Consider the following 576,716-nt stretch of genomic DNA (forward strand, 5'->3'; position numbering starts at 1 on the left):
CCATCTACTTCCATGCCGTGCACCTGCATCGACTGCAAAAGGAAAGTGACACCGGGATTAAAGGATCCCAAGGCAGAACCGCAGGTATTTGTGCAAAAAATTGAAAGTTGAGAAAAGACAAATTAAATCTTTGTCTTGTGCTGGAATATTGCACCCTCCTTTCCATTTTTGGCGCATACGTACTTGAAATTAGTAGAGCTAAAAATTTGAATAGTTTAGTTAAAATAATAAACACACTGCCTGTGGCTAAATTTGATAAAAAAAACATAAATACATATCCACATCAAATTTTTATATAAGTCAAAAATTTTTCAAATTAGTGCAGGCTTCACGTTTTAAATGAGGCTATATTTAAGGCAAATGAGTTTCAAGACCAGATCGAGCAATTAGATGAGGAAGATGAATTTGGAGCCGAGTTGGAAGAATTAGAGATAACCACTAAGGCAAGGGTGATGTCTTTATTAAATGCTTTCACGTTAGCTGAAGAGTCCCCACCAGCTACTGCAATTTCTGCAGCCCCAACTCGAGCTCGACTTCCCAGTTTGGCATTGCCTAAATTCAGTGGAAACTATTCGGAGTTTAAAATTTTCATGAGTCTCTTTGAGACATTAGTAGACAAGGATGTGAACATTCCTGTTATCGAGAAATTTAACCATTTAATTTCTTGCCTCTCTGGTGAAGCCTTAGGAACTCCAAGTCACCGAGAGTAATTATGACAAAGCTATTGCTAGTCTGAAAAGAGTTTAAGATAACGAATGTCTCATCCGAACCAAATAAGCAAATTATTTATCCTTCCGAAAGTTTCCCAGCCGTCTGTGTCGTCGTTGAGAGCTCTTGCGAACCAAATAAGCAAATTATTTATCCTTCCGAAAGTTTCCCAGCCGTCTGTGTCGTCGTTGAGAGGTCTCATCGACACAGTGTCATCGATGTCATGGGTCACTATTATCCATAGGAGATGACTCTAAAATTGCAAACTCAATGATCATTCACTTAGTTTTGAGTAGAGTAGATCCAGTGACCAGAGAAAAATGGGAAGAGTCTCTGGATTATGAGGAATTGCCGCTGTGGTCCGATTTCGAAAAAATATTAAATCGTAGGTACCAGCACCTGTCCGCTGAAGAGACTGGCAAGCCAAAACAGGAGAACACTGGGTTCCAGAGTAGAGTAGATCCAGTGACCAGAGAAAAATGGAAAGAGTCTTTGGATTATGAGGAATTGCCGCTGTGGTCCGATTTCAAAAAAATATTAAATCGTAGGTACCAGCACCTGTCCGCTGAAGAGACTGGCAAGCCAAAACAGGAGAAAACTGGGTTCGGGAAGCAGCACAATAGGAGTTCCTTGGCTTGCTCCGCTTCCAACAAACAAGCTTGCAGTTATTGCAACGCACAAGATCATAGTTTTGCCCAGTGTAGTCCGTTCGCTCGCCTTGCTGTAATGCAACGGTTTGAGTTTGTCAAGTCAGCCCCATTGTGTTTAAATTGTCTGCGAAAAGGTCACACGGTTGCGAAGTGTAAATCGACTAGGTGTCAAATTTGTGCAAGATCGCCCCACAAACTTCTGCACCAATTTACTGTGAGCGAAAATAACTTGGCGGTACCACCACCAAATGAACATCCTCCTCCAGCGCTACATCTTGTTGGCCCTTCTACGTCACATGCTTTGCATGCGTCATCTCTAGAAAGGGTTTGGTTAGCGACGTCGTCGTAAGCGTTAGAATTAAAAAGCGTTACAACCTCAGGGGATAGACATGTTAATTGGACCTGAGTCATTTTTTGAACTGTTGTCTGTTGGCCAAATAAAACAAGGGCCAAACCATCCCATTCTCCAAAAAACTCTCCTTGGATGGATAGTATCGGGAAAATATAAAGCAAATACCTCAACTCCTCAACAGCCTGTCTCTAGCCTGAATTGCCAAGAAGAATTACTCGAGTCGATAGATGGCAATTTGAAAAAATTCTGGTCGTTGGAAGAAGTACCAACTTCCAAAAAGCTTTTGTCACCTGAACAAGAGTTATGTGAGGAACATTATCAGAAAAATACAGTAGTATTGCCTTCAGGTCGATTTGAAGTCAGGCTTCCATTTAAATCGGATCCAAGCGTTTTGGGAAACTCGTTCGAGGTAGCCAAACGCCGTTTTTTGTCGCTCGAGAGAAGATTATCTCGAGATCCGAATTTAAAGAAAATGTATGTGGAATTTATGGAAGAATACGAATCCTAAGGTCATATGTCCCCTACAAGCAATGATGTTCTTACTACTCCACACTATGTCATATCCCTTCAGTGTGTCTTACGGCCTCAAAGCACATCGACCAAATTACGAGTCGTGTTTGATGCGTCTTGTAAGACATCAACACATAAGTATTCAATTCTTCTTAGGTTCCGGCTGAACAGATTCCCTCTGATAGCCGACACAAAAAAGATGTATCGCCAAGTAATGGTAAATTAAGCCGATAGGTGATACCAGTTGATAGTGTGGAGGAAAGACCCATCAGAGTCCTTGAAACTGTGCAAGCTCAACACCGTTACATATGGCACTGCGCCAGCCCCATTCCTGGCCGGATTCGGATTCAGAAGTAACTCTTCATTGGATTCGTTCCCATCCATCGTCGTTGTCAACGTTCGTATCGAATAGAGTAGCTGAAATTCAAGAGTGTTCAGATGATAGCACGTGGCGGCATGTACCAACTAAACAGAACCCGGCAGATATAGTGTCCAGAGGTGGAGACGTAAAGGAGACTGTAGAATCGATCTGGTTTACAGGACCATCGTTTTTAAAGGAACCGGAAGATACGTGGCCGACGAGCCCCCGGTTTGATTTGTCACCAGAACTTCTACAGATAGAATCGAAAAAGAATGCTGTCGGATTAAGCAATCGTATCTACCTCAGATTTATTGGAAGTGATAGAAGGTTATTCCTCTCACCTAAAACTGCTGCGAGTGTTCGTTTATATGTTCCGCTTTATAAGGAAATCGAAGAAATTAGTAGTGAATTCTGATATTGTTCCCTCACCTGTCGAATATAATGAAGACTTTAAGAAAATAGTCGAAATAGTCCAAGAGCACGAGTATCAACATGAAATAGAAAAGATCCGGAAAAAATTTAAGTGTTAGTCCTAGTCTACAAAAACTAAATCCCTTTCTACACGAATCATCAGAGGCTAGGCTTACCTTTTCGCTGTTGCGGATTGGGGGGCGACTAGCTAATGCTTCTATATCGTACGATGCCAAGTTTCCAGTATTGTTAACAAAACGCTCTCAATTTGTTCAGAGCTAATTTTCATGTGGGTCCACGAGCACTTGTGAGTCTTTTGCGACAGCGCATATGGATCGTAAATGCGCAGGAAGTCTGCAGTCAGACAGTACGGTCATGCATATGCTGCTTTAAATGCAAGCCTCGTCTGATGACTCAAATCATAGGTGATTTACCCTTAGATAGAATTCGTGCTCTCCGCCCATTGAAAAATTGAAAATTGAAAATTCGTGGTAGGCCACCCTATAAGTCCTACATTGCCTTATTTGTTTGTTTTGCGTCCAAGGCCGTTCATTTAGAAGTAGTTTCCGACCTTTCAACTGATTCCTTTTTATTGGCTTTTCAAAGGTTGGTTTGGCGCAGGGTCCAGCAGGACCAGCAGGGTCTAACGTGCTTGCCGCAATGGCGGCTTGTCTCGTCAATCAAGCAAATGTTTTGGCAGCGATGGTCCCGGGAGTACGTCTTGGGCCTACAGGCGCGGTCGAAGTAGCAGAACAAGGAGGACGACATCCGGACGGGCGAGCTGGTCCTGATCGCAGAGGATCACCAGCCGCCACAACAGTGGCTCACAGTACGAGTAGGAGCAATACACGCCGTCAGAACTAACTCTGGAGCGGAGTACAGGAGAGCGGTCCACAAGCTGGCGCGTCTGCCAGTTGGTTGAAGCCTGATGGAGGCCTTCAACGGGGCCGATGTTAAATGATTTGTCATAATATTAAAGTTGTCGAAAATTTGAAGTATAGTTTATAGTTATATTTATAGTTGAATTGTATTTTGTAGTTGTTATTCTCTAAATTTACTCTGAGATAGCTTAGGGCGGAGCGGGAGCGAAAGCTCATATTCGCTCTTGTGCAAATTCGCCCCGCTTCGCCGCAATAGATAAGTTAGGCTTAAGATTAGAGAAAAATACATTCGAAATTATAACGTTGATGAGGCACGACCATTTTTTTCGTTATCGTTTTTTTTTTTTTGCATTTTTTTAAATATTTAGCCACCTTTTTTTTATTATTTTCAAAAGTGTGAGATAAATCAATCTCGTTGAACGGTTGAACGGATCGTTGAACGGAAAACGGTTTTTCGAGACTTTTTTGCTCTTCAAAAATTCCTAAACGCGTAATTTTACGCCGATTTTAAAATTTCCGACGTTTTTCAATAGTTAAAAATTATAGCTTTTGAAAAAAAAAACTCTTCAATTTATTTAAACAAAAAGGATACATAATTTACACAATAAACTTAAATTTTTGATTTTTTGCGTGTTTTTCGGACTTTGACGCCATTTTTTCGGTACAACTTACAAGAAATGGTATCATTTTTAAATGGTAGTAAAAATAAAACGAGACCAATTTCCTGACCTGAATAAAACGAGACCAATTTCACTAAAAAATTAAAATTGTTGAAGTTTTACGCTTTTCCCAAAACAAGTCAGTGCAATCTTGCTAGCGTTCCGGTGCAATAGTGTGCCCTTCCATGGCGCTTATTCCGTTCATGTACACACTGTTACTCCCAAGCGCTAGTAAAGCTGCACTGACTTGTTTTGGGAAAAATTATTAAATGAATGAGGAATCCTCCTAGTCGTTTGGGTTTAAAATTTCCCCAAGCAGAAAGCCTTATGTACTTAGGTATCGCCTTATGTACTAAAAAAAATGGTACGTTTTTTATTTATCATATAAAAATACAGAGAAAATATTTATTTATCATACCTACATACATATACACAAATCTAAATGCTTTTCGTTTTTTTTAATTTATAATAACCGAGTTTATCAGAATTGCACTACTTCACTGCGTTATAACTTCATTGTTTAAATTTAACTATTCTAACTATTCTATTAACTATTCTTAATTCTTATTTTGAGAATAAAATATGAAAATTACACAGTGCGACAGTGATTTGGAACTTTAGAAAGACCTAGTAGGAATTGTTAGGAAAATTAGGCTGAATATAGTAAAAAACCGTGTTAGAAAATCTTGATTTATTTAGTGTTAATTGATTTGTCATAATATTGAAGTTGTCGAAAATTTGAAGTATAGTTTATAGTTGAATTGTATTTTGTAGTTGTTAGTCTCTAAATTTACTCTAAGATAGCTTAGGGCGGAGCGGGAGCGAAAGCTCATATTCGCTCTTGTGCGAATTATCCCCGCTTCGCCGCAATAGATAAGTTAGGCTTATGATTAGAAAAAAATACATTCCAAATTATAACGTTGATGAGGCACGACCATTTTTTTCGTTATCGTTTTTTTTTTTTGCATTTTTTTAAATATTCAGCAGTCACCCTTTTTTTTTGTTATTTTCAAAAGTGTGAGATAAATCAATGTCGTTGAACATTTTGGCGCCCCCGGGTGGACTATAGTGCGAAATATTTAAAAAAAATAAACAAACATAAAAGTGACAGTGACTCTGTGTTATTATACAAAAACTAAAAGTCAAAGAGCTGCTCGCGACGCGTCCGTGAAGTGCAGAATAAAAAACAAAATTCACCGCGTCGTGAAACCGCCTCAAGAAGAAATCCAGGATCATCACCGCAGGATCATCGCCACCAGGAAAACCATCTACTTCCATGCCGTGCACCTGCATCGACTGCAAAAGGAAAGTGACACCGGGATTAAAGGATCCCAAGGCAGAACCGCAGGTATTTGTGCAAAAAATTGAAAGTTGAGAAAAGACAAATTAAATCTTTGTCTTGTGCTGGAATATTGCACCCTCCTTTCCATTTTTGGCGCATACGTACTTGAAATTAGTAGAGCTAAAAATTTGAATAGTTTAGTTAAAATAATAAACACACTGCCTGTGGCTAAATTTGATAAAAAAAACATAAATACATATCCACATCAAATTTTTATATAAGTCAAAAATTTTTCAAATTAGTGCAGGCTTCACGTTTTAAATGAGGCTATATTTAAGGCAAATGAGTTTCAAGACCAGATCGAGCAATTAGATGAGGAAGATGAATTTGGAGCCGAGTTGGAAGAATTAGAGATAACCACTAAGGCAAGGGTGATGTCTTTATTAAATGCTTTCACGTTAGCTGAAGAGTCCCCACCAGCTACTGCAATTTCTGCAGCCCCAACTCGAGCTCGACTTCCCAGTTTGGCATTGCCTAAATTCAGTGGAAACTATTCGGAGTTTAAAATTTTCATGAGTCTCTTTGAGACATTAGTAGACAAGGATGTGAACATTCCTGTTATCGAGAAATTTAACCATTTAATTTCTTGCCTCTCTGGTGAAGCCTTAGGAACTCCAAGTCACCGAGAGTAATTATGACAAAGCTATTGCTAGTCTGAAAAGAGTTTAAGATAACGAATGTCTCATCCGAACCAAATAAGCAAATTATTTATCCTTCCGAAAGTTTCCCAGCCGTCTGTGTCGTCGTTGAGAGCTCTTGCGAACCAAATAAGCAAATTATTTATCCTTCCGAAAGTTTCCCAGCCGTCTGTGTCGTCGTTGAGAGGTCTCATCGACACAGTGTCATCGATGTCATGGGTCACTATTATCCATAGGAGATGACTCTAAAATTGCAAACTCAATGATCATTCACTTAGTTTTGAGTAGAGTAGATCCAGTGACCAGAGAAAAATGGGAAGAGTCTCTGGATTATGAGGAATTGCCGCTGTGGTCCGATTTCGAAAAAATATTAAATCGTAGGTACCAGCACCTGTCCGCTGAAGAGACTGGCAAGCCAAAACAGGAGAACACTGGGTTCCAGAGTAGAGTAGATCCAGTGACCAGAGAAAAATGGAAAGAGTCTTTGGATTATGAGGAATTGCCGCTGTGGTCCGATTTCAAAAAAATATTAAATCGTAGGTACCAGCACCTGTCCGCTGAAGAGACTGGCAAGCCAAAACAGGAGAAAACTGGGTTCGGGAAGCAGCACAATAGGAGTTCCTTGGCTTGCTCCGCTTCCAACAAACAAGCTTGCAGTTATTGCAACGCACAAGATCATAGTTTTGCCCAGTGTAGTCCGTTCGCTCGCCTTGCTGTAATGCAACGGTTTGAGTTTGTCAAGTCAGCCCCATTGTGTTTAAATTGTCTGCGAAAAGGTCACACGGTTGCGAAGTGTAAATCGACTAGGTGTCAAATTTGTGCAAGATCGCCCCACAAACTTCTGCACCAATTTACTGTGAGCGAAAATAACTTGGCGGTACCACCACCAAATGAACATCCTCCTCCAGCGCTACATCTTGTTGGCCCTTCTACGTCACATGCTTTGCATGCGTCATCTCTAGAAAGGGTTTGGTTAGCGACGTCGTCGTAAGCGTTAGAATTAAAAAGCGTTACAACCTCAGGGGATAGACATGTTAATTGGACCTGAGTCATTTTTTGAACTGTTGTCTGTTGGCCAAATAAAACAAGGGCCAAACCATCCCATTCTCCAAAAAACTCTCCTTGGATGGATAGTATCGGGAAAATATAAAGCAAATACCTCAACTCCTCAACAGCCTGTCTCTAGCCTGAATTGCCAAGAAGAATTACTCGAGTCGATAGATGGCAATTTGAAAAAATTCTGGTCGTTGGAAGAAGTACCAACTTCCAAAAAGCTTTTGTCACCTGAACAAGAGTTATGTGAGGAACATTATCAGAAAAATACAGTAGTATTGCCTTCAGGTCGATTTGAAGTCAGGCTTCCATTTAAATCGGATCCAAGCGTTTTGGGAAACTCGTTCGAGGTAGCCAAACGCCGTTTTTTGTCGCTCGAGAGAAGATTATCTCGAGATCCGAATTTAAAGAAAATGTATGTGGAATTTATGGAAGAATACGAATCCTAAGGTCATATGTCCCCTACAAGCAATGATGTTCTTACTACTCCACACTATGTCATATCCCTTCAGTGTGTCTTACGGCCTCAAAGCACATCGACCAAATTACGAGTCGTGTTTGATGCGTCTTGTAAGACATCAACACATAAGTATTCAATTCTTCTTAGGTTCCGGCTGAACAGATTCCCTCTGATAGCCGACACAAAAAAGATGTATCGCCAAGTAATGGTAAATTAAGCCGATAGGTGATACCAGTTGATAGTGTGGAGGAAAGACCCATCAGAGTCCTTGAAACTGTGCAAGCTCAACACCGTTACATATGGCACTGCGCCAGCCCCATTCCTGGCCGGATTCGGATTCAGAAGTAACTCTTCATTGGATTCGTTCCCATCCATCGTCGTTGTCAACGTTCGTATCGAATAGAGTAGCTGAAATTCAAGAGTGTTCAGATGATAGCACGTGGCGGCATGTACCAACTAAACAGAACCCGGCAGATATAGTGTCCAGAGGTGGAGACGTAAAGGAGACTGTAGAATCGATCTGGTTTACAGGACCATCGTTTTTAAAGGAACCGGAAGATACGTGGCCGACGAGCCCCCGGTTTGATTTGTCACCAGAACTTCTACAGATAGAATCGAAAAAGAATGCTGTCGGATTAAGCAATCGTATCTACCTCAGATTTATTGGAAGTGATAGAAGGTTATTCCTCTCACCTAAAACTGCTGCGAGTGTTCGTTTATATGTTCCGCTTTATAAGGAAATCGAAGAAATTAGTAGTGAATTCTGATATTGTTCCCTCACCTGTCGAATATAATGAAGACTTTAAGAAAATAGTCGAAATAGTCCAAGAGCACGAGTATCAACATGAAATAGAAAAGATCCGGAAAAAATTTAAGTGTTAGTCCTAGTCTACAAAAACTAAATCCCTTTCTACACGAATCATCAGAGGCTAGGCTTACCTTTTCGCTGTTGCGGATTGGGGGGCGACTAGCTAATGCTTCTATATCGTACGATGCCAAGTTTCCAGTATTGTTAACAAAACGCTCTCAATTTGTTCAGAGCTAATTTTCATGTGGGTCCACGAGCACTTGTGAGTCTTTTGCGACAGCGCATATGGATCGTAAATGCGCAGGAAGTCTGCAGTCAGACAGTACGGTCATGCATATGCTGCTTTAAATGCAAGCCTCGTCTGATGACTCAAATCATAGGTGATTTACCCTTAGATAGAATTCGTGCTCTCCGCCCATTGAAAAATTGAAAATTGAAAATTCGTGGTAGGCCACCCTATAAGTCCTACATTGCCTTATTTGTTTGTTTTGCGTCCAAGGCCGTTCATTTAGAAGTAGTTTCCGACCTTTCAACTGATTCCTTTTTATTGGCTTTTCAAAGGTTGGTTTGGCGCAGGGTCCAGCAGGACCAGCAGGGTCTAACGTGCTTGCCGCAATGGCGGCTTGTCTCGTCAATCAAGCAAATGTTTTGGCAGCGATGGTCCCGGGAGTACGTCTTGGGCCTACAGGCGCGGTCGAAGTAGCAGAACAAGGAGGACGACATCCGGACGGGCGAGCTGGTCCTGATCGCAGAGGATCACCAGCCGCCACAACAGTGGCTCACAGTACGAGTAGGAGCAATACACGCCGTCAGAACTAACTCTGGAGCGGAGTACAGGAGAGCGGTCCACAAGCTGGCGCGTCTGCCAGTTGGTTGAAGCCTGATGGAGGCCTTCAACGGGGCCGATGTTAAATGATTTGTCATAATATTAAAGTTGTCGAAAATTTGAAGTATAGTTTATAGTTATATTTATAGTTGAATTGTATTTTGTAGTTGTTATTCTCTAAATTTACTCTGAGATAGCTTAGGGCGGAGCGGGAGCGAAAGCTCATATTCGCTCTTGTGCAAATTCGCCCCGCTTCGCCGCAATAGATAAGTTAGGCTTAAGATTAGAGAAAAATACATTCGAAATTATAACGTTGATGAGGCACGACCATTTTTTTCGTTATCGTTTTTTTTTTTTTGCATTTTTTTAAATATTTAGCCACCTTTTTTTTATTATTTTCAAAAGTGTGAGATAAATCAATCTCGTTGAACGGTTGAACGGATCGTTGAACGGAAAACGGTTTTTCGAGACTTTTTTGCTCTTCAAAAATTCCTAAACGCGTAATTTTACGCCGATTTTAAAATTTCCGACGTTTTTCAATAGTTAAAAATTATAGCTTTTGAAAAAAAAAAACTCTTCAATTTATTTAAACAAAAAGGATACATAATTTACACAATAAACTTAAATTTTTGATTTTTTGCGTGTTTTTCGGACTTTGACGCCATTTTTTCGGTACAACTTACAAGAAATGGTATCATTTTTAAATGGTAGTAAAAATAAAACGAGACCAATTTCCTGACCTGAATAAAACGAGACCAATTTCACTAAAAAATTAAAATTGTTGAAGTTTTACGCTTTTCCCAAAACAAGTCAGTGCAATCTTGCTAGCGTTCCGGTGCAATAGTGTGCCCTTCCATGGCGCTTATTCCGTTCATGTACACACTGTTACTCCCAAGCGCTAGTAAAGCTGCACTGACTTGTTTTGGGAAAAATTATTAAATGAATGAGGAATCCTCCTAGTCGTTTGGGTTTAAAATTTCCCCAAGCAGAAAGCCTTATGTACTTAGGTATCGCCTTATGTACTAAAAAAAATGGTACGTTTTTTATTTATCATATAAAAATACAGAGAAAATATTTATTTATCATACCTACATACATATACACAAATCTAAATGCTTTTCGTTTTTTTTAATTTATAATAACCGAGTTTATCAGAATTGCACTACTTCACTGCGTTATAACTTCATTGTTTAAATTTTAACATGTTGAAAATATTAGAGCAGTGGGGAACAAAATTTGAGTGTATGCGTAGCAGCAAAAAACAATGAAGCGGAGCTCTAATCACATTAGCGAAAAAATCGTAAATTTTTTTATTTCATTTTTCGTTAATTCAAAAGTTGGAATAGGCACTAAAAAAGTGTATATTATTTTAAAGAAAGGTTTTCTAGCAACACTACTTAAACAAATGAAAAACTACGCTTCCCAATCTATATTTTGCTATTTGCAACCCAATCTCTGAGAAAATTTTTCTTAGTGGAAACATTTGGTTTTTTAGGTTTGGGCTGTCAAATGAGGCAAAATGGGAGTCTTTGCTCCCATTTTTCTCTGTGGCGCTGCGGCAGAATTTTCGACCCTATGCACGAGTGGTGTGAATAATGAGAGTCCGCCCCTACTTTCCTAGACTTTATCTCTGCGGCGCAGACGAGACGAGATAAAAGTCGCAGTAAGATGTAATTCAAAAGACTTCAACGCAGAAATTTAAAAATATTTTCCAAGCAGACGCTATACAACGAATTTTTATTTTAAAATGTTTATTGTTCTTCTAAAAATCGGACGACTTGGCTGTATTCCAAATATAAAAACCCTAGAAATCCTAGAAAAAACCTAAGCCTAGAATCTTTAAAACCAAGAATTAATGACATATATATCTTCACATGAAGTGTGTGAATTCCAAATAAATTAAAAGCATATCGATTTAGTGTACAAATCCCTAATATACATATTAAAATTGTACTAGGCAAAAATCATACAGTGTGCATACTCCCAAAACATAATTTCGATGTTATTAGGAAATTAACCTCTTTATGTACACACCATACGTTAAAACGACTAAATTTTAGTTTGGAAAACTTGGAAAAATGTCTTCTACAGGTAAGAAAATATTTGTTTTGAATACATAGAAAGTAAAAAAAGTTAAATTAAACTGACTATGTGAAAGACAATTCGAAAGGGATAATTTGAAAAAGCCTCATGGTTTTATTTTCGACACGTAATAAGAACATACGTGCATATACTATGTACATATATAAAATGTACATACATATATGTATATGTATATGAAAATACACAACTATTTTTCTACATATATGTGTATTTAATTATACGCCATCAAACTTTTTAATTTTTTTTCTCTTAACTTTTAGGTAAAAAAGGCAAAAAGAACAAAGGAACTGTAATATCATTGCAATCCTTCCTTTCCAATACTGATGCTCCAGCCGGAACTACGCAAGTTTCAAAAAAAATAAGAAATTTGGACGGTGAAGACAGCGACGATGGAAGTTGCACCTTACCTTTGGTTTATCAGCTGCCTACTGCTCCCCGGGCCAACCGAATATTTGATGACAATTCCATTCCTCATAAACCCCCATTCATTGCATATATTAATAACTTGCCATTTGATGCAAATGAAGTCGATTTATATGAATTCTTCTCCGGAATTCATTTGATTTCATTAAGATTACCACGAGAAGACGGCGAAAATGGTCGATCACGTGGATTTGGTTACGTGGAATTAGAAACGCGGGATGATTTAATTCATGTACTTAGTTTACCAGATCCATCTATTAAAGGTCGTCGAATTCGAATAGAACTTTCAAACGAAAACGACCAACAAAATCGTCAAAAAAGCAATAGGCGTTTTGATGGTTTTGGAAATAGCGGTGAGAACAGAGACTCTGGAAATTGGAGAAGAGATAGTCAAAATAATAGTGGAAATTTTGAACGAAACTTTAACAGGGACAGAAAATCTGTTAACGAAAAAGAAGATAACACACCAGGATCGTGGCGCACAAATGCTAGGTCGCAAACTTTCGATTCGTCGCCTATTCGTAGAGATGAACCACTAGAAAATTATCGAGGAAGAATAGGAGACCGCTATGCTCGAGAAGACATTCCCAATTTTGAGGAAAGACCAAAACTAAATTTAAAACCGCGAACTTTACCATTACCTGAAATAGGAAGTTCTAAATTGGAGAAAATCAATGTCAATGATAAAAATGACACTAAAAACAGTGGAACTCCATCCTTAAATGTTTTTGGCTGTGCTAAACCAGTTGATACAGCATCTAGAGAACTGGAGATTGAAGAACGTTTAGCTGTAGCACGACGACAAGATAAAAATCGCCAAGAGGAAAACCTTTGTGAGAAATTCGACGATATCCAAATGGACAAAAATGAGAATGAAAATGTTAATGCAGCAGTGAACTGGCGTCAAAACCAAGATAAAAAGGATGATTTAAAAATCAAACAGATTCAGGGTAAATATTTTATTTATAAGATACAGGCATCTGCATGCACATTCTACAAACCTACAAAATTCTAAATATTCCTGATGTGATATGTGATACAAGTAGAGTAGAAGTAGAAACTTGGAACTTTGTATAGATTCTATTTTTGGTCAGTTGATCCGACCTGAAAAATTTCATAAAGCTAGGTACACACGATGCAACCAATTTGCAGCAACCACAAAAATCAGAACTAACAAGAAAGGAAAGTACCTTCAAGCAAAGCCCAAGTTGATACACCCTTGCAGTTCAGATCAGACATAAATCGCAAATATCGGATATAGTTGGCCGATCTTATAGACTAAAGATTCTTATTATTAAAAAAAAGTCCCAAGCTTCTATTATCAAAATACCAAAGTTGAGTCATTTCCGATTATTTTCAGAGTTATATGGCAACTATAGGATTAAGTCGGTCGAACACGGCCGTTCTGATTATATACTGCGTGAAATGAAAGAAGCGCTTGTGAAAAGTTTCAAGAACATAACTTTAAAACTGAGAGGCTACATTGCGTAAAAACAGACAGAAGGACAAACGGACATGCTTATATCAACTCAGGAGGTGATCCTGATCAAGAATATATATACTTTATAGGGTCGGAGTTATATATTAAAATTATAATACCCTCTTCAAGGGTATAAAAATCACTATATAAGAGAGAATAATCTCTAAGCGAAAAAATAAACAACAAAAATAATGATCATACTCTGAGCGAAAAAATTAAAATCAGAAACTACAATAGCTCGCAAATAACTGTAAACCTTTTTTTTATACCCTTGCAGAGGGTATTATAATTTTGGTCAAAAGTGTGCAACGCAGTGAAGGAGACATCTCCGACCCTATAAAGTATATATATTCTTGATCAGGATCACCTCCTGAGTTGATATAAGCATGTCCGTCTGTCCGTCTGTCCGTCTGTCTGTCCGTCTGTCTGTTTCTACGCAAACTAGTCTCTCAGTTTTAAAGCTATCGACCTGAAACTTTGCACACACCCTTCTTTCCTTTGCACGCAGTATATAAGTCGGAACGGCCCGGATCGGCCGACTATATCATATAGCTGCCATATAACTGATTGATCGGAAATGGTATAACTTTGGTGTTTTTAGAGTTAGAGAGTTCAAATTTGACATGAGAGCTATTTTTGGCAAAATAATACGACATGCCAAATTTCGTAAGGATCGGCCGACTATATCCTATAGCTGCCATATAACTGAACGATCGGAAATGACCCAACTTTCGTGTTTTTGAAGATAGAAAGCTGGAACTTGGTACAGATTATATATTTGGTCAGTTGATCCGACCTACCAAATTTCATTAGGATCGGCCGACTATATCCTATAGCTGCCATATAACTGAACGATCGGAAATGGTATTTGGTAGAAATATCAACTTTCGTATTTTTGAAGATAGAAGTTTGGGACTTTTTTTAGATTTTGTATTGTAATAAATTGGATTATATATTCCTATTCCCATAAGGATCGGCCAACTATATCCGATGTTTGCGATATATATCCGGTTTTAACTGCAAGGGTATATAAACTTCGGCTCCGCCCGAAGTTAGCATTCCTTTCTTGTTTTTTAATTTATACCCTTGCAGAGGGTATTATAATTTTGTCCAAAAGTGTGCAACGCAGTGAAGGAGACATCTCCGACCCTATAAAGTATATATATTCTTGATCAGGATCACCTCCTGAGTTGATATGAGCATGTCCGTCTGTCTGTCCGTCTGTCTGTCTGTCCGTTTCTACGCGAACTAGTCTCTCAGTTTTGAAGCTATCGTCTTGAAACTTTGCACACACCCTTCTTTCCTTTGCACGCAGTATATAAGTCGGAACGGCCCAGATCGGCCGACTATATCATATAGCTGCCATATAACTGATTGATCGGAAATGGTATAACTTTGGTGTTTTTAGAGTTAGAGAGTTCAAATTTGACAAGAGAGCTATTTTTGGCAAACTATTACGACATGCCAAATTTCATAAGGATCGGCCGACTATATCTTATAGCTGCCATATAACTGAACGATCGGAAATGACCCAACTTTCGTGTTTTTAAAGATAGAAAGCTGAAACTTAATACAGATTCTATTTTTGGCCAGTTGATCAAACCTACCAAATTTCATTAGGATCGGCCGACTATATCCTATAGCTGCCATATAACTGAACGATCGGAAATGGTACTTGGTAGAAATATCAACTTTCGTATTTTTGAAGATAGAAGTTTGGGACTTTTTTTAGATTTTTTATTTTAGTTAATTAGTTTTAATATGATGTAATCATAAGGAACGGCCAACTATATCCGATGTTTGCGATATATATCCGGTTTTAACTGCAAGGGTATATAAACTTCGGCTCCGCCCGAAGTTAGCTTTGCTTTCTTTTTTTTTCTGATAACATTCTTTTGATTTCGCTATTCACGAAGTCGTTGACAGATAGAGCATATGGATATTGCTTCCCGTATATTTTTTCCTTATATTCAGTTTATGAGAACAACCGAAAAAAATTTTGACAACCACTCTCTCTCAGAGCAGGAGACTTACTTTCTTTTGATTTTGGTTTTCGGTTTAGTGTTTTACGTTGAGAGATTCGTAAAATGCTCGCCTACTGAACATTACTCACTGAGACATATGATTGACGTTCGCAGAGACCCTCATTAAAAGACCGATTTAATTTAATCACTTTTTTTTAATCACTCACCATTTTGACAAAAATCAATATATCGGAAAAATCCTACGTGTGTCGATAGCTGTTGATGTATAGAAAATAAAGAAACTTAATTTATTGGTCGGCACCCCAATACATTGATATGATTTTAACGCATTAGTGTTAGTTCCGAATAGCAGAAAGTAGGCTGTGAGCATGACGTTTCACACATTTACACTGTGTGTGTGTGGCAGAGCTCGGGCAGAGAAATTTCCTATGCCCTCGGGATAGGGCCGTGCCGACCTCTGTTCTATGGTACATAAAAAATTAAGGACGTTAACTGTCGGGCCATGGACCCCATTAAAAAAAAGGGCCTACAAAAAAATGATACAGAGCCGAAATTTTGTTTTCGATTTATTCAAAAAAAAAAATTGATTTTGTACTTCGCATTTAATATTATAAAACCTAATTTACAAATTTTCGATAGACTTTTTCATTTGGCCAAAAAAAAAATTCCAGAAAATCCGTTTTTTTTCCACCTGTTACTTAGATGTCCCCCCTTAATTTACGATTTTGCGATATTTATTAAATTTTTTTTAGATATTTGACGGTATATCTCCTCAGACCATGTGTACAGGTATAACTTAGTATCATGATTAAATTTGGCAAAAAATCATAAAAACGAATTTTTCTCTGGAAGATTTTTTAGTACTAGTACCATGATTTTTTCACTAGCTAAAATTTGAGAAATTGAGTATGAAGCTTCTATAAATCATTCTTTGGAAAATTTTTAAATTCTTATTGAAATTAAATCATGTCATGTTTTTGGATTTTGTATTTAAGAAAAAGTCCAAAAACATTTTATTAAATTTGTGTTAGAGTTGTTAAAGTTCTTTTGAATTTTTTTTTTTTAATAATTAGGAGCTTTGAATATTATTTTTTCAAAAATTCATGTAGATAAAAATTGTAATGATTTACTGAACCAAGCTTTTAAAGAAATTAGTTTTTAACATGGAAGTTGTCCAAATCCTTGTCAAATTTTTTATTTTTGTTTTTTTTTTTCTATTAACCTTGCCTTTTTTTCAATCTTCTCTTTCCGAGACTACCAATAGGTATATCATATCTTTTAAACTTAACTAACAGTCATATTGACTGATACAGTGTTTGACGGCCCTAAAAATGGATTGCAGGCTTGGGAGGTCGTTGCGTCGCAGATGGGATCCGTTGGAAACCAGAGTCAATCCCTGAGCGTGGAAATTTGAGTGCGAAGACAGTTTCTCTTTGTAGAACACATTTTGCTTCTGGATTTTGTCTTTCACTGCGAGGATGCTCAGATCCTGGTGGATGTTTCCGTTACCAACATACCAAGGTGCCCCAGAAATAGTTCTCAAAATTTTTGATTGTGCGCGCTGTATACTGTCTATGGTTATGTTGCTGCTGCTCGCTTTCTCCCACTGCTGGGAGCCATCCGTTGAGATTGACTTTAGAACTAAATTTAAGAGTAGTACCTTGTAGTCCAGGTACAGTGGCGATCGTGAGTTTATGATCCAGTGGAGGCTGCTAGCTTTATTTTTAGGTGCAACTTCTTGCATTCGATGTTCTTACTAGAGGTGGAGAACTATCGATAGTCGGCGCCATCGATAGCCGGCGATGGTTTTTCTTAAACCCTCGATAGTGTCGATAGTGCCATCGATAATCACTCGATACTCGATAGTCACCGATAGTCTTGACTGGCAATCGCCCTTTCCAGATATTGCCTTTTAATAAGGATAGCATCCACTCGTGCGTTTCCGATTTTGCTATTTAATCGCTCACCCAAAAAATCAAATAATGAGTCCTGGACACTTTTGTCCGGTGAAATGGTCAGATTATTTGAAGTCTCTTTGATTAAAGAATTTGCCAGTTCGTTTTCAAAAAGACTGCTGCTTGTTCAGCGTTTGAAGCGTGTTGAAACCCATTTTTATTAACACGTGGGTTCAATAACGTCCTGTCCTGTTCTCATAAATGGAAAGGCATTTCTTTATTGATTCCATTAATATATTTTGGAAAGTTTTTCCTTGCAAAGTGTTTAGCAGGGGTGAAACACTTTCGATTTTGCGGAAAAGTCCATATACCATGGGGATTATTAGTGATATGGTTACATACTTTCCACCAGAAATTTTTTCACTGGTTGCTGGAAGAAAGACAACATTTTCTCTATATCCTTTAGCACAAGTATTTCCTCAGCAGAAAATGGCTGAGGTGCATTTGTTGTTCCTAATAGGACTTTGGCAATATCATCGTTTGTTTTTAAAATTCTCTTTTTTTTTTTGCAGCAAAGTATAACTCGTGCCTTCTTGTGCTAATTTAAATTTTTAGTTAGCAATCGTGCTTTGCACTTAGTAAAAAAATTATTTATTACTGCGTCATCAACTTTTAATGCATCTTGCACAACTAAGTTGATTGTGTGCGCAAAGCATGGCAAATTTCGAATTTGCAGCATTTCACATGTACACCAGTGAAGTATCAAGGACAATTTGGCTCAAAGAGGTTTCCTTGTACAGATTAGACATAAGCACATCACGCAAGTGTCTCTTTCTTGGCAATTTATAATGAGCATCCAATACCTGAGTGTATTTAATAAAACCTTCGTTTTCGACAATTTTGTACGGCTGTACATCCTTGGCAACCATTTCTGTTAATGCTTTGTCGATGTCGGTCTTTCGCTTGGAATTCGCCTCGTACAAGACAGCTCTTTTGAAGTAGGAAGCCACATTCATACTTGATCTGCAACTGCTGCTTGCAGTCTCATTGCTGTCTGTACTAGACAGCTGGTGTACACCACAGCTGGTTTACTAGAGTCGGATTTATTTATTTCCAAGCTAGGATGAAACCTTTTAAATGGTCGCGCAAGTTTGAAGTATTGCCGCTTGTTTTATATTCCTTTCAACAGTCAAGGCATTTGGCAAGTTATTGGTCGTCGGACTTTTTGAAATAATACTCTGTATTTAATAATCTCTAATAATAATACTCTAATAATCTTTTTCAGAGTCTGTGCTGGTGCAATCGCAGTCTTGCTTGGGTTGCTTGCTTGGCGCAATAGGCATTTCGGATCTCCGACGTGTACCTTAAATTTGCCACATTATCCATCAAAATACTTATGTAGAATAAATTAACCATACCTTACGCTTTAAAAAAAAAAAGCGTTCAATATTTATTAGTTCCCTTTTAATTACCGTCAATTTTATACAAAATTTTTGAATTTTTTCACAAGCGCGAGTTGAGTTATTTTAGCGATGTGAGATGCCAGTTATCGAAGGCACCATCGATAGTGGTTGGGTCACTAACGAACGTGTCTGACACTATCGATTGCGGCTCGATAGCGGACAACCATCGATAGTTTCGGTAGCGCCATCGATAGTTCTCCACCTCTAGTTCTTACGCCAGGTTAGTCGTCTATCAAGGTGGATGCTAAGGTACGTTACTTCGTTAGCTTAAAGGATCTGCATACCGTTTAGTAATAGCGGCGGTCATGATTGTCTACTAAGAGTAAACGTTATATGTTTACACTTTTGTTCGTTTATTTTAAGGGGTTATATACAGTTGTGATATATGAAAAAATCGATTTTTTTTTTTATTGCATATTCTTTAAGTATATTCTATTGGGAATACTCTCACAAAAATTCATAACGATCGGAGCATTAGAACCGAAGCTGTAGCTATTTATAGCGCACTATCTGCATATAATACTTGAACAAACTGGAAACTTTAAACGCGATTATCTCAGAATCTTTTTTTTGGGAAATTACCTTTGCGGTGGACATGATTACTAAAAAACTACTAATCCGATCAACACCAAATTTTGACCACTTATTTATTATGATATTAGCTAGTCCGTGAATTTTCAATTTTTTTGAAAACTCCTTTTTTAAAGCACAAAAAACGGAAATCTTATACCTTGAAAAAGTACATTTTTTGTTAAAAACGTCGCCATTTTTTTTTTAATCAAAATTTTTAAAAATCCCTCGTTCACGGACTAGACAATACAATATACTAACTAAACTTTTTTGAATTTTGGATTTCGGATGAACCGTTTTCGAGAAATCATGTCCACCGCAAGACACCATCGAAAAGAGACGATCCGGGAATTCGACTATAACATTTTTGTTATGTAATATTTTTTTATGAAAAAATTTAATTAAGTACCCAGAAACATGTACTAAACAACGTCGGTAAAACATTTTTCATAAATATTTTCTATGGTGTCAAAAAAAAATCGATAAAATTCCATATTTTTGCGCGGTACAACTGTATATAACCCCTTAATGGGTCAGTCGGACAGCGAGTTCGTCGAGTATCGAGTATCGTCGACGAACGTTGATATTCTTAGTTGTTCGTTCGTAGGAATATCCACAGTATACAGAACATATAGGCAAGAGCCGATGCGCTTCCTTGTGGAACTTCAGCTTCGATGATGTAGTCGCCCAAAGTAGCTGCGTTGCATCTCACTGAGAATACCCTGTTGTAGAGGTACGACTCAAGAAGCATGTGGTTGTATGTTGGAAATGGCGTTTTGTGTATGAGTCTATTAAGCCAAGGTCGAAAGCTTGAGATACGTCGATAAAAACAGCGCTACCGTATTCTCGCTGTTCGAAAGCTGAGCGCATTTCGAATGTTAACTGTTCACTTGTCCGATGGTTCCATGGTTTCTTCGAAAGCCAAATTGGTGTGCCTGGGACTATATTGCAAAAATAGTCCAAACGTCCAAAAATAGTTTACAGACGACCGTTTACAGTATTCTGTAAACAGAATAGTTTATAAGTCGATCAACATCTTTCCTCCACAAAAGCTTCTAGATGTACCTCAGCATCTTCCTCCTGTTGGTGAAAAGCTTAGTCAGGTGATCGGGGTGCCCTCTAAGGCGTTGCATTAAAGTTGGTGATCTGCTGTTTTGCCAATCACGAGGCGTGCGCCTCTTGAGGTGTAGAGATTTTAGCTGCCGCAACGAGTACTTCTTCCTAGTGTAGCTCGTAGAGTAGTCGATGTCCGATTCCATATTAGGCTCCGGGGCGAGTTCGATGTGGGCACTATCGTGTTTTTTTTGTATTTAAGCCAGTTAGTTTTTGGCGACGTCAGGCTAAAGGGGTGTTTGGTTATTGAAGTACATTTTTAAATTTTAATTGAAAAAATAGTCTGAAACTTTGGGATCACGCATCTTTTCATATAAAAAAATCTTTATATTTAGTTTTTTCCAAATTTTAATGGTAAGAAGGCTGATGGTGAAAAAAATCATGGCACTAAATGGTACTTGTATACATAATCTGAGGAGTTATAGGAGTTATCGCGATATCATCAATAAAGCAATATTTTTTAACAAAAAACCAAAAATGATGATTACAATTATATTAAAATTGTTTCAAAATTGTATCTCTAAAGTTTAAAATTTGAGTACGGTGACCATTGAATCATATCCCATGTTAGTTTAAATTGGAACATTTAAATATTCCATTGTCAATATAAAAATTAGTTTGGGATAGCATCATTATTTAGCATAACATTAGGGATTACGAAATCATAAATGTGCTATTAAATATTTGTTTATTTGTTTATCACACATTTCAGATGGAAAACGCCGTGATGAAATGACTTATACCAAGTCGAATCAACCTCGTGATTCCTTAGACAGGTAATATATTTTACTATTTTTTTTGTTGGCTGTTAAAAGAAAGTTTTACAAGCTTGTCAGCTTTTTATATTTAGGTATATAAAAAAGGGTACAAATTGTTTTATTTCATAACTTAAACATGGGATCACCATGGGTTCAAACTAATTAGTCGATAGTTTGTGTTTCGGATCTTTTCTTAAAATGAGAAAATGAGACTAAAAACAAGAAAGGAAAGCTAACTTCGGGCGTAGCCGAAGTTGATATACCCTTGCAGTTAAAACCGGATATATATCGCAAACATCGGATACAGTTGGCCGATCCTTATGATTAGATCATAATAAAACCAATAAACTAAAATAAAAAATGTAAAAAAAGTCCCAAGCTTCTATCTTCAAATATACGAAAGTTAATATGTCTACCAAATACTATTTCCGATCGTTCAGTTATATGGCAGCTATAGGATATAGTCGACCGATCGTTATGAAATTTGACGGACTGACGTTCAGGGTCATATTAATTCAGGAGGTGATCCTCATCAAGAATATATATACTTTATAAGGTGGGAGATGTCTCCTTCACTGTGGTGCATGATTTTGACCAAAATTATCATACCCTCTGCAAGGGTATAATAAGTTAGACAATTTTAGAATTAAATATATTTTAGTTCTTATTCTTCGGCGGAGAAACATACATATGCTGAAACACTCGAACCTTGTTTAAGTGCGTTTCTGCAGCTACACCTTTTATTGCCAGTCTATAAATTCCATATCGGGGCCAAAGTCATTTTATAAATTGTAACTGGAGGGACAATTTTCTAGAATCCTTAGCCAAAAAGGGTGTCGCAACTTGTCTTTCACACTGGCAACAACATATTTGGTGTGGGACCCAAAAGTAAAGCGCCTATCAAAAGTAATGTCCAGGTATTTGTGCTCGACCGCTTCGGAATAGCCCGGGACAAAAGCTTATACGAAGTGTTATTGCACACTTTTCGGGGTTATTAGAAACAGGGACGCTTCTGCAGTCATCACAGGCAGTGAGGCGGAGGTTGAGGAAAACCAACCAGCGCAAGACACCGGGAAAAAAACCCAGAAGAGCACTTCTGACAATGGACAATGCTAAAAAAAAACCTGGAACACATACCAGCTGAAAAGCAGCAAGGGCCTTTAATCGACGTTACCATTGTGGAAATAACAACCGCCCTAAAAGAAAAGGTCTTCGCCGCTTCGCTGTTATTAATATTCTAAACTAAGACAAAAGTCACAACCCCTCTTCAAGGTCAAACTCGAGCCAGAAAGCAGATCGCTGAAAGATAACGAAGTCCAACCAATTTACAAGCTGCAATATCTGTTGCATCGGAGAATCACTATGGAAGAGCCACATAAACGCAACGATAAGTGCAAAGAACTGCACTACAAACAAGGAAAGTACCGTAAAGAAATGTGGAAACTGCGGAAGCAATCATACGGAAAACTATGGAGGATGATTGGTGTACAAGGAGTTGAAGAGACCTATGCATCAAAAACTGTGCCAGACGTATTTTTTGCCACAGCTGCGAGGTCGTCATTCGGTCTTCTAAACACCACTACCGGCTTCTCTTAAGCCGATTCTCCTCGATCTGGGATGGAAAATCCAATTCAGCTTACTTTACAAAGCGCTCAACCGGTTCCAGAACCGCCACATAGCAAAATGGAAACTATAGTTTTTACCCCTTTACAAAGCATGATGGAGCTAATGTCATTCATGAAAACGACATTGCAAGCACTTGTTCAAAACCAGAACATCGTAATACAGTTGCTTGTACCTCAGGAAAATAAGTATATGTACAAAAATATTATTGACTTAATTTTTACTTATTGTCATTGCGCATTTAATCTTGGTACGCAATTATGTCCAGTTGCAATCTATTTATAGAATGCTTCTACGAAATTTGTTTTCGGTCATCATTCTTAGTACCGTTATCACTTTATTCTGTGGCGCCAGAAGGTTTTCTTAGGAAATAAGTATATGTACAAAAATAAACTAGCGTGGTTTGAATAAAGAGTGGAAGTCTTTTGGTCAGCAAATTAGTACGGAATTGATTTTTTTAAGAGAAGAGCTTATTTGCAAACCAACAAATGTAAGTTGATTGGTGTTTGTGTGAAAAATTTAAATATACGGAAAACGGATGTAAAATTTCCGAAATAGCTGCTAGAGTTTCTCGACACCGACATACCATTAGAAACTTTTTAAAAAACCCGAAAAAATATGGTACAATAAAACGCTCTGGCAGACCTAGTAGCATCGACCCTAGGTGCAAACGCGAAATTCAGCGCCTAGCTGTAAACAAACAAATGTCGTGCAACGAGATTAAACGTCATTTACATCTTAATGTCACTAGGAGACGGGTCCATCAACTTTTAGTTAAAAATAATAACATTAAATATAGTACCCGAGTGCCTGTACCTAAGCTGCTACCACGCCATCTAAGCGCACGATTATCCTTCGCGGAAAAATATAAATTTTGGACAAAGGAATTTCGCGAAGTAATTTTTTCGGACGAAAAAAAGTTTAATTTAGATGGTCCAGATGGATGTCAGAAGTATTGGCGCGACATAAGGCAACCAAGGCAAACCCGGCATAAGTGAAACCATGGCGGAGGCTCCTTGATGGTTTGGGCTGCTTTCGGGTATGCGGGAAGGTCTCCAATTTGTTTTATTCCTACAAGAACAAATGCGGAGATATATACTCAATTGTTGGACGATGTCCTTATCGAGTTCGCTGGGAACCTTTACGGGGATAATTGGACTTTCCAGCAAGACAACGCACCAATCCACACTGCACGGACCACAAAGGAGTTTTTTTCGTCAAGAAAAATTCCACTTTTAGAGTGGCCAGCCATAAGCCCCGACTTAAATCCTATTGAGGATCTCTGGGGCATCCTTTCCGCCAGAGTTTATAAAAATGGCCGACAATTTGACACCATCAAACAACTGAAAGACGCTCTGGTTGTTGAATGGGATCAAATTAATGATAATATTCTGAAAGGATTGTTGGATTCTATGCCGGATCGCCTTAACAAAGTTATAATAGCAAAAGGAAAGCATATAAACTATTAAAATAACTAAAAAGATAAAAAATACTTACATAGATATTGATATTATAGTAATTACTGAAAATGTATATATACTTATTTCCTATGAACTATTATTAATTAATTCAGTTCTTTAATAAGTTTATGAAAATAAAAGGTTTGTTATTATTATTTTATAGGAGTACTACATACCCCAATAAAAGTTGGATTGATTTGTTTTGTTTAAATCGTTTTTTTGTTAAAAATATCAATGTACATATACTTATTTCCCTGAGGTAGCACAACAGTCCAAATAATGTATGCATACTCTAAAAATATCAATGTGGAACGCCAATCACATCCCAATTTTCCTTTACGAAAGGAAAGGACCTTTTCAATTGCTGCCGTTTACTACCCCCCTCGCTTCTCACTCTCGGAAGGACAATTATGGACTTCTTTAATTCACTTGGGGACCGTTTTTGTAGCAGGAGACTACAAGGCCAAACTTACGACTAGTCACTCCCAGAGAAAGACAATCGCCTTCCTGTAATTGCCGAACAGTGCTATTATAAATGTGAAAAATAATCTACATAATGTTTCCCCTAGAAGGCCCACGTACTGGCCAACAAACTCAAAAAACTCATTTTGCAGTGACAAAAAAATACCTCGTAATTTAATAAGTACCTAAGTAGACTCGGACTTATCATCAGACCACTCTCATGTGATATTTACGCTTCTTTAAAGCCCAGAATCGAACACCCCTTCAGCCTGACGTCGCCAAAAACGAAGTGGCTTAAATACAAAAAGTACTAATAATAAAAACTTTCGGTGGTGACCTATTGATGTTAACCATTTATCTTGGCTATTTCCCAAAAAAGAGGAAAAAATCCATTATCATAATGATACTGAAGCCTGGAAAGGACCACACAATGCCGACATCGTATAGACCCGACAGATAAGGCTCATATAGATAAGCCTTCTATCTTGTTTGTCTAAATTTTTGGAGAAATGCTTGTTAACTAGCATAATACTACCCTTATCTGGAAGCTTGCAATATTATCCAATCCACCACCAATATTATCCACCAATTTGGCTTCCGAAGAAACCATGGAACCATCGAGCAAGTAAACAGATTAAAAATCGAAATACGTATTGCGAGAATACTGTAGCGCAATTTTTCATGACGTATCTCAAGCTTCGACCGAGCTTGGCTTAATGGACTTACGCACAAAATTAAAACGCAATTGCCAAGCTACTTAAGTCTTACCTCTACAATCTTACCTCTACAGCGACGATGATGTACATCGAATCTCGAGTACCACAAGGAAGTGCACTCGGCTTTTGTCTATATGTTCTGTATACTGCGGAAATTCCTCCGAACGAACAACGCCAACGTTGGACGACGATACAGTCGCTCCAGATGCCCATCCTAAGCAACAAACTAACTCGCAAATCATCCCATAGTAATGGAAAGTCGGCTGTATGACTAGCGCATTGAGATAAACGAACAGAAGTGTAAACATTTAAAGTTTACTCTTAATAGACAAACATGCCCTCTGCTTTCGAGCAGCAGCAACATAGACATCATACAGCGCGCACAATCAAAAATGTTGAGAACTATCACTGGTGCACCTTGGTATGTTCGCAACGAAAACATCCACCGGGATTTGGGCATCCTCGCCGTGAAAGACAAAATCCAGTGTCCTAAGTGTCCTACAAACTGTTTTCGCACCCAAATTTCCTCGCTCGGGATTGCAAGGAAAAAAAAAAATGTTTTGAAACATGCCTAGAAATAATTCGTGAGCTATAACGTTGTATTGTTGCATTATAATTGTTTCAAATTCCTCTTTATCGTATGCCATCAGACATTCATAGGAGGGTTGCGTTAGGTTAAAAGGGCATTAGAGTTTAATTAGACTCACATAGACCGCATTCGATCCATTGTGTTACAGTAAATAGAATATTCCTTTCTTGTGCGAACTTCTGTATCTTGTTTGGATCTATAAATTAGACTCGCACGTATAATTAAGATAATCGCACTTATCTCAAAAATGTCTCAGGGTCTGCAAAGCGGAACAGTGGAAGATGAGAGATGCTTCCCTTTTTCTTTAACCTCTTCAACCCTACAGCTGCAGCAGTAGTTTTTAAGGGCGTTAAGCTCTTCTCTAAGTCTATGAGGCCAATAGTACCCAGAACCCTCCATTTCACGTGGAGAAAAAGTGGTTTGACGCCATAGAAAATTTCGAATGCACTTTTCAATGCAATTTGGATGACTTAGGTGCTTGTAGGAAGAAGTAGCGCTGGCAGTGGGGGAGCACACTCCCGAAATTGAGAAGCTTTCGGGTATGAAGTGGTCAGAGCAGGAGCTACACATACATACATATATTGGGGTTTCTACATATACATAAATGTTTTCCGAACAGTTTTATAGTTTTTACTGGTTAATGGAACAATTTTTTATAAAAGTGAATAGAAATTTTTATTTTTTTATACCCTTGCAGAGGGTTTTTTTTATTTTTTTCCAAAAGGGTGCGCAGTGAAGGAGACATCTCCGACCCTATAAAGTATATATATTCTTGCTCAGGATCACCTCCTGAGTTGATATGAGAATGTTCGTCTGTCCGTGTGTCTGTCTATCTGTTTCTGAGCGAACTGTCTCTCAGTTTTGAAGCTATCGACTTGAAACTTTGCACTCAGCCTTCTTTCCTTTTCACGAAGTATACAATTCGGAACGGCCGGGATCGAAAATGACGCAACGTTTTTGAAGATAGAAAGTTGGAAATTCGTACAGATTCTATTTTTGTTTAGTTGACCCAACCTACAAAATGTCATAAGGATCGGCCGTCTATATCCTATAGCTGCCATATAACTGAACGATCGGAAATAGTATTTGATAGAAATACCAACTTTGGTGTTCTTGTAGATAGAAGTTTGGGACTTTTTTAGATTTTGTTTTGTAATGAATGGGTTATTGGTCTAATAAGGATCGGTCAAATATTGTGTATCCGATGTTTGTGATATATATCCGGTTTTAGTTGCAAGGGTATATCAACTTCGGCTCCGCACGAAGTTAGCTTTCCTTTCTTGTCATATACATATTCATAAATTTCTACAACTCATTCTTTTTTTATGCGATTGCTGTGTGAATAAATGCCGAATAAATTCGGCTCAAAGCATAAATTGGTGATGCGAAACCAACTTAACGCTATACAAATTATGTGGCAACGCCGTGCCTAAAAGTTGAAATACAAAAAAAAAGTGATCTGCCTACACTCAGCGTCACTTACCTTCACCTTACTTATCAGATCCTTCACTTTTACTATTGTTTCAGGCTTCCTTTTTATTCCCGGGGTACAAGGGTATATATAAAGTCCAAGGGTATATGGTATTCGTATAATGTCTGTAACATCATTTACATGTTTTTACATTTTTGTCAGGAATCACCTGCCCATAGTGAAAGTACATATATATATTATATATTGATACGAGTCAATATAGCCATGTCCGACTGTCTGTATGATTGCGTGGATCGCAAAGATTATAAGATATAGAGCTACTGAATTTGGCGTGGATTCGTTTCGCACTCAATACATTGATATGATTTTAATGCATTAGTATTAGTAACGAATACGTTTATATTGTGTGTGAACTCGGCAGAACTCGGGCAGAGAAATGCTTATTCTATGCCCCTGAAATAGGGCCCTGCCGACCACTGTTAGAGCAGTGGTGACAAAAAAATTTAAAAAATTTGGTGTACTTTTCGGTTATTTGGGTCGATATCAGTGGTCGGCACCCCAATACATTGACATGATTTTAACGCATTACTATTAGTAACGAATAGCAGAAAGTAGGCTGTGAGCATGACGTTTCACACATTTATGCTGTGTGTGTGTGGCAGCGCTCGGGCAGAGAAATTTCCTATGCCTTCGGGATAGGGCCGACCCGACCACTGGTCTATGTACATCAAGACATAAATACGGAGAGCGACAGGTACGAAATTAATATATGGATTTTGAAAATACTGATTTTAAAATTTTGACGTCATCAATTTTGATGAAAAATTGTTCGATTTATGGTAAAAATTTATAGCATAGTTTTTGAAAAATTGAAAAATTGTTCGATATTTGGTGCGTGTCCATTCTCAAAGCAATTCGAGAAAAACGCTATCAAGGTTTCCAATTCCCTTTTCCAGAAGTTTCCACGCTATTGCAGTGTTCGGATAGTTCAAATACTTTTTTAAGCACAACAAACTTTTTGTTTTAATCAGTTATAATAAAATAAAAATCCTTTTTTCAATTACAACTTTATTGAAAGCCTTTTATTATGATCGGTTCAGTATTTCTCGAATCTTAAACAAATTTTTCGATGCCATAAAATCATTAAAATTAAATTTTGTTTACTTAAATAAGACTTAAATAAGTATATTGATTTTATTGAATTTTAAATGTTTTAGATCTGAAGCTTCCAAAGGAAACGACTTTAATGGAAAACAATTTCAGGAAGATAATAAAAACAAGAAAGATTCGCGAAATGACCGATCACTGCCGAAGTTTATACCCCAGACTGGACCTGTAAGTAAAAAAAAAAGATTTATTTAATGACATACATGCTATCAACTAATTTATATATATATTTAGTATTTATTATTACTGTTACAAGCTGTTATTCTTTATAAAAATAGTCGCCAGAAACGTAAAAAAAAACAAAAATTGTGTTCAAAAAGTTTGTAAGTAGCTGAGCTTATTCTAATGGAATGTTGCTCATCCCATTTCTTTCGCTGCTCATTTGTTTTTGCAAATGCTCATGCATATGGAATTGTGTGTGACTGCTCAACCATAAGGTTCCGTTGCTCACGCCATAAGCTTTGTTGGTCCCAGCATAGGCAAAGGGCAATTACAATAACAATTTTCCGTGATTTCCCTATTCTCCTCAATCGTGCTAATCCGAATGCATTTTGTTGTTGGAGTGCCGAAAACTTTTCACTGCAAGAAATTCATTCTTGTTTTTGTTTCTTCCAAAATAGTCGACCTGAAGCGACAAATTTGTTCTTCGCAGAACATTTTTTTTAAAGTAAGAAGCTCTGTATCTGTAAAGAATAAGCTGTTGTTAAAATTGTAGTGCATTTTTACAATTGCTGTAATAAAATGTATTTTTTATTATATTGATATTTTTAAACCCCTTGTGAATGTTACTATAATTTATTTTTCAGTGCACCCACATGGATGGGAAAAAAATTCTCGCACCAATGTATTCATGATTTTTTTCATTGGTAAGGGAGCTCTCCCGTATGCAGAGCTTGGGCACCCCTGTTCTAATGCAAAACCAATTAGAAAATCCCGTAAATCCAGATCATGGGATTATGCCTTATTTTTACCTCAACGCTGCTACAACGACTATTAGTGTAAGGATAAGCAATTTGGCCGAGACAACACATTCAATAAGCCAGGGGTGCCCAAGCTTTCTTCTGATTTCAGAAAAAAAAATCAACACAATTGGAGATTTTAAATTTAAATAAACAAGGAAGGAAAGCTAACTTCGAGCAGATCTTAAGTTTATATACCAATGCAGTTAAAACCGGATATATATGGCAAAAATCCGATGTAGTTGGCCGATCATTATGAGTATATCATAATACATATAACCAATTTATTACAAAACAAAATGTAAAATAAAGGCCCCATGCTTCTATCTTCAAAAATACAAAAGTTTGTATTTATACTAAACACTAAATCGTTCAGTTTTATGGCAGCTATAAGATATAGTCGTCCGATCGTTATGAAATTTGGTAAGTGAGATCCCCTGAGACCCGATTTTCCAACTTTCTATCTTTAAAAACACGAAAGTTGCGTCATTTCCGATCGTTCAGTTATATGGCAGCTATAGGATTAGTCGGCCGACACTATGAAATTTTTTAGGTCGTATTATTTTGCCAAAGATAGCACTCATGATGCAAGATCCAAACTCTCTAGCTCTAAAAACACCTAAGGGGTACCGTCCATATATTGCGTGACGCGAATTTCAGACTTTTTTGACCGCCTCCCCCCACCCCCCCCTGCGTGACAAACCATGACAAGAGGTTAGACCCCCGTGACCACAAACCGTGACGTTAACCCGGACACCCTCTCTCCCCCCCCGAGAGCAGAGCAGAGTCAAAAATATTTTTTCATGTGCTACTGCTCTAGCTTAGTTTTGTTTTTGTTTTTTTCTTCCCTGATTTTTATGCACCGTCACTGTGTGACCACTTTCTTTACCTCCATTATTCCTTACCCACTTTCTTTACCCTTGTAAGAATGATATTCAGTCATGTATTTATTATTCTATTAAAAAATTTATTTAGTAAATAATTAATCGTCGTCTTCAAATAAACTCAAGTTGTCGATCGCATTATCCAAATGTGTTGAGTTTAGGCGAACAAGGAGTATATTTTCTAATGTGTCGTGGCCTAAACGATTTCTGTTGTCCGACAGCACCAGTTTTAATGAAGAAAATGCCCGCTCTATGGTTACCTATAAATGTTTGGAAATTAAAATATTGTTTCGAATTAAGTAATAGTTCTTACTTGAGTTGGCGGTATAGCAAAACATATTTTGCTTAGTTCGTAGAGCTCTGCATCGCATGATTTCCTCTCTTTCCAAAAATGTAAAACATTTGTACTGGATTTCATATACGGTAATTTTAATGTTTCAATCTTTGCAATGTACATCGGTTGACTCATTTGGCATAACGCTTACACTTAAAAAATCATCCAAAATATCAAAATTACTTTTACTATTGTTGTCCTCTGACGCAATTGAGCTAGTAGACGATGACACTGTTGCAATGGGACTATGCATTTTGATTTGTGCCCACAATGTTTTTAAGAAACTGACTGCCCTTTCCTTTTGAGAGCTGTCCAGAATATTATCTCTTGGGTCTAAGTATAAACATCTTGGAATCTTGGGTCTATGTATAAACAAGCTTCGAAGCCAACATTAGATGTTAATTTCTTGGTCCGTGTTTCCATACTTTCAATAAGCGCCTCTCCAATTGTATAAATAATTGAATCCGGAGCACTTTTTGACAAAATTTGATATTATTATCCGGAGCATAAAAATTCCCATAGTGAAGTTGCTCCTCTTGAAACTGCACTATGGTATTTTGTAGTGGAGCCATAATAGTCACATACGACTCCAAAAATTTCCATAACATTTCATTAACTATAAAATCGTCATCTCTTGATTTGTTCTCGACAGTTTCAATAAGGCTTAAAATACTTTTCGCCTTACTGAGTTGGTCAACCATGTTGTAGGTTGATCCCCATCTAGTTGGACAATCCAATTGAGGTAATTTAAAATTTTTCAGTTCAAACAAGTCACGGTAACCATTTGATTGCTTCCGAATGTATTTCGTAAGATTTCGGCACATTAACAAAAATTCTCTAATATTTGCATTTTTCGTCACGTCGAGTGCACAAAGCTGTCCAGTGTGTGCTGCACAGCGACATATTTGTATATCACCTGCAAGCGCAGTTTCAGTTTTTCCAAAAAGCTCGATTTGCTTAATGTACTCGACGTTCTCTTGAATACCGGCATCTTCCATGTCATCTTTGCTCAAGTTCATTTCTGATAAAATTTTCGTCGTCTTTATCATATTTGCCCCGTTATCTGAAGTAATTGACACGATTTGGCTTAGAGATATTCCGTATTTGTCTAATACAGATAGAATCTCCTTGGCACGATTTTTGGCTGAACTTGACCCAGCTCCTCTGAGTTCCACCATTCCAAGAACTCGCGATTTTATTTCATCTGAACTAATGAACTAAGCACTGACACCGAATATATTCCGATCAAGTCGCGTTGCACTATCAATGATAGAATCCGATAGATTTTAATGATAGAATCCGATTTTTACATTCGTTATGTATTTCTTGTCGAATTTTTTCTGCTACCTGTCGAAGAACTGATTTGCACTTTGTTCCATTTAATGAAAAGTTTTTCCCACTTTTTTCTTGACATATGGGATCAATTATGTTACGCATATTGTCTGAATTTAGCACATTAAATGGGACGCTATTCTCGGTGACTAGACCAATGTATGACCGGATTAATTGTTTTTTATTGATTTGAACTTTAATTTGCTGATGTTTAACTTTTTTTTTTGGCTGCATGCCACTAGAATCATTTTCTTTTTGTTCAGTTCGAATGTCATGCAACATTAAATGTTTCTTTAAATTAAAAGAAACGATCTTTTTTTAACATTCGAAAACATGTTTTGCATTTAACGAGTCCGTTGTCACCCTCCTCAAAATATTTGAAAATATTGAACGATTTATTGGTCAGAGACATATTAGCACCTTGAATTCCAAATTACAAGTGACAAATCTGTTTTCTTCTTATCATTCTTACAAGGGTAAAGAAAGTGGGTAAGGAATAAAGGAGGTAAAGAAAGTGGTCACACAGTGACGTGACGGTGCATAAAAATCAGGGAAGAAAAAACAAAAACAAAACTAAGCTAGAGCAGTAGCACATGAAAAAATATTTTTGACTCTGCTCTGCTCTCGCTCTAGATTTTTGGCTACGAGGAGCACAAAATAATTTTTTTCTGCTGTTGCTATAGCAATAGCTTTGAACTTTTCGTAGCTCGGAGCAGAGCAGAGCAGTCAATTTTCATTTTTCTGCTACGGCTCTGCTCCCGCTCTGGAAAAAAGTGACAGCTGTAGCAAAAGCAAAACGAAAAACTACGGGAGTAGCGTAGCTTTTCAAACACTGACTGTAGGGCGTACTAACCCCTTGCTCCTCCTTAAACTTTGCATATGCTATATTGCTCGATTTAAAAAATGAGACTGTGCGCTTGCACTTTAAAAGAATCCCAGATACGCAAGGAAGCTTTAGCAAATCTTGTACCAATAAATTTATGGTATGCGCATAACAAGGAATATGCATGATTTTGAGATGCTCACATGCTTTTTTCATTGTGGCGTCATTGTCGGTAACTATGCAAAAGACTTTCCCCCATTTCCCCCCCAGTAAGCCCCATTCAGCTACAACATTACTGATAGTTTCAGCAATGTTAAAAGCTGAATGGTTTGTAGGGGAAGCTAGTTGATTTGTTGACAAAATTTTTGATGCAAGCTCAAAAGATGTGGTTACATAATGACAGGTAATTGTTAAATATGATTCTTTTGCTCTTGATGTCCAGCCATCTGTTGTCAATGCGACGCTTTCTATATGCTCTAGATCTGCTTTTAAAGTATCTTTTAAATTGTTGTATTCATTTTTCAAAAGTACGTTTCGCAAGTTAGTCTTATTAGGCATTTTGTAACGTGGATCAAGCTCATGAATCAACCTTGTTAACCCTACATTATTAACCACATTTAATGGCAAGACATCGGACGCGACCATGTTTAATACAAGCTTGTCAATGCGTTTTTTTTTTCTGACGTATTTGAGTAAAGGGTGTCACGCTCTAGGAACTTTGTCAAACTTTTTTCCTTTTCGAGAGGTTGCTCTTTTAGTATCGCAGGATGAATACGCTTCAGGTGATCCATGAGGTTGGTGGTATTTCCACCAGTTTTGTACTGCTTACCGCACTGGTTGCAAATCGCCGTATTGCTATCTTTGCATTTTTTAAATACCTGCCAAACCATTGATGTTTCTCTTTTGCGCTTTGTTGCATGCTGTACATCGTCGTCATTTTCTTTATTGCCAGTTGATGTTACTAAAATAATAAAAATAAAAACAGCATGCAATGAGTATATGCATAAATACCGGCCTTTTCAATGCGTTTGCATACCAATACATACGCATGAATACATTTTCACTTGTATGCAAAGAGTAATTTTGAAACAATACTTACTTGTCACAAACTTGTCCATTTTGTAGCACCACGTCTACAACCAACACCACCACTTGCTTGCAAGGTATTCAAATTTTCACTACATGTGATTAAATATATAATTAAATAAAATAATGCACCACAAAACCCATTTTACTTACACGTTGTCCTCAATGCACAGAATTAATGAAAACAATCGATAGTGGCCAACAAACCATCGATGTTTAGAAAATTTCAAAAACATCGATGGTATCGATAGTGCCATCGATTGTTTTCCAGCTCTAGCTCACAGCCTACCTTCTTCTATTCGTTACTAACACTGATGCGTTAAAATCATATCAATGTATTGGGGTGCCGACCACTGGTTTATACTGATAACAAAAGAACTGTCAAGCTTGTAGACCTATTTCAATAGTTCAAACGAGATCGATAACTATTTTTATAATTATACCAACCACGGAAATCGTTGTTTTGCCCCTTTTTTGTTCTAGAAAACATTTTTTTAGTTCAATAAAACTACCTATTTATTATGAATGTGTGCCAATGTACTTATAATCGAAGTCGTTGCAAATAATGTATTCTTGCATGTGACGTGGTGTACCTATCTACGATGATGTTAAGATAACAGAGTTACCAGTGAATTTATTTTCCGCACGCAGCTTCCGTTGATTATGTCGCAAGAATCGTAGTCGTTCTCTATCTTCACATACATGTCGAACATAAATTGTTGACAAATCGCACGATATCGTAAAATGATGTCTCGGACGTATCAAACAGTATGAATAAAAATCTTTCGAGCTTATTTTCTTATGGGCCAGCATGGAGCTTAGCCAGCATATTGTACCATTATGTGCTGTGGCTTTGTATCATTGGCTGACAGCGATCGTATGACTTCTGCAAAATGTGCAAGGTCAGCGGTCTGCCACGGGCTGCCGGCCAGGCATTAGCTTTTGTCAATTCTTAAGTTTTAGCAAAGATTACATAGATGGGACACCAGGGCCCAAAACGGTCAACTTTTTTCGTCGAGCTTGTTGGTGAGGGGGGAACGCACATGCATACGATTCTATTTTTAGAACTCCTAACATGTATCCGTCAACAAAAATGTGAACCTATGTGTGTATGTGTGACTGCTCGTACGACGACGTAAAAAGGTTTTGGCTTCCAAATTTCAATTTAAATTTCTCGTTTCTGTTTTCAAGGCGCCGATGTGGTAGTTACAACAAATAGTAGAACAAATAGTATTTTTAATAGCCGCAGATCGAGACAGGATGGTAGCGTAATGCATAGAGTAGTTACTCTATGTGTAGTTGTCTTTTATAATTATTATTTTCTTTTATTTTTCTTTAATTGTAATATTTTTCTTTAATTTTACAATTGTAAAATTGTTTTATTCTTCATATTATGTCCCGCTAATAAAATGCTAATAAAATTTCAAGAGAGTCCTTCCTGCATTTTGTCATCCGACACGTCCGTCACTTATTTTTACAACAATTGTAATAGAATGCAATTAAAAATAATAATAATAACGTAGAAATTAATAAAAAAAAAAATTTATAAAAAAAAAAGTAATTATAAAAAGAATCATAAAACAACAACTTTATCCAAATTGAAACAACCGCCCGCTAATGAAATCGAACGAGTAAGGATAGTAAAAGATATTTCTGATCTCTTTACTCTTGTAGAAAATAAAGTAATAAGTATGATGCAATGAACGCTTGCATAGTTATAGGAAAAAGATAGAGATCTTGAAGTACTTATAATTGTCCCTCTCTAAGAAGTAGAGAATAAGAAATTATGTATACCAACTTTTCATTTTTCCTTTGCATACATTTCAGTCACAAATAAAGTTCCGAAGCATACACACTACACAGTGGTCCGGCTTGTATGGGGAGAGCGGCCAAAAATACTTCTAGTTGACGTAGGGACTGGAAACTTGGCACAAAATATTTATATTTTTATTCTAAAATAATATGTTAAAATCAGCCAGATCGGGAAACTATATCATATAGCTGTCATATAACTGATTGATCGAAAATGCTATAACTTTGGTGTTTTTACAGTTAGAAAGTTTTTGTACGAGTGCTATATTTGACAAAATAATACGACCTACCAAATTTCACAGGGATCAGCCGACTATATCCTATAGCTGCCATATAAATGTTTGATCGGAAATGACCCAACTTTTGTGCTTTTTAAGATAGATAGTTGAAACTTTGTACAGATTCTATTTATGGTCAGTTGATCCAACCTACCAAATTTCATAAGGATCGGCCGACTATATCTTATAGCTGTCATATAACTGCATGATCGGAAATGGTTTTGGTAGAAATACCAACTTCGGAGTTCTTGAAGATAGAAGTTTGGGACTTTTTTTTTAAATTTTGTATTGTAATAGATTGGTTATATTATGATATTTTCATAAGGATCGGCGAACTATATCTGATTCTTGCGATATATATCCGGTTTTTTCAAATGGGGTTAGGTTACCTTTTTGTAATTTGTAAGCCGCACGGCACCTTACGGCACTTGAACTAAACTTTCTTATATTCTTAAAATGCTTAAGAATATTATACAAAAAGATTTGTGAATGCCAAAGAGTGCCATCACAACTAAAACTCTAACCAAACACAGAAAAGACAAACTAAGAACGTTCACAATTATGTACTAAATAAAACAATGCTTTACACAAAACACAACAAATACTACTTATACTTTTTATTGTAAAAAGAAAGTTAATACCTTTCTTTAAAATATTAATAATTTCCATGGCACAAACACTTGTTTTAAAAATGTTTAATAAGCTTTTTGCGGAGAGCTTCACTTGAACGTTGCTTACGCTGCAATACACAATGAATATCATGCTATCACTTTCGATGCTATTCTTGAAGCGGACAGACAGATTAAAACAAAAAGATGAATAAATTCAAATAGCTAGACCAATTATAAATAAGAATTGGTACATTTAAAGTAAAAATTTGGACTTTGGTTGTTTTTTATTTTTGGCCTACGGGCTGGACCACTGTGCACTAGGGCGGGTCAATTTGTTCCTGTCCAAAAAATCCAGAAAATCGTCCCCCATAATCGGAATCTACGAAGAATTCTAAGAAAATTTCACCATTAAACCATGTGTCTAAAACAGAGGTCGGCACAGCCCTATCTCGGGGGCATAGGAAATTTCTCTGCCCGAGCTCTGCCACACACACAGTATAAATGTGTGAAACGTCATGCTCACAGCCTACTTTCTGCTATTCGTTACTAACACTAATGCGGTAAAATCATATCAATGTATTGGGGTGCCGACCACTGCTCTAAAATGAATTCCTAGCTCGCGCCGTGAAGCTTAAAGATTTCAAGAAGCTTAAGACATTTTAATGTATTTAAAAAAAACATACGCATTTTCCAATTATGTTGGAGTCAATTCTGATTCATTTTTTTACAAAAAATTTTACAATTTTTTTTTTTAATTTATTTAACTTAAAATTTATTTTTAATTTCGAAAAAAGAGTCAAAATCGCCATGTACTTAGGCTCATATAAGAAAGTAGGAGCAATGCGTCTGTAACTTTTTAACGAAGTACGGTATCGATCTGAAAAATGAAATATATATTCAAAGGCATTTTAAGCAACTAAATAAAAGTAGGCGTGGCATGATAAAAGGCGGAATTTAATTTAATTTTTTATTATAAAGTTTATTTTCTTTCCAACAAGTAGGTAGTTTTTGCATTTTGTTGACTTGGACTATAACGTCACCTTATTAGAATCTCAAGTCTTTCTTTGACTCCATTTGAGGAACTTTGGAACGACTTTCTAAAGTCAATGACATAACAGCATCTCGATTCTGTGGCATAACTCGTCGTGAGACATGTGTTAACAACTGCACACGTCGTTCGGTGCCCTGTATGTGCAATGGAATTGCTGGATCTGGCAGTGGTATTTTAGCAGAATTGATGTATTCCAACAAGTGATCGTGTGGGATGTTTGCAGTAAATGGAGGTTCAAATAAGATGTCGTCATTATCCAAGTCAAGTAAATGCATATAATCGGTGCAATCGAAATTAATGGGATTCTTTTTATAAGTTCTAAGCCTAGTTGGGTTATATAATTTATAATTTTAATACATAATACATAATACATAATTTTATTTATTGCACTTTTGCGAACTGTTTTTCTTTCATCGAAAAGCATTGTTAACAAAATACTTTCTGTATGGGCGAAGAATGCATTGTTTTGGATTGTTTCGTTCATCCCAATGTTCGACATTGGTTCGATTACAACGTTTCAAACTTTCATCGTTCCAAAGATGTTACGATCTAAAAATAGAATTCTCTCTTTCCCTCTCTCATCTGCCAGCCGTTTGTCGTGCAACCCGCTCTCAAATGTTTTCATTATTACCGCGGGTTCCACGACGTTTCCGTCGAATGAAAACATTTGAGAGCGGGTTCCACGACGCGGCCTGCCAAAATGCCGTAGAACCCGCACTTATAGACATTTTTACAGCGGGTTCCACTACGAACTGAGACGATGTTAAGGTGATTTTACAATTTTGTATTTTTTTTATTGGATTATAAATTTAGGAAAACACATTAAAAGAATAAAAATATAATATAAATAGATTTAAAATTTAAAAAAAAATTGACTTCCCGAGCCTGGTTTGAACTCGTTTTACTTTGCACTCCAGCCAAGCACTCTACCATTCGGCTATTCCTCATTCGTTGACGCGCGAAAAATTTCTCAAACTTAACTTGTCGCGCAATGGAACCCGCTCCTTCCAGCGGGTTCCACTGCTGGAACCCGCCATAGAAATTTTTTCTTCGTATGAGATGTCCCATCTATGTACTTTTTAATCTTTGGTTTTAGTTTTAATTTGGATTTGAAATAAAGAGCACTAGCTCGATTATAAAACTCCGGCTTTAGCAGTTACATTTATTCTACTTATTGAATTTGGTTATCGTGCCTTAAGGGCCGTAACAACGCAGATAAGTATCTCCTACCGTAAACTTCGGAAGAAGGAAGGACGTTCATCTGGTGTCTCTTGCGATTGTGATGCACATAACTGCGCCGTGCTCACACGCGCATTTTCATTATCTTGGATTTATTCGCCTGACCTTCGTGCTCTTCTATCTCGCGCGGCTGTAGAATTGACCGTTCGAAACTCAAACGCCCCCTGTGCGTTTATTTTGGCATTGCTGACCAGTAGATCAGTTGTCGGCAGGGCCCTATTCCGAACAATAAAATCCGGACAGGCAGAAAATGCTAATTTTAAATTTTTTAGTTTTTTTTTCAGCCAGCGTTTACTTTATATAGTAAATTTGTTTTAAAACGATGAAATTAATATTAATGTTAATTCAAAACGTGGTCTTTTAAATTTCATTATGTTTTATTTGAAAATATTCAATATTCGATAGAATTAACAAAAATGTAGACAAAAAAAAATTTTTTTTAACTATTCCAAGGTAACAAAAATTTTTGAAAATTATTTCTTAATAGCTAAGTATTTAAAGTATTCAAAAATAATTTTGTTTTGGTTCTTTAGCATTAATTTTTTTTTGAACAAACAAAAATAATTTTTTTTGGTTCTTTAGTATTTAGTTGGTCTTCCTTGAGTTTTTAATATGGCCTTAATTCTTGATGGCATAAAATCTACCAAGTGTTAGTTAGTTTTCTTTATAACAGACACTTTCCACTGTTAAGGATGTAGTCTCATGTTCCGGCCTACTTTTTAGAGGTTATTTCAAAAAATTTTTTTTGTAATAAAAAATAATGCGATCGTTTCAATATGTTTTATAGGCATCATAAACTATTTCAAAATATTTTTTCAAATTTATTCTTGTGTAGTTTAATACACTTTATAGCATGCCAAAGTATGCATATAAAAAAAGGTATGTCCCAGGCGCAGGTGATTTTGACTGCTAGAGTCATCCGAAACAAAAAATTAGAATAGATTATTGTTTTGTAAGCTTATGGCTCTGTCCCGTACTAGAATGAAATATTTTCATCAATAAACAACAAAATGGCGAACTCACAAAACAAAAAATTAAAAAAAATTTAAAAAATTTATTTTAAATTAATGATAAAAAAAAACTAATCATTAAAAATAAATGATTCTAGTACGGGACAGAGGTGTTACATTTTAAAACAACATATGGGCAATTCTCCAGAAAGGTCAACCGCAGCCAAAAAATTCAAAGTTCATAAAAGTATGTTTTTTTTTGCATATTCGTGCAATGTATTTATTAAATGTAACTAATGTAAGCCAATTTTATGTTTACTCATAACAAATTTTGAAATATTTCAATGCAAAGTAGACCAAGTGCGAAAGTTCTACTTTTGGCGTTTCTAATGCTCGTTTTGTTTTAAATAATTTTTTTAAAGAGAGTCATTAAGAATTGATATTCGCTTTTCTAAATCTGCATTTATATTCAAATAATATGAAAAATATGTAAAAAAAACGATGTGATTACTAATAAGGGCGAATTTCTTATGATCTTATTTGTCTTTACCAATGTCGCGTTCGACAGTGAAAAAGAATATTTGTTATCAGTGCATTCAAGGTTTTTGTCCCAGGAGCACCAAATATCGTGCCCAAACGTAGATTTTTGGGCTAAACAAATTAAACAAAATTTTGGTTCAATATAAGCAGCAATTCGAGTTTGGAACTCTTTTAAAGTTTGTCGCGTGCGACATTCTATGTAAAAAATTAAAAAAAAAAAAATTTTTTTTTTTTTATATTTATTATTAGCAAGGATCTGAGTCGTTCTAAAAGATTATGTTTGGGGCACGAGAAAGATGCTCCTCCATTGAGGGTAGAAGGTGACGATTCAGAAAACCTTGAAACTTTTTGGCACTCACAGTTCCATCAATTAATGCCAGATTGCCAACGCAATCTGATTGCCTGACAGTTCGCCGTAAGCAATTATATTTACAGCGCATTTGGTGCGCACGTAGGTCATACTACTATTGTAAGCCAAATGGATTATTTTGGTGTCGTTAGAAAAAATGACGTTTCGCCCATCATGTACAGTCCAAGATTCGTGCATTTTGACCCACTGTAGCCTTTTCTGGAGCATTTTTGCGGTCAAGACTGGGTTTTTCGCTGTCCGCCGGCCATGTTTACAGATGTAAACATGTTGTTGTGCAGGTTTGAAACGATCAGTCATGCTTAATCGTGAAAGGATTCGATCCTCGTGGTAAGTGGTCTTCTTTTTCCTTCCTGATCCTGGCAAATGCTTTAGAGTTCTTCTTTTATCCAAATTTTGCAGGAAATCCTCGAAAGAAGACTTAATAAATTAAACGTTAACGCTTATTCCTCGGAAGCTTAAGATTTTCGATTATAAGGCCAATATTTCAAAAGTTTCAGTCATTTTCGACATATTTAAAAAAAATTTTTTTTTAACATAAGAAATTTAATAATTAAAAATTTTTTTTTTTTTTAACATAAGAAATTTAATAATTTAAAAAATGTTTTCAGATCATGAAAGCTAAATACCTTCCGGATATAACGAAAAAATTTCAACTCGATGTTATAACACGCGCTTTTACCACATTAATGCAAAGTTCACATTTAGTGCAACTACTTAGATGTCTGGATTTCATTGTCCGTTACTGTATAAATAAACAAAATTTTACTGCTACCACTTGATCGTATTCTTAAACATATATAATATACATGATAAAATATTTAAAAATGTAATCTTAAAAATAATATAATTTCTTTTATTAACCCAACAATGAATACCCCAATTTTCTGAGGGTAGCAAGACTGAAAAGTTACAAAAAACAAAAATTTTGTGCTGACCTCAAAACGAACATCACACATGCACAATTTCAATCGAAGCGCAGTCCAACAATTTTCATGCTGCTTGAACATTTTTCATTCTTCAAACAGAAAACATTCAATAAGAAAATGAGCGTAAGAAAGAGAGTAAGAATTTCTCTTGGGCTTGCTGGGGCCTGTTGAAAGAAATTTTTGCGTCCATTTTCGTTGTAAGAAATGAGTAGTCATTTTTATGGTTAGTGTTTTTTGGGTCAGGCAGCAGCACGGCGTTTAATGTTGATTTTTAAATAATGTTAATGTAATGCTTAGTAAAATGTTCATTTCAGGCTTAAGTATGTACAAATAGCTTAGTTGATCGCAAGCCGACTCTCTCTCGTCCTCTCGATTCACTAGCTTTCTTTGGAAATTTTTATTTGGAACGTCTTTTTATTTGGATTAAATTTTTTTGGAACGTCTTATTATTTCCTATTATTTTTTTTTTCTAAATAAAAATTAAATATTTTAACTTAGTTTATATGTCCTAAAGAAAGGAGTAAGAGCTAGCAGCCTTCATTGCCTTATAAACGCTTAGTCGCCCCTTAGTCTTGCATATAAAGTCCTGCTGTATAACTAGCGTCTTAAAGCGTCTTAAAGCAAATCTGACTGAAGACTCCGATTTTATCCGCATATAATAGAATATAGAATTGAAGAATGAAATGAAATATAGAGGCTCTAAAAAAAAAGAAAGCCTAAAAAAAAAAGTAGGCCCTACTTTAGAAAAAAGTAGGACAAAAAAAAAGTAAAATGAAATCCAGAATTAAAATTTTAAAAGATGTCATGGAATTTTTTCATCAATTTGACATCAGTAGAAGATGAAATACTAGTTAAAAAGATACTGCCCGATGTTCAAAATGCACGGGTATCAATTGGTTTATTGCTACAAATTTAAAGAATTAAGTGCACAAAAAATGGAACTGGTGCACCTTATATTTAAATAAAACCAGAGCTCGCAAATAACAGTTGACAGTTTCTTGTAGTCACCAAAAAACTGTTTTTTGCATATCAGGTGCGCAAAAGGTCACACTAGAACCGTTCACCTGTGTCTTTTGAACGAACGGTCTGTGCTCAACCAAAAACAAATTTTTCGTGTCCTTTTTGCTCGGGTCATTCGCTGACCATTTTGCAACGAGCGAAGAAAATAAAAGTCTTTTGCCTTTGTATGAGTGTATGTATATGCGAATGACTTGTAATTTTCATGTTGCAAACCACACTTTAAATTCTCTACTTGTTGTTAAGCTAAATACTGAATAAATAATAAATATAATGTAAAGATTTAATACATATGGGCAATTCCATAGACACGCACGCGACAACAATTTCCCTAGTACCATATCACATTAAAAACAAGTCCTATGAAAAGAAATCAGTTTTATTAAAAGTAAAAAAAAAAGAATTAAGTATTTTCAATAGTTTCTGATTATATCTCACAAAAAAGTTAATATAAGGCGACTTTAAAAAGCACGCTTTTTAGAAAAAAATGCAGTCTGTGGTGCTTTTGTTAATATTTTTCGATCACATGATAAGTGATGCAATTTATGAAGTCCAGAAATACACAGGACTTTCCTCCATTTTTTATTTAAGAGGGTTGTATAATAAAAATATAAAATAATATATAAAAATTTAACTATTTCTTAGTTTAAAAAAGTTTATACAATATGGATTTATTATCCATATTGCCCATATGTTAAAGCTGTTACTAAACGTTATTTAAACTCTACTAAAAACAAAAGACCATTTACGATGAGTTTTTCGTTTTTTCGCTCATCAGCTGACACTCAATGAGTGAGCGTTTAGTTGAATCGCTCACTCTAGGTTGTTGTTGAGTGAGCATAAAAACAACCCCTAAACGGAGAACAGTTAACCAAAAACAAAAACATGGAGCAACAAAAAGTTCAGTTCAGAGCGAGAGCACACGAGTATTGTCTTTTTTTGTTGTGTTAGTGAGCAGATCGAAACACGAAAAACGGTCAACTGTTATTTGCGAGCTCTGAATAAAACACAGTTCAAATACTAAGTGCAATATATAGTTTGAATGCTCGTATTGCCATAAAAATAATACCATATCATGATCCACATAAACAGGCAAAAAAAAAAAACATTATGTGCAACCTTTAAAATAAAATTTTTTCACTCTAATTAGTGGAGTATCTTCAACAGAAGCATGTGTTTCAAAACACAAGCTAAGTTTACCACTAAAAAGAAATAATATAAACTCAAAAGAATTAGGCATAGCTGGAACAATCAATAAATAAAAGAAATATTAATCTGAAAATATTAAAAAGAGGTTCAATCGGAAAAAAAATATTTTCGGGTGAATCGTGTCAGGTCGCACAAGATCCAATTAAAAAATCAATTGTTTATACTGCTTACAGAAAGAAAAAGAAATGAATTATGTGCAACCCTCAGTATAATTATTCAGGCGTTAAAAAACGTTTTAAAATAAAAAAAAACTTTCAAGTTGTCTGACAAAAGTATATAATCTGCCATTTATCGTGGAAAAATTAAAATATTTCAGGAAGAAAGGAACAATATAATAATAATAATAATAAATATCAAGTTCGTAGTTTGAAAGTGGAGTGGAGTGGACGTCGCAAAATTTTGGCAAAAACATTATCTGTGCATTATCTGTATATATATATACATACATACATAATTATAAATTAACTGTAGACATATTTGGGCATCAAAAGTTTTTAAAGAAGAAAGGAAAGCTAACTTCAGGCGGAGCCGAAGTTGATATACCCTTGCAGTTAAAACCGAAAAATTGGATATAGTTGGTCGATCCTTATGAGAATATCATAATATAACCAATTTATTAAAAAAAAGCTAAGACAAAGTCCTAAGCTTTTATCTTCAAAAATACCAAAGTTGGTATTTTACCATTTCCGACCGTTTAGCTATAGGATATAGTCGACCGATCTTTATAAAATTTGCTAAGTCGAACTAACCAAGAATAGAATCTGTATAAAGTTCCAACTTTCCATCTTCGAAAACACGAAAGTTGGGTCTTTTCCGATTTTTCAGTTGTATAGCAGCTATAGGATATAGTCAGCCGATCGTTATGTAATTTGATAGGTCGATTAACTGACCATCTCTGCTAATCTCTGCTAAGTCCCAGCTTTCTATCTTCAATAACACGAAAGTTGGGTCATTTCCGATCATTCATTTTATGGCAGCTATAGAACATAGTTGACCGATACCGTCCGGTCCAACTTATATACTGCATGCAAAGGAAAGAAGGGTGTGTGCAAAGATTCAAGTCGATAGCTTTAAAACTGAGAGACTAGTTTTGCGTATAAACTGTAGACGGACAGACGGACATGCTTATATCAACATAGGAGGTGATCCTGATCAAGAATATATATACTTTATAGGGTCGGAGATGTCTCCTTCACTGCGTTGCACACTTTTGGACAAAATTATAATACCCTCTGCAAGGGTATAAAAACCTTCCTTTACTGGCGCTACTTAACATTTCGATTTATTGGTGGATTATTTCAATTTATAGTCCCTGGGATCCACTGAGTATCTGAGTATATCTCCTATAGTTTCTGAGTATATATATCGGATGATTCCCTCTATGTTACAAATATTCATACTAATACAATATACCCTTGTAATGTACGAGTACCGGATACAAGAAAAATTTGTCGTTTTGCCGTTGCTAGGATTCGAGTGTAGCGTTGGAAGTCGCACGTATTTCATATCAGACAAATAAGAAATTGTCTCACAACGAAATGCATCGGCCTGCGACGCATAGCCAAAGACAATTTTTTTTTTCAAATAAGGTTTGATTTCAGGGCGAATAAACCGTTTACTTTTTAATTTAAAATTTTGTTCGCTTAAAATATATTGAATTGCAATCCGTACTCTTACATTTTGTCAGAAAAAATATTTCACTTATGAATGGGAAAAACAGAACCTGCCTTAATAATAAATATTAACAAGTCAATATATTATATTTTTATTCCTGCACCCAAGTATACACGCAATGACATATAGCAGTGATGCTCATCCCATGGCTCTCGCTGCTCATTTGTTTTTGCAAATGCAAAAAGACCCAAGTTGTGTGAGAGTGCTCACGACATAAGGTTCGTTGCTCCCAGCATAGGCAAAGGACAATTACGATAACAATTTTTCGAGTTTTCCCTATTCTCCTCAATTGTGCTCATCCAAATGAATTTTGTTGTTGGAGTGATAAAAACTTTTCACGGCAAGAAATTCATTCTTTGTTTTGTTTCTGCCTCGTCCGGGACGGACCATGCACCGCCATCACTGCCAGAATTCGCCAGATCGAGAAAAAGCTGATCACTCGGAATTGCAGAGTCTAGGTCAGAAAAATAGCCCGTGAAATCGGAGTGAATCGAGAAAGGGCTCGGTTGATTGCAAAAAATGAACTTAATCTCAAGCCCTACAATCTACAAAAAGGGCGTCTTCTTACGGATGACAATAAGCGCGTGAGACTCCAAAGATGCCGTCAGGTAAAGCGTCGGGCCGCAGGTCAAAAATGGGAGCTTATTGTCTTCACGAGAAGATATTTACGAGAGCTTATTCTCTTCACGAGAAGATATTCACCATCCAACAGGCGCACAATCACCAAAATGACGGAAGCTGGTCGGCTGAAGCTCCAGGTACCTCTGCAATAATCGAGCGCCGTCAATGTGAGCAGTCTTTAATGGTTTGGGGAGGAATATGCGCCACCGGTAAAACATCCCTTGTTTTCATCGATCAAGGGTCTAAATTAATCAGGAAGTGTACCGCCGGGACATTTTGGAAACTGTTGTGCTTCCTTGGGCCCTGCAGCACTTCAGTGATACGGAGTGGACGTTTCAACAGGATTCAGCGCCAGCCCATAGAGCCAAATTGACTCAGGACTGGTGGAAAGCCAATTTTCCGGACTTTATCACATCCAGTGAATGGCCACCTTACTCGCCGGATCTTACTCCGATGCACTACAGTATGTGGTCTATTTTGGAGTCCAGGGAATGTGCTAAACGCCACATAAGTTGGAGGCGCTGAAGCAATCATTGCTCCGAGAATGGGATCGATTATCGGAAGAACCCCTGCGTCCCATTGCGCTAAATTTTCAGAAACGTTTAGGGCTCTGCATCGCAGCCCAAGGAAGCCACTTTAAAACCGGCTGAATATATGTTAACACAATACCTATGTATTTAAAAGTTGTGTATCTGCATTTTTTCTCAAATGCAGTTCCTTAAAAAGTTATGATCAAAAATGTTTGTCCGGGTTATTTATTGTCACCCTGTATAAATAAACTCGCAATTAACTGGAAGGTTATTTCAAGTTTGGCTATTTCCGAAGTTGGAAACTTCGGAATGGAAACTTTCCTTTCCTATTAAATTTAATTATTAAAAATGCAATTATGTATTCAAATTTCTTTTTTTTTTTTATATATATATATTTAAATTGCAAATTTATATATTGTATTCAAATTTAAATTCACTTTCTTTACTTATTAACATGAACGCATTTTTCGTTTCTCTTTTAGGTGCTTGAATCATCTAACAAATATTCTGGACTTGACGATGAAGAAGAGTCTGAATAAAAATATATATGTATACATGTTTTTTAAAAATAAATTCAAATAAATAAAAAAATATAGGTCGCATATCTACGTTTAAAAAAAAATTGTTGTATACCCCTGCAGAGGGTATTAAATTTTTTGTCCAAAAGTGTGCAACGCAGTAAAGGAGACATCTCCGACCCTATAAAGTATATATATTCTTGATCAGGATCACCTCCTGAGTTGATATAAGCATGTCCGTTTGTCCGTCTGTCTGTTTTTACCAGAGCTCGCAACTAACAGTTGACCGTTTCTTGTAGTCACAAAAAAACTGTTTTTTTGCACACCAGGTGCGCAAAAGGTCACACTAGAACCGTTCACCTGTGTCTCCTGAACGAACGGTCTGTGCTCAACCAAAAACAAATTTTCCGTGTCCTTTTTGCTCTGGTCATTCCCTCACCATTTTGCAACGAGCGAAGAAAATAAAAGCGTTTGCCTTTGTATGAGTGTATGTATATGCGAATGACTTGTAATTTACATGTTGCAAACCACACTTGCTTTGGTGGATTCGGTGCGTTTGGAGTGTTTAATTCTTGTGTCAAGATGGGTCGCGATCAATGGGTTGTAAGGCTAAATACTGAATAAATAATAAATATAATGTTAAGATTTATTAAATATGTTAAAGCTCTTACTAAACGTTATTAAAACGCTACTGAAGACGAAAGAAAATTTACGATTAGTTTTTCGTTTTTTCGCTCATCTGCTGACACTCAATGAGTGAGCGTTCAGTTGAATCGCTCACTCTAGGTCAGTGGTGGGCAAAACTAACACATGTTTAAAATTTGAGTGTGTGCGTAGCAGAGAAAAACAATGAGAGCAGAGAATTCACTGAGCGAAAAAAACGTATTTTTTTATTTCATTTTTCGTTTTTCAATGGGAACTAAAATAGTGTATTTTATTTCATAGACATCTTTTCTAGCAAACATTTCTTAAACAAATGAAAAACCACGCTTCCTTATCTATATTCTCCATGAAGAAAACTTCTTCCAACCCAATTTCTGAAGGATTTTTCTTTTTTCAACCCAATTTTTCTCAGTGGAAACATTTTGATTTTTATGTTTGGGCTGTCAAATGAGTCAAAATGAGAGCAAATGAGAGAGCTTCTAAAAAAAATTGAGAATGCTCACACTGTCAGTGTGCCGGCAGCGCTGCGGCAGAATTTCCTACCCTATACTCGCGTGCTATGTAAAATGAGAGTTTGCCCACCACTGCTCTAGGTTGTTGTTGAGTGAGCATAAAAACAACCCCTAAACGGACAACAGGTAACCGAAAACAAAAACAAGGAGCAACAAAAAGTTCTGTTCAGAGCGAGAGCACACGAGTATCGTCTTTTTCGGTTGTGTTAGTGAGCAAACCGAAACACGAAAAACGGTCAACTGTTATTTGCGAGCTCTGGTTTTTACCGGGGACCGCAAATAAGACTTATGAGTCCAAAAAAATTGAACCACAAAAAAGCGTTTGCGGGGAGTGGGAAAAGGACATACCATTTTTAACGGTGAATATGGAAACAATAAACTTTTATTTCCGATTTCTATTGTTAAAATTGAAATATAACTCTTATTTTCAATATTTTTATAATAAAGAATTATAATTTTATTTCAATTTTTATTAATTAATTAAAAATCAACATTTTATTTTTTTATTGAGATTTTTTTTTAAGAATAAAAAATATGATTCAATTTTTATTAAAGTTGAAAATAAGAACTATAAGAACTATAAAAATTGAAAATAAAAACTATTTCAATTTTTATTATTAAAAATTGAATGCGAATAACTTTTAAACCGAGTGGACTATTAAAAAACTCAACATATTTACTTATTTGTGATCTGTGATGCAGTACCTTTTAAATGATGAATCGAATGACCTTAAAGGACATAATCCTGGATTCTTCAAAATAACAGTGTTCATTACAAAAGGAATTCTTGATTATGCGAATCATGTGAAGGAACATTTTTAAACAATGCCATCTGCAATGACAATAAAGAGTAAACAGGTCCTAAAAATAATTTTCAAAAAATTTAACAGATCTTTTAATTGCTTTTTAAAGATTTATCAATTTGTCATGTTTGAGAGATCAATGTAGTAGGAGAGATACACAATAGGTATACTTTATGAGGTCTGGCACGGTACCTTCTGCTGCTGCATGTTTTTTTTGCCAATAATACCGCAACAAAATATATGTAGCAGAAAACCATAAATAAATTGAAGTATTGAGGAATCCCGGATTATGTTCTTTAAGGACATTTGATACATCATTTGAAATGTACTGCATCACAGATAATAACACAGTGCGACAGTGATTTGGAACTTTTGAAAAGACCTAGTAGGAATCGTTCATTAGGTTGAGTATAGTAAAAAACCGTGTTTGAAATTTTTTTAACACCCTCAAAATCTTGATTTATTTAGAAAAAACGGGTTTTCGGGACTTTTTTGCTCCTAAAAAATTCCGATTTTAAAATTTTAGATGTTTTTTAATAGTTAAATATTGTAGCTTTTGAAAAAAAATAAATCTTTAATTTATTTCAACAAAAAGGATAACACTTTTACGCAAGAAACTGATATTTTTGAATTTTTGTCGTGTTTTTTAGACTTTGACGCCATTTTTTCGGTACCATTTCTAAGAAATGATATCATTTTTCATACATATCATTATTGTCTCGTTAATTCTAAACAAAACGAGACCAATTTCATTAAGAAATTATGAAAATTGTTGAAGTTATAACGATTTTCTCAAAACATGCCGGTCCAATCTTGCTAGCGTTCCGGAGTAATAGTGTGCCCTTCCATTTCGCTTATTCCTTTCTTTTACACACTTTTACTCCGGAGCGCTAGTAAAATTGCACTGACTTGTTTTGGGAAAAGCGTTATAACTACAGCTGCCATATAACTCAAAGATCGGATATGACCCAACATTCGTGTTTTTGAAGATAGAACGCTTTAAAAGATTAGAAAGATTAAAGATTACTGTTTGTTCATTGAAGTTGTTTAATGACTGTAAATAAAATGTCAAAATGTATTTGGGTTTTTGACATTATAAAAATTTTTTTTTGGCCCCATATAAAATTGGGAATATACAAAAGAACGCCAATTTAGGATGCGAGCGCAAAGAGATAACGAACGAAAGTGCGCCAACCTTAGATAGTAGGCTGAGCGGATGCTTGCCAGCATAATTATTATAATATATTATATTACACAGGACATTGTTATATACCGGGTATAGATAGCCATTTCATGTAAATAAAACCTTTATAAAAAGAAATGGAGAACTCTAGTCCAATTGGAGTTCTTCGTGGTATTATTGAGTCGATACTTTTCATGTAGTCTTCAAGAGTCGTTGGCAGGGCCAGGACCTTATTCCAAGAGCAAAGAAAGTTTTTCTGACCAAGCTCCACTGAAACTCACACATGTTTAACATTTGACTCTTCATGCAGACCTCTAGTGTGTAAGCAGCAAAAACAATAATAGCATGGCATTAACTGAGCGAAAATATGCAAACTGGAAAATTGACCAAGACCTCCATGACAGTGATCACTTTCCCATTATCACTTCTCTGTTTCAAACAACTACCCACCAAAACACGGAGTCGCACCCAAAACGAAAATTCCTACAACAATTTGCCAACTGGAACAAGTTCGAGAAATTAACAGCAACATGAAATCCAAAGCTTCAATCCAGTTCAAATATAAACCAAGAAGCACCAAACTTAACAAAAATTATTTCACAAAGCGCCATTGAATCTATTCCAAACTCGGTCGATGTCCCCTGGTGGAACCCTAAGCTAACTCTTTTTCGTAAATCAAAACAAAAACTATGGCACAAATTAAAAAACACTATTATAAGTGAAAACTTAATTATCTACAAAAAAGCCAATGCACTCTTCAAAATATAATAAAAATTAGCCAAAAATGCAGCTATGCACGACTTTACATCAGATATACAACCAACTTCCAACCCCAAGATTATTTGGGAAACCATCAGAAGATTTTGTGGCCTAAAAACCTCTATACCCATTCACTGCATTTTACCAATTAAAATTACCGATCAGCCCATTATAGAGAAAAGAGATATAGCAAAAGAATTTTGCTCCCTCTGGTCTAAAAACTCTAATGACTCTAACTTCGATAGTAGCTTTCTTGCAAATAAAAACTCCACACTAAAATATATTAATCCCTTAACTTATCCAATAGACAAAAATGCAACACTTATTGAAGAAGAATTCTCAATTTTATAACTCCACGCGGCTCTTAACAAACTAAAAGGCAAAACTCCAGGGAGTGACAGGATTACATACGACATGATTAAAAATTCCTCCAGTATTATAAAACATAGACTACTACAACTGTATAATAATATCTTTCAGAGTTGCATACCGCAAAACTATAAACTGAGTATTGTTATCCCAATTGCTAAACCAAACTCTGACAAAACATCTCCTAATTCGTACCGTCCCATTTCACTAAACTCTTGCTTTGCTAAAGTTCTCGATAAAATGATAGCCAATAGGCTTTGGTGGCTTTTAACTAGCAACAAACTATTGAATAAAAATCAGTTTGGGTTCATTAAAGGTAAATCGGTATCTGAAGCTCTACTCTTAGAAGATCATCTGATTACTAAATCTTTACAGAGAAAAAACCATATCTCAATACTATCTCTCGACTTCCTCAAAGCTTTTGACAAAATTGGAACTCATACAATTTTAAATTAACTCATTTCGTGGCACGTCGGCCCCAAAATTATAGGATACATCAAAGACTTCATGACAAAGCGGAAAATAAAAGTGAAAATAGGGAATGCTTTCTCCAGAACGTTAGACCTCCATAATGGAATCCCTCAGGGATCACCACTATCCGTCGTTATTTTTACAATCGCTTACAATAAACTATGCGAAATAATCCAAAGTCACAAAAAAAATGTCGTTCTGCTCCTACGCTGACGATTTCAACATCATTCGCCCTCTTGGTAAACCTATAAACCTCGATATTAACTTTAGCAACATACTTACTGACATTCTAAACTGGTGTAACTACTCAGGTGCTAGCCTCTCAGTAGAGAAATGCAAGCACATACACATATGTAGGAAATATAACGGTAATATAATATATCAAAAGCTATTCTCTGAAATTAAAAATACTCTAAAGGACTTCGAATTTATTTATTCAGACGCTTCTAAAATAGAGAACACAACCAGCTTCAACCAGCAATTTTCCAAGCCATAACCCTACACAAAAACTCTTCAAAAAAAAAAACACAATATAACACGTTCTATCCGACTGCCCCAAGTTTACATCCATTAGAAAAAATATTTTCCAAAACGCCGATCCTATATTATCAATATCCTTCCCCACTATAGAATCCTTTGATAAAATCCTCCAATATCTCAAGCAAACAAGAAAGTATAACCTAATATAATTTTTAGTTTAATCTGTACATTAATAAGAAACATATTCTACCTTACACGAGCTTATAATTTTAATTATAACCTAATTATTAATAAAAATTAATAATAAATACTGAGCAAAAAAACTTTTTTTCGTTTTTGTTTAATTCGAAAGTTTGAATGGGCACTTAACAAGTACATTTTTTTTATTAAAGAAATCTTATCTCGCAACAGTTCTTAAAATAAAAAACGTTGTAGTTGTTTAACCAAATTTCGGAGAAAATTGTTCTCAATGAAAGCACTTATCTTTAATGTTTTGGCTGTCAACACATGTTTGCCATTTTTATTTTAACACATAGTCGCCGTTCCCAGGTTCGCGTTCCCCCACAGCTGGGAGCCATACGTCCAGATTGGCTTTAGGACTGAATTGTACAGTAGTAACTTGTAGTCGAGGCACAGTGGCGATCGTGAGTTTATGATCCAGTGGAGGCTGCTGGCTTTCAGTTTTAGGTGCATCTTTTTGCATTCGATGTGCTTACGCCAGGTAAGTCGTCTATCAAGGTGAACACCAAGGTACGTTACGTCGTTAGCTTGAGGGATCTGCATACCGTTTAGTAAAAGCGGAGATCATTTTTGTCTATTAGGAGTAAACGTTATATGTTTACACTTTTGTTCGTTTATTTTGATGCGCCAGTCGGACAGCCACCTTTCCACTATTGTGAGATGATTAGGTTGTGTTGTTGCCTGCGTTGGTCATCTGAAGCGACTAAGGATAGCGGTATCATCGGCGAACGTTGACGTTGTTGGTTGTGCGCTCGTAGGAATAACCGCAGTATACAAAACATATAGACACGGGCCGAGTGGGCTTCCTTGTGGAACTCCAGCTTCGATGGTGTAGTCGCCCGAAGTAGCTGCGTTGCATCTCACTGAGAATATCCTATTGTAGAGGTATGATTCCTGTAGCTTGTGGGTGTATGTTGGCAAATACGTTTTAATTTTGTGCATGAGTCCGATGAGCCAAACTCGGTCGAAAGCTTGAGATACGTCGAGGAAAATAGCGCTGCAGTATTCTCGCTGTTCGAAGGCTGAGCGTATTTCGGATGTTAATCTGTTCACTTGTTCGATGGTTCCATGTTTTCTTCGAAAGCCAAATTGGTGTGCCGGGATAATATTGCAAGCTTCCAGATGTGGTATTATGTATTATTATTATTAACAAGCATTTTTGAAACAATTTAGACAAACAAGGCTTTCCAGGCTTCGGTATCATTATAATGATGGATTTCTTCCACTTTTTTGGGAAATAGCCAAGATTAATGATTCCATTAAATAGTTTGCAGACGACCTCTATAGCGCATTTTGGAAGTTCGATCAGCATCTTTGGGGTCAATAGGTCACCGCCGGGAGCCTTTTTTGGTTTTAGCCCTCTTATGACTTTTTCGATTTCTTTCGGCCGGAATGAAGGTGCGGCTGGCTGAGGGGAGGACTCTGGCTGAATTTCTGGCAGGAGGAATGAATTTGAGGCTGGGTTTGGCTGGAAGACACTTTGGAGATGTGTGGCGAATGTTTCAGCACGGTCTTCGTCGCTGCGAGCCCAGCATCCCGAAGAGTTTCTTATCAGGGTGGTTGTTTCAATTGGGGCGCTAAGATTTGGGTGGGCACTCCACAGGGGGTACTTTGTGCTTATTGGGGAGAGATTTTGAATGTACCTCAGCTGTGCATTTTCTTCCTGTTGGTGAAGAGCCTGGTCGAGTGATTGGGATGCTTCCTTAAAGCGTTGTTTTGAAACGGGTGATCTGCTGTTTTGCCAATCACGACGCGTGCGACTCTTTTCTCGCACGAGCTGTTCGATTTGGTGATTAGATTTGAAGTAATTGTTTCGGTCTTCTTCTTTCCCATGAGGAGTAGAGATTTTAGCTGCCGCAACGAGTACTTCCTCCAGGGCGCTCGTAGTGTAGTCGATGTCCGATTCCATGTTAAATTCCTGGGCGAGTTCTATGTGGGCACTCACGTACTTTTTGTATTTTAGCTAGTTCGTTTTTGGCGTCGTCAGACTGAAGGGGTGTTCGGTTATTTCTGGACTTTGAATAAGCGTTAGAAGTACAGGCGAGTGGTCTGATGATAAGTCTGAGACTGCTTTGGCACTTATTAGATTGCGAGGTATGTTTTTTGTCACCGCAAGATCAATAAGGTCTGGGAGCTTTCGTGATACGGTGATACCAGGGGAAACGTAGTCCAGTTTATTTTTCGGTCGCTTGACGCATGCGACTCCTTAACTCCTTATACACCATACATCCTCTTCGTTCTTCTTCAGCGACCTGCTTTCTGGCTCGATCTTGAAGAGGGGTTGTGGCTTTTTATCTTTATTTAGAATTGTAATAACATTCTTGGCGGCGAAGCCCCAAAATCTAATGCAAATAAGAGTATTTTAAAAAAATAGATTACAATTTTTATTTCAAAACAGCTTTAAATAATCGATTTTCATTTTTTAGTATGGCCGAATCCATAGTTTCTGATAGACAAGCCGCTCTCAAACCTAAAACGGTAAACAAGCCTTTTTTTGGCAGTAAGAACCTATGGGTTACAGAAATTTAATTTTTTTTATGTTATGTTGTATATTTTTTGTTGTATATTTTGTTGAACTAAAATATTTTTAGTTTTTTTTTCTAAATAAATAAGATTGATTAGTCTCAATATATATGGAAAAAAAACAATTTTTTTTGGTTTTTTTTTTCGATTTAATCGATGTTTTGTTTTTAAACATCGAAAATAATAGATGCACTGAGAATCGATTTTGTTTTGGTAAAAAGTGTCCGTATTTTCCAGTTCAGCTATCTGGTCACCCTACCCACACTGAACATAACGATCAGCCGTTAGGTCCTGAGCCTTCCGTACCTTCACCGCCTCGGCGAACAGAATCTAAGGTTCATCCACCAATAACTTATTGGTTCGCATAACTTTTATTAGCTTTACATTTTTTTTTTTTTTTGTAATAGCAGGGTAACTTTTATTTAAAACTGTCGTTTAGGGACAACCATTAAATGTTATCACATAAACTTCACTTATATATAATTTTAAATATTAATATTAATATTAATATTAATATTAGCTTTACATGCTATCATATTAACAAGGCTAAACGCACTCGACTGAGCTCAAGGCTTGCGACACGAGGCCGGTCCATCCGGCTACGTAATTATTATAATTCTACAATTAAGAATCTTACTAATTTATATACATAAGTATAAAAAACTGTACTGCTAACATTTGATCGTATTCTTCTACATATATAAAATATATGCCAAAATATTAAAAAATTTAATATAACAAATAATATAATTTTTTTAATCATTAACCCAATAATGAAAACAAAAATTTTCTGAGGGTAGCAAGCCTGAAAAGTTAAAAAAAAAAAAGTTTTGCGCTGGCTTCGAAAAGAAATCGCACGCACACATGCACCCGTGTTTCTACACAAGCAGCAGTGTAGAAGCGCCTGCTGCTCCTCAAACCAGGGAAACCAGTACTTCCTGATTCTCATGCAGAACAACAAAAACTTAAAAGCAACCGGCGTTTTAAGTGACGTGAACTGAAATATTCCCCGTTCGTTTCTCAGTATATTGATTTTAATGATTAGTAAAAATATATACATATATACAATACATTTTACTGCTACACCTAATCTTATTCCTAAATAAATTTAAAATTTATACTAAAATATTAAAAATTTAATATAATTTCTTTCGTCATTTCACCCAATTTTGAATACCCGAATTTTGTTAGGGTAGATATCCTGAAAAGTTAAAAAAATTAAAAATTTTGTGCTCTGGCTTCGAAACGAAATCGCACGCACCCATGCTCCCGTGTATGTGAATGTGTGACACGCATACATTCAAAGATCAATCCAAGCGCAGACCAACCTTCTTCATCGCGCTCCTGTCAGAGACTGAGAAACAGAAAGCATTCAATGAGAATATGAGCGTAAGATGAAAGAACGATGAGCGTAAGAAAGAGAGTAAGAACCCGCTCTGGGGCCCGTCGCAAGAAAATTGTGCGTTCATTTTCGTTTTATGAAATGGGTTGTCTATACGCTGTATGGTTAGTGCTAATAGTCACCCTGGACATCAGGAACGCCTTCAACACGGCGGACTGGGGCAAAACACTGGCAGCCCCAAGGCGTTTCTACGTTCCCAGTGCCATAATAAAAGTTGTCAGTATTTACTTCAGCTGCAGAGTGCTACTTGTCGACACGGACACGGGCGCGAAGTATGGTGTGTGTGCCCCAAGGATCGGTCCTAGGCCCGCTGCTGTGGAACGTCATGTACGATCCTGAGGATCCTGAAATTGCAGCTCCCAGCGTGATGCGACGTCGTCGGTTTCGCAGACGATGTAGCGTTGGTGATTGTAGGCGGAGAGATAGCGGAGAAAGAGATAGAGATAGCATAGGGAGAAAGCGGAGAGATCGGCAAACAAGGCGATTGAGGCAATGGAGCAGTGGCTCTACAATGCTGAACTAAGCCCAGCCCCGCAAATCGGATATAATTGGCCGACCATTATGAGAATATCATAAAATTACCAATTTATTACAACAGAAAAATTAAAAAAGTCCATACTTCTATCTTCAAAAAAACCAAAGTTGGTATATTTACTAAATACCATTTCCGATCGATCAGTTTTATGGCAGCTTTAAGATATAGTCGGCCGATCGTTATGAAATTTGGTAGGTCGGATCAACTGACCAAAGATAGAATCTGTACTAAGTTACAACTTTCCATCTTCAAAATCACGAAAGTTGGGAAAGTTGGGACAGCTATGGGATATAGTCGGCCGATCTTTATGAAATTTGGCATGTTGTATTATTTTGCCAAAAATAGCATTCAGAAAACAGACGGACATGCTCATATCAACTCAGGAGGTGCTCCTGATCAAAAATATAGACAATATAGACTTTAAGGCTGCAAACATAGTGCGCGCTGAGACGAAGACGAAGATGAAGACGAAGCTGAAGATAAATTCCTTGCGATGCGAGTAAGCTAATAGCAAAGATTATAAAGTACATAGATGGGACATCAGGGCCCAAAACGGTCAACTTTTTGCGTCGAGCTTGTTGGTGAGGGGGGAACGCACATGCATACGATTCTATTTTTAGAACTCTTTACATGTACCCGTCAACAAAATGTGAACCTATGTGTGTATGTGTGACTGCTCGCACGACGGAGTAAAAATGTTTTGGCTTCCAAATTTCAATTTCAATTTCTCGTTACTGTTTTCGATGCGCCGATGTGGTAGTTGGTAGAACAAATAGTATTTTTTGACCGCCGTAAATCGAGACAGGATGGTAGCGTAATGCATAGAGTAGTTACTCTATGTGTAATTTTTCTGTGTTCAAATCCTCGTAAGGACTTTGAACTTTTTCTTTCTTTTATAAATATTATAATTTTTTTTCTTTAATTGTAATATTTTTCTTTAATTTTAAAATTGTAAAATTGTTTAATTCTTCATTATGTCCGGCTAATAAAATTTCAAGGGAGTCCTTCCGGCATTTTGTCATCCGACCCGTCCGTCTCTTATTTTTACTTTAATTGTTATAGAATGAAATTAAAAATAATAATAATAACGTAAAAATTAAAAGTAAAAAAAAATAATAATAAAAAAATAAAAGTAAATATGTATAAAAATAATCATAAAACTAAAACTTTATCAAAATTGAAAAAACCGCCTGCTAATGAAATCGAACCCAGGACCCCTTGAATAAGGACCGCTAAGGACTATCCATCTAGGCTACCCTCGAATTTGATTTTATGATACATAAAATTGGTGTTAAAGGAGGCGCTAGAATCCATACCAAAAACAGAGCTGACGAGTAAGGATAGTATAAGATATTTCTGATCTCTTTACTCTCACAGTGGTTCGGTTACAACGTTTCAAACTTTCATCGTTCCAAAGATGTTACGATCTAAAAATAGAATTCTCTCTTTCCCTCTCTCATCTGCCAGCCGTTTGTCATGGAACCCGCTCTCAAATGTTTTCATTTACAGCGGGTTCCACGACGGAAAAAATGAAAACATTTGAGAGCGGGTTCCACGACGCGGCCTGCCAAAATGCCGTAGAACCCGCACTTATAGACATTTTTACAGCGGGTTCCACTACGAACTGAGACGATGTTAAGGTTATTTTACAATTTTGTTTTTTTTTTTTATTGGATTATAAATTTAGGAAAACACATTAAAATAATAAAACAATAATATAAATAGATTTAAAATTAAAAAAAAATGGAATTCCCGAGCCAGGTTTGAACTCGTTTTACTTTGCACACCAGCCAAGCACTCTACCACTCAGCTATTCCTCATTCGTTGTCGTGCGAAAAATTTCTCAAACTTAACTTGTCGCGCAATGGAACCCGCTCGTTCCAGCGGGTTCCACTGCTGGAACCCGCCATAGAAAATTTTTCTTTGTATGAGATGTCCCATCTATGTACTGTATAATCTTTGCTAATAGGTTACATAGTGCAAGACGAATTTGTTGCAATTTTGTGATGTTAGTCGCAATGGATTTCTCTTCAGATGATGGGCTACTGTTAGAGGAAAGTTTTTTTTTTAAATTAAAACGAAAGAAAACATTGAATGGAGGAATTCACCCAATTAATTTGGGAAGAAAAGTATTCGGCGAATTTCATCATTTATTTAATGAGCTGCGACAAGATGAAAATAAATTTGTGAAGTATATCAGAATGAAAATCAGCACATTTGATTACATTCTGCTAAAAATTGAACCGCTAATTATTAAAAATTGGACAAATTTTAATAAAACCCCAATTATACCTGCAGAAAGGTTAATTGTAACGTTAAGGTAAAAAATTATTCAAAAATTTTTTTGTATTCATTCATTTTAATCATTTTAAATTTTCATTCAGTTACATTTTTTATATTTTTCTTAATTTGAAAATGTAATTATGTTTCCTGATGAAACGTATTGGTTCGGCACCTGTGCACAGTGGTTCCGTCAGAGGCCAAAAATCAAAAAATTTGATGACATATTTTTTAAGGGGTTACGCCACCCTGACCGCGTGGAAACGGGACGGTTTTTCAGGAATTTCTTGTGACTAAACTAGTTGAGATAGGATTTTTCCACTTTTTGTTCTATTCAATACATTTAATGAGCTTTATAAATTCTAAAAAAAAACTTGTTTTCTATGCAAAATGGCGGAGATATGAACATCGGCGACCATCGGTTTTTCCGGAGTGCTCCTTGATGGTGGGCATGATTCACGTGTCAATTTTCATCTCAATCAAGTAAACAAAATTTTTTTTTAAAAAGTGATACATTTGGAACAGAGTGACGTAGCCGTTTAAGAAAAAAAAAAAAATTACGCAAATGAGAGCACTTCAAAAATTGACTCAATTTTTTGGGCAAAAAATTTTGTACTAAAAATTCCATAAAAAAATTTCTATCCATTGGATCGAAAAAATCCTACGTCACTCTGTGAAAAATCTATGTAAGAAGATGTGTTTCAAATTTCAAGTCAATCGGTTGAACAGTTTTTGAGTTATCATGCCCACCGTCTTGAAAAAAGTGGTTTCGAGAAAAACGCAAAAGAAGAAAAAGAAGTGTCTTAGGTGCCCTCCTGCCGTGCCGACTTCAAATAAACATAACTCCCATAATTATCAAGATATTGTCTTCGGGGACGTCTTAAAATACGCGTAAGAATATAGTCTTTTAAATTAAGTAAAAAAAAATTGAAATTTTTTGAAAATTTCAGGGTGGCGTAACCCCTTAAGCAAAATGTATCAAAATTGTCTCTTAAAAGTCCAAACTTCTCATTGGCATACCGGATTTTACTAGAAATCTAACGGTACTTTCTAAAAATAGATTTGCAATCGTGAACACGTGTTCATTTTGGCAACGCAGCTGCGCTTTGGAAGTTATTTCTCTCTTTCAACTCGCCCTTTAAAGTGATCAGACGTACGCTGCAGTGCTCCGATTTGAATAATTTAACATGAATTATGAAATTGAAGGTATTTACTTTAAATTGAGATATTAATAATTAACTTTCCTGAAAAAGTTTTTTCGTAAAACTAATTTCATCGAATAACCCTTTTTTGTGTATTTTTTTAAAGTATATTTTATGTTTAGTTAGACTTTTAGTTATGTTCAGAGCTCGCAAATAACAGTTGACAGTTTCTTGTAGTCACCAAAAAACTGTTTTTTACACACCAGGTGCGCAAAATGTCACACTAGAACCGCTCACCTGTGACTCCTGAACGAACGGTCTGTGCTCAACCAAAAACAAATTTTGCATGTCCTTTTTGCTCTGGTCATTCGCTGACCATTTTGCAACGAGCGAAGAAAATAAAAGTCTTTTGCCTTTGTATGAGTGTATGTATATGCGAATGACTTGTAATTTACATGTTGTAAGACATATGTAAATGATAATGATATAAAACTGCAGTCGCCCCATCTGAGTGCGCTCGCACACGTTGTATTGTACCAGCGACTCAGGTGACTGTTGAGAGGGCTTTTTCAGCGCTTCACTACATTTTAAGCGAGCGACGAAGCTCTTTAAGTGCAGAAACTTTAAATTCTCTACTTGTTGTTAAGCTAAATACTGAATAAATAATAAATATAATGTTAAGATTTAATAAATATGTTAAAGCTGTTACTAAACGTTATTTAAACTCTACTAAAATCAAAAGACCATTTACGATGAGTTTTTCGTTTTTTCGCTCATCAGCTGACTCTCAATGAGTGAGCGTTCAGTTGAATCGCTCACTCTAGGTTGTTGTTTAGTGAGCATAAAAACAACCCCTTAACGGAGAACAGTTAACCGAAAACAAAAACAAGGAGCAACGAATAGTTCAGTTCAGAGCGAGAGCACACGAGTATTGTCTTTTTTTGTTGTGTTAGTGAGCAGACCGAAACACGAAAAACGGCCAACTGTTATTTGCGAGCTCTGGTTATGTTCCAAGAAAACCTAGAACTTGGTTTGTATGTTTTTGTGATCGTCTTATTTTAGGTTACTATATATTTTAAAATTAGCTGCCGAAATTTGCCGATGTGTCTAATATCGTAAAAATACTAACACCATCTTAACATGAAAGTTGGGTAATTTCCGTTTTTTCAGTTATATGGCAGCTATAGGATATAGTCGGTTGATCCTTATGAAATTTACGTTGTATTGGCACGTTGTATTATTTTGCCAAAAATAGCATTCGTACCAAATCAGAATTCTCTAGCTTTAAAAACACCGAAGTTATAGCATTTCCGATCAATCAGTTATATGGCAGCTATATGATATAGTTGCCCGATCTGGCTGATTTTAACATTTTAGAATAAGAATATAAATATTTTGTGCAAAGTTTCCAGTCCCTACCTCAACTAGAAGTATTTTTGGCCGCTCTCTTCATACAAGCCGGACCACTGTGCTGTGGGGATAAAGCATTATCAGAATATTGGGTTGACGAAGATTCAAATTCAGTTGATGATGATACAGATATGTTAGAAGCTGGGTTTTGAATATTTTGAAATTGAAAAGAGCTTCCCACATTGTATGCATAGTTATAAACAGATTTTTGCATGTCCATTCTGCATAAAAGTTTCGTTTGCGGATCCATTTTTCTAACATGTGGCAATAAGCTCATAAAAAAAGCCATATCCTCATCGTCAGCCGAAATAGCAAGCAATTGCAGGAACAAAGCAAAATAGCAAGCGATTCGTCTTCAAAAACAGTACCGCACCGTTTGAAGCTGAACGCTTGCGTTTCGTCTTCATCTTCGTCTTCGTCTCAGCGCGCACTATGTTTGCGGGCGAGCAAATTCATATGAATTGTTCTGCACTGTTTTTCGTCTTCAACTTCGTCATCTTTGTCTTCGTCTCAGCGCGCACTATGTTTGCAGCCTTAGACAAAATTATAATACCCTCTGCAAGGGTATAAAAATGACAGATGAAGTCGGCTAACATTCCCCGACATCGGGAGATGTTACCGATTTCAACCCCGAAGCGGCAAAAGCCGACGCAGCAGCATGGTGCAAAACGGCGAATATGATTCTAAGTAAACATCCGCAAAAAGGTGCATCCTTGGTGATGACGCTCAGCAAATCGCTGATCGGTAGTGCATCGCAGTGGCTGTCGCAGATTTGTTTTCCTGAAATGAGCTGTTGTTCGCAAATCCGAGAATTGTTCATGGAGTGCTATGAAGGCAATGAGACGCCGGCAGCAGTGTTGCTCAATATGCTCAAGAGACGTCCCAAGACTCAAGGCGCACACGTTCAGCAGAAATTTAGAATTCCCGAAAAGCAAAAAAGGAGGCCCCTGAAAAGCAGAGGTTCAAAATACAGACGCCGATTAGATGCCATAATTGCGGGAAACTTGGACATGAGGCAATGGATTGTCGCAAGAGGAGAACAAAAGAGCCAAACGAGACTAGCCAAGACCATAGCAAACACAGAACAATGACGGCACGAGAGAGATCAACGGAAACTTGTTTCAAGTGTGGCGGCGTTGAGGGGTGAAAGAGGGGTGGAAATGTGCGCATTAAATCAGCCTTATGGGACTGCAATTAAATTTGGTGCTAAGTTTCCATTTTTCTTTGATTCGGGATCTGAATGCACTCTGGTAAAAGAAACAGTCGGCGTGAAGCTAGCCGGAAAAAGAATCCATAACGTAGGCTTTGAGAGGCATAGGCGACCACGTTGTCAAAAGCAATATGCAAATTCGGTCAACCATACAAATCTATGAGTTTAAATTAGAATTGTCATTTCACGTGGCAGATAATAAGTGCCTTAAATATGAAATTATATGATAATTAGACAAGGCATTTTTGAACTTGGTTTTGGAGTGATTTAAAAAGAGATAGATTCATATCTACAGAACTCAAACTCTATTATCTCTAAATAATGACAAAAATGTAAATACGATACATTAAATAAGTAATGTAAATATGAATTTATGTAATAGTGATAAGTTCAAACTAAACGACATTGTGGCCAAATATTCCAAATTTCTCATTGATGGTACTAAAAAAATTAAATGGTAAAATTAAACCTAAAACTAGCTCATAGGTTTAGCATCATACTTTAAGAAATTTGTCCCTCATCTCTCAGAAGTGATGAAGCCTCTTTATCTGCTAACATCAAAACTTAACGATTTTGACTGGTAAGAAAAGCACGAGGAAATTAAGCTGCTAACTAAAAAATTAAGCTGCTAACTAGTGACCCCGTGTTGATTATATTCGATCCAAACTTACCAATAAAGCTGCATACGGATGCTAGCGACAATGGGTATGGCGATTTGCCATTACACATGGAAGATGGTAAGGGCCGTGTAGTTGAGTACTACAGTAAATGCACCACAATACCCGAATCAAAATATCATTCGTATGAACTCGAGACATTAGCAGTGTACAATGCGATCAGATATATCCGATATTATTTAAGCGGCAAAAAGTTTACAGTATGTACGGATTGTAATTCTGTTAGAGCAAGTCAAAAGAAAGCGGTATTGACACTGCGGGTTCATCGTTGGTGGTCATTTTGCAGTTATTCGAATTTTAGGTAGAATAAAAGAAAGGGAGCCAAATAGAAATCCCGTCACTGTAGTAGCGCAGGAAAGTTTGAGTAAGGTAGTAGAAATACGAGTTGACTTAGCAACTACAACCCACAACTGACCGAACAGAAGCGTGATCAAGACATATCGCAAATCATGACCGATTTAATTAGCGATGAAATGCAGAAAGAAATAGCTAATTCTTATGAAATCAGGTATAGTATGCTGCATCGAAAAATTTGCTTGGCAGTCGTCGGAAGGCACGATGCTTGGCAGTCGTACCCAGGGTATTTAGGTGGTCAGTTTATAATCATGTTCACGAGGCTATAATGCCCTTTGCATGGCCTCTCATATAGAGGTCATATAGACGCCCTTTGGTATATCATAAGGCCCGACTAGTCATTGCAAAGCTAAAGCTCTCGATAATGGAGGGCATGCTAACGGCTGTAAAGACGAGTGAACGATCATAGCAAGAAGCATTGGGTGAAGCACAATTGGCAATAAATTTTACCATGAACCGAGTAACTAACTATATTGCCTTAGAGTTGATTGGCAAAGAAGCGAAGCCCTTGGGAATGCTCACTGTAAATGAGGAAGAGCGAGTAGATCTGAATAAGGCTAGAAAGGAAGCAAAATAAAGTATCAGTAAGAATGCTCAGTATGGTAAGCAAGAGTAGATACAAAGTATGCTCAGGTAGTAAGGCATGAAATTGGCGATCATGTACTATTGAAAAACAAAGAACGGCACCAAACGAAGTTGGATCCAAAATTAGAGGGATCATTCGAAATTTTGCAATTGCTAGATGGTGACCTTTGCTTGTTAAAATCATTAAGAACTAGACTAGTGTATAAATATTGACATGATAGTGTAAAGATCGAGAAGACTTTGGAATTGGCGGAAGAGCATGACGACGCGTATTCGTACACCTACACAGGTTGAAGGTTGGCTCTCGAAGCCCTGAAGGAGCTAAGGATCCCGGAGTACCTGTTGAAGATGGTGGACTACTTGAGTGACAGAATACTCCTGTACGACACGCGGGAAGGCCAGAAAGAGCGAGTGGTCTCCGCCGGAGTGCCGCAGGGCTCTGTGCTAGGCCCGCTCTTGTGGAAAACGATGTATGATGGAGTACTCCGATTACCCATGGAGGAGGGTACTACCATCGTAGGATTCGCCGACGACATAGCCATAGTGGTGGGGCGAAGACTGTTCGCGTGGTGTAAACCCAAACAAACTCCGCGGTGGCGAACGTGCAGGCATGGCTGTCTAGGGCCGGCCTTTCAGTTCGCTCCACAAAAGACGGAAGCAGTGCTAATTTCGAGCCGGAAGAAGGTTGAAACAGCTACAGTTCACGTAGGAGGAGCGGCCGGTACCTCGGGGAGAGCTATAAAATATATGGGGGTCTGGCTTGATACAAGGCTCTCGTTCCGGGAGCACCTCGAGTACGCCCACAGGAGGGCGAGCGAGACGACGAGGGCCCTCTCGCGGATGCTCCTCAACATCAGAGGCCCGAGGCAGGAAAGGCGCAAGCTCATCACTAGCGTGGTGAGCTCCCAAATTCTGTACGCTGCCCCAGTGTGGGCCGAGGCGATGGGAGTAAGGTCCTATGCACAAGGAATCGAGGCAGACTACCGCCTTTGCGCGCTACGGACGTCCTGCGCCTTCAGGACGGTGTCGGACGACGCGGCCCTCGTGATCGCAGGTCTGATACCCATACAAGAGCTGGTCCGAGAGAGGAAGGAGCTGGCCAACATGGCTCAGCCCCTCATCGGCGTCGGCCAGGAAGAGGGAAGCGAGAGCCACAAGCTTGTCCAACTGGCAACGGCGATGGAAGGCATCATCCAAGGGACGCTGGACGTTTCGTCTCATTCCGGACGTGGGAGAGTGGACCGGAAGAAAGCAAGGCCAGGTAGACTTTTACCTCACACAGGCCCTCAGTGGGCATGGTTGCTTCCGAAGCTACCTAGCGTTTTGGCCATGAAAGTGAGGACTGCTGCCCGTCGTGCGGCAGTGGAGTGACAGAGGACGCACTCCACGTCCTCTTCGATTGCAGGTGATTTAAGGAGGATCGCCTAACCCTGGAGGAGATCCTGGAAGAGGCCTTTACACCCAGCAGCATGGTGCCTCAAATGCTCCAGGCGCCGGTCAAATGGGAAGCTATAGCCGTAGTTGTGGCCAAGATAATGACGGAGCTGAGAGCCCTGGAGAGGGCGCGCAATGGGCGGGAGGAGTAGGGCTCCAGAGGGGTGCGAAGCATTATTGCTTCACGGTCGTACCGCACTACTTATGTCCATGCTCCATATTTTTATATTTATTTGTCCATATTTGTCCATATTTATATTTATATTTATATTTATATTTATATTTATATTTATATTTATATTTATATTTATATTTATATTTATATTTATATTTATATTTATATTTATATTTATATTTATATTTATATTTATATTTATATTTATATTTATATTTATATTTATATTTATATTTATATTTATATTTATATTTATATTTATATTTATATTTATATTTATATTTATATTTATATTTATATTTATATTTATATTTATATTTATATTTATATTTATATTTATATTTATATTTATATTTATATTTATATTTATATTTATATTTATATTTATATTTATATTTATATTTATATTTATATTTATATTTATATTTATATTTATATTTATATTTATATTTATATTTATATTTATATTTATATTTATATTTATATTTATATTTATATTTATATTTATATTTATATTTATATTTATATTTATATTTATGTGAGGAGAGTATTTAACTCCACTCAGTTTTATTAAAGATAGTTATGTGTATTAAATGTTACAGATTCTGATTCCTTATATTTTATAATTAAGATAATTTCTGCTGCTGCTTTCCGTCGTTCTCTCTGCTGTTGCTGCTTCCTCGATGCTGCCCTCTCGACGCTTTTCCTCTAAGTTGCCATACTGCTGATCTTCATACTGCTGCCATACTGCTGATTTTTAACACTGCTGCCATACTGCTGATTTTATACTGCTGCTGTTACATCTTCCACTCTCTTACATTCGGCCATTCCTGACTAGTCATCTGTCCCAGATGACCAAGCGTCTTCATTATCCTTTACATAACGCCACAGCTTCATGTGATCACAGCAGGTTGAAGTGTTACATGGGCCTTCTACATCCGCAGCCTTCCGCACTTCGTATCTGCCGTTCCTGTTAACTTTTGATATTTCATACGGTCCCAGATATTCTCCAGCCAGCTTTTTCCCTGCAATAAACTGTGTCCGGCGTATAGCGACTAAGTCTCCAACTTTATAATTGACTTCTGGTTTACGCCTTAGGTCATAGTACTTTTTGTAGGCATCCTGTGCACGTTGAATTTCGATCTTTGCATCTTTTCTAAGTTGCTGCCGTTGCTCGTCGAAGTTTGAATACATCTCCTCATCTAGAAGCTGCAGAATACGATGGGTTGGATTATTGTTCATCTTCACACCAAACATTAGCTCAAATGGTGACTTCTTAGTAGAAGCATGTACGTGGGAATTAACAGCTCTCTGCACCTCAGGTACTGCCTTAAACCACTTGGCTGGATCATCTGCCGAAATCTTAGAAATAATCGACAATATCGTGCGATTCACCCTCTCGATCTGACCATTTCCGCGGGGAACTCCAGTTGTGCTTAAAACGTGTTCAATACCGTTTTCCTTCATGTAATCTGCAAACAAGTTGGCTGTGAAAGCAGAACCTCTGTCTGAAACTATCCGCACTGGGTTGCCAAAAATTTCGGACCAAGTCTTAACCTTCTTCAGCGTTTCCTCGCAGCTTGCAGTCTTTGTAGGAAAAAGCCATATAAACTTTGTGAATGAGTCCACCATCGCAAATATGTATTTATATTGTTTTCCAGTGGCATCCATGGGAGCCAGATGATCAACATGCAGCGTGTGAAGGGGTTGATCACCTTTATCGATACAGTTTAAAAAGCCTTCTTTCTTGCCAAGTTTCTTGTTAAAAATTATGCATCTTACACAATTGTTTACCACATGCTGAACTTTTTGCTCCAAATGAGGAATCCAATAGGATTGTTGAATAGTATGTAGAGTTTTTTGTAGTGAAAAGTGGCCTGCATTATGGGCGTCAACAATGACTTCTTTTTCCATTGCTTTCGGGACTACGAGGAGATCGTTACCATTCACCTCCTTATAGACAAGTGAAGCTTTTATCTTGTACCCCTCGTATGGGCGGCTTTTGAGAATTTCCACAATTGCTTTCAGCATATCATCTTTTCTTTGAGCGTTTTTGATGCGTGCTGTGATCTCTAAGGAGACAAGCATAACCCGATCAGGATAGCGACTTAGGCAGTCAACATGCTTTAATCGTTCTCCAGGACGATGTTCCACTGTAAAAACGAAATCTTGTAGATAAACAATCCACTGCGTGACTGCTCTTGGTATATCCGCCTTCTGTAGAGTTTGTTTAAAAGCGACACAATCCGTTATCAGCTTAAACGGCGATCCCAGCAGATAATGTCTGAATTTTTGTACCGCTAGATACACGGCTTTGGCTTCCAGGATATAACTGTGCTGGCGAGACTCAGCTCCTGTTGTCTTCTTGCTCCAATACTGGATAGGGTGGAGTTTGTCATCGAACCACTGCATTAATACCGCTGCAAATCCGTCTTTTGATGCGTCTGTATGTAACTCAGTTTTAGCTCCTCTGGTGTACAATTTCAAAACAGGTTCCTTTGTCAACGCATCCTTCAAACTCCGGAACGCGTTCATCTGAGGCTCAGCCATTTGGAAACGAACATCTTTGCGCAGCAGGTCAGTTAACGGGCGTGCAATTTGCGAATAATTCTGAATAAATTTTCTGAAAAATCCCGTCAGCCCCAGAAAAGCTTGGACTGCTCTGACGTTTTTCGGCACCGAAAATTTGCTGACCGCTGCAGTCTTCTCTTGTCCAGGCCACAGGTTTCCGTCTTCAATGTTGTGGCCCAAGAAGTAAATTCTTCTCTGCAAGAAGTGACATTTTCGCCACTTGATCTTCAGGCCAAACGCCCCAGCTCTTTTAAAGACGAGTGCCATCTTTTGCAAACATTGCTCTGCAGTCTCGGCGTGGATTATTATATCATCCATATATAAATCGAGTATGTCCTTGTTCATCAGCTCCTGAAATACGTAATTAACGTAGCGAATGAATACAGCTGGCGAATTCCGAAATCCAAACGGTGTTCTATTGAATTCGTACAATCCGGATTTGGTTATAAACGCTGTAAATTTCTTGCTCTCTTCCTCAATGGCAACGTGGAAGAAACCATTCTCCAAGTCCATCACGGTAAAGTATCGCGCTTTTTGCAGCTTTTGAAGTACGTCCTCTATAACAGGGACAGGAAAACAATCTCTCAATACCATCGAGTTCAGCTTACGAAAATCAACGCAAACACGGTGTGTGCCATCCTTTTTGTTTACCAGCACCAGACGGCTAGCAAAGTTTGATGTAGATGGGCGTATAATTCCAGCAGATAGCCATTCTACGATCTGCTGTTCGACATCCTGTTGTTCGGCAATCGCAAATCGACTCGGAGATTGACGAAATGGGATAATCTCACCATCTGGAACAATTCGCAGCTTGACTGGAACCTCTGCTACTGAATCCACCGCCTTGTAGTTCTTGATCAGCATTGATACTTCCTTTTTATACTGCGTAGGAACATCGCTTTCATCATTTGTATTAACAATACTATAAATACTCATCTCATTCGGTTCCTCACAAGCTTTCTTCCCATGCGGGGAAGAAAACTTGTATCCCTCTGGCGACAGCGAAAGATTGAACTTTGAAACAAAATCGAATCCAAGCAATGCGTCATACTCCATATTTTCATCCTCTACAACAACGAACTTGTGTTGGGTTATCTCGTGATCTACTGCAACCTCAGCAAAAAAGCATCCCTCTGGGTACGTGATCTTCTTTCCTAGTCCGCGGAGCGTCGATGTACATCTCTCCAAGAAGACATTTGGGATTTTGTTAAAGATGAACTTTCTCAATATAGATACATCAGCTCCAGTATCCACTAGGCACTCCACTTCGACGTCGTTGATGATGACCTTTTTCATCCGTCTTCCGCTGCGCACAACTTGGACACCAGCAGCTGACCTAGGGCAATCTCTAGACATGTGTCCTTCTTTGTTGCAACTGAAGCATTTCGTGGCGGCTTTGCAATCCTTGCGAAGATGATCAGCTGATCCACAATTAAAACAGTAGCTCTTTCGGTCGTTGAACTCGTACTGTTTTTTTTGATTCGGCGTCCATTTTGCATCATTCAGCTGGAACGGCTTGAAGCTCTTTTCGTTGACGCGTTCAAATACGTCATATTGCTCCTGCAGCTCTTTGAAAGACTTGCAATTGTACAGGGTGTATTTGAAGTCACTCCTTAAGTTCAGGCCGTCTACTATGTAGCGGATTACAGAACTTGCATCGATGCTGCCAAGTGCTGCAATCTTTCTCATCTGAAGAATATATTCGTGAAATGATTCCTGCTTGCGTTTCTTGCGATCCCGAAGCTGCTCGTGAAGATCTGCACTGCATACGTATTGACGACTAAACTCTGCCTGCAGCAACATCCGCATCTCTGTGTATTGGTGTACGTAAGTCGAATCCAAAAACAATTTAGCCGTTTTCGTCATTTTGGCACGTGCCTGTACATACATCTGCTTTAAGTTCAAATCGTAAGCTTCAGCATTCAGCTCGAAATTGTCAAACCAATTCTTGACCGGCATGGATTCACCGTCAAACTCCGGAATTATTTTCGCGAAACTTTCCGCTGTAACTGAGCAACGGCTATTTTGTTCATCTGCTCCCATTTTTAATGCCATAAGCTGAACAAGATCCTGCAGCGTTTTTGTGTTCTCGGCGATCGAACAGCTTGCAATTGCCTCAGCTGCGACATTTGTTCCTCCATTCGATTCCACGGGATTCTGTACGTTGCTTTGTGTTTTAGTCACACTTGCTTCGACGAGACTCTGCACGTAGCTCTTTGTCTCACTCATATTTTTTTCTCCACTTGCTTCAACGTTTCTCTCCGGCTCAATCATTTTCCGATTTTTATCTGCTGCGGCAACTGATCTTGTGTAGTACGGCTGTTTTCCTTTCGCAATTGGTATTCTAGAAGTCTCCTGCTGTCTGGACTTTTCACTCATTTGCTCTCATTCCCTTTTGTGATCCAACTTCTTCACTTTTAAAGACTTTTCGGGACGGCGTCACTTTGTAATTTTCTGGTTAGGACGAGCCCCCAAATGTGAGGAGAGTATTTAACTCCACTCAGTTTTATTAAAGATAGTTATGTGTATTAAATGTTACAGATTCTGATTCCTTATATTTTATAATTAAGATAATTTCTGCTGCTGCTTTCCGTCGTTCTCTCTGCTGTTGCTGCTTCCTCGATGCTGCCCTCTCGACGCTTTTCCTCTAAGTTGCCATACTGCTGATCTTCATACTGCTGCCATACTGCTGATTTTTAACACTGCTGCCATACTGCTGATTTTATACTGCTGCTGTTACATCTTCCACTCTCTTACATTTATATTTATATTTATATTTATATTTATATTTATATTTATATTTATATTTATATTTATATTTATATTTATATTTATATTTATATTTATATTTATATTTATATTTATATTTATATTTATATTTATATTTATATTTATATTTATATTTATATTTATATTTATATTTATATTTATATTTATATTTATATTTATATTTATATTTATATTTATATTTATATTTATATTTATATTTATATTTATATTTATATTTATATTTATATTTATATTTATATATTATATTTGACCGCGTTATATTCACTGGAAGACGCCCCCGACTTTTTTATTCAACATTTCAACTCCTGGAACCTTTTGCGGCAACAACGCCCCCCTACAGACATTCCTTCGAGCCGAAGAATTCCTGGATTTTCTTCTGCCAGCAGTTCCCGGCATTGTTCCGTCAAAAGATAAGTACATTTTTCCGGCTTCTTCTCTCTGCCGGTCTTCAGCAGTGGTCCGAACATTAAATTTCGTTCACACTGCTGCAAGATTATTTTTCCCTCCGTGTCAACTCCAAGTCCGAGTTTTCCAACACAACGGCAGTTTGAGATTTTCTTCAAATTTTTCTATCCGTCTCCGTTTTGTATGCTGCCCATATTTCTCGCCGTTTTCGGCCTCTCCGTTATCCATTCGCTTGCCAACGGTCGAGGCATATGTGCATTCACATACATACATACACACATACATATTTTTTTGGTGCAATTAATCCGCGAAAAATTCGCAAGTGAACAGTGAAATTGTGGTGATGTGGTGATGGTGAACAGTGATGTGGTGACAAAAAGAAGGCATAATTAATATTAGCCAGCCGGTGTGAATTAGATCCGGAATTTCCAAATTCACCGAACAATCTGCCGCTGTCGTAATATTTGTTTTTATCTTCCCCAATCAGTGTCATTTTTTACACCACATAACTTTTCTGTTCCCCCAACTATACATATATGCCCTTACATTATCCGTACCTGCAAGTTAAATTGTTTGTAGTTCGGTGAATTAAAAAAATGTAAATTTTATTTTTTAATTACACAACTTGGTGTTAAACCTTTATTTATTAAACGTAACAATTACAAGACACTTTTGATTTTTCTTAAATATTTTTTGTCAACCGTTCGCGGTCTTGGTCAAAAAGGGACTGACTTCTTAATTCTACATCTGATCCAAAGAACCTCGGCCATCAGTTGTGTTTAGATTAGAGGCTTAAGATGAAACTGTCGCATCTTATTGTGAAATTCGATTAAGCTGATCGATGCAATTTGGTGGGTACTTGAAACGCAAAAGGCGTAATTGATTGGGCTTCGGAGGGAAGCTGATGTTTACTTTTGATTTTGATTTGTTTATGGGGAACCGAGATCGGACCTCAGAGCCAAAGACAAAGCCGATGGCAAATGCAGAGTTTGAAAATATTGTTTATAAAATTCATAAGTGGAAAGCCATAAGTGGCCTGGATTTATGGGTTGGATAATTGAGCCAAAGATCAAGCCAAAGGCAAATGCAGAGATTGAAAATAATGTTTATAAAAGCCATAAGTGGTCTGTATTTAGGGGTTGGATAACTCTCCCCCTTCTAAAATGGATCGTTCCGATTCAATATGAAATTCGTTTAAATTATCTCTTAATTCTGTTAATAAATTTTCTTGGTTAATAGATTTATCTGGTTCAGGCCGATGTTTTTTGGTTACAAATAATATAGCATTTTTGTATTTTATAATAAGTAAAAGAATCAAATATATAATGATTAAAATTAATAATATAAAGGTAAGTGATATTTTAGTATTCTTAATTTTAACGAAAGGGTTAAAAATGTTTATATTATCTAAAGAAAGATCAGAGTTATTTGATATTATGTAATCGGATATTTCATAATTTTTAAAGTGGTTCGTAGTTATGTATTCAAGAATTTTATTTTCCAAATTGGTATATGAGATATTATTAATTTTAGTTGTACCATTAAATGTTATTAAAAACGAACCGTTTAAATGGGAGTTGTTAACAATATTATTCCCATTTATAAGAATGGCACCATCTTGTATGATGTCTATTTTTTTATTTTTTTCTCTTATTTTTTTACAGGTTGATTTCTTACCATTTAATAATCGGGTAAAACAAGTTTTTTTGTTACTTAGAGTGCAATAATTATTAAAAAGTTCGTTCTTAAAATTAGACATTTCGTAAAAAATATTTTCGCATTTTGCGACTTGATTGCTTAATACTAGTTTTCCATCGATTTGGGAAATCGCTCTAGCGTGATATATTTCACATCTGTTTTTTATTATTGGGTATTTTATATAAATTATTAAAAGTTCTTTATGCAATGCGATTTTAAAAGAAGAGATGTCCATTAAATCAGCTATAATTATTGGTTTTTGTTCATGTTTTAATATTTTGGTATTAAAAACGTCTATTTTTGCTAGAATGATTGTGTCAATTAAATTTTGCAGATCAAATGTTAATAATCGCAAGCGATGTTTTCGAAGTGGTAGATCTTGATCAATAAATACTTTTTTAAAATCATCGGAAAGAGATTCTATTTCTTTGAATAATCGGGAATTGATAATAGACTGCTTATTATTGTTTTCAATTAATTCATTATTTTATTCTGAACTGTAATAAAATCATCATGGTCCGGAGTTCCAGCTAACCATTTTCACACGGTGCCTAACTCATTTATCCCTCTTTTTGATCTAGTTGATATTAATTGTGATAAAATTAGGTTTATTACTTTTATGTCATATTTAATTTCCCATTGTGACCTTTTATTAGTATCCCTTTTAATATTATCTGATTCCAAATTTATTATTTCTTTATATAAGCTTAAGTTAGTTACATGGAATAAATCTGCATATGAATCGTACGTCAATACGTCTTTATTGTACTTAAATAGAAGATATTCGTGACTTGTATAGTCAATTATTTCTGATTTTGTTAATAAAATAAGGTGTAATATGAGCACCTGATAAAACATTTTCTGGGAAAGGAAAGAAAAAAAGGATGATATTTAAATACTTAGAATTTTATATTATCTTTGTGAATAATTCTATTTCTATTGTTTATTATTATTTTTTGGGTAAATTTTCTTTAACTATTTGTTTTTTATATCTGGTTTTAAGTTTATTTCTTTCCCCGTATTTCTTTTCATAGACTACCTGTCCTACATAATATTCTTTTTCTTTTCTGTTTTCATTATGTGTTTCCAACATTTTCTCTTGAGTATTTTTCAAAAGTTCAGGAATGTTATCGTGCTCTACTTTATTATATAGTACGTCGTGCTCTACTTTATTATATAGTAAAGGTTTTTGGTTCGTTGTAGAATGAATGCTCTGATTATATTCTTGAGCGGCTCTTATTACTATTTCGGAAAAGTCAGTTAAATTAAATTCTTCTTTAATGCATCGAGCTTATTCTGTTAATGTAGAATGTGCCCTTTCAACCTATCCGTTTGACGTGCTGTGCCTCGGGTCTGCGTAATGTAAAGTTAAATTGCACCTTTGTGCGAAAGATTTAAATTGCGCCGAGGTAAAGCTCGGTTCATTATCGGTCATTATTACTTTTGCTTGTGGAAAATGTTGAAGAAGTTCCATTACTTTATTTTCGATATTTAATTTATTTTGGATTTCTCTTACTACTAGAAATTTTGAGTAAGCGTCAATACAAGTTATGAAAGTAAGACCTTGCGCGTAATATACCTGGTCGAAATAAATATTGGGACACTTTATTTTTTTAAATAAAATTGTAAATGATTTTTAATTTTTTTTGTTTTTATTTTATTTGTAAATATAGAGAAGAAATGCATTAAAAACAGATACAACTTTTTTATTTTACTGATCCTTTTCACGAAAATTGTATTGTTATGTTAGCTCCCTTAGAAATAATTATTGGGACACTGTAAAGAAAATAATTTTTAAAAAATTTATAATTGTAGAAAAAAAATGTATTTTCTTACCTAATAGTGGGTATTGCCTCCGTGCTTTGAAATTACTTCAGCCAAGCGTTTAGACATTAAATTAGCCAAATCCTGCAATGTTTTTCTTCGATTTTGGCCTATTCTTCAACAAAACCCTTCTTGAGCTGTGCCAAATTTTCAAACTGTCGTCCATTGCTGTATACTATATTTGAGAGTATACCCCACACATTCTAAATCGGGTTTAGGTCGGGACTACAAGCTGGCCACCCCAAAAGTTCAATTTTTAATCCTCAAAAAACTGCTTTGACACTTTGGATACGTGGAAAATTAACTTTTTCTGAAAATAAGTTTCGCCAAACGGTATCAAAACGTCGTCCATTAGTCTTATGACCATCTGAGAATTCATTCGTGTTAATAAAAAACATATAGAGGATCTTCCGGCGTATCCAAATGCGGCCCATACCATCAGTGACCCACCTCCAATATTGCGAGTATAGCAGGACTTGCGTTCACGGCGGATATCTCTCTAGGACATCATTTTCCATCAGGACCATTCAAGTTGAAAGGAAAAATGATGGAAAAATAAGAAATAAAAAATAATAATAATAAGAAAGGAAAAATGTCCTTATTAGTCGCATAAGCTTGTTCTGTTTTAGACAAGGTGTTTGAAATAAAAGTAATTGGTTTTCCTTCTTGAGATAAAACTGCACCAATTGCGACGTCTGAAGCGTCGGTGGTCAAGGTAAATTTTTTGTTATAGTCCGGTTGAACTAGTTCTACTTGAGCAATGAGATTTTCTTTCAGCTCGTTTAAAGCTTTAATTGCAGGTTCATCCAGCTGAATCAATATTTTTGTTGACATTCTTTTTGAGATTTTGCCATTATGACCTCCAAGATATTTTGTTAGAGGTTTGGCTATGTAGGCGTAGTTTGAAACAAATTTTCTATAATAGCCCGTAAAACCTAGGAAACTTCTTAGTTCCCGAATATTTTCTGGAAGCGGATATTTTCTAATGGTTTCAATTTTCTCTGGGTCTGTCTTGATGACGTTATAGGATACCATGTATCCTAGAAAACGGGGTTCGCGTTTGAAAAACTTAGATTTTTCTAAAGAGATTTTCATGTTTGCCCTCAATAATATATTTATAATTTTGTTTAGATTTGTATAGTGTTGTTCAATTGAGTATGAGAATATTATAATGTCGTCCATATAGACATGACATGTTTTCCCTATTTGTTCTCTTAGAATATCGTCCATTGCTCTCTGAAAGATTCTTGGTGCATTTGTTAATCCGAATGGCATTCTTAAAAATTCGTATTTTCCATTATTTATTGAAAAGGCTGTTTCTTCGACATCAGATTCTTTCATTAGTATCTGATGAAATCCTGAATCTATTGTTGAAAAATATCTTGCTTTTCCCAATTTTGATAGAATTACTGATGGGTCTTGCATTGGGTACCTGTCAGGTATAGTACTTTCATTTAATTTTTATAATCAATGACGAGTCTTAATTTACGGCTTCCGTCTTGATTCTCTCCTTTCTTTGGGACAAACTTGGGACTACCAGAAGTGACAAGATAACATTCTTTTGATTTCGCTATTCACGAAGTCGTTGACAGATAGAGCATACGGATATTGCTTCCCGTATATTGGCCTATCGTGGATAAGATTTATTTCCCCCTTTATGTCTGTTCTAAAAGGAATTTGCATATTTATCTTTGAATGCTCCTTTTCAATATAGTGAACTATCTTCTCCCTCAATCCGCCTAATTGGTCGGTACCTATATTATTTATTTGATTTTTGAGGGTATTTACTTCGTCGGCACTCTCAGGATTTTTAATTCCCAAGATATTTTTATTTTTATTGACGGATATTTTTACGTCGGGGTTTTAAGGTTTTTTAATTCCCAAGATATTTGTATTTTTGTTGACGGATATTTCTACGTCGGCGTTCTCAGAATTTTTAATACCCAAGATATTTTTATTTTTATTGACGGATATTTCTCAGGATTTTTTGTTCCCAAGACATTTGTATTTTTCTTGACGGATATTTCTACGTCGGCGTTCTCGGGATTTTTTGTTCGCAAGATATTTGAATTTTTGTTGACGGATATTCCCACGTCGGCGTAGTTCCCAAGCTTTTCTCACTATTTTCAACAAATAATGAATCTGTGTTTTCGCTACCATTATCATCAAAATACTTTTTTATAATAAATTCTTTTAACGAAAGAGAATTATTTTCTTCAATTAAACGTATTTCATTTTTCTCCTCATTATCATAATATTTTAACTTCTCCTGTTTCCCATTATATTCCAAGATTCCCTTATCTATATTTATTATAGCTCCAATTTTTCTTAATAAATTGAATCCAATTAGAATATCAGATTCTAAACCTTCGATTACATAAAATAATTGTTTTGTTTCAAATATATTTATAATATGGTAATACCTAATAATTGAGTACCCATGAACTGTTGTTACCTTTTTGTATATTGGTAGCTCGTTTTTATTTTCAAAAATTACCCTTTTTATGTAACAAGCAGTGGCTCCTGTATCTATTAAAACTTTTAGCTGCTTCTTGGTTTTTTGATCTATCCTATTTAAATAAGGCATTCCTCTGTAGGGGTCTGGTATAAAAAATGGTCTTCATTGATATTATTTAATCTGGTTACTTTATTAGCTGGCTGACTTTCTGTTCCATCTGATTCCCTTTTTGAAGCTTGAGTTTGCTCTCTATTTTGATTTGTGTTATAGAAATTTGAACGATTTTTATTTTGATAATAATTATTATTATATCTACCTTGATTATCGTTTGCCTGCCAATTATTATATCTTCCTTGGTTACTATTTGCCTGCCAATTTTGGCTCGGCTGCCGATTGTTATTAGATTTATTCTGGAGTTGAATCGGTGGATCAACATCCATTGGTTCGATAGCTTGTTGCTTTTGATTATTATTTAGATTATTATTTTGCCAAAAATTTACCTTTTGTGGGCAATTGTAATTTTGGTTATGATTATCATTATTTTCCATTTTAGTGGTTTTATTATTTTGTCGTAGTTGATCAAATTGTAAGTTGTTTCCCCGATATTTACTTTCATTTTTAAATCCATTGAACCTTTTTGCGAATTGAGCACGGAAGTTGTTTTATTCTAATTCTTGGACCTTTGCCAAAGCATTGTTGTATCGCATTTTATAGCTGGGTCAATTGTTTATACTTTATAATCTTCCACAGTTTTTGCATCTATGGCTAGCCTTCCTTCTAAACATTCTACTTTCCTGCTAACTTCATTCAATTGAGCGTTTATTAATCTGTTTATCAATTCTACTGTTAAACTGCTGGCTGTGGCTACACTGCCTGCAGAAAAATTTGGTGCTGAACCTCCGGTTGCCATTGTTAGATTTAATTCACAAAAGCTATTTAACAAATCTTCCAGAATTATTCTTTATATTTTTTGTTAAATCGCGAATCTTACTTTTTGCAATATACAAATCTTATATTATTTTTCTCAAATTCACAGATCTTAAATTATAGTCTTTAATTTTTTTATTATTTTAAATTAATTCCTCACGATATTGTCCCGTTGGGGTCTTCTTTCTGTGTAGTTGGTGGTTGATCGTCCTTCCTGGATACAGTTGATAAATAGAGAATGTCCTGTCTTCCTTCCTTGGTGTTTCTTGTTGGAGTTGTCGTTTTATTTGTTTTTGTGGTTCTTGTTTGTTTTTTTTTTTGTGCATTGAATTTTTTAGTTTTTGTGTTCTTGTAATTGTTTGGTTTAAAATTTCGGTCCACCTTTGTTTTAATTCACTCTTTATGGATTATTTCATTAATTAATTTCCATTTACTTTGTTGTTAACGATCACTTTCACTTGGTAGTGTCGTTTGGTGGATGTTTTAATTTTTCCACTAAAAATGTTGAGTTGTTGACCGCGCGAGTTCCGTTTATGTTTAACTTATTTTTCATCATACACCATTTTTTTGGAGCTTGACGCGGCCCCTTGAGTTGGGCGCCAGTTAAATTGTTTGTAGTTCGGTGAATTAAAAAAATGTAAATTTTATTTTTAAATTACACAATTTAAAATTTTACTTCCCTCTCTTTCTCTTAAGCGAACGGTCGTGTTCGTTTTTGTGCGCACTGCGTTTTATTATAAATATTGGTAAACCGGTTTTTACATACTTGTGAATTAAATCTTGTGAATCTTAACAATCTTAAAGCCTAAACCGTATCGCTTCGCGAGTGCTGTGGTATATTTGGAGTCGAATTAATAATTTGTCTAAATTCTATTCCAAGCATAGCTCAGCTCTGCTTCTTCCCCGGCTTATCTATATTTCTGCATTTCTCTTTTGCACTATTTCAAAGCTCCCGCTTCGGCTTCTTGTTTGGCACAGTGGTTCAAGGTATTGTGTTTTTTAATTTTTTAAATATTAATTTTTGTTTTATTAAATACAAAAAAAAAAAAATAATAATAAAATGGAATTTAAACTTGTCTGTGCCATTAAGTCTTGTAACAAGACAATTTCCTCATCCCAGCCTGCCATCCATTGCTGGCTATGTGAGAACGTCGTACATGCCAAGTGTGCCGGTTTCACTGCATCAGTTTCGGATGCCATTTCCCGTAGGTCTGGGATACATTATTGTTGTGAAAATTGTCGTGTTGTGTAAGGCGAAATGAGGTCGTTCATGAGACAGACCAAAAATGGATTAAAAAAGCTGATCACTGGTTTTCGTAAAATCAATGACCAGCTCTGTGCGCTTGACACTCAATTTAGTGGCCTTCAGCTGCTAAATGAGTCCCCTAAGCGTAAGAAATCCGCTGTTTCTGATCCGCCTCAGCCTGCTCAGCCGACATTAATGCAGCCGCTTATATCTCTGGCCACCCCAAGGGCTAGAACTGAGAGAAATTCGTCAGAATTCGTCCACAGTTTTTGCATCTGTGGCTAGCAGATGGCTTCTCAGGGATAATGAGCAATTTTCTGATATGTCCGCCATGGCATCCCTTCAAGTGATGCCACAGGTCCTAGGGAACGAAACCCCCATTAGAGTCACCCAAAAGGGTATTCCACAGTCCGGACCACTGGCACCGACTGATGCTGCAGTTCTCGTACCTGCGACACCAAAACCCTTACAGGTGATTCCTCCATCGAAACATACATTTGTTTCTCGGCTTGCCCCTGATACTTCAGAGATTGATATCTCGGCTTATATCAAAGCCAAAACAAAAGCCGATATAAAGGTGGAGGACATAACTAAATTTAAATATAATTATACACGGCGCACGTCTTCTTTCAAGATTCGTGTGCCCGCGCTGATGTTCAAGACGATTTGTTCTCCCAGTTTTTGGCCAGAGAATCTTTTCGTCCAAGAACATCAGCCTAGTTCCGTGAAGAAAAAATTAAAAAAACCAGTGGGAGTGAGACTTCCCAATATCGGAACCACTGACCAACCCTCCACCTCTTCTTTGGCTACTAACCCAAAAAACTAGTTTCCTCACTAACTCTTACCTTTCAGAATACGTAGCTATATTCTGATAGTTCTTTCTTTGCATCCCATATAATAGCATTTACAAATCCTTGGTTAAATCTTTAGCTCCGAAGTTTTTCCAAGTAAGTACACCACTTTTAGACGGGATCGATCTCAGCGAAGAGGAGGTGGAGTCCTCATTTCGGTAGACTCTACTCTTGTCTCTGAAGAGGTGAAATCCCATGAGTTTGGTGACATAGAATTTATTTGCGTTAAAATCACTATGTCTGTTAAAGCTTTATACATTACATGTTCATATATACCTCCTATGTCTGAACCGCCTACATATTGCCAGCATTTGTCCGCCATTCGATACGTCTCTAATCTTATGACGGATCGTGACCAACTCGTAGCGGTGGGCGACTTTAATATCCCAGAACTAAAGTCGTCCAACGTCGATAACTCACCATCTTTGTCACTTATAACTTACCATGACTTCACCGCGGGCATGTTTGACATGTCCCTAGGTCAGATCAATCATGTTAGAAATTCGCTAGGTCGGCTTTTAGACTTATGTTTTGTATCTGATCGTGATGGTACTGCTCTCTCCAGAGCTTTTCCCCTTTCAACCCCAGAGGATCCATATCACCCCACGCTGGAGGTCTCAATCGAAACCACTCCTGGTATCGATCAGATGTCTCCGAGCGTGGTAAATAAGATTCGCTGTTTCCGTAAAGCTGATTTTCAGAAACTTAATAGCCTTATCGATACATTTGACTGGTCTGATATTCTGGCGTGCACTGATCTTAATGTCACTTTAGAAAAATTTTATTTTACTTTAAATACATTTTTTGACTCATGTGTGCCTTGGAAACATCCGTCCGCTTCAACAAATCCTCCTTGGTATACAAGGTGCCTCACTAACTTAAAATAAAAAAAATAAGCTTTTACTTAAATATAAAAAAACCTGCAGTAGTGTTGATTTCTCAAGATAACTACTAGCTCGGTCGAATTTTACCGTTCATAACGCTGAATGTTATAGGAATTATATTGACCGCTGCCGGATTCAATTTACTCAGGATCCAAAGCAGTTTTATAATTTTGTAAACACTAAGCGTAAACACGTATATTTTTCACCCCTGCTTACGTTTGAAAATTCCTCTGCGACTTCGGATCAGGCCATTGCCGATCTATTCGCAGAATTTTTTCAAACAACATATTCTCCTCCTAAATTGACTGATCAGCCTTACGCATATAACATTCAAGCAGCAAATCTTATTTTCTGTCCGTTTTTTTCTGAGAACAACTTATTATCTGGTCTTTTAAAGGTCAAACCCATTTATTCGCCAGGCCCCGATGGAGTACCAGGCTGTGTGCTAAAATACTGTGCTAGGGCTCTGTGCAAACCTCTTCTTAGACTTTTCAACTTATCTTTGGAAACCTCGATTTTTCCCCTTAAGTGGAAGGAATCATTCATAATTCCCCTACATAAAAAAGGGGAAAAGTCTGAGGCTGCCAACTACAGAGGCATCTCTAAGTTGTCGGCAATTCCAAAGTTATTTGAAAAATTAATTACCCCTCATTTGCAACACCTTTGCTCTTCGATTATCACTCCTTGTCAGCATTTAACGAACTCTCTAGTTCTTATGTATGCAGATGATGTAAAGCTTTGTCTTCAGTACAAATCCATCTCTGCCCAATGGTGTCTTCAGTCTGACCTTGATAACTTTCAAAAATGGTGTTTAGCTAATGATCTAATACTTAATGGATCTAAATGCAAACATATGTCTTTTTATCGTTCTTGCCCTCTGCAAGCTACTTATTCTATTAATGGGATTGCCTTAGAAAAATTAACCCAGGTTAATGATTTCGGCATCCTATTAGACATCAAACTTAAATTTGCCGACCATATTTCCTTAATGGTTAATAAGGCTAAAGGAGTCCTTGGTTTTATCAAAAGGCGGTCAAAAGAATTTAATGACCCCTATATAACCAAAACACTATTCATTTCTTTGGTCCGTCCTATACTGGAGTACGGTTCATGTGTCTGGAGTCCCCAATATAGAGTACATCAGGACCGCATAGAATCCGTACAAAAGAATTTCTTAACTTTTTCACTTAGAGGTCTAAACTGGGATGCAAATCTTCACCTTCCATCTTATAATAGTAGACTCTTACTCATAAAGTTACCTAGCTTAACAAATCGTAGGACAATGCTCGGTGTAGTCTTTCTACATAACCTTATTAACGGGGATGTAGATAGCCAGCATTTACTAAAACGCTTAAAATTTAACATTCCTAATAGAAGGACTCGAAACTTTAGTCCTCTGTTCCTTAGCCGTTTTAGTTCGACATATGCACTGCATGACCCTTTTAGGGTATTATGTTCGAACTTCAATGGTCTCTACTCTATAACATCTCTTTCCTGTCCCTCAAACTTAAAATATAGAATTTTAAATTTCCTTACTAACTCCTCCTAGCTTAATAATTAACAACTTGCTTAATATATTCTAACAAATCGTTTCTTTAGCGGCCCCTCGGTCGTCTGGGCCTTTAAGCTTTATGATGAATACAGGAATGCTAGCTGATGCTCTTATTAATGCACAAACCATTTCCAAATTCTGAAAGACCGGTAAAAAAAAAAAAAAAACAAAAAAAAACAACTTGGTGTTAAACCTTTATTTATTAAACGTAACAATTACAAGACACTTTTGATTTCTCTTAAATATTTTTTGTCAACCGTTCGCGGTCTCGGTCAAAAAGGGACTGACTTCTTAATTCTAAATCTGATTCAAAGAACCTCGACCATCAGTTGTGTTTAGATTAGAGGCTTAAGATGAAACTGTCGCATCTTATTGTAAAATTCGATTAAGGTGATCGATGCAATTTGGTGGGTACTTGAAACGCAAAAGGCGTAATTGATTGGGCTTCGGAGGAAAGCTGATGTTTACTTTTGATTTTGATTTGTTTATGGGGAACCGAGATCGGACCTCAGAGCCAAAGACAAAGCCGATGGCAAATGCAGATTTTGAAAATATTGTTTATAAAATTCATAAGTGGAAAGCCATAAGTGGCCTGGATTTATGGGTTGGATAATTGAGCCATAGATTTTCAGTGACTCATGTATACCTCCCCGTTGTTAATAACAGTTGTTGTTTAAATTGATTTAACGGTGTACAAGTCTCTTGTATTACCATCCTTTCATATCTACATTGGGATTTTTATCCGAAATTGTGTAAGATAAAGTTTTATGGTCGGTTTGAATTTCAATTCCAATAACTCCGTATAAGTAATTTCTTAGATTTTTAAGAGCCCATACTATCGCTAAAAGTTCCTTCTTATTAGTAGCATAAGCTTGTTCTGTTTTAGACAAGGGTTTTGAAATGAAAGTAATTGGTTTTCCTTCTTGAGATAAAACTGCACCAATTGCGACGTCTGAAGCGTCGGTGGTCAAGGTAAATTTTTTATTCTAGTCCAGTTGAACTAGTTCTATTTGAGCAATGAGATTTTCTTTCAGCTCGTGAAAAGCTTTAATTTCTGGTTTATCCAGCTGAATTAACATTCTTTTTGAGATTTTGCCATTATCACCTCCAAGATATTTTGTTAGAGGTTTGTCTATGTAGGCGTAGTTTGAAACAAATTTTCTATAATAACCCGTAAAACCTAGGAAACTTCTTAGTTCCCGAATATTTTCTGGAAGCGGATATTTTCTAATGGTTTCAATTTTCTCTGGGTCTGTCTTGATGACGTTATAGGATACCATGTATCCTAGAAAACGGGGTTCGCGTTTGAAAAACTTAGATTTTTCTAAAGAGATTTTCATGTTTGCCCTCAATAATATATTTATAATTTTGTTTAGATTTGTATAGTGTTGTTCAATTGAGTTTGAGAATATTATAATGTCGTCCATATAGACATGACATGTTTTCCCTATTTGTTCTCTTAGAATATCGTCCATTGCTCTCTGAAAGATTCTTGGTGCATTTGTTAATCCGAATGGCATTCTTAAAAATTCGTATTTTCCATTATTTATCGAAAAGGCTGTTTTTTCGACATCAGATTCTTTCATTAGTATCTGATGTAATCCTGACTCTAAATCTATTGTTGAAAAATATCTTGCTTTTCCCAAATTTGATAGAATTACTGATGGGTCTTGCATTTTGTACCTGTCAGGTATAGTACTTTCATTTAATTTACGGCTTCCGTCTTGATTCTCTCCTTTCTTTGGGACTACCAGAAGTTGAACATCCTGCAAGGGGCCACAAAAGTGCCTTAGTATATCTATTTTTTTCATTTTAGATTTACTCAGAAAAATGTATCTTTTTTTTCTTTCTTCGATTTTTTAGTGGACTGTAATTTAAAAAATTTTTGTTTTACTAAGGGGTAATTTCTTTTCAAATTAAAAAATTTTTTTTTTATAAAATTTATCGATTTTTTTTTTTTAAATTGTAAATATTTTTTTTTTAATTTTTACCATACCATACAGTTTTTAAAATTTTCTTTTTTGATGCGTGTTCCTCCTGCAGATTATGTAAAAGGATCCGCCCTTGATGCTGCTGATGGTGTAGCTTGTTGTTTTTTCTGCCGCTGATGTTGTTTTTCTACTCGCCGGTGGTCCTGCCGCAGACGTTGGTCCCGCCGTATGAAATGCCAAAGACTTTGGCTGTCGTTGTTCCCAGGAACCCGACTTTTTGTTTTTGCTCGATATTTGGCCTCGAACACGCCGTATATTATTTTCAATATTTATGATTTTCCGGTGTTGTTCCGGAAAAACATACTTTTTTTTTTTTTTTTTTACACAAGTTGTGTTTTTTAACTCTTTGCGCCGTATCGCTTTGGAGATCCGATGGCTGAATTCCAGCCCAAAGATTTTCAATAAATATTCCGACTAAGGCCTCGGATAGCCCTGCGCTAAACAAAAAACGCACTTATTGCTCGATGGCAATTCTCAATCTCTGTGTCCCTTACCACTTGGGGGGAAACGACAGAGGACTACGATTTTACACTGAGCTCTTTTATGCCCAGTTCGCAGCCATCTTAGCTACCTTTGACTGACTGTGTCAATGCACATCTAGCCACTATTTAGATGCCAATTTCAATAGGAGCCCCAAAATACGGTTGAGAATACTCCTTGAGCCTTTTTTTTTTTTGACTCATTTTTATTATTTTTTTATTTTATGCTCATTGGCATTTATATAATTTTATTCTCTGTGTCCCTTACTTCTTGGGGGGAAACAACGGAGTACTACGGTTTTTAAATTGGGCTCTTACTTTATTGGGCGCTCTTACCCAGATCGCAGCCTTATTTTTTAGCTACCATGGGCTGAGAATTTTTATTTTTCTTCAGCCCCTTATAGGTGCCAGTTTTTTAACCCTGAGTCTCTTACCACAGGGGGGAAAACGTCAGGGTGCCCCGAAGGACCGAATGTTAAGAGGAGCCCCAAATAAAGGTCGTAATTCAATGAGTTCCGTTTAAAAACTGATTTTATTTGGTAAAGTTCTCTTATAAGTACGATACATGAGAATCTTAAAACTATTTAAAACTACTTGTCAACGCACTGCACGCTGACCTGCTATGCGACCCTTTCTCCAGTGTGATAAGCGCACCACTTGTATGAATTTGTTTGTGTTAGGCTGCAGGGGATCGGTTTTAAACCATCTGTTTGACTCGTATTTCATGGGTCCGATCCCTTGAAACTCTAACTTAAGAATTTCTATACAAAATAGTGTTCAATGCTTGAACACTGATTGATCGGAAAAGGTATAACTTTGGTGTTTTTAGAGTTAGAGAGTCAAATTTGACACGAGAGCTATTTGTGGCAAACCATTACGACATGCCAAATTTCATAAGGATCGGCCGACTATATCTTATAGCTGCTATATAACTGAACGATCGGAAATGACCCAACTTTCGTGTTTTTGAAGATAGAAAGCTGAAATTTAATACAGATTCTATTTTTGGCCAGTTGATCCAACCTACCAAATTTCATTAGGATCGGCCGACTATATCCTATATCTGCCATATAACTGAACGATCGGAAATGGTACTTGGTAGAAATATCAACTTTCGTATTTTTGAAGATAGAAGTTTGGGACTTTTTTTAGATTTTTTATTTTAGTTAATTAGTTTTAATATGATGTAATCATAAGGAACGGCCAACTATATCCGATGTTTGCGATATATATCCGGTTTTAACTGCAAGGGTATATAAACTTCGGCTCCGCCCGAAGTTAGCTTTGCTTTCTTTTTTTTTCTGATAACATTCTTTTGATTTCGCTATTCACGAAGTCGTTGACAGATAGAGCTTATGGATATTGCTTCCCGTATATTGGCCTATCGTGGATAAGATATATTTCCCCCTTTATGTCTGTTCTAAAAGGAATTTGCATATTTATCTTTGAATGCTCCTTTACAATATAGTGAACTCTTTTTTCCCTCAATCCGCCTAATTGGTCGGTACCTATATTATTTATTTGATTTTTGACGGTATTTACTTCGTCGGCACTCTCAGGATTTTTAATTCCCAAGATATTTTTATTTTTATTGACGGATATTTTTACGTCGGGGTTTTAAGGTTTTTTAATTCCCAAGATATTTGTATTTTTGTTGACGGATATTTCTACGTCGGCGTTCTCAGGTTTTTTAGTTCGCAAGATATTTGTATTTTTGTTGACGGATATTTCTACGTCGGCGTTCTCGGGATTTTTAGTTCTGTGTTTTCGCTACCATTATCATCAAAATACTTTTTTATAATAAATTCTTTTAACGGAAGAATATTATTATCTTCAATTAAACGTATTTCATTTTTCTCCTCATTATCATAATATTTTAACTTCTCCTGTTTCCCATTATATTCCAAGATTCCCTTATCTATATTTATTATAGCTCCAATTTTTCTTAATAAATTGAATCCAATTAGAATATCAGATTCTAAACCTTCGATTACATAAAATAATTGTTTTGTTTCAAATATATTTATAATATGGTAATACCTAATAATTGAGTACCCATGAACTGTTGTTACCTTTTTGTATATTGGTAGCTCGTTTTTATTTTCAAAAATTCCCCTTTTTATACCCTTGCAGAGGGTATTATAATTTTGTCCAAAAGTGTGCAACGCAGTGAAGGAGACATCTCCGACCCTATAAAGTATATATATTCTTGATCAGGATCACCTCCTGAGTTGATATGAGCATGTCCGTCTGTCCGTCTGTCCGTCTGTCTGTCTGTCTGTCTGTCCGTTTCTACGCGAACTAGTCTCTCAGTTTTGAAGCTATCGTCTTGAAACTTTGCACACACCCTTCTTTTCTTTGCACGCAGTATATAAGTCGGAACGGCCCGGATCGGCCGACTATATCCTATAGCTGCCATATAACTGATTGATCGGAAATGGTATAACTTTGGTGTTTTTAGAGTTAGAGAGTTCAAATTTGACATGAGAGCTATTTTTGGCAAATTATTGTGACATGCCAAATTTCATAAGGATCGGCCGACTATATCTTATAGCTGCCATATAACTGAACGATCGGAAATGACCTAACTTTCGTGTTTTTGAAGATAGAAAGCTGAAACTTAATACAGATTCTATTATTGGCCAGTTGATCCGACCTACCAAATTTCATTAGGATCGGTCGACTATATCCTATAGCTGCCATATAACTGAACGATCGGAAATGGTACTTGGTAGAAATATCAACTTTCGTATTTTGGAAGATAGAAGTTTGGGACTTATTTTAGATTTTGTATTTTAGTAAATTGGTTTTATTATGATGTAATCATAAGGATCTGCCAACTATATCCGATGTTTGCGATATATATCCGGTTTTAACTGCAAGGGTATATAAACTTCGGCTCCGCCCGAAGTTAGCTTTCCTTTCTTGTTATGTAAGAAGCAGTGGCTCCTGTATCTATTAAAACTTTTAGCTGCTTCTTGGTTTTTTGATCTATCCTATTTAAATAAGGCATTCCTCTGTAGGGGTCTGGTATAAAAAATGGTCTTCATTGATATTATTTAATCTGGTTACTTTATTAGCTGGCTGACTTTCTGTTCCATCTGATTCCCTTTTTGAAGCTTGAGTTTGCTCTCTATTTTGATTTGTGTTATAGAAATTTGAACGATTTTTATTTTGATAATAATTATTATTATATCTACCTTGATTATCGTTTCTACGCGAACTAGTCTCTCAGTTTTTAAGCTATCGTCTTGAAACTTTGCACACACCCTTCTTTCCTTTGCACGCAGTATATAAGTCGGAACGGCCGGGATCGGCCGACTATATCCTATAGCTGCCATATTACTGATTAATCGGAAATGGTATAACTTTGGTGTTTTTAAAGTTAGAGAGTTCAAATTTTACTGGAGCGCTATCTTTGGCCAAATAATACGACATACCAAATTTCGTAAGGATCGGCCGACTATATCCTATAGCTGCCATATAACTGAACGATCGGAAATGACCCAACTTTCGTGTTTTTGAAGATAGAAAGCTGGAACTTGGTACAGATTATATTTTTGGTCAGTTAATCCAACCTACCAAATTTAATTAGGATCGGCCGACTATATCCTATAGCTGCCATATAACTGAACGATCGGAAATGACCCAACTTTTGTGTTTTTGAAGATAGAAAGCTGGAACTTGGTACAGATTCTATTTTTGGTCAGTTGATCCAACCTACCAAATTTCAGATCGGCTAACTATATCCGATGTTTGCGATATATATCCGGTTTTAGCTGCAAGGGTATATAAACTTCGGCTCCGCCCGAAGTTAGCTTTCCTTTCTTGTTTTGATTACTATTTTGCCCAAAATTTCCCTTTTGTGGCCAATTGTAATTTTGGTTATGATTAAAATTATTTCCCATTTTAGTGCTATTATTATTTTGTCGTATTTGATCAAATCGTAAGTTGTTTCCCCGATATTTATTTTCATTTTTAAATCCATTAATTCTATTTGCGAATTGAGCCCGGAAGTTGTTTGATTCTAATTCTTGGACCTTTGCCAAAGCATTAGGCAAATCTGGTGGATTTAATGAGAAAAGAGTTTCTGAAATAGATCCATTAAGTCAGGATATAAATACTCGTAGAGCATTTCCCTTTATTGAATAGTTTGTTTCTTTGGTAATTACACTGTCCTTTCTGTATGTCATTATGGTTTTGTTTATTAGTAAGGTCATTATACCCTTGCAGAGGGTATTATAATTTTGTCCAAAAGTGTGCAACGAAGTGAAGGAGACATCTCCGACCCTATAAAGTATATATATTCTTGATCAGGATCACCTCCTGAGTTGATATGAGCATGTCCGTCTGTCCGTCGGTCCGTCTGTCTGTCTGTTTCTACGCGAACTAGTCTCTCAGTTTTTAAGCTATCGTCTTGAAACTTTGCACACACCCTTCTTTCCTTTGCACGCAGTATATAAGTCGGAACGACCGGGATCGGCCGACTATATCCTATAGCTGCCATATAACTGATTGATCGGAAATGGTATAACTTTGGTGTTATTATAGTTAGAGTGTTCAAATTTGACATGAGAGCTGGAAGCTGGAACTTGGTTCAGATTATAGTTTTGGTCAGTTAATCCGATCTACCAAATTTCATAACGATCGGTTGACTATATCTTATAGCTGACATATAACTGAACGATCGGAAATGGTATTTGGTAGAAATATCAACTTTCGTATTTTTGAAGATAGAAGCTTGGGACTTTTTTTTAGATTTTTTATTGTAATTAATTGGTTTTATTATGATGTAATCATAAGGATCGGCCAAGTATATCCGATGTTTGCGATATATATCCGGTTTTAGCTGGAAGGGTATATCAACTTCGGCTCCGCCCGAAGTTAGCTTTGCTTTCTTGTTTTTATACCCTTGCAGAGGGTATTATAATTTTGTCCAAAAGTGTGCAACGCAGTGAAGGAGACATCTCCGACCCTATAAAGTATATATATTCATGATCAGGATCACCTCCTGAGTTGATATGAGCATGTCCGTCTGTCCGTCTGTCTGTCCGTCTGTCTGTCCGTCTGTCTGTCCGTCTGTCTGTCCGTCTGTCTGTCTGTCCGTTTCTACGCGAACTAGTCTCTCAGTTTTGAAGCTATCGACTTGAAACTTTGCACACACCCTTCTTTCCTTTGCACGCAGTATATAAGTCGGAACGACCGGGATCGGCCGACTATATCCTATAGCTGCCATATAACTGAACGATCGGAAATGACCCAACTTTTGTGTTTTTGAAGATAGAAGTTTGGGACATTTTTAGGTTTGGTTTTTGTATTATAATAAATTGGGTTATATTATCATATTCTCATAAGGATCGGCCAACTATATCCGATGTTTGCGATATATATCCGGTTTTAGCTGCAAGGGTATATAAACTTCGGCTCCGCCTGAAGTTAGCTCTCCTTTCTTGTTATACCCTTGCAGAGGGTATTATAATTTTGTCCAAAAGTGTGCAACGCAGTGAAGGAGACATCTCCGACCCTATAAAGTATATATATTCATGATCAGGATCACCTTCTGAGTTGATATGAGCATGTCCGTCTGTCCGTCTGTCTGTCCGTCTGTCTGTCCGTCTGTCTGTCCGTCTGTCTGTCTGTCCGTTTCTACGCGAACTAGTCTCTCAGTTTTGAAGCTATCGACTTGAAACTTTGCACACACCCTTCTTTCCTTTGCACGCAGTATATAAGTCGGAACGACCGGGATCGGCCGACTATATCCTATAGCTGCCATATAACTGAACGATCGGAAATGACCCAACTTTTGTGTTTTTGAAGATAGAAGTTTGGGACATTTTTAGGTTTGGTTTTTGTATTATAATAAATTGGGTTATATTATCATATTCTCATAAGGATCGGCCAACTATATCCGATGTTTGCGATATATATCCAGTTTTAACTGCAAGGGTATATAAACTTCGGCTCCGCCCGAAGTTAGCTTTCCTTTCTTGTTTTTTTATTGACTTCGTTATAGTACTCAGTAATTGTCATTCGTCCTTGCCTGAGGATACTTAGTTCTGACTCGAGAACATGTATTGGTCGTTTGTCACTATATATAAAGTCCAATCGGGATAAGATTGCTTTAAAGTTTAAAACTGTACCATGATTGGTAAGATCTATTTCGATTAAGATTTATTTCGTAAAATTGTTAGGGCGATAAAATATTGTTCACTTTCAATTTTATAGAGACTCATTGCAGTTTCTGCAGCTTCCCTCCAACCTACATATTGTGTTGGTTCCCCTGTGAAATTTGGTAAGGATTTTACCACTTCAAGTGTTGTATCGCATTTTATAGCTGGGTCAATTGTTTGTACTTTATAATCTTCCACAGTTTTTGCATCTGTGGCTAGCCTTCCTTCTAAGCATTCTACTTTCCTGCTAACTTCATTCAATTGAGCGTTTATTAATCTTTTTATCAATTCTACTGTTAAACTGCCGGCTGTGGCTACACTGCCTGCAGAAAAATTTGGTGCTGAACCTCCGGTTGCCATTGTTAGATTTAATTCACAAAAGCTATTTATTAAATCTTCTAGATTTATTCGTTATATTAATTGTTAAATCGCTAATCTTACTTTTAGGAATATATAAATCTTATATTATTTTTCTCAAATTCACAGATCTTAAATTATAGTCTTTAATTTTTTTATTATTTTAAATTAATTCCTCACGATATTGTCCCGTTGGGGTCTTCTTTCTGTGTAGTTGGTGGTTGATCGTCCTTCCTGGATACAGTTGATAAATAGAGAATGTCCTGTCTTCCTTCCTTGGTGTTTCTTGTTGGAGTTGTCGTTTTATTTGTTTTTGTTGTTCTTGTTTGTTTTTTTTTTTGTGCATTGAATTTTTTAGTTTTTGTTTTCTTGTAATTGTTTGGTTTAAAATTTCGGTCCACCTTTGTTTTAATTCACTCTTTATGGATTATTTCATTAATTAATTTCCATTTACTTTGTTGTTAACGATCACTGTCACTTGGTAGTGTCGTTTGGTGGATGTTTTAATTTTTCCACTAAAAATGTTGAGCTGTTGACCGCGCGAGTTCCGTTTATGTTTAACTTATTTTCCATTAAAAAATTTTTTTGGAGCTTTATGTGGCGCGGCCCCTTGAGTTGGGCACCAGTTAAATTGTTTGTAGTTCGGTGAATTAAAAAAATGTAAATTTCGATGTTAGTTCGGTAAAGTTCGGTGAATTAATAAAATGTAAATTTTATTTTTTAATTTTACAACTTGGTGTTAAAACTTTTATTTATTAAATGTAACAATTATAAGACACTTTTGATTTCTCTTAAATATTTTTTGTCAACCGTTCGCGGTCTCGGTCAAAATAGGACTGACTTCTTAATTCTAAATCTGATCCAAAGAACCTCGGCCATCAGTTGTGTTTAGATTAGAGGCTTAAGATGAAACTGTCGCATCTTATTGTGAAATTCGATTAAGCTGATCGATGCAATTTGGTGGGTACTTGAAACGCAAAAGGCGTAATTGATTGGGCTTCGGAGGGAAGCTGATGTTTACCTTTGATTTTGATTTGTTTATGGGGAACCGAGATCGGACCTCAGAGCCAAAGACAAAGCCGAAGGCAAATGCAGAGTTTGAAAATATTGTTTATAAAATTCATAAGTGGAAAGCCATAAGTGGCATGGATTTATGGGTTGGATAATTGAGCCAGCCAAAGATCAAGCCAAAGGCAAATGCAGAGATTGAAAATATTGTTTATAAAAGCCATAAGTGGCCTGTATTAAGGGGTTGGATAACTTGCACGCTGATCCCCTGCCGAAACGTGAAGAGCCTGGCCATTCCCCTGCCAGTTAATAACCTTCCGACACGTGAAGTGCCTGGCCGATCTCCCTGCCAAGGCCAGGAGTGCCCGGCCGATCCCCCTACCGAGGTGGGAGTGCCAAGCCGATTCCCCTGCCGACGCGTGGATTTCCTAGCCGATTTCCCTGCCAGTTGACAACACGCCAATACGTGAAGTGCCTGGCCGATCTCCCTGCCAAGGCCTGGAGTGCCCGGCCGATCCCGCAGCTGAGGTGGGAGTGCCAAGCCGTATGTCATGCGAGCTGATACCGCTGCCGTGACGTGAAGAGCCTGGCCGATTCCCTGCCAGTTGATAACCCGCCAATACGTGAAGTGCCTGGCCAATCTCTCTGCCAAGGCCTGGAGTGCCCGGTCGATCCCCCTTCCGAGGCGTGGAGTCGCCAGCCGATTTCCCTGCCGACGCGTGGAGTGCCGGTTGATAACCCTCCAATACGTGAAGCGCCTGGCCGATCTCCCTGCCAGCTGATAACCCGCCAATAAATGATATGCCTGCCCGATCTCCCTGCCAAGACCTGGAAGCCGAATTTCCTGCAACCAGATTCCCCTGAAGAGACGTGAAGAGTTGGCCGATCCCCTGCCAGTTGATAACCCGCCAATACGAGAAGCGCCTGGCCGATCTCCCTGCCAAGGCCTGGAGTGCCCGGCCGAGGTGGAAGTGCCAAGCTAAGCCAAGCCAATCGAAGCATGGAGTGCCTAGCCGATTCCACTGCCAGCTGATAACCCGCCAATAAATGATATACCTGCCCGATTTCCCTACCAAGACCTGGAGTGCCCAGCCGATCCCGCAGCCGAGGTGGGATTGCCAAGCCGTATTCCATGCGAGCTGATACCGCTGCCGAGACGTGAAGAGCCTGGCCGATCCGCTGCCAGTTGATAACCCGCCAATACGTGAAGTGCCTGGCCGATCTCCCTGCCAAGGCCTGGAGTGTCCGGCCGATCCCACTGACCAGGCCTGGAGTGCCCGGCCGATCCCCCTGCCGAGGTAGGAGTGCCAAGCTAAGCCAAGCCAATCGAAGCGTGGAATGCCTAGCCGATTCCCCTGCCAACTGATTACCCGCCAATGAATGATATGCCTGCGCGATCTCCCTGCCAAGACCTGGAGTGCCCAGCCGATCCCGCAGCCGAGGTGGGATTGCCAAGCCGTATTCCATGCGAGCTGATACCGCTGCCGAGACGTGAAGAGCCTGGCCGATTCCCTGCGAGTTGATAACCCGCCATACGTGAAGCGCCTGGCCGATCTCCCTGCCAAGACCTGGAGTGCCCGGCCGATCCCGCAGCCGAGGTGGGAGTGCCAAGCCGTATTTCATGCGAGCTGATACCGCTGCCGAGACGTGAAGAGCCTGGCCGATTCCCTGCCAGTTGATAACCCGCCAATATGTGAAGTGCCTGGCCAATCTCTCTGCCAAGGCCTGGAGTGCCCGGCCGATCCCCCTGCCGAGGCGTGAAGTCGCCAGCCGACTTCCCTGCCGACGCGTGGAGTGCCGGTTGATAACCCGCAAATACGTGAAGCGCTTGGCCGATCTCCCTGCCAGCTGATAACCCGGCAATAAATGATATGCCTGCTTGATCTCCCTGCCAAGTCCTGGAGTGCCCGGCCGATCCCGCAGCCGAAGTGGGAGTGCCAAGCCGTATTCCATGCAAGTTATATTGTTTGTAGTTCGGTGAATTAAAAAAATGTAAATTTTATTTTTTAATTTTACAACTTGGTGTTAAACCTTTATTTATTAAATGTAACAATTACAAGACACTTTTGATTTCTCTTAAATATTCTTTGTCATCCGTTCGCGGTCTCGGTCAAAATAGGACTGAATTCTTAATTCTAAATCTGATCCAAAGAACCTCGGCCATCAGTTGTGTTTAGATCAGAGGCTTAAGATGCAACTGAAACTGTTTGGTGGGTACTTGAAACGCAAAAGGCGTAATTGATTGGGCTTCGGAGGGAAGCTGATGTTTACCTTTGATTTTGATTTGTTTATGGGGAACCGAGATCGGACCTCAGAGCCAAAGACAAAGCCGAAGGCAAATGCAGAGTTTGAAAATATTGTTTATAAAATTCATAAGTGGAAAGCCATAAGTGGCCTGGATTTATGGGTTGGATAATTGAGCCAAAGATCAAGCCAAAGGCAAATGCAGAGATTGAAAATATTGTTTATAAAAGCCATATGTGGCCTGTATTTAGGGGTTCGATAACTCTCCCCCTTCTAAAATGGATCGTCCCGATTCAATATGAAATTCGTTTAAATTATCTCTTAATTCTGTTAATAAATTTTCTTGGTTAATAGATTTTTCTGGTTCAGGCCGATGTTTTTTGGTTACTGTTTAGGTGAGGGGCCGTGTTGCCGCTCAGCTGAAGAGCGCATCCGCACTGAAGAGCGCATCCGCGCTATAGAGCGCACCCGCGCTGAAGAGCGCATCCACACTTGCCCCTCTGTGCCCTCTCTCTCGCTCGTTGGTTGTCGTCGATCGTCTCTTTTTGTACTAGTTTTTAAGTCAGGATTCTCTTGTAAGCAGCCCAATAAAGCTGACCGCGTTATATTCACTGGAAGACGCCCCCGACTTTTTATTCAACGTTTCTACTCCTGGAATCTTTTGCGGCAACCACGCCCCCCTACAAACATTGGTCCTTCGAGCCGGATAATTACTGGATTTTCTTCTGCCAGCAGTTCTCGGCATTGGTCCGCCAAAAGATAAGTACATTTTTCCGTCTCCATCTCTCTGCCGGTCTTCAGCAGTGATCCGAACATTAAATTTCGTTCACACTGCTGCAAGATTGGCCACCGGTGTGAATTAGTTCCGGAATTTCCAAATTCACCGAACAGTCCGCCGCTGTCGTAATATTTGTTTTTATCTTCCTCAATCAGTGTCATTTTTTACACCACATAACTTTTCTGTTCCCCCCAATTATACAGTCCACTTATCAAAGCTCCACTGTGCCAACATATGCCCACATGCCCTTACATATATCCGTACCTGCACGCATGTCCATATATTTTCTGCCTTCAATTCCAGGAAATATATAACCGATAAAATTTAACGTATACAGTCCACTTATCAAAGCTCCACTGTGCCAACATATGCCCACATGCCCTTACATATATCCGTACCTGCACGCATGTCTATATCAGAGAACGGCACGGATGACACTTTTCGACACCCTATGCATACCCATAAAAATTTGTGTGCGAGTACCACTCGCCACACAAAACAAAAAAGGCAATAACGACACACACAATTTTTGGATGAGTACAAAGTGTCTATTGCCTTTCTTGCACTCATGATTTTGTGCCTATTGCCTTTCTTGCACTCATGATTTTGTGCCTATTCCCTTTCTTCCACCCATGATTTTGTGCCTATGTGTCTTGAGACGCAAAACACCCGAGTGTTTTTCGGTCGCTTGTTCGGATCATACCAACCACCCTAAAAAAAAAGGGGAACGAGAAAAATGGTAAAAAAAATGATCGTTGAACTAGAGCATGGGTAGGAAAAACACACATGAAAGTCTCGGGTGTTTTGGCAAATACCCGAGTGTTTTTAAAAATTGCTGTATCGCAAGCATTTTAAAGGGCGCACAGGCAGCAAAAAAAAAAGGTTTGGTGAAAATTTCGTAAAAACCGAGTCATAAAAAGTCATAAAAAAGGGTCAAGATGGTAATAAAAAATCAATCATGAATGTCGATCGTATTTTTTTTAGTCTAATTGGCACCTAGACTAGGGTCTAGACTTGGTCTAGAGTCTAGACTTGGGTCAGTAAAAACAGGTGGGAATTTTTTTAACCATAAAAATATATGGTTTTAAAAGAGATTTGCATTTTTGAACTTGATCACTTTATCTCTTTCTCCTCGGCTGCTTTCGTTGCTCTTTGGGTAACAATAGCTGTGAGCAATGGGTGTAAGCGATGCAACTAGTGGGTGGTTACCATAAGTAGCAGTAAATGCGTGATCCTTAGATTTTGGTACTAATTGTCAAGTCAGTCGTAAATTGGTGCCCAATTAAAAAACATGGCAAGTGAAGCTGAAACCATAAGACAAAAAATAGCAACCGGCGAGTACAGGATTGTCGAACGGAAAAGAAGCCGAAGCGTCATATGGACAATTTTATGCCACATACATCGAGGTGATTCATCACTAGTGGATGGGTGGCTATTTTGTAGGACTTGTAAAAAAGTCCTCAAATTCAGCCAAAAGCAAACCTCAAATTTAACGAGGCACAAGTGCTGCAACCTTTTAAGGAATCCACAGGATGTGAAAAAAATATCTGATGCAGATAAGAAGGAGGAAACAAAAAGATGCATATCTTGGATCGTGCAGGATTGCCGCCCTTTTTCTACAGTATCGGGAAAAGGGTTTAAGGAGCTCGTTACCATGTTTATCCAAATCGGAGCGACCTACGGGAACAACGTTGACGTGGATGACTTACTTCCCGATCCCACTACGCTAAGCCGAAATACTGCTAAGGAAGCTGCCGAAAAACGGGAAGAACTGGCGAAAGACATTGGGGCTGCAGTGAACGCCGGAGAACTGTCTTCCACAGTCGACATGTGGACGGACCAATATGTCCAGCGGAACTTCCTTGGAGTAACGGTTAACTATTTTAAGTATTCAAGGCTCCAAAGTCTGGTCCTTGGCCTATGGATTTCGAGAGGTCAACGGGGGACAACATTTCCCGAAAATTAAGTAGCCTTTTCTTGGACTTTGATGTTGAAAACCTGGAAAAAATAAAATTCGTCACTGATCGTGGTACGAATATCAAAAAGGCGTTGGAAGGGAATATTCGACTAAATTGCAGCACCCACCTTTTGGCCAACGCCTTGGAACGGTCCTTTGACCAGGCAATCGACTTGAATGCAACTTTGAGCGCGTGCAAAAAGGTGGCGAAATTTTTCAAAAAGGCGAATTTGCAGCACCGATTGGGAACCACGTTAAAAAACCCCTGCCCGACTCGATGGAACTCACAGTTCACAATGCTCAAATCGATAAGTGACAACTGGGGTGAGATAAATAAAATAATTAGTGAAACAGCTGCGGCACCTGCCTTAGATGTAAATTTTGCGGAATTAAAAATATTAATCTCACTTTTAGAAGATTTCGAGAGGATTTTCAAGGAACTCCAAAGATCTAAAGTTCCCTCTCTATGTTATGTGATTCCATCAATTAGTAAGATTTTTGAATTATGCGAACCAAAAATAACAGACTTTTCATCTATTAAAACTTTAAAAGAATATATTTTAATAAATGTGGATGAAATTATGAAGCAAAATGTTAATATTTGGCATAAAATTGCATTTTTTCTTTATCCTCCTGCTTCACATGTTCAAAAAGATGATATTTTTGAAATAAAATCATACTGTGTCTACCTTATTGAAACAAATTCCACAGATAGGACTTCGGACACAGATTCCATTTTTAGTTTAAATGTAAATAAAAATAGCCCAATAGGATTAGTACAGCCATCTGTTTCAAAACAGTCCTTTTTTTTCTCAAACTTAGTGCAGTCAAATTATTATAATTCGGAGTCGCCATTGGAAGAAATAGAAAGGTATTGCCGAGAAAGGGTGCCTTTAAGCGACGATTTTGAGCCAGTTGATTGGTGGCATCAGAATAGAAATTCTTATCCCCGGCTTTCTATAATTGCACTGCAGGTTCTTGCCATACCTGCCAGTAGTGCGGCCGCAGAAAGGGTCTTTTCCATGGCAGGTAATATTATTACCGAAAAGCAAAATAGGCTTGCCCCAAAGTCGGTTGACAATATAATTTTTCTTCATTCAGTTTATACAAATTCCCGCGATGTAGAGTAAATAATTCGTTTTTAATTTTTTTCCCATTTTTTTAATGATTTTTTGTATAGTTATTTTTTACATGGTTTACGTTTAAGGGGACCCCCCCCATTCTCGATTTTAAATTTTGACGATTTTCAATGGGCTGGCAAATGAACATAAATTATTTTTTAGGGTTGTAACTGTGCTTACATATATTAAGACACAAAAAGGAAGAAAATCATTTCACAGAATTTTTTTTTGTTTTGTTTTTGTTGTTGTTTTTTGTGATCAAAGAAAAGCCCTTCTTTTCGGCGGCGCATGTGATTTCCGCTCACTGGAACATCTGAATCCAAAAATTCCAACGGGATTAGAAAAAGTACATGTTTGGCTCTCGTATGAACTAGGATTATTAACTTCGCTCAAAAATTAACAAAATGGCGGACCTTTGAAATTTTTTTTTTGAAAATTTCCATTATTTTCAGCCATAAATCGAGTTGAAAAGTAAAGAAGATCTTCACCGATTTGATTTATCCTAGTTCATACGAGAGCTATATATGTATAGAATAACGTGTTAAAATTTGGAACCGATTGGATTAATAGTTTTTGAGTAACCTCATGCGCCAGTCGTAAAAACACTGTTTCGAGAAAAACGCGTTTAAAGTTTTGAGACGGCTCTCGCCGTCGCCTGAGGCTTCCACCATAAATCGGCTATATCTTCAAGAATTTTTAAAATTTTTACTTGAAATTTTCAGGGAACATTCTTGAATAGTTACAAGTTCGAATTAAATTAAAAAAAAAAAATCGATTTTTTAAAACCGAGAATGGGGGGGGTCCCCTTAAGTCACGCTATTTGATAAGTCTGATATAAAAGGTTCCTTATTATTTAAGTTCATTTCCTGTTTTGTTATTTTATTATACGTTAGTTATTTTTATTGATCATGTTATATGTCGTCATGTTATTTAAGTCATTTCAATAAAGAATTATGGTTTAAGAATATGTATGGACATATGTATGTGTACTTAGTATGGACATAATAAATACATATGTAACTGGGATGCGACTTTTTTTGGCATATTGGCAAAACATATTTTTTTCTTATTTGTTAGTCGGCTTTACAAGACATACAATAGTAAAAAAACAAAACCATCGCCTACGATCGTTTTTCTTGTCTTGTTTTTTCGATCTTCTTTGTGTGCCTTTCTTCCACCCATCCGTTTTTTGTGTGTGCCTGCGATCCACCCATCCGTTTTTTGTGTGTGCCTGCGATCCACCCATCCGTTTTTTGTTTGTGCCTGCGATCCAGCCATCCGTTATTTGTTTGTGCCTACGATCCACCCATAAGAAACTTACTGGGTAAAAAAAAAGGCAAGCACCCGAAATCATGGGTGTTTCCAGACACCCGAAGTTTCGTGCATGGCAAATACTCATGCACAAAACTACGTGCATGAAAGACACTCGGGTGCCTAAAATACCCGGTGTTTTTCGTGCCACTCATTGTGCGAGTGGCAAGTTGCCGTTCTCCGATAAAATTTAACATATACAGTCCACTTATCAAAGCTCCACTGTGCCAACATATGCCCACATGCCCTTACATATATCCGTACCTACATGCATGTCCATATATTTTCTGCCTTCAATTCCAGGAAACATATAACCGATAAAATTTAACATATAAAGTCCACTTATCGAAGCTCTACTGTACCATCATATGCCCCACATGCCATTGCCCTACTTGCATGCATGTCCATATATTTCCAAATATTTTCTGCCTCCAATTTCAGGAAATATATAGCCGATAAAATTTAAAAAAAAAATTTTAATTTTCTAAAACCAACAATTATAAACCGCCATTTCACTACAAATCCGTGATTGTGTCACTTAAATTCTCGACCTAGCCGTGTTGTGTTTTTCGGTTCTGTTTATTTTTCTTTGAGGTACGTACAGGGTGCCGACGGCATAACCGGCTGTACGTGTAATAAATTTAAAAAAAAAATAAATTAATTATAAATTTATATATTTATAGTTATAACCACCACAATTTATTTAATTAATATTTCCGTTCGAGCGAAGGGACAGTTTTGTTTTAAGTCTCCTTTCCGGCCACTCAACAATTAAAATTATTTAAAAAAATTAATAATCGAAAATTATTAATAATTTAATTATCAACCTTCTGTCCGAATAGAGCCGCGGTTTCACTTCCACCTTTTCGTCTTCGGGATAACTAAATCCAATTAATTAAAGATTAAGGTTTCAAATCCACCCTTCCATAATAATTAAATCAGACAATTAGCCAAACATTAGTTATTATTGATTATTTTTTTTTTTTTTTGTGTTTAATACAAGCCAAGGTCAAGTCCACCTCTCCGACTCCGCAAGTTCGAAGAGAGTTAAGGATTCAATATCTAAAAGTTTTGGGGAATGCACAAAGCCTCTCTAACAGTGTGTACGTTGGCAGAGATTAGTACGTGGCTATCGCAGATGGCAGAAGGAGCGAGCCATGTGATAGTCCCAAGCTCGTCGTCAAGAACGGAGAGAAGGGGCACGGTACATACACACACTGTGCGTCAAGGCTATCGGCTGTGCACCCGCAATTGCAGAACCCTGCAGGAGTGTCCAGCATTCCTGGAAATGACGACCCGCGATCGCTGGAATGCTACTCGATGGTGTGGCTTGTGCTGGAGATGTTTCCAGAGCCACAAGGTGGAAAGATGCGGCGTAAGGGAGGGTGATATCTTGATAACCCGCCATACGTGAAGCGCCTGGCCGATCTCCCTGCCAAGACCTGGAGTGCCCGGCCGATCCCGCAGCCGAGGTGGGAGTGCCAAGCCGTATTTCATGCGAGCTGATACCGCTGCCGAGACGTGAAGAGCCTGGCCGATTCCCTGCCAGTTGATAACCCGCCAATATGTGAAGTGCCTGGCCAATCTCTCTGCCAAGGCCTGGAGTGCCCGGCCGATCCCCCTGCCGAGGCGTGAAGTCGCCAGCCGACTTCCCTGCCGACGCGTGGAGTGCCGGTTGATAACCCGCAAATACGTGAAGCGCCTGGCCGATCTCCCTGCCAGCTGATAACCCGGCAATAAATGATATGCCTGCTTGATCTCCCTGCCAAGTCCTGGAGTGCCCGGCTGATCCCGCAGCCGAAGTGGGAGTGCCAAGCCGTATTCCATGCAAGTTATATTGTTTGTAGTTCGGTGAATTAAAAAAATGTAAATTTTATTTTTTAATTTTACAACTTGGTGTTAAACCTTTATTTATTGTTATAATTTAACAATTACAAGACACTTTTGATTTCTCTTAAATATTCTTTGTCATCCGTTCGCGGTCTCGGTCAAAATAGGACTGACTTCTTAATTCTAAATCTGATCCAAAGAACCTCGGCCATCAGTTGTGTTTAGATCAGAGGCTTAAGATGAAACTGAAACTGTTTGGTGGGTACTTGAAACGCAAAAGGCGTAATTGATTGGGCTTCGGAGGGAAGCTGATGTTTACCTTTGATTTTGATTTGTTTATGGGGAACCGAGATCGGACCTCAGAGCCAAAGACAAAGCCGAAGGCAAATGCAGAGTTTGAAAATATTGTTTATAAAATTCATAAGTAGAAAGCCATAAGTGGCCTGGATTTATGGGTTGGATAATTGAGCCAAAGATCAAGCCAAAGGCAAATGCAGAGATTGAAAATATTGTTTATAAAAGCCATATGTGGCCTGTATTTAGGGGTTCGATAACTCTCCCCCTTCTAAAATGGATCGTCCCGATTCAATATGAAATTCGTTTAAATTATCTCTTAATTCTGTTAATAAATTTTCTTGGTTAATAGATTTTTCTGGTTCAGGCCGATGTTTTTTGGTTACTGTTTAGGTGAGGGGCCGTGTTGCCGCTCAGCTGAAGAGCGCATCCGCACCGAAGAGCGCATCCGCGCTATAGAGCGCACCCGCGCTGAAGAGCGCATCCACACTCGCCCCTCTGTGCCCTCTCTCTCGCTCGTTGGTTGTCGTCGATCGTCTCTTTTTGTACTAGTTTTTAAGTCAGGATTCTCTTGTAAGCAGCCCAATAAAGCTGACCGCGTTATATTCACTGGAAGACGCCCCCGACTTTTTATTCAACGTTTCTACTCCTGGAATCTTTTGCGGCAACCACGCCCCCCTACAAACATTGGTCCTTCGAGCCGGATAATTACTGGATTTTCTTCTGCCAGCAGTTCTCGGCATTGGTCCGCCAAAAGATAAGTACATTTTTCCGTCTTCTTCTCTCTGCCGGTCTTCAGCAGTGGTCCGAACATTAAATTTCGTTCACACTGGTGCAAGATTGTTTTTCCCTCCGTGTCAACTCCAAGTTCGAGTTTTCCGACACAACGGCAGTTTGAGATTTTGTATCGTAATATTTTTGTTTTATCTTCCCCAATCAGTGTCATTTTTTACACCACATAACTTTTCTGTTCCCCCAATTATACAGTCCACTTATCAACGCTCCACTGTGCCAACATATGCCCACATGCCCTTACATATATCCGTACCTGCATGCATGTCCATATATTTACTGCCTCCAATTTCAGGAAATATATAACCGATAAAATTTAACGTATGGGCATGTCCTGGGGTCGCGAACGTACGTTCGTACGCAATTAGTGCCAAAAAATTAGAGAAAAAAACATTTTCTGATACTTTTTTTTTTGTTTCCGACAGCATTTGGTGAGTTCTTTTCTTAGTGTAAATTATGATTCTAATGGATTATTCATTTTCATAATATTGGCAAAAAACATGAGGTCGCGAACGTACGCGAAATGGAAGTCGGTTTTGGCTTGCTCTAGAAAAATCAATAAATCTGCGAATTGGAATGGAATATTTTAATGCAATAACTTTACTTTTAAAAAAGAGGCATGTAGCTTTCTATCGAGTCTATTCCCAATTAAATATCTCCATTAGTTTTTTTTTAAATTAAATTAAGTACGGGTCGCGAACGTACGATTTTCCCCCATATAAACATTTTTTTTCCCCTTTTTTTTATAAATAAATTTATATTTTCTTAAAATATCATGTTTCACCAATTTTTTTTTTTTAAATAAAAATTAAATTTTAATTTTAATTTAATTAAATTTCAATTGTCACTTCTATTATCCATCTACAACTATTTATAAGCTTGTTAGACAAAAAAATTTTTTTTTTTTTAAATAATTTTTTTTTATACGTACGTCATACATACGGTACGCCACTTTAAAATTCAATATAAAAAAAATTCTTGAAAAATTCGTGATTTTTTTTTAAATTTCAATAAGTTACACTAAAATGACTTAACACATTAAGGGGTTATATATAGTTGTACCGCGCAAAAAATGGAATTATATCGATTTTTTTTTGACACCATAGAAAATATTTATGAAAAATGTTTTACCGACGTTTTTAGTACATGTTTCTGGGTACTTAATTACATTTTTTCATAAAAAAATATTACATAATAAAAATGTTATAGCCGAATGCCCGGATCATCTTTTTTCGATGGTGTCTTGCAGTGGACATGATATCCCGAAAACGGTTCATCTGAAATCCAAAATTCAAAAAAATTTAGTGAGTATATTGTATTGTCTAGTCCGTGAACGAGGGATTTTTAATAATTTTGATTAAAAAAAAAATGGCGACGGTTTTAACAAAAAATGTACTTTTTCGAGGTATAAGATTTTCGATTTTTATGCTTTTTTAAAAAAGGAGTTTTCAAAAAAATTGAAAATCCCTCGTTCACGGACTAGCTAATATCATAATAAATAAGTGGTCAAAATTTGGTGTTGATCGGATTAGTATTTTTTTAGTAATCGTGTCCACCGCAAAGGTAATTTCAAAAAATCAAGATTCTGAGATAATCGCGTTTAAATTTTCACGTTTGTTCAAGTTTTATGTGCAGGTAGTGCGCTATAAATAGCTACAACTTCGGTTCTAATGCTCCGATCGTTATGAATTTTTGTGAGAGTATTCTCAACAGTATATACTTAAAGAATATGAAATTGATTTTTTCATCTATCACAACTGTATATAACCCCTTAAGTTTCATCCACCTGCTTTCACTTAATGCGAAGCAATTACAATTAAATTATGTTTTGGGTCGCGAACGTACGAATTTGAATTTGTCGTTATGAATTTTTGTGAGAGTATTCTCAACAGTATATACTTAAAGAATATGAAATTGATTTTTTCATCTATCACAACTGTATATAACCCCTTAAGTTTCAATCGAAGAATCGAGGAATATGGAAATTTATTTTTTCGGTCCTGGTTGATCATCCGCCGGAGTAGCCGATATACAGTCCACTTATCAAAGCTCCACTGTGCCAACATATGCCCACATGCCCTTACATATATCCGTACCTACATGCATGTCCATATATTTTCTGCCTTCAATTCCAGGAAACATATAACCGATAAAATTTAACATATAAAGTCCACTTATCGAAGCTCTACTGTACCATCATATGCCCCACATGCCATTGCCCTACTTGCATGCATGTCCATATATTTCCAAATATTTTCTGCCTCCAATTTCAGGAAATATATAGCCGATAAAATTTAAAAAAAAAATTTTAATTTTCTAAAACCAACAATTATAAACCGCCATTTCACTACAAATCCGTGATTGTGTCACTTAAATTCTCGACCTAGCCGTGTTGTGTTTTTCGGTTCTGTTTATTTTTCTTTGAGGTACGTACAGGGTGCCGACGGCATAACCGGCTGCGTAACAAATAAATTTAAAAAAAAAATAAATTAATTATAAATTTATATATTTATAGTTATAACCACCACAATTTATTTAATTAATATTTCCGTTCGAGCGAAGGGACAGTTTTGTTTTAAGTCTCCTTTCCGGCCACTCAACAATTAAAATTATTTAAAAAAATTAATAATCGAAAATTATTAATAATTTAATTATCAACCTTCTGTCCGAATAGAGCCGCGGTTTCACTTCCACCTTTTCGTCTTCGGGATAACTAAATCCAATTAATTAAAGATTAAGGTTTCAAATCCACCCTTCCATAATAATTAAATCAGACAATTAGCCAAACATTAGTTATTATTGATTATTTATTTTTTTTTTTGTGTTTAATACAAGCCAAGGTCAAGTCCACCTCTCCGACTCCGCAAGTTCGAAGAGAGTTAAGGATTCAATATCTAAAAGTTTTGGGGAATGCACAAAGCCTCTCTAACAGTGTGTACGTTGGCAGAGATTAGTACGTGGCTATCGCAGATGGCAGAAGGAGCGAGCCATGTGATAGTCCCAAGCTCGTCGTCAAGAACGGAGAGAAGGGGCACGGTACATACACACACTGTGCGTCAAGGCTATCGGCTGTGCACCCGCAATTGCAGAACCCTGCAGGAGTGTCCAGCATTCCTGGAAATGACGACCCGCGATCGCTGGAATGCTACTCGATGGTGTGGCTTGTGCTGGAGATGTTTCCAGAGCCACAAGGTGGAAAGATGCGGCGTAAGGGAGGGTGATATCTTGATAACCCGCCATACGTGAAGCGCCTGGCCGATCTCCCTGCCAAGACCTGGAGTGCCCGGCCGATCCCGCAGCCGAGGTGGGAGTGCCAAGCCGTATTTCATGCGAGCTGATACCGCTGCCGAGACGTGAAGAGCCTGGCCGATTCCCTGCCAGTTGATAACCCGCCAATATGTGAAGTGCCTGGCCAATCTCTCTGCCAAGGCCTGGAGTGCCCGGCCGATCCCCCTGCCGAGGCGTGAAGTCGCCAGCCGACTTCCCTGCCGACGCGTGGAGTGCCGGTTGATAACCCGCAAATACGTGAAGCGCCTGGCCGATCTCCCTGCCAGCTGATAACCCGGCAATAAATGATATGCCTGCTTGATCTCCCTGCCAAGTCCTGGAGTGCCCGGCTGATCCCGCAGCCGAAGTGGGAGTGCCAAGCCGTATTCCATGCAAGTTATATTGTTTGCAGTTCGGTGAATTAAAAAAATGTAAATTTTATTTTTTAATTTTACAACTTGGTGTTAAACCTTTATTTATTGTTATAATGTAACAATTACAAGACACTTTTGATTTCTCTTAAATATTCTTTGTCATCCGTTCGCGGTCTCGGTCAAAATAGGACTGACTTCTTAATTCTAAATCTGATCCAAAGAACCTCGGCCATCAGTTGTGTTTAGATCAGAGGCTTAAGATGAAACTGAAACTGTTTGGTGGGTACTTGAAACGCAAAAGGCGTAATTGATTGGGCTTCGGAGGGAAGCTGATGTTTACCTTTGATTTTGATTTGTTTATGGGGAACCGAGATCGGACCTCAGAGCCAAAGACAAAGCCGAAGGCAAATGCAGAGTTTGAAAATATTGTTTATAAAATTCATAAGTAGAAAGCCATAAGTGGCCTGGATTTATGGGTTGGATAATTGAGCCAAAGATCAAGCCAAAGGCAAATGCAGAGATTGAAAATATTGTTTATAAAAGCCATATGTGGCCTGTATTTAGGGGTTCGATAACTCTCCCCCTTCTAAAATGGATCGTCCCGATTCAATATGAAATTCGTTTAAATTATCTCTTAATTCTGTTAATAAATTTTCTTGGTTAATAGATTTTTCTGGTTCAGGCCGATGTTTTTTGGTTACTGTTTAGGTGAGGGGCCGTGTTGCCGCTCAGCTGAAGAGCGCATCCGCACTGAAGAGCGCATCCGCGCTATAGAGCGCACCCGCGCTGAAGAGCGCATCCACACTCGCCCCTCTGTGCCCTCTCTCTCGCTCGTTGGTTGTCGTCGATCGTCTCTTTTTGTACTAGTTTTTAAGTCAGGATTCTCTTGTAAGCAGCCCAATAAAGCTGACCGCGTTATATTCACTGGAAGACGCCCCCGACTTTTTATTCAACGTTTCTACTCCTGGAATCTTTTGCGGCAACCACGCCCCCCTACAAACATTGGTCCTTCGAGCCGGATAATTACTGGATTTTCTTCTGCCAGCAGTTCTCGGCATTGGTCCGCCAAAAGATAAGTACATTTTTCCGTCTTCTTCTCTCTGCCGGTCTTCAGCAGTGGTCCGAACATTAAATTTCGTTCACACTGGTGCAAGATTGTTTTTCCCTCCGTGTCAACTCCAAGTTCGAGTTTTCCGACACAACGGCAGTTTGAGATTTTGTATCGTAATATTTTTGTTTTATATTCCCCAATCAGTGTCATTTTTTACACCACATAACTTTTCTGTTCCCCCTATTATACAGTCCACTTATCAACGCTCCACTGTGCCAACATATGCCCACATGCCCTTACATATATCCGTACCTGCATGCATGTCCATATATTTACTGCCTCCAATTTCAGGAAATATATAACCGATAAAATTTAACATATGGGCATGTCCTGGGGTCGCGAACGTACGTTCGTACGCAATTAGTGCCAAAAAATTAGAGAAAAAAACATTTTCTGATACTTTTTTTTTTGTTTCCGACAGCATTTGGTGAGTTCTTTTCTTAGTGTAAATTATGATTCTAATGGATTATTCATTTTCATAATATTGGCAAAAAACATGAGGTCGCGAACGTACGCGAAATGGAAGTCGGTTTTGGCTTGCTCTAGAAAAATCAATAAATCTGCGAATTGGAATGGAATATTTTAATGCAATAACTTTACTTTTAAAAAAGAGGCATGTAGCTTTCTATCGAGTCTATTCCCAATTAAATATCTCCATTAGTTTTTTTTTAAATTAAATTAAGTACGGGTCGCGAACGTACGATTTTCCCCCATATAAACATTTTTTTTCCCCTTTTTTTTATAAATAAATTTATATTTTCTTAAAATATCATGTTTCACCAATTTTTTTTTTTTAAATAAAAATTAAATTTTAATTTTAATTTAATTAAATTTCAATTGTCACTTCTATTATCCATCTACAACTATTTATAAGCTTGTTAGACAAAAAAATTTTTTTTTATTTTTAAATAATTTTTTTTTATACGTACGTCATACATACGGTACGCCACTTTAAAATTCAATATAAAAAAAATTCTTGAAAAATTCGTGATTTTTTTTTAAATTTCAATAAGTTACACTAAAATGACTTAACACATTAAGGGGTTATATACAGTTGTACCGCGCAAAAAATGGAATTATATCGATTTTTTTTTGACACCATAGAAAATATTTATGAAAAATGTTTTACCGACGTTTTTAGTACATGTTTCTGGGTACTTAATTACATTTTTTCATAAAAAAATATTACATAATAAAAATGTTATAGCCGAATGCCCGGATCATCTTTTTTCGATGGTGTCTTGCAGTGGACATGATATCCCGAAAACGGTTCATCTGAAATCCAAAATTCAAAAAAATTTAGTGAGTATATTGTATTGTCTAGTCCGTGAACGAGGGATTTTTAATAATTTTGATTAAAAAAAAAATGGCGACGGTTTTAACAAAAAATGTACTTTTTCGAGGTATAAGATTTTCGATTTTTATGCTTTAAAAAAGGAGTTTTCAAAAAAATTGAAAATCCCTCGTTCACGGACTAGCTAATATCATAATAAATAAGTGGTCAAAATTTGGTGTTGATCGGATTAGTATTTTTTTAGTAATCGTGTCCACCGCAAAGGTAATTTCAAAAAATCAAGATTCTGAGATAATCGCGTTTAAATTTTCACGTTTGTTCAAGTTTTATGTGCAGGTAGTGCGCTATAAATAGCTACAACTTCGGTTCTAATGCTCCGATCGTTATGAATTTTTGTGAGAGTATTCTCAACAGTATATACTTAAAGAATATGAAATTGATTTTTTCATCTATCACAACTGTATATAACCCCTTAAGTTTCATCCACCTGCTTTCACTTAATGCGAAGCAATTACAATTAAATTATGTTTTGGGTCGCGAACGTACGATTAGAACATAGTTAAAAATCAAAATACAAATTAAGAGGTAATTGAACATTTTTTCGCCCTATTTAAATTTTTCTCGTCTTATTAGATTGTTATTAAGAGATTTAGTACAAAAAGATCAAACAAATGTTTTCCTTGAGAAATAAATAAACATAAAAATGTCTTTAAAAGTAAAAAAAGGTGAAAATTACATTTTTTTACTTTTCGGGCTTTCTTTTAAAAAAAAAAAGCTGAGATATGCTATGAATCCAATAGATTATGAAAATTTGGATATTTATAAATGAAAATACAAAAAAAGAATCGAGGAATATGGAAATTTATTTTTTCGGTCCTGGTTGATCATCCGCCGGAGTAGCCGATATACAGTCCACTTATCGACGTTCCACTGTGTTATCATATGTCCCACATGCCCTTGCCCTACTTGCATGCATATCTATATATTTCCAAATATTTTCTGCCTCCAATTTCAGGAAATATATATTGCCGATAAAATTAAAACAAAAAAAAACTTTAATTTCCTAAAACCCACAATTTTATACCGCCATTTCACTACAAATCCGTGATCCGTCATCTGGTTTGTTTTTCCTTGGGGTACGTACAGGGGGCCGACGGCATAACCGACTTCGTAACAACTACCTTCAAAAAAAGGAATCAATTAATTATAAATTTATATTTATAATTATAACCACCACAATTTATTTAATTATTACTTCTGATCGAGCGAAGGGCCAGGTTTGTTTTAAGTCACCGTTCCGGCCACTCAACAATTAAAATTATTAAAAAAAAAAATTAATAATCGAACATTATTAATAATTTAATTATCAACCTTCTATCCGAATAGAGCCGCGGGTTCAATTCCACCTTTCCGGCTTCGGGATAATTAAATCCAATTAATTAAAGATTAAGGTTTCAACTCCACCCTTCCATAAAAATTAAATCCGACAATTAGCCAAAAAATAATTATTATTGATTATTTTTTTTTTTGTGTTAAATACAAGCCAAGGTCAAGTCCACCTTTCCGACTCCGCAAGTTCGAAAAGAGTTAAGGATTCAATATCTACGTAGGAACCACACTTGTATACATATACATATATAGTTCGTCATCAATTTGTTTTTCGAACGAGCACGTATTTTTCCATTTTCCGTGCCTCCAACGCTGCTTCTATTCCGCATTAGGCAACTTTCGCCTACAATCTGAGCAAACCTCGTCTCCTTTTGGGTTTTTTCTGGTGCCTGAAGATTTTCTTTCCACATTCGAATTGTTCCGCACACGACTTTCCTTTCGACATCGGCGCCACTATTTCGCACTTGCTCCTTGTAATTGCATTTCATCCGCGATCTCACCGTTCTCATCACATTAGTGCGACCGGCCACCACTTCGTACGAGGCACCCGTTTGCGCAAGTCAGTCGACAAGCGCTGACCAGCGAATTGGACTCTAAGAATGCCCACGGGAGACGACAAAAAGCCGCGTTCGATTCCAGCCATCCGTTTGGACAGATCTCAATCCGCATCTCCGCGGACGCCTCTTTTGAAGCCTAAGGCTACCAGTGCCAGTCCAAGGGCAAAGAGTGACGAATCCGTCAATACAACCCCCGGTCCTTCACAGAGGCAGACTCGCTCCGTTGCAAAAGTGGCTCCAAGTGCGGTCGAAGTGGCGTTAAAAAAATTCATCGCCACAACAGATCGAATTAGCCAATTTGAGGCTAACATAAATACTCCGGGCGCCCCAGAAACGGAAATAGGCTCCCAATACATGTGCGAAGTCCATCGGGACCAAATTCGGGCACTATGGGAGAAGGTGGAGAAGAGCTATGAGAGCTGCTCCGATTTGCTAGCCGTGTCCGACGACAGTGCTGGAAGCGAAGTACAGCTACTGTTACTCCGTCTATTCGAGATGTATTGCCCAGCTTCGGGAGAAAATTGCTTCCCAATCCACTCAGGCTTCCGTCAATGTCCACACGCCCGCGCCTACAGGCTGCCGGTTACCTCCGGTGGATACCGAGGTCTTCGCGGGTGATTATCTTCGGTGGCCCACCTTCAGAGACTTGTTTACGGCCATTTACATCGTCGCTTGGCAAAGCCTCACAGACCGCATTGAGAACCGGCGGCTATTGGTCAATAGCCAGTTGAAAATCCTTTTCAACCTCCAGGCTATTTCACAAGAGTCCGGGGTCGCGCTGAAGGAGCTGCAAGCTACCATTCAGAGTTATGTGACAGCCCTAGCAATGTCCGCCATCAATCTTGAGGCTTGGGACTGCCTCCTGGTGTTTATGATTTCGTCAAAGCTCCCCAAAGTCACACTTTTTATGTGGGAGCAATCCGTACATAATGAAATTCCAACATGGGCTGCGATCTCTGTTCGAGGGAGAACCACCCCATTCGCTTATGTCCGCGGTTCCTGGAAATGGACGTAAATGGGCGCTCGGACTACATAAGGAGGAAGCAGTTATGTTTAAACTGTTTTGCCCGAGACACCAGCAGCGAGACTGCACGAGCGCCCATACCTGCTTCACATGCCACAGCCGACACCACACCCTCCTGCACCGCGGCAATCCGTTCGCCACCGCTCCAAGTCCGCCTAGTTCCGCTCCAAGTTCCGGCATTCCCAAACCAATCCACGGCCGCCGACTTCCCGGCACTCTTCGAAGAGCACATCCGCGCTCGCCCCTCTAAATATAATTTATATTTAAATATAATATAATATATTTATATATATTTTTATATTATATATATATATTTATATATATATATATAATATAATATATATAATATAATATAAATATAATTTATATTTATATTTATATTTATATTTATATTTATATTTATATTTATATTTATATTTATATTTATATTTATATTTATATTTATATTTATATTTATATTTATATTTATATTTATATTTATATTTATATTTATATTTAGATTTATATTTATATTTATATTTATATTTATATTTAGTGAACTTACGAGTGAACTCTCGCCGGAATGGCTGCCAGGCTAATGCAGCTTCTGCCCCCGTCCCGCTAAAATTTGAAAGTCTCCAGAAAAAGCTCACCAGGTGTCGCAACTAAGCTGGCCGTGCAGGCTCAGATGAACCATACCTGACCAACACGGATGAGGAAGGAAAGTGCGGGTCGAAGAAAGCGGACGTGCCGCGCGGGCGCTCCCGAGTGACGCGGCCAAATACTGCAGAATCTAAAAAAGGATCGGGTAGTGGGTAACCGGACAGCTGGGGACGGACTCACCTACCGAGCGAACCACAACACTCCCTGGATAGGTCAATAGATGGCCTCCGCGAAGATTAGGATGAGCCGCCAACCGCCGAGGTAAGAGGCGCGAAGAGAGCTTTCTCTTCTAGGAACTCTCTTCGCGACACCTTTCTCCTGAGTTGACCGAGGTAAGCAAACGTGGCTGCCCCCACCAGAATTGCGCAGGTCATGGCAGCTGATCGTAACCAGCTGGTGGGCAGTGTTGGGAAACGCCCTAACATTGCCTGCCGGTAGAGGGCGCTAGATCCGGACCAAGGGCACCAGGGCTCCCGGACGTCGCAATGACGCGACTACAGGAGCCCGGTAGAGGGCGCCAGCGACTCAAGGCAAAGCAAAAGGGTAGCATACCTTTCAGGGCTGCTGCCTCAGGTCCTTTGACCAACCTAGAGCGAAAGGGGCTAGAAAACTCGGGCCTGCCATGAGGTGACGAAGGTCATGGAGCTGACCAACTGCCAACCCCTCCGCTACGGCGGTTCACCCTTAAAAGGGGCTCTGGCGACCGAGCAGGAGCGGTATAACTCCCATCGCTCCCGCCAGGAGGAAATTCCAGGCGCACCGATGGAAGGCAGTGCTGAAACCCCCCAACCGCAGCGTGCATTAGCCATGCTCTATGCACTTTCCTCATGCGCCACCCTCAGCCCCCCCCGCCCCCCACCCTATCGAAGAAGGCTAGCGCACAGCTGAGCCGGAGGAAAACCCTCGCAGCGTCTGTCCCACATTGGGCGGCTGCGAGGTCTGCGTCTGTACCAAAGTGGTCGGCAGTTTAGACACCTGGCAGTAGGTATAAAATGCACAACCCCCCCCCCCCCCCCCCCCCCCCCCCCCCCCCCAATTTTGGAATGTCGTCGAATAACGAAACTACTCCAGGTGGCAGCCACAGAAGTGGAAATCCACCCGTGGGAGAGACCACGGCTAGGGCAAGGATTCTGGAGGCCCTAAACAACATTCCAACTCAACCTGACAAGGCGGTGTCTCACTTGGCCGCCCTGGAAGGGAACACTACAAGTGCAGAAGAGTTGAAGAGTGCCAAAACGGGAGACCCGTTCAAAAAGAGCAATAAAATGCGGCGTCACAGGCTGGCAGCGCGGCGGGCACCGGCAGCCCAGCTGTAGTAGAGAAGGATACACCAAAGAGGCCACGGGAGATGCTTAGCCCGGACAAGGACCAGAGGGCGGCTCCCCCGAAGAAAAATAAGGCTGGCAGCCCGCCGGCAAGAAACGAAGAATGCCTTACGGAGTTGGGCACGATAGTGAACGAGCTGTTATCGTGGGTCACGGAGAAGAATAAGAGACATATTTCCGCGATGCAAAGGAGCCTGATAACCAGACTGAAGGACATCCACTCCATTCTGGTCGGTAGTGCTCCGGAGGAGCAAGCACAACCGGTCATCATGCCCAAGCTAGTGTGCCCCAGATGCGAGAGAGCCGGCATCGATACCGTGGAGAAGGAGCAGCAGACCCTTCCGACGGAGGTCTGGACCCAGGATCAGGCTGTGCAGACCGGCAGCATCCAAAGGCCAACACCAGCAGATGCAAACCCTGCTGCCGGCAAAGGAAGCGGCGCCGAAACAAGCTTGAGTAGGACTGAATGGACGAAGGCCAAGCCTAGAAATCACGAGCGGAGACGAGCCAGACCCGACGCCATAGTGATCCAAGCAGCAGGTCTGTCGTACAGCCAGATCCTAAGCATGGTAACGCGCAGGGAGGACGGGAAGCTGGACGTCCTTGGCCCATGCGTCAAAAAAGTAAGGAAGACAGCCAAGGGAGGGCTGCTTCTGGAATTGGCGAGGAAGAAGGATAACCCCACAGAGGCCCTTAAAGGCTGCATCGAGGAGGTCCTAGGGAGCAAGGCAGAGGTGCGGGCGTACTCGGAGGAGACCAAGGAGTCGCTCGTCGAGCTACGAGGACTGGACGCACTGGCCACTTCGGAGGACATCATCGGGGCAATCGCGCAGCAGGCAGCGGTGGACCAAGGCGCCTTGAAGGTCAAGAAGCTGAGAAGCACCTATGGCGAGACTCAGACCGCTATCGTGGCTTTCCCCGCGAGCCTTGCCAAGGCCATCACTGCTGTGGGCAAGGTGAAGGTTGGGTGGTCAGTATGCCGTATGAAGGAAAAGGAGGTCGTGGCTCGCTGCTACAGGTGCTTTGGGATGGGGCACATCGCAAGCGCTTGCAAGAGCTCGAAGGACAGGAGCGGCTGTTGCTTCCGCTGCGGAGACTCGGACCATAGGGCGGCCACCTGCAAAAAGGACCCTCGGTGCTTCTCGTGTGAAGACAAGGGCCGGAAGGATGTGAGGCATCAGACGGGAAGCAGAAGTTGCCCCATGTCAGCGAAAGGAGGTGGACCTAGGACGACAGGATGCTAGTGCTTCAGCTGAACCTGAACCACTGCAGGGCGGCTCAAGATGTGCTGTCGCAGACTGCGAGGGAGACGAAGACGGACATAGCGCTCCTAAGCGAGCCCCATAGGACTGGCTCAGACAACCGCTGGGCAGTGGACCTATCGGGGAAGGCTGCCATCTGGAGCTGCGGCGCAACCGGCGCGACAATGCACTCAGTGCACAGTGCGGAGGGATTCGTAAGGGCTCGGATAGGTGGGGCATGGCTTTACAGCTGCTACATGGCACCTAGCCTAACCACCAATGAGTTTGAGCGCATGATGGACTGCCTAGGAAATGATATCAGTGGCCGTTCTGACGTCCTTGTAGCAGGGGACTTTAACGCATGGGCGCTGGACTGGGGCTGTCCGAGGACGAAAGCGAGAGGGAGATGGGTCAGATAAACCTTTGCCTCACTCGATCTCGTACTGCTGAACGAAGGAAACCAGCACACCTTCAGCAGAGCCGGAGCAGGTTCCATCATAGACCTGACGTTCGCAAGCCTTTACGGCCAATCGACCACGAAGCAATATTGTGCTCAATTGGTAGCCCTCAAGAACTACCGAGGGATCCGAATCCACGAGACTACAGAGTCGGCACGCTCCAGGCGAGGAAATTCACCGAGGCCGCGCGCGACATCGGCAACGTTTTACCAAGCGGAGCCAACGAAATGGCTGATACCCTGGCTGCTAAGCTGGAGGCAGCGTGCATGGCGAGCATGCAGCGGAGAAGCCGCTACCGTAGGAACCACGCTCCCGTTTACTGGTGGAGCGACGAGATTGGCTCCATCCGAGCTGAGTGCATGAGAGCAAGGAGGCTTATGCAGCGCGCGAGAGGCAGCGACAACTTTGAAGAGCGGCACCTAGCCTTCAAGGACCGACGCAAAGCCATCCGAGACAGTAAAAGGAAATGCTTCCTGGATCTATGCGACTTGGCGGAGGAAAATCCATGGGGCAACGCGCACCGGATAGTGGTGAAGAGGCTGCGCGCAGGAAGCCAGTCCCCCACGGACCCGAACGTCCTAAGGACCATAGTGCAAGCACTGTTCCCAGCCGGCAACCAGGTCACCCCGCTTCCCACCCCCCCAGCAGACAATGAACCGGCTGAGGAGGTAACGGAAGAGGAAGTCCTGGCCATAGGGAGAGGCCTGGCCCCCAACAAAGCACCCGGCCCGGACTCGGTTCCTAACCGAGCCCTGAAACTGGCTCTGGCACTGCAGCCGGGAAGTTTTGCGGAGCTGTTCAACAGATGCATCCGCGAAGGCACCTTTCCCACCAGGTGGAAGGTGCAGAAGCTCCTGCTGCTACAAAAACCAGGGAAACCAAGGGAGGAGGCGTCGTCCTATAGGCCAATCTGCCTGCTGGACACAACGGGCAAGGTTTTCGAGAGGGTGATCGCTTCGAGGCTCGAAGCCGCAATAGAGGAGGCGGGAGGGTTGTCGCCAAAGCAGTACGGGTTCCGGAAGGGAAGGTCCACAGTGGATGCCATAGCAGCGGTGGTTGGAATTGCTCGAAACGCAATAGCAGGAACTAGGTGGAAGGGTGGCTCCAAGCAATACTGCCTAATAGTCACCCTGGACATCAGGAACGCGTTCAACACGGCGGACTGGAGCAATACCCTGGCAGCCCTAAGGCGGTTCAACGTCCCCAATTCTATAATGAACGTTGTCAGCAGCTACTTCAGCTGCAGGGTCCTACTTGTCGACACGGACATGGGCACGGAGACCTACGGCGTCACGGCAGGTGTGCCCCAAGGATCGGTCCTGGGACCGCTGCTGTGGAACGCCATGTATGACGGGATCCTGAGACTGCAGCTCCCAGCGGGATGCGACGTCGTCGGCTTCGCAGACGACGTAGCGTTGGTAGTTGTGGCCAAACATAAGGAGGAAGTGGTGAGAGCGGCGAACAAGGCGATTGAATCAATGGAACAGTGGCTCCAAAATGCGGGACTAAGCCTAGCCCCACAAAAGACGGAAGCGGTGCTGGTCAGCAGCCGCAAGGTTCTAGAAGCGGCGACGATTCAGGTTGGTGGAATGGCCATAACCTCCCAGCGGGCCATCAAATACCTGGGGGTGATGATCGACGCCCGGCTCTCCTTCCGTGAGCACCTAGAATATATCCAGGGCAAGGCTGCAGCCACTATCAGGGGCCTCACCCGGATCCTCCTCAATACCAGAGGACCAAAGCAGAACAGGAGAAGGCTCCTCGTGAGCGTTGCCTCGGCGCAACTTCTGTACGCGGCTCCCATCTGGGCTGAGGCGATGAATACGCCCAGCTACAGAAGAGGAGTTGACGCAGCGTACAGGCTGGGAGCAATAAGGGTGGCGTCCGGCTTCAGGACAGTTTCCGACGACGCCATCCTGGTCATCGCGGGGATGGTCCCGCTGAAAGAGCGCGCTCGAGAGCTTAAGGAGCTAAAGGAAGCTCGCGCTCGTTATGAGGTTGCTGGTGGCGCCCTTGATATATCTACAAGGGAGGAGGCCAAGGAGAGGTCGCTCACAGCCTGGCAGGACTGCTGGGACTCATCGACGAAAGGAAGATGGACGTACACTCTCATCCCCAATCTTAGAAGGTGGGTGTCTCGAAGCCACGGACAGGTCGATTTTTACCTGACGCAGGTATTGAGTGGTCATGGCTGCTTCCGGCAATACCTAAAGCGTTTTGGCCACGCGGAGGAGGACTGGTGCCCGGAGTGCGGGAGATCGGTAGTCGAGGACGCCAAGCACGTTGTCTTCGAGTGCCGCCGGTTTGCACGAGAGCGCCACCGACTGGAGGCGACGGCGGGCCGCTCACTCCACCCAGGAAACCTTGTGGAGACAATGCTGGAAACCCAGATGCTGTGGGACGCAGTAGCATCCTTCGCTGCAGCGTTAATGCAGAGGCTCAGGAGCATCGAGCAGGAGAGGCGGTAGGGTGGAGAGTTGGGGCCTGCTGCGGGCGAAGCAATGCCTAACGGTCGTCCCGTCCGTCTACAAGCCCTTACTGTCCATTACCCACGACCAACCACAAACCCCCCCCCCCCCCCCCTTTTTATGTAAAAAAAAAAAAAAAAAAAAACCAACACGGATCTGACTTTGAACTCTACACCTCGTAAGGGCTAGAGTCAACCCTAGCATGGACCTCACTGCGCGCAAAGGTATCCATGGGATCAAGGACGGGACTGCATAACACCTAAGGACAACGGCTCAGGAGTTGGGACCCACTAAAATGAGTAATATCACATCACATAATTCAGTTGGAGAGGCGCCTTTTGCGAAAAGCTGCAAAATTTCAAGATCACCCAGCAGCAAGCTGGATAGCCCTCCTATTTCAGGCATCCGAGTAGGGGCCGCTCAGACGGACGAGCAGGGACGTAAGGAAGCGCCTAAATCCCGCCTAAATTTTTCGACCGGTAGCGGAACCCAGAAGGAAGGGAACAGGCCCAGACCCCACTAACAACAAGAGGAGCAAGAGGGAGACTTCCCAGGCGGCGACACGAACGAGGACGGAAGCCAGGGCACCAGGGCAGACCGTGGAACCTGGAACTCAGGCGAGCAAGGATCCCCAAGAATAAAAGCTGGTTGGCCCTAAAACGAAACTGCCAAAGAAGCAGCGGGCAACTAGCTCAATGCCAAAGGAGAAGCCAAGGCCGGACGCACTGGTCATCACGGCTAAAGGCGAATCTAGCTACGCCGATATCCTGCGACTGGTAAAGCAGGACAAGAAACTGCAAGGTCTAGGCGAAGCAGTATCGAGAATTAGGAGGACCCAGAAAGGAGAGCTACTGCTCCAACTGAAGAAGTCAGGGTAGAAAACAGCAGCTTTCAAAGCCCTGGTCTCGGAATCGGTAGGTGACCAGGTGAAAGTACGCTCCTTGTCGCACAAGATCGAAATCGAGTGTAGGGATCTGGACGAGATCACTAAAAAGGAGGAGGTTTCTGAAGCCATTGGAAAGCTGGTGGAATCTCCAGGGGTGACGGGAAGAGATATCCTTTTAAGAGTCCCATATTATAGCCTTTACAGAAACTTGGTTAAAGCCGAAGATCTTTAGCTCCGAAGTTTTTCCAAGTAAGTACACCACTTTAGACGGGATCGACCTCAGCGAAAGGGAGGTGGAGTCCTCATTTCGGTAGACTCTACTCTGGTGAGTTTGGTGACATAGAATTTATTTGCGTTAAAATCACTATGTCCGTGAAATCTTTATACATTACATGTTCATATATACCGCCTGTTACGATAGATAGCAAAACTGCTCCCGCGGCATCCAGCAACGCCGAAGTTGCAGAACCGATAGTTTAAGCGGGTGTTGAATCTCTGTTAACTCAGCCGGTAACCATGTGCCTAAGCTTACTTTTCTATTTGACACTCGAGGGAAGCGGACGAAAATTGAGGACATATTAATATTTAAGTTTGATTATGAATTGTACAACCTTTAATTTACTAGGAATTTAAAGTGCTGCTATCGCTGAGTGGTTACCGACTGTACCACTGTTAGCCCTTGCTGCCTTGTTATAAATGAAGAAAAACAATAAACAATTATCAACATCTATACGGGCGTCTTTACTCGGGCGGCGCTAAAAACTTCGAATTCCCGCAACATTTCTTTAAATTCTTTTCTGGTGTATTCTTGGAGAATACTTGAGTCAGAGAGCCAAATCAACATGGAGATGCTTACTGGATCCGGTGGAGAGGCAAGATTGGTGGCGACATGCTTCCTCTGTGAAGTGGAGGACGAGCACGTGACAGTTGGCTGTATCGGCGCCGGCTGCGTGAGAATGTGCCATCCTAAGTGTGCTGCTCTAGAGGATGGCGGCGTAGGATAGATCTGTGCAGAGTGTGACGTAGACGTCCATGCACAGAACTCGACGTTGATCAGGACAGAAAAGCTGACCAGCCTGACGGCTGGGGACAACTACCAAAGTTACTCAGGTGGCGACCAGATGAGGATCGAACCAATGACGTCGACGAGGCCTCGAAGGAAGCGCAGGACCTGCAGACGGAGCTTAGGTTGTTGGAGGAAGAAGATCAGTTGCTGCAGTTGCGACAACAACTTCTACATAGGCGAAAGGCGCTAATGGGCAAGCTCCCAAGGGAGAGGCTTTCGGAGACTGGCCACGCAGAAAAGATGCCTGGAGCATCTAGTACACGGTACCAGAATGCTGGTACGGATACAATTGGTGAAGTTGCCGTTGTGGAAGGAAACGGCAGTACGCAGAGAGCCTACGCTGGGCCCCCATGGCTCTTTTCTACCAGTGGGGAGGACAACTCAGCTGCTAGGGTCACTAAACCTGTGGGCAGACCATCGTACGAACAATTGACAGCGAAAAAGACTAGCGTGGCTGAGTTGGTGAAGTTTTCCGGAAGGCCGGAGGACTGGCCCCTATTCATCGCAACGTATGAACAGACGACGGAGCTATGCGGAGCTATGCGACTTCGGCATGCGTTGGAAGGACCAGCCAAGAACGCAGTACAAAGTCTAATGTTGCATGCGGACTGTGTTCCGCAGATAATCGCCACGCTAAGAATGCGATTTGGGCGACCCGAAATTATCATTGACCTGTTAGTGATAAGGATTAAACAATTTCCTCAAGTGAAGGAGAATAAGCTTGAAATGCTGGTTGACTTCTCGGTGGAGGTGCAAAATGTTTGCGCTACGATGAAAGCCTCCAAGTTGGACCAGTACTTAAAAAACCCAGCGCTCACGCAGGAGCTAGTGAGCAAGTTGCCATCGATGGTGCAGACGTTTTGGGGAATGCACAAAGCCTCTCTAACAGTGTGTACGTTGGCAGAGATTAGTACGTGGCTATCGCAGATGGCAGAAGGAGCGAGCCATGTGATAGTCCCAAGCTCGTCGTCAAGAACGGAGAGAAGGGGCACGGTACATACACACACTGTGCGTCAAGGCTATCGGCTGTGCACCCGCAATTGCAGAACCCTGCAGGAGTGTCCAGCATTCCTGGAAATGACGACCCGCGATCGCTGGAATGCTACTCGATGGTGTGGCTTGTGCTGGAGATGTTTCCAGAGCCACAAGGTGGAAAGATGCGGCGTCCCCAATCCTTGCGGAATAGATGGATGCCTAGAACGCCATCATCCCCTGTTGCATCGCGGCAGCACGGCTCCCGTCCAAGCCAGGTGCCATGCACACCGACAAGAAGGTGTGGAAATGCTATTCAGGGTATTGCCAGTGACTTTGTATGGAAATGGTAGGCAAGTCAACACGTATGCCTTCATCGACGACGGGTCATCTCTAACCTTGATCGACGCCCTATTGCTAGAAGACCTTGGAGTGAAGGGACAGCCACAGCCTCTATGCATTCAGTGGACTGCCGGCATGCACCGGTATGAGGACAGCTCGGTCAGACTCGACTTAAGGATCTCCGGCATTGGCCAAACGAAGTAATATGATCTTCGCGACGTTCGCTCGGTCCAGTCTCTTGATAACCCACCTGAAAGAACAGCACACACACCTTCAACATCTACCACTGTCCGGATACGACTCAGCACAGCCCAGGCTCCTGATAGGTCTCAATAATTGCAAATTAGGGCGCGTGCTTCGCACCAAGGAAGGCACAACAGAAGAACCGATCGCTGAGAAGACCCGCCTGGGGTGGACGATTAAAAGAAGAAGCTCCAACAGTGTGGGTGATGACATAGCCCCAAATTACCACGTGTTTCACATATGTGAAGCTGACGAGAACAAGGAGATCTTGCGCCTGCTTGAGCAGTGCATGTGGTCGGACGGCGGCCCTAGACCGGAGATGAATAGCAAGAGCGTGTCCAATGATGACCAGTTGGCTATACAGCAGCTGGAGAAGAACACGAGGCGTATAAATGGCCGATTTGAAACAGGTCTGCTTTGGAGGTATAAAGATGACAAGCTGCCGGATAGTTTACCGACAGCCCTTGCTCCCCCAGCTGTGCCCAGTACGTGAAGAACAGAATTGCAGAGTCGTTCAAGAAGGAATACCCACGCGCTGTTAAGTGCATACTGGAGAATCACTATGTAGACGAAACGCTGGACAGCGTCGACACGGAGGAAGAAGCTGTAAGTCTCGCGCGTCAGGTCCACTACATTCATCTTCAGGGCGGATTCCTCATTCGAAACTGGGTATCGAATTCCAGAGAAGTATTAAGCGCACTCGGCGAAGGAGCACCCACGCTAGTGAGACTAGACGAAGCAACGGATGGACAGACCGAGAAGTTGCTGGGAATGTGGTGGGACACGAAAGAAGATCTCATCCACTACCGTGTATCCCCACGATATCGCCATAGAGAACTTCTCCAAGGAAGGCAACGACCCACCAAACGAGAGTTTCTCAGTGTGTTGATGTCTATATATGATCCTTTAGGGCTCATATCCTTCTACGTAATGTATGAAAAAATAATATTTCAGGAAATATGGCGAAGTGGATGTACCTGGGATGACCCCATACCTGAGGCAGAATGGATTAAATGGAGAAAATTACCATCCCAAGATACCACATGAAGGAGTCGCTGATGGATTCAGAAGTGGAGATGAACACCTTCGTGGACGCAAGCGAGAATGGATTTGCCGCCGTGAGTTATATACGATTTCAAAATGAGGCAGGTATCCACTGCAGTCTACTGGGTAGTAAAACCAAGGTAGCCCTCTAAGACCGACATCCATACCAAGGCTTGAGCTCATGGGAGCAGTGCTTGGAGCGGGGTTAGCTCAAACTCTGGAGCTTTCACTTGGAGCGAAGCTGAGCACACGAACTTTCTGGACCGACTCGAGGACCGTGTTGAGTTGGCTGCGATCGGACCAGAGGAAGTACAAACAATTTGTAGCATTCCGTGTGATCGAGATTCTAGACGGTACTAGCGTCAAGGACTGGCGCTGGGTACCTTCCTCCGAGAACGTGGCGGACGACGCCACTAAGTGGAACAAAGGACCTGATTTCAACCGAGAAAGTCGTTGGTTGAATGGGCCGAGATTTCTTTGGCAAGAGAGGCAATTTTGGCCGCTGACAGAGGCGGAAGAAGGAGATGAGTCAGGAATGGAATTGAAGGCGCAATTCATCGGCGTATGTGACGGATTCACAGACGTAGGACGCGCGACACTCATAGACTCCGAGCGGTTCTCAATCTGGACCCGTCTGCTATGGAGTACCGCGAGAACGGTATGGTGTATGAGGCGATGGAAGGCCAAGGCTCTACAACGATCGGACATCGAAAATCAGCCACCACAAGAAGATACCAGGGTCGCGGAGAGTCTTCTGTGGTCGTACGCTCAGGCGGAGTACTACCAGACGGAGATACGGTTAATTTTACAAGGAAAACCATTGAAGAAGAATAACCGACTATACATGATGGGACCGTATATGGATTCTGATGGAGTATTAAAGCTCGCTGAACTTGCCAAGATGATGAAAGGAAGCGACCGCGTCGTACTCCCCTGCGGCAGCCACTTTACGCAGCTTATCATAAAGGAATTTCACCGAAGATTTCTGCACGCTAACCACGAGACGGTGGTCAACGAACTACGACAAGATACTGGATACCAAAGCTGAGATCCACCCTTGCTCGGATACGACGCTCCTGCCAACAATGCAAAAACCGACAGGCGGCCCCCAAACCGCCGCGCATGGCGGAACTTCCCTATCCAAGAGTAGCAGCCTTTCATAGACCTTTCAGCTACACGGATGTGTACTACCTTGGGCCTCTGATGGTGCGGGTCAGACGCAGTTCAGAGAAAAGATACGGCGTGCTTTTCACCTGCCTCTCAACAAGGGCAATACATCTAGAGGTAGCGTATTCATTAACAACTGACTCTTATATTCTAGCGGTGCGCAGTTTTATGGCCCGACGAGGTGCCCAGTGGAACTCTGGAGCGACAACGGCACCAATTTTTAAGGCGCCTGCACGGAGTTGCGTAGCGCGTTTGAAGATGTGGACAAGGATCTACTCTCTCGCAAGTTCACTGGACCCCAGATGACATGGAAGTTCATTCCAACCGTATCTCCCCACATGGGTGGGGCATGGAGCGCATGGTCGTTTTGACAAACGACCATCGGATGAGTTGCTGAGAGCAGCTCTAATGGAGGCGGAGGCGATCGTCAACTCGCGACCCCTAAAATACATCCGATTGGAAGTTGAGAACGAAGAATCACTGACACCGAATCACTTCCTGCTTGGAAGCTCAACTGGAAGAGGACCGACGATGGAGCCCCTACCCGAAGGAGTGCAGCGAAAACCAGGTGGTGCGAAAAGGCTAAGCCTCTTGTAGAAGGGGATATCGTGTATGTGTGCGATCCCGGATAGCCGCGTAGCCAGTGGCCGAAAGGAAGAATCCTTAAGGTGAACCTTAGCTCGGATGGTCAAGTGAGGAGCGCCGCGGTGAGGACCCAATCTGGCGTTTATACAATCCCGCGACGAAGCTGGCAATTCTATCTATCGAGAGTAGTTTGGTAGATCTCTGGCGGAATATATATGGTAAGTGGGGAGTGTTACGATAGATAGCAAAACTGCTCCCGCGGCATCCGGCAACGCCGAAGTTGCAGAACCGATAGTTTAAGCGGGTGTTGAATCTCTGTTAGCTCAGCCGGTAACCATGTGCCTAAGCTTACTTTTCTATTTGACACTCGAGGGAAGCGGACGAAAATTGAGGACATATTAATATTTAAGTTTGATTATGAATTGTACAACCTCTAATTTACTAGGAATTTAAAGTGCTGCTATCGCTGAGTGGTTACCGACTGTACCACTGTTAGCCCTTGCTGCCCTGTTATAAATAAAGAAAAACAATAAACAATTATCAACATCTATACGGGCGTCTTTACTCGGGCGGCGCTACAAACTTCGAATTCCCGCAACACCGCCTATGTCTGAACCGCCCACCGCGGGAATGTTTAACGTGTCCCTAGGTCAGATTAACCATGTTAGAAATTCGTTCGGTCGGCTTTTTGACTTATGTTTTGTATCTGATCCTGATGGTACCGCTCTCTCCAGAGCTTTTCCCCTTTCAACCCCAGAGGATCCATATCACCCCTCGCTGGAGGTCTCAATCGAAACCATTCCTGGTATCGATCAGATGTCTCCACGCGTGGTAAATAAGGTTCGCTGTTTCCGTAAAGCTGATTTTCACAAACTTAATAGCCTTATCGATACATATGGCTGGTCCGATATTCTGGCGTGCACTGATCTTAACTTCACTTTAGAAAAATTTTATTTTACTTTAAATACATTTTTTGACTCATGTGTGCCATGGAAATATCCATTCGCTTCAACAAATCCACCTTGGTTTACAAGGTGCCTCACTAACCTAAAAATAAAAAAAAAAACAAGCTTTTACTTAAATATAAAAAAACCTGCAGTAGTAGTGATTTTTTAAGATATCTACTAGCTCGGTCTAATTTTACCGTGCATAACGCTGAATGTTTGGAAAATTCCTCTGCGACTTCTGATCAGGCCATTGCCGATCTGTTTGCAGAATTTTTTCACACAACTTATTCCTTGCCTAATGGGACAGATCAGCCTTACGCATATAACATTCAAGCAGCAAATCTTATTTTCTGTCCGTCTTTCAAGGGTAAAACCCATTTATTCGCCAGGCCCCGACGGAGTACCAGGCTGTGTGCTAAAATACTGCGACAGGGCTCTGTGAAAACCTCTTCTGAGACTTTTCAACTTATCTTTGAAAACCTCGATTTTTCCCCTTAAGTGGAAGGAATTATTCATAATTCCCCTACAAAAAAAGGGAAAAAGTCCGAGGCTGCCAACTACAGAGGCATCTCTAAGTTGTCGGCAATTCCAAAGTTATTCAAAAAATTAATTACCCCTCATTTGCAACACCTTTGCTCTTCGATCATCTCTCCCTTGTTTTATAAAGCGTCGCTCCACCACCACAAATTAACTGGAGTTGACATCCTTTGTCTTAGATGTTTTTTGTAAGGGATATCAAACCGATGTAATTTACACAGTCTTCAGCAAAGCATTTGATTCAGTTACTCACTCACTCTTGTTGAGTAAACTGAATATTCTGGTTTTTCCTATAGACCTATCAACGTGGATCTACAGCTACTTAGATGGAAGGACACAAAGAGTATTAGTTAAAAACATACAGTCCCGCCTGAACCGTGTTACATCTGGCCTACCTCAAGGAAGTCATCTTGGCCCGTTATTATTCACGCTTTTTATAAACGACTTGCCCCTGCTTTAACGAACTCTCTAGTTCTTATGTATGCAGATGATGTAAAGCTTTGTCTTCAGTACAAATCCATCTCTGCCCAATGCAGTCTTCAGTCTGACCTTGATAACTTTCAAAAATGGTGTTTAGTTAATGATCTAATACTTAATGGATCAAAATGCAAGCATATGTCATTTTATCGTTCTTGCCCTCTGCAAGCTACGTATTCCATTAATGGGATTGCCTTAGAAAAATTAACCCAGGTTAATGATCTCGGCATCCTATTAGACATAAAACTTAAATTTTCCGACCATATTTCCTTAATGGTTAATAAGGCTAAAGGAGTCCTTGGTTTTATTAAAAGGTGGTCAAAAGAATTAAATGACCCCTATATAACTAAAACATTATTAAATTCTTTGGTCCGTCCTATACTGGAATACGGTTCATGTGTCTGGAGTAGAGGTGGGCACGGGCCGGGCTTTTTTCGTGGCCCGCGGGCTTACACAGGCCCGGAACGGTCCCGAATGGGCCTCTCAAAAAAGATTTTGTTTTCGTGCGGGCCCGGGCCTCAAAATACAGGACCGCGCCCACCTCTAGTCTGGAGTCCCCAATATGGAGTACATAAGGACCGCATAGAATCCGTACAAAAGAATTTCCTAACTTTTTCACTTAGAGGTTCGAACTACAATGGTCTCTACTCTATACCATCTCTTTCCTGTCCCTCAAATTTAAAACATAGATTTTTAAATTTCCTTACTAACTCCTCCTAGCTTAATAAATTACAAATAGCTTTATATATTCTAACAAATCGTTTCTTGAGCGCCCCTCGGTCGTCTGGGCCTCTAAGCTTTATGATGAATACAGGAATTCTAGCTGATGCTCGTATTGATGTACAAGCCATTTCCAAATTCTAAATGACCGGTAACAAAAAAAAAAAAAACAAGAAAGGAAAGCTAACTTCGGGCGGAGCCGAAGCTTATATACCCTTGCAGTTAAAACCGGATATATATCGCAAACATCGGATATAGTTGGCCAATCCTTATGGGAATAGGAATATATAATCCAATTTATTACAATACAAAATCTAAAAAAAAGTCCCAAACTTCTATCTTCAAAAATACGAAAGTTGATATTTCTACCAAATACCATTTTCGATCGTTCAGTTATATGGCAGCTATGGGATATAGTCGGCCGATCCTAATGAAATTTGGTAGGTTGGATCAACTGACTAAAAATAGAATCTGTATTAAATTCCAGCTTTCTAACTCTAAGAGATGTCGGAGATGTCTCCTTCACTGCGTTGCACACTTTTGACCAAATTACACACAAATTATAATACCCTCTGCAAGGGTATAAAAAGGAAAGCTTTTGGCCAGACGCAGACAGCCATAATTAGACGGCTTGCAGCGTGTGCTCGGAAAGCAATGAAGATAGGCTGGTTGAAGGTAGGCTAGGTGCGGTGCAGACTAGGTAAAGACTCATGGAGTGCTTCAGATGCCTCGAGTTTGGGCACATGGCGAAACAATGTTAGAGCGCCATCGACCGCTCACGAATGTGTAGGAGATGTGGCAAGGACAATATGGAGTACATAAGAACCGCATAGAATCCGTACAAAAGAATTTCCTAACTTTTTCACTTAGAGGTTCGAACTACAATGGTCTCTACTCTATACCATCTCTTTCCTGTCCCTCAAATTTAAAACATAGATTTTTAAATTTCCTTACTAACTCCTCCTAGCTTAATAAATTACAAATAGCTTTATATATTCTAACAAATCGTTTCTTGAGCGCCCCTCGGTCGTCTGGGCCTCTAAGCTTTATGATGAATACAGGAATTCTAGCTGATGCTCGTATTGATGTACAAGCCATTTCCAAATTCTAAATGACCGGTAACAAAAAAAAAAAAACAAGAAAGGAAAGCTAACTTCGGGCGGAGCCGAAGCTTATATACCCTTGCAGTTAAAACCGGATATATATCGCAAACATCGGATATAGTTGGCCAATCCTTATGGGAATAGGAATATATAATCCAATTTATTACAATACAAAATCTAAAAAAAAGTCCCAAACTTCTATCTTCAAAAATACGAAAGTTGATATTTCTACCAAATACCATTTTCGATCGTTCAGTTATATGGCAGCTATGGGATATAGTCGGCCGATCCTAATGAAATTTGGTAGGTTGGATCAACTGACTAAAAATAGAATCTGTATTAAATTCCAGCTTTCTAACTCTAAGAGATGTCGGAGATGTCTCCTTCACTGCGTTGCACACTTTTGACCAAATTACACACAAATTATAATACCCTCTGCAAGGGTATAAAAAGGAAAGCTTTTGGCCAGACGCAGACAGCCATAATTAGACGGCTTGCAGCGTGTGCTCGGAAAGCAATGAAGATAGGCTGGTTGAAGGTAGGCTAGGTGCGGTGCAGACTAGGTAAAGACTCATGGAGTGCTTCAGATGCCTCGAGTTTGGGCACATGGCGAAACAATGTTAGAGCGCCATCGACCGCTCACGAATGTGTAGGAGATGTGGCAAGGACGGCCATATGGCAAAAGACTGCGCGGAAGAACCAAAGTGTGCGTTCTGCAGCAACGCCGGAAAGGAAGCGGGACACATAACAGGAAGTGGGAAATGTCTGATGTTCAGGAGCGCCCTCTCACAAAGGAACAGCTAATGAAGTGCACCCAGCTCAACCTTAACCCTTGCGAGGCTTAGTCGATGCTTAGGCAGGCGGTCAGAGACGAGCAGACACAGGTACTCCTCATCTCGGAACCATATAGGATTATCCCAGGAAACGGATGGCTGGCAAGCAGATGCAAGGGAGCTGCTCTGTGGTCAACGGAGAGGGCTCCCCTTGGGGAGCCTTATGTCTTGACATAAGGACATCCAGCGAAGGTTTTGTCCGGGCCAAAATAATTGGGGTTCCATTTTACAGCTGCTACGCCCCGCCAAGATGGGAAATCTTGCGCTACCTGAGGATGCTAGGAAGCTTGGTTGCTGATGCAAGAAGCAGATCGCCGGTAGTCATTGGATGGGACTTCAACGCCTGGTCCCTGGAGTGGAGAAGCCGAGCACCGAACGAGAGGGGCATCAGTCTCCTGGAACTCTTTGTGGCACTGGACGTGGTTTTGGCCAATAGAGGCCAAAAGCTGACATACAGCAAGGCAGGGCGTGGATCTATTATCGACATCACCTTCGTTAGCAGCGCACTAATAAGGAGGTGCAACTGGGAGGTCAGCGACACTTTTAATTTCAGCGACCACCAGGCAATACACTTCACATTTGGAGGGGTAAGTAGGAAACGGATTCTTAAGGTGACAGGACCGAAATGGAAGGACACGCGTTTCGATCGAGAAGCACTCTCGGTAACCCTGCAGACGCTGGACCGGACTTCATCATCCTCCCCGGAGGGACCAGCGGAGGAACTCTCAGGATCACTAGCACATGCTAGCGACAGTGCCATGCCTAGGAGGAAACTTAGCAGAAGAGGAGCATCAGTATACTGGTGGAACCAGGACATTCAGCAACTAAGGACCGCCTGCTGCGGGCAAGAAGACGCTTCCAAAGGGCAAGAGGCTCAAAGGACCTAACCACCCGAACGGAGGAGTTCAAGGCAGCTAAGAGGGCCTTGAAACTGGCAATAAAAGCAAGCAAACGTGAATGCTTTAAAAAAATCTGTGACGAGGCGGAGATGGACCCATGGGGCACAGCCTTAACACCTTAGACCAACATGCCCTACCCTATTAAGGAAAAAAGTGGAGGCTCTGTTCCCGAAGCACCCGGAGAGGGAGAGATACCAGCAGATGATGGGGAGCCGTTTACGCCAGTTACGGAGGAAAAGATCCGAGGCTACGCAAAAAAGATTAAGGCTGGAAAGACTCTAGGACCAGACGGAGTGCCAAATTCCGTCCTGAGGCAGGCCATGCAGGAGATACCGGAGGTCGTCGCTGAGACCTTCAAGAAGTGTCTTCAGCACGGCACTTTTCCAAAAAAGTGGAAGAGGCAGAACCTCATTCTGCTGCCGAAAGGGAACAAAAGGCGACAGACGACCCATCAGGATTCAGGCCCATATGTCTCCTAGACACGGTAGGGAAAGTCCTCAAGATCGCCAAAGCGATCGAAATTCGCTGAGGCCAAAGTTACGCTCTCGGTCAGCCAGTACGGCTTCCCTAAGGAGGGCTCCACGGTGGACGCCATCAAAGCCGTGACCGACACGGCGGAAGCAGCCATCGTGGGAACTCGGTGGAAATGGGGAGAAAAGGAGTATTGCGCGATGGTAACACTAGACATCCGCAACGCAACATCAACTCGGCTAATTGGACACGCATCCAACGAGCCTTGTTCTTGGCAGGCACTCCTAGATACCTACAACTAATATTATCCGGCTACCTTTCAGATAGGATACTGCTGAACGACACGGACGAAGGACCAAAATCTTATGAGGCGACTGCGGGGGTGCCGCAAGAATCGGTCCTCGGGCCACTTCTTTGGATCATCATGTACGATGAAGTACTCAGGATCAAACTACCGACGGGATGTAAACTCATCGGCTTCGCTGACTACCTGGCGCTGCTCGTGCTGCCGAAGGATCCAAGGACGTGGAAAACAATGCGAGTGAAGCAATACGGAGAATTTCAACCTGGATGTCTGACTCTGGACTGGACCTAGCAGCACATAAAACTGAATCAGTTCTCTTCTGATTCAGAAGGGAAGAAGGTGGAGTACATTACCATCCAGGTGGGCAACTGCTTCATCACGTCAAAAAAGGCAAATTAAATACCTAGGGGTAATGCTGGACAACAGGATGTCCTACGGAGCGCACGTGGAGTACTCCACCATAAAAGCTGCAAGGATCCAAGGAGCACTCTCAGGGATGCTGCCAAACGTGGGAGGCCCAAAGGAAGGCAGGAGACGTCTTTTAGCCAGTGTCGTCACGTCGGTCTTGCTGTACGCAGCGCCGATATGGGCTGCGTCAGTCAGAAGACAACAGGGGCTTAAAAAAAAGCTAGGGGCATCGTACCGACTGGCGGCCCTACGCGTCATATCCGGCTTTAGAACCATATCCGAGGAAGTCGCCCCCGTTCTAGCCGGAATGATTCCAATTGATAAACTTGATACCGACTCCAATTGATACCGACTAGCGGCCCCGGATTTAGAACCATATCCGAGGAAGCCGCCCTCGTTCTAGCCGGAATGATTCCCATTGATATTCTGGCTAATAAAGCGGAGGAAATCTACGCATCCAATCGGCAACAGGGAAGGAATTCATCCCGAGAGGCCTTCAAGAGGTCAGCCCGACAAGCGGCATTATCCTCATGGCAGGAGACGTGGGATTCAACGGCCAAAGGTAGATGGACGCACAGGCTAATCACAAAAATCCAGGAGTGGATCGGAAGAAACAACGGTCAGGTTAGTTACCAGCTTACCCAGTTTCTTACAGGGGGTACAGAAAATACCTCCATAGATTCGGACACGACGAAAGTCCAGTGTGCCCCAACTGCCCAGGAGCATACGAGGACCCAGAGCACATTTTGTACAATTGTAGGAGATATCGTGCCATCGTCGGATAGCTACCAGATCCGGAGGAGCTTGTGGAATTCATGTATAGCTCACAGGAGCAATGGACTGGGTAAGCCCAATAGCTTATACACAGGGCGACTTAAGAGGACTTGAAAATGAACGTCGCTCAAGGGAGAATGCCTAAATTAGGCAACCCTTCATGACACTCTAGCCGCCGTATACTGCTCCCCACGCTTCACCATAGCCGAAGATGAGTTTATGCAGTTTTTCAACTCACGCGGAGACCACTTCATAGCAGCAGGAGACTACAATGCCAAGCACATACACTGGGGATCTCGTTACGTGACCCCAAAAGGAAAGCAGCTCTATAATGCAATCATCAAAGCTTAGAACAAGCTAGACTATGTTTCATCTGGCACTCCAACATACTGGCCGCCAGACCCAAAGAAACTTCCCGATTTAATAGACTTTGCGATTACCAAAAACATTCCTAAAAATCTGATAAGCGCCGAATGCCTTTCGGATCTTTCATCTGATCACTCGCCTGTCCTTTTTACTCTACTCCGACACCCAGGAACATTGAATCAATCATCAAAACTGACCTCACATAAAACCAACTGGGTTAAGTACAGGAAGTATTTTAGCTTACACATTGAGCTAATTCCTCACCTCAGCGACGGAGCCAACGTATACAGTTTTGTTAATTCACTGGAGTCTGTACTCGTCTCTGCAGCTCGAGTTTCAACACCTTCAAATATAAACACACAATGCATTCAAAAGAAGACAAATCTACAAATCGAACAGCTCGTCCTCGAAAAGCGACGCTTAAGTCGAGAATGGCAATTCCACAGATCGCAATCTGCCAAGCAAAGCTTTAAACATGCCTCACGTCAACTTGATCAAGCTCTACAGCAAGAAGAAACGTTTGTCCACGTTTGCTATGGAGAGCTCACCCAATTCTGAGCTCAGCGAAAGAAACCGTTATGCCTATTAGAAATTCCACAGGCAGGTGAGCGCGCAGCGACGCAGACAGAGCCAGCACGTTTGCCAAACACCTTAAAAATGTCTTCCAACCTAATCCTGCCACCAATACGTTTACTTGGCCTATTTTAACATATGACCCCCAGCCTCAACCAATTAAGCCAATTGAGTTTCGATCAAACGAAATCGTTAACATCATCAAAAGACAACTGAATTCGAAAAAATTCCCGGGCTGCGACCTCATAACTCCCAAAATGATCATTGAGCTCCCATACTGCGCCGTTGCCCTCTCACCCAGCTCTTTAATGCCATCCCAAAACTTGGCCATTTTCCAGTGATATGGAAAAAGTCAATTATAATAATGATAGCAAAGCCGGGGAAAGACCACACGTCGTATAGACCTACAAGCCTACCGTCTTGCCTATCTAAACTCCAGGAAAAAATCCCGTCACATTGAGCAGGTCAACCGGATTACATTAGAAATTCGGAACTCGTTCGAAAAACGAGAGTACTGTACTGCCATATTTTTAGATGTCTCTCAAGCATTTGATAGAGTCTGGCTAAAAGGTCTAATGTACAAGATCTACACAATGCTCCCCTACAGCACCCACAATATTTTAGAATCTTACCTTTAAGACAGAAAATTTGTTGTGAGGTGCTACACTGCTATATCTGATGATTACACTGTTGGAGCTGGAGTTCCTCAAGGTAGCGTGCTGGGGCCAATATTATATGTCTATACAGCAGACATCCCGACAAGCACACGACTAACAACATCTACGTTTGCCGATGACACAGCTATTCTTAGCCGCACAAAATGCCCGATTCAAGCAACTGCAAAGCTAGCTCTACATATCGTCGATGTTGAAAAATGGCTATCAGATTGGCGAATTAAAGTGAACGAAGTAAAATGCAAGCACGTTACGTTTACTCTGAACAGGAACACTCTACTCCTACAAGCAAACGAAGTAACATACCTAGGAGTACATCTCGACAGAAGACTCACATGGCGCCGGCACATTGAAGCCAAAAGAACACACCTAAGGCTAAAAGCCAGCAGCCTTCATTGGCTTATCAATGCTCGGTCACCTCTTAGCCTTGAACATAAAGTCCTGTTGTACAACTCGGTACTAAAACCTATATGGATGTACGGCTCCCAGTTATAGGGGAACGCCAGCAATAGAAACATTGACATAGTTCAGAGAGTTCAGTCGAAGAACTTGAGAACAATCAGCGGGGCACCATGGTACGTTCGCAACGAAAACATACACCGCCACTTAAACATTTCACCAGTCAAAGAAGTGATCGCAGAACAGAAGGTAAAGTACTTAACCAAGCTCTCGGTGCACCCTAACCAACTGGCGAGAGGTCTAACAAAATTGAGCAACCAAGGTTGAGCAACGCCTTCGTCGCAATGACTTACCCACCCAGCGACCGATCTAAAGAACGCGCAACCAGAATGCAGTGTTAGTATACTGTTAGTTAAATTTGAATGTTAAGATTCGTCAACTTATTGTTAGTCTCAAAATTAAGAGTAGATTCAATAAATAAAAGCAAAGCAATTGTTAAGAGGAGCCCCAAATAAAGGGTCTTATTTCAATGAGTTCCTTTTGGAAACTGAATTTATTTTGTAAAGTTCTCTTATAAGTAGGATACCTCAAAATCTTAAATCTATTTAAAACTACTTATCAACGCACTGCACGCTGACATGCTATGCGACCCTTTCTCAAGAGCGATAAGCGCACCACTTATGTATGTGTTTGTGTTAGGCTGCAGGGGCTCGGTTTTAGACCATGCTGTTAGTCTCTTATTCCATGGGTCCGATCCCTTGAAACTCTAACTTAAGAATTTGTATATATAATAGGGTTCAATGGTTGAACAGCTTTAAAAAAACATTAATACAGATACATTAATCCTAAATAAGACAAGATAAATTTTATAAAAAAAAGGGTTGAATTTGGAAAAAATTTAATTCAACCTTGCGAGCCCTCTGGGTCGGAAATTTTAAAATCGGTTTTAAATATCGCGATTGGGAATTTTTATGCGCACAAAAGTTCCGGTTCCGGTTTTTGTTTTTTTATAAATCAATTTTTTTAGGGGTTACAAATATTGTGTTATATGTGTTTTGTGTTATATTCGACCAGATAAACAATTTTTTTTTAAATATATTATTTTTAGAGCATCAAATGTCTCGACGTTTTTTCTCAAAAATAAGGGTTTTTGATTTTCAAGTGCCTTAAAAAATTAAACAAAAATAGAAACTCGACAATGTTACTCAAGAATTTAGTAGATAAATACTGTGCAAAATTTCAAAACGATCCGTTCAATAGATTTTGCAGGATCGTTAATACCGAAAATTTTGTTTTCTTTGAGGTGCCGCCGGAGATTTTATTTCACTCAATTTTTTATATTTTGGATGTTGCCCTATCGCATGCCAAAAAAAAAATTGATCTGAGACTATCAGTATCTGTATCTTGCACCAAATTAACTATAATTTCTTGTACTTCACTATTCAGTGACAATCGGCCAAAAACAATTTTTTTTTTTTAGACGTTGCTATTATTTCTTTAATCTTTTCTTAATGGTCTGTATCATGACGAAATTGTGTGGTCTTTTCCAGGCTTCGGTAATTGGGAAATAACCAAGATTAATGATTCCATTAAATAGTTTGCAGACGACCTCTATAGCGCATTTTGGAAGTTCGATCAGCTTCTTGGCGTCAGTAGGTCACCAAGGGAGCCTTTTTTGGTCTTAGCCCTCTTATGACTTTTTCGATTTCGTTCGGCCGGAATAAAGGTGTAGTTGGCTGAGGGGTAGCCTCTAGCTGAACTACTGGCAGGAGGAATGAATTTGAGGCTGGGTTTGGCTGGAAGACACTTTGGAGATGTGTAGCGAATATTTCAGCTCGGTCTTCGTCGCTGCGAGCCCAGCATCCCGAAGAGTTTCTAATCGGGGTGGTCGTTTCACTTGGGGCGCTAAGTATTGGGTGGGCCCTCCACAAGAGGTACTTTGTGCTTGTTGGCGAAATGGATGTACTGGATGTACCTCAGATGTGCATTTTCTTGCTGTTGGTGAAGAGCCTGGTCGAGCGATCATGTTGCTTCCTTTAGACGTTGCTTTGAAGCTGGGGATCTGTTGTTTTGCCAATTACGACGCGTGCGTCAATTTTCTCGCTGTTCTCGAGCTGTTCAATTTGCTGATTAGATTTGTAGTATTTGTTCGGTCTACTTCCTTACCATGAGGAGTAGAGATTTCGTTCAGGGCGCTCGTAATGTAGTCGATGTCCGATTCCATGTAAAGCTCCGGGGCTAGCCAGTTCGTTTTTGGCGACGTAAGGCTGAAGGAGTGTTTGGTTATTTCTGGGCTTTGAAGAAGCGTTAAAAGCACAAGCTGTCGGAGTGGTCTGATGATAAGAACGAGACTGCGTTGGCACTTATTAGATTGCCAGGTATGTTTTTTGTCACCGCAAAATCAATAAGGTATGGGAGCTTGCGTGAGTCGGTTGACCAGTATGTGGGACTGTGGCTTTTTGTCTTTATTTAGAATGTTAATAACATTCTTGGCGGCGAAGCCCTTTTTTTTATGGGCGGTTTTTATTTCCGCGGCGGTAAAATCGCGTTCGATTCCCTTCCTACATCCATTTGTAGGTAGGGACCGTAAATAATGATTATTGTCGCTATTTTTAAATTAATACAAATTGTAGGCCCTTGTTGCTTTTTAGCTATTACGTGTAACATTTTTTCTGAGCATTTGGACACGATTCGGAAGTGCTCGGGAGTCTTGGTCTAAACTTTTGATTCATGGTTGTTCCCTTTGATAAGCGGAACAACATAAAAGTTGTCACTGTTCAACGATCAACGGTTGACCATGGCACTCGAACTTTTCTCCCTGATATAGATTGAAGGGGCTTTGGTTTTTTTGCTGTGTCTTGCGCTGGTTGGTTTTCCTCAACCTCCGCCAGTAGGGCAAATCCATATCCTTGAGAGACAATTTTACTTCCAGAATGCCACGTAAGCGTTTTGCCTGTTCAATTTGAACGTAACGTGGATTTTTGTTTGTTTACTTTAATTTGCTAATCTGACAACCATTTTTCAACGTCGACCAGATAAAGAGCTAGTTGCGCATTTGGGTGAATCGGCATAGCTGTATCAACACCAAACGTAGATGTTGTGAGTCATGTGCTTGTCGGGATGTCCGCTGTGTAGAGGACATATAATGTTGCTAGGGCCAACCTTGATAAACTCCATCTTCAATAGTGAAATCATCAGAAATAGCAGTGTTGCACCTCACAGCAAATTTTCTGTCGTAAAGGTAAGACTCTAAGCGCATGTGGGTGGCAGAATTTGCTTGGAACAATTTTTTAAGGTGTTTGGCTCATCGGCTGCATCGCTGTGCGCTCATGATTTTTTATAGGCATCACGGTTTCTTTCGGTAAGCTCAGAGTTAGGTGAGCTCTCCATATTGAGTGTTTTGTGCTATAAGTTAACAATTTCTGTAAGTAGCGGCGCTGGACATATGCTTCTTTTTGCCATACAGCTTTAGTAAGCTGGGGTGAGGCACTATTTTAGTGCATGTATTGAGCTATGCTGAGCAGATTGCGATCTGTGGAATTTCCACTCTCGACGTAAGCGTCGCTTTTCAAGGACGAGCTGTTCGATTTGTAGATTTATCTTCTTTTGGTTGCATTGTGTATTTATAGTTTAGGGTTTTAAAGTTCGAGATGCAGAGACGAGTACAGACACCAGTGAATTAACAAAGCTATCTACGTTGGCTTCATCGTTGAGGTGAGAACTTAATGTGTGAGCTAATATACTTTCCGTACTTAAGGGGTTTTATACCTTTTTTATTTTCAAAATACCGAAAATTTTTTTATTGCTTTACAGCGCTCCTAACCGCGCGCCTCGTCGCGGCCTTGAACTGAACTTGAAACCTTAAACGCGAATATCTCGAAATGGTGTTTCTTGAAAAATGACTTTGCGGTGACATGGATTGGCGGAAAATGTTCGTAATGAAATTCTTCTGTGCTTAAACTTTTCACGCACAAACTTTTTTTTTGACGAAATGAATTTTTTAATGAAATTTCTAGAGACCAAAAAGTTAATTTTTAGCATAAAACGTTCCCGTATGCTTAAAAAAAATTTTTAAATCGATCGTTCATGCACAAGGAATTACACTAAACTAATAAACACTAAACTTTTTTTACTTTTATGGTTTCAGTTGACCTGTTCGACCTGGGGAACTGTCACCGCAAGGCTCTAAAAAAAAAGCCTCTAAGGGAAACAGCCACCCTTTGAAAACTATTTAATATTTTTCCACCAAATTTTGCACAAACATTATAATGTGTAATAATGTAATAGTTAATAAAGTGTACTATCAAAAAATTGAAACATCCGTGTAATTAATTAATTGCTACATACCTAAAAAAAAATTCGAACTTTCCTCTTTTTCAACGACAAAGAAGGTATATAACCCCTTAACCCTATTGGTTTTCCATAAGGTCAATTTTAATGATTTTTTCAATGTTCCTGGATGTGGGTGTAGAACAGTGGGGGGCAAACTCTCATTTTACATAGCTTGCGTGCATAGGATAGGAAATTCTTCCGCAGCGCTGCCGGCACACTGAAAGTTTGAGCACTTTAAAATTTTTTAGAAGCTCTCTGATCTGCTCTCGTTTTAACTTATTTGACAGCCAAAACTTAAAAATCAAAATGTTTCCACTGAGACAAATTTTCGCAGAAATTGGGTTGGAAAAAGTTTTCTGCATAGAAAGCGTAGTTTTTCATTTTTTTAAGAACTGTTGCTTGCAAAGCTTTCTTTAAAACAAAATACACTATTTTAGTGACCATTCCAACTTTTGAATTAACGAAAAACAAAATAAAAAACTACGTTTTTAGCTCAGTGAATGCTCTGCACTCATTGTGTTTTTCTCTGATACGCATACACTAAAATTTCAAACATGTGTGCGTTTCGCCCCCCACTGGTGTAGAATAAACAGGACAGGCGAGTAATCAGATGAAAGATCCAAAAAGCATTCGGCGTTTATCAGATTTTTGGGAATGATTTTTGGATAGTTTCTTCGGATCTGCCGGTCAGTATGTTGGAGTGCCAGAAGAAGCATAGTAGAGCTTGTTCTTGGCTTTGATAATTACATTATAGAGCTGTTTGCCTTTTGGAGATACGAGACGAGAACCCCAGCGTGTGTGCTTGGAATTGTAGTCTTCTGCTGCTATGAAGTTGTCTCCCCGTGATTTAAAAAACTACATTAACTCATCTTTCGTTATAGTGAAGCGAGGGGAGCAGTATACGGTGGCTAGGTTGTATATTTATCGATGTGGCCTGTATGTAGTTTTTAAGAAAATGGGTTATGATAGAGGTGCTTAATACGGCTTCTGATTAGGATTCCAGTCCCTCCATGTGCTTTATCGTCTATATGATTTGTGTGTTTCTAAAGCATTATGTCGATATAATTGTCGAGTAGGAATTGAGCTAACCAAAATTTATGCTCCGAAATGCCATAAGCGTTCCACTTAGATATCCGTAGGGAATTCATTATTTGGATTGTTGTGAAACCAGCATTTGAATTTTCTTTACCCATATAAAGAGAAATCGTTTAGCTCAGGTGCCCATAAAAATATAATCAAAATAAAAAAATTAATCTGTTCTTCAGATAAAAATCCAGTACCTTTTTACTCTGATATTCATTCTTTCCTTCATTCTTTCTCCTTACCGTCTACTTAACCTAAATCTTTACTCCTACTGGTTTTCTTAAATTCTAATCAGTTGAAATTAATTTGTTTTAACTACTAGATCTTTAATAAAGTTTGAATACAAAGACTAAGCAAAAAGAGGTAAATTTAGAAAGAATGTTTCGGAAGCTTTCATCGCGATAGATAAATAGTTATGTAGATTAATTATTCATACGCTTTCTTTTATAAAGCAGACAAGCAAGACAATATGGGTACTCACAAACCAATCTCTCGAAGTCAAAATAAAGTAATGTTGTCTCGCAAAACATGATGGCAACAAACGAGTTAGGCTCTATAAAAAAGGGTATGATTATGGGTCGGATACAGCAAAATTATTTAAGCAAAAAAATAAAAAAATATAAATATTCTGTTCTACTAAATGTTCCACGCTTATTCTGGCACCGATTCGATACGCTTTTTCCATCGTTGCGGTTGATATTGTTTCTTACATATTGTCACTGTGGGCGTGAGTGAGATTCCGGCTTTCCCTTGTACATGGCCAATGCGTGCTAATGTAGACATGAGGTTTGGCGTGAGAGAGTGAGGTTATAGAGACATTTGGTTTGGCGCGAAGAAGTGAAGGATTTCCCTGGCACTACCCTTTAAAATTCTTCTTAAAAGGCTTTTGTTATTCACCTAGCTTTTTGATATTTTCGGTTTGGGTTTGTGGAAAATCGCAGTGTTTGAATAGCTACGCAACTCCCGTAGTTTTTCGTTTTGCTATTGCTGTCACTTTTTTCGAGAGCGGGAGCGGAGCCGTAGCAGAAAAATCAAAATTGTCTGCTCTGCTCTGCTCCGAGATACGAAAAGTTCAAAGCAATTCCTATATTGGCTCACCTGCTTTTAAGGGGAAGTTCTTTTGGATTTTTCCGAAAATTAAGCAAACTTTGAGAATGGATTGCGGGAAAATGAAAAGACATACGAACTTATGCTTTTGAACTTTTGATTCATTGTTTATTAACAATTAAAAAAAATATTCAATATTTAGGAAATTCAAAATGGTGGCTTCAAAATGGCGGATCTCGTCAACCTCTATTTTTCTGCTTTGTCGAGTGTAGGGCCGCTGGTAGTGAACGGAAATTAGAAATGTATATAATTTATTAAAATTGATGGAATTTCTAATTGACAATTTTTCTCTTTTTTTTTACTTTGATCTCGTTTAAAAATTATAAGTAAACAATTTTTTATGCCAATTTTAGGTATAAGGCATACAAAAAAGTATGTACTTTTAAAAATTTTTTGAATGAAGGAAATCGGATCAATAGAACGAGCCCTGTGCGCGACAAGAGGTTTCGAAACATGGTTCCGAGAAAAACAGGTTTAAAGTTTTTAGAAACTTTGCCTTTAGATAGCTTTCTTGTTATCATGGGTATGTTTGAAACGCTCTAGCTCAAGAAATATGCGTCGCATCGAAATAATACAAAAAAAAAATCGATTTTTTCAAAAAAATCCAAAAGAACCTCCCCTTAATGCACCGTCACTGTGTGAATTTCCACTTCCTTTACCTCCTTTCCTCCCCCAAGTAGGAGAGTAGGAAAAATTTCGGCGAGCACAAAATGTTTGCCAAGATGCTCGTCTGTGAATGGGCCCCTTTACACATAAGAATGTAAAAAAATATTTGCAATATATATAAACAAATATTTTTTCAACCAAACTTCGCGCCTAAAAAAGTTTTGTAAAATAATTTAATTTAAAAAAAGCAAAAAACTTACAAGAAAACTAAAAAGATGCGATGCAAACGACTGGACAAGGCAAGATTAGTTTCCCGTTGCTTATCCACAACGGCAGTTTATTAAAACTTGGAGAGTGATCTTGCCATAGATACATTTCTGGCTGCTTCTTGGGACGTCGGGGACTTCTTGGGAAAGTGCCAAAAGATCCATTGCGATTTTGCGTGTTTTATTGGTGCCAACAACAAATTAAAAAGAGTTATCGATTAACTGATGATTAATTATTGATGTTCTGCATGTGGATGATACGCTGCCAATACGCTGCCTATGGATGATGTTTAGAGAAACGTACAGAAACAAATGCTTTATTTTTGATACGTTTAGAGAAACGTTTGGTTAACATTCTTTATTTTTGGGCACGGCTCCTTTTAGAGACTACAAAAACATACATTTTCCAATGACAATATGACCGTAAGAAAGAGATTAAATGCTTTTTGAACCCTGTCTCAAAAAATTTTTTCGTTCATTTTCGTTGTATGAAAAGAGTAGTATGTTGTACCCATACAGTTAAAAAAAAAATTTTCGTTAACTGTTTTTTACCTAGTTGCTTCCCGCTCACACCCATAGCTAGAAAACAGTTAATGTCGATCTGTCAATTTTTTTTTAAGCCTAATACTCTGACGACGAAAATCCGCTGTAACACGTGTGCTAGCGAAATCGCTCTTTAATTGGCTACCGAGCTAGTGTGACCAAAAAAATTAAGGAAAAGGGTAATACTGAACAGCTGTTCTGTTTCTCTCTCTCTCTCTCTCTAATATTTCTCTTTAAATTTTCGCTCCATGTTTGGGGTGTCTAAATAAATCAAATGAATAATTTTACACCCCGAGATCAGCTGCTTACTTTTTTTGATCCGGCAACGCCATTCAATTTGATAGCCATAATTTTCGTCGTCAGAGTGCCGGTAAAATCCAGGAGGTAAAACTTTCTTCTTCTTCCTTTTTTCACACCGTTTTTTTTATATGTTGTTCGGCAGAGTACTAGGCTTTAATGTAGAAAATCAATCTAAATGATTGCCAAAATTAGGTTTAGTTCAATGCAATGGAAATAAAAGATCTTATTAAATTAATTTGTAATTGCGGTAATTTGTGGGAAAAAAATATTTTGATGCCAATTTAATGGCACCAATTTCTTTTATTTGAACTAAAATCATTATTTAAAATTATTATTTATTTATTATTTCAATTATTGTTTATTTATTGATTTTACACAAAAGTAGATTAAAAATCTACAAAGGTCTTCTGTGATAACCGAAGATCTATTGAAATCAGTTGTTTCCAGCATTGACAATTTTTAAATTCAAATCAATTTCATGAGGGACCAAAGTGCAAACTTAAAAATATTCTGTCACGCTGGAAAGAATAAACGATTTTACTCGACATTTTTTTCGATATGAATACTAGGCTTTTAGCCATAAAGAAAATATATTACGCAAATTGTGTAAAAAGAGTATTTTTGTGTAACTGGTGTTTCAAATATGTATTTGTGCGGCCACACTGCATTTCAGTCGGTACAGAATGTTGTGAAACATTGGTTTTTTTTCAATGTACATATATATTATTTGTTATTACAAAAAGATTTGTTTATGTACAGTGCAGCAAACCTGTGGTCAAAACATTGGGTAAATATTTGAAATAAGTAAATAATAACAGAAATACCTTATCGATATATGTACATACATACATCCATTAGCTTAAAAAATCAATGTTTTTTCGTTTAAATGTAGTATAGAACTTGAATTTACAGTAGAATATGGTACATACTATCTATCTGTCTACCAAAAAGTAGAGCTCTACAACAAAAACACAAAATAAGAGCCGTCAGAAAGGACATTCGAAATTTGTATATACAGTACATATTTACATACATATAATACAAAATAATACAATAAAAAAAAAAAATAATAATAATACAATATTCTTATATTTATAAAGTAGTATTTTTACAAACTATGGCTCTGACCAATATTTCAAAAGTTATTTAAATTACAATTTTTAACAAGCGTTAATCGGAGCCTTGGAACATAAGGTAATGATCCATTGAGTTTTTTTTTATTTTGTACTAATCTCCTACAAAAAAAATAACATCGGCCAACTATATCCGATGTTTGCGATATACATATATCCGGTTTTAACTGCAAGGGTATAGATAGCTTTCCTTTCTTGTTTTTCAATTTTTTTTGTAGCGTCTAAAAATTTAGGGAAATATGCATAGTTCTATCATACATTCTAGAATTCATTCTAACTCATTCATTTGGGTATTCCTCCCCCGAATGTTGTTCGAGTGAGAGTTTTTTCCGAAATATGTGTTTATTGTATTTATATGTACATAAGGTATGCGGAATGAAATACGAATAAAATTAAACGCGGTTGCAAAAAATTCCAATAGCCGACAGAGCAAAACAAAGAATGCAATAAATAGCGGTACTATTCCAGCCTGCACAGCAATAAAAATGAGCTTTCTAGTTAATGAGTAGTTGGGGTGATGTCTCTAAACCAGGGATCGGCACCCCAATACATTGATATGATTTTACCGCATTAGTGTTAGTAACGAATAGCAGAAAGTAGGCTGTGTGCATGACGTTTCACACATGTATACTGTGTGTGTGTGGCAGAGCTCGGGCAGAGAAATTTCCTATGCCCCCGAGATAGGGCCGTGCCGACCTCTGCTCTAAACACAGCAGAACGTCTATTTGCACATATGTATTGCGAAAATAACCCATCTCAGCTGAAAAATGAAATTTTCCATCACTTTTCTGCTATGGGATTTAAGAAAACTTTTATTTATAAAGTAATTTTGGATATTCAGAATGGGAAAAAAATGGAAAGATCCCGTGGATCCGGAAAAAATGTCCATTACAGCAGTCTCACGTAAGAGCCAAATTAAAGGCTGAAATTGTGGGTCACTCAGCCAAATCGTATCGTGCTAAAAAATACAATGTGAGCGACAAAACTGTTAAAAAGTATGTAAAAGACATGGGAGTGATCAATGTTGCAGAAAAACCGTTCCTAAAATCACAGAAAAACAGAGAGAGACAATAAAAGTTCGGCTGCGTGCCCTCTCTAGAAATTTGTTTTCTGCAGGCAGCTCGAAAGTTTGCAAAATGGATGATGACACGTATTTCACAGTGGAGGGTCATAAATGGACTCCAAAACATTACTTTAAGCTTCCCGGTACTCAACCACCTGAAAATGTAACCCAGATTACAAAAACAAAGTTTCCTAAGAAGGTTTTACTGTGGCTCGCCATAAGCGAGCGTGGTATTAGCGAACCTGTCTTTTTTAAGGGAGGACTGGCTGTCAATGCCCAAATTTACAAGGACAATTGTCTTCCGGGGCTTAAGATTTTTATAGATAAGTGTCATGCAAGTGATAATACGGTGTTTTGGCCCGACTTAGCGTCTGCCCATTATGTCAGAACAACTCTGGAGGCTCTTGACCAGATGAACATTGAATTCGTACCTAAGCTGCAAAACCCTCCAAATGTGCCTCAGTTAAGGCCAATCGAAAGGTTTTGGGCAAATTTAAAAAGAAATATTTACAGCAAGGGATATAATTTAAAAAACATTGACTGTTTGATATTAAAAATCAAAAGAGAGCTTGCTAAAATCGATACAAATGGAATTCAGGAGGCTATGCGAAAAATACCCAAAAATATAAGGAAGGCTGATCGCAATGGTCATGAATATTTTTTTTAAAAATATAATATAGTCTAATAAAAACCATATAACAAATTTAAGTTAGTCGGACTTATATTGTTTTTTATATTTGTATTTCAACAGTTGTTCGTATTTTATTCCGCATACCTTATGTATGTTTGGGGATATATATGAAAACCATACATACGAGGTGTGTTCAAAAAGTAAGGTGACTTTGTATATTCAAGAAAAACTATTAATTTATTTACAGTGGTGGAAAAAATAATAGAAACGAATTTTTCCTTTGGGCTCAAATACGTATTTTTAATAAGAAACGTGGTAATGAGTGAAAAATATAATTTTTCTTAAACATATATATGTACATCTATCTTACATACTAGAAAACAGAAATCCATTTAACTTTATTCATTTAGCTAAAAAATTAAAGTGAAGTTAAATTTAATGTTTTTGACCTGGAAATAAAAATAGAAACGAAATGACTAATCCTTCTAAATTTACTAGTTGAGAAAAATTTACCACGTATTCAGTATTCATTTTTTTCAAAATTGCAGCACACCTACGGGGTATAGACTCCACCAGATTGGACAAATTGCTTGCTAAATGGAGTACCACTCTTCCTGGACTTTCTCCAACAATTGCTTCTTATTTTTTGGTTGAAACCCATTTAAACGTTTTTTTAGGATGCCCTACAAATGCTCAATAGGGTTTAAGTCGGGTGACTGAGCTGACCAATCCATAACGTAGACTTTATTGTCCTGGAACCACTTTTTCGCAAGCTTGGATGTGTGTTTGGGATCGTTATTCGGCATAAATAGTCACTTCAAAGCAGAGGTCGGCACGGCCCTATCTCGGGGGCATAGGAAATTTCTCTGCCCGAGCTCTGCCGCACACACACAGTATAAATGTGTGAAACGTCATGCTCACTGCCTACTTTCTGCTATTCGTTACTAACACTAATGCGGTAAAATAATATCAATGTATCAATGTATAATATCAAATGCGTTTCCTCTTCGGCATGTGGTAACTTAACGTTAGGAAATTCTGCCGCAGCGCTGCCGGCACACTGACAGTGCGAGCATTCTCAATTTTTTTAGAAGCTCTCTCATTTGCTCTCATTGTGACTCATTTGACAGCCCAAATTTAAAATCAAAATGTTTCCACTGAGAAAAATTTTGTTCAGAAATTGGGTTGGAAAAAGTTTTCTTATTGGATAATGTAGATAGGGAAGCGTAGTTTTTCATTTGTTTAAGAAATGTTGCTACAAAAGATGTCTTTAAAATAAAATACACTATTTTAGTTCCCACTCAACTTTTGAATAACGAAAAATGAAATAAAACAAGAAAGGAAAGCTAACTTCGGGCGGAGCCGAAGTTTATATACCCTTGCAGTTTAAACTGGATATATATCGCAAACATCGGATATAGTTGGCCGATCCTTATGGGAATATGAATATATAATCCAATTTATTACAATACAAAATCTAAAAAAAAGTCCCAAACTTCTATCTTCAAAAATACGAAAGTTGATATTTCTACCAAATACCATTTTCGATCGTTCAGTTATATGGCAGCTATGGGATATAGTCGGCCGATCCTAATGAAATTTGGTAGGTTGGATCAACTGACTAAAAATAGAATCTGTATTAAATTCCAGCTTTCTAACTCTAAGAGATGTCGGAGATGTCTCCTTCACTGCGTTGCACACTTTTGACCAAATTACACACAAATTATAATACCCTCTGCAAGGGTATAAAAAGGAAAGCTTTTGGCCAGACGCAGACAGCCATAATTAGACGGCTTGCAGCGTGTGCTCGGAAAGCAATGAAGATAGGCTGGTTGAAGGTAGGCTAGGTGCGGTGCAGACTAGGTAAAGACTCATGGAGTGCTTCAGATGCCTCGAGTTTGGGCACATGGCGAAACAATGTTAGAGCGCCATCGACCGCTCACGAATGTGTAGGAGATGTGGCAAGGACAATATGGAGTACATAAGAACCGCATAGAATCCGTACAAAAGAATTTCCTAACTTTTTCACTTAGAGGTTCGAACTACAATGGTCTCTACTCTATACCATCTCTTTCCTGTCCCTCAAATTTAAAACATAGATTTTTAAATTTCCTTACTAACTCCTCCTAGCTTAATAAATTACAAATAGCTTTATATATTCTAACAAATCGTTTCTTGAGCGCCCCTCGGTCGTCTGGGCCTCTAAGCTTTATGATGAATACAGGAATTCTAGCTGATGCTCGTATTGATGTACAAGCCATTTCCAAATTCTAAATGACCGGTAACAAAAAAAAAAAAACAAGAAAGGAAAGCTAACTTCGGGCGGAGCCGAAGCTTATATACCCTTGCAGTTAAAACCGGATATATATCGCAAACATCGGATATAGTTGGCCAATCCTTATGGGAATAGGAATATATAATCCAATTTATTACAATACAAAATCTAAAAAAAAGTCCCAAACTTCTATCTTCAAAAATACGAAAGTTGATATTTCTACCAAATACCATTTTCGATCGTTCAGTTATATGGCAGCTATGGGATATAGTCGGCCGATCCTAATGAAATTTGGTAGGTTGGATCAACTGACTAAAAATAGAATCTGTATTAAATTCCAGCTTTCTAACTCTAAGAGATGTCGGAGATGTCTCCTTCACTGCGTTGCACACTTTTGACCAAATTACACACAAATTATAATACCCTCTGCAAGGGTATAAAAAGGAAAGCTTTTGGCCAGACGCAGACAGCCATAATTAGACGGCTTGCAGCGTGTGCTCGGAAAGCAATGAAGATAGGCTGGTTGAAGGTAGGCTAGGTGCGGTGCAGACTAGGTAAAGACTCATGGAGTGCTTCAGATGCCTCGAGTTTGGGCACATGGCGAAACAATGTTAGAGCGCCATCGACCGCTCACGAATGTGTAGGAGATGTGGCAAGGACGGCCATATGGCAAAAGACTGCGCGGAAGAACCAAAGTGTGCGTTCTGCAGCAACGCCGGAAAGGAAGCGGGACACATAACAGGAAGTGGGAAATGTCTGATGTTCAGGAGCGCCCTCTCACAAAGGAACAGCTAATGAAGTGCACCCAGCTCAACCTTAACCCTTGCGAGGCTTAGTCGATGCTTAGGCAGGCGGTCAGAGACGAGCAGACACAGGTACTCCTCATCTCGGAACCATATAGGATTATCCCAGGAAACGGATGGCTGGCAAGCAGATGCAAGGGAGCTGCTCTGTGGTCAACGGAGAGGGCTCCCCTTGGGAGCCTTATGTCTTGACATAAGGACATCCAGCGAAGGTTTTGTCCGGGCCAAAATAATTGGGGTTCCATTTTACAGCTGCTACGCCCCGCCAAGATGGGAAATCTTGCGCTACCTGAGGATGCTAGGAAGCTTGGTTGCTGATGCAAGAAGCAGATCGCCGGTAGTCATTGGATGGGACTTCAACGCCTGGTCCCTGGAGTGGAGAAGCCGAGCACCGAACGAGAGGGGCATCAGTCTCCTGGAACTCTTTGTGGCACTGGACGTGGTTTTGGCCAATAGAGGCCAAAAGCTGACATACAGCAAGGCAGGGCGTGGATCTATTATCGACATCACCTTCGTTAGCAGCGCACTAATAAGGAGGTGCAACTGGGAGGTCAGCGACACTTTTAATTTCAGCGACCACCAGGCAATACACTTCACATTTGGAGGGGTAAGTAGGAAACGGATTCTTAAGGTGACAGGACCGAAATGGAAGGACACGCGTTTCGATCGAGAAGCACTCTCGGTAACCCTGCAGACGCTGGACCGGACTTCATCATCCTCCCCGGAGGGACCAGCGGAGGAACTCTCAGGATCACTAGCACATGCTAGCGACAGTGCCATGCCTAGGAGGAAACTTAGCAGAAGAGGAGCATCAGTATACTGGTGGAACCAGGACATTCAGCAACTAAGGACCGCCTGCTGCGGGCAAGAAGACGCTTCCAAAGGGCAAGAGGCTCAAAGGACCTAACCACCCGAACGGAGGAGTTCAAGGCAGCTAAGAGGGCCTTGAAACTGGCAATAAAAGCAAGCAAACGTGAATGCTTTAAAAAAATCTGTGACGAGGCGGAGATGGACCCATGGGGCACAGCCTTAACACCTTAGACCAACATGCCCTACCCTATTAAGGAAAAAAGTGGAGGCTCTGTTCCCGAAGCACCCGGAGAGGGAGAGATACCAGCAGATGATGGGGAGCCGTTTACGCCAGTTACGGAGGAAAAGATCCGAGGCTACGCAAAAAAGATTAAGGCTGGAAAGACTCTAGGACCAGACGGAGTGCCAAATTCCGTCCTGAGGCAGGCCATGCAGGAGATACCGGAGGTCGTCGCTGAGACCTTCAAGAAGTGTCTTCAGCACGGCACTTTTCCAAAAAAGTGGAAGAGGCAGAACCTCATTCTGCTGCCGAAAGGGAACAAAAGGCGACAGACGACCCATCAGGATTCAGGCCCATATGTCTCCTAGACACGGTAGGGAAAGTCCTCAAGATCGCCAAAGCGATCGAAATTCGCTGAGGCCAAAGTTACGCTCTCGGTCAGCCAGTACGGCTTCCCTAAGGAGGGCTCCACGGTGGACGCCATCAAAGCCGTGACCGACACGGCGGAAGCAGCCATCGTGGGAACTCGGTGGAAATGGGGAGAAAAGGAGTATTGCGCGATGGTAACACTAGACATCCGCAACGCAACATCAACTCGGCTAATTGGACACGCATCCAACGAGCCTTGTTCTTGGCAGGCACTCCTAGATACCTACAACTAATATTATCCGGCTACCTTTCAGATAGGATACTGCTGAACGACACGGACGAAGGACCAAAATCTTATGAGGCGACTGCGGGGGTGCCGCAAGAATCGGTCCTCGGGCCACTTCTTTGGATCATCATGTACGATGAAGTACTCAGGATCAAACTACCGACGGGATGTAAACTCATCGGCTTCGCTGACTACCTGGCGCTGCTCGTGCTGCCGAAGGATCCAAGGACGTGGAAAACAATGCGAGTGAAGCAATACGGAGAATTTCAACCTGGATGTCTGACTCTGGACTGGACCTAGCAGCACATAAAACTGAATCAGTTCTCTTCTGATTCAGAAGGGAAGAAGGTGGAGTACATTACCATCCAGGTGGGCAACTGCTTCATCACGTCAAAAAAGGCAAATTAAATACCTAGGGGTAATGCTGGACAACAGGATGTCCTACGGAGCGCACGTGGAGTACTCCACCATAAAAGCTGCAAGGATCCAAGGAGCACTCTCAGGGATGCTGCCAAACGTGGGAGGCCCAAAGGAAGGCAGGAGACGTCTTTTAGCCAGTGTCGTCACGTCGGTCTTGCTGTACGCAGCGCCGATATGGGCTGCGTCAGTCAGAAGACAACAGGGGCTTAAAAAAAAGCTAGGGGCATCGTACCGACTGGCGGCCCTACGCGTCATATCCGGCTTTAGAACCATATCCGAGGAAGTCGCCCCCGTTCTAGCCGGAATGATTCCAATTGATAAACTTGATACCGACTCCAATTGATACCGACTAGCGGCCCCGGATTTAGAACCATATCCGAGGAAGCCGCCCTCGTTCTAGCCGGAATGATTCCCATTGATATTCTGGCTAATAAAGCGGAGGAAATCTACGCATCCAATCGGCAACAGGGAAGGAATTCATCCCGAGAGGCCTTCAAGAGGTCAGCCCGACAAGCGGCATTATCCTCATGGCAGGAGACGTGGGATTCAACGGCCAAAGGTAGATGGACGCACAGGCTAATCACAAAAATCCAGGAGTGGATCGGAAGAAACAACGGTCAGGTTAGTTACCAGCTTACCCAGTTTCTTACAGGGGGTACAGAAAATACCTCCATAGATTCGGACACGACGAAAGTCCAGTGTGCCCCAACTGCCCAGGAGCATACGAGGACCCAGAGCACATTTTGTACAATTGTAGGAGATATCGTGCCATCGTCGGATAGCTACCAGATCCGGAGGAGCTTGTGGAATTCATGTATAGCTCACAGGAGCAATGGACTGGGTAAGCCCAATAGCTTATACACAGGGCGACTTAAGAGGACTTGAAAATGAACGTCGCTCAAGGGAGAATGCCTAAATTAGGCAACCCTTCATGACACTCTAGCCGCCGTATACTGCTCCCCACGCTTCACCATAGCCGAAGATGAGTTTATGCAGTTTTTCAACTCACGCGGAGACCACTTCATAGCAGCAGGAGACTACAATGCCAAGCACATACACTGGGGATCTCGTTACGTGACCCCAAAAGGAAAGCAGCTCTATAATGCAATCATCAAAGCTTAGAACAAGCTAGACTATGTTTCATCTGGCACTCCAACATACTGGCCGCCAGACCCAAAGAAACTTCCCGATTTAATAGACTTTGCGATTACCAAAAACATTCCTAAAAATCTGATAAGCGCCGAATGCCTTTCGGATCTTTCATCTGATCACTCGCCTGTCCTTTTTACTCTACTCCGACACCCAGGAACATTGAATCAATCATCAAAACTGACCTCACATAAAACCAACTGGGTTAAGTACAGGAAGTATTTTAGCTTACACATTGAGCTAATTCCTCACCTCAGCGACGGAGCCAACGTATACAGTTTTGTTAATTCACTGGAGTCTGTACTCGTCTCTGCAGCTCGAGTTTCAACACCTTCAAATATAAACACACAATGCATTCAAAAGAAGACAAATCTACAAATCGAACAGCTCGTCCTCGAAAAGCGACGCTTAAGTCGAGAATGGCAATTCCACAGATCGCAATCTGCCAAGCAAAGCTTTAAACATGCCTCACGTCAACTTGATCAAGCTCTACAGCAAGAAGAAACGTTTGTCCACGTTTGCTATGGAGAGCTCACCCAATTCTGAGCTCAGCGAAAGAAACCGTTATGCCTATTAGAAATTCCACAGGCAGGTGAGCGCGCAGCGACGCAGACAGAGCCAGCACGTTTGCCAAACACCTTAAAAATGTCTTCCAACCTAATCCTGCCACCAATACGTTTACTTGGCCTATTTTAACATATGACCCCCAGCCTCAACCAATTAAGCCAATTGAGTTTCGATCAAACGAAATCGTTAACATCATCAAAAGACAACTGAATTCGAAAAAATTCCCGGGCTGCGACCTCATAACTCCCAAAATGATCATTGAGCTCCCATACTGCGCCGTTGCCCTCTCACCCAGCTCTTTAATGCCATCCCAAAACTTGGCCATTTTCCAGTGATATGGAAAAAGTCAATTATAATAATGATAGCAAAGCCGGGGAAAGACCACACGTCGTATAGACCTACAAGCCTACCCTCTTGCCTATCTAAACTCCAGGAAAAAATCCCGTCACATTGAGCAGGTCAACCGGATTACATTAGAAATTCGGAACTCGTTCGAAAAAACGAGAGTACTGTACTGCCATATTTTTAGATGTCTCTCAAGCATTTGATAGAGTCTGGCTAAAAGGTCTAATGTACAAGATCTACACAATGCTCCCCTACAGCACCCACAATATTTTAGAATCTTACCTTTAAGACAGAAAATTTGTTGTGAGGTGCTACACTGCTATATCTGATGATTACACTGTTGGAGCTGGAGTTCCTCAAGGTAGCGTGCTGGGGCCAATATTATATGTCTATACAGCAGACATCCCGACAAGCACACGACTAACAACATCTACGTTTGCCGATGACACAGCTATTCTTAGCCGCACAAAATGCCCGATTCAAGCAACTGCAAAGCTAGCTCTACATATCGTCGATGTTGAAAAATGGCTATCAGATTGGCGAATTAAAGTGAACGAAGTAAAATGCAAGCACGTTACGTTTACTCTGAACAGGAACACTCTACTCCTACAAGCAAACGAAGTAACATACCTAGGAGTACATCTCGACAGAAGACTCACATGGCGCCGGCACATTGAAGCCAAAAGAACACACCTAAGGCTAAAAGCCAGCAGCCTTCATTGGCTTATCAATGCTCGGTCACCTCTTAGCCTTGAACATAAAGTCCTGTTGTACAACTCGGTACTAAAACCTATATGGATGTACGGCTCCCAGTTATAGGGGAACGCCAGCAATAGAAACATTGACATAGTTCAGAGAGTTCAGTCGAAGAACTTGAGAACAATCAGCGGGGCACCATGGTACGTTCGCAACGAAAACATACACCGCCACTTAAACATTTCACCAGTCAAAGAAGTGATCGCAGAACAGAAGGTAAAGTACTTAACCAAGCTCTCGGTGCACCCTAACCAACTGGCGAGAGGTCTAACAAAATTGAGCAACCAAGGTTGAGCAACGCCTTCGTCGCAATGACTTACCCACCCAGCGACCGATCTAAAGAACGCGCAACCAGAATGCAGTGTTAGTATACTGTTAGTTAAATTTGAATGTTAAGATTCGTCAACTTATTGTTAGTCTCAAAATTAAGAGTAGATTCAATAAATAAAAGCAAAGCAATTGTTAAGAGGAGCCCCAAATAAAGGGTCTTATTTCAATGAGTTCCTTTTGGAAACTGAATTTATTTTGTAAAGTTCTCTTATAAGTAGGATACCTCAAAATCTTAAATCTATTTAAAACTACTTATCAACGCACTGCACGCTGACATGCTATGCGACCCTTTCTCAAGAGCGATAAGCGCACCACTTATGTATGTGTTTGTGTTAGGCTGCAGGGGCTCGGTTTTAGACCATGCTGTTAGTCTCTTATTCCATGGGTCCGATCCCTTGAAACTCTAACTTAAGAATTTGTATATATAATAGGGTTCAATGGTTGAACAGCTTTAAAAAAAACATTAATACAGATACATTAATCCTAAATAAGACAAGATAAATTTTATAAAAAAAAGGGTTGAATTTGGAAAAAATTTAATTCAACCTTGCGAGCCCTCTGGGTCGGAAATTTTAAAATCGGTTTTAAATATCGCGATTGGGAATTTTTATGCGCACAAAAGTTCCGGTTCCGGTTTTTGTTTTTTTATAAATCAATTTTTTTAGGGGTTACAAATATTGTGTTATATGTGTTTTGTGTTATATTCGACCAGATAAACAATTTTTTTTTAAATATATTATTTTTAGAGCATCAAATGTCTCGACGTTTTTTCTCAAAAATAAGGGTTTTTGATTTTCAAGTGCCTTAAAAAATTAAACAAAAATAGAAACTCGACAATGTTACTCAAGAATTTAGTAGATAAATACTGTGCAAAATTTCAAAACGATCCGTTCAATAGATTTTGCAGGATCGTTAATACCGAAAATTTTGTTTTCTTTGAGGTGCCGCCGGAGATTTTATTTCACTCAATTTTTTATATTTTGGATGTTGCCCTATCGCATGCCAAAAAAAAAATTGATCTGAGACTATCAGTATCTGTATCTTGCACCAAATTAACTATAATTTCTTGTACTTCACTATTCAGTGACAATCGGCCAAAAACAATTTTTTTTTTTAGACGTTGCTATTATTTCTTTAATCTTTTCTTAATGGTCTGTATCATGACGAAATTGTGTGGTCTTTTCCAGGCTTCGGTAATTGGGAAATAACCAAGATTAATGATTCCATTAAATAGTTTGCAGACGACCTCTATAGCGCATTTTGGAAGTTCGATCAGCTTCTTGGCGTCAGTAGGTCACCAAGGGAGCCTTTTTTGGTCTTAGCCCTCTTATGACTTTTTCGATTTCGTTCGGCCGGAATAAAGGTGTAGTTGGCTGAGGGGTAGCCTCTAGCTGAACTACTGGCAGGAGGAATGAATTTGAGGCTGGGTTTGGCTGGAAGACACTTTGGAGATGTGTAGCGAATATTTCAGCTCGGTCTTCGTCGCTGCGAGCCCAGCATCCCGAAGAGTTTCTAATCGGGGTGGTCGTTTCACTTGGGGCGCTAAGTATTGGGTGGGCCCTCCACAAGAGGTACTTTGTGCTTGTTGGCGAAATGGATGTACTGGATGTACCTCAGATGTGCATTTTCTTGCTGTTGGTGAAGAGCCTGGTCGAGCGATCATGTTGCTTCCTTTAGACGTTGCTTTGAAGCTGGGGATCTGTTGTTTTGCCAATTACGACGCGTGCGTCAATTTTCTCGCTGTTCTCGAGCTGTTCAATTTGCTGATTAGATTTGTAGTATTTGTTCGGTCTACTTCCTTACCATGAGGAGTAGAGATTTCGTTCAGGGCGCTCGTAATGTAGTCGATGTCCGATTCCATGTAAAGCTCCGGGGCTAGCCAGTTCGTTTTTGGCGACGTAAGGCTGAAGGAGTGTTTGGTTATTTCTGGGCTTTGAAGAAGCGTTAAAAGCACAAGCTGTCGGAGTGGTCTGATGATAAGAACGAGACTGCGTTGGCACTTATTAGATTGCCAGGTATGTTTTTTGTCACCGCAAAATCAATAAGGTATGGGAGCTTGCGTGAGTCGGTTGACCAGTATGTGGGACTGTGGCTTTTTGTCTTTATTTAGAATGTTAATAACATTCTTGGCGGCGAAGCCCTTTTTTTTATGGGCGGTTTTTATTTCCGCGGCGGTAAAATCGCGTTCGATTCCCTTCCTACATCCATTTGTAGGTAGGGACCGTAAATAATGATTATTGTCGCTATTTTTAAATTAATACAAATTGTAGGCCCTTGTTGCTTTTTAGCTATTACGTGTAACATTTTTTCTGAGCATTTGGACACGATTCGGAAGTGCTCGGGAGTCTTGGTCTAAACTTTTGATTCATGGTTGTTCCCTTTGATAAGCGGAACAACATAAAAGTTGTCACTGTTCAACGATCAACGGTTGACCATGGCACTCGAACTTTTCTCCCTGATATAGATTGAAGGGGCTTTGGTTTTTTTGCTGTGTCTTGCGCTGGTTGGTTTTCCTCAACCTCCGCCAGTAGGGCAAATCCATATCCTTGAGAGACAATTTTACTTCCAGAATGCCACGTAAGCGTTTTGCCTGTTCAATTTGAACGTAACGTGGATTTTTGTTTGTTTACTTTAATTTGCTAATCTGACAACCATTTTTCAACGTCGACCAGATAAAGAGCTAGTTGCGCATTTGGGTGAATCGGCATAGCTGTATCAACACCAAACGTAGATGTTGTGAGTCATGTGCTTGTCGGGATGTCCGCTGTGTAGAGGACATATAATGTTGCTAGGGCCAACCTTGATAAACTCCATCTTCAATAGTGAAATCATCAGAAATAGCAGTGTTGCACCTCACAGCAAATTTTCTGTCGTAAAGGTAAGACTCTAAGCGCATGTGGGTGGCAGAATTTGCTTGGAACAATTTTTTAAGGTGTTTGGCTCATCGGCTGCATCGCTGTGCGCTCATGATTTTTTATAGGCATCACGGTTTCTTTCGGTAAGCTCAGAGTTAGGTGAGCTCTCCATATTGAGTGTTTTGTGCTATAAGTTAACAATTTCTGTAAGTAGCGGCGCTGGACATATGCTTCTTTTTGCCGTACAGCTTTAGTAAGCTGGGGTGAGGCACTATTTTAGTGCATGTATTGAGCTATGCTGAGCAGATTGCGATCTGTGGAATTTCCACTCTCGACGTAAGCGTCGCTTTTCAAGGACGAGCTGTTCGATTTGTAGATTTATCTTCTTTTGGTTGCATTGTGTATTTATAGTTTAGGGTTTTAAAGTTCGAGATGCAGAGACGAGTACAGACACCAGTGAATTAACAAAGCTATCTACGTTGGCTTCATCGTTGAGGTGAGAACTTAATGTGTGAGCTAATATACTTTCCGTACTTAAGGGGTTTTATACCTTTTTTATTTTCAAAATACCGAAAATTTTTTTATTGCTTTACAGCGCTCCTAACCGCGCGCCTCGTCGCGGCCTTGAACTGAACTTGAAACCTTAAACGCGAATATCTCGAAATGGTGTTTCTTGAAAAATGACTTTGCGGTGACATGGATTGGCGGAAAATGTTCGTAATGAAATTCTTCTGTGCTTAAACTTTTCACGCACAAACTTTTTTTTGACGAAATGAATTTTTTAATGAAATTTCTAGAGACCAAAAAGTTAATTTTTAGCATAAAACGTTCCCGTATGCTTAAAAAAAATTTTTAAATCGATCGTTCATGCACAAGGAATTACACTAAACTAATAAACACTAAACTTTTTTACTTTTATGGTTTCAGTTGACCTGTTCGACCTGGGGAACTGTCACCGCAAGGCTCTAAAAAAAAAGCCTCTAAGGGAAACAGCCACCCTTTGAAAACTATTTAATATTTTTCCACCAAATTTTGCACAAACATTATAATGTGTAATAATGTAATAGTTAATAAAGTGTACTATCAAAAAATTAAAACATCCGTGTAATTAATTAATTGCTACATACCTAAAAAAAAATTCGAACTTTCCTCTTTTTCAACGACAAAGAAGGTATATAACCCCTTAACCCTATTGGTTTTCCATAAGGTCAATTTTAATGATTTTTTCAATGTTCCTGGATGTGGGTGTAGAACAGTGGGGGGCAAACTCTCATTTTACATAGCTTGCGTGCATAGGATAGGAAATTCTTCCGCAGCGCTGCCGGCACACTGAAAGTTTGAGCACTTTAAAATTTTTTAGAAGCTCTCTGATCTGCTCTCGTTTTAACTTATTTGACAGCCAAAACTTAAAAATCAAAATGTTTCCACTGAGACAAATTTTCGCAGAAATTGGGTTGGAAAAAGTTTTCTGCATAGAAAGCGTAGTTTTTCATTTTTTTAAGAACTGTTGCTTGCAAAGCTTTCTTTAAAACAAAATACACTATTTTAGTGACCATTCCAACTTTTGAATTAACGAAAAACAAAATAAAAAACTACGTTTTTAGCTCAGTGAATGCTCTGCACTCATTGTGTTTTTCTCTGATACGCATACACTAAAATTTCAAACATGTGTGCGTTTCGCCCCCCACTGGTGTAGAATAAACAGGACAGGCGAGTAATCAGATGAAAGATCCAAAAAGCATTCGGCGTTTATCAGATTTTTGGGAATGATTTTTGGATAGTTTCTTCGGATCTGCCGGTCAGTATGTTGGAGTGCCAGAAGAAGCATAGTAGAGCTTGTTCTTGGCTTTGATAATTACATTATAGAGCTGTTTGCCTTTTGGAGATACGAGACGAGAACCCCAGCGTGTGTGCTTGGAATTGTAGTCTTCTGCTGCTATGAAGTTGTCTCCCCGTGATTTAAAAAACTACATTAACTCATCTTTCGTTATAGTGAAGCGAGGGGAGCAGTATACGGTGGCTAGGTTGTATATTTATCGATGTGGCCTGTATGTAGTTTTTAAGAAAATGGGTTATGATAGAGGTGCTTAATACGGCTTCTGATTAGGATTCCAGTCCCTCCATGTGCTTTATCGTCTATATGATTTGTGTGTTTCTAAAGCATTATGTCGATATAATTGTCGAGTAGGAATTGAGCTAACCAAAATTTATGCTCCGAAATGCCATAAGCGTTCCACTTAGATATCCGTAGGGAATTCATTATTTGGATTGTTGTGAAACCAGCATTTGAATTTTCTTTACCCATATAAAGAGAAATCGTTTAGCTCAGGTGCCCATAAAAATATAATCAAAATAAAAAAATTAATCTGTTCTTCAGATAAAAATCCAGTACCTTTTTACTCTGATATTCATTCTTTCCTTCATTCTTTCTCCTTACCGTCTACTTAACCTAAATCTTTACTCCTACTGGTTTTCTTAAATTCTAATCAGTCGAAATTAATTTGTTTTAACTACTAGATCTTTAATAAAGTTTGAATACAAAGACTAAGCAAAAAGAGGTAAATTTAGAAAGAATGTTTCGGAAGCTTTCATCGCGATAGATAAATAGTTATGTAGATTAATTATTCATACGCTTTCTTTTATAAAGCAGACAAGCAAGACAATATGGGTACTCACAAACCAATCTCTCGAAGTCAAAATAAAGTAATGTTGTCTCGCAAAACATGATGGCAACAAACGAGTTAGGCTCTATAAAAAAGGGTATGATTATGGGTCGGATACAGCAAAATTATTTAAGCAAAAAAATAAAAAAATATAAATATTCTGTTCTACTAAATGTTCCACGCTTATTCTGGCACCGATTCGATACGCTTTTTCCATCGTTGCGGTTGATATTGTTTCTTACATATTGTCACTGTGGGCGTGAGTGAGATTCCGGCTTTCCCTTGTACATGGCCAATGCGTGCTAATGTAGACATGAGGTTTGGCGTGAGAGAGTGAGGTTATAGAGACATTTGGTTTGGCGCGAAGAAGTGAAGGATTTCCCTGGCACTACCCTTTAAAATTCTTCTTAAAAGGCTTTTGTTATTCACCTAGCTTTTTGATATTTTCGGTTTGGGTTTGTGGAAAATCGCAGTGTTTGAATAGCTACGCAACTCCCGTAGTTTTTCGTTTTGCTATTGCTGTCACTTTTTTCGAGAGCGGGAGCGGAGCCGTAGCAGAAAAATCAAAATTGTCTGCTCTGCTCTGCTCCGAGATACGAAAAGTTCAAAGCAATTCCTATATTGGCTCACCTGCTTTTAAGGGGAAGTTCTTTTGGATTTTTCCGAAAATTAAGCAAACTTTGAGAATGGATTGCGGGAAAATGAAAAGACATACGAACTTATGCTTTTGAACTTTTGATTCATTGTTTATTAACAATTAAAAAAAATATTCAATATTTAGGAAATTCAAAATGGTGGCTTCAAAATGGCGGATCTCGTCAACCTCTATTTTTCTGCTTTGTCGAGTGTAGGGCCGCTGGTAGTGAACGGAAATTAGAAATGTATATAATTTATTAAAATTGATGGAATTTCTAATTGACAATTTTTCTCTTTTTTTTTACTTTGATCTCGTTTAAAAATTATAAGTAAACAATTTTTTATGCCAATTTTAGGTATAAGGCATACAAAAAAGTATGTACTTTTAAAAATTTTTTGAATGAAGGAAATCGGATCAATAGAACGAGCCCTGTGCGCGACAAGAGGTTTCGAAACATGGTTCCGAGAAAAACAGGTTTAAAGTTTTTAGAAACTTTGCCTTTAGATAGCTTTCTTGTTATCATGGGTATGTTTGAAACGCTCTAGCTCAAGAAATATGCGTCGCATCGAAATAATACAAAAAAAAAATCGATTTTTTCAAAAAAATCCAAAAGAACCTCCCCTTAATGCACCGTCACTGTGTGAATTTCCACTTCCTTTACCTCCTTTCCTCCCCCAAGTAGGAGAGTAGGAAAAATTTCGGCGAGCACAAAATGTTTGCCAAGATGCTCGTCTGTGAATGGGCCCCTTTACACATAAGAATGTAAAAAAATATTTGCAATATATATAAACAAATATTTTTTCAACCAAACTTCGCGCCTAAAAAAGTTTTGTAAAATAATTTAATTTAAAAAAAGCAAAAAACTTACAAGAAAACTAAAAAGATGCGATGCAAACGACTGGACAAGGCAAGATTAGTTTCCCGTTGCTTATCCACAACGGCAGTTTATTAAAACTTGGAGAGTGATCTTGCCATAGATACATTTCTGGCTGCTTCTTGGGACGTCGGGGACTTCTTGGGAAAGTGCCAAAAGATCCATTGCGATTTTGCGTGTTTTATTGGTGCCAACAACAAATTAAAAAGAGTTATCGATTAACTGATGATTAATTATTGATGTTCTGCATGTGGATGATACGCTGCCAATACGCTGCCTATGGATGATGTTTAGAGAAACGTACAGAAACAAATGCTTTATTTTTGATACGTTTAGAGAAACGTTTGGTTAACATTCTTTATTTTTGGGCACGGCTCCTTTTAGAGACTACAAAAACATACATTTTCCAATGACAATATGACCGTAAGAAAGAGATTAAATGCTTTTTGAACCCTGTCTCAAAAAATTTTTTCGTTCATTTTCGTTGTATGAAAAGAGTAGTATGTTGTACCCATACAGTTAAAAAAAAAATTTTCGTTAACTGTTTTTTACCTAGTTGCTTCCCGCTCACACCCATAGCTAGAAAATAGTTTATGTCGGTGTGTCAATTTTTTTTAAGCCTAATACTCTGACGACGAAAATCCGCTGTAACACGTGTGCTAGCGAAATCGCTCTTTAATTGGCTACCGAGCTAGTGTGACCAAAAAAATTAAGGAAAAGGGTAATACTGAACAGCTGTTCTGTTTCTCTCTCTCTCTCTCTCTAATATTTCTCTTTAAATTTTCGCTCCATGTTTGGGGTGTCTAAATAAATCAAATGAATAATTTTACACCCCGAGATCAGCTGCTTACTTTTTTTGATCCGGCAACGCCATTCAATTTGATAGCCATAATTTTCGTCGTCAGAGTGCCGGTAAAATCCAGGAGGTAAAACTTTCTTCTTCTTCCTTTTTTCACACCGTTTTTTTTATATGTTGTTCGGCAGAGTACTAGGCTTTAATGTAGAAAATCAATCTAAATGATTGCCAAAATTAGGTTTAGTTCAATGCAATGGAAATAAAAGATCTTATTAAATTAATTTGTAATTGCGGTAATTTGTGGGAAAAAAATATTTTGATGCCAATTTAATGGCACCAATTTCTTTTATTTGAACTAAAATCATTATTTAAAATTATTATTTATTTATTATTTCAATTATTGTTTATTTATTGATTTTACACAAAAGTAGATTAAAAATCTACAAAGGTCTTCTGTGATAACCGAAGATCTATTGAAATCAGTTGTTTCCAGCATTGACAATTTTTAAATTCAAATCAATTTCATGAGGGACCAAAGTGCAAACTTAAAAATATTCTGTCACGCTGGAAAGAATAAACGATTTTACTCGACATTTTTTTCGATATGAATACTAGGCTTTTAGCCATAAAGAAAATATATTACGCAAATTGTGTAAAAAGAGTATTTTTGTGTAACTGGTGTTTCAAATATGTATTTGTGCGGCCACACTGCATTTCAGTCGGTACAGAATGTTGTGAAACATTGGTTTTTTTTCAATGTACATATATATTATTTGTTATTACAAAAAGATTTGTTTATGTACAGTGCAGCAAACCTGTGGTCAAAACATTGGGTAAATATTTGAAATAAGTAAATAATAACAGAAATACCTTATCGATATATGTACATACATACATCCATTAGCTTAAAAAATCAATGTTTTTTCGTTTAAATGTAGTATAGAACTTGAATTTACAGTAGAATATGGTACATACTATCTATCTGTCTACCAAAAAGTAGAGCTCTACAACAAAAACACAAAATAAGAGCCGTCAGAAAGGACATTCGAAATTTGTATATACAGTACATATTTACATACATATAATACAAAATAATACAATAAAAAAAAAAATAATAATAATACAATATTCTTATATTTATAAAGTAGTATTTTTACAAACTATGGCTCTGACCAATATTTCAAAAGTTATTTAAATTACAATTTTTAACAAGCGTTAATCGGAGCCTTGGAACATAAGGTAATGATCCATTGAGTTTTTTTTTTATTTTGTACTAATCTCCTACAAAAAAAATAACATCGGCCAACTATATCCGATGTTTGCGATATACATATATCCGGTTTTAACTGCAAGGGTATAGATAGCTTTCCTTTCTTGTTTTTCAATTTTTTTTGTAGCGTCTAAAAATTTAGGGAAATATGCATAGTTCTATCATACATTCTAGAATTCATTCTAACTCATTCATTTGGGTATTCCTCCCCCGAATGTTGTTCGAGTGAGAGTTTTTTTCCGAAATATGTGTTTATTGTATTTATATGTACATAAGGTATGCGGAATGAAATACGAATAAAATTAAACGCGGTTGCAAAAAATTCCAATAGCCGACAGAGCAAAACAAAGAATGCAATAAATAGCGGTACTATTCCAGCCTGCACAGCAATAAAAATGAGCTTTCTAGTTAATGAGTAGTTGGGGTGATGTCTCTAAACCAGGGATCGGCACCCCAATACATTGATATGATTTTACCGCATTAGTGTTAGTAACGAATAGCAGAAAGTAGGCTGTGTGCATGACGTTTCACACATGTATACTGTGTGTGTGTGGCAGAGCTCGGGCAGAGAAATTTCCTATGCCCCCGAGATAGGGCCGTGCCGACCTCTGCTCTAAACACAGCAGAACGTCTATTTGCACATATGTATTGCGAAAATAACCCATCTCAGCTGAAAAATGAAATTTTCCATCACTTTTCTGCTATGGGATTTAAGAAAACTTTTATTTATAAAGTAATTTTGGATATTCAGAATGGGAAAAAAATGGAAAGATCCCGTGGATCCGGAAAAAATGTCCATTACAGCAGTCTCACGTAAGAGCCAAATTAAAGGCTGAAATTGTGGGTCACTCAGCCAAATCGTATCGTGCTAAAAAATACAATGTGAGCGACAAAACTGTTAAAAAGTATGTAAAAGACATGGGAGTGATCAAATGTTGCAGAAAAACCGTTCCTAAAATCACAGAAAAACAGAGAGAGACAATAAAAGTTCGGCTGCGTGCCCTCTCTAGAAATTTGTTTTCTGCAGGCAGCTCGAAAGTTTGCAAAATGGATGATGACACGTATTTCACAGTGGAGGGTCATAAATGGACTCCAAAACATTACTTTAAGCTTCCCGGTACTCAACCACCTGAAAATGTAACCCAGATTACAAAAACAAAGTTTCCTAAGAAGGTTTTACTGTGGCTCGCCATAAGCGAGCGTGGTATTAGCGAACCTGTCTTTTTTAAGGGAGGACTGGCTGTCAATGCCCAAATTTACAAGGACAATTGTCTTCCGGGGCTTAAGATTTTTATAGATAAGTGTCATGCAAGTGATAATACGGTGTTTTGGCCCGACTTAGCGTCTGCCCATTATGTCAGAACAACTCTGGAGGCTCTTGACCAGATGAACATTGAATTCGTACCTAAGCTGCAAAACCCTCCAAATGTGCCTCAGTTAAGGCCAATCGAAAGGTTTTGGGCAAATTTAAAAAGAAATATTTACAGCAAGGGATATAATTTAAAAAACATTGACTGTTTGATATTAAAAATCAAAAGAGAGCTTGCTAAAATCGATACAAATGGAATTCAGGAGGCTATGCGAAAAATACCCAAAAATATAAGGAAGGCTGATCGCAATGGTCATGAATATTTTTTTTAAAAATATAATATAGTCTAATAAAAACCATATAACAAATTTAAGTTAGTCGGACTTATATTGTTTTTTATATTTGTATTTCAACAGTTGTTCGTATTTTATTCCGCATACCTTATGTATGTTTGGGGATATATATGAAAACCATACATACGAGGTGTGTTCAAAAAGTAAGGTGACTTTGTATATTCAAGAAAAACTATTAATTTATTTACAGTGGTGGAAAAAATAATAGAAACGAATTTTTCCTTTGGGCTCAAATACGTATTTTTAATAAGAAACGTGGTAATGAGTGAAAAATATAATTTTTCTTAAACATATATATGTACATCTATCTTACATACTAGAAAACAGAAATCCATTTAACTTTATTCATTTAGCTAAAAAATTAAAGTGAAGTTAAATTTAATGTTTTTGACCTGGAAATAAAAATAGAAACGAAATGACTAATCCTTCTAAATTTACTAGTTGAGAAAAATTTACCACGTATTCAGTATTCATTTTTTTCAAAATTGCAGCACACCTACGGGGTATAGACTCCACCAGATTGGACAAATTGCTTGCTAAATGGAGTACCACTCTTCCTGGACTTTCTCCAACAATTGCTTCTTATTTTTTGGTTGAAACCCATTTAAACGTTTTTTTAGGATGCCCTACAAATGCTCAATAGGGTTTAAGTCGGGTGACTGAGCTGACCAATCCATAACGTAGACTTTATTGTCCTGGAACCACTTTTTCGCAAGCTTGGATGTGTGTTTGGGATCGTTATTCGGCATAAATAGTCACTTCAAAGCAGAGGTCGGCACGGCCCTATCTCGGGGGCATAGGAAATTTCTCTGCCCGAGCTCTGCCGCACACACACAGTATAAATGTGTGAAACGTCATGCTCACTGCCTACTTTCTGCTATTCGTTACTAACACTAATGCGGTAAAATAATATCAATGTATCAATGTATAATATCAAATGCGTTTCCTCTTCGGCATGTGGTAACTTAACGTTAGGAAATTCTGCCGCAGCGCTGCCGGCACACTGACAGTGCGAGCATTCTCAATTTTTTTAGAAGCTCTCTCATTTGCTCTCATTGTGACTCATTTGACAGCCCAAATTTAAAATCAAAATGTTTCCACTGAGAAAAATTTTGTTCAGAAATTGGGTTGGAAAAAGTTTTCTTATTGGATAATGTAGATAGGGAAGCGTAGTTTTTCATTTGTTTAAGAAATGTTGCTACAAAAGATGTCTTTAAAATAAAATACACTATTTTAGTTCCCACTCAAACTTTTGAATAACGAAAAATGAAATAAAACAAGAAAGGAAAGCTAACTTCGGGCGGAGCCGAAGTTTATATACCCTTGCAGTTTAAACTGGATATATATCGCAAACATCGGATATAGTTGGCCGATCCTTATGGGAATATGAATATATAATCCAATTTATTACAATACAAAATCTAAAAAAAAGTCCCAAACTTCTATCTTCAAAAATACGAAAGTTGATATTTCTACCAAATACCATTTTCGATCGTTCAGTTATATGGCAGCTATGGGATATAGTCGGCCGATCCTAATGAAATTTGGTAGGTTGGATCAACTGACTAAAAATAGAATCTGTATTAAATTCCAGCTTTCTAACTCTAAGAGATGTCGGAGATGTCTCCTTCACTGCGTTGCACACTTTTGACCAAATTACACACAAATTATAATACCCTCTGCAAGGGTATAAAAAGGAAAGCTTTTGGCCAGACGCAGACAGCCATAATTAGACGGCTTGCAGCGTGTGCTCGGAAAGCAATGAAGATAGGCTGGTTGAAGGTAGGCTAGGTGCGGTGCAGACTAGGTAAAGACTCATGGAGTGCTTCAGATGCCTCGAGTTTGGGCACATGGCGAAACAATGTTAGAGCGCCATCGACCGCTCACGAATGTGTAGGAGATGTGGCAAGGACAATATGGAGTACATAAGAACCGCATAGAATCCGTACAAAAGAATTTCCTAACTTTTTCACTTAGAGGTTCGAACTACAATGGTCTCTACTCTATACCATCTCTTTCCTGTCCCTCAAATTTAAAACATAGATTTTTAAATTTCCTTACTAACTCCTCCTAGCTTAATAAATTACAAATAGCTTTATATATTCTAACAAATCGTTTCTTGAGCGCCCCTCGGTCGTCTGGGCCTCTAAGCTTTATGATGAATACAGGAATTCTAGCTGATGCTCGTATTGATGTACAAGCCATTTCCAAATTCTAAATGACCGGTAACAAAAAAAAAAAAACAAGAAAGGAAAGCTAACTTCGGGCGGAGCCGAAGCTTATATACCCTTGCAGTTAAAACCGGATATATATCGCAAACATCGGATATAGTTGGCCAATCCTTATGGGAATAGGAATATATAATCCAATTTATTACAATACAAAATCTAAAAAAAAGTCCCAAACTTCTATCTTCAAAAATACGAAAGTTGATATTTCTACCAAATACCATTTTCGATCGTTCAGTTATATGGCAGCTATGGGATATAGTCGGCCGATCCTAATGAAATTTGGTAGGTTGGATCAACTGACTAAAAATAGAATCTGTATTAAATTCCAGCTTTCTAACTCTAAGAGATGTCGGAGATGTCTCCTTCACTGCGTTGCACACTTTTGACCAAATTACACACAAATTATAATACCCTCTGCAAGGGTATAAAAAGGAAAGCTTTTGGCCAGACGCAGACAGCCATAATTAGACGGCTTGCAGCGTGTGCTCGGAAAGCAATGAAGATAGGCTGGTTGAAGGTAGGCTAGGTGCGGTGCAGACTAGGTAAAGACTCATGGAGTGCTTCAGATGCCTCGAGTTTGGGCACATGGCGAAACAATGTTAGAGCGCCATCGACCGCTCACGAATGTGTAGGAGATGTGGCAAGGACGGCCATATGGCAAAAGACTGCGCGGAAGAACCAAAGTGTGCGTTCTGCAGCAACGCCGGAAAGGAAGCGGGACACATAACAGGAAGTGGGAAATGTCTGATGTTCAGGAGCGCCCTCTCACAAAGGAACAGCTAATGAAGTGCACCCAGCTCAACCTTAACCCTTGCGAGGCTTAGTCGATGCTTAGGCAGGCGGTCAGAGACGAGCAGACACAGGTACTCCTCATCTCGGAACCATATAGGATTATCCCAGGAAACGGATGGCTGGCAAGCAGATGCAAGGGAGCTGCTCTGTGGTCAACGGAGAGGGCTCCCCTTGGGGAGCCTTATGTCTTGACATAAGGACATCCAGCGAAGGTTTTGTCCGGGCCAAAATAATTGGGGTTCCATTTTACAGCTGCTACGCCCCGCCAAGATGGGAAATCTTGCGCTACCTGAGGATGCTAGGAAGCTTGGTTGCTGATGCAAGAAGCAGATCGCCGGTAGTCATTGGATGGGACTTCAACGCCTGGTCCCTGGAGTGGAGAAGCCGAGCACCGAACGAGAGGGGCATCAGTCTCCTGGAACTCTTTGTGGCACTGGACGTGGTTTTGGCCAATAGAGGCCAAAAGCTGACATACAGCAAGGCAGGGCGTGGATCTATTATCGACATCACCTTCGTTAGCAGCGCACTAATAAGGAGGTGCAACTGGGAGGTCAGCGACACTTTTAATTTCAGCGACCACCAGGCAATACACTTCACATTTGGAGGGGTAAGTAGGAAACGGATTCTTAAGGTGACAGGACCGAAATGGAAGGACACGCGTTTCGATCGAGAAGCACTCTCGGTAACCCTGCAGACGCTGGACCGGACTTCATCATCCTCCCCGGAGGGACCAGCGGAGGAACTCTCAGGATCACTAGCACATGCTAGCGACAGTGCCATGCCTAGGAGGAAACTTAGCAGAAGAGGAGCATCAGTATACTGGTGGAACCAGGACATTCAGCAACTAAGGACCGCCTGCTGCGGGCAAGAAGACGCTTCCAAAGGGCAAGAGGCTCAAAGGACCTAACCACCCGAACGGAGGAGTTCAAGGCAGCTAAGAGGGCCTTGAAACTGGCAATAAAAGCAAGCAAACGTGAATGCTTTAAAAAAATCTGTGACGAGGCGGAGATGGACCCATGGGGCACAGCCTTAACACCTTAGACCAACATGCCCTACCCTATTAAGGAAAAAAGTGGAGGCTCTGTTCCCGAAGCACCCGGAGAGGGAGAGATACCAGCAGATGATGGGGAGCCGTTTACGCCAGTTACGGAGGAAAAGATCCGAGGCTACGCAAAAAAGATTAAGGCTGGAAAGACTCTAGGACCAGACGGAGTGCCAAATTCCGTCCTGAGGCAGGCCATGCAGGAGATACCGGAGGTCGTCGCTGAGACCTTCAAGAAGTGTCTTCAGCACGGCACTTTTCCAAAAAAGTGGAAGAGGCAGAACCTCATTCTGCTGCCGAAAGGGAACAAAAGGCGACAGACGACCCATCAGGATTCAGGCCCATATGTCTCCTAGACACGGTAGGGAAAGTCCTCAAGATCGCCAAAGCGATCGAAATTCGCTGAGGCCAAAGTTACGCTCTCGGTCAGCCAGTACGGCTTCCCTAAGGAGGGCTCCACGGTGGACGCCATCAAAGCCGTGACCGACACGGCGGAAGCAGCCATCGTGGGAACTCGGTGGAAATGGGGAGAAAAGGAGTATTGCGCGATGGTAACACTAGACATCCGCAACGCAACATCAACTCGGCTAATTGGACACGCATCCAACGAGCCTTGTTCTTGGCAGGCACTCCTAGATACCTACAACTAATATTATCCGGCTACCTTTCAGATAGGATACTGCTGAACGACACGGACGAAGGACCAAAATCTTATGAGGCGACTGCGGGGGTGCCGCAAGAATCGGTCCTCGGGCCACTTCTTTGGATCATCATGTACGATGAAGTACTCAGGATCAAACTACCGACGGGATGTAAACTCATCGGCTTCGCTGACTACCTGGCGCTGCTCGTGCTGCCGAAGGATCCAAGGACGTGGAAAACAATGCGAGTGAAGCAATACGGAGAATTTCAACCTGGATGTCTGACTCTGGACTGGACCTAGCAGCACATAAAACTGAATCAGTTCTCTTCTGATTCAGAAGGGAAGAAGGTGGAGTACATTACCATCCAGGTGGGCAACTGCTTCATCACGTCAAAAAAGGCAAATTAAATACCTAGGGGTAATGCTGGACAACAGGATGTCCTACGGAGCGCACGTGGAGTACTCCACCATAAAAGCTGCAAGGATCCAAGGAGCACTCTCAGGGATGCTGCCAAACGTGGGAGGCCCAAAGGAAGGCAGGAGACGTCTTTTAGCCAGTGTCGTCACGTCGGTCTTGCTGTACGCAGCGCCGATATGGGCTGCGTCAGTCAGAAGACAACAGGGGCTTAAAAAAAAGCTAGGGGCATCGTACCGACTGGCGGCCCTACGCGTCATATCCGGCTTTAGAACCATATCCGAGGAAGTCGCCCCCGTTCTAGCCGGAATGATTCCAATTGATAAACTTGATACCGACTCCAATTGATACCGACTAGCGGCCCCGGATTTAGAACCATATCCGAGGAAGCCGCCCTCGTTCTAGCCGGAATGATTCCCATTGATATTCTGGCTAATAAAGCGGAGGAAATCTACGCATCCAATCGGCAACAGGGAAGGAATTCATCCCGAGAGGCCTTCAAGAGGTCAGCCCGACAAGCGGCATTATCCTCATGGCAGGAGACGTGGGATTCAACGGCCAAAGGTAGATGGACGCACAGGCTAATCACAAAAATCCAGGAGTGGATCGGAAGAAACAACGGTCAGGTTAGTTACCAGCTTACCCAGTTTCTTACAGGGGGTACAGAAAATACCTCCATAGATTCGGACACGACGAAAGTCCAGTGTGCCCCAACTGCCCAGGAGCATACGAGGACCCAGAGCACATTTTGTACAATTGTAGGAGATATCGTGCCATCGTCGGATAGCTACCAGATCCGGAGGAGCTTGTGGAATTCATGTATAGCTCACAGGAGCAATGGACTGGGTAAGCCCAATAGCTTATACACAGGGCGACTTAAGAGGACTTGAAAATGAACGTCGCTCAAGGGAGAATGCCTAAATTAGGCAACCCTTCATGACACTCTAGCCGCCGTATACTGCTCCCCACGCTTCACCATAGCCGAAGATGAGTTTATGCAGTTTTTCAACTCACGCGGAGACCACTTCATAGCAGCAGGAGACTACAATGCCAAGCACATACACTGGGGATCTCGTTACGTGACCCCAAAAGGAAAGCAGCTCTATAATGCAATCATCAAAGCTTAGAACAAGCTAGACTATGTTTCATCTGGCACTCCAACATACTGGCCGCCAGACCCAAAGAAACTTCCCGATTTAATAGACTTTGCGATTACCAAAAACATTCCTAAAAATCTGATAAGCGCCGAATGCCTTTCGGATCTTTCATCTGATCACTCGCCTGTCCTTTTTACTCTACTCCGACACCCAGGAACATTGAATCAATCATCAAAACTGACCTCACATAAAACCAACTGGGTTAAGTACAGGAAGTATTTTAGCTTACACATTGAGCTAATTCCTCACCTCAGCGACGGAGCCAACGTATACAGTTTTGTTAATTCACTGGAGTCTGTACTCGTCTCTGCAGCTCGAGTTTCAACACCTTCAAATATAAACACACAATGCATTCAAAAGAAGACAAATCTACAAATCGAACAGCTCGTCCTCGAAAAGCGACGCTTAAGTCGAGAATGGCAATTCCACAGATCGCAATCTGCCAAGCAAAGCTTTAAACATGCCTCACGTCAACTTGATCAAGCTCTACAGCAAGAAGAAACGTTTGTCCACGTTTGCTATGGAGAGCTCACCCAATTCTGAGCTCAGCGAAAGAAACCGTTATGCCTATTAGAAATTCCACAGGCAGGTGAGCGCGCAGCGACGCAGACAGAGCCAGCACGTTTGCCAAACACCTTAAAAATGTCTTCCAACCTAATCCTGCCACCAATACGTTTACTTGGCCTATTTTAACATATGACCCCCAGCCTCAACCAATTAAGCCAATTGAGTTTCGATCAAACGAAATCGTTAACATCATCAAAAGACAACTGAATTCGAAAAAATTCCCGGGCTGCGACCTCATAACTCCCAAAATGATCATTGAGCTCCCATACTGCGCCGTTGCCCTCTCACCCAGCTCTTTAATGCCATCCCAAAACTTGGCCATTTTCCAGTGATATGGAAAAAGTCAATTATAATAATGATAGCAAAGCCGGGGAAAGACCACACGTCGTATAGACCTACAAGCCTACCCTCTTGCCTATCTAAACTCCAGGAAAAAATCCCGTCACATTGAGCAGGTCAACCGGATTACATTAGAAATTCGGAACTCGTTCGAAAAACGAGAGTACTGTACTGCCATATTTTTAGATGTCTCTCAAGCATTTGATAGAGTCTGGCTAAAAGGTCTAATGTACAAGATCTACACAATGCTCCCCTACAGCACCCACAATATTTTAGAATCTTACCTTTAAGACAGAAAATTTGTTGTGAGGTGCTACACTGCTATATCTGATGATTACACTGTTGGAGCTGGAGTTCCTCAAGGTAGCGTGCTGGGGCCAATATTATATGTCTATACAGCAGACATCCCGACAAGCACACGACTAACAACATCTACGTTTGCCGATGACACAGCTATTCTTAGCCGCACAAAATGCCCGATTCAAGCAACTGCAAAGCTAGCTCTACATATCGTCGATGTTGAAAAATGGCTATCAGATTGGCGAATTAAAGTGAACGAAGTAAAATGCAAGCACGTTACGTTTACTCTGAACAGGAACACTCTACTCCTACAAGCAAACGAAGTAACATACCTAGGAGTACATCTCGACAGAAGACTCACATGGCGCCGGCACATTGAAGCCAAAAGAACACACCTAAGGCTAAAAGCCAGCAGCCTTCATTGGCTTATCAATGCTCGGTCACCTCTTAGCCTTGAACATAAAGTCCTGTTGTACAACTCGGTACTAAAACCTATATGGATGTACGGCTCCCAGTTATAGGGGAACGCCAGCAATAGAAACATTGACATAGTTCAGAGAGTTCAGTCGAAGAACTTGAGAACAATCAGCGGGGCACCATGGTACGTTCGCAACGAAAACATACACCGCCACTTAAACATTTCACCAGTCAAAGAAGTGATCGCAGAACAGAAGGTAAAGTACTTAACCAAGCTCTCGGTGCACCCTAACCAACTGGCGAGAGGTCTAACAAAATTGAGCAACCAAGGTTGAGCAACGCCTTCGTCGCAATGACTTACCCACCCAGCGACCGATCTAAAGAACGCGCAACCAGAATGCAGTGTTAGTATACTGTTAGTTAAATTTGAATGTTAAGATTCGTCAACTTATTGTTAGTCTCAAAATTAAGAGTAGATTCAATAAATAAAAGCAAAGCAATTGTTAAGAGGAGCCCCAAATAAAGGGTCTTATTTCAATGAGTTCCTTTTGGAAACTGAATTTATTTTGTAAAGTTCTCTTATAAGTAGGATACCTCAAAATCTTAAATCTATTTAAAACTACTTATCAACGCACTGCACGCTGACATGCTATGCGACCCTTTCTCAAGAGCGATAAGCGCACCACTTATGTATGTGTTTGTGTTAGGCTGCAGGGGCTCGGTTTTAGACCATGCTGTTAGTCTCTTATTCCATGGGTCCGATCCCTTGAAACTCTAACTTAAGAATTTGTATATATAATAGGGTTCAATGGTTGAACAGCTTTAAAAAAACATTAATACAGATACATTAATCCTAAATAAGACAAGATAAATTTTATAAAAAAAAGGGTTGAATTTGGAAAAAATTTAATTCAACCTTGCGAGCCCTCTGGGTCGGAAATTTTAAAATCGGTTTTAAATATCGCGATTGGGAATTTTTATGCGCACAAAAGTTCCGGTTCCGGTTTTTGTTTTTTTATAAATCAATTTTTTTAGGGGTTACAAATATTGTGTTATATGTGTTTTGTGTTATATTCGACCAGATAAACAATTTTTTTTTAAATATATTATTTTTAGAGCATCAAATGTCTCGACGTTTTTTCTCAAAAATAAGGGTTTTTGATTTTCAAGTGCCTTAAAAAATTAAACAAAAATAGAAACTCGACAATGTTACTCAAGAATTTAGTAGATAAATACTGTGCAAAATTTCAAAACGATCCGTTCAATAGATTTTGCAGGATCGTTAATACCGAAAATTTTGTTTTCTTTGAGGTGCCGCCGGAGATTTTATTTCACTCAATTTTTTATATTTTGGATGTTGCCCTATCGCATGCCAAAAAAAAAATTGATCTGAGACTATCAGTATCTGTATCTTGCACCAAATTAACTATAATTTCTTGTACTTCACTATTCAGTGACAATCGGCCAAAAACAATTTTTTTTTTTTAGACGTTGCTATTATTTCTTTAATCTTTTCTTAATGGTCTGTATCATGACGAAATTGTGTGGTCTTTTCCAGGCTTCGGTAATTGGGAAATAACCAAGATTAATGATTCCATTAAATAGTTTGCAGACGACCTCTATAGCGCATTTTGGAAGTTCGATCAGCTTCTTGGCGTCAGTAGGTCACCAAGGGAGCCTTTTTTGGTCTTAGCCCTCTTATGACTTTTTCGATTTCGTTCGGCCGGAATAAAGGTGTAGTTGGCTGAGGGGTAGCCTCTAGCTGAACTACTGGCAGGAGGAATGAATTTGAGGCTGGGTTTGGCTGGAAGACACTTTGGAGATGTGTAGCGAATATTTCAGCTCGGTCTTCGTCGCTGCGAGCCCAGCATCCCGAAGAGTTTCTAATCGGGGTGGTCGTTTCACTTGGGGCGCTAAGTATTGGGTGGGCCCTCCACAAGAGGTACTTTGTGCTTGTTGGCGAAATGGATGTACTGGATGTACCTCAGATGTGCATTTTCTTGCTGTTGGTGAAGAGCCTGGTCGAGCGATCATGTTGCTTCCTTTAGACGTTGCTTTGAAGCTGGGGATCTGTTGTTTTGCCAATTACGACGCGTGCGTCAATTTTCTCGCTGTTCTCGAGCTGTTCAATTTGCTGATTAGATTTGTAGTATTTGTTCGGTCTACTTCCTTACCATGAGGAGTAGAGATTTCGTTCAGGGCGCTCGTAATGTAGTCGATGTCCGATTCCATGTAAAGCTCCGGGGCTAGCCAGTTCGTTTTTGGCGACGTAAGGCTGAAGGAGTGTTTGGTTATTTCTGGGCTTTGAAGAAGCGTTAAAAGCACAAGCTGTCGGAGTGGTCTGATGATAAGAACGAGACTGCGTTGGCACTTATTAGATTGCCAGGTATGTTTTTTGTCACCGCAAAATCAATAAGGTATGGGAGCTTGCGTGAGTCGGTTGACCAGTATGTGGGACTGTGGCTTTTTGTCTTTATTTAGAATGTTAATAACATTCTTGGCGGCGAAGCCCTTTTTTTTATGGGCGGTTTTTATTTCCGCGGCGGTAAAATCGCGTTCGATTCCCTTCCTACATCCATTTGTAGGTAGGGACCGTAAATAATGATTATTGTCGCTATTTTTAAATTAATACAAATTGTAGGCCCTTGTTGCTTTTTAGCTATTACGTGTAACATTTTTTCTGAGCATTTGGACACGATTCGGAAGTGCTCGGGAGTCTTGGTCTAAACTTTTGATTCATGGTTGTTCCCTTTGATAAGCGGAACAACATAAAAGTTGTCACTGTTCAACGATCAACGGTTGACCATGGCACTCGAACTTTTCTCCCTGATATAGATTGAAGGGGCTTTGGTTTTTTTGCTGTGTCTTGCGCTGGTTGGTTTTCCTCAACCTCCGCCAGTAGGGCAAATCCATATCCTTGAGAGACAATTTTACTTCCAGAATGCCACGTAAGCGTTTTGCCTGTTCAATTTGAACGTAACGTGGATTTTTGTTTGTTTACTTTAATTTGCTAATCTGACAACCATTTTTCAACGTCGACCAGATAAAGAGCTAGTTGCGCATTTGGGTGAATCGGCATAGCTGTATCAACACCAAACGTAGATGTTGTGAGTCATGTGCTTGTCGGGATGTCCGCTGTGTAGAGGACATATAATGTTGCTAGGGCCAACCTTGATAAACTCCATCTTCAATAGTGAAATCATCAGAAATAGCAGTGTTGCACCTCACAGCAAATTTTCTGTCGTAAAGGTAAGACTCTAAGCGCATGTGGGTGGCAGAATTTGCTTGGAACAATTTTTTAAGGTGTTTGGCTCATCGGCTGCATCGCTGTGCGCTCATGATTTTTTATAGGCATCACGGTTTCTTTCGGTAAGCTCAGAGTTAGGTGAGCTCTCCATATTGAGTGTTTTGTGCTATAAGTTAACAATTTCTGTAAGTAGCGGCGCTGGACATATGCTTCTTTTTGCCGTACAGCTTTAGTAAGCTGGGGTGAGGCACTATTTTAGTGCATGTATTGAGCTATGCTGAGCAGATTGCGATCTGTGGAATTTCCACTCTCGACGTAAGCGTCGCTTTTCAAGGACGAGCTGTTCGATTTGTAGATTTATCTTCTTTTGGTTGCATTGTGTATTTATAGTTTAGGGTTTTAAAGTTCGAGATGCAGAGACGAGTACAGACACCAGTGAATTAACAAAGCTATCTACGTTGGCTTCATCGTTGAGGTGAGAACTTAATGTGTGAGCTAATATACTTTCCGTACTTAAGGGGTTTTATACCTTTTTTATTTTCAAAATACCGAAAATTTTTTTATTGCTTTACAGCGCTCCTAACCGCGCGCCTCGTCGCGGCCTTGAACTGAACTTGAAACCTTAAACGCGAATATCTCGAAATGGTGTTTCTTGAAAAATGACTTTGCGGTGACATGGATTGGCGGAAAATGTTCGTAATGAAATTCTTCTGTGCTTAAACTTTTCACGCACAAACTTTTTTTTTGACGAAATGAATTTTTTAATGAAATTTCTAGAGACCAAAAAGTTAATTTTTAGCATAAAACGTTCCCGTATGCTTAAAAAAAATTTTTAAATCGATCGTTCATGCACAAGGAATTACACTAAACTAATAAACACTAAACTTTTTTTACTTTTATGGTTTCAGTTGACCTGTTCGACCTGGGGAACTGTCACCGCAAGGCTCTAAAAAAAAAGCCTCTAAGGGAAACAGCCACCCTTTGAAAACTATTTAATATTTTTCCACCAAATTTTGCACAAACATTATAATGTGTAATAATGTAATAGTTAATAAAGTGTACTATCAAAAAATTAAAACATCCGTGTAATTAATTAATTGCTACATACCTAAAAAAAAATTCGAACTTTCCTCTTTTTCAACGACAAAGAAGGTATATAACCCCTTAACCCTATTGGTTTTCCATAAGGTCAATTTTAATGATTTTTTCAATGTTCCTGGATGTGGGTGTAGAACAGTGGGGGGCAAACTCTCATTTTACATAGCTTGCGTGCATAGGATAGGAAATTCTTCCGCAGCGCTGCCGGCACACTGAAAGTTTGAGCACTTTAAAATTTTTTAGAAGCTCTCTGATCTGCTCTCGTTTTAACTTATTTGACAGCCAAAACTTAAAAATCAAAATGTTTCCACTGAGACAAATTTTCGCAGAAATTGGGTTGGAAAAAGTTTTCTGCATAGAAAGCGTAGTTTTTCATTTTTTTAAGAACTGTTGCTTGCAAAGCTTTCTTTAAAACAAAATACACTATTTTAGTGACCATTCCAACTTTTGAATTAACGAAAAACAAAATAAAAAACTACGTTTTTAGCTCAGTGAATGCTCTGCACTCATTGTGTTTTTCTCTGATACGCATACACTAAAATTTCAAACATGTGTGCGTTTCGCCCCCCACTGGTGTAGAATAAACAGGACAGGCGAGTAATCAGATGAAAGATCCAAAAAGCATTCGGCGTTTATCAGATTTTTGGGAATGATTTTTGGATAGTTTCTTCGGATCTGCCGGTCAGTATGTTGGAGTGCCAGAAGAAGCATAGTAGAGCTTGTTCTTGGCTTTGATAATTACATTATAGAGCTGTTTGCCTTTTGGAGATACGAGACGAGAACCCCAGCGTGTGTGCTTGGAATTGTAGTCTTCTGCTGCTATGAAGTTGTCTCCCCGTGATTTAAAAAACTACATTAACTCATCTTTCGTTATAGTGAAGCGAGGGGAGCAGTATACGGTGGCTAGGTTGTATATTTATCGATGTGGCCTGTATGTAGTTTTTAAGAAAATGGGTTATGATAGAGGTGCTTAATACGGCTTCTGATTAGGATTCCAGTCCCTCCATGTGCTTTATCGTCTATATGATTTGTGTGTTTCTAAAGCATTATGTCGATATAATTGTCGAGTAGGAATTGAGCTAACCAAAATTTATGCTCCGAAATGCCATAAGCGTTCCACTTAGATATCCGTAGGGAATTCATTATTTGGATTGTTGTGAAACCAGCATTTGAATTTTCTTTACCCATATAAAGAGAAATCGTTTAGCTCAGGTGCCCATAAAAATATAATCAAAATAAAAAAATTAATCTGTTCTTCAGATAAAAATCCAGTACCTTTTTACTCTGATATTCATTCTTTCCTTCATTCTTTCTCCTTACCGTCTACTTAACCTAAATCTTTACTCCTACTGGTTTTCTTAAATTCTAATCAGTTGAAATTAATTTGTTTTAACTACTAGATCTTTAATAAAGTTTGAATACAAAGACTAAGCAAAAAGAGGTAAATTTAGAAAGAATGTTTCGGAAGCTTTCATCGCGATAGATAAATAGTTATGTAGATTAATTATTCATACGCTTTCTTTTATAAAGCAGACAAGCAAGACAATATGGGTACTCACAAACCAATCTCTCGAAGTCAAAATAAAGTAATGTTGTCTCGCAAAACATGATGGCAACAAACGAGTTAGGCTCTATAAAAAAGGGTATGATTATGGGTCGGATACAGCAAAATTATTTAAGCAAAAAAATAAAAAAATATAAATATTCTGTTCTACTAAATGTTCCACGCTTATTCTGGCACCGATTCGATACGCTTTTTCCATCGTTGCGGTTGATATTGTTTCTTACATATTGTCACTGTGGGCGTGAGTGAGATTCCGGCTTTCCCTTGTACATGGCCAATGCGTGCTAATGTAGACATGAGGTTTGGCGTGAGAGAGTGAGGTTATAGAGACATTTGGTTTGGCGCGAAGAAGTGAAGGATTTCCCTGGCACTACCCTTTAAAATTCTTCTTAAAAGGCTTTTGTTATTCACCTAGCTTTTTGATATTTTCGGTTTGGGTTTGTGGAAAATCGCAGTGTTTGAATAGCTACGCAACTCCCGTAGTTTTTCGTTTTGCTATTGCTGTCACTTTTTTCGAGAGCGGGAGCGGAGCCGTAGCAGAAAAATCAAAATTGTCTGCTCTGCTCTGCTCCGAGATACGAAAAGTTCAAAGCAATTCCTATATTGGCTCACCTGCTTTTAAGGGGAAGTTCTTTTGGATTTTTCCGAAAATTAAGCAAACTTTGAGAATGGATTGCGGGAAAATGAAAAGACATACGAACTTATGCTTTTGAACTTTTGATTCATTGTTTATTAACAATTAAAAAAAATATTCAATATTTAGGAAATTCAAAATGGTGGCTTCAAAATGGCGGATCTCGTCAACCTCTATTTTTCTGCTTTGTCGAGTGTAGGGCCGCTGGTAGTGAACGGAAATTAGAAATGTATATAATTTATTAAAATTGATGGAATTTCTAATTGACAATTTTTCTCTTTTTTTTTACTTTGATCTCGTTTAAAAATTATAAGTAAACAATTTTTTATGCCAATTTTAGGTATAAGGCATACAAAAAAGTATGTACTTTTAAAAATTTTTTGAATGAAGGAAATCGGATCAATAGAACGAGCCCTGTGCGCGACAAGAGGTTTCGAAACATGGTTCCGAGAAAAACAGGTTTAAAGTTTTTAGAAACTTTGCCTTTAGATAGCTTTCTTGTTATCATGGGTATGTTTGAAACGCTCTAGCTCAAGAAATATGCGTCGCATCGAAATAATACAAAAAAAAAATCGATTTTTTCAAAAAAATCCAAAAGAACCTCCCCTTAATGCACCGTCACTGTGTGAATTTCCACTTCCTTTACCTCCTTTCCTCCCCCAAGTAGGAGAGTAGGAAAAATTTCGGCGAGCACAAAATGTTTGCCAAGATGCTCGTCTGTGAATGGGCCCCTTTACACATAAGAATGTAAAAAAATATTTGCAATATATATAAACAAATATTTTTTCAACCAAACTTCGCGCCTAAAAAAGTTTTGTAAAATAATTTAATTTAAAAAAAGCAAAAAACTTACAAGAAAACTAAAAAGATGCGATGCAAACGACTGGACAAGGCAAGATTAGTTTCCCGTTGCTTATCCACAACGGCAGTTTATTAAAACTTGGAGAGTGATCTTGCCATAGATACATTTCTGGCTGCTTCTTGGGACGTCGGGGACTTCTTGGGAAAGTGCCAAAAGATCCATTGCGATTTTGCGTGTTTTATTGGTGCCAACAACAAATTAAAAAGAGTTATCGATTAACTGATGATTAATTATTGATGTTCTGCATGTGGATGATACGCTGCCAATACGCTGCCTATGGATGATGTTTAGAGAAACGTACAGAAACAAATGCTTTATTTTTGATACGTTTAGAGAAACGTTTGGTTAACATTCTTTATTTTTGGGCACGGCTCCTTTTAGAGACTACAAAAACATACATTTTCCAATGACAATATGACCGTAAGAAAGAGATTAAATGCTTTTTGAACCCTGTCTCAAAAAATTTTTTCGTTCATTTTCGTTGTATGAAAAGAGTAGTATGTTGTACCCATACAGTTAAAAAAAAAATTTTCGTTAACTGTTTTTTACCTAGTTGCTTCCCGCTCACACCCATAGCTAGAAAACAGTTAATGTCGATCTGTCAATTTTTTTTTAAGCCTAATACTCTGACGACGAAAATCCGCTGTAACACGTGTGCTAGCGAAATCGCTCTTTAATTGGCTACCGAGCTAGTGTGACCAAAAAAATTAAGGAAAAGGGTAATACTGAACAGCTGTTCTGTTTCTCTCTCTCTCTCTCTCTAATATTTCTCTTTAAATTTTCGCTCCATGTTTGGGGTGTCTAAATAAATCAAATGAATAATTTTACACCCCGAGATCAGCTGCTTACTTTTTTTGATCCGGCAACGCCATTCAATTTGATAGCCATAATTTTCGTCGTCAGAGTGCCGGTAAAATCCAGGAGGTAAAACTTTCTTCTTCTTCCTTTTTTCACACCGTTTTTTTTATATGTTGTTCGGCAGAGTACTAGGCTTTAATGTAGAAAATCAATCTAAATGATTGCCAAAATTAGGTTTAGTTCAATGCAATGGAAATAAAAGATCTTATTAAATTAATTTGTAATTGCGGTAATTTGTGGGAAAAAAATATTTTGATGCCAATTTAATGGCACCAATTTCTTTTATTTGAACTAAAATCATTATTTAAAATTATTATTTATTTATTATTTCAATTATTGTTTATTTATTGATTTTACACAAAAGTAGATTAAAAATCTACAAAGGTCTTCTGTGATAACCGAAGATCTATTGAAATCAGTTGTTTCCAGCATTGACAATTTTTAAATTCAAATCAATTTCATGAGGGACCAAAGTGCAAACTTAAAAATATTCTGTCACGCTGGAAAGAATAAACGATTTTACTCGACATTTTTTTCGATATGAATACTAGGCTTTTAGCCATAAAGAAAATATATTACGCAAATTGTGTAAAAAGAGTATTTTTGTGTAACTGGTGTTTCAAATATGTATTTGTGCGGCCACACTGCATTTCAGTCGGTACAGAATGTTGTGAAACATTGGTTTTTTTTCAATGTACATATATATTATTTGTTATTACAAAAAGATTTGTTTATGTACAGTGCAGCAAACCTGTGGTCAAAACATTGGGTAAATATTTGAAATAAGTAAATAATAACAGAAATACCTTATCGATATATGTACATACATACATCCATTAGCTTAAAAAATCAATGTTTTTATACCCTTGCAGAGGGTATTATAATTTTGGTCAAAAGTGTGCAACGCAGTGAAGGAGACATCTCCGACCCTATAAAGTATATATATTCTTGATCAGGATCACCTCCTGAGTTGATATGAGCATGTCCGTCTGTCCGTCTGTCCGTCTGTCCGTCTGTCCGTCTGTCCGTCTGTCTGTCCGTCTGTCTGTCTGTTTCTACGCGAACTAGTCTCTCAGTTTTGAAGCTATCGTCTTGAAACTTTGCACACACCCTTCTTTCCTTTGCACGCAGTATATAAGTCGGAACGGCCCGGATCGGCCGACTATATCCTATAGCTGCCATATAACTGATTGATCGGAAATGGTATAACTTTGGTGTTTTTAGAGTTAGAAAGTTCAAATTTGACATGAGAGCTATTTTTGGCAAAACATTACGTCATGCCAAATTTCATAAGGATCGGCCGACTATATCCTATAGCTGCCATATAACTGAACGATCGGAAATGACCCAACTTTCGTGTTTTTGAAGATAGAAAGCTGGAATTTAATACAGATTCTATTTTTAGTCAGTTGATCCAACCTACCAAATTTCATTAGGATCGGCCGACTATATCCCATAGCTGCCATATAACTGAACGATCGGAAATGGTATTTGGTAGAAATATCAACTTTCGTATTTTTAAAGATAGAAGTTTGGGACGTTTTTTAGATTTTGTATTGTAATAAATTGGATTATATATTCCTATTCCCATAAGGATCGGCCAACTATATCCGATGTTTGCGATATATATCCGGTTTTAACTGCAAGGGTATATAAACTTCGGCTCCGCCCGAAGTTAGCTTTCCTTTCTTGTTTCGTTTAAATGTAGTATAGAACTTGAATTTACAGTAGAATATGGTACATACTATCTATCTGTCTACCAAAAAGTAGAGCTCTACAACAAAAACACAAAATAAGAGCCGTCAGAAAGGACATTCGAAATTTGTATATACAGTACATATTTACATACATATAATACAAAATAATACAATAAAAAAAAAAAATAATAATAATACAATATTCTTATATTTATAAAGTAGTATTTTTACAAACTATGGCTCTGACCAATATTTCAAAAGTTATTTAAATTACAATTTTTAACAAGCGTTAATCGGAGCCTTGGAACATAAGGTAATGATCCATTGAGTTTTTTTTTTATTTTGTACTAATCTCCTACAAAAAAAATAACATCGGCCAACTATATCCGATGTTTGCGATATACATATATCCGGTTTTAACTGCAAGGGTATAGATAGCTTTCCTTTCTTGTTTTTCAATTTTTTTTGTAGCGTCTAAAAATTTAGGGAAATATGCATAGTTCTATCATACATTCTAGAATTCATTCTAACTCATTCATTTGGGTATTCCTCCCCCGAATGTTGTTCGAGTGAGAGTTTTTTCCGAAATATGTGTTTATTGTATTTATATGTACATAAGGTATGCGGAATGAAATACGAATAAAATTAAACGCGGTTGCAAAAAATTCCAATAGCCGACAGAGCAAAACAAAGAATGCAATAAATAGCGGTACTATTCCAGCCTGCACAGCAATAAAAATGAGCTTTCTAGTTAATGAGTAGTTGGGGTGATGTCTCTAAACCAGGGATCGGCACCCCAATACATTGATATGATTTTACCGCATTAGTGTTAGTAACGAATAGCAGAAAGTAGGCTGTGTGCATGACGTTTCACACATGTATACTGTGTGTGTGTGGCAGAGCTCGGGCAGAGAAATTTCCTATGCCCCCGAGATAGGGCCGTGCCGACCTCTGCTCTAAACACAGCAGAACGTCTATTTGCACATATGTATTGCGAAAATAACCCATCTCAGCTGAAAAATGAAATTTTCCATCACTTTTCTGCTATGGGATTTAAGAAAACTTTTATTTATAAAGTAATTTTGGATATTCAGAATGGGAAAAAAATGGAAAGATCCCGTGGATCCGGAAAAAATGTCCATTACAGCAGTCTCACGTAAGAGCCAAATTAAAGGCTGAAATTGTGGGTCACTCAGCCAAATCGTATCGTGCTAAAAAATACAATGTGAGCGACAAAACTGTTAAAAAGTATGTAAAAGACATGGGAGTGATCAAATGTTGCAGAAAAACCGTTCCTAAAATCACAGAAAAACAGAGAGAGACAATAAAAGTTCGGCTGCGTGCCCTCTCTAGAAATTTGTTTTCTGCAGGCAGCTCGAAAGTTTGCAAAATGGATGATGACACGTATTTCACAGTGGAGGGTCATAAATGGACTCCAAAACATTACTTTAAGCTTCCCGGTACTCAACCACCTGAAAATGTAACCCAGATTACAAAAACAAAGTTTCCTAAGAAGGTTTTACTGTGGCTCGCCATAAGCGAGCGTGGTATTAGCGAACCTGTCTTTTTTAAGGGAGGACTGGCTGTCAATGCCCAAATTTACAAGGACAATTGTCTTCCGGGGCTTAAGATTTTTATAGATAAGTGTCATGCAAGTGATAATACGGTGTTTTGGCCCGACTTAGCGTCTGCCCATTATGTCAGAACAACTCTGGAGGCTCTTGACCAGATGAACATTGAATTCGTACCTAAGCTGCAAAACCCTCCAAATGTGCCTCAGTTAAGGCCAATCGAAAGGTTTTGGGCAAATTTAAAAAGAAATATTTACAGCAAGGGATATAATTTAAAAAACATTGACTGTTTGATATTAAAAATCAAAAGAGAGCTTGCTAAAATCGATACAAATGGAATTCAGGAGGCTATGCGAAAAATACCCAAAAATATAAGGAAGGCTGATCGCAATGGTCATGAATATTTTTTTTAAAAATATAATATAGTCTAATAAAAACCATATAACAAATTTAAGTTAGTCGGACTTATATTGTTTTTTATATTTGTATTTCAACAGTTGTTCGTATTTTATTCCGCATACCTTATGTATGTTTGGGGATATATGAAAACCATACATACGAGGTGTGTTCAAAAAGTAAGGTGACTTTGTATATTCAAGAAAAACTATTAATTTATTTACAGTGGTGGAAAAAATAATAGAAACGAATTTTTCCTTTGGGCTCAAATACGTATTTTTAATAAGAAACGTGGTAATGAGTGAAAAATATAATTTTTCTTAAACATATATATGTACATCTATCTTACATACTAGAAAACAGAAATCCATTTAACTTTATTCATTTAGCTAAAAAATTAAAGTGAAGTTAAATTTAATGTTTTTGACCTGGAAATAAAAATAGAAACGAAATGACTAATCCTTCTAAATTTACTAGTTGAGAAAAATTTACCACGTATTCAGTATTCATTTTTTTCAAAATTGCAGCACACCTACGGGGTATAGACTCCACCAGATTGGACAAATTGCTTGCTAAATGGAGTACCACTCTTCCTGGACTTTCTCCAACAATTGCTTCTTATTTTTTGGTTGAAACCCATTTAAACGTTTTTTTAGGATGCCCTACAAATGCTCAATAGGGTTTAAGTCGGGTGACTGAGCTGACCAATCCATAACGTAGACTTTATTGTCCTGGAACCACTTTTTCGCAAGCTTGGATGTGTGTTTGGGATCGTTATTCGGCATAAATAGTCACTTCAAAGCAGAGGTCGGCACGGCCCTATCTCGGGGGCATAGGAAATTTCTCTGCCCGAGCTCTGCCGCACACACACAGTATAAATGTGTGAAACGTCATGCTCACTGCCTACTTTCTGCTATTCGTTACTAACACTAATGCGGTAAAATAATATCAATGTATCAATGTATAATATCAAATGCGTTTCCTCTTCGGCATGTGGTAACTTAACGTTAGGAAATTCTGCCGCAGCGCTGCCGGCACACTGACAGTGCGAGCATTCTCAATTTTTTTAGAAGCTCTCTCATTTGCTCTCATTGTGACTCATTTGACAGCCCAAATTTAAAATCAAAATGTTTCCACTGAGAAAAATTTTGTTCAGAAATTGGGTTGGAAAAAGTTTTCTTATTGGATAATGTAGATAGGGAAGCGTAGTTTTTCATTTGTTTAAGAAATGTTGCTACAAAAGATGTCTTTAAAATAAAATACACAATTTTAGTTCCCACTCAAACTTTTGAATAACGAAAAATGAAATAAAACAAGAAAGGAAAGCTAACTTCGGGCGGAGCCGAAGTTTATATACCCTTGCAGTTTAAACTGGATATATATCGCAAACATCGGATATAGTTGGCCGATCCTTATGGGAATATGAATATATAATCCAATTTATTACAATACAAAATCTAAAAAAAGTCTCAAGCTTCTATCTTCAAAAATACCAAAGTTGGTATTTCTACCAAAAACCATTTCCGATCGTTCAGTTATATGGCAGCTATAAGATATAGTCAGCCGATCGTTATGAAATTTGGTAGATCGGATTAACTGACCAAAAATAGAATGTGTACCAAGTGCCAGCTTTCTATCTTCAAAAACACGAAAGTTGGGTCATTTCCGATCGTTCAGTTATATGGCAGCTATAGGATATAGTCGGCCGATCCTTATGAAATTTGGCATGTCGTAATGTTTTGCCAAAAATAGCTCTCGTGTCAAATTTGAACTCTCTAACTCTAAAAACACCAAAGTTATACCATTTCCGATCAATCAGTTATATGGCAGCTATGGGATATAGTCGGCCGATCCCGGCCGTTCCGACTTATATACTGCGTGCAAAGGAAAGAAGGGTGTGTGCAAAGTTTCAAGTCGATAGCTTTAAAACTGAGAGACTAGTTCGCGTAGAAACAGACAGACAGACGGACAGACGGACCTGCTCATATCAACTCAGGAGGTGATCCTGATCAAGAATATATATACTTTATAGGGTCGGAGATGTCTCCTTCACTGCGTTGCACACTTTTGACCAAAATTATAATACCCTCTGCAAGGGTATAAAAATACGTTTTTTTCGCTCAGTGAATTCTCTACTCTCATTGTTTTTCTCCGCTACGCACACACTCAAATTTTAAACATGTGTTAGTTTTGCACCCCACTGCTCTAGCTCATAAAAGGAACTCTCCTTGCTGAATGCGCTTTCAAACTACGCTCAATCAGTCTTTTTCAAATGGTATGACTTGTTACGGATGCGTTCATATAGTTTTTAAGATCGTTCGAAGAAAGGAAAGGCTCTTTTTTCGACTTCCTCGTGTCGTGTCTAATTTTGTAGAAGTTGCTTCCTTTCTGCCACGTTTTTCCTGTTTATCTGTATAGTGGATAGCAGAAAACACTTTTTATTGAGCATTTCAATAGTTTGACAATTTGTTGCATGGATTGGACTTCTGCTTTTAATGTGAGGATTAGATTCCTCTCTACTACGGTGCAATTAGCTCTACGACCCATTTTGAAGCTTTTAACAAAATTAAATGATAAATTGTAGAAAAAATTGCTATAATAACACTCCTTGTTATAAAACTATTTAAAACAATACCTTTTATTTTAATTTAAACGAATAATAACCACAGATTTGAAAAAAATACGACCGCCTTTTTATTATTTTTTCCAACCCAAACACGAGGTCTTCTGACGAATTTCCTTGAAAAACCAAAATTGCGGATGAAAAGCGTTCAAAAAGAAGGTCGTGACCAAGTATCGTTATCCACGTTAGTAACACAGTGGATTTCATAAATATTTCTAAAGCTTAAACTTAAAAAAAAAGCCTTTGAGTGAAATAGAAGTATTCGTTTCTATTATTTTTTCCATCACTGTATTTATATTTATGTTGTCCCCTTCAAAGTAATCCCCCTCAGATACAATAAGCTTATGTCTACGGTTTTTCCCCTCCTCAAAGCACTTCCCATAAACAGTTTTCGGTATAGCGTTGAGCTCTTGGCTAGAGAACACACTGCTTTGCACACTATTGCACAAAACCCCTCTGCAAGGGTATAAAAATCATAAGAAACCATGTACAATTTGAAGACATGCTCATATCAACTGCTAAGTTCAATAATACGACTTGCCAAATTTTATAAGGATCGGCCGACTGTATCCTATAGCTGCCATATAACTGAACGATCGGAAATGGTTTTTGGTAGAAATACCAACTTTGGTCTTCTTGAAGATAGAAGTCTAATTATGTATTATAATACATAAATTGGGTTATATTATGATATTCTCATAAGGATCGGCCAACTATATCCGATTTTTGCGATATATATCCGGTTTTAAATGCAAGGGTATATTGGCTCCAGCTCCGCCCGAAGTAAGCTTTCCTTCCATGTTTTTTTTTAGTTTTTCTCTTATTCCACTCTTTTTGAGGGTGGCAGGTATGATCTGCACAAGCGACCTAACAATACTCGGGTGTTTTCATCTTAAAACACACAGGCACAAAATCACGAGTGCAAGATAGGAAAAACACACTTTGTACTCATACAAAAATTGTCGGTATTACCTTTTGTGTTAGTAATGGCGAGTGGTACTCTCGCTAAGCATAGGGTGTCGAAAAGTGTCACCCGTGCCAGTCTCTGGTGCGGATGTTGTTCGTTTCTTAGCGTTTCTGTTTAATTTAAATTTTATCAGCTAAATGTTTTTGGATTTATACATAAATTTGTATGCCCATGTCGGAGTGTCACAAAGAGAGCGGGTTAATTTTAAACACGTTATTCTCAAAACTGAAAGTCTTCTTGAAAATGTATAAACTCTCTTTTCATACTTTTTTTTGACAAATTAATGAAAAATTGCAGTCAAAAACGGTTTTTTTTTAAGTTTTTAAAGGGTTTTTTCAAAAATGGGAATTTTTTAAATCTTCCAAACTGACAAAATCACATTTTTTTTACGATGTTTCTTATAACGACAGGCTATTATTTTCTTTAAAGTAGCTTCTTCCAAACCAAATAATACTTAAAACTTACAAGTTGTAAGACGTTTTAAGTTATCTTCGTAGGATTATTCTACAACTGCCGATTTTTTGGGACGCGGGACTGCTCACTTGTTCTATACCGTTGTACCTCAAACTTCAGTTACTTCTGAGTGCAATAAAAGCCCCATATGATATAAAAAAAACAGCTTTTTTGCAAGATACCAATTTCTAGGGATTTGTGAGAACTACATTTATTCTTAACCACTTTTACGATTGGTCCAATATTTTGAGACTTTTTACGTTAAACGCAGTTGACTTGATTATTGTTATTATAGCCCTTTGGTCTATAATGTTATACCCTTTTGGTCTAAAATGTGCTTCGTAGTGAAGGAGTCATTTCCTACCTAACAAAATATATTCATGGATATAACATGTCCGTCTGTCTGTCTGCTTGCACGTGAACTAGTGCTTTAGCTAATAGCTAATAGCTTTAAAACTTAAAGCTATCAAACTTTACACACACCCTTTTTTTCTTTGCTCGCAGTACCTTTACGAGTCTTTTCCTTTATGAAATTGCTTTTATAACCAAATTTTCATAATGGTCATAATATTCGAAATTGGCGATGTATATGGATCTTAACTGCAAGGGTATATCAACTTCGGCTTCGTCCGAAATTAGCTTTTTTATACCCTTGCAGAGGGTATTATAATTTTGTCCAAAAGTGTGCAATGCAGTGAAGGAGACATCTCCGACCCTATAAAGTATATATATTCTTGATCAGGATCACCTCCTGAGTTGATATGAGCATGTCCGTCTGTCCGTCTGTATGTCTGTTTCTATGCGAACTAGTCTCTCAGTTTTGAAGCTATCGTCTTGAAACTTTGCACACACCCTTCTTTCCTTTGCACGCAGTATATAAGTCGGAACGACCGGGATCGGCCGACTTTATCCTACAGCTGTCATATAACTGATTGAGCGGAAATGGTATAACTTTGGTGTATTTAGAGTTAGAGAGTTCAAATATTACTATTTAAGCTATTTTTGGCAAAATAATACGACATGCCAAATTCCATAAGGATCGGTCGACTATATCTTATAGCTGCCATATAACTGAACGATCGGATGTAACCCAACTTTCGTGTTTTTGAAGATAGAAAGATGGAACTTAGTACAGATTCTATTTTTGGCCAGTTGATCCATCCTACCGAATTTCATTAGGATCGGCCTATAGCTGCCATATAACTGAACGATCGGAAATGGTATTTGGTAGAAATATAAACTTTTGTGTTTTTGAAAATAGAAGCTTGGGACATTTTTTTTAGATTTTTTTATTTTAGTTAATTGGTTTTATTATGATGTAATCATAAGGATCGGCCAACTATATCCGATGTTTGCGATATATATCCGGTTTTAACTGCAAGGGTATATCAACTTCGGCTCCGCCCGAAGTTAGCTTTCCTTTCTTGTTTTAATATAAAGTTCTTTTGTTTTAATATTTATATATATTTTTATATTTTTTATTTTCAGCTTTTTATTGAAATCTTAATAACAAAGCTGAATAGCCATATTCCCCGAAAGCCGAAGAATCTGACTTATACAGACTCTACTCGAACATTATTAAACGGTTTCAGAGAGAGATTGCAGCAAAACTTTTTCTTACTTTTTACAACTTATCCTTTAAATAACGTAAAATGTATGCTTTAATGTAACTATTATTGATTTTAGTTTGTTTGTGTTTGATGTAAAAATGAATTTGTCACATAGAACAATTATAGTCACAATTGACAACAAAAAAATAAAGTTACGGATTTTGTAAACTATTTTCGACCCTTTGTCTTGAGTCATGTACGACCCTATTAAGTATATACATTCTGGAACTCTAAGCTAAAACTACCATTTTATATAGTTCTTATTTACTTTAATATTGGATTGTTATATTTTTCATATTGATTAATAAAAACTAAAGTAAACACAAATACCAAACAAAGCATTGGGTTTTGTTTGCCATTTATATTTGTAAATGTTTTGCCTTGTTTGCCTTCAATTTATATCAGGGAGAAAAGCTCGAACAAACCAAATTGTTGCATTGGTCGGAAATGGTAACAATTTTTATTTTGCTCCCGAAAATCCAATTTCGGCTAATTTACAAAGCGCTCAACAGGCCCCAGAACAGCCACATAGCAAAACGGAAACTATGATGCTTACCCTCCAACAAAGTATGATGACGCTTAAGTAATTCATGAAAACGACCATTCAAACACTTATTTAAAACCAGAACATGGTAATTCAGACTAAGAATAATAATGTGGTAAATCAATGGTGACTCTTGGTAAACCGTATTGACGTTATGCTAGTGGTGGAAACGCATCTTAAAAGCAAATAAAACTTGCAAATAAGAGGCTATACAGGATGTATAGATCATCAGAATGGCAAAGCCCACGGCGGAATCTGAGTACCAATCAGATCATCAAATCAAGCATCATTTTCACAAAAGTTTTGTAACCAAACTTCTATGTCACTTCCACAAATTCAGTCAAGTAACGGAAGCCTTTCAATATGTGCCGTTTACTGTTCTCGCTTCTTAATCTAGAAATGACAATTTATGGACTTCTTCATGGGAATCGTTTTGTAGCCGCAGGAGACTACAACTATCCCGAAACTGAAACTATCTGGTTTAAATAATTGCTCGAGAGCTTTATATGGAATCGGACATCAACAGATGTCCAACAGACCAATAAGCCTTCTATCTTGTTTGTCTTAATTGTTTAAAAATGCTTGCTAGCTCGCATAATACCATATCTGGAAGTTTGCAATATTATCCTGGTACACCAATTTGGCGAGAAGAATTCTAGCTTCGAAAAGAGAGAATACTGTAGCACTATTTTCTCAACGTATCTAAAGCGATAGACCGAATTTGGCTTAATGGACACATGCACCAAATTGAAACGTATTTATATTTAACAAACATACACCCACAAACTACTTCAGTCGTACATCTACAATAGGGTATTCTCAGTGAGATTCAAAGCAGCAACTTCGGGCGATTTCCTAAACTTGTATGTATATATGTTCTATAAAACATGTTCTACTGTGAATATTTCTTCGAACGAACTACAATTTCAACATTTGCCAACGAGATAATCGGTATGCATAACACCCAAGCTAACGAAGTAACATACCTTGGCATCCACCTCGATAGGTGACTAACCTGGCGAAAGCACATCGAACGCAAGAAGATGTACCTAAAACAGGGGTAGCCATTCCGATTGCTTTCGTTCCTGTTTTTTTGTTTGGTTGCTTTTGGGAAATGCAAAGTCATATACATGTGTGGCTCCCAGAATAGGGAAAAGGGAATCACAAAAACAAATTTGCGGGCTTTTCTATTCTCCTAAATCGTGCTAATCCGAATTTATTTTTATTGTTTGATTGCCGACGCTTTACTGGAAGAAATACGTTCTGGTTTTTGTTTCTGCCAAAATGGTCGACTTAAAGCGACGAATTTAATTTTCGCAGAAAATTTTTTATTAGAAAGCTATGCGATATTTGCGATACAAAAATAATCCGTGTCAAAAATTAGGGCCTTTTTGTCTTTATTTTTGTTCATAAATAAATGTATTTGCAAATGTAAATAACCTGCAAATTTATCGCCACTGTGCCTGGACTTCAAGGTACTACTCTACAATTCAGGGACGTCATTATGTTAGTTAAGCTAAAAATTTAAGTTAAAAAAAAAAAATTGATGTCAGGTATTATGGGGTCAGCAAGAAGATTTGTCCAATTGATCGGAAAATGCCAAAAACTTTGGCTCAGCGGAATAAATCCTATTTAATTTCTTTGGAATTTGAAAGGTTTTTAAACATATATTTACTGTAATTTTGGTTCAATTACTGCACCTATGTAGTTAAAAAATTCGTCCAGCCATTATGGCTTTATGAAGAGTAGCACCAAAACTTTTAGATTACTTTTATTGTTATTGATGACTTTTGAAAGGTCTAAATGGATTTCAGTAAAGCATGGACTATGTTAACCACTAACTATTTTTGAGTAAACTCATTTTTTTAGAATTCCCAACTGATCTCCCTACTTTAATTTTGGATAGGTGTAATTTTGGTAAGTGGGTAGCTGCAATAACATATCTTACACCTTACATCCTGTTGGGTCCGGCAGCAGCCGCTGTTTTAGTTAAACGTTTATTTATTAGGCGGTTACGTTTTATATTATTATGTACAAATCGCTCAGTTTCTAAAAGTCTAAGCCTCTAGGAATCATGTGGCAGGGCGAATGTTGACATTTTAAGGTTAAAATTGCACCAAACCACTAGTGTTATCTGTGACACCTATGATAAATGATAAACAAAAAGAATGCCCAGCTTTAAAATCTGTTGGGCATGAAAGAAGCAATGTAAACATTTTCCACGATCTATACCATCGCTTGCAGCTCTAATCGGTTGAATCCGTGCAGTTGTATATATTACAGGGAATATTTGCGATGGCGCAATCCGGCAATCCAGCAACGATAGTTGCATACCTCCAGGTGGCCTCGAGGGGCGAAATGAATGGGCTGTCAATACCCATCAAGCAGCCTTTAACCTTCGAACGAAACTTAAACGGTACCCACTCTTTCACCGCTCCGTGGAGAGGGCTGTCGGCGGCTGGTGTTCGCGGAATGGCGACGTATCTGCCCGATGATTTTCCAAGAAGTTTAGCCCGTCTTTTTTATTTAATTCATAAACTATATCCGCGGGCTGACATTACGGGTCCCGGACCGGAGAAGTTTCTATCTTTTCTTAATAACGGGTAATTACGACGTGACAGGGTAATAATCGGAGACTTCCGTATTGCTTCAATTGGCTTCAATAAAGTTTACAATTTAAGGCGTACTCCCCCCTTTCATCCGCAATAAGCTGTTGAAGCGCTTCCACGTGATCGAGGCTGGAATTGGGAAAGTTTTCGCCAACCCGTCAACAAACGAAATACAATTTCACATCTACTAGCCAATAGAAGCATTCAATGAGAACGAAAACCTTCGTTCACTGTCTCCACGCGTCCATCGGGGGCACCACAAGGATACCAGATGGACACAACTCCACTCCCTTATCGGCGGCGGAGCGTTCCTTAAAAGCCCCGCGAACGCTCCGAATTTTGCTCCCGAGTCAGGCTGTCTCAGATCAAAATTAGCGGCTCCACCAACTAAAACACCTGTCCTTGCTGCACTCGGAGTTCGTTAAAGCAGGGAGCCAGTCGTTAAAACCAAAGGGTAAATAGTAACGGGCCACGATAACTTCCTTGATGGAAGTCCCATGTAGCACTAACCAAGCAGGAATGTATATTTTTAAATGAGGCTGTTTGTGTTCTTTCATCTAAGTAGGAAGATTTCCACGTAAGGAGGTCTGTAGGAAATCCCAGCATATAGGTTTCTTACCACACAGACGGGTATTCCATCGGGGCCTGGCGAATAAACGGGTTTGCCCCTTAGAAAATCAGATAATAAGATCTTTTCGTAGAAAGATGGACAGAAAATAAAATTTGCTGATATGTAGATATGTTGAAAAATCTAAGCTTCTGCAAGTTTTTTCTAAGATGATATTTACATCGGTGCATACCAGAATATCGGACCATTCAAATGTATCGATGAGGCTATTAAGTTTGTGAAAATCGGCTTTACGGAAACAGCGAATCGTATTTGCCACGCATGAAAACTTCTGATCGATACCAGAAATGGTTTCGATTGAAACCTCAAGCGTGGGGTGATATGGATCCTCTGGGGTTGAAAGGGGAAAAGCTCTTGAAAGAGTGGTACCATCAGGATCAGATACAAAACATATGTCTAAAAGCCGACCTAACGAAGTTTTAACATGGTTAATTTGACATAGGGACATATCAAACTTGCCTGCGGTGAAGTCTAACCTGGACTGCTAAAACTCGGTTGGGGATCATTTTATAGCTGCTAAAGACTACCTCTAAACATACGCACAAGGGTTCAAGTCTCCTGACTCCCAAAGGAAGAAAATTGTACAATGCATGGAGGTCAGCTCCCAGTATGGAGGCCACCTTCAATGCTCCGCGTTCTTATGGGGGGTCTTACTCGGCGGCCAGTGGATAGAGGTTATTGAAGACTTCAAAAAGTTTGTGTTAATACTAATGGTGGTGCCTTGTAGTAAGTTGTTTAGTTAGATGTGATTTTATGATTAACATATTGTTAAGTGCCATGTGTATCAGATGTTTTATTGGCGGAAAATAAATTTGTTTTTTTCTATTATACTTCTTTTTAGGTATCTATTTAAAATAACTTACTCGGAATGCATTTTAATTGTGTAATTATTAATGTGCTTTTATGGGCGTCTATGTGCTCTTCAAACGATCCATACAATGCTCTTGGTCTAAAAAACATTGCCACTTCAGAGGAAATACGGTTAGCTTATAGGCAACTAGCAAAAGAATGGTATGTCAATATCATAATAAATAATTATACCAAAATTAAAAAAAAAAACATATATTTTTGGTAATTGAAAAATTCTACTTTTCAGGCATCCAGATAAAAGTCAAACTACTGACGGAGCGGAAAAATTTTTTAAGATTAAGTCGGCCTATGAACTTCTAACCGACACAGAACGTCGACGAATTTATGACCTATATGGGATTACAGATGAAAATTCCCATTATTTACAAAAAAAATATGATTATAGTGAATACAACCGGTTTTCAAACGATCAATTTGATGACATTTTTTTGGGAAACCAATTTCCAATTGGTCAAGATATTGGGCTATTCCATAAACTATCGGTTACTGCAAACTATTTTGAGAAGATTATTTTACCCAATTCTGAAAAGAAGGTTTACTTAATTTTGTTTTATAATGACTGGTGCTTTCGATGTATTAAAATAGTTGAAGCTTTTAAAAAACTAAAAGACCTTTTAGAACCATTAGGTAAGATTAATTTTGTTTTTTTTTTTAATATTCTAATTTTGCTTTCTTTAGGTATAAATTTTGCAACAATTAATGCTGTTTATGAACCATCAACATTCCGTAAAACTGGATCGGATGGAGTTCCAAAGTTAATTGTCGTTTTGAAAAGAAATTTTTTTATTTTTCGGGACGATGCCCTAACGCCGCCAAAAGTTGTAGGTAAGTTGTTATTATTTCTTTATTATATATATCTATTATTAATTATTTATTATTATTATTATTTATTATTTATATATGTATTTATTTATTATTATTATTTTTATTATTATATATATGTACATTTTTATTATTATCATTATTATACCCTTGCATAGGGTATTATAATTTTGGTCAAAAGTGTGCAACGCAGTGAAGGAGACATCTCCGACCCTATAAAGAATATATGTATATTCTTTCTGCCATATAAATGATTGATTGGAAAAGGTATAACTTTGGTGTTTTTAGAGTTAGAGAGTTCAAATTTTACATGAGCAATGTTGGCAAAATAATACGACATGCCAAATTTCAAATGCATCGGCCGACTATATCCTATAGCTGCCATATAACTGAACGATCGGAAATAACCTAACTTTCGTGTTTTTCAAAGATAGAAAGCTGGAACTTAGTACAGATTGTCGTGCCGTCTAAGACGAAATGAAGTCGTTAATGAGACACACTAAAAATGAATTTACAGAAGTAATCACTGGTTTTTAAAGCCGGAAATCTTTAGCTCCGAAGTTTTTCCAAATAGGTACCTTATTTTAAGCGGGATGGCGAAGTGGGTGGAGTCCTCATTTCGGTAGACCTCAAACTTGCTTCTGAAGAGGTGAAATCACAAGAGTTTGGTGCCATAGAATTTATTTGCATCAAAATCATTTTGTCCGCTAAAAATTCATACACTTCATGTTCATATATACCGCCTTCGTCTGAACCGCCCACATATTGGCATCATTTGTACGCTATACCGCGGTCGTCGATCGTGACTGATATCTCAGAATTAAAGTTGTCCAATGACGATAACTCACCATCTTTATCACTTATTACGCACTATGTCTTCAATGCGGGCATGTTTGTCAGTTTTTAGACTTATTTTTTGTATCTGATCCTTATAGTACCACTCTTTCCAGAGCTTTGCCCCTTTCAACCCCAGGGGATCCATATCACCCCACGCTTGAGGTTTCAATTGAAACCATTTCTGGTATCGATCAGAAGTTTCCATGCGTGGCTGATTTTTACTAGCTTAATAGCCTTATCGATACATATGATTGGTCCGATATTCTGACATGCATCGATCTAACTGTTACCTTAGAAAATGTCAAACTTAGAAAAATGTGTGCCATGAAATAACCCGTCCGCTTCAAAAAATCATCCTTGGTTTACAAGGTGCCTTACAAACTTAAAATATACTAAAAAAAGGCTCTTAATTAAATATAAAAAAAACCTGCAGTAGTATAGATTTTTCAAGATATATACTAGCTCGGTCAAATTTTACCGTGCATAACGCAGAATATTACAAGAATTGTATTCGCCGCTGACGGATACAATTTACTCAGGATCAAAAGCAGTTTTCTAACTTTCTATTCACTAAGCGTAAACATGTATATTTTCCACCTCTGCTTACGGTTAAGAGTTAATCTGCAACCTCTTACAATTGCCGATCTATTCCCAAAATTTTTTAAACTACTTATTATCCGCCTAAATCGACAGATCAGCCTTCGATACATATTAGAGGTCTGCATGATTGCACTCAAAATTTTCGGTTATTTGAGTACAATAAGTTTAAGTCGCAATTGAGCGTGCCAAACCGTTTCAACAAAGTGAATTGCGGTTTGGTAAGGGTTGTTTTCGTTGTATGCGAAATGAGTGAAATTCAAACCAATGTGGAATGGATAGAATGAGTGAATGCAGAGTAAATGCTTCGAGTACTCGGATAAAATTTTGGCATTTTCGTCATTCATGGCAGGTGCTAAGGAGCAGAAGCTAAAACCAGTTGCACAATTTTTTGTATACCTGCAAGCAGCTACCTGCAAAGAGCCTTTTCAGATGCTAGAAATTTAATTTCTGAAAAGCGATGTATTATTGCTAACAATGCAGATACAATAAAAAAAATTATGTTTTTGCATTCTGTTATGAAAAATTAAATAAATGACATATATATGTATATATAATAATTAATCCATGCCTTTCTATTTTTCTATTTCTTGTATTGAAAAGCAACACAACAACAAAAACAAAAAATTATTTTGACGTCACAAATGCGACGCACAACTAACCGAGTACTCGGTTACAAAACTCATTTGGTTATTGCGCCGTCGTTCGGATAGTGTACATTTTTTACTCATGCCTTTACCACATTTGCCAAATCCGTTTTACTCAATGTCTCACTCAGTCAGTCAGAACTTTGAGTGAGAGTGCCAAATGCTGCTTTGACTGTATTCATGCAGACCTCTAATACATATGACAACATTCAATCAGCAAATCTTGTGTTCTGTCCGTTTTTCTCCGGGACTAGCTTTTTATCTGATCTTTTAAGGGTCGAACCCGTTTATAAGCCAAGCCCCGATGGAGTATACATATATATATATACATACGTGTGGACGTGGCAAAATTTTGACACAAACTTTATCTGATAAAAAAGGTTATTGAACCATCGTTGCATGCAGACGTGTATTTATTGTGCTCTGGGAGAAAGTATTCAATAAAATTAATAAAACAATAAAGACGCTTTCTACGATGAAATACCGAATTTTTATATTGATTAGTTAATTAAATAATGTAACACCTAACGCTTAAAACTCTAATTAACTGAACCTTAATTACAATGAGACTATACGACGTTCGCACACAGCGTCAACGCGAGCAAGACGAGAGACGGCTCTCAATACAAAGAAACAACGAGAACTTTACTTTTAAAGAACCCGAAAATTAAAGCTGCAAAAAAATCGATAGTACCATCGATAATATCGATGGTTGGCCGCCGGTCATCGACTTCGATATTTTTCAGACTATCACCATAGTTTTACAAAAAATTCCCATCACTTGGACTTTGAACGAACAAGAAGGTACGCATATTTTGCTCACAAAAAAAATGTAATATATACTAATTTTCTCTAGTTTCTAGTCTCTAACAACTTGTGACACAAACTGTTATTTATCAACAAAAATTGGTTTTTAATCAAAGAAATGTGATTTAATTTCTCCTTCCAAATATGAATTAAAAAAAAATCTCATTTGAATTTAAACTAAATGCGTTTTTAATTAAAACAGGGGTATTCATATAAAACCAATATAATAGGGGTATTCCCTAAAAAAAAATTATATTAAGTATGTTGGTTTTACATGAATACCTCTAATGTTTTTATATGAGTGATAGTATCGAGGTTTAGTCCCCAAACTATCAAAACTATCGATGGGGCTACCATCGATATTTTTGCAGCTATACCGAAAATATTGCAAGCTCTGATCAAGCGCGGTCAATTATCCCCAACTTAACCGAGTTCTTAAACATAGAGAGCGAGAGAGCGCGCTCTTGCTCCCTCTCGCTACCATCGATGTCTCTGCAGCCAAAGCGCGCAGTAATTAGCACCACAATTTCTTTAACAACGTCAACCGTAACAACAACAACTACCGCACTGTATCGACAGCGCGATTAACATCATTAGCTAGCAGCGCAAATATTAATACGTCTACCGCTGCGCTGAAAAACAGAACAAAAACAATGAATATATTAAGCCGACTGTGCAGACTGGTAGAGAAAAAGAAGCCAAAGTCTCCGCCTATTTATATACGAGAAAAATTTCCAATTTCCAAGAATCTGGCAACTCTGTAAGCTCTGTACTCAACGAGAACACAACATATTATCGACGAGTAAAAAGTGAAATTTTTAGTCGAAAGGTAAAAAAAGTTAAATCGCATAAATCATGTCGTTGATTTTCGAAAAGATGCCGGCTGATGATGATTTGATCCAATCGATACTTGATCAACAGCAAGCATTTACAAGGGACATTGTGGAACAGCAACATAAATGGATACAAGCAATGATGGATAGAAACGCTTCTCCAGGGCAGGGTGATTCAAGCCACACGTGTGTGTGCACACAGGTGAATTATCTGAGTGAACTTACTGTTACCGCCGTCATAGAGTTAAGTTTATATTTGAAAAATGAAATCGTTAGAATTAGTGTTGAATAATGTTTAGAATATGATATGAAAAAATGGCGGAAGAACGAGGGGTCTGCGACCGCTAGGTGAAGCTAAGGAGGCGAGGGTAAACGACGAAGTTTTTTTTAGCGCGCGAGTTACCAGTTGAAAATACGTGCTTCTAATTTGGTCGTATATTAAAGAGTGAAAAAGCTTTATTTCCTAGAATTATATGTATCTGCTTAAACTAAGAGGTGCGCTTTTGATCCCGTTACAGAGAGCGAGAGAGTGAGAATCGGAGAACATGTCTCCGATCTATCCATGAGCCTTGTACTCTTGTTCCATTTGTTCGGTGGCTGGTAGCGACGGGGGTAAAGAGGCAGGGTAGGGTGCTCTATGTAACTCCTCCCCCACCCGGTCCGAAGTGACGGCCGTACTGGTGGTACTGACGACGCGTAGCACAAGGATTGGTTGCACATTGACGGTGTGTTGTGTACGTCGCGGAACAGGGTGTATCCCCATACAATTATTGATTTAAACAATAGTGATAATGGTAATTTTACCGGTCTTTCAGAATTTGGAAATGGCTTGTGCATCAATAAGAGCATCAGCTAGCATTCCTGTATTCATCATAAAGCTTAGAGGCCCAGACGACCGAGGGGCGCTCAAGAAACGATTTGTTAGGATATTAAGTTATTTGTTAATTATTAAGCTAAGAGGAGTTAGTAAGGAAATTTAAAATTCTATATTTTAAGTTAGAGGGACAGGAAAGAGATGTAATAGAGTAGAGACCATTGTAGTTCGAACATAATACCCTAAAAGGGTCATGCAGTGCATATGTCGAACTACAACGGCTAAGGAACAGAGGACTAAAGTTTCGAGTCCTTCTATTAGGAATGTTAAAATTTAAGCGTGTTAGTAAATGCTGGCTATCTACATCCCCGTTAATAAGGTTATGCAGAAAAACTACACCGAGCATTGTCCTACGATTTGTTAAGCTAGGTAAGTTTATGAGTAAGAGTCTACTACTATAAGATGGAAGTTGAAGATTTGCATCCCAGTTTAGACCTCTAAGTGAAAAAGTTAGGAAATTCTTTTGTACGGATTCTATGCGGTCCTGGTGTACTCCATATTGCGGACTCCAGACACATGAACCGTACTCCAGTATAGGACGGACCAAAGAAATGAATAGTGTTTTGGTTATATAGGGGTCATTAAATTCTTTTGACCACCTTTTGATAAAACCAAGGACTCCTTTAGCCTTATTAACCATTAAGGAAATATGGTCGGCAAATTTAAGTTTGATGTCTAATAGGATGCCGAGATCATGAAACTGGGTTAATTTTTCTAAGGCAATCCCATTAATAGAATAAGTAGCTTGCAGAGGGCAAGAACGATAAAAAGACATATGTTTGCATTTAGATTCATTAATAAAATAATATTTAGAAACTTTAAAGTACAAGTGATGTTTGTAATTAATACTGACAACTTTCGTTATTAGTTGTGCAACAAGGCAATGCTTAAATAATATTCATAATTGATTTAAACAATAGTGGTAGTAATAATGGTAGTAACTTAATATTTAGAAACTTCAAAGTACAATTTTCCAATTTATTTTTGTTTGTTTTAATTAAATCTGTTTGTTTACGATATTGATTTAATTTTATTTAACTCCTGTGTGTCTTTTTAATTTGCGACAATATTAAAATGTATTTTAAGTTCATTTTTTTTATTTATTTATTTATATTATTTTTATTTTTTTTTTGTTTGTATTTCTAGCAACAACCCTTACAACACTGTCCATTAAATAACCTTCTTCTATTTCCTTTTAAGAATTGCTTTCCTTATTTTTGATTTATGCAACTTTTGGTTCTTAGTTGTAATGAGAGTTGAACCTCTATCTTTTAAAACTCTGTGTACGGAAAATCTGGCTGTTAATTTATTTCGTCTATTTTCTTTCCTAAGTATTGAATCATTGGCCTCTAGCATTATCGCGTCTATTCTTGTCTCATTCAGCGTTTCATAATGTCGTTTTCTAATTGATCTTTTACCTTAGGATATAATGTTTCCCGAAATTGGTTTAGCTGGGTTAAATAATCGTGATCGTTATTAAATTTAACAGTTTGGTGGAATATGTGGGTTCTACCACTAAATAATTCGAAAGGAGTTAATTTTGTTGCGGAGTGTATTGCGTTATTGTAAGTAATTAGTGTCTCCGTCATTAGTTCGTCATGTTCACTATTCAACTTATGTTGTTTTCGAGTGTCAAGTATTATTCTGTAGATTTCCGTTAGAGTGGAGTGAAGTCTTTCTACAGGAGAATTGCTCGAAGATTGCTGGAATGAAGTTGTGTGTAATTCGATGTTGAACTGTAGACAAAATTGGTTGAACATATCGCTTAGAAATTCTGCCCCCTGATCGTAGACTAATTTTTTAGGTGTACCAAATATACTGAAGAAGTGTTTTAGAGATTTGATGACATTAATGGAGTTCCTATTGGTAATTGGATAAGCCGCAGCAAATTTTGAAAACTTGTCAATGATAGTTAGATTATAATTACCATTGATAGTATAGATGTCAATATGTATTATATCTAAAGGTTTTGTGGGTATTTCTGGAATTTGGAATGCAATTTTTTGTGGCTGTCTGTCGTATTTTAATTTAAGACACGTTTCGCAGTTCTTGATTATTTGGGAAATTTTGTCTTTCATATAAGGAAAGAAGTGTTGTCGTTTAATATGCAAAAGGGTTTCGTCGATGCCTCTGTGATTATTATTAATATGATAGTCGGTTATACCTTTTTCTATTTCTGATTTGTCAGTAATTTCAGGGAGGAAAAACAAGCATCTCACTAAATGGAATGTGTTGTTATTTGAGAAGTAAGTTTCATACACTTTTTCTATTAGTTTAAAAATTTGATCGGGGGCAAAAATTGCGTATGTCTTTTTTTGTTTTAATGACTGCTTGAGTATGTTTTTTTGAATTTTTGATGATTTTTGAATTGGGTTGTTTGAAGTTCATAAGCCAGGTCAATGGTTTATGATCTGTAATTATTGTGAATTTATTACCGAAGAGATATGGTCTGAAATATTGGATTGCCCATAATATGGGCAACATCTCTTTTTCAATAGTAGAGTAGTTAATTTCTGTGTCGGATAAAGTTCTGCTGGCAAAACAGACCGGTCTATCGTTTGTAGCAGACCCCTGCGACAATACAGCTCCTAAGGCGAAATTGCTTGCGTCGGTGGTAAGTGTGAAGGGTTTCGAAAAATCTGGATATTGAAGGATTGGGTCGTTTGAGAGAAGAGTTTTGCAGAGTTCAAAAGTCTTTCGAAATTCATCATCGACTATGATTACTTTGTTGCCCTTTAGTTGCCTAGTCATAGGTTGGGTGATTCGGGCAAAATCTCTGATGAATTTTCTATAGTAGCCGAGCAGACCGAGGAAAGACTTGATTGTTTTTTTTGTTTGTGGGGCAAGGGAAGTTTTTTATGGCGGCTATTTTGTTTGGGTTGGGCTTGACGCCCTCTTGGGTCACTATATGACCTAAAAATTCGGTTTCTTTTCTAAGAAAGTTAGATTTTGTAAGTTGGATTTTAAAATTTGCAGTTCTAAGACGTTCAAAGACACTCTTTAGGTGTGTGAGGTGTTCTTGGAGAGAGGTGGAGACAACTATTATGTCATCTAAATATACGAGACAAATACTTCCCACCAGATCGCCTAAAATGCTGTCCATTACTCTTTGAAAGGTAGCAGGAGCATTCTTTAGCCCAAAAGGCATTCTAACAAATTCATAGTGGCCACCTTCTACTGTGAATGCAGTTTTCGGCTGTGTCAACAGGGTTCATCTCAATCTGGTGGAAGCCACTTGCAAGGTCTAACGTTGAAAAGTATCTAGCTTTGCCTAAGCGGTCTAGGATATCATTAATGTTTGGTATGGGGTATTTGTCGGGGACAGTTTTGTCGTTTAGTTTCCTGTAGTCTATTATAAGTCGCCATTTCTGTTCTTCGGTGGGGGTGCTTTTCTTAGGAACGACCCACACAGGTGCGGTCCATGGTGAATAGCTAGATTTTATGATGTTTTGTTTTAGCATTGAGTCTATTTGTATCTTGACTTCCTCCTTGTGAATAAATGGGTGTCTATATGATTTAACGTGTAGAGGAACGTTATCAATGGTTGGAATAGAATGTGTTATTTCGTTCGTGAAACTGAGAGGTTTGGCTTTGTTATAGAATATCTCGATGTATTTTTTACATAGTGAGTTTAATCTCTGTTTTTCTTTGGAGTTTAGGTCTTCTACTGACTGAGGAAGGTCGGAAGAAATGTTGAAAAGCTCTATATAATTGGTTTCAGAAAATGGTGTACCTTCGATAGGGTCTTCAAGATAAAGGAGTTGATCTGAATCGCTAAAGTTTGTTACTTAAAAATTTGTTACATTATCTTTTGTAATGTAAAGGCCACCTGATATGTTTAGTTCGCTATTAATGTGAATTGCATTGAATAGGTACACTCCCTTTTTGTTCTGTACTGGCAACGGTACTATAGTTTTTGTATGTGCTGAGATATTGTATACGTTTGAGGTTTGGTTGTTATAATTTGAAATGGGTAGGGTAGTGTTCGATAATTTTAATTGTGAATTAGGTAGATCTATTTTAGCTTTAAGTTGTTGAAGCAAATCCATGCCCAGTAACCCATCAAAAAAGGAGTGGAATTTAAATGGTAGCAAGGTCATGTTACCAGGGTTTTTGAATATTGGTGGGAACGGGAGGCTCATTTTTTGTTTGATTGTAAATTTATTTAGTGCTGTTTTAAGTGTTATGGGAGTTTCCATTCTAACGCAATTTGTTTTATTGACAAATTTAGGGTCCTCATTATATACAACTTTCTTGGCATCTACAACAGAGTTCTCCTGTTCGCTATTTCTTAAAATTGAATAGAGTTGGCTCTTAATCTTCGATATGCCAAAGAAAAGCTGTCCTAGGGATTGATTGTCCGAGAATGCTCTGAGTTCGCTCAGAAGACTAGCTTCACTCTTCTTGCTTGAATAAAGCCGAATGAGGTTAGCCTTAATATCATTCCAATTCAATGGAGTATTAGCCAACTCCAAGGCTTCGTCAGCCCTAGATATTATCTTGTTCCTTATGGCTCTTAGGGTGAGCAAGCCATATGGTGTTTGGTCAGTATCTCGAATGAACGTAATGATTTCTTCGACACTGGTAATGAACCAATCTAATTGCCTAGGGTTGCCGTCGAAGGTGGGCAAATGTTCTACGAAGATCATAATGTCTTTGGGCTTATATGTGGTTGGTAAGGTATTGTCAGAGGTGTTAACAGTCGGGGTCAATGTGACAAGGTTTGATTCGTGTCCTTAGTCCATTCTAGGTTGTTGTTCGGAAAATGATTCGGTTTGTTCTCTAATTACCGGAAGGGTATTTGGGTGTCTACCTGAGCGTGTTACTCTAGAAGTTGTTGCTGAAACCAACAAAACAGAACGCGATGTCTCCTCCATGTTTTTATCTAATTTTTTGGACATTAAGTGACTACCTTTATCTTACAAAGTAAAGAAATTATATATATTTAGCAGTTCTTATATGTATGTTAGCTGGTAAATTATTACATATGTTAAGTAAAAAGTAAATACTAGTGTTGATAGTGTTTGTCTGTGTGTGATCGTGTTGTTTGGTATGCTCTGCAAAATAGAGTGTTTTTATTTTTCAATTATTATACAAAAGTTCCAAAATTGTAATAAATAAATGAATCATATGTATGCAAAGTAAGCAGTTTGGCATAAGTGGGGAGCTCAGATGTAAAATGGCAGCGACTATCAGTATTTGATTTTTGTTTCACCGCCTTATATGTATACATACATACATATGTGTGTGTGAATACATCCATTGTCTGTATGTGCGTTTCGTTTCTGTTGTGGCTGCTAATGTTATCAACGTTTGATTCGATAGCACCAGATTACAACTATGTATGTATATTTCAGAATTAGTTAAATTAGTTAACACTTTGTAAGCAGAAATGGTGAAACAGTGTTTGATTTTAAGTCGCAAGATCCGCGAAGGAACATGGAACGAGCCGATAGCATCGAAGTGCATGCTAGGATGGAGCATCCAAAGATCGGCGAACCCACAACGATCTATTTTCATGCCCCACTGCGACTGGCAAGAACTTCGTGACGACATCAAGGAACATTTCAACCTTGATGCACTCGTACCACGAAAGCTATACTCATTTGAAGATGAGCTGGCAGTGAAGATTCTGGAAAGCACCTGCCAAAATAAGTCCGGAAAATATGAAGTTGGACTTCCGTGGCGCGGTGGTATTGACAAACTCCCTGAGAACCAGGGTTACGCTCTGAAGCGGCTTACCTGCATGAGGAAAAAGGTCTCTCAAGAACCAGATCTGTACGAAAAGATTGACGCCCAAATCAGAAACCTCCTAGACAAAGGATACGCGGTTAAGCTATCCGAGGAAGAAACCAGCCGGGAGAACAGCCGTACATGGTATCTGCCGATATTCATAGCGCTGAATCCAAACAAGCCGAAAAAGATAAGGCTCGTATGGGATGCAGACGAAAAGGCACACCGATACGCGCTAAATGACTACCTACTCAGGGGACCAGATTGCCTGAACCAGACGTCTTGCTAGCTTTTCGGGTCAACAAAATAGCGATTTGCGGTGACATTGCAGAAACGTTTTACAGGATCAACATTCGCGAGGAGGATATGCAGGCGTAGCGATTTTTGTGGTATGACAAAGGCAGCGACAAAGTAGACACCTATGTCATGCGAGCTATGACTTTTGGGATTAGCTGCGCGACGTTTATAGCGCACTTTGTTCGAGATAAGAACGCGGAAACCCACCAAAAAGAGTTCCCATTGGCCTTGAACGACTTCATCGATAGCATGAGAAACGAATAGGAGGCCATCTAGATCACCAGACAAGTCATAGAAGTACATCGCAGAGGCGGATTCGAGATCCGTAACTGGTCGTCGAATTCGGAAGAAGTACTCAAAAGCTTGCAGGATAAAGGCAACGTTGGAAGCCAAAAGCCCGTGGATTTTTGTTCAACAGAAAAGATACTTGGTATGTCCTGGGACCCACATAATGATATGTTCATGTCAATCATGGAGCCATGTCAAATTGGGCTCCATACAATCGTCGACGCCAGCGAGCAAGCATATTCTGCAGTCTGCTACTTGCGCGTGGCAACGGATGACAGAGTCGTCGTATCTTTGGTGATAACGAAATCTAAGGTGGCACCTTTAAAAACACTTTCGATTCACATACGCCACATACTGGTCGGACTCCAAGACAGTGTTGCAGTGGCTAACTATGGACCCCCGCAACTTTCATCAGTTCGTGATGCACAGAGTCGCCGAAAAGAAGCAGGAAAGCATCATCGATACCTCGGAGATCCGGAAGCATGTGATGTCCTGGCATGTGATGATGCATACGGAATCAGTGGTTATGTTCAACGCGCTTGATTTTTCAAATTGGCGGCGGTTATACAGAGCAGTGGCTCTAGTACTCCTGTTTATTGATCGGCTGCGAGCGAAATGTGCCGGACAAGACATGCCAACAGCCACGACAATGGCTCATGTAAGCAAGGCAAAGATGCTGCTATACAATCAATCTCAAGCCATTGCCTTCGCAGCAGAACTAGTATTGCAACGAGTACTGCATAAATCTGCAAAAATCGATTCAAGATCGACAGAGAAGTTCCCAGACCACCCCAGATGGTACCGAACCCGAGGAAAAAAGTTGGAAAGTTGGAACGAAAGGAATTTTGAAGAACATTTGCCCAAGTTACTCTTTCAACGTCGAGGGGTTGAGAAACGTTGAGGCACAATTTATCATAAACTCCCGACCTCTCCCGTTCGTAAGTCTGGATTCCGAGGATGACGCTGCCCTGACTTTAAACCACCTGCTGCTAGGATCAGCGAACGAATACAAGCCGCTGCCAAAAGAGGGAATGAATCTGAAGCGTAGATGGAACGAGACTCAGCGCTTCGAAGCCCGCTTTTGGCAACGAAGGAGTATGAACCCGTATTAACCAAGCGCACCAAATGGTTCGAGAAGGTACCTCCAATCACCGACGGAAGCATCGTCGTAGTCGTGGATGAGCTTCTTCCTAGGAATCTGTTGCTAAAAGGACGCAGACGCAGCATGATGCTATAGAAAGACCAGCAACAAAGATAGCAGTTCTGGAGGTCGGCTTGGAGAATGGTAACAATTACGGGGGAGGGAATGTTACCGCCGTCATAGAAGTAAGTTTATATTTGAAAAACGAAATCGTTAGAATTAGTGTTGAATAATGTTTAGAATAAGTTTTGAAAAATGCTAGACGTAAACTTATCGATCGCTAGGTCAAGCTAAGGAGGCGAGGGTAAACGACGAAGTTTTTTAGCGCGCGCCTTTTGATTTGAGGTAAATAAAGGAAATAACAACCAAATCCATGTTTGCTTAAAGAATCGTGCATCAACCCCGCCCCGATCCCAACACTTACATTTAACAGTTAACCCAGCATTTTAACACGTATTCGGTTAGTGCAGAAATAAAGCAAAAGGATTATTTTCTTTCGTGGTGTGACATAAACATATTCGAACTATTGAAAAATCTGTTCGGGAGCAAAAATTTGAACACGTATACATACAAGCAACTCACAGACAAGTTAACGGAACATTTCACAACAAAACGACACGTTGTTGCTGCTCGCTATGAGTTTTTAAAAAGGGAGATGAAACATTCACAAACGCAGAGAGAGTAGGTAGCTGACGTGCGCGGGATCGCTCGGGAGTGCCACTTAGTCTGTAATGCCAATGGTTGTTCTTCTAACTATGTAAATAAAATGATTCGAGATCAGATCATAGTACAGATGCCGTCCGTGCATCTGTTCTTCAGACGTCCCAGCCAACTCTTGAAGATGTTTTTATAGTTGCAGAAACCTATGAGACTACTACAAAAACCGTGGCAGCCCTCAAAGAAACAGTATCAAAGCAAGACCCAATAAACGCAGTTTACACCTATACAAAAAAACCATTCGTTGGTGGTGGTGAAAGTTATGCCAAACCAAACAAAAGTTCGCTAAAATCATACTCTGGTTGTGGAAACAATAATGCCAGAGAGAAGTGCAAGTTTCACGATGCCGTATGTCTCAAGTGCGGTAGAAAAGGACATATAGCTATTGTATGTATGTCGGAGCAAGACAAAAGTAAATGGCAAATGCAAAAAAGTCGCAAATCCGAAGCCAATGAAATCGAAACGATTGAAGCTGTAAACAGTGTAACAGGTCAAGTCATATGTCAGCGGAACAAGATTCTTATAGATCTTAAAATACGCAGCAAAGTTATCATTCCAAATGGATTCCGGAGCCACAGCGTCCGTGATCAAACCCACTACGTACGCGCTGTTGAATAAGCCAAAATTACGCAACTGTTCCCGAGTATTACGTGCGTTTGGTCATACACCAATACCATTGCTTGGGGAGTTGCACATAATTGCAAAGTGCGGTGAAAAAGAGAAGCAAGTGGTCATTATTGTTGCGAACATTGAGACGTCAAACAATTTATTTGGTATTCATTCAACATTTTCGGTTTTGATATCATGCAAGTATCAAACGTTCAAGAGGTGCACGAAGACGAATTACGTGATCTTTGCAGCAAGTACAGCGAAGTGTTCGAACCAGCCATGGGTGTCATAAAAGGCTTCAAAGCAAGTGTCTTTTTAAAGCAGGCAGCAACACCAAAGTTTTACAAGAGCCGTCAAATTCCATTCGCACAGATGGACAAATTCAGAGCTGAGGCAGACAGACTTAAGGGGCCCATCCACAGGCGAGCATGTTCGACGAACATGTTGTGCTCGACGAAATTTTTCCTGTGGATGGTAGTGTTCGTTGTCAAATTTTGTTATTTTGTCTATTTTGACAACGTTGGCAACAACATGTTCGTAAATGGATGGCAATGTTGGCACGAAAGTCAGTCGGAAAAACGTTTTTGTAGAGCAAAATGAACAAAACATTCCTGCTAGATTTTATTGATAGCCTAAAAAATGAGCCTGCGCTATGGAACGCCAAAAGCGATGCATATAAAAATAAGCAATCGCGTAATAATTGCTACATCCTTTGAAGACTTGTTCGATAGCGATGAATAAACCCATGTAGTACATAATATATATTATAAATAATAAAAAATTTGTTACCTTGATATAAGACTTTAGCATTTTAATTATTGCTCGACATGTTTCAATTATTATGCGCCATAGGCTCTGGGGAGAAATTCCTGTTAAGAATTTCAGGTCTTCATAACTTTGGCCGCTAGCCAAAAAACGCAAAGTCGCTGAAAGGCGTTCGTTTGCGCTTATTGCCTCACGCATTTGTGTGTCCTGTCTTCGTATTTCTGGCACTACTAAATTTAACAGTTCTTCATATGTAGAACTGTCCATTCGAAGAAAGTTTTTTAAATCCGTTGTCCGTTGACATGTTGACAGTTTGAAAATTTGTTGAAAAATGATGTTCGCACGAATGTTGGCTCTAGTTAGTGGGGAAAATGAAATTCAAGTAGGCGAGCATGTTCGACGAACATGCATCCATCCTGTGGATGGACCCCTTTACACAAGCCGGAATTTGGAAGCCGATCAAATTCTGTAATAAGGCATCTCCAATTGTGCTTGCACCAAAACCAGGTGGCGCTATTAGCATATGTGGCGATTTTAAGCAAGCAGTCAACGCACAGATAGATTTTGAACAGTACCCGTTACCGAAAAAAGAGTCTCTGTTTCACATAATACGTCACGGCAATCAGTTCAGCAAAATCGATTTAATGGATACCTATCTTCAAATGGAACTTGATGAGGATTCAAAAACTATCATGGTCGTCAACACACCTCTTGGCCTATTTCAATACCAGCGCCTTCCCTACGGGATTGCCAGTGCTCCAGCGATTTCCAACGGTATTTGGAGCAGCTTCTAAAAGGAGTAGAAGGATGTGGCAACTACTTTGATGACCTCATTATCTCAGCACCTACAAGCGAGCAACATCTAAAGCGAATCGAGTTCTGAGTATTCTTGGTGAGAATGGTATTAGATGCAAAAAGGGGATGCTTCTTTTTCAAGGATGAAATTGAGTACTTAGGACGAAGAATCAGCGCTCAAGGGATTCTTCCAGACAGCTCGGGCTGGGAGTCTGTTAAACTGTTGCGTCCGCCTTATAATCTGCAGCAATTAGAAGCATTTAAAGTTAATTACTATTGCAACTTTATACCGAACTATTCTCAGTTGGCCGCTCCTTTAAACCAACTTCGTAGAAAAATGTAGCATACCGTTTCGGGCTGCAACAACAACAAGCTTTTCTAGCCCTGGAGTCCCATATTATCAACGCGACTCAGCTAACTCATTTCGATGAAAACGTACCACTAGTCCTAGCGACGGATGCATCATCTTTTGGTATTGGGGTAGTCCTTTCGCATATCCAACAAGATCGCAAGAAGAGAATTATTGTTTTCGCATCCAAAACGCTTGATAAGCATCAGGTTAAGTACAGTCAAATCGAAAAAGAAGGACTTTCTATAATATTCGGAGCGAAACGTTTTCACAAATATTTGTACGGTCGAAAGTCTACCCTTATAACAGATCGCAAGGCACTTGTAACAATTTTCAATCCAGGCAAGCATCTGCCTTAAATGACGTCAAACAGGCTACAGCGCTGGACCATAATTCTCATGGCCTATATTTTTGAGATTCAGTATCGTTCTACATCTCCTCATGGCAACGCAGATGCCCTATCGCGCCTTCCCGTGGGTATGGATCCGGATTTTGACAGAGAAGAAGAAGCCTGCCACATCGAAATGGAAAAGGACAAATTTCTCAATTAAGTCTTACGGTATGTTACTGTAGGATGGCCAGAGAGACTTCAGCAAGGCGAGGAAGCATTATCACCATACTTTAATCAAAAATTTGCCCTCACAATCACCAAAAAAATTTCTTTGCCTACACACAGATGCCAGTCGTGTATTAATCCCAGTCGTCTCTTTTAGTCTTGGTCTAAAAGTGGATCTTAGATCGAGGCCTATGATTTTCTCTAGGGTTGTAAAAAGGAAGGAGGATAAGCTAATTGGCCTAAAGTCTTTTGGGGCCGTATGTGATGGATTGCCAGATTTGGGTATGAAAACAAACCGTGACCTGAGCCACGATTGTAAAAATTTAACTAAGGTCATGAATCTTTTAGCTAGTTCTTTAGCTGTATCTGAGTCTTTAGCTATGTCTGAATCTTTTAGCTAAGTCTTAGCTAGTTCCCAAAGCTCGCAGCTTAAGTTCTGTTTTCTATGTCTGAGCCATGAAATTTCATAAGGATCGCTTCGCTTTTGGAATGACTTGCATAGAGGGTGGCTAGGGTCTGACGACCACCAGGGGGTCTTGATTCGCTTTTTGGCTTCGATTTAGAACATGCCTTTTTAAGGCGTTGTTGCAGGCTTGGGTAAGTTTCTGCACCAAAATGTCTGGACTCTCTACGGTTTGTGAAAAGTCGGAAGACTCCAGGAATGGGGTTTTGTAAAATTTCTGGCTTTGAGCATTTAAAAAGAAGAAAGGTTTTTTTTATATTTGTGGTCAGAGAATGAGTACTTATCTTAAACTCTTCAGTGAGATATGGGCTAAGTTTCTGTTCGGATACAAATGTAAAATTTATCTATTCCTTACGTTTTTCAAATAAAAGTGGGCCCATTTCTCCTATTACAGAGAAACAGGTTTGACATGAGTTTATGTTAAAAAAAGGCTCATGGCGGTCGTTGGTTTTCGTGATCACAGTCACAGCCTATTAGGAGGCCAATGTTTCGCTTCTTGCTATCTTCCGCTAGCCTAGTCACTAGCCTGTCGGGGGGTTTCGGCCTTTCGTATGTCTTGTACGACGTCAGCACTGGGATTGGAGTTGGCTGAAACTTCACGGTTACCGCCGCATTCTTTGCGTCGCTTTAATTGTGGAGCACAAAAATTTTTTAATTGCTTATTAGTAAGAATGCAGGCTCTAGTTTTATCTTCTGGAGTCCTTGGTTCTAAGTCCAGAGGCCCTTCCTCATACTAACTAGGGTTCCTGGACCAGGGCGATGTCTGCTGCATCTCAGCCACATGAAGCAAGAGGGCAGCCGAGGCTGCCTTACAGTAATGGAGGTTTATCTGCAGAATCCGTGGGGACATGTGCTAAGTACTCTTCCACCACGATGACCTCCGCTTCTTCGTCGACGGAGATGTCATCGTCATCCATTCGACTTGCTGCTTGCAACGCAACAAAGAGGCATCAGTGTTGTAGCCATCCTTTGCATCTGAGGCCTCGATGTTGGAGGCAAGTTTCCCTGGGATCTTTCATATTTTTCCGTCGCCTCCGGAATCGGACCTGTGCACCCTAACGGTAATAGAGCTGAATCCGAATTTTAACTTCCTTTGATCGGTCTCTATGGGAGCGAGCGATTCCTTGTTTATTATGAAGACCGTCTGCTTCGTCGGTCCCTCCATTAGATCGACCTTCGCCCCACGCCAGTCTTCCCACTCTTCTTGCCCATTCTATCCATTCTGGGTTCAGTTTTTTTAGCCAGCATTTACAAACCCGCTAAAATTTCAATATTCCTAATAGAAAAACTTTCTAGTCCTCTATTTCCTCTAGTTAGACATATGCTCAACACGACGTACCCTATCATCAATGGTAAAATGGTCTCTACCCTATCATCTCCCTTTGCTGTCCCTCAAATTTGAAAACAAGTATTTTAAATTTCCTTACCTATTCCTCTTATTTCAATAAATAGCAAATTGCTAATAAATCGTTAATTTTATGCAATGCAGATGAAGCCGGATGATCAGCAGATAGACCAGCTTATGGTGCATGCAGCGACTCAATGTTATGTACAGAGAGGGCGGCCTGACTAGTTATACGCGAAGTTATAGCTCTCTATAATGGAGAGGGCGTCCCGACCTAGACATTGCGGAGCTGAAACTCTCAAAAGAAAGGCTCGTTGAGTGGAACGGCCGAGAGAGAGTCGGCTTGCGACCAACTAAGCGCTTTATACAAACTTAAGCCTAAATAAATAAACATTACGAAACATTACTTAAAGATTAACATTAAACCACTGTGCTGCTGTGGCCATTTCCAAAATTCTAAAAGATCGCGAAGAAAAAAAAATGTATCCATTAGTAGTCGCGAGGCATAGTCTACCAAAAAACATTTTCGATCGTTCAGTTATATGGCATCTCTAAGATATAGTCGGCCGATCGTTATGAAATTTGGTAGGTCGGATTACCTGACCAAAAATATAATCTGTACTAAGTTCCATCTTTCTATCTTCAAAAACACGAAAGTTGGGTTATTTCCGATCGTTCAGTTATATGGCAGCTATAAGATATAGACGACCGATCCTTATGGAATTTGGCATGTCGTATTATGTTGCCAAAAATAGCTTAAATAGTAATATTTGAACTCTCTAACTCTAAATACACCAAAGTTATACCATTTCCGCTCAATCAGTTATATGACAGCTGTAGGATATAGTCGGCCGATCCGACTTATATACTGCGTGCAAAGGAAAGAAGGGTGTGTGCAAAGTTTCAAGTCGGTAGCTTTAAAACTGAGAGACTAGTTTGCGTAGAAACAGACAGACAGACGGACATGCCTTTATCAACTCAGGAGGTGATCCTGATCAAGAATATATATTCTTTATAGGGTTGGAAATGTATACTTCACTGCGTTGCACACTTTTGACCAAAATTATAATACCCTCTGAAGGGTATAAAAATTGGCCATATCGTACGTTTATGTCATACAAGTATAGCAGCCATAGGAACAATATGATAGTAATAAGGTTATAGTATAAAAAACTTTTTTGTTTTTCAAGATATGCAAACCAAAGTTACAGATTGTATGCTTGGACCAGTTTTGTATATGCGTGCCAATTATAGTTCAAATCGGATAACTATAGTATACAGCTGCCATAGAAAAAATTTTAAACACAAATAAGTACCAGTTCAAATCGGATAACTATAGTATACAGCTGCCATAGAAAAAATTTTAAACACAAATAAGTACCAGTTTCAAGTAAAATTCAACTACTTTAATAATAAGACACTTTTGTAAACAAATTAGGAGCCATAACAAATAAAATAGTCTATTAAATAAATCCGTTTTTGTGGCAATTCGAGATATTTTTCATGTGTTATGCTTTCTATATAGTTTTATGTCTTTGTTCCGCGAACTCTGCAGCTTTTTCCGATAATTGTTCAATTGAAAAAAGAGCAAATAGGTAGTATCAATCATACAAACATAACAATTGTTTGGCAGTGTCAAGAGCATATATTCTGATTTTGTCAGCATTAATCCTGTACCCTGATGCCATGACTTGGAGTCTGAAGTCTTCTTGAGTTCTTTTTTTTTTCTTAAAGAAAATGCATTTTTTCCTCATCGGTATAAATTTGTCACATTTTTTTATCTAATCTGTAGGCAACGTTCAAAAAATATTCAAAAAATCTTATATTGAGTGCAACGGTGATAATCAAAACTTGAAGCAGTTTCTCTTCTCCAAACACTTTTCTAAGTCGTTCATTTCCATTGGCCTTGCTTTACAAATGTAACATTTGACTGCAGACGTATTGTTGAGGGCATAACATATTTTTCCATCTACCATGGTCAATTGCAAGCTGTGCTTAACCTCGATTTTTTTATTGACGATATCGCATACAGTCGGGTTAAGATTATTAATTTGCTCCTTATAATGCCTGTCTTCGTTTAAAGCTAATTGAGCTGTTTCCTTTTCAAATTGGAAACCCATTGGTCTGCAGAAGCTGAAGAAGAAGATTTTTCCAAATTATTTTTTGACCACTAGACCACTAGGATCACTAGAATTTGTAATCAGCTGCAATGGTACGTATGAGGTAACAAAGAGAGTAGAGTCGTCCAAATTATTGTAAAGCGCATTCATTTTATATTCACACTCTCCGGTGCTACCATCGAATACCTATTTTCCTATCGAAACTAAGTTTTTACCGGAATCATCCTTAATGTTCCCAATAACTTTATGTTGAAGTTTTAAAATACATGAAGCAGTATGGTTAAACAAACTTTGCAATTGAACTTTAGCTTTTGCTTCAGTAACGCTGGTTTCTTCTGTAACTGTTTTTTTATTGCTTTCAAAACCGGCTCGTAACTCGGCAATATATCAAATGATACAAACGTATTAATAAACTTACAAGTAAGCAAATATTGATGTTTTGTTAAATTCGTCTCCACAAAAAGTGATAAAACTTCGTCAATATCGGCTTGACAATGTTTTGGGCCTAAAGACAAGCTGCACGATCGAAGCAAGGAAGCAGCAGATTGATCCATTTTTGCTATTTCAGCAATCCTTCGACGTTTTTCTCTATTCTAACAATCTAAAAAGTCGATTTTCGGCCGTCCAAGATTGGCACATTCTTGTGTTGGTTGAGACATCTCATGAGCACAGGTCAACACAAATTGTTTCTATTTCATTCAGCCAACTTGATTGATATTGCATATTTGCAGTTTTCTTCTTTTTTGTTTAGTTTGTAACTGTCCCAAAAAGTAGCAATTCTTTTGCATATGAAACCAATACGTTTTGGTAGTTGTCTTAGCTCGGGAATGTAACCGTTGTTTTCAATTTGTTTTTTTCTTCCAGCGTTGGTGCCACCTTCTGCACACCAAAGATTAAAAATATATAGACGAATACACATTTATGGAAATCTCCTAGAAAGTTAATTTCAGAAAAAAAATTGTTAAAAATTTTTCAAAAACAATACAAACACGAAGGGCGAGGCAAAATAAAAGTACAATAAGGAAAAACTTTACTTTGGCAAACGCTAGATGGCATCAGTATTTTTCCGATTATATAAACAACTCCAAATTTCTGCAGCTGTGGGATTTCGTAAGATCACAAATAAAACTTTAACTAATCATGAAAACTACGTTCACAAAATACACAAAAAAGGTTTAATCGATCTGAAATACACAAATAAAATTTAATTAGTCAGATAAATTTCATAAAACCAATTCATTAAACTTTATACCTTCAACTTTAGCATGCCTTTTAAATAATAAAATTTGGTGAATTTTTGCGAACGTCTGACCACTTTGAACTTCACTTTTGTTTTGACGAAACGCTCACTAAACACAGCTGCATTCTATTTTTAGAAAATCCCATTAGATTTCCGGAAATAACTAGCTTGCAATGACAAAATGTGAACCATTTAGAGACAAATTCCTTACATTTTGACTATTTATTTATAAGTCGATTTTACGATTTATGGCCTACGAGCGCAACCACTGTGCACCGGAAGCCTCTTTTTTCTTTCAGCCATTAGTGTATTATAAAATAGATTACGACAAGATTTGGCTGGAAAACTCTTTAAAACGGTGTATCGCATGTTTTAGCTGTGCCTCCGTCGCTGGAGGAGCATTCCGAGGAGTTTTTTATCGGGATGGTCATTTGCGAAAGCGAAGTTTAGTGCGTTTTTTGCTCGCAGTAAATGCCGCGTCTAGCTCACAGAGTTTGCGGTAACTTTCCACCAAATTTATAATTCGAAGTGATTTTCTGAGCCCAGAAAAAATCCTTTTTTCTAAGTCCTTGGTTTTTACAATCTGCTTTGGATTCTCGCTGCTCACCTGTGTTCTCGCTCTTTTCGACCATCGCTGCTACCGTTGGTTGGTCGCCATATCTCCAAGGCGTACGCCTGGTGCCGGTTCAGTTTGCTTGGACTCACACGCTGCTTCTGTGGTTTCCGCTTCGCCTGCCTCTTCCGTTGGTGCTCTGCACGTCTCCGCAGCTGCTCTGTTGCCACTTACTCGGCTTACTGATCTCAGGGACACAAACAAGGCTGGCGTTCGCCACTAATTACCACACACCTGCGCCCATACGCGCTGCCGAATGCGTGACGGGCCAGAGACTAGGCGTTGCGCCCCCTTCAAACCTGGGAGTCACCGCGCATACCCGTTAATCCTCCTTTAATATGCTCCTGCCGTTAGTCCTGCTTTCCAGTATGACGCCACACACATCTGCTTGACCGCTCTAGTACCCCCTCAACTCCCCTTCCCCGGCTTCGCCCGACGCGGCCACCTGTCTTGGCGTATATTTAATCTCGTCACAATGCGAATATCGCCATTAGTTGGCCGATCTTTCTGAGAACTTCGTTATAAGACCAATTTCTTGATTTTAATAAACACAAGTTTCAGGCTTCTGTCTTCTATTTCCGATACCATGGCAGCTCTAAGATATAGTTGGTCGATCCTTATAAAATTGGGTAGGTCAACCATTTTGCCAAAAATAGAAAATCCCACTATAGAAGTCTACAAAAATCGAAGTTATGGGATTTCGAATAAATCAGTTACGGATTTTATTCTGTACAATTCTCTTATAAGTAGGATACACTAAAATCTTAAACCTATTTAAAACTACTTATCAACGCACTGCACGCTGACATGCTATGCGACCCTTTCTCAAGTGCGATAAGCGCACCACTTATGTATGTGTTTGTGTTAGGCTGCAGGGGATCGGTTTTAGACCACGCTGTTTGTCTCTTATTTCATGGGCCCGATCCCTTGAAACTCTATTTTAAGAATTTGTATATAAAATAGTGTTCAATGCTTGAACAGTAGTGTTGGTGAACAAAAAATTTAAAACCTGTTATTCAACTTTCTTTCAGAGTTCATAAGGAAAAAAATGCCATTTAATATTTTACACCGTATTGAAAGTAAAAATATAAATGCGTTTCTGAGTGGATGGATGGATAATAAAGTACGCGCTTTAATTTTTGAACCTCGTAGTCAAATAAGATTAAGATACCTTCTAACAGCATTTGAGTTTTATGATCGTGTAACATTCGGGTAAGTTACAATTTTCATTTATTTTGATTGTTGGTGAAATAAGATTATACTACGATTTTTATACCCTTGCAGAGGGTATTATAATTTTGTCCAAAAGTGTGCAACGCAGTGAAGGAGACATCTCCGACCCTATAAAGTATATATATTCTTGATCAGGATCACCTCCTGAGTTGATATGAGCATGTCCCTCTGTCCGTCTGTCTGTCCGTCTGTCTGTCTGTCTGTCTGTCTGTCCGTTTCTACGCGAACTAGTCTCTCAGTTTAAAAGCTAGCGACTTGAAACTTTGCACACACCCTTCTTTCTTTTGCACGCAGTATATAAGTCGGAACGGCCCGGATCGGCCGACTATATCCTATAGCTGCCATATAACTGATTGATCGGAAATGGTATAACTTTGGTGTTTTTAAAGTTAGAGAGTTCAAATTTGAACCGAGAGCTATCTCTGGCAAAACATTACGACATGCCATGCAATTTTATAAGGATCGGCCGACTATATCTTATAGCTGGCATATAACTGAACGATCGGAAATGACCCAACTTTCGTGTTTTTGAAGATAGCTGAAACTTAGTACATATTCTATTTTTGGTCAGCTAATCCAACCTGCCAAATTTCATTAGAATCGGCCGACTATATCCTATAGCTGCCATAAAATGAACGATCGGAAATTTTTTTTTGGTAGAAATACCAACTTTGGTACTTTTGAAGATAGAAGTTTGGGACTTTTTTTTTAGATTTTTATACCCTTGCAGAGGGTATTATAATTTTGGTCAAAAGTGTGCAACGCAGTGAAGGAGACATCTCCGACCCTGTAAAGTATATATATTCTTGATCAGGATCACCTCCTGAGTTGATATGAGCATGTCCGTCTGTCCGTCTGTCTGTCTGTTTCTACGCGAACTAGTCTCTCAGTTTTAAAGCTAGCGACTTGAAACTTTGCACACACCCTTCTTTCTTTTGCACGCAGTATATAAGTCGGAACGGCCCGGATCGGCCGACTATATCCTATAGCTGCCATATAACTGATTGATCGGAAATGGTATAACTTCGGTGTTTTTAGAGTTAGAGAGTTTAAATTTTACACGAGCGCTATTGGCAAAATAATACGACATGCCAAATTTCGTAAGGATCGGCCGACTATATCCTATAGCTTTCATATAACTGAACGATCGGAAATGACCCAACTTTCGTGTTTTTGAAGATAGAAAGCTGGAACTTGGTACAGATTATATTCTTGGTCAGTTAATCCGACCTACCAAATTTCATAACGATCGGCCGACTATATCTTATAGATGCCATATAACTGAACGATCGGAAATGGTTTTTGGTAGAAATACCAACTTTGGTACTTTTGAAGATAGAAGCTTGAGACTTTTTTTAGATTCTGTATTGTAATAAATTAGATTATATATTCATATTCCCAAAGGATCGGCCAACTATATCCGATGTTTGCGACATATATCCGGTTTAAACTGCAAGGGTATATAAACTTCGGGTCCGCCCGAAGTTAGCTTTCCTTTCTTGTTTATTGTAGTTTATTGGTTTTATTATGATTTAATCATAAGAATCGGTTTGCAATATATATCCGGTTTTAACTGCAAGGGTATATCAACTTCGGCTCCGCCCGAAGTTAGCTTTTCTTTCTTGTTTTATCCTAATGATGCTATTGATTGACCTACAGCGTTAATTTTGTGTCCATTGAATGAAGATTTTTTCATCCTATTGATGCTTTTGATTGCGTTAATTCTCCAGAACGTCTAAATAAAAATGCTCATAACCCTTTAGTGCCCAAGACCGCCCCAAGACTGGTATGCTTAAAAACACCGTTATTTCAATAGTTTCATTATTTTTGTACTGCTGTAATTATTTAAGTCAGATAAATTGTGTAATTCGGTCAAAATAATTATTTTGTCAGTTTCACCCTGAACTCCGACCAGTAAAGACGTGCGACTATTTAAAACCCCAGGCCACTGCTTATCTACTTTACTAACTCGGTTCGCGAACACTATTTCGCGACTAACTATCACCCGAGCAAAACTTACAACAAACACTAAGAATATTAGCTACAAACAAATTCCGTTAGGGCCCGAGCCCCTGAGACACCACAGTGTCACTACAACCCGACCGACCGCCGCCAACGTCCACAAGTGAACCCAAATATATAATTATCACCAGAAAAGACAATAACACCTTCGAAAAAATTAACCCATTCCTAATCAAAAAAGTGGTTGACTTTAAATGCAATGGTGCAGTCGAAGTTTGCCACAAAACTAAATCTGGAGCCCTACTGGTGAAAACCAAAAATTCTTTTCAAGCCCAGAAACTAATTAAAATAGAAACTTTCCAGTTCGTGCGGAAGAACATTGATCTTTAAACATTTCCAAAGGAGTCATCTACCCCAACGATTTGCGGTAATTAGACGAAAACGAAATTTTAGAAGAACTTAAATTTCAAAAGTAGTTGCTGTCCGCAAAATCCTAAAAAAAAAACAAACTCAGACGACAACAACAAGGCACAAACAGGTATAATTATACTCACGTTCGGCACACTAACCTTACCAAAAAGATTATGGATAGGCTACGAGAGCGTACAAGTACATCCACGTACATCCATACATCCAAGTACGAATGCAATGGATAAATCCTGCCCCTCCTTTATAAAAAAAAAAGAAATCACTGCCTGAAAAAGTAGACCACAAGACAGCACGAATCCAGTACACCATCAACATCCGCAGCAATGTTACATCTATTCCTACACCACATTCATTAACATCATCTACACCGCATCCATCAACTTCAACATCTTAATCAACGTCTATGAGACAATGGACCACCTACGACGACCTACTCGAGGAACCAATGGACACGACCTCATCAAAATACACAACGCGATCTGAACTCTCCGATGACCCAAAACTTAAAATATTCTTAGTTAAATCAAATAAAATAGGTACACCCTTAAAATCCAAAGAGAAACTCAACACCAAGACTAAGCCCGACAATACAAATAACACCAGCAACGATGAAGACTAAGAACTATACCTAAATTTCACTCCACTCCTTATTCAAAAATCACCATGCTCAAAATAATTTAGTGGAACATGGACGGATACATAAACAATTACAGCCAACTACAAATCCTCATAAAAAAACACAGTCCCAAGATTATATTTATTCAAGAAACACACCTACACTTCACTCAAAACATAACTATACCGATTAACTATACGCTATATCACGAAAACACACCCCAAACAGTTTTGGGGGTGTCGCTCTCCTCATCCACAACTCACTGCAACAACAAAATGAACCAATTAACTCCTTTTACTTTGACTCAATAGCAGTATCAATTCAGTCAAAAACTAAATTCACTATAGTATCTTCATACATACCACCCAACAAAAACTACACAATACAAAACCAAAGAAACATATACGACAATTTACGACCTCCCCTACTTATTACTGGGAACTTTAAAAGCTGGCACAGAAGCAGGGGCTCACCAACTAACAATAAAGAAGGAAAAACCTTATTTGAATACATAAATCAATTTTCGCCCACAACTCTAAACAATGGCTCAGCCACCCACTTCACCACCCAACACACATTCACGCACATAGATCTCTCAATTGCATCTCCACCTCTTAATCTGAGCTCCAAATGGTATTCGGTCACCTCCCTATCAGGCAGCGGGGAGGTGACCGAATCCAATCTATATCGAACTGTTTGACGAACATAGAGTAAACAACCCCACTGAAAAACCAAGATTTAATCTAAACAAGAAAGGAAAGCTAACTTCGGGTGGAACCGAAGTTGATATACCCTTGCAGTTAAAACCGGATATATATCGCAAACCTCGGATATAGTTGGCCGATCCTTATGAGAATATGATAATATAACCCAATTTATTATAATACAAAATCTAAAAAAAGTCCTAAACTTCTTTCTTCAAAAATAACAAAGTTGATATTTTTACCAATCATTTCCGATCGTTCAGTTATATGGCAGCTATAAGTTATAGTCGGCCGATCCTAATGAAATTTGGTAGATCGGATTATCTGAACAAAAATATAATCTCTACTAAGTTTCTAGTTTTCTATCAAAAACACGAAGGTTAGGTCATTTCCGATCGTTCCGTTAGCTATAGGATATAGTCTGCCGATCCTTATGAAATTTGGCAGCTATAGGATATAGTCGGCCGATCCCGGCCGTTCCAAATTATATACTGCGTGTAAAGGAAAGAAGGGTGTGTGCAAAGTTTCAAGTCAATAGCTTTAAAACAGAGAGACTAGTTTGCGTAGAAACAGACAGACGGACAGACAGACGGACAGACAGACAGACGGACAGACGGACATGCTTATATCAACTCAGGAGGTGATCCTGATCAAAAATATATATACTTTATAGGGTTGGAGATGTCTCCTTCACTGCGTTGCACACTTTTGACCAAAATTATAATACCCTCTGCAAGGGTATAAAAAGGCAAACTGGCCACTCTTTTAGGAAATCGCAGACAAACTATCCGCTGGAAAACCCCCCAGCGCTAATATAAACAAAGAAACCGCCAATATAACCAAGATAATAATCCAATCTGCCAACGAATCCATTCCCTAATCACACCCTTCTAACAAAAAGAGGAACGTACCATGGTGGGACCAAACTCTCCAAAAACTACAAAATGAAAAACAAATTGCTTGGACAAATCTAAACAGATACGTTGACACCACAAACATACTAATTTACAAAAAAACCAACGCTAAACTCAAGAAAAAAAAAATCCATGGAAAACTTCACGTCGGAAATCCACCCAAATTCTCCAATCGAAGAAATATGATCCAAAATCAACCGTTTCTGCGGCCATTCTGGACAATAACGAAATAGCCAACACCCTCTGCACACACTGGTCTAATGCATCACTCGACAGCAACTTCCACGAAAATTTCATTCAACGATAAACTAACCCAACCTCTAACACACACATTCCGTCACCCACAGCACTTTAGATCAAAGTTGAGTTGAGTGCAGCCTGTAGTTCTATAAAGAAATAACGCTTATAGAACTACAGGCTGCACTCAACCAACTCAAGGGAAAAACTTCTCGCAAAGACCGCATAGGGTATCCAATGCTGAATTACTTACCCCTTAATCTAAAAATTAGACTTCTTAACCTCTTCAACAACATCCTCCGATCAAATATCCCCCAGCAATTTAAAGTAAGCAGTGTAATTCCCATACTTAAATCAAATAAAGACAAAACCGACATAACGTCAAACCGACCCATCTCGCTTAACCCCTGCATTTCAAAGGTTCTCGATAAGATAATAGCAAAACGGCTATGGTGGCTAGCTACAAATGGCAAGCTTCTTGATAACCGTCAAATGGGATTTAGAAAGGAAAAATCGGTTTCTGACCCTCTAGCACTGCAAGATTATCAGATAACTACGGCCCTTTCCAAAAAAAACCACACTTCGATCATCTCATTAGATTTCGTCAAAGAATTTGACATAATAGGCATCCACAGCATCGTCGACGAACTTCACACCTGGAAAATAGGACCAACTATCCTAAACTACTTCCTAAGGAAGTTTATTATCTTCCTTACCAACGGAAAAATCACAGTCCTAACAAACAAATCGTACTCCAATCTGAAACCACTACACAACGGAATACCGCAAGGATCTCCTTTATTTGTGATACTCTTTGCAATCGCCTTCAGTCAACTAAATAAAATAATAGCTAAACATACAAAAATTGAATTCACTGGATACGCTGACGATTTCACATACAAGCTAGGGAAAACACAAAACAGCATCAACTTGGACCCACTTCCAAATGACATAAATCAATGGTCAACTACTTTGGCGCATCGCTTTCAACCAGCAAGTGCAAACACTTGCATATCTCCAGAAGGAAAAACTGCTGCCTCAAACTGCAATCCAACAGCTCCCCCCTACAGAATGTCACTTCCCTCAAAATACTTGGAATCAGAGTAACCAAAAACTACAAATAGAACAATCATGTAGAAAACCTCACTCTAGAACTAGCCAAAAGACTCGACGTAATAAAATGTCTATCTAGCAAAAAATTCTGCTGCAACACAACTAAAATTTTTTACGTGGTCAAATCCATCATTATGTCAAAAATCGACTACGGGTTACACATATATGGCCATAATCCGAAAACCACACTAAGCAAGCTTAAAACAATTTACCAATCAAGAATCGCTTATAAGAAGCACTTGCCCCCTGCTTTAACGAACTCTCTAGTTCTTATGTATGCAGATGATGCAAAGCTTTGTCTTCAGTACAAATCCATCTCTGCCCAATGCAGTCTTCAGTCTGACCCTGATAATTTTCAAGAATGGTGTTTAGCTAATGATCTAATACTTAATGGATCAAAATGCGAGCATATGTCTTTTTATCGTTCTTGCCCTCTGCAAGCTACATATTCCATTAATGGGATTGCCTTAGAAAAATTAACCCAGGTTAATGATCTCGGCATCCTGAAATAAAACTTAAATTTGCCAACCATATTTCCTTAATGGTTAATAAGGCTAAAGGAGTCCTTGGTTTTATCAAAAGATGGTCAAAAGAATTTAATGACCCCTATATAACCAAAACATTATTTATTTCCTTGGTCCGTCCTATACTAGAGTACGGTTCATGTGTCTGGAGTCCGCAATATGGAGTACATAAGGACCGCATAGAATCCGTACAAAAGAATTTCCTAACTTTTTCACTTAGAGGTCTAAACTGGGATGCAAATCTTCACCTTCCATCCTACAGTAGCAGACTTTAACTTATAAACTTACCTAGCTTAACAAATCGTAAGACAATGCTCGGTGTAGTTTTTCTGCATAACCTTATTAACGGGGATGTAGATAGCCAGCATTTACTAAAACTCTTAAATTTTAACATTCCTAATAGAAGGACTCGAAACTTTAGTCCTCTGTTCCTTAGCCGTTGTAGTTCGACATATGCACTGCATGACCCTTTTAGGGTATTATGTTCGAACTACAATGGTCTCTACTTTATAACATCTCTTTCCTGTCCCTCAAATTTAAAATATAGAATTTTAAATTTCCTTACTAACTCCTCCTAGCCTAATAATTGAGAAATAGCTTAATATTTACTAACAAATCGTTTCTTGAGCGCCCCTCGGTCGTCTGGGCCTCTAAGCTTTATGATGAATACAGGAATGCTACCTGATGCTCTTATTGATGCACAAGCCATTTCCAAATTCTAAAAACCGGTTAAAACAAAAAAAAAAAAATAAAAAAGAAGAATCATAGCATCTCTTTCCTGTCCATCAAATTTAAAATATAGAATTTTAAATTTCCTTACTAACTCCTCCTAGCTTAATAAATTACAAATAGCGTCATATATACTAACAAATAGTTTCTCGAACAAATAGTTTCTCGAATAGTTTCCATAGGAGTTCATCGTGTAGCAATCTTAGAAACAGCGACTGGAACTATGAAGCGTGCTTTCTGCGAGATATATTGCCAGTATTGGCCTACTGGCATATTAGTTTTCGGAAAATTTATAAGAGTTTTTGAATTCAGCCAAACTGCATGATTCCGGCGCTACTGAGATTGAAGAGCAATCATTCCATATTTGCGTCAAGCGGTAGCAAAATTTGTTACTCGCTTGGTCTACAATATCGCTGTACTCTTTAAAATTCACTCCTGAGATGGAATCTTTAATAAAATAAAAAACAGCATTCTCTTTTGCGACTTTTCCCTTTGCTCGAAACATTTCCCAAAAAAATCTGTGTTTGCCAAATTAAAGTTATGTCCTGGAAATGAAAAATTCTCACAAAATCGGTAAAAAGTTGTATTTTAAATTACATTCATTCGAACAAGAATTTAATACTCTACAGCATATAATACTCTTCTGCACTCACTTTAAATCCCTTATGAACATGAGACTTCATCCAAAATATGCCTTTAGAAGGCTACCTTCATTTTTGCTCGATTACGGGGACAACACGATTTTATTCTACAAATGACGATCACATACATATAATTCAAGCCACAAAGACTGGATTTCATTTTAAAAAATGTTGTAATATTGTTTAGCTTTTTACTTTTGCCCGCTCAAACTTTGTAAACAAAACTTAATATTTCAGTCGCTCGTGCTTTGCAATTGCAACAGCTGTGTTTGTCAGCTGATCCCTTGATTCCTCTATCAAAATTTCTGTTTTCACCACTGAAGATTGGTGAATTTGGAATGCGTTACACTGAAACTTATTTTAATTTTCCGACTTTCATAAGTCGGGTTTTTCTCGCAAAAGTCTCGCGAATCGTCGTCGCATGCAGACGTGTATTTATTGTGCTCCGGGAAAAAAAACATTCATCAATATCAAAAAGTGCAGTGACTGGTTTCGCAAATCAACAACAACGCGAAAAGACGCTTTCAGCGATGAAATCGCTAATGTTTATATTGATTAATTAATTAATTAATATAAAACATAACATTTAAAACTCGAACAATATCAATTTCGATTGCAATGAGTCTAAACGACGTTAGCACACAACGTCAACGTGAGCAAGACGAGAGACGGCTCTCAGTACAAAGAAACAACGCTTACTTCACTTTCAAAGCAACCGAAAGTAATGCAAGCTCATCCCAAACACGGTCAATTACCCCAAACTTGGCCGAATTCTTAAACGTAGAGAGCGTGAGAGCGCGTTCTTGCTCCCCCTCGCTACCATCGATGTCTCTGCAGCCAAGGAGCGCAGTAACTAGCACCGCAACCTCTCTGACAACGTCAACCGTAACAACAACAACAACCGCTACTGTAACGACAGCGCGTTTAACGACGTCATCAGCTAGCAACGCAAACATTGATACTTCAGCCGCTGTGCTGCCCGAAAAAGAGAACAAAAACAAAGAAAATATTAAGCCGGCTGTGCAGACTGGTATGGATCATTACATCCAAATCAAAAGGAAGCTGAGCCCCCTAAACTCCCAACGCAAAATAACCCGTGGCAATGCTAACATAGCCGCAATAGAAACGCCCACGAACTCAAACCGTTTTAAAATCTTGGCAGACTATGAGGATGACGTCGAATCTACAGAAGTCGAAAAAAGGAAGCCTAAGCCCCCGCCAATATACGTACGAGAAAAAAGTTCCAACGTTCTTGTCAACAAAATTATAGAGCTCATTGGCAAGGACAACTTTCACATAATACCACTCGTAAAGGGCAATATCCAGGAAACAAAAGTTCAAACGAAGTCTGAAGATAATTACAGAATATTATCAAAATACCTCACCGACAAAAAAAAGAACTTTTATACGTATCAGTTAAAAAGCAGCAAGGGCTTGCAAGTCGTACTTAAGGGCATAGAGCCCGAAGTACCGCCTGCAGAGATAACAAAGGCGCTACAAGAGAAGGGATTTAGCGTTAAGACAGTGTTCAATATCTCTAACAGGGTTAGAAAGCCGTAGCCACTCTTTAAGGTTGAACTCGAACCACAAACTAAGCCCCTCAAGAAATACGAAGTGCACCCTATATACAATCTTCAGTTCCTGCTGCACCGCAGAATTACAGTTGAGGAGCCGCACAAACGCAATGGCCCGGTACAATGTGCGAACTGCCAAGAATATGGCCATACAAGGTCATACTGTAAACTGCGCCCAGTTTCTGTAGTTTGTGGTGAGCTTCATGACTCCGCACACTGCCCAGCGAGCAAAGATGACCAAAACTCGAAAAAGTGCGGCAACTGCGGTGGAAATCACACTGCTAACTATAGAGGTTGCCCAGTTTATAAGGAGCTGAAAAGTCGCATCCACCAGAGGGGACTTACTGCCCGCACCCAAAATAATCAGTTCATAGCCTCCAGGACAAACCCTGAAGTCTTCTTCTCGACCGCAGCCAGATCCTCACTAGGACTTATAAACTCTGACAAAAATGTCACATACGCAAGCGCTTTAAAATCAGGACTGGCTACCCCAGCCTCAAAAAGCTCACTGCCGCAATCAGCACACCAAGAACCGAACACGGCTCAGCAGTATCAACTTCCGGAGCAGCCAAAAAGTAACTTTGAAGCTATGATATGCAGTCTACAACAAAGCCTTACGGAGTTCATGTCGTTTATGCGTACAACTATGCAAGATCTAATGCGAAACCAAAATCTATTAATACAAATGCTGGTTTCACAACAATCCAAATAATGACTTCCCTACGAATATCTACATGGAACGCTAACGGCGTTTCGCAGCATAAACTCGAGTTAGCGCAATTCCTACTAGACAATCAAATCGACGTAATGCTGCTTTCAGAAACACATCTTACGAACAGATACAATTTCCAACTACGAGGATATTCATTCTATGGAACAAATCATCCAGACGGTAAAGCACACGGCGGGACTGGAATTTTAATCAGAAGCCGTATCAAGCATCATTATCATACGAAATTTGCAAAAAACTACCTACAGGCCACATCAATAAATATACACCTAAATACTGGCAAGCAATTAACTCTAGCTGCCGTATACTGCCCCCCACGCTTCACCATAGCCGAAGATGAGTTTATGCAGTTTTTCAACTCACTCGGAGACCACTTCATAGCAGCAGGAGACTACAATGCCAAGCACACACACTGGTCTTGTGACCCCAAAAGGAAAGCAGCTCTATAATGCAATTATCAAAGCTAAGAACAAGCTAGACTATGCTTCTTCTGGCACACCAACATACTGGCCGGCAGACCCAAAGAAACTTCCCGATTTAATTGACTTTGCGATTACCAAAAACATTCCTAAAAATCTGATATGCGCCGAATGCCTTTCGGATCTTTCATCTGATCACTCGCCTGTCCTTTTTACTCTACTCCAACACCCAGGAACATGGGATCAATCATCAAATCTGACCTCGCATAAAACCAATTGGGTTAAGTACAGGAAGTACATCAGCTCACACATTGAGCTGAGTCCTCACCTCAGCGACGAAGCCAACGTAGACAGTTTTGTTAATTCGCTGGAGTCTGTACTCGTCTCTGCAGCTCGAGTTTCAACACCTCAAATTATAAACACACAACGCAATCAAAAGAAGACAAATCTACAAATCGAACAGCTCGTCCTCGAAAAGCGACGCTTACGTCGAGAATGGCAATGTCACAGATCGCCATCTGCTAAGCAACGCTTCAAACATGCCTCACGTCAACTTGATCAAGCTCTACAGCAAGAAGAAACGTATGTCCACCACCGCTACATAGAGCAATTGTCAACTAACAGTACGAAACACTCACTATGGAGAGCTCACCCAACTCTGAGCTCACCGAAAGAAACCGTGATGCCTATTAGAAATCCCACAGGCGGGTGGGCGCGCAGCGACGCAGACAGAGCCAGTACGTTTGCCAAACACCTTAAAAATGTCTTCCAACCAAATCCAGCCACCAATGCGTTTACTTTGCCGACTCTATCAGATGAGCCCCAGCCTCAACATGAGCCGATTGAGTTTCGCCCAAACGAAATCGTTAACATCATCAAACGACAACTGAATCCGAAAAAATCCCCGGGCTGCGACCTCATAACTCCCAAAATGATCATTGAACTCCCATACTGTGCCGTTTGCACTCTCACCCAGCTATTTAATGCCATCGCAAAACTTGGCCACTTTCCAGTGAGATGGAAAAAGTCAATTATAATAATGATAGCAAAGCCGGGAAAAGACCACACTATCCCCACGTCGTATAGACCTATAAGCCTACTCTCTTGCCTATCTAAACTCTTTGAAAAATGCCTAATGACTCGGATAAACACATACCTGAGAATCCAGGAAGGAATCCCGTCACACCAATTTGGGTTTCGTGAAAAGCATGGAACAATTGAGCAGGTCAACCGGATAACATCCGAAATTCGGAACGCGTTCGAAAAACGAGAGTACTGTACTGCCATATTTTTAGATGTCTCTCAAGCATTCGATAGAGTCTGGCTGGAAGGTCTAATGTACAAGATCAAGACAATGCTCCCCTACAGCACCCACAAGATTTTGGAGTCTTACCTTCACGACAGAAAATTTGTCGTGAGGTGCAATACCGCTATATCCGATGAGTACACTGTTGGAGCTGGAGTTCCTCAAGGCAGCGTGCTAGGGCCAATATTATATGTCCTCTACACAGCAGATATCCCGACAAGCACACGTCTAACAACATCCACGTTTGCCGATGACACAGCTATTCTTAGCCGCTCAAAATGCCCGATTCAAGCAACTGCGCAGCTAGCTCATCATATGGTCGATGTCGAAAAATGGCTGCCAGACTGGCGAATTAAAGTGAACGAACTAAAATGCAAGCATGCTACGTTCACTCTGAACAGGCAAAACTGCCCGCCGATAACACTAAACAACACTCTACTCCCACAAGCAAACGAAGTAACATACCTAGGAGTACATCTCGACAGAAGACTCACATGGCGCCGGCACATTGAAGCCAAAAGAACACACCTAAAGCTAAAAGCCAGCGGTCTTCATTGGCTTATCAACGCTCGGTCACCTCTTAGCCTTGAACATAAAGTCCTGCTGTACAACTCGGTACTAAAACCTATATGGATGTACGGCTCCCAGTTATGGGGGAACGCCAGCAATAGCAACATTGACATAATTCAAAGAGTTCAGTCGAAGATCTTGAGAACAATCACCGGGGCACCGTGGTACGTTCGCAACGAAAACATACACCGCGACTTAAACATTCGACCAGTCAAAGAAGCGATCGCAGAACAGAAGGTAAAGTACTTAACCAAGCTATCGGTGCACCCTAACCACCTGGCGAGAGGTCTAACAAGGTTGAGCAACCAATCACGCCTTCGTCGCAATGACTTACCCACCCAGCGACCGACCTGAGGGACGCGCAACCAGAATGCAGTGTTAGTATACTGTTAGTTAAATTTTAATGTTAAGATTCGTCAACTTATTGTTAGTCTCAAAATTAAGAGTAGATTCAATAAATAAAAGCAAAGCTATAATAAAAAAAAAAAAAAAATAAGTCGGGTTTTTGTCACAAAAACTGGTCGAATTCCCCATAGTGTGCTCTAAACGTGCAGCTAAAAATTGTTTACTTTTGGTTATTACAGAAAGGTTATTAAACATTGTTATCTTTTGTTATTATCTCGCTCTCTCTTAGCGGCGCTTCCGGGATATGTTGTCTATTGACCGGGACCTTTTTATTGTAGTGCTCAGTAGAGCGTTTTCAGTAATAAGCTCCTGCTTAGAAAAAGACCAAAAATTCCTGCTACACCAAAAATTCAATAATTAAAATGATGATATTTATTTTGAGTTAATATGTTTGTTTGATCATTGATAATTTTCAATGCCAGTAAATGAAAATCAGCTTTTATTAAGTTAAACGTTAGAAATCTTTATTTGACCGCATACGAAATTGGGATTTATGTACAATATGTGAAGTCCAATTTAGGGTGCTAGCGTAATAAGAAGACGAACGAGAGTGCCGTCAACCTTCCAGAATATGCTGAGCGGATGCTCGCTTACTTTAAATGCCGAATTAGTAAAGCCGAGCGGCCGAAAGAGAGTTGGCTTGTGACCAAAAAACATCAGTTAATAACTAATTATTATGTTTAAATTTTTTGCTTGCTTCTTGACCCGACATTCTTCCCCCAGTTGGGGCTTCTACTCCAACTTCATCCTTAAAGGGCAACAGGCACAGCTTAGTCACTGCTAGCTTGGTAACTCCAGATAAGGTTTAAATCAGCGCCGTGGCAACCCATTTGGAGCGCTGCTGGATAAGTTTTAGGTACTCCATTTTCCATCGGGACCAGAAAGACTGCTGCAAGAAAGACACGCGCTGCCAGCTGAAGTTCAGCTTTGTGACATCGGGCTCGATAAAGCTGACTGACGGACCACCAGTTAAAAAATGAGCCGGGGTCAAAACATCAAGGTCTGCTGGATTTTCTGAAAGAAACAATAAGGGTGGTGAATTTATGACAGCCCCAATATGGCACAGCAGCGTTCGCAGCTCCTCGAATCCAAGAACTGCAGATCCGACAGCTCGGTAAAAATGGTGTTTGGCGGTTTTAACAGCCGCTTCCGACAGACCACCGAAATGCGGAGATCGAGAAGGAATAAAATGCCATTCGATGGACTCCATAGAGCAAAACTCCAGCAAAACTCCAGTGACCGTTGATGCTCATCGCTTAGCAATAATCGGAGCAGCTCCTTCAGCTCGTTTTTGGCTCCGACAAAGTTGGTTGCGTTGTCAGACCAAATATGTTGAGGCCTTCGGCGGGTGCATATAAACCGCTTCAAAGCCTGTAAAAAAGAAATTGCTTTATTACGCACTTCCGGCTTATAATATAACGGCCCACAAAAATCCACACCAGTGACTCCAAAGACCTGGGAGCCGCTCATGGAAGTTGACAATTATAGCCAGCGTAACTGGATGGCTTCTTGGAAGTATAATTGGATGCTGACTATCAAAATTCAACGAAGAATTTTTTAGCCGACCGTCTACGCGCAACAGACCAAATTTATCCAAGAAGTGAGAGGATGAGGCAAGGGCACTGGATACCGCTACCTCTTTTCCATTTTGAAGCGCCTTTATGTCCTCCCAAAAATGCACACGCTGCACTAGTCGCAATAAAAGCTGTGTTCTAGATTTTATATCGCTAGTCGTGACACCGTTGGGGCGAATTCGTTGAGAAAACTTTCGAATACCCGAATTCGAATTCGCTTACTTTCGTAAGCGAATACCCCCTGCAATGCTGGAAACGAATTAGTGTACTTAGAAACCGCTGTTATATCCACGTACGGAGACTGAATGAGCAGGACCCTTGCACGTAACTCCAGGGTCGATCGTAGTGAGAGGTGTGACGTCATAGAGCACACAAATTATCTGGAAGATCCTACGATACTTACGATAGCAAAAACTTTACTTCGGCCCACATACATATGTGCTCGTTCCACTACCACACCAACATTTGGGTTTCACCATTTAAATCGTGCAAAATTCAAAATTTTTAGATGTAAGCAAACACTTCCTGCAAAGCTGGAAATGATTTGAAGAACTTCAATGTCGCAATGTTGTCCTCATACGGTGATTTTACCAAAAGTTCTAGGACCCGTAGTTCTATGCTGGGCTTATCAGGAACGAAAGCTTGGCAGCTTTCTTAGGGGTTTTACTAGAAAGGAAAGACCCTTCGTAACTGCAGGACCAATAAGGCCAAGAGAGTCGCAAAATCGAGAAATCAAGCATAATACCGATCGACTGCATGACTTAGAGGAAGATTAAAGCGCTGAGCCCGAAACGAAAACTGATCCGTGGAAGGGTCTCACGCAAGTCCTAGCGTTTTGGTGAAATGGCTGCCATCATCGGCCCTTTAAATATGTCATTTAATATCTCATTTACATGAGCCTTGAAAATGAGTCGGCGATTGGTAAGCCATTTATTTATCAGTGCCAAGGCCACGTCCTTATTTCGGTAAGTCAATTTTAATGACAAAACAGTTTCGAGTGTGGAATCCCGCAAACAACACCACAATTTCAGAAATAGGATGCTACTTAGAAAAATAATTAGTCCAATTATAAATGATAACACCCAAATTTAATAAATAAAATCATATTTTGAATTATGTTACTGATGCTAATAATGGTGAGTTCGAGCGGGATCGCTTAGATTTACTTTTTGCTTGTGGAAAAATTGTTTTCTTTGCGCCTCTATGTGTTTTTTTTTCTGTTCTAACGTAATAATCTGGTCCTGGAGTGTTTCTGACTGTATATCCTCCACCTGCTTGCCATTAAACTTGCTAGTATGGTAAATGTAGATACCATTAATAACACAGTGTGACAGTGATTTGGAACTTTTGAAGAGACCTAGTAGGAATTGTAGAAATAAACAATTCCTACTAGGTATCTTCAAAAGTTCCTCCAATTTTTTTTTGTCGCACTGTGTAATTTTTGGATCTAGTCGGAATCTAAGAATCTTCATGATATCCTGTTAATGTAAGACTTCTTTTTATACCCTTGCAGAGGGTAATATAATTTTGTCCAAAAGTGTGCAACGTGTGTCCAAAAGTATATATATTCTTGATCAGGATCACCTCCTGAGTTGATATAAGCATGTCCGTCTGTCTGTCTGTTTCTACGCGAACTAGTCTCTCAGTTTTAAAGCTATCGGCTTGAAACTTTGCACACACCCTTCCGAAGGGTTTAATGATGTTGTTAGAGTTAGAGAGTTCAAATTTGACACGAGAGCTATTTTTGGCAAAGGATCGGCCGACTATATCCTATAGCTGCCATATAACTGAACGATCGAAAATGACCCAACTTTAGTGTTTTTGACGATAGAAAGCTGGAACTTAGTACAGAGTATATTTTTGCTCAGTTAATCCGACCTACCAAATTTCATAACGATCGGCCGACTATATCTTATAGCTGCCATGTAACTGAACGATCGGAAATGGTATTTGGTAGAAATACCAACCTTGGTATTTTTGCAGATCGAAGCTTGGAACTTTTTCAGAGGTTTTATTGTAATTAATTGGTTTTATTATGATATTCTTATAAGGATCGGCCAACTATATCCGATGTTTGCAATATATATCCGGTTTTAACTGCAAAGGTATATCAACTTCGGCTCCGCCCGAAGTTAGCTTTCCTTTCTTGTTAATTATGGGACGATGACACGTTTGGGACTTTAAACTTATATGAACTAGTGTTTCTGCCGATAAAAAAATTTCGATCGAATTTCGAAATTAGTGGTTTTTGCGATCATTTTGCCTTTCTTGAGGGCATTTACTTTAAGAAAAGAACGTTTTCACTAAAGAAAGGTTGCCAGAAATTCAGAAGGAACAAGTTTTCTCTATAGAAAATCTTTATGAAAAAGCGTAATCCTTGATTTGTTAAGAACTGTTGCTGGAAAAGCTTTATTTACAGGAAGTGAAAACTATTTCTTAAAATACCCTTGCAGTTAAGATCGGGTATAGTTCGTCGATCTTAATGAGAACTTCATACTAAAACCAATTTATTAGAATAGAAAAATAAAAAAAAATAAAATAAATATATTGGGTAATTTCCGATCAATCAGTTATATGACAGCTATAGGATATTGTCTGCCTATACCGGCCGTTCCGACTGCGTGGAAAAGAATGAAGGTTGTGTGTAAAGTTTCAAGTTTATAGATTTAAAACTGAGGGACTAGTTCGCCTAACAACAGACAGACGGACAGATAGACAGACAGACAGATGGACATGCTTATATCAACTCAAGAGGTGGTCCTGATCAAGAATATGTATTTTATAGGGTCGGAGATGTCATCCTGACTGTGTTGCACACTTCTACCAAAATTAATAAACCCTCTGGAAGGGCATAAAAAGAAACTATTTCAGTTCCCATCAGACTTATGAGTTAACGATAAACGTAAAAACATTATATTTGTTTTGCTCAGTGAATGGCCGACTTCTTTTAACTTAAATGCTTAAATGCATACTTAAATGTTATACATGTGTGAGTTTGTCCACCCGTTTTGTAGTCCAAGCCGTGAGTTTATTATCCAGGGGAGCGTAATTGCCTTTCATTTTAGGTGCATCTTTTTGCATTCGATGAATTTACTTCAGGTTAGTCGCCAATCGAGAAGAAATTAAGGTACTTTACTCTTCAACTTCGGTGATCTGCATGCCGTTTAGTATGCCGTTAATTAGACATACACTGACGAGCAAAACTGTAACACGAGTTCAATGTTTGAACTTCAAAGGTCAGTAACCTTTTTTCTGATGCACGCGTTTTAAAGATCTTAGTCTTGTTTTGTAGGTTATATAATTTACTACTAGAAGTAAAACTGATTTGATATCAGTTAAAGAAATTGACACTCCAAACTGTAAAAAAAGTCAAATGTTACAGTTTTGCACTTTGGTTATTTTTTTAACAAATATTTTTATTTATGTTTTTTTAATAATGAGTCCATATTCCCTTGGACTTTTCCAGCTCTTCTATGGGAATGGGCATACTGTGGGTATACCGTTGTACCATTTCCGGTGGAACTGCATTCCATATGTCCTGTGTCCGTTCCCACAACTCCTTCACTCCATTTGGAGGGACTGCGTATATCGACAGCTCCGATTTCACAGAACTCCACACGTTTTTCATTAGAGTCATGTCGGGAGATTGTGGTGGCCACTTCATAGATTTAAATTTTGGTTTTGAAATCCAATTTTTCACCATTATGGACGTGTGCTTCGGGTCGTTGCTTTGCTTGAAAACGCATTTTTCGGCAGAAAGACCCAAATTCTCAATAACCTTCGGAAGATTCTCTTGTTAAATGGCTAGATATTGACCAACTCCATTTAAAAGAACTCACCCCCAAACCATGTTGGAACCGCCACCATGCTTGCACCATGACTGCATCTGAGTATCTTTAGTTCCATACCAAGAGCGTCCATCTGACTCGAAGCGATTAATTTTTGTTTCATCCGACCATATAACCTTGGAAACGCAGAACCTTTTCCGTGGGCGTGACTTTCCCAGCTCTTGTGCCTACGGCGTCTTCGTCGAACAGGGCTCGCGGCATCCTTGGCTCTCTGCCCTGCGTCACAAAACACGGCGAAAAATCTGTGGACTCCGACACTGCCGAGTTCATTGCCAGCATTAGCTGTAGTCAGTGCTCGTCCCACGTCCTTTGATAATTCCCAGCGAACTGGGCAATCATAGTCTTGATAGTCCTGCTCATAGTCATAGTCTCATCGTCCTGCTCGCTCTTTTTGTGGGAGTCTCATGCGGCGTGTATGGTACGGTAAACTGGTGGCGTATGGCGAGCTCCCCGAGGAACTTCTTAAAGCTTCGGCTTTTGAACTGTACGCCGTTGTCCGTCACCATTATCTTAAGTACTCCATATCGAGCGACAATTCTTTTTCGCTCTCTTAGCGACTCGGTCGTTGCTCTTCATGACACCATTTCCATCAACTGCGAAAGCCGACAATTAATTCGAACACCATTGTGTTCCCATGTTTCGACCTGGGAAATGGACCTACAAAGTCCGCGTATACCGTTGCCCATGGTGCCTCCGGGACCTGTGTCAGCATTTGTGCTGCTTAATGCCTCTCTGCATCCCTGGCCAGAAATGTCTGGCGGCCACTTTGGCTTTTGTTTTCCTCACGCCTAAGTGTCCTGCGTCTAGGATACGTCGAATGGTATCCTTTCAGGTAGTGTCTCATTTGTCTGATCGACAACACTATTGCCAGGCACGTCGCTGAGTAATTTTTTTCTGCCCCAACAACGTAGGCCATTACTCGCTTGCAGCACAAATCTTTTCTCTAAATCTGAGCACGTCAGTACTGGGTCCTCCGCCAGCCATGACTTTAATGACTCAAATGCCTCCTGGTGTTTGGGTGTTCATTCCTATTTCGTTGCCTTTCGTAGCAGATCGTTAAGGGGCTTCGCGATTCCTGCGAAATCCGGAACGAACCGACGATACCAGGAGGCCATCCCGATGAACTGGCGAACTCCCTTGACGTTTGTTGGGAGTTGCAGCTCCGCAATTGCGGTGACCTTTTCTGGATCCATGCCGATCCCCTGGCTCGTTCTTCGGTGTCCAAAGTACAGCAGCTCCTGCCTGAAGAAGTGACCTTTTCCCGCATGTGTCCTCAGGTTCGCCGCCTTCAACCTTTTGAACACCTCCTTGAGGTTTTCCATGTGTTCCTCCCTGATTCGGACGCACCTAGTTCACGACTATGAGTGCAACCCGCACGGCATCTCTTTTCACTGGTTGAGGCTTTTCCTGGTACAGTGAAGGTGGTGTACTTCCTGCTTCCTTCCTCCAGAGGAATACCCATCATTCAAGCCGAGGCTGCTGAAAAATCTTGCCTCCCTTAGCTTTTCCAAAATAAAGTTAATCCGTGGCATCGGGTACGCATCCATTATCGATTTTGCGTTACTCTGCCGGAAGTCCACGCACATCTTTCATTGACCCGTTTTCTTCTTCACCACCACAATGGGTGAAATGTGAGCGCTATTCGAGGACTCGATGCAGTTCATCCTTTCTCCAGCAGCTCTTCCACCTTCGAGTTTATCTCTCCCTGTATTTTTGGGTTTGTTGCTTAATACCGGTTCTTTATGGGGATGTCGTCCTTCATGGTGATCCTAAGCTGCATTATGTGTGAACAGCTTCTTAGGCCAGCGAACGCCTCCAGCTCTCTCTCAATGAACATCTTATCGCATTCCTCTTCTCATTTCTTTGGAAATGCGGCCACTGCGATGGACAGCCTATACCCGAAAACCGTGCCACCGCATCTGTTGGATGCTTGCTCTGGCTTCTCCACAGGATCCTGCCTTGGCCCTGCTGCTTACTGCCGATCTGGTCGTTGTAGAGCCAACCTGTTCCAGGCTGCCACCTGGGCATCCAACCTTGTCCTGGGCTGTTCTGACGCTCCGGCGGGCCTTGGCGCAGTTCCTCTTACTGCCACCTTGGTGCCCATTGTGTTTTTTGGATGGCCCTGTAGTGGAACTTGTCCCTTTGTCCTCTCTGGGTACATTGGTCCCTATGGGACAATGCTGTCTCACCTTGCTGCGGTTCCTCTCTTTGCCAACTTTTCGTATACAGCCGGTTGACTGTGGTTCCATCGTTGTTCCGTGGCGACTGCGCCAACTCCTCGAACTCTTCTGCCAGGCTTATCACCTATTCTAAAGATGCGCAAGCGTATGGCCTTATAAACACTTTAATTCTTTCGTTGTTTTTCCTAGTGGCTTCATTAGAAACTTAAGGTCCACCATTTACTCTTTGAACGGCTCTCCACGTCGCTGCTTCCGTTGACGAACCTGATCCGCCGAGTCTTTCGGTCTCGCTGGTCGCTTTCTGCCTGGGGGTAGATCATTGCATGAAACTGTCCTCGAACCCTCGCGTTAATGCCCGCACTTCGTCGTCTTTGGACACGTCGACTCACTTCACCACCAGGGATCTCTTGGTTTCCACAATCCCGTCCGCTGGTAGACCGAGTTTTCTGCACACTTCGCTCAGCTCCTTCTTTCTTAGTGTGTAAATCTTTCACAGTTTTTCCTTCCCATAGATTCCATAGCATAGATATGCTATATAACTTCTAGACTCAATTCAATCACGTAGTTTGGGCGCCAGGTGTAACGAACTGTTTTTCTACTACCCGCTCGCAACAATTTGCCGTGGCTAACTCACAGAGTTTGTGGGTCTGTTCCGCCGAATTTATAGTTCGACGTGATTGCCCGATCCCAGAGATAATACAAACAGCATATAACTTTACAAAATCTTTATTTAGAAGTTTTTCCCAAAATACAATAGCTTGATCCCAATACCAGGTTCCGTTCCGTATTCTGGCTGCTCCTCCTGGTTCTGCCCGGCTCCGTCATCGGCGCTTCCTATTGGTCGTTTTCGGGTGTCCCGGTCGCTGCCGCTGTTCCGTCGCCGCTGCTACTCTTCGTGCTGCGTTGCCTTATATTCCCCTAATCGTCGCCTTTTCGCTGGCCACACGCGGGTCTTCCAGAATTTGGAAACGGCTGATGCACCAATAAGAGCATCAGCTAGCAGTCCTGTATTCATCATAAAGCTTAGAGGCCCAGACGACCAAGGGGCGCTCGAGAAACTATTTGTTAGTATATATTACGCTATTTGTAATTTATTAAGCTAGGAGAAGCTAGTAAGGAAATTTAAAATTCTATATTTTCAATTTGAGGGACAGGAAAGAGATGTTAGAGTATGGACCATTGTAGTTCAAACATAATACCCTAAAAGGGTCATACAGTGCATATGTCGAACTACAATGGATAAGGAACAGAGGACTAAAGTTTCGAGTCCTTCTATTAGGAATGTTAAATTTTAAGCGTGTTAGTAAATGCTGGCTATCTACATCCCCGCTAATAAGGATATGCAGAAAGACTACACCGAGCATTGTCCTACGATTTGTTAAGCTACGTAAGTTTATAAGTAAAAGTCTGCTACTGTAGGATGGAAGCTGAAGATTGGCATCCCAGTATAGACCTCTAAGTGCGAATATTAAAAAATTCTTTTGTACGGATTCTATGCGGTCCTTATGTACTCCATATTGGGGACTCTAGACGCATGAACCGTACTCCAGTATCGGACGGACCAAAGAAATTAATAATGTTTTGGTTATGTATTGTTATGTATAAAACCAAGGACTCTTTTAGCTTTATTACCCATTAAGGAAATATGGTCGGAAAATTAAAATTTAATGTCTAATAGGACGCCGAGATCAATAACCTGAGTGCAGAGGGCAAGAACTATAAAAAGACATAAGCTTGTATTTGATCCATTAAGTATTAGATCATTAGCTAAACACCATTTTTGAAATTTTGCATACATAAGAACTAGAGAGTTCGTTAAAGAAGGGGGCAAGTTGTTTACAAAAAGCGTAAATAATAACGGGCCAAAATGACTTCCTTTAGGGGCGCCAGATGTAGCCAGAAAACATACGGGACTGTATGTTTTTAAATAAGACTCTTTGTGTCCTTCCATTATAAATTTAGAAAAACCCAGCATATTCAGTTTACTCAACAAGAGTGAGTGATTTACTGAATCAAATGCTTTGCTGAAGTCTGTGTAAATTACGTCGGTTTGATATCCCTTACAAAAGCCATCTATGACAAAGTATGTCAACTCCAGTAAGTTTTTGGTGGTGAAGCGACGCTTAATAAAGCCATGCTGACACGGAGAGATAATTGAAGAGCAATAGTGTTGCAAATGAGGGGTAATTAATTTTTTAAATAACTTTGGAATTGCCGACAACTTAGAGATGCCTCTGTAGTTGGCAGCATCGGACTTTTTCCCTTTTTTATGTAGGGGAATTATGAATGATTCCTTCCACTGAAGGGGAAAAACCGATGTTTCCAAAGATAAGTTGAAAAGTCTTAGAAGAGGTTTGCACATAGCCCTGGCACAGTATTTTAGCACACAGCCTGGTACTCCATCAGGGTCTGGCGAATAAATGGGTTTGATCCTTAGAAGATCAGATAATAAGTTGTTCTCAGAGAAAAACGGACAGAAAATAAGATTTTCTGCTGATCTGTCAATTTAGGCGGAGAATAAGTTGTTTGAAAAAATTTTTCGAATAGATCGGCAATGGCCTGATCAGAGGTCGCAGATGAATTTTCAAACGTAAGCAGAGGTGGGAAAGATACATGTTTACGCTTAGTGTTTACAAAATTATAAAACTGCTTTGGATCCTGAGTAAATTGTATCCGGCAGCGGCTAATATGATTCCTGTAAAATTCAGCGTTATGCATGGTAAAGTTTTACCGAGCTAGTAGATATCTTGAAAATTCAATACTAGGTTATAGGTTTAAATAGGTTTTTTTATATTTAAGTAGAAGCTTATTTTTAGTATTTTTAGGGACCGTCCATATATTGCGTGACGCGAATTTCAAACTTTTTTGTCACCCTCCGTGAACACAAACCGTGACGTCAACCCGGACCCACTCCCCCCCCAGGCGCGTCACGCAATATACGGACGGCCCCTTAGGTTAGTGAGGCACCTTGTAAATTAAGGAGGATTTGTTGAAGCGGACAGATATTTCCATGGCACACATGAGTCAAAAAATGTATTTAAAGTACAATAAAATTTCTTTAAGGTGACGTTTAGATCAGTGCATGCCAGAATATCGGACCAATCATATGTATCGATAAGGCTATTAAGTTTGTGAAAATCAGCTTTACGGAAACAGCGGATCTTATTTACCACGCGTGGAGACATCTGATCGATATCAGGAATGGTTTCAATTGAGACCTCCAGCGTGGGATGATATGCATCCTCTGGGGTTGAAAGGGGAAAGCTTTGGAGAGGGCGGTACCATCGGGATCAGATACAAAACATAAGTCTAAAAGCCGACCTAAGGAATTTCTAACATTGTTATTTTGACCTAGGGATATGTCAAAGAAGCCCGCGGTGAAGTCATGGTGCGTAATAAGTGCCAAAGATGGTGAGTTATCGACGTTGGACCACTTTAATTCTGTGATATTAAAGTCGCCCACAGCTACGATCTGGTCACGATCAGTCATAAGATTAAAAACGGATTGAATAGCGGACAAATGCTGCGAAGGCGGTATGTATGAACATGTTATGTAAAGAGATTTCGCGGATAAAGTGATTTTAATGCAACTGAATTCTATGTCACCAAACACTTGAGATTTAACCTCTTCAGAAGCAAGTTGGGAGTCTACCGAAATAAGGACTCCACCCCCCCTTCGGTGAGGTCGATCCCGTCTAAAAGTGGTGTACTTACTTGGAAAAACTTTGAAGCTATAGATCTCCGGCTTTAACCTTTTCTGTAAATATGGGGTGCATATTTACTGTAAATATGATTTCTATAATATGGGATGCAAAAAAAATAACTTTTAGAATAAAGTTTGGGGAGTTTGCTACGTAGCCCCCTAGTATTCTGATAGGTAAGTGTTAGTGACGATACTAGTTTTTTGGGTTAGTGGACGAAGAAGAGGTGGAAGGTTGGTCCATGGTTCTGAAATCGGGTAGTTTAACTCCCGCTGGTTGTAACACTTGTTTCTTCATGGAACTAGGCTGATATTTTTGCTATGATATTTAGCTATGTCCTCCACCTTTATATCGGCTTTTCTTTTGGCTTAAAATAAGCCGAGATATTAATCTCTGAAGTATCAGGGGCAAGCCGAGAAACAAATATATGTTTCGATGAAGGAGTCACCTGTAAGGGTTTTGGTGTAGCAGGTACGAGAACTTCAGCATCAGTCGGTGCCGGTGGTCCGGACTGCGATACCCTTTTGGGTGACTCTAACGGGGGTTTCGTTCACTAGGACCTGTGGCATCACTTGAAGGGATGCCATGGCGGACATATCGGACTTTTGCTCATTTTCCTTGAGAAATTCGGAATTTTGGAAACGAATTTTTCTCAGTTCTAGCCCTTGGGGTGGCCAGAGATATGAGCGGCTGCATTGATGTCGGCTGAGCAGGCTGAGGCGGATCAGAAACAGCGGATTTCTTACGCTTAGGGGACTCATTTAGCAGCTGAAAGCCACTAAACTGAGTGTCAAGCGCACAGAGGTGGTCATTGATTTTATGAAAAACAGTGATCAGCTCTTTAAATCCATTTTTGGTCTGTCTCATGAACGACCTCATTTCGCCTCATTTCACTGCCTGAGGCAGTGAACCCGGCACACTTGACGTGTACGATGTCAGATGCCAGAGTTTATAACTTCGATATCAAGTCGGCACCGGTTGTCATGATTCAATTGCCAATATTCATTTTCTATGTTCGTAAGGCCATTTAGAAAGAAAATAGAGGGTATGCGATTTTAAATAAAAAAAAATAATCCCACCTGTTACCTTGGGACACCCCCAATCCCACCTGTTACTGACTACTCTTGAATTTAAGCTACTCTATTCGATAAGAAAGTTGATAACGACGATGAATGAGTACCAATCGATTGAAGAGTTACTTCTGAATCCGACCAAGATACACTTCGTTCGATCGGAACTTTTATTAGAGGCTCTTGCGGCAGAGATCTGCGAGAAGATAAGAAGGGGGAAGAAGACGGGGGAGCGTCTTTGTCTTGAGCGGCGCTACTTTAGAATTTGCAGTCAATAACGAAACTTTAATACCTTCTGCAGATTTGCAACCAATATAGACGCAGGCTCTATAGGCTCTCATCTATGCGTCAGAAAAGGCATGAATTTGAATCAGTGACATTGGCTCGGTAAACACGAATCTCGGAATGGAGAGGTCCTCTAATTGCGTCAAGGCAATTTGTATTTTGTTCCACGCTGTTTCTAAGTGCAGTGGAATTGACTCATCCCAATCTAGCTTATTTAGCCAAAGTTCCTGCATTAGGATCTTTCTTATTATGAGTATAGGGCTTAATAATGGTAATGTTTATAGGTAATGTTTATTTATTAAGCTTAAGCTTATACAAAAGCTAGTTGATCGCAAGCCGACTCTCTCTCGGCCGCTCGACTCAACGGACTTTCTTTAGAGAGTTTTAGCTCGGCAATGTCTAGGTCGGGCCGCCCTCTCCACTTTCGAGAGCTTTAGCTCGAGGTGACTTGTCGGGCCGCCCTCTCTGTGTATATTACTTTCGTCCCTGCATGCACCATAAACTGGTCTATTTGCGGATCATCCAGTTTCATCTGCACGCAGAAATAAAAATTTTTTATAACGTCATATTAAATACAAATTCTTTTATTTACGGCATTGAAAACGCTCAATGACCAAACAGAAACTCTTCTGAATTTTTTAGTACATCAGCCAGTAAATTAAAAGGTACAAGTGATTTTAACGTCCCGTACGATCATAAATTCAGTTATTGCTTTTGGTTTTTGCGGCATTACAGTCAATAGTAAAGTGTAAAGTGTGCGATAGTTCTATAGAGTTTATAAAAAATCTCCACTAGCATTGGGGTTTAAAATAGTTGCAAAATGTTCTTGCCAAGAATTTGTAGTTGATTCTTGTCCAATGATAAAAAATGCGTACGACGTAAATAGACGGTTATGCTTTGCCATGCGGCTACTTGGGGTTGGTTTGGCTGGCATCAATCTGTTTTGCTCAATAATGGAACTAGGTACTGGCATTAGTAAGAATGGCTATTATGCCTCACTTGAGCATATTTATAGTGCTGTAAGATCAGTTGCTACAGTCGCTTTAAAAAAAGCAGTAAGAGAAGAAAAACAGAAAAACGCTGAAAATGGGTATCCTGAGGACGAAATCATGGTATCTGGAGATGGCTCATGGGCTAAACGAGGATTTTCATCGCTGCTAGGTATCATCTTTTTAATTGGAAAATACTCTAATAAAATTATAGATGTAATTGTGAAATGTAAGGTATGTAAGGCTTGTGAAGAGTGGAATGGAAAAAAAGAAACACCTGCATATTTCGAGTGGTACGAAACTCATAACGAAAATTGTACAGCGAATCACGAAGGTAGCTCCGGAAAAATTGAGGTGGATGGTGTTGTAGAAATGTTTAAGCGTTCTATTGAATGGTTTCAAGTAAAATATAAGCGATACATTGGAGGCGGTGATTCAAAGACCTTTACTAATTTATTAGAAGCACATCCTTACGACGGACAACTGCGAGCCGAGAAAAAGGAATGCGTTTTACATGTTAAAAAGAGAATGTACAGACGTGTAAAAGAAGCTTAAAAATCACTTACGCAGTTTTTGAAGGCGAAGAAACAGCTCAAAGAAGCTGAAAAAATAGAAGCAGGAAAGAAACGAAAATCCGAAGAGCCAGAGAATGCAGTTGTAGTAAAAAAACGGAAAGTAAAATGCGATTCATCAACTAGTGGCGAGACTGCAAAACTCAAAACTCTTTCTCTGACCAATAAAGTGATGATGGCTTTTATGGGTTGGCAATCTTGCGAAACTCTGACTCTGTTGATGAAATGAAGAAAGCTGTGTGGGCAACATTTTACCATCTCACATCTACCGACAAAAATCCGCATCATACCTTCTGCCCCAAAGGACCAGATTCTTGGTGCGAATACCAGAAACTCAAGACACAAAATTTAGAGCACACTTATGAACATCCTCCCGCATTTGACGAAGACACCACCAAAATGTTGAAGCCTATTTACGAAGAATTATCAGCGGATAGTCTCTTGGAAAGATGCTTGGGCAAAAACACACAGAACAACAACGAAAGTTTTAATCATTGGGTTTGGAATCTGGCTCCAAAGCACATTTTTGTCGACGTTAGAAGAAGACGTTAGAAATTGCTACATTGACAGCTGCTTGCATTTTTAACGAAGGCTTTATGCCTGTTTTGAAAATCATGGAGGTCATGGGTTTGCAAATCGGAGAAGGCTGCAAGAGATATGTTGAAACCTACAACGAACATCGCATCGCAAGGGCGGAGAAAGAGACATTCGATGTATCAAAAATGGCCAGGATATCTCGTAGAGCAATAAAAGTGGCTGAAAATGATGCTTATGAGGCAACTGAAGGAATACTCTATGCACCAGGCATATCCGATTAATCTAAATACAATTTTTATCTATATCTATATTTTTGTGTGCGTCGCAGGTGATTCACAAGATTCTATGGTACCGATGTAGCTGAAATAAAACAAAATAAATTTAAAAAAATATTTTCAAATAGTTTATGATACCTATAATAACATATTTAAAAATTGAAACGATCGCATTATTATTTTTTTTTTTTTTCTTTATTACTACTCTCGGGAGCTTAGGGCCTCTACAAGGGCTCTCCACCTAACTTTATTTGACGCTGTTTGCTTTATTGTGTCCCAGCTGATGTTCTTCCGGGATATTTCTAGGAGTGCTGTACGGCGCCAGTACATCTTTGGGCGACCCACTCTTCTGCTTCCTTGTGGGTTCCATTCCAGAGCCATTCTTACGATGCTTCCTGGTTCCTTCCTCAGAGCGTGGCCAATCCATAGGTTTGTGGCGTGGTTTCTCCATACTCGGTGTAGTCTTCCAAATGCAGACCTCGCTTTGCGCAATCGGTTCTGCACATCACTTTCCACTCCACCATTTGATGTTATGATAGTACCGAGGTAGGTGAAGCTGTCGACGAAGTCGATGGTATTATCTCCGATTGTCATGTTAATTGTGTTGGAGTTGTTGATCCGCATAGCTTTCGTTTTTGATGCGTTGATCTTTAAGCCTACTGCGCTGGCTCGGATCTCGAGGTCCCTAGCTTTGGCTTGAATGTCTTTGAATTTGTGAGCCAAGAGACATATGTCATCCGCGTAATCCAAGTCTTCTAGATGTCGGGTGAAGTTCCAGGTGATTCCGCGTCTGTTCATGCATACTTCTCTCATAATTTCGTCGACTACCAAGTTGAACAGAAGTAATGATAGAGAACATCCTTGCTTGACGCCTGTGTTCGTCTGGAAGGGTGCACTAATTTTCCCGTTGTGCAGTACCGCCAGCTCAGCATCAGTTTTATAGCTCAGCATCAGTTTTATAGCATAGTTTTCACTATGTTTATGATTTTCACTGGCACTCCCTTTCTTGCAAGTGCCCTCCATATCGCTGCTCTGTCTACCGAATCGAATGCCTTCTGGAAATCTATGAACAGGAGGTACAGCGGCGAGCGCCATTCCACAGTTTGGTCGGTTATTGCGCGTAGTGTGTTTGCCTTGTCTACGCAGCTCCTGTGTGGTCTGAAACCTCCTTGTTCATCTCGTATTGTTGGCTCTATTTTTTCCTGAAGACGTTCGTTTAGTAGAGTGGCTAGTACCTTGTATCTTGTATTCAACAGGGTAATGCCTCGCCAGTTGTTGCAGTCACTGAGGTCTCCTTTCTTCGGTAGCTTAATGATAATTCCTTTTTTCCAGGATGTTGGGATCCGCTCACTTTCCCATATATTATTGAAATGTGGATGCAGTGTTTCGGCCATTAGTTGCGTGTTAATCTGGAGAAGTTCGGCCGGTATGCCGTCATCTCCAGCCGCTTTGTTGCGTTTTAATTTCCTGATTGCATCTTTTATTTCTCTAATTGATGGTGCCGTGGGTGATATTCTGAGGTTATTGCTCGGTACAATACTCCTGAAGTTATCTTGCGTGCTGCTCGATTGTTCTGTGCAGCTGATCTCCATAAAGTGCTGTCGCCATCTCTGGAGTTGTGCCTCATCATTAGTAAGGAGTCTTCCATCTGGGTCCCGCACTGGTTGGGTTCGCCTATGGCAGCTTCCGGTCAGTTGACTAATTATCTGGTACAGTGAGCGCATGTTGTTCGAGATGGCTGCGCTTTCTGCATTTTCAGCGAGCCTGTCCAGAAATTTTCTTTTGTCGTTTTTTGCTGACTTCTTCACCATCTTGCACAGCTCTTTGTGTTCGTCGCGAGCTCTGCAGTCATGATCTGCTTTCGACTTTAGGCTGTTCCGTTTGCTGATAAGTTCCCAAGTGTGCGCTGATATCCAATCCGTGCGCCTGCGTTGTCGGGTGCCAAGCATCTCCTCCGCGGTGCTCCTCAGTATACTGCATGTTTGTTCTCATGAGTGATTCAACGGTTGTGCTGTCATCTGTTCACGCAACGTTGTGGCCATTCTGGTGGATAGGTTGGAGTCACTCAGCCGTTGTACGTTAATGGGAGGCGGTCTTCTTGTGGTCCTGTTGACAGTGTTGCTATTTCGTCTGAGCTTGATTAAAAGCTCTCCGATTATCAGCTCCTGGTCACTGTCGATAGACGCGCTTCTCCTATTCCTAACATCCATCATCGAGCGTCTCCATTTCCTACTTATGCAGATGTGGTCGATTTGGTTGCGAGTATGTCCATTCGGAGAGGTCCATGTGTATTTATGGATTTCCTTGTGGGGGAATACAGTGCCACCAATAACCAGTTGGAAGGTTTGACATATGTCGATTAGCCTGTCACCATTATTGCTGCGTGTGCCAACACCATGTCGGCCCATGATTGTTTCCAATCCGTTGTTGTTGGGGCCGATTTTCGCATTGAAGTCTCCCATGAGAATTTTTATGTCACCTCTTTCGATCCTAGTGAGTGAGGATGTGAGGGCGTTGTAGAAGTCGTCTTTGATGTCATCGCTGGCGTCTTCTGTTGGGGTATAGGTCATGGTGATGTGTCTAGCATTGCATCGGAATCTGGCAATGATGATTCTGTCGGATACTGGGCTTCAGGAAATTAGTGCCTGTTTGTACTGTTTGGACACATATATCCCGACTCCGCTCCTGCCTCCATCATTGGTCCCGCTGTGCATCACTAGATTGCCGCTTGATGTTGTTGTTGTCCCGTTACCTCTCCATCTCATCTCACTGATGCCTGCGATTGCGATCTGCATTTTCTCCATTTCTCCTTCAAACTGCGCCAGTCTGGTTGGTTCCATTAAAGTCCTCACGTTCCATTGTCCAATTCGTGTCCGTTTCGATATGCGAATGGTCGTCAACGGGTTGGGGGGGTGGTTGGTTTCTTCTCTTCTTGTATTAGTTTCGTTAATCAATTGTTTTTCAGTTGATCCGGTGATTAGCCAGATGCAACCTATCCCAGAGGTGGGGCTGCCACCTGTCGATATCTGGGAATACCGTTTTTCAACCTCACATGTTTAGTAGTATCGGAAAAGAGACCACTAAGCATAATGAAGCCGAAAAACTTTGGAGGTCATGATTGCCATGAGTGGGGTTCGAACCCACGACCCAACGCTTAGCGTGCAGCTACACTACCCACTAGGCTATGGGCATTATTTTTTATTACAAAAAAAATTTTTTTGATATAACCTCTAAAAAGTAGGCCGTAACATGAGACTACATCCTTAAACATAATGAGGCTGACTTAACAAACTCAAACCGTTGCATTACAGCAAGGCAAGCGAACGGGCTACACTGGGAAAGACTATGGTCTTATGCATTGCAATAACTGCAAGCTTGTTTGTTGGAAGCGAAGCAAGCCAACGAACTTCTTTTGTGCTTCTTCCCGAAACCAGTTTTTTCCTGTTGTACCTTGCCAGTCTCTTCAGCGGACAGGTGCTGGTACATACGATTTAATATTTTTTCGAAATCATTGACCCGTAATATTGACCCGGATAATATTGACCCGTAAATCGATGACATTGTGTCGATGAGACATCTCAACGACGACGCAGACGGCTTCGAAACTTTCGGAAGGCTGAATAATTTGCTTATTTGGTTCGCAAAGATAATGAATTCGTTATCGTAAACTCACTTATATTCGTTATCGTATTGCAATAGCTTTGTCATAATTACTCTCGGTGACTTTAAATGCCTTGTTCTAAAGCTTCACCAGAGAGGCAAGATATTAAATGGTTAAATTTCTCGTTAACAGGAATGTTTACATCCTTGTCTACTAATGTCTCCAAGAGACTCATGAAATTTTTAAACTCCGAATAGTTTCCACTGAATTTTGGCAATGCCAAACTGGGAAGTCGAGCTCGAGTTGGGGCTGCAGAAATTGCAGTAGCTGGTGGGGACTCTTCAGCTAACGTGAAGGCATTTAATAAAGACATCACCCTTGCCTTAGTTGTTATCTCTAATTCTTCCAACTCGGCTCCAAATTCATCTTTCTCATCTAATTGCTCGATCTGGTCTTGCAACTCATTTGCCTTAAATATTGTCTCATTTAAAACCTGAAGCCTGCACTCTAGCTCGGTCTTCACTAAAGGAACTGACCCAGCTTCCAAACGTTCCTCTAACCGGCGAATGCTTTTTACCCTGACATTTAATCTTCTTCTTAATTCATCAAAAGTCGTGGATTTTAGTTTCTGTTTATTACTTTCCATTTTAAAATTTATTTATTTTTTAACAGACGACGAAAAAAATTTAAAATTTTGTTTATTATTTTTAAATAAAAATTTTTTAATTTATTTGTTAATTAGTAAAAATAAAAATTTTTGACTAATCTAAATTTTTTATTTTAATTATTTAATTAATAAATTAACTTCAAAAAACGAAAACGAACGAATAAAGATATTTAATTTAATATCTAGCGAAAACGAAAAATAATTAATTAATATGGCGAAAAAGATGAAATAATTAATTAATTAATTGATAGTCGAATAATGTTGATAGTCGAGGCACTGAGTATCCAAAAAAAATAGTTCGTTGCCAATGACACCCAAAAATAAGTTTACCCCAACCAATTTGTAACGTAGCGCGTCACTTGGCATTCCGTTAAAATAAAATGCGCCAAACTAATGCATACATGTATGTACATACATACCTATATAGCTGCGGACAACGGTTGAAGCGAAAACGAGAATTTTTCCGTTGAATGTATTGTATGGATGCCAAATTATTTATGCACGTAAATATGTATTATATATGTACATATATTTGTATATAAATAAATGTTTGGCGGCACTAAATTTAACTATTTTTTTTGACGAACATAGAATGAGAGGTAAAAAGGGGGGCGACAGTAATGTGGATATATGTATTTTGATGTTTATTAATTTTATTCACAGGAAGTTCGCTAGTTATTTTTATTCAAGCTATTCAAATTGTTAGCGCTAAGATTTGAAAGGAGGGTAAAATATTTCAGCACAGGACGTGGATTTAATATGTCTTTCAAATTTTTGCACAAATAACTGCGGTTCTGTCTTAGGATCCTTAAATCCCGCTGCCCCTTTCCTCGTGCAGTCGATGCAGGTTCAGGACATGGACCTCGCTGGTAATCCTGGCGGTGATGATCCTTGGCTTTCCTAGGCTTGTCCTGAGTGCACTACGCGGTGAATTTGTTCTTATTAAAGTTGCACTTCACGGACGCGTCGCGAGCAGCTCTTTTTTTTGTTTCAATGTTTGTTTTTATTTTTTGTGTAATAAAACAGTGTCACTGTCACTTTTGTTCTATTTTTTTTTTAATATTTTTTTAATTTTTAAATATTTAGACCAAGGTCCACACGGGGGCGCCAAAATGTTGAATGAGATTATTTTATCTCTAAAACAAAAAATAAGGGTGGCTGCTAAATATAGAAAACATGACGAAAACGAAAGCCAAGACGTGCCCTCTTAAACGTTATAATTCGGTCTATATTTGCTCTAATCTTAAGCCTAACTTATCTCTTGCGACCAAGCTTGGCAAATTCGCACATGAGCGATCTAACTATCTTATACTAGATTGAAATAATTAACAATTTAACTAAAAAATACAATTCAATTTATCACCAAATTCAAATTAATATTTGAACTTAATTTAAAGTTTGTACTTTTACCAAATACCATTACCGATCGCTATATGGCAGGTATAGGATATATACGGCCGATCCTTATGAAATTTGGTATGTAGTACCAACCAGTTTTATGGACTTCCTATAGCGTATTGTCGATCGATCCTGGCTGTTCAGACTTATATATACATGTAAAGGAAAGAAGATTGTGTGCACACTTTTAACTCGATAGCTATAAAATTGAAAGACTAGTTTGTGTAGAACAGTGGGTGGCAAACTCTAAATTGGCTCTTGTTTAATAGGCGTGTGGATTTCAAAGTCTATAAGAGGTTGAATAATTATGGCACTCGGACTCATATGATTATTTTCCTACAAAACGTGTCAAATCCATATTTAAATATATAGACATTTTATTATGTTAGTTCCATAACAAAAAAGTATGCAGCAAAATTTTCTAAGAATAGATATGTATTTGGGTTGTAGAAACAGACCGACGGACAGACAATAAAATGCTTATATAAATGCTTATATAAACTCAGGATTATGAAGAATATATATGCCTAGAGTCGGAGATGTCTCCTCCACTGTATTTCAAAATTATAACATTTTGTGTAAGGTATTATATTATATACTGGTATTATTTACTGTATTTACTATACGACTTTTTTAAAATAAAGACCTTCTATTTTAGATTTATTGATATAAGCAACGGACGAGCAGAAGAGTTAGTTTCACGATATAATATAAGCAGAACCATGGATTCGTTATTTATATTTAATGAGGATCCTTTGAGATACGTTACAAGTATATCTATGTCCGATATACCAACCAAGACTTTAAGATCTGTTGTTTCTTCCCATCAGTTTTTGGCTCTACCTAGGTTGTCATCGCAGGAAATCTTAGACAGTAAGTACATAAGCTTTAACGTTTAATGTTTTTCTACCCTTGCAGAGGGTATTATAATTTTGTCCAAAAGTGTGCAACGCAGTGAAGGAGACATCTCCGATCCTATAAAGTATATATATTCTTGATCAGGATCACCTCCTGAGTTGATATGAGCATGTCCGTCTGTCCGTCTGTCCTTCTGTCCGTCTGTCCGTCTGTCCGTCTGTCTGTCTGTCTGTTTCTACGCGAACTAGTCTTTAAGTTTTAAAGCTAACGACTTGAAACTTTGCACACACCCTTCTTTTCTTTGCACGCAGTATATAAGTCGGAACGACCGGGATCGGTCGACTATATCCTATAGCTGCCATATAACTGATTGATCGGAAATGGTATAACTTTGGTGTTTTTAGAGTTAGAGAGTTCAAATTTGCTATTTTTAGCAAAATAATACGACGTGCCGAATTTCAAAAGGATCGGGCGACTATATCCTATAGCTGCCATATAACTGAAGGATCGGAATTGACCCAACTTTTGTGTTTTTGAAGATAGAAAGCTGGAACTTGGTACAGATTCTAGTTTTGGTTTGGTCAGTTCATCTAACCTACCAAATGTCATTAGGATCGGCCAACTATATCCGATGTTTGCGATATATATCCGGTTTTAACTGCAAGGGTATATCAACTTCGGCTCCGACCGAAGTTAGCTTTCCTTTCTTGTTTTTTTTTTTAACTTTTGCAATCTAATTATATTTAACCTTTGTTTTTTCCTGTAACAACGGAAATCAAAGCTCCGTTTCTATCGATAATATTTTCGCTTGATCAACTGTCGGTTTGATACTCCATTCGGTTAGATTCCATGCATTATCTGGTTCTTTTTAGTTAACCCGCCACGCTTCTCACCGGGAGCTTTTCGTGAAATGCATAGGTCATTCTGATTGGGGTAATCGGTATTTGTTAATTTTTTTTTAGATAATTTAACCTAAAAAAACTTTTTAAAGCTTAAATTTATTTTCATTCGGCAGCCATCAAAAAAGTTTTTATTTAAGTGAACTCACTTGACACTTAATAGGCACAGTGTGCAGGAATCACCTAAAACGCCGCGTAAATTTTTAAAAATAAAAGATTGTATGTTTGATTATAATTAATTTCTTTCATGGAGGTTGGAGCTGAAACTCGTGCATCTATTACCAAAGCTTAAACAAAAGCTAAGCTCCCCCTGAGTGGCCTCTTTTCCAGCTGGCGACTCTGTCAACTTTCGCCATACGCCAGTCTGTTGTGGGAAGGTGCGGGTTGCAGCCCTAGAGCATGGTGATAATCTGCCCCAGCTCCTCCAGAATTCATATCCTCGCTTGGGGCGGATTTCAAAATATTGTGGCTGTATCGGCCGCGGTTGATTACGCCAATAAGGCTGCATTCTCATGTCCCTCTGTGTGCTCTGTCCCTCTGTTTATCCAGTCTTGCTGTGTGCGAAAAGTGTAAACAAGACGTCAGGTGGCTACTGCGAGGCGCAAGCATTGCTCACCTGCTGAAGGGGGAGCGTTACTAAAACGGTGTTGGCTTCTGTCTTATCCAGGCTCTTAGGCCAGGGGCAAAAGAAGTAAGCAGTGCCTCTCTTGTATTTTCCGCTACTCTCTTCCTGTCGCTTCTTTTTTTCACGCAGTGAATTCCTGGCAAACGCAAACACTTCGTGCTGGTAGAGGCTGTGAATCACTATAACAGCTTATCTTTAGTGCTGGGAAACGAACGTCCACCACGGACCTAACCCACCGCTAGAGGGCGCCAGCTAGCTCATCCAGCGGGAGCGTAAGCCCACGCCGCCAGAGGGCGCCTGTATAAGCTCTCTTTTTTCCTGGAGCTTAGAAGAGCATACATCAAGGCGCGGTGCCCGCACCATCCGCGCAGGACACCAAGCGAGGGTGGTGGACGAAGCGAACGATATTAAAAGTCGCGGATGTGACCGACCTCATGGCAACCTCACCGCTGTTTCAGTACACGCTTTAAACGGGTCTCTAGCGACCGAGCACGGACGGATAACCCATCGTAGCTTCCCCCTCTCCTTTGTCCCTCTCCTCCATCAAAAATCCACGCAGCAACTGACCCACATTGGGTAGCTGCGTGGTCTGCGTCTACGCCACATTGGCCGGCACTAATGTTACTTGGCAGGGGTTATTAAATGCTATTAAATGCGTAATGGAAAGTAAAAACATTACTACTCCAGGTGGCATCCACAGTAGTGGAAATCCACCCGCGGAAACCCCAGCGGTCAACGCAAGGATTCTGATGGCCCTAACTTATATTAAAAAAAAATGCTCCACCGGCGGTGCACTTGGCTGGTGACCCAGAAATAGGTACAAGTTCCCAAGCAGACGGCGAGCAAACCCACCCCGAAGAAGCATCGCGACCAGCTGCCCCCGCCATCTCCCAACAGGAAAAAAAAATCAAAACTCCCCAAACTCTCCTCGACGAGATGGGAGGATCTTTTGGAAAAGGTGAACGACCAAAAAGTAAGAAACCAGGTAGTGAAGAACTCTTTCGCGAGGTTGAAGGAGTCCCAAACCTGGAGGGAAGGGCTAGGTGCGGATGCAGCCGGGAAGCGCCGGTAAGCAACAGTTCACACGTCGAGGAAGCGACGCAGAGCGAGTAAGGATGAACGCCCACCGGAGATGCCACCACCAATAAGTGCAAACAAAATAGCTGGAAAAAAGGACGTTAAGCTAAGTCAGCCCCAGAATAGCCGCCCGACGTGCTCATCATAAAGGGAAATGCAGGATCCACGTACGGAGGCCAGATGGTAAGCTAAACTAGGTCAGCCAAAGCCGATCTCCTGCTGGAACTGGTGGTAGCTAAGGATGCAGACGCTCTCAAGCGGCGGCAGACACTATCCCAGGTGCTAGGCGAGTCGGCGAGCGTGCGATTGGTCACTGAGGAGGCCACCCTAGAGATCCGCGACCGAGATGACCTAATCATTTAGGACGAAATAGTGGCAGCTTTCTCAGCTCAAATGAGCGCTCAGGAGCACATGGCCCAGCATCACTGCCACAGTGCCACGAACGAGGCAGCTTGCCCACGTAGCTGGCAGCAAGACACTGGCAAACCAGAAGCAAAAAACAAAGAAGGGTATGAGGTTTATACTGATAAACCTCAACCACTGCGGAATGAGATTCATACAGATAAACCTCAACCACTGCGAAGTAGCTCAGTGAGGACTATACTGCGAGCGAACATAAGCATATAATCTGCGACATTGAGAATTTAGCGCAAACCTCTAAAAGAGCGAAACCACTAAAGTTTACTCCGGTGACGCTGCAACCCCAAATCTTCACGTAAGAACTGAGGATTCCAGATCGTTCGGGCGACGCTCAACACGATGTCCAGGATACCAAGGCTGCGGTTCAACAGGCCTGCCAATTCAGCATGAGGTCTAGCCGCGGTCGTTCAAGGCTCCATAAACAGGTGCCCTGGTGGTCCCCGAAGATAGCCCATGCGTGTCTTTGAACCAGAAGGCTGATAGGCGCAGCCTTATAGAACGTAATATATGACTTAGACTTGGTCGTCGCCAAGAACATCCAGAAAGTCGAGAATTCCTGCAATGCTGCAATTTCAAGGGGCGTCGATTGGCTCGACCAGGGAGGGCTAAGCCTAGCCCACTCCAAGTCGGAGCCGGTCCTGATTTGAAGCAAGATGCGGGTGGAAACGGCCACTCACGCAAATTATCAGCGGCCACCGTTGCTTCAGGAGCTGGCTGTTCAAATTTGGCCATGATGATGATCCAAGTTGCGGGGTAGACGAAACGACATAGCATGTGGTCTGGGACTGCCCACGCTTTATAGTACCCAGGCGTAGATTCCTGGGGGAAATATCGACGGCGGAACTCCTTCGAAGGAAGTTGCTGGAGAACGCCCAGTTCTGGGTAGGCATGCGCAGCTTTGCAGCCTCTACCATGAAGAAGCAGAGACGGCTTAAAAGAATTCGGGAGGAGGCTAGGCTAGTGGAGCAGCATTTGTTAACTTTAGCCCACAGCATTTTTGGGCGTTAACTCACGTCAACCCTGGCCCTGCGAAGCAAACCCTAGCGGCATTACCGTAGAGGACTAGGACTTAGGGATACTCTATTGTTACTTTTAAGTTTTGTCAAATACAGAAACGATTAAAAAAAAAACATTTAAAAATCACGTGGGAAAAAACAAAATAATTATAAAAATTTAATATTGTAAGTCCAGCCATTCTAGATGGTGCCGACGTAACTAAATTCAAAAAAAAAGCTTTATAGGCTCTATTAATATTAAAATTAGTTTGTTAGAAATATTATAAGTATCTAGCATGAGTGATTTTCAATATTCTGAGATTCTACATTTTTTTTATAATATTTCCTAATCCTAAGATCGTATATAAGAGAATAGCAGTCTACCCGGTTTATCGCCATTGTAAAATCCTGAACTTCAAGGGCGGAAATTTAGTCGCCCATGCCCAACAAGGAATTTCAATATCGGCGAGTGCAAGACAACGGTAGGCGCCACGTTCAGCTAGGAACTAAAATACGGCTCATGCGTACTCACGTACTCAGACAAGGTAGCTATCAACGGAACCTGGTTCGTAAATCAGATGGGGAGTTCACTAAAGAAACCTGCCTTATCGGCTATGACGATTATAAACGTCACTGCTCACGACAACCGGCTCAGCCTCCCGTTTCTTTTCTCCCAAAAAGGGGCTAACCACGCATTCCAAAGGCAACTGTACAATAAATGAAATAATACGATTTATCTATTTACCGTTTTTTATTTTTTTTTTTTATTCTTTATTTTTTATTTTCTATTTACCGGACGTTTCTCAGTCTTCCTATTGAACATATTTGATAGATGGAACATAACATATCTAGCAAAGTAAATGGCTCTATGGGCCTTGGTTTTAAAGGGTGGTTTCATCGACATGCTACTGCCCGATCTGCTTTTGAGATAAACCTTATTATACAAACCTAAACCTGACAAACCCATTGGCGCAAGCCGCCGGTAGCGTCTCCGCCATAGCGTTTGTATCTTCCCTGTTATTAACGTTCCTTGTTTGACGTTCCCCCAATGATTTATCTTGTTTTTTCTTGTAAAGATCAGTTTCCTTCGTAGTATTTCGTTCTGATAGCTGAGCCAAGTTCTCGGATTAGACCAGTAAATCTATGTATCTGTGGTCTGAGAAAGGGTATTTCTCTAGAGATCTCCAGCTAACAACAGTGTCTGCTATAGATTCTGAGTAAAGAGTTATATCAAGTACTTCCCTTCTGTTCTTGCCGACGAAGGTAAGTTATGAGCCCCTATTTCTTTCCAGATGTTTTGAGAATAGAATAAATTCATAATAATTATTATGAATTAATCTGACTTAATGGAGTCAGACCTAATAATCAGGTCAATCTTATGCTTTTCGTTGTCGTCCACCAGCTGCCTGAGCAGCGGGCGCGGGGAACGGAATCTTGGTCGTGGCCCATGTACGCCGAGCTTACCCGAGCTTCAAAATCAGAAAAAATTATCTGATTATCAGAGACATCTTTGAGATTCTCCACAACAGTAACCTCTGCTTCCGTTTCGGAGCTCAAAAGAGAGTCCTCCTCCAGAAACTTGAGAAGAGAGCAGGGGATCGCGCGTCCCGCCTTTGGATGCAGTCCCTCTGTGGGGAGCTTCTCCATCCCAGCAACTTCTTGGCCATTGAGAGTTCGACTGATCACCTTTCCGGACTTTTTAAGGGTGTTCCGATTTCCAAATTGGTTTTTATTTAGATTAGTGGTATTCGTATTTGAACCAACGAGTAGGCGGGAAGTGGTTCGTCCATCATGACAGAGCCTGCTTGTCACAATAAGCCTGGTCAAACTGGAGGATCGGCCTATGCGCCAGAGTTTTCATATTGACGTCCGGGCCCTCCCCCGGACACTGAATTTTTTACTTAATTATTATTTTTACTTATTTTTACTTATTATTAATTATAAGAGGTATGTGTAGTTCTCCAAACCATATTAATACAGTAAGTGTAAACAAGGAATCGAAAAAAAAAATATTTCAAGAAATATTCACAAGAAACGCGTTCAGCTTTATTTGGCTGCTTACAGGGTACTAAACTTAACTTAGTAAGAATAAACGCTAAACGTATGTAAATATAAACTAGAGCGGACGATCGACGACAGCCGACGAGAGAGGGAGAATGCATAGAGGGGCGAGCGCGGATGCGCTCTTCAGCGTGGGTGCGCTCTTCAGCGCGGGTGCGATTTTCAGCGCGGATGCGCTCTTATGTTCAGCTGAACGGCACAACGGCCCCTCACCTAAACATCCTGCCCCCCTTACAATCGCTCGGGTTGCAACAGATCCCTCGTCGCTAGCTATGCGTCACTGCAGCTCGAGGGCGTACACGGGTCGATGAAGGCCCCCGTGTCGAAGATCCGGGTCCCGGTGTTGACGCTGTTCCGGTTCAGCAGCGACGATAGGGTGGGCGCAGCGACCGCGTCCTGCGGGGGCTCTCGAGGAGAGGCGGAAAATTGCCTAGGCGCGGATGACGCGGGCGGACGAGCGGTGAACGGCACCCGATGAGTGGCGGACGAAATCAGTGGAGCGCTTGACAACTGCCGGCCAGTGGCGGAAGAATGCCGAGGAGTTGCCGACGAGCGCCGGGATGTCGATGGCCGTGGATCGGCTTGTGAGTGCCGGAAACTGGCGGACGAAGGCCGAGAAGTACCCGAACCGCGCCGGGAGTTGGCGGACGACGGCCGACGAGAGAGCGAGACACCCCGTGTACTGTCTCTCGCACTCCGTGACCGGTGCTCCTCGGTCACGGGGTGCAGCAGCGTGTGGTGATCCTGACCACACGTCTTACTGCCGCCCCCACGCCGACAGGATCCGTCGGAGTGCTCGTGGGCCAGGCAGCTCAAACAATACCGGTTCACGAGAACCTCTCGGAACCGCTTCTCGGCACTAAGGCGTAGGAAGCGCCGACACTTCTTCAATGGATGGATCCCATTGCAGACTCGGCATCGGTAGGATTGTATACCTCGAGTACATCTGCTCTCCAGTGACTGGGTGTTGCGTGGGCGTGGCGACATTATGCTGAATATGACCTTCCGAACATCCGATTCCGAACTGATCTGTGTGGGCACCTCTTCCTGATCCAGTGAGTCACCGAGGCTGCGGGCAACTCGTGCGGAAAAAACAGACACGCTGCGGGGGTTGGCTGGAGATAATGGGCCTGTCAGCACCCATCCGAAAATGGTCTCCTGACCGAGAAGCGACCCGCAGATGTTAGCCTTGGAATTACCAAGGAGAATGGACGGAAGAATGTCAGCTCATATTAACACATCGACTTGGGAGCTCTCAAGGAAGTTGGGGTCCGCCAGGAGAATGTCGGGCAGCCCCTTGAGACGAACTCGCGAAATCGGATATGATGGCAGATTTCCTGCCAACTGCGGAAGAACGGGGACCGAATGGAGAAATGGCACAATTTAGTAGACTGCGCGGAAATGGTCTGATTAAGGCCGCAAATTTGTGCGTGAATCGTCTTGAAGGGAAACTTGACAAGGTTGAACAGTCGTTCCGTTATGAAAGTCGCTTCGGACCCTGAGTCTATCAGTGCCCGTGCCTGGACGGTGCACCCCAAATGGCACACGTTGATAAGGGCCGTGCCCAGTAGGACTGCTCCTGACCCGGAAGCGAAACACACCTGCACATTCGACTGATCCTCTGAGCCGTTTGCTGGCGTTTTTTTTTTTATGCATACGTGAACGTTTTATGCAAAAAATGAACTTTTTGGTCTCTAGAAATTTCACTAAAAAATTCATTTCGGCGAAAAAAAAGTTTGTGCGTGAAAAGTCGATCGTTCAAGCACAGAAGAATTTCATTATGAACATTTAAAAAAAAAATTTAAAGTAAATCGGTTCAGTAGTTTTCCGGCAATCCATGTCACTGCAAAGTCATTTTTCAAGAAACACCATTTCGAGATTTTCGCGTTTAAAGTTTCAAGTTCAAGGCCGCGACAAGGCGCGCGGTTAGAAGCGCTGTAACTTATTTTCTACTTCTCCAATCTCTATGAAAGAAAAATGTTCTCAAGGAGTTGTTCTTCAAGAAAAAGCAATAAAAAATTGTTCGATTTTTTGAAAATAAAAAAGGTATATAACCCCTTAACTTAGTAAGAAAAATAAATAAAAATAGCTGATAACGGAGCGGGGGTGAAAACTTAAATTCGCTTGTGTGCGAATTCGCTGCAATAGATAACTTAGGCTTAAGGTTAGAGAAAACTACATAGATCAAATTATAACGTTGGCAGCATCGTTTCTATTTTCTCGTTGTTTTGGCAGCCACCATTTAATTTTAATTTTTAAATTGTGTTAGGGACAATATAATATCGTTAAACAATGAGCGTTCCATTATTAAAACTGCTTAATTTAGATTTTAATTTTTCTTACTTTTTCACTCGGTATACAATTTTCTTATAAGCTAATGTCTAGCCTATCCTATCCTGTCTAGGGCCATTATTTTCCCGAGAGGATCGAGACCCGAACGCTTTTGCGACTAGATCTGCGTTCTCCTCGATCTTCTTCTTCACTGGAAAGTGCTTATCGACCCACAATCGCAGCCTATGCTGGTGCTTGAACATAAAAAACTTCTATAAAATAGCCATCGAGCAACGAAAAAAAAGCGACCTACCCTTCCCTTTGTTGGACTCGCCAATCCTTGATCAGTGTATTCAATTGTTACTAAGGAGTTTTGGGGAACTAAGCCCAATAGTGGGGAACATTTTTCAATCAACAAATTTTGTTTTCGATTTTATGCAAACACTTTAACTTCACCAGATTTTTAATGGCCATTACCTTCAGCCTTTCGCCATACTCTTTCAATCGCTTCTTGGCATTTATTATTTCCATTTTCTGTTAAGTGCCAGGAAGAGACGGTTAGCTGACACCTAACAGAGACCGCTACCGCTAATAGAGCCGATATATTACGAATATTTATTACTATTTCAAGGAGGCTGAAACGGACCCACCCATTGGACCTCTGCCACTCGGGCGAAATAACTTGAATTCTATCGCTAAGGTTTACTGTTAAAATTAGTTTCCTAGGATAAGCAAACATTGTACTACTCAATATTTCATTAAGTTAAGGTCCCATTATAAAATTTAATTATTGTCCATATCTCCGGACAGATTTTAAAAATTTTTAACAAAATTTCGCTTCAGAAAAAAAAAGGAATTTCCATAAACACTACTTTTTGCCGCAAAAGATTCCGGAAGTAAGGATGATATAAGAAGTCGGGGGCGTCTTCGGGGTAAATTCAAAAACGCGTTCAGCTTTATTCCGCTGCTTACAAGAGGTTAAAACATAACTTAGAAAAGGAAAAAGGCAAAGGTAATAAAAAGAATACGATCGACGACAGCCGACGAAAGAGCGAGAGCGCAAAGAGGGGCGAGCGCAAATGCGCTCTTCAGCGTGGGTGCGCTCTTCAGCGTGGTTGCGCTCTTCAGCGCGGGTGCGCTCTTCAGCGCGGGTGCGCTCTTCAGCGCGGGTGCGCTCTTCAGCGCGGGTGCGCTCTTCAGCGCGGGTGCGCTCTTCAGCGCGGGTGCGCTCTTAAGCTCAGCTGAGCGGCACAACAGCCCCTCACCTAAACATCCCGCCCCCCTTGCAATCGCTTGGGTTGCAATAGCTCCCTCGTCGTTACGGCTGGTGACAAGCTCCGGACACGACCCATCCAAACACGGTGCTCTGGGCAACTGGCAGCCCGTCCTGAAACCTTAGAAAGCCCGGCTGCATGATCCGCGGGTACATGTCCGCGCCAGGACGACGGAGATTGTCGCTGGCAGATGGAATCGCTCATCCGCCAAAGTCACGTCTCGAAAGTGGGCACGCACCGCCTCGCTCAGCTCTCGGGACGGCGTACGAACGCGCACGTGAGCCTCAATCTTAAAGATGACCTCCTGTCGGACGCTAACATCGGTCTTTGACCCCACGGTGGCTGAACACACTTGTTCGTCCCCACGCTGGTAGTGGGCAGCCGGAAGCACGCCGCGAGCGAGGCGTCGATGCAGCTCGAGGGCGTGCACGGGTCGATGAGGGCCCCCGTGTCGAAGATTCGGGTCCCGGTGTCTATGCGCACTAGTGCTGTCGGCAGCACGTTGACGCTGTTCCGCTGCAGCAGTGACGAGAGGGTGGGCGCAGCCACCGCGTCCTCGACGAGAGGCGGAAAATTGCCTAGGCGTGGATGACGCGGGCGGACGAGTGGTGGACGGCACCCGATGAGTGGCGGACGAAAGCCGTGGTGCGCTTGTGGCGGAAGAATGCCGAGGAGACATTCCGTGTCCGGTCTCCCGTGCTCCGTGACCGTGCTCCTCTTGGCGTGCCTTGCGCCGAGCCCGCGGCTTCTCCACGAGGTGGAGCGGCGTGTGCTGATCCTGACCACACGTCTTACAGCCGTCACCACGGCGACAGGATCCGTCGGAGTGCTCCTGGGCCAGGCAGCTCGAGCAATACCGGTTCACAAAAACCGCTCGGAGCCGCTTCTCAGCACTAAGGCGTAGGAAGCGCCGACACTTCTTCAAGGCGTGGACCCCATTGCAGACTCGGCAACGGTAGGATTGAATACCTTGAGTACATATGCTCTCCAGCGATTGGGCGATGCGTGGGCGTGGCGACATCGTGTTGACTATGGCTGGCGGAAATATGATGAAGGAACAAAAAACATTATCAGAATCGGTGTGAATGATTGTTCGGAACTACGGGCAGAGCTACGAGACAGCACAATGGACAGGAACATTGGTGCGGAAGAAATGTTAATTATTATGGGTAGGCGGACGCTTCCAACGGAAGAAGCACGACCTTAGCAACGGGCCGCTTGACGAGCCCTCGCGCGGTGCGGATGTCGATCACGCGGACATGGCCATCGGAGCCGGGATACACCGCGTCAACCCTGCTTAAACGCCACTCATTGGACGGAAGGTTGTCTCCCTTGATGACGACCATATCTACATCGCGGAGGTCCCTCGTAGGGGCTCGCCACTTGTTTCTCTTATGGAGCTCCTTGAGGTACTCCTCCTTCCATCGGAGCCGAAATTGCTGCTGAAGAGCCTTGAGGTGTTGCCAGCGATTAATGATGGAAGTGGTATCCCCCTTTATCTCGGGCTCGACCGTGGCGAGAAGTGGGCCTCCCACAAGAAAGTGCCCGGGTGTAAGAGCCAACAGATCAGCAGGGTCTTCGGACATTGGCGCGAGTGGCCGCGAATTCATGCACGCCTCGATCTTCGCCAGGAGAGTAGCCAGCTCCTCAAAGGTGTATTTCCGTGTGGCGGTGGACTTGTAAAACAAGGTCTTGAAGCTTTTGACGCCTGCTTCCCACAGGCCCCCCATGAGGGGATCTCCCGGAGGAATGAAATGCCAGAGAAGCTGCTGGTGACTATAGGCACCGGTCACAGCCCTCTTTAAGCTCTGGAGAAAATCGCGCCCCCACAAAGGTCTTCCCGTTGTCGGATTGCACTTGATGGGGGCATCCTTTCCGGGACACGAACCGTGCGAAAGCCGCCAGAAATTTCTCGGTCGTAAAACATAACCCTTTGTGATGAGACAGGCCCTCCCCGTATAGTTTTTTTATCTCGAATGGACCGGCATAATCCACACCGGTGTACGTGAATGGGCGCGAGAAGGACGTCCGTTCCTTGGGTGTAAATTGAACCAGGAGTCGAGACAGATGGCAGTAGTACGGAAGGATAATAGGGTGCCGTTCGTTATATTGGAGAAGCTCAGAAGACGTGACCCGGCCGCAGGCTCCCTTAAGGCCTGGCGAATCCACGAAGGCGTTCAGATTTTGAAACGGACTGGACGCTTTTCGCTTAAGCAGCCCATCTCAGAGACGAAGTGTCTGCGATGAGTGACGGAAACTAGAAAACGTTCATCCGACGTAACCTCATTAGCGGTCAGGTGCTCTTCAAACAAGGATCGAATCTTCCGCGCGCGCTGGATGAAGCGATTAACATAGGCAAGGACTCGTAATGCCTTGTCGAGTATGGAAAACCGCTCAAGGAGATCTTCGGGGGGCGCCTTCGCGACATGGACCTTGACTGTTCGCTTCTCGAGTTCAGTCGCGGGGGCATCATTGCCTTGAGTGGGCCAGTCGCTGCGAGGCCTTTGCAGCCAGTCAGGACCGTGCTACCACAGATGGTTATCTGGAAGATCTTGGAGAGCTACGCCCCGGCTAGCGAGATCCGCAGGGTTCTGCTCGGAGCGGACATGTGCCCATTTCTGCACGTCGGTGAACTGGGTGATCTTGGTCACCCGGTTGGCCACGAACGTTTTCTACTGGCACGCTGGCTTATGCAGCCACACGACGACAATAGTCGAGTCGGTCCAACAATATAGGGCAGAATTTGGTTAGGAGCTGATCCAGTGAGTCACCGAAGCTTGGGGCCACTCGTGTGGATGTTAGCCTTGGCATTATCGAGGAGAATGGGCGGAAGAATGTCAGCTCCTATTAACACATCGACTTGGGAGCTCTCAAAGAAGTTGGGGTCCGCCAGGGGAATGTCGGGCAGCCCCTTGAGACGAACTCGCGAAATCGGATATGATGGCAGATTTCCTGCCAACTGCGGAAGAACGTAAGCCGCAGTCTCTAATTGTAGCCCCGGTCTAAACGGCGACCGAATAGAGAAATGGCACAATTTAGTAGACTGCGCGGAAATGGTCTGATTAAGGCCGGAAACTTGGGCTTGAATCGTCTTGAAGGGAGGCTTGACGAGGTTGAACAGTCGTTTCGTTATGAAGGTCGCTTCGGACCCTGAGTCTATCAGTGCTCGTGCCTGGAAATGGCTGCACCCCAAATGGCACACGTTGATAAGAGCCGTGTCCAGTAGGACGGCTCCTGACCGGAAGCGGAAGCACACCTTCACATCCGACTAATCCTCTGAGCCATTTGTGCTTCTGGCAGTCTGTGCGGGTCGAGCCCTTGCTGTCGTAGGCAGACTTGGAGCGGTGGCGAACGGATTGCCGCGGTGCAGGAGGGTGTGGTGTCGGCTGTGACATGTGAATCAGGTATGGGCACTCGTGCAGTCTCGTTGCTGGTGCCCTCGGGAAAAACATTTCAAACATAACTGCTTCCTTTTATTGTAGTCCGAGCGCCCATTTATGTCCATTTCTAGGAACCGCGGACATAAGCGAATGGGGTGGTTCTCCCTCGAACAGAGATCGCAACCCTTGGGGCCCGGAACCACTCGAGTCTCGTATGAATTGAGCCTCCGAGCAGGGGCAGTAGGAATTCCCGGCCTTGGCGGAAGTTGCCCGGAGCCACTAGGCCTGACGTCGTGCGATGGCGCTCTGTCAGGAAGTTGTCTAGTTCCTTCCATGTTGGAATTTCGGTCTTATTATGTACGGATTGCTCCCATATAGAAAGTGTGACTTTGGGGAGCGTTGACGATATCATAAATATCAGGAGGCAGTCCCAAGCCTCAACATCGATGGAGAACATTGCTAGGACCGTCAGACAACTCTGAATGGTGGCTTGCAGCTCTTTCAGCGCGACCCCGGACTCTTGAGAAATAGCCTGGATGTTGAAAAGGATCTGTCCGTCTCTCTGTTTCTACGCGAACTAGTCTCTCAGTTTTAAAGCTATCGTCTTGAAACTTTGCACACACCCTTCTTTCCTTTGCACGCAGTATATAAGTCGGAACGGCTTGGATCGGCCGACTATATCCTATAGCTGCCATATAACTGATTGACCGGAAATGGTATAACTTTGGTGTTTTTAGAGATAGAGAGTTCAAATTTGACATTTTTTTGACAAAATAATACGACATGCCAAATTTCATAAGGATCGCTCGACTATATCTTATAGCTGCCATATGACTGAACGATCGAAAATGACCCTACTTTCGTATTTTTGAAGATAGATAGATAGCTGAAACTTAGTACATATTCTATTTTTGGTCAGTTAATCCGACCTATTAATTTCATAAAGATATTTCGTATTTGTTAGAAATACCAACTTTGGTATTTTTAAAAATAGAAGTGTGGGACTTTGTTTTAGATTTTTTATTGTAATTAATTGGTTTTGTTATGGTATTCTCAAAGCGTCAGACAACTATATCCGATGTTTGCAATATATATAAGGTTTTAACGGCAAGGGTATATTAACTTAGGCTCCGCCCGAAGTTAGGTTTCCTTTCTTTTTTTTAAATTATGTTTTCCTAAAAATTGGTTTTAAAACCTTTTTAAATTATTTATATCCGATCATAGCTATCATAATAACTTTCCTAACTTGTTATACCTTGGCAGAGGGTATTATTTTTCTGTTGCTTTTAATATTTATTTTTATACTTCAAAGCCTATATATAATATAATCAATGAACTTAATTATTTATGATGGCAAGAAAAAAGTTACGGCAACACGGAAATTTTAAATTTGAAATTTTTTTGCGCGACACCGTCTTGGAAATAGCTGAGCGGATTTTTTCGCCGATGTGTGAAGGGTTTGAGCCAAGCTGTGAACTACCCTTTTTATACCCTTACAATGGGTATTATAATTTTGGTCAAAAGTGTGCAACGCAGTGAAGGAGACATCTCCGACCCTATAAAGTATATATATTCTTGATCAGTATCACCTGAGTATATATAAGCATGTCCGTCTGTTTGTCTATCTGTCTTTTTCTACGCAAACTAGTCTCTCAGTTTTTAAGCTTTCGTTTTGAAACTTTGCACACACCCTTCTTTCCTTTCACGCAATATATAAGTTGGAACATCCGGGATCGGCCGACTATATCCTATAGCTGCCATATAACTTAACGATCGGAAATGACCAAACTTTCGTGTTTTTGAAGATAAAAAACTAATACAGATTATATTTTTGGTCAGTTGATCCAACCTACCAAATTTCATTAGGATCGCCCGACTATATCCTATAGCTGCCATATAAATGAACGATCGGAAATGGTATTTGGTAGAAATATGAACTTTGGTATTTTTGAAGATAGAAGCTTGGGACTTATTTTTAGATTTTTTTTTTTAATTAATTGGTTTTATTATGATGTAATCATAAGGATCGGCCAACTATATCCGATGATTGCGATATATATCCGGTTTTAAAGCCAAGGGTATATCAACTTCGGCTCCGCCCGAAGTTAGCCTTCCTTTCTTGTTTTTAATAATGTTAATTGTTGAGTGGCCGGAACGGTGACTTAAAACAAACCTGGCCCTTCGCTCGAGCGGAAGTAATAATTAAAGCCGGTTATGCCGTCGGCACCCTGTTTGTACCCCAAAGGAAAAAAAACAGCACCAAAAAACACATCGCGGCTTCGACGGCGGCTAGTTCGAGAATTTAAACGATACAATCACGGATTTGTAGGGAAATGGCGGTATATAATTGTTGGTTTTGGAAAATTAAAATTTTTTTTTTTTTTTTTAATTATCGGTTATATATTTTTTGAAATTGGAGGCAGGAAATATTTGGAAATATTTGGACATGCATGCAAGTACGGATATATGTATGGGCATGCGGGCATATGTTGGCACAGTGGTGCGTCGATAAGTGGACTGTATATGTAACCGGGGGAACAAAAAAGTTATGTGGTGTAAAAAATTGGGGAAGAAAAAACAAATATTATGATAGCGGCGGACTGTTTGGTGAAATTGGAAATTACCGGAACTAAGTCACACAAAATTAATTATGCTTTTTTTTCACCACACAACTTCACTGTTCACTTTTTTTTTTTTGCGGATTAATTGCACCAAAAAAAATGAGAGGAAAGCTAACTTCGGGCGGAGTCGAAGTTTATATACCCTTGCAGTTAAAACCGGATATGTATCGCAAACATCGGATATAGTTGGCCGATCCTTATGGGAATATGAATATATAATCCAATTTATTACAATACAAAATCTTTAAAAAGTCCCCAACTTCTATCTTCAAACATGCCAAAGTTTCAAACATACCAAAGTATTTCTACCAAAAACCATGTCCGATCGTTCAGTTATATAGCAGCTATAGGATATAGTCGGCCGATCCTTATAAAATTTGGCATGTCGTATTATTTTGCCAAAAGTAGCGATCATTTGAACTCTCTAACTCCAAAACAGACAGAAAACAGACAGACAGACATGCTCATATCAACGTAGGAGGTGATCCTAATCAAGAATATATATACTTTATAGGGTCGGAGATGTCTCCTTCACTGCGTTGCACACTTTTAACCAAAATTATAATACCCTCTGCAAGGGTATAAAAGTGTATGTGTGTATGTATGCACATATGCCTAGACCGTTGGCAAGCGAATGGATAACCGAGAGGCCAAAAACGACGAGGAATATGGCGAGGCACACAAAACGGAGATAGATGGAAAAATTTGCAGAATTTGAAGACGAAGAATAGAAAATCTCTAACTGTTGTTGTGTCGGAAAACTCGGACTTGGAGTTGACACGGTAGGGAAAAACAAATCCTGCAGCAGTGTTGCTATGGTCGCTGCTGCTGTTCCTCTTGCTGCCTTGCTGGCCTCCTACCTTTCGGAACACACCCTTGGTTCATCTGCGACTGGTCTTCACCAACCTGTGCGCATACGCACTACTAGAATCCGTGACAGGTCAAAGGCTGGGTGTCGCACCTCCGCTACACCAAGGAATACCGCGCATACATGCTAGCGAATCCGGATCGGGAGTTTCTTGACTGGTGACCGGGGTGTCCCCGATAAGTTTCTTCACTGGGCTTATTTCACGAGCCTTGTCTCGCACGATCATGCCTGTTCGTCGCAACTCAGAAGTCAGTAAGGTGTACGCCACACATTGCGTCGCCCCTCTCCACTCCTTGCTCCTTTGCTGATGACCCCGCCTCATTTTCTAAACACGGCTGCGCTGCGCGCTGATCCCCCCTTCCCTTTTTTGGCTAACTTTTCACTGTTGTACTGCCGCTCCGGGAACCGTTACGTTCCACGATGATTTTGTCTTCCCACGGAGTGGCGGCGCTTTGCGCCCTCACCCCCTCTTCTACCACGCGGCTAGGCTTTTGGTCTTTACTTTCAGCCTTCCCTTCGTACTGATTCTTGGGATTGACGATTGACGATGGCCGCTTTCGCACCCCCTCGAGTCTCCTTTTCTCTGGCTACATGTCTTGGCCGCTTTCGCACCCCCTCGAGTCTCCTTTGCTCTGGCTACATGTCTTGGCGTGTGGGGAGACAAAATCTCCTCACAACTGTACAAAGTCCCAATCTTTTATTTATTTTTTCGCGGTCTTTCAGAATTTTGGAAATGGCTTGTGCATCAATTAGATCATCAGCTAGCATTCCTATATTCATCATAAAGCTTAGAGGCCCAGACGACCGAGGGGCGCTCGAGAAACGATTAATTAGTTTATATGGACCTATTTGTGATTTATTAAGCTAGAAGGAGTTAGAAAGGAAATTTAAAATTCTATATTTTAAATTTGAGGGATCGAACTCGTAATCGAACTACCGAACTGAGCGGACGTGCTTTGTCCGAGCTCCGGGAAAACTTCACTTCGCTTATATTTTCGCCAATATAAGCGAAAAGACACTGAAATACAATTTATTAAAAGCGACAGACAAGCTTTTTTTTATAACAGTTGTAATGTGCTAAACCAAAACTAGTGCATTGTTGAAAAAAAAAAATACGTACCACGCAATGAGCTCATTGAGCAACGACCAAAAGAACGAGCGTAGAAGTTCAGTGAACCAAAGAAACGGCTTCTACTCTTACTTTTCAACCCGCGATACCGAAGTGGAAAAATCGGCGCTTAAAAGCAACCCGGCTTTACTGACCGCTGAAACCCAAAGGGCACGGTCTTGCTCACCCGCTCTGCTCACTCCGACTCCCGCGTCATAGAGTTCGCAGTGTAAAACCCCCCCTCCAATATCGGAAACAAATTTCGCACCAACAACAAGCAGCGCTACAACTTCTGCAACAACAGCGAAAACCCCTGCAACTCAAAGTACCACGACGTCAACGACTACAGCGAGTACAAAAACAACAACCTCGGAAAGTGCCAAAGCGGCAACGGCCACACAGACTGGAATGGATCGCTACATCCAAATTAAGCGCAAGCTTAGCCCGCAGAGTAATCCGGCAGGCAACAAAACAAAAATTAACCGTGTCCTGAATAACGATAATGAACCAGACAGATCCACTACTAACAGATTTGCCCTACTGGCGGAGGCTGAGGAAAACCAACCAGCCCAAGACACCGCAAAAAAACCCAAGCCCCCTCCAATCTATATTAGGGAAAAAAGCTTCCGAATAGTGTCAAAATATCTGGACACTGTACAGAAAAACTATTACACGTACCAGCTGAAAAGCAGTAAGGGCCTACAAGTGGTAGTAAAGGGAATAGAACCTGATGTTACCGCCGAGGAAATAAAAACCGCCCTTAAAGAAAAGGGCTTCGCCGCCAAGAATGTTATTAACATTCTAAATAAAGATAAAAAGCCACAACCCCTCTTCAAGGTCGAGCTCGAGCCTGAAAGCAGGTCGCTGAAGAAGAACGAAGTCCACCCAATCTACAACCTGCAATATCTTTTGCTTAGGAAAATCACTGTTGAAGAGCCACATAAACGTAACGGTCCAGTGCAATGCACTAATTGTCAAGAGTATGGACACACAAGGTCTTACTGCACACTTCGGGCTGTCTGTGTAGTCTGCGGGGACGCCCACAAGTCCGCTTGCTGCACTACAAACAAGGACAGTACCGTGAAGAAATGTGGAAACTGCGGAGGCAGCCATACGGCAAACTATAGAGGATGTATTGTGTATAAGGAGTTAAAGAGTCGCATGCGTCAAGCGACCGCAACGCGCAACCAAAATCCACAGAATGCGTACGTTTCGTCAAAAACTACGCCAGACGTCTTCTTCGCCAAAGCTACGAGATCCTCATTCGGTCCACTAAACACCACCAACGGCTTCTCCTATGCCGATGCTCTACGATCTGGAAGGGAAATTCCAATTCAGCCTAACTCTCAAAGCGCTCAACAGGCCCCAGAACAGCCACACAGCAAAACGGAAACTATGATGCTTACCCTCCAACAAAGTATGATGGAGCTTATGTCATTCATGAAAACGACCATGCAAACGCTTGTTCAAAACCAGAACATGGTGATACAGCTGCTCGTAGCACAACAGTCCAAATAATCTATGCAGGCGCTACGAATATCAATGTGGAACGCCAATGGTGTCTCACGGCATATACTAGAATTGTCACAATTCTTGACCGAAAACCATATTGACGTTATGCTACTGGTGGAAACGCATCTTACAAGCAAATACAACTTTCATATAAGAGGCTACACAATCTACCGCACAGATCATCCAGATGGGAAAGCCCACGGCGGAACTGGAGTTCTAATCAGAGAACGAATTAAACACCATTTTCACAAAAGGTTTGCAACAAACTTCTTGCAGGCCACATCGATACAAATTCAGTCAAGCAACGGAATCCTTTCAATTGCTGCCGTTTACTGCCCTCCTCGCTTCTCAATCTCGGAAGGACAATTTATGGACTTCTACAATTCACTTGGGGATCGATTTATAGCCGCAGGAGACTACAACGCCAAACATACGCACTGGGGATCACGTCTAGTGACTCCCAAAGGAAGACAATTGTACAATGCAATTATAAATGTGAAAAATAAACTGGACTACGTTTCCCCTGGAAGTCCCACATACTGGCCAACAGACTCACGAAAGCTCCCAGACCTTATTGATTTTGCAGTGACAAAAAACATACCTCGCAATCTAATAAGTGCCAAAGCAGTCTCGGACTTATCATCAGACCACTCGCCTGTGCTTCTAACGCTTCTTCAAAGCCCAGAAATAACCGAACACCCCTTCAGTCTGACGACGACAAAAACAAACTGACTAAAAAACAAAAAGTACGTGAGTGCCCACATAGAACTCGCCCCGGATTTTAACATGGAATCGGACATCGACTACACTACGAGCGCCCTGGAAGAAGTACTCGTTGCGGCAGCTAAAATCTCTACTCCTCATAGGAAAGAAGTAGACCGAAACAAACACTTCAAATCTAATCAGCAAATCGAACAGCTCGTGCGAGAAAAGAGGCGCACGCGTCGTGATTGGCAAAACAGCAGATCACCAGCTTCAAAACAACGCCTTAAGGAAGCAACCCGATCACTTGACCAGGCTCTTCACCAACAGGAAGAAAATGCATAGCTGAGGTACATCCAGAATCTCTCGCCAACAAGCACAAAGTACCCCCTGTGGAGGGCCCACCCAAATCTTAGTGCCCCAATTGAAACGACCACCCCGATAAGAAACTCTTCGGGATGCTGGGCTCGCAGCAACGAAGACCGAGCTGAAACATTCGCCACACATCTCCAAAGTGTCTTCCAGCCAAACCCAGCCTCAAATTCATTCCTCCTGCCAGTAATTCAGCCAGAGTCCTCCCCTCAGCCAGCCGCACCTCCATTCCGGCCGAACGAAATCGAAAAAGTCATAAGAGGGCTAAAACCAAAAAAGGCTCCCGGTGGTGACCTATTGACCCCAAAGATGCTGATCGAACTTCCAAAATGCGCTATAGAGGTCGTCTGCAAACTATTTAATGGAATCATTAATCTTGGCTATTTCCCAAAAAAGTGGAAGAAATCCATTATTATAATGATACCGAAGCCTGGAAAAGACCACACAATTCCGTCATCATACAGACCAATAAGCCTTCTATCTTGTTTGTCTAAACTGTTCGAAAAATGCTTGTTAACTCGCATAATACCACATCTGGAAGCTTGCAATATCATCCCGGCACACCAATTTGGCTTTCGAAGAAACCATGGAACCATCGAACAAGTGAACAGATTAACATCCGAAATACGCACAGCCTTCGAACAACGAGAATACTGCAGCGCTATTTTCCTCGACGTATCTCAAGCTTTCGACCGAGTTTGGCTCATCGGACTCATGCACAAAATTAAAACGTATTTGCCAACATACACCCACAAGCTACTGGAATCATACCTCTTCAATAGGGTATTCTCAGTGAGATGCAACGCAGCTACTTCGGGCGACTACACCATCGAAGCTGGAGTTCCACAGGGAAGCGCACTCGGGCCGTGTCTATATGTTTTGTATACTGCGGATATTCCTACGAGCGCACAACTAACAACGTCAACGTTCGCCGATGATACCGCTATTCTTAGTCGCTCCAGATGCCCAACGCAGGCAACAACCCAACTGGCTAATCATCTCACAATAGTGGAAAGGTGGCTGTCCGACTGGCGCATTAAAATAAACGAACAAAAGTGTAAACATATAACGTTTACTCTTAATAGACAAACATGCCCTCCGCTTTTACTAAACGGTATGCAGATCCCTCAAGCTAACGACGTAACGTACCTTGGCGTTCACCTTGATAGACGACTTACCTGGCGTAAGCACATCGAATGCAAAAAGATGCATCTAAAACTGAAAGCCAGCAGCCTCCACTGGATCATAAACTCACGATCGCCACTGTGCCTGGACTACAAGTTACTACTGTACAATTCAGTCCTAAAGCCAATCTGGACGTATGGCTCCCAGCTGTGGGGGAACGCGAGCAGCAGCAACATAGACATCATACAGCGCGCACAATCAAAAATCCTGAGAACTATCACAGGGGCACCTTGGTATGTTCGCAACGAAAACATCCACCGGGATCTGGGCATCCTCGCAGTGAAAGACGAAATCCAGAAGCAAAAAGAGTCATACAAAGAAAAACTGTCTTCGCACCCAAATTTTCTCGCTCGGGGATTGACTCGGGTTTCTAGCGTATCCCGCCTTAGACGCAACGACCTCCCAACCCAGCAATCGATTTTTAGGGCCGTCTAACTCCGTATCAGTCAATATGACTGTTAGTTAAGTTAAAAATATAAGATTTGATACACCTCTTGTTAGTCTCGCAAAGAGAAGATTCAAGAAATAAAAGCAACGTTAAAAAAAAAAAAAAAAAAAAAAAAATTTGAGGGAAAGGAAAGAGATGTTATAGAGTATGGACCATTGTAGCTCGAACATAATACCCTAAAAGGGTCATGCAGTGCATATGTCGAACTACAATGGATAAGGACAGAGGACTAAAGTTTCGAGAGCTTCTATTAGGAATATTAAATTTTAAGCATGTTAGTAAATGCTGGCTATCTGCATCCCCGTTAATAAGGTTATGTAGGAAGACTACACCGAGCATTGTCCTACGATTTGTTAAGCTAGGTAAGTTTAAAAGTAAAAGTCTGCTACTGTAGGATGGAAGCTGAAGATTTGTATCCCAGTATAGACCTCTAAGCGCGAATATTCAAAAATTCATTTGTACGGATTCTATGCGGTCCTTATGTACTCCATATTGGGGACTCCAGACACATGAACCGTGCTCCAATATCGGACGGACCAACGAAATAAATAATGTATGGGTCATTAAATTCTTTTGACCACCTTTTAATAAAACCAAGAACTCCTCTAGCCTTATTAACCATTAAGGAAATGTGCCCGGAATTTAAGTTTAAAGTGTAATAGGACGCCGAGATCATTAACCTGAGTTAGCTTGCAGAGGGCAAGAACGATAAAAAGACATAAGCTTGCATTTTGATCCACTAAGTATTAGATCATTAGCTAAACAACATTTTTGAAAGTTGTCAAAGTCAGACTGAAGACAAAGCTTTACATCATCTGCATACATAAGAACTAGAGAGTTCGTTAAAGCAGGGGCAAGTCGTTTATAAAAAGCGTAAATAATAACGGGCCAAGATGACTACCTTGAGGGACGCCAGATGTAGCACGGACCAGACGGGACTGTATATTTTTAAATAAGACTCTTTGTGTCCTTCTATCTAAGTAGCTGGAAATCCACGTTAAGAGGTCTATAAGAAAAACCAGCATATTCAGTTTTCTCAACAAGAGTGAGTGATTAACTGAATCAAATGCTTTGCTGAAGTCTGTGTAAATTACATCGGTTTGATATCCCTTACAAAAAACATCTAAGACAAAGGATGTCAACTCCAGTAAATTTGTGGTGGTGGAGCGACGCTTAATAAAGCCATGCTGACAGGGAGAGATAATTGAAGAGCAATAGTGTTGCAAATGAGGGGTAATTAATTTTTTCCAAATAACTTTGGAATTGCCAACTTAGAGATGCCTCTGTAGTTGGCAGCATCGGACTTTTTCCCTTTTTTATGTAGGGGAATTATGAATGATTCCTTCCACTCAACGGGAAAAACCGATGTTTCCAAAGATAAGTTGAAAAGTCTTAGAAGAGGTTTGCACATAGCCCTGGCACAGTATTTTAGCACACAGCCTGGTACTCCATCAGGGTCTGGCGAATAAATGGGTTTGATCCTTAGAAGATCAGATAATAAGTTGTTCTCAGAGAAAAACGGACAGAAAATAAGATTTGCTGCTTGAATGTTATATGCGTAAGGCTGATCTGTCAATATAAGGCGGAGAATAAGTTGTTTGAAAAAATTTTTCGAATAGATCGGCAATGGCCTGATCAGAGGTCGCAGATGAATTTTCAAACGTAAGCAGAGGTGGGAAAGATACATGTTTACGCTTAGTGTTTACAAAATTATAAAACTGCTTTGGATCCTGAGTAAATTGTATCCGGCAGCGGCGAATATAATTCCTGTAAAATTCAGCGTTATGCATGGTAAAATTTTACCGAGCTAGTAGATATCTTGAAAATTCAATACTAGGTTATAGGTTTAAATAGGTTTTTTTATATTTAAGTAAAAGCTTATTTTTAGTATTTTTAGGGACCGTCCATATATTGCGTGACGCGAATTTCAGACTTTTTTGACACCCTCCCCCCCTGCGTGGCAAACCATGACACGAGATTAGACCCCCGTGACCACAACCCGTGACGTTAACACCTTTTTTGAAAGTAATCAAGGTCAGACTGAAAACTGCAATGGCAGAGATGGATTTGTACTGAAGACAAATCTTTACATCATCTGCACACTTAAGAACTAGAGAGTTCCTTAAAGCAGGGGGCAAGTCATTTTTAATAAGAGTAAGTAACAACGGGCCAAGATGACTACCTTGAGGGACGCCAGATGTAGCACGGACCAGACGGGAATGTATGTTTTTAATTAAGACTCTTTATGTCCTTCCATCTAGGTAGCTGGAGATCCACCTTGAGAAGTCTGTAAAAAATCTTTTAAATCTTTTCTTAATCGCAAAGTTGTATCATTTCGGATCGTTAATAGTGCGGCTAAAGAATTTAGTCAGCCGATTCTTATGAAATTTGGTTAATAAAATAGGGGTTAAATGACAACAGCTAGTCATATGCCTCTAGCTTAAAAAACACTGTATGCTTCTACGCGAATTAGTTTCTCAGTTTTCAAGCAATTATGTTAAAATTTTGCACACGTCCGCCTTTCCTTTACACGCAGTATATATGTTACATAAGTTAAGGGGTTATATACAGTTGTACCGCGCAAAATAATGAAATTTTATCGATTTTTTTTGTTAAACCATAGAAAATATTTATTAAAAATGTTTTACTGACGTTGTTTAGTACATGTTTCTGTTTCAATCAAAATGTTATAGCCAAAAAAAATGTTGTAGCAAAAAAATTGAAAATTCGTTCATTTCGACTACGGCGTCTGTGCGGTCCTGACACAGGACACCGAGGGGAATGAGCGACTAATCGCCAACGCCAGTCGGACCTTGATAGGGGCGAAAAAGAACTACTATGAAAAGCAGTGCCTTGCCATAGAATTATGGCTTGTGGGCGATTACACATGACGCTAAAATGGCTGAACAACATCGAGAGCCCGCTTGGAAGAAAAGCGAGATGGATGTTCAAGCTGCAGCAATAGGAATAGGACATCATCAGCTACCGGAAGGGTAAGCTGCAAATAGCCTAACGTGGTCGCAGACGCACTTTCCCGCCAGCCAGTAATGGAAAAATTAAGGAGCGGCACAGCAAATGTGAAGTGCGTGTGTATAAGCGCGCTCAGAGACAGGATGAAGGCGAACCCATAGAAATATTCTCATTATATCGAAGAAGGCGTCCTGATCTACCGCCACGTCCCGCATAGAGACGGAAGCGAAGAAGCGTCGTCGTGGATGTTATGCGTACCGGCGGACACACCTACTTATTTAAATAGAGAAAAAAAAGGGTGAGGTGCTGGCCATCGAAAGGGCAGTAGTAAGTAGAACCGAAAGCAGAGCCCGAGCAGAAACAGAAACGAAAGCAGCCATCGACGGCGAAGGAGCAGCAGCAGCGACCACAGCAACAGAAGCGGCCATCGACGCGTAGCAAACATCGCAACGGTGGCAGAGGCACGCAGCGCAGGAGTCCAAACGAAGTAAAAGGTCAGTCTAACCAGTCTAACCAGAATGGTTTCCAGTCTTTAGAACTTATCCACTTCTCTTCCGTACCTAGGCGTAGAAATTGTCTCTGACCAGATGGGTTCTGCGTAAAGGATTTACCCAGATGCAATACTCGTTATCTCTCGTGTTTAACAGGATCCTGGTAAGGCTTCCGATTGGGCTTCTTTGATGTATATTCCAAGAGAACCCGGAAGGCGAGTCTGCCACAATCAACACCCCAAGATCTTTTACAGCTATTTGAGATGTGATAGCCATGACCTCGACAGCTGCCTGTTCCAACTCTGGCATCTTCGTTTTTCTGGCTAATTTGAGCGCTTCTACATGAAACCACTTCAAGATCATTTCAATGACTTTGTTAGCCTTTCTCTCTTCCTCAATGCTTTGCTACGGCCACCTTTAGTATTTCATCTGCAAAGCCAATAACGTCGCATTCTGCTGGGAGGTTTAGGAATAACTTTTCACAACTGCGGTCCTAGAACTTATCCTTGTGGAACGCCCACCCTTGTGTCATGGGTGTCCATTTCCGTTTTCCTCTGGTTTCAGAATCCAAAAGCAGGACTGCTTTCGACTTCCATGAGGGTGCAATTCGAAATTTCTTAGAGCCGCGAGTATTCTGCCTTAGTCCGCCGCACACTGGGTAGGATTTCTAGAATGAGGGGCATAAAAATCGAATATTGCGTCTATAGCGCTAAGACTTGGCTTTTTTTTAGTAATACACCATTCTAAATATTTAAGCTATCTTTGAAGTAAGCTTGACAACGCCTACCCCGACCGCTTATATAAGACACAATGACGATTAGGTAACATAAAATTATATATATTTTTTTTCTAATACATCATACTTATTTTTATTAATAATTAAAATAATAAGAACTATGTATGTATATACCTGACATAGGAAATCAAAACAGATAGTTCAAACTTTTTTAATATTCAATTAAATATTATTTTCCTAGAAGAAATTCAATATTATTTTCATTATATTTTCTTGCAAATACTGTGGCTAGCATGAATGAAACCTATGGTACCGCTCTTATTTTTAAGTGCTGCATCCACATACATATTTTGTTTTTGAGCCAATATCCATCAAGCAAGAGCGGTAGAGTTGCGACCGCTGTCGATGAAGACAAGCACCTTGGTTAGGATTTTTTCTCTTTGAAAAACAATACACATATAAAACATATAATAAATTAAAACAAAATGGCTTTTCTGTAAACTCCATGTGCTTACCTCGAACCATTTTAACCATTTTAAACAATACTGTACGAGTTCAAGACATGCAGAAAATCGTGCATTGCAGATAGGCAACAGATGATCCTATACAAACAGGTACCGACGAACCGAGGAAACGACGAAGTTACTGGTATCAAGAACCGGTGGCAGACAAAAGCAACTTTTCAGCTACACAATTTACATTTGGTGACCCCCGACTTTGGACACAGGATTCATTTGGAGAATCATACTCGTATAGTTGGTCAACTGGGCGACCAAACTACAAAAAAAAAAAAATACCAACAACTGATCAACTTGGCGATCTTGGACATCACTGGATAGTCAACTTGGCAGCAACAAAACAGGAGAAAATCAAGCTCCATAGCCATAGTATTTAAAAGAATACCTTGACCGCCTATTTGGTTGTGAGTAGAGGCACAACCTGTCAAAGCGACAAATCAAAATACCTCCAACGGGTCAGGTATTATTTTAAATAAAAAAAATGGCATTATCAAATATCAACGCATTGCTGGACAGGCAATTGATAACAGGCGAAGAGATCCAAAACGTAATAAGGAATTACAAGAAGGATTCGCCTGAACGAAAACAACAGCCTGACTATTTCCAAAAACGCATTGAGAAGTTAGTTAAGCTGTGGGAAATATTTTCTAAAGATGATTTAATTATAAAAAGTACAACAGAAGGTGCTAAAATTGAGCACAGTTACTTTAAAAATAATTATTTCAATCAAATAAGAGATTTGGTTGTATCCTACAAAGGAGAATTCAACAAACAATTATCCACAGTACAAATGGATACTGGATCGGTTGCTTCCAGTGAAGAAGAATCGGAACTGGAGCCAATGATTCGGGAACAAAGGGCTCTGCTGATTAGTCTGGAACGAATCATGAATAAAATGACGAATGAAACTCGTCAAGGATTTATGCCAATCATAAATCAGTATTGGGATAAGATAACAACTATCCACATTGAAATTTATAAAAAATTTGAGGATCCTGCAAAACTTGGATATCTCGACCAGAGATATTTAGCAGCGGAAGACGCCGTCATAGCAGTCCAAACTATGACATGTGAAGAAAGCATCTCACGTCCTGCCAACATACCTCAAATGCATGCCTCATTGCCGTTGCCGAAAGTTGAAATTCCCAAATTTAATGGTGACTATTTAAAATGGCAACAATTTCATGACATTTTCAAGAAAATGATTCATGAAGCATCATTACCCATCATTCAAAAGATGTGGTTCTTAAAAACTAGCATCACTGGAGAGGCTGAGCGTTTAATACGCCATCTATCCTTAACCGAAGGAAACTATGCAACAGCATGGAATATGCTACAAGAGCGTTTTAGCAACAAAAGAGTGCTAAGTAACGCGTTAATACAAAAAATATTGGACCAACCATCAATAACAAATGATGCGAAATCCATAAAGGCAATGCATGATAATATTAAAGAAACATTATCTGCGCTTTGTAACATTGGAATTCAAACTGAAAATTGGGATCCAATACTATTATGTAGTTTGACAAGGAAATTAGATCGTCAAACTCATATGTTATATGAACAGTCAATTGTAGACTTGAAGAAACTGCAGAAACTGGATCAGTTTTTGACCTTCTTGGAACATCGGTTCCTTACATTGGAGGCTACCGGTAGTGATAAGATAAATCACACCAAAAAAGGCACATGCGCTCAGATTGGTACAGAATATACATGCTATTTCTGTAACAAACCCAATCACATTATGTACAAGTGCAACGAGTTTTTGAAGAAAACAACAGCTGAACGATTAAATTGGACTCAAAGGAGCTATGCGTAAAATGCTTCAAACGCGATCATTCAGCAAAGGAATGTCAGAAGAAAAATTGTTTTAAATGCGATAAAAGGCATAACACCCTTCTACATTTGGAATCAAAGCCTGACTCTAAAACAGCAGCATCAGCAAGTGGAGTACAAACCAATTATGTACTTTTAGCCACTGCTCGAGTTATTATTGAAGGCAATAATGGACGAATGGCCGAATTCAGAGCATTACTTGACTCAGGTTCTCAAGTCAATGTAATCTCTGAAAGAGCATTAAACATATTAGCTCTCGACGTTAAAAAATCAGAGCTACAAATAAATGGAATTGGTGGACGAATACAAACATCAAAGGCACGAGTTAATGTTATGCTCAAATCACAGCATAACAACTTCAACTCTCGATTGGAGGTTATTGTATTGCCTCACATTGTTGCAGATCAGCCAGGACAGTCAATTGATATTAATCGTTGGAAACTTCCAAAACATATTGAATTGGCTGATCCCAATTTTGATAAAACAGGAAGGATTGATCTACTCTTGGGAGCAGAACACTATTACGATATAATGCAGGACAAGCATTTATCGTTGGGTAAAGGACTGCCAAAATTACAAAAAACCAAACTAGGATGGATTGTGGCTGGAAAATTAAAACACAATTCACCTAGATCAACTACCTGTGCAGCTCTAACCGAGGAAGATAAGGTAGACGAACAAATCACGAAATTTTGGGAACTGGATTCATTCTCAACTGATGCGCCATGCCTATCTCCACTGGAGAAACAATGTGAAAGACACTTTCTCCAGCACATTCAGACTGCAATTGATAAGAAATCAATTGTTAGGCTCCCATTCATGGATAATGCTTCAGCCCTGGGGGAGAGTCGTGATCTTGCAACACGACGATTCCTTTCCTTGGAAAAACGGCTATTGCGAGATCCACAAACTAAGGCAAGTTATGTGGAGTTTATGAAAGAATACGAAGCTCTTGGGCATATGAAGGAGATGCACACAAGTGAAATTAAAAAAGCACGGTACTTCATACCACATCACTGTGTGCTCAAACCTGAAAGTACAACAACCAAATTAAGAGTGGTTTTTGATGCATCTGCAGTTACGTCATCAGGAAAATCGCTCAACGACTTACTGCACAAAGGTCCTACGGTGCAAAACTCTATATTTTCAATTTTGCTGCGATTTAGGACTTACAAATATGTTTTCACGGCGGACATAGAGAAAATGTACCGTCAAATCTGGATAAATCCCGAAGACCAATATTTCCAAACAATTGTTTGGCGCAATAATCCATCTGAGGATTTGCGATACTACAGATTAAAAACGGTTACCTATGGAACAAAAGCTGCACCGTATTTAGCCACAAAATGCTTGCAGCACATAGCACAAAAAGGCAGAAAGGAATACCCTAATGGTGCTGCCGCATTGGAAAAAGACTTCTATGTAGACGATTGCTTAACCGGAGCCGAAACTATACCAGAAGCTCTACAGAGGCAACAACAGCTTAACAAACTTCTGCAAAATTCTGGATTCAAGTTAAGAAAATGGTGTACCAACAATTTCCAAGTTCTACAAGGAGTTCCGAGGGAAGACATCACTTCAAATGTACAACTAGAGGAGACTTCATATGAGGACTACACGATTAAGACCCTCGGAATCACCTGGACACCAACGACAGATCACCTTTGTGGGAAAACGGAGATAGCAACAAAGGCCAACATATCAAGACGAGATGTTGTGTCTGAAATCTTTAGGATATTTGATCCTCTTGGTTTATTTTCCCCAGTTGTAATGAAAGCAAAAATTTTCATGCAACACCTCACAAAGGAGGGTTATGAATATAAAGACGATCTGCCGGCTCATCTTCAGGAGGAATGGAAACGCTACAGGGAGGAGCTAAAGGTTCTGAACACCATAAAGGTACCACGTCACGTCTACTTAGGAAAAACACCTGTGACGGCAGAAATCCACACATTTGTTGATGCCTCGGAGAAGGCATATGGAGCTGCTGTATACATCCGAGCGAAGAACGATCCAGTTATTGTGTGCAAAATCTCACTTAGCACCAATAAATACAATAACGTTACCACGTCTGGAACTTAAGGCTGCTGTATTAGGAGCACAGTTGACTTCTAAAGTAAAGAAAGACTTGGCCATGAAAAATGCATCCACATTTTATTGGTCTGATTCACGGATTGTACTGTCATGGATTAATTGCTCAACATCCATTCGAGACAAATTCGTTGCCACCAGAGTTGCAACAATACATGAGCTATCCTTACCCAAACAGTGGAGACATGTTGCATCAGAACACAATGCCGCAGATGTCCTCTCCAGAGGAATGACAGCTTCAAAATTCGCGGAACATGCCATGTGGTTCTACGGCCCTATGTTCCTACATGGTTCATCATCCACATGGCCCGCTCCGTTTATTGCTACCAACGAGGAACTAATAATTATGAATCCGCCAAAGGTTAGTCAATCATCCGTGATGACTATCACAAAAGAGGAGGACATAATATACACAATACAACATAATAATTCATTTAACAAGCTACTCAGAATAATAGCTTACATAATGCGCTTTCGACGTAAGAAGAAGTACACAAGCCACACCATTGAGTTTGAAGAAATAATGGCAGCCCGAAAAATTGTCTTCCGCAATATTCAAAAAATCGACTTCAAAGATGACATCAAACATCTCAAGCGGCAAAGGGAGACACTAAAAGGCAGTTCAATCAACTCACTATCACCATTCTTAGATCAGAATGGAATTTTGCGTGTAGGAGGTCGACTGGAGGCGGCAAATAAATCATTCGACTCCAAACATCCGATACTTTTGCCATACAACGACTCTGTTGTGAAGATGATTCTTGTGCAAATACACAAGGACAACATGCATTGCGGACCTCAAGCTTTATTGACTGCATCAAGGCAGCAATTCTGGATCCTTAAAGGAAAAACGATGGCTAGGAGCACTGTAAGAGCCTGTGTCAAGTGCACTAAAGCTAAACCAAAATTAATGGAGCAGATCATGGGAAATCTGCCACCACTGAGGGTAACGCAAGCTCGACCATTTTTCAACTCTGGCGTCGATTATTGTGGACCATTTAAAATTCACTACAAAGTGAGAGGAAAGAAGCCTAGCACAGCTTACATTGCTATATTCTGCTGTTTTACGACTAAAGCTGTACATCTGGAGCTGGTTAGCGATCTCACAACAGAGGCATTCTTGGCAGCACTTCGTCGTTTCATTGCTCGGCGAGGGAAATGCCAAACTCTTCACTGCGACAATGCAACAAATTTTGTGGGAGCCAAAAACAAGTTGCAAGAGCTACAGGAGGCTATATTCTCCGATAATGCGAAAACACAAATTCTCCAGGAGTGTAACAACAAGGGAGTTCAGTTTAAATTCATCCCACCTCGTGCACCACACTTCGGAGGATTATGGGAAGCTGCAGTAAAGTCGGCAAAACATTTATTACTAAAAAATGTGACGACAGCCGATCTTACTTATGAAGAACTTGAAACAGTTATAGTCGAAATAGAGGCCATATTGAACTCTCGACCATTAACACCACTGTCCGATGACCCAAATGACGTTACAGCATTAACGCCTGGACACTTCCTAATTGGAGAGCCGCTAACTGCACAAGCTGATTGTGAACCATCGCAGCAACCAAAAACGTTAGGTAATCGATGGCAAGCCGTTTCAAAACTGAAACATGCGTTCTGGAAACAATGGTCACAGGATTATCTACAACAGTTGCAGCAACGTCAAAAATGGAGAAGATCCTCAACAAACATAAAGGAAGGCACTTTAGTAATAATGAAGGAAGACAATGTTCCTGTATTACAATGGCCAATGGGAAGAATTGTTCGAGTCTTCTACGGGAAGGACAACTTTGCACGAGTGGTTGAAGTTAAAACGACCAAAGGGATCTTTAAACGTGAAATTCAACATGTTGCTCCACTCTTTAATGAAGAAGAACCCACTGACAAACATCCAATTGAAGAAGATGAAGTAGAAGAAGAAAACAGAGCAGTGGAAGACCGCCAGCTGAGGAAAAGACCAAATCACGCTTCGATAACCACTGTCATGATTGTCATGTTATTATTATTACCATTAGCCTGGGCCCAATCGATTCAAATAACTCAGTTTGGATCAAAACCAGGAATATTTTTCGAGAAAATTGGGACAACCCAATTAGCAGTGGCTGACTGGACCATAGTGGCTTACTTCGATCTCAAACCATATTGGAGTGACATGGCTACATTTTCAAAAGGAACAAAAAAAACTTGGTCAAATGTGCGCTACACTTAATGATGCACACTCATGTGAAGGAATGTACCAATACTTCCAACAAGTAGAGAATGAACTCATCATGGAAAATATGCTATTGGCCAAATCACGGAAAGTTCGAGCACCATTGGACATCGTGGGAAACATTGCAAGCAGTCTATTTGGTGTATTAGATTCTCAATATGCACAAGACATGTCGAAAACAATATCGAAGGTCCAGGACAATGAAGATCATGTCTTGGAGTTATTACAAAACCAAACGTCCTTAGTTGATTCAACAATAAACGTAGTGAAACGAGATGAAATTGCATACGCAAAACGATTCAACCTAATTGAAAGTCAAATGAATGCAATAATAAAGGATAATTATCATTGGTACATTACACTGACATCACAACTTACGTTGCTCGCTACGAATCTACATCGAATGCAGAATGAAATCATCAAAGTGTTAACAGACGTGCGCCACAACACTATTAGTCCACTTCTATTATCACCACGACAACTAAAGGAGCAATGTGATCAAATACGGGACCATTTGAAGCCTGGTCAAATGTTACCTGTTAACCAAGAAAACATACTCATGGCATACAAAATGATGCAAGCCGAAGGTACCATAGTAGATAATCATGTGATTATAAAAATAACAGTACCATTGATATCGACAGAGGTATTGCACATATACAAATTAACACCGATCCCAGCTACAAATGTATATGGTTTTCATCTGTTCAAAATTAAAACACCATTCATTGCAATTAACAACTATCGAGATAAGTTTGTTGATATGACGACGGAAGACATAGCAAATTGTTATCCAAGATCGATAAATGATTTCATTTGTCACAGCAAGCAATCAATGTTCTCTACAGAAATGAGCTGCGAAATGCAACTATTCCACAATAAAACAGACACGTCATGCCATCTGGAAATCACAAATAAAACGTTCATTTGGCAAGAGATGCATAAAAAGAATCAATGGATATTTGCGACAAGGACGCCAATAAAACTCTCAGCTGTTTGCACCGATGGAACATCAGATATCTAGTTACGCAACACGGGACTACTGACAGCAAGAGCAGGATGCACCATACGCAACTCTCTAATAACAGTCAAACTGGTATAGAAACATCGACGCTCATCTCATACGCCCGTTTTGGAGAAATCGATGGTAACAATACAACGATTAAAAGACAGAACACCACATCCAGCAAAACAAATAAATTTGGTTATACCAAACTACTGGATCTTCAACGGGATCTTGTACCAAACCGAAGACTGAGACTACCACATAGACTTGAGACGATCAAGCATCACCACATCGCAATGTACATTGGCTTAACATTCATCATAATAATATTGACCATTCACTGGGTAAGAAAATGGTACAAAGGAGACAAGAGACCACAGCAAGTCCAGGTACCAGCGGTGGCAATGAGGAAAACCGATACGACTTCGAGTCCGCCGTTCACCATTAACATCGATGATTGTTGAAACTACGTTCAACGGCCGGGAGGATGTACGAGTTCAAGACATGCAGAAAATCGTGCATTGCAGATAGGCAACAGATGATCCTATACAAACAGGTACCGCTGCGCATTTACGACCTCACACCATCTGTCAGCACGCATGATAAGGACCTGCATGCGTCATAAACCTAAGCGATAAAGGATAATGTTATCCTATTTTACAACTGTCCAAACTAGTAAACTATAAGCAGATAATAATTTGACCTAAACAAACATTAGTTCTTAAGATCTTGTATATAAAAACCCTGCATATTCCACAATAAAATCAGTACTCAACGAAAACTCGTGGTATTCACTTCTCCGAGCTCAATTTGTTTCAAGTACAGATTGCGGCAACGAAATTGTTACTGGTATCAAGAACCGGTGGCAGACAAAAGCAACCTTTCAGCTACACAATTTACAAATACTATATTTTTTTGTCGTCATAAATTGTGAGGTCGATAAACCTTTGATACACCCTCGCAGTTAAGAACGGATTTGTATCGCAAATAACGGATATACTTGGTCGATCCATATGGGAATTTCACAATAAAACCTATTTATTAAAATAAAGTATTAAAAATTTAATTTAAATTTAATTTAAAATTTAAATTCTCAAGCTTCTATCTTAAAAAACACGAACGTTTTTTTGTGCTTTGAAAGCTTTGCAAATTCCTTGGGTAATTTCCGATTGTTTAGTTATGTGACAGCTATAGGATATATTCCGCCAAATAACCTTATGAAAATTTGGAATATAGTATTATTTTGCCAAAAACAGCATTTATTCAAAATCCCCATTTTAAAAACGCTTAAGTTATAGAATTTTCGATCAATCACTTATATGGGAGCTGTAGACTATAGTCAGCCAATCCCGGCCGTTCCGCCTGATACATTGCGAGCCATTGATCCATAGGTTTTCAGTTTTCCGCACTGAAGTTTTCTTCAGTTTAAGATTAATAGGGAAAAGCGTATAACCGGTTTGCCTGTTTTGTTTTACGATTCCATTATTTCGTTGGTATGAACCAGTTTTCTGGACGCGTTGCTACGGCCCAAAAAAAGTTGTGTATTGAAGTACTGCACTAAGATACTGCACTGTACTGATACTGATACTGAGATACTGAGTACTGCACTGTCGGATTGAGAATGTGAGAGGAAGAGAGTAGAATGTTATTAAAGAAACTTTATATCCGACAGCCCCAATTTAAAGAACCATAACTATTTAAATTGTATCCAAATTTCTCCCAATTGGCAAATGTTTTGATACAAATTTTCTAATTAAAAAAACGCACAAACAAATTTTTATTTAAGACTGAGACTTTTTTGAACTGAACTCCTACAGTTTCCACGCAGATCAAGTTATAGTCAAAACAAGTAATAAAATTAAAAAAATTGTCAAAAAATGTTGTTTGAACATTGATGGTTTTTAATGGCAGTAAAAATAAAAGACGAATTTACATAAATTAAAACGTTATAAATGTTTATTCCTGCATGCAGATGAAGCCGAATGATCAGCAGATAGACCAGCATATTTGCATGCAGGGACTCAAGTTAATGCACAGAGAGGACGGCCCGACGAGTCACTGCGAAGCTAAAGCTCTCACAGCAAAGGTAAAGCTCTCGGAGAGGGCGGCCCGACCTAGACATTTGCGGAGCTAAAACTCTCCAAAGCTAGTGAATCGTGCGGCCGAGAGTAAGTCGGCTTGCGATCAACTAAGCCACTTGTACATACTTAAGCCTAAAAAATAAAAATTACACTAAACATTACATTAACATTATTTAAACATCAACATTAAACGCCGTGCTGCTGCCTGACCCGACAAATGTTATGGTGGCTTTTTCAATGGTAATTTTCAAAAAAGTTATATTCTTTCTGTTCAGAACTTCTGTTTCCCTACTGGACTTTTGTCTGTTTCACTACTAGTTTTAATTGTCGGATATTTATACCCTTGCAGAGGGTATTATAATTTTGTCCAAAAGTGTGCAACGCAGTGAAGGAGACATCTCCGACCCTATAAAGTATATATATTCTTGATCAGGATCACCTCCTGAGTTGATATGAGCATGTCCGTCTGTCCGTCTGTCTGTCTGTTTCTACGCGAACTAGTCTCTCAGTTTTAAAGCTATCGTCTTGAAACTTTGCACACACCCTTCTTTCCTTTGCACGCAGTATATAAGTCGGAACGGCCCGGATCGGCCGACTATATCCTATAGCTGCCATATAACTGATTGATCGGAAATGGTATAACTTTGGTGTTTTTAGAGTTAGAGAGTTCAAATTTGACATGAGAGCTATTTTTGGCAAAACATTACGTCATGCCAAATTTCATAAGGATCGGCCGACTATATCTTATAGCTGCCATATAACTGAACGATCGGAAATGACCCAACTTTCGTGTTTTTGAAGATAGAAAGCTGAAATTTAATACAGATTCTATTTTTGGTCAGTTAATCCAACCTACCAAATTTCATTAGGATCGGCCGACTATATCTCATAGCTGCCATATAACTGAACGATCGGAAATGGTATTTGGTAGAAATATCAACTTTCGTATTTTCGAAGATAGAAGTTTGGGACTTTTTTTAGATTTTGTATTGTAATAAATTGGATTGTATATTCCTATTCAGATAAGGATCGGCCAACTATATCCGATGTTTGCGATATATATCCGGTTTTAACTGCAAGGGTATATAAACTTCGGCTCCGCCCGAAGTTAGCTTTCCTTTCTTGTTTAGATTTTTTATTGTAATTAATTGGTTTTATTATGATGTAATCATAAGGATCGGCCAACTATATCCGATGTTTGCGATATATATCCGGTTTTAACTGCAAGGGTATATAAACTTCGGCTCCGCCCGAAGTTAGCTTTCCTTTCTTGTTTCTTGTCAAATACCTCCTCACTTGTTTTTTTCCGCCTTAATGTCATGAACACCCAAACATTTAGAAAACAAATATTTTTAAAATAGACGCATTTTTTTCGTTTTTTGTTTAATAGCTATGTTTAAATAAGCTAAAATAATATTTTTTATTACAGAAATATGTCCGAAAGATTGGAGTCGACCAAGGAAACGATTATGCGTGGTTTTGATTACCAATAACTCTGTAAATAACGAAATCGAAAGAAATACTCTTAGGAATATTGCTTTAAAAAGAGAGTATAATTATGAAAGAGTTCGATTCGCTTATATGTTTAAGGTAAGAATCTGTGATTGTACGTACGTATTTTGCCTCGCAAAAATCTCGTATAATGTTGGGAAGCGGACCCAAAAAGAGCGTTTAGTGACAGTTATATATTTCACTTTATATGTCCAGATTTCGCTCATTGTACCAATGCAGCGGGTATTACAATTTTGGTCAAAAGTGTGCAACGCAGTGAAGGAGACATCTCCGACCCTATAAAGTATATATATTCTTGATCAGGATCACCTCCTGAGTTGATATGAGCATGTCCGTCTGTCCGTCTGTCTGTCTGTCCGTTTCTACGCGAACTAGTCTCTCAGTTTTTAAGCTATCGTCTTGAAACTTTGCACACACCCTTCTTTCCTTTGCACGCAGTATATAAGTCGGAACGGCCCAGATCGGCCGACTATATCATATAGCTGCCATATAACTGATTGATCGGAAATGGTATAACTTCGGTGTTTTTAGAGTTAGAGAGTTCAAATTTGACAAGAGAGCTATTTTTGGCAAACCATTACGACATGCCAAATTTCATAAGGATCGGCCGACTATATCTTATAGCTGCCATATAACTGAACGATCGGAAATGACCCAACTTTCGTGTTTTTGAAGATAGGAAGCTGAAACTTAATACAGATTATATTTTTGGCCAGATGATCCAACCTACCAAATTTCATTAGGATCGGCCGACTATATCCTATAGCTGCCATATAACTGAACGATCGGAAATGACACAACTTTTGTGTTTTTGAAGATAGAAGTTTGGGACATTTTTAGGTTTGGTTTTTGTATTATAATAAATTGGGTAATATTATCATATTCTCATAAGGATCGGCCAACTATATCCGATGTTTGCGATATATATCCGGTTTTAACTGCAAGGGTATATAAACTTCGGCTCCGCCCGAAGTTAGCTTTCCTTTCTTGTTGTATATCATTTCAGTATTAAAGATACCAAAAAATATGAAAAATTAAATTATTTCAGAAAAAAACAAGAAAGGAAAGCTAACTTCGGGCGGAGCCGAAGTTTATATACCCTTGCAGTTAAAACCGGATATATATCGCAAACATCGGATATAGTTGGCAGATCCTTATGATTACATCATAATAAAACCAATTTACTAAAATACAAAATCTAAAATAAGTCCCAAACTTCTATCTTCAAAAATACGAAAGTTGATATTTCTACCAAGTACCATTTCCGATCGTTCAGTTATATGGCAGCTATAGGATATAGTCGACCGATCCTAATGAAATTTGGTAGGTCGGATCAACTGGCCAATAATAGAATCTGTATTAAGTTTCAGCTTTCTATCTTCAAAAACACGAAAGTTAGGTCATTTCCGATCGTTCAGTTATATGGCAGCTATAAGATATAGTCGGCCGATCCTTATGAAATTTGGCATGTCACAATAATTTGCCAAAACTAGCTCTCATGTCAAATTTGAACTCTCTAACTCTAAAAACACCAAAGTTATACCATTTCCGATTAATCAGTTATATGGCAGCTATAGGATATAGTCGGCCGATCCGGGCCGTTCCGACTTATATACTGCGTGCAAAGAAAAGAAGGGTGTGTGCAAAGTTTCAAGACGATAGCTTCAAAACTGAGAGACTAGTTCGCGTAGAAACGGACAGACAGACAGACGGACAGACGGACATGCTCATATCAACTCAGGAGGTGATCCTGATCAAGAATATATAAGTAAATATAAATTGATTGGTAGGTAAATATAGTGGTAGTTAGTTATCCCTCGCTGCAGTCGATGATGCTGTAGACGCCGGAGGTATTTGTGAGATGATTTCCCCTTGCGGTTGCAGAGGGGGTGTTGCCACTCCTTATAGGCAGTGGTTGAGTTCCCTGGCGGTTGCCGGGGGGGATCCTTCCTGTAACAGGAGTTATGATGGGAGCACTTGCCCCGTTGTCACGGCCCTTGAGGCGCGGTGACCAATTCAACAAATGAATTTACAAATTAACGGCAGTGCCGGAGATTGGTTTTATGCTCTTTATTGTATGAGACTCTGACACAAACTGAAACTTAAAGCTAACAAAAAGTATTTCATAGCGGCCACGCAAATGTGCAGTGCTTGCCGCTATGCATGGGCTTCCGGCCAGACGCTATGTCAGCAGTTTGGCCAGAGCGAACTCTTAAATAATCGGACATTGCCGCTGCTTGGTTAACTTCAGTTAACTACTCCCCCCTCAAGAATGAGGCCGCCCTCGGCCGACCCTATTTGGGCAATCATCTCCTTCAGCTGGGCCGCGGTTTTTCGGGCCTGAGTGACTCGCCGATAGGTCAAACCGATGCAAATTAAAGCGCAGCATATTGCTCCCGCTATGAACACCAACTGATGTAGTCGCTGGTGATTAATTTCCTTCCCGAACTCCTTGATGTGCTCCAGATTACGTTCACTCAGTCGGTGAAGGTATGGAAGGCTGAGAACGTCACGTTCCATGGTGATGTTCAGGGAAGGTGAGCTGGCCACTCCTGGAGCCCTCTTCTGGGCTGTGTCATGATTGACCAATCGGGTTTCGTTGACCATGGCACTCTTCTCAAATGTGATGAGATATGTGCCTTTTATATGGGCACAGGTGCCATTGTCCACACACACGTGAGCCGAGCGATCATTCACAATTACTATTCCTTCATCAACATAAGTGATGGGATGTAAATCGCTTTGCTGGATCTCGCAATGCGCCGTGCCTCCAGCGTGAAGCTCTTGGGCGCATGATCTTCTGCGAGCCAATCGGCAAAATGTAGCTCCTGATGTCGGGGAGCACTTTTCCACGGTGTGGATCTCGCTGTTGCATTCGGCAATGACGTTATCTTCCAGCCTGAGCATGGTGTCGTGATGTGACACTGGGAAAACGGTAATCTTGCTGCAGGCCGACTTTATCTTTGGAAACTTAATGATAAAATGTAATATGTTATCGGACTGTAAGATCTTAACGGACGATACGGACAAAACATCCCTAATCGCGGTCTCGGTGGGCTCTTCCATCCACACACCTTCCAGGTCTGCATGATCTAGTATGCTGGGGCTAACAATATTAACTTTGGCAAGTGCCACTGCTAGCATCAAACCCTGTAGCTCCATTGCTATCATCCTATTTCGAGTTAAAAGCATCTCGAATAGGTGCCCAGTATCAATTTGGGACTTTTTTGCCGACCTCAGAAGTTGGTTGACGGTATCGGAAATTTTATTAATTTGAATTTGTACTTTGTTGTTAATATTAATCTGCCTATTGTTTGCATTTGTTAATTGGAATTGATTAAATTTAACTTTTTCAAAATCTTCTGCGTCCGGCGTTCCTGCCACCACCTTTAGCGCAGTCCCTAAGAAGTCTAAACTTCTTGCCACTCTATGATGGACGCTCAAAGAGTCGAGCATGTCGCGTAAGTGGGCGACGTCAACAACCAAGAGTTTCTGCATGTGGGATTGCGGGAACATGACGGTCATCCCATTAGTTTCTTCGATGACGCGCCTATATTCCGAGAGATTTGCCGAGTGCTTTATAAAGGCAAATTCCTCCCATATCAGGATTCGCCCATCAACGATAGGGATATATTTGGCTTTGGAATAGTCCGTGACGCGTGCCGAAGTTGTGGCCAAAAGGAGAATCAGGGATATGGTTGAAAACCTGTAATTTTGATGTGTTATGAATTTTGTTGAAGTTGGGTAGCCCACCACCAAAGCATGATTAACATAATAAAGGGTGCAAACTTATGCCTAGTGGCTAGAAAAAAGATAAAGAAAAGTTTGATTATCAGGCGGGCGATAACATGGTCGCGCTCGGCCTACCTAAGGTTGTCTTTGTGGACCACCCTCCCCTTAATGAGGACTGTGGTCCCCATGTCCGCTTCAACGGTTTTCTCTTCACATAATGGTGAGAGTTTGTTGCCTAGGCGTCTGTTGGACTTCACTAGGACTTTCTCGCCAACCTCGAATACTCTATTTTGGCGGGAAGCGTTTTCTCTGTCCCGGAGCTTGTCTTGGGCGAGTTTAATTTTATCTTGAATTCCATATTGTGGCTCACCTGATTGTGTCTGAACCACGTCAGCCGGTCTCTTGTCGATGACCGAGTGGATGGACTTGTTATATCTGGCCGTGGCCAAAAGTATCAGCTCTACGGTATCGCTGATGCCTTTATCGATTTTAAGACATCTAGCCAGCTCTACCAAAGTGCTGTGGAAACGCTCCACTTGTCCATTGGAGACACTGTGTAGGGGCGGAGCATTTGAGATGCTAACGCCGAAATGGTTTTCCAGCATGGTCACGATGGTGTGCGAGTTCAACGATGGTTCGTTGTCGCAATATACGACCTTGGCCTTAGGGAACATATTCATCAGCTGTAGTAATGCTGGTTTGAGATCCTCTATGGTCCTAGAGGGAATTGGTTGGACTACCGCAAATTTCGAGAATTTGTCGATGCATGTAAGGAAATATTTTTTATCCGTGGAGAAGATGTCTATGTGCAGCATTTCTCCTACTTGAGATGGGATTGGGGTTTCGCCAAGCTCTTGTTTCTTCGGATGCCTGTCGTATTTTGCCTTGGCGCAAGTCTTGCATGAAATGACTATTTCGTTCGCTAGCTTGGCCATTTTCGGGAAGTAGTACTCGGAGAGTACCTGCTTCACGTTTTCTTGGGCAGATCTGTGAGCTCTGTTGTGCTCGACAGTAAGAATTTCTCGCCTTTCATCGACTGCAAAAATGTCCGTTACTCGGTTTTTGCAGTGCCAGAATCTTGTGGCAGGGAATTGTCGGATTAGTTTGTCCTGTATCACTGCGAGCGTATGCAGATCGCAATGAATGGCGTTTACGCCTTTAGGAACTATTATGGTTGCGAGCTCTTCCAGCAATGACTCCTCGTGAGTGAAGTCAATAATATGCCGTCTCTTGTTTCCAAAGAGAACGAAGTTCCGCTTTGACGGAGAGCGTGCTTCCTCCAGAATTATCTGGTTTTGAAAGGAATTGAGGGGCTTGTCCGTGGATTGAATTGTGTGGGTAAGCGACAGCTCACTGTGAATTGTGGCCGCGCTTGAGAATGCCTCTTCTTCTTCTACAACGTTGAGTTGTTGCCTCGAGAGGGCATCTGCAACTAGGTTGGCCTTGCCAGGCATGTAATGGACTTTGGCACCACACTCATCGATGCGTTCTTTCCATCTTTTAATTTTTGTATTCGGATTGGAATCCGATACCGCGTAGGTCAGCGGTAGGTGGTCAGTGTAGATGTTTAAATCTTTGACCCCATAAAGGTAGTGGCGCAGGTTCTCTAGCGCCCAAATTATAGCTAACAGCTCCCTTTCGTTGGTAGCGTAGTTAACTTCTCTGTCCTTTAAGGTCCTAGAGATCATAGTGATGGGGCGTCCCTCTTGTGAAAGCACCGCGCCAATGCCATATGCTGAGGCATCTGTCGTTAGATCAAACGCCTTTTTATAGTCGGGGTATCTGAGGATGACATCCTCAGAGGCCAGGATGTTACGTAGCTTTTCAAAAGCTTGCCGTTGCTGCTCGGTAAATTGTACCTGGATGCTTCTGGATCTGTGTCTGCTGACATTTCCGAGCTCCCCTTTTATAATGCTCGAAATGGGCTTAGCTATTGATGCAAAATCTTTAATAAAGCATCTATAATAGCCAGCCAAGCCCATGAACGATCTTACTTCGAAAACGTTTTTGGGCTCAGGGAATTCTTTAATGGCCCTGACCTTTTCTGGGTCTGTCGTGGTCCCCTCGTTGGTGACTACAAACCCCAAAAATTTTACGCTTTTTTTGAAGAAGACCGATTTTTCCGCCGACACTCTCATGTTAGCGTCGTGTAGGCTCTTTAGAACCCAGTCCACGTGTTGTATGTGGGCGTTTTCGTCCTCTGAGAAGACGATGACATCATCGACATAGACGTAGCAAAATTTGCCAATCTGTTCTCGCAGTACGTCGTCGATGGTTCTTTGGAAGATGCTGGCAGCATTTCTTAACCCGAATGGCAGTCGACGGAACTCGTATTTTCCCCCGTTTACGGAAAAGGAAGTTTTCTCACGGTCACGTTCTGCCAGAATAATTTGGTGGTAGCCGGCCTTTAAGTCGAGCGTTGTAAAGTATTTGGCTTTGCCTAAATTCCCTAGTATCATAGGGATAATTGGCATAGGGTAGCGATCCGGTATTGTCCTCTCGTTCAATTTTCGAAAGTCTAATACTAGCCGCATTTTACGGTTTCCAGCCTCGTCGGTGCCCTTTTTGTCTACTACCCATATTGGGTTATTGTAGGGGGATCTCGACTTCTGGATTATGCCGTTTTTTAGAAGGTCTTGGATTTCGCCATTGACGAAATCTGCCGCTCCCATCGGATACGGATAGGGTCTGGCATAAATGGGCTCCTCATCAACCGTCCTGATGGTGGCTACCACAGATGTGTTGTAAGGTAACGCCTCATTTGGGCTTGCGAAGGCGTTTTTCCTGTCGCTTAGCATTTTTGAAAATGCTTTTCTGACCAAAGGTGGTGCGCTAGAGCAGTCCACCTCAGTGAAATTTACGTTGGGACATGATTGGAACTCTAGCTTTTCCGTCTCGGTGCCCCATCTGAGGTGCCCGGAAGCTAGGTTAAGTGATGCCCCTGCTTGTTTTAGCAGGTCAAGTCCGATGATGGCATCAAAGGAGGACAAATCTGGTAGGATGAAGAACGTAGCCTTCAAGTTAAACATGGAAACAAAGCATTTTTTTGTTATTGTGGTGACGCCATGTATCGAATGTATCGAGAATGGCGAATCTACTGGGCGGACGCCTTTCAATCCTTCGTATGGACGGATGAAATTTTTTGACGCGCCCGTGTCTATTAAAAGCTTCATTTCTACGCCTGCTACTCATCGTCTGATGACGGGTAGCAGGGACTTTCCCCTAAAAAATTTATGACGTCCGAATCGTACTCCTTAATGGCGTCGTCGTCAATTTCCTGGGCCGCGCTTGAAGCTGCGGCGGTATATTTATTCCCGGTTTCGCTCGCGCCCTGCGCGACGTGATTGACCCTCTGCCTTTTGTGTGGGGCAGACCGATCGGACTCAGCCGGCTTCCTGTTTTGGTACGCCGGGGCCTGGGATGGCCTAAGCATTTTGGACAGCGATGGGTCGATGTCCATGGGTTCAGGAGCGCCTCCACCCTGTGGGGCGGAGTGTACTTGCGCCTTGTGTTGTTTGACGTAGTACGGATTTTTTCCCGCATTTGTTTGTGCATTTGTCTGCGCAGAGGCCTGTCGGTACTCTTGCGCTTTCGGGTTCTGTTTCCTATCTTTATCCTCTTGGCTTTTGGCAAAAGAAGCCGCGAAGGAGTATCTTTCGTGGTTGGATTCCACTTCTTGTGCCAAAGCGAGAGCTGAAGGCATATCTTTCGGCTTTGCCGAGAAGAGGACATCCGTGATGCTGCGCTTAAGCCCCGAGATAAATACTCGGAGTGCGTCATCCCGGAATTTGTCACACAAAACTTTTGCCGCCGAGGCTTCGTACGACATGGTAGCTTTGTTGGTGAGCAAGGTGAGTTTTTTCTCGACCTCGTCATAGTATTGGAGAAGGGTCATGTTTCCCTGCCTAAGAGTGCCCATTTCCTGCTCGATAACGTGTATCTGCCGCTTATCATTGTACCTAAAATCTAGTCGATTTATAATCGCGTCGAAATTTAGTACAGTGCCAAACGAAGACAGTACGGCATCGGCAGGGCCCCTTATTTTATTCCTAATAATAATAACCGCCTGATAATGGCGCGAGCTATGTTCGTAATTTCTGAAAATGTAATATGCGGCTACTGCCGCTTGTCTCCAGGAGACGTATGCTTCCTGTGCTCCCGAAAATTCAGGGAGGGATTTGACGGCGTCTAGTGGCTCGTCACACTTAATGTCGTTCCTAATTTCTATAGGTTCATATTTTTTTATTTGGGGAGCCTCCGCTTGGGCGGGAGCGATTTGTCTTTCGTTGACCAGTTCGGTCAGACGGTGTATAGCCAGGCGCATTTCGTTTTCTCTGCGCTGGTGTTCGATATTGGCTTCTTGAACAGCATGTTGAACGGCCGCCTGTATGGTGGCCGTCATCTGTTCCATGCTGAAAGCCATGTTCGCGTTAGTGTTAACGCTTTTAGGGGTGGAAGATCTGGCCGGCCCTTCGGTCTCCGACTCAGAATCGCTAGAGAGTTGTCTTATGTTTCTATATTGTTGAAACGGATTGCTCATGTGGAGCTGCGGCTATAAAGTCGCCCGAAATAAAAAATATTTATGTATGAATTATGTGCCGATGGAGGCGATTGAAAAGGTGAAGGGGCCGCGGGGGCTGAGCTGCCGCTTCAGTGTGCGGGCTCGTCAAGTTGCGCTACTGCTGTGTCAAGTAGCGGTAAGGCGAGGGGTGCGCGGGGACTGAGCCGCCGCTTATGCAAACAGAGAAAAAAAACAACAAAAACAACAAAGTGCCACACTGCATGCGCGGCCGTATCGTGTTCTCGAAAGTGGAGTGGGAAACAAAACGGAAAAGAAAAATAAATAACCAAAACTGCGCGGCTAAAGCCAAGAATTCTTGTGTAACAAAAAAGACATATAAAAGCTGAATTAAATACACGCGATTATATGAATTATTTCCGATTGAAATTTAAAATTTTTTGCCAGCGATTTTTTTGGTTTTGGTTAGGAATTTTTATTCCGCACTTTTTATGTTATGTAGAAAAATTCATTTATTTATTCACAAAAATAGAAATGCAAACAATATTGGGACAATAATTGGTTTAGATATTTTATAATAGGTAAACAATGTTAATGCCAAACCGTCAGCCAACTAATAAAGATTATTTAAAAAAAATTTTTTTTTTGTCTTAAAATTTTATGGGGCTGCAGTTTTTTGTTAGCGTAAGGCACAATATTTTATTATTCTTGCCCTTCTTTCTTTTTTTTATACACGCAAAAAAAAATTCATGCAGACATAGAAAAATGGTGTAAATAAAAGTGCTCACTTACATGGTTCTTTTACGATGGGCGCCAGTAAATATAAATTGATTGGTAGGTAAATATAGTGGTAGTTAGTTATCCCTCGCTGCAGTCGATGATGCTGTAGACGCCGGAGGTATTTGTGAGATGATTTCCCCTTGCGGTTGCAGAGGGGGTGTTGCCACTCCTTATAGGCAGTGGTTGAGTTCCCTGGCGGTTGCCGGGGGGGATCCTTCCTGTAACAGGAGTTATGATGGGAGCACTTGCCCCGTTGTCACGGCCCTTGAGGCGCGGTGACCAATTCAACAAATGAATTTACAAATTAACGGCAGTGCCGGAGATTGGTTTTATGCTCTTTATTGTATGAGACTCTGACACAAACTGAAACTTAAAGCTAACAAAAAGTATTTCATAGCGGCCACGCAAATGTGCAGTGCTTGCCGCTATGCATGGGCTTCCGGCCAGACGCTATGTCAGCAGTTTGGCCAGAGCGAACTCTTAAATAATCGGACATTGCCGCTGCTTGGTTAACTTCAGTTAACTTATATACTTTATAGGGTCGGAGATGTCTCCTTCACTGCGTTGCACACTTTTGGACAAAATTATAATACCCTCTGCAAGGGTATAATAATATATTTATGCCAAAAATTTAGGGTTTTGGACTATAGTGGACTGTAGCAGACATTTTTCTACTCCATTAGTGCGGAAGATTGCATAATAAGAAAAAACTGCTGGATGGATTCAGAGTGAAGCAAGCTACGACATACACTTGGACGTACACCTAAACAACTAAACATACTTTTTAAAAGTCTCTGTAAAGTAAATTTTTTTGAAAGCATCGACGAAATTTTCAAATATTAGTATTAGTCAACACCTAATAAAAGCCTGCAGTATTGGTGTCCATCGCAAATTGCATCAAAAAATAATTTTTAATATGAATTTCGCACTTTGAAAATTACCCAATTCATTTAAATATTCTCTTGTTATTGTTGTTCTGCGTGCTGTGTGTTTGCTTGCAACATCCCCCTTTAAGAATCGATCGCACTTACTTTGGGCTGATAATTATCATTTTTGGTATTGAGTTTTAAGAAGCTGTTAACCCTTATGTCCTTATGTTCAGTTTATGAGAACAACCGAAAAATAGTTTGACAATCACTCTCTCTCAAAGCAGGAGACTTACGTTCTTTAGATTTTGGTTTTCGGTTGAGTGATTTACGTTAAGAGATTTATTTGAGCAAGAGGAAAATTTTCATACAATCAAAGCAAACGGTTGCTCTCAGACTTTTTTATCAAAGACTCATTAAACAAAACCAATTTTGAGACCCCAGCAATCGGTTAACAGTTATTTGCGAGGTAAGCATTTGATTTTAAAATGTGTGCATAAAAAAAATTAATATCATGTGATATGATGTGTTAATGGGTGAATAATTTATAATGTTTATACAATGCAAGATCTAGAATTTCAAAGGAAAATAAGCTTTTACATACTCAGCAAATTGCATTGCTCTTATAGCAATGATGTGAAGGAGGCTTCGTTCCTTAGCTGTCAGCAGAAGACATTCTGACACAACGATACATCTTACAAATGTCCCCAGCTAGAACAGGATAAGATCGAAATCTTAGAAGAATGTGAAATAGCTTGGGATATATGACAGGCGGGGTCTCAAGAAATGGGACGCGCCATCACGTTCCGCCTTGAAGGCATCCACGGCTGGATCGACACAATTTTCGACTTCCCAGAATTGACGCAGAAGTACGTCAAGCCCAACCAAGACGTGTGTTCTGAACTAAAGCGTTTACAGAAAACCAGTCAGTAAAAAACCAGCGTTGGGAGATGCACCTGGGAACCAGAGTCAAGAAATGCGCGGCAGAGCAACAATCCTCCAGAACGACTTCTGACCGAGACATTAGCAGTGCCCAAGAACACCATCTCGCTGAGATGATCTGTAGCCGAAAGAGAGTTTAGTGCAACTGCAGAAGGGGAAGAAGAATCCGAGGCGAATCCGAGAATCCAAAAAACGTGCCTTGAATGCCTGCTAGAGGAGTGCCGCCAAAGTGCAGCAGGCTGTGGTGCATACCACCAAATTACCGACCGTTACCCGAACAGCATGTTCGAAAACAACAACAAACTAGCCATTGACTACCACGTTGGAACGCTATCCAATGACTTAGAATCCGCTTGGATCTTCATCCTTTTGGACTGGGTTGGGAGGTCAAACTTCTGCAACAGCAACGCAATAATGCAGTTTGGAATTTTGCCCATGCTTCCCATACTGGGTAAGGCACCCATATGAGAATTGAACTTATCGGATAGTTCCCTTAACTTGCAACTTGATCTCATTTAAATGACCCCTTAAAAGGAGCCGGCGATCTGATATCTGATATCTGAGTTTCCAACTCATCCACATTAAGCATGGGAACTTCGGAAACCAACAGATTTAAAAGTTACCTGCAAACTGTCCAAATCTTTAAATATTAAATACGGACCTTGGCTTGAAAACTGTTAAAAGTTAATTTTAATACGATTTATTTATTTTATTTTAACCCGTACTCGAAAAGCACAAGGTTACATTGTAGTCGTGTAAGTGTTTGTAACATATAGAAGAAATTATCTCCGACCCCATAAAAAATATATAAGTATATGTTAATCAGCTGACTAACAGCTAAGTCGTTATAGCCATGTTTATCTGTTCGTAATACGCATGGATCTCAGAGACTATAAGAGATAGAGCTATAGGATTTGGCATGGAAACTTAGGAGTAAGTTATAGCAAAGATTATACAGTACATAGATGGGACATCTCATACAAAGAAAAATTTTCTATGGCGGGTTCCAGCAGTGGAACCCGCTGGAACGAGCGGGTTCCATTGCGCGACAAGTTAAGTTTGAGAAATTTTTCGCGCGACAAAGAATGAGGAATAGCCCAGTGGTAGAGTGCTTGGCTGGTGTGCAAAGTAAAAGGAGTTCAAACCTGGCTCGGGAAGTCAATTTTTTTTAATTTTAAATCTATTTATATTATTGTTTTATTATTTTAATGTGTTTTTCTAAATTTATAATCCAATAAAAAAAAATACAAAATTGTAAAATCACCTTAACATCGTTTAAGTTCGTAGTGGAACCCGCTGTAAAAATGTCTATAAGTGCGGGTTCTACGGCATTTTGGCAGACCGCGTCGTGGAACCCGCTCTCAAATGTTTTCATTTTTTCCGTCGTGGAACCCGCTGTAAATGAAAACATTTGAGAGCGGGTTCCATGACAAACGGCTGGCAGATGAGAGAGGGAAAGAGAGAATTCTATTTTTAGATCGTAACATCTTTGGAACGATGAAAGTTTGAAACGTTGTAACCGAACCACTGTGAGAGTAAAGAGATCAGAAATATCTTATACTATCCTTACTCGTCAGCTCTGTTTTTGGTATGGATTCTAGCGCCTCCTTTAACACCAATTTTATGTATCATAAAATCAAATTCGAGGGTAGCCTAGATGGATAGTGCGCGGTCCTTATTCAAGGGGTCCTGGGTTCGATTTCATTAGCAGGCGGTTTTTTCAATTTTGATAAAGTTTTAGTTTTATGATTATTTTTATACATATTTACTTTTATTTTTTTATTATTATTTTTTTTTACTTTTAATTTTTACGTTATTATTATTATTTTTAATTTCATTAACAACAATTAACAATTAACAAGTAAAATTAAGAGACGGACGGGTCGGATGACAAAATACCGGAAGGGCTCCTGTGAAATTTTATTAGCCGTACATAATAAAGAATTATACAACTTTACAATTGTAAAATTAAAGAAAAATATTACAATTAAAGAAAAATAAAAAAAAAAAATATTAAAGAAAGAAAAATTCAAAGTCCTTACGACGATTTGAACACAGAAAATTTACACATAGAGTAACTACTCTATGCATTACGCTACCATCCTGTCTCGATCTGCGGCGATCAAAAATACTATTTGTTCTACCAACTACCACATCGGCGCATCGAAAACAGAAACGAGAAATTGAAATTAAAATTTGGAAGCCAAAACCTTTTTACGCCGTCGTGCGAGCAGTCACACATACATACAAAGGCTCACATTGTAGTTGACATGTACAGAGTTGATACATGTAAAGAGTTCTAAAAATAGAATCGTATGCATGTGCGTTCCCCCCTCACCAACAAGCTCGACGCAAAAAGTTGACCGTTTTGGGCCCTGATGTCCCATCTATGTACTTTATAATCTTTGGTTATAGGCATTATGGGTAATGCCCAAGCAGTTCATGTTTGTTTCAAATTGAAACTTTCCGCACTCTTACTCTCATTGCAATAAGGTCGCTCGAAAATGCTACTGAGTTGCTTGAACTAATTTCTATTCAGGGTGACAAGGATCAAATTTGCTTTGACATCTGTCGGGTGCAGGGCTGTCTGCTTTAGTGTTTCCCGGCAACGTTGCTGTCCTGCGGCCGACTTTTAACTCAAACTGTCTAACTGTCACACTAGTGATTCTTTTTTATGTGGTCAGCTCTGAAGTATTAAACTTTTTCTTAACGACAACGTTGACAACTTTGCACAGTTGTGTGGAATGTGTCTGCCTGCAGAACTTCACACACCATTGGAACAAATAATGCGTTGCCCAGTATTCGGCACTAGGCACTTAAGCATATGCCATTCTAAAGGACTCTTCAATAAAAGACACGCCCTGCCAGTCTTTAGATCTTAAAGCAAGCTCAGACCTACCCCACAAAAGACTACCCCGGTTCGCCCCACTATCAACAGAGCAAAATACTGTCACTTATGAGGAAATTCAAAACAAGGCTGCTGGCGTCCCTTTTTCTTTCTTCCACATTGGTCCAAATTCCAGACCTATTACTGTTCCCAATGTTAACAATGTGTTAAACAAACAAATGTGTGAAACAAACAGAAAACAACAGAACAAACACTGGTTGACCTACTTCACGTTAGCTTGCTGGATCTGGGGCAGTTAGGATCTTTCCCAAAGATTCTGATCCTCACCGCGCTATTACCAAGGCTCTCACCAATTTGAATATAGCCTATACGCGTTTTTGTCTGCATGAGGACGCTAAGTTTAAAGTCGTTATAATAAAACTGGCTCATACTACTCCAAAGGACCCCATTTGTAGTCAACTTCTGTGTATGGGTCATCAAGTGATGAATATTAATAACCCACTAGAACGGAAAGCCAAGTCGCAACTTAACTTAACGTGTGTTTGTTAACCTTTGTTTAATATTGCAAAACAACAAAAACATATTTAAAAATAATATGATCGGCAGGAGGAAGGTCCTGTTTTAACAGGAGTCTAACAGTCGTGGCATCCCGCAGTGCTTCCGTTTTTTTTGGTTTTGACCTTTTACCGATCTTTGCTCGTTTGCTCCTTTCGATCCTTTAAACGATCGTAAAAACTTTTAACGATCTTTGCTAACTGTGTATCTTTGTCTAAGATTCCACTACCATTAAGAGTGAATTCACAGAAACACGTACCCTCTCATAATAGCTCGTTTATTCCCACAAACATTGTGAGACCAGGGTTATTCTTGTCCCAGCGTGTACAAAGTCCTTCTGGCACCTATCTTTCATACAACGCTCAAAATCGGTCCCCAGACTATGCCGTCTTATGGAGAAGAATTTCCAGCACTCGGCAACTAACAAGGTCTTGGTCAAAGGCATCGTTCTCAAATCTCCACTATCCTTGGGACTTATCCAGAATAATAAAAACGCAAATAAATGCACTGTAGAGCAGTTTGCCTTACTATAACCATCGCTGTGGCAAAAATCGAAAGACCTGCCGTCTTCAACCTCATAATTAATTTTAATGACTAGGTTTCTCAAGATCGGTATTTGAAACGTCCAAGGAATTTCGGCAGCCAAAGACGACAAAGACGGTGTGATAAACTTTTCCGCAGCTTATCTTCCACCAGCCCTCTCCTGGAGCGCTTTTTGTAAGCTGTTGGATCAGGTAAGAGCAACGTTTCTTGTTGGTGGAGATGTTAGCGCAAAACACCGTGTATGGGGAAGCTTTTAAGCGGATAGAAGGGGAAACTTATTTCCCTACAGGATTTCTAGGACACCATCGTCCCTTGACTTTACCCTTTGCAATATTATTCTTTCCCGAAGAATGTCCATTGCAAATACCCATGACCTAAGTTTAGATCACATCCCTCTTGTTGTCAGACTATCCCTGCCTAGCTCTTCTCCCGTAATCTCCCTAATCTACTTTCACAAGGTATAGATAGAAGAACCGGACCCTGTAGGATAACTCACTTCATCTGGAAACTTAAAATAACTCTGCTGAAAACTTAAATAAAGAAGTAAAACTAATGTTAGGCAAAATCAGTAAGAAGCAAAGGAACCGCCCCGACCTCAGTTACATCTTACAATACCAACAGGCATCACCTCTATCGAGATTAAAGATAAAATAGATCTGAAGCATAGGATCAGACATGAATATATACGCACATTAGGCGGAAGCCCCGGTAGGATATATCGTAGCCTCGCCAAAAGAGTGCAAAAGTTGTTGACGCTATTTGGGTAAGGTTGCATTGACTCCGAACAGCTTTAAAATTGCCACTCCAAACAGCTTGAAAGGCAGCGATTTCGAAGTATATTTGTCAAGTCCATCATCTCCTGGGATTTCGTGGACTTTAGCGCCTTAATGTGGATAAATGACTTCCTCTACAGAAATTGCGCGTACTGGACAACTTGGTCCCTGGTTCGACAAAATTGTCTTTTGTCAAGATAGCTATCTTAGCCAACCGGTAATATTTGCGTTGGCAAATTTTGGACAGCTTCTAAGAGATAGAAGCCTTTTGCGTCTGCTGTGAAATTACCCCAGGATTTAATTTTTGCATTAAAATCCCTCCGATTAAAAAAAAATCTTCTAAGTTATTCAAGAAACATTTGAAGCTTTCTATTGTCCAATAATCCAGAGAGTTTCAGTTCACCTTTGCTAGTGGCCATTTGTAGTGGCCACTCTCTTTTTCACAATGTCTAGTCGGGCCATACTCTCTGTACATACATTCTGTCACTGCTTAGCACCATTAGTCTATCATAATATCATCCAGTTTCATCTGTTCTCAGAATAATAAATATATATATATATATATATATTTTTTTTTTTTTTTTTTTTTTTTTTTGTAATAGCAGGGCAACGTTTATTTAAAACCATTAGGGACAACCATTAAATGTTATCACATAAACTTCACTTATAGATAATTTTAAATATTAATATGGTAGAAATAAATTAGAGTAGTAAGGGGAGGTCCAGCGGGTGTGTTCTTTTTAGTCTTCTGGGCTGCTCGCTATTGTCCAGCAGGGAGCTGGCCAAGAGGTTCGGGTGATTATGAAGCCTCTGCATCTACCGTGCGCTGCTTCTTTGGATCTCGTCCTTGACCCAAGGAAAATTGAGAACCTCGTGGATGGTGCGATTGTCATGATAGACGTGGGCCCCAGTGGCGATTCGAAGGGCTCTATTTTCGAACGATTGTATAGTTCGGACATTCGTCTTGCTCGCAGTGCCCGAGAGCTGTATGCCGTACGTCCAGATTGGGCTATTATGGCCTTATAAATGAGAAGTTTAGTGGAAGTTCTCAGCTTGGATCTCCTACCCATGAGCCAGTAGAAGGATCGAAGTCTTTGATCAGCCTGTTTCCTCTTCTTCATCAGATGGGGCCTCCAGGTGAGCCTCCTGTTTAGGGTGAATCCAAGGTACTTGTCTTTGGGATTGTCTTCCTGTGGGATGGAGAGCCGTTGAGGTTAACTGCAGGGCAGTTGCCTTTGACTTCTCATTATTGACGGCAATGCTCCATCGCTTTTGCCAGTCGCTGAGCAAGTCAAGCTGCAATTGCATCGTTTCGACTGCCCCCATGGCGTTATCGGCGGTGGTAAGGAAGGCGGTGTCGTCTGCATAGGTTGCTGCGAGCAGGTCAGGCCTCTGAAGAACAGGGAGGTCGGCCGTGTAAGCATTGTACATCAACGGGCCAAGAACGCTGCCTTGGGGTACACCAGCGTGAGCTTCTCTTATACCGGAGTAGCCTCGCCACATCTAACCGCAAATTTACGGTCTTCCAAGAACGACTTTAGGAACTGGAAGTATGGTCGGGGTAGGCCAGTCTTTAATTTATATAGAAGACCGGGATGCCAGACTCGGTCAAACGCCTGCTTCACGTCCAGCATGACGGCCATGCAGTACTTCTTGGTTTCAAATGCGTCCAGGATGCACTGCACCACCCGATGGCACTGCTCTGGGGTACCGTGTCGCCGCCTGAAGCCAAACTGGTGGTCAGGGATCAGTCCAGCCTCGTCAAATATTGGCAGTGCTCTGCTTAAAAACACTCGTTCATTGGTAGCATTGTGGAGAGCATTGGTAACAAACTTATTGGTCGGTAGGACGAAAGGTTTGCTTCGGGTTTCCCGGGCTTAGGTATCATAGTTACCTGGGCACGTTTCCATGTGGACGGAAAGTACCCTATCTCCAAGCTTCTATTATAGATCCTCGTCATTAGCTGAATGCTTAGAGGTGGTAACATTTTTAATGAAATTGCATTGATACCATCATCGCCCGGGGCTTTGTTCTTGCTCATGATGGTTATGAGCTCAGATGTTTCCTCCTCAGTCACAGTTCGTATTGGATCGGCGTCCCAGGAAGGCTCGGCTAGCAGTCGGGCAGTTTCAGCAGCATCCTCCTGTGAGCAGCGATCGAAAGGCGTAAAGACTCCTTCGAGGTGTTCGGCGAAAGCGTTGGCCCTGTCCATCTCCGATCTGCACCAGCTGCCGTCGGTTCTTTGTACAGGTGGGATCCTTCTTAGCGGCTGTCTGATAGATTTGGTGACTCGCCATAAGTTATGTTGAGGGTCGCCTGGCTCAAGTTGTTCGACGAACCCGTCAAAGGCCTGCTTTCTTAGTCTTGCCAGCGTTTCTGTCAGACATTTGGTCGCTCTATTAAAGGCGGTTTTGTCCAAAGGATTCCTCAAGAATATCCACACTCTTCGGAGTCGTCGCTTTTCAAGTTTGAGTTCTTCGACTTCTGGGCTCCAAAAATGGATGTCCCTGTCAGTGGCTCTTGAGCGGTTGGAGGACCTTGGTGCTGCTTCAGAAGCTGCCGCCTGAATATGGGCTGTTAACTCTTCTACAACGGTGTCGATGTCAACCGGGGAGTCAAGTGTCGGGCTGGGGTCGGTAACGTTGTTCAGGTAAGATTGGTACTTGTCAACGTCTGTTGTCTTGTAGATCAGCTTTTTGCGGGCTGACCTGAGCAAGGCTGGGGGGAAAAGTGACACGGCAAAGGCGCTGTGGTCCGAGAAGAGGTCTTCTACTTCTCTCGCTTGAATTCCGGCAGAATCCAGTCCTCCGGAGATGGCGAAGTCTAGGACATCTGGGATTTTGTGGGGATCCGTAGGCCAGTATGTGGGTGCACCGGTTGCGTGACAGCTCAAGTTTCGGGACTGAATCTGCCTGTATAGGGCCGAGCCCTTTGGGTTCGTAATCCTGGAGCCCCACCAGGGGTGTTTAGCATTAAAGTCCCCTCTGATTATGAACTTGGGGCCGAGGCAATCCAGTAGCAAGCCGAATTCCTGTTCGTGGATGTTGTGCCTGGGGGGGCAATATGCTGCAGCGATTGTTATGTCACCGTTGGTAGTGGAGATTTTAATTTGGGCACATTGCACCCAGTCTTCGCACATGGCTGGAAGTGCCTCATACTTGATGCAGCTGCGAATAAGGATGGCCGCGCCCCCGCGACCTCTACCGTTCGGGTGGTTAGCGGCAATGAGGTCGTATCCTCTAATAGTCAAGTATGATCTGTTGGTAAAATGCGTTTCTGATATGAGGAGAACGTCTGCTTGGTGGGTCTTGCAATAAAGCTCGACCTCTGGCCTTCTTTTTACCAGGCCGTTAGCATTCCATATGGTTATATCTAATTGCGTATGCATAAGGATTTGCAAACGGTGGCCATCATTTGGGCTATTTGGCTCAAGACCTTCTCCATCATGCGCTCAAACATAGATTCCATCCTAGCCATTAGGGCGTCCATTGGATTACTTGGAAGACTGGGATCGGGATTGGGGTTGGAGTCAAACTGTGGGGCTCCGTTTTTTACTGCGCTAGTATAGCTGATGTTAGGGTTAATTTTGCTGAATTGAGGTTGCTGGCGTCTTGGGGCAGTCTGCTTGGGGGCGAACGTGCTCTTTGCCTTTTTGTAGGCTGGATAGCCCTTGTAAGAGGCCGCGTGTGATCCGTCGCAGTGGAGGCAGACGGCTGGTTCACTGGCGATTTTGGTGCATTCGACCGATGGGTGCCTATCACCACACTCTACGCATCTGTAGTCCAGATGGCAGTACCGTTTCGTGTGACCGAAGCCCTGGCAGCGATGGCATTGGGGCGCATCGTCGAATTTTTTTGGTGGCTCAACCGTAACCACCGAGCTGCATAGCCGCTTGACTTAAAAAGGCCTCCTTGTTGTTTTTGGCTGGCTCAAGGTTAATAAAGAAAATGTTTAGTGGCTTCTTTGTACCTTTTTGCGTAGGATTGTGTATATCCCTGACTTTGTGTCCATGGCTGCTGAAACCCACCTTAATATCCTCCGGGTCGGTGGAGAAGTAGAGGCCTTTAACGACGATCCGATAAGCGCGCTCGTCTCGGGGCTGGAATGTGTGGTATCGATGGTTATTTTCGCTCAGGAACTTTTTCAGAGTTGAGTAAGTATCCTTGTCTGGAGTCATGACGCGAATTGTGTTGTTAGTGCTTGCCTTGTAGGTCACTGAAACATCCCCGCCTAAGAGGCGGGAAATGTCTTTGGAGACGCCCTTGATGCTGAATACGTTCGGGATAAAAATTGGGGGCGGTTTGATGATTTTCGCCGTTTTTACCGCAGATTGCTTGGTCTTCTTGTCATCTTTTTTCTTCATAACGTCAACCTCCATGTCGCTGACACGATCTTCATCGTCTAAATCAGATAGAATTGCATAATAATTTTTTTCAATATTAGCTTTAAGTGCAGCTCTGGCTGCTTCGCTGGTGGTAGGTTCGTCTTCCATAATGGGTTTTTTTAGCAGACTTCCGCATCATTTCTCCATGCTCGGAGTCGCTGGAATCGTCATCTTGAAAATTAGAATAGGCTTTCTTTTTCGAAGGCGGCTTGATTTTGATGGAACTGGGAGGGTCTTGCCAGCCCATTGAGTTGGTTTTGCCCGAGAATGGCCGCAAGATTAAGTAAATAAGAGTGGTTTTATATTTGTTTGGTGGTTGGAAAAAATTTTAAATTTTTCTTTTTATTTTTTTTTTAACAAACAATAAAACGATGCTTTCGGTTCAAAGCCTACCGGATTATCATTATATATATATATATATATCTATATATATAAAATTCTCGTGTCTCAGATTTGGTTACTATACTCCTCCGAAACGGCTATATGATTCTCATGATATTTTGTGAGCGTATTGAGTAGGTCTAAGAATCCACCAACATCTATTTTTCATCCTTTTAAATCCTATCCGACATACCAAAAATCGCATATAAAGTGAGTTACTACCTCATCACACTGATAAAATCACGCTACCATAGTATTTTTACTCAATTTAAACTGGGGAAAAAAACCTTCATCATAAAGTAAATACATTGAGTGTTTTGTACAGTGAGCAATGCCAATAAAACGCAAAGGGGGCCGTGATACAATTAGATCTCGAAACATACGAAATAGAAGATCCGAAAGAACAGAAGAACAAAATCCAGCAAAAAAAAATACTGATGTACGTGTTAGAACAGCGCAACAAATGACCAACAACGACCACAGGTACATCGAGCATTTCTATGTGATTCATTCCTGCGTCTACATTCCAGTATGAGCCTGATATTGAGAATTATGCTCAGTCAAAAGTGGTAATTGGTGCTTTGGACAAGGAATTTCCGCATTGTCATGCTCTAAAACTCAAAAATGAGCCAGCTGGCGACAGCGAAGCAGCAAATTTTCCCTGAGTTTTTGAACTCACTGGATTCACAATGTACAATTAAAGGTTGCATCTCCAATTGTCATACTTCGTAATTTACCCGCCCCGACTGTGCAACAATACGCCCATCTAGGGATGGGCGCGCTGCGCACTAGCAAAATTGCTACAAATCATGTTTCAGTCACAACTTCTCACGGCACAGCTTCTGGAGCTAGATCTCCGCCTTTGCAATTACAGGACTTACAAGTTCTAATGAGTCATAAAGCCGAGCGACTTATGTTATTAAAACAAGTTAAATTTTATTGTTGTCGTCCGAATCGTTCAGAACTATTTGAACATAAGCGGGCGCTTAGAAGATGGGGTGAGTGTGGTACATATGGGATATGGGCCTAGACTATATACAAAAATTTACAATTATTTACATTTGTTTACAATATTAGTGTTCAAAACGGGAAGAAAGATCGCTGGGGTGGAATCTTTTTAAACGCCTAAGAGTTTGAGGGCCGGCCAGCTTGCTAGCCAGTGGATTTGGGTGACTCGTTAGCAGTGTTGCCGTTTTATCCTTTTCTGTTCTTTTTCCGGACAAACTCCATTGGCGATGAAAACATACCCTAGCCTTTTATCTGTCCTTTTTTTATTTTGGCCTGGCCTTTTTATCTGCTTTTTATTTTTGTGTAAAGTGCTGAAAAGTAATCCAAATGTACATTACTTTTATATCGATAGCAGCACTTTATAATTAATGCAACTCTGTTGTAATCGTAAATCGTATGTATCGGTATACAGTGCTACAATTGTTACTTTTATTGTGAAATTTGTGCGGGAAAGATGCCAAAAGAAATTTAGAAGCAAAAGTTTCGTGATTCATGGCTAAATCAACCGGATCTGGTTCAGTGGATGTGTCATGAAAATGCAGAAGTTCAGTGTGTTATTTGCCAGGCTAATTTGGTAAAAACCAAATTGCGCAACCGACTGCAAATAGAAAATTTAAATGCGATTCGATAAAATCGATAAATATTTTAATACTTTTTTGTTTCACAAATTTATTAAAATTGTTTTTTATACCCTTGCAGAGGGTATTATAATTTTGGTCAAAAGTGTGCAACGCAGTGAAGGAGACATCTCCGACCCTATAAAGCAGAGGTCGGCACCAGAGAACTGATTCGGGTGAATGAAAAAAATTCATACGCGCTCAACAGCCGAATAATCGCACTGTTCGGATCAGCCAATCAATCTTGCATGCGCTCACATTTTGGTTATAGATTTTAAATCCACTCAGGTGCGAGCGATTTTTTGTGTCACTCCAAATTGTTCGGCTCGTGTTCAGCATAATGATTTCGGGCGCTACTCATTCGGTTCAACAATCATTTTTTTGAACAAGAATAGCACTCAACTCACAAAAATCAACTCGAATGATTTTACTCATGGAAATATGATTTTACTCATTCACGCAAATTGAACTTTTTTTGCACAGATGAAATGTGTGAAGAAGAAGGTGAAATGCAACTCATAGAAAATGATTTTACAACAAAGCGTTTATTTTCATGTTTTAATTTTGATTTTAAATTTATTAAGAAATTATATTAAAGGATCAAAAAACAGAATCAATGGTCAAATGCTTTATAATACGAGTTTAAAAATATTATGCTGTCGACAGATTTTGGGCAAAGACGGTTCCTCTTTTCAGTAATGACGTTTCCAGCCAAAGAAAATCCGCGCTCTGCAGCAGCACTACTTGCCGGCATTGAGTGGACTTTAAGTACGCATTTTGAGAGTCTGGGATACGTCTGATCTTTATCCTTCCACCATTTTAAAACATCAAAGTCATCTCCTATATCAACTATTTCTTCACAATAGCTTTCCAGCTCATCTTCAGGTGTTTTGAAGCTATTCAGAGTGGACTTTTGAATTAGGTTGGGGAAAAAAAAGAAACATTCTGATCCTTGTCTGCTTGGGTACTTGTTGAAAAAGTTGAGCTTTCAAATGAAAATTCTGAGAAATCGCCGTTTGGTGTGCTTGGGCTAATTTGAGCAGAACTAGTTGATGGAACGTCCAAGTTCTTAATTTGTGAAATGCAAAATTTTCGTATAGCGTCATGATCGTTAGGCTGCATTCGTAACGCAGTTGGAAACAAAAAACAAGCAGCTTTATGCCACACACAAATATTTGGAATCCAAATTTCATTAACGTTATTACATATCTTTTCTTTTAATGTTACCAGTGCCGGTACATCTTCCTCTTGTGGTGCGCAAATATGCCTCATTTTTTCAATTGGTATCACAAGGTATCACAAAACACAGGGATGGAGAACTGCAGAATTGAAGCTTCTTAAAAATTATTTCGAAATCGCTACATAAGTCTACCAATTGTTTTAGGGTTGATATGTTTATAAGCAACAATCGCTGACTTTCTTGTTTTTCTATTAGAATTTCATTAATGTTGAACCAATTGTCCACAATAGACTTAAACATTGTGAAATCCGAATTCCATCTTGTTGGGCATTGATTTTTTACAGATGTTTGTAGATGATGTTGTAAATTAGCTTTCTTAAAATATTTGACATTTTTTTTGCACATTTCTACTAATTTATCAACTTCTTTAGATTCCTTAAACGAATTCTCCAAAACGTTGGCAAGCAAATGGCTGCTGCAGTTTAACCTAATATTATTCTGCAAAGTTTTGACGATATTTGAGCCTGGATCGGTAACGAACTTCATTTGGTCCAAATTATATATGCCGAATTCAGCAAACAAAGTGTTCAACTTGTTTAAAACATTTGTGCTAGTTGAACGCTCGAAGTCCATTGACTTAACACCTAAGATGAGATCTACCAATTTTAAATCTTTTTGGTAGTGCAAGGTGACACCAAGAAAGTTGCGATGAACGTAACTGTCCATCCACAAGTCAACTGTGGCAGTTGCTCCACCACTATTAGCAACTTCGGATATCTCATCTTTAATCATGTTTTTTTTCTCATCCGCCAACTTTTGTGTAGCTCGAGTTGCATCAGGCAGCAGGTCATCAAGATCAACTTCTTCCTTATACCTTCCACCAATATTGTCTAGAAACTTTGCCATGTTCCTAAATCCATTGCCATTAATTGATGAAAAGGGTCGGCAGTCCTGTGTCACCCATTCCACACATGCGTCAATAGCATCTTTTTTGTCCTCTGGTTTCGCTGTAGTCAACAATTTTGACTCTTTAAGCAACTTGCAGCATTTGTGTCGGCTTAAATTTGAAGTCTGTTTCGGTGAGTATTTCACAAGATTATGACAAGATCGGCAACATAAAAAACCATCCAGAACAACGCCATCCTCCTTAACAATTTCTGTTAATATGTTCCAAATATTACTTCTTCCCTTATGTCGGGCAGCCAATTGGTATTCATTTGCGCGAATTTTTTCAATGATACCCTCCATATCCATCAAGTAACAAAATGCAACTAATTATGAAGTACTAAAATTAAATATGAAGCAAAACGAAGAATGTGACCAAAAAAAACAAAAAAAAGGACAAGCTACAAACTAAAAGCTAAACTACGAGAAGCTGGCATAGAAATTGTTATTGTACATGCAGTCGTAACGCTCACATTGTGTCGTCTTGACGTCTTAGTCGTCCACACTCAACTCAAGTTGATCCCATTGATGCTTTCGTATACACCTGCTCATTTTTTGGATCGGAATGATGCGTACGGCAAAATGAGTTGATTTTCACTCATCACTGTTTTTTGTTCAGTGAGTTGAATTGAGTGAGAAATTTTGAACCGAGGATACAAGATGATTGGAATGATGCGTACGGCAAAATGAGTTGATTTTTACTCATCACTGTGTTTCGTTCAGTGAGTTGAGTTGATTGAAAAAGTTCGCATATAATTAAATCAAGAAAGTAGTGATTTTTGAAGTTCTCTGGTCGGCACCCCAATACATTGATATGATTTTACCGCATTAGTGTTAGTAACGAATAGCAGAAAGTAGGCTGTGAGCATGACGTTTCACACATGTATACTGTGTGTGTGTGGCAGAGCTCGGGCAGAGAAATTTCCTATGCCCCCGAGATAGGGCCGTGCCGACCTCTGCTATAAAGTATATATATTCTTGATCAGGATCACCTCCTGAGTTGATATGAGCATGTCTGTCTGTCCGTCTGTCTGTTTCTACGCAAACTAGTCTCTCAGTTTTAAAGCTATCGACTTGAAACTTTGCACACACCCTTTTTTCCTTTGCACGCAGTATATAAGTCGGAACGGCCGGGATCGGCCGACTATATCCTATAGCTGCCATATAACTGATTGATCGGAAATGGTATAACTTCGGTGTTTTTAGAGTTAGAGAGTTCAAATTTTACATGAGAGCTATTTTTGGCAAAAGAATACGACACGCAAATTTTGTAAGAATCGGCCGACTATATCCTATAGCTGCCATATAACTGAACGATTGGAAATGACCCAACTTTCGTGTTTTTGAAGATAGAAAGCTGGAACTTGGTACAGGTTATATTTTTGGTCAGTTAATCCGACTTACCTAATTTCATAACGATCGGCCAACTATATCTTATAGCTGAACGATATAACTGAACGATCGGAAATGGATTTTGGTAGAAATACCAACTTTGGTATTTTTGAAGATAGAAGTTTGAGACTTTTTTTTAGATTTTTTATTATAATAAATTGGGTTATATTATCATATTTCCATAAAGATCGGCCAACTATATCCGATGTTTGCAATATATATTCGGTTTTAACTGCAAGGGTATATAAACTTCGGCTTCGCCCGAAGTTAGCTTTCCTTTCTTGTTTTTTTTATATTTGGGCTACGCCGGAAAGGCATATGTTGCCATGAATATGAAATTCCTAAGCATCATTCAAAAATGATTGAAAGCAAACAATCTACAGAAAATCAAAGTTTAGAAGCTTGCAATGATGACATTGACGATGTTCTAAACGATTTGGCCACCAATAAAGAGTGATATTACATAAAATTTATGGAAAAAATATTTTGTCTTGTTTTTTGTCCTTTTTTTTTTATTTTTGTCCTAGAAAGCTGAAAGCTTCAACAGTAGACCGCGTGGTCTACTACCGCGTGATCTCGTGGAGATCAGTGGACCACCAGCAATTGCCGGGGCCCAGAGCTTGTGAAAGGAAAAACTGTGGAATCACCTATAGCTGATTCACTTTGGGATTGCTAACGCGAAGATAGGTAGGACAATTGCAGTCCTAAAATTGAGGAACTTCCCGAAAGCCTTGTGTTTTTTATTTAAATGCACTTGATGAATCACCAATAACACGTCTTACTCTTTTTTTTTCTTTAACCGAAATTGGCCTTTGGCAAGGATCCCGGATGTTTCCTGCATTATGCTAATAGCTTTGTCTATAGAGCCGCCTCCGGAAAGTAGATCAGCCGCGACGCAGAATTTCGGCCCCGTTTGGAAACATTAATTGCCCATCCTCTGCCAACTGATGCATTGCCCCAACTGATAAAAATGAGGCTTAAAAACATGTAACTCATCCTGGGTGGAATCCAGCCAAAGAATGCACTGAAGATAGCTGTCCTCAGGAAAACCCCTGACGCAACGATACATTATGCAAATATCTTCAGTAATGGCCGCCTGATGGCTTCGGAACCTTAACAGAATATGCAGCAACTTTGGGGCCAGACATCAACACGTCATTCAATGAATTTTTGGAATGGTGTCAGCACATCCATTAAAAATAACCCTGAGCTTGGTTGTTGAACTGCCCTTCTTTAAGACACAAATATGTGGCAGGAAGTCCTGGCCAGAGACGCTTGTAGCAGCAAGGACTGGAGACAACTTCAAATACTCCTTTATGAAGGCAGCTTATTGCTCATTCAATTGAGGACGGCGGCAGAGCTTTCTTTTGAGGGAGAGTAATCGTCGAACGGCTTGGGAGTAATATTCTCCCAGCCACTTAGAATTTTAATAGAGGTCTCACAACGTAAGCGTTGGAATTCAGCCGAGCAACATGTTCCACGAAATGCGCATCGCAATCCAATTCCTACTCCGTCCGCTTCACAGTAGGCTTGGAGCAGTCTTCGATTTCCCAAAACCGGCGGAGCAGAGAATCCAACTGATCATCCAGCATAGTTGCGCTCTTCGGAACATCCTTGTGGGAAGTGAAAACAAGTGTTCTTCTCTGAATATGTGAACCGCCTCCACAAACGACCTATCCAAGTCGGATTTTCTGCAGTAACGGGCCGGGTGAGAGCTGAATTTGCCCAACACACAGCAGCTCATAAAAAAGACTGGCTCCGATAAGAAATTGATGAAGTGTGGACAGCCAAAGAAAGATTGCCCGGAATATTCCAACTGGAGACATCCAAACTTAACCTAGGCTGCTGGTCCGTGATATTGGCGGCGATGACGGCCAGGGCAGAGTATTCGGAGCAGTGGGACCGCAGGAGAACATCAACAGAGAATCTGTCTGTCGCAAAGCCGGTATTGCCAATACCCCGCCATGAATTATTTGCCCCTCCAGAGCTGCAGCTGACTTGCCAGCCGGGAAGCGATCACGTGCTCCTGGGATCCAGAATCCAACAGAGCTCGGCATTGAACAAGGAATCCAGCTCGATTACGAACAAGAATGTTTGCTGCAGCAAGCGAAGATATATCGCCGCTGCGACCTTGAGCAACTAGTGCATTAGCAGTGGACGGCGAAGAGGTTCGCTCGGCTACATGCTCGGCGCACTCGGGTATGGCTGACGTGGGAGCTGACAGCTACACTGCTGACAGCTACAAGTACAGGTAGAGGGAAGCGAACAATAAAGGATGATTAACTGATAATTGCACCTCGACGCCTTCCCACCTGAACGCCCGGGGCGTATGCAGCTATGGCCACGTCCATAGCCTCCAGCGTCCTACATCGCTGCTCCAGAATCTCAGCCAGTGAATCCCAAGTAGAAATGGCGTCTGAGCCTGATGTTTTTTGACTCTCCTCCCACTTAGCCTGGGTCCAACCTTTGAAGAAGCACCTGGACAATGATGCAGCCGTATATCTGATTTGTCCTACCCGAATTCTTCAAGGTTCTCATATGGGCATTGAAATTGTCGGATAACCCTCGAAGACCTGTTATTGAGTCACTTTCCAATAGAATAAGGCCAAGAATCTCGTTCACATTTTTTTTTTTTTTTTTTATAGCTTTGCTTTTATTTATTGAATTTACTCTTAATTTTTTATTCAGTATAATAAGACTGCATTCTGGTTGCGCGCCCTCAGGTCGGTCGCTGGGTGGGTAAGTCATTGCGACGAAGGCGCGATTGGTTGCTCAACCTTGTTAGACCTCTCGCCAGGTCGTAAGGGTGCACCCATAGCTTGGTTAAGTACTTTACCTTCTGTTCTGCGATCACTTCTTTTACTAGTAGATCTCGTTCACATGAGCCTGAAATATTAAGCGACGGCTATTAAATCGTTTCTCCAACAAATTCAGCGCGACATCATAATTGTCATCGGAGATTTCCAACGAGCCAACTGCTTCGAAAGCGGACTCCTGAAGGCAAGATCGCAGCGCACCTTACTGATGCACGGATTGCAGCCGACGATTGTACAGAAAATATAGTAGAAGTCAGGCCATTCCGAGTATCCACCGCTGAAGGTAGGAAGAGGCAAAACTTGGAGAATACCCACGTCCTTGCATTTTAAAATAGCACTACTGATTGGAGTGGGTGCTCCTGTGACTACGCCGCTGGAGTTCATAATTGAGTATATTAAGTTCCGACCAATCCGAAGAAAATAATTCCGCCACCAATATTTTATTACTCACAATTTATTTGCTCGCAACGAACACGTTCTGTCCCATTGTGCGCTCAGAACCGTAGCGGAATTGTGGTACGTATACATATAAATGAAGTTATGTGCGAGCGAATGCACTTGCGTTGTGGATCGTATGTATGTATGAAGTCTATGCGCGGGCGAATGCACTTGCGTTATGGAACATAAGTATGTATATGCACTTGCGAACTGCCATTTATTTTTATGTCTATGTATAATATATCAAATTTTATAATTTGTTTATTATTATAAACAAACTGTTTTCTTATTAGCCACGTATGAAAATTGTTCACAAAACACTTTTACAAAATTGCGGCCGAGAGAGAGTCGGCTTGCGATCAATTAAGCTATTTGTACAAACTTAAGCCTAATAAATAAACAACAATAAACAATAAACATTACACTAACATTATTAAAACATCAACATTAAACGCCGTGCTGCTGCATGACCCGACATACATCATAAATTATGTTTTGGAGGCCGAATTTTTACATAAACTTGATCTGCGTCGTTTATATCTCCTTTATTTTGTTTTCCAGACATAAATTAGCTATAGAAATAGATTGGCATTAAATCATTTTGAAAATACCTTTTTGTACTAACGCTGTGACACAGCTGTTTATGCGGATAAAGAATAAATATTGTTCATTGTATGTATAAGTTAATACGCACGTTCCTTAAGAATTAATTTGCACCAATTTGCACGCTGGAACCGGTGGCTTGCACACGTAACGAAAAAGGTTCTGACCAGAGAACGGCACGGGTGACACTTTTCGACATCCTATGCATACCCATTAAAATTTGCGTGCGAGTACCACTCGCCACACAAAAAAAAGGCAATACCGGCACACACAATTTTTGTATGAGTACAAAGTGTCTATTGCCTTTCTTGCACCCATGATTTTGTGCCTATGTGTCTTAAGACGCAAAACACCCGGGTGTTTTTCGGTCGCTTGTGCAGATCATACCAGCCACCCTAAAAAAAAAGTGGAATGAGAGAATAAGTAAAAAAAATGATCGTTGAAATAGAGCATGGGTAGGAAAAACACACATGAAAGTCCCGGGTGTTTTGGCCAATACCCGAGTGTTTTTATACCCTTGCAGAGGATGTTATAATTTTGGTCAAAAATGTGCAACGCAGTGAAGGAGACATCTCCGACCCTATAAAGTATATATATTCTTGATCAGGATCACCTCCTGAGTTGATATGAGCATGTCCGTCTGTCCGTCGGTCCGTCTGTCCGTCTGTCTGTCTGTTTCTACGCGAACTAGTCTCTCAGTTTTAAAGCTATCGACTTGAAACTTTGCACACACCCCTCTTTCCTTTGCACGCAGTATATAAGTCGGAACGACCGGGATCGGCCGACTATATATAGCTGCCATATAACTGATTGATGTGAAATGGTATAACTTTGGTGTTTTTAGAGTTAGAGAGTTCAAATTTGACACGAGAGCTATTTTTGGCAAACCATTACGACATGCCAAATTTCATAAGGATCGGCCGACTATATCCTATAGCTGCCATATAACTGAACGATCGGAAATGACTCAACTTTCGTGTTTTTGAAGATAGAAAGCTGGAACTTGGTACAGATTCTATTTTTGGTCAGTTGATCCAACCTACCAAATTTCATTAGGATCGGCCGACTATATCCTATATCTGCCATATATCTGAACGATCGGAAATGGTACTTGGTAGAAATATCAACTTTCGTATTTTCGAAGATAAAAGCTTGGGACTTTCTTTTAGATTTTTTATTGTAATTAATTGGTTTTATTATGACGTAATCATAAGGATCGGCCAACTATATCCGATGTTTGCAATATATATCCGGTTTTAGCTGCAAGGGTATATCAACTTCGGCTCCGCCCGAAGTTAGCTTTCCTTTCTTGTTAAAAAACACTCTGGTGTCTACGCATTGATCGGCTGCTTTCCATTGCTCTTTGGGTAAGAATATCTGTAAGCGATTTCTTTGATCCAACGAATAGATGATTGTTTATTCTATCAATGCAGATAGTACATAAGTTAATTCATGAATTATATATTTATTTCATTTTGTTAGTTTCCTTACATTTTGAATTTAACTTTAAATTTTAAAGTCAAATTTTTATGAGAATTTCTTAAAAATTTTTTTTGTTTTAAAAAGGTTTTATTTAATTTTTTCAAATTCTGCTTAACATTTTTATAATAATTTACAATAATGATTGTAAGATTTTGTCCTTTTCCTTTTCTTTCTAACTACCTAAGCGTCTAGACTTGGTGCACGGGTACCTAGAACATACAAAAGTAAAATCAACAAAACCCTTTCCTACGATCGTTTTATGATCATCTTTTTGTGCCTTTCTTCCACCCATCCGTTTTTTGTGTGCCTGCGATCCATCCACAAGAAACTTACTGAGTAAAAAAAAAGGCATGCACCCGAAATCATGGGTGTTTCCAGACACCCTCAATTTCTTCCATGGTTAATACTCATGCACAAAACTTCGTGCATGAAAGACACCCGGTTGCCTAAAATACTCGGTGTTTTTCGTGTGTACTCATTGTGCGAGTGGCATGCTGCCGTTCTCTGGTTCTGACCACGCATTCCAAGGGCCACTGTCCGCGAAACGGCTCGAGCACATGCGCAACAAGTGATCGTTGCTGGCAGGATACGGAATGCTGACACCGCAACTGGGCAACAGCGCCGAAGCCCTAATGAAGCCCATTAATTAATTTTATAACAACAAAACGTTTTTAAATAACTTATATGTTACCTAAATTGTACCGGGTCGTCAATTTCGTCAAATTTTTTCCAAATACTATTTATGATTGTTCAGTTCTATGACAGCTATAGGATATAGTCGGCCGATAAAATTTGGTAAGTCGTATTATTTTGCCCAAAAAGCACTCGTGCAAATCCGAACTCTCTAACTCTAAAAACACCAAAGTTATAGCATTTTTTATCAATCAGTTATATGGCAGCTATAGCCTATCCCTGTAGCCGACCCTGGCCGTTCCGACTTATAAACTGCTTATACTTGAAACTATATACTGCAAAGTTTTACGTGGATAGCTTTAAAAGTGAGAGACTAGTTTGCGAAGAAACAAACAGACGGACGGACGGACATATGTACTTACATCAACTCAGGAGGTGATATTGATCAGGAATATATATAAGATAATATAAATTGGTTTGTGTAATAATGTTTGATATATGATGTTGTTGGTTATCCCTCGCTGAAGTCGGTGATGCTGCAGACGCCGGAGATATTTGTAAGATAATTACCCCTGGCGGTTGCCGGGGGGTGTTGCTACTCCTTGTAGGTAGTGGTTGAGATCCCTGGCGGTTGCCGAGGAAAGATCCGCTCTGTGACGGGAGTTATGATGGGAGCACTTGCTCCGTTGCCACGGCCCTTGAGCCGCGGTGACCAATTCAACAAATGAATTTACAAATTAACGGCAGTGCCGGAGATTGGTTTTATGGTGCTCTTTATTGTATGAGACTCTGACACAAACTGAAACTTAAGGGGACCCCCCCCATTCTCGGTTTTAAAAAATCGATTTTTTTTTTTAATTTAATTCGAACTTGTAACTATTCAAGAATGTTCCCTGAAAATTTCAAGTAAAAATTTCAAAAACTCTTGAAGATATAGCCGATTTATGGTGGTAGTCTCAGGCGACGGCGAGAGCCGTCTCAAAACTTAAAACGCGTTTTTCTCGAAACAGTGTTTTTACGACTGGCGCATGAGGTTACTCAAAAACTATTAATCCAATCGGTTCCAAATTTTAACACGTTATTCTATACATATATAGCTCTCGTATGAACTAGGATAAATCGAATCGGTGAAGATCTTCCTTACTTTTCAACTCGATTTGTGGCTGAAAAAAATGGAAATTTCCAAAAACAAATTTCAAAGGTCCACCATTTTGTTAATTTTTGAGCGAAGTTAATAATCCTAGTTCATACGAGAGCCAAACATGTACTTTTTCTAATCCCGTTGGAATTTTTGGATTCAGATGTTCCAGTGAGCGGAAATCACATGCGCCGCCGAAAAGAAGGGCTTTTCTTTGATCACAAAAAACAACAACAAAAACAAAACAAAAAAAAATTCTGTGAAATGAATTTCTTCCTTTTTGTGTCTTAATATATGTAAGCACAGTTACAACCCTAAAAAATAATTTATGTTCATTTGCCAGCCCATTGAAAATCGTCAAAATTTAAAATCGAGAATGGGGGGGGTCCCCTTAAAGCTAACAAAAAGTATTTCATAGCGGCCACGCAAATGTGCAGTGCTTGCCGCTATGCATGGGCTTCCGGCCAGACGCTATGTCACCAGTTTGGCCAGAGCGAGCTCTTAAATAATCGGACATTGCCGCTGCTTGGTTAACTTCAGTTAACTACTCCCCCCTCAAGAATGAGGCCGCCCTCGGCCGACCCTATTTGGGCAATCATCTCCTTCAGCTGGGCCGCGGTTTTTCGGGCCTGAGTGACTCGCCGATAGGTCAAGCCGATGCAAATTAAAGCGCATCATATTGCTCCCGCTATGAACACCAACTGATGTAGTCGCTGGTGATTAATCTCCTTCCCGAACTCTTTGATGTGCTCCAGATTACGTTCACTCAGTCGGTGAAGGTATGGAAGGCTAAGAACGTCACGTTCCATGGTGATGTTCAGGGAAGGTGAGCTGGCCACTCCTGGAGCCCTCTTCTGGGCTGTGTCATGATTGAATCGGGTTTCGTTGAACATGGCACTCTTTTCACTCTTTTTTGGCACTCTTTTATATGGGCACAGGTGCCATTGTCCACACACACGTTAGCCGAGCGATCATTCACGATTACTATTCCTTCATCAACACAAGTGATGGGGTGTAAATCGCTTTGCTGGATCTCGCAATGCGCCGTGCCTCCAGCGTGAAGCTCTTGGGCGCATGATCTTCTGCGAGCCAATCGGCAAAATGTAGCTCCTGATGTCGGGGAGCACTTTTCCACGGTGTGGATCTCACTGTTGCATTCGTCAATGACGTTATCTTCCAGCCTGAGCATGGTGTCGTGATGTGAAAACGGTAATCTTGCTGCAGGCCGACTTTATCTTTGGAAACTTAACAATAAAATGTAATATGTTATCGGACTGTAAGATCTTAACGGACGATACGGACAAAACATCCCTAATCGCGGTCTCGGTGGGCTCTTCCATCCACACACCTTCCAGGTCTGCATGATCTAGGATGCTGGGGCTAACAATATTAACTTTGGCAAGTGCCACTGCTAGCATCAAACCCTGTAGCTCCATTGCTATCATCCTATTTCGAGTTAAAAGCATCTCGAATAGGTGCCCAGTATCAATTTGGGACTTTTTTGCTGACCTCAGAAGTTGGTTGACGGTAGCGGAAATTTTATTGATTTGAATTTGTACTTTGTTGTTAATATTAATCTGCCTATTGTTTGCATTTGCTAATTGGAATTCATTAAATTTAATTTTTTTTAAATCTTCTGCGTCCGGCGTTCCTGCCACCACCTTTAGCGCAGTCCCTAAGAAGTCTAAACTTCTTGCTACCCTATGGTGGACGCTCAAAGAGTCGAGCATGTCGCGTAGGTGGGCGACGTCAACAACCAGGAGTTTCTGCATGTGGGATTGCGGGAACATGACGGTCATCCCATTAGTTTCTTCGATGACGCGCCTATATTCCGAGAGATTTGCTGAGTGCTTTACAAAGGCAAATTCCTCCCATATCAGGATTCGCCCATCAACGATGGGAATGTATTTGGCTTTGGAATAGTCCGTGACGCGTGCCGAAGTTGTGGCCAAAAGGAGAAACAGGGATATGGTTGAAAACCTGTAATTTTGATGTGTTATGAATTTTGTTGAAGTTGGGTAGCCCACCACCAAAGCATGATTAAAATAATAAAGGGCGTAAAACTTATGCCTAGTGGCTAGAAAAAAAGATAATGAAAAGCGAAATTATCAGGCGAGCGATAACATGGTCGCGCTCGGCCTACCTAAGGTTGTCTTTGTGGACCACCCTCCCCTTAATGAGGACTGTGGTCCCCATGTCCGCTTCAACGGTTTTCTCTTCACATAATGGTGAGAGTTTATTGCCTAGGCGTCTGTTGGACTTCACTAGGACTTTCTCGCCAACCTCGAATACTCTATTTTGGCGGGAAGCGTTTTCTCTGTCCCGGAGCTTGTCTTGGGCGAGTTTAATTTTATCTTGAATTTCATATTGTGGCTCACCTGATTGTGCCTGAACCACGTCAGCCGGTCTCTTGTCAATGACCGAGTGGATGGACTTGTTATATCTGGCAGTGGCCAGAAGTATCAGCTCTACGGTATCGCTGATGCCTTTATCGATTTTAAGACATCTAGCAAGCTCTACCAAAGTGCTGTGGAAACGCTCCACTTGTCCATTGGAGACACTGTGTAGGGGCGGAGCATTTGAGATGCTAACGCCGAAATGGTTTTCCAGCATGGTCACGATGGTGTGCGAGTTCAACGATGGTTCGTTGTCGCAATATACGACCTTGGCCTTAGGGAAAATATTCATCAGCTGTAGTAATGCTGGTTTGAGATCCTCTATGGTTCTAGAGGAAACTGGTTGGACTACGGCAAATTTCGAGAATTTGTCGATGCACGTAAGGAAATACTTTTTATCTATGTAAAAAGAAAAATGTCTATGTGCAGCATTTCTCCTACTTGAGATGGGATTGGGGTTTCGCCAAGCTCTTGTTTCTTCGGATGCCTGTTGTATTTTTGCCTTGGCGCAAGTCTTGCACGAAATGACTATTTCGTTCGCTAGCTTGGCCATTTTCGGGAAGTAGTACTCGGAGAGTACCTGCTTCACGTTTTCTTGGGCAGATCTGTGAGCTCTGTTGTGCTCGACAGTAAGAATTTCCCGCCTTTCATCAACTGCAAAAATGTCCGTTACTCGGTTTTTGCAGTGCCAGAATCTGGTGGCAGGGAATTGTCGGATTAGTTTGTCCTGTATTACTGCGAGCGTGTGCAGATCGCAATGAATGGCGTTTACGCCTTTAGGAACTATTATGGTTGCGAGCTCCTCTAGCAATGACTCCTCGTGAGTGAAGTCAATAATATGCCGTCTCTTGTTTCCAAAGAGAACGAAGTTCCGCTTTGACGGAGAGCGTGCTTCCTCCAGAATTATCTGGTTTTGAAAGCAATTGAGGGGCTTGTCCGTGGATTGGATTGTGTGGGTAAGCTGTCTGTCGTGGTCCCCTCGTTGGTGACTACAAACCCCAAAAATTTTACGCTTTTTTTGAAGAAGACCGATTTCTGCGCTGACACTCTCATTTTAGCGTCGTGTAGGCTCTTTAGAACCCAGTCCACGTGTCGTATGTGGGCGTTTTCGTCCTCTGAGAAGACGATAACATCATCGACATAGACGTAGCAAAATTTGCCAATCTGTTCTCGCAGTACGTCGTCGATGGTTCTTTGGAAGATGCTGGCAGCATTTCTTAACCCGAATGGCGGTCGACGGAATTCGTATTTTCCCCCGTTTACGGAAAAGGAAGTTTTCTCACGATCACGTTCTGCCAGAATAATTTGGTGGTAGCCGGACTTTAAATCAAGCGTTGTAAAGTATTTGGCTTTGCCTAAATTCCCTAGTATCATAGGGATAATTGGCATAGGGTAGCGATCCGGTATTGTCCTCTCGTTCAATTTTCGAAAGTCTAATACTAGCCGCATTTTACGGTTTCCAGCTTCGTCGGTGCCCTTTTTGTCTACTACCCATATTGGGTTATTGTAGGGGGATCTCGACTTCTGGATTATGCCGTTTTTTAGAAGGTCTTGGATTTCGTCATTGACGAAATCTGCCGCTCCCATCGGATACGGATAGGGTCTGGCATAAATGGGTTCCTCATCAACTGTCCTGATGGTGGCTTCCACAGACGTGTTGTAAGGTAAAGCCTCATTTGGGCTTGCGAAGGCGTTTTTCCTGTCGCTTAGCATTTTTGAAAATGCTCTTCTGACCAAAGGTGGTGCGCTAGAGCAGTCCACTTCAGTGAAATTTACATTGGGACATGATTGGAACTCTAGCTTTACCGTCTCGGTGCCCCATCTGAGGTGCCCGGAAGCTAGGTTAAGTGATGCCCCTGCTTGTTTTAGCAGGTCAAGTCCGATGATGGCATCAAAGGAGGACAAATATGGTAGGATGAAGAACGTAGCCTTCAAATTAAACATGGAAACAAAGCATTTTTTTGTTATTGTGGTGACGCCATGGATGGAATGTACCGAGAATGGCGAATCTACTGGGCGGACGCCTTTCAATCCTTCGTATGGACGGATGAAATTTTTTGACGCGCCCGTGTCTGTTAAAAGCTTTATTTCTACACCTGCTACTCTTCGTCTGATGACGGGTAGCAGGGACTTTCCCCTAAAAAATTTATGACGTCCGAATCGTACTCATTAATAGCGTCGTCGTCAATTTCCTGGGCCGCGCTTGAAGCTGCGGCGGTATATTTGTTCCCGGTTTCGCTCGCGCCCTGCGCGACGTGATTAACCCTCTGCCTTTTGTGTGGGGCAGATCGATCGGACTCAGCCAGCTTCCTGTTTTGGTACGCCGGGGCCTGGGATGGCCTAAGCATTTTGGACAGCGATGGGTCGATGTCCATGGGTTCAGGAGCGCCTCCACTGTGTGGGGCGGAGTGTACTTGCGCCTTGTGTTGTTTGATGTAGGATTTTTCCAGCATTTGTTTGTGCGTTTGTCTGCGCAGAGGCCTGTCGGTACTCTTGCGCTTTTGGGTGCTGTTTCCTATCTTTATCCTCTTGGCTTTTGGCAAAAGAAGCCGCGAAGAAGTATCTTTCGTGGTTGGATTCCACTTCTTGTGCCAAAGCGAGAGCTGAAGGCATATCTTTCGGTTTCGCCGAGAAAAGGACATCCGTGAGGCTGCGCTTAAGCCCCGAGATAAATACTCGGAGTGCGTCATCCCGGAATTTGTCACACAAAACTTTTGCCGCCGAGGCTTCGTACGACATGGTAGCTTTGTTGGTGAGCAAGGTGAGCTTTTTCTCGACCTCGTCATAGTATTGGAGAAGGGTCATATTTCCCTGCCTGAGAGTACCCATTTCCTGCTCGATAACGTGCATCTGCCGCTTATCATTGTACGTAAAATCTAGTCGATTTATAATCGCGTCGAAATTTAGTACAGTGCCAAACAAAGACAGTACGGCATCGGCAGGGCCCCTTATTTTATTCCTAATAATAATAACCGCCTGATAATGGCGCGAGCTATGTTCGTAATTTCTGAAAATGTAATATGCGGCTACTGCCGCTTGTCTCCAGGAGACGTATGCTTCCTGTGCTCCCGAAAATTCGGGGAGGGACTTGACGGCGTCTAGGGGCTCGTCACACTTAATGTCGTTCCTAATTTCTATAGGCTCATATTTTTTTATTTGGGGAGCCTCCGCTTGGGCGGGAGCGATTTGTCTTTCGTTGACCAGTTCGGTCAGACGGTGTGTAGCCAGGCGCATTTCGTTTTCTCTACGCTGGTGTTCGATATTGGCTTCTTGAACAGCATGTTGAACGGCCGCCTGTATGGTGGCTGTCATCTGTTCCATGCTGAAAGCCATGTTCGCGAGTATGGGAGCGCTAGCGTTAACGCTTTTAGGGGTGGAAGATCTGGCCGGCCCTTCGGTCTCCGACTCAGAATCGCTAGAGAGTTGTCTTATGTTTCTATATTGTTGAAACGGATTGCTCATGTGGAGCTGCGGCTCCACATAAAGTCGCCCGAAAGAAAAAATATTTATGTATGAATTATGTGCCGATGGAGGCGATTGGACTGGTGAAGGGGCCGCGGGGGCTGAGCTGCCGCTTTAGTTATGTGTGCGGGCTCGTCAAGTTGCGCTACTGCTGTGTCAAGTAGCGGTAAGGTGAGGGGTGCGCGGGGACTGAGCCGCCGCTTATGCAAACAGAGAAAAAAACCAATAAAAACAACAAAGTGCCACACTGCATGCGCGGCCGTATCGTGTTCTCGAAAATGGAGTGGGGAAACAAAACGGAAAAGAAAAATAAATAACCAAAACTGCGCGGCTAATACCAAGAATTCTTGTGTATCAAAAAAGACATATAAAAGCTGAATTAAATACACGCAATTATATAGATGATTTCCGATTGAAATTTAAAATTTTCTGCCAGCGATTTTTTGGGTTTGGTTAGGAATTTTTGTTCCGCACTTTTTGTGTTATATAGAATATTCATTTATTTATTCACAAAAACAGAAATGCAAACAATATTGGGACAATAATTGGTTCACAAAATGAAATGGTTTAAATATTTTATAATAAGTAAAACAAGAAAGGAAAGCTAACTTCGGGCGGAGCCGAAGTGTATATACCCTTGCAGTTAAAACCGGATATATATCGCAAACATCGGATATAGTTGGCCGCTCCTTATGGGAACATGAATATATAATCCAATTTATTACAATACAAAATCTAAAAAAAGTCCCAAACTTCTATCTTCAAACATACCAAAGTTGGTATTTCTACCAAAAAACATTTCCGATCGTTCAGTTATATGACGTAATGTTTTGCCAAAAATAGCTCTCATGTCAAATTTGAACTCTCTAACTCTAAAAACACCAAAGTTATACCATTTCCGATCAATCAGTTATATGGCAGCTATAGGATATAGTCGGCCGATCCGGGCCGTTCCGACTTATATACTGCGTGCAAAGGAAAGAAGGGTGTGTGCAAAGTTTCAAGACGATAGCTTTAAAACTGAGAGACTAGTTCGCGTAGAAACAGACAGACGGACAGACGGACAGACGGACATGCTCATATCAACTCAGGAGGTGATCCTGATCAAGAATATATATACTTTATAGGGTCGGAGATGTCTCCTTCACTGCGTTGCACACTTTTGACCAAAATTATAATACCCTCTGCAAGGGTATAAAAATGTTAATGCTAAACCGTCAGCCAACTAATAAAGATTATTTAAAAATTTTTTTTTTTAATTTTATGGGGCTGCAGTTTTTTATTAGCGTAAGGCACAATATTTTACTATTCTTGTCTTTCTTTCTTTCTTTTTTTTTTTTTTTTATTTTTTAATACACAAAGAAAAATTCATGCAGACTTAGAAAAACTGTGTAAATAAAAGTGCTCACTTACATGGTTCTTTTACGATGGGCGCCAGATAATATAAATTGGTTTGTGTAATAATGTTTGATATATGATGTTGTTGGTTATCCCTCGCTGCAGTCGGTGATGCTGCAGACGCCGGAGATATTTGTAAGATAATTACCCCTGGCGGTTGCCGGGGGAGGTTGCTACTCCTTGTAGGTAGTGGTTGAGATCCCTGGCGGTTGCCGAGGGAAGATCCGCTCTGTGACGGGAGTTATGATGGGAGCACTTGCTCCGTTGCCACGGCCCTTGAGCCGCGGTGACCAATTCAACAAATGAATTTACAAATTAACGGCAGTGCCGGAGATTGGTTTTATGGTGCTCTTTATTGTATGAGACTCTGACACAAACTGAAACTTAAAGCTAACAAAAAGTATTTCATAGCGGCCACGCAAATGTGCAGTGCTTGCCGCTATGCATGGGCTTCCGGCCAGACGCTATGTCAGCAGTTTGGCCAGAGCGAGCTCTTAAATAATCGGACATTGCCGCTGCTTGGTTAACTTCAGTTAACTTATATTCTTTATAAGGTCGGAGATGTCTCCTTCACTGCGCTGCAAATTTTTGACCAAAATTATAATACACTCTGCCATGTCAAGCATCGCCATGTCAAAATATATATGTCAAGTAGTATATGTCTTAAGCCAGCTGTGCCTTAAGCAGCTCTGCGTTGTCAATGCTTTTAAATTTTTTTTTTAATTTAACTTTTTTATGAACTTATATGCATATTTTATTTATTTTAGGAGAGACAAAAAAATTTTATTAAAGCTATTTCAAAAGGATTTAAGGAATCAAATATTCCACATATTGTAGTCCTTTGGCGGCGAGACGATAAACACTTAAAATACGAATGGATTTTTGGGGTTGCCAAAGGCAACAGCTCTGCTACGGGAATTTTAGCAAATTCAACAAAACATGAAGTTTCTCGTACAGTAAGAAGGTTGCTAAAATCATCAGAAAGTTTTAATTATGAAGCAGTTGTACAGGTAAGGTACTTAATTAATAATAATTTTTTAATATCCCCGTTTTCTTTTTAGAAGCTGTTCAACGAGCATAGTGAAGGAAAATTATCTATGTGGCTATCTCGAATAATATATTTAATCGATTCAATATCAGATCAGGTGGAAAACGAACATTTACTTGCTGCTTTATCCCTGTTGGGAACTATTGCATTAATGTTAGCCGTTGGGTACTTATTAATGTATTTCGTACGAATAGAAGAAGACAATCTTAGGGCGCAGGGATTTATTTTAAGTTATCAAGGTAAGTAGAAAGCTGTAGATATAAATAATAGATTAGGTTTACCCAGATCCGGAAAAACTCGATTTTACTAGAATTTTACGGTGTTTTCTTTCCGTTGCGAAATGATTGCTGTAAGCCATTACTGTTTTTTGTTGGGAAAACCGCGTCGGCAATGCTCACAAAAACAAGCTCAAAACAAGCTTGGTTAATCTAACACCAGTATCATCACATCACAATGCAAGTGAAACTTCTTATGGGAGGGTTTTGAAATCTTGATCGGCAACCTTTTTGGTGACGCTTGCTCTAACGTAGTAAGTAAGAGTGAGAGGCCTCCGGGAATCGAGCGAGAGTGAGACGGATTACCATACGTCTCGTCTGTCGGGCGAGAGTGAGAGCCCTTCGCATATCGTGCGAGAGTGAAAAGGAAGACTTTCTGTCTTTCATGTCATTCTCTGCGTTCAGGCGGCGTCGCGATCCCGTGTCTTTATTACTTAAATCGAAAGTTTTGTGCAAATATGCCGAAGTCGGGTTCAGAAAATACAAAAACGTGGCCGGAGAAAAAAAGGGGGAGAGAAGGAATGGATCAGAATAGAAAACGGGGAAAAAAAATAGAACTGAAATTAAACGAGATAGCAGGGAACGAAGGCAAACACGTGCTAACCTCTTACCTGACAGTGTGAACGATAGTGTAAATAATTCAGAGAATGAACTATTATCAACGACTTCGACTCATCCTTCTCCTGATTGTGATGTACATAGTGGTGATCGAATACAATATTCAGACTTTAATAAGTTTAAAACTTCAAATAAGAACATTCACCGTGATTTTATAAAAAATCCATTCGGTTTTACGTGTTGTGTATGTGATAGATCATGGTTTAACAAGAAAGCAAAGCTAACTTCGGGCGGAGCCGAAGTTGATATACCCTTGCAGCTAAAACCGGATATATATCGCAAACATCGGATATAGTTGGCCGATCCTTATGATTACATCATAATAAAACCAATTAATTACAATAAAAAATCTAAAAAAAGTCCCAAGCTTCTATCTTAAAAAATACGAAAGTTGATATTTCTACCAAATACCATTTCCGATCGTTCAGATATATGGCAGCTATAAGATATAGTCAACCGATCGTTATGAAATTTGGTAGATCGGATTAACTGACCAAAAATATAATCTGTACCAAGTTCCAGCTTTCTATCTTCAAAAACACGAAAGTTGGGTCATTTCCGATCATTCAGTTATATGGCAGCTATAAGATATAGTCGGCCGATCCTTATGAAATTTGGCATGTCGTAATGTTTTTTGTGTAGCTTTTGTGTCAAATTTGAACTCTCTAACTCTAAAAACACCAAAGTTATACCATTTCCGATCAATCAGTTATATGGCATCTATAGGATATAGTCGGCCGATCCCGGCCGTTCCGACTTATATACTGCAAAAGAAAGAAGGGTGTGTGCAAAGTTTCAAGTTGATAGCTTTAAAACTGAGAGACTAGTTCGCGTAGAAACAGACAGACAGACGGACAGACGGACGTGCTCATATCAACTCAGGAGGTGATCCTGATCAAGAATATATATACTTTATAGGGTCGGAGATGTCTCCTTCACTGCGTTGCACACTTTTGGACTTTTGGAATACTGAATTAATGGCAAGGGTATAAAAATGACATAAGGATTTTTCATAAAAAATGAAAAAGAAGATTCCAAGCCATTAATTCAGTTCTTGCAACAGAAATGGTCATTGGAAATGAAAAAATTCACCATGCTACCATCGAGGCAGTTTTCTCACGTTACGTCGAAAATTTGGAGTCAAGAGTCTTCATTACCTATTTTAGTTACCACAAACCTATCACTTCGTTCATGAAGAGTCTACCAGAGAATGAAGGTGACGCTGATTGAGATTAAATTCATCATATTCATACTAATATTATTGTATCTTGAAAAAGTATAATTATTATGATGAATAAATTAATACTTACTATCAAGAAGTGTTTGACACGTAATTAAAATGATTCCTCTCCCTCTAAACATGGAAAATTAAATAATCGTTGCCGATCCAATCATTCAGTTTCACTTCCATCGCGTGTCTTCATAACACACCATTCTTTTTTGCCTTGTCTCTCTTTCATTTTATGGGACGTCTGGACCTGTCCTGCTCAATGTTTTTATCATTGTTAACATCTCTCGTTAGCGACTGTTGAAAATGTGTTGGGATGTCGTGCTAGTCTTGTTAGTAGTTAATCTTCTAACTTCAGCGCTGACTAGGGATGCCCAGTTATTGTTACTGACAAAGATAAAATAAAATATAACGCGAGCTAAGGCTTCGGAGTTAGTTAATAATAAGTTATTTGTGTGTGAGTTTTTCGAATATTATTTATTAATCATTTGTTTCGCACAAACCCGTTATGGTTAGTGTTACTGGCAAAGATAGAATAAATATAACGCGAGCAAAAGCTGCGGAGTTCTACTTAAGACTAAATTAAAATACTACCCGGGCTGTACTTCGAAGCCTTCGTTGGGCTGCGGCGCAGTTGCCCAGTTGCAGTGTCAGCATTCCGTATCCGGCCAGCAACGATCACTTGTTGCGCAAGTGCCCGAGCCGGTCCGCGGACAGTTGCCCTTGGAATGCCTAGTCAGCACCTCTTCCGTTACGCGTGCGGGCCACCGGATCCGGTGTGCAATTTGACACTTTTCCTAAATTCTGCCGGGTGTTAACTTCTCCCTCCTTTAAATGGTCGTCGTCCCGGCGACCCACTCGTTTTCGATTTCTTGCGGCGATTTGCCTTTAGGTGATATTTGCCAATGCGCAGGATTCTATTATGGCGTTGAACCAGGTAGACTGTTATTCTCTTACATACGAGCTTAGGATTAGGAAATTTAATGTGAAAGTGCAGAATGTCAGAATTTTGAAAAACGCTTATGCTAGATACTTCTAATATTTCTACCAAACTAATATTAATATTAAAAGGTTATTTGTCTCTGAATTCGCTTACGTCGGCACCATCTAGAATAGCTGGGCTTACAATATTTAATTTTGCAAGTTTAAGCCTAGCAAAAAAAATGACTAGCCTAGTCTGTAAAATGATTTCCAACAAGTGTGTTTCTTTATTTGTTTCGTATTTCTGAATCTGATTTATTGCATTAGCGACGTTCTTGAAATTTTATATATAATTCTGTCTGACCTTCATTTGCCCTCGTTAACCGGTTCTGATTAAATCTTACCTGCTCCCAATCACTAAAGTCAGGCGTACCTGCAATAACCTTGAGAGCCGTACCAATTAAATTAATACTTCTAGTGGCCCTGTGGTGGAACCTAAGGGTGGTCACCAACTTACGAATATGTCTAAGGTCCGTTGCTATAACTGGTGTTCTGTGGTCATCTGTTAATGTCTTCGTCATTGCCTCTGTCTGGTCTGCGTTCGAGTAATCGTTAAGTCTTAATGTCGCGTCCCTCCTAACAGCCGTTAGTATGAAAATTAAAAAATATTTCTGTAACTTAGAAAGAATAAAGAAAGGAACAAAGGGGTAGGTCAAAATCTTGTGAGGATGATTAACGTAGATTGTCCTTGTGGACCACCCTCCCTTTAATAAGGACCGTGGTCCCAGGTCTGCATCAATAACCTCTTCCGAGCACAGTGACGTAAGCTTATTCCCCAGGCGTTTCTTTGCAATGGAACAGATTTTGCAGTTTGATGCCACATCTGTTGCTAGTCGGAACATTTTTGGAAAAAAATAGTCCCTTAGGACTTGTTTCACATTTTCCAGGGCTGCTCGAAGCGCTCTATTGTGTTCGGTTACCATGATCTCTTTCTGTTCGGTTCCGTCCGTTATGTCCTGTACAAAGCTTTTTGAATGTCTGAACGTAGTGTTCGGGAATAGCTTCACGAGTTTGTGTTGAATAAATACGAGGATTGGCAGAGAGCAATATATTGCGTTTACCACTTCGGCATTAACCACCTCTTGTAAGGTATTCAGTAGGTTACCGCGGTCATTTATTTTTATTATGTGTCTAACCTTGATTTTAAACAGAATGAACGTGTCTACGGAGGAGCTGTTACTCTCTTCAATTGTTATTTGATTCCTGGAACAGTTAACCGGTGTGTCCGTTGTAGCTATGGTATACGTTAGCGATTCCTCGCTATGTATGGTAGCCATATCGGAGTCCTGTTCTTCCTCTAAAGCGTTAACGTTTTGACAATGGGACAACGCGTCAGCGACAAAGTTTTCATTGCCAGTTTTATAAATCACCTTTGCACTGTGGTCGTCAATAATTTCTTTCCAGCGCTTTAGTTTAGCGTTAGGATTTTTATCAGAGACGTCGTAAGTGAGTTGCTGGTGGTCGGTAAAGATCTGTAAAGTTTTACTCCATAAAAATAATTGCGGAGGTTTTGTAGTGCCCAGACTATGGCGAGGAGTTCCCGCTCGTTGGTCGCATAGTTCTTTTCGTTATTGTAACAAAATTTTATTCGTATTCTTTTATCATTGTAATTGGGCGACCATCCTGCGATAGAACTGCCCCTAGGCCGAAACCTGACGCGTCCGTTGTTAGATCGAACGGTTTCATATAGTCTGGATGGGAAAGTAAAACCGTCTGGATGGATGCTAGGATTTCTCTTAGTCTGCAGAATGTTTCCATCTATTCCTTGTTCATTTCAATGCTTATTTTTCTTGATTGGTATTTGCTTATCTTACCGTTTTCGCCCTTAAGAATGCTAGTAAGAGGCCTTGCAATTGCTGCAAAATTCTTAACAAAGCATTTGTAGTAGCTAGCCAACCCTATGAAAGATCTCAGCTCGAAAAGGGTCTTTGGCTGGGGAAATTGCTTGATGGCCCTGACCTTTTCGGGTGATGTCCGCAAGCCTCCTTCCGTCACTATGAATCCAAAGTATTCAACGCTCTTTTTGAAGAACTTTGATTTTTCTTGAGATACTTTCAAACCTGCTTCGGAAAGTTTTCCTAGGACCCATCATATGTCATTTAGATGGTCCTCTTTCGTCTTTGAGTATATTATGACATCGTCGACATAAACATAGCATATCTTTGAAATTCCATCTCGTAGGACATCGTCGATAGCTCTTTGCAAAATGCTCGGAGAATTTTTCAGCCCAAATGGTAATCTGCAGAATTCGTATTTACCATTGTTTATTGAGAAAGCCGTCAGCTCTATTTGGTGGAAGCCGGCTTTGAGGTCGAGTGTTGTGAAAAACTTTGACTCGCCCAGGTTCGACAATATTGTCGTAATCGCAGGGATAGGGTATCTATCGTCTACGGTTTTTTCGTTTAGCTTTCTAAAGTCGATAACGAGTCGCTTCTTCTTGACCCCGTTCTGGTCGGTTTCTTTTTGTCAACAACTCACGTTGGGTTATTATAAGGAGACTTGGATGGCCTTATTACGCCGTCCGCTAGAAGTTGTTTAACCTCTGCGTTGACGAACTCAGTTACACCCATCGGGTGCGGGTACGACTTCGAGTACACAGGCTCCCCATTTGTTTTTAATTGTAGCAACAGTTTTTATATTTAAAGGAAGTGCTTCGTCTGGATCAGCGAAGGCTTTGTAATTTTCCCCCATCATTTTGTCGAAGGCAGCTTTTACTGCGGGGGGAACGTCCTCGTCATCTATTTTGATAAAGTTGACATATTCTGCCTTAGCGAACTGGATCTTCTTGGATCCATTATTAGTGTGGAAAATATTTGCAGTAAAATCGAGTTTCGCATTCACTTGTTTAAGCAAGTCAAGACCGATAATACCGTCAAAATCTTTCAGAACTTTGCGAACGAAAAATGGTGATTTAATATTAAATATGGATTTGTATCAATATGGAAATGAATATACATTTCTTCTCGATTTTTGTAAAGACGTGGATTGACTTTACGTTAAATGGGGTGTCCACAGCCACGACGCCTTTCAGCCCCGGGAGTGGAGTAATATAATTTTTTGAGGTACCTGTATCGATTAAAAGCTTTATTTCCCTTACTGCCAGCGTACGCGTAATGTACGGGAGAAGAGACTTTACCCCTAAAAAATTAATAGAGTCCTCTGCATTTTGAGTCCTCTTTTGCATTGCCCACAAATTTCGGCTTTGTTCTTGGTCTGTGGACCAATTCTTCCAGCCCGCTTGTCGCTGGTTGTTTGGTTTACTCACTTTTTCCTCGCTGTGTCGAGCAAAACTAGCCGCAAAAACACTTCTTTCGTTGCTTGATTCGGCTTCTTGGGCCAAAGCCAATGCCGATGGCAAATCTTGTGGTTGCCCGGGAAATACGGCCATCTTTAATGATTTTTTTAGGCCGGATACGAACGCCCTCAGGGCGTCGTTCCTGTATTTTTGGTTAAGAACGGCTACTGCGTTAGGGTCGTGGGTCATAATAATTTTATTTGTTAGAAGCGTTAGCTTCCGTTCTACTTCATCGTAGTATTTAAGTAAGGGCAAATCTCCTTGCCTTAATAAACTTAATTCTTGTTGAATTACATGTACCGGAGTTTTATCCGCATAAGTGAAATCTAAACGTGCCAGTATGGCATGGAAATTTAACACTGTATTGTATGAAGACAATGCAGCGGACGCTGGTTCTCTTATTTTGTTTCTGAGGATTGCGACTGTTTGATAGAATCGACTGCTTTCCTCGTAAGGCTCCTCCAGGAGACGTAATTCTCCTGTTTCCCTTTAAATTCTGGGACGGATTTTACTATATCTAGCGGTTCGGAACATTCTATTCCTGGTACAATTTTGATCTCCTGATACGTTTTGATATCTGGAGTTTTGATTTTTAATGAGTTTATTTCTGCCATCAATGTGACTACCTTCTCATCAAATTCTCTTTGTTGCCTTTCGAGTGCGCCTTTCATAGCGTTCTCGATGGCTAGAAGCTGCTTATGAGACATTTCTATTGTTTGACTGGAAAATTCAGAGGTTCTAGTTTCAAGAACGCTCACTCGAACGAGGGTGTTAGTTGCGGCCCTACTGGTTGATGGATAAAAGTCCTCTTGATGAGCCCTTGACCCCCGAGATTTTCTATATTCTTCTAAAAGTTCTTCGTCCGACGACGCGAAGTTTCCCGTGGACATGGGTCAAAATTAATAATAAAAATTGCTGCGGGTTTTTATCAAAATTTAAAATATTTTGTTATATTTTTTTTTTTTTAATTGTAGTGTATTTTTTGTAATATTTTGCTCGTTTTTATTACAAAAAAAATTCTCAGTGCACTTTTTTATGAATAGTAAAAATGAGTTAGCTGCGCAAATGCTTTTATTCGTACTCAAATTTCAGAAAAAAATTTATTTCTTCTTCTTTTCTCTTTATTTCTTCAGATTTCAGAGAGAAAAACTTATATTATATTTTTACTTATATTTTAAATTAGTTTTTCCTATTGTTTTTTATTTTTAAAAAAAAGGTTAAAAAGGGAAAGGGTAAAAAAGATTTTTAAGAGGAGAAAAGAAAAAAAAACAAAATATAAATATTTTATCTTTATACCCTTGCAGAGGGTATTATAATTTTGGTCAAAAGTGTGCAACGCAGTGAAGGAGACATCTCCGACCCTATAAAGTATATATATTCTTGATCAGGATCGCCTCCTGAGTTGATATGAGCATGTCCGTCTGTCCGTCTGTCTGTCTGTCCGTCTGTCTGTTTCTACGCGAACTAGTCTCTCAGTTTTAAAGCTATCGACTTGAAACTTTGCACACACCCCCCTTTCCTTTGCACGCAGTATATAAGTCGGAACGGCTGGGATCGGCCGACTATATCTTATAGCTGCCATATAACTGATTGATCGGAAATGGTATAACTTTGTTGTTTTTAGAGTTAGAGAGTTCGAATTTGACATGAGAGCTAATTTTGGCAAAATAATACAAATTACATGCCAAATTTCATAAGGATCGGCTGACTATATCTTATAGCTGCCATATAACTGAACGATCGGAAATGACCCAACTTTCGTGTTTTTGAAGAAAGAAAACTGGAACTTGGTACAGATTATATTTTTGGTCAGTTAATCCGATCTACCAAATTTCATAACGATCGGTTGACTATATCTTATAGCTGCCATATATCTGAACGATCGGAAATGGTATTTGGTAGAAATATCAACTTTCGTATTTTTTAAGATAGAATCTTGGGACTTTTTTTTAGATTTTTTATTGTAATTAATTGGTTTTATTATGATGTAATCATAAGGATCGGCCAACTATATCCGATGTTCGCGATATATATCCGGTTTTAGCTGCAAGGGTATATCAACTTCGGCTCCGCCCGAAGTTAGCTTTGCTTTCTTGTTTATTAATCATTTGTTTCGCACAAACCCGTTAAGGTTAGTGTTACTGACAAAGATAGAATAAATATAACGCGAGCAAAAGCTGCGGAGTTATACTTAAGACTAAATTAAAATACTACCTTGGCTGTACTGCGAAGCCTTCGTTGGGCTGCGGCGCAGTTGCCCTGTTGCAGTGTCAGCATTCCGTATCCGACCAGCAACGATCACTTGTTGCGCAAGTGCCCGAGCCGGTCCGCGGACAGTTGCCCTTGGAATGCCTAGTCAGCACCTCTTTCGTTACGCGTGCGGGCCACCGGATCCGGTGTGCAATTTGACACTTTTCCTAAATTCTGCCTGCGCGTGTTAACTTTTATTAGTAGTTCTACCCTCAGCTTCAGGGTTGACTTTCGTCCAATCAACCAGTAAAGCTGCCGCAGCTTTTCCTGTACTTGCTTTCGTTTGTGCAGTAGATGGGTCCTCCATGTTTGACGCCTATCCAACGTCATTCCCAAGTATTTAGGGGTTGAGTTAGGTGGTATGGCAGTGCTACTTAAATACAACCAATATTTGTTCTACACTTTTTCAAAAATCCTTAAGATTACGTACAAAAAAAAAATTATAACAAACTTTTTAAATTAAAAGATGCATAACTTTATAGCCAAAGAAGATGTTTAAAGATGTTTTTTTTCGTTGGGGCGGGATTTTTAATAACCTTGCAGAGGCTATTATAATTTTGGCCAAAAGTGTGCATCGCAGTAAAGGAGACATCTCTGAACCTATAAAGTACATATATTCTTGATCAGGATCACCTCCTAAGTTGATATGAGCATATCCATCTGTCTGTTTCTGCGCAAACTTCGCCCGTTTGTCTGTTTATACCAGTGGGGGGCAAAACCCACACATGTTTAAAATTTGAGTGTATGCGTAGCATTCACTGAGCGAAAATAAACGTAGTTTTTTATTTCATTTTTCGTTAATTCAAAAGTTGGAATGGGCACTAAAATAGTGCATTTCCAACCCAATTTCTGAGACAATTTTTCTCAACGGAAAAATTTTGATTTTTAAGTTTGGGCTGTCAAATGTCAAATGAGAAAAGAGAGAGCTTCTAAAAAAAATTGATTCTGCGCTACGGCAGAATTTCCTACCCTATGCACGCCTGCTATGGAAAATGAGAGTGTGCCTCCACTGGTTTATACGCAAACTAGTCTCTCAGTGTTAAAGCTATCTTGAAACTTGGCACACATCCGACTATATCTTATAGTTGCCATATAACTGATCGATCGGAAATGGTATTTGGTAAAAATACCAACTTTGGTATTTTTTGAAGATAGAAGCTTGAACAGTTTTTTTTTTTTTTAGTTTCAATTGTAATAAAGTTTTACATATATTACATTACATTATGATGGTTACATTATGATATTCTCATAAGGGTCGACCAACTATATCCGATGTTTGCGATATATTAACTGCAAGGGTAACTCCTTTCTTGTTTTTTCTTTTTTAAATTTTTGGTTTTTTCTTTTTTACAATATTCTATCTATTTTTTCTTTACTATTGTCCTAATAACAAATATAAATATATATTTTATATTCTATCTTAAGTTCCTTCTAGGAACCTAGTGGGTTTAGAGGGGCTATCTAATCTTAGTTTCTAAATCCTAGTTTAGTGAGGCTATCTAATGATCACCTTTTTAGTATCAGCTGTGTGGCACACCGATGCTCCATTGATGGCGTAGGTGGCGGCTTGCTTCCCACACTTGTAGTCTCTGCTGCTGATGTCCGGGGCCTTGTGGATGGAGTGGAGTGGATGAGTGACTGGCCCCGCATCGCCCTTTCAACCTAGCCAAACCTATTGCAATGTATATAGAATCTCACATACAACGTCATTTGCAGTTTAAGTAATACGACGTAATATTATATCATTAGTTCTAATCCACAAAACACGATACGATACGATATAAAACACGATATAAACGATATAAAACATGTTTACATAAATCAACTAAATACAAAATATCACAAACACATAAATAATTTTGAAACTTTGAAAAGTATTCTACATACCTTGATGTATATTTCCATACCTAAGATTAAAAATATACAACATATATTAATAGTTATAAAGTAACAAACTTTGGCCACGGGGAAGAGAAAAAATTTTGAGCAAGATAACCTGGCACAACCAGATGACCAAAAAACCAAGGGTAGTCATAAAAATATTTTAATAATGATGCGACACTTTTTTGACGGAAATTTGAAAAAAAAATTCAAATTTTAACAAAATAATTTTGGATTTTATGCCACAAAATTGGTGTCTCCACTCAATGTGCAGTGGTCCTGGGCAGTCGTTTGAGTAGGCTTTTTCCTAAGTATTTCGGTAGCGGGTCGGGATATGGAGGTTTTAAAATTTGATTTATTATAAAGTTCTTGTAAAGTTGTTTTTAAGAAGTCGAGTTTTTCTTGTAGTTTTTGGGCAGTTCAACAGTTGTTTGAGAAGGCTTTTTCCTATTTAGGTAGCGGGTTGGGATATGGAGGTTTTAAAATTTGATTTATTATAAAGTTCTTGTAAAGTTGTTTTTACGAAGTCGAGTTTTTCTTGTAGTTTTTGGGCAGTTCAACAGGGCGCTAATCTTTGATTTCTATTTTTGTCCACGCCCCCGCGTTTAGCCATACCTCCATCTTTATTCACTCACTTTTTTTTTAGTTCTCAGTTTTCTTCCAGTTGAAATGTAATAATTGCTCTCATTACTATTATTATTAAAAATAATCTGTTATCCTAGATTATTATAACTAAAAGTAAAGATAAATAAAGTTAAAAGAGATTGCAAAATTTTAGATTAAATTTCATCTAGGAAGAGTTCAAAGAATAATAAATGGAAAAACGAGTTGTAATTTTTACAAATAAGGTGAAACGGATCGTGTGTAAATTATTTAATTGTCTAGGCCGGCTGGTGGTTCCTCCGTGGCAGGGGTAGGCCGGTTGGTTGAATATCCGTGGGGGCCGGCAGTAGGTTACTGCCGCTGGTTGAGTAGTGGTGACCACCAAGGATGGCAGCCACTGGAGAGTCGGGTGGTCGCTTCGACTCCCTTCCTTCTTCCGAAGTTTACGATGGGAGATACTTATCTCCGTTGTAACGGCCCTTAGGGCACGATAACCAAATTCAATAATCACAATAAATGTAACGGCAAGGGCCGGAGTTTTATAACGGAGCTAGTTCTCTTTATTTCATATCCAAATTGATAAGTGATATCCAGATTGATAAGTGATTAATATTAATAAAGGAAATAAGAATTGGCTTGCTCAGCCTAAGCTGGGAGTTGGTTGTTAACTACTCCCCCCTTAAATTAGACGCCGTCCTCGGTGACAGCCAGTTCGTCGATGGACTTTTGTAGCTGGGCTGCCTCTCGTTTGCACCTGCAGTGTTGTTGTAGCAGGACCAAGCCGCATAGTGTGAGGCTGACGGCAACTCCTGCGGCGAACCAAATCCTCGGGGAACCTCCAGCCGAAACGTCATCTCAGAGCTCCTGCATTAAACGCAGGTTATGCTTATTCATCCGCTGTAGCAGTCGCAGACTCAGTATGTGATCGTGTCCCGTGATGTTAATTAAGGGAGAGGCCGCAATACCCGGGCTCATATTCACTGAGTAGTTGAGGTTCAAATATACGGAGTCGTTGATCAACGCCTTTCTCTCGAAGGTGATGAGGTGGGTCCTTACTTTGGTTGTTGTGGGACCGTTATCGATGGTAATCCTCGTTAGTTTCTCAGTAACATGGTATGGTAGTGTGCGACAGGGAAGAGCAGGACTTTTTTACAAATACGCTTAACTCTAGGATACTGGACTATAACGTGGACAAGAACATTATTTTGAAAAATTTTAATCTTTGATACATCCATAAGGCTAACTATTGGGACCTCCGTGAGCTGTTTGTGATTGTGATTAAAAATAGTAGGATTGATGATATTATTTTTAGCAAGCGTGATGGTGATCATACAATTTTGGATTTCTGATATTAACATTCTATTCCTGGCAAGGAGCCCATCCCTCTTCTCCCTAAGGATCTTATTTACTGTGTCTGTGAGTAGCTTGATGTGTTTCTGTGTCTCTGTCTTAGTTATAACCTGTCTATTATTAGCCTCGATAAGCGACGCTTGATTGGTGTTAATTCTACTTAGATCGTCCGCGTCGGGTGTACCCGCCACGACCTTAAGGACTGAGCCCAAAAAATCAAGGCTCCTGGCCATTCTATGGTGTATCTTAAGTTCCTCCAAAAGGTTTTGGGCATGCTCAATGTCCACTTCCAGCAGCTTCCTCATATGGGACTGTGGGAACAGTTCCAGCATTCTGACTGTGGAGTCAATTATGCTGGCAAACTCCGACAGATTTGTCAAGTGCCTGACCAGGTCGTACTGTTCCCATATTAAAACATTACCATCTAGCACCGGGATGTATTTAGCGTGCGAGAAATCGGTGATTCTCGCGCTCGCGGTGGACAGCAGTATGATGGATATAATGGCGAGCCTGTGGGAATTATAGCAAAGATTGGGTTTTAATATAAGGGCGAATGGGGCAGGTGGATTGCCTACCTAATGTTGTCGTTATGGACCACCCTCCCCCTAATGAGAACAGATGTTCCCAGATCTGCTTCTACACGCTCTTCTGAATAAAGCGGTGTCAATTTGTACTCTAATCTTTTGATGTTGCGAAGGTGTACTCTTTCACCGACTTCGAAGACTCTGTTTTGCCTGGAAGGATTAACCCTGTCTAGGTTGGATTGTTGTGCTTTGTCAATCTTGGCTTTAATTGCCAGCTTCATCTCATCGCTGCTGGCGTGGATGACCTCTACCGGCCTAGACTCTGTGACCGAATGTAGCTCCGTGTTGTATTCTATAGTAGACCTCAATATTGGTTCCACAGTATCCTCAATTTTTTTTAATCAATTTTGAGGCATCTGGCAATTTCCGCCAGGGTACTGTGAAATCTCTCAACTTGGCCATTAGAGCTACTGTGTAGCGGTCGAGCATTGACAACGTCGATGCTGTATTGGTTTTTCAGCAATGATGTGATTGTCTTCGAGTTAAAAGAGGCCTCATTGTCGCAGTATATGGTCTTGGTGTTACGGTAAAAATTTACTAATTGAAGAATAGGTGCTTGTACATCTATTATTGCCCTAGAAATCAAGGGCTGTACGATAGCAAATTTGAAAAATTTATCAATGCAAGTTAAGAAAATTTTTTTGTCGGCCGAAAAAATGTCGATATGCAACATTTCCCCAACGTTTGATGGGATGGCGTAGTTCCCAATTCCTGTTTCTTGTGATGGCGGTGGTATTTGGCTTTATTGCAGACCTTGCAATTTGCATTTGCAAATTCCTGCCCCAAGGCATGTTGGATGCGAGCCAGGGTAGGGAAATCACAGTGAATCGCGTTCACAACGTTGGCGTTGTTGATCTCTTTAACGGATTCAATAAGCAATTCATTGTTATTAAAATTGATGATATGGCGAGTTCTATTTCCGAAGACTAAATCCGAAATCCGAAATTTCCGAAATCTCGCCGAAGCGAGTTTTTGCAAAATAATTTCTTCCAAAATAAGATTTCCAAAATATATCTTCCAAAATAATTTGGTTTCTAAAGCAGTTAAGAGGTTTGTCTGTGGTCTCTATGGTGTATGAGAGCGAAAGCTCACTATGCACCGTGGCCGCGTCAGACTGGGCCTCAGCCTCTAAGTTATTGAGGTGGTCGGCCATGGACTCCCTTTAAAAAAATAGGGCCTACGAATAAGGGATGCAGGGCCGCCATTTGGTTTTCGATTTCTAAAAAAAAATTTTATTGTGTACTTTAAATATAATATAATAAAACCTCATTTACAAATTTTCGATTAGCTGTTTTTATTTGGCCAAAAAAAATTAGAGAAAATCCGCTTTTTTTTTACTGTTACTCATATGTCCCCCCTTAAGTCAAACGGTGATTTAAAATCAGGTTATGTCAATATGACATGTTCGGATGCCAAAATGTTACGACGGTGATCGAATGCATTTCGCTGGGTTTCATTAAACCTGACAGCTACTTTTTTCGACATATTCTTGATGACCGTCCCGTTTTCCCTTTTGAGGATGCCGGTCAGAGGTCTAGCAATAGACGCAAAGTTTTTTACAAAGCTTCTGTAATAGCTCGCCAGGCCTAGGAAAGACCTGAGGCTAAACAGATTTTTTGGTTCCGGGAACTTTTATTGCCCTAACCTTTTCTGGGTCTGTTTTTGTTCCTCCTCTGGTGACAATGAACCCTAGGAACTCAACGCTTTCTTTAAAGAACTTTGTTTTTTCCCATCGAGTAGGCGCTTAAGCACCGTGTTAATATGCTTGACATGTTCCGTTTCATTTTCGGAAAAGATGATAACGTCGTCAACGTAGACGTAGCATATTTTGCCGATTTCTTCCCGCTGCACATCGTCGATGGCTCTTTGGAAAATACTCCCTGCGTTTTTTCCCCTGCATACCCTGACTTTAGGTCTAGGGTGGTAAAGAATTTGGCTTTTCCCAAGTTCGCTAAAATCATGGGTATGCTCGGCATGGGGTAGCAATCGGCGACTGTTCGCTCGTTCAGCTTCCTGAAGTCGATTACTAATCGCTTCTTCTTACTGCCATTATCATCAGTCCCTTTTTTATACCCTTGCAGAGGGTATTATAATTTTGTCCAAAAGTGTGCAACGCAGTGAAGGAGACATCTCCGACCCTATAAAGTATATATATTCTTGATCAGGATCACCTCCTGAGTTGATATGAGCATGTCCGTCTGTCCGTCTGTCCGTCTGTCCGTCTGTCTGTTTCTACGCAAACTAGTCTCTCAGTTTTAAAGCTATCGTCTTGAAACTTTGCACACACCCTTCTTTCCTTTGCACGCAGTATATAAGTCGGAACGGCCGGGATCGGCCGACTATATCCTATAGCTTCCATATAACTGATTGATCGGAAATGGTATAACTTTGGTGTTTTTAGAGTTAGAGAGTTCAAATTTGACATGAGAGCTATTTTTGGCAAAATAATACGACATGCCAAATTTCATAAGGATCGGCCGACTATATCTTATAGCTGCCATATAACTGAACGATCGGAAATGACCCAACTTTCGTGTTTTTGAAGATAGAAAGCTGGAACTTGGTACAGATTCTATTTTTGGTCAGTCAATCCGATCTACCAAATTTCATAACGATCGGTTGACTATATCTTATAGCTGACATATAACTGAACGATCGGAAATGGTATTTGGTAGAAATATCAACTTTCGAATTTTTGAAGATAGAAGCTTGGGACTTTTTTTTAGATTCTTTATTGTAATTAATTGGTTTTATTATGATGTAATCATAAGGATCGGCCAACTATATCCGATGTTTGCGATATATATCCGGTTATAGCTGCAAGGGTATATAAACTTCGGCTCCGCCCGAAGTTAGCTTTGCTTTCTTGTTGTTAATTGTTTTTGTCAAATTTTTTCATTGTTTACAAAGTCGGCTGCCCCCATAGGATAGGGGTATAACTTGGAGTAGACAGGTTCGTCACTCGTAGTTCGTATAGTAGCGATGACCGATGTATTGAAGGTGAGCGCCTCGTTAGAGGTCGAAAACACCTTAATTCTTTTCAGAATAAATTTTTTGAATTCGGCTTTAGCCGAACTTGGAACCACTATGTCATCGATTTTTGTGAAGTTGACATTTTGACAGTCAAAAAATTTGAGCTTTTCAGTGACGTTTGCGTATTTTATTACGCTGTTGCCTAGGTCCAATGCTACTCCTGCTCGCGATAGCGGATCGAAGCCTATTATAGCATCAAACGTGCTCAATGTATCCAAGAGGAAAAAATGGGACGTGTAGTCCAAAAATGTGCATTATGCACTTGTTTTTGACATCACTGGAGCCGTGAATAGAGCTCACAGTAAAGGGGGTTTCGTTCGGCATTACGTTTCTTAGCTCCCATCGGTGTCGATGAATTTCGAATTTTTATTGATTTGCCAGCCAACTGTCGTTCGACGAACGGCAGTCGGGAACGCTCCCTAAAAAATGGAGAAGGTCGTTAAGCTCGGCGGAGTCGCTATCTTCCTCAATGGTGGCAACCTCAGCCTCAGCTGTGGTGGCATAACCTGTTACCTCCTGTTGGGGTTGGGCTATATTTTTGACGCGTTGGCGTCTTTGGCCCGATTGACGCTGGGACGAGTTTTGCCTTTTGTAATTGTTGTTACTTTGAGGCTTTCCCCAACTTGTTTCTTGTCTGAATTTAGCCGTTGAGGGGTCTATCTCCATGGGCTGAACTTTATTCTGGTCTAAGGGTTTAGGATCCCTGCGCTTTGGCCAGGGATTGTCCTCATGAGGTTTACTTTGATTTTGCTTAGGAACGAAGTGCGAATTTTTATCCTCACCTCTCTATTGCTTTCCCTGACCCTCATTATTATTCCTATTGAATGCATGAAGGGCGTATTCCCTAACCTCCTTTTTAGGAGGTAAGGAAATTTTTCCGTAGCACTCTTAGGGACGTTTTATCCGCATAAGTGCAATCTAGTCTGGCTAGAATTGCATCGAAGTTTAGCACTGTATTGTGGGACGTGAGTAGTGACCGAGCGGGACCGCAAATTTTGTTTTTATTGATGACAACGGCCTCGAAGTGTGCCTCGCTGCCGTCGTATTTCTTGAATACTTCATAGGCATCTGATGCAGCCTGCCTCCACGAAACGTACTCATCGTGGCTTCCACTGAACGTCGGCCGAGATTTTACTATGTCCATCTATGTCTTGACATCGCATCTTACTGCAGGGTCCGGTACCACTCTTTTATAGACCTCCACCCGCGGCGCTTGCACTGACAGCGCGCTAACCTGTGTTCTAACCGCTTCTAATTCTGTGGCGAAATCGATTCTTAAAGGCTCTTCCTGTTCGCTAAGAGCGGCGCTGACAGCATTTGCGACAAGCGCTTGGATCATTTCTGCCTTCATTTCTGGTTTATCTATGTCCCTAACTTCGGGGCGAAATCTTACTTCTTCGCTATCGTCGCTATCAATTTCCTGTTTTACTTCTCTATACTCCCAACTCATTGGCAGTTAAAGGGCGCGGGGTAGATACGAGGTATTTGACGAATTTAATTTAGCGAAAAAATTTAGCGAAAAATAATGAATCGTCACCTAAAACACAAAAATGTTTGATTAATTTGTCCCAAAAACAAAATTAAAATACAGAACGGTGACAACAAGTATAGGTCAATTCGACTAGGTGTATTATTAGCACAGACACACTAGATAACTTTAGTACAAAATTCAATAAAAGCACAGTGGATAAAATTGTACTGCCGCTGGTTGAGTAGTGGTGACCACCAAGGTTGGCAGCCACTGGAGAGTCGGGTGGTCGCTTCGACTCCCTTCCTTTTTCCGAAGTTTACGATGGGAGATACTTATCTCCGTTGTAACGGCCCTTAGGGCACGATAACCAAATTCAATAATCACAATAAATGTAACGGCAAGGGCCGGAGTTTTATAATCGAGCTAGTGCTCTTTATTTCAAATCCAAATTAAAACTAAAACTTAAGATTTAACAAAAGCTCATGCATAGCCGGAGGCCCGTCACCGTGAGTACGAGACGATGTGAGGCACACTGCGATTTAACGGCATAACCTTACACCTTGAGATGCTAAGTAAGAGGAGATTGTTTGAACACCACGAGAAGACTTCGTTAAGGTCTAATTGCACCTGTAAATTAAATGACGGGGCGAGTGACGGCGAGTCGGTTCTAATGTTTATGTCTGGCTTAGGCCATGGAAAATTTATGAGAATGTTTACAAGTAGAGCTTGATGTATAGTCTGGATTATCTTTTGGGGATCCTCAGAAACGAGAGATGGAAAATTAGGAGACAAGATAAGAAATGGCATGACGCATTCACTAGGGGCTACTGCGTTTTGCAAATAATGTTGACATTGCCTATTTGGTGAGGCAATTTATGAGTTGGATAACACTCCCCTTTCTAAATTAAAGCGTCCCGATTAAAATGATGGTGAAGTCTTGGAGTTTAATTGAGCAGCTAATTCCGCTACGATTATTTCTTCATGCGGGATTTCTTGATCAGACAAATTATTTGTTTTTAAAATATTTCTAAGCCGTGGTTTAATGGTTTTACAATATTTTCCTAATTTAGAAATTAATAACCAAGTTATAAATGTTGAAATTAATGTGATTACAATTAATTTTAGTGGTATTCTAGTTTGTTTAATTTGAATAAAAGGATATAGGGTATTTATGTTATCAAATGATAGTTCCGAATTGTTAGATATTACATATTCGGATATTTCAAAATTATTATATATGTGGGCTGTAATATATTCTAATATTTTATTATCTACGTTTTTATATGATATATTATTAATTATTAAAAGTGAAACATGTATTTTCTTTGCTTAAAACATAATAATTATTAAATAGTTCTTTTTTGAAATTATTTATTTCATAATAAGTGTTGTCGCATTTTGGTACCTGATTGCTTAACAGTAATTTTCCGTCATTATGAGAAATAGCTTTTGCATAGTACGTATCGAATTTATTTTTTATAATGGGATATTTTAAATGGATTACAAATAATTCTTTGTGCAAAGCAACTTTCAATAACAATTTATTATTTGTTGCTTGTTGGTGTTATCAATAAATTCATTAATTTTATTTTCAATTGTTACTACATCATCATGGTCCATGGTCCATTTTAAAACCGTTCCCAATTCATTAATACCTATCTTAGATCTTGTTGGCAATAATTGTTATAGAATTAAATCTATAACAAAGCTTTTTAAAGCTTTTTTAAATTATATGAAATTTCCCAATAAAACTTATCATTTTTAGTATTCTTTATGTAGTTAAACTCTGTGCTCACAATTTATTTATAGAAACTAATGTTGGTAACATTACATGTTGTTTATTATTACTTTATTACACTGTTTTTCCTTAAATACCTGTTTTTTATATCTTGGTTTTTATTTGTTTCTTTCCCCATATTTTTTTTTCATAAACTATTTCTCCTACTTATAGTTTTTTTTGTCTTTTTGTCTTTGTTGCTAGCATAACTGTTTGAGCTTGTTGGAGAATGTTTGGTATATTCTCATGGTTTATTTGGTTGTATAGTATGTCCAATGGCTTTTCATTGGTAACTGAAGGAATGCTTTGATTTTATTTTTGAGCTGCTCTTATGTTTATAATCTGTTAGATTGTATTCATCTTTGATACATCTGGCAATCTCTGTGAGTTTTGAATGTGCCATTTCAATTGGACCATTGGAAGTGGATCTTGGATCTTGGATCTGCAAAGTGTATTGTGAGTTCACTTCTACTTATAAATAAACGAAATTGCGCAGATTTGAAACTTGGTTCGTTGTCTGTCATAACGGTTTTGGCTAATGGATAATGTTGTAAAATTTCTATTACTTTGTTTTCAATATTTAACTTATTTTATATATCTTTGACTGTTAAGAATTTTGAATAAGTGTCAATACATGTAAAAAAAAACTTTTTTATCTTCGTAAAATGCATCAATATAAAGATTTTCACCTTCACTATTTGGAGTTGTTGCTTCACCTATCGGAATTTCTACTGGGTGTGTGCAATATTTATTTTGGTTACAAATGGCGCAATTTTTTATATATTCTTTTAATTTTATAAATAATTTTAGCCAATAATAAAGTCTAGACTCTAGATATTTGTTTGTAATTTTCGTCCAATCCTCTATGGGCGCCACAATGAGTCTCTTGAATAATAATTGCCTTGTCTTCCTTAGAAAACTACGTCTTGTACAAAAATTCTTGTAAATAGGAATTTGTTTCCGAAATTTTCTTTTAATGGTTTTTGCAATATGTAAAGGTGTTGCAGAGTACAGTGCAGGCCCATGGTTATATTTGGTGAAATATATTATTTTAGTATCGTTACCAAATTCTGCGGAGTAGTTTAGTTTCTTCGATTACATTTTCAAAGTTGCTTTCTGCAAAATAATTTCATCTGAACTATCCTCTGATATATCTACGTCTGGCAAATTGTTAATTTGGACTCTGGTTTGTAATCAATTGTTGGTGTAAAACTTTGTACATATGAATAAATACCAACTTTTCATGTCTACATTTGGGTTTTTGTCAGATATTGAATATGCTAATGGCTGGTGACCATATAAGTAGTTTCTTAGGTTTTTTAATGCCCAAGCAATTGCTAATCATTCTTTTTTGTTTGTGGCGTATGCTTGTTCTGTTTTATTGAGGGTTTTTGGTATAAAGGTTATAGGCTTACCCTCTTGTGACAAGACTGCTTCTAATGCTATATTTGAGCGTCTGTTGTAAGAATTCATTTTTTACTATAATCTGGTTGTACTAATTCAAGTTGATAAGTAAGGTTTTGCTTAAGTTCATTAAATGCTTCTACAGCTGGTTCGTGCTACTGTACCGACATTTTTTTCGACATATTTTAAGATATTTTACCATTATGGCGTCCTAAATAAATAGTGAGTGACTTTGCTATGTAAGCATAATTACGGGCAAACTTTCTATAATAACTTGTTAGGCCAAGGAAGCTCCTAAGCTCTGTGTCGATCTTAATCCCAATTTTTTTAAGTAGATTATAACCGATTAACAAGTCAGTTTCTAAACCCTCGATTTCATAAAAAAAATATATTTAAGGATGTAGTCTCATGTGCCGGCCTACTTTTTAGAGGTTATTTCAAAAATTTTTTTTTTTAATAAAAAATAATGCGATCGTTTCAATTTTCAAATATGTTTTTATAAGCATCATAAACTATTTGAAAATATTTCGTTTAATTTATTCTTGTGTAGTTTAATACACTTTAAAGCATGCCAAAGTATGCATATAAAAAAAAAAGATAGGTCCCTGGCGCAGGTGATTTCGACTGCTAGAGTCATCCGAAACAAAAAATTAGAATAGATTATTGTTTTGTAAGCTAATGGCTCTGTCCCGTACTAGAATGAAATATTTTCATCAATAAACAACAAAATGGCGAACTCACAAAACAAAAAACAAAAAATTAAAAAAAATTAAAAAAATTTATCTTAAATTAATGATAAAAAAAAAACTAATCATTAAAAATAAATGATTCTAGTACGGGACAGAGGTGTTACTTTTTAGAACAACATATCCAAATTTCAGCTAGATCGGTACCATAGAATTTTGTGAATCACCTGCACCGCACACAAAAATGTCGTTTCGAGAAAAACGCGTTTAAAGTTTAGACACTACCGAGAAACTCATACTTTTCGGTGTAGGCGCGCTCTCGATTCTGGGCTGTATCTCTGTCATTATTTGATATTTTTATTTGAAACTTTAACAGTACATTCATAATAAACAATACTACCAAAATATAAAAAAAAAAAAAAATTGATTTTTTCAACCTCACACATGAGACTACATCCTTAATATTGAAAATTGTTATCGTGGGATAATATTTTACTATCGAATATCCGTTTACTGTTGAAACCCTTTTATAAATAGGGAGTTCATTTTTATTTAAATATATTCTCTTTTTAATGTAACAAGCGGCTGCGCTTGTACTTTAAATTCTCCATTTTCTTTTTTGTCAAATCGTATTAAGTAAGGTAATCTTACTTAAGGGGAAGGGGGATATCCTTCCTAAGTATAAAAAATGGTCCTCCTGAATATTATTAATTTTCATGGTTTTATTTTGTGGTTGATTTACTTTATTCTCATGCTCTCGCTTTACTGGAAAATGACTTGGGCCAGCTGCTTGATTTGCAAAGTTTTGTGGATTATTTCAAGCGAACGGTCGTGTTTTTTTGTGCGCACTGCGTTTTTGATAAATATTGGTAAACCGGTGTTTACATACTTTGTGAATTAAATCTTGTGAATCATAACAATCTTAAAGCCTAAACCGTATCGCTTCGCGAGTGCTTTGGTATATTTGGAATCGAATTAATAATTTGTCTAAATTCTATTCCAAGCATAGCTCAGCTCTGCTTCTTCCCCGGCTTATCTATATTTTCTGCATTTCTCTTGTGCACTCTTTCAAAGCTTCGGCTTCTTGTTTGGCACAGTGGTTCAAGGTATTGTGTTTTTTAACTTTTTATTTATTAATTTTTGTCTTATTAAATTAAAAAAAAAAATAATAATAATAAACAAAATGGAATTTAAACTGGTCTGTGCCATTAAGTCTTGCAACAAGACGATTTCCACATCCCAGCCTAGTATCCATTGCTGGTTATGTGAAAACGTCGTGCACGCCAAGTGTGCCGGTTTCACTGCATCAGTTTCGGATGCCATTTCCCGTAGGTCTGGGATACATTATTGTTGCGAAAATTGTCGTGCTGTGCAAGGCGAAATGAGGTCGTTCATGAGACAGACCAAAAATGGATTTAAAGAGCTGATCACTGGTTTTCGTAAAATCAATGACCAGCTCTGTGCGCTTGACACTCAATTTAGTGGCCTTCAGCTGCTAAATGAGTCCCCTAAGCGTAAGAAATCCGCTGTTTCTGATCCGCCTCAGCCTGCTCAGCCGACATTAATGCAGCCGCTTATACCTCTGGCCACCCCAAGGGCCTTAACTGAGAAAAATTCGTCAGAATTTCTCAGGGATAATGAGCAATTGTCCGATATGTCCGCCATGGCATCCCTTCAAGTGATGCCACAGGTCCTAGGGAACGAAACCCCCATTAGGGTCACCCAAAAGGGTATTCCACAGTCCGGACCACCGGCACCGACTGATGCTGCAGTTCTTGTACCTGCGACACCAAAACCCTTACAGGTGATTTCTCCATCGAAACATATATTTGTTTCTCGGCTTGCCCCTGATACTTCAGAGATTGATATCTCGGCTTATATCAAAGCCAAAACTAAAGCCGATATAAAAGTGGAGGACATACAAAAATTTAAATACAATTATACAAGGCGCACGTCTTCTTTCAAGATTCGTGTGCCCGCGCTGATGTTCAAGACGATTTGTTCTCCCAGTTTTTGGCCAGAGAATCTTTTCGTCCAAGAACATCAGCCTAGTTCCGTTAAAAAAAAAGTTAATAAACCAGTGGGAGTGAGACTTCCCAATATCGGAACCACTGACCAACCCTCCACCTCTTCTTTGGCCTCTAACCCAAAAAACTAATTTCCTCACTAACTCTTACCTATCAGAATACTAGGGGGCTACGTAGCAATCTCCCCAAGCTATATTCTGATAGTTCTTTCTTTGCATCCCATATAATAGGATTTACAGAAACTTGGTTAAATCCGGAGATCTTTAGCTCCGAAGTTTTTCCAAGTAAGTACACCACTTTTAGACGGGATCGATCTCAGCGAAGAGGAGGTGGAGTCCTCATTTCGGTAGACTCTACTTTTGCTTCTGAAGAGGTGAAATCCCAAGAGTTTGGTGACATAGAATTTATTTGCGTTAAAATCACTATGTCCGTGAAAGCTTTATACATTACATGTTCATATATACCTCCTATGTCTGAACCGCCCACATATTGGCAGCATTTGTCCGCTATTCGATACGTCTCTAATCTTATGACGGATCGTGACCAACTCGTAGCGGTGGGCGACTTTAATATCCCAGAATTAAAGTGGTCCAACGTCGATAACTCACCATCTTTGTCACTTATAACTTACCATGACTTCACCGCGGGCATGTTTGACATGTCCCTAGGTCAGATCAATCATGTTAGAAATTCGCTAGGTCGGCTCTTAGACTTATGTTTTGTATCTGATCCGGATGGTACCGCTCTCTCCAGAGCTTTTCCCCTTTCAGCCCCAGAGGATCCATATCACCCCACGCTGGAGGTCTCAATCGAAACCACTCCTGGTATCGATCAGATGTCTCCGAGCGTGGTAAATAAGATTCGCTGTTTCCGTAAAGCTGATTTTCAAAAACTTAATAGCCTTATCGATACATTTGACTGGTCTGATATTCTGGCGTGCACTGATCTTAATGTCACTTTAGAAAAATTTTATTTTACTTTAAATACATTTTTTGACTCATGTGTGCCTTGGAAACATCCGTCCGCTTCAACAAATCCTCCTTGGTATACAAGGTCCCTCACTAACCTAAAAAATAAAAAAAATAAGCTTTTACTTAAATATAAAAAAACCTGCAGTAGTGTTGATTTCTCAAGATACCTACTAGCTCGGTCGAATTTTACCGTGCATAACGCTGAATGTTATAGGAATTATATTGACCGCTGCCGGATTCAATTTACTCAGGATCCAAAGCAGTTTTATAATTTTGTAAACACTAAGCGTAAACACGTATCTTTTTCACCTCTGCTTATGTTTGAAAATTCCTCTGCGACTTCGGATCAGGCCATTGCCGATCTATTCGCAGAATTTTTTCAAACAACTTATTCTCCCCCTAAATTGACTGATCAGCCTTATGCATATAACATTCAAGCAGCAAATCTTATTTTCTGTCCGTCTTTTTCTGAGAACAACTTATTATCTGGTCTTTTAAGGGTAAAACCCATTTATTCGCCAGGCCCCGACGGAGTACCAGGCTGTGTGCTAAAATACTGCGCCAGGGCTCTGTGCAAACCTCTTCTAAGACTTTTCAACTTATCTTTGGAAACCTCGATTTTTCCCCTTAAGTGGAAGGAATCATTTATAATTCCCCTACATAAAAAGGGGAAAAAGTCCGAGGCTGCCAACTACAGAGGCATCTCTAAGTTGTCGGCAATTCCAAAGTTATTTGAAAAATTAATTACCCCTCATTTGCAACACCTTTGCTCTTCGATCATCACTCCTTGTCAGCATGGCTTTATTAAGCGTCGCTCCACCACCACAAACTTATTGGAGTTGACATCCTTTGTCATAGACGGCTTTTGTAAGGGATATCAAACCGATGTAATTTACACAGACTTCAGCAAAGCATTTGATTCAGTTAATCACTCACTTTTGTTGAGTAAACTGAATATGCTGGGTTTTCCTAAAGACCTCTTAACGTGGATCTCCAGCTACCTAGATGGAAGGACACAAAGAGTCTTATTTAAAAACATACAGTCCCGTCTGGTCCGTGCTACATCCGGCGTCCCTCAAGGAAGTCATCTTGGCCCGTTATTATTTACGCTTTTTATAAACGACTTGCCCCCTGCTTTAACGAACTCTCTAGTTCTTATGTATGCAGATGATGTAAAGCTTTGTCTTCAGTATAAATCCATCTCTGCCCAATGCAGTCTTCAGTCTGACCTTGATAACTTTCAAAAATAGTGTTTGGCTAATGATCTAATACTTAATGGATCAAAATGCAAGCATATGTCTTTTTATCGTTCTTGCCCTCTGCAAGCTACGTATTCCATTAATGGGATTGCCTTAGAAAAATTTACCCAGGTAATGATCTGGCATCCTATTAGACATAAAACTTAAATTTGCCGACCATATTTCCTTAATGGTTAATAAGGCTAAAGGAGTCCTTGGTTTTATTAAAAGGTGGTCAAAAGAATTTAATGACCCCTATATAACCAAAACTTTATTCATTTCTTTGGTCCGTCCGATACTAGAGTACGGTTCATGTGTCTGGAGTCCCCAATATGGAGTACATAAGGACCGCATAGAATCCGTACAAAAGAACTTTTTAATATTTGCACTTAGAGGTCTATACTGGGATGCAAATCTTCAGCTTCCATCCTACAGTAGCAGACTTTTACTTATTAACTTACCTAGCTTAACAAATCGTAGGACAATGCTCGGTGTAGTTTTTCTGCATAACCTTATCAACGGGGATGTAGATAGCCAGCATTTACTAACACGCTTAAATTTCAACATTCCTAATAGAAGGACTCGAAACTTTAGTCCTCTGTTCCTTAGCCGTTGTAGTTCGACATATGCACTGCATGACCCTTTTAGGGTATTATGTTCGAACTACAATGGTCTCTACTCTATTACATCTCTTTCCTGTCCCTCTTATTTAAAATATAGAATTTTAAATTTCCTTACTAACTCCTCTTAGCTTAATAATTAACAAATAACTTAATATACTCTAACAAATCGTTTCTTGAGCGCCCCTCGGTCGTCTGGGCCTCTAAGCTTTATGATGAATACAGGAATGCTAGCTGATGCTCTTATTGATGCACAAGCCATTTCCAAATTCTGAAAGACCGCGAAACAAATTATTAGAAGCCGTACATCTATTGGCGAATTGTACTCTAAAATTATTAGATTCTAGTTCTTTCACTTTTTCTAAGGCGTTTGGAAGGTCTGGTGGATTGAGCAAGAAAAGCGTATCTGCTATTGATCCGTTTAGACCTGAAATAAAGATTCTTAGAGCATTGCTCCTTATTACTTTATTAGTCTCTTTTGTAATTTCACTTTCGTTACCATTTGTCATTATGGTTTTATTGATCAGTGAGTATTGATCATATTTTTATTTACCTCGTTATAGAACTCCTTAATAGACAATTTACCTTGTCTAAGAATTTTTAGTTCAGTTTCTAGAACGTGGATTGGTCTTCTATCATTATAGATCAAATGTTGTATCACAACTTATATTTGGATCAATTGTCTGAAGTTTATAATCTTTTACCGTTTTATCATAGTTTTAGTTTTCTATTAGTTTTAGTTATCTGGACGTTTATCAACCTATTTATTAATTCTGTGGTAATATCACTGCATCCAATTCCACTACCTAATATGTTTGGTGCACCCCCGGTTGCCATGTTTAATTTTTGAAAATTATTTATTATATCTTCCGGATTGTTTAATCGTTAAGTTTTTAATTTCTCAAGAGATATGACTTAGTTTTACAAAATTTTTATTATGTTAGTATTTTTTTTTAAATGTAAGCTTTTCCTAAAGTTCTTAATAAGCTTTTCTTAAAGTTCTCACGATGATGTTTCTCCTGTCCTCCTTATTTAGATGTCCTTTTGGGTTTCTTCCTTTCTGCTTCCGTTTGATAAGGTTATCAGCTTTTGTATTTAGTCGATGTTTTCGTTTTGTTTTTCTTTAATTTCTTATTAATTTTATCTCTTTTGTATTTATTTTTTTGTATTATTTTTTTTTAGTTTCTTTTTTATTTAACTTTATTAAACTTTTTTGTTTTATTTTTTTTCTTTTTCTTTTTCTTTAATGTTAACTGTATTGCGTTAGATTATTAAATTTGTGTTTTGTTGTTTTTCAGTGACCATGGTTTTTGTTTTTAATTTTTGAACACTGAATTTTTTATTTTAATGTTTTTTTAATGGTTTGTATATATAATTTTTTTTATTTTTTTATTGGAATCTTTGCCAATCACTAGTTGATCTTCGGTTCAATCTTGCCTTTTCATCGCGATTGTTTTGGGATTTTTATGAGTCTTAGAGCCACGCTGGTGCTTTCTTTCTAATTAATTTGTTTGTATTTTAATTAATTATTTTTTAGAATCACCTTTATTTGCATGACCTCACGTTGGGCGCCAATTAAATTAATCCCAAAGTTCACTTTTTTAAAAAAAATTTTTTTTTTTAGTTTTTATTTTAAAAAACTGTATTATTATTTCTTATTTGTTTCACAAACTTTGTTTAATCGCTTAAGGTTAGACCGATTGAAGATGACAGGCTTGCTCCCGAAATAAGACTGCCAATTTTTAATTGCCAGATAACCAACAAACCTCGGCTTAAGAGAAATAACCCAAAAGGGTACTTGGAGAGAATAAACAACTGCCCTAAGAGATTCTCAGAGAAAGGGACAATTTACTGATGCAATAGATGAGATAGATCAGATTCGGACTGGTGACGGCGACTCGGCTCTAATGTTTGTGTCTGGCTTAGAACATGGAAAATTTATGGGAATGTTTAAAAGTAGAGCTTGATGTTTAGTCTGCATAATGTTTTGGGGATCCTCAGAAACGAGTGAGGGGCAATTAGGAGACAAGATAAGAAATGGCATGACGCATTTAGCAGGGGCTACTGCGTTTTGCAAATAATGTTTACATTGCCTATTTGGTGAGGCAATTAATGAGTTGGATAACATGTATATGAATGAAATAGTAAAAACAAAATTATTTTTTTCGTACAAAAATTATACATTGTACCACTGTGCATCGAACAGAATATAAAGTGTTGAAAACCATTTTTGAATTGACTTTTTCGGTCAATCGGTTATTTTATGAGTCTTTATCAATCATCAATGAGCGATGTTCAGTAGGAGAGCATCTTACCAACCTCTCAACGTAAAACACTCTACCAAAAACCAAAATCAATAGAAATTAAATCTCGTGCTCTGAGAGATAGTAAATGTGCAGATTTTTTTCAATTTTTCTCGTGAACAGAACATTCGGAAAAAAGGGTTAAGAGTTATTTACGAGCACAACTGCTTCGAATACTGGTCGTTTCAATTGAGCTTGTGCTATTTTAAAACAGATCTTCGAAAGAGATGTGTTGATTTCCGCTTGCCGTCATCATTCTTATGAGTTAGTCTTAAAAGCTGTTTTCGAAACCAAAATCAAGCAAATATCTAAAAGCTCAGATATTCCCCACTTTAAAAAGTTCCGAGATAATTTAAAAAAGATAAATTTAAGTGACATTAAACTATGCCTTGCTTTTATAAAAGCAAATTTTTCCAATAAACAGTCGATCTCTCTTTTATTCATAACTTCTAAACTGATGTTTTCAGTCGTTTTTTTAACTGATCTGAGGAAAATCATATCATTTTTTAACTACAATTTTTTTTATGAAACTTTAATTAACATACTTCATAAATAAGTAAACTTTGTCTAAAAATGGTCAGAATTCTATTCGGAATCATGGGAATCAGAGAGAGGCATATCCAGATGCTTTATTATAATTATTATAATAATTCTTTTTTTAAAGGAAATTGCAGACCCATTTGAGAATGAAGGGGTGGATGTGTTATATGCCTTAAATTCCATGGTATTTTTCTTGAATTTTTATTGGTATTGCTTTCGCGTTCGTTTCGGAAGTCCTTGTTTCCGGCTTCAAGCGCTTAAGAGCTTTTAAATCATAGGTTACTCCTGTTATACAAGCAGACAATATTGGTTTTTTGAAAAACCTCCTTGTAGTGTTTCCGTTGTTCGTACTTCCTGCAGTAGCAATTGGATATCTATCAGCAAATGCATTTCTTCCCTCAGATTCTGCTGAATAATTCTTTTATTTTCTTCAACAACATCCTTATCAAAACCACGAGCTTGCCACATTTGTATCGGAATTCCATATGCTATGTGCAAAATACACTCGAAAAACCTAATCCAGGCGTAAAGACTTCATAAGCCATTGTGCTGTATGCACATATGAGTTCTTATTATACAACATAAATATTGAGCGGCAACACTTTGTTAGCCGATGTCACAACACTTTGTTGTTATACCAATAATGTACACAGGGCATTGTCACTCAGCGACAGCGTGCCAAGTGCCCCAACACATTTCAAGTGCATACGTAATATGATATGCACTCATTGCATTCATTTTCAAAAACATGATAGTTGGGTCATTTCCAATCAATCAGTAATATGGCAGCTATAGGATATAGTCGGCCGATCCGGGCCGTTCCGACTTATATACTGCTTGCAAAGGAAAGAAGGGTGCAAAGTTTCAAGACGATAGCTTTAAAACTGAGAGACTAGTTCGCGTAGACAGACGGACAGACGAAAAGACCGACAGACGGACATGCTCATATCAACTCAGGAGGTGATCCTGATCAAGATCCTGATATGTATACTTTATAGGGTCGGAGATGTCTCCTTCACTGCGTTGCACACTTTTGACCAAAATTAGAATACCCTCTGCAAGGATATAAATGAAATGAAATAAAATAAAGAAAATTTTTAAACAAAATATATAAATATGTATGTATATCCAAGTATGAATACACAAAGAGCCATAAACAAAACATATGAAAGGGACCCATATTTCAGAAGAAGAGTTGAGCAGTTTGTATCTACAACCACTGTTAGTGTGTACGAGTTAGAAATCCTTTATATAGACACATTTAACTGCCATGTCTCACCATTGTTTAACTGCACCGCAATCCAAAAAGGAATAGTACTAACAACAATTCCGGGTGTGCAAGTGAAATCAAGAATAGATAAACATCCAATTTTAGGTAGAGCAATTGTTAGGATGGTTTTTAAGAAATAATTCATATCCATAATATAATGGAATGGAATGAATTATCAAAAGAACTATCAAACATTAAAGCAGAATTTGACAAATCACATAAGTCACTAACACAAAATAGACCGATACAGAAAACAACGGTTAAGAAACACGTAGAAATATTAGTTAAATGCTTTAATGGAGCTCGAATAATAATATATAAACACAGAGACAAGTTAAATCAAGATCATTGGTTTCGAGTATCAAAGTTTTTGATCAGACTAAGATCCAATCTAACATCTATTAGAGAAAGGTTCAAGCTTGATATTTCAATACCTAATATCTTAATGCTTCAATAATAATTGCAACTGGTGACGAAAAGAAAAAGAATCAAAAGTAGGTATTGACCAACAAAATTTTGAAGAGAAAGAAATAAATAATCTCACTATCCCAAATAATCTCACTACTAATGTCTGAACAGACAATAGCTCGAGCATAGTTGAAGAAAAATTTATTACAATGGCACAATCAAATACTGATTTTATCAACACTGCATCAAAGCCAGTATTTGATAGTGAAGCAGAAAATGTAGCAAGTTTTCTAGATGCACTAGAGATTATAGAATCAATAAAAGGCGAACACGAACATTTAGCTATTTCAATAATAAAAACAAAGTTTAAAGTTGTCGCCAGAAATTTAGTCGGAAATGAAACAACTATATCAGAAATAAGTTCCGGAATAAGGATAAAAGTCAAAGGCGAAACTATAGAAGTATTATCAGCTAATCTGATGAATCTACAGCAAAGCAACAAAACTGCTAACCAATATACATCAGAGGTTGAACAAATGACAAAAGCTTTAGTGAGTGCGTACATAACGGACGGCCTACCACTTGCGTTAGCCAGAAGTTATTTTACACAGTCTGCAGTTAAGACAATGACAAAGAATTGCGCAATCGATAGGGTAAAACTTATCATGCAGGCTGGCACCTTCGACACCATGAATAATGCCATATCCAAATTCGTAAGCAGTTGCACGGAAGCAACTGGACAACCTAATACTGTCCTTTGTTTTAAAAATTATTCACAGCTTGGTGGAAACCGCTGACGTGGAAATTTCAGAGGAAATTCTCGTGGTCATAATAATTTTTACAACAACTACAACAGTTCCTATTATAACAACAATGGACGAGGCCAATATAGAGAAAACTCAAGAGGCAGTGGCATCTCGAATCGAGGCCACAATAACAGTCACTCTTCAGATGTTCAGCAGTTCATAGTATCAATCTTAGCTTAAATTCGTAGACTTTTACAATGTAAAGACGAATAAAAAGCTTGTATTTTTAATAGATACTGGTGCAGACATATCTCTGTTAAAGGAAAATTCTGATATCTTTTATGATATCCAAATTTATAAGAAAATCAATATCCAAGGCATACAGTCGAACGGACTGATTTCAATAGAGATACAGACAGATAAATACATAATTCCATAGGATTTTAACTTAGTAAACTTGGACTTCGCAATTCCTTGTGATAGAATAATAGGCATTGACTTCATTAAGAAATTCAATTGCCAGTTAGATTTCAAACCAAATGAAGATTGGCTCATAATGAGATCAAATAATCTAAAATTTCCAATTTATGTTTCAATAACATACTGTTCTGGTAATAATTCCATTGTTCTACCAGCAAGATCCCAAGTAGTCAGAAAAAATCACCTATCATCAGATAAGGATATTAATTCATTCCAAACAAGGAAATTAAAGAAAGGTATTTATGTTCCAAACACAGTGGCAACAACCAAAAATGCATTTTTCCGATTACTGAATATGACCAATGCCGATCAAGTAGTAGATATTAAAAGTTTGTCATATGAACCACTTTTGAACTACGCCATAGTTCAAAACAATCCAGAAAATGGATAAAAAACTGTCTTATCTCAATTAACTACAAATTTTTCACCACAATTCAAAAAAGAATTGATTAATTTATGCACCCAGTTTAGTGACGTATTCGGACTCGAAACCAAATCAATCACTACCAACAATTTCTACAAGCAAAAGCTAAGATTGAAGGATGATGAAACAGTTTACATAAAGAATTATAGAAGTCAGAAAGATGAAATTAATATACAGGTACGAAAATTAATAGACAATAAAATAGTAGAACCGTCTGTATCAGCCTATGACAGCCCACTGTTATTAGTTCCGAAGAAATCACTTCCCGGAACTGATAAGAAAAAATGACGATTAGTAATTGACTATCGTCAAATTAATAAAAAACTGATGTCAGATAAATTCCCGCTACCTAGAATTAATAATATTTTGGATCAACTAGGAAGAGCGAAATATTTCTCATGTATGGACTTAATGTCTGGCTTTCATCAAATTGAACTTGAAAAAGGTTCAAGGGATATAATTTCATTTTCAACGAGCAATGGCTTGTATCGTTTCAATTTAGGGAATACAACCTTAAGTTACATCCTGAAAAATGCTCATTTGTCATGCATGAAGTCACCTTTCTGGGACATAATGCACTGATAAAGAAATCTTGCCAGACAAAAAAAAAACGACGTCATTAAGAATTACCCAGTCTCTCATGATGCGGACAGCGCTGGAAGATTTGTTGCATTTTGCAATTACTATAGGGCTCCAACTTTTAGTTACTTATGCATCAAGATCGTTTACTAAAGGTGAAAGTAATAAAAGAACAACAGAACAAGAATTGACAGCAATTCATTGGGCAATAACTTATTTCAGACCATATGTTTATGGAGCCACTTAGACACTTAGTCAGGGCTGATTATAGACCTTTAAGTTACCTGTTTTTAATGATTAATCCAAGCTCTAAGCTAATGCGCATGCGACTTGAGCTGGAAGAATATAATATCACTGTGGAATATCTGAAGGGAAAAGACAACTATGACATAGTTATGTACATAGCTGATGCGTTATGAAGAATAACCATCAAACCCCTACAAAATATAACTAGCAATATCAATAAATAAGATATCAGAATATACGGAAAATCCGCTCGAAAATAAAGAAAAAGAATGGCCTACGCAATCTTTAGATTAAGCTACTAGGCCCAACGTGTATGAAGTCATAAACAATGACGAAGTACGTAAAGTTGCATGTGGCAGAAACATAGACATGGCAGAAAAATTACTTGAAGATATGATGATAGCGATTTATATACCCATGGAACTCTAGACTTAGGTCAATTTTTCCAAAGGCTTGAACTCCAAAGGCTTCCAAAGGGTATAAATAAAATCAGCCAACTCAAGGTGGCACCGTGGGAAAATATCTTTAAATATACTTCAATACATAATTTCAAATTTATGGGCCATAAAATATTGAAAACATTAAGAGTAGCGCTACTCAACCCGGTGACCATAATAAACAAACAAAAAGATAAAGAAGCTATTCTGTCTAATTTCCATGACGATCCCATATAAGGAGGTCATACTGGTATTTCAAAAACTTTAGCAAAAATTAAAAGAAATTTTTTTTTGGAAAAATATTACAGAGTACATACGAAAATGTCAGAAATGCCAGAAAGCTAAAGTAACTAAACATAGTAAGACCCCATTAACAATAACAGACACACCTATAAATGTTTTCGACAGAGTGATAGTGGCAACTATTGGTACGATACCAAAATCAGAAAATGGTAACGAGTATGCAGCCACTTTAATATGTGACATAACTAAGTATTTAGTTGCCATACCTGTACCAAACACGAACGCTAATACTGTCGCTAAAGCAATATTTGAATCTTTTATTCTAAAGTACGGTCCAATGAAGACATTCATTACGGACATGGGGACAGAATAAAAGAATTCAATTATAGACAATTTGTACAAGTACTTAAATATTAAAAATATTACGTCTGCAGACAATTGGAACAATAGAGAGAAGTCATAGAAATTTTAATGAATACATACGATCTTACATATAGGTTGATAAAACTGAGTGGGACGTATGGATTCAATACTTTGTCTTTTGTTTCAACACGGCCCCCTTTATGGCAGTCCATATGAGCTAGTATTTGGTAAAACAAGTAATTTACCAATACAATTTAATAGCATAGATAGCATAGAAATAATATATAATATAGATGATTATGCTAAAGAAAGTAAATACCGATTAGAGGTATAATATCTTTAATATATAAATATTTTTAATCAATTTCATTTTCTTTTTTGTTATTAAGTACAACCTCATACAAAAAAACAAAAAAAAAAAAACTGATAAAATAAATATTTTTTTTTTAAATTTATAGATAATAAGAATTAAAATAACTCCATGAAATTGCTTTATTTTTCAAAAGGAGGGAGATTTGGTGTATGCACATATAAGTTCTTATTACACAACATAAATATTGAGCGGCAACAGTTTGTTAGCCGATGTCACAACACTTTCTTGTTATACCAATAATGTACACAGGGCATTGCCTTTGTCACTCAGCGACAGCGTGCCAAGTGCCCAAACACATTTCAAGTGAAAATGCACTCATTGCATTCATCACTTAGAGCCGAGTTAGCATGCTTATATACATATGTGCATGCATAACTCTTTGCCCGTTTTACATACTGTAACTTTACCTATATATAAAATATATATATAGCTGCTCTGCCGCTACGCCGACATCTCGCCAGCCTTAGTGTAAGAAAACAAGGGGGGATTCGGATAAAAACACTTAACTGGAAAAATTATATCTTTTGATTCTACACCATATTCAAAGAGGGTTTCCTTAATAAACAAGCTCTTCATTAAATTCAGATTGTTCAGATTCCTTGGATTTTCGCTACAGATTCCACATGTTTGCGAAGAGTGTTCCGATATGACACTGAATAGTAGGCCATCAAGCATGGTCATATGAAATTGGTGATTTATTCTAAAGCTACCCACTAATGTTGGTAAAATATTCGATATTTGGCTTTTCACATTTCTACTTTCTCTGGACGGCCGCTAGACATTGCCTCGCCCGCCGCAGGCCTTAACTCTCCACCCTACTGCACCTCCGGCTTGATGCTTCTGAATCTCTGCATTAACGCTGCAGCAAAAGATGCTACTGCGTCCCACAGCATCTAGTTCTCCAGCATTACCTCCGCAAGGTTTCCTGACTATCGACCTCCCGCACTCCGGGCACCAGTCCTCCTCCGCGTGCCCAAAACGCTTCAGGTATTGCCGGAAGCAGCCATGTGTAAAATAATATAAATTTGGTTTGTAGGTATAATAATGTTGTTGGTTATCCCTCGCTGCAGTCGGTGATGCCGCAGACGCTGGAGATATGTTTTAAGGTAATTACCCCTGGCGGTTGCCGGGGGTGTTGCTACTCCTTCTAGGTAGTGGTTGAGATCCCTGGCGGTTGCCGAGGGGAGATCCGTTCTGTGACGGGAGTTATGATGAGAGCACTTGCCCCGTTGTCACGGCCTTTAGGCCCGGTGACCAATTCAACAAATGAATTTACAAGTTTACGAGTCTCTGACACAAACTGAAACTTAAAGCTAACAAAAAGTATTTCATAGCGGCCACGCAAATGTGCAGTGTTTGCCGCTAAACATGGGCTTCCGGCCAGACGCTATGTCAGCAGTTTGGCCAGAGCGAGCTCTTAAATAATCGGACATTGCCGCTGCTCGGTTAACTTCAGTTAACTACTCCCCCTTCAAGAATGAGGCCGCCCTCGGCCGACCCTATTTTGGCAATCATCTCCTTCAGCTGGGCCGCGGTTTTTCGGGCCTGAGTGACTCGCCGATAGGTCAAGCCGACGCCAATTAAAGCGCAGCATATTGCTCCCGCTATGAACACCAACTGATGTAACTGATGGTGGTTAATCTCCTTCCCGAACTCTTTGATGTGCTCCAGATTACGTTCACTCAGTCGGTGAAGGTAAGAAAGGCTAAGAACGTTACGTTCCATGGTGACGTTCAGGGAAGGTGAGCTGGCCACTCCTGGAGCCTTCTTCTGGGCTGTGTCATGATTGACCAATCGGGTTTCGTTAACAATGGCACTCTTTTCAAAAGTGATAAGATATGTGCCCTTTATATGGACACAGGTGCCATTATCCACACACACGTGAGCCGAGCGATCATTAACAATTACTATCCCTTCATCAACGTAAGTGATGGGGTGTAAATCACTTTGTTGGATCTCGCAATGCGCCGTGCCTCCAGCATGAAGCTCTTGGGCGCATGATCTTCTGCGAGCCAGTCGGCAAAATGTAGCTCCTGATGTCGGGGAGCCCTTTTCCACGGTGTGAATCTCGCTGTCGCATTCGGCAATGACGTTGTCTTCCAGCCTGAGCATGGTGTCGTGATGTGACACTGGGAAAATGGTGATCTTGCTGCAGGCCGACTTTATCTTCGGAAACTTAATAATAAAGTGTAATATGTTATGGGACTGTAAGATCTTAACGGACGATACGGACAAAACATCTCTAATCGCGGTCTCGGTGGGCTCTTCCATCCACACACCTTCCAGGTCTGCATGATCTAGGATGCTGGGGCTAACAATATTAACTTTGGCAAGTGCCACTGCTAGCATCAAACCCTGTAGCTCCATTGCTATCATCCTATTTCGAGTTAAAAGCATCTCGAATAGGTGCCCAGTATCAATTTGGGACTTTTTTGCTGACCTCAGAAGTTGGTTGACGGTAGCGGAAATTTTATTGATTTGAATTTGTACTTTGTTGTTAATATTAATCTGCCTATTGTTTGCATTTGCTAATTGGAATTCATTAAATTTAATTTTTTTTAAATCTTCTGCGTCCGGCGTTCCTGCCACCACCTTTAGCGCAGTCCCTAAGAAGTCTAAACTTCTTGCTACCCTATGGTGGACGCTCAAAGAGTCGAGCATGTCGCGTAGGTGGGCGACGTCAACAACCAGGAGTTTCTGCATGTGGGATTGCGGGAACATGACGGTCATCCCATTAGTTTCTTCGATGACGCGCCTATATTCCGAGAGATTTGCTGAGTGCTTTACAAAGGCAAATTCCTCCCATATCAGGATTCGCCCATCAACGATGGGAATGTATTTGGCTTTGGAATAGTCCGTGACGCGTGCCGAAGTTGTGGCCAAAAGGAGAAACAGGGATATGGTTGAAAACCTGTAATTTTGATGTGTTATGAATTTTGTTGAAGTTGGGTAGCCCACCACCAAAGCATGATTAAAATAATAAAGGGCGTAAAACTTATGCCTAGTGGCTAGAAAAAAAGATATAGAAAAGCGAAATTATCAGGCGAGCGATAACATGGTCGCGCATGGTTGCGCTTAAGCCCCGAGATAAATACTCGGAGTGCGTCATCCCGGAATTTGTCACACAAAACTTTTGCCGCCGAGGCTTCGTACGACATGGTAGCTTTGTTGATGAGCAAGGTGAGTTTTTTCTCGACCTCGTCGTAGTATTGCAGGAGCGTTAGATTTCCCTGCCTGAGAGTACCCATTTCCTGCTCGATAACGTGAATCTGACGCTTATCACTGTACGTAAAGTCGAGTCGATTTATAATCGCGTCGAAATTTAGTACAGTGCCAAACGAAGACAGTACGGCATCGGCAGGGCCCCTTATTTTATTCCTAATAACAATAACTGTCTGATAATGGCGCGAGCTATTTACATACCATAATTCCTGAAAATATAGTATGCGGCTACTGGCGCTTGTCTCCAGGAGACGTATGTGTCCTGTGCACCCGTAAATTCGGGCAGGGACTTGACGGCGTCTAGGGGCTCATCACATTTGACGTCGTCCCTAATTTCTATATGTTTATAGGCTTTAATTTGGGGAGCTTCCGCTTGGGTGGGAGCGATTTGTGTTGCGTCGATCCGTTCGGTCAGTTTTTGTATAGCTAGACGTAGCTCATTTCGTCTACGCTGGCTTTCTTGAAGAGCCAGGCGCATTTCGTTTTTCCTACGCTGGTGTTCGATATTGGCTTGCCGAAAGGCATGGTTAACGGCTGCCTATATAGTGGCCGTCATTTGTTTCATGCTGAATGCCATATTAGCGGCCTCGGACTCAGAGTCGCTGAAGAAATGTCTTATACTCCTTTGGTGGTGAAAAGGGCTGCTCATGTGGAGCTGTACCCATAATATCGCCCAAAAGAATTAATGCATGCTCGAATTGCATGTCTTTAGAGACATTTGGGCTTGTGGGGGGGGGGTCGCGGGGTTGAGCCGCCGCTTCAGTTATGTGTGCGAGCTCGTCGAACTGCGCTGTTGCCTTGCCAAGTAGAGAAAAGGTGAGGGGTGCGCGGGGACTGAGCCTCCGCTCAGAAAAAAAATAAACAAAGAAAAAAAAATAAAAACAACAAATTGCCACACACTGCATGTTCGGCCGTATCGTGTTCTCGAAAATGGAGTGGGAAAACAAAACGGAAAAGAAAAATAAGTAACCAAAACTGCGCGGCTAATACCAAGAATTCTTGTGTAACAAAAAAGACATATAAAAGCTGAATTAAATACACGCGATTATATAAATTATTTCCGATTGAAATTTAAAATTTTCTGCCAGCGATTTTTTGGGTTTGGTTAGGAATTTTTATTCCGCACTTTTTGTGTTATGTAAGAATATTCATATTTTTTTTTATTTATACAAAAAAATTCATGCAGACTTAGAGGTACTGTGTAATGAAAGTGCGCACTTACATGGTTTTTTAAGGATGGGCGCCAAATAATATAAATTTGGTTTGTAGGTATAATAATGTTGTTGGTTATCCCCCGCTGCAGTCGGTGATGCCGCAGACGCTGGAGATATATTTTAAGGTAATTACCCCTGGCGGTTGCCGGGGGGTGTAGTGGTTGAGATCCCTGGCGGTTGCCGAGGGGAGATCCGTTCTGTGACGGGAGTTATGATGGGAGCACTTGCCCCGTTGTCACGGCCCTTGAGGCGCTGTGACCAATTCAACAAATGAATTTACAAGTTAACGGCAGTGCCGGAGATTGGTTTTATGGTGCTCTTTATTGTATGAGACTCTGACAAAAACTGAAACTTAAAGCTAACAAAAAGTATTTCATAGCGGCCACGCAAATGTGCAGTGTTTGCCGCTATGCATGGGCTTTCGGCCAGACGCTATGTCAGCAGTTTGGCCAGAGCGAGCTCTTAAATAATCGGACATAGCCGCTGCTCGGTTAACTTCAGTTCAGACATCAACCACTAGGAGTTTCTGCATGTGGGATTGCGGGAACATGACGGTCATCCCATTAGTTTCTTCGATGACGCGTCTATATTCCGAGAGATTTGCTGAGTGCTTTACAAAAGCAAATTCCTCCCATATCAGGATTCGACCATCAATGATGGGAATGCATTTGGCTTTGGAATGGTCCAAGACGCGTGCCGATGTTGCGGCCAAAAGGAAAATTAGGAATATGGTTGAAAACCTGTAATTTGGATGTGTTGTGAATTGAAACTGGGTAGCCCACCATTAAAGCATGATTAAAATAATAATGGAAGCAAAAGCTTATGCCAAGTGGCTAGGAAAAAGACAATAAAAAAAAGATGAAAAATTATTAGCCGGGCGATAGTTGAATCACGCTCGGCTTACCTAAGGTTGTCTTTGTGGACCACCCTCCCCTTAATGAGGACTGTGGTCCCCATGTCCGCTTCCACGAGTTCTTTCTCGAACAAAGGTGACAGTTTGTTGCTCAGTCGCCTGCTAGACTACACTAGGATCTTTTCGCCAACTTCGAAAACCCTGTTTTGCCGGGAAGCGTTTCTCCTGTCGCGGAACTTGTTCTGGACGTGTTTAATCGTATCCTGTATCGCGTATTGCGGGTCATTCGATTCCGTACTGGGTACTGCGTACAAAATATGCGCCGAGGCAACGGTCACGACGCGGCTGCTCCTGTTCTGCTTAGGGCCTCTGGTGTTGAGAAGGGTCCTGGCGTAGTGGCTGCAGCCTTGCCCTGGATGTACTCTAGGTGCTCGCGGAAGGAGAGCCGGGCGTCGAACATCAAGCTCAGGTATTTTATGGCCATTCCACAAACCTGAATCGGCGCCGTATTCCGTCTTTTGCGAGGCAAGGCTTAATCCAGAATTTTGGAGCCACTGCTCCATTGCCTCAACTCCCTTGTTTGGCGCTCTCTCCGCTTTCTCCCTATGCTTGGCCACCAACGCATCCCGCTGGGAGCTGCAACCTCAGGATCCCGTCATGCATCACGTTCCACAGCAGCGGTTCTAGGACCGATCCTTGGGGCACATCCGCCGTAACGTCGTAGGATTCCGAGCCCATGTCCGTGTCGACAATTAGCACTCTGCAGCTAAAGTAACTACTGACAACGTTTATTATGGCACTGGGAACGTTGAACCGCCTTCGTTCAACGTTTTTTGCCACAGTCCGCCGTGTTGAAAACGTTTCTAATGTCCAGGGTGACTATAAGGCAGTATTGCTTGGAGCCACCATTCCACGTGGTTCCCGCTATTGCGTTGCGAGCAATGTCAACCACCGCTGCTACGGCATCCACTGTTGACCTTCCCTTCCAAAACCCATACTGATTGGGAGGCAGCCCTCCCGCCTCCTCTATGGCAGCTTCGAGCCTCGCCGCGATCACCCTCTGAAAGACCTTGCCCGTTGTGTCCAGCAGGCAGATTGGCCTATAGGACACCGCCTCCTCTCTTGGTTTTCCTGGTTTGAGGAATATCCGGTATGCGTTGCCCCATGCGTTTTCCTCCGCCGAGTCACATAGCTCCAGGAAACATTACCTTTTGCTATCCCGGATGGCCACCTTCAGTGGTCTACGACGGTCCTTGAAGGCTAGGTGCCGCTCTTCAAAGTTGTCGCTGCCTCTCGCTCGCTGCATCAGCCTCCTTGCTCTCATACACTCCGCTCGGATGAAGTCAATCTCTTTGCTCCACCAGTAAACGGGAGCGTGGCTTCTGCGGTAGCAGCTTCTCAACTGCATGCTCGCCATGCACGCTGCCTCGAGCTTAGCTTCCAGGGTGTTTGCCATTTCGTTAGCTCCGCTTGGTAGGAATCCTCAGTGAAATTTCTCAACTGGAGCGTACCGATTCTGTAGCCTCGTTGGTTGGGTTCCCTCGGTCGTTCTTGCGGGCTCCCAATTGAGCACAATATCGCTTCGTGGTCACTGGCCGTAAAGCTGCCGCTTATCTTTCAGTTAGCACCACTCGCTAGCGAGGGGCTTGCGAACGGTAGATCTATGATGGATCTTGTTCCGACTTTGCGGAAGGTGTGTTGGTTTCCCTCGTTCAGCAATACGAGATGGAATTAAGCAAAGGTTTCTCTCACCACTCTTCCTCTCGCATTCGTCCTCGGGCAGCCAAAGTCCTGCTACAAGGACATCAGAACGGCCTTTGATATCATTTCCCAGGCAGTCCATAATGCGCTTAAATTCATTGCTGGTTAGGCTAGGTGCCATATAGCAGCTGTAAAGCCATGCCCCGCCTATCCGAGCCCTGACGAATTCCACCGCACTGTGCACTGAGTGCATTGTCGCGCCGGTTGCGCCGCAGCTCTAGATAGCTCCCTTCCCCGATATTTTTGCATTTTATACCTACTGCCAGGTGTCTTGTATACCTACTGGCAGGTGTCTTGTATACCAACTGCCAGGTGTCTTTTATACCTACGCAGACCTCGCAGCCGTCCAATGGGGGACAGACGCCAAAAATGATGGTAGCCTTCTCAATGATTTAAAGTGAGTGCAGAAGAGTCCATCCACGAAACGTATTGTATGTTGTAGAGTTTTAAATTCTTGTTCGAATGAATGTAATTTAAAATACAACTTTTTCCGAATTTGCGAGAATTTTTCATTTTTAGGACGTAACCTTTATTTGGCAAACACAGATTTTTTTTACGAAGTGTTTCGAAGCAAAGGGAAAAGTCGCAGAGGAAAATTCTGTCTTTCATTTTATTAAAGATTCCATCTCAGGAGTGAATTTTGAAGAGTACAGCGATATCGTAGACCAAGCGAGTAAAAAATTTTGCTACCGCTTGACGCAAATGTGGAAGAGGTGCTCTTCTATCTTAGGTCAGTAGTGCCGGAATCATGCAGTTTGGCTGAATTCAAAAACTCTTACATTTTCCGAACCAAAAAGTCAGTTGGCCAACACTGCCTTTTAATTCGAAGAGAAATATATCTTGCAGAAAGCACGCTGCAGTGATACAGACAGATACTACAGATACTTCTGATCCGATCATTTCGCCAGTGAATTTAGATAAAAGAATACAACGACAGAAAAAAATGTGTCTTCCATTAGAGTTTTTGGACCAATTAGAGGGCTCATGAAATCCCGATGACACCACGGCGTGTGAGGATGAAAGCTCTTTTGATATTGTGCATTTTGAACATCAATATAATATTGAGTTGGCGAACGAAAAGCTGGACTTTTCGTGTGTAGGGAAAATATATGTCTTCTATACAGTATTAATTTTATGCCCCATTACAGGGGCACACGATGCTTTAGATGGATTTTCTTCTTAAAACTGTAATACATTCTTAAAGGCGTGCAACGCCCACTATTTTCTATGAAGTAAAACAAAATACTGCCACAGAACTAGATAAAAAGTACTCAAAAATCTGTAGAAATTAACATAAAATCTTACTCCGATATAGAGTTATTAGTTTATGTCACAAAAACTGGTCAATTTCCCCATAGTGTTCTATCCAGGGAGTGTTATGGTTCGCTCGGCAGGTGAGTCCGTCCCCTGCTGTCCGGTTTCCCTTTAACCACTCCTTTTCTTAATTCTGCAGTGTTTGGACGCGGCACGACTGCTTTCTTCGACCCGCACTTTCACACATTCCCACACTCAGGATCATGTGTGCGTGAGATTTCGTTTCGAAGCCAGCACACAATTTTTGATTTTTATAACTTTTTCAGCTAATGATCAGCTGATCGTAGAGCTTTTAAAAAGCTTCGAAAAATCTAATCAAAGCGTTTGTTATCGACATGTTAAAAAATATCAACGCTTTCTTAAATTTGAATTAAATGCCGCTATCGAGACCACACTGTGCGATACAAACATTTCGTCTTTGTCTGGACCTAAGCTATGGAAACTGCTAGAAATTCAAATATTAAGATACTTCAGCGTTACCAATCAAAAACTTTGCGATAAAATGTCAATGCTCCTTATTACGTATCTAATGCAAACATTCACAAAGATCTTAATATCTCAGCAATAAAAAAATAAATAAATAAAATTAGTAAGAAATACATCGATAGACTCCACAACCACGAAAATAATTTAGCCTTAAATCTAGTAGACAATAGTTTAACAATAAGAAGACTGAAAAGATACTACATACTCGATCTTCCCGATAGATAAGTAAATACAACCAACTGAAAAGATGTTATATAAAATATGTAACGAACGCCTGCACGGGTGGTCTCTACCGCGCCCCTCTGTCTACTTGGGGACGGCTTGGCTCAGTCGAAAGGGGCGTGGGTGTGGGCACGACAAACTAGACCGTGTACGTTACGGAAATCGTCGCAGACAGAGATAAGGAAGTTGGAAAGGAAAGCGGTAGAAGTAGGCTGATCCTTGGGGGGTTGATTCTACTGACCTTATTGAATGAAAGACTAGATGTTATAGTCCTTCGTCTATACCCACCCTTCCATGTGGACGTTACACTAAACAAGACAAGGTCCTATGCTAAATACTTCATACTCCTTTGAGTTTACATATATGCGATATACAAAAAATTAAGAATTTATAATGTTAAACTAAAGAAAAATTATACTAGGGCAATAAATTGCTAGGGCGGTTCTACCGCTTCAACCTTGCCCTACGTCCGATCCGAGGCCAAATTCCAAGCGGAAAGCCTATCAGGCTGCCATCTGACAAGGGATTGGTCATGTTGGATATTGGAACTATCTTCTCCCAAAACGATCACAATCACTTTTGTTTTAAGCTTTATTCCAGGCCGCATTGCCTTCACTGCACAAGAGTTTTTCTATATGTCTGTAAGGGGTTTTCCTTCTTCGTGCACTACATGTGTCTTTTCAGAATTTTCCTTCACTTTTAAAATATGCGGAACTTCTTTGCTCGGCGAAAGACCAGAAGATAATAGATGCTAAGAACGTGCTAAGAGCTCCAGCATTCTCATGCTTTCGAAAAGCTTTCCTACCTAACGTAGGAATCGTATGACTTTCTACCTGCTTTGGTCCGTACATGCAGGTGTGGGGGGTATTGCATCTATCTATGAAATTCTGTTCCCATCTATTGGGTGGATAAGAACAGTAAAGGAAAGAAATATTGGCCTGCCTAGATATTTGTTTTTGTTCAAACGAATAAGGTGCAGACAAATGAATAGCTGGATTCATTGGAAAACTGGAATTTCTGTTAATTTAAAATTCATCATACAATTTACTTATTGCTTCTATAGACAGATTGTACATAAATAAAGGTAAAAAAAACATAAGAAAAAAAATAAGAGGGTATGCGTTTTTAAATAAAAACTACAACCCGAGAATTGGTTCCTTGTGGCCTGAACCGCCGGGGAAACTATCGTCGGTTTTCTCCGCTCAGGGCCACTCTCCGCGACGTACTCATCGCGGGTCTCTGCCTTCCTGTCCGTGCGCACAACCCTCCTTTTATGTTTAAAGCGAACTTGGCTGCGAACTCGGACGTAGATTCTGCCGAAGCTCCTGGAGTTATCTTCTTGTGGCCTCAATATTTGGTTCGCCCTTTTTTTCTCTGCGGCCTCCTAGTAAAAACGTCCATTAAAATCCTGATTTCTCAATCTTTTTGGATCACCAAGCTCACCCAGGGTTTTCGTCGCTGGGACTGGGACTTAAAATTTAAACTTACAAATTTTCCTTCAACCAATAAGAACAACTGAGCCTCGATGTTTGTGAGTCTACCTAGGAAATGCTCCCAACCATTCTCTCTACCGACGCGGGATTTATGGCGGGAAGCATCCTGGAGTATAAAAATGGCGAACTCCTATATTTAGTTTTTCCAAGCGCTCCCTAATTCCATATATCTACTCTCGCTTCTACCTATCTAATGCGTGCTATCTAAGTGTGCTAATAAATGATTCATTCCATCGCTTGGGAAGACATGCAAGCTTCAAGGATAAATTGAATAAGATAGTAGAACACAGCTAGGGACATTATCAGGACCAGCAGATAATGAGATATCTATTGTTGCGAGAGCTTTAAACACATCATGATATTGAAAGTTTGAAAAATAAATATTGTTTATGTCTGGTAATTTATAGGGACCAAGATTAGTTTTTCCAAGCGCTCCCTAATTCCATCTATCTACTCTCCTCCCACAAATGGCGCTTCTACCTGTCTAATGCGGCGCCTAGGTGTTCTTGATACGACAAGTGCTACAAGTGCTTTTGAGCCTTTCTTATGTATGCTTCAAGGATAAATTGAATAAGATAGTAAGAAGATAGCAATGAATTTCAGAGCAGTTCCTTAAAACACAGCTAGAGACATTATCAGGACCAGCAGATAATGAGATATGTATTGTTGCGAGAGCTTTAAACACATCATGATATTGAAAGTTTGAAAAATAAATATTGTTTATGTCTGGTAATTTATAGGGATAAGAGAATTGAATTTATTCGAATCGGAAAAATAAGTTGTTTGAAAAATGACGCAAAGAGATTAGCAATACCTAGCTCAGAAGAATCTGAAATAATTTTATATGATCGGGAAGGAGGAAAAAGATTTAATTTACGTTTCATATTGACAGAAGAATAGAAGGAACTCGGATCATTACGAAAGATTACCTTACAGTTCATAATATTCGCGGTTTTTTCGCGGTCTTTCAGAATTTGGAAAAGCTCGTGCATCAGCTAGCATTCCTGCATTCATCATTCGAGACTTAGATGCCCAGACGACCAAGGAGCGTTCGAGAAACGATTTATTATTAATTTATTTTTTATAAAGCTAAGAGGAGTTAGTAAGGGAATTTAGGGAAATACATGATTTTAAATTGGTAGGACAGGAAAGAGAGGTGATAGAGTAGAGACTATTGTAATTCGGACATAAGACCCTAAGAGGGCGTTGTATGCAAAATCGAACTAAAATGACAATGGAATAGAGAACTAAAGTTTCTAGTACTTCTATGAGGAATTTTAAAATTTAAGCGTGTTAGTAAATGCTGGCTATCTACATGGCTGGCTAACTACACCCAACATTGTCCTAAAATTGGTTAAGCTTGGTAAGTTTATTAGTAAAAGTCTACTATTATAAGATGGAAGATGAAGATTTGCAGATGGAAGATGAAGAAACCGTGATTCCTATTAGAAATCAATACGGTTAAAAATGCGTATTGACGCGGATGAGCACATACCTAAGAAGGAATCCCGTTACATAATGTTGGGTTTAGTGAATAGCACTGAACAGTTGAGCAGGTCAACCGGTTATAAAAAATTCTGAACGCGTTCAACAAACTAGAGTACTGCACTGCCATATTTTAAGATGTCTCTCAAACATTTAATTGAGTCTGGCCAGAAGGTCTAATGTACAAGATCAAGAAATTGCTCCGCTACCAAAAAGATTTTAAAGTCTTACCTTTACGCGGTGTAAAAATGATTCCCTCATTTAGCGGAGGCTATTCCGAATGGCTTGAGCTTCCGTCAATGTTGTTAGCTATTAGAGATGTCAGCCCGGTCGGGTCGAGAAACTACTGCGCCGGCGGTCATGCTTCCATGATTCAGCATTGGAAACACTTCGCTCACTGGAATTGACAGACGGAAACTGTGATGTGGTTTTGGAGCTCTTAAATAAGAGGCTTAGCAACCGCAATCTTATTTTCAAGCGAATGTATAGGAAATTGTTAATTTGGGATAAGTTAAACGGGCATAATCGAGAATACTCCGTAAACTGTAAGATAAATTCAAAGTGCATATGCGGGCCGCATCTAGTATGATATGAAGTATTATCGCCCAGGTGCTGCTACAGAAACTAGATCACTAAGGATAAATGGTACGAGATGCAGGTGGAGCCGGAGGCAAAGTTCCTGGAACAGAGTGAAAGTGACAATTTCTCGAAGGTCCCCAGCTCGTCGGGCATTCAATTGGAAAGTCGAAGTCATGGTAACCACACTCGATCATCGCTTGTTTTTTCTGGGGCACCCGCTTCTGTGTGCCTGTTATGTGGCGATGCGTCCCAAATTATCCAATCCTGCCCTGCCTTCATCAGATTGCTCCTCCTCTTTTAGCCAGCGCCAATATCCTGGTGATGAACCGCTATGGGAAGTTTGTGCTCTAAACTAAATGGCAGCTTTGCCAATTTATCTGGCAGAGGCGATGCTGAAATAACAACGCATGGGCTTTCGGTAAGCTTCCATCTGCAGTCACAGAACGACAGCTACACTGCTCAACAGCAACCGTCTCTCTCGTTCGCACTCTCTCGTTTCGTTCTCGGTCGCTCCGCTTATCTTTGTAATGCGTTGAGACGCGCTTGGATTATTATTCTCACCGTCCCTTCTGATCTTGGATCTTTTGCGACTGATTGTTTACATTAGCTTAACATAAAATATACATAATAAACATAAACATAAAATCGGGTTTATTTTCTGAACAGGAATTTGGATTATTATTTTCCAGTTACGGAAGCGCTAGGTAACTTAACACTGATTATCTTTACAAGTTGTAGGTCGAGGATAAAGTCCGGAGTCCAGAGACAGTCATAAAATATTGTGACAGAAAACTTGGATTATGTGTAACTTAAGTTAGAGGTGGAAAAATAAGAATGTCTAAGAGTTATTCCGAATGAGGTCTAGCGGGTGAGTTCTGCGCATCTGTTCGCTGTTGTCGAGGAGAGTGGTCGCCAACTAGTTGGGGTGGTAGTGTAGCCTCTGAATGTACTTGCTGCTGCTTTTCTGTATCTCCTTCTTCACCCCTGGGATGCCAAGCACCTCATGGATTGTCTGGTTATCGTGTCTTGCTGGCCGTGCCTCAAAATTGGATCCCGTATGTCCAAATTCCATGGTCCAATATCCATGGTGTCCAGTTTCCTGTCTAGCACAAATCTAGGTACTTAGCGTTACTACTGAGAGCAAGTTTTTCTCCTTATTGGCAATTGGAAATTTCCAGTAAAGGCAATTGGGTCATTCACTGGATCTCGTGAATAGCTGTCTCCGTAGATCGACAATTCCTATACGCGTGCTGTGTGCCCGAAATGTCATTTGGGTTGATGGATGTGGAAGCTAATGAACCTCATTGGCTTGAGGAGAAAGGACGAAAGACTCATTGGTCTGAAGTCCTTTGGGGAGCAGTGCGAGTGTTTTCCCGCTATGGGTCAGAAGCCATCTGGGCCTCTAGACTTAAGTGGTCCCTTGGTCCTCTCTTGGTCCCGCGTGTTCGCTTGGTTCTTCTGCATTTGCTTTCCTAACTAAGATAAAAGCTCTACGAGCCGTTGTTTTATAGGGTGCAAGCGTTGGAGACCACCACGGTGGTTTCTTCGCTCTGCTGTTGCCCGATCTCTTTTTGGGACAAACCTTTTGTACCCGTTGGATGACGGCTTATGGGAGCTATCGAATCTTTATTTATTATGACGACCGCCTGTCCGGCGGATCTCTTTATCTTTTTCCCCTTTACCACTTGCCAGTCCATTGTGGGAAGGTGAGGATTGAATCTTTGGAACATGGTGATAATCAGGCCACCCACCATGATCGATGCCGGAGTCCAGATGTTCGCAGGTGACCTACAAAGAACTTCGCACCAGCTCAGAGCAACAAGTTTTACGCCCTTCCCTTAACCCAGTTTTGTAGAACTAGAAAAAAAAACCTCCACGGGTCGCTCATCGTCGCACACCGCCACCTTGACATTACCCTGGAACCACCCCAAGCCCCAAGACTGGTGCTGGGCCTGGTTCCCTATACAGTATTGTCCATCCATCTTCACTTGCCCCGAGGTATCTTCGGGGTTTTCCCGGTCAATTACTCCTATTACGGATATGCTCTTATACAGCTTATATAATATAATATACGGCTTATATAATATACAGCTATTTATTCACAGCTGACCTTTCAGGAAAGGCCATTCGCTATCCCAAACCTGCGACTCGTTTGGTGAAATCCTCGGGATCATCTCATAACTCTTCTCTAGAAGAGATCATCTCTAAAAAAAAATAAATCCAAAAATATTTATAAAAGTTTTGTTCATACTTATGGGTTTCAAAGTAATTATCAAATAAATCAGGTTTTTTAAAAATTAATGAGCCAAGTATACAACAAAAACCAAGTAAAAACAAGAAAGAAAAGCTAACATCGGGCGGAGACGAAGTTGATATACCCTTGCAGTTAAACCCGGATATATATCGCAAACATCGGATATAGTTGGCCGATCCTTATGATTACATCATAATAAAACCAATTAAATAAAATAAAAAATCTAAAAAAAAAGGACCAAGCTTCTATCTTCAAAAATACGAAAGTTCATTTTTCTACCAAATACCATTTCCGATCGTTCAGTTATGTGACAGCTATAGGATATAGTCGGCCGATCCTAATGAGGTAGATTGTTGGCGTACCAAATGGCGTCAAAGTCTGAAAAATACGACAAAAATTCAAAAATGTCAGTTTCTTGCGTAAAAATTGTATCCCTTTTGTGGAAATAAATTAAAGATCTATTTATTTTTCATTTTTCTATTTTTTTCAAAAGCTAACTTAACTAATTTAACTATTAAAAAACGGTAACTATTTCAAAATCGGTTTAAAATTACGGGCTTAGGAATTTTTAAGAGCAAAAAATAAATCAAGATTTTGAGGGTGTTAGAAAATTTTAAATACGTTTTTATACTATATTCCTAGTTCCTCCAAAAAATTTTTTTTTGTCGCACTGTGTATTTGATAATAATTTTTTAATTATGAATAATAATAATTATTAATAATTTTTAACTTCATTTGGTAGATATGAAACAAAATTGCATTTACCTAAAAAGTTTTAGTGTACGCAATTAAACGGTTTACATAATCCAAAATTTGATAAATTTCATTTGTAACGTGTACTGTAAAAAAAAAGAAACTAAAAAAAGACGTAAATTTTGTATATTTTTTATTTAAGATGCTCAACCAACAAACAGAATCCCAGAGCTAAAGTTATATGAACTTAGAGCTGAAAAATATAATGGAATGGTACGCCTATTGAAGCCTGGATTTCGCACATTACTTCTGATAACAGATTATCAGACCCGTAAAAAGCTTATTCCTGACTTTCATAAAGCGGTGTGGCCTTACAGGAAAACAAAAACTTTATTGTTTGGACATTTACTTATAGAAAAAGGATTGTCGTGGTATTCGGAACTTCTCCGATTGTCCTTGTGCGAATCCCAGAAACTGCAAGTAAATCCAAGAAATTGCGTGGGTACCGTAATTGCCCTGAATGGCCACCGGAAATATTTTTGTATGTATCATGCAAAGCATCCCGAATCGATTCGTGTGAATAAGGTAAGTTTTTTTGGGAAAAGAAATGAATGAGAAAAGTTAACTTATAAGAATAATTTAAAACTGTTACTCAACTTTCATGATTGTGCAGAAAAAGCTTGAGACTTTTTTTCAGCATTTTTATACCATAACAAGAAAGGAAAGCTAACTTCGGGCGGAGCCGAAGTTTATGTACCCTTGCAGTTAAAACCGGATATATATCGCAAACATCGGATATAGTTGGCCGATCCTTATCTGAATAGGAATATATAATCCAATTTATTACAATACAAAATCTAAAAAAAGTCCCAAACTTCTCTCTTCGAAAATACGAAAGTTGATATTTCTACCAAATACCATTTACGATCGTTCAGTTATATGGCAGCTATGAGATATAGTCGGCCGATCCTAATGAAATTTGGTAGGTTGGATAAACTGATTAAAAATAGAATCTGTATTAAATTCCAGCTTTCTATCTTCAAAAACACGAAAGTTGGGTCATTTCCGATCGTTCAGTTATATGGCAGCTATAGGATATAGTCGGCCGATCCTTATGAAATTTGGCATGACGTAATGTTTTGCCAAAAATAGCTCTCATGTCAAATTTGAACTCTCTAACTCTAAAAACACACAATTTATACCATTTCCGATCAATCAGTTATATGGCAGCTATAGGATATAGTCGGCCGATCCGGGCCGTTCCGACTTATATACTGCGTGCAAAGGAAAGAAGGGTGTGTGCAAAGTTTCAAGACGATAGCTTTAAAACTGAGAGACTAGTTCGCGTAGAAACAGACAGACGGACAGACAGACGGACAGACAGACGGACAGACGGACAGACGGACATGCTCATATCAACTCAGGAGGTGATCCTGATCAAGAATATATATACTTTATAGGGTCGGAGATGTCTCCGTTGCACACTTTTGACCAAAATTATAATACCCTCTGCAAGGGTATAAAAACCATACCTTTTACATGAATGTATCAGAAAGAAGGAATCATCTCCGACCCCATAAGGTATTTTTGATCAGCATCGACAGGCGAGTCGATATAGCCATATTCGTTTGTGTTTCCGTTTACAGTACAGGAAATTTTTGTTCTTCTATTTTCTATATGAAAAACAAATTTCATCGTTCTTTTGGGAAAGATTATAGTGCCACACTATTCTAATGGCTAATCTACACCTAAAAATTAAAATTCATCCAAATCGAACCATTTTTAAAGGAGTTATAGACTTTTTATTCTGCTTCCCTATGGAGTCGCTTTTACCAAGCGCAAAAGTATGAAACAAAAATCTTTTACTTAGATTCTGAGGGTATATAAACTAAATTATTTTTTGAAAAATATTGTAATATTATATTTAATTAAAGGGATAATCCGAGGAATATATGGGATAAGCACATGCGGGTTATACTTTTTACATAAAGTGCCAAAATAATCCAGTTCGTCGAAGTTGAAAATCAGCAACCAAAATGTGGAAAGGTCCTAGTTCACCAGTTTGGTTCTGTTAGGATACTAGACCGTTTAGAACATTGGGATTGATATGAGAAACAAAAGGTAAATCATTGCCCAAGAGGGCTATAAGCAGATGTTCTGGGTGTCCAACTGACTGATAGACTCTTGAAGCACGACTTACGGGTCGAATCACGGGGATAGATCCGAGGGTATATAAAGTGGTGTGTAAAAGATTACGAGAAAGAGTGTTGCTCAGATTCAACGTTACAAATATTTGGTTTTAACTTAGAAGTAAGGCAAACCAACAGTTTCAAATCCTTCTACTAATAACATTGGATTTACAGCGTGTTAGTAAATTTCATTGATAAGGTTGTTTAAGAAAATAGCACGCAGTATCGTTCTACGGTTTGTAGGTGAAAATAAGTTTCAGCTTCAAAGATGTTGCAAATATGGAGTAATTAATTTTTCAAAAAGCAGCGTCTGATTTGTACTCTTTTTTATCTAAGAAAGATAAAAGTATCTAAGAAAGATAGATAGTACTCTTTAGGGGCCCAACCTTTAGAAAAAGTAAAATTTTAGAAAAATATGGGCCATAAATAAGGTTGGCTCCTTTGAGTAAGTGTAAGGCTATTAAAAGTTTACTCTTATTTTTAACAAAGTTATAAAAACAATCCGGAGGTCCGGACGTCAATTGTGTAGATCAGGCCTACGGGAAATAGAATGCGAAACTGAGGCAGTTGGCGGTTTCGGGACACTTGGAAATCCGTAAACCAATTTACTATTAATTCACCTCCAAAAATACCGCAGCACACGCGACGCGATACTTATATTTGTTTAGGGAAAAGTTACTTTAAATTAAGAATAAAACTGGTAAGCAATCAAAACTTTAATAAAAACGCAGTTCGCAGGATAAAATCACGACTCTTCGCTTTAACATAAAGCGATTTATTTAACAACTTACCTTTTTTTGTTTTGGGACAGACTTAGAAAAATTTACGATCACTTCTACAATTTACTTGAACGACTTAATTTTGCGACGGACTCCGTCAGCTAAACGTTTCGGTTTTTTTTTTGCGGTCTTTTAGAATTTTGGAAATGGTGTGTGCATCAATTAGAGCATCAGCTAGCATTCCTGTATTTATCATAAAGCTTAGAGGCCCAAATGACCGAGGGACGCTCGAGAACGATTTATTTGTATATATTAAGCTTTTTTAAATTAATTTATCTAAGAGGAGTTAGTAAGGAAATTTAAAATTCTCAATTCCAAAGAGACCATTGTAGTTCGAACATAAGACACTAAAAGGGTCGTGCTGTGCATGTGTCGAACTACAATGGCAAAGGAATAGAGGACTAAAGATTTTAGTCCTTCTATGACGAATGTTGAAATTTAAACGTGTTAGTATATTTTGCCTATTTACATTCCTATTGATTAGGTTGTAATTACACCGAGTATTGTCCTACACCGAGCATTGTCCTATAATTGGTTAAGTTTGGAAGATGAAGTTTTGCATTCCAGTTAACTCCTCGAAGTGAAAAACTTAAGAAACTCTTTTGATTCTATGTGGTCCTGATAAACTTCATATTGGGGACTCCAGACACATGAACCGTACCATCCAGTATCGGAAGGATCAAAGAAATGAATAAGCTTTTAATAATGTATGGGTCTTTAAATTCTTTTGACCATCTTTGAATGAAACCAAGGACTCCTTTAGCCATTGTGGAAATATGGTCGGCTAATTTAAGTTTGCTGTATAATAGAACGGCGAGATCATTAACCTGAGTTAATTTCTCTAAGGCGATCCCATAGTATGCGTAGCCAGCAGAGGGCAAGAACTATAAAAGTTTAAAAAAGATCTTAAAAAAGATAAAAAAGACATAAGCTTGCATTTTGATCCATTGAGTATTAAATCATTTGCTAAACACCATTTTTGAAAGTTTTCAAGATCAGACTGATGACTGCATTGGGCAAAGATGGATTTTTATTGAAGACAATTACATCTTCTGCATACATAACAAGAAAGGAAAGCTAGCTTCGGGCGGAGCCGAAGTTGATATACCCTTGCAGTTAAAACCGGATATATATCGCAAACATCGGATATAGTTGGCCGATCCTTATGATTACGTGATAATAAAACCAATTAATTACAATAAAAAATCTAAAAAGAAAGTCCCAAGCTTCTATCTTCAAAAATACGAAAATTAATATTTCTACCAAGTACCATTTACGATCGTTCAGTTATATGGCAGCTATGGGATATAGTCGGCCGATCCTAATGAAATTTGGTAGGTTGGATCAACTGACCAAAAATAGAATCTGTATTAAATTCCAGCTTTCTATCTTCAAAAACACGAAAATTGGGTCATTTCCGATCGTTCAGTTATATGGCAGCAATAGGATATAGTCGGCCGATCCTTATGAAATTTGGCATGACGTAATGTTTTGCCAAAAATAGCTCTCATGTCAAATTTGAACTCTCTAACTCTAAAAACACCAAAGTTATACCATTTCCGATCAATCAGTTTTATGGCAGCTATAGGATATAGTCGGCCGATCCGGGCCGTTCCGACTTATATACTGCGTGCAAAGGAAAGAAGGGTGTGTGCAAAGTTTCAAGACGATAGCTTTAAAACTGAGATACTAGTTCGCGTAGAAACAGACAGACAGACGGACAGATAGACGGACAGATAGACGGACAGACGGACATGCTCATATCAACTCAGGAGGTGATCCTGATCAAGAATATATATACTTTATAGGGTCGGAGATGTCTCCTTCACTGCGTTGCACACTTTTGACCAAAATTATAATACCCTCTGTAAGGGTATAAAAAAAACTAATCATTAAAAATAAATGATAGTAGTACGGGACAGAGGTGTTACTTTTTAGAACAACATATCCAAATTTCAGCTAGATCGGTATCATCGAATTTTGTGAATCACCTGCGCCGCACACAAAAATGTCGTTTCGAGAAAAACGCGTTTAAAGTTTATACGCTACCGAGTAACTCATACCATTCGGTGTAGGCACGCTCTCGATTATGGGCTGTATTTCTGTCATTATTTGATATTTATACCCTTAGGTTAGGTTAGATTGAGGCGGCGATAAGGGCCGGGTCTGACCCCCATCCACTTGAGCCGCTGGGGCTCCTTGTGATACCGCACAGGCAAGGATCCTACAAGAGGACCTCTCCCTTCCCATTTCTTATGAGCCCAAGCGTGTTCTACCTTCCTGCGGCGGCTCGCGGTCCCATCCCGATTTAGGGATGAAAGCTACGAGTCTGTGTGGAGCGACCTCCGCGAGGTCTGTTAGGTCTGTGAGTATTGCTGCGCCCAAGAATTTGAGTCGGATGCGCCCCAGCGCAGGGCATTGACACAGGAGGTGTGCGACTGTCTCTTCCTCTTCTTCGACCCCACAGCTCCTGCAGTAGTCATAATGTGGCACCGCTAGTCTAGCCGCGTGTGCTCCTATTAACCAATGTCCCGTAATGTCCTTGATTGCCAGACTACAGTCCTGCCTATTAAGGGCGATGAGCATCATTGACCTCTTCCTAGATCGGATGGGCCATATCATGCGGGAGTTCCTGCAGTTTTGGAGATTTCTCCATTTCCTCAGTGATGCGCGGTCAAAGTGATCCCTGCATTTTAGCTTACACGTAGCTAAGGGGATACAGACTGGTTCCTTCTCCGGTAGGAGAGGATTGGTAGTACCTGCTCTTGCCAGTTCGTGGCGGCGCAATTACCCTCGTGGTCCCTATGCCCGGGTACCCATATGAGGTGGATGTCATGCTGCTCTGCCATCTCGTTAAGAGATCTGCGGCAGTCATTTACTGTCCTGGAGTAGGATGAAAATCCGTCAAGGGCTTTGAGGGCCGCTTGACTGTCTGAAAAGATACAGATTGTGTCTTGATTTCCAATAAGTGCTGGGGATCTGAGTGCTTCTCCGATAGCTATTACTTCTGCTTGGAAAACACTACAGTGGTCGGGGAGTCTGAAGGACTCATTTAGACACAGCCGTTCGCAATGGAAACCGCCTCCCACCTGGCCATTCAAGTTTGAACCGTCTGTGTAGATATGGAGGGAACCGGCTGGTCCCGGGATTTGTGTGGCCCATTCCTCCCTTGTTGGAATGTAAACCTTGTATTTTAAGGTGGGATGATCGACAGGTACGCAGTAGTCTGTAGACCCCGTTGGCGTGCAGTGGTGCAGATCTAACTTGGTATGTCCATAGTCAGCCCATTTCCATGTGCCCGTCTCTCGTAGCCTGATTGCCGATAGCGTGGCTATCTTGACCCCCATTATCTCTACCGGTAATAGGTCGAGTATGAAGTCTAGGACATCCGTCGGTGTGGTACGTAGGCTGCCTGTGATACAGACCTCCGCCATCCTTTGCGTATTCCTAAGTTTCTCTCTAATTGTGGAGTTTTGTGGACATTCCCCATTTCAGGCCCCTGTTACCCACCAAAAGATTGGAGCCTAGGATAAAATCGAAGATTGACTCACCCCTCTCGTTCGTGTGCTTCCCCACTGATGATGATGGGCGTTAGCATCGCAACCTATGATCAGGTCGATCTTGTGTTTCCTGCTGTCTTCCACCAGCTGTTTGATTAGCGGGTGCGGGGGGAGGGCCTCCTGGTCGTGGCCATATACGCCGAACATATCCTTAGAGGGCCATTTGGGCTCTCTATGGCTGCGGCTACGTGATCTTCATTGCTGAAATTGGGTAGCAAAAAGAGGTTAAGGTTCTTTTTTGCGAGGATGCAGGCTCGCCTTTTACCTGTAGTATCGGCTTTGCAGAGCCTAAACTCCGACGCCCCCAACCCAAGAATCCTGTCTCCTAGGATCCAGGGTTCCTGGATGAGGGCCACATCAGCTCCACTCTCGGCGAGGTGGAGTAGGAGGGCAGCTGACGCCGCTTTACTGTGATGGAGATTTATTTGCAAGATCGTCAGGGACATCCTTACAATTCTCCACCACAGTGACTTCTGCCTCCGTCTCGGAGCTCAGTAGAGATTTCTCCCCCATTCCGACCCCACTAAGTGCCCTTGCCAAGTCGCTTTCCTCCGAGGTGTACCCTTCCAGGATGTCCTCCTCCTCATCCGACATTCCTTCCGGGTGCCCCTCTTCGGTCGGCTCCTCCAAGTCTGGCTCTTGTGTGTCAGCCTCCAGCCCGATACCTCTTGGCTTGGCCTTCGCATCGGATTTGTAGATACGGACCGAAACGTGTTCGAATCCGTACTTCAGCCGGTGCTCCGTCCTCTCCAGGGCTTTAACGGTCTCCTCGTTGAGTGTGAGGACGACCTGCCTCCGCAGTCCCACCGCTTCCTCGACCTTGGCGACTCTCCAGTCCGCCGTGGGGAGCGTCGGGTCGCACATCCTAAGCATTGTCAGAATGGTTTTAGGGTCGGCTGGCTTTTCAGTGAGCCACACTCGCGCCCTCGGTTTGCTAGGGATCTCGTCCCAGTCAACCGCCACCAGCTTAGCTCCAGGGTAGACCTCTCCAAGCGATGCAACCATCCGCTTGTAGGTCTCTACCGATCGCGCGTCTTGGCAAGCAATCACCTTGACGCTACCCTGATACCACCCTGCGTCTTCGCAATCTGGTGGGGGTCCTCCGCATCTCAGCATCTCCTCCACGAAGCGCCCATGCAACTCGTTAACCACTCGTCGCCAAAGGTCCTTAGGGATGAACCCATCCTTGTCCAGGAATCCAATTAGGGTTCTTCCCTTCGTTACTTCGGCGAACGAGCGGTTGGACGGCTGCGGCTGGGCCTTCCTCTTCTTGGCCTGGGGGGCTTCCCCCTCTGTGGACCTCTGCCTTTTCGCGCTTTGCGCGGCCTCCTTGGCAGGGTCTGACCCAGTACGTCTATTCAGATCCAGCCTCACTCCCGCCTTTTCCGGATTAAAGTCGGGCCCTTGCCCACTTGATGATCTCGGCCTGGTCCGGGTTGGCTTCGGCCGATGGGTCCGCCCTCATCAAAATGAAGGGTGCTCTTCTTCTGTCCTTGTAAGACGCAGCGTAAACTGCGTCGATTGAGACGCTCCCGTGAGACGCCAGGGTTAGCATTAGGGGCCCCGCCGGTTGGTATAGAGGTTGACCCTGGGGTCTTCCTCTCCACACCGTTCGGTGGTCCCATAGCTAGCCCCGCTTTGGAAGAAGTTTCCTTGGCAACCTCCTCCGCACCGGCGCGTCCCGCCTTCAGATGTTGCCCCTCTGTGGGGGGCTTCGCCATCTCAGCAACTCCTTGGCTTTTTAGGGCCTTGGAGTTTGACGGGCCATTGACGCCATTTCCGGACTTTTTTAGGGAGTTCCGTTCTCCACTTTGGTTTTTGGCTATTTTAATAGAAATCATATTTTGGTCCCACGAGTAGGCGGGAAAGGGTTCGTCCATCATGACATAGCCCGCTTGTCACAATAAGCCTTGTTAAAACTGGGAGGTCGGCCGGTCCCCGAGAGTTCGCATATTAGCGTCCGAGCCCCCCCTCGGACACGCATCCTTTGGCATATGCTGTTCCACCTTGGTGATTTAAGGAAAGGAGTGTTCTTCTTCCCGCCTGACTACCAGTCACCTGACCTGACTTGACTACCAGACAATACACCGAGTATTGTCCTACACCGAGCATTGTCCTATAATTGGTTAAGTTTGGAAGATGAAGTTTTGCATTCCAGTTAACTCCTCGAAGTGAAAAACTTAAGAAACTCTTTTGATTCTATGTGGTCCTGATAAACTTCATATTGGGGACTCCAGACACATGAACCGTACCATCCAGTATCGGAAGGATCAAAGAAATGAATAAGCTTTTAATAATGTATGGGTCTTTAAATTCTTTTGACCATCTTTGAATGAAACCAAGGACTCCTTTAGCCATTGTGGAAATATGGTCGGCTAATTTAAGTTTGCTGTATAATAGAACGGCGAGATCATTAACCTGAGTTAATTTCTCTAAGGCGATCCCATAGTATGCGTAGCCAGCAGAGGGCAAGAACTATAAAAGTTTAAAAAAGATCTTAAAAAAGATAAAAAAGACATAAGCTTGCATTTTGATCCATTGAGTATTAAATCATTTGCTAAACACCATTTTTGAAAGTTTTCAAGATCAGACTGATGACTGCATTGGGCAAAGATGGATTTTTATTGAAGACAATTACATCTTCTGCATACATAACAAGAAAGGAAAGCTAGCTTCGGGCGGAGCCGAAGTTGATATACCCTTGCAGTTAAAACCGGATATATATCGCAAACATCGGATATAGTTGGCCGATCCTTATGATTACGTGATAGTAAAACCAATTAATTACAATAAAAAATCTAAAAAGAAAGTCCCAAGCTTCTATCTTCAAAAATACGAAAATTAATATTTCTACCAAGTACCATTTACGATCGTTCAGTTATATGGCAGCTATGGGATATAGTCGGCCGATCCTAATGAAATTTGGTAGGTTGGATCAACTGACCAAAAATAGAATCTGTATTAAATTCCAGCTTTCTATCTTCAAAAACACGAAAATTGGGTCATTTCCGATCGTTCAGTTATATGGCAGCAATAGGATATAGTCGGCCGATCCTTATGAAATTTGGCATGACGTAATGTTTTGCCAAAAATAGCTCTCATGTCAAATTTGAACTCTCTAACTCTAAAAACACCAAAGTTATACCATTTCCGATCAATCAGTTTTATGGCAGCTATAGGATATAGTCGGCCGATCCGGGCCGTTCCGACTTATATACTGCGTGCAAAGGAAAGAAGGGTGTGTGCAAAGTTTCAAGACGATAGCTTTAAAACTGAGATACTAGTTCGCGTAGAAACAGACAGACAGACGGACAGATAGACGGACAGATAGACGGACAGACGGACATGCTCATATCAACTCAGGAGGTGATCCTGATCAAGAATATATATACTTTATAGGGTCGGAGATGTCTCCTTCACTGCGTTGCACACTTTTGACCAAAATTATAATACCCTCTGTAAGGGTATAAAAAAAACTAATCATTAAAAATAAATGATAGTAGTACGGGACAGAGGTGTTACTTTTTAGAACAACATATCCAAATTTCAGCTAGATCGGTATCATCGAATTTTGTGAATCACCTGCGCCGCACACAAAAATGTCGTTTCGAGAAAAACGCGTTTAAAGTTTATACGCTACCGAGTAACTCATACCATTCGGTGTAGGCACGCTCTCGATTATGGGCTGTATTTCTGTCATTATTTGATATTTATACCCTTAGGTTAGGTTAGATTGAGGCGGCGATAAGGGGCCGGGTCTGACCCCCATCCACTTGAGCCGCTGGGGCTCCTTGTGATACCGCACAGGCAAGGATCCTACAAGAGGACCTCTCCCTTCCCATTTCTTATGAGCCCAAGCGTGTTCTACCTTCCTGCGGCGGCTCGCGGTCCCATCCCGATTTAGGGATGAAAGCTACGAGTCTGTGTGGAGCGACCTCCGCGAGGTCTGTTAGGTCTGTGAGTATTGCTGCGCCCAAGAATTTGAGTCGGATGCGCCCCAGCGCAGGGCATTGACACAGGAGGTGTGCGACTGTCTCTTCCTCTTCTTCGACCCCACAGCTCCTGCAGTAGTCATAATGTGGCACCGCTAGTCTAGCCGCGTGTGCTCCTATTAACCAATGTCCCGTAATGTCCTTGATTGCCAGACTACAGTCCTGCCTATTAAGGGCGATGAGCATCATTGACCTCTTCCTAGATCGGATGGGCCATATCATGCGGGAGTTCCTGCAGTTTTGGAGATTTCTCCATTTCCTCAGTGATGCGCGGTCAAAGTGATCCCTGCATTTTAGCTTACACGTAGCTAAGGGGATACAGACTGGTTCCTTCTCCGGTAGGAGAGGATTGGTAGTACCTGCTCTTGCCAGTTCGTGGCGGCGCAATTACCCTCGTGGTCCCTATGCCCGGGTACCCATATGAGGTGGATGTCATGCTGCTCTGCCATCTCGTTAAGAGATCTGCGGCAGTCATTTACTGTCCTGGAGTAGGATGAAAATCCGTCAAGGGCTTTGAGGGCCGCTTGACTGTCTGAAAAGATACAGATTGTGTCTTGATTTCCAATAAGTGCTGGGGATCTGAGTGCTTCTCCGATAGCTATTACTTCTGCTTGGAAAACACTACAGTGGTCGGGGAGTCTGAAGGACTCATTTAGACACAGCCGTTCGCAATGGAAACCGCCTCCCACCTGGCCATTCAAGTTTGAACCGTCTGTGTAGATATGGAGGGAACCGGCTGGTCCCGGGATTTGTGTGGCCCATTCCTCCCTTGTTGGAATGTAAACCTTGTATTTTAAGGTGGGATGATCGACAGGTACGCAGTAGTCTGTAGACCCCGTTGGCGTGCAGTGGTGCAGATCTAACTTGGTATGTCCATAGTCAGCCCATTTCCATGTGCCCGTCTCTCGTAGCCTGATTGCCGATAGCGTGGCTATCTTGACCCCCATTATCTCTACCCGGTAATAGGTCGAGTATGAAGTCTAGGACATCCGTCGGTGTGGTACGTAGGCTGCCTGTGATACAGACCTCCGCCATCCTTTGCGTATTCCTAAGTTTCTCTCTAATTGTGGAGTTTTGTGGACATTCCCCATTTCAGGCCCCTGTTACCCACCAAAAGATTGGAGCCTAGGATAAAATCGAAGATTGACTCACCCCTCTCGTTCGTGTGCTTCCCCACTGATGATGATGGGCGTTAGCATCGCAACCTATGATCAGGTCGATCTTGTGTTTCCTGCTGTCTTCCACCAGCTGTTTGATTAGCGGGTGCGGGGGGAGGGCCTCCTGGTCGTGGCCATATACGCCGAACATATCCTTAGAGGGCCATTTGGGCTCTCTATGGCTGCGGCTACGTGATCTTCATTGCTGAAATTGGGTAGCAAAAAGAGGTTAAGGTTCTTTTTTGCGAGGATGCAGGCTCGCCTTTTACCTGTAGTATCGGCTTTGCAGAGCCTAAACTCCGACGCCCCCAACCCAAGAATCCTGTCTCCTAGGATCCAGGGTTCCTGGATGAGGGCCACATCAGCTCCACTCTCGGCGAGGTGGAGTAGGAGGGCAGCTGACGCCGCTTTACTGTGATGGAGATTTATTTGCAAGATCGTCAGGGACATCCTTACAATTCTCCACCACAGTGACTTCTGCCTCCGTCTCGGAGCTCAGTAGAGATTTCTCCCCCATTCCGACCCCACTAAGTGCCCTTGCCAAGTCGCTTTCCTCCGAGGTGTACCCTTCCAGGATGTCCTCCTCCTCATCCGACATTCCTTCCGGGTGCCCCTCTTCGGTCGGCTCCTCCAAGTCTGGCTCTTGTGTGTCAGCCTCCAGCCCGATACCTCTTGGCTTGGCCTTCGCATCGGATTTGTAGATACGGACCGAAACGTGTTCGAATCCGTACTTCAGCCGGTGCTCCGTCCTCTCCAGGGCTTTAACGGTCTCCTCGTTGAGTGTGAGGACGACCTGCCTCCGCAGTCCCACCGCTTCCTCGACCTTGGCGACTCTCCAGTCCGCCGTGGGGAGCGTCGGGTCGCACATCCTAAGCATTGTCAGAATGGTTTTAGGGTCGGCTGGCTTTTCAGTGAGCCACACTCGCGCCCTCGGTTTGCTAGGGATCTCGTCCCAGTCAACCGCCACCAGCTTAGCTCCAGGGTAGACCTCTCCAAGCGATGCAACCATCCGCTTGTAGGTCTCTACCGATCGCGCGTCTTGGCAAGCAATCACCTTGACGCTACCCTGATACCACCCTGCGTCTTCGCAATCTGGTGGGGGTCCTCCGCATCTCAGCATCTCCTCCACGAAGCGCCCATGCAACTCGTTAACCACTCGTCGCCAAAGGTCCTTAGGGATGAACCCATCCTTGTCCAGGAATCCAATTAGGGTTCTTCCCTTCGTTACTTCGGCGAACGAGCGGTTGGACGGCTGCGGCTGGGCCTTCCTCTTCTTGGCCTGGGGGGCTTCCCCCTCTGTGGACCTCTGCCTTTTCGCGCTTTGCGCGGCCTCCTTGGCAGGGTCTGACCCAGTACGTCTATTCAGATCCAGCCTCACTCCCGCCTTTTCCGGATTAAAGTCGGGCCCTTGCCCACTTGATGATCTCGGCCTGGTCCGGGTTGGCTTCGGCCGATGGGTCCGCCCTCATCAAAATGAAGGGTGCTCTTCTTCTGTCCTTGTAAGACGCAGCGTAAACTGCGTCGATTGAGACGCTCCCGTGAGACGCCAGGGTTAGCATTAGGGGCCCCGCCGGTTGGTATAGAGGTTGACCCTGGGGTCTTCCTCTCCACACCGTTCGGTGGTCCCATAGCTAGCCCCGCTTTGGAAGAAGTTTCCTTGGCAACCTCCTCCGCACCGGCGCGTCCCGCCTTCAGATGTTGCCCCTCTGTGGGGGGCTTCGCCATCTCAGCAACTCCCTGGAGTTTGACGGGCCATTGACGCCATTTCCGGACTTTTTTAGGGAGTTCCGTTCTCCACTTTGGTTTTTGGCTATTTTAATAGAAATCATATTTTGGTCCCACGAGTAGGCGGGAAAGGGTTCGTCCATCATGACATAGCCCGCTTGTCACAATAAGCCTTGTTAAAACTGGGAGGTCGGCCGGTCCCCGAGAGTTCGCATATTAGCGTCCGAGCCCCCCCTCGGACACGCATCCTTTGGCATATGCTGTTCCACCTTGGTGATTTAAGGAAAGGAGTGTTCTTCTTCCCGCCTGACTACCATTAGCCAGCATCCTCGGCAGAGACATGACCTTACCGGGACCTGTTACCAGCCGCCCTCACGTGGAGAGTATAGTCGCACTACCAGCGGTGTACACAGTTACGGCACGCAATTGCTTGCGCGTAGGTCCCCCTGTTGTACCCGTTGGCTGACGGCCCTTGCAGAGGGTATTTATACCCTTGCATAGGGTATTATAATTTTGGTCAAAAGTGTGCAACGCAGTGAAGGAGACATCTCCGACCCTATAAAGTATATATATTCTTGATCAGGATCACCTCCTGAATTGATATGAGCATGTCCGTCTGTCCGTCTGTCTGTCTGTTTCTACGCGAACTAGTCTCTTAGTTTTGAAGCTATCGTCTTGAAACTTTGCACACACCCTTCTTTTCTTTGCACGCAGTATATAAGTCGGAACCCGGATCGGCCGACTATATCCTATAGCTGTCATATTAGTTGGTTTTATTATGATGTAATCATAAGGATCGGCCAACTATATCCGATGTTTGCGATATACATCCGGTTTTAACTGCAAGGGTATATCAACTTCGGCTCCGCCCGAAGTTAGCTTTCCTTTCTTGTTTTGTTTGAAACTTTAAAAGTACATTCTTAATAAACAGTACTTTCAAAATATGTGAAAAAAAAATCGATTTTTTCAACCTCACAAATGAGACTACATCCTTAAGTAAGAGACTATTTTTAGTATTTTTTAAGTTTGTGAGGCCTCTTGTAAACCAAGGAGGATTTGTTAAAGCGGATGGCTATTTCCATGGCACACATAAGTCAAAAAATGTATGTAAAGTAAGGTAACATTTTTCTAAGGTGACATTTAGATCGGTGCATGCCAGAATATCGGACCAATCATATGTATCGATAAGGCTATTAAGTTTGTAAAAATGAGCCTAACGGAAACCGCGAATCTTATTAGCCACGCATGGAAACTTCTGATCAATACCAGACATGGTTTCGATTGAAACCTCTAGCGTGGGGTTGAAAGGGGCAACGCAGGAGAGAGTGGTACCATCAGGATCAGATACAAAACATAAGTCAAAAAGCCGACCTAACGAATTTCAAATATGGTTAATTTGACTTAGGGACATGTCAAATATGCCCCCGGTGAAGTCATGGTACTTGATAAATGATAAAGATGGAGAGTTATCGACATTGGACCATTTTAATTCTGGGATATTAAAGTCCCCTCAAGCTACAACTCATCACGATCGGTTAAAAACGGATTGAATAGCGGACAAATGATGCCAATATTTGGGCAATTCGGACGAAGGCGGTATATATGAACATGTAATGTATACATTTTCAGCGGACAAAATGATTTTGATGCATATAAATTCTATGTCACCAAACTCTTGTAAATTCACCTCTTCAAAAGCAAGTAGGGCATCTACCGAAATGAGGAATCCACTCCCCCTTCGCTGAGGTCGATCCCGTCTTAAAATTTGGCACTTAGTTGGAAAAACTTCGGAGCTAAAGATCTCCGGCTTTAACCAAGATTCTGTAAAGTCTATAATATGGGATGCAAAGAGAGAACTATAAGAATATAGTGTAGAGAGTTTGCTACGTAGCCCCCTAGTATTCTGATAGGTAAGTGTTAGTGAAGATAGTAGTTTTTTGAATTAGTGGACGAAGAAGAGGTGGAAAGTTGGACTGTGGTTCCAATATGGAGAAATTTCACTTACACTGGATTTAAAATTTTTTTCTTTACAGTGCTGGGCTGATGTTCTTTAAAGAAAATGTTCTCTGTCCAAAAACTGGGTGAACAAATCGTCTTGAACATCAGCGCGGGCACACGAATCTTGAAAGAAGACGTTCGCTTTATATAATTGTATTTAAATTTAACTATGTCCTCCACCCATGTAACCCAGACCTACGGGTAATGACATCCGAAACCGAGGCAGTGAACCCGGCACACTTGGCGGGTACGACGTTTTCACAGAGCCAGCAATAGATGGTAGGCTGGGATGAGGAAATTGTCTTGTTACAAGATTTCATTGAACAGCCGAGTTTGAATTCAACTTAAATAATTAAAAATATAACAAGAAAGGAAAGCTAACTTCGGGCGGAGCCGAAGTTTATATACCCTTGCAGTTGAAACCGGATATATATCGCAAACATCGGATATAGTTGGCCGATCCTTATGGGAATAGGAATATATAAACCAATTTATTACAATACAAAATCTAAAAAAAGTCCCAAACTTCTATCTTCAAAAATACGAAAGTTGATATATCTACCAAATACCATTTCCGATCGTTCAGTTATATGGCAGCTATGGGATATAGTCGGCCGATCCTAATGAAATTTGGTAGGTTGGATCAACTGACCAAAAATAGAATCTGTATTAAATTCCAGCTTTCTATCTTCAAAAACACGAAAGTTGGGTCATTTCCGATCGTTCAGTTATATGGCAGCAATAGGATATAGTCGGCCGATCCTTATGAAATTTGGCATGTCGTAATATTTTGCCAAAAATAGCACTCATGTCAAATTTGAATTCTCTAACTCTTAAAACACCAAAGTTATACCATTTCCGATCAATCAGTTATATGGCAGCTATAGGATATAGTCGGCCGATCCCGGTCATTCCGACTTATATACTGCGTGCAAAGGAAAGAAGGGTGTGTGCAAAGTTTCAAGACGATAGCTTTAAAACTGAGAGACTAGTTCGCGTAGAAACAGACAGACAGACGGACAGACGGACAGACGGACAGACGGACATGCTCATATCAACTCAGGAGGTGATCCTGATCAAGAATATATATACTTTATAGGGTCGGAGATGTCTCCTTCACTGCGTTGCACACTTTTGACCAAAATTATAATACCCTCTGCAAGGGTATAAAAACACCGTACCTTGAACCACAGTGCCAAATAGTGAGCAAAGAAAAATTTCAGAAATAGAGATAAGAACCTCTATTCCAGAAGAAAAAAAAAAAAGAAAAGAAGAGGCAGAAGCAGAGCTTGGATTGAAATTAAACAAAATATTAATTCGGTTTAACGTTAATTCGGTAATACACACGTTTTAAGTTAAAACTGAAGTTTCTCTAATTTAAATTCTCAAGTAAGTAAACCGAGGTTTATAGCAAGATTTATCATAACGCAGTGCGCACAAAAAACAACAACACCACTCCCTTTATAAGAAGTGAGAAAAGTGAGTATGGGTAGTGTGTCTGGAACCTTCAATACAGAGAACCCCTAGATCAAATCGAATCTGTAGAGCCGAGTTTTCTTACTAACGTATGCCCAGTAATAATCTCTATAACACACACTATAATTAACATTGAAAAGTATGGATTCTCAGCAAAAAAACGTATCTCCACGCACGGCTAGAGTCCTAGAGTCTGAATCCTTACAAGGGTACTTGAAGGCAAGAGGGTAGGGTTCATGAGTCACGATAGCACTCTTGGGTAAAAGTTGGACACTTATTCTGACAATATGAACTGAGCGTGTTGGAACGCCCACTGAGCCAAAAGCTGGCCACTTTTCTAGTAAGTGCATCTTCGACGTAGAATCTCCCCCTTCCGTAGCCAGCATAAGCCAATAACGCCGAAACAACCAACATAAGTCACAGCAACACGAGGAAGGGACAATGGTCTTGCACGTGGGAATAATCGCAACCGAGCAGAAATAGCACCCCTAGTTGTGCATAAGCCAACGGAGAAGAAAAAAGCGTATACATTGCCTTTGACGCATGTTACAGTAAAATATCCCGCACGCCAGCCTAACATAGGAGACATAGGCCATAGGCCAAGGAGTGTGCACACTTTAGCCGTTCGTTCGTTCCCGCACCGGAGAGGCAACCTCTCCTCCTCCCCCCACGGCATTACTAGCACCTCGAGGATTTCATTTGAGGTCGGTTCCAACAGACCGAAAAGTCCTTCAAAGCATTTGTTGTTGAACTGCATCCAAAGCTGCGGATGCAGCGGGCCAAGTATTCAATCGAGCAAGAGCTTGAATGGATATACAAGAACTTACTACCAGAGTACCAACTTATCATTCTACAACTTGAGCTACCCACGTTGGCAGTACTATATTTAGATATATAAGAGAATAAAAGAATATTAAGAAAAAAGAGAATAGAATATGTAGATATGAGCACCCGCGAGGGAGAGCTCAGTCGCAGCTCCAGGACCCAACACCTGTAGTTTCGGAGTCTTTGGATCAATGGCGCACTAGCGTGGCACACCGTATGATCACACGAGGAGCTAGACCATCTATTAACGTGGTACGTGTCTGGACTGAACACTTTTTGTGAGATTGGGAATGAGCATAACGACCATTAAGTGCTGCTGACCATCGGGAAATGGCCAGGGTCTTCGCACATAAAGGGAGTAGGAGGGATCTCAGCCAGCACTCCCACACTATTAGACGCGCCGCTTTATTTGACTGAGTAAATATGAAAAACACGCCAGGAACCTTTAAAAAGTTATTTCAAATTTTTTCAGGGCAGTTTAGAATACTTGAGCCATTCAATCAGCGCCAATGGAATCAGTACGGACTTCGACAAAGTAGCCTCAATAAAGAAGCTGCGATCCCCGACCAAAGTCCGGGAACTACGAGGCCGAGGAACTAAGAGGCATTGGAAGCACTGAAGGCCCAATTGACCGCCGCACATTGGCTGATTTGGCTATTCTAGCGTCAGAATAAGCAAATTTTCAACTGTTAAAATTCATTAAAATTTTGTTTCCTACCGATAGTCAAATAATTGAATATGGGTAAAAAAAAATACCAAAACCTATAAACTTGATCAACTAGTTCAGCTGTAAGCTCTCAAATCATATGGTAACATATGGTACTATACAATTTTCAGGTGTTGAATTTGGCCTGATAGACGTCTTTTTATAAATTACACAGTGCGACAAAAAACAAGAAAGGAAAGCTAACTTCGGGCGGAGCCGAAGTTTATATACCCTTGCAGTTAAAACCGGATATATATCGCAAACATCGGATATAGTTGGCCGATCCTTATGGGAATAGGAATATATAATCCAATTTATTACAATACAAAATCTAAAAAAAGTCCCCAACTTCTATCTTCAAAAATACGAAAGTTGATATTTCTACCAAATACCATTTCCGATCGTTCAGTTATATGGCAGCTATGGGATATAGTCGGCCGATCCTAATGAAATTTAATAGGTTGGATCAATTGACCAAAAATAGAATCTGTATTAAATTCCAGCTTTCTATCTTCAAAAACACGAAAGTTGGGTCATTTCCGATCGTTCTGTTATATGGCAGCTATAGGATATAGTCGGCCGATCCTTATGAAATTTGGCATGACGTAATGTTTTGCCAAAAATAGCTCTCATGTCAAATTTGAACTCTCTAACTCGAAAAACACTAAAGTTATACCATTTCCGATCAATCAGTTATATGGCAGCTATAGGATATAGTCGGCCGATCCGGGCCGTTCCGACTTATATACTGCGTGCAAAGAAAAGAAGGGTGTGTGCAAAGTTTCAAGACGATAGCTTTAAAACTGAGACTAGTTCGCGTAGAAACAGACAGACGGACAGACGGACAGACGGACATGCTCATATCAACTCAGGAGGTGATCCTGATCAAGAATATATATACTTTATAGGGTCGGAGATGTCTCCTTCACTGCGTTTCACACTTTTGACCAAAATTATAATACCCTCTGCAAGGGTATAAAAAATTGGAGGAAGTTTTGAAGAGACCTAGTAGGAATTGTTTATTAGGTCGAATATAGTATAAATCCGTATTTGAAGTTTTTCTAACACCCTCAAAATCTTGATTTATTTAGAAAAACGGTTTTTCGGGACTTTTTTGCTCTTAAAAATTCCTAAAAATTTTTTGAATTTTTTAAATGCCGTCAAAGTCCGAAAAACACGACAAAAATTCAAAAATGTCAGTTTCTTTTGTATAAATTTTATCTTTTTTGTTGAAATAAATAAAAGATCTGTTTTTTTCAAAAGCTACAATATTTAACTATTGAAAAACGCCAAAAATGTTAAAATCGGTTTAAAATTCGGTCAATCGGTCAAGCCCGAAGGAAAGACCCGCCGACCCACGGAACCATTTATCTTAGTTGGGGCAGTCTTTGTCTTTTTCTTCCCACGGACCAAAAGTAATGTTACCCCCGAAAGTTCACCCCCCCAACAGAACCCCTCATTCCGCAACCAATCATTGGAATTACCAACCTGAGCGAAGATATTTTTCGCAAGCTCCAGGAAATCGTAAAAAAAGTATAAAATAATCGCAGTCAACCTAATGAAAAATCTGGGGTAACGCAAGATAAGCGAAACGACTTTGAACCACAAACTAGGAAAGGCCATAGACAATATAACAGCAGTGATGTGTTAAAACAAGCACTATTGGATAGTTGTTCAAAATAAGTTAGTGTTACCCAGCTCATTGAGCAACGACCAAAAGAACGAGCATATAAGGTCAGCGAACCAATGAAACGGCTTCTACTCTTACTTTTCAACCCGTGATACCGAAGTGGAAAAATCGGTGATTAAGAGCAACTCAGGTCTACTAATCGCTGAAACCCAAAAGGCACGGTCTTGCTCACCCGCTCAGCTCCCTCCGACTCCCGCGTCATGCAGTTCGCCCTCCCTCAAATCTGCAACCACAGCGACAACCAATGCAATTCAAAATACCGCGACGTCAACGACTACAGCGGGTACAAAAACAAAAACTTCGGATAGTGTCAAAGCGATCCCGGCCATACAGACTGGAATGGATCGCTACATTCAAATTAAACACAAGTTTAGCCCGAAGAGTAATCCGGCAGGCAATAAAACAAAAATTAACCGCATCCAGAAGATCGACGGAGATTTTAACATTTAACAGATTTTATCTAACAGATTTTATTATCATTTTATTTATCTACGCAAAAATACCTGTTGTAGGGGGGCGTTGCTGCCGCAAAAGATTCCAGAAGTGGTGACACGAAGGAAAGAAGTCGGGGGCGTCGGTGGTTATATTTAAAACGCATTCAGCTTTATTCGCTGCTTACAAGAGATTGACAACTTAACTTAGAAGAATAAACGGACGATCGATGACGGCCGACGAGAGAGCGAGAGTGCATAGAGGGGCGAGCGCGGATGCGCTCGTCAGCGCGGATAAGCTCTTCAGCGCGGGAGCGTTCTTTAGCGCGGATGTGCTCTTAAGTTCAGCTGAGCGGCGGCCCAACGGCCCCTCACATAAACATCCCGTTCCCCTTGCAATCACTCGGGTTGCAACAGATCCCTCGTCGTTACGGCTGGTGACAGGCTCCAGACACACTATCATTGGTTTTGGAACCCACGATGGCCGAACAAGCTTGTTCGTCCCCCACGCTGGTAGTGGGCAGACGGAAACACGCCGCTAGCGATGCGTCAATGCAGCTCGAGGGTGTACATGGGTCGATGAAGGCCCCCGTGTCGAAGATCCGGGTCCCGGTGTCAATGCGCACTAGCGCAGTCGGCAACACGTTGACGCTATTCCGCTGCAGCAGCGACGATAGGGTGGGTGCAGCGGCCGCGTCCTGCGGGGGCCCTCGACGAGAGGCGGAAAATTGCCTAGGCGCGGATGACGCGGGCGGACGAGCAGTGGACGGCACCCGATGAGTGGCGGACGAAAGCCGTGGAGCGCTTGATGATTGTCGGTCAGTGGCGGAGGAATGTCGAGGAGTCGCCGACGAGCGCCGGGATCGGCTTGTGAGTGCCGGAAAGTGGCGGACGAAGGCCGAGAAGCACCCGAACCGCGCCGGGAGTTGGCGGTTGACGGCCGAGCGCCAGCCGAGACACTCCGTGTACTGTCTCCCGCGCTACTAAGTGGGCACATCTCAAAAAAACGGGCACGCTGCGGGGGTTGGCTGGAGATAATGGGCGTGTCAGCACCCATCCAAAAATGGTCTCGTGACCGAGAAGCGACCCGCAGATGTTAGCCTTAGAATTACCGAAGAGAATGGACGGAAGAATGTCAGCTCCTAATAAAACATCGACTTGGGAGCTCTCAAAGAAGTTGGGGTCCGCCAGGGGAATGTCGGACAGCCCCTTGAGACGAACTCGCGGAATCGGATATGATGGCAGATTTCCTGCCAACTGCAGAAGAACGTAAGCCGCATTCTCTAATTGTAGCCCGGGTCTAGACGGGGACCGAATGGAGAAATGGCACAATTTAGTAGACTGCGCGGAATATGTCTGATTAAGTCCGGAAACTTGGGTGTGAATCGTCTTGAAGGGAAAATTGACAAGGTTGAACAGTCGTTCCGTTATGTAAGTCGCTTCTGACCCTGAGTCTATCAGTGCTCGTGTCGGGACGCTGCACCCTAAATGATAAGGGCCGTGCCCAGTAGGACGGACGGAGGACCCGGAAGCGAAACACACCTGCATATTCGACTGATCCTCTGTGCCGTTTGCTGGCGTTAGCGGACTTGGAGCGGTGGCGAACGGATTGCCCGCGGTGCAGGAGGGTGCGGTGTCGGCTGTGCCATGCGAAGCAGGTATGGGCGCTCGTGCAGTCTCGCTGCTGGTGCCCTCGGGCAAAACAGTTTAAACATAACTGCTTCCTCTTAATGTAGTCAGAGCGCCCATTTACATCCATTTCTAGGAAACGCGGACATAAGCGAATGGGGTGGTCCTTCCTCGAACAGAGATCGCAGCCCTTTTGGCCCGGAACCACTCGAGTCTCGTATGAATTGAGCCTCCGAGTACGGGGAGTAGAAAGTCCCGACCTTGGCGGAAATTCCCGGAGCCACTAGACCTGACGTCGTCGATTGCCTCCAGAGTGCGATGGCGCTCTGTCAGGAGGTTATCTAATTCCTTCATTTTGGAATTTCGGCCTTGTTATGTATTTGCTCCCACATAGAAAGTGTGACTTTGGGGAGCTTTGAGGAAATCATAAATACCAAGAGGCAGTCCCAAGCCTCAACATTGATGGAGGACATTTCTAGGGCTGTCAGATAACTCTGAATGGTGGCTTGCAGCTCATTCAGCGCGACCCCGGACTCTTGAGAAATAGCCTGGAGGTTGAAAAGGTTTTTCAACTGGCTATTGACTAATAGCCGCCGGTTCTCAAAGCGGTCTGTGAGGCTTTGCCAAGCGACGACAAACCCCTCATGGGTAAGCGGAGCCTTAGAAACAATGGCGTGGGCGTCACCACTTGTTTTGGACAGTAAGTGAAACAACTTCTCTACCGGGGTGAGCCGCGAGTTTTGGATGTAAATGGCCGTAAACAAGTCTCTGTAGGTGGGCCACCGAAGATAATCACCCGCGAAGACCTCGGTATCCACCAGAGGTAACCGGCAGCCTGTAGACGCGGGCGTGTGTACATTGACGGAAGCCTGAGTCGATTGGGAGGCAATTTTCTCCCGAAGCTGGGCAATACATCTCGAATAGACGGAGTAACAGTAGCTGTACTTCGATTCCAGCACTGTCGAGGTGGCCGCATTATCGTCGGACACGGCTAGCAAATCGGAGCAGCTCTCATAGCTTTTCTCCACCTTCTCCCACAGTGCTCGAATTCGGTCACGATGGACTTCGCACATGTATTGGGAGCCTACCTATTTCCGTTTGTGGGGCGCCCGGAGTATTTATGTTAGCCTCAAATTGGCTAATTCGATCTGTTTTGGAAGAACTTTTTCAGCGCCACTTCGACCGCACTTTGAGCCAATTTCGCAACGGAGGGTGTCTGCCTCTGTGAAGCACCGGGGATTGCATTGACGGGTTCGTCACTCTTTGCCCTTGGAATGGCACTGGACGCCTTAGGCTTTAAAAGAGGCGTGCGCGGAGAAGCGGATTGAGATCTGTCCAAACGGATGGTTGGGATCGGACGCGGCTTTTTCTCGTCTCCCGTGGGCATTCTCAGAGTCCAATTCGCTGGTCAGCGCTTGTCGACTGACTTGCGCAATAGGTGCCACGTACGAAGCGGTGGCCGGTCACACTAATGTGATGAGTACGGTGAGATCGCGGATGAAATGCGATTACAAGGCACAAGTGGGAATTAGTAGCGCCGCTGTCGAAAGGAACGTCGTGTGCGGCACAATTCGAATGTGGAAGAAAACTTCAGGAACCCAAAAAAAACAAAGGTGTGTCGAGGTTTGTTGAGATTCTAGGAGCGTAGAAGCAGCGTTAGAGGCACGGAACATGGACAAGTACCGGAAAATTCGTGCTCGTTCGGAAAAAAATTGATGACGGTCTATATATGTATATTTTGACAAGTGTGGCTCGTACGTAGATATTGAATTCTTAACTATTTTTAACTAATTCTTAACTAAGACTTGACTTTGGCTTGGATTTAACCCGGAAAAAAAAGAAAATGAATAATTAATAATAATTAATTTTTGACTAATTGTCGGATTTAATTAGTATGGAGCAGGAAAGGTGGAATTGAAACCGCGGCTCTATTCGGACAGAAGGTTGATAATTAAATAATATATAAAATAAAATAATATAATATAATATAATAAAATAAAATAATTAATAATTTTTCACTTTAATTATTGAGTGGCCGAAAAGGTGACTTAAAACAAAACTGGCCCTTCGCTCGAACGGATAATAATAATTAAATAAATTGTGGTGGTTATAATTATAAATATATAAATTTATAATTAATTGATTTTTTTAAAGTTATTTGTTACACAGACGGGTATGCCGTCGGCACCCTGTACGTACCCCAAGGGAAAAAACAGCACCAAAAAAACAACACGGATACTCGTATAAACGAATTTTAGAATTTTGTCGGATCACTAAAACTTCAGCTAAACATGAAAAAGACGTTCAAAATATACGCAAAAAACATGTATTAGTTCTCAATAATATAATAATAACAATAATTATTATTAAAATATCAAATTATATCTCATTTCATAGAAAATACCTTCGACTTCAAAATCCATTACAAATAATTTGAATTTGAACACGTAAATAATGATCTGACCACTTCAAAGTTCGGTTTAGTTGTGAAATATTCGTGATGCGCGCAGCCGCGCTTTACAAATGAGCAACTGTTCACATCTTCAAATAAATTTTTAGAAAATCCCGTTAGATTTTTAAAAAAATCTGGTTTACCATGAAGAAGCTTGGACATTTTAGAGGCGATTTGTTTACTTTTCGTACATTTTTGCCATTATCAATTTTTTTATGTTTTGGGAGCAACCACTGCGACACAATCACGGATTTGTAGTAAAATGGCGGTTTATAATTATTGGTTTTAGAAAATTTAAATTTTTTTTAATCTTTATTTGTTATATATTTCCTGAAATTGGATGCAGAAAATATTTGGAAATATATGTTTGGAGTGAGTGAGAGTGCGGTGAGTTTGGAAATTTTCGGAACTAATTTAACCGGCTGACCAATATTAATGCCTTCTTTTTGTCACCACACAATTTCACTGTTCACTTGCGAATTTTTCGCGGATTAATTGCACCAAAACAAAAAGTGTATGTGTGTATGTATGTATATGGATGCACATATGCCTCGACCGTTGACGAGCGAATGGATAATAAAGAGACGGATGGAAAATTTTGCAGAATTTGAAGACGAAGAAGAGTAAAAAATCTCAAACTGCCGTTGTGTCGGAAAACTTGGACTTGGAGTTGACACGGAGGGAAAAAAATTCTTGCAGCAGTGTGAACGAAATTTAATGTTCGGACTACTGTTGAACACCGGCAGAGAGACGGAGACGGAAAAATGTACTTATCTTTTGGTGGAACAATGCCTAGAACTGCTGGTAAAAGAAACTCCAGGAATTATCCGGCAAGTAGGACCAAAATGTTGTAGGGGGGCGTTGCTGCCGCAAAAGTTTCCAGAAGTGGTGAAACGAAGGAAAGAATTCGGGGGCGTCGGTGGTTAAATTCAAAACGCATTCAGCTTTATTTGCTGCTTACAAGAGATTGACAACTTACCTTAGAAGAACAAACGGACGATCGATGACGGCCAACGAGAGAGCGAGAGTGCATAGAGGGGCGAGCGCGGATGCGCTCTTCAGCGCGGATGAGCTCTTCAGCGCGGATGAGCTCTTCACCGCGGGTGCGCTTTTTAGCGCGGATGAGCTCTTAAGTTTAGCTGAGCGGCGGCCCAACGGCCCCTCACATAAACAATACCGAAGCCTCCTCCAATCTATATTAGAAAGAAAAGCTCGAATGCGCTGGTTACCCGGAACGGTAACAACTTTCATGTTGTCCCGCTTATCAAAGGGAACATCCATGAAACAAAGACTGAAGAGCACTTCCGACAATAGACAATGCTAAGAAAAACTAGTACACATACCAGCTGAAAAGCAGCAAGGGCCTTCCATTTGTACTAAAAGGAATCGAACCCGACGTTGCCACCGTGGAAATAACAACCGCCTTTAAAGAAAAGAGCTTTGCCGCCAAGAATCTTATTAATATTCTAAACAAAGACAAAAGTCACAACCCCTCTTCAAGGTCAAGCTCGAGCCAGAAAGTCCACCCAATTTACACGCTACAATTTCTTTTGCATCGGAGAATCACTGTGGAAAAGCCACATAAACGCAACGGTCCAGTGCAATGAACTAATTGCCAAGATTATGGACACACTATGTCATTCTGCCTACTTCGGCCTGTCTGTGTAGTCTGCGGGGACACCCACAACTCCGCTCACTGCACTGCACTACAAGCAAGAAGAGCACCGTAAAGAAATGTGGAAACTGCGAAGGCAATCATACGGCAAACTATAGAGGATGTGTGATGTTCAAAAGGAGTTGAAAAGACGAAATCGACAAGCGACAGCAAAGCGCAATCAAATAAAAAACTGTGCCGTATTTTTCGCCACAGCTGAGAGGTCCTTATTCGGTCTTCTAAACACGACTAACGGCTTCTATGCCGATGCTCCTTGATCTGGGATGAAAAATCCAATTCAGCTTAATGCACAAAGCGTCATTTATGAAAACGTCCATGCAAGCACTTTTTCAAAACAAGAACTGTATTACTGGTAGTAATAACTGTATTACTGGTAGCACAACAGTCTAAATAATGTATGAATACTCCAAATATCAATGTGGAACGTCAATGTTGTATCACGTTCCACTGTTCCTTAACGAAAGGAAAGGAGCTATTCAATCGCTGCTGTTTTCTGCCCCTCTCGCTTGTCACTCTCGGATGGACAATTTATGGACTTCTTCAATTCACTTGGGGATCGTTTTATTGCCGCAGTTGTAACGACTTCTATCCTTCTTCAATTGGGGCGCTAAGAATGTGGTAGACGATTTTACAAAATTGAAACGATCACCCAGGTAAAAAACTTTTCTAAGAAACTAGAAAAGACCTATAGATTTCGTTATAAGTATAGAGGTAATCTTTGCTATTTCCCAAAAAAGTGGAAGAAAAACATTATCATAATGATACCGAAGCATGGAAAAGGCCACAAAATTTCCCGGTGGAAGACTCCCGGTGGAGACCTACCGACGCCAAAGATGTCAAACTTTCAAAATGCGCTATATAGGTCGTTACAAGCATAGAGGTAATCTTTGCTATTTCCCAAAAAAGTGGAAGAAATTCCTTATCGTAATGATACCGAAGCATGGAAAAGAAGACATAATTCCGACATTGTATAGACAAATAAGCCTTCTATCTTGTTTATACCCTTGCAGAGGGTATTATAATTTTGTCCAAAAGTGTGCAACGCAGTGAAGGAGACATCTCCGACCCTATAAAGTATATATATTCTTGATCAGGATCACCTCCTGAGTTGATATGAGCATGTCCGTCTGTCCGTCTGTCTGTCCGTCTGTCTGTCCGTCTGTCTCTCTGTTTCTACGCGAACTAGTCTCTCAGTTTTAAAGCTATCGTCTTGAAACTTTGCACACACCCTTCTTTCCTTTGCACGCAGTATAATCGGAACGGCCCGGATCAGCCGACTATATCCTATAGCTGCCATATAACTGATTGATTGGAAATGGTATTACTTTGGTGTTTTTAGAGTAAGAGGGTTCAAATTTTACATGAGAATTACTTTTGGCAAAATAATATGACATGCCACATTTTATAAGGATCGGTTTACTATATCCTATAGCTGCCATATAACTGAACGATCGGAAATGGTATTTGGTAGAAATATCAACTTTCGTATTTTTGAAGATAGGAGCTTGGGACTTTTTTAGATTTTTTATTGTAATTAATTGGTTTTATTATGATATAATCATAAGGATCGGGCAACTATATCCGATGTTTGCGATATATGTATATCCGGTTTTAACTGCAAGGGTATATTAACTTTCACTCCGCCCAAAGTTAGCTTTCCTTTCTTGTTTTATCTTACGTTTATCTAAATTGTTCGAAAAATGCTTGTTAATTTCCATATTACCACATCTGGAAGCTTGGAATATTATCCCGGCACACCAATTTGGCTTCCGAAGCAACCACGGAACCATCGAGCAAGTGAACAGATCAACATCCAAAGTTCGCTCAGTCTTAAAAAAGCGAGAATACTGTAGTGGTATTTTTCTCGACGTATCTCAAGCTTTCGACCGAGTGTGGCTTAATGGACTCATGCTCAAAATTAAAACATATTTGCCAACATACCCCCAGACTATTTTAATCGTACTTTTAGAATGGGGTTTTCTCAGTGAGATTTAACGCATCAACATCGGGCGACTATATCTTCGAAGCTGGTAATACAGTTCTCCTCGTGATGTGCTGTCTCCAAGGCCTCTGAAAAATGTGGCACCTAAAGTTAGATCTTCTGGGATTTCGCTGAGGGCGGTTGCTCAATTTGTCTCTGGCCTTATGCCGGCCGCCACTGTTGATGATGACAGTAGCCGCATATCAAACCATCTTAAGCTGTTTTTAAGTTTAACTTTCTATTTTCTTTTAAAAAAGTCCTACCTGATTCTTACCTCAAAAAAGCACTTGATCCCGCTGCCGGGCCTGAGCACAGTATCATGCATGAATTCCTAGGCAAAGATGCTCAATATTCTAGCTCTGCAAGCTGAAAAATAAAGTATTTTTCTGTTTCAAAACTTTCGAAGTATTTAGGTAAATTGAGCCAATTTTTCACAAAGAGAGCTTCTTTTGATTTTTTTGGTATCGCTAAAAGCTATCGCTATTTTTTGCTATACTGAAACTCCTCTGTCTCTGATTATGAAATTTTTTTTCCCAAGTTCACTGTGTCTCGATTGGATCGTCCATATTTTGCTTCATACAACCCAAATTCTTCTTATCCCTATAAATTTTATTTAATTGTCACAAAACAAAATTTATTTGTCAAACTTTCAAAATAATGATATGTTCAAAGCCCTCTCAACAATAGATATATCATTCTCTTCTGGTCCTGGAAATGTCGCTAGATGTGTTTTTAAGCACTGCTCTGATATCCTTTGCTATCCTTTCACTATCTTTTTAATTTATCCTTTGAGCTTTCCCAAGAAATGGAATGAATCTTTTATTATTCCGCTTCATAAAAACGTTTATTGAGAACTACCGTGGAATTGCTAAGCTATCTACGATTCCCAAACTACTGGAGAAACTGGTTACTTGCAACCCAACTGCAACATTGTTGTAAAAGCATTATTTTCACTTCATAGCCTGGATTTGTCAAGCATCGCTCTGCTACAATCAACCTTCTTGAATTCACTTCGATTATCCACAGGGATTTTCTGAGCCGCATGAAAACTGATGTGGTATACACCGATTTTGGCCAAGCATTCGATTCTGTAAATCATTCTCAAAAAATCGTTCAGTGGTTGATTTCTATTTTGTTTAAATACATTAGTTCACTGTTCCACAAGGTAGTCACTTTGGACCTTTTCTGTTGAATCTTTTTGCTAACGATTTACCTAGTGTTTTAAACTGTGTTACTGTAGTTATTTACGTTTTTCATTCTCAGACCATTTCTTTCATAGGCACTTGCAATTAGACCTTAACCAAGTCTTCTTGTGGTATTTAAACAATCTCTTCTTACTTTACTGCTTAAAGTGTACATCGTCTCACATCGTCTTGTATTCGTCTTGTCTCCTTAATTAATGATCTTGGAGTCCTTTTTGACAATAAGCTATCGTTCAATTAACATATATCATTGTGTGTAGGGGGGCGTTACTACCGCAAAGGATTCCAGAAATGTTAAAATGTTGAATTAAAAAGTCGGGGGCGTCTTTCAGTGAATATAACGCGGTCAGCTTTATTGGGCTGCTTACAAGAGATTGATAACTTAAACTAGTACAAAAAGAGACGATCGACGACAACCAACGAGCGAGAGAGAGTGCACAGAGGAGCGAGTGCGGATGCGCTCTTCAGCGCGGGTGCGCTCTTTAGCGCAGGTGCGCTCTTCAGCGCGGATGCGCCCTTCAGCTGAGCGGCACCACGGCCCCTCACCTTAACATTCCGCCCCCCTTGCAATCGCTCGGGTTGCAATAGCTCCCTCGATGTTATGGCTGGTGGCAGGCTCCGGACACGACCCACCCATCCGCGGGTACATATCTGCACCCAGGACGATAGAGATTGTCGCTGGCAGATGGAATCGCTCATCCGCCAGTGTCACGCCTCGGAAATGGGCACGCACCGCCTCCACGAGGTGCAGCCTAGAGTCTTGAATACCTCGAGTACATCTGCTCTCCAGCGATTGGGTGTTGCGTGGGCGTGGCGACATTGTGTTGACTATGACTGACGGAAATATGGTAAAGGAACAAATAACATTATCAGAATCGGTGTAAATGAAGGTTCGGAACTACGGGCAGAGCTACGAGACAGCACAATGGACAGGAAAATTGGAGCGGAAGGCGGACGCGTCCAACGAAAGAAGCACGACCTTTGCAACGGGCCGCTTTACGAGCCCTCGCGCGGTGCGGATGTCGATCACGCGGACATGGCCATCGGAGCCGGGATACGCCGCGTCAACCTTGGCTAAACGCCACTCATTGGGCGGAAGGTTGTCTTCCTTGATGACGACCATATCTCCAACGCGGAGGTCCCTCGTAGGGGCTCGCCACTTGTTTCTCTTATGGAGCTCCTTGAGGTACTCCTCCTTCCATCGGAGCCGAAATTGCTGCTGAAGCGCCTTGAGGTGTTGCCAGCGATTGATGATGGAATTGGTGTCCCCCTTTATCTCGGGCTCGACCGTGGCGAGAAGTGGGCCTCCCACAAGAAAGTGCCCGGGTGTAAGAGCTAGCAGGTCAGCAGGGTCTTCGGACATTGGCGCGAGTGGCCGCGAGTTCAGGCACGCCTCGATCTTCGCCAGGAGAGTAGCCAGCTCCTCAAAGGTGTATTTCCGCGTATCGGTGGACTTGTAGAACAAGGTCTTGAAGCTCTTGACCCCTGCTTCCCAAAGGCCCCCCATGTGGGGAGCTCCCGGAGGAATGAAATGCCAGAGAAGCTGCTGGTGACTATAGGCACCGGTCACAGCCCCCTTTAGGCTCTGGAGAAAGTCGCGGGATAGTAGAGCAGCTGCCCCCACAAAGGTCTTCCCGTTGTCGGACTGCACTTGACGGGGGCATCTTCTCCGGGACACGAACCGTGCGAAAGCCGCCAGAAATTTCTTGGTCGTAAGGTCCGACGTAGGCTCCAAAGGGATGGCCTTAGTGGAGAAGCACACAAACACCAACACATAACCCTTTGTGATGAGACAGGCCCTCCCCGTATAGTTTTTTATCTCGTAGGGACCGGCATAATCCACGCCGGTGTACGTGAATGGGCGCGAGAAGGACGTCCGTTCCTTGGGTAGCTCTCCCATGAGTTGCGTCTGCAACTTCTTCTTGTGGATGACACATACCTTACAAGAATAGACGACGGACTTGACCAAATTCTTCACCCTTGGAATCCAGAATTTGGCCCGGATCAGACGGATCCTCAGCTGATTGCCACCGTGCAGCGTGATGCGATGTGTAAAATGAACCAGGAGTCGAGACAGATGACAGTCGTACGGAAGAATAATAGGGTGCCGTTCGTCATATTGGAGAAGCTCAGAGGACGTGACCCGGCCGCAGGCTCTCATAAGGCTTTGCGAATCCACGAAGTGGTTCAGATTTTGAATCTGACTGGATGCCGATAATGGACGCTTTTCGCTTAAGCAGCCCATCTCAGAGACGAAGTGTCTGCGCTGAGTGACGGAAACTAGAAGACGTTCAGTCGACGTAACCTCATTAGCGGTCAGGTGCTCTTCAAACGAGGGTCGAATCTTCCGCGCGCGCTGGATGAAGCGATTAGCATAGGCAAGGACTCGTAATGCCTTGTCGAGTGTGGAAAAACGCTCAAGGAGATCTTCGGGGGGCGCCTTCGCGACATGGACCTTGACTGTTCGCTTCTCGAGTTCAGTCGCGGGGGCATCATTGCCTTGAGTGCGCCAGTCGCTGCGAGACCAGTCGCTGGTTATCTGCAAGATCTTGGCTAGCGAGATCCGCAGGATTCTGCTCGGAGCGGACATGTGCCCATTTCTGCACGTCGGTGAACTGGGTGATCTTGGTCACCCGGTTGGCTTATGCAGCCACGCGAGGACAATAGTCGAGTCGGTCCAACAGTATAGGGCAGACGCGGTCCCTGGCATCTTTGGCAGAACGGCGGTGGCGACTCCTTTTTAACTTGGGCCATTCGAGTCTTTGCAGTCAGCATGGTCACTATTACCGTAGACTAGAGCCAACCTGCTGGATCGAACAATTTGGGAGAGGACTTGGCGCTTCGTGAAAACCGAGCCGGAAGTCAACTCTGGCGGGACAAAAAAGAATTCATCAGTCGTCGCTTTCCACCGCACGCCGAGTGTCTTGGCCGTGCTCTCTGCATCGATGTCGAGAAAGTCAGCACGAAGACGGTGGTCGCTCGGATTGTCGGCCAGGATTGCCTTCGACGGATTGCTATTCGATGTCCATTTCCTAAGTGCTGCTGACTCTAGGGCCCCTTTCAGCTCCCGAATTGCAGCTTGGGCTTCAGTTTTGAAGTCTGCCCCCGCGGGAAAGTCATCAACGTACATAAACTGCCGGATAACTTGGCTTGCCTGCGGATACTTCGACTCTTCGTCGTCAGGGAGCTGTTGCAGCACACGGATCGCCAGGAACGGGGCACAATTGACACCGAAGGCGACCGTTTTCAACTCGTAGTCGCGGATATCCCCATCGGGATTGTGAAACAAAATACGTTGGAGCGGAGTATGCTTGGGGTCTACCCAAATTTGCCGATACATATTCTCGATGTCGGCGTTGAAGACAAACCTAAAGTATCGCCACTTTAGGATTTGAATCGTCAGGTCGGATGTAAGACCGGGCCCGCGTAAAAAATGTCGTTCAGACTGGTCCCGTTTGCGGACGGGCTAGAAGCATTGAAGACCACTCGCACCTTGGTGGTCGTGCTTTCGGGCTTGAAGACGGCATGATGTGGAAGATAGTAGTTAGTGGAATTGCTCGCGGGAGAAACCTCGGTCATGTGGCCTAAGTCGATTTACTCCTGAATTACCGAGTCACAGCGGGCCTTAAGGGGCGGGTCCCTCTTCAGGCACTGCTCATTACGCAGGAACTGAGCAAGGGCAAAGGACCGGGAAGCCGCTAGCTCGGAACCCTTCTGCCCGGGGTCGCGTAAGGGGAGCGTCACAACGTACTTGCCACACTCGTCTCTTCTCGTCGTCTGGACAAAATTTTGCTCGCAAACTGAATCCGATTCCGAACTTATCGGTGTGGGCACATCTTCCACCTCCCAAAATTTGGTGAGGAGATGATCCAGTGAGTCACTGAGGCTGGGGGCCACTCGTGTGGAAAAAACGGACACGCTGCGGGGATTGGCTGGAGATAATGGGCCTGTATAACGAGATTGTTTTATCTCACACTTGCAAAATAATAAAAAAAAGGGTGGCTGCAAAATATTTAAAAATATGCGAAAACGAAAGAAATTGTCGTGCCTCATCAACGTTATAAATTCGAATGTATTTCTCTCTAATCTTAAGCCTAACTTATCTATTGCGGCGAAGCGGGGCGAATTTGCACAAGAGCGAATATGAGCTTTCGCTCCCGCTCCGCCCTAAGCTATCTTAGAGTAAATTTACAGACTAACAACTAACAAATACAATTCAGCTATAACTATAATTCACAATTTTCGATTTCAATAAAATAACAAATCAATTAACACCGGCCCCGTTGAAGGCCTCCATCAGGCTTCAACCAACTGGCAGCCGCGCCAGCTTGTGGACCGCTCTCCTGTATTCCGCTCCAGAGCTGTTCCTGACGACGGCGACCCTGACCCTTCCGTCCGCGCCGGCGTGCGTTGCTCCTACTCTTCCTGTGGGCCACTGTTGTAGCGGCTGGTGATCCTCTGCGATCAGGACCAACTCGCCCGTCGGGATGTCGTCCTCCTCGTTCTGCCACTTCGACCGCGCCTGTAGGCCAAAGACGTACTCCCGGGACCATTGCTGCCAAAACATTTGCTTGATTGACGAGACAAGCCGCCATCGCCGCAAGCACGTTAGACCCTGCTGGTCCGGGGTCCGCGGTGCTGTTGGGGCGATGAGCGGCCCGCCTGTCAACAGGTTCCCGGGAGTAAGCGCCTCGCCGTCGCTTGGGTCCTGACTCAGAGCCCCCAGGGGTCGTGAGTTCAGGACGGTCTCGACTCCAACGAGGACGGCCTGCAGCTCCTCCGCGGTCAGTCTGGCGTTCCCTACCGCTCGTAGGAGTAGGTGTTTTGCAGACTTCACACCTGCCTCCCATAGTCCGCCCATGTGCGGAGCGTATTGCGTGACCGCGTCGACCTCGTCCTCGATTGTCCGACGAAGTTCTGCGAAGTGGCGACTCGCTCCGACGAAGTTCGTCGCGTTGTCGCAATGAACGATCTGCGGACATCCTCGGCGCCCAACGAACCTTTGAAAAGCCAACAAAAAGGAATCAGTTGAAAGGTCGGAAACTACTTCTAAATGAACTGCTTTGGACGCAAAACAAACAAATAAGGCAATGTAGGACTTATAGGGTGGCCTACCACGAATTTTCAATGTCGTATCAATAGGGCCACAAAAATCAACACCACATATGGAGAATGGGCGGAGAGCACGAATTCTATCTAAGGGTAATTCACCCATGATTTGAGTCATCAGACGAGGCTTGCATTTAAAGCAGCGTATGCATAACCGTATTACGATCCATATGCGCTGTCGCAAAAGACTCACAAGTGCTCGTGGACCCACATGAAAATTCGACTCGTGCAAGTATCGGACGTAGCTCTGAACAAATTGAGAGCGTTTTGTCAACAATACTGGAAACTTGGCATCGTACGATATAGGAGCATTAGCTAGTCGCCCCCCAACCCGCAACAATGAAAAGGTAAGCCCAGCCTCTGATGATTCGTGTAGAAAGGGATTTAGCTTTTGTAGACTAGGGCTAACACTTAAATTTTTTCGGATCTTTTCTATTTCATCTTGATACTCGTGCTCTTGGACTATTTCGACTATTTTCTTAAAGGCTTCATTATATTCGAAAGGTGAGGGAACAATATCAGAATTCACTACTAATTTCTTCGATTTCCTTATAAAGCGGAACATATAAACGAACAGTCGCAGCAGTTTTAAGTGAGAGGAATAACCTTCTATCACTTCCAATAAATCTGAGGTAGATACGATTGCGGTTAATCCGACCACATTCTTTTTCGCTTCCATCTGTAGAAGTTCTGGTGACGGATCAAACCGGGGGCTCGTCGGCCACTTATCTTCCGGTTCCTTTAAAAACGATGGACCTGTAAACCATATCGATTCTACAGTCTCCTTTACGTCTCCACCTCTGGACACTATATCTGCCGGGTTCTGTTTAGTTGGTACATGCCGCCACGTGCTATCATCTGACCACTCTTGAATTTCAGCTACTCTATTCGATACGAACGTTGACAACGACGATGGATGGGAACGAATCCAATGAAGAGTTACTTCTGAATCCGACCAAAATACACTTCGTTCGATCGAAACTTATTTTAGAGGCTTGATCTTGCGGCAGAGATCTGCGAGAAGGTGAGCGGCACATAACTCAAGACGGGGGAGCGTCTTTGTCTTGAGCGGCGCTACTTTGGACTTTGCCGTCAACAATGAAACTTTAATACCTTCTGCAGATTTGCAACGAATATAGACGCAGGCTCCATAGGCTCTCATCGATGCGTCAGAAAAGGCATGCATTTGAATTGGTGACATCGGCTCGGTAAACACGAATCTCGGAATTGAGATGTCCTCTAATTGCGACAAGGCAACTTGTATTTTTTTCCACGCTGTTTCTAAGTGCAGTGGAATTGACTCATCCCAATCTAGCTTATTTAGCCAAAGTTCCTGCAATAGGATCTTTCCTTTTATAAGTATAAGGCTTAATAGGCCAAGGGGGTCAAAAACAACTTCGATGTCACCGAAAGGATGTTCCGCTTGGTCGCCCTTTGACCCATGACTGAAGCATCAATTTCAAATTTAAATACATCTTTTTTAGGAACCCAAGCGATTCCTAATTCTTCTGAGTCTGAGTTCTGAGTCCGAAAGTGTTATTGGCTTAACCGTGCTCTCGGATGCAGTAACTTCAGGCGAGTTTGAAAACCACTTGCTCAATTCAAACCCAGCGTTTTGAAGAACCTGAGTTACTTCAGACTTAATTGCCTTTAGCTCCTCAATGCAACCAGCACCCGTTAACATGTCGTCGACGTAAAAGTCGGACCCAATAACTTCGGCAGCTCGAGGGAATGTATTTTTCACGGATTCACTCAACCTCTTCAAACACCTTATGGCCAGGAATGGGGCTGGCGCAGTGCCATATGTAACGGTGTTGAGCTTGCACAGTTTCAAGAACTCTGATGGGTCTTTCCTCCACACTATCAACTGGTATCGCCTATCGGCTATCGCCTATCAGAGCGAATCTGTTCAGCCGGAACCTAAGAAGAATTGAATACAACTCTTCCTGGATGGTAGGACCAACCATCAACAGATCGTTAAGACACTTATGTGTTGATGTCTTACAAGACGCATCAAACACGACTCGTAATTTGGTCGATGTGCTTTGAGGCCGTAAGACACACTGATGGGGTATGACGTAGTGTGGAGTAGCAAGAACATCATTGCTTGTTGGGGACATATGACCTAAGGATTCGTATTCTTCCATAAATTCCACATACATTTTCTTTAAATTCGGATCTCGAAAACATATAAACGAACAGTCGCAGCAGTTTTAAGTGAGAGGAATAACCTTCTATCACTTCCAATAAATCTGAGGTAGACACGATTGCGGTTAATCCGACCGCATTCTTTTTCGCTTCCATCTGTAGAAGTTCTGGTGACGGATCAAACCGGGGGCTCGTCGGCCACTTATCTTCCGGTTCCTTTAAAAACGATGGACCTGTAAACCATATCGATTCTACAGTCTCCTTTACGTCTCCACCTCTGGACACTATATCTGCCGGGTTCTGTTTAGTTGGTACATGCCGCCACGTGCTATCATCTGACCACTCTTGAATTTCAGCTACTCTATTCGATACGAACGTTGACAACGACGATAGATGGGAACGAATCCAATGAAGAGTTACTTCTGAATCCGACCAAAATACACTTCGTTCGATCGGAACTTATTTTAGAGGCTTGATCTTGCGGCAGAGATCTGCGAGAAGGTGAGCGGCACATAACTCAAGACGGGGGAGCGTCTTTGTCTTGAGCGGCGCTACTTTGGACTTTGCCGTCAACAATGAAACTTTAATACCTTCTGCAGATTTGCAACGAATATAGACGCAGGCTCCATAGGCTCTCATCGATGCGTCAGAAAAGGCATGCATTTGAATTGGTGACATCGGCTCGGTAAACACGAATCTCGGAATTGAGATGTCCTCTAATTGCGACAAGGCAACTTGTATTTTTTTCCACGCTGTTTCTAAGTGCAGTGGAATTGACTCATCCCAATCTAGCTTATTTAGCCAAAGTTCCTGCAATAGGATCTTTCCTTTTATAAGTATAAGGCTTAATAGGCCAAGGGGGTCAAAAACAACTTCGATGTCACCGAAAGGATGTTCCGCTTGGTCGCCCTTTGACCCATGACTGAAGCATCAATTTCAAATTTAAATACATCTTTTTTAGGAACCCAAGCGATTCCTAATTCTTCTGAGTCTGAGTTCTGAGTCCGAAAGTGTTATTGGCTTAACCGTGCTCTCGGATGCAGTAACTTCAGGCGAGTTTGAAAACCACTTGCTCAATTCAAACCCAGCGTTTTGAAGAACCTGAGTTACTTCAGACTTAATTGCCTTTAGCTCCTCAATGCAACCAGCACCCGTTAACATGTCGTCGACGTAAAAGTCGGACCCAATAACTTCGGCAGCTCGAGGGAATGTATTTTTCACGGATTCACTCAACCTCTTCAAACACCTTATGGCCAGGAATGGGGCTGGCGCAGTGCCATATGTAACGGTGTTGAGCTTGCACAGTTTCAATAACTCTGATGGGTCTTTCCTCCACACTATCAACTGGTATCGCCTATCGGCTATCGCCTATCAGAGCGAATCTGTTCAGCCGGAACCTAAGAAGAATTGAATACAACTCTTCCTGGATGGTAGGACCAACCATCAACAGATCGTTAAGACACTTATGTGTTGATGTCTTACAAGACGCATCAAACACGACTCGTAATTTGGTCGATGTGCTTTGAGGCCGTAAGACACACTGATGGGGTATGACGTAGTGTGGAGTAGCAAGAACATCATTGCTTGTTGGGGACATATGACCTAAGGATTCGTATTCTTCCATAAATTCCACATACATTTTCTTTAAATTCGGATCTCGAGATAATCTTCTCTCGAGCGACAAAAAACGGCGTTTGGCTACCTTGAACGAGTTTCCCAAAACGCTTGGATCCGATTTAAATGGAAGCCTGACTTCAAATCGACCTGAAGGCAGCACAACTGTATTTTTCTGATAATGTTCCTCACATAACTCTTGTTTAGGTGACAAAAGCTTTTTGGAAGTTGGTTTTTCTTCCAACGACCAGAATTTTTTCAAATTGCCATTAATCGACTCGAGTAGTGTACGGTCATTTTCGTTGTCGTAATGTTCATTACGTTGTTAGTGCATACCACAACCCTACAATCGATACCTGATTGGTGGCTATCGATCTCGAGACCCCGGTCCCTTTGGAAAGCGGGACATCTCTAGTTTTTCTTCCTTACTACTTCTAAGCTTACGGCTGAACACACACATTTTTTGTTACATTTACCCATTACACATTACACATTTTGTTATATCTAAAATCAATTCAAATTAAATTCAGTGACATATCCAACCCTGTGTTTTGATAAAACGGCAACAGCAAAGTCCCCATAGCAGACTTCTGCTAATCATTGACTCCCGTCTATCGGCGCAGTCACAACATTTTTGGTGGCCCATGAGGGGAACCTGTTGTTAAATGTGCCAATGAATGGAATTTGAATTGATTTGGAACTAACAAATTGGGCTCAAATTAATCTGAAACAAACGGCTATTAACCTATGCCACGTGGAACCACGCTGCGAGACGAATAACGGACAAAGGAAGGAGAGATTGCTGCGAGACGAATAACGGACCAAAGGAACGACGAATTGAAACTGGAAAACTGCTACACAGACTGACTGGAAGCCGGTAAGTGTTTGTATGTGAGGGCTGTGATTTCAAGCGTGCTGTTGTAAATTCAATAAAACTTTGGGTATCGACGATGAAAAGACAGGCACACAAGCCAACCCTTCCCCATCCGACCAGTTTGCTGGTTTGCACGCGAGACAGAAGGATTTATGGAACAGGTTGACACAACTCGAGCGTAACTTCAAGAAGGATAGTCAATCCCGAAAATCCAAACATTATTTTCTTCAGCGACTTAGCACGTTAAAGGATTTATCCACTCTGTTTGATGCGAATCACCAACAATTGGTCGATCAGCTGTGTCCCAGTCAACATGTGTATTTCTCAGACAACCTATACGAGCGGTTTGTTGAAGAGCACCAGCACATCTTCTGCAACATCTCGGAAGAATACGACAACAAGTTCTCAGTGATAGCCCAAGGTTCCCCACCAATCGAGTCCGTCACTCCAATTTTATCATCCAACATTCCGCTTCCGAAGCTTCCAGTTCCACGCTTTTCGGGAAGCTTTACGGATTGGCCCTCGTTTTACGATGGTTTCCTACAACTCATCCATGACAACAACACTCTCTCTAACATCCAGAAGTTTCACTTTCTCAAGCAGGCCTTGCCCGAAGGACGGGACCAGGATGTCAGTCACATGGCATTAACGGATTCTGGGTATACGGTAGCCTGGGATCTCCTCGTCAAGCGCTACAACAATCCACGTCTCCACTTTATGCACACCATGGCAGCACTGTATGGGCTTGAGTCGGTTCCCAAGGAAGCTTCAGAAGGTATCAGGCGCGTGCTAACCCTGGCTAATGTTTGCATTAGTGATCTTCGACGTTTAAAAATAAACATTGATTCCTGCGATCACTGGCTAGTGCATCATCTGTTAACCAAACTACCAAGCAGCACTACGCAAGCGTGGGAGCACTCATTGGGGAGCTCCACCGAGATTCCAACCTTTTCGATGTTGGAGACTTTCCTGCTGGAGCGCTTAGTTAGCATCGACCTAATCGAAAATCGAAACCAACCACTTGGAACTCGTTCAGCACCAGGACAATCTTCCCATCCACGTGCGCCTAACCGATCCAACTTCAATTCCACTAACCGCCACAGTTTTCATGTGACTACGGAAATGGGAGCACCCCAGTGCACTCTCTGCCAAAGAAACCATGTTCTCCGGAGATGCCCCAGTTTTCTCGCGAAGGATTGCTTTGCTCGTAAGACGATCGTCGATCGCATAAAAGCATGCCTCAATTGTCTCAGCACAGGCCACGCTCTAAGTCACTGCAGCAGCACTCGCAATTGCTTACAGTGCGGCCAACGCCACCATACGCTACTGCATTTTCCGAACGTAGCAACCCAGCCTACCAACTCTGCCCTATCGCGACAGCCAACGAACGGTGTCCATAGCGCGCAGGGCACCCAACAGAGCGTAGCATCCCGCTCATCTGTTTTGTCTCAACAGCACAGCCTAGCCCCCGGCTTAACTGCTTCGAACGAGACGCAACTCCTCAGCGCAGTTGCCACCTATCAAAATCCATCCACCACGATTCTCGCCACGGCCCTAATCCGAATTGTCAACGACCAAACGGGACAATCTGTTTTAGCCAGAGCGTTGATTGACCATGGCTCGGAAGGAACACTTATCACCGAAAGCTTAGTACAGACGCTGGGTCTCTCACGCACCCCTATATCTGCGGAAATAACAGGGATCGGCGACTCCTCTCACAATCGTTGTCGACATAGTACCAATTTTGTCCTAAGCTCGATTTCAGGTTCCCAGTTCACATCGTTTGTATCCACTGCATTTATTCTCCGTACACTTACAGGGCACCTTCCAAAATCGGATGTCGACCCTCGCTCATTCCAACACCTTAAAGGATTGCAACTCGCCGATCCCAATTTTGCCCGCTCCGGTCGTATTGACGTGCTTGTGGGCGTTGATCTTATTCCACAATTGATGCTCCCAGAAATTCGACGAGGAACTCATGAGGAACCAATCGCACAAAACACTCTTCTTGGTTGGATTGTTTTTGGACCGGTGAGGAAATCCATGACACACTCCATCACTGTCCGTTGTAACACCACGACGCTTGATCATCTGGTGCAAAGGTTCTTCGAACTAGATAGCGTGCCGTCTGAACGCCAACTCACCACAGAGGAACGATGGTGTGAAGAACACTTTCGTCAAACCCATGTTCGACAGCCCAACGGGAAATACATGGTTCGCTTACCACTGAAAACCTTGTTCGACCCGTCACAAGTTCTAGGCCGATCAAAACATATAGCCTTAAATCGGTTCTACACACTAGAGCGAAAATTGCAGCAGCGCGATAAGCTTCATCAACAATATCTCCAAGCAATCGAGGAATATTTTGACTTACAGCAAATACAAGAAGTCACTACAAGCGAAGACAGTCACTCTCATATCAACACAAATGGGAAGCTCGGCGTCTTCTGCAGCACGATTCCACACCATGCAGTCCTGAAGGAGGACAGCCTGACGACTAAACTCAGGGTAGTCTACGACGCCTCTTGTAAGAGCTCCAACGGGAAATCACTGAATGACATTTTATGTACTGGCCCAGCTCTACAGAACGATTTGGGAGGAGTGATACTAAATTGGCGTTGTTATCGCTATGTTTTCGTGGCGGACATCCAAAGGATGTACCGATGTATCGAAATGCATCCAGAGGACTCTCAATTCCAGCGCATTTGGTGGCGTGACAAAACCGGAAAGTTAAAAGAGTTCCGTCTCACCACAGTTACCTTCGGAACAGCATCAGCGCCATACACAGCGATTCGGGTGATCCACCAAATAGCTCAGGACGAACGAGAAAATTATCCGCTAGCAGAAAAGGTACTGAAAAGGGAGATTTATGTTGATGACGTACAAAGCGGCCATGAGACCACGGACGGTGCCATTCGAGTGCGAAACGAGGTCATAGCAGCCCTCCGCTCGGCTGGTATGCATCTTCGAAAATGGGCAGCGAACCACCCGGCGTTGCTTAGTGATATTCCTAAAGTAGACCTCTGCAACCACTCAATCTTCGAAATGGACAATAAAGACAGCATTAAAACGCTTGGACTGTACTGGCAGCCAAACCCGGACGTCTACGGATTCAAAATCCATTTCTCGATCAATCCCACACTTTCGAAAAGGGCTCTTTTATCAACAGTGGCGCGGCTCTTCGATCCATTAGGATTTTTAGCACCCTTGATAGTCATGTCAAAAATTCTCCTCAAGGACGTATGGAGCTTCCGTATGCAGCAAACTGATGGCACTTACCGTGCACTCGATTGGGACGACATGCTACCAGAGTCTTTGGCAGCGCGTTGGCAGCGATATCTCGAACATCTTCCAGAAGTTCAACACATTCGCATACCACGCTGGTTCGGTTGCGATTTCAGCAATGTGATATCTCTTCAATTGCACATGTTCTCCGATGGGTCGTCCCTCGCGTATGCAGCGTGTGCCTACCTTCGAGTACTCGACACTGCTGGAATGATACATACACACTTAGTCGCAGCTCGCACTAGGGTTACACCAACAAAGCCTCTCACCATACCGCGAGTGGAGCTTTCCGGAGCAGTTCTAGCTACCAAACTCGCCACATGGATCCAGCAGCAACTTCACGTGCCTCAGATGCGGGTCACAGTGTACTACTGGTCAGACGCCATGATCGTGCTTCACTGGATATATGGAGATCCATGCAGGTGGAAGACTTTTGTAGCCAATCGAATTGGCAGCATCCAAGAGGTCAGCTCTGCTTCCCAGTGGGGTCATGTGTCCACGCAGGACAACCCTGCGGATTGTGCAACGCGCGGTTTAACCCCACTCCAGCTCGCGCAGGATAAGCTCTGGTGGAGCGGCCCAGACTGGTTGCAGGAACCCGAAGACCATTGGCCCAAGGTAACTCTTACTTCTCCAGATCCGAGCACAATCTGCGAGGAACAGGCAGCAAAGGTTATCCACGCTCACACCTGTGCATCCACTGATTCCTTTGTTGAGTCATTTTCGTCATACAGTCGGCTTGTATTTTCCACAGCATTCATTAATCGCTTTATCCATAATACTCGCTGCAAAAGGGAGGCTCGGCTTTCCGGACCAATTAGCGTAAAGGAGTTTTCCAAGGCAATGTATACTCTGGTTCGCGTTGTCCAACAGGAAGCATTCTCTCACGAACTGTCCAAGTTGCGAGCAAACAAATCGCTCTCAAAATCTAACAAGCTTAGCCAACTGTCGCCATTCATAGATGCCCAAGGGATCCTCAGAGTGCGGGGCAGACTTCGAAACGCTTTGCAGCTCACCACTCAACAACGCACGCCCATCATCCTACCGAAGTCACATCATTTTACGGACCTCGTCATAAAAAACGCCCATCTGAACACCATGCATGGGGGTGTGCAACTGACCCGTGCGATCATCCATCAGCAGTTTTGGATCATTAATACCAAACAAGCGGTAAAAAGAGTTCTCCGACAGTGTGTGGCTTGCTTTCAGCATCGCCCTAAACCCTCTCGACAATTAATGGGTGATCTTCCATACCATCGTGTTAATCCGCCGAAAAGAGCGTTCGAAGCTACAGGTGTGGATTACACAGGATCTATCGATGTCAAGGCCTCGAGGTTCAGAGGACACACTACATACAAGGCCTATATTGCTGTATTCATTTGCCTCGCCAGTAAAGCTATCCATTTGGAGCTGGTGACAGGACTCACAGCACAACATTTTCTCTGGGCTCTCCAACGGTTCATTGGACGCCGCGGTTTTGTGCGGCACATGTACAGTGACTGCGGCACAAATTTTATAGCAGCAGATAAATCCCTACAGTTGTGGTCTAACGAGTTCCGGCAGGAAATCAACCAGACAGTCGTCCCAGAACTCACAAAGCGCTATATTCAGTGGCACTTTAACCCCCCACACAGCCCAAACTTCGGAGGACTTTGGGAGGCTAACGTAAAAGCCGTAAAGTATCATCTTCATCGTTCCTTCAAAGGATACCCAATGACTTATGAACAATTATCAACCGTTCTTATCCAGATAGAGGCCTGTCTTAACTCTCGGCCATTATGCCCGTTAACCGCGGATATTAACGATCTGCAAGTATTGACTCCAGCTCATTTTCTCATCGGAGACTCCATGCAATCGCTTCCTACCCCCAGTGACAAGGACAAGTCGCTCAACACACAGTTCATGGAGGGACAACGTATCCTACGCCAGTTCTGGAAAAGGTGGAGCTCAGATTGGTTGTCTCACCTTCAGGCACGCCCTAAGTGGAGACAAGAGGAAGAAAACCTGCAGGTCAATGACCTAGTTATTATCAAGGACGACAGGACAGGTCCAACCGATTGGAAATTAGGTCGTGTCACAGAATTACACCCTGGAGCCGATGGGATGGTACGAGTTGCAACAATCTATACAGGTTCGGGTACATATAAGCGATCAGTATCCAAGATCTGCAGATTACCCATCCCGAATTACACGGAAGCTAAAGTCGAGGAAGCTAATCTTGAACAATAGTGATACACGCATTTGATCTCACATCCATACCACAGCAAACATTTCACCTGTTTCTTTCAGTTACCATTAGAAGGATGTCTTAATGCTGGACCCAGCATTGCGGGGCGGCATGTACGGTCATTTTCGTTGTCGTAATGTTCATTACGTTGTTAGTGCATACCACAACCCTACAATCGATACCTGATTGGTGGCTATCGATCTCGAGACCCCGGTCCCTTTGGAAAGCGGGACATCTCTAGTTTTTCTTCCTTACTACTTCTAAGCTTACGGCTGAACACACACATTTTTTGTTACATTTACCCATTACACATTACACATTTTGTTATATCTAAAATCAATTCAAATTAAATTCAGTGACATATCCAACCCTGTGTTTTGATAAAACGGCAACAGCAAAGTCCCCATAGCAGACTTCTGCTAATCATTGACTCCCGTCTATCGGCGCAGTCACAACAAGTAGTTCTTCTTGGCAATTCAGGCTAGAGACAGGTTGTTGAGGTATTTGCCTTATATTTTCCCGATACTAAGTATCCATCCAAGGAGAGTAGTTCCCAATCTTTCACGTTTACTGACTGGTCAGGGTGATAACCCGAGATAGTTCTCCAAATCCAAAAGTCGAACGGAAACTCACTACCATTAATCGTTGACTTCACCACAGTGTGTATCTTTTTCTTAACCTGGGAATTAGCTTGACCAATTCCAAGCAAGTTGATACACGATTCCTCCCTACGGATCTGTAAGCGTTGAGCAAGTTCTTTAGTAATGAAGTTCATTTGTGACCCAGAGTCAAGTAGTGCTCGGGCCAATATATGCTCGCCATTTTTAGTTCTAACGCTTACGATCGACGTCGCTAACAAAACCCTTTCTAGAGATGACGCATGCAAAGCTCTTCAGCGCGGATGCGCTCTTCAGCTGAGCGGCAACGGCCCCTCACCTAAACATTCTCCCCCCCCTTGCAATCGCTCGGGTTGAACAGATCCCTCGTCGCTAGCTATGCGTCACTGCAGCTAGAGGGCGTACACGGGTCGATGAAGGCCCCCGTGTCGAAAATCCGGGTCCCGATTTTGACGCTGTTTCGGTTCAGCAGCGACGATAGGGTGGGCGCAGCGACCGCGTCCTGCGGGGGCCCTCGAGGAGAGGCGGAAAGTTTCCTAGGCGCGGATGACGCGGGCGGAAGAGCGGTGGACGGCACCCGATGAGTGGCGAACGAAAGCAGTGGAGCGCTTGACGACTGCCAGCCAGTGGCGGAAGAATGCCAAGGAGTTGCCGACGAGCGCCGGGAAGTCGATGGCCGTGGATCGGCTTGTGAGTGCCGGAAACTGGCGGACGAAGGCCGAGAAGTACCCGAACCGCGCCGGGAGTTGGCGGACGACGGCCGACGAGAGAGCGAGACACCCCGTGTACTGTGACCGTGCTCCTCGGTCACAAGGTGCAGCAGCGTGTGGTGATCCTGACCACACGTCTTACAGCCGTCCCCACGCCGACAGGATCCGTCGGAGTGCTCGTGGGCCAGGCAGCTCGAGCAATACCGGTTCACGAGAACCTCTCGGAGCCGCTTCTCGGCACTTAGGCGTAGGAAGCGCCGACACTTCTTCAATGGATGGATCCCATTGCAGACTCGGCATCGGTAGGATTGTGTACCTCGAGTACATCTGCTCTCCAGTGACTGGGCGTTGCGTTGGCGTGGCGACATCGTGCTGAATATGACCTTGGAATCCAGAATTTGGCCCGGATCAGTCGGATCATCAGCTGATTGCCACCGTCCAGCGTGATGCGATGTGTAAATCGAAGAAGGAGTCGAGACAGAGTTGTGCTCGCATCCTGAATCGAAACCCTGAACCAGTAAGTCACCGAGGCTGCGGGCAACTCGTGCGGAAAAAACAGACACGCTGCGGGGGCTAGCTGGAGACAATGGGCCTGTCAGCACCCATCCAAAAATGGTCTTCTGACCGAGAAGCGACCCGCAGATGTTAGCCTTGGAATTACAGAGGAGAATGAACGGAAGAATGTCAGCTCCTAATAACACATCGATTTGGGAGCTCTCAAAGAAGTTGGGGTCCACCAGGGGAATGTCGGGCAGCCCCTTGAGAAGATCTCGCGAAAACGGATATTATGGCAGATTTCCTGCCAACTGCGGAAGAATGTAAGCCGCAATCTCCAATTGTAGCCCGGGTCTAGACGGGGACCGAATGGAGAAATGGCACAATTTAGTAGACTGCGCGGAAATGGTCTGATTAAGGCCGCAAATTTGTGCGTGAATCGTCTTGAAGGGAAACTTGACAAGGTTGAACAGTCGTTCCGTTATGAAAGTCGCTTCGGACCCTGAGTCTATCAGTGCCCGTGCCTGGACGGTGCACCCCAAATGGCACACGTTGATAAGGGCCGTGCCCAGTAGGACTGCTCCTGACCCGGAAGCGAAACACACCTGCACATTCGACTGATCCTCTGAGCCGTTTGTTGACGTAGGCGGACTTGGAGCGGTAAGCTGCGTAGGCGGACTTGGAGCGATTGCGAATGGATTGCCGCGGTGCAAGAGGGTGTGGTGTCTGCTGTGGCATGTGAAGCAGGTATGGGCGCTCGGGCAGTCTCGTTGCTGGTGGCCTAGGGCAAAACAGTTCAAACATAACTGCTTCCTTTTAATGTAGTCCGAGCGCCCATTTACGTCATAAGCGGACGTATGACGGACGTCATACGGACATAATCGAATGGGGTGGTCCTCCCTCGAACAGAGATCGCAGCCCTTTTGGCCCGGAACCACTCGAGTCTCGTATGAATTGAGCCTTCGAGCAGGGGCAATAGGAGTTCCCGACCTTGGCGGAAGTTGCCCGGAGCCACTAGGCCTGACGTCGTCGATTGCTTCCAGAGTGCGATGGCGCTCTGTCAGAAAGTTGTCTAACTCCTTCCATGATGGAATTTCGGCCTTATTATGGACGGATTGCTCCCACATGGAAAGTGTGACTTTGGGGAGCTTTGACGAAATCATAAACACCAGGAGGCAGTCCCAAGCCTCAACATTGATGGCGGACATTGCTAGGGCTGTCAGACAACTCTAAATGGTGGCTTGGAGCGCCTTTAGCGCGACCCCGGACTCTTGAGAAATAGCCTGGAGGTTGAAAAGGATTTTCAACTGGCTATTGACCAATAGCCGCCGGTTCTCAAAACGGTCTCTGAGGCTTTGGCAAGCGACGACAAACCCCTCATGGGTAAGCGGAGCCTTAGAAACAATGGCGTGGGCGTCACCACTTGTTTTGGACAGTAAGTGGAACAACCTCTCTACCGGGGTGAGCCGCGAGTTTTGGATGTAAATGGCCGTAAACAAGCCTCTGAAGGTGGGCCACCGAAGATAATCACCCGCGAAGACCTCGGTATCCACCGGAGGTAACCGGCAGCCTGTAGGCGCGGGCGTGTGGACATTGACGGAAGCCTGAGTGGATTGGGAAGCCATTTTTTCCCGAAGCTGGGCAATGCATCTCGAATAGACGGAGTAACAGTAGTTGTACTTCGATTCCAGCACTGTCGAGGTGGCCACATTGTCGTCTGACCCGGCTAGTAAATCGGAGCAGCTCTCATAGCTTTTCTCCACCTTCTCCCACAGTGCCCGAATTTGGTCCCGATGGACCTCGCAAACGTATTGGGAGCCTACTTCCGTTTCTCTGGCGCCCGGAGTATTTATGTTAGCCTCAAATTGGCTAATTCGATCTGTTGTGGCGATGAACTTTTTCAGCGCCACGTCGACCGCACTTTGAGCCATTTTTGCAACGGAGGGTGTCTGCTTCTGTGAAGGACCGGGGATTGTATTGACGGATTCGTCACTCTTTGCCCTTGGAATGGCACTGTACGCCGTTGGCTTTAAAAGAGGCGTCCGCAGAGAAGCGGATTGAGATCTGTCCAAACGGATGGTTGGGATCGGACGTGGCTTTTGGTCGTCTCCCGTGGGCATTCTCAGAGTCCAATTCGCTGGTCAGCGCTTGTCGACTGACGTGCGCAATAAGAGCCTCGTACGAAGCGGTAGCCGGTCACTATGTGATGAGACCGGTGAGATCGCGGACGAAATGCGATTGCAAGGCCAAGTGGGAATTAGTAGCGCCGCTGTCGAAAGGAACGTCGTGTGCGGCACAATTCGAATGTGGAAAAAACTTCAGGAAGCCAAAAAAAACCAGATGGGCTAAGGTTTGTTAAGATTCTAAACGGATGTTGCCTAGAAGCAGCGTTAGGAAAATGACGGAACGGAAAATGGACAAGTACCGGAAAATTCGTGCTCGTTCGGAAAAATAATTGATGACTGTCTATATATGTTTTTTTTTTTTTTTTTGGATTGCGCCATTGAGGTGAAAATCTATCCTAGATACTATTGGCCCGTACCAATAGCATGCACGATTCACCGGCATGTCTAGCCGGCGCCTACGTACTAAAGACACCCCCGCACACACCACAGACCCCGCGGTACCACTGCTAAGTATTACTTCGCGGGGAAGGGTTGCCTAATCTAGGCATTCTCCCTTAAGCGACGTTCATTTTCGAGTCTTCTTAAGTCGCCCTGTGTATAAGCTATCAACTGGCTTACCCAGTCCCATTGCTCCTGTGAGCTACACATGAATTCCACGAGCTGCTCTGGATCTGGTAGCGATCCGACGGTGGCACGATATCTCCTACAATTATATAAGATGTGCTCTGGGTCCTCGTCTGCTCCTGGGCAGTTGGGGCACACTGGACTTTCGTCGTGTCCGAATCTATAGAGGTATTTTCTGTACCCCCCGTGACCTGTAAGAAACTGGGTAAGCTGGTAACTAACCTGACCGTTATTCCTTGTGATCCACTCCTGGATGTTTGGGATTAGCCTGTGCGTCCATCTACCTTTGGTCGTTGCGTCCCACCTCTCCTGCCATAAGGATAATGCCACTTGTCGGGCTGACCTCTTAATGGTCTCTCGGGATGAGTTCCTTCCCCGTTGCCGATTGGAGGCGTAGATTTCCTCCGCTTCATTGGCCAGAATATCAATTGGAATCATTCCGGCTAGAACGAGGGCGGCTTCCTCGGATATGGTTCTAAAACCGGATATGACTCGTAGGGCCGCTAGTCGGTACGATGCCCCTAGCTTTTTCTTAAGCCCCTGATGTCTTCTGACTGACGCAGCCCATATCGACGCAGCGTACAGCAAGACCGACGTGACGACACTGGCTAAAAGGCGTCTCCTGCTTTCCTTTGGGCCTCCCCCTAGGTATTTAATTGCCTCCTTTGAGGTGATGCAGCAGTTGCCCACCTGGATGGTGATGTACTCCACCTTCTTCCTGCTCGTGAAGAGAACTGCCTCCGTTTTGTGTGCTGCTAGGTCCAGTCCAGAGTCAGACATCCAGGTTGATATCCTTTGTATTGCTTCACTCGCATTGGTTTCCACGTCCTTGATTTCCTTCGCCACCACGAGCAGCGCCAGGTCGTCCGCGAAGCCTATGAGTTTGCATCCTGTCGGTAGTTCGATCCTGAGTACTTCGTCGTACATGATGTTCCAAAGAAGTGGCCCGAGGACCGATCCCTGCGGCACTCCCGCAGTCACCTCATAGGATTTTGGTCCTTCGTCCGTGTCGTACAGCAGTGTCCTATCTGAAAGGTAGCTGGATAATATGAGTCGTAGGTATCTAGGAGTTCCTGCCAAGAACAAGGCTCGTTGGATACGTGTCCAATTGGCCGAGTTGAAGGCGTTGCGGATGTCCAGTGTTACCATCACGCAATACTCCTTATCTCCCCATTTCCACCGGGTTCCCGCGATGGCTGCTTCCGCCGTGTCGGTCACGGCTTTGATGGCGTCCACCGTGGAGCGCGCCTTCCGGAAACCGTACTGGCTGACCGAGAGCGTTCCTTTGGCCTCCGCGAATTTCGAGACGCGAGTAGCTATGGCCATCTCGAGGACTTTCCCTACCGTGTCTAGGAGACATATGGGCCTGAATCCTGATGGGTCGTCTGTCGCCTTGTTCCCTTTCGGCAGCAGAATGAGGTTCTGCCTCTTCCACTTTTTTGGAAAAGTGCCGTGCTGAAGACACTTGTTGAAGGTCTCAGCGAAGACCTTCGGTTTCTACTGCATGGCCTGCCTCAGGACGGAATTCGGCACTCCGTCTGGTCCTGGAGTCTTTCTAGCCTTAATCCTTTTTGCGTAGTTCCGGATCTCCTCCTCCGTAACTGGCGTAAACGGCTCCCCATCATCGGCTGGTATAGTCACCCTTTTTGGCGGGTGCTTCGGGAACAGAGCCTCCACTATTTTCCTTAATAGTGTAGGGCAAGTTGGTCTTAGGTGCTCTTGCCCTTTAATCTTTTTCATGACGACCTTGTAGGCTGTGCCCCATGGGTCCACCTCCGCCTCGTCGCAGATTTTTTGAAAGCATTCCCGTTTGCTGGCTTTTATAGCCAGTTTCAAGGCCCTCTTAGCTGCCTTGAACTCCTCCGTTCTGGTGGTTAGGTCCTCTGAGCCTCTTGCCCTTTGGAAGCGTCTTCTTGCCCGCAAGCAGGCGGTCCTTAGTTGCTGAATGTCCTGGTTCCACCAGTATACTGATGCTTCTCTTCTGCTGGGTTTCCTCCTAGGCATGGCACTGTCGCAAGCATCTGATAGTGATCCTGGAAGTTCTTCCGCTGCTCCCTCCGGGGAGGATGATGAAGTCCGGTCTAGCGTCTGCAGGGTTACCGAGAGTGTTTCTCGATCCAAACGCGAGTCCATTTCGGTCCTGTCACCTTGGGAATCCGTTTCCTACTTACCCCTCCAAGGGTAAAGTGTATGGCCTGGTGGTCGCTGAAAGTAAAAGCATCACTGACCTCCCAGTTGCACCTCCTTATTAATGCGCTGCTAACGAAGGTGATGTCGATGATAGATCCACGCCCTGCCTTGCTGTACGTCAGCTTTTGGCCTCTATTGGCCAAGACCACGTCCAGTGCCGCAAAGTGTTCCAGGAGACTGGTACCCCTCTCGTTCGGTGCTCGGCTTCCCCACTCCGGGGACCAGGCGTTGAAGTCCCCTCCAATGACCACCGGCGATCTGCCTCTTGCATCCGCTACCAGGCTTCGTAGCATTCTTTGGTAGCGCGAGATTTTCCATCTTGGCGGGGCGTAGCAACTGTAAAATGTAACCCCATTTATTTTGGCCCGGACAAAACCTTCGCTGGATGTCCTAATGTCCTGTGGAGCCGTCTCCGTTGACCACAGGGCCGCACCCTTGCAGCTGCTTGTCAGCCATCCGTTTCCTGGGATGCTCCTATATGGTTCCGAGATGAGGACTACCTGTGTCCTTTCGTCTCTGACCGCCTGCCTAAGCAGCGACTGAGCCGCCTCGCAATGGTTAAGGTTGAGCTGGGTGCACTTCATTAGCTTTTCCTTTGTGAGAGGGCGCTCCTAAACGTCAGACATTTCCCACTTCCTGCTATGTGTCCTGCTTCCTTCCCGGCGTTGCTGCAGAACGCACACCTTGGCTCTTCCGCGCAGTCTTTTGCCATATGGCCGTCCTTGCCACATCTCCTGCACATTCGTGAGCGGTCTATGGCGCTCTGACATTGTTTCGCCATGTGCCCAAACTCGAGACATCTAAAGCACTTAATGACTTTGGTCCTTTCCCTGAGTCTGCACCGCACCCAGCCTACCTTCAACCAGCCTATCTTCATCGCTTTCTGAGCACACGCTGCAGGCAGTCTAATTATGGCCGTCTGCGTCTGGCCAAAAGCCTTCCTTAAAAGGATGTCGCTTACCGGCACTCCTGGAGATTCCACCAGCTTTCCAATGGCTTCTGAAACCTCCTCCTTTGTGGTGATCTCGTCCAGATCCCTGCACTCGATTTCGATCTTGTGTGACAAGGAGCGCACTTCCACCTGATCACCTACCGATTCCGAGACCAGGGCTTTGAAAGCTGCTGTTTCCTCCCCTGACCTCTTCAGTTGGAGCAATAGCTCTCCTTTCTGGGTCCTCCTAATCTTCGATACCGCTTCGCCTAGTCCTTGTAGCTTCTTGTCCTGCTTCACCCGTCGCAGGATGTCGGCGTAGCTAGATTCGCCCTTAGCCGTGATGACCAGTGCGTCCGGCCTTGGCTTCTCCTTGGGAATTGAGTTAGTTGCCCGCTGCTTCTTCGGCAGTTTCTTTCTGGGGCCAACCAGCTTCCATTCTTGGACCTCCTTGCTCGCCTGAGTTTCGGGTTCCACGGTCTGCCCTAGTGTCCTGGCTTCCGCCCTCGTTCGACTCGCCGCCTGCGCAGTCTCCCTCTTGCTCCTCTTGTTGTTGGGGGGGTCTGGTCCTGTTCCCTGGTGGGATTTAGGCGCTTCCTTACGTCCCTGTTCGCCCGTCTGAGAGGCCAGCCGCTCGTAGAGAGCTTGGATGCTCACTATGGTGTCCCTCATAGGCTGGTGGATGGACCTCCTCTTACCGTCCTCCAGCATCTCCACTAGCTGCGCGATCTCCTTCCCGAGGTCCTGCAGTGTTGTTGCGTCTCCTGCCTTCTGATTTTTACTCCTGTTCTGGTCTACTCGGATTCCTGAAATAGGAGGGGTACCCCCCAGCTTGCTGCTGGGAGATCTTGCAATTTTGCAGCTTTTAGCGAAAGCCGCCTCTCCAACTGTATTTTGATTTGTGGTAATACTCATTTTATTGGGTCCCAACTCCTGAGCCGTTGTCCTTAGGTGTTATGCAGTCGCGTCCTTGATCCCATGGTTGCCTTTGCGCGCAGTGAGGTCCATGCTAGGGTTGACTCTAGCCCTTACGAGGTGTAGAGTTCAGAGCCAGATCCGCGTTGGTCAGGTATGGTTCATCTGAGCCTGCACGGCCAGCTTAGTGGCGACACCTAAGGAGCGTTTCCTGGAGACTTGCCAAATTTTAGCGGGACGGGGGCAGAAGCTGCATTAGCCTGGTAGCCATTTCGGCGGAAGTTCACTCCGCGTACTCAGGTGCCAGAATACAGCTGTCCGTCAGCCCAGGGCTCGTCGTCTCAAAATCCTTTTTCCAGTTACCTATCCCAGGGCTTTACTGGACTCAGCCCTGGTCGCTATCTCGCTATTTTGGGGGGGATGCCTTTCGGGTTATGGAGAAAGGTTGCGAGTAGCTCTTTCCCTGCTTACCTGCAGGGATATCCCCCTGCCCTGTCAGTCGCCTCTTACGACAAACCAGAGCTTGTCCCGGTAGTATTCTTGGCTCCCGCTGCCGGGCGGGAAGGGGGTTAAAGGTTAGGGGGTTTCAAAAAGATTATGAATATATAAATATAAATATAAATATAAATATAAATATAAATATAAATATAAATATAAATATAAATATAAATATAAATATAAATATAAATATAAATATAAATATAAATATAAATATAAATATAAATATAAATATAAATATAAATATAAATATAAATATAAATATAAATATAAATATAAATATAAATATAAATATAAATATAAATATAAATATAAATATAAATATAAATATAAATATAAATATAAATATAAATATAAATATAAATATAAATATAAATATAAATATAAAAATAGATATAACTATAATTATAATATACATATATAATATAACCCTAACGCTAGGCTACGATATAGCCCGCGCCGACAGCTATGCTCCATTTGGGGGGCGCTTTTTGATAGCGCCACCTAGCGGCGTCTACCGCCCAACCGTCTTCGTTGCCCCACACTGTCAGGGCTGCATTAGTAAACAGCTGACAGTGCATTGCACTTTTTTGGTGGGTGGCCACGCTCGTGTTCTTTCCGGAGAAAAATCTCACGGAAGCCGGAAGAGCTGCAAAGAGAGTGACCGGAAGAGAAAGTGATCTCCCCGTCTCTTACCTTAGCGTTGGCGCCATCAATCCGGACGCGTCGGATGAACCCGGATTAGGGCGTTTTGAGGCGTGCCTCGATGTTCCCTTTCAGGTAAGACCCTCGCGCACCTGATGAGCACCTTTATTTAACACTATGTTTCGCGCAGGCACTATATGCGGCTTGCACTTCTGGGAGCGCCACACTACGCGTCTGTCCGCTTCGACCTCCAACCTCCAACCTGTCTATATATGTGTCGGCGAATGTATGTGTGTGTGTGTGCGAATACACATTTTCGTGTCCCAGAGTCCTCCAGGTTGCCAGGCAACCGTTGCTAGGATGTTGTCGCTTTGTAGCGAGGCGACAGCGTTGTGTCGCTGTCGCCGATCGAGGCTCGGTAGTATGCACAGGAGGTAGAGAATTAGACGCTGGCAGTTGCGTACCAGAACTCCAAGTGTGTACAAGGCTGAAACTCGTTGCGCCGCAATGGAAAACAAGAACAACAACATCGAACATGATTTGACATCAGAAGTGGGATCTGGCCACCAGCCTTCAACACTAGATGGACCATGGCGTACCCTGATGGAATTGCAAAATAAAAATTTAATTGAACTAGTGAGAGCCATAAAAATAACTGTACCTGATGCAGGGCAGAACAAAACTGTGCATCTACCCAAATTCAACCCAGACAAACCAGGAGCCAACGCATAATCGTGGTGCACAACGGTGGAAATAATTTTACAAGAAAACACATTGAGAAGCCGCTATGTTTCTTAATATGCTATCAAATCGACCGACTGATGGCGAGAGTTTGGCTGTTCATGCAAGTCGCATGGTTACCGAACTTACGACGAAATGGCGTCAAATGGATAACGAAGAGATTGCTGTGTCTGTGACCCTTGCGCTGCTGGCAAGCTTCGATCACCGATTGCAGCGTTTAGGTTTTACATCAAATGTTCGAACCAGAGGCGATCTACAGTCCGAATTAAAAGCATTCACTTTTATTAAAAGGAAAAGCGGCGCTATGGAGCATCAGTCTGAAATTTATTCTAAACGGCAAAAACAATCACCGATAGAGTGCCATTTCTGCGGAAAAGTGGGCCATAAAATGTCTGAATGCAGATTCAAGAAACAACAAAATCAATTCGCGACTGATAAAACCCAACATGGCAGGCATGATGTTCATCACCGTGGAAAATCAAATTTAACTTGCTACAAGTGCGGAGAATTGGGTCACATATCCACCCAATGTACAAAAAAGGAAGCTGACACGAACAAGGCATTCAATCGGGAGAAGCGAGTGGAACAGTGCAGCGTTGCAGTACCAAAGGGATGCCTGAACCATAGAGGCCAAATTTTCGAAATCACCTTCGATTCGGGATCGGAATGTTCGTTGATAAAAGAAAAGCTAAGTACCAAATTTTCTGGTAAAAGATTCAATAATATTGTTATGTTAAGAGGTATCGGCAGCAATGGAATATGTAGTACTTTACAAATATTAAGCAATGTAAAAATTGATGATTATTGTATCGAAATTTTGTTTCATGTAATAGGCGATGATGATGTACAAAACGACATTGTTATTGGTCGTGAGATATTAAATCAGGGTCTTGATATTGCCATTTCATCAAACCAATTTAGGATCTCAAAGACCAAAGTAGTTAATTTGTGTACCGGCAATGAGCCAGCCGATATTGATACTGAGCTTGAGGGACAAGATAAAATAAAACTACACTCACTGTTGGCAAAGTACTCAAATTCATTTATAACTGGGATCCCAAGTACTAAAGTCAGAATTGGCGAAATGAAAATTAGGTTGATTGATCCAACAAAAACCGTACAGAGAAGGCCATATCGTTTAAGTCCATGCGAGCGAGATTTGGTTAGGGACAAAATTAATGAACTGCTAAAATGCAATATAATTAGGCCAAGCTGCTCACCTTATGCAAGCCCTATGTTATTAGTGAAGAAAAAAAATGGTACGGACAGACTTTGTGTTGACTTTAGAGAGCTGAATTCAAATACGGTCGCTGATAAATACCCTTTACCACTTATACAAGATCAAATCAATAGGCTTGGGGGAGTTAATTACTTTACATGTCTAGACATGGCCAGCGGATATTACCAAATTCCTTTACATTCAGATTCTATCGAGTACACGGCGTTTGTGACTCCGGATGGTCAATACGAGTTCCTGTCCATGCCATTTGGGCTCAAAAACGCACCTTCCGTTTTTCAACGATTAGTAATACCGGCGCTAGGGGTATCCATCGTCTATATGGATGATATCATGATAGCCGCCTCAACAAAATGCGAGGCGCTAGAAAGATTACAGATCGTTCTAGATGTTTTGACAAAGGCTGGGTTTTCATTCAATCTTACAAAGTGCTCATTCATGAAAACATCGGTTCAATATTTGGGTTACAATATAAGTGCGGGTGAGATTCGTCCAAACCCACAGAAAGTTGTAGCGTTGACTGCTCTTCCGCCTCCACAGTCAGTCACTTCACTTAGACAATTCATTGGGCTAGCATCCTATTTCCGACAGTTTATTAAGGGATTTTCACAATTAATGAAACCGTTATATTTCTTAACTGCAGATAAAAACAAATTTATTTGGAAAACAGAGCATGAACAGATACGGAAAAAGGTCATTGCCACTCTTACCGACAAACCAGTCCTTGTTATTTTTGACCCTTATTATCCAATCGAATTACACACAGACGCCAGTTGCAGTGGCTACGGTGCAATTTTATTACACAAAATTAATAACAAACCCCAGGTAATAGAATACTATAGCAAAACTACTTCACCGGCAGAATCAAGATATCACTCGTACGAGTTGGAAACCTTAGCTGTCGTGAACGCCATTAAGCATTTTCGACATTATTTGCTGGGCAGGAATTTTGTAGTTTATACTGACTGCAACTCGCTTAAGGCGTCGAGAAATAAACGAGATTTAACCACTAGAGTTCAGCGTTGGTGGGGTTATTTGCAGGCATTCACATTCGATATTCAGTATAGAGAAGGGAAAAGGATGGCACACGTTGACTTTTTATCAAGAAATCCCCTTTCACAAAAGTCTACTACAACCGCAAAAATAGTCTAAGAAAAAAGAGTAAATTTAGCTGAAATTTCAAGCAACTGGCTTATTTCTGAACAACGTCGAGATTTGGACATAGTCGAAATTGTTAAAAATTTTAAAAACTTTTCTCTGCCTGAAGATATTGCGAAAACCTATGAATTAAGGGCAGAAGTTCTTCATAGAAAGATACAAAGAAATGGGAGAACACGTTGCTTACCAGTGGTGCCACGAGCTTTCAGATGGTCTGTCATAAATCAAGTGCATGAGTCCATAATGCATTTAGGTTTCGAAAAGACATTAGATAAAACTTACGATTTCTACTGGTTTGACAATATGTCAAAATACGTAAAAAAATTTGTCGACAACTGCATCACTTGTAAAATGTCAAAATCCACTTCAGGAAAAATACAGGCGGAATTACATCCAATACCAAAAGTCACTATTCCTTGGCACACTATCCACATCGATATCACAGGAAAATTAAGTGGCAAGAGTGATCAGAAGGAGTATGTCATTGTTCAGATAGACGCGTTTACCAAATATGTCTATCTTAGTCATAGTCTTAAATTGGACAGTGAGAGTTGTATAAGGGCCGTTCAATCTTCCGTTTCATTGTTTGGAGTACCAAACCGAATAATAGCTGACCAGGGGAGGTGTTTTACAGGCGCAAAGTTCAATCAATTTTGTTCAGATCAAAAAATAAACTTGCATTTGATAGCCACTGGTGCAAGTCGAGCTAATGGTCAAGTGGAGCGAACTATGAGCACGTTGAAGAATATGTTAACGGCGGTTGAAACGGGAACACAGTCTTGGCAGGATGTGTTGGGAGAGGTGCAGTTGGCAATTAATTGTACAACCAATCGCACTACGAAAGCAAGTCCTTTAGAAATGTTATTGGGAAAGGTAGCACGCCCATTGGGATTACTTCCACCTAGTGATATAGAAAATGTTATTGATTTGCCAAACGTAAGAGCGCAAGCTGCAAAGAATGTATTAGCCAGTGCAGCTTATGATAAAGAACGATTTGATAGGAATAAGGCAAAAGTAAAAAGGCACAAAATAGGAGATTTCGTATTACTTAAGAGCGAAGAAAGACACCAGACTAAGCTAAGTCCAAAATTTAGGGGGCCTTTTGAAATAGTAAAAGTTCTGGAAGGTGACAGGTACATTTTAAAGTCTTTAACTAATAAAAGAAATTATAAATATGCACATGAGGATTTAAGAAAATTACCAGAGGGGCAAGTGCCCGAAGAGCTAAATGTGTACGATGATTATAATAATTTAGATGTAAGAAACGTAACCGCTACAGAAGAGAGTGAAAATGAAAATATTGATAATATTGAGAGTATTGAAGAAAAGAGTGAAAATGAAAATATTGAGAGTATTGAAGAAAAGAGTGAAAGTGAAAATACTGAGAGTATTGAAGAAGAAAATGAAGTACACCAATAAGGGTGACAAAGTTGTACTGCTGGCCGATGAAAATGGCAGAGTACTGAGTCCATAAAATATAATGCAAGCACAAGTGCAAAACATATTGTTTGTTTTGATCATGGCGTGTGGGGTATTTGATTATGCGACTATAAGAGTGAATAATGAGGAAGAATGGATTATATAAAAGAAGAAGAAAAACAAAGAAATGTAAAGAAAGAAAGAAAATTGAATTGAATTGATGAAAAAAAAATTATAGTTATGGAACTGAATACTGTTTTGTGAAACTGTCAATATGATAATTTGTTATGAATTAAGATAAGAAAATTGGATTTTGTTATGAAACTATTTAATGTTCAGTCTAATAATTAAAAGAAAGAAAGAAAATTCGAATTTTGCTATTTTCTACACGAGGTCGTGTTAGGGTCAGGATGGCCGTGTCGGCGAATATATGTGTGTGTGTGTGCGAATACACATTTTCGTGTCCCAGAGTCCTCCAGGTTGCCAGGCAACCGTTGCTAGGATGTTGTCGCTTTGTAGCGAGGCGACAGCGTTGTGTCGCTGTCGCCGATCGAGGTTCGGTAGTATGCACAGGAGGTAGAGAATTAGACGCTGGCAGTTGCGTACCAGAACTCCAAGTGTGTACAAGGCTGAAACTCGTTGCGCCGCAATGGAAAACAAGAACAACAACATCGAACATGATTTGACATATGTATATTTCGACCAGTATGGCTCGTACGTAAATATTGAATTCCTAACTATTTTCGAATTTGCGGAGCCGGAAAGGTGGACCTGACCTTGGCTTGGATTTAAAACAGAAGAAAAAAACAAATAATTAATTTTTGCCTAATTGTCGGATTTAATTAATTTGGAGACAGACGGGTGGAGTTGAAAATTTCAATTTTCAATCAATGGAAGTTAATTATCACGAAGCTGGAACGGTGGAATTGAAACCGCGGCTCGGTTCAGACAGAAGATTGACAATTAAATTATTTAATTATAATTTTTTTCGATAATTAAATTTTCGACTTTAATTTTTGAGTGGCCGGAAAGGTTAATTAAAAAACCTGGCCCTTTGCTCGGACGGAAAATAAGAATTAAATAAATTTTAGTAGGTTTAATTATATATAAATAAATTTATAATTAATTGATTTTTTTTTTTTTGTTTGGTTATATATTTCCTGAAATTGGAGGCAGAAAATATTTGGAAATATATGGGCATGCATGCAAGTAGGGCAAGGGCATGTGGGGCATATGATGGCACACTGGAACGTCGATAAGTGGACTGTATATGTTAAATTTTATCGGTTATATTGTGAGAAGATTTAGTCTCCCCACACGCTAAGACAGATAGCCGGGGGCAAAGGGGGCGGCCGAGGAGGCGGAAAAAGGGGGTCAACCACCGGTCATCAACCCGGGCAGCCCAAGGAAATGTCGCCAGGATCAGTATGGGGGGTTGGGGGAAGGTGAAAGCCAGTTACCGTGGGTTCCGGTGAAGGGCTACCCGTGGGAGTACAGAATCCACGTGGAACGTACCGGTGAAACGGTGAAAGGGTAAACGCCGCCACCCGGGGGAAGAAGGCCCCTCGTTTGAGGGGCGTGATTCTGGAAGCAGGATTAACGGCAGGAGCAGAATCCAGGAGGATTAACGGGCGCTCCAGTCAGTATAAAAGAAGGCCCATTGGAGCGGCTCGGATCGAGTCTTTTTAGGAAGCTTGTAGCGTTGAGTTAGAGGACCGCCTGTGGAGAGTCCGCCATTCAAGTGTTAGAGCGTTTCTAAAAAGGATTCGGCTTGTTTAAGTTGAAGGACCGCCTTTGGAGAGTCCGACAGCCAAGCGCAAGGAGAGCGAATAGACAATAAGGAAAGGATCCATTGCTGGACTTTCCTCTGAAAACCCAGGGTCGTGTAGTCGAGTTGGTTCATTCCCGAACACGGCAGGTAGCCTTGCAAGGAAGTGAGGAAAGGATACGTCTGGCGTACGCCTTACCGACTCCTGAAATCGCAACCAACAGGCGTGGTCCTGCGAGACAAGGATAGACCGACTCGGGATCGCACGCCCGGTCTACACGAAACGTAAAGGACGAGACACAAGACAGAACCAGGGTGGGGAGACCGAGTTGAGCCACTCCCGAACACGGCAGGTAGCCTTGCAAGGAAGTGAGGAAAGGATAAGTCTGGCGTATGCCTTACCGACTCCTGAAATCACAACCAACAGGCGTGGTCCTGCGAAACAAGGAGGCCTACTTGGGATCACACGCCCGGTAACCACGAGATGTACAGAACAAGGAGAACAAGGATCCGTTGCTGGACGGTTTCCTCTACGAGCCCGGGGCGTCAGAGTCGAGTAGGGCCATTCCCGAACACGGCAGGTAGCCTTGCAAGGAAGTGAAGAAAGGATAAGTCTGACGTACGCCTTACCGATTCCTGGAAACGCAACCAACAGGCGTGGTCCTGCGAAACAAGGATCGGCCGACTCGAGAACTCGCGTCCAAATCACAGACCGCGTGAGAACACCCTGGTCACCAGCCCCGCCACTACAAACTCGGGTTCGCCGGCGCGTATGCACGGTGTCCCGGTGTAGCGGAGACGTCACACGGCAACTTCCAAACCTGGCGCCGGAGCGTATGCACGGTGTCCCGGTGTAGCGGAGGCGGCAGTCAGCAAACAAACTCCCAAACCTGGCACCGGAGCGTATGCACGGTGTCCCGGTGTAGCGGAGGCGACCGACCGCAGCCAACCGTCTGACCAGTCGTAGTCGACCCAAGGGGGTGTTTCTCAAGGCAAAAGGGCGGAGGGTAGCGGAATCGCCAGCAGCGCGGTAACAGGAGTACCATCGGCGACGGAGTAGCGGCGGCGTATCCTGGACAACCCGCAGAGGACGCCGACGACGGAGCCTGCAGAAACAGAAGGAGCAACGAGGAAAAGAGAAAGAAAGCATTTTGTAGAGTAAAGAGGTTTCAAAATAAAGAGTGTGGAAACTGCAAGCTATTTGTATTACTTTCTAGGCTTGGGCAATCACGTCGAATCTATAAATTCGATGGGACGGATCCGCGAAACTTTGTGAGCTAGCCGCGGCAAATTGTGGCGAGCGGAAGCAGAAAAGACAGTTCGTTACAATATATTTCCTGAAATTGGAGGCAGAAAATATTTGGTAATATATGGACATGTATGCAGGTACGGATATATGTAAGGGCATGTGGGTATATGTTGGCACAGTGGAGCGTCGATAATATGTAACTGGGGAAACAAAAAAGTTATGTGGTGTAAAAAATTGGGGGAAAAAAACCAATATTACGACAGCGGCGCACTTCGGTGAACTTGGAAATTACCCCTTTTTTTTTTCCTTTTTTCACGACACACTTTCACTGTTCATTTAATGTTCGGACCACTGCTGAAGACCGGCAGAGAGAAGCAGACGGAAAAAATTTCGTACTTATCTTTTGGCGGAACAATGCCTGGACTGCTGGTAGAAGATATCCAAATATCCAAAATATCCGGCTCGAAGGACCAAAATGTGTAGGGGGGCGTTGCTACCGCAAAGGATTCCAGAAATGTTGAAATGTTGAATTAAAAAGTCGGGGGCGTCTTTCAGTGAATATAACGCGGTCAGCTTTATTGGGCTGCTAACAAGAGATTGATAACTTAAACTAGTACAAAAAGATACGATCGACGACAACCAACGAGCGGGAGAGAGTGCACAGAGGGGCGAGTGCGGATGCGCTCTTCAGCGCAGGTGCGCTCTTCAGCGCAGGTGCGCTCTTTAGCGCGGGTGCGCTCTTTAGCGCGGGTGCGCTCTTCAGCGCGGATGCGCTCTTCAGCTGAGCGGCACCACGGCCCGTTACCTAAACACATTGAATAGCTAGCTTTCTGGGGCTATGCTACTGTATATGCTTATTCTTGGACAGGTGGACTCAAACTATTTCTGGAAAAATTAAAGTTTTCAGTTCTTAATGGAGTAACTAGACCCTTTCGACTCCTTTGTTTACCAATTTCTAGATCTAATTTTTTTTTGTAATAGCAGGATAACGTATATTTAAAACTGTCCTTTAGGGACAACCATTAAATGTTGTCACATAAACTTCACTTATGGATAATTTTACATATTAGTATGGTAGAAATAAATTAGAGTAGTAAGGGGAGGTCCAGGGGGTGTGTCGTTTTTAGTCTTCTGGGCTGATCGCTGTTGTCCAGCAGGGAGCTGGCCAAGAGGTTCGGGTGATTATGAAGCCTCTGCATCTACCGTGCGCTGCTTCTTTGGATCTCGTCCTTGACCCAAGGAAAATTGAGAACCTCGTGGATGGTGCGATTGTCATGATAGACGTGGGCCCCAGTGGCAATTCGAAGGGCTCTATTTTCGAACGATTGTATAGTTCGGACATTCGTATTGCTCGCAGTGCCCGAGAGCTGTATGCCGTACGTCCAGATTGGGCTATTATGGCCTTATAAATGAGAAGTTTAGTGGAAGTTCTCAGCTTGGATCTCCTACCCATGAGCCAGTAGAAGGATCGAAGTCTTTGATCAGCCTGTTTCCTCTTCTTCATCAGATGGGGCCTCCAGGTGAGCCTCCTGTTTAGGGTGAATCCAAGGTACTTGGGATTGTCTTCCTGTGGGATTGGAGAGCCGTTGAGGTTAACCGCAGGGCAGTTGCCTTTGACTTCTCATTATTGACGGCAATGCTCCATCGCTTTTGCCAGTCGCTGAGCAAGTCAAGCTGCAATTGCATCGTTTCGACTGCCCCCATGGCGCTATCAGCGGTGGTAAGGAAGGCGGTGTCGTCTGCATAGGTTGCTGCGAGCAGGTCAGGCCTCTGAAGAACAGGGAGGTCGGCCGTGTAAGCATTGTACATCAACGGGCCAAGAACGCTGCCTTGGGGTACACCAGCGTGAGCTTCTCTTATACCGGAGTAGCCTCGCCACATCTAACCGCAAATTTACGGTCTTCCAAGAACGACTTTAGGAACTGGAAGTATGGTCGGGGTAGGCCAGTCTTTAATTTATATAGAAGACCGGGATGCCAGACTCGGTCGAACGCCTGCTTCACGTCCAGCATGACGGCCATGCAGTACTTCTTGGTTTCAAATGCGTCCAGGATGCACTGCACCACCCGATGGCACTGCTCTGGGGTACCGTGTCGCCGCCTGAAGCCAAACTGGTGGTCAGGGATCAGTCCAGCCTCGTCAAATATTGGCAGTGCTCTGCTTAAAAACACTCGTTCCAGTATTTTGGAGAGCATTGGTAACAAACTTATTGGTCGGTAGGACGAAAGGTTTGCTTCGGGTTTCCCGGGCTTAGGTATCATAGTTACCTGGGCACTTTTCCATGTGGACGGAAAGTACCCTATCTCCAAGCATCTATTATAGATCCTCGTAATTAGCTGAATGCTTGGAGGTGGTAACATTTTTAATGCAACTGCATTGATACCATCATCGCCCGGGGCCTTGTTGCTCATTATGGTTATGAGCTCAGCTGTTTCCTCCTCAGTCACTGGTCGTATTGGATCGGCGTCCCTAGAAGGCTCGGCTAGCCTAAAAAAAAATTTAGCCTAATTTCTAAAAATTACAACTCGTTTTCCCATTTATTATTCCCTGAACTATCCCTAGATGTAATTAAATATAAAAATATGCTATCTCTTTTATTTGTCCTTACTTTTGATTATAATAATCTAGAACAGTGGGGGGCAAAACTAACACATGTTTAAAATTTGAGTGTATGCGTAGCAGAGAAAAACAATGAGAGCAGAGCGAATTCACTGAGCGAAAAAACGTATTTTTTTATTTCATTTTTCGTTAATTCAAAAGTTGGAATGGGCACTAAAATTGAGTATTTTATTTTAAAAAAAGCTTTGCTAGCAACATTTCTTAAAAAATAAAAAACTACGCTTCTATATCTTCTATATCTATACCTATATTCTCCATGAAGAAAAGTTTTTCCAATCCAATTTCTGAGAAAATTTTTCTCAGTGGAAAAATTTTTATTTTAGTTTGGGCTGTCAAATGAATCAAAATGAGAGAGCTTCTAAAAAAAATTTGAGAGTGCTCAGTGTGAGTGACAGTGTGTCAGTGTGCCGGCAGCGCTGCAGCAGAATTTCCTACCCTATACTCGCGTGCTATGTAAAATGAGAGTTTGCCCACCACTGATCTAGAACCACAGATCATTGTTTATAAAAATTAAAAAATAAAATAAAAAAATATTACTAAAAGTTAGCGGCCTCCACTAGATCATAAGCTCACGATCGCCACAGTCCCTGGACTACAAGGTACTACTCTAAAATTATGTCCTAAAGCCAATCTGGACGTATGGCTGTGGGGGAACGCGAGAAGCAGCAACATAGACATGATGCTGCGCGTACAATAACAAATCTTAACTGTCTTCGCACCCAAATTTTTAAAATTGGCGATTGACTCTGGGTTTCAGCGGATCCCGCCTCCGACGCAACGACCTTCCAATCTCGGGCCGTTTAACTCTGTATCAGTCAATATAACTGTAAGTTAAGTTAAAAATTAAAATTAAATTAATTTAAGTATTTGATATGACTTGTTAGTCTTGCAAAGAGAAGATTCAAGAAATAAAAAACCCCTTCGCTCTAGGATATCTGAAGGTGGGAGGAGGCGTCTTTGTTTAGACATTGATGTTTTTCAATGACATTAATACGCTTCAAAATAAAAGACGACATTACTAATTGCACGTTATACGAATATTTATCATGCAGGCAGATGAAACTGAATGATCTTACGATAGACCAGTTTATGATGCAAAGCAGGGACTTTATGTATATACAGAGAGTGCGGCCCGACTACACCTTGCGAATCTAAACCTCTGGAATGCGGAGAGGGCGGCCCGACCTAGACATTGCCCGTTGAATAATAAAAAAAAAAATCCACAGCGGCCGCTGCCTGACTCGACATTCCCCATCCACTTAGGCCTGGCAAACGGTATGGGGCATGGCCGGTAAGAAGTTACCCATAGGGTTTTGATAGGGTTTCAAGTCGCTATGGATATGCGCAAAGGGGATACCAGGGATAAAGTGGCCGGAGGAGCAGGCTTAAAAAATCGAAGTTCCTGAACACCGATCGTTGCCTCGGTCTCTTTTTTGATAGCAGCGGAGGATTTCGGGTGTGCAAGAGGAGCGGCATAGACTAAAGCGACCGAGGAGAAAACAAAAATCTTACTAACAGGAGCAACGGGTGCAAGAGAGAGTAAGGAAATAACCATCAAGGAAAATAGCTTTAGGGTAGCAAAAATGAAATAAATATCTTCTAAAAGCAAAAGTCAAAATAAAACCCTGGTGTTAACCCATAGTTAATTCATCTGAACCCTCTGCCCTTATTTGCCGTATCGATCAGCACTTTTTTATCTTTGCGTTCGAGACTCTGCGAAAAAAGGGAGAGAATACTGACATATGAGGCAACTCGGTGAAGGCTCGTGGTGACGATTTCGAACTCTGCGCAAGACGGGACTTTGCCGGTCGGATCCGCGTCACTGCGTATCCTCGTTCATGGCTGAAGTCCGAATCCTTCCGAGGCAATAGGGTAGGGTCCATCGCACTCCTTCTCAACTAAAAGCGGAAATTTTTTTTTTATCATTGCGTTTCCGAGGATATCTCTGTGCATCTTAGACGCTCTTTCCCGCTTCATAAGCCCACACACGGTCTGGTTTCCGCGTTCTTGGAGGTTATCTCTGTGAATGACCAAGGCTAAGTTGGCCCCGCAGAAAAGATCGAAACTGCTTCCCAGTCAAACCATTTTCGTAAAAGCTCACCGAGTTCACTATTGTCCCACCATTTATATGAATTTAGCTGTGGAGCACCGTGGGCGGACTGAGGTTGGGTTGAGCGGAGGGCCACGGAGGGCCAGTCAATGACGGTTCCAATGACGGGGCGGTTTCTTGTGATTCTTTTTTATTTTATTTTTTTTTTTTTTTTTTTTTGTCCCCGGTTATCCCCGGTTATAAGGTTATGCAGAAAAACTACACCGAGCATTGTCCTACGATTTGTTAAGCTAGGTAAGTTTATAAGTAAAAGTCTGCTACTGTAGGATGGAAGCTGAAGATTTGCATCCCAGTATAGACCTCTAAGTGCAAATATTAAAAAGTTCTTTTGTACGGATTCTATGCGGTCCTTATGTACTCCATATTGGGGACTCCAGTCACATGAACCGTACTCCAGTATAGGACGGACCAAAGAAATGAATAAAGTTTTGGTTATATAGAGGTCATTAAATTCTTTTGACCACCTTTTAATAAAACCAAGGACTCCTTTAGCCTTATTAACCATTAAGGAAATATGGTCGGCAAATTTAAGTTTTATGTCTAATAGGATGCCGAGATCATTAACCTGGGTTAATTTTTCTAAGGCAATCCCATTAATGGAATACGTAGCTTGCAGAGGGCAAGAACGATAAAAAGACACATGCTTGCATTTTGATCCATTAAGTATTAGATCATTAGCCAAACACCATTTTTGAAAGTTATCAAGGTCAGACTGAAGACTGCATTGGGCAGAGATGGATTTATACTGAAGACAAAGCTTTACATCATCTGCATACATAAGAACTAGAGAATTCGTTAAAGCAGGGGGCAAGTCGTTTATAAAAAGCGTAAATAATAACGGGCCAAGATGACTTCCTTGAGGGACGCCGGATGTAGCACGGACCAGACGGGACTGTATGTTTTTAAATAAGACTCTTTGTGTCCTTCCATCTAGGTAGCTGGAGATCCACGTTAAGAGGTCTTTAGGAAAACCCAGCATATTCAGTTTACTCAACAAGAGTGAGTGATTAACTGAATCAAATGCTTTGCTGAAGTCTGTGTAAATTACATCGGTTTGATATCCCTTACAAAAGTCATCTATGACAAAGGATGTCAAGTCCAATAAGTTTGTGGTGGTGGAGCGACGCTTAATAAAGCCATGCTGACAAGGAGTGATAATCGAAGAGCAAAGGTGTTGCAAATGAGGGGTAATTAATTTTTCAAATAACTTTGGAATTGCCGACACCTTAGAGATGCCTCTAGTTGGCAGCCTCGGACTTTTTCCCTTTTTTATGAAGGGGAATTATAAATGATTCCTTCCACTTAAGGGGAAAAATCGAGGTTTCCAAAGACAAGTTGAAAAGTTTTAGAAGAGGTTTGCACAGAGCCCTGGCGCAGTATTTTAGCACACAGCCTGGTACTCCGTCGGGGCCTGGCGAATAAATGGGTTTTACCCTTAAAAGACCAGATAATAAGTTGTTCTCAGAAAAAAACGGACAGAAAATAAGATTTGCTGCTTGAATGCAAATTATGCTTGAATTAAATTATGCTGCTTGAATTATATGCGTAAGGCTGATTAGTCAATTTTGGAGGAGAATAAGTTGTTTGAAAAAATTCTGCGAATAGATCGGCAATGGCCTGATCAGAAGTCGAAGAGGAATTTTCAAACGTAAGCAGGGGTGAAAAATATACGTGTTTACGCTTAGTGTTTACAAAATTATAAAACTGCTTTGGATCCTGAGTAAATTGAATCCGGCAGCGGTCAATATAATTCCTATAACATTCAGCGTTATGCACGGTAAAATTCGACCGAGCTAGTAGGTATCTAGAGAAATCAACACTACTGCAGGTTTTTTTATATTTAAGTAAAAGCTTATTTTTTTTATTTTTTAGGTTAGTGAGGCACCTTGTAAACCAAGGAGGATTTGTTGAAGCGGACGGATATTTCCAAGGCACACATGAGTCAAAAAATGTATTTAAAGTAAAATAAAATTTGTCTAAAGTGACATTAAGATCAGTGCATGGCAGATCAGTGCAGATACCGCATGCGCAAGAGATCCTGCAAAGGAACCCATCCCCATCGTATCTTCTGAAGTGCCCAAAGAAGTCTAACACTCCTGGGGCGGCTCGCGGTCCCATCCAGCTTTCCGGATAAGGGCAACGAAGCGATCTCTGTGAGGTTTGTTCGGTCCGTAAGTGTTGCTGCACCTCGAAGTTTGAGTCGACTGCGCCCAAGCTCAGGGCAGTGGCACAGAAGGTGTGTGACTGTCTTCTCTTCCTTTACATCCCTGCTGTTCCTACAGTGAACGTACTGTGGCACCGCTAGTCTAGCCGCGTGCGTTCCTATTAACCAAGTTCCCGTGATGGCCTTTACCGCTAGACGGCCTAGACTAGCCGCAGTCCTGCGTATTAAGGAAGACAAGCATCATTGATATTTTCCTAGAGCGGATGGGCCATATCATGCGGTATTTCTGCAGTTTTGGAGATTCGTCCATTTCCTCAGTGCTACCAGGTCGGTGTGATCCCTGAATTTCAGCCTACACGTAGCTAAGAGAATACCTACTTGTTCTTTTTCCGGAAGGATAGAATTGGTACTATCTGCCCTTGCTAGTTCATCAGCGGCGCAATTTCCCTCGTGATCCCTATGGCCGGGCACCCATATGAGGTGGATGCCATGCGTTAAGAGATCTTTAAGAAATCTGCGACAGTCATTCACTGTCCTGGAGTTGGATGAGAATTCGTCAACGGCTCTGAGTGCCGCTTGACTATCTAAGAAGATACAAATAGTTTCTTGATTGGATAAGTGCTTTCCCGATAGCTATTTCTTCTGCTTAGAATACACCACAGTGGTCGGGGAGTCTACTAAATTAGGACTCAATTAGACACAGCCGCTCGCAGTGAAAACCGCCTCCCACCTGGCCATTCAACTTTGAACCGTCTGTGTAAATATGAAAGAAACTGGCTGGTCGCGGGATTCCTCCCTCGCTGGAATAGATACCTTATAATTTAAGGTATTATACCCCCAATATCTCTACATCTAATAGGTCGAGTATGAAGTCTAGGGCAACAGTTGGTGTGGTACGAAAACTGCCTGTAATGCAAACCTCCGCCATACTTTGCGCTTTCCTAAACCTTTCTCTACATATGGAGTTTGTTAGGGCAGGCCACCAGACCACTACCCCGTAGAAGAGGATAGGTCTAATGATCGCTGTATAAAGCTATCTTACTATTTTTGGGAATATACCCCATTTAAGCCCAATCGCCTTGCGGTAAGTACAGAGCCTTGTTTGCTCTATCCATAGAATTTACCTTCCAGTCTAGTTTGCGATATTTGAACACCCTGCGATATTTTCATTTATGAGAGCCTCTAGGGTTTCCTTGCTGGACGTGGTTCAGATAGCATCCAAGATTTTAATGTATTCTCACTATGGTACAGTGGATGCAAGCACCTTCCTGAGCTCGTGCAGAACCTGGTCCAGGCATTCCTCTTTGCCCTACGCAGTTTCTTGTTGTACTGCTTGAGGTCCCCTTTATATGTCTTTATACGTCAAAAGCTACAACATTTAACTATTAAAAAACGTCGGAAATTTTAAAATCCGACTCTGTTGTAGCGCTAATTGATGCCGCCAAAAGATTTTGAGCCATTTTTATATATAAAGTGATGGTTGGGATAAGTTTCTGTTAGGAAGTGGAAAAGTTGGTGAGTTGACCTTTGAAAGTTATATACCTTTGTGGTACATCGCGATTGATACAATAAAAAAACGTGCAAGACGAACCGAAATCAACAAAAAACAGACCGGACAGGACAATTCAAGAGCTATGACAATTTTTAGGACAACACTGTCTCGGGGTTAATCGGGTGGAATCCGCTGTTGATGTTGCGGCTCCTTTTGTGCCCACCCAACCTTGGCCATGGTTTCCTCCCATAATAATATGATGGCCCCTAGAAGGTGTTAGGGAAGGGGTTTCCTAGCGGAGATCAAAATTGTGTTTTTCCTTACAACGTTATAATGATTTTATTCAAAATCAAAAAAAAATTGACTTACTAGCATAATACAAAAGATTATTATTATTTTTAGGGAGAAATAAAAATTACTAGGCGCCAATTCAAAAAAAAAAATTCAAAACCAAACTAATCTCTTCACCAAATTGCCTTAAGGGCCTCTCGTTGGCAGCATATATACATGCCAAATAAATGCATTTAAATTGCTTTAATATATTCTGTTAAAAACCGTACGGGACTTTTATGACCGTCAGGTGAACTCTCAATAATTGTTTTAAAAGCAATGATGGTAGACAAAAGAAAATTCCACTTACAATTTTTCCAATTTCCCGCAGGGATCCACGAAAGCGCTTTCCTGGGCTGCGGCTGAAAATTAAGTTTACCGATTTTTTCATACAAGAGTTTCTATCCCTTTTAGGGAGACTTCCGACCGGGCGTCCGCCGTCCGAACGCCAACCGTCGAGTTGAGAACCGCGTTTCCTACAGAAGTGGCGTTCTCCTCGGTCCTCCTCTGCACTGTAAAGTGCCTGACGACCCACAATCGCAGCCGATGGTATCACCAAAAAGGAACACATCCATATAATCGCAACAGGGCAATAGATTAGAGTCACTTACCCTTCGAGATATAATCCCTGATTTTTCTTACTTTCTTCACTACCGAGGATAAACTCAGCCAATACTAGGACGGGGTTTTTTTTCTCACCACCGCCAAATTACAAATTTTAATTAACCAAATTTCACGACTTCACCGCTCTAGGTTTCAGATTTGAAAGAATCGCTGTCGCTGTCGATATTTTGTTTTTTAAGTTTGGGCTGTTTTTCTGTTGTGCCTTCCTTTGTGTGAAGCACACGCCCTGCCTGCAATTATGGAGACCGGAATCAGAAGCTTGGGCTGTGCTGAGTCGTACACGAAAAGTGGGTTTATATCCAATGACTGTGACGGGATATCATGATACTTGAACGAGTGAACGTCGCAAAGATCATATTGCTTCGTTTGGCCAATGCCGGACCGCCTGACCAAGGTACCCCGTTACCAGTGCATTCCGGCAGTCCACTGCATACATAGGGGCAGTTCTGCCATCTGAGATAGCCACGAGCTAAGCTCTGCCAAAGTACATACTATTGACAGGCTTTGTGCATTCCCTAAAACGTATGCACCGTTCAGCACCGATTTCAGCTTGCTCACTAGCTCCTGCGTGAGCGCTGATTTGATCAAGTACTGGTCCAAATTGGAGGTTCCATCGTAGCGTAAACATTACAAACTAAAACAAACAAACTCTAGAATACATCAGAATAGAATTTAACGAAATTTTGCGGTTATGGGTATAAGGTGTGTTCTTAATTATTGGGAAAGATATTCTATCAAGTCTAGGCGTAGTGCCTTTTAGAAAATTGAGAGCGGATGTGCATTCAAGAAAGATATGTATTTTGCTCTATCTAAGGCTGGTTAAGTCGAGGTATATGATATGTCAATGTTAAGGAGAAGTGTTTGGGAAGCTGGGGTCTTGGGCTTTCTCTGACCTCGATTTTTCAAAATATCTTGCCATGTCGAATTGATCTGTTGGTACTATTTGAGTGATGGCGTTGCTAATACAGGGACTGTGTTTCGCTCGATTTTAGCCCAAGATTTGATGGGATCAGAATTGTGGTTGATTTTAAAGATACATTTTTGTGTCAATAGCTAGTTTAGCTAGTTTCCAATTAAAGTTTGGGGGCTATTATAGGTGTTTCTAAAGTTTTATTAATATGAGGTAACGTTCGGTAGGTGGAAATGACTGTTTTTGTCTTGTTATTGAGTAGGATGTAATTATAGCGGTCTGTAAAAGTGGCTAAGATCCGACCTCTGCTTTTGGGTTTTGCAGAGCCCCAGTACCCAGTAGGGGTGGAAACTTTTAAAATCTTCAAGTACCACGGATGTACCACGTACTCCAGTACCACGGATGTGTTCCTGTGAGACTGAGGACGTTTTCAAGGTTCAATAAGTTGAATTATTTATAATAAATATTATTACATTTATTATTACATTTATACATTTATAATATATTACATATATTTACATTATTACATACATAGGGTTCCAGATTTACTTTTGTGGCACACTTCGACTGCACTATTGCACTCAAAGTCAACCACTTCTTTTTATTAGATAAATGTTTATTTATTCGTGTTTTGGCGAGTCTGGGCCCCAATGGGGACCGATTGTAATTAGTACTCTTTGTGTTAATAGTAAGTGCTAGGGTGTTGAGTAGTCGCGGAATTATATATTAATATATTAATAGAACCAAATTAGAAACATTTATATAATTGGAGGCTTGGGTCTTTAAATAGTCGCACGTATTTGCTGTTCTGAGCTCAGGGTGAAACTTATTTATTATTAATCTTATTATTATTTTAAAAAAAAAATACTTATTAATTATTAATAATCTCATAATATTATATATGTATTTTGACTTTTTAATTTCAGAGAATTTTGAAAATAACCAAGCAGCTGTTAACTAATGAAGATGATCCTGAAGCGGGAACATTTCTCGAAGACAATTTTTCTGATGAATCTGAGACGGAAGGAAATGTGGTTTTGGAAGACAACTTACTTAAAGGATTCGATAAATGGCTCGATAGGTTATTTGATGGAACGACACATAAATACTACATAAACTATTGGCCGGATTTTTCAACAAAATAATATAACTTACATACAAAAATTATAATGTTGCATCATTCAGATGCCAAAAAATCGTTCACCGGAAAAATAATTTATCGCCCCCAAAACCTCCCGTGACGTCACTTTAACACTATCGCTAATTTAGCACCGCTTTTATTGGTCTGCGCGCGCTTCTTATAGGTCTTTTTGCGTCATCCGCTCTCCCGTAAATTGCATGAAGCGTTCAGCCGCCACTTCGCTTTACTCTTCACTCGTTTTTTAACACTAATTCATCACATCTTCGGCTTATGTACATATATGTAAACATTTAATCGAAGAATAAAAATCCTAGGTTCTTAGTCGTTATTTAATATAGATGAATTTTTGTGTTTTATTTCAAGGGAACTCTAAGCCTTTATTCCAGCTAACGAATACGTTCGGTCACTTAAAAGATATATTTGAAAACTAACTTTATTTTTTTTTTGCCTTAATTTTTATTTAAATTTTATTTTATTTTTATTTTTATTGTTTTTCGCAGGGACCGTAATTGTTATAATTTTTAAAATAAAAATTATAAAATAAAAATTATTTGTTGATTTTTATGACAAAAATTGAAACATAACTCATATTTTCAATTTTTATAATAATAATTAAGAATAAAAATTATTTTTAAATTTTTATAAAAAAAAATAAAAATTATGATTCAATTTTTATTAAAAATTGAAAATAAGTGTTACGATTCAATTTTTATTATACAAATTGAAAATAATAATTGAATGCGAATAACTTCTGAACCGAGTGAACTATTAAAAAACCGCTTACATTTTTATGATCTGTGGCGCAGTACCTTTCAAATGATGTATCGAATGTCCTTAAAGGACATAATCAAGGATTCCTCAATTATTCAATTTATTTAGTTATATTTCTAGTGTGGGTCAACAGGGGTATATTGGGAATCAATGTCCAATACTATCGAGACCACCGCATTGAAGTAAAGACGCTTGTCGTGATTGCGCTCCATGAAGCATGAAAATTGAAAATGTGCTGAACGAGTTTTTAATAAAAAAGGAGCTAGTCTACACTGTCACTTCAGACAATGGCAAGAATGTCATTAAAGCGATCGACTTCATGAACAAAGAATTGAATTCTCAATTTCGTGACGAGTTTGACGATGACGACCTAATGAAAGATATTCGCGTTCACTCTATACATTCGATTAGATGTGCCGCCCATTCCATGCAATTAGCTGTTCATGACCTGCTAAAAGAGAGGAGTCGGAGATTCCTTGTCGATAGCGCACGATCCATAATAAAAACATTGCGAACTCCGACTTATAGGTAAACAAATTAAATGCATTACATTACACTTAAAAATTACAATACTATTTGAAAATTATGGATACATCCAACCTCTACTGGATGTGCCATCAAGGTGGATCTCAACGTACACTATGTTGAAAAACGTATGCGTATATAAGGAGTTTTCAAAAGAAAACCTAAGTGAAACATTGCAGTTAACGAAATCAAATTGGGAGGAAATTAACTTGCTGTTGGCGGCACTAGAACCTATTTTTATAGCCACTCAAAAATTGCAAAGCGAACAATTATATTTCGGCGATTTTTATAAGCTTTGGCTTGAAACGAATTTAATACAAAAAATATTTCAATATAATCGAAATAATTTTAAGAAACTCGGTGTGTACTTTTACATGTTCGGCCCACACTTGAAAATTTCTAGTAGAAATATAACTAAATAAATTGAATAATTGAGGATTCCATGATTAAAACATTTTTAGGACCTGTTTTTTTAATAAAGAGAAATATTGTCATTGCAGATGCCATTATTAAAAAATTTTTCTTCACATAATCGAGTTTTCCTTTTGTAATGAACACTGTTATTTATGGAATTATTAAGGAACCCTTGATTATGTCCTTTAAGGACATTCGATATATCATTTGAAAGGTACTGCGCCACAGATCATAAAAATAATTCTTATTCTTAATTATTATTATAAAAATGGAAAATAAGAGTTATATTTCAATTTTAGCAATAGAAATTAAAATAAAAGTTTATTCACCGTTAAAAAATGGTATATGTGTCCTTTTCCCACTCCCCACAAAGGCTTTTTTGTCGTTCAATTTTTTTGAACTCATAAGTCTTATTTGCAGTCCCTGGTTTTTCGGAAAATGAATATGTAATATGATGGAATAAGAAATAAGCCAATCACTAGCTCGATTTAGTTCAGACCTTTAAAAAAACAATTCATCTATCTATTACATGTTGTATGTTAAATCGAAGAATGGAAGTAACACATGTATCAATAAGTCCCGAGACTAAAAACATAATAACATTTTTTATGAAAAATTTTTTTTATTCATCAACCTCTTTTCCATTTTTTAGGGTAAAAAAAAACGTTTTAACGCTTTTTCAATTTCTCAATACCATGTTTATAAAAGATATTTTTTAATACCATGTTGTTGTCAGTTTCACTTCAAACCTCTTTGATATAAGACGTGTCTTCTCTGAGCTCCAGTGGCACAAATACCCAACAACACCAACAATGAACCTCAGCAAAAAAAAAAAAGCTAATAAGTGCATAAAACTGAAGTCGAAAAAACAAAAACAAACACATAAAACACGTGTTCAAATGCCGGGCGCCAGCCCAATAAAAACCAACAACAATGGATAAACCACCTGAAAATACATCCATATACCACAAACATCTAGGCGAACCAAAATATATAGTCATAAACAGAACTAAACTAAGAACACCTTACAGGCAAACAAGTTAATTAGACTGAAAAACATTACAGATATAGAAGTAAAATCTACCGAACACAAAACTCTAAACTCCTCTAAGGGCGTTATATACTGTAATGAATTACAAAACATAGACGAAACAGAAATACTGAACGAATTAAAAACACAAAAAGTTACTGAAGTTCGTAAAATTCTAAAAAAAACAAAACAAATCATTGGTAGAAACTGGATTAATTATAATAACTTTCCAAACCCATACACTCCCAGAATCCCTAAACGTTGGATACGAAAAAGTTCGTCTACGCCCATATATTCCACGTCCACTAAGATTCCAAAAATGCCTACGGTTTGGACACCCGACCCCAACCTGCAAAAGCCCCACAGAGCTTGGCAAGAACTGTTCCGAGACAACCCACACAGAAGAAAACGAGTCATGGAACAACGAAAAAAACTGCATTAACTGCAAAAAACTTTTCGATGCAGATTCAAAACATAGCCCACTAGACCGCAGTTGCCAATCATTTATAAAACAAAAAGAACTGATAACAATAAAAATTATACAAAAAGTCGACCACAAAACAGCACTAGAAAATTACTACTCTCGTCGCAACCAACAGCTCAGCACCAGCTTTGCATCTATTGTATCCAAACAGCACACCGACAAAACAATAACAAAACAAAATAACAACACCCACACCCCAATACACAAACCAAAATAAAGGCACGCCGACATCACAGAAACAACATCAAAGAAAACAAACATCATATCATGACCTCCCTAATGACCATCACACACCTACTCCTACACACGCAAACATCACAACACCACTAACTTCACCCGCTCATCATAATACTGATATCTCCCACATGGATATCGACCTCCCCAGCACTTCAAAAGACAACATAGCATGCGAAAGGACCCAAGACCTATAACAACGAATTTTTCAAAAGGACAAAAATAAGACACTAGCGACCAACCTAAAACATACCAAAACTAACCAACAAAAAGTCAAAAAAAAAAAACAAACACATTAATAACATAAGCGATTCTGAAAGCACCTAACACTTGCAGCAGCAGTTATTAAAAGAACATAGTACCCAAAGTAACCAACCAACTCCTCATCAACGACAAACCACTAATCTTTAAAATCGACCATGAAAATTATACAATGGAACATTAACGGCTATCTAAACAACTACTGCGAACTTCAAACAATCATTAAAAAACATGCACCACTTATAATATCCTTACAAGAAACACATATAAAATACTAATAACATTCCCATACCCATAAAACACACTTATTTCAAATAACACTTCATCTTCCCACGGTGGCGTAGGTCTCCTAGCCCACAAGTCGCTACAAGCTCGAGAGATAATCCTTAGAGACGATTTCGATGCAGTATGCATAGAACTGAACTCCAAACTTAAATTCAGAATCATCTAAGCATACATAGCTCCTAACAAATCATTCTCACTGCAAAACCTTCAGGCCGTATTAGACACATATTACGTATTATTACATATACCCATCTTGATCACTGGCGACTTTAACGGATGGCACAAAAACTGGGGCTCAAATCACAACAACGCCAGAGAATAAACATTAGATAAATTCATAACTCAATCAAACTACATACTACTAAACGACATGTCACCTACTCACTTTAGCACACACAACACACTAACAAACGTCGACCTAACCTTCAGCAGCCCAATTGTCCAAATCGACAGCTCTTGGCACACCGAAGATAATCTTTTTGGCAGCGATCACTTCCCCATAATAATCAACCTTTTCACCTCCAACACAACGAGCCTCCAAGTCACTTCACGCAAACCATCTTTTTTAACCGACAAAGCAAACTGGCCAAAATTCTGCAAGCTCACTGAAGTATACTCCGCACAGAGAAAACCAAGCACAAAGGCAAGGCAATACCCAGCGCTCCAGCGCTCATAAGGCAATACCCCAGACACACCCTACAAAAAAGCCTACAAATGTACCATGGTGGAATAGCAAACTTAGCAAATTGAGAGACGATAAAATGAAGAAATGGAACGAATTAAAAAGAAACATATCTACAGAAAACATTCTAAAGTACAAAAAAGCTAACGCCCTATTTAGACTAACATTAAAACAAGAAAAACAAGAAAGCAAAGCTAACTTCGGGCGGAGCCGAAGTTGATATACCCTTGCAGCTAAAACCGGATATATATCGCAAACATCGGATATAGTTGGCCGATCCTTATGGGAATAGGAATATATAATCCAATTTATTACAATACAAAATCTAAAAAAAGTCCCAAACTTCTATCTTCAAAAATACGAAAGTTGATATTTCTACCAAATACCATTTCCGATCGTTCAGTTATATGGCAGCTATGGGATATAGTCGGCCGATCCTAATGAAATTTGATAGGTTGGATCAACTGACTAAAAATAGAATCTGTATTAAATTCCAGCTTTCTATCTTCAAAAACACGAAAGTTGGGTCATTTCCGATCGTTCAGTTATATGGCAGCTATAGGATATAGTCGGCCGATCCTTATGAAATTTGGTAGGTTGGATCAACTGACCAAAAATAGAATCTGTATTAAATTCCAGCTTTCTAGCTTCAAAAACACGAAAGTTGGGTCATTTCCGATCGTTCAGTTATATGGCAGCTATAGAATATAGTCGGCCGATCCTTATGAAATTTGGCATGACATAATGTTTTGCCAAAAATAGCTCTCATGTCAAATTTGAACTCTCTAACTCTAAAAACATCAAAGTTATACCATTTTCGATCAATCAGTTATATGGCAGCTATAGGATATAGTCGGCCGATCCGGGCCGTTCCGACTGCGTGCAAGGGAAAGAAGGGTGTGTGCAAAGTTTCAAGTCGATAGCTTTAAAACTGAGAGACTAGTTCGCGTAGAAACAGACAGACAGACGGACAGACGGACAGACGGACAGACGGACATGCTCATATCAACTCAGGAGGTGATCCTGATCAAGAATATATATACTTTATAGGGTCGGAGATGTCTCCTTCACTGCGTTGCACACTTTTGACCAAAATTATAATACCCTCTGCAAGGGTATAAAAACGAAGCATAAACAATTTTACTACACAAATCTCACCCGAAACACCGCCAAAAACAATCTGGAGTAACATCCGACGCTTTTGCGGACTCAACCCACAAAAACACTGTTTGGTCATTGAGCGTTTTCAATGCCGTACATAAAAAGACGAATTTGTTAATTTTGAACGTTATAAAAAATGTTTATTCCTGCATGCAGTTGAAGCCGGATGATCCGCAGATAGACCAGCTTATGGTGCACTCAAGTAAATACAGAGAGAGGGCGGCCCGACAAGTCACCTCGAGCTAAAGCTCTCGAAAGTGGAGAGGGCGGCCCGACCTAGACATTGCCGAGCTAAAACTCTCCATAGAAAGCTAAAACTCGTTGAGTCGAGCGGCCGAGAGAGAGTCGGCTTGCGATCAACAAAGCTTTTGTACAAACTTAAGCCTAATAAATAAACATTACACTAATCATTACACTAAACATTACATAAACATAATTTAAACATAAACATTAAACGCCGTGCTGCTGCTTGACCCGACAAACACATACACTGCATATTTAACACAACCTCAAATCAAAACACCACCTACAAATTAGAAATCGCAGACTTATTTTGCAACCATTTTTCAGAAATTTCATCCGACTTAAAATTCAGCACATAATTTATAAAAAACAAAATTAAAAACGACAAAATGATTGCCAAACGACTGTGGTGGTTTGTATTAAACGACAAACTCATCTAAAACAGCCAAACTGGTTTCCGAAAAGGTAAGTCAGCTATGGACAGCTCGTAGACCATCTATTAGCAAGAGCTATCTCAAGAAAAAACCATACCTCCATCATATCCTTAGATTTCGCAAAAGCCTTCGACAGAATTGGAATCCACTCCATACTCAACCAACTTGCCATTTGGAAAACAGGACCAAAAATAACCAACTACATAAAAAATTATATGACAAACAGATAAATAATAGTACGTATCAACTCCGACCTTTCTTCCTTTCAATACATCCAAAACGGCATACCTCAAGGCTCTCCACTTTCCGTGATCCTCTTTGTTATAGCATACAACAAACGCGCAGAAAAACTCGCCCTTCATCGCAATATTAGTCTAAGCGCATATGGAGATGACTTTAACTTGATTGTAACACTAAAAACAGAAAAAACATAAACACAAACCTCAACCCCATTATTACTACCATACTAGATTGGACCGAGTACTCAGGCGCCCAGCTTTCATCCACAAAATGCAAACACTTGCACGTTTGCAGAAAACTGCAACTGCACCCTATGGTAACATAGGGTTACCCTATGGTAACCACTGGTAACACACAAATACAAAACGTAACATCACTTAAAATACTCGGCGTACACTTTAATAACAAACACAGGTGGAAAACACACACAGAACAACTCTTACACAACCTCAAACAATCAATAAACATAATAAAATGCCTCTCAAGCCCAAAATTCAACTGCAACACATCCACACTTCTAAACGTCACAAAAGCAACTATCACCACTTTCAAAAGCAGACTACGGTCTCCCAATCTACGGATATTGCCCACAACAAACCTACGGAAGGAAAAGCAACAATAAACACCGCTTTCAGAAGTGCTCTTGGGGCAATTCGAACTACACCTATTAACAACATCTTGTACAAAGAACGCGCAGACACTCTAGAAGACAGATCCGAAGCACATAATCTCCCACTTAAGCTGACTAGTCAACACTCACAGACCACACCTAGGCTGGTTGAAAGTGCGGGTCGAAGAAAGCGGACGTGCCGCGCGGGCACTCCCGATTGACGCGCCCAAACACTGCAAAATTTAAAAAAGGAGTGGGTAATGGGTGACCGGACAGCTGGGGACGGTCTCACCTGCCGAGCGAACCATAACACTCCCTGGATAGGTCACTAGATGGCCTCCGCGAAGATTCGGATAGCCGCCAACCGCCGAGGTAAGAGGCGCGAAGAGAGCTTTCTCTTCTAGGAATTCTCTTTGCGACACCTTTCTCCTGAGTTGAAGGAGCTAAGCAAACGTGGCTGCCCCCACCAGAATTGCGCAGGTCATGGCAGCTGATCGTAACCAGCTGGCGGGCAGTGTTGGGGAACGCCCTAACAGTGTCTGCCGGTAGAGGCCGCTAGATCCGAACCAAGAGCACCAGGGCTGCCGAACGTCGCAATGACGCGACTGCAGGAGCCCGCTAGAGGGCGCCAGCGACTCAAGGCAAAGCAGAAGGGTGGCATACCTTTCAGGCCTGCTGCCTCAGGTCCTTTGACCAACCTAGTGCGGAAGGGGCTAGAAAACTCTGTCCTGCCATGAGGTGACGAAGGTCATGGAGCTAACCAACTGCCAACCCCTCCGCTACGGCGGTTCACCCTCAAAAGGGGCTTTGGCGACCGAGCAGGAGCGGTACAGCATCCCAAACATCACGGGCCCCTGGAGTGCACACTGGAAAACTACTGCAAGGGACTCGGGGGCCAAAGTAGCAACGGCCAACACGGCGGCAAGGCCCAAGCCAGCTGTTGCAAACCCGGCTGCCGACAAAGGAAGCGACGGCGAAGCAAGCAGGAGAAGGACGGAATGGACGAAGGCCAAGCCTAGAAATCCGGAGAGGAGACGAGCCAGACCCGACGCCATAGTGATCCAAGCAGTAGGCCTGACGTACAGCCAGATCCTAAGCATGGTAACTCTCAGGGAGGACGGGAAGCTAGACGACCTTGGCCCATGCGTCAAGAAAGTGAGGAAGACAGCCAAGGGCGGGCTGCTACTGGAATTGGCCAGGAAGAAGGAGAACTCCACACAGGCCCCTAAAGGTTGCATCGAGGAGGTCCTAGGGAGCAAGGCAGAGGTGCGGGCGTACTCGAAGGAGACCAAGGAGTCGCTTGTCGAGCTACGAGGACTCGACGCACTAGCCACTTCGGAGGACATCATCGGGGCTATCGCGCAGCAGGCAGCGGTGGACCAAGGCGCCTTGAAAGTCAAGAAGCTGAGCAGCAGTTATGGCGAGACGCAGACCGCTATCGTAGCTTTTCCCGCGAGCCTTGCCAAGGCCAGTTATGGCGAGCCGCAGACCGCTATCGTGGCTTTCCCCGCGAGCCTTGCCAAGGTCATCATTGCTGTGGGCAAGGTGAAAGTTGGGTGGTCAGTATGCCATATGAAGGAAAAGGAGGTCGTGGCTCGCTGCTACAGGTGCCTTGGGATGGGGCACATCGCAAGCGCTTGCAAGAGCTCGAATGACAGGAGCGGCTGTTGCTACCGCTGCGGAGACACGGACCATAGGGCGGCCACCTGCAAAAAGGACCCTCGATGCTTCTCGTGTGAAGATAAGGGCCGGAAGGATGTGAGGCATCAGGCTGGAAGCAGAAGTTGCCCCATGTCAGCGAATGGAGGTGGACCTAGGACGACAGGATGCTAGTGCTTCAGCTGAACCTGAACCCCTGTAGGGCGGCTCAAGATGTGCTGTCGCAGACTGCGAGGGAGACGAAGGCGGACATAGCGCTCCTAAGCGAGCCCCTTAGGACTGGCTCAGACAACTGCTGGGCCGTTGACCTATCAGGGAAGGCTGCCATCTGGAGCTGCGGCGCAACCGGCGCGACAATGCACTCAGTGCACAATGCGGAGGGATTCGTAAGGGCTCGGATAGGTGGGGCATGGCTTTACAGCTGCTACATGGCACCTAGCCTAACCACCAATGAGTTTGAGCGCATGATGGACTGCCTAGGAAATGATATCAGTGGCCGTTCTGACGTCCTTGTAGCAGGGGACTTTAACGCATGGGCGCTGGACTCACTCGATCTCGTACTGCTGAACGAAGGAAACCAGCACACCTTCAGCAGAGCCGGAGCAGGTTCCATCATAGACCTGACGTTCGCAAGCCTTTACGGCCAATCGACCACGAAGCAATATTGTGCTCAATTGGTAGCCCTCAAGAACTACCGAGGGATCCGAATCCACGAGACTACAGAGTCGGCACGCTCCAGGCGAGGAAATTCACCGAGGCCGCGCGCGACATCGGCAACGTTTTACCAAGCGGAGCCAACGAAATGGCTGATACCCTGGCTGCTAAGCTGGAGGCAGCGTGCATGGCGAGCATGCAGCGGAGAAGCCGCTACCGTAGGAACCACGCTCCCGTTTACTGGTGGAGCGACGAGATTGGCTCCATCCGAGCTGAGTGCATGAGAGCAAGGAGGCTTATGCAGCGCGCGAGAGGCAGCGACAACTTTGAAGAGCGGCACCTAGCCTTCAAGGACCGACGCAAAGCCATCCGAGACAGTAAAAGGAAATGCTTCCTGGATCTATGCGACTTGGCGGAGGAAAATCCATGGGGCAACGCGCACCGGATAGTGGTGAAGAGGCTGCGCGCAGGAAGCCAGTCCCCCACGGACCCGAACGTCCTAAGGACCATAGTGCAAGCACTGTTCCCAGCCGGCAACCAGGTCACCCCGCTTCCCACCCCCCCAGCAGACAATGAACCGGCTGAGGAGGTAACGGAAGAGGAAGTTCTGGCCATAGGGAGAGGCCTGGCCCCGAACAAAGCACCCGGCCCGGATTCGGTTCCTAACCGAGCCCTGACGCTGGCTCTATCTCTGCAGCCGGGCAGCTTTCAGGAGCTCTACAATAAATGTATCCGCGAAGGCACTTTTCCCACCAAGTGGAAGGTACAGACTCTTGCTGCTCCTCAAACCAGGGAAACCAAGGGAGGAGGCGTCGTCCTATAGGCCAATCTGCCTGCTGGACACAACGGGCAAGGTCTTCAAGAGGGTGATCGCGGCGAGGCTCGAAGCTGCCATAGAGGAGGCGGGAGGGCTGTCTCCCAAGCAGTATGGGTTCCGGAAGGAAAGGTCTATGGTGGATGCCATAGCAGAGGTGGTCGGCATTGCACGCAACACAATAACGGCAACCAGGTGGAAAGGTGGCTCCAAGCAATACTGCCTGATAGTCACCCTGGACATCAGGAACGCCTTCAACACGGCGGACTGGGGCAAAACACTGGCAGCCCTAAGGGGGTTCAACGTTCCCAGTGCCATAATAAACGTCGTCAGTAGCTACTTTAGCTGCAGAGTGCTACTGGTCGACACGGACATGGGCACGGAGTCATTCGACGTTACGGCGGGTGTGCCCCAAGGATCGGTCCTAGGGCCGCTGCTGTGGATCGCCATGTATGACGGGATCCTGAGGCTCCAGCTCCCAGCGGGATGCGACGTCGTTGGCTTCGCAGACGACGTAGCGTTGGTGATTGTAGCCAAGCACAGGGAGGAAGCGGAGAGAGCGACGAACAAGGCAATCGAGGCAATGGAGATGTGGCTCCAAAATGCCGGTCTAAGCGGAGCCCCGCAAAAGACCGAAGCGGTGCTGGTCAGTAGCCGCAAGGTGCTGGAAACGGCGACAATCCGGGTTGGTGGAATGGCCATAACCCCCCAGCGGGCCAAAAAATACCTGGGTGTGATGATCGACGCCCGGTTCTCCTTCCGCGAGCACCTTGAATATATCGAGGAAACGGCTGCAGCCACTACCAGGGGCCTCGCCAGGATCTTTCTAAACACCAGAGGCCCCAAGCAGAACCGGAGAAGGCTCCTCGTGAGCGTTGCCTCGGCGGAAATTTTGAATGCAGCGCCCATCTGGGCTGAGGCGATGAATACGCCCAGCTACAGGAGAGGGGTAGATGCAGCTTACAGGCTGGGTGCTATAAGAGTCGCGTGCGGCTTCAGGACAGTCTTCGACGACGCCATTCTGGTCATTGCGGGGATAGTCCCGCTGAAGGAGCGCGCTCGAGAGCTCATGGAGCCGGCGGCACCACCAATACAGCTGCAAAGGAGGAGGCCAAGGAGTGGTAGCTCACAGCCTGGCAGGATTGCTGGGACGCGTCGACGAAGGGACGATGGACACACACCCTCATTACTAACCTTAGAAGGTGGGTGCTGCGAAGCCACGGGCAGGTGGACTTTTACCTGACCCAGGTCTTGAGTGGACATGGTTGCTTCCGGCAATAGGACTGATGCCCGGAGTGCGGGAGAGCGATAGTCGAGGACGGGAGGCACCCGGTAAACCTAGTGGAGGTAATGCTGGAGAACCAGATGCTCTGGGACGCAGTAGAAGCTTTTGCTGCATCGTTAATGCAGAGGCTCAGGAGCATCGAGCAGGAGAGGCGGTAGGGTGGAGAGTTGGCGGGCGATCAATGCCTAGCGGTCGTCCCGCCTGTCTGAAGCCCCAATTATCCATCATCCATGAACATCCATGCAATCGATGCAATAAAAAACCCGAACAACAGCGAACACTACACCTCACACGCACGGAACCTGCTCCAAAAATTCAAATCTAAATTGAAACTACTTTGGATACCCGGCCACGTAGGTATTGCAGGTAACGAACTGGCGGAACTAACGAACCTAGACAAAAACGCAACCACTTCTAACGGTTGAAAATCTAAACACAAAAGATATACAAAAATATATAATAAATACTCACCAAGAAAAAACACTATCATACATAACGAAGACATCAACTTGGTACCAATCAATTGACCAACTCAAACTCAACAGCTACCACATCACCAAAAACAACCATCCAGCCATCTCACGTTTTGACCAAATAAAAATAACAAGACTCAGACTTGGACACACCAAATTAACCCACACACACTACATCGATCCAAACCACAACAAGACTGGCCCTTTCTGCATCGATACTGTAACAATAACACACTTACTTTCCACCTGCAACGCGCTTAACATCCAAAGACAACAAATGTTTCAAAACACCAACTTACTGGAAGCACTTTCAAACCCCACACCACCAAACATTTCAACAATCCTTCAATTCCTAAAAAACACAAATTTATACCACCGCATATAACTTCATTCTATCTGAGCCGATTATATAAATAAATACTTATAAGAAATCCTAAAAATATTATGTACAAATCGAGCTGAATGCACAAGTTGCCATTGCTCAACATTATTGCTAGCCCATAATTTTAATTATCTGTTAGCCCTTTATAAATAAATAAATAAATAAATACCATGTTGTTGTTTTTGTTCCATCGAAAGCAATCACGGCACCCACTTGAAAAAAATCTTTTTCATATTTATGTTTTTATGAAGGATACTAAATACACTTCCATACGGTGTCTGTATCATCTCAGCGATCTCACGATCTTTCATTATAATTTTTTTCACTTCACACACATTTTCCGGTGCAACGGCTTGCACAGGTCTACCCGAGCGTGATGGACAAGAGTCTAGGTAACATTTTTAAATCCATTGTTTCGCTTGCACGGTATACACAAAGCCGAGAACACAAAACTCGGCTTTTTCCATTTTTTAAACAAACTACAAAACGATTTCATTCCAACCTCGATTACTCAGCTGTTTCTGGTCCGATCGACTTAAAATTTTAACTTTATTTAAGTAAAGGCTGGTACACTTGAAAGACCTGGTTACTGGCTTACTACGAGCGCCATTTTTGGTTTATTCTCGGGACTTATTGATCCATGTAGTACATAGATGGGACATATAATAGAAACAAAAGTGTTCCTATAGACATGTGGATACCACAGAGAAACAAACTAAGTTCCAGACATTTTTCGCGCGACAACGAGTTAGGGATAGCCGAGTGGGATATCTCGGCTGGTGTGGAAGTGAATCGAGTTTAAATCAAACTAGAGGTATTTACTTTTTTGTTTTATTGTAATAATATTATATTTTTCAATTGTTTGTACCTCTTTTCAAAGCTATATAACCCTTAAAGACCTAAAAAAAATTTAAATTTTATTTCAATGCGGGTTCGGGTTAATTATAAACTGAAGCCAAATTGAAGGTTAGGGGAAGGGTAGGAGAGCGGGTTTCTCTAATTCTCCAATAATCTCTAATTTTCTTCTAGTTCTATGAAATCGGACAGTGGAGCACCTGCTAATTTTCGGTAAAATAGAAGCAAATTTTGGCCTAGGAACAGAAGAGAAGTTGCTTTTGGTAAATCTGCTATAAATGGATCCGTTTCTGGAGAGGTGAAAACGGGAAAAGGACACTGTCGGTTCTAGCGGAAGATGCTTGCGAAGGCCCGTGGGAGCGGGAGCCAGAGAATGAGTAACTATGTGGCGATTGCCTTGCGAGGGGTTAGGGCACGGTCAGGTTTAGCGGAATCAGATGTTGGGATCAGGCGTAAGTAGAGCAGTTACGCGACGAGAAGATATATGAAGATCCACATGCAGGGCTGAAAAAAAGGTCAATCCTAGGTCAGCTCAAGTGTAAGCAAGTGTAGGTGTAGGAAGAGGAAAGAAGGAGCTTGTGGCTAATCAGTTATGAAAAAGTAGTCTCTTGGACAACTGGCCATGCCCTTCTCAGCCAGAGGACAAAAGGCTAGCAGGAGGAGAGCATGAGACAATCCTGGGGCAACGACTAGTTTTTGGGCCGTCATGGATCCGGCAGCGCGTATGCGCGCAAGTGTGTGAAGACCGGTGGAAAACGCAAGCCGTGTTTGTGTCCCGAAAGGAAGGAAGGCCCTAATGCGCTTGTCCGGCTGTTAGGAACAAAGGCAGCGGATCCTTTCGGCGTATGCTTGGGCAGTGTAATTAATGGAGACCACACCATAACGGTGACTGGTGAGCGACGGGTGGATGAACGGATGACAAAACTAGATCTACAGGCTCAGAAAAGACGAGCTAAACAAGGTATGCAGAGAGCTTGGACTTCTAGCAGATAGAGTCGTGGAAACCATGCGATTGCTGGTCGCGAAATGGGTCGACGAGACCCGAGACGAGTCTGAAAGAATTATGGAGCCACATTCCAAGAAGCGTGTCCCATGGACTATGCGTATGGACTATGTCCCATGAATGGCTTGGCAGGTGCGGAATGGTAGTTTCGATTCGACGTGACAGGAGAACGTTAGAATTCCTGGACCATGGTGTTTAAAACATACGGATTAGATACAAACTCGATTCCTGGGGCGATGGAGGAGTTACTGCACGTCAGGGTACAAAGATGGTTGGGATGATGGTTCATTCCAAAAAAGAAAAAATTAAAAAAGGAGATAAGCTTGAAGGTGAAAGTTCTCCTGGAGAAAGGGTGCATCGAGCCGTCAAAAGGCGCGTGCAGCTCACCCATTGTGATGGTGAAGATGAAAACTGGTCAATGGAGGATTTAAATAGGAAATAAGAGAGCTACAACCATAGCCAACGTAAAGGGAGTACGACAGTTTATCGGGATGGCGTCATGGTATCGGCAATTCGTCCCAGAATTCGCAGGAATCGCGAAGCAACTGAACGGAATGGGACGCAATGTAAATTGACGGCCAAACACCAGGAGGCGCTTGAGACACTGAACCGTGCTATAATGCCCAGATTTTGAAACAAGATTCGGGCTGCAAACGGACGCCAGCAACTACGGCGTCGTTGCGATCCTGACGAAGGACTCTGAGGAGGGTGAGTGAGGGATCGCCTACGCCAGTCGGACCTTGGTAGAGGCGGAAAAAAATGCTGAGCTATGGAGCGTTTTCAGTAGCCGGCAAGCTTCCCAGGTTCAATAAATAATTAAAGCGATAAATTTATATGCCTTTATTTTGGTGGTATATACGGAGCGGAGCGAGTGGTGAAGGGTGGTAGTCATAGCGGCGCGGGGAGCTTATGACAAGTGCAGACTCCCGGTGCTTGGCGGCTATTGCGTTTGTATAAAGGGGTCGACCACCATAGGCGAAAGGGATTTAGGGACATATGTGAGAATATAAGAAGTACGCCTGAGCGAGCAAAGGACGGGTGCACATGAGCAAAGCCCGTACAGGGAACGCTTCCGCTATAATGAAATATATGCAATAATAAGACAAATTGTTTAAATTAATAAAGTGATAAAACTATACAATTCCCGCTGCTCACACAAGACCTAAAAGATAACAATTTAGAAGATCCGAGCATTTTTGGGTAAACTGAAATTAATGTTAAGAATCCCCTTGTTGATAAAATAAAATTTTCTGGCGGCTGCATGACTCGAAAATATTTTTTTATAAAACAATAAAAAACATGAAAGGAAAGCTAACTTCGGGAAATGTACAATTTTCTGGCGGCGGCAAGACTCGAAAATATTTTTTTATAAAACAGTAAAAAACAAGAAAGGAAAGCTAACTTCGGGCCGAAGTTGATATACCCTTGCAGTTAAAACCGAAAACATCAGATATAGTTGGTCGATCCTTACGAGAATATATAAAAGAACAAGTCTAAAAGAATAAATCTAAAAAAAAGTCCCAAGCTTCTATTTTCAAAAATACCAACATTGGTATTTTACCAAATACCTATTCCGATTTTTTTTTTTTTTTTTTTTTTTAACCGGTCTTGCAGAATTTGGAAATGGTTTGTGCATCAATAAGAGCATCAGCTAGCATTCCTGTATTCATCATAAAGCTTAAAGGCCCAGACGACCGAGGGGCGCTCAAGAAACGATTTGTTAGAATATATTAAGTTATTTGTTAATTATTAAGCTAAGAGGAGTTAGTAAGGAAATTTAAAATTCTATATTTTAAGTTAGAGGGAGAGGAAAGAGATGTAATAGAGTAGAGACCATTGTAGTTCGAACATAATACCCTAAAAGGGTCATGTAGTGCATATGTCGAACTACAACGGCTAAGGAACAGAGGACTAAAGTTTCGAGTCCTTCTATTAGGAGTGTTAAAATTTAAGCGTGTTAGTAAATGCTGGCTATCTACATCCCCGTTAAAAAGGTTATGCAGAAAAACTACACCGAGCATTGTCCTACGATTTGTTAAGCTAGGTAAGTTTATGAGTAAGAGTCTACTACTATAAGATGGAAGTTTAAGATTTGCATCCCAGTTTAGACCTCTAAGTGAAAAAGTTAGGAAATTCTTTTGTACGGATTCTATGCGGTCCTGATGTACTCCATATTGGGGACTCCAGACACATGAACCGTACTCCAGTATAGGACGGACCAAAGAAATGAATAGTGTTTTGGTTATATAGGGGTCATTAAATTCTTTTGACCACCTTTTGATAAAACCAAGGACTCCTTTAGCCTTATTAACCATTAAGGAAATATGGTCGGCAAATTTAAGTTTTATGTCTAATAGGATGCCGAGATCATTAACCTGGGTTAATTTTTCTAAGGCAATCCCATTAATAGAATAAGTAGCTTGCAGAGGGCAAGAACGATAAAAAGACATATGTTTGCATTTAGATCCATTAAGTATTAGATCATTAGCTAAACACCATTTTTGAAAGTTATCAAGGTCAGACTGAAGACTGCATTGGGCAGAGATGGATTTGTACTGAAGACAAAGCTTTACATCATCTGCATACATAAGAACTAGAGAGTTCGTTAAAGCAGGGGGCAAGTCGTTTATTAAAAGCGTAAATAATAACGGGCCAAGATGACTTCCTTGAGGGACGCCGGATGTAGCACGGACCAGACGGGACTGAATGTTTTTAAATAAAACTCTTTGTGTCCTTCCATCTAGGTAGCTGGAGATCCACGTTAAGAGGTCTTTAGGAAAACCCAGCATATTCATTTTACTCAACAAGAGTGAGTGATTAACTGAATCAAATGCTTTGCTGAAGTCTGTGTAAATTACATCGGTTTGATATCCCTTACAAAAGCCATCTATGACAAAGGATGTCAACTCCAATAAGTTTGTGGTGGTGGAGCGACGCTTAATAAAGCCATGCTGACAAGGAGTGATAATCGAAGAGCAAAGGTGTTGCAAATGAGGGGTAATTAATTTTTCAAATAACTTTGGAATTGCCGACACCTTAGAGATGCCTCTAGTTGGCAGCCTTGGACTTTTTCCCTTTTTTATGAAGGAGAATTATAAATGATTCCTTCCACTTAAGGGGAAAAATCGAGGTTTCCAAAGACAAGTTGAAAAGTTTTAGAAGAGGTTTGCACAGAGCCCTGGCGCAGTATTTTAGCACACAGCCTGGTACTCCGTCGGGGCCTGGCGAATAAATGGGTTTTACCCTTAAAAGACCAGATAATAAGTTGTTCTCAGAAAAAAACGGACAGAAAATAAGATTTGCTGCTTGAATGTTATATGCGTAAGGCTGATCAGTCAATTTTGGAGGAGAAAAAGTTGTTTGAAAAAATTCTGCGAATAGATCGGCAATGGCCTGATCAGAAGTCGCAGAGGAATTTTCAAACGTAAGCAGGGGTGAAAAAGATACGTGTTTACGCTTAGTGTTTACAAAATTATAAAACTGCTTTGGATCCTGAGTAAATTGTATCCGGCAGCGGTCAATATAATTCCTATAACATTCAGCGTTATGCACGGTAAAATTCGACCGAGCTAGTGGTATCTTGAGAAATCAACACTACTGCAGGTTTTTTTATATTTAAGTAAAAGCTTATTTTTATACCCTTACAGAGGGTATTATAATTTTGGTCAAAAGTGTGCAACGCAGTGAAGGAGACATCTCCGACCCTATAAAGTATATATATTCTTGATCAGGATCACCTCCTGAGTTGATATGAGCATGTCCGTCTGTCCGTCTGTCCGTCTGGCCGTCTGTCTGTCCGTCTGTCTGTCCGTCTGTCTGTTTCTACGCAAACTAGTCTCTCAGTTTTAAAGCTATCGTCTTGAAACTTTGCACACACCCTTCTTTCCTTTGCACGCAGTATATAAGTCGGAACGGCCCGGATCGGCCGACTATATCCTATAGCTGCCATATAACTGATTGATCGGAAATGGTATAACTTTGGTGTTTTTAGAGTTAGAGAGTTCAAATTTGACATGAGAGCTATTTTTGGCAAAATAATACGACATGCCAAATTTCGTAAGGATCGGCCGACTATATCCTATAGCTGCCATATAACTGAACGATCGGAAATGACCCAACTTTGACCCAACTTATCGGGATGGCGTCATGGTATCGGCAATTCGTCCCAGAATTCGCAGGAATCGCGAAGCAACTGAACGGAATGGGACGCAATGTAAATTGACGGCCAAACACCAGGAGGCGCTTGAGACACTGAACCGTGCTATAATGCCCAGATTTTGAAACAAGATTCGGGCTGCAAACGGACGCCAGCAACTACGGCGTCGTTGCGATCCTGACGAAGGACTCTGAGGAGGGTGAGTGAGGGATCGCCTACGCCAGTCGGACCTTGGTAGAGGCGGAAAAAAATGCTGAGCTATGGAGCGTTTTCAGTAGCCGGCAAGCTTCCCAGGTTCAATAAATAATTAAAGCGATAAATTTATATGCCTTTATTTTGGTGGTATATACGGAGCGGAGCGAGTGGTGAAGGGTGGTAGTCATAGCGGCGCGGGGAGCTTATGACAAGTGCAGACTCCCGGTGCTTGGCGGCTATTGCGTTTGTATAAAGGGGTCGACCACCATAGGCGAAAGGGATTTAGGGACATATGTGAGAATATAAGAAGTACGCCTGAGCGAGCAAAGGACGGGTGCACATGAGCAAAGCCCGTACAGGGAACGCTTCCGCTATAATGAAATATATGCAATAATAAGACAAATTGTTTAAATTAATAAAGTGATAAAACTATACAATTCCCGCTGCTCACACAAGACCTAAAAGATAACAATTTAGAAGATCCGAGCATTTTTGGGTAAACTGAAATTAATGTTAAGAATCCCCTTGTTGATAAAATAAAATTTTCTGGCGGCTGCATGACTCGAAAATATTTTTTTATAAAACAATAAAAAACATGAAAGGAAAGCTAACTTCGGGAAATGTACAATTTTCTGGCGGCGGCAAGACTCGAAAATATTTTTTTATAAAACAGTAAAAAACAAGAAAGGAAAGCTAACTTCGGGCCGAAGTTGATATACCCTTGCAGTTAAAACCGAAAACATCAGATATAGTTGGTCGATCCTTACGAGAATATATAAAAGAACAAGTCTAAAAGAATAAATCTAAAAAAAAGTCCCAAGCTTCTATTTTCAAAAATACCAACATTGGTATTTTACCAAATACCTATTCCGATTTTTTTTTTTTTTTTTTTTTTTTAACCGGTCTTGCAGAATTTGGAAATGGTTTGTGCATCAATAAGAGCATCAGCTAGCATTCCTGTATTCATCATAAAGCTTAAAGGCCCAGACGACCGAGGGGCGCTCAAGAAACGATTTGTTAGAATATATTAAGTTATTTGTTAATTATTAAGCTAAGAGGAGTTAGTAAGGAAATTTAAAATTCTATATTTTAAGTTAGAGGGAGAGGAAAGAGATGTAATAGAGTAGAGACCATTGTAGTTCGAACATAATACCCTAAAAGGGTCATGTAGTGCATATGTCGAACTACAACGGCTAAGGAACAGAGGACTAAAGTTTCGAGTCCTTCTATTAGGAGTGTTAAAATTTAAGCGTGTTAGTAAATGCTGGCTATCTACATCCCCGTTAAAAAGGTTATGCAGAAAAACTACACCGAGCATTGTCCTACGATTTGTTAAGCTAGGTAAGTTTATGAGTAAGAGTCTACTACTATAAGATGGAAGTTGAAGATTTGCATCCCAGTTTAGACCTCTAAGTGAAAAAGTTAGGAAATTCTTTTGTACGGATTCTATGCGGTCCTGATGTACTCCATATTGGGGACTCCAGACACATGAACCGTACTCCAGTATAGGACGGACCAAAGAAATGAATAGTGTTTTGGTTATATAGGGGTCATTAAATTCTTTTGACCACCTTTTGATAAAACCAAGGACTCCTTTAGCCTTATTAACCATTAAGGAAATATGGTCGGCAAATTTAAGTTTTATGTCTAATAGGATGCCGAGATCATTAACCTGGGTTAATTTTTCTAAGGCAATCCCATTAATAGAATAAGTAGCTTGCAGAGGGCAAGAACGATAAAAAGACATATGTTTGCATTTAGATCCATTAAGTATTAGATCATTAGCTAAACACCATTTTTGAAAGTTATCAAGGTCAGACTGAAGACTGCATTGGGCAGAGATGGATTTGTACTGAAGACAAAGCTTTACATCATCTGCATACATAAGAACTAGAGAGTTCGTTAAAGCAGGGGGCAAGTCGTTTATTAAAAGCGTAAATAATAACGGGCCAAGATGACTTCCTTGAGGGACGCCGGATGTAGCACGGACCAGACGGGACTGAATGTTTTTAAATAAAACTCTTTGTGTCCTTCCATCTAGGTAGCTGGAGATCCACGTTAAGAGGTCTTTAGGAAAACCCAGCATATTCATTTTACTCAACAAGAGTGAGTGATTAACTGAATCAAATGCTTTGCTGAAGTCTGTGTAAATTACATCGGTTTGATATCCCTTACAAAAGCCATCTATGACAAAGGATGTCAACTCCAATAAGTTTGTGGTGGTGGAGCGACGCTTAATAAAGCCATGCTGACAAGGAGTGATAATCGAAGAGCAAAGGTGTTGCAAATGAGGGGTAATTAATTTTTCAAATAACTTTGGAATTGCCGACACCTTAGAGATGCCTCTAGTTGGCAGCCTTGGACTTTTTCCCTTTTTTATGAAGGAGAATTATAAATGATTCCTTCCACTTAAGGGGAAAAATCGAGGTTTCCAAAGACAAGTTGAAAAGTTTTAGAAGAGGTTTGCACAGAGCCCTGGCGCAGTATTTTAGCACACAGCCTGGTACTCCGTCGGGGCCTGGCGAATAAATGGGTTTTACCCTTAAAAGACCAGATAATAAGTTGTTCTCAGAAAAAAACGGACAGAAAATAAGATTTGCTGCTTGAATGTTATATGCGTAAGGCTGATCAGTCAATTTTGGAGGAGAAAAAGTTGTTTGAAAAAATTCTGCGAATAGATCGGCAATGGCCTGATCAGAAGTCGCAGAGGAATTTTCAAACGTAAGCAGGGGTGAAAAAGATACGTGTTTACGCTTAGTGTTTACAAAATTATAAAACTGCTTTGGATCCTGAGTAAATTGTATCCGGCAGCGGTCAATATAATTCCTATAACATTCAGCGTTATGCACGGTAAAATTCGACCGAGCTAGTAGGTATCTTGAGAAATCAACACTACTGCAGGTTTTTTTATATTTAAGTAAAAGCTTATTTTTATACCCTTGCAGAGGGTATTATAATTTTGGTCAAAAGTGTGCAACGCAGTGAAGGAGACATCTCCGACCCTATAAAGTATATATATTCTTGATCAGGATCACCTCCTGAGTTGATATGAGCATGTCCGTCTGTCCGTCTGGCCGTCTGTCTGTCCGTCTGTCTGTCCGTCTGTCTGTTTCTACGCAAACTAGTCTCTCAGTTTTAAAGCTATCGTCTTGAAACTTTGCACACACCCTTCTTTCCTTTGCACGCAGTATATAAGTCGGAACGGCCCGGATCGGCCGACTATATCCTATAGCTGCCATATAACTGATTGATCGGAAATGGTATAACTTTGGTGTTTTTAGAGTTAGAGAGTTCAAATTTGACATGAGAGCTATTTTTGGCAAAATAATACGACATGCCAAATTTCGTAAGGATCGGCCGACTATATCCTATAGCTGCCATATAACTGAACGATCGGAAATGACCCAACTTTGACCCAACTCGTGTTTTTGAAGATAGAAAGCTGGAACTTGGTACAGATTATATATTTGGTCAGTTGATCCGACCTACCAAATTTCATTAGGATCGGCCGACTATATCCTATAGCTGCCATATAACTGAACGATCGGAAATGGTACTTGGTAGAAATATCAACTTTCGTATTTTTGAAGATAGAAAATTGGGATTTTTTTTAGATTTTGTATTGTAAAAAATTGGATTATATATTCCTATTGCCATAAGGATCGGCCAACTATATCCGATGTTTGCGATATATATCCGGTTTTAACTGCAAGGGTATATAAACTTCGGCTCCGCCCGAAGTTAGCTTTCCTTTCTTGTTTTTTTTATTTTAAGTTAGCGAGGCACCTTGTAAACCAAGAAGGATTTGTTGAAGCGGATGGATATTTCCAAGGCACACATGAGTCAAAAAATTTATTTAAAGTAAAATAAAATTTTTCTAAAGTGACATTAAGATCAGTGCACGCCAGAATATCAGACCAGTCAAATGTATCAATAAGGCTATTAAGTTTCTGAAAATCAGCTTTACGGAAACAGCGAATCTTATTTACCACGCTCGGAGACATCTGATCGATACCAGGAGTTGTTTCGATTGAGACCTCCAGTGTGGGGTGATATGGATCCTCTGGGGATGAAAGGGGAAAAGCTCTGGAGAGAGCAGTACCATCAGGATCAGATACAAAACATAAGTCTAAAAGCCGACCTAGCGAATTTCTAACATGATTGATCTGACCTAGGGACATGTCAAACATGCCCGCGGTGAAGTCATGGTGAGTTATAAGTGACAAAGATGGTGAGTTATCGACGTTGGACCATTTTAATTCTGGGATATTAAAGTCGCCCACCGCTACGAGTTGGTCACGATCCGTCATAAGATTAGAGACGTATCGAATGGCGGACAAATGCTGTCAATATGTAGGCGGTTCAGACATAGGTGGTATATATGATTATGTAATGTATAAAGCTTTAACGGACATAGTAATTTTAACGCAAATAAATTCTATGTCACCAAACTCATGGGATTTCACCTCTTCAGAAGCAAGAGTAGAGTCTACCAAAATGAGGACTCCACCTCCTCTTCGCTGAGATCGATCCCGTCTAAAAGTGGTGTACTTACTTGGTAGAACTTACTTGGTTTTACTTGGTAAAACTTCGGTTTTACTTGGTAAAAACCCCCTAGTATTCTGATAGGTAAGAGTTAATGAGGAAACTAGTTTTTTGGGTTAGTAGCCAAAGAAGAGGTGGAGGGTTGGTCAGTGGTTCCGATATTGGGGAGTCTCACTCCCACTGGTTTTTTAACTTTTTTCTTCACGGAACTAGGCTGATGTTCTTGGACAAAAAGATTCTCTGGCCAAAAACTGGGAGAACAAATCGTCTTGAACATCAGCGCGGGCACACGAATCTTGAAAGAAGACGTGCTCCTTGTATAATTGTATTTAAATTTTTGTATGTCCTCCACCTTTATATCGGCTTTAGTTTTGGCTTTGATATAAACCGAGATATCAATCTCTGAAGTATCGGGGGCAAGCCGAGAAATAAATATATGTTTCGATGGAGGAATCACCTGTAAGGGTTTTGGTGTCGCAGGTACAAGAACTGCAGCATCAGTCGGTGCCGGTGGTCCGGACTGTGGAATACCCTTTTGGGTGACCCTAATGGGGGTTTCGTTCCCTAGGACCTGTGGCATCACTTGAAGGGATGCCATGGCGGACATATCAGAAAATTGCTCATTATCCCTGAGAAATTCGGACGAATTTTTCTCAGTTCTAGCCCTTGGGGTGGCCAGAGATATAAGCGGCTGCATTAATGTCGGCTGAGCAGGCTGAGGCGGATCAGAAACAGCGGATTTCTTACGCTTAGGGGACTCATTTAGCAGCTGAAGGCCACTAAACTGAGTGTCCAGCGCACAGAGCTGTTCATTGATTTTACGAAAACCAGTGATCAGCTCTTTAAATCCATTTTTGGTCTGTCTCATGAACGACCTCATTTCGCCTTGCACAGCACGACAATTATCACAACAATAATGTATCCCAGACCTACGGGAAATGGCATCCGAAACTGATGCAGTGAAACCGGCACACTTGGCTTGCACGACGTTTTTACATAACCAGCAATGGATGCTAGGCTGCGATGTGGAAATTGTCTTGTTACAAGACTTAATGGCACAGACCAGTTTAAATTCCATTTTATTTATTTTTATTTTTTTTTTTTATTTAATAAGAAAAAAATTAATATTTAAAAAGTTAAAAAACACAATACCTTGAACCACTGTGCCGAACAAGAAGCCGAAGCGGGAGCTTTGAAAGAGTGCAAAAGAGAAATGCAGAAATATAGATAAGCCGGGGAAGAAGCAGAGCTGAGCTATGCTTGGAATAGAATTTAGGAAATTATTAATTCGACTCCAAATATACCACAGCACTCGCGAAGCGATACGGTTTAGGCTTTAAGATTGTTAAAATTCACAAGATTTAATTCACAAGTATGTAAACACCGGTTTACCATTGTTCCATTGATTGTTCAGTTATATGGCAGCTTTAAGACATAGTTGGCCGATCCTAATGAAAGTTGGTGGGTCGTATTATTTTGCCAAATATAGCACTTAGGCAAAATCGTCTAACTCTAAAAACAACAAAGTTACATATCCGATCAATAAGTTATATGGCAGCAGCGTGAAAAGGAAAAGAGGGTGGGTGCAAAGTCTATCAAGTCGCTAGCTTTAAAACTGAGAAATTAGTTCTCGTACAAATAGACAAACGGACAGACGGACGATAGACTGGCGTGATTATATTAACTCAGAAGGTGATCCTGATTAAGAATATATATACTTTATAGGGTCGGAGATGCCTCCTTCACTGCGTTTCAGACTTTTGACCAAAATTATAATACCCTCTGCAAGGGTATAAAAAAATGTTCAAACGAAACGAGAAATAAAATATTTCTAAACAAGAAAGGAAAGCTAACTTCGGGCGGAGCCGTAGTTGATATACCCTTGCAGTTAAAACCGGATATATATCGCAAACATCGGATATAGTTGGCCGATCCTTATGAAAGTATGATAATATAATCCAATTTATTATAAAACAAAATTTTAAAAAAGTCCTAAACTTCTTTCTTAAAAAATACCAAAGCTAATATTTCTACCAAAAACCATTTCCGATCGCTCAGTTATATGGAAGCTATTAGATATAGTCGACTGATCGTTATGAAATTTGGTAGGTCGGAAAGTTAGGTCATTTCCGATCGTTCAGTTATATGGCATAGTAGACCGGTCCTTATGAAATTTGGCATGTCGTATTATTTTGCCAAAAATAGCGCTCATGTAAGATTTGAACTCTCTAACTCTAAAAACACCGAAGTTTTACCATTTCCGATCAATCAGTTATATGGCAGCTATAGGATATAGTTGGCCGATTCTTACTGGAAGCACTTTTAAACCCCACACCACCAAACATTTCAACAATCCTACAATTCCTAAAAAACACAAATTTATACCACCGCATATAACTTCATTCTATCTTAGCCGATTATATAAATAAATACTTATAAGAAATCCTAAAAATATTATGTACAAATCGAGCTGAAAAACCCAAGTTGCCATTGCTCAACATTATTGCTAGCCCATAATTTTAATTATCTGTTAGCCCTTTATAAATAAATAAATAAATAAATACCATGTTGTTGTTTTTGTTCCATCGAAAGCAATCACGGCACCCACTTGAAAAAAATCTTTTTCATATTTATGTTTTAATGAAGGATACTAAATACACTTCCATACGGTGTCTGTGTCATCTAGGTAACATTTTTAAATCCATTGTTTCGCTTGCACGGTATACACAAAGCCGAGAACACAAAACTCGGCTTTTTCCATTTTTTAAACAAACTACAAAACGATTTCATTCCATCCTCGATTACTCAGCTGTTTCTGGTCCGATCGACTTAAAATTTTAACTTTATTTAAGTAAAGGCTGGTACTTTTGAAAGACCTGGTTACTGGCTTACTACGAGCGCCATTTTTGGTTTATTCTCGGGACTTATTGATCCATGTAGTACATAGATGGGACATATAATAGAAACAAAAGTGTTCCTATAGACATGTGGATACCACAGAGAAACAAACTAAGTTCAAGACATATTTCGCGCGACAACGAGTTAGGGATAGCCGAGTGGGATATCTCGGCTGGTGTGGAAGTGAATCGAGTTTAAATCAAACTAGAGGTATTTACTTTTTTGTTTTATTGTAATAATATTATATTTTTCAATTGTTTGTACCTCTTTTCAAAGCTATATAACCCTTAAAGACCTAAAAAAAATTTAAATTTTATTTCAATGCGGGTTCGGGTTAATTATAAACTGAAGCCAAATTGAAGGTTAGGGGAAGGGTAGGAGAGCGGGTTTCTCTAATTCTCCAATAATCTCTAATTTTCTTCTAATTCTATGAAATCGGACAGTGGAGCACCTGCTAATTTTCGGTAAAATAGAATCAAATTTTGGCCTAGGAACAGAAGAGAAGTTGCCTTTGGTAAATCTGCTATAAATGGATCCGTTTCTGGAGAGGTGAAAACGGGAAAAGGACACTGTCGGTTCTAGCGGAAGTAGATGCTTGCGAAGGACCGTGGGAGCGGGAGCCAGAGAATGAGTAACTATGTGGCGATTGGCTTGCGAGGGGTTAGGGCACGGTCAGGTTTAGCGGAATCAGATGTTGGGATCAGGCGTAAGTAGAGCAGCTACGCGACGAGAAGATATATGAAGATCCACATGCAGGGCTGAAAAAAAGGTCAATCCTAGGTCAGCTCAAGTGTAAGCAAGTGTAGGAGTAGGAAGAGGAAAGAAGGAGCTTGTGGCTAATCAGTTATGAAAAAGTAGTCTCTTGGACAACTGGCCATGCCCTTCTCAGCTAGAGGACAAAAGGCTAGCAGGAGGAGAGCATGAGACAATCCTGGGGCGACGACTAGTTTTTGGGCCGTCATGGATCCGGCAGCGCGTATGCGCGCAAGTGTGTGAAGACCGGTGGAAAACGCAAGCCGTGTATGTGTCCCGAAAGGAAGGGAGGCCCTAATGCGCTTGTCCGGCTGTTAGGAACAAAGGCAGCGGATCCTTTCGGCGTATGCTTGGGCAGTGTAATTAATGGAGACCACACCATAACGGTGACTGGTGAGCGACGGGTGGATGAACGGATGACAAAACTAGATCTACAGGCTCAGAAAAGACGAGCTAAACAAGGTATGCAGAGAGCTTGGACTTCTAGCAGATAGAGTCGTGGAAACCATGCGATCGCTGGTCGCGAAATGGGTCGACGAGACCCGAGACGAGTCTGAAAGAATTATGGAGCCACATTCCAAGAAGCGTGTCCCATGGACTATGCGTATGGACTATGTCCCATGGATGGCTTGGCAGGTGCGGAATGGTAGTTTCGATTCGACGTGACAGGAGAATCGTTAGAATTCCTGGATCATGGTGTTTAAAACATACGGATTAGATACAAACTCGATTCCTGGGGCGATGGAGGAGTTACTGCACGTCAGGGTACAAAGATGGTTGGGATGATGGTTCATTCCAAAAAAGAAAAAATTAAAAAAGGAGATAAGCTTGAAGGTGAAAGTTCTCCTGGAGAAAGGGTGCATCGAGCCGTCAAAAGGCGCGTGCAGCTCACCCATTGTGATGGTGAAGATGAAAACTGGTCAATGGAGGATTTAAATAGGAAATAAGAGAGCTACAACCATAGCCAACGTAAAGGGAGTACGACAGTTTATCGGGATGGCGTCATGGTATCGGCAATTCGTCCCAGAATTCGCAGGAATCGCGAAGCAACTGAACGGAATGGGACGCAATGTAAATTGACGGCCAAACACCAGGAGGCGCTTGAGACACTGAACCGTGCTATAATGCCCAGATTTTGAAACAAGATTCTGGCTGCAAACGGACGCCAGCAACTACGGCGTCGTTGCGATCCTGACGAAGGACTCTGAGGAGGGTGAGTGAGGGATCGCCTACGCCAGTCGGAACTTGGTAGAGGCGGAAAAAAACTACTCGTCAAATGAAAAGTAGGCCTTGCCATAGTATTATGGCTCGTGGGCGATTAGGCAGATAAGACCCTACCCGAAGCTATATAAATTCGACGTAATCACGGATCCCACGGCACTTAAATGGCTGAAAAATATTGAGAGCCCGCTTGGGAGAATAGCGAGATATGTGTTAGAGCTGCAGCTACATCATTAGCTACCCGACGGGTAAGCTTAACGTGGTTGCAGACGAACTTCGGCGCCAGCCAGTAATTGAAAAATTAAGAAGCGCTACAGCAAATGCAGAGTGCGTGTGGATAAGCACGCTGAGATACATGATAAAGATAAGCCCACAGAAGTATCCGTATTACACTAAAATAGCGGAAGTGGGGTGGTACGGCTAAAAAAAGCGATCCACGAGAGGATTGCCGCATGGTAAGGGGTTCCGAGGTGATGGTGACCGTCAATGGTATTGGCATGTGTAGTTATGCCGCAACCCCACTGTAGGGCGAACAGGACGGTCAACACGATGATCGCCCAGTTTGCAGGAGAGGACCAAAGGAAATGTGAGTTGCATTGGCCAGAGCTAATGCTGATGGTGAACTCGAGCCATTCTACGGCACGTTGGAAAAAAGAAGAATAGCCGCTTGGCGGCTATTGCGTTTGTATAAAGGGGTCGTCCACCATAGGCGAAAGGGATTTAGGGACATATGTGAGAATATAAGAAGTACGCCTGAGCGAGCAAAGGACGGGTGCACATGAGCAAAGCCCTTACAGGGAACGCTTCCGCTAATGAAATATATGCAATAATAAGACAAATTGTTTAAATTAATAAAAGTGATAAAACTATACAATTTCCGCTGCTCACACAAGACCTAAAAGATAACAATTTAGAGGATCCGAGCATTTTTGGGTAAACTGAAATTAATGTTAAGAATCCCCTTGTTGATAAAATAAAATTTTCTGGCGGCTGCATGACTCGAAAATATTTTTTCATAAAACAATAAAAAACATGAAAGGAAAGCTAACTTCGGGAAATGTACAATTTTCTGGCGGCGGCAAGACTCGAAAATATTTTTTTATAAAACAGTAAAAAACAAGAAAGGAATGCTAACTTCGACCCTTGCAGTTAAAACCGAAAACATCAGATATAGTTGGTCGATCCTTACGAGAATATATAAAAGAATAACTCTAAAAGAATAAATCTAAAAAAAAGTCCCAAGCTTCTATCTTCAAAAATACCAACATTGGTATTTTACCAAATACCTATTCCGATTGTTCAGTTATATGGCAGCTTTAAGACATAGTTGGCCGATCCTAATGAAAGTTGGTGGGTCGTATTATTTTGCCAAATATAGCACTTAGGCAAAATCGTCTAACTCTAAAAACAACAAAGTTACATATCCGATCAATAAGTTATATGGCATCAGCGTGAAAAGGAAAAGAGGGTGGGTGCAAAGTCTATCAAGTCGCTAGCTTTAAAACTGAGAAATTAGTTCTCGTAGAAATAGACAAACGGACAGACGGACGATAGACGGGCGTGATTATATTAACTCAGAAGGTGATCCTGATTAAGAATATATATACTTTATAGGGTCGGAGATGCCTCCTTCACTGCGTTTCAGACTTTTGACCAAAATTATAATACCCTCTGCAAGGGTATAAAAAAATGTTCAAACGAAACGAGAAATAAAATATTTCTAAACAAGAAAGGAAAGCTAACTTCGGGCGGAGCCGTAGTTGATATACCCTTGCAGTTAAAACCGGATATATATCGCAAACATGTCGTATTATTTTGCCAAAAAAAGCGCTCATGTAAGATTGGAACTCTCTAACTCTAAAAACACCGAAGTTTTACCATTTCCGATCAATCAGTTATATGGCAGCTATAGGATATAGTCGGCCGATTCCGGTCGTTCCGACTTATATACTGCGTGCAAAGGAAAGGAGGGTGTGTGCAAAGTTTCAAGACGATAGCTTTAAAACTGAGAGACTAGTTCGCGTAGAAACAGACAGACAGACGGTCATGCTCATATCAACTCAGAAGTGATCCTGATCAAGAATATATATACTTTATAGGGTCGGAGATGTCTCCTTCACTGCGTTGCACACTTTTGGACAAAATTATAATACCCTCTGAAAGGTATAATAAAATAGGTAATTTAGATAAGAATTTATCGTTTCGCACCCGTAAATACATAACTATCCTATATGTATATCTTACAAATAATTGTTACTTATAACGTTAGGTCTATAAATTATTACATCTATTCTATTATTACGTACATAAAGTTTGGAAAATAAAAAAAAATTTTCTTCAAAAAGTTTGCGTCTTTAAAACAGTGATCGGCACTCGAAAAGCAGAAAGTAGGCTCTGACAGAGCTCGGGCAAAGAAATTTCCTATGCACGCGGGATAGGACCGTTCAAAAAAAGAACATTAGACCACTGCTCTAAAAGAACATTTTTTTATACCCTTGCAGAGGGTATTATAATTTTGTCGAAAAGTGTGCAACGCAGTGAAGGAGGCATCTCCGACCCTATAAAATATATATATTCTTGATCAGGATCACCTCCTGAGTTGATATAAGCATTTTCTTAATAAAAATCTTAAAAGATTTTTGTGCGCTCCGGAAAAGTTGTGTCAACAATCGTGCTTATACAGAAGTAAAAGTCCTTGGCAAAGAAACGAAAAGTCTGATGGATGCACGAGCAGAAATTAGCTATATAGGCGGACGATGTGCACAAGAAATTTAACGCCGCAGGATGCCCGTTTGTAGAGTATTTAGTAATATTTCGACTGCAGATGGCAATAAGCAAAGCATTGACGGGCGAATAAAAACAAAAATTAAGTACAAAGGTCGAAACAAGCTTATAGAATTATATATAGTCCCTTTTTTAACGCAGGATTTCCTTTTAGGCATTGATTTTTTGAACCTTATTGATCTGTTTTCTATATATAGTCAGATATTGAAGCTGAGTGCTCTCAAGATTACTAAAGAAGAGAGAAAAATCTTTCTTTCTGCAGAAGGTAGTAGAAAATTTTCCATCATTTGAAGTATCGGAGTTAGGTAAAACAAGCCTTCTGTCGTACTATTAGAGTGATTTTGAAGATGCGAAATCTATTAATCAACGGCATTTTCCTGTCTTTTCAGCTGCAGTAAGGGGTAATTGAGGAATCAGATGGTGCCTGTTCATCGCCTCATTATCAAATTGGCGGTACTAAGTACAAACCGACTAAGGTTACCCAAAGCTAATTTTATTAGCAGTCTATATCTTAAGGGTGCATTTTTAAGATACCATTGGACAAGTGTCGGGGGTAAACAGGATTCACGATCCCAGGTCGTCAACTTACCAGTTCAAGATAACTCAGCAATGCGGAGTCACGACTGGTAGGTAGGTTATCTCAGCTTCCTTACGGTACAAGGTTTTCATCTACCTCGATAATCTCCTAATAGTTACCGAAAATTTTGATGCTCATATGGAAATACTCGAGCCAGTTGCAGATTGGATCCGAAAAGCTGGTGGTCAGCTGATGGTCAGACCCATTAATGTCAAGAAAAACTATTTCTGCGTGCAACAGATCAAGTATTTGGGACATGTGATCCTTCTAAGGTGTTATACGCACGTACCCAGATACAGTGGCTGCGAAAGAGAAGTTTCCATTACCAAAAACTCTCAGGAGTCTGAGAATCTTTTTATGTAGGTATTGCTGGCTGGTTCAGAAAGCTTTGTGACAATTTTGATGTAGTTGCTGCACCGTTGACCGATTTAGTAGGCCACGTCTTCACCATTATTACAGATCACTTATCGCTCAAGTAATTTGATGAATCAAAGGGATCTGCATTCACCTTAAGCAAGGTGGGCCCTCAAGCTGCAGGGTTTAGATTCACGATTAAGCACCGAAAAGGGTCACTGAATGTTGTTCCTGATGCACTCTTGAGAGTAAATGAGGACGAGTTAGCAAGCATAGATGCCTATCATGACTTATTACCCTCTGAAAATTTTCGGAGTCTTGAATATATTGGTTTGATACACAGCCTTAGAGACAATAGTTTGAAATTCCCTGACATAAATGTCGTGGACGGCTAAGTATATAGGTGCGCAGAACATGCAACATGTGAGACACTTTACGATGTGTAAACTTAGAAGCTGTATGGTTTGAAAGAATGGTTTGAAAGAATTTAAAGAATGGTTTGAATGATCAGAATTCGTCGGTATTGGATTGATGTATTGAAAAATCGATATTCACTACAAATAAATATGTTATAAACCAGTGTTCACAACATTACGTAACCAAGCTGCCCATAGGGGACTTTGGTAAAAAAGCCACCCGCCGTGGCCGTCACGCAAATTTCTCAATGGACGCTATGGACGATTGTGGTGGACGACCTTCGCCATAGACTTCATAATGTTGGGAACGCTGGTATATATAATATGAGTGCATGATTTGAATTTAGAATCAATGTTGACATTTAATTCAATTGAGGGATACGGTACCCTTATTAAAATTTTTAAATATTTCCCTTACTTTGTATATAAATTTTTTGTGAATTTTCTTCTCAATAGAATGGATATTTTGTGCAGTTTCTAGAAGTTTTTTGCGGCTCTCTGCACTTTTTTATTCTCTGTTTTTGTTTGTTCCATTTTTTTTCAACTTTTTAATATCATGTATCTCTTTTGGAAGTGACACTAGATATGAGGATTTGGTATACCTGGGTCTAGTGGATAAGAGTAAAAAATTTTTAATGCACGCATAATAGACCTTGGTGTACTAGCCGACTTTAAATTCAAATCTATATATTGGATTTTTTTATCTTTCGGTTTCCTTGCACTTTCTGTATAATGAATTTTTTAAATTTTAAATTAAATTTTAAAAATTTTTTTTAAATGTTTTAAATTAAATTTTCGAAATTTTTATACCCTTGCAGAGGATATTATAATTTTGTCCAAAAGTGTGCAACGCAGTGAAGGAGGCATCTCCGACTCTATAAGGTATATATATTCTTGATAAGGATCACCTCCTAAGTTAATATAATCATGCCCGTCTATCGTCCCTTTGTCTACAAATTTCTACGAGAACTAGTTTCTCAGTTTTAAAGCTAGCGACTTGATAGACTTTGCACCCACCCTCTTTTCCTTTTCACGCTGCTGCCATATAACTTATTGATCGGATATGGTGTAACTTTGTTGTTTTTCGAGTTAGACGATTTTGCCTAAGTGCTATATTTGGCAAAATAATACGACCCACCAACTTTCATTAGGATCGGCCAACTATGTCCTAAAGCTGCCATATAACTGAACAATTGGAATAGGTATTTGGTAAAATACCAATTTTATTTACCGCATCGCATGGCACAGGTCTTAGCGAACAGACAAAGATTGCATCCCATTATTGATAATTCTTTGTGGGCGTCAAAATTTTGCATTAAGAGGGCACAGAGATGATGGTGAACTAATATTTATTTTTGAAGATAGAAGCTTGGGACTTTTTTTTAGATTTATTCTTTTAGACTTATTCTTTTATATATTCTCGCAAGGATCGACCAACTATATCTGATGTTTTCGGTTTTAACTGCAAGGGTATATCAACTTTGGCCCGAAGTTAGCTTTCCTTTCTTGTTTATTTTAAGATGCTTTGAGATAAAGGATTTTTAAAATTTAAGATCCAGACAATATGAATTTGTAATAGAGAATTTTTTAATATATTTCCTTCTGAATCCTAAAGTTATTATTAAAACTATGAATACGAGAATAAAAAATTTTTAAGAAAAATTACGGAAATATTGATATTATACTAAATAATTCCGTCTATGGTATTTCCTTTTGACTAGACGAAGACGATGCCACGAAAAAAGGCAAAAAAAGGCTGGCTTCGAAAACTATCGACTCGTATTTCACCAAGCGTGCCAAGTCGAAAACTGTCGTTTTAAAAAATGTAACTGATGTCATAACAGAACATTGTGATTCAATTAATAGCAATTTCGTTGAAGAAATCGAAAAAAAAAAACAAAGTAATGATATAAATGCGGTATCTTCTTCACATGAATCATTCAATACGCCATCAAATTCGAATAGTCAAGTTTTTCGTGTCAAGATTTACAAACGAAAAATGACATAGGCGCTTTTGTTGGAAACAAGCATTTGTTGGATGACTATAAGTACAAAGTATAAATTACTCAAAGCTTATTGGTGGATACCACCAGATGATTATACTTTTCCTTTTTCGAGTCATAACAAAAAAGGGATGATCGAAAAACGATATTTTCAAAAACATTACCTGATTGAAAACGAGTGGATTGTCTTTTCAGACATAGCAAAGGGATGTTTTTGAAAATACTGTTTTCTATTTGCGACTGATACTGGTGCGCCGAAATCAAATTGTCCTCTGAATAAACTGGTGAAGGTGCCATTGACTTTGTTTTCAAAATTGTCTGGAAAAACAGGGGATCTAGCAAATCATGCTATTAACAAGTACCATGGAAATGCGCTTGTCACTGTAAGAGATTTTATAAAATCTTATGAAAATCCAAGATCTGATTTAGTAAATCTAATTTCTTCGCATCGCATGGCACAGGTCTTAGCGAACAGACAAAGATTGCATCCCATTATTGATAATTCTTTGTGGGCGTCAAAATTTTGCATTAAGAGGGCACAGAGATGATGGTGAACTCAATTTTTCTAATTCCATTACAAATGAAGAAAACTTTCGGGCTCTCTTAAAGTATCGAATCGCTTCTGGTGATGATTTATTGAAGAAACATTTAGAAATGACAACATCAAAAGCTACATACATTAGCAAGACAATTCAAATTAGATTGATTGCTGCAAAGAAGAAATTCATGAAATTTTGATGAGCAGGGTACAAAAGGGTAATTTTAAGGCTATTGTGTTTGACGAGACCACAGATTTGAGTCACATTAAGCAACTCAGTCTTTGTTTGCGCTAAAATTAGGTAAAATTCGAGAAGATTTTTTAACATTTGTTGATGCTTACGATTCAATTCGTGAAAAGAATTTTGAAAATGTGTAAAAACGCTTAACTGGGGTAGCATTGTGTAATTGATTTTCTCCGAAAATTCGGTCTCGATTTACATGAATGTGTTGGTTATGCACGGATGGTTGCTCTTTGAAGAGTGGTCCAAACGCTAAATATTGTCCATGTTTCAACCACTCACTCAATAATTCAAGTCCCGCAGACAAGAAATTGTATTACATTGATGAAAAAAATTATTTCTTTTGCGAATTCATCGGCGAAACGAAGCCAAATTTTCAACAAATTTTTGGGTAGTAAATATTTGAGTGGGTTGTGTGAAACTCGCTGGGCAGAAAAATACGATGGTATAATGCAGTTTGAAAATGTTATCACAGAAATCGTTGAAGATCTCGAGGAAATTTCAGAATGGCAAGATTCAAAAGCATCTTCAGAGGCCCTTTCTTTGATTAAATCGATTAATGATTCTGAGTTTGTTGTCTCAATGATTTGTTTAAGGGACATACTTTCGATGACGCGACCTCTTATCTTACTCTTACAAGCACCAACAATTGATTTGAACCAAGCCTCTGAAGCGATGAAAAATACTTTGAATATTCTCAAGAATTATCAAGAATCTGCACTCAATTTTCAAAATTGTTCACGAAAATCTCGAACGTTGCCGGAAGATTAGGATTTAACGTCAGTACTCCTCGGCTTACGATGAAACAAATTCATCGTGCAAACTATCCGATGGCTAATGTTGAACAATATTATCGTAGGGCAATATTCATGCCATTATTGAATCACCTTGTGAATGATCTTCAAGAGAGACTGCCAAAAGGAACTTTAGAAGTTTTCAATTTGAATTTTCTGTGACCGTCTAGAGTTGTGAATTTGCAAGGGGAGTACAAAGCGGTGCGAATTTGCAAGGGGAGTACAAAGTGTGGAGTACAAACTCTTCGCTAGTTTCTATCGAATGAGTTTGTGAATTAGACCTTAAGTACAATGTACAGTGTGTTTTGAATAAAACTGTAGAATCACTTTATTGTTTGAAACTGCATACAATTTTTGATTTTTTGCCACCTGCTACTTGAAATTAAAACAAGAAATAAAAGCTAACTTCGACCGGATATATATCTCAAACATCGGATATGGTTTTATTATGATGTAATTATAAGGATCGGCCAACTGATCCTTATAATTACATCATAATAAAACCAATTAATTACAATAAAAAATCTAAACAAGAAAGGAAAGCTAACTTCGGGCGGAGCCGAAGTTGATATACCCTTGCAGTTAAAACCGGATATATATCGCAAACATCGGATATAGTTAGCCGATCCTTATGAAATTTGGTAGTTTGGAAGAACTGACCAAAACTGGAATCTGTACCAAGTTCCAGTTTTCTATCTTTAAAAACACAAAAGTTGGGTCAATTCCGATCTTTCAGTTATATGGCAGCTATAGGATAAAGTCGGTCGATCCTTATGAATTAGGTCAGTTGATCCAACCTACCAAATTTCATAAGGATCGGCCAACTATATCCGATGTTTGCGTTATATATCCGGTTTTAGCTGCAAGGGTATATAAACTTCGGCTCCGCCCGAAGTTAGCTTTCCTTTCTTGTTATATATTGTGTAGGGGGGCGTTGGTTCCTCAAAAAGATTCCAGAATGGGGTTGAAAAGTGGAAAGTCGGGGGCGTCTTTAGGTTTAGTGTAAAGCACGCGTTCAGCTTTATTCGGCTGCTTACATGAGATTGAACTTAAAAACTAGTGGAAAAAAAAGAGATCGCCGACAGCCAACGAGCGAGAAGAGAGGCACAGAGGGGCGAGTGTGGACGCGCTCTTCAGCGCGGGTGCGCTCTTTAGCGCGGGGGCGCTCTTCAGCGCGGATGCGCTCTTCAGGTGAGTGGCACCACGGCCCCTCACCTAAACATTCCGCCCCCCTTGCAATCACTCGGGTTGCAATAGCTCCCTCGAAGTTATGGCTGGTGGCAGGCTCCGGATACGACCCATCCAAACACGGTGCTCTGGGCCACTGGGAGTCCGTCCTGGATCTTCAGGAAGCCCGGTTGAATAATCCGTGGGTACATATCTGCACCCAGGACGACGGAGATTGTCGCTGGCAGATGGAATCGCTCATCCGCCAGGGTCACGCCTCGGAAGTGGGCACGCACCGCCTCGCTCAGCTCCCGGGACGGCGTACGAACTCGCACGTGAGGCTCGATCTTGAACATGACCTCCAGCCGAATGCTGTCATCGGTCGTTGACCCCACGGTGGCGGAACACACCTGTTCGTCCCCCACGCTGGTAGTGGGCAGCCGGAAACACGCAGCGAGCGAGGCGTCGATGCAGCTCAAGGGCGTGCATGGGTCGATGAGGGCCCCCGTATCGAAGCTCCGGGTCCCGGTGTTGATCCGCACGAGTGCAGTCGGCAGCACGTTGACGCTGTTCCGTTGCAACAGCGATGAGAGGGTGGGCGCAGCGACCGCGTCCAGCGGGGGCCCTCGACGAGAGGCGGAACTTTGCCTAGGTGCGGATGACGCGGGCGGATGAGCGGGGGTTGGCAATCGAGGAGTGGCGGACGAAGGCCGAGGATGCATCGACGAGTGCCGGGACGTCGGTGGCCGTGGATCGGGTTGGGATTGCCGGAAAGTGGCGGACCCAGGCCGAGGAGCACCCGAACCGCGCCGGGAGTTGGCGGATGACGGCCGGGCGCCAGACGTGACACTCTGTGTCCTGACTCCCGCGCTCCGTGACCGGTGCTCCTCTTGGCGTGCCTTGCGCCGAGCCCGCGGCTTCTCCACGAGATGCAGCAGCGTGTGGTGATCCTGTCCACACGTCTTACAACCGTCACCCCGACGACAGGATCCGTCGGAGTGCTCGTGGGCCAGGCAGCTCGAGCAGTACCGGTTCACAAGAACCGCTCGGAGCCGCTTCTCGGCGCTAAGGCGTAGGAAACGCCGACACTTCTTTAAGGCGTGGATTCCATTGCAGACTCGGCAACGGTAGGATTGGATACCACGAGTACATCTGCTCTCCAGCGATGCTTGGGTGTTGCGTGGACGTGGCGACATCGTGTTGGCTATGGCTGACGGAAATATGATAAAGGAACAAATAACATGATCAGAATCGGTGTAAAATGAAGGTTCGGAACTACGGGCAGAGCTACGGGACAGCACAATTGGACAGGAACATTGGAGCGGAAGAAATGTTGATCACTGTGGGTAGGCGGACGCGTCCAACGGAAGAAGCACGACCTTAACAACGGGCCGCTTTACAAGCCCTCGCGCAGTGCGGATGTCGATCACGCGGACATGGCCATCAGAGCCGGGATACACCGCGTCAACCCTGCCTAAACGCCACTCATTGGACGGAAGGTTGTCTTCCTTGATGACGACCATATCCCCAACGCGGAGGTCCCTCGTAGGGGCTCGCCACTTGTTTCTCTTATGGAGCTCCTTGAGATACTCCTCCTTCCACCGGAGCTGAAATTGCTGCTGAAGCGCCTTGAGGTGTTGCCAACGATTGATGATGGAACTGGTGTCCCCCTTTATCTCGGGCTCGACCGTGGCGAGAAGTGGTCCTCCCACAAGAAAGTGCCCGGGTGTAAGAGCTAGCAGGTCAGCAGGGTCTTCGGACATTGGCGCGAGTGGCCGCGAATTCAGGCACGCCTCGATCTTCGCCAGGAGAGTAGCCAGCTCCTCAAAGGTGTATTTTCGCGTGGCGGCGGACTTGTAGAACAAGGTCTTGAAGCTCTTGACCCCTGCTTCCCAAAGGCCCCCCATGTGGGGAGCTCCCGGAGGAATGAAATGCCAGAGAAGCTGCTGGTGACTATAGGCACCAGTCACAGCCCCCTTTAGGCTCTGGAAAAAATCGCGGGATAGTAGAGCAGCTGCTCCCACAAAGGTCTTCCCGTTGTCGGACTGCACTTGACGGGGGCATCCTCTCCGGGACACGAACCGTGCGAAAGCCGCCAGAAATTTCTTGGTCGTAAGGTCCGACGTAGGCTCTAAATGGATGGCCTTAGTGGAGAAACACACAAACACCAACACATAACCCTTTGTGATGAGACAGGCCCTCCCCGTATAGTTTTTTATCTCGAAGGGACCGGCATAATCCACACCGGTGTGCGTGAACGGGCGCGAGAAGGACGTCCGTTCCTTGGGTAGCTCTCCCATGAGTTGCGTCTGCAACTTCTTCTTGTGGATGACACATACCTTACAAGAATGGACAACAGACTTGACCAAGTTCCTCACCCTTGGAATCCAGAACTTGGCCCGGATCAGACGGATCATCAGCTGACTGCCACCGTGCAGCGTGATGCGATGTGTAAAATGAACCAGGAGTCGAGACAGCTGACAGTCGTACGGAAGGATAATAGGGTGCCGTTCGTCATAGTGGAGAAGCTCAGAGGACGTGACCCGGCCGCAGGCTCTCATAAGGCCTTGCGAATCCACGAAGGGGTTCAGATTCTGAATCGGACTGGATGCCGATATTGGACGCTTTTCGCTTAAGCAGCCCATCTCAGAGACGAAGTGTCTGCGCTGAGTGACGGAAACTAGAAGACGTTCAGCCGACGTTATCTCATTAGCGGTCAGGTGCTCTTCAAACGAAAGTCGAATCTTCCGCGCGCGCTGGATGAAGCGATTAACATAGGAAAGGACTCGTAATGCCTTGTCGAGTGTGGAAAAACGCTCAAGGAGATCTTCGGGGGGTACTTTCGCGACATGGACCTTGACTGCTCGCTTCTCGAGTTCAGTCACGGGGGTATCATAGCCTTGAGTGGGCCAGTCGCTGCGAGGCCTCTGCAGCCAGTCAGGACCGTGCCACCACAACTGGTTATCTGCAAGATCTTGGAGAGCTACGCCCCGGCTAGCGAGATCCGCAGGGTTATGCTCGGAGCGGACATGTGCCCATTTCTGCACGTCGGTGAACTGGGTGATCTTGGTCACCCGGTTGGCCACGAACGTTGTCCACTGGCACGCTGGCTTATGCAGCCACGCGAGGACAATAGTCGAGTCGGTCCAACAGTATAGGGCAGACGCGGCCCCTGGCATTTGTGGCAGAACATCTCGGACAACAACAAGGCACCGCACAGTTCTAGTCGAGGGAGCGAAACCGTCTTAACTGGGGCCACTCGAGTCTTTGCAGTCAGCAGGGTCACTATTACCGTGGACCCGATTTCGACACGAACGTAAATTGCTGCGCCGTACGCCTTCTGTGAAGCGTCGCAGAACCCGTGGTGTTCGACCTTTAGGTGTGGTCGGAACGCGACCCATCGAGGAACACGAATCTGATCGAGCACCGAGTAATTCTTTAGGAAGTCAACCCATCGCTGACAGAAATCTTGAGGGAGGGCGTCATCCCACCCTAGATCCAGAAGCCAAATGTCTTGCATGAACATTTTTGCCCGAACAATGAAAGGAGCGAGCCAACCTGCTGGATCGAACAATTTGGCAATTTGGGAGAGGACTTGGCGCTTTGTGAAAACTGAGCCGGAAGTCAATTCTGGCGGGACAAAAAAGAATTCATCAGTCGTCGCTTTCCACCGCACGCCGAGTGTCTTGGCCGTGCTCTCTGCATCGATGTCGAGAAAGTCAGCTCGGAGACGGTGATCGATCGGAATGTCGGCCAGGATTGCCTTGTTATTCGACGTCCATTTCCTAAGTGGGAACCCTGCTGACTCTAGGGCCCCTTTCAGCTCCCGAATCGAAGCTTGGGCTTCAGTTTTGGAGTCTGCCCCCGCGAGAACGTCATCAACGTACATAAACTGCCGGATAATTTGACTTGCCTGCGGATACTTCGACTCTTCGTCGTCAGCGAGCTGTCGCAGCACACGGATCGCCAGGAACGGGGCACAATTGACACCGAAGGTGACCGTTTTCAACTCGTAGTCGCGGATATCCCCATCGGGATTGCGAAACAAAATACGTTGGAGCGGAGTATGCTTGGGGTCTACCCAAATTTGCCGATACATCTTCTCGATGTCGGCGTTGAAGACAAACTTAAAGTACCGCCACTTTAGGATTTGAATCGTCAGGTCGGATTGTAAGACCGGGCCCGCGTAAAGAATGTCGTTCAGACTGGTCCCGTTTGCGGACGGGCTCGAAGCATTGAAGACCACTCGCACCTTGGTGGTCGTGCTTTCGGGCTTGAAGACTGCATGATGTGGTAGATAGTAGGTAGCGGAATTGCTCGCGGGAGAGACCTCGGTCATGTGGCCTAAGTCGATGTACTCCTGAATTACCGAGTCATAGCGGGCCTTAAGGGGCGGGTCCCTCTTCAGGCGCTGCTCATTACGCAGAAACTGAGCAAGGGCAAAGGACCGTGAAGCCGCTAGCTCGGAACCCTTCTGCCCGGGGTCGCGTAAGGGGAGCGTCACAACGTACTTGCCACACTCGTCTCTTTTCGTCGTCTGGACAAAATTGTGCTCGCAAACTGAATCCGATTCCGAACTTATCGGTGTGGGCACATCTTCCACCTCCCAAAATTTGGTGAGGAGCTGATCCAGTGAGTCACCGAGGCTGGGGGCCACTCGTGTGGAAAAGACGGACACGCTGCGGGGATTGGCTGGAGATAATGGTCCTGTCAGCACCCATCCAAAAATGGTCTCCTGACCGAGAAGCGACCCGCATATGTTAGGCTTGGCATTACTGAGGAGAATGGACGGAAGAATGTCCGCTCCTATTAGTACATCGACTTGGGAGCTCTCAAAGAAGTTGGGGTCCGCCAGAGGAATGTCGGGCAGCCCCTTGAGACGATCTCGCGGAATCGGGTATGATGGCAGATTCCCTGCCAACTGCGGCAGAACGTAGGCCGCAGTCTCTAATTGTAGCCCAGGTCTAGACGGCGACCGAATGGAGAAATGGCACAATTTTGTAGACTGCGCGGAAATGGTCTGATTAAGGCCGGAAACTTGGGCTTGTATCGTCTTGAAGGCTGGTTTGACGATGTTGAACAGTCGTTCCGTGATGAAGGTCGCTTCGGACCCTGAGTCTATCAGAGCTCGTGCCTGGAAGCTGCACCCCAAGTGGCACACGTTGATAAGAGCCGTGCCTAGTAGGACGGCCCCTGACCCGGAAGCGAAACACACCTGCACATCCGACTGATCCTCTGAGCCGTTTGTGCTTCTGGCAGTCTGTGCGGGTCGAGCCCTTGCTGTCGTAGGCGGACTTGGAGCGGTGGCGAACGGATTGCCGCGGTGCAGAAGGGTGTGGTGCCGGCTGTGACATGTGAAGCAAGTATGGGCGCTCGTGCAGTCTCGCTGCTGGTGCCCTCGGGCAAAACAGTTCAAACACAGCTGCTTCCTTTTAATATAGTCCGAGCGCCCATTTACGTCCATTTCCAAGAACCGCGGACATAAGCGAATGGGGTGGTTCTCCCTCGAACAGAGATCGCAACCCTTGGGGCCCGGAACCACTCGAGTCTCGTATGAATGGAGCCTTCGAGCGGGGGCAGTAGGAGTTCCCGACCTTGGCGGAAGTTGCCCGGAGCTACTAGGCCTGACGTCATCGATTGCTTCCAGAGTGCGATGGCGCTCTGTCAGGAAATTGTCTAATTCCTTCCATGTTGGAATTTCGGCCTTGTTATGAACGGTGCTCCCACATGGAAAGTGTGACTTTGGGGAGCTTTGACGAAATCATGAACACCAGGAGGCAGTCCCAGGCCTCAACATTGATGGCGGACATTGCTAGGGCTGTCAGAGAACTCTGAATGGTGGCTTGGAGCTCCTTCAGCGCCACCCCGGACTCTTGAGAAATAGCCTGGAGGTTGAAAAGGATTTTCAACTGGCTATTGACCAGTAGCCGCCGGTTCTCAAAGCGGTCTGTGAGGCTTTGCCAAGCGACGGCAAACCCCTCATGGGTAAGGGGAGCCTTGGAAACAATAGCGTGGGCGTCACCACTTGTTTTGGACAACAAGTGGAACAACCGCTCTACCGGGGTGAGCCGCGAGTTTTGAATGTAAATGGCCGTGAACAAGTCTCGGAAGGTGGGCCACCGAAGATAATCACCCGCGAAGACCTCGGTATCCACCGGAGGTAACCGGCAGCCTGTAGACGCGGGCGTGTGAACGTTGACGGAAGCCGGAGTGGTATGGGAAGCAATTCTCTCTCGAAGCTGGGCAATACACCTCGAATAGACGGAGTAGCAGTAGCTGTACTTCGATTCCAGCACTGTCGAGATGGCCGCATTGTCGTCGGACTCAGCTAGCAAATCGGAGCAGCTCTCATAGCTTTTCTCCACCTTCTCCCACAGTGCCCGAATTTGGTCCCGGTGGACTTCGCACATGTATTGGGAGCCCACTTCCGTTTCTCTGGCGGCCGGAGTATTTATGTTGGCCTCAAATTGGCTAACTCGATCTGAAGTGGCGATGAACTTCTTCAGCGCCACGTCGACCGCACTTTGAGCCATTTTTGCAACGGAACGAGTCTGCCTCTGTGAAGGACCGGAGCTCGTGTTGACGGATTCGTCACTCTTCGCCCTTGGAATGGCACTGTACGCCTTAGGCTTTAAAAGAGGCGTCCGCGGAGAAGCGGATCGAGATCTCTCCAAACGGATGGTTGGGATCGGACGTGGCTTTTGGTCGTCTCCCGTGGGCATTCTCAGACACCAATTCGCTGATCAGCGCTTGTCGAATGACTTGCGCAATAGGTGGCTCGTACGAAGCGGTAGCCGGTCACTAATGTGATGAGCCCGGTGAGATCTCGGACGAAATGCGATTGCAAAGCCAAGTGGGAATTATTAGCGCCGATGTCGAGAGGAACGTCGGAAACGGCACAATTCGGATGTGGGAGAAACTTCAGGAAGCCAAAAAACCCAGATGGGCCAAGGTTTGTCGAGATTCTAGGCGGATGTTGCCAGATGCAGAGTAGGAGTAAGGTTAGGAAAAATGCCGGAGCGGAAAATGGAAAAGGACCGGAAAATTCGTGCTCGTTCGGAAAAATAATTGATGACTGTCGATATATGTATATTTCGACCAGTATGGCTCGTACGTAAATATTTAATTCCTAACTATTTTCGAATTTGCGAAATTTAACACAGAGAGAGAATAAATAATTAATTTTTGCCTAATTGTCGGATTTAATTATTTTGGAAACAGACGGGTGGAGTTGAGAATTTCAATTTTTAATCAATGGCGGTTAAGTAACCCGAAGCTGGAACGGTGGAATTGAAACCGCGGCTAGGTCCAGAAAGCCGATTGACAATTAAATTATTTAATTATAATTTTTTTCTCTTTCGATAATTAAATTTTTGACCTTAATTATTGAGTGGCCGGAAAGGGAAATTAAAAAAACTTTGGCCCTTTGCTCGGACGGAAAAGTACGAATTAAATAAATTTTGTAGTTATAAATATAAATAAATAAATTTATAATCAATTGATTTTTTTTTTTTTAATTTGTTTGGTTATATATTTCCTGGAACTGGAGGCAGAAGATATTGAGAAATATATGGGCATACATGCAAGTAGGGCAAGGGCATGTGGGCATACGATGGTACAGTGGAACGTCGAGAAGTGGATTGTATGGTTAAATTTTATCGGTTATATATTTCCTGAAATCGGAGGCAGAAAATATTTGGAGATATGTGGAAATGCCTGCAGGTACGGATATAAGTAAGGGCATGTGGGCATATGTTGGCACAGTGGAGCGTCGATAATGTGTAACTGCGGAAACGGAAAAGTTATGTGGTGTAAAAAAATTGGGGATGAAAAACCAATATTACGACAGCGGCGGACTGTTCGGTGAACTTGGAGATTCCCGGAACCACTTCACACCGGCTGGCCAATATTAATTATGCCCTTTTATTTTTATATATTTTTTTCCTCCACCACGCACTTTCACTGTTCACTTGCCGATTTTTTTTTTTTTTTGCGGATTAATTGCACCAAACACAATGTATGTGTGTATGCATGTATGTACATATGCCTCGACCGTTGGCGCGCGAACGGATAACGGGAAGGCCAAAAACGGCGAGGAATATGGCGAGGCACACACAACGGAGATGGATGGAAAATTTTTTTGTAATTTTTTTTTGTCTCAGAAAAGTCTCAAGCTGCCGTGGTGTCGGAAAACTCGGACTTGGAGTTGACACGGAGGTAAAAACAATCTTGCAGCAGTGTGAACGAAATTTTATGTTCGGACCACTGCGGAAGACCGGCAGAGAGACGGAGACGGAAAAAATTTCGTACTTATCTTTTTGGGCGGAACAATGCCTGGACTGCTGGTGGATCCAAAAATATCCTGAATATCCTGGTATCCGGCTCGAACGACCAAAATGTGTAGGGGGGCGTTGGTTCCTCAAAAAGATTCCAGAATGGGGTTGAAAAGTGGAAAGTCGGGGGCGTCTTTAGGTTTAGTGTAAAGCACGCGTTCAGCTTTATTCGGCTGCTTACATGAGATTGAACTTAAAAACTAGTGGAAAAAAAAGAGATCGCCGACAGCCAACGAGCGAGAAGAGAGGCACAGAGGGGCGAGTGTGGACGCGCTCTTCAGCGCGGGTGCGCTCTTTAGCGCGGGTGCGCTCTTCAGCGCGGATGCGCTCTTCAGGTGAGTGGCACCACGGCCCCTCACCTAAACATATATAAATCCTTGCAGAGGGTATTATAATTTTTTCCAAAATTGTGCAACACAGTGAAGGAGACATCTCCGACCCTATAAAGTATATATATTCTTGATCAGGATCACCTCCTGAGTTGATATGAGCATGTCTGTCTGTCCGTCTGTCTGTCTGTTTCTACGCGAACTAGTCTCTCAATTTTAAACTATCGACTTGAAACTTTGCACACACCGTTCTTTCCTTTGCACGCATTATATAAGTCGGAACGACCGTGATCGGCCGACTATATCTTATAGCTGCCGTATAACTGATTGATCGGAAATGGTATAATTTTGGTGTTTTTAGAGTTAGAGAGTTGGTAGAAATACCAACTTTGGTATTTTTGAAGATAGAAGCTTGGGATTTTTTTAGATATTTTATTGTAATTAATTGGTAATATTATGATATTCTCAAAGGGATCGGCCAACAATATCCGGAGTTTGCGTTATATATTCGGTTTTAACCAGTGTTTAAAAAACTGCAGTCGAATTAGCAGAAGTTACAATATTGTTGCTATTTGCTACTTCGACTTCGACTGCTTTTGCTTCTGCTTTTGAAAAAGTCAAAAGTCGTATGCTTTCACTGCCGCAAAAATCAAACAGCTACGAAAATCAGAAAGCAGCATTAGTCGCCGGTTTTCGTTTTTCTGCTTTCTGCTTTGCTGTTTCTTCCGATCGTATAAATAATTTGTCGCAGCAGCTATCGACAATATTCGACTGCTGTCGGCAGTCACAGTCGCGATAAGTAATTCATTAGGCTTTTTCCTACTTTTGATTTTTGTCGCTTTTGCTTTTGTTCAGCAGCGTAAGTCGAAATTCTTGCTTTTTCGACTTACGCTGCTGAACAAAAGCGTACGATTCGAGGAAGTCGGCCTTGCGACCGTTTTTGATTAGCTACTACTTTAAAGAAATGTTTATCATTTACTTACATATGTATAGTGTACTTGAATTTTTTTATTATTGTGTTCATTTTAAACTTTTTTAATTTTTCTTAAGTTTACAAAAATAAAAAACTAAATCAAAATTCGTTGGAATAAAATAACAAAAAAATAATACTCATTTTTGTATTAATCATTACAAAGTTTCTCTTCTTCAAAAAGTGGCATCGTATCAATGACCATGTCCAGAAAGCTGGGATTTAATTTCACGAGCAATATGTTCTCAAGAACATCGTGGCCTAATCGATTGCGATAGTCGGTAAGCACCAGTCTTAAGGAAGAGAAAGTTAGTTCAATCGACACCTGTTATAAAAATAACAAATAAATGATAAAATTTTAATTAATTAGGCCATTTTCATTTACCTGAGTTGGCGGTATGGCATAACAAACATTACTAATTGCGTATAATTCCTGGTATGTATACTGTTTGCCTTTCCAATAAGACAAAACGTCTATGTCAATCCTTTGATAAGAAAGTTTCAGGTTTTCAATTTTTGAATAGAGATCGATTGTACTGTTCACTTCTAAAGTAACGCCTTAAGATAAGTACGCTTTTAACAACTCGTCTTCCTCATCAAAAAAATTACTCAGCATTTCATTAGAGTTGGAATTCGGAGTTGAGCACATTTTGCCAGTAGGATGAAGACTATTAAGTCTATCCCAAACAAATTTTAAATGATTTATTGCGTCATTTTTTTGTTGCGGCGATAATATATGTTGAAAACGTGGATCAAAAACAAGCAAGAAACTATAAATTTGTTGTTAAACAATATTTTTGTTCGTTTTTCAATAGAATTTAAAATCGCATTTCCAATAGTTTTCGTTAAATTATGATTTGTATGCTTTACAAATTTTTCTGTAGATTAGGCCATTGGGCGTAAAAGTTACTGTAATGTAATTGTTCCTCTTGAAATTTGTTTGTGGTTTTTTGCAAGGGACTGAAAACATTGCAATAAGCCTCAATAAAATCCCAAATTGAGCAATCTATATCAAAATTCTCTTCAATAGAGAATTTGAAGAGAATTCTTCAATCTTCAATCTTCTCTTCTTCAATCTCTTGTTTTTAATAGATTCAATTTTACTTAAAATATCTGTGGCTTCGAACAAGTTGCTTAACATTATGTTGTTCCGAAACAAATGACAAAATATTTGTTGTTCTTAGCATATTTGCACCGTTATCAGAAGTTATGGATACGATTTGATTCAAATTAATATTATAATTATTAAGCACTTCGGCGGCAAGATTTTTGGCTCCACTTGATCCTGAACCTTTCAACTCAATCAATCCCAAAATTATTGATTTTATCTCAAACGCGTTTATGTATTGTGCACTTGTTCCAAATATATTTCTGGATAATCGGGTTGCACTGTCTATTTTTAAAGATAATAATTGGTTGTTCAGTTCATTTGATATGTGATTCCTTATATTATTTGCCACTACTCTTAAAGTATTTTTGCAGTTTAATGCATTTAACCTCATTATTTGTCCATCCGCAATTTTAAGACCTTCACAAATTGAATGGTCAAAGTGAATGTGAATTTAAAACATTAAAAGGAATGCTATCTTTTGTTACCAATCCAATGTACGATCTAAGCAGTTGTTTTTTGTTGGCTTCAATTTTTATTTTTTTTTTCGCACTGTTTTAATCGAGGAATTTGATGACGATTAAATTTTTTCCAGAGTTGAATTTAAGTCAACTTTGTGTTGCTTTATTAAATGAGTTTTTAAATTAGACACTCTATTGTTTTTAAGAGAACTTTTGCATACAGTATTGCATATTGCAAAACCCTCGCCAACTTTATTTTCAAAATATTTCCACACTGCATTTTGCGGCATAGCTGAACAACACGTGTGAATCTACCAGCGTTCTAATTGCAAGTAAAAGCAAAAAAGGAAAAAGAACAAGACGGCGACTGCTGATGACTTCCACGAATCGTACGCTTCCTGCTTTTTCGACTTACGCTGCTGAACAAAAGCAAAAGCGACAAAAATCAAAAGTTGGAAAAAGCCTAATGCATTACTTTTCGCGACTGTGACTGCCGACAGCAGTCGAAAATTGTCGATAGCTGCAGCGAAAACTTTTGTATACGATCGGAAGCAACAGAAAAGCAGAAAAACGAAAACCAGCGACTTATGCTGCTTTCTGATTTTCGTAGCTTTTTGATTTTTGTCTATGCTTTGACTGCGACTTCTGATTTTTTCAAAAGCAGTAGCAGAAGCAAAAGCATATGAACTGAAATTTGCAGCAGTGTTTTAAACGCTGGTTTTAACTGCAAGGGTATATCAACTTCGACTCCGCCCGAAGTTAGCTTTCCTTTCTTGTTACTTTTGTTTTTTTATTAATATTTTTTTTACTTTTCATATTTACTTATTATATATTTACTTTACTTTCATATTTACTCATATTATTTTTAATTGCATTCTATTACAATTGTTGTAAAAACAAGTGACGGACGTGTCGGATGACAAAATACCGGACGGACTCTCTTGAAATTTTATTAGCCGGACATAGTGAAAAATACAACAATTTTACAATTGTAAAATTAAATAATAATATTAAAATTAAAGAAAAATAATAAAAAAAATAACTATAAAAAGAAGAAAAAGTTCTAAGTCTTTACGAGTCTTGATCGTCTTGAAACTTTGCACACACTTTTCTTTCCTTTGCACGCAGTATATAAGTCGGAACGGCCCGGATCGGCCGACTATATCCTTTAGCTGCCATATAACTGATTGATCGGAAAGGGTATAACTTTGGTGTCTTTAAAGTTAGAGAGTTCAAATTTTAGGCGAGAGCTATTTTTGGCAAAATAATACAACATGCGAATTTCATAAGGATCGGCCGACTATATCCTATAGCTGCCATATAACTGAACGATCGGAAATGGTTTTTGGTAGAAATACCAACTTTGGTATTGTTAAAGATAGAAGTTTGGGACTTGTTTTAAATTTTGTATTATAATAAATTGGACTATATTATCATATTCTCATAAGGATCGGCAAAGTATATCCGATGTTTGCGATATATATGCGGTTTTAACTGCAAGGGTATATACACTTCGGCTCCGACCTTTCCTTTCTTGTTTTTTCTCTTATTTTTTTACAAGTTGATTTCACACCATTTAATAATCGGGTAAAACAAGTTCTTTTGTTACTTAAAGTGCAATAATTGTTAAAAAGTTCGTTCTTAAAATTAGACATTTCATAAAACATATTTTCGCATTTTGCGACTTGATTGCTTAATACTAGTTTTCCATCGATTTGGGAAATCGCTCTAGCGTGATATATTTCACATCTGTTTTTTATTATTGGGTATTATATATAAATTATTAAAAGTTCCTTATGCAATGCGATAATAAAAACAGAGATGTCCATTAAGTCAGCTATAATTACTGGTTTTTGTTCATGTTTTAATATTTCCAAGATGTCATCATTAATAAAAATTTTGGTATTGAAAACGTCAATTTTTTCTAGAGTGATTGTGTCAATTAAATTTTGCAGATCAAATGTTAATAATCGTAAGCGATGTTTTCGAAGTGGTAGATCTTGATCAATAGATACATTTTTAAAATCATCGGAAAGGGATTATATTTCTTTAAATAATCAGGAATTGATAATAGACTGCTTATTATTGTTTTCTATTAATTCATTAATTTTATTCTGAATTGTAATATCATCATGGTTCCATCTAACCATTTCCACACGGTGCCTAATTCATTTATCCCCCTTTTTGATCTAGTTAATATTGATTGTGATAAAATTAGTTCTATTACTTCTATGTCATTTTTAATTTCCCATTGTGACCTTTTATTAGTATCCCTTTTAATATTATCTGATTCCAAATTTATTATTTCTTTATAAAAGCTTAAGTTAGTTACGTGGAAAATATCTGCGTATGAATCGTACGTCAATACGTCTTTATTGTCATTAAATAGAAGATACTCTTGACTTTTATAGTCAATTATTTCTGATTTTGTTAATAAAATAAGGTGTAGTATGAGCACCTGATAAAACATTTTCTGGGAAAGGAAAGAAAAAAAGGATGATATAAGTTAACACGCGCAGACAGAACTTAGGAAAAGTGCCAAATTGCACACCGGATCCGGTGGCCGGCACGCGTAACAAAAGAGGTGCTGACTACGCATTCCAAGGGCAACTGTCCGCGGACCGGCTTGGGCACTTGCGCAACAAGTGATCGTTGCTGGCCGGATACGGAATGCTGACACTGCAATTGGGCAACTGCGCCGCAGCCCAACGAAGGCTTCGAAGTACAGCCCGGGTAGTACTTTAATTTAGTCTTAAATAGAACCCCGCAGCCTTAGCTCGCGTTATATTTTATTCTATTGTGAGGTGATTAAGTCTCCCCACACGCTAAGACAGATAGCCGGGGGCAAAGGGGGGGGGGGGGGGGGGGGGGGGGGGGGGGGGGGGGGGGAGGGGGCGGAAAAAGGGGGTCAACCACCGGTCATCAACCCGGGCAGCCCAAGGGAATGTCGCCAGGATCAGTATGGGGGGTTGTGGGAAGGTGAAAGCCAGTTACCGTGGGTTCCTGTGAAGGGCTACCCGTGGGAGGACGGAATCCACGTGGAACGTAACGGTGGGCGGTGAAAGGGTAAACGCCGCCACCCGGGGGAAGAAGGAATCGACGAGGAACATAACGTAACATAAAAAGTAGTCCAGTGGGGGAATCAGCACAATGCGCAGGCGTGCCTTAGAAAGTGTGGCGGGGTGAGCAGCAAAGGAGCGGCAAGGAGCAAGGGGGGGTTGCGACGCAGAGTGCAGCGGGCCCTGGAAGCCCACCCGAACACGGCAGGTAGCCTTGCAAGGAAGTGAAGAAAGGAGAAGTCTGGCGTACGCCTTACCGATTCCTGAAATCGCATCCAACAGGCGTGGTCCTGCGAAACATGGATCGGCCGACTCGGGAACTCGCGCCCAAGTCACAGACCGCGTGAGAACACCCTGGTCACCAGCCCCGCCACTACAAACTCGGGTTCGCCGGCGCGTATGCACGGTGTCCCGGTGTAGCGGGAGCGCCACATACGGTCAGTCACATGGCAACTTCCAAACCTGGCACCGGAGTGTATGCACGGTGTCCCGGTGTAGCAAAGGCATCACACAGCAACTTCCAAGCCTGGCGCCGGAGCGTATTCACGGTGTCCCGGTGTAGCGAAGGCGGCACGCTTAGGCAACTTCCAAACCTGGCACCGGAGCGTATGCACGGTGTCCCGGTGTATCGGAGGCGGCAGTCAGCAAACAAACTCCCAAACCTGGCACCGACGCGTATGCACGGTGTCCCGGTGTAGTGGAGGCGACAGACCGCAGCCAACCTCTAATCCCGGCCCGCCGGCGCGTATGCACGGAGGTTCTCGGGAGTAGGGGGGCGAAAGATCACTGCCAATCGTCTGACCAGTCGTAGTCGACTCAAGGGGGTGTTTCTCAAGGCAAAAGGGGGGAGGGTAGCGGAATCGCTAGCACCGCGGCAACAGGAGTACCATCGGCGACGGAGTAGCGGCGGCTTATCTCAGAGGACACCGACGACGGAGCCAGCAGAAACGGAAGGAGCAACGAGGAATTAAAATAAAGAGTGTGGAAACTGCAAGCTATTTGTATTACCTTCTGGGCTGGGGCAATCACGTCGAATCTATAAATTCGGTGAAACGGATCCGCGAAACTCTGTGAGCTAGCCGCGGCAAATTGTGGCGAGCGGAAGCAGAAAAGACAGTTCGTTACACCTGGCGCCCAAACTTGTTGATTGCATTTAGCCTAGAAAATAACATAGCAGAAAGATGGGAAAAAAGAATTGGATCTACACATTGAGAAAGGAGGAGCTAAGCGAAGTGTGTAGAGAGCTCGGTCTACCAGCAGACGGGACTGTGGAAACGATGAGATCCTCAGTGGCGAGGTGGGTCGACGAATCCAAGGAAGAGGAAGTACTGGCGTTAACGCACGGCCTAGAGGAAAGGCTTGGACAAAGATCAAACCCCAGGCAGAGAGCAGCCAGCCAAACCGAGAAGTTTATAGAGAGCCTGGCGGTACCAGATCCAAGAATTGGAAGGAGCATAGAGCCGCAATCAAGAAAGTATGTTCCGGCCCCGGTGGATTACGCCAAAGTGGCCAGACAGGTGCGAGACTGGTCGTTTCGTTTCGATGGCACAGGGGACCCGTTAAAGTTCCTTGACCGAGTGACGTGGTTCGCAAAGACATATGGATTGGACATAAACACGATCCCCAGAGCCATGCCAGAACTACTGCAGGGCAGGGCCCAAAGATGGTTCATCATGAGTGATTGAGAGTGATTGTGTCAATTAAATTTTGCAGATCAAATGTTAATAATCGTAAGCGATGTTTTCGAAGTGGTAGATCTTGATCAATAGATACATTTTTAAAATCATCGGAAAGGGATTATATTTCTTTAAATAATCAGGAATTGATAATAGACTGCTTATTATTGTTTTCTATTAATTCATTAATTTTATTCTGAATTGTAATATCATCATGGTTCCATCTAACCATTTCCACACGGTGCCTAATTCATTTATCCCCCTTTTTGATCTAGTTAATATTGATTGTGATAAAATTAGTTCTATTACTTCTATGTCATTTTTAATTTCCCATTGTGACCTTTTATTAGTATCCCTTTTAATATTATCTGATTCCAAATTTATTATTTCTTTATAAAAGCTTAAGTTAGTTACGTGGAAAATATCTGCGTATGAATCGTACGTCAATACGTCTTTATTGTCATTAAATAGAAGATACTCTTGACTTTTATAGTCAATTATTTCTGATTTTGTTAATAAAATAAGGTGTAGTATGAGCACCTGATAAAACATTTTCTGGGAAAGGAAAGAAAAAAAGGATGATATAAGTTAACACGCGCAGACAGAACTTAGGAAAAGTGCCAAATTGCACACCGGATCCGGTGGCCGGCACGCGTAACAAAAGAGGTGCTGACTACGCATTCCAAGGGCAACTGTCCGCGGACCGGCTTGGGCACTTGCGCAACAAGTGATCGTTGCTGGCCGGATACGGAATGCTGACACTGCAATTGGGCAACTGCGCCGCAGCCCAACGAAGGCTTCGAAGTACAGCCCGGGTAGTACTTTAATTTAGTCTTAAATAGAACCCCGCAGCCTTAGCTCGCGTTATATTTTATTCTATTGTGAGGTGATTAAGTCTCCCCACACGCTAAGACAGATAGCCGGGGGCAAAGGGGGGTGGGGGGCCGAGGAGGCGGAAAAAGGGGGTCAACCACCGGTCATCAACCCGGGCAGCCCAAGGGAATGTCGCCAGGATCAGTATGGGGGGTTGTGGGAAGGTGAAAGCCAGTTACCGTGGGTTCCTGTGAAGGGCTACCCGTGGGAGGACGGAATCCACGTGGAACGTAACGGTGGGCGGTGAAAGGGTAAACGCCGCCACCCGGGGGAAGAAGGAATCGACGAGGAACATAACGTAACATAAAAAGTAGTCCAGTGGGGGAATCAGCACAATGCGCAGGCGTACCTTAGAAAGTGTGGCGGGGTGAGCAGCAAAGGAGCGGCAAGGAGCAAGGGGGGGTTGCGACGCAGAGTGCAGCGGGCCCTGGAAGCCCACCCGAACACGGCAGGTAGCCTTGCAAGGAAGTGAAGAAAGGAGAAGTCTGGCGTACGCCTTACCGATTCCTGAAATCGCATCCAACAGGCGTGGTCCTGCGAAACATGGATCGGCCGACTCGGGAACTCGCGCCCAAGTCACAGACCGCGTGAGAACACCCTGGTCACCAGCCCCGCCACTACAAACTCGGGTTCGCCGGCGCGTATGCACGGTGTCCCGGTGTAGCGGGAGCGCCACATACGGTCAGTCACATGGCAACTTCCAAACCTGGCACCGGAGTGTATGCACGGTGTCCCGGTGTAGCAAAGGCATCACACAGCAACTTCCAAGCCTGGCGCCGGAGCGTATTCACGGTGTCCCGGTGTAGCGAAGGCGGCACGCTTAGGCAACTTCCAAACCTGGCACCGGAGCGTATGCACGGTGTCCCGGTGTATCGGAGGCGGCAGTCAGCAAACAAACTCCCAAACCTGGCACCGACGCGTATGCACGGTGTCCCGGTGTAGTGGAGGCGACAGACCGCAGCCAACCTCTAATCCCGGCCCGCCGGCGCGTATGCACGGAGGTTCTCGGGAGTAGGGGGGCGAAAGATCACTGCCAATCGTCTGACCAGTCGTAGTCGACTCAAGGGGGTGTTTCTCAAGGCAAAAGGGGGGAGGGTAGCGGAATCGCTAGCACCGCGGCAACAGGAGTACCATCGGCGACGGAGTAGCGGCGGCTTATCTCAGAGGACACCGACGACGGAGCCAGCAGAAACGGAAGGAGCAACGAGGAATTAAAATAAAGAGTGTGGAAACTGCAAGCTATTTGTATTACCTTCTGGGCTGGGGCAATCACGTCGAATCTATAAATTCGGTGGAACGGATCCGCGAAACTCTGTGAGCTAGCCGCGGCAAATTGTGGCGAGCGGAAGCAGAAAAGACAGTTCGTTACACCTGGCGCCCAAACTTGTTGATTGCATTTAGCCTAGAAAATAACATAGCAGAAAGATGGGAAAAAAGAATTGGATCTACACATTGAGAAAGGAGGAGCTAAGCGAAGTGTGTAGAGAGCTCGGTCTACCAGCAGACGGGACTGTGGAAACGATGAGATCCTCAGTGGCGAGGTGGGTCGACGAATCCAAGGAAGAGGAAGTACTGGCGTTAACGCACGGCCTAGAGGAAAGGCTTGGACAAAGATCAAACCCCAGGCAGAGAGCAGCCAGCCAAACCGAGAAGTTTATAGAGAGCCTGGCGGTACCAGATCCAAGAATTGGAAGGAGCATAGAGCCGCAATCAAGAAAGTATGTTCCGGCCCCGGTGGATTACGCCAAAGTGGCCAGACAGGTGCGAGACTGGTCGTTTCGTTTCGATGGCACAGGGGACCCGTTAAAGTTCCTTGACCGAGTGACGTGGTTCGCAAAGACATATGGATTGGACATAAACACGATCCCCAGAGCCATGCCAGAACTACTGCAGGGCAGGGCCCAAAGATGGTTCATCATGAATGACGAAGAATGGCCAACATGGGCGAGGTTCAAGGCAAGCTTCGAGAATTTTTTCCTGCCGAAAGGATACTTAGAAAAGTTGGCGGACCAAGTTCGCCAACGGAAGCAGCGTCGCGGAGAGCCCTTCAAAGAGTACATGGTGGACCTTCAGTCACTAATGAAACCATTAGGGAAAACCACGAAAGAAGTAATCGAGAGGCTCGTCGAAAACTGCATGCCAAGGATGAAGATGTTCATAAGACCACACGCCTGCGCGTCCTTAGAGGAGGTAATGGGCCTAGCAGTGGAGTTTGAGGAATTAGCGCAGGAGGAAGAGGCCTTTAACAGGCAAGTCGCCACGGAACAAAGGTGGAGCCACAGTCAGCCGGCCGTAAACGAGAGGTGGCAGAGAGAAGAACCGCAGCATAGTGAAGCGGCAAGGTACCAGAGGGACCAATGCACCCAGAAAGGGCAACGGGACGAGTTCCACCACCGGGTCGTCCAAAACACACAATGGGAACCAAGGTGGCAAAGAGAGGAACCGCGCCAAGGCCCACCGGAGCGGCAGAACATCACGAACCAAAATTGGATGCCGAGATGACAGCCTGAGAACCAACAGCCTAATCAGCAGTGGACATCAGGGCCAAGGCAGGGTCCGGTCGAGAACCCAGCACAAGCATGCAACAGATGCGGTGGCATGGGCCATTGGGCCAGCGGATGCAGGAACCCAAGGTTGTTGTTCTGCAAAATGTGCGGCGCGACAGGAGTTAGAAGCTCAGTATGTTGCCAGAGGTCGGGAAATGCGCAGCGGTCCCAGCAACAGGGAGGAGAGCAGAGATCGCACGGTGCTGCCTCTGAAAACTAAAAGGAGGACTAGACGGAGAAGAGCAGCAGTTGACGGCAACCATCGAGGTCGAGGGCACGGAGGTGAAAGCCATGCTGGATACAGGAGCGCCGGTGAGTTTTATATCAGAGGATCTAGCAGAGAGCCAGGAAATAGCCGGGAATCGAGTCGCGATAAAGAGGCGGGTGAAGTTACCCAATGGAAGCCATACAGAAACACGCGCCGCATTACAGGCTCGAATAAGCTTCGGCAACAGGACAAAGACCCTGAACCTGCTGGTGATGCCAGGCATGGAGGACAGTCTGGTGCTGGGATGAGATTTCCTCAGCGAGTTTGGCGCAACGGTGACATGCGCTGGCCACCGCGTTACGATACCCAACAGGGAGAGATGGGGCGGCTGTTTGGAGGGTAGACTGTCCGTAGCAGTGTCCGGATGTCCAGAGGTATGGGAAGACGAACGCAATAAGAGATTTATCGAGAGAGAGCTAGAAGCGTTCGCCGGCCAAAGAGGGTGCTCGAACATAACGCAGCACAGGATCACCATGAAGGACGACATTCGCATAAAACAGCGATATTACCCCAAAAACCCGAAAATACAGGGGGAAATAAACGCAAAAGTAGAGGAGCTGTTGGAAAAGGGATGCATTAAGCCCTCGAATAGCGCATACAGCTCACCCATTTTAATGGTAAAGAAAAAGACGGGTCAATGGAGAATGTGCGTGGACTTCCGGCAAATCAACGCAAAATCAGTAAAAGATGCGTACCCAATGTCACGAATAAATTTCATATTGGAGCAACTGAGGGAGGCCAGATTCTTCAGCAGCCTCGACTTGAAGGACGGATATTGGCAGAACCCTCTGGAGGAAGGAAGCAGATAGTACCCCGCCTTCACCGTTATAGGAAAGGGTCTGTACCAATGGAAGGTGATGCCGTTTGGGTTGCACTCGGCCTCGGCAACATTTCAAAGGGCCCTTGACCAGGTCATAGGGCCGGACATGGCTCCACATGCCTTTGCATATCAGGACGACATCATCGTGATCGGACGCACCAAGGAAGAACACATGGCCTAAGAAAGGTGTTCAGAAGGTTGAAAGCAGCAAACCTGCGGATAAACACGGAAAAATGTCATTTTTTCAGGCAGGAACTGCTATACTTGGGACATAGAATAATGAGCCAAGGGATTGGCATGGATCCGGGGAAGGTCGCTGCCATTACAGAGCTGTAACCCCCGACAAACGTCACGGAAGTACGCCAGTTCATAGGGATGGCGTCATGGTATCGGCCGGACTACGTCGAAGAGGGCGGCTTGATGTACCGCCACGTTCCGCATAGAGCAGGAAGCGAGGAAGTGGCGTCATGGAAGTTGTGCGTGCCCACGGAGTCGAGGCAGCAGGTCCTCAAAGAGAACCATGACGCACCGCGGCAGGACACCTAGGCCGCCAGGTACTTCTGGCCAGGGATGCAAAGGGACATCCGTAAGTACGTAATTGTAATTGTCATCATACGGCACGGAAGGACCAACAAAGAGAAGAGGGCACACGTGAGTGAGCTGAAGTGCCAAGACATGGGATCACCGGCGAAAGAAGAATAGACCAGCAACACTAAACCCGCACAAGTGTACAAGAGGACTGCACAGTGGAAAACGGGACATGTCCAGTAACGGGAGCCATAGCAGGTCTAGTGACGGGAACCGTAACGGGACATGTCCAGTAACGGGAACTAGATGTGCTAGAAGGCGGCGGCTGGGAGAAGCACGGTCTATTCAAAAATTCTAATCAGCGGAGCAACATGTCCCACGAATCGGAAGCGACAATGATCGTCTCGTCAGACGAGAGCGACCTGGAGGTGGTCGGCGATCCGTCCTGGAACGGGAGAAGGATGAGGACGGAGTGGGCGATACAACGGGCAGCAGGAGGACGGAGGCGCATACCCGTCGGTCGCGCCACGGTGGAGGAGCGGAGCGAAGTGCTGGAGCTCCGAAGTAGATCCGAAAGGTGCCGCCAGCGACAGGAGGCGATGGTCACCATCTCGGACATGGCCAGGAAGAGGGCCCAACGAGCACAGGAGATGTGCGAGGAGAACGCCCGGGAGTTGAAGGAAATTATGAGAGATGGACGGGAGAGAGCCATGAGGAGGGCGATGGCGAAGAGGATGCGGCTGCGACGGGCAAGGCGGCTGGTGGAGGTCGCAAAGAGGAAGGAGGCCGCAAAGAGGACCCGGCCAGCAACGCGGTGGCCCGCGGTGCCACCAACACCACGCCCACGATCGGAACGCCCGGAGGAAAAGGAGGTGGCAACGGCCGCCAGTTAGAGGCAGCAGGAGACGACGTGGCCTGCGGAACCACCTACGCCACGCCCAAGGAAGGAGGACAAGGGGGAGGAGCCGTCGACGAAGGGGCCGTGGGTGTGGCCAACACCGAGGAGGCCGGCGCTGGGCCGGCAGTACTCGTGCCCGGAGAAGCGGCCGATGAAGCCGGTGTTAATGCGGTTTATGTCGGATGGAGGCGTCATGGAGGTCCTAGAGTCAGAATGGCCGTCGGAGCTCTGCGTGAGGGTGGCGGCGGAGGTAGAGAGGCGGCGCGGACGAACCGGACGGTGGTGTGTGATGGCTCAGGTAGGAGCCACATGCTTCCAGGTACGAGGAGGTGCCAACGGCGTGAAGGTAATAAGGAAAGTTTAGAGAAAGAAATATGAATCAAGAAGAAAAAAAAACTTATAAATAAAAAAACAAAAACAACATCAAGTTTAGAAAACATCCAAGTACAAATGAGGGGGGTATAAAACAAAAAAAAAAGCAGGGGAAAAAAGAAAAAGAGGAAAAAATTTTAACTGAAATAAAAAAAAATATATATACATATATATACACAAAAAAAAAATAAATAAAAATAAAAAAAAATAAAAAAAAAGAAAAAAGAAAAGATCAATTAAAAAAAAAACACAAAAAAAAAAAAACATAGCATGGGGTACATAGGCTAGGTGCTCTAAGAGCGAGTGCCCTCAAACTCGGCTGCGGGATCGGCCGCGCACTCCAGGTCTTGGCAGGGAGATCGGGCAGGCATATCATTTTTTGGCGGGTTATCAGCTGCCAGCGGAATCGGCTAGGCACTCCACGCGTCGGCAGGGGGATCGGCCGGGCACTCTAGGTCTTGGCAGGGAGATCGGCCAGGCACTTCACGTATTGGCGGGTTATCAACTGGCAGGGGATATTATTTATTTACGGGTTATCAGCTGCCAGGGGAATCGGCTAGGCACTCCACGCGTCGGCAGGGGAATCGGCCGGGCACTCCAGCTCTTGGCAGGGAGATCAGCCAGGCGCTTCACGTATTGGCGGGTTATCAGCTGGCAGGGGATCGGCCAGGCACTCCACGCATCGGCAGATGATCGGCTGGGCACTCCAGGCCTTGTCAGGGAGATCGGCCAGTTACTTCACATATGGCGGGTTATCTGCTGGCAGGGGATCACCTAGATATCCATGCGTCGGCAGGGGAATCGCCGGGCACTCCAGGCATTGGCAGGGAGATCGGCCAGACACTTCACGTATTGGCGGGTTATCAACTGGCAGGGGATCGATGAGGCTCTTCATGTCTTGCCAACGGTATCACCTTGCAGGGAATACGGCTTGGCACTCCCACCTCGGCTGCGGGATCGGCCGGGCACTCCAAGTCTTGGCAGGGAGATCAGCCAGGCGTATCATTTATTGGTGGGTTATAAGCTGCCATAGGAATTGGCTAGGCAGTTCACGCGTCGGCAGGGGAATCGGCTGGGCACTCCAGGCCTTGGCAGGAAGATCGGCCAGACACTTCACGTATTGGAGGGTTATCAGCTGGCAGGGGATCAGCTTGGTATCCATGCGTCGGCAGGGGAATCGGCTGGGCGCTCAAGGCCTTGGCAGGGAGATCGTCCAGGAACTTCACGTATTGGCGGGTTATCAGCTGGCAGGGGATCGGCCAGGCACTCCACGCATCGGCAGGGGATCGGCTGGGCACTCCAGGCCTTGTCAGAGAGATCGGCCAGTCACGTCACGTATTGGCGGGTTATCTGCTGGCAGGGGATCACCTAGATATCCATGCGTCGGCAGGGGAATCGGCTGGGCACTCCAGGCCTTGGCAGGGAGATCGGCCAGTCACTTCACGTATTGGCGGGTTATCAACTGGCAGGGGATCGATCAGGCTCTTCATGTCTTGCCAACGGTATCAGCTTGCAGGGCATACGGCTTGGCACTCCCACTTCGGCTGCGGGATCGGCCGGGCACTCCAGCTCTTGGCAGGGAGATCGGCCAGGCGCTTCACGTATTGGCGGGTTATCAGCTGGCAGGGGAATCGCCGGGCACTCCAGGCATTGGCAGGGAAATCGGCCAAGCACTTCACGTATTGGCGGGCTTTCAACTGGCAGGGGATCGGCCAGGCACTCCCCGCGTCGGCAGGGGAAACGGCTTGGCACTCCACTTCTCGGCAGGGGGATCTTCCTGGCACTCCAGGTCTTGGCAGGGAGATGGGCCAAGCACTTCACGTATTGGCGGGTTAGAACTGGCAGGGGATCGATCAGGCTCTTCACGTCTTGCCAACGGTATCACCTTGCATGGAATACGGCTTGGCACTCCCACCTCGGCTGCAGAATCGGCCGGGCACTCCAGGTCTTGTCTGCGAGATCGGGCAGGCATTTTATTTATTGGCCGGTTTATCTTTTGCCAGGGGAATCGGCTAGGCACTCCACGCGTCGGCAGGGGAATCGGCTGGGCACTCCAGGCCTTGGCAGGGAGATCGTCCAGACACTTCACGTATTGGCGGGTTATCAGCTGGCAGGGGATCAGCTTGGTATCCATGCGTCGGCAGGGGAATCGGCTGGGCGCTCAAGGCCTTGGCAGGGAGATGTTCCAGGAACTTCACGTATTGGCGGGTTATTAGCTGGCAGGGGATCAGCTAGGTATCCACGCGTCGGCAGGGGAATCGGGTGGGCACTCCAGGCCTTGGCAGGGAGATCGGCCAGTCACTTCACGTATTGGCGGGTTATCAGCTGGCAGGGGATCAGCTTGGTATCCATGCGTCGGCAGGGGAATCGGCTGGGCACTCCAGGCCTTGGCAGGGAGATCGTCCAGGAACTTCACGTATTGGCGGGTTATCAGCTAGCAGGGGATCAGCTAGGTATCCACGCGTCGGCAGGGGAATCGGCTGGGCACTCCAGGCCTTCGTAGGGTATCGGCCAGGCACTTCGCGTATTGGCGGGTTATCAACTGGCAGGGAATCGATCAGGCTCTGGCAGGGAGATCAGCCAGATGTATCATTTATTGGTGGGTTATAATCTGCCATAGAAATCGGCTAGGCACATCACGCGTCGGCAGGGGAATCGGCTGGGCACTCCAGGCCTTGTCAGGGAGATCGGCCAGTCACTTCACGTATTGGCGGGTTATCTGCTGGCAGGGGATCACCTAGATATCCATGCGTCGGCAGGGGAATCGCCGGGCACTCCAGGCATTGGCAGGGAGATCGGCCAGACACTTCACGTATTGGCGGGTTATCAACTGGCAGGGGATCGATGAGGCTCTTCATGTCTTGCCAACGGTATCACCTTGCAGGGAATTCGGCTTTGCACTCCCACCTCGGCTGCGGGATCAGCCGGGCACTCCAAGTCTTGGCAGGGAGATCAGCCAGGCGTATCATTTATTGGTGGGTTATAAGCTGCCATAGGAATCGGCTAGGCAGTTCACGCGTCGGCAGGGGAATCGGCTGGGCACTCCAGGCCTTGGCAGGAAGATCGGCCAGACACTTCACGTATTGGAGGGTTATCAGCTGGCAGGGGATCAGCTTGGTATCCATGCGTCGGCAGGGGAATCGGCTGGGCGCTCAAGGCCTTGGCAGGGAGATCGTCCAGGAACTTCACGTATTGGCGGGTTATCAGCTGGCAGGGGATCGGCCAGGCACTCCACGCATCGGCAGGGGATCGGCTGGGCACTCCAGGCCTTGTCAGAGAGATCGGCCAGTCACTTCACGTATTGGCGGGTTATCTGCTGGCAGGGGATCACCTAGATATCCATGCGTCGGCAGGGGAATCGGCTGGGCACTCCAGGCCTTGGCAGGGAGATCGGCCAGTCACTTCACGTATTGGCGGGTTATCAACTGGCAGGGGATCGATCAGGCTCTTCATGTCTTGCCAACGGTATCAGCTTGCAGGGCATACGGCTTGGCACTCCCACTTCGGCTGCGGGATCGGCCGGGCACTCCAGCTCTTGGCAGGGAGATCGGCCAGGCGCTTCACGTATTGGCGGGTTATCAGCTGGCAGGGGAATCGCCGGGCACTCCAGGCATTGGCAGGGAAATCGGCCAAGCACTTCACGTATTGGCGGGCTTTCAACTGGCAGGGAATCGGCCAGGCACTCCCCGCGTCGGCAGGGGAAACGGCTTGGCACTCCACTTCTCGGCAGGGGGATCTTCCTGGCACTCCAGGTCTTGGCAGGGAGATGGGCCAAGCACTTCACGTATTGGCGGGTTAGAACTGGCAGGGGATCGATCAGGCTCTTCAGGTCTTGCCAACGGTATCACCTTGCAGGGAATACGGCTTGGCACTCCAACCTCGGCTGCAGAATCGGCCGGGCACTCCAGGCCTTGGCAGGGAGATCGGCCAGACACTTCACGTCTTGGCGGGTTATCAGCTGGCAGGGGATCAGCTTGGTATCCATGCGTCGGCAGGGGAATCGGCTGGGCGCTCAAGGCCTTGGCAGGGAGATCGTCCAGGAACTTCACGTATTGGCGGGTTATCAGCTGGCAGGGGATCAGCTAGATATCCATGCGTCGGCAGGGGAATCGGCTGGGCACTCCAGGCCTTGGCAGGGAGATCGGCCAGTCACTTCACGTATTGGCGGGTTATCAGCTGGCAGGGGATCAGCTTGGTATCCATGCGTCGGCAGGGGAATCGGCTGGGCACTCCAGGCCTTGGCAGGGAGATCGGCCAGTCACTTCACGTATTAACGGGTTATCAACTGGCAGGGGATCGATCAGGCTCTTCATGTCTTGCCAGCGGTATCACCTTGCAGGGAATACGGCTTGGCACTCCCACCTCGGCTGCGGGATCGGCCGGGAACTTCAAGTCTTGGCAGGGAGATCAGCCAGACGTATCATTTATTGGTGGGTTATAAGCTGCCATAGGAATCGGCTAGGCACTTCACGCGTCGGCAGGGGAATCGGCTGGGCACTCCAGGCCTTGGCAGGAAGATCGGCCAGACACTTCACGTATTGGAGGGTTATCAGCTGTTAGGGGATCAGCTTGGAATCCATGCGTCGGCAGGGGAATCGGCTGGGCACTCCAGGCCTTGGCAGGGAGATCGTCCAGGAACTTCACGTATGGGCAGGTTATCAGCTGGCAGGGGATCAGCTAGGTATCCATGCGTCGGCAGGGGAATCGGCTGGGCACTCCAGGCCTTTGTAGGGTATCGGCCAGGCACTTCGCGTATTGGCGGGTTATCAACTGGCAGGGAATCGATCAGGCTCTGGCAGGGAGATCAGCCAGACGTATCATTTATTGCTGGGTTATAAGCTGCCATAGGAATCGGCTAGGCACATCACGCGTCGGCAGGGGAATCGGCTGGGCACTCCAGGCCTTGGCAGGGAGATCGGCCAGTCACTTCACGTATTGGCGGGTTATCAACTGGCAGGGGATCGATCAGGCTCTTCATGTCTTGCCAGCGGTATCACCTTGCAGGGAATACGGCTTGGCACTCCCACCTCGGCTGCGGGATCGGCCGGGCACTTCAAGTCTTGGCAGGGAGATCAGCCAGACGTATCATTTATTGGTGGGTTATAAGCTGCCATAGGAATCGGCTAGGCACTTCACGCGTCGGCAGGGGAATCGGCTGGGCACTCCAGGCCTTGGCAGGAAGATCGGCCAGACACTTCACGTATTGGAGGGTTATCAGCTGGCAGGGGATCAGCTTGGTATCCATGCGTCGGCAGGGGAATCGGCTGGGCGCTCAAGGCCTTGGCAGGGAGATCGTCCAGGAACTTCACGTATTGGCGGGTTATCAGCTGGCAGGGGATCACCTAGATATCCATGCGTCGGCAGGGGAATCGGCTGGGCACTCCAGGCCTTTGTAGGGTATCGGCCAGGCACTTCGCGTATTGGCGGGTTATCAACTGGCAGGGAATCGATCAGGCTCTGGCAGGGAGATCAGCCAGACGTATCATTTATTGGTGGGTTATAAGCTGCCATAGGAATCGGCTAGGCACATCACGCGTCGGCAGGGGAATCGGCTGGGCACTCCAGGCCTTGGCAGGGAGATCGGCCAGTCACTTCACGTATTGGCGGGTTATCAACTGGCAGGGGATCGATCAGGCTCTTCATGTCTTGCCAGCGGTATCACCTTGCAGGGAATACGGCTTGGCACTCCCACCTCGGCTGCGGGATCGGCCGGGCACTTCAAGTCTTGGCAGGGAGATCAGCCAGACGTATCATTTATTGGTGGGTTATAAGCTGCCATAGGAATCGGCTAGGCACTTCACGCGTCGGCAGGGGAATCGGCTGGGCACTCCAGGCCTTGGCAGGAAGATCGGCCAGACACTTCACGTATTGGAGGGTTATCAGCTGTCAGGGGATCAGCTTGGAATCCATGCGTCGGCAGGGGAATCGGCTGGGCACTCCAGGCCTTTGTAGGGTATCGGCCAGGCACTTCGCGTATTGGCGGGTTATCAACTGGCAGGGAATCGATCAGGCTCTGGCAGGGAGATCAGCCAGACGTATCATTTATTGGTGGGTTATAAGCTGCCATAGGAATCGGCTAGGCACATCACGCGTCGGCAGGGGAATCGGCTGGGCACTCCAGGCCTTGGCAGGAAGATCGGCCAGACACTTCACGTATTGGAGGGTTATCAGCTGGCAGGGGATCAGCATGGAATCCATGCGTCGGCAGGGGAATCGGCTGGGCGCTCAAGGCCTTGGCAGGGAGATCGTCCAGGAACTTCACGTATTGGCGGATTATCACCTGCCAAGGGAATCGGCTAGGCACTCCACGCGTCGGCAGGGGAATCTTCCGGGCACTCCAGCTCTTGGCAGGGAGATCGGCCAGGCGCTTCACGTATTGGCGGGCTATCAGCTGGCAAGGGATCGGCCAGGCACTCCACGCATCGGCAGGGGATCGGCTGGGCACTCCAGGCCTTGTCAGGGAGATCGGCCAGTCACTTCACGTATTGGCGGGTTATCTGCTGGCAGGGGATCACCTAGATATCCATGCGTCGGCAGGGGAATCGCCGGGCACTCCAGGCATTGGCAGGGAGATCGGCCAGACACTTCACGTATTGGCGGGTTATCAACTGGCAGGGGATCGATGAGGCTCTTCATGTCTTGCCAACGGTATCACCTTGCAGGGAATACGGCTTGGCACTCCCACCTCGGCTGCGGGATCGGCCGGGCACTCCAAGTCTTGGCAGGGAGATCAGCCAGGCGTATCATTTATTGGTGGGTTATAAGCTGCCATAGGAATCGGCTAGGCAGTTCACGCGTCGGCAGGGGAATCGGCTGGGCACTCCAGGCCTTGGCAGGAAGATCGGCCAGACACTTCACGTATTGGAGGGTTATCAGCTGGCAGGGGATCAGCTTGGTATCCATGCGTCGGCAGGGGAATCGGCTGGGCGCTCCAGGCCTTTGTAGGGTATCGGCCAGGCACTTCGCGTATTGGCGGGTTATCAACTGGCAGGGAATCGATCAGGCTCTGGCAGGGAGATCAGCCAGACGTATCATTTATTGGTGGGTTATAAGCTGCCATAGGAATCGGCTAGGCACATCACGCGTCGGCAGGGGAATCGGCAGGGCACTCCAGGCCTTGGCAGGGAGATCGGCCAGTCACTTCACGTATTGGCGGGTTATCAACTGGCAGGGGATCGATCAGGCTCTTCATGTCTTGCCAGCGGTATCACCTTGCAGGGAATACGGCTTGGCACTCCCACCTCGGCTGCGGGATCGGCCGGGCACTTCAAGTCTTGGCAGGGAGATCAGCCAGACGTATCATTTATTGGTGGGTTATAAGCTGCCATAGGAATCGGCTAGGCACTTCACGCGTCGGCAGGGGAATCGGCTGGGCACTCCAGGCCTTGGCAGGAAGATCGGCCAGACACTTCACGTATTGGAGGGTTATCAGCTGTCAGGGGATCAGCTTGGAATCCATGCGTCGGCAGGGGAATCGGCTGGGCACTCCAGGCCTTTGTAGGGTATCGGCCAGGCACTTCGCGTATTGGCGGGTTATCAACTGGCAGGGAATCGATCAGGCTCTGGCAGGGAGATCAGCCAGACGTATCATTTATTGGTGGGTTATAAGCTGCCATAGGAATCGGCTAGGCACATCACGCGTCGGCAGGGGAATCGGCTGGGCACTCCAGGCCTTGGCAGGAAGATCGGCCAGACACTTCACGTATTGGAGGGTTATCAGCTGGCAGGGGATCAGCTTGGAATCCATGCGTCGGCAGGGGAATCGGCTGGGCGCTCAAGGCCTTGGCAGGGAGATCGTCCAGGAACTTCACGTATTGGCGGATTATCAGCTGCCAAGGGAATCGGCTAGGCACTCCACGCGTCGGCAGGGGAATCTTCCGGGCACTCCAGCTCTTGGCAGGGAGATCGGCCAGGCGCTTCACGTATTGGCGGGCTATCAGCTGGCAAGGGATCGGCCAGGCACTCCACGCATCGGCAGGGGATCGGCTGGGCACTCCAGGCCTTGTCAGGGAGATCGGCCAGTCACTTCACGTATTGGCGGGTTATCTGCTGGCAGGGGATCACCTAGATATCCATGCGTCGGCAGGGGAATCGCCGGGCACTCCAGGCATTGGCAGGGAGATCGGCCAGACACTTCACGTATTGGCGGGTTATCAACTGGCAGGGGATCGATGAGGCTCTTCATGTCTTGCCAACGGTATCACCTTGCAGGGAATACGGCTTGGCACTCCCACCTCGGCTGCGGGATCGGCCGGGCACTCCAAGTCTTGGCAGGGAGATCAGCCAGGCGTATCATTTATTGGTGGGTTATAAGCTGTCATAGGAATCGGCTAGGCAGTTCACGCGTCGGCAGGGGAATCGGCTGGGCACTCCAGGCCTTGGCAGGAAGATCGGCCAGACACTTCACGTATTGGAGGGTTATCACCTGCAGGGGATCAGCTTGGTATCCATGCGTCGGCAGGGGAATCGGCTGGGCGCTCAAGGCCTTGGCAGGGAGATCGTCCAGGAACTTCACGTATTGGCGGGTTATCAGCTGGCAGGGGATCGGCCAGGCACTCCACGCATCGGACGGGGATCGGCTGGGCACTCCAGGCCTTGTCAGGGAGATCGGCTAGTCACTTCACGTATTGGCGGGTTATCTGCTGGCAGGGGATCACCTAGATATCCATGCGTCGGCAGGGGAATCGGCTGGGCACTCCAGGCCTTGGCAGGGAGATCGGCCAGGCACTTCACGTATTGGCGGGTTATCAACTGGCAGGGGATCGATCAGGCTCTTCATGTCTTGCCAACGGTATCACTTTGCAGGGGATACGGCTTGGCTCTTCCACCGCGGCTGCGGGATCGGCCGGGCACTCCAGCTCTTGGCAGGGAGATCGGCCAGGCGCTTCACGTATTGGCGGGTTATCAGCTGGCAGGGGAATCGCCGGGCACTCCAGGCATTGGCAGGGAAATCGGCCAAGCACTTCACGTATTGGCGGGCTTTCAACTGGCAGGGGATCGGCCAGGCACTCCCCGCGTCGGCAGGGGAAACGGCTTGGCACTCCACTTTTCGGCAGGGGGATCTTCCTGGCACTCCAGGTCTTGGCAGGGAGATGGGCCAAGCACTTCAAGTATTGGCGGGTTAGAACTGGCAGGGGATCGATCAGGCTCTTCACGTCTTGCCAACGGTATCACCTTGCAGGGAATACGGCTTGGCACTCCCACCTCGGCTGCAGAATCGGCCGGGCACTCCAGGCCTTGGCAGGGAGATCGGCCAGACACTTCACGTATTGGCGGGATATCAGCTGGCAGGGGATCAGCTTGGTATCCATGCGTCGGCAGGGGAATCGGCTGGGCGCTCAAGGCCTTGGCAGGGAGATCGTCCAGGAACTTCACGTATTGGCGGGTTATCAGCTGGCAGGGGATCAGCTAGATATCCACGCGTCGGCAAGGGAATCGGCTGGGCACTCCAGGCCTTCGTAGGGGATCGGCAAGGAACTTCACGTATTGGGGGGTTATCAACTGTCAGGGAATCAATCAGACTCTTCACGTCTTGCCAGCGGTATCACTTTGCAGGGAATACGGCTTGGCTCTTCCACCGCGGCTGCGGGATCGGCTGGGCACTCCAGGCCTTGGCAGGAAGATCGTCCAGGAACTTCACGTATTGGCAGGTTATCAGCTGGCAGGGGATCAGCTAGGTATCCATGCGTCGGCAGAGGAATCGGCTGGGCACTCCAGGCCTTTGTAGGGTATCGGCCAGGCACTTCGCGTATTGGCGGGTTATCAACTGGCAGGGAATCGATCAGGCTCTGGCAGGGAGATCAGCCAGACGTATCATTTATTGGTGGGTTATAAGCTGCCATAGGAATCGGCTAGGCACATCACGCGTCGGCAGGGGAATCGGCTGGGCACTCCAGGCCTTGGCAGGAAGATCGGCCAGACACTTCACGTATTGGAGGGTGTGTAGGGGGGCGTTGAGTCCGCAAAAAGATTCCAGGATGGGGGTTGAAAAATCAGAAGTCGGGGGCGTCTTCAGTTGAGTATAAAAACGCGTTCAGCTTTATTGGCTGCGTACATCGAATTAATCTTAAAAACTAGTACAAAAAAGAGATCGAAGACAACCAACGAGCGAGAAGAGAGGGCACAGAGGGGCGAGTGTGGACGCGCTCTTTAGCGCGGGTGCGCTCTTTAGCGCGGGTGCGCTCTTTAGCGCGGATGCGCTCTTCATTCTCCCCCCCCTTGCAATCGCTCGGGTTGCAACAGATCCCTCGTCGCTAGCTATGCGTCCCTGCAGCTAGAGGGCGTACACGGGTCGATGGAGGTCCCCGTGTCGAAAATCCGGGTCCCGATGTTGACGTTGTTCCGTCTCAGCAGCGACGATAGGGTGGGCGCAGCGAGCGCGTCCTGCGGGGGCCCTCGAGGAGAGGCGGAAAGTTGCCTAGGCGCGGATGACGCGGGCGGAAGAGCGGTGGACGGCACCCGATGAGTGGCGGACGAAAGCAGTGGAGCGCTTGATGGCTGCCGGCCAGTGGCGGAAGAATGCCGAGGAGTTATCGAAGAGTGCCTGGAAGTCGGCGGCCGTGGATCGGTTTGGAAATGCCGGAAAATGGCGGACGCAGGGCGAGAAGCACCCGAACCGCGCCGGGAGTTGGCGGATGACGGCCGACGAGAGAGCGAGACACCAGGTGTACTGTCTCCCTTGGGCGGTGACCGGTGCTCCTTGGTCCCGGGGTGCAGCAGCGTGTGGTGATCCTGACCACACGTCTTACAGCCGTCCCCACGCCGACAGGATCCGTCGGAGTGCTCGTGGGCCAGGCAGCTCGAGCAATAGCGGTTCACGAGAACCACTCGGAGCCGCTCCTCGGCACTAAGGCGTAGGAAGCGCCGACACTTCTTCAACGGATGACTCCCATTGCAGACTCGGCATCGGTAGGATAGTGTACCTCGAGTACATCTGCTTTCCAGTGACGGGGCGTTGCGTGGGCGTGGCGACATCGTGCTGAATATGACCTTGGAATCTAGAATTAGACCCGGATCAGTCGGATCATCAGCTGATTGCCACGGTGCAGCGTGATGCGATGTGTAAATCGGAGAAGGAGTCGTAACAGAATTATGCTCGCATCCGGAATCGGAACCCTGAACCAGTGAGTCACCGAGGCTGCGGGCAACTCGTGCGGAAAAAACAGACACGCTGCGGGGGTTGGCTGGAGATAATGGGCCTGTCAGCACCCATCCGAAAATGGTCTCCTGACCGAGAAGCGACCCGCAGATATTAGCCTTGGAATTACCGAGGAGAATGGACGGAAGAATGTCAGCTCCTAATAACACATCGACTTGGGAGCTCTCAAAGAAGTTGGGGTCCGCCAGGGTAATATTGGGCAGCCCCTTGAGACGATCTCGCGAAATCGGATATGATGGCAGATTTCCTGCCAACTGCGGAAGAACGTAAGCCGCAGTCTCTAATTGTAGCCCGGGTCTAGACGGCGACCGAATGGAGAAATGGCACAATTTTGTAGACTGCGCGGAAATGGTCTGATTAAGGCCGGAAACTTGGGCTTGAATCGTCTTGAAGGGAGGTTTGACGAGGTTGAACAGTCGCTCCGTTATGAACGTCGCTTCGGAGCCTGAGTCTATCAGTGCTCGTGCTTGGACGGTGCACCCCAAATGGCACACGTTGATAAGGGCCGTGCCCAGTAGGACGGCTCCTGACCCGGAAGCGAAACACACCTGCACATTCGACTGATCCTCGGAGCCGTTTGTTGACGTAGGCGGACTTGGAGCGGTAAGCTGCGTAGGCGGACTTGGAGCGGTTGCGAATGGATTGCCGCGGTGCAAGAGGGTGTGGTGTCTGCTGTGGCATGTGGAGCAGGTATGAGCGCTCGTGCAGTCTCGCTGCTGGTGCCCTCGGGCAAAACAGTTTAAACATAACTGCTTCCTCCTTATGTAATCAGAGCGCCCATTTACATCCATTTCTAGGAAACGCGGACATAAGCGAATGGGGTGGTCCTCCCTCGCACAGAGACCGCAGCTCTTTTGGCCCGGAACCACTCGAGTCTCGTATGAAGTGAGCCTCCGAGCAGGGGCAGTAGGAAGTCCCGACCTTGGCGGAAATTGCACGGAGCCACTAGGCCTGACGTCGTCGATGGCCTCCAGAGTGCGATGGCGCTCTGTCAGGAAGTTATCTAATTCCTTCCATGTTGGAATCTCGGCCTTATTATGTACGGATTGCTCCCACATGGAAAGTGTGACTTTAGGGAGCTTTGACGAAATCATAAATACCAGGAGACAGTCCCAAGCCTCAACATTTATGGCGGACATTGCTAGGGCTGTCAGACAACTCTGAATGGTGGCTTGCAGCTCCTTCAGCGCGACCCCGGACTCTTGTGAAATAGCCTGGAGGTTGAAAAGGATTTTCAACTGGCTATTGACCAATAGCCGCCGGTTCTCAAAGCGGTCTGTGAGGCTTTGCCAAGCGACGACAAACCCCTCATGGGTAAGCGGAGCCTTAGAAACAATGGCGTGGGCGTCACCACTTGTTTTGGACAATAAGTGGAACAACTTCTCTACCGGGGTGAGCCGCGAGTTTTGGATGTAAATGGCCGTAAACAAGTCTCGGAAGGTGGGCCACCGAAGATAATCACCCGCGAAGACCTCGGTATCCACCGGAGGTAACCGGCAGCCTGTAGACGCGGGCGTGTGAACGTTGACGGAAGCCGGAGTGGTATGGGAAGCAATTCTCTCTCGAAGCTGGGCAATACACCTCGAATAGACGGAGTAGCAGTAGCTGTACTTCGATTCCAGCACTGTCGAGATGGCCGCATTGTCGTCGGACTCAGCTAGCAAATCGGAGCAGCTCTCATAGCTTTTCTCCACCTTCTCCCACAGTGCCCGAATTTGGTCCCGGTGGACTTCGCACATGTATTGGGAGCCCACTTCCGTTTCTCTGGCGGCCGGAGTATTAATGTTGGCCTCAAATTGGCTAACTCGATCTGAAGTGGCGATGAACTTCTTCAGCGCCACGTCGACCGCACTTTGAGCCATTTTTGCAACGGAACGAGTCTGCCTCTGTGAAGGACCGGAGCTCGTGTTGACGGATTCGTCACTTTTCGCCCTTGGAATGGCACTGTACGCCTTAGGCTTTAAAAGAGGCGTCCGCGGAGAAGCGGATCGAGATCTCTCCAAACGGATGGTCGGGATCGGACGTGGCTTTTGGTCGTCTCCCGTGGGCATTCTCAGACACCAATTCGGTAGCCGGTAGCCGGTAGCCGGTAGCCGGTCACTAATGTGATGAGCCCGGTGAGATCTCGGACGAAATGCGATTGCAAGGCCAAGTGGGAATTATTAGCGCCGATGTCGAGAGGAACGTCGGAAACGGCACAATTCGGATGTGGGAGAAACTTCAGGAAGCCAAAAAAAAAACCCAGATGGGCCAAGGTTTGTCGAGATTCTAGGCGGATGTTGCCAGATGCGGAGTAGGAGTAAGGTTAGGAAAAATGCCGGAGCGGAAAATGGAAAAGGACCGGAAAATTCGTGCTCGTTCGGAAAAATAATTGATGACTGTCGATATATGTATATTTCGACCAGTATGGCTCGTACGTAAATATTTAATTCCTAACTATTTTCGAATTTGCGGAGCCGGAAAGGTGGACTTGACCTTGTCTTGTATTTAACACAGAGAGAAAATAAATAATTAATTTTTGCCTAATTGTCGGATTTAATTATTTTGGAAACAGACGGGTGGAGTTGAGAATTTCAATTTTTAATCAATGGAGGTTAAGTAACCCGAAGCTGGAACGGTGGAATTGAAACCGCGGCTAGGTTCAGAAAGCCGATTGACAATTAAATTATTTAATTATAATTTTTTCCTCTTTCGATAATTAAATTTTTGACCTTAATTATTGAGTGGCCGGAAAGGGAAATTAAAAAACCCTGGCCCTTTGCTCGGACGGAAAAATACGAAATAAATAAATTTTGTAGTTATAAATATAAATAAATAAATTTATAATTAATTGATTTTTTTGTTTGGTTTGTTTGGTTATATATTTCCTGGAACTGGAGGCAGAAAATATTGAGAAATATATGGGCATACATGCAAGTAGGGCAAGGGCATGTGGGCATACGATGGTACAGTGGAACGTCGAGAAGTGGACTGTATGGTTAAATTTTATCGGTTATATATTTCCTGAAATCGGAGGCAGAAAATATTTGGAGATATGTGGAAATGCCTGCAGGTACGGATATAAGTAAGGGCATGTGGGCATATGTTGGCACAGTGGAGCTTTGATAAGTGGACTGTATAATTGGGGAAACAGAAAAGTTGTGTGGTGTAAAAAATGACACGGATTGAGGAAGATAAAAAACAAATATTACGACAGCGGCGGACTGTTCGGTGAATTTGGAAATTCCGGAACTAATTCACACCGGTGGCCAATATTAATTATGCCTTCTTTTTGTCACCACACAATTTCACTGTTCACTTGCGAATTTTTCGCGGATTAATTGCACCAAAAAAATATGTATGTGCGTATGTATGTATGTATGCGGATGCACATATGCCTCGACCGTTGGCAAGCGAATGAATAACGGAGAGGCCGAAAACGGCGAGGAATATGGGCAGCACACAAAACGGAGACGGATAGAAAAATTTGCCGAATTTTAAGATTATTATAGATTATTAGAAAAACTCAACCTGCCGTTGTGTCGGAAAACTCGGACTTGGAGTTGACACGGAGGGAAAAACAATCTTGCAGCAGTGTGAACGAAATTTAATGTTCGGATCACTGCTGAAGACCGGCAGAGAGATGGGGACGGAAAAATGTACTTATCTTTTGGCGGAACAATGCCTGAACTGCTGGTGGATCCAAAATATCCTGAATATCCTGAATCCGGCTCGAAGGACCAAAATGTGTAGGGGGGCGTTGAGTCCGCAAAAAGATTCCAGGATGGGGGTTGAAAAATCAGAAGTCGGGGGCGTCTTCAGTTGAGTATAAAAACGCGTTCAGCTTTATTGGCTGCGTACATCGAATTAATCTTAAAAACTAGTACAAAAAAGAGATCGAAGACAACCAACGAGCGAGAAGAGAGGGCACAGAGGGGCGAGTGTGGACGCGCTCTTTAGCGCGGGTGCGCTCTTTAGCGCGGGTGCGCTCTTTAGCGCGGATGCGCTCTTCAGGTGAGCGGCACAACGGGCCCTCACCTAAACAGAGGGTTATCAGCTGGCAGGGGATCAGCTTGGAATCCATGCGTCGGCAGGGGAATCGGCTGGGCGCTCAAGGCCTTGGCAGGGAGATCGTCCAGGAACTTCACGTATTGGCGGATTATCAGCTGCCAAGGGAATCGGTTAGGCACTCCACGCGTCGGCAGGGGAATCGGCCGGGCACTCCAACTCTTGGCAGGGAGATCAGGCAGGCGTATCATTTATTGGTGGGTTATAAGCTGGCAGGGGAATCGGCTAGACACTCCACGCGTCGGCAGGGGAATCGGCTGGGCACTCCAGGCCTTGGCAGGGAGATCGGCCAGGAACTTCACGTATTGGCGGGTTATCAGCTGGCAGGGGATCAGCTAGGTATCCACGCGTCGGCAGGGGAATCGGCTGGGCACTCCAGGCCTTCGTAGGGTATCGGCCAGGCACTTCGCGTATTGGCGGGTTATAAACTGGCAGGGAATCGATCAGGCTCTGGCAGGGAGATCAGCCAGACGTTTCATTTATTGGTGGGTTATAAGCTGCCATAGGAATCGGTTAGGCACATCACGCGTAGGCAGGGGAATCGGCTGGGCACTCCAGGCCTTGGCAGGAAGATCGTCCAGGAACTTCACGTATTGGAGGGTTATCAACTGGCAGGGGAATCGGATAGGCACTCCCCGCGTCGAAAGGGGAATCGGCTGGGCACTCCAGGCCTTGGCAGGGAGATCGGCCAGGCTCTTCACGTATTGGCGGGTTATCAGCTGGCAGGGGAATCGGATAGGCACTCCCCGCGTCGGAAGGGGAATCGGCTGGGCACTCCAGGCCGTGGCAGGGAGATCGGCCAGGCGCTTCACGTATTGGCGGGTTATCAGCTGGCAGGGGATCAGCTAGGTATCCAAGCGTCGGCATGGGAATAGGCTAGGCACTCTAGGCCTTGGCAGGGAGATCGTCCAGGAACTTCACGTATTGGGGGGTTCTCAACTGGCAGGGGAATCAGATAGGCACTCCCCGCGTCGAAAGGGGAATCGGCTGGGCACTCCAGGCCTTGGCAGGGAGATCGGCCAGGCGCTTCACGTATTGGCGGGTTATCTGCTGGCAGGGGATCAGCTAGGTATCCACGCGTCGGCAAGGGAATCGGCTGGGCACTCCAGGCCTTCGTAGGGGATCGGCAAGGAACTTCACGTATTGGGGGGTTATCAACTGTCAGGGAATCAATCAGACTCTTCACGTCTTGCCAACGGTATCACTTTGCAGGGGATACGGCTTGGCTCTTCCACCGCGGCTGCGGGATCGGCTGGGCACTCCAGGCCTTGGCAGGAAGATCGGCCAGACACTTCACGTATTGGAGGGTTATCCGCTGGCAGGGGATAAGCTTGGAATCCATGCGTCGGCAGGGGAATCGGCTGGGCACCCTAGGCCTTGGCAGGGAGATCGTCCAGGAACTTCACGTATTGGCGGGTTATCAGCTGGCAGGGGAACAGCTAGGTATCCACGCGTCGGCAGGGGAATCGGCTGGGCACTCCAGGCCTTGGCAGGGAGATCGGCCAGGCTCTTCACGTATTGGCGGGTTATCAGCTGGCAGGGGAATCGGATAGGCACTCCCCGCGTCGAAAGGGGAATCGGCTGGGCACTCCAGGCCGTGGCAGGGAGATCGGCCAGGCGCTTCACGTGTTGGCGGGTTATCAGCTGGCAGGGGAACAGCTAGGTATCCACGCGTCGGCAGGGGAATCGGCTGGGCACTCCAGGACTTGGCAGGGAGATCGGCCAGGCTCTTCACGTATTGGCGGGTTATCAGCTGGCAGGGGAATCGGATAGGCACTCCCCGCCTCGAAAGGGGAATCGGCTGGGCACTCCAGGCCTTGGCAGGGAGATCGTCCAGGAACTTCACGTATTGGCGGGTTATCAGCTGGCAGGGGATCAGCTAGGTATCCACGCGTCGGCAAGGGAATCGGCTGGGCACTCCAGGCCTTCGTAGGGGATCGGCAAGGAACTTCACGTATTGGGGGGTTATCAACTGTCAGGGAATCAATCAGACTCTTCACGTCTTGCCAGCGGTATCACTTTGCAGGGAATACGGCTTGGCTCTTCCACCGCGGCTGCGGGATCGGCTGGGCACTCCAGGCCTTGGCAGGAAGATCGGCCAGACACTTCACGTATTGGAGGGTTATCAGCTGGCAGGGGATAAGCTTGGAATCCATGCGTCGGCAGGGGAATCGGCTGGGCACCCTAGGCCTTGGCAGGGAGATCGTCCAGGAACTTCACGTATTGGCGGGTTATCAGCTGGCAGGGGATTAGATAGGTATCCATACGTCGGCAGGGGAATCGGCTGGGCACTCTAGGCCTTGGCAGGGAGATCGTCCAGGAACTTCACGTATTGGCGGGTTATCAGCTGGCAGGGGAACAGCTAGGTATACACGCGTCGGCAGGGGAATCGGCTGGGCACTCCAGGCCTTGGCAGGGAGATCGGCCAGGCTCTTCACGTATTGGCGGGTTATCAGCTGGCAGGGGAATCGGATAGGCACTCCCCGCGTCGAAAGGGGAATCGGCTGGGCACTCCAGGCCGTGGCAGGGAGATCGGCCAGGCGCTTCACGTATTGGCGGGTTATCAGCTGGCAGGGGATCAGCTAGGTATCCACGCGTCGGCATGGGAATAGGCTGGGCACTCTAGGCCTTGGCAGGGAGATCGTCCAGGAACTTCACGTATTGGGGGGTTCTCAACTGGCAGGGGAATCAGATAGGCACTCCCCGCGTCGAAAGGGGAATCGGCTGGGCACTCCAGGCCTTGGCAGGGAGATCGGCCAGGCGCTTCACGTATTGGCGGGTTATCTGCTGGCAGGGGATCAGCTAGGTATCCACGCGTCGGCAAGGGAATCGGCTGGGCACTCCAGGCCTTCGTAGGGGATCGGCAAGGAACTTCACGTATTGGGGGGTTATCAACTGTCAGGGAATCAATCAGACTCTTCACGTCTTGCCAACGGTATCACTTTGCAGGGGATACGGCTTGGCTCTTCCACCGCGGCTGCGGGATCGGCTGGGCACTCCAGGCCTTGGCAGGAAGATCGGCCAGACACTTCACGTATTGGAGGGTTATCCGCTGGCAGGGGATAAGCTTGGAATCCATGCGTCGGCAGGGGAATCGGCTGGGCACCCTAGGCCTTGGCAGGGAGATCGTCCAGGAACTTCACGTATTGGCGGGTTATCAGCTGGCAGGGGAACAGCTAGGTATCCACGCGTCGGCAGGGGAATCGGCTGGGCACTCCAGGCCTTGGCAGGGAGATCGGCCAGGCTCTTCACGTATTGGCGGGTTATCAGCTGGCAGGGGAATCGGATAGGCACTCCCCGCGTCGAAAGGGGAATCGGCTGGGCACTCCAGGCCGTGGCAGGGAGATCGGCCAGGCGCTTCACGTGTTGGCGGGTTATCAGCTGGCAGGGGAACAGCTAGGTATCCACGCGTCGGCAGGGGAATCGGCTGGGCACTCCAGGACTTGGCAGGGAGATCGGCCAGGCTCTTCACGTATTGGCGGGTTATCAGCTGGCAGGGGAATCGGATAGGCACTCCCCGCCTCGAAAGGGGAATCGGCTGGGCACTCCAGGCCTTGGCAGGGAGATCGTCCAGGAACTTCACGTATTGGCGGGTTATCAGCTGGCAGGGGATCAGCTAGGTATCCACGCGTCGGCAAGGGAATCGGCTGGGCACTCCAGGCCTTCGTAGGGGATCGGCAAGGAACTTCACGTATTGGGGGGTTATCAACTGTCAGGGAATCAATCAGACTCTTCACGTCTTGCCAGCGGTATCACTTTGCAGGGAATACGGCTTGGCTCTTCCACCGCGGCTGCGGGATCGGCTGGGCACTCCAGGCCTTGGCAGGAAGATCGGCCAGACACTTCACGTATTGGAGGGTTATCAGCTGGCAGGGGATAAGCTTGGAATCCATGCGTCGGCAGGGGAATCGGCTGGGCACCCTAGGCCTTGGCAGGGAGATCGTCCAGGAACTTCACGTATTGGCGGGTTATCAGCTGGCAGGGGATTAGATAGGTATCCATACGTCGGCAGGGGAATCGGCTGGGCACTCTAGGCCTTGGCAGGGAGATCGTCCAGGAACTTCACGTATTGGCGGGTTATCAGCTGGCAGGGGAACAGCTAGGTATCCACGCGTCGGCAGGGGAATCGGCTGGGCACTCCAGGCCTTCGTAGGGGATCGGCCAGGAACTTCACGTATTGGGGGGTTGTTAACTGTCATGGGATCAATCAGGCTCTTCACGTCTTGCCAACGGTATCACTTTTCAGGGAATACGGCTTGGCTCTTCCACCGCGGCTGCGGGATCGGCCGGGCACTCTAGGCGTGGCAGGGAGATCGTCCAGGAACTTCACGTATTGGCGGGTTATCAGCTGGCAGGGGATCAGCTAGGTATCCACGCGTCGACGAGGGAACCGGCTGGGCATTCCAAGCCTTCGTAGGGGATCGGCCAGGAACTTCACGTATTGGGGGGTTGTTAACTGTCATGGGATCAATCAGGCTCTTCACGTCTTGCCAACGGTATCACTTTGCAGGGAATACGGCTTGGCTCTTCCACCGCGGCTGCGGGATCGGCCGGGCACTCTAGGCGTGGCAGGGAGATCGTCCAGAAACTTCACGTATTGGCGGGTTATCAGCTGGCAGGGGATCAGCTAGGTATCCACGCGTCGGCAGGGGAATCGGCTGTGCACTCCAGGCCTTCGTAGGGGATTCCAGCCACTTCGCGTATTGGCGGGTTATTAACTGGCAGGGGATCGATCAGGCTCTTCATGTCTTGCCAACGGTATCACCTTGCAGGGAATACGGCTTGGCACTCCCACCTCGGCTGCGGGATCGGCCGGGCACTCCAAGTCTTGGCAGGGAGATCAGCCAGGCGTATCATTTATTGGTGGGTTATAAGCTGCCATAGGAATCGGCTAGGCACTCCACGCGTCGGCAGGGGAATCGGCTGGGCACTCCAGGCCTTGGCAGGGAAATCAGCCAGGAACTTCACTTATTGGCGGGTAATCAGCTGGCAGGGGATCAGCTAGGTATCCACGCGTCGGCATGGGAATCGGCTGGGCACTCTAGGCCTTGGCAGAGAGATCGGCCAGGAACTTCACGTATTGGTGGGTTATCAGCTGGCAGGGGATCAGCTAGGTATCCACGCGTCGGCAAGGGAATCGGCTGGGCATTCCAAGCCTTCGTAGGGGATCGGCCAGGAACTTCACGTATTGGGGGGTTTATCAACTGTCAGGGGATCGATAAGGCTCTTCACGTCTTGCCAACGGTATCACTTTGCAGGGAATACGGCTTGGCTCTTCCACCGCGGCTGCGAGATCGGCCGGGCACTTCAGGTCTTGGCAGGGAGATCAGGCAGGGGTATCATTTATTGGTGGGTTATAAGCTGGCAGGGGAATCGGATAGTCACTCCACGCCTCGAAAGGGGAATCGGCTGGGCACTCCAGGCCTTGGCAGGGAGATCGGCCAGGAACTTCACGTATTGGCGGGTTATCAGCTGGCAGGGGATCAGCTAGGTATCCACGCGTCGGCAAGGGAATCGGCTGGGCACTCCAGGCCTTCGTATGGGATCGGCCAGGAACTTCACGTATTGGGGGGTTTATCAACTGTCAGGGGATCAATCAGTCTCTTCACGTCTTGCCAACGGTATCACTTTGCAGGGAATACGGCTTGGCTCTTCCACCGCGGCTGCGGGATCGGCCGGGCACTTCAGGTCTTGGCAGGGAGGTCAGGCAGGCGTATCATTTATTGGTGGGTTATAAGCTGGCAGGAAAATCGGCTAGGCACTCCCCGCGTCGAAAGAGGAATCGGCTGGGCACTCCAGGCCTTCGTAGGGGATCGGCCAGGAACTTGGTATATTTGGAATCGAATTAATAATTTGTCTAAATTCTATTCCAAGCATAGCTCAGCTCTGCTTCTTCCCCGGCTTATCTATATTTTCAGCATTTCTCTTGTGCACTCTTTCAAAGCTCTCGCTTCGGCTTCTTGTTTGGCACAGTGGTTCAAGGTATTGTGTTTTTTAACTTTTTAAATATTATTTTTTGTCTTATTAAATTAAAAAAAAAAAAAATAATAAATAAAATGGAATTTAAACTGGTCTGTGCCATTAAGTCTTGCAACAAGACAATTTCCACATCCCAGCCTAGTATCCATTGCTGGTTATGTGAAAACGTCGTGCACGCCAAGTGTGCCAGTTTCACTGCATCAGTTTCGGATGGCATTTCCCGTAGGTCTGGGATACATTATTGTTGCGAAAATTGTCGTGCTGTGCAAGGCGAAATGAGGTCGTTCATGAGACAGACCAAAAATGGATTTAATGAGCTGATCACTGGTTTTCGTAAAATCAATGACCAGCTCTGTGCGCTTGACACTCAATTTAGTGGCCTTCGGCTGCTAAATGAGTCCCCTAAGCGTAAGAAATCCGCTGTTTCTGATCCGCCTCAGCCTGCTCAGCCGACATTAATGCAGCCGCTTATATCTCTGGCCACCCCAAGGGCCTTAACTGAGAAAAATTCGTCAGAATTTCTCAGGGATAATGAGCAATTGTCCGATATGTCCGCCATGGCATCCCTTCAAGTGATGCCACAGGTCCTAGGGAACGAAAACCCCATTAGGGTCACCCAAAAGGGTATTCCACAGTCCGGACCACCGGCACCGACTGATGCTGCAGTTCTTGTACCTGCGACACCAAAACCCTTACAGGTGATTCCTCCATCGAAACATATATTTGTTTCTCGGCTTGCCCCTGATACTTCAGAGATTGATATCTCGGCTTATATCAAAGCCAAAACTAAAGCCGATATAAAGGTGGAGGACATACAAAAATTTAAATACAATTATACAAGGCGCACGTCTTCTTTCAAGATTGAGACTTCCCAATATCGGAACCACTGACCAACCCTCCACCTCTTCTTTGGCCAGTAACCCAAAAAACTAATTTCCTCACTAACTCTTACCTATCAGAATACTAGGGGGCTACGTAGCAAACTCCCCAAGCTATATTCTGATAGTTCTTTCTTTGCATCACATATAATAGCATTTACAGAAACTTGGTTAAATCCGGAGATCTTTAGCTCCGAAGTTTTTCCAAGTAAGTACACCACTTTTAGACGGGATCGATCTCAGCGAAGAGGAGGTGGAGTCCTCATTTTGGTAGACTCTACTCTTGCTTCTGAAGAGGTGAAATCCCATGAGTTTGGTGACATAGAATTTATTTGCGTTAAAATTACTATGTCCGTTAAAGCTTTATACATTACATAATCATATATACCACCTATGTCTGAACCGCCTACATATTGACAGCATTTGTCCGCCATTCGATACGTCTCTAATCTTATGACGGATCGTGACCAACTCGTAGCGGTGGGCGACTTTAATATCCCAGAATTAAAGTGGTCCAACGTCGATAACTCACCATCTTTGTCACTTATAACTCACCATGACTTCACCGCGGGCATGTTTGACATGTCCCTAGGTCAGATCAATCATGTTAGAAATTCGCTAGGTCGGCTCTTAGACTTATGTTTTGTATCTGATCCGGATGGTACTGCTCTCTCCAGAGCTTTTCCCCTTTCATCCCCAGAGGATCCATATCACCCCACACTGGAGGTCTCAATCGAAACAACTCCTGGTATCGATCAGATGTCTCCGAGCGTGGTAAATAAGATTCGCTGTTTCCGTAAAGCTGATTTTCAGAAACTTAATAGCCTTATTGATACATTTGACTGGTCTGATATTCTGGCGTGCACTGATCTTAATGTCACTTTAGAAAAATTTTATTTTACTTTAAATAAATTTTTTGACTCATGTGTGCCTTGGAAATATCCATCCGCTTCAACAAATCCTTCTTGGTTTACAAGGTGCCTCGCTAACTTAAAATAAAAAAAACAAGAAAGGAAAGCTAACTTCGGGCGGAGCCGAAGTTTATATACCCTTGCAGTTAAAACCGGATATATATCGCAAACATCGGATATAGTTGGCCGATCCTTATGGCAATAGGAATATATAATCCAATTTTTTACAATACAAAATCTAAAAAAAATCCCAAACTTCTATCTTCAAAAATACGAAAGTTGATATTTCTACCAAGTACCATTTCCGATCGTTCAGTTATATGGCAGCTATAGGATATAGTCGGCCGATCCTAATGAAATTTGGTAGGTCGGATCAACTGACCAAATATATAATCTGTACCAAGTTCCAGCTTTCTATCTTCAAAAACACGAGTTGGGTCAAAGTTGGGTCATTTCCGATCGTTCAGTTATATGGCAGCTATAGGATATAGTCGGCCGATCCTTACGAAATTTGGCATGTCGTATTATTTTGCCAAAAATAGCTCTCATGTCAAATTTGAACTCTCTAACTCTAAAAACACCAAAGTTATACCATTTCCGATCAATCAGTTATATGGCAGCTATAGGATATAGTCGGCCGATCCGGGCCGTTCCGACTTATATACTGCGTGCAAAGGAAAGAAGAGTGTGTGCAAAGTTTCAAGACGATAGCTTTAAAACTGAGAGACTAGTTTGCGTAGAAACAGAGACGGACAGACAGACGGACAGACAGACGGCCAGACGGACAGACGGACAGACGGACATGCTCATATCAACTCAGGAGGTGATCCTGATCAAGAATATATATACTTTATAGGGTCGGAGATGTCTCCTTCACTGCGTTGCACACTTTTGACCAAAATTATAATACCCTCTGCAAGGGTATAAAAATAAGCTTTTACTTAAATATAAAAAAACCTGCAGTAGTGTTGATTTCTCAAGATACCTACTAGCTCGGTCGAATTTTACCGTGCATAACGCTGAATGTTATAGGAATTATATTGACCGCTGCCGGATTCAATTTACTCAGGATCCAAAGCAGTTTTATAATTTTGTAAACACTAAGCGTAAACACGTATCTTTTTCACCTCTGCTTATGTTTGAAAATTCCTCTGCGACTTCGGATCAGGCCATTGCCGATCTATTCGCAGAATTTTTTCAAACAACTTATTCTCCCCCTAAATTGACTGATCAGCCTTATGCATATAACATTCAAGCAGCAAATCTTATTTTCTGTCCGTCTTTTTCTGAGAAACAACATATTATCTGGTCTTTTAAGGGTAAAACCCATTTATTCGCCAGGCCCCGACGGAGTACCAGGCTGTGTGCTAAAATACTGCGCCAGGGCTCTGTGCAAACCTCTTCTAAGACTTTTCAACTTATCTTTGGAAACCTCGATTTTTCCCCTTAAGTGGAAGGAATCATTTATAATTCCCCTACATAAAAAGGGGAAAAAGTCCGAGGCTGCCAACTACAGAGGCATCTCTAAGTTGTCGGCAATTCCAAAGTTATTTGAAAAATTAATTACCCCTCATTTGCAACACCTTTGCTCTTCGATCATCACTCCTTGTCAGCATGGCTTTATTAAGCGTCGCTCCACCACCACAAACTTATTGGAGTTGACATCCTTTGTCATAGATGGCTTTTGTAAGGGATATCAAACCGATGTAATTTACACAGACTTCAGCAAAGCATTTGATTCAGTTAATCACTCACTCTTGTTGAGTAAACTGAATATGCTGGGTTTTCCTAAAGACCTCTTAACGTGGATCTCCAGCTACCTAGATGGAAGGACACAAAGAGTCTTATTTAAAAACATACAGTCCCGTCTGGTCCGTGCTACATCCGGCGTCCCTCAAGGAAGTCATCTTGGCCCGTTATTATTTACGCTTTTTATAAACGACTTGCCCCCTGCTTTAACGAACTCTCTAGTTCTTATGTATGCAGATGATGTAAAGCTTTGTCTTCAGTAAAAATCCATCTCTGCCCAATGCAGTCTTCAGTCTGACCTTGATAACTTTCAAAAATGGTGTTTAGCTAATGATCTAATATCTAATGGATCTAAATGCAAGCATATGTCTTTTTATCGCTCTTGCCCTCTGCAAGCTACGTATTCCATTAATGGGATTGCCTTAGAAAAATTAACCCAGGTTAATGATCTCGGCATCCTATTAGACATAAAACTTAAATTTGCCGACCATATTTCCTTAATGGTTAATAAGGCTAAAGGAGTCCTTGGTTTTATTAAAAGGTGGTCAAAAGAATTTAATGACCTCTATATAACCAAAACTTTATTCATTTCTTTAGTCCGTCCGATACTAGAGTACGGTTCATGTGTCTGGAGTCCCCAATATGGAGTACATAAGGACCGCATAGAATCCGTACAAAAGAACTTTTTAATATTTGCACTTAGAGGTCTATACTGGGATGCAAATCTTCAGCTTCCATCCTACAGTAGCAGACTTTTACTTATTAACTTACCTAGCTTAACAAATCGTAGGACAATGCTCGGTGTAGTTTTTCTGCATAACCTTATTAACGGGGATGTAGATAGCCAGCATTTACTAACACGCTTAAATTTCAACATTCCTAATAGAAGGACTCGAAACTTTAGTCCTCTGTTCCTTAGCCGTTGTAGTTGATTTATATTATTGAAGTCGAAAAAATTTGAATTATATTTATAGCTGGCCATTATTGAATTATATTTATAGCTGAATTGTATTTGTTAGTTGTTAGTCCGTAAATTTACTCTTAGATAGCTTAGGGCGGAGCGGGAGCGAAAGCTCATATTCGCTCTTGTGCGAATTCGCCCCGCTACGCCGCAATAGATAAGTTAGGCTTAAGATTTGAGAAAGATTAGAAAATATTATAATATTAAATATTAGCAGCCACCCTTTTTGTTTTGTTATTTAAAGTGTGAGATAAAACAATCTCGTTAAACATTTTGGCGCCCCCGGGTGGACTTAGTGCGAGAGATTTAATAAATAAACAAAAACAAAGTGACAGTGACACTGTGTAATTACACATCATTACACACAAAAAAAAAAACAATATATATACATACAATTTAACGAGCTGCTCGCGACGCGTCTGTGCTGTGGAAAATAAAACCCAAAAATCACCGCGTCGTGAAACCCTCAAGCCTCGCAGGATCGTCACCGCAGGATCATCTTGGCGCATACGTACTTGAAATTAGTAGAGCTTAAAAATTTGAGTAGTTAGTTAAATTATTAACAAACTGCCTGTGGCTAAAATTGACAAAAACATACATAAATACATATCCACATCACTGTCGCCCTCCCCTTTACCCCTCGTTCGTTTTCGCCAAACAAAATAGTTAAATTTAGTGCAGCCAAACATTTATTTATATACAAATATATGTACAAATATAATACATATTTACGTGCATAAATAATTTGGCGTACATACAAATATATGCAGCGGTAAAATTTTCGTTTTCGCTCCAACCGTTGTCCGCTGCTATATATGTATGTATGTATATGCATTAGTTTGGCGCATTTTATTTTACCGGAACGCCAAGTGACGCGCTACCCTATAATTTTGGGGTATACACCTTTTTCGGTGTCATTGGCAACCAACTATTTTTTTGGATACTCAGTGCCTCGACTATCAACATAATTCGACTATCAAATAATTAATTAATTATTTTATCTTTTTTCGCCATATTAATTAATTAATTTTCGTTTTCGCTAGATATTAAATTAAATATCTTTTTTCGCTCGTTTTCGTTTTTTGAATTTAATTTATTAATTAAATAATTAAAATTAAAAAATTTTGTATATTAGTCAAAATTTGTATTTTTTTTGCTAATTAACAAATAAATTAAAAAATTTTTTAATTTAAAAATAAAAACAAAAATTTTAAATTTTTTATCGTCGTCTGTTTATTAAAAATAAATAAATAAATTTTAAAATGGAAAGTAATAAACAGAAAGTAAAATCCACGACTCTTGATGAATTAAGAAGAAGATTAAATGTCAGAGTAAAAAGCATTCGCCGGTTAGAGGAACGTTTGGAAGCTGGGTCAGTTCCTTTAGTGAAGACCGAGCTAGAGTGCCGGCTTCAGGTTTTAAATGAGACAATATTTAAGGCAAACGATTTGCAAGACCAGATCGAGCAATTAGATGAGGAAGATGAATTTGGAGCCGAGTTGGAAGAATTAGAGATAACAACTAAGGCAAGGGTGATGTCTTTATTAAATGCTTTCACGTTAGCTGAAGAGTCCCCACCAGCTATTGCAATTTCTGCAGCCCCAATTCGAGCTCGACTTCCCAGTTTGGCATTGCCAAAATTCAGTGGAAACTATTCGGAGTTTAAAAATTTCATGAGTCTCTTTGAGACATTAGTAGACAAGGATGTGAACATTCCTGTTATCGAGAAATTTAACCATTTAATTTCTTGCCTCTCTGGTGAAGCCTTAGGAACTATCAAGGCATTCCAAGTCACCGAGAGTAATTACGACAAAGCTATTGCTAGTCTAAAAAGAGTTTACGATAACGAATGTCTCATCTTTGCGAACCAAATAAGCAAATTATTCAGCCTTCCGAAAGTTTCCCAGCCGTCTGCGTCGTCGTTGAGAGGTCTCATCGACACAGTGTCATCGATCTATGGGTCACTCTTATCCATAGGAGATGACACTAAAATTGCAAACTCAATGATCATTCATTTAGTTTTGAGTAGAGTAGATCCAGTGACCAGAGAAAAATGGGAAGAGTCACTGGATTATGAGGAATTGCCGCTGTGGTCCGATTTCGAAAAAATATTAAACCGTAGGTACCAGCACCTGTCCGCTGAAGAGACTGGCAAGCCAAAACAGGAGAAAATTGGGTTCGGGAAGCAGCATAAAAGGAGTTCGTTGGCTTGCTCCGCTTCCAATAAACAAGCTTGCAGTTATTGCAACGCACAAGACCATAGTCTTGCCCAGTGTAGTCCGTTCGCTCGCCTTGCTGTAATGCAACGGTTTGAGTTTGTCAAGTCAGCCTCATTATGTTTAAATTGTCTGCGAAAAGGTCACACGGTTGCGAAGTGTAAATCGACTAGATGTCAAATTTGTGCAAGATCGCACCACAAACTTCTGCACCGATTTACTGTGACCGAAAATAACTTGGCGTTACCACCACCAAATGAACATCCTCCCCCAGCGCTACATCTTGATGGCCCTTCTACGTCACATGCTTTGCATGCGTCATCACTAGAAAGGGTTTTGTTAGCGACGTCGATCGTAAGCGTTAGAACTAAAAATAGCGAGCATATATTGGCCCGAGCACTACTTGACTCTGGGTCACAAATAAACTTCATTACTGAAGAACTTGCTCAACGCTTACAGATCCGTAGGGAGGAATCGTGTATCAACTTGCTTGGAATTGGTCAAGCTAATTCCCAGGTTAAGAAAAAGATACACACTGTGGTGAAGTCAACGATTAATGGTAGTGAGTTTCCGTTCGACTTTTGGATTTTGAGAACTATCTCGGGTTATCACCCTGACCAGTCAGTGAACGTGAAAGATTGGGACCTACCAAAGAACTTGCCGCTAGCAGACCCATATTTCTACAAACCTCAGCGGATAGATATTTTAATTGGAGCTGAGTCATTTTTCGAATTGTTGTCCGTTGGCCAAATAAAACAAGGGCCAAACCATCCCATCCTCCAAAAAACTCTCCTTGGATGGATAGTATCGGGAAAATATAAGGCAAATACCTCAACTCCTCAACAGCCTGTCTCTAGCCTGAATTGCCAAGAAGAACTACTAGAGTCGATAGATGGCAATTTGAAAAAATTCTGGTCGTTGGAAGAAGTACCAACTTCCAAAAAGCTTTTGTCACCTGAACAAGAGTTATGTGAGGAACATTATCAGAAAAATACAGTTTTGCTGCCTTCAGGTCGATTTGAAGTCAGGCTTCCATTTAAATCGGATCCAAGCGTTTTGGGAAACTCGTTCGAGGTAGCCAAACGCCGTTTTTTGTCGCTCGAGAAAAGATTATCTCGAGATCCGAATTTAAAGAAAATGTATGTGGAATTTATGGAAGAATACGAATCCTTAGGTCATATGTCCCCTACAAACAATGATGTTCTTGCTACTCCACACTACGTCATACCCCACCAGTGTGTCTTACGGCCTCAAAGCACATCGACCAAATTACGAGTCGTGTTTGATGCGTCTTGTAAGACATCAACACATAAGTGTCTTAACGATCTGTTGATGGTTGGTCCTACCATCCAGGAAGAGTTGTATTCAATTCTTCTTAGGTTCCGGCTGAACAGATTCGCTCTGATAGCCGACATAAAAAAGATGTATCGCCAAGTAATGGTAAATGAAGCCGATAGGCGATACCAGTTGATAGTGTGGAGGAAAGACCCATTAGAGTCCTTGAAACTGTGCAAGCTCAACACCGTTACATATGGCACTGCGCCAGCCCCATTCCTGGCCATAAGGTGTTTGAAGAGGTTGAGTGAATCTGTGAAAAATACATTCCCTCCAGCTGCCGAAGTTATTGGGTCCGACTTTTACGTCGACGACATGTTAACGGGTGCTGGTTGCATTGAGGAGCTAAAGACAATTAAGTCTGAAGTAACTCAGGTTCTTCAAAACGCTGGGTTTGAATTGAGCAAGTGGTTTTCAAACTCGCCTGAAGTTACTGCATCCGAGAGCACGGTTAAGCCAATAACACTTTCGGACTCAGAACTCAGACTCAGAAGAATTAGGAATCGCTTGGGTTCCTAAAGAAGATGTATTTAAATTTGAAATGGATGCTTCAGTCATGGGTCAAAGGGCGACCAAGCGGAACATCCTTTCGGTGACATCGAAGTTGTTTGACCCCCTTGGCCTATTAAGCCCTATACTTATAAAAGGAAAGATCCTATTGCAGGAACTTTGGCTAAATAAGCTAGATTGGGATGAGTCAATTCCACTGCACTTAGAAACAGCGTGGAACAAAATACAAGTTGCCCTGTCGCAATTAGAGGACATCTCAATTCCGAGATTCGTGTTTACTGAGCCGATGTCACCGATTCAAATTCATGCCTTTTCTGACGCATCAATGAGAGCCTATGGAGCCTGCGTCTATATTCGTTGCAAATCTGCAGAAGGTATTAAAGTTTCATTGTTGACGGCAAAGTCCAAAGTAGCGCCGCTCAAGACAAAGACGCTCCCCCGTCTTGAGTTATGTGCCGCTCACCTTCTCGCAGATCTCTGCCGCAAGATAAAGCCTCTAATAAAAGTTCCGATCGAACGAAGTGTATTTTGGTCGGATTCAGAAGTAACTCTTCATTGGATTCGTTCCCATCCATCGTCGTTGTCAACGTTCGTATCGAATAGAGTAGCTGAAATTCAAGAGTGGTCAGAGGATAGCACGTGGCGGCATGTACCAACTAAACAGAACCCGGCAGATATAGTGTCCAGAGGTGGAGACGTAAAGGAGACTGTAGAATCGATCTGGTTTACAGGTCCATCGTTTTTAAAGGAACCGGAAGATAAGTGGCCGACGAGCCCCCGGTTTGATCTGTCACCAGAACTTCTACAGATGGAAGCGAAAAAGAATGCGGTCGGATTAACCGCAATCGTATCTACCTCAGATTTATTGGAAGTGATAGAAGGTTATTCCTCTCACCTAAAACTGCTGCGAGTGTTCGTTTATATGTTCCGCTTTATAAGGAAATCGAAGAAATTAGTAGTGAATTCTGATATTGTTCCCTCACCTGTCGAATATAATGAAGACTTTAAGAAAATAGTCGAAATAGTCCAAGAGCACGAGTATCAAGATGAAAAAGAAAAGATCCGAAAAAATTTAAGTGTTAGCCCTAGCCTACAAAAGTTAAATCCCTTTCTACACGAATCTTCAGAGGCTGGGCTTACCTTTTCGTTGTTGCGGGTTGGGGGGCGACTAGCTAATGCTCCTATATCGTACGATGCCAAGTTTCCAGTATTGTTGACAAAACGCTCTCAATTTGTTCAGAGCTACGTCCGATACTTGCACGAGTCGAATTTTCATGTGGGTCCACGAGCACTTGTGAGTCTTTTGCGACAGCGCATATGGATCGTAAATGCGCAGGAAGTCTGCAGTCAGACAGTACGGTCATGCATTCGCTGCTTTAAATGCAAGCCTCGTCTGATGACTCAAATCATGGGTGATTTACCCTTAGATAGAATTCGTGCTCTCCGCCCATTCTCCATATGTGGTGTTGATTTTTGTGGCCCTATAGATACGACATTGAAAATTCGTGGTAGGCCACCCTATAAGTCCTACATTGCCTTATTTGTTTGTTTTGCGTCCAAGGCAGTTCATTTAGAAGTAGTTTCCGACCTTTCAACTGATTCCTTTTTATTGGCTTTTCAAAGGTTCGTTGGGCACCGAGGATGTCCGCAGATCGTGCACTGCGACAACGCGACGAACTTCGTCGGAGCGAGTCGCCACTTCGCAGACCTTCGTCGGAGAATCGAGGACGAGGTCGACGCGGTCACGCAATACGCATCAAAAAGCGGATGCGTATTTGCGTTCATACCGCCGCGGGCTCCGCACATGGGCGGACTATGGGAGGCAGGTGTGAAGTCTGCAAAACACCTACTCCTACGAGCGGTAGGGAACGCCAGACTGACCGCGGAGGAGCTGCAGACCGTCCTCGTTGGAGTCGAGGCCGTCCTGAACTCACGACCCCTGGGGGCTCTGAGTCAGGACCCAAGCGACGGCGAGGCGCTTACTCCCGGGCACCTGTTGACAGGCGGGCCGCTCATCGCCCCACCAGCACCGCGGACCCCGGACCAGCAGGGTCTAACGTGCTTGCGGCGATGGCGGCTTGTCTCGTCAATCAAGCAAATTTTTTGGCAGCGATGGTCCCGGGAGTTCGTCTTGGGCCTACAGGCGCGGTCGAAGTGGCAGCACCAGGAGGACGACATCCGGACGGGCGAGCTGGTCCTGATCGCAGAGGATCACCAGCCGCCACAACAGTGGCTCACGGGACGAGTTGGAGCAACAACCGCCGGCGCGGACGGAAGGGTCAGGGTCGCCGTCGTCCGAACTAGCTCTGGAGCGGAATATAGGAGAGCGGTCCACAAGCTGGCGCGGCTGCCAGTTAGTTGAAGCCTGATGGAGGCCTTCAACGGGGCCGGTGTAAATTGATTTATATTATTGAAGTCGAAAAAATTTGAATTATATTTATAGCTGGCCATTATTGAATTATATTATAGCTGAATTGTATTTGTTAGTTGTTAGTCCGTAAATTTACTCTTAGATAGCTTAGGGCGGAGCGGGAGCGAAAGCTCATATTCGCTCTTGTGCGAATTCGCCCCGCTTCGCCGCAATAGATAAGTTAGGCTTAAGATTAGAGAAAGATTAGAAAATATACTCGAATTTATAACGTTGAAGAAGCAAGACCTTTCGTTTTCGTTTTCGCCCAGTTTTTTATTAAATATTAGCAGCCACCCTTTTTGTTTTGTTATTTAAAGTGTGAGATAAAACAATCTCGTTAAACAATGACCCTTTTAGGGTATTATGTTCGAACTACAATGGTCTCTACTCTATTACATCTCTTTCCTGTCCCTCTAATTTCAAAAATAGAATTTTAAATTTCCTTACTAACTCCTCTTAGCTTAATAATTAACAAATAACTTAATATACTCTAACAAATCGTTTCTTGAGCGCCCCTCGGTCGTCTGGGCCTCTAAGCTTTATGATGAATACAGGAATGCTAGCTGATGCTCTTATTGATGCACAAGCCATTTCCAAATTCTGAAAGACCGCGAAAAAAAAAAAAAAAAAAAAAAAAAACTTCACGTATTGGGGGGTTTATTAACTGTCAGGGGATCAATCAGGCTCTTCACGTCTTGCCAACGGTATCACTTTGCAGGGAATACGGCTTGGCTCTTCCACCGCGGCTGCGGGATCGGCCGGGCACTTCAGGTCTTGGCAGGGAGATCAGGCAGGCGTATCATTTATTGGTGGGTTATAAGCTGGCAGGGGAATCGGATAGGCACTCCACGCCTCGAAAGGGAAATCGGCTGGGCACTCCAGGCCTTGGCAGGGAGATCGGCCAGGAACTTCACGTATTGGCGGGTTATCAGCAGGCAGGGGATCAGATAGGTATCCACGCGTCGGCAAGGGAATCGGCTGGGCATTCCAAGCCTTCGTAGGGGATCGGCCAGGAACTTCACGTATTGGGGGGTTTATCAACTGTCAGGGGATCGATAAGGCTCTTCACGTCTTGCCAACGGTATCACTTTGCAGGGAATACGGCTTGGCTCTTCCACCGCGGCTGCGAGATCGGCCGGGCACTTCAGGTCTTGGCAGGGAGATCAGGCAGGCGTATCATTTATTGGTGGGTTATAAGCTGGCAGGGGAATCGGATAGTCACTCCACGCCTCGAAAGGGGAATCGGCTGGGCACTCCAGGCCTTGGCAGGGAGATCGGCCAGGAACTTCACGTATTGGCGGGTTATCAGCTGGCAGGGGATCAGATAGGTATCCATGCGTCGGCAAGGGAATCGGCTGGGCACTCCAGGCCTTCGTAGGGGATCGGCCAGGAACTTCACGTATTGGGGGGTTATCAACTGTCAGGGGATCAATCAAGCTCTTCACGTCTTGCCAACGGTATCACTTTGCAATGATACGGCTTGGCTCTTCCACCGCGGCTTCGGGATCGGCCGGGCACTCTAGGCCTTGGCAGGGAGATCGTCCAGGAACTTCACGTATTGGCGGGTTATCAGCTGGCAGGGGATCAGCTTGGTATCCATGCGTGGGCAGGGGAATCGGCTGGGCACTCCACGCGTCGGCAGGGGAATCGGCTGGGCACTCCAGGCCTAAGCAGGAAGATCGGCCAGACACTTCACGTATTGGCGGGTTATCAGCTGGCAGGGGATCAGCTTGGAATCCATGCGTCGGCAGGGGAATCGGCTGGGCACTCTAGGCCTTGGCAGGGAGATCGTCCAGGAATTTCACGTATTGGCGGGTTATCAGCTGGCAGGGGATCAGCTAAGTATCCACGCGTCGGCAGGGGAATCGGCTGGGCACTCAAGGCCTTCGTAGGGGATCGGCCAGGCACTTCGCGTATTGGCGGGCTATCAACTGGCAGGGGATCGATCAGGCTCTTTATGTCTTGCCAACGGTATCACCTTGCAGGGAATACGGCTTGGCACTCCCACCTCGGCTGCAGAATCGGCCGGGCACTCCAGGTCATGTCTGCGAGATCGGGCAGGCATTTTATTTATTGGCGGGTTTATCATTTGCCAGGGAGATCGGCCAGTCACTTGGCGGGTTATCTGCTGGCAGGGGATCACCTTGATATCCATGCGTCAGGGGCATTGGCAGGGAAATCGGCCAAGCACTTCACGTATTGGCGGGCTTTTAACTGGCAGGGGATCGGCCAGGCACTCCACGCGTCGGCAGGGGAATCGGCTGGCCACTCGACGCCTCGGTAGAGGATCGGTCGGGCGCTCCAGGCCTAGGCAGGGAGATCGGCCAGGCACTTCACGTATTGGCGGGTTATCAACTGGCAGGGTCAGGATCGATCAGGCTCTTCATGTCTTGCCAACGGTATCACCTTACAGGGAATACGGCTTGGCACTCCCATCTCGGCTGCAGAATCGGCCGGGCACTCCAGGTCTTGTCTGCGAGATCGGGCAGGCATTTTATTTATTGGCGGGTTTATCATTTGCCAGGGGAATCGGCTAGGCACTCCACGCGTTGGCAGGGGAATCGGCTGGGCACTCCAGGCCTAAGCAGGAAGATCGGCCAGACACTTCACGTATTGGAGGGTTATCAGCTGGCAGGGGATCAGCTTGGAATCCATGCGTCGGCAGGGGAATCGGCTGGGCACTCTAGGCCTTGGCAGGGAGATCGTCCAGGAATTTCACGTATTGGCGGGTTATCAGCTGGCAGGGGATCAGCTAAGTATCCACGCGTCGGCAGGGGAATCGGCTGGGCACTCAAGACCTTCGTAGGGGATCGGCCAGGCACTTCGCGTATTGGCGGGCTATCAACTGGCAGGGGATCGATCAGGCTCTTTATGTCTTGCCAACGGTATCACCTTGCAGGGAATACGGCTTGGCACTCCCACCTCGGCTGCAGAATCGGCCGGGCACTCCAGGTCATGTCTGCGAGATCGGGCAGGCATTTTATTTATTGGCGGGTTTATCATTTGCCAGGGGAATCGGCTAGGCACTCCACGCGTCGGCAGGGGAATCGGCTGGGCACTCCAGGCCTTGGCAGGAAGATCGGCCAGACACTTCACGTATTGGAGGGTTATCAGCTGGCAGGGGATCAGCTTGGAATCCATGCGTCGGCAGGGGAATCGGCTGGGAACTCTAGGCCTTGGCAGGGAGATCGTCCAGGAACTTCACGTATTGGCGGGTTATCAGCTGGCAGGGGATCAGCTAAGTATCCACGCGTCGGCAGGGGAATCGGCTGGGCACTCCAGGCCTTCGTAGGGGATCGGCCAGGCACTTCGCGTATTGGCGGGCTATCAACTGGCAGGGGATCGATCAGGCTCTTCATGTCTTGCCAACGGTATCACCTTGCAGGGAATACGGCTTGGCACTCCCACCTCGGCTGCAGAATCGGCTGGGCACTCCAGGCCTTGGCAGGGAGATCGGCCAGTCACTTGGCGGGTTATCTGCTGGCAGGGGATCACCTTGATATCCATGCGTCAGGGGCATTGGCAGGGAAATCGGCCAAGCACTTCACGTATTGGCGGGCTTTTAACTGGCAGGGGATCGACCAGTCACTCCCCGCGTCGGCAGGGGAAACGGCTTGGCACTCCACTTCTTGGCAGGGGGATCTTCCGGGCACTCCAGGTCTTGGCAGGGAGATAGGCCAAGCACTTCACGTATTGGCGGGTTAGAACTGGCAGGGGATCGATCAGGCTCTTCACGTCTTGCCAACGGTATCACCTTGAAGGGAATACGGCTTGGCACTCCCACCTCGGCTTTAGAATCGGCCGGGCACTCCAGGTCTTGTCTGCGAGATCGGGTAGGCATTTTATTTATTGGCCGGTTTATCATTTGCCAGGGGAATCGGCTAGGCACTCCACGCGTCGGCAGGGGAATCGGCTGGGCACTCCAGGCCTTGGCAGGGAGATCGGCCAGGAACTTCACGTATTGGCGGGTTATCAGCTGGCAGGGAATCAGCTAGGTATCCACGCGTCGGCAGGGGAATCGGCTGGGCACTCCAGGCCTTCGTAGGGGATCGGCCAGGCACTTCGCGTATTGGCGGGTTATCAACTGGCAGGGGATCGATCAGGCTCTTTATGTCTTGCCAACGGTATCACCTTGCAGGGAATACGGCTTGGCACTCCCACCTCGGCTGCGGGATCGGCCGGGCACTCCAACTCTTGGCAGGGAGATCAAGGAGGCGTATCATTTATTGGTGGGTTATAAGCTGCCATAGGAATCGGCTAGGCACTCCACGCGCCGGCAGGGGAATCGGCTGGGCACTCCAGGCCTTCGTAGGTGATCGGCCAGGCACTTCGCGTATTGGCGGGTTATCAACTGGCAGGGGATCGATCAGGCTCTTCATGTCTTGCCAACGGTATCACCTTGCAGGGAATACGGCTTGGCACTCCCACCGCGGCAGCGGGATCGGCCGGGCACTCCAACTCTTGGCAGGGAGATCAGGGAGGCGTATCATTTATTGGTGGGTTATAAGCTGCCATAGGAATCGGCTAGGCACTCCACGCGTCGGCAGGGGAATCGGCTGGGCACTCCAGGCCTTGGCAGGAAGATCGGCCGGACACTTCACGTATTGGAGGGTTATCAGCTGGCAGGGGATCAGCTTGGAATCCATGCGTCGGCAGGGGAATCGGCTGGGCACTCCAGGCCTTCGTAGGGGATCGGCCAGGCACTTCGCGTATTGGCGGGTTATCAACTGGCAGGGGATCGATCAGGCTTTTCATGTCTTGCCAACGGTATCACCTTGCAGGGAATATGGCTTGGCACTCCCACTTTGGCTGCAGAATCGGCCGGGCACTCCAGGTCTTGTCTGCGAGATCGGGCAGTCATTTTATTTATTGGCGGGTCTATCATTTGCCAGGGGAATCGGCTGGGCACTCTAGGCCTTGGCAGGGAGATCGTCCAGGAACTTCACGTATTTGGGGTTTATCAACTGGCAGAGGAATCGGATAGGCACTCCCCGCGTCGAAAGGGGAATCGGCTGGGCACTCCAGGCCTTGGCAGGGAGATCGGCCAGGAACTTCACGTATTGGCGGGTTATCAGCTGGCAGGGGATCAGCAGGTATCCTCGCGTCGGCAAGGGAATCGGCTGGGCACTCCAGGCCTTCGTAGGCGATCGGCCAGGAACTTCACGTATTGGGGGGTAATCAACTGTCAGGGGATCAAGCAGGCTCTTCACGTCTTGCCAACGGTATCACCTTGCAGGGAATACGGCTTGGCTCTTCCACCGTGGCTGCGGGATCGGCCGGGCACTTCAGGTCTTGGCAGGGAGATCAGGCAGGGGTATCATTTATTGGTGGATTATAAGCTGGCAGGGGAATCGGATAGGCACTCCACGCCTCGAAAGGGGAATCGGCTGGGCACTCCAGGCCTTGGCAGGGAGATCGGCCAGGAACTTCACGTATTGCGGGTTATCAGCTGGCAGGGGATCAGGTAGGTATCCACGCGTCGGCAAGGGAATCGGCTGGGCACTCCAGGCCTTCAAAGGGGATCGGCCAGGAACTTCACGTATTGGGAAGTTATTAACTGGCAGGGGATCAATCAGGCTCTTCACGTCTTGTCAACGGTATCACTTTCCAGGGAATACGGCTTGGCTCTTCCACCGCGGCTGCGGGATCGTCCGGGCACTCTAGGCCTTGGCGGGGAGATCGTCCAGGAACTTTACGTATTGGCGGGTTATCAGCTGGCAGGGGATCAGCTTGGTATCCGCGCGACGGCAGGGGAATCGGATAAGCACTCCACGCCTCGAAAGGGGAATCGGCTGGGCACTCCATGCCTTGGCAGGGAGATTGGCCAGTCACTTGGCGGGTTATCTGCTGGCAGGCGATCACCTAGATATCCATGCGTCGGCAGGGGAATCGCCGGGCACTCCAGGAATTGGCAGGGAAATCGGCCAAGCACTTCACGTATTGGCGGGCTTTTAACTGGCAGGGGATCGACCAGGCACTCCCCGCGTCGGCAGGGGAAACGGCTTGGCACTCCACTTCTCGGCAGGGGGATCGGCCGGGCACTCCAGATCTTGGCAGGGAGATGGGCCAAGCACTGCCGACGGCTAGGCACTCCACGCTTCGGCAGGGGAATCGGCTGTTTATCAGCTGGCAGGGGATCGGCCAGGCACTCCACGTACTTGGCACTCCTTGGTAGGGGATCGGCCAGGCACTTCACGTATTGGCGGGTTATCAGCTGGCAAGGGATCGGCCAGGCATTCCTCGCGTCGGCCGGGGAAATGGCTGGGCACTCCACGCCACTGCAGGGGGATCGGCCGGGCACTCCAACTCTTGGCAGGGAGATCGGCCAGGCTCTTCACGTATTGGCAGGTTATAAACTGGTAGAATATCGATCAGGCTCTTCACGTCTTGCCAACGGTATCACTCTGCAGGGAATACGGCTTGGCACTCCCACCTCGGCTGCGGGATCGGTCGGGCACTCCAGGTCTTGGCAGGGAGATCGGGCAGGCATATTATTTATTTACGCGTTATTAGCTGCCAGGGTAATCGGCTAGGCACTCCACGCGTCGACAGGGGAATCGACTGGACACTCCAGGCCTTGGCAGGGAGATTGGCCAGACACTTCACGTATTGGCGGGCTATCAGCTGGCAGGGGATCAGCTAGGTATCCACGCGTCGGCAGGGGAATCGGCTGGGCACTTTAGGCCTTGGTAGGGGATCGGCCAGGCACTTCACGTATTGGCGGGCTATCAGCTGGCAGGAGATCAGCTAGGTATCCACGCATCGACAGGGGAATCGGCTGGGCACTCCAGGCCTTGGCAGGGAGATCGGCCAGGAACTTCACGTATTGGGAAGTTATGAACTGGAAGGGGATCAATCAGGCTCTTCACGTCTTGTCAACGGTATCACTTTGCAGGGAATACGGCTTGGCTCTTCCACCGCGGCTGCGGGATCGGCCGGGCACTCTAGGCCTTGGCAGGAAGATCGTTCAGGAACTTCACGTATTGGCGGGTTATCAGCTATCGGCAGGGGATCGGCGTCGGCAGGGGAATCGGCTAGGCACTCCAGGCCTTGGCAGGGAGATCGGCCAGACACTTCACGTATTGGCGGGTTATCAGCTGGCAGGGGATCAGCTTGGTAGCCATACGTCGGCAGGGGTATCGGCTGGGCACTCCAGGCCTTGGCAGGGAGATCGGCCAGACACTTCACGTATTGGCGGGCTATCAGCTGGCAGGAGATCAGCTAGGTATCCACGCGTCGACAGGGGAATCGGATGGGCACTCCAGGCCTTGGCAGGGAGATCGGCCAGGAACTTCACGTATTGGGAAGTTATGAACTGGAAGGGGATCAATCAGGCTCTTCACGTCTTGTCAACGGTATCACTTTGCAGGGAATACGGCTTGGCTCTTCCACCGCGGCTGCGGGATCGGCCGGGCACTCTAGGCCTTGGCAGGCAGATCGTCCAGGAACTTCACGTATTGGCGGGTTATCAGCTGGCAGGGGATCAGCTAGGTATCCACGCGTCGGCAGGGGAATCGGCTAGGTACTCCGGGCCTTGGCAGGGAGATCGGCCAGACACTTCACGTATTGGCGGGTTATCAGCTGGCAGGGGATCAGCTTGGTAGCCATACGTCGGCAGGGGAATCGACTGGGCACTCCAGGCCTTGGCATGGAGATCGGCCAGACACTTCGCGTATTGGCGGGTTATCAGCTGGCAGGGGATCAGCTTGGTAGCCATACGTCGGCAGGGGAATCGGCTGGGCACTCCAGGCCTTGGCCGGGAGATTGGCCAGACACTTCACGTATTGGCGGGCTATCAGCTGGCAGGAGATCATCTAGGTATCCACGCGTCGACAGGGGAATCGGCTGGGCACTCCAGGCCTTGGCAGGGAGATCGGCCAGGAACTTCACGTATTGGGAAGTTATCAACTGGAAGGGGATCAATCAGGCTCTTCACGTCTTTTCAACGGTATCACTTTGCAGGGAATACGGCTTGGCTCTTCCACCGCGGCTGCGGGATCGGCCGGGCACTGTAGGCCTTGGCAGGAAGATCGTCCAGGAACTTCACGTATTGGCGGGTTATCAGCTATCGGCAGGGGATCGGCGTCGGCAGGGGAATCGGCTAGGCACTCCAGGCCTTGGCAGGGAGATCGGCCAGACACTTCACGTATTGGCGGGCTTTTAACTGGCAGGGGATCGACCAGGCACTTCCCGCTTCGGCAGGGGAAACGTCTTGGCACTCCACTTCTCGGCAGGGGGATCGGCCGGGCACTCCAGGTCTTGGCAGGGAGATGGGCCAAGCACTTCACGTACTGGCGGGTTAAAACTGGCAGGGGATCGATCAGGCTCTTCATGTCTTGCCAACGGTATCACCTTGCAGGGAATATGGCTTGGCACTCCCACCTCGGCTGCGGGATCGACCGGGCACTCCAGGTCTTGGCAGGGAGATCAGGCAGGCGTATCATTTATTGGTGGGTTATAAGCTGGCAGGGGAATCGGATAGGCACTCCACGCCTCAAAAGGGGAATCGGCTGGGCACTCCATGCCTTGGCAGGGAGATTGGCCAGTCACTTGGCGGGTTATCTGCTGGCAGGGGATCACCTAGATATCCATGCGTCGGCAGGGGAATCGCCGGGCACTCCAGGCATTGGCAGGGAAATCGGCAAAGCACTTCACGTATTGGCGGGCTTTTAACTGGCAGGGGATCGACCAGGCACTCCCCGCGTCGGCAGGGGAAACGGCTTGGCACTCCACTTCTCGGCAGTGGGATCGGCCGGGCACTCCAGATCTTGGCAGGGAGATGGGCCAAGCACTGCCGACGGCTAGGCACTCCACGCTTCGGCAGGGGAATCGGCTGTTTATCAGCTGGCAGGGGATCGGCCAGGCACTCCACGTACTTGGCACTCCTTGGTAGAGGATCGGCCAGGCACTTCACGTATTGGCGGGTTATCAGCTGGCAGGGGATCGGACAGGCATTCCTCGCGTCGGCCGGGGAAATGGCTGGGCACTCCACGCCACGGCAGGGGGATCGGCCGGGCACTCCAGGCCTTGGCAGGGAGATCGGCCAGACACTTCACGTATTGGCAGGTTATAAACTGGTAGGGGATCGATCAGGCGCCAACGTCTTGCCAACGGTATCACTCTGCAGGGAATATGGCTTGGCACTCCCACCTCGGCTGCGGGATCGGTCGGGCACTCCAGGTCTTGGCAGCGAGATCGGGCAAGCATATTATTTATTTACGCGTTATTAGCTGCCAGGGTAATCGGCTAGGCACTCCACGCGTCGACAGGGGAATCGACTGGACACTCCAGACCTTGGCAGGGAGATTGGCCAGACACTTCAGGTATTGGCGGGCTATCAGCTGGCAGGGGATCAGCTAGGTATCCACGCGTCGGCAGGGGAATCGGCTGGGCACTCCAGGCCTTGGCAGGGAGATCGGCCAGACACTTAACGTATTGGCGGGTTATCAGCTGGCAGGGGATCAGCTTGGTAGCCATATGTCGGCAGGGGAATCGGCTGGGCACTCCAGGCCTTGGCAGGGAGATCGGCCAGACACTTCACGTATTGGCGGGCTATCAGCTGGCAGGAGATCAGCTAGGTATCCACGCGTCGACAGGGGAATCGGATGGGCACTCCAGGCCTTGGCAGGGAGATCGGCCAGGAACTTCACGTATTGGGAAGTTATGAACTGGAAGGGGATCAATCAGGCTCTTCACGTCTTGTCAACGGTATCACTTTGCAGGGAATACGGCTTGGCTCTTCCACCGCGGCTGCGGGATCGGCCGGGCACTCTAGGCCTTGGCAGGCAGATCGTCCAGGAACTTCACGTATTGGCGGGTTATCAGCTGGCAGGGGATCAGCTAGGTATCCACGCGTCGGCAGGGGAATCGGCTAGGTACTCCGGGCCTTGGCAGGGAGATCGGCCAGACACTTCACGTATTGGCGGGTTATCAGCTGGCAGGGGATCAGCTTGGTAGCCATACGTCGGCAGGGGGAATCGACTGGGCACTCCAGGCCTTGGCATGGAGATCGGCCAGACACTTCGCGTATTGGCGGGTTATCAGCTGGCAGGGGATCAGCTTGGTAGCCATACGTCGGCAGGGGAATCGGCTGGGCACTCCAGGCCTTGGCCGGGAGATTGGCCAGACACTTCACGTATTGGCGGGCTATCAGCTGGCAGGAGATCATCTAGGTATCCACGCGTCGACAGGGGAATCGGCTGGGCACTCCAGGCCTTGGCAGGGAGATCGGCCAGGAACTTCACGTATTGGGAAGTTATCAACTGGAAGGGGATCAATCAGGCTCTTCACGTCTTTTCAACGGTATCACTTTGCAGGGAATACGGCTTGGCTCTTCCACCGCGGCTGCGGGATCGGCCGGGCACTGTAGGCCTTGGCAGGAAGATCGTCCAGGAACTTCACGTATTGGCGGGTTATCAGCTATCGGCAGGGGATCGGCGTCGGCAGGGGAATCGGCTAGGCACTCCAGGCCTTGGCAGGGAGATCGGCCAGACACTTCACGTATTGGCGGGCTTTTAACTGGCAGGGGATCGACCAGGCACTTCCCGCTTCGGCAGGGGAAACGTCTTGGCACTCCACTTCTCGGCAGGGGGATCGGCCGGGCACTCCAGGTCTTGGCAGGGAGATGGGCCAAGCACTTCACGTACTGGCGGGTTAAAACTGGCAGGGGATCGATCAGGCTCTTCATGTCTTGCCAACGGTATCACCTTGCAGGGAATATGGCTTGGCACTCCCACCTCGGCTGCGGGATCGACCGGGCACTCCAGGTCTTGGCAGGGAGATCAGGCAGGCGTATCATTTATTGGTGGGTTATAAGCTGGCAGGGGAATCGGATAGGCACTCCACGCCTCAAAAGGGGAATCGGCTGGGCACTCCATGCCTTGGCAGGGAGATTGGCCAGTCACTTGGCGGGTTATCTGCTGGCAGGGGATCACCTAGATATCCATGCGTCGGCAGGGGAATCGCCGGGCACTCCAGGCATTGGCAGGGAAATCGGCAAAGCACTTCACGTATTGGCGGGCTTTTAACTGGCAGGGGATCGACCAGGCACTCCCCGCGTCGGCAGGGGAAACGGCTTGGCACTCCACTTCTCGGCAGTGGGATCGGCCGGGCACTCCAGATCTTGGCAGGGAGATGGGCCAAGCACTGCCGACGGCTAGGCACTCCACGCTTCGGCAGGGGAATCGGCTGTTTATCAGCTGGCAGGGGATCGGCCAGGCACTCCACGTACTTGGCACTCCTTGGTAGAGGATCGGCCAGGCACTTCACGTATTGGCGGGTTATCAGCTGGCAGGGGATCGGACAGGCATTCCTCGCGTCGGCCGGGGAAATGGCTGGGCACTCCACGCCACGGCAGGGGGATCGGCCGGGCACTCCAGGCCTTGGCAGGGAGATCGGCCAGACACTTCACGTATTGGCAGGTTATAAACTGGTAGGGGATCGATCAGGCGCCAACGTCTTGCCAACGGTATCACTCTGCAGGGAATATGGCTTGGCACTCCCACCTCGGCTGCGGGATCGGTCGGGCACTCCAGGTCTTGGCAGCGAGATCGGGCAAGCATATTATTTATTTACGCGTTATTAGCTGCCAGGGTAATCGGCTAGGCACTCCACGCGTCGACAGGGGAATCGACTGGACACTCCAGACCTTGGCAGGGAGATTGGCCAGACACTTCAGGTATTGGCGGGCTATCAGCTGGCAGGGGATCAGCTAGGTATCCACGCGTCGGCAGGGGAATCGGCTGGGCACTCCAGGCCTTGGCAGGGAGATCGGCCAGACACTTAACGTATTGGCGGGTTATCAGCTGGCAGGGGATCAGCTTGGTAGCCATATGTCGGCAGGGGAATCGGCTGGGCACTCCAGGCCTTGGTAGGGGATCGGCCAGGCACTTCACGTATTGGCGGGCTATCAGCTGGCAGGAGATCAGCTAGGTATCCACGCGTCGACAGGGGAATCGGCTGGGCACTCCAGGCCTTGGCAGGGAGATCGGCCAGGAACTTCACGTATTGGGAAGTTATGAACTGGAAGGGGATCAATCAGGCTCTTCACGTCTTGTCAACGGTATCACTTTGCAGGGAATACGGCTTGGCTCTTCCACCGCGGCTGCGGGATTGGCCGGGCACTCTAGGCCTTGGCAGGGAGATCGTCCAGGAACTTCACGTATTGGCGGGTTATCAGCTGGCAGGGGATCAGCTAGGTATCCACGCGTCGGCAGGGGAATCGGCTAGGTACTCCGGGCCTTGGCAGGGAGATCGGCCAGACACTTCACGTATTGGCGGGTTATCAGCTGGCAGGGGATCAGCTTGGTAGCCATACGTCGGCAGAGGTATCGGCTGGGCACTCCAGGCCTTGGCAGGGAGATCGGCCAGACACTTCACGTATTGGTGGGCTATCAGCTGGCAGGAGATAAGCTAGGTATCCACGCGTCGACAGGGGAATCGGCTGGGCACTCCAGGCCTTGGCAGGGAGATCGGCCAGGAACTTCACGTATTGGGAAGTTATCAACTGGAAGGGGATCAATCAGGCTCTTCACGTCTTGTCAACGGTATCACTTTGCAGGGAATACGGCTTGGCTCTTCCACCGCGGCTGCGGGATCGGCCGGGCACTCTAGGCCTTGGCAGGGAGATCGTCCAGGACTTCACGTATTGGCGAGTTATCAGCTGCCAGGGGAATCGGCTAGGCACTCCACGCGTCGACAGGGGAATCGACTGGGCACTCCAGGCCTTGGCATGGAGATCGGCCAGACACTTCACGTATTGGCGGGCTATCAGCTGGCAGGGGATCAGCTTGGTAGCCATACGTCGGCAGGGGAATCGGCTGGGCACTCCAGGCCTTGGCAGGGAGATCGGCCAGACACTTCACGTATTGGCGGGCTATCAGCTGGCAGGAGATCAGCTAGGTATCCACGCATCGACAGGGGAATCGGCTGGGCACTCCAGGCCTTGGCAGGGAGATCGGCCAGGAACTTCACGTATTGGGAAGTTATCAACTGGAAGGGGATCAATCAGGCTCTTCACGTCTTTTCAACGGTATCACTTTGCAGGAAATACGGCTTGGCTCTTCCACCGCGGCTGCAGGATCGGCCGGGCACTCTAGGCCTTGGCAGGAAGATCGTCCAGGAACTTCACGTATTGGCGGGTTATCAGCTGGCAGGGGATCAGCTAGGTATCCACGCGTCGGCAGGGGAATAGGCTAGGTACTCCGGGCCTTGGCAGGGAGATCGGCCAGACACTTCACGTATTGGCGGGTTATCAGCTGGCAGGGGATCAGCTTGGTATCCATACGTCGGCAGCGGAATCGGCTGAGCACTCTAGGCCTTGGCATGGAGATCGTCCAGGAACTTCACGTATTGGCGGGCTATCAGCTGGCAGGGGATCAGCTAGGTATCCACGCGTCGACAGGGGAATCGGCTGGGCACTCCAGGCCTTGGCAGGGAGATCGGCCAGTCACTTGGCGGGTTGTCTGCTGGCAGAGGATCACCTAGATATCCATGCGTCGGCAGGGGAATCGCCGGGCACTCCAGGCATTGGCAGGGAAATCGGCCAAGCACTTCACGTATTGGCGGGCTTTTAACTGGCAGGGGATCGACCAGGCACTCCTTGCTTCGGCAGGGGAAACGTCTTGCCACTCCACTTCTCGGCAGGAAGATCGGCCGGGCACCGCCGACGGCCAGGCACTCCACGCTTCGGCAGGGGAATCGGCTGTTTATCAGCTGGCAGGGGATCGGCCAGGCACTCCACGTACTTGGCACTCCTTGGTAGAGGATCGGCCAGGCACTTCACGTATTGGCGGGTTATCAGCTGGCAGGGGATCGGCCAGGCATTCCACGTACTTGGCACTCCTTGGTAGAGGATCGGCCAGGCACTTCACGTATTGGCGGGTTATCAGCTGGCAGGGGATCGGCCAGGCATTCCTCGCGTCGGCCGGGGAAATGGCTTGGCACTCCACTTCTCGGCAGTGGGATCGGCCGGGCACTCCAGATCTTGGCAGGGAGATGGGCCAAGCACTGCCGACGGCTAGGCACTCCACGCTTCGGCAGGGGAATCGGCTGTTTATCAGCTGGCAGGGGATCGGCCAGGCACTCCACGTACTTGGCACTCCTTGGTAGAGGATCGGCCAGGCACTTCACGTATTGGCGGGTTATCAGCTGGCAAGGGATCGGCCAGCCATTCCTCGCGTCGGCCGGGGAAATGGCTGGGCACTCCACGCCTCGGCAGGGGGATCGGCCGGGCACTCCAGGCCTTGGCAGGGAGATCGGACAGGCACTTCACGTATTGGCAGGTTATAAACTGGTAGAATATCGATCAGGCTCTTCACGTCTTGCCAACGGTATCACTCTGCAGGGAATACGGCTTGGCACTCCCACCTCGGCTGCGGGATCGGTCGGGCACTCCAGGTCTTGGCAGCGAGATCGGGCAGGCATATTATTTATTTACGGGTTATCAGCTGCCAGGGGAATCGGATAGGCACTCCACGCGTCGACAGGGGAATCGACTGGGCACTCCAGGCCTTGGCATGGAGATCGGCCAGGAACTTCACGTATTGGCGGGTTATCAGCTGGCAGGGGATCAGCTTGGTAGCCATACGTCGGCAGGGGAATCGGCTGGGCACTCCAGGCCTTGGCAGGGAGATCGGCCAGACACTTCACGTATTGGCGGGTTATCAGCTGGCAGGGGATCAGCTAGGTATCCACGCGTCGGCAGGGGAATCGGCTGTGCACTCCAGGCCTTGGCAGGGAGATTGGCCAGTTACTTCACGTATTGGCGGGTTATCAGCTGGCAGGGGATCAGCTTGGTATCCATACGTCGGCAGGGGAATCGGCTGGGCACTCCAGGCCTTGGCAGGGAGATCGGCCAGACACTTCACGTATTGGCGGGTTATCAGCTGGCAGGGGATCAGCTAGGTATCCACGCGTCGGCAGGGGAATCGGCTGGGCACTCCAGGCCTTGGCAGGGAGATCGGCCAGACACTTCACGTATTGGCGGGTTATCAGCTGGCAGGGGATAAGCCAGGCACTCCACGCCTGGTCATAGAGATCGGCGAGGCACTGCACGTATGGGCGGGTTATCAACTGGTAGGGGATCGATCAGGCTCTTCACGTCTTGCCAACAGTATCACTCTGCAGGGAACTCCGGTTGGGCACTCCAGGCCTTGGCAGGGAGATCGGCCAGTCACTTGGCGGGTTATCTGCTGGCAGGGGATCACCTAGATATCCATGCGTCGGCAGGGGAATCGCCGGGCACTCCAGGCATTGGCAGGGAAATCGGCCAAGCACTTCACGTATTGGCGGGCTTTTAACTGGCAGGGGATCGACCAGGCACTTCTTGCTTCGGCAGGGAAAACGTCTTGCCACTCCACTTCTCGGCAGGGGGATCGGCCGGGCACTCCAGGTCTTGGCATGGAGATCGGCCAGACACTTCCCGTATTGGCGGGTTATCAGCTGGCAGGGGATCAGCTTGGTAGCCATACGTCGGCAGGGGAATCGGCTGGGCACTCCAGGCCTTGGCAGGGAGATTGGCCAGTTGGCCAGGGGATCAGCTAGGTATCCACGCGTCGGCAGGGGAATCGGCTGGGCACTCCAGGCCTTGGCAGGGAGATCGGCCAGACACTTCACGTATTGGCGGGTTATCAGCTGGCAGGGGATAAGCCAGGCACTCCACGCCTGGTCATAGAGATCGGCGAGGCACTGCACGTATGGGCGGGTTATCAACTGGCAGGGGATCGATCAGGCTCTTCTTGTCGCGACAACGGTATCAGCTTGCAGGAAATACGGCTTGGCACTCCCACCTCGGCTGTGGGATCATCCGGGCACTCCAGGTCTTGTCAGGGAGATCGGCCAGGCACTTCACGTATTGGCGGATTATCAGCTGGCAGGGGATCGGCCAGGCACTCCCCGCGTCGGCCGGAGAAACGGCTGGGCACTCCACGCCTCGGCAGGGGGATCGGCCGGGCACTCCAGGCCTTGGCAGGGAAATCGCCAAGGCACTTCACGTGTTGGCGGGCTATCAACTGGCAGGGGATCGGTCAGGCTCTTTACGTCTCGCCAACGGTATCAGCTTGCAGGGAATACGGCTTGGCACTCCCACCTCGGCTGCGGGATCGGCCGGGCACTCCAGGTCTTGGCAGGGAGATCAGGCAGGCGTATCATTTATTGGTGGGTTATAAGCTGGCAGGGGAATCGGAAAGGCACTCCACGCGTCGAAAGGGGAATCGGCTGGGGACTCCAGGCCTTGGCAGGGAGATCGGCCAGGAACTTCACGTATTGGCGGGTTATCAGCTGGCAGGGGATCAGCTAGGTATCCACGCGTCGGCAGGGGAATCGGCTGGGCACTCCAGGCCTTCGTAAAGGATCGGCCAGGAACTTCACGTATTGGGGGGTTATCAACTGGCAGTGGATCAATCAGGCTCTTCACGTCTTGCCAACGGTATCAGCTTGCAGGGAATTTCCCCCGCGTCAGCCGGGGAAATGGCTTGGCACTCCAGGCCTTGGCAGGGAGATCGGCCAGGCACTTTACGTATTGGCAGGTTATTAACTGGTAGGGGATCGATCAGGCTCTTCACGTCTTGCCAACAGTATCACTCTGCAGGGAAAACGGCTTGGCACTCCCACCTCGGCTGCGGGATCGGTCGGGCACTCCAGGTCTTAGCAGCGAGATCGGGAGATGGGCCAAGCACTGCCGACGGCCAGGCACTCCACGTTTCCAGGGATCCACGGGATCGGCCAGGCACTTCACGTATTGGCAGGTTATCAACTGGTAGGGGATCGATCAGGCTCTTCACTTCTTGCCAACGGTATCACTCTGCAGGGAATACGGCTTGGCACTCCCACCTCGGCTGCGGGATCGGTCGGGCATTCCAGGTCTTGGCAGCGAGATCGGGCAGGCATATTATTTATTTACGGGTTATCAGCTGCCAGGGGAATCGGCTAGGCACTCCAGGCCTTGGCATGGAGATCGGCCAGGAACTTCACGTATTGGCGGGCTATCAGCTGGCAGGGGATCGGTCAGGCTCTTTACGTCTCGCCAACGGTATCAGATTTCAGGGAATACGGCTTGGCACTCCCACCTCGGCTGTGGGATCGGCCGGGCACTCCAGGTCTTGGCAGGGAGATCAGGCAGGCGTATCATTTATTGGTGGGTTATAAGCTAGCAGGGGAATCGGCTAGGCACTCCACGCGTCGGCAGGGGAATTGGCTGGGCTCTCTAGGCCTTGGCAGGGAGATCGGCCAGGAACTTCACGTATTGGCGGGTTATCAGCTGGCAGGGGATCACCTAGATATCCATGCGTCGGCAGGGGAATCGCCGGGCACTCCAGGCATTGGCAAGGAAATCGGCCAAGCACTTCACGTATTGGCGGGCTTTCAACTGGCAGGGGATCGACCAGGCACTCCCCGCGTCGGCAGGGGAAACGGCTTGGCACTCCAGGCCTTGGCAGGGAGATCGGCCAGGCACTTCACGTATTGGCAGGTTATCAACTGGTAGGGGATCGATCAGGCTCTTCACGTCTTGCGAACGGTATCACTCTGCAGGGAAAACGGCATGGCACTCCCACCTCGGCTGCGGGATCGGTCGGGCACTCCAGGTCTTAGCAGCGAGATCGGGAGATGGGCCAAGCACTGCCGACGGCCAGGCACTCCACGTTTCGGCAGGGGAATCGGCTGTTTATCAGCTGGCAGGGGATCGGCCAGGCACTCCACGTACTTGGCACTCCTTGGTAAGGGATCGGCCAGGCACTTTTCGTATTGCCGGGTTTTCAGCTGGCAGGGGATGACCTAGATATCCATGCGTCGGCCGGGGAACCGGCTGGGCACTCCACGCCTCGGCAGGGGGATCGGCCGGGCACTCCAGGCCTTGGCAGGGAGATCGGCCAGGCACTTCACGTATTGGCGGGCTTTCAACTGGCAGGGGATCGACCAGGCACTCCCCGCGTCGGCAGGGGAAACGGCTTGGCACTCCAGGCCTTGGCAGGGAGATCGGCCAGGCACTTCACGTATTGGCAGGTTATCAACTGGTAGGGGATCGATCAGGCTCTTCACGTCTTGCCAACAGTATCACTCTGCAGGGAAAACGGCTTGGCACTCCCACCTCGGCTGCGGGATCGGTCGGGCACTCCAGGTCTTAGCAGCGAGATCGGGAGATGGGCCAAGCACTGCCGACGGCCAGGCACTTCACGTTTCGGCAGGGGAATCGGCTGTTTATCAGCTGGCAGGGGATCGGCCAGGCACTCCACGTACTTGGCACTCCTTGGTAAGGGATCGGCCAGGCACTTCACGTATTGGCGGGCTTTCAACTGGCAGGGGATGACCTAGATATCCATGCGTCGGCCGGGGAAACGGCTGGGCACTCCACGCCTCGGCAGGGGGATCGGCCGGGCACTCCAGGCATTGGCAAGGAAATCGGCCAAGCACTTCACGTATTGGCGGGCTTTCAACTGGCAGGGGATCGACCAGGCACTCCCCGCGTCGGCAGGGGAAACGGCTTGGCACTCCAGGCCTTGGCAGGGAGATCGGCCAGGCACTTCACGTATTGGCAGGTTATCAACTGGTAGGGGATCGATCAGGCTCTTCACGTCTTGCCAACAGTATAACTCTGCAGGGAAAACGGCTTGGCACTCCCACCTAGGCTGCGGGATCGGTCGGGCACTCCAGGACTTAGCAGCGAGATCGGGAGTTGGGCCAAGCATTGCCGACGGCCAGGCACTCCACGTTTCGGCAGGGGAATCGGCTGTTTATCAGCTGGCAGGGGATCGGCCAGGCACTCCACGTACTTGGCACTCCTTGGTAAGGGATCGGCCAGGCACTTCACGTATTGGCGGGTTATCAGCTGGCAGGGGATGACCTAGATATCCATGCGTCGGCCGGGGAAACGGCTGGGCACTCCACGCCTCGGCAGGGGGATCGGCCGGGCACTCCAGGCATTGGCAAGGAAATCGGCCAAGCACTTCACGTATTGGCGGGCTTTCAACTGGCAGGGGATCGACCAGGCACTCCCCGCGTCGGCAGGGGAAACGGCTTGGCACTCCAGGCCTTGGCAGGGAGATCGGCCAGGCACTTCACGTATTGGCAGGTTATCAACTGGTAAGGGATCGATCAGGCTCTTCACGTCTTGCCAACAGTATCACTCTGCAGGGAAAACGGCTTGGCACTCCCACCTCGGCTGCGGGATCGGTCGGGCACTCCAGGACTTAGCAGCGAGATCGGGAGTTGGGCCAAGCATTGCCGACGGCCAGGCACTCCACGTTTCGGCAGGGGAATCGGCTGTTTATCAGCTGGCAGGGGATCGGCCAGGCACTCCACGTACTTGGCACTCCTTGGTAAGGGATCGGCCAGGCACTTCACGTATTGGCGGGTTATCAGCTGGCAGGGGATGACCTAGATATCCATGCGTCGGCCGGGGAAACGGGTGGGCACTCCACGCCTCGGCAAGGGGATCGGCCGGGCACTCCAGGCCTTGGCAGGGAGATCGGCCAAGCACTTCACGTATTGGCGGGCTATCAGCTGGCAGGGGATCGGTCAGGCTCTTTACGTCTCGCCAACGGTATCAGCTTGCAGGGAATACGGCTTGGCACTCCCACCTCGGCTGCGGGATCGGCCGGGCACTCCAGGTCTTGACAGGGAGATCAGGCAGGCGTATCATTTATTGGTGGGTTATAAGCTGGCAGGGGAATCGGATAGGCACTCCACGCGTCGAAAGGGGAATCGGCTGGGGACTCCAGGCCTTGGCAGGGAGATCGGCCAGGAACTTCACGTATTGGCGGGTTATCTGCTGGCAGGGGATGACCTAGATATCCATGCGTCGGCAGGGGATCGGCCAGGCACTCCACGTACTTGGCTTTCCTTGGTAGGGGATCGGCCAGGCACTTCACGTATTGGCGGGTTATCAGCTGGCAGGGGATCAGCTAGGTATCCACGCGTCGGAAGGGGAATCGGCTGGGCACTCCAGGCCTTCGTAGGGGATCCGCCAGTCACTTCACGTATTGGGGGGTTATCAACTGGCATGGGGTCAATCAGCCACTTCACGTCTTGCCAACGGTATCACCTTGCAGGGAATACGGCTTGGCACTCCCACCGCGGCTGCGGAATCGGCGGGGCACTCCAGGTCTTGGCAGCGAGATCGGGCAGGCATATTATTTATTTACGGGCTATCAGCTGGCAAGGGAATCGGCTCGGCACTCCACGCGTCGGCAGGGAAATCGGCTGGGCACTCCAGGCCTTGTCAGGGAGATCAGCCAGGCACTTCACGTATTGGCGGGTTATCTGCTGGCAGGGGATGACCTAGATATCCATGCGTCGGCAGGGGATCGGCCAGGCACTCCACGTACTTGGCACTCCTTGGTAGGGGATCGGCCAGGCACTTCACGTATTGGCGGGTTATCAGCTGCCAAGGGAATCGGCTCGGCACTCCACGCGTCAGCAGGGAAATCGGCTGGGCACCGGCTGGGGACTCCAGGCCTTGGCAGGGAGATCGGCCAGGAACTTCACGTATTGGCGGGTTATCAGCTGGCAGGGGATCAGCTAGGTATCCACGCGTCGGCAGGGGAATCGGCTAAGCACTCCAGGCCTTCGTAAAGGATCGGCCAGGACCTTCACGTATTGGGGGGTTATCAACTGGCAGTGGATCAATCATGCTCTTCACGTCTTGCCAACGGTATCAGCTTGCAGGGAATACGGCTTGGCACTCCCACCTCGGCTGTGGGATGGGCCGGGCACTCCAGGTCTTGGCAGGGAGATCAGGCAGGCGTATCATTTATTGGTGGGTTATAAGCTAGCAGGGGAATCGGCTAGGCACTCCACGCGTCGGCAGGGGAATCGGCTGGGCTCTCTAGGCCTTGGCAGGGAGATCGGCCAGGAACTTCACGTATTGGCGGGTTATCAGCTGGCAGGGGATCACCTAGATATCCATGCGTCGGCAGGGGAATCGCCGGGCACTCCAGGCATTGGCAAGGAAATCGGCCAAGCACTTCACGTATTGGCGGGCTTTCAACTGGCAGGGGATCGACCAGGCACTCCCCGCGTCGGCAGGGGAAACGGCTTGGCACTCCAGGCCTTGGCAGGGAGATCGGCCAGGCACTTCACGTATTGGCAGGTTATCAACTGGTAGGGGATCGATCAGGCTCTTCACGTCTTGCGAACGGTATCACTCTGCAGGGAAAACGGCATGGCACTCCCACCTCGGCTGCGGGATCGGTCGGGCACTCCAGGTCTTAGCAGCGAGATCGGGAGATGGGCCAAGCACTGCCGACGGCCAGGCACTCCACGTTTCGGCAGGGGAATCGGCTGTTTATCAGCTGGCAGGGGATCGGCCAGGCACTCCACGTACTTGGCACTCCTTGGTAAGGGATCGGCCAGGCACTTTACGTATTGCCGGGCTATCAGCTGGCAGGGGATGACCTAGATATCCATGCGTCGGCCGGGGAAACGGCTGGGCACTCCACGCCTCGGCAGGGGGATCGGCCGGGCACTCCAGGCCTTGGCAGGGAGATCGGCTAGGCACTTCACGTATTGGCGGGCTTTCAACTGGCAGGGGATCGACCAGGCACTCCCCGCGTCGGCAGGGGAAACGGCTTGGCACTCCAGGCCTTGGCAGGGAGATCGGCCAGGCACTTCACGTATTGGCAGGTTATCAACTGGTAGGGGATCGATCAGGCTCTTCACGTCTTGCCAACAGTATCACTCTGCAGGGAAAACGGCTTGGCACTCCCACCTCGGCTGCGGGATCGGTCGGGCACTCCAGGTCTTAGCAGCGAGATCGGGAGATGGGCCAAGCACTGCCGACGGCCAGGCACTCCACGTTTCGGCAGGGGAATCGGCTGTTTATCAGCTGACAGGGGATCGGCCAGGCACTCCACGTACTTGGCACTCCTTGGTAAGGGATCGGCCAGGCACTTCACGTATTGGCGGGTTATCAGCTGGCAGGGGGTGACCTAGATATCCATGCGTCGGCCGGGGAAACGGCTGGGCACTCCACGCCTCGGCAGGGGGATCGGCCGGGCACTCCAGGCATTGGCAAGGAAATCGGCCAAGCACTTCACGTATTGGCGGGCTTTCAACTGGCAGGGGATCGACCAGGCACTCCCCGCGTCGGCAGGGGAAACGGCTTGGCACTCCAGGCCTTGGCAGGGAGATCGGCCAGGCACTTCACGTATTGGCAGGTTATCAACTGGTAGGGGATCGATCAGGCTCTTCACGTCTTGCCAACAGTATCACTCTGCAGGGAAAACGGCTTGGCACTCCCACCTCGGCTGTGGGATCGGTCGGGCACTCCAGGTCTTAGCAGCGAGATCGGGAGATGGGCCAAGCACTGCCGACGGCCAGGCACTCCACGTTTCGGCAGGGGAATCGGCTGTTTATCAGCTGGCAGGGGATCGGCCAGGCACTCCACGTACTTGGCACTCCTTGGTAAGGGATCGGCCAGGCACTTCACGTATTGGCGGGTTATCAGCTGGCAGGGGATGACCTAGATATCCATGCGTCGGCCGGAGAAACGGCTGGGCACTCTACGCCTCGGCAGGGGGATCGGCCGGGTACTCCAGGCCTTGGCAGGGAGATCGGCCAAGCACTTCACGTATTGGCGGGCTATCAGCTGGCAGGGGATCGGTCAGGCTCTTTACGTCTCGCCAACGGTATCAGCTTGCAGGGAATACGGCTTGGCACTCCCACCTCGGCTGCGGGATCGGCCGGGCACTCCAGGTCTTGACAGGGAGATCAGGCAGGCGTATCATTTATTGGTGGGTTATAAGCTGGCAGGGGAATCGGATAGGCACTCCACGCGTCGAAAGGGGAATCGGCTGGGGACTCGTGGCCTTGGCAGGGAGATCGGCCAGGAACTTCACGTATTGGCAGGTTATCTGCTGGCAGGGGATGACCTAGATATCCATGCGTCGGCAGGGGATCGGCCAGGCACTCCACGTACTTGGCACTTCTTGGTAGGGGATCGGCCAGGCTCTTCACGTATTGGCGGGTTATCAGCTGGCAGGGGATCAGCTAGGTATCCACGCGTCGGAAGGGGAATCGGCTGGGCACTCCAGGCCTTCGTAGGGGATCCGCCAGTCACTTCACGTATTGGGGGGTTATCAACTGGCATGGGGTCAATCAGCCTCTTCACGTCTTGCCAACGGTATCACCTTGCAGGGAATACGGCTTGGCACTCCCACCGCGGCTGCGGAATCGGCGGGGCACTCTAGGTCTTGGCAGCGAGATCGGGCAGGCATATTATTTATTTACGGGCTATCAGCTGGCAAGGGAATCGGCTCGGCACTCCACGCGTCGGCAGGGAAATCGGCTGGGCACTCCAGGCCTTGGCAGGGAGATCGGCCAGGCACTTCACGTATTGGCAGGTTATCAACTGGTAGGGGATCGATCAGGCTCTTCACGTCTTGCCAACAGTATCACTCTGCAGGGAAAACGGCTTGGCACTCCTACCTCGGCTGCGGGATCGGTCGGGCACTCCAGGTCTTAGCAGCGAGATCGGGAGATGGGCCAAGCACTGCCGACGGCCAGGCACTCCACGTTTCGGCAGGAGAATCGGCTGTTTATCAGCTGGCAGGGGATCGGCCAGGCACTCCACGTACTTGGCACTCCTTGGTAAGGGATCGGCCAGGCACTTCACGTATTGGCGGGTTATCAGCTGGCAGGGGATGACCTAGATATCCATGCGTCGGCCGGGGAAACGGCTGGGCACTCCACGCCTCGGCAGGGGGATCGGCCGGGCACTCCAGGCCTTGGCAGGGAGATCGGCCAAGCACTTCACGTATTGGCGGGCTATCAGCTGGCAGGGGATCGGTCAGGCTCTTTACGTCTCGCCAACGGTATCAGCTTGCAGGGAATACGGCTTGGCACTCCCACCTCGGCTGCGGGATCGGCCGGGCACTCCAGGTCTTGACAGGGAGATCAGGCAGGCGTATCATTTATTGGTGGGTTATAAGCTGGCAGGGGAATCGGATAGGCACTCCACGCGTCGAAAGGGGAATCGGCTGGGGACTCCAGGCCTTGGCACGGAGATCGGCCAGGAACTTCACGTATTGGCAGGTTATCTGCTGGCAGGGGATGACCTAGATATCCATGCGTCGGCAGGGGATCGGCCAGGCACTCCACGTACTTGGCACTCCTTGGTAGGGGATCGGCCAGGCACTTCACGTATTGGCGGGTTATCAGCTGGCAGGGGATCGGCCAGGCATTCCTCGCGTCGGCCGGGGAAATGGCTGGGCACTCCACGCCTCGGCAGGGGGATCGGCCGGGCACTCCAGGCCTTAACAGGGAGATCGGACAGGCACTTCACGTTTTGGCAGGTTATAAACTGGTAGAATATCGATCAGGCTCTTCACGTCTTGCCAACGGTATCACTCTGCAGGGAATACGGCTTGGCACTCCCACCTCGGCTGCGGGATCGCTCGGGCACTCCAGGTCTTGGCAGCGAGATCGGGCAGGCATATTATTTATTTACGGGTTATCAGCTGCCAGGGGAATCGGCTAGGCACTCCACGCGTCGGCAGGGGAATCGGCTGGGCCCTCTAGGCCTTGGCAGGGAGATCGGCCAGGAACTTCACGTATTGGCGGGTTATCTGCTGGCAGGGGATGACCTAGATATCCATGCGTCGGCAGGGGATCGGCCAGGCACTCCACGTACTTGGCACTCCTTGGTAGGGGATCGGCCAGGCACTTCACGTATTGGCGGGTTATCAGCTGGCAGGGGATCGGCCAGGCATTCCTCGCGTCGGCCGGGGAATCGACTGGGCACTCCAGGCCTTGGCATGGAGATCGTATCCGGATAGGTATCCACGCGTCGGCAGGGGAATCGGCTGGGCACTCCAGGCCTTGGCAGGGAGATCGGCCAGACACTTCACGTATTGGCGGCTTATCAGCTGGCAGGGGATAAGCCAGGCACTCCACGCCTGGTCATGGGGATCGGCGAGGCACTGCACGTATGGGCGGGTTATCAACTGGCAGGGGATCGATCAGGCTCTTCTTGTCGCGACAACGGTATCAGCTTGCAGGAAATACGGCTTGGCACTCCCACCTCGGCTGTGGGATCATCCGGGCACTCCAGGTCTTGGCAGGGAGATCGGCCAGGCACTTCACGTATTGGCGGATTATCAGCTGGCAGGGGATCGGCCAGGCACTCCCCGCGTCGGCCGGAGAAACGGCTGGGCACTCCACGCCTTGGCAGGGGGATCGGCCGGGCACTCCAGGCCTTTGCAGGGAAATCGGCAAGGCACTTCACGTGTTGGCGGGCTATCAACTGGCAGGGGATCGGTCAGGCTCTTTACGTCTCGCCAACGGTATCAGCTTGCAGGGAATACGGCTTGGCACTCCCACCTCGGCTGCGGGATCGGCCGGGCACTCCAGGTCTTGACAAGGAGATCAGGCAGGCGTATCATTTATTGGTGGGTTATAAGCTGGCAGGGGAATCGGATAGGCACTCCACGCGTCGAATGGGGAATCGGCTGGGGACTCCAGGCCTTGGCAGGGAGATCGGCCAGGAACTTCACGTATTGGCGGGTTATCAGCTGGCAGGGGATCAGCTAGGTATCCACGCGTCGGCAGGGGAATTGGCTAAGCACTCCAAGCCTTCGTAAAGGATCGGCCAGGAACTTCACGTACTGAGGGGTTATCAACTGGCAGTGGATCAATCAGGCTCTTCACGTCTTGCCAACGGTATCAGCTTGCAGGGAATACGGCTTGGCACTCCTACCGCGGCTGCGGAATCGGAGATGCACTCCTGGTCTTGGCAGCGAGATCGGGCAGGCATATTATTTATTGGTGGGTTAAAAGCTAGCAGGGGAATCGGCTAGGCACTCCACGCGTCGGCAGGGGAATCGGCTGGGCCCTCTAGGCCTTGGCAGGGAGATCGGCCAGGAACTTCACGTATTGGCGGGTTATCAGCTGGCAGGGGATCACCTAGATATCCATGCGTCGGCAGGGGAATAGCCGGGCACTCCAGGCATTGGCAAGGAAATCGGCCAAGCACTTCACGTATTGGCGGGCTTTCAACTGGCAGGGGATCGACCAGGCACTCCCTGCGTCGGCAGGGGAAACGGCTTGGCACTCCAGGCCTTGGCAGGGAGATCGGCCAGGAACTTCACGTATTGGCGGGTTATCAGCTGGCAGGGGATCACCTAGATATCCATGCGTCGGCAGGGGAATAGCCGGGCACTCCAGGCATTGGCAAGGAAATCGGCCAAGCACTTCACGTATTGGCGGGCTTTCAACTGGCAGGGGATCGACCAGGCACTCCCCGCGTCGGCAGGGGGAACGGCTTGGCACTCCAGGCCTTGGCAGGGAGATCGGCCAGGCACTTCACGTATTGGCAGGTTATCAACTGGTAGGGGATCGATCAGGCTCTTCACGTCTTGCCAACAGTATCACTCTGCAGGGAAAACGGCTTGGCACTCCCACCTCGGCTGCGGGATCGGTCGGGCACTCCAGGTCTTAGCAGCGAGATCGGGAGATGGGCCAAGCACTGCCGACGGCCAGGCACTTCACGTTTCGGCAGGGGAATCGGCTGTTTATCAGCTGGCAGGGGATCGGCCAGGCACTCCACGTACTTGGCACTCCTTGGTAAGGGATCGGCCAGGCACTTCACGTATTGGCGGGTTATCAGCTGGCAGGGGATGACCTAGATATCCATGCGTCGGCCGAAGAAACGGCTGGGCACTCCACGCCTCGGCAGGGGGATCGGCCGGGCACTCCAGGCATTGGCAAGGAAATCGGCCAAGCACTTCACGTATTGGCGGGCTTTCAACTGGCAGGGGATCGACCAGGCACTCCCTGCGTCGGCAGGGGAAACGGCTTGGCACTCCAGGCCTTGGCAGGGAGATCGGCCAGGAACTTCACGTATTGGCGGGTTATCAGCTGGCAGGGGATCACCTAGATATCCATGCGTCGGCAGGGGAATAGCCGGGCACTCCAGGCATTGGCACGGAAATCGGCCAAGCACTTCACGTATTGGCGGGCTTTCAACTGGCAGGGGATCGACCAGGCACTCCCCGCGTCGGCAGGGGGAACGGCTTGGCACTCCAGGCCTTGGCAGGGAGATCGGCCAGGCACTTCACGTATTGGCAGGTTATCAACTGGTAGGGGATCGATCAGGCTCTTCACGTCTTGCCAACAGTATCACTCTGCAGGGAAAACGGCTTGGCACTCCCACCTCGGCTGCGGGATCGGTCGGGCACTCCAGGTCTTAGCAGCGAGATCGGGAGATGGGCCAAGCACTGCCGACGGCCAGGCACTCCACGTTTCGGCAGGGGAATCGGCTGTTTATCAGCTGGCAGGGGATCGGCCAGGCACTCCACGTACTTGGCACTCCTTGGCAGGGAGATCGGCCAGGAACTTCACGTATTGGCGGGCTATCAGCTGGCAGGGGATCGGTCAGGCTCTTTACGTCTCGCCAACGGTATCAGATTTCACGGTATACGACTTGGCACTCCCACCTCGGCTGTGGGATCGGCCGGGCACTCCAGGTCTTGGCAGGGAGATCAGGCAGCCGTATCATTTATTGGTGGGTTATAAGCTAGCAGGGGAATCGGCTAGGCACTCCACGCGTCGGCAGGGAAATCGGCTGGGCTCTCTAGGCCTTGGCAGGGAGATCGGCCAGGAACTTCACGTATTGGCGGGTTATCAGCTGGCAGGGGATCACCTAGATATCCATGCGTCGGCAGGGGAATCGCCGGGCACTCCAGGCATTGGCAAAGAAATCGGCCAAGCACTTCACGTATCGGCGGGCTTTCAACTGGCAGGGGATCGACCAGGCACTCCCCGCGTCGGCAGGGGAAACGGCTTGGCACTCCAGGCCTTGGCAGGGAGATCGGCCAGGCACTTCACGTATAGCCAGGTTATCAACTGGTAGGGGATCGATCAGGCTCTTCACGTCTTGAAAACGGTATCACTCTGCAGGGAAAACGGCATGGCACTCCCACCTCGGCTGCGGGATCGGTCGGGCACTCCAGGTCTTAGCAACGAGATCGGGAGATGGGCCAAGCACTGCCGACGGCCAGGCACTCCACGTTTCGGCAGGGGAATCGGCTGTTTATCAGCTGGCAGGGGATCGGCCAGGCACTCCACGTACTTGGCACTCTTTGGTAAGGGATCGGCCAGGCACTTCACGTATTGGCGGGTTATCAGCTGGCAGGGGATGACCTAGATATCCATGCTTCGGCCGGGGAAACGGCTGGGCACTCCACGCCTCGGCAGGGGGATCGGCCGGGCACTCCAGGGCTTGGCAGGGAGATCGGCCAGGCACTTCACGTATTGGCGGGCTATCAGCTGGCAGGGGATCGGTCAGGCTCTTTACGTCTCGCCAACGGTATCAGATTGCAGGGAATACGGTTTGGAACTCCCACCTCGGCTGTGGGATCGGCCGGGCACTCCAGGTCTTGGCAGGGAGATCAGGCAGGCGTATCTTTTATTGGTGGGTTATAAGGTAGCAGGGGAATCGGCTAGGCACTCCACGCGTCGGCAGGGGAATCCGCTGGGCACTCCAGGCCTTGGCAGGGAGATCGGCCAGGAACTTCACGTATTGGCGGGTTATCAGCTGGCAGGGGATCAGCTAGGTCGGCAGGGGAATCGGCTGGGCACTCCAGGCCTTCGTAGGGGATCGGCCAGTCACTTCACGTATTGGGGGGTTATCAACTGGCAGGGGGTCAATCAGGCTCTTCACGTCTTGCCAACGGTATCACCTTGCAGGGAATAAGGCTTGACACTCCCACCACGGCTGCGGAATCGGCGGGGCACTCCAGGTCTTGGCAGCGAGATCGGGCAGGCATATTATTTATTTACGGGCTATCAGCTGCCAAGGGAATCGGCATCACTCCACGCGTCGGCAGGGAAATCGGCTGGGCACTCCAGGCCTTGTTAGGGAGATCGACCAGGCACTTCACGTATTGGCGGGTTATCAGCTGGCAGGGGATAAGCCAGGCACTCCACGCCTGGGCATGGGGATTGGCGAGGCACTGCACGTATGGGCGGGTTATCAACTGGCAGGGGATCGATCAGGCTCTTTACGTCTCGCCAACGGTATCAGCTTGCAGGGAATACGGCTTGGCACTCCCACCTCGGCTGCGGGATCGGTCGGGCATTCCTGGTCTTGGCAGCGAGATCGGGCAGGCATATTATTTATTTACGGGTTATCAGCTGCCTGGGGAATCGGATAGGCACTCCACGCGTCGACAGGGGAATCGGCTGGGCACTCCAGGCCTTGGCAGGGAGATCGGCCAGTTACTTTACGTATTGGCGGGTTATCTGCTGGCAGGGGATGACCTAGATATCCATGCGTCGGCAGGGGAATCGGCTGGGCACTCCACCCCTTGGTAGGGCACTTCACGTATTGGCGGGTTATCAGCTGGCAGGAGAGCGGCCAGGCACTCCCCGCGTCGGCCGAGGAAACGGCTGGGCACTCCAAGTCTTGGCAGGGAGATCGGCCAGGCACTTCACGTATTGGCGGGCTATCAGCTGGCAGGGGATCGGTCAGGCTCTTTACGTCTTGCCAACGGTATCAGATTGCAGGGAATACGGCTTGGCACTCCCACCTCGGCTGCGGGATCGGCCGGGCACTCCAAGTCTTGGCAGGGAGATC

At 42.7% G+C, this 576,716-nt stretch overlaps 3 protein-coding genes and 3 long non-coding RNA genes across 13 annotated transcripts; 3 read left to right on the plus strand and 3 right to left on the minus strand.

The window, feature by feature from the left end:
• The first annotated feature begins 11,596 nt into the window (after positions 1-11,596).
• On the plus strand, positions 11,597-195,740 carry eIF4B (eukaryotic translation initiation factor 4B). 4 transcript variants are annotated; one of them, XM_070279526.1, is made up of 6 exons: positions 11,597-11,750; positions 12,023-13,135; positions 21,404-21,467; positions 28,949-29,066; positions 190,860-191,025; positions 195,604-195,740. In XM_070279526.1, the coding sequence occupies exons 1-6, from the start codon at positions 11,738-11,740 to the stop codon at positions 195,618-195,620; spliced, it is 1,491 nt and encodes a 496-aa protein (XP_070135627.1). In that variant the 5' UTR covers positions 11,597-11,737; the 3' UTR covers positions 195,621-195,740. The 4 variants fall into 4 exon arrangements, with proteins under 4 accessions (XP_070135627.1, XP_070135628.1, XP_017108700.2 ...); XM_070279527.1 differs by lacking the exons at positions 190,860-191,025; positions 195,604-195,740 and adding an exon at positions 139,495-139,551; XM_017253211.3 differs by lacking the exons at positions 190,860-191,025; positions 195,604-195,740 and adding an exon at positions 47,627-47,748.
• On the minus strand, positions 110,285-143,735 carry LOC138926232 (uncharacterized). 2 transcript variants are annotated; one of them, XR_011442641.1, is made up of 3 exons: positions 143,594-143,735; positions 142,736-143,018; positions 110,285-110,434 (listed from the first exon to the last, which is right to left on the minus strand). It is a non-coding gene; the product is annotated as an uncharacterized lncRNA (long non-coding RNA). The 2 variants fall into 2 exon arrangements; XR_011442640.1 differs by lacking the exon at positions 110,285-110,434 and adding an exon at positions 141,950-142,086.
• On the minus strand, positions 160,979-162,765 carry LOC138926233 (uncharacterized). 2 transcript variants are annotated; one of them, XR_011442642.1, is made up of 3 exons: positions 162,622-162,765; positions 161,765-162,047; positions 160,979-161,115 (listed from the first exon to the last, which is right to left on the minus strand). It is a non-coding gene; the product is annotated as an uncharacterized lncRNA (long non-coding RNA). The 2 variants fall into 2 exon arrangements; XR_011442643.1 differs by lacking the exon at positions 160,979-161,115 and adding an exon at positions 161,603-161,714.
• LOC138926231 (uncharacterized) lies at positions 180,012-199,170 on the minus strand. Of its 3 annotated transcripts, none has more exons than XR_011442638.1 (4): positions 199,098-199,170; positions 181,656-181,797; positions 180,798-181,080; positions 180,012-180,148 (listed from the first exon to the last, which is right to left on the minus strand). It is a non-coding gene; the product is annotated as an uncharacterized lncRNA (long non-coding RNA). The 3 variants fall into 3 exon arrangements; XR_011442637.1 differs by having other exon boundaries at positions 181,656-181,817; positions 199,098-199,155; XR_011442639.1 differs by lacking the exon at positions 181,656-181,797 and having other exon boundaries at positions 199,098-199,159.
• Positions 195,631-455,926, plus strand: l(3)80Fg (dnaJ homolog subfamily C member 16 l(3)80Fg). Its single transcript, XM_043210124.2, has 10 exons — positions 195,631-195,773; positions 195,859-196,259; positions 196,311-196,457; positions 219,112-219,292; positions 253,542-253,756; positions 290,933-291,093; positions 331,614-331,856; positions 331,908-332,133; positions 382,377-382,759; positions 455,397-455,926. Exons 1-10 carry the CDS (start codon positions 195,631-195,633, stop codon positions 455,613-455,615), a joined length of 2,319 nt encoding a protein of 772 aa, XP_043066059.1. The 3' UTR covers positions 455,616-455,926.
• A 7,809-nt stretch (positions 455,927-463,735) lies between these two features.
• On the plus strand, positions 463,736-469,314 carry LOC122322289 (uncharacterized). The gene is made up of 6 exons (XM_070280003.1): positions 463,736-464,778; positions 464,847-465,269; positions 465,326-466,026; positions 466,091-467,314; positions 467,394-467,551; positions 469,282-469,314. Exons 1-6 carry the CDS (start codon positions 463,736-463,738, stop codon positions 469,312-469,314), a joined length of 3,582 nt encoding a protein of 1,193 aa, XP_070136104.1.
• Positions 469,315-576,716: the final 107,402 nt, after the last annotated feature.

Source organism: Drosophila bipectinata, chromosome 3L, assembly GCF_030179905.1.
Source record: "Drosophila bipectinata strain 14024-0381.07 chromosome 3L, DbipHiC1v2, whole genome shotgun sequence".
Taxonomy (NCBI): Eukaryota; Metazoa; Arthropoda; class Insecta; order Diptera; family Drosophilidae; genus Drosophila; species Drosophila bipectinata.

What these genes read in the sequence shown, in the direction of transcription:
- LOC122322289 (XM_070280003.1), top strand. Translation starts at nt 463,736, where the DNA reads ATGGAGCTAACCAACTGCCAACCCCTCCGCTACGGCGGTTCACCCTCA. An exon ending in GGTTCCATCATAGACCTGAC is followed by an intron (nt 465,270 to 465,325) that starts GTTCGCAAGCCT and finishes CTCAATTGGTAG; the next exon opens with CCCTCAAGAACTACCGAGGG. An exon ending in AGCATCGAGCAGGAGAGGCG is followed by an intron (nt 467,552 to 469,281) that starts GTAGGGTGGAGA and finishes ATTTTCTTCTAG; the next exon opens with TTCTATGAAATCGGACAGTG.
- eIF4B (XM_070279526.1), top strand. An exon ending in AAAAATCAAACAGATTCAGG is followed by an intron (nt 13,136 to 21,403) that starts GTAAATATTTTA and finishes CACACATTTCAG; the next exon opens with ATGGAAAACGCCGTGATGAA. An exon ending in TTATACCCCAGACTGGACCT is followed by an intron (nt 29,067 to 190,859) that starts GTAAGTAAAAAA and finishes TTTTATTTTCAG; the next exon opens with CTTTTTATTGAAATCTTAAT.